At 36.5% G+C, this 559,215-nt stretch overlaps 9 protein-coding genes across 13 annotated transcripts; 3 read left to right on the top strand and 6 right to left on the bottom strand.

Annotated features, from left to right (window-relative positions):
• Positions 1–2,557: 2,557 nt before the first annotated feature.
• On the top strand, positions 2,558–7,949 carry LOC133516191 (serine protease inhibitor 77Ba-like). Its single transcript, XM_061848986.1, has one exon. It carries the CDS (start codon positions 2,776–2,778, stop codon positions 4,039–4,041), a length of 1,266 nt encoding a protein of 421 aa, XP_061704970.1. The 5' UTR covers positions 2,558–2,775; the 3' UTR covers positions 4,042–7,949.
• A 13,080-nt stretch (positions 7,950–21,029) lies between these two features.
• On the bottom strand, positions 21,030–78,928 carry LOC133516174 (photoreceptor-specific nuclear receptor). The gene is made up of 11 exons (XM_061848958.1): positions 76,209–78,928; positions 66,618–66,746; positions 66,153–66,267; positions 56,400–56,503; positions 35,465–35,579; positions 28,124–28,263; positions 23,522–23,618; positions 22,546–22,654; positions 21,870–21,984; positions 21,665–21,784; positions 21,030–21,540 (listed from the first exon to the last, which is right to left on the bottom strand). Exons 1-11 carry the CDS (start codon positions 76,267–76,269, stop codon positions 21,302–21,304), a joined length of 1,344 nt encoding a protein of 447 aa, XP_061704942.1. The 5' UTR covers positions 76,270–78,928; the 3' UTR covers positions 21,030–21,301.
• Positions 78,929–100,925: 21,997 nt separating this feature from the next.
• LOC133516644 (uncharacterized) lies at positions 100,926–101,906 on the bottom strand. Its single transcript, XM_061849661.1, has one exon. It carries the CDS (start codon positions 101,904–101,906, stop codon positions 100,926–100,928), a length of 981 nt encoding a protein of 326 aa, XP_061705645.1.
• Positions 101,907–102,981: 1,075 nt separating this feature from the next.
• On the top strand, positions 102,982–152,377 carry LOC133516643 (uncharacterized). Its single transcript, XM_061849660.1, has 12 exons — positions 102,982–103,125; positions 104,915–105,000; positions 106,481–107,508; positions 107,883–107,991; positions 108,248–108,470; positions 110,436–110,626; positions 118,473–118,585; positions 121,247–121,550; positions 121,587–122,211; positions 122,348–122,473; positions 137,430–137,537; positions 138,481–152,377. The coding sequence occupies exons 1-12, from the start codon at positions 103,060–103,062 to the stop codon at positions 138,715–138,717; spliced, it is 3,216 nt and encodes a 1,071-aa protein (XP_061705644.1). The 5' UTR covers positions 102,982–103,059; the 3' UTR covers positions 138,718–152,377.
• An 8,286-nt stretch (positions 152,378–160,663) lies between these two features.
• LOC133516173 (elongation factor Tu-like) lies at positions 160,664–167,150 on the bottom strand. Its single transcript, XM_061848957.1, has 6 exons — positions 166,759–167,150; positions 166,316–166,569; positions 165,814–165,937; positions 163,468–163,718; positions 162,572–162,800; positions 160,664–162,247 (listed from the first exon to the last, which is right to left on the bottom strand). Exons 1-6 carry the CDS (start codon positions 167,060–167,062, stop codon positions 162,045–162,047), a joined length of 1,365 nt encoding a protein of 454 aa, XP_061704941.1. The 5' UTR covers positions 167,063–167,150; the 3' UTR covers positions 160,664–162,044.
• A 10,147-nt stretch (positions 167,151–177,297) lies between these two features.
• LOC133516187 (peripheral plasma membrane protein CASK) lies at positions 177,298–558,422 on the bottom strand. Of its 5 annotated transcripts, XM_061848974.1 has the most exons (22): positions 557,290–558,422; positions 554,187–554,299; positions 553,494–553,599; positions 548,965–549,042; positions 548,140–548,321; positions 546,356–546,531; positions 545,883–546,005; positions 544,497–544,671; positions 543,430–543,551; positions 542,612–542,809; positions 207,191–207,382; positions 201,627–201,791; positions 191,532–191,600; positions 190,876–190,905; positions 190,384–190,482; positions 186,244–186,382; positions 184,961–185,005; positions 181,308–181,427; positions 180,896–181,006; positions 180,635–180,742; positions 179,901–180,076; positions 177,298–179,734 (listed from the first exon to the last, which is right to left on the bottom strand). In XM_061848974.1, exons 1-22 carry the CDS (start codon positions 557,346–557,348, stop codon positions 179,555–179,557), a joined length of 2,766 nt encoding a protein of 921 aa, XP_061704958.1. In that variant the 5' UTR covers positions 557,349–558,422; the 3' UTR covers positions 177,298–179,554. The 5 variants fall into 5 exon arrangements, with proteins under 5 accessions (XP_061704958.1, XP_061704959.1, XP_061704961.1 ...); XM_061848975.1 differs by lacking the exon at positions 190,876–190,905 and having other exon boundaries at positions 557,290–558,107; XM_061848977.1 differs by lacking the exon at positions 184,961–185,005 and having other exon boundaries at positions 557,290–558,106.
• On the top strand, positions 310,837–312,048 carry LOC133515925 (uncharacterized). The gene is made up of 2 exons (XM_061848568.1): positions 310,837–310,981; positions 311,054–312,048. Exon 2 carries the CDS (start codon positions 311,155–311,157, stop codon positions 312,046–312,048), a length of 894 nt encoding a protein of 297 aa, XP_061704552.1. The 5' UTR covers positions 310,837–310,981; positions 311,054–311,154.
• On the bottom strand, positions 366,836–370,554 carry LOC133516172 (uncharacterized). The gene is made up of 2 exons (XM_061848955.1): positions 370,086–370,554; positions 366,836–369,998 (listed from the first exon to the last, which is right to left on the bottom strand). Exon 2 carries the CDS (start codon positions 369,253–369,255, stop codon positions 367,252–367,254), a length of 2,004 nt encoding a protein of 667 aa, XP_061704939.1. The 5' UTR covers positions 369,256–369,998; positions 370,086–370,554; the 3' UTR covers positions 366,836–367,251.
• On the bottom strand, positions 427,075–427,784 carry LOC133516199 (amyloid-beta precursor protein-like). The gene is made up of 2 exons (XM_061848997.1): positions 427,617–427,784; positions 427,075–427,438 (listed from the first exon to the last, which is right to left on the bottom strand). The coding sequence occupies exons 1-2, from the start codon at positions 427,690–427,692 to the stop codon at positions 427,215–427,217; spliced, it is 300 nt and encodes a 99-aa protein (XP_061704981.1). The 5' UTR covers positions 427,693–427,784; the 3' UTR covers positions 427,075–427,214.
• Positions 558,423–559,215: the final 793 nt, after the last annotated feature.

Below are 559,215 nucleotides of genomic sequence, written 5' to 3'. Positions count from 1 at the left end.
GGTTTCCCGACCTTTTTTATTTCTCGAGGCACGGGAATTCTTGACCAGGATTTCTCGAGTTTAAAGGTCCTTTTTTTTTGTTTTTCGTAAACAAATCGTAAACGGTGGTCCATAGCGAAAAATGTTCTTTCATGCAAATTAGCTATATAAAATTGCCTAAGTACAAGAAAGATTCAGTACACTTTTTCGCTAGGATCAACATTTCAAAAGATATTACTGCGGGAAAGTTAATTAAAATCAATTTTATGGTCCATTTTTCTATATTTCCGTAAATAAGTCGTAAACGGTGGCCAATAGCAAAAAACGTTAAACGTAAATAATCTAGGTACATACAATTTTCTACAAAAAAGATTCAGTACACCTTTTAACAGGATCAATATTTAATTGTTGTAATTAAACAATTAATTCTAAGGTTCCTTTTCTTTCGTTTTTCGTAAATAATTTGTAAAGTATGACCCATAGCAAAAAATGTCTCATACATAAATAATTACCATAATATTTTCTACAAGAAACATGTAGAACACTTTTCGCTAGTATCAACATTTAAAAAGATACTAAAGCAGGAATATTAAGTATAATCAATTTTAAAGTGGCTTCTAAGTTTTTCGTAAATAACTCATAAACAGCATCTCATAACAAAACAGGCTCTTATACATAATTCATTAACATAATATTTCTTACAAAAAACATTTGGAACACTTTTCTCTAGGATCGATATTTAAAACACTATTAAAAGGGGAAAGTATGTAAATCGCAAACAATTCACAGGTCCCTATTTTTTAGTTTTTCGTAAATAACTCGTAAACGGTGGCCCATAGCAAAAAAATGTCTCATAAATAATAAAAACATACACAAATAATCCATAAATAATAAAAATTAAATTTTCTTCACAAATGCTTCTGTACCTACATTTTTTCGATAGGATCAATAGTTAATGAGATATTAAAGGGGGAATGTTAATTATAATCAATTTCCAGGTCCTTTTTTTAGTCTTTCGTAAATATCTCGTAAACGGTGGCCCAAATCAAAAACTTTTCGGAAACATATATAAAATTTTCTACAAAAAACATTTATAACAGTTTTCTCTGGGATCAATACTTAAAAGATATTAGAGGAGGAAAGTTAATTACAATGACTCCTCAGGTCTCTTTAGTTTTTCGTAAATTATTTGTAAAGTATGACCTATAGCAAAAAAAATGTGTATATAAACAATTAAAATAAAATGTTCTACAAAAGACATGCGGAGTACTTTTCCCTAGGATTAATATTTATTAAGCTTTTAAAGCGAGCAACATAAATAATGTGTAGAATTGATTAAAATTAACTTTCGCCGTTTAATATCTCAATAAGATTGATCCTAACGTAAAAGTGTAAGAACACTTTTCTGTACAAAATTCTATGTTAAGTATTTGTTTAACATTTTTTTTGCACTGGAGCACCGTTTACGAGTTATTTACGAACAACTAAAAAAGGGACCTTTAACGGGTGTGAGATGAAAATATGATTAGAATGAGATAAAAGTTTTCAAACGAGATGCCGCTGATAAATCAAAGATAGGGTAGGTAATTGTGTGTAGGGTATTTCACATAGGAAATTTGAATTTCGCGCCTTTTTCTACTGACAAGTTGGGGATTATAATTTTAAAATAATGCAACATAAAAAAAGGAAGGAGGTCTCTAGAGCTATCTCGCTCGGCACATTTTTCTACTTAAAAAGCTATAGCAGACGGACGTCCCGGCCCGACCTTGGTGCGATCCAAGCAAAGAGTAAAGTAAAAGTAGGAAAAAAGAGCCCTCTTGAAGCATTTTAAGGAAATTAATTTCGAAGCGCTATCTCTAAATTGTATCCGAAACTAGCTATGTATGTTTGCGTGCACATCTACATATGCATCCGTATGTGTAGGTACTTTCGTATTACATAGTATTAGGTCTACTTGGGCGGTTTATAAGTTTATGTTTTGTTTGATATCTTGTAATTTTGATAGTTTTTTTGTTTACAAGATATCAAACAAAATATTTGCTTGTCAGCCGCCCAAGTAGACCTAATATTTAAGAAAAAAGTTTTAAAAGAATGGAATCCAAAAAAAAGACATACTTTATAGTAAAGCAAGTATATGTTTATTAGATAGTATCAGACTAGGTGTTGTAAGTACTTGAATTGTTCTTCTTTTTACCTTTGTTAATCTTCGTGTACAAAGCTGCATTAGCTTCGTCTTCTGTGATTTGTGCCTCAGTCTGACTTAGAACTCTTTCATGTGCGCATAACTGACTTGCTTAGCGTTTCTTCTTTGTGCTTGTAGAAGCAGGGCTTTAACCGCGAAAATCGAAGTTCGTCAATTGCGGAAATTTTTCTCTCTAATTACGTCTTAGTGAGACTAAAAGAGAAAGATCCCCGCGATATGCGAATTTCGGTTTTCGCGATAGGCCCCCAGGTGTATTCTCGGAAAAATCCTAAAATGACAATTATCATATAGCAACATCGCATTTCGTACGTCAAACGTCATTGTCAATACAATTTTGAATGATTCCCCAAGTCCCGGAACGGAATCCAATTACTTGAAACCGGTTTTTAGTTGGTATGTTTGTCCATTCCGTTTTAATGTAAACACTGTAGATAACGCGGACATCGGCGGCAACCGGTCATTTTCCTCTTACCCGATGTACGAGGCGTCCTCGTCAGTCAGTCGCCGCTAGGCTAGCGCTACGCCGCGGCAGATACTTTGTACAAATTGTGTGCAATAGACAAAAAACTAAAGGGAATTAGACTTAGAATTTTATGTTGATAGTCATTATGCTTATATTTGTGCTCGAATTATGCGCGTGTTTTGTGTTGTGTTTCGGGCAGAATCAAGGAATTAAAGGACACGATGAACCGGAATATCCCACGAACTTACACAACGGCCTCAGCGAGGCGACGGGGAATTTCTCAGTAGAGCTATTATATCATGCAGCAAAAAAACAAGGGAAGCAGAATCTCATATTGTCGCCGATCACAGCGTGGACGGTGTTGGCGGTGACGTCGGAAGGCGCACTGGGCAATACGCGGACTCAACTGGTCTCGGCCTTACGAATAAAAAGAAACCGGACGGTCACCAGACATGACTTCCAAGAAATCGCGCGATGGCTAGTCGTAAACACAACTACGGTGCATCTTGCTAAATTCAATGGAATATTTGTGGACAAGTCTAAATCTCTGGAAGATGACTTCCGTCAATCTTCCAAAACATTTTATGATACGCAAACTGTCGATTTAGACTTCAGAAACAGCGCAGCAACCGCCGCCACCATCAACGGAGCCGTGTCAACAGCAACCAAAGGCAGAATTCCTAAATTGGTTGATGAAAGTAATTTGAGTGATGCACAGATGATCATCACGAGTGCAGTATATTTTAAAGGCCAGTGGACTGCACCTTTTAATGTCTCCTCTACAACTAAACAAAATTTTTATAATAGTAGTGGGATGAAAATTGGGGAAGTGAACATGATGTACAATAGATACACATACCCATTTGCTAATATTAAGGAGATTCAAGCAAGAGTAATTGAGTTGCCTTATGGTGTTGAAAATCGTCTGTCCATGCTATTAATGCTGCCAAATCCTGGTGTTACTCTAGAAGATATGTTCTTAAACTTCAAAAAAGTACCTCTTGATACTGTGTTTCAAGAGCTGAAACTCTCTCAAGAAGAGTATAGTGATGATGAAATAGATTGTTTCATTCCTCGCTTCAAAATTGATTCAAGCATTGAACTGAATGAAATATTGAAAGAGGGAATGGGAATATATGATCTGTTTGACCCTGTGAAAGCCAATTTGGGCCGCTTGGCTCGGGTGCCCATGTATGTGACTAGGGTTATCCATAAAGCAGAAATTGAGGTTACAGAGGAAGGTACAACAGCGTCTGGGGCTACAGCTGCAGAGTTTGCAAACCGGATTGGAGTTATAAGATTTGAAGCCAACCGGCCTTTTAGTTACCTTATTGTGGAAAAAGTCACAAACACAATTGTTTTCGGAGGAGTGTACCAACAGCCGATTTTGTACTGATCTGTATAGCTATAGTTGAAAACTAAAATAACTATAAGTGTAATCCAGAGATATAATTGATAATTCTTTTGTAAAATTATTTTTAGTACATGAAATCCCTGGAGATAGTGGAGATAGAATCAATTTAAATTATTCATTTCATAACATTGTTTGAAAACTTCCTTGGTTTGCTTGCTTACATGTGACTTAAAAATATCCTTTTCTCTGTTCTTTGGTCTATTTCTTACTTATACAAGTGATTATCATTTTCCATTCTTGATATTTCTTTGAATCTTCTGTGTTAGTCTAATACATCACAAGTAGCCGCTACATCTAATAGCCCAAGCTTTAAAGGGCAGCAAACATGTGCGTAGATTGAATTAAATGTTGTTAAAATATACAACTCTGAGAGATAAAATTAAAGATAACTTGACAAGGTCATGTTTAATATAATCAAGGCATTTGAAATGCTCATGAACCGAGAACTGGTTGCAAAACTGTCATTTTAATAATAATTTGCACTAAAAAACAGGTAATATTTACAAATAAAATATTTATGTGTAGGCAGGTAATCATGGTTCTATTCTATTATACTGTTGGTGTTTCTGCTCATTAATGTTGACTGAAATGAATATAGAATTGTTACCTGGTTTTACTACTATTCTACTAGCTATACCTACAATGTAATTTAAAATTTTCTGAAGGTTATTCTGCACTAGGTATGCCATTGATATAAATAAAATTATGTACTTATTAATAAAATCAGAGCAGCTATAAGAACTTTCGGAACAACAGTGTCTCAATTAACTAGTGCAAAATGGCAAATACATATGTTAGAACAATGTACCAGTTTGAAATTTTTAGCTTTTTTCCAACAATGACTTCATTCGTCAGATAAGTGGTCCTGAGCCTTCTATTGTTATTTCAAGCAGCTGTCCCAACACTCGTAACATCCCGTACCGTTATACCGTATTCTGGTGCAAAAAAAGTATTTACATAATTTAAGAATGGTATAACCTACAACTAGTTTTTCTATGTGTAAGGTTCCATCATTCTGGCCCACTAAGATAGGCCTGCGTGTAGAGAGGGTAGTGATGTCGGATGGCTTTTGGCGCGGCGAGATGGTGATGGGATGGCCGCGGTGTCGGTTTTTCGTCTGCACATCAAAGGTAGTGGGCCAGCGACGGTCCGTACACATCTACACGTGGCCCATTTCATAGTGCGTGCTCTCAACCATTGCATGGCCATCTCGCTGGTCCAGCGCTGGGCCATGGTGTAGAGGAGCCATAACTATCGCATGGCCATCTCGCTGCTCCAGCTGTGAGCCATCGTGTAGAGGAGACATAATAAAGTTTATATGTGTGGTGGGGCAGAGTGGTCCACCCAATGGCCCACCATTGTTTTGTAATCGACAAAATCAGCTTGCCCCCTTGTTCATACAACTTAGCAACCTCTTACAAACCTCTTACAGTTTCATCTCTTTCTAAGAATCAGAAATCTGAAAATGACGGATAGGGACAAACGATTATCAACGGTCTATGAATAAAGCCATTGGACTTAGGCCTTAGGCCATTGATGACTCTTTTCCTGCGATTTGAACCACCCTTGAGCCTGCTAGAGCTGTGGAGTGTCATAATAAACGCCAATTATTTTCCCAGAAATTTAACGTTTTTGCTGACACCCACACTTTGCCATTGCATAGTCTGTGCAGACTTAGTTTGGTTAACTATATCTAAGTTAAATGATTGTATGAAACTCTGCTGGTCAGTTAACGTGGCAATAAGGAATAAATAACAACACGATTTTCCTTGATTTTGTCATTTGTGTGGTTTTGTTGCTAATGTCTTCTGAAACGCATTGCAATGCATTTGTGGAATATTGTGCGTTCGTCAACTATGACTAACAACGTTAAAAAAAGCATTTGGATTTGCCTAGTTGTTTCTGAATCTCTAACCGAGCGCGACATTCATGTGGGCGAATCGACCTTTGACCGACACAAACTTCGTTGTAAAATGTCACACCTTTAAATAATGGCTTTTTTACGTTGTTTATTCATGGTGTATGTCAAAACATTCAAGGCCCCAACTATTAAACCTAATAAACATAAACTATGTATATTAGAAGCCCAGATACACTTTGAGTAACTCAAGAGACACTTAAAACTGTTGGTCAAGAAGTTGATTCGCTAATGTCTTAAATTGTGTTGTTTGTATTATCAAGTTTTTTATATAGACATATGTACATGTAGGTAGGTATCAGCAGTGGCTGGCGTTGCGCGGTGCTATAGTATGAATTTTCTCAAATTATTTTTACTCCTCAGACCCTAATCTCTAAACAAACGCCGGTGTTTCTTTTAAGGAAAGGTGCCTTCCGCACGTGCCAAAGCAACTTACGTGATAGTATTAAGGTTCAAATTTATGTAATAGCTCATTCTGAGATAACGAGTTTGGGTAATGTAGGACGATCGGGCAGATAACAAAATGAGCTGTTACATGAAGTTGAACCATATTAATATGTCGGTAAAATTTCTTTCTAAACGTAGCATTGGTAACCGCTGCACATAAGAAACAGAAGCGTATGTTCAACGAGTTAGGCCCTAGCAAAAAAAACATTTCATAAAATGTATACTATACCTCAACAGTCGCCGAAATCCACCATCACTGGGCCTTTTTTTTTTTTTGACCCAGGGGGAATCCGTTATGGATCCCACTGGCACGGGAGAAGCCGAGTGGGTATGTCCGACTCCCACGGACTAAACCCCCTGGGGTGTTCCACCGCGCGCTTTGTGGACGGGGTTTCGGGAACGCGATTGTAGACTTCCGATACCCCGTCGGCGTTGCCATTACGGGCTCGTCTTTTGTGGCTGCTGCAGCAGCCTACTCCGCTGAAGACGCCTCGGAACACTTGAGGGCCTTCCAGCTCGGAACCTCTTTAGGCGAGTGATGGAACTCCCGGCCCATCACCCGCAGGTTCCCGTTAAGGCGGCATCATTCGGGCTGCGTATGCCCTTAGACGCCGACCTGGCCTCCTACGGCGCTGAGGGAGCGAATTCGCATCGTCCTCGCGCATTCTCTCTGCAGCCTCCTTTTGCGACAGGACGGTGACGCTAAAGGAGGCCACTGCCGCCCACGCTTCCTCACTGCTGAGCATGCGGCGTATTAGCGCCGGTAGCGAGAGGTCTCCTCCTATGACCGAGGACAGGATAGCGCGAGGCTCCGCCCACCATCACTGGGCCTTCAATCTACCCTTCTTAAGTACTAACTACTCTACCTAACTAAATATTGGCCTGGGACCGCCACTGCTGACCATGTAGTTGCTCTTAAATAAAAATACTAGTAGAGAATACCATTACTCACTTTATGATTTAATGGTTTCTGCATTAAGAAACTAAAGTTAAACTACGGAACCCTAAAAATGGTACAACACGGCACCTTATGCGTTAAATACTTACCTAGAGATGTAATAATGTGTATGATGTACTGATGTAAAAATTAAATTTCTTGTTGTGAGTTGTTATGCTCAAAACCGGCCCTGACGTAGTTTTCAGAAGTATCAATATTGTGATCATTTATCATATCACCAATGCTTAGAAAAAAAAACAAACATTAACAGATTTAGTATTAATCAAAAACGTCATTAACTGACATTTCAGCTTACTTAATACAAAATTATATCACCAATGTCATTGTCATAAACTTTACGGTATAGAAAAGTCAAATGAACACTGTATGGCACAAATTAATTGTATGATGTGAATGGAATTAAATGTTTGATGTGTGTAAGGATATGTATCTATAAGAACATTGCCGTACAGTGTTTTATACAAATTGTAACTATTAGACGTAACTTATGTGATAACGTAAAAATTGTGTAAAGATGACGACCATAAATCGAATTAAATGCTATTATACTCAGAAAGTACAAACGAAGTTTGATTTAATTTCGTAATCCATGAAAGGTCGGTGCGGCCAAATCTGTCTGCGAGAAATTTTCCGTACACGAGCGCTTTTTTAGGGTTCCGTCGCTCAAAAGGAAAAAACAGAACCCTTACTGGATCTCTGTGTTGTCCGTCTATCCGTCTGTCAAGACCCTTTATCTCGAAATTTAAACAAAATACTCAGATCTACAGCCTCTTGAAGCTGTGAAAAAATCAAACTTCTAAGTTAAACGTAAAACAAAAGATAAGGCCGCAAAAAACGTATATTTCGTCACTCAAGGGAATCAAAATTCATTCCTGTTGACCTAGAAATATTAGACCGCGGGCCAGGAGCATATATCGTCAGTCATCAGGTCATCACCTGACACAGGCTGATACTTGTGGAAATAGTGGAAAGACGGTTAGTTGATGACATGAACATAAGTATAACAAAAAATTCAGTCAACGCCTCCCGATTGATATTGTGTCAGATGATAGTTTAGATGTTATTTTAACCCTTCATTGCATGATTTTCTTTTTATTTTTGAAATAAATCAGGATAATGTTAGTTGACCTCCACATTACGGTAAAAATGTAAAAAAAGATATATAAGGTAAGATTTAGGAAATATGTCTGTTTTTTATATGATGGAAATTTCCATCATTATGCAAATGCAAACTCTGACCTTAAGCCTAGTAGGTACATAGCTACTCACTGAATAAATTAAACAGTTTTGATGTAATTATTCTTATTTATTTTATACAAGAGTTACAAAATATTTATTTTACGTGATATTTCAGGAAACAGTTATTATTTTTATTAAGACGTAAATGTACACTACACTTAAAACATAGATCACTTGATCATTACTAATAAATAATTCGCCATACTTTACAAGTGAAGAGAAGTTGTTGCATAATGATGGAGATTTCCATCACATACTTTCGAGTTACTTTATGTTCCAATTTCGAAGATGTATGCACAAAAACTAACATAATATTAAATTACATACACCTGATACACATGAATTATTCCGCAAATATCAATAGTTTCGCAGTACTATCGTTCAGAATACAAGGTCAACAGTTTTCGTAAATGGCGCGAAACGGCGAGCCCGCGAATAAAAAAAAAATGTAATTCTGTTTATTTTTTTATCACAACTACGTTCCATTTCACGCTGTACTGTTGTTGAAACATAACAGTCTTAAAATAAATGTCAATCACCCGCATAACTACGTTTAATTAATAGGACAATGTTGAGATGGAAAATTCCATCACCGTGCAAAGAAGGGTTAAGTAGGTAAATAAAAAAAATCGTCAGTCGGTTGTATCGCGGTGGAAAGGCCGTTACCTGGTCATATGAACATGTAAAAAATACGCCCCTGCCACTTTGTCTGCAAAGTAGGCATGCGTAATGCGTAATCCGTTTATTTGAAACGCCTGATGGAATATTACATGCAAAGTTTCATGATTTTGTTGTTACTATCATAAAAATGTAAAGCGCTTATTTTTACCTGTACTTACAGGGAAAATCTCAAAACTTTAAAGGAGGGTGGTCAGATTGGCCTATTGACCAATAAGGACAAGCGATATGTCACTGGATAGCTTATTCAAAGTTCTAAAACTTTTACTATGGCAGGTAATTCCAAATCTTTGTGTGAAAAAAGTTATCGCTGCATAAAAATGTTTAATGATTTGAAACGTTACTATATACCTTTTTTGATACTAAGTTCCTATATCGCTTTAGACTATGAAGGTTTTCTTACTGTCGATGATTTTGATTTTGCCTGGGCAGGCATCCCTCTTGGTTTGCACCTGATCTCCCAGCCGGGATCTATGACCTGCTTCGAGGGTTCAACAGGTGTCCCACTCTCAGCTGTCATCGGATTGTCTTTAGAAGGCCCAGCTGTCAAATGCTCCTTTCGTCTCCGGTTCAGCCACCTGGGCTGGGGTTCCGGTATGTACCCCGGCTTTCAGTGGCCGTTCCAGCTTCGATGGCTCCTCCACGGCCATGCCACTCCCTATCTGTTTCGCTCTCCTCAGTGCTTCAGCATGTGCCGTCTCATCTAAGGAGGTCGTTTGTTTATTATTTGTTTTTTTATTAAGATTTTTATCAGTTATTGTTGCCATTCAGTTCTCACGAGTAGCTAGGGATATAAAAGGTCCATTCCACGCAGAGCCCCGCATGCGTAGACAACGGGACTAAATACAACGGGTTTCGCCCGGTACCCTAGGCCTATCGTTCGCGACTGAGCTCCCTCTCAGCCATGCATCCATCGGCACGATGAGTCACACCTTGGATTAGGGTTTTTGGGGTCGAGGTTGTCTCCTCCAGGAAAGGGGGGATATGGATAAGAGGATCAAGACGGGAAGTGTGGTTGGGAGGGTTGGTTTAGGTAAGGTTTATTAGGAAGATTGGGGGTATAAAGGGGGAAGGGATAAATGGGTCGTTTTCATGGCCCTCTTCCTCCGAGCCTACCCACGCAGGACAACTTTCCGCTGAATCGACTTTGGTTCCTTGACGTCGTCTCCCATCATGTGGTCCGAGAACAAGTCTCCTACCGGATTCCAGAAGAGTAACGTATAGTAGCAAAAAAAATCTTATTGAGGGGATGTTTTTATTTTGACATAAGTAACTTGTTTCACACAAAAATATGTGTGCATGTCCTATCCACCGGACGTACAATTTTTTTGAAAAAAAAGTTAAGAAAATATTGCTTAATATTAATAAATACTTTCCACGACAATTTTTTGGAACACGAGATCGAATGACTCTTTAATGTATTTTTTCCAAAAACTTCTCTTTTTATTAAAGGACGTACCTAAGTGCCGCGATGGTACTCCATTTTGCTTGTAAGGCTTTTCATATCGTATGAAGGTACGTACTTGCCTTGGCCTTGGTTTTTTTATTTATCATGAAAGAGCGTCATCACTCATCAGCATGAAAAGTAGCGTATCGGACTATGCGTCAAATGTAGAGATGGGCGGAATATGGAGTTTGCCAAATTAGAATATGCGGCCGAATGTTCAGTTCAAATTATACCGAACCGAATATTTGGCCGAACTATTCGGTTCATATAGAAAAAACAATTTAAAAATTTTAATATATTTATTTTATATTTATTTTTTAATTTTTTAATTCTAATAAACAATTCCAAAACGCTTCTATTACCTACATTAGTAACTATGGCAGCAAAATGTTAACGGCTTCTTAGAAAATTTCCTAACAATAAACAGGTCACAAGGCAAGGAACTCGCAAACATAATTTTATCCGTCTCGCTAACGGAAGCGGCTCCTAAAACTAGTACGATAACGATAAAGATAACGCCAGGTTAGGCGAAAAATCCTGAGTAAAAATCTCATACAACGATGTTTCGTACTCAACTGTTTCGTCCTCCAAAACTTAACCAATTGTAACGAAATTTTGAGATCTAAATGGTAGGCTAATTGATGTCAGTTTTGAACACCGTGCTTTTCTTTGCGACCTAGTAAATTAGGCCGTTTTTGCGAATACTTGAATTGCACTAGCGCCTTAAGAAACAAAATATTCAAAAAAGCGGCCAAGTGCGAGTCGGACTCGCGCATGAAGGGTTCCGTACCAATTATGACATATTAAAAAAAATCTACTTACTAGATCTTGTTCAACATTTTACCACTTTGGACACACATTTTTTCACTTTAGAAGTGTCTCGCGCAAACTATTCAGTTTAGAAAAAAATGATATTAGGAACCTAAATATCATTTTTAAAGACCTATCCATAGATACGCCACACGTATGGGTTTGATGAAAAAAATTTTTTTTTTTTAATTTTATGACGTATAAAAAAAAAATACTCACTAGATCTCGTTCAAACCAATTTTCGGTGGAAGTTTGCATGGTAATGTATATCATATATATTTTTTTGATTTTTCATTCTGTTATTTTAGAAGTTACAGGGGGGGGGGGGGGGGGACACAAATTTTTTCACTTTGGAAGTGTCTCTCGCGCAAACTATTCAGTTTAGAAAAAAATGATATTAGAAACCTAAATATCATTTTTGAAGACCTATCCATAGATACCCCACACGTACTTATGGGTCTGATGAAAAAAAATTTTTTTTTTAATTTTATGACGTGTTAAAAAAATACTACTTACTAGATCTCGTTCAAACCAATTTTCGGTGGAAGTTTGCATGACAATGTATATCATATATTTTTTTTAGTTTTTTCATTCTGTTATTTTAGAAGTTACGGGTGGGGGGGGGGGGGGGGGACACATTTTACCACTTTGGAAGTGTCTCTCGCGCAAACTATTCATTTTAGAAAAAAATTATATTAGAAACCTCAATATCATTTTTGAAGACGTATCCATAGATACCCCACACGTATGGGTTTGATGAAAAAAGATTTTTCGGGTTTCAGTTCTAAGTATGGGGAACCCCCAAAATTTATTGTTTTTTTTTTCTATTTTTGTGTGAACATCTTAATGCGGTTCATAGAATACATCCACTTACTAAGTTTGAACAGTATAGCTCTTATAGTTTCGGAAAAAAGTGGCTGTGATATAATCGGACAGACAGACGGATATGACGAATCTATAAGGGTTCCGTTTTTTGCCATTTGGCTACGGAACCCTAAAAAGGCAAAACAGTCCGACACAGATATTAATAATAACTTGTGTTGAAAAAAAATTTTGCTCTAGCTTCAAAAACCACGGAGGAAACAGTAGAGTATGTTTGTATGAAGAAGTGACCACACTCCTATTGCCTCTTAAGGTAAAAGCGTGAATACTGCTAGCCATAAACAAACTCAGTGGAAACGTCTAGTAGATACTTAATATGTAGGTAATAAGGAAAACTAGCATTACAACCGAAAGGGTCAAACCAGATGATGTGACTCGCGCACCGAGCGTTTCGTACAAACTTTCAAATATCTCATGCAACTATAAACAGCACGGCATAAACAGGCAGGCGGGCATATCTCAACGGCTGGCCGGAGATTGCTCAAAACCAAGATGGATGGAGATCGAGGGGGGAGCCCTTTGCCCAGCAGTGGGACACCATATAGGCTTGTAATAATAAATAACTATAAACGTCAAATATTTGACTTCAGTGCTTCGAAGTCAGGTCAAAAATCGTACTTTTAATTTGAGGACGGCCGACCTGTCCCGACCCCATTAAATAATGAAAAATCTTAACAGCGCAACACTGCTTTACGTACCGCCAGCTGCAAAATTGCATGGACACATGAATGGAATTGGTCCATAAAGTGGCCATGCACTATTGCAGGATGTACCTAGGCAACACTAGAAGTTCTTAAAAAAGACCACTTTAAGTGATAATATCATATAAGGCATAAAAAAGGCATAATTATACCTAATTTATGAAATAAAATCTTTACAATTTTTTGACGTAGGGCAACGCAACGGCCCTAAAAAAAGACCACCCTGTAACATATTTTTGTATTTTTTCTTGTACAGAGTTTTTAGGACTATAAATTGGCAATGAGACTTGAATTGAGGATTTTTTTAATTTTTTGCAGGCTTGTTTATGATGTTGGCCCAATGAATAATCCAAGTTTAAGGCCTCGAGCGACGAACGCAACTTTTTTTCAAGCATCGAGAAAACCGCGAAAATTTAGGGTTTTTTTAGATTTTGGGAGATTATAAATAACCCTAAAGGACTAGTTTTTGATACATAGCACCTTCTCGGGATCGGGGTGTTTTTAAAGTAGTAGTAATATATTTAGTCGAAGTTTTAGCATATTAGTTAATGAATTGATAAAATAAATAATAGTATGGTCCCTGTATTTGTTTTCAATTACAACAAAAGATGCATCCAGAGCTTCGCTATCATTCCCCTGGTAACTCACTAAAGAACGCGTACATCACTACTCAAGGTTCTCACGGAGGCTTGGGTCCGCGCTGCATGTCTGAAAAACGTAAGTGTCCTTCTCATTCTCTTGCTGCTTTTTTCATTCCCTTAAATTGTCATTTATGTAATTTTTCCTTTGTCGTTTTTTTGTCGCTATTATGATTCCCCTGATAGCCAAAATTCAAGTTGCTGTAATAAATGGACCAAAAGTGAATGCCTATTCGATTGATGGATAAAAAAACCAAATCAATATTTCACATGTATTTATTACAATAGGAATACTATTCGTTATATTTTTGGTTATTTTTTGGCAGTAGGCATAGGTAATATTGACAAAATTTCACATATTCAGTTAATAAACAAGCTAAACATCATCAGACATCTTAATTACGTATAAACAGCATTATGTATTTTATTTACAAAGCATTGCAATAGGAGGCAACAATTCTTCAGACCCTATTTTCCTGTTCCTATTTTCAACTCTCATTGAAGCATAATACTATCTACATTTATTAACCAGATGTGTTACATGAGCATTGCCGACCGTTTACAGTTAGGTATTTGGTTTTAGGGTTTGGTGGTGGTTCGTCGTATTGACTCTGACGCGGAAGTACCTATCACCCTGCCATCCTTGCTTATATTTCCCTAGCCGTCGATCAACACAACGCATCCTCGAGAATAGGTAGGTTAATATTTTTAAGTTATCTAAAACGAAGGTATTAGGTATAATACCTATTAGGAAAATGTAAAAACTACAATTTGACAATTTTCATTCACAGTATGTACTTTGCCCCTTTAGTGTTTATTCAGATACTTACCCCAAAACCTCTCAGTTACTGTAAATTTCTGTACAATCGACTTACTCTTACTATTAGCAAAGATAATTTGAAATGGAGGTGGATTGTCAAAGAAAACTTTGTAGCCACAGTAAATTTACTGCCATCTTTCGACACATGAGTAAAATTTTTAGAACGCCATTTAACTTTGATCCTTATCCTTTTTGATATTTAACAAATTAAGCAAATATCAGGGAATGGATAAGGATCAAAGTTAAATGGCGTACTAAAAGTTTAAATCATGTGTCGAAAGATGGTAGTAAATTTACTGTGGCTACAAAGTTTTCTTTGACAATCCACCTCTATTTCAAATTCTCTTTACTATGAGGTATTTATTACACAATTAACTTATTATTAATATACTATGTAGGAAATAATTCATAATAAATATTTACGTAGGTTAGTGGTGTCTACTTAAATTACAATAACATTATTATTTACACAAATGTACAAAATTCATAAGTAGCTTTAAAAAAGTTTGTAGGTTAGGTACTCGTACATATCCAAAAATAGTCCCGATTCTTAATTAAAATGCAGGCCTAAAATAAGAGACAATATTAAGAGCTTAGAATATAAAATAATTTCGAAAAGAAAAGCTCGTATGGTAAAAACCATTTTAGCGGTGGGTTTGGCGTGTACGGTTTTTAAAAAATGTTAAAAAAAAACAGTTATTTGGGCATTCTCGAGCGCGTCAGATACTCAGATATTCATACTACGTATGCCCCAAGTGCCTCTGATAACAACGGCATACTAATCTGCCGGTTTGCGTGGTGGGGGTAGGAATATAAAGTAGTCAAAAATGCAAAAAAAAAAAAATTTACTCGAGCGCGTCAGATTTTTGGAAGGGGTGTTAAGTAGGCCCCAAGGAAGGTCCCTTTAAAAAAACTAACGATTTCGGCGTGACGATAAGTTACGATGAATTTTTGAAAATGCAAAAAAAAAAAGTTTTTATGAAATACTCGAGCGCGTCAGATTTTCATAGGGGAGGTTTATCTCGGTATCCTGAAAGCATATTTTCTTAATCTGACAAAAATGTTGGTGGGTTCTCTTAATCTGACCGAAAAAGGTTTAATGGTTTCTTTTTTTCCTTTCTTTCTCCTTGATAAAACGGGGATTTTAAGAATGACAATAAAGCGATAGATGCAACCAACGTAAATGTAGATGAAATGTAGTACGAATTGTATTATTTATTGTATAAAAAAATGAAATGATATAAAAATTGTATAATAATTGTATTGTTATGTATGACCTTTACATTTTTGCTCAATACAATTCATCTTCTTCTTCACTGGAACTTTCATATTGTGGCTCCTCATCCACAATTCTTTCCTGCTGAGTGCCTGCAACATCCGTAACAATTATTTCTATTCAGTAATTTTGTTGAGAGAATATTATAGAAGTACAAAAATTTACCTGAATCAAGCGTCTCGTCATTGCTGTCCTCAGTGTCATTCTCGTTGCCCAGAATATCCGGCGATACAACAACATTTTCATACGCATCGGGCAATTGATTCCCGATAAACCACGTGAACTCGAATTTATTATTATTTTCTTTCCACCCATGATCGGTTGGTGCAAGGTCAGTGATGTCGGATTTGTAAGCATTCCTCCACAAATTGGCGATGTACCGAGTTCTGAGGCAATGTTGGTATAGCTCTGACTGGCATGGGGGTAAATTGCAAGCGTCGTAGTTGCGTACGTTCAACGAGAACGGCTTCGATGTGTCGTGCACCTTGTATGTTTTATTAAAAATGTCGAATCGAGCTTCGGTGACATCAGCGAGTTTCTTCAGTCCGTACATGTGACATATAAAAGATTGAAGCGTGGGGAAAATTGTTTGGATATCACAACGATCGGGCCCTACATCAGCGAGCGCTTTTTGAAAGATCTCAAATTTTCTCAAAATATCAAAAGGTCTCTTTTTGCCTCGTTTATACAATGCTGGATTAAAATCGCATCCTGTTAAAGCGTGGAAAGCAGGCAGTGCGCGTGAAAGCATTGAGCCTAACTGAACTGACAGTGCCGAAACATCTATATAGCGACGTGCATTACCGACTCCGAGACCCATCCACACTCTAACTGATTCGTTCAAATGCTCCACATTGACCAACATAATGACCAGAATATCTGTGTCTGATGTTCGAATGATTGTTGTAGAACCTTGTGACAATTGACAGGCAAGGAAAACTGTCTTCGTGTCGGCTTCTTCGTGACTTGAGCATGAGAGCTTATCATCGATTGTTCTCTGCACTATTCCATCGACAACTTTGAAGACGTAGCACAAGTCGTGGTTCAAATAGATTGTTTTGTTGCGAATGATAACGGCCATCTCTTGACTATTCCAATGATCAATGAAAAACTTGACTAGAGCTTCTTTGAACTTGATATTTTTCAAGTCCTTCGCAAAGTCTACTAATCGGATTTGCTGAGGACCGCTGATGTGGTAGTCCTTATCGTCATTCACACTGTTGCGGAGAGTATGCTCATAGTCTTTAATGGAAGGTGTAAAGTACCGATCAAAAACTGGCAATTTCATTTTTACTTCAGGAGTTGCAGCTTGTCCACTCGAGATGTTAAACAATTTATCAGCATCGATTGAGAAAGAAAATGTATTTATTGTCTAACGAATACCTTCCACAAAATCTTCGCGACTTATATGCCGCAACGCGTTTTTCGGAAGACGAAATGGCTGCTCCACACTTCCGGTCATGCGGAAACCGGCAGATTTTGTATTTTTAGTAAGTTTTAGATTATATTCTTCAAAATAAAAATTAAAAAAATCGCGCTCGAGAATGCCGGATTAACGGATTTTTTTTACAAGTTCGCGACCCTATAACTCGGCGGCGTCAAGGACTTATCGTCAGATTAGTTAAATTTAGTCTTAAAATACTAAAATCAACTCCCAATATCTTAATCTGACGCGCTCGAGTATTTCAGACTATCGATTTTTTTTTACTAATCTGATCGTCTATCCTAGGCGCGCGTCACTACATATAGAGCTAAATACTTTACAAGGTTGTTCTATTAGGTCTAAGGTATCTCTCATATCTTAAACTGCCACGCTCGAGTATTACCGAAAATTCCCCTATTCGCCTCCCTTCCTATAGAGTGTTCGACTCTGGTAAAAGGCCTCGGATTATTGGCGCTCTCACTGAATTCGAGCGCCTAACTAGAACTACCTACCTCGTCGCGTCAGAAATGAGTGCCTTTCATCCCTCGCCTCCCTCGGTTAATAATCTACTATTACTTATCAGTTATCACTTCCGCAGTTAGTTTGCAGGCTTAAGAGGAAAAGGGACGGCCGTTTTTCGATAAAAACGTAGTCTCCATTTTCCTCTCTGGATATTGACATTATGGATTTTTTTATATATAATTTGATGTAGGTATAGTAACCATAGATATGTCCCTACGTTTGACTTTTTTTGATTTTTTTGATTATTGTAAAAATTAGGAGCGAAAGCGTGATTTCATAAAAAAAAATTAAATGCTTCTAACTCTTATAATAATTTTAAAACGAAAAAATCAAACGTAGGGGTATAGCTGTGGTGTGGTGAAAACTTTTATGTTTGACTCAGAGGCAACGGTTTAACCCTCGTGCCTTGTAACCTTCTCAACGCTCAAGATTCCACTTTTCGAACCATTCGCTATGATCGTGGTTCAATTTTGAAATCTTTCGCTTGCTCGGATATCAATATTAGCACGAGCGGTTAAACAATAACTTTGACCCCTTGTGAAACAAATAACTATTTCAAAGGACAATGAGGACTACGTTTGAAAAGGTGATTTCGCGGGGGGTCCTCGACTGTTATCTTAACAGGATCATCCTATGGTTTCTATGAATTGAGGTATCGAATATAGAACTTTGTTTTGTTTACCTAAAGGTAATTCCTCATTAAACATGGGTACTTTTACATACAGGATTTAGAATATTTGATCGTTGACCTTAGTTCCACTGGTTACAATAATAGGCTTACATATATTATTATATCGATATATTCTCATTCTCGGTAATCTCAGCCGATCTCAATGTCACTCGTAACCTACGAGTAGGTATGAGACGGTATTTAAAATGAGTATCAGCGCGTTTGCGGCCATGCCATTGCGGTTTAAAACAAGGAAAACTGCGTATTTTATCAACAACCGCGAGCAGTAAGTAACTGATTACTATGTAGGTACATTGGATGTTACTCAGAGGCGCAGATTATTAACGTGTTAATAAAAAACATGTCTATGGTGTTACGGTTTGGAAAATAGAGTTTTAACCCAGACTACTTTTGTACTTTTGCAAGTATCTATATATGACACAATGAGGTCAATGAGAGGAAATTGATGGCTGTGGTCTTCGACATTAAATTCATATTATCTGCCTATTAATACGTACCTACTTATAACCGTAACACTCATACGATGTGTTTTACAAAATGAAGCTGTGCAAGGTCTTTTGATATAAATACATCGTTGCTTGTATGCACACAGTAAACCAGTCTTGCAACTTGCAACTCGATGTTCGCCGTTGATTGGCTTTTTATATGCTGTTCTTACGAATTTTACGCCACTGACTGCTAGCGTCGTGCGTGATGTGCTGATGTGTATTGTGTTTATTTCATGTCAAGAAGGCTTTTGAAGCTTCGTTCCTATCCAAATTTGAGTCAACTGTACGAGAAATGGTATCTAATGAAATAATAGTGAACATATATGTTTAGTTTAATATAACGAATGAATTTTATAGTTGAATTTTTTACCAACCTAAACACGATTGACGTCCCGATTCGAAGAATAAGATACGATAACGGTAAGTTCTGGTTTAGATAAGTTCTCATTTAGATATCGTTTGTATGTCGTATAATTGACAGAAGCTGCTCGATTCGGGCAACCAATGGCACATTGACGTTAGAAATATCGTAGATAGACTGGGATCACAGCGGAATCGAAATTAACGTCAATTTTGACATGTCGTTTAGTTATCGATCTTTCCAAGATCTTAAACGTGTCTTAATCATTTTTCGAATCGGGCCGTTAGCCTCTTCTGTGTCATCAAAAAACCCTATTTGCATAATTCTAATAAATTTATTTTGTGTTGATAAACACAAAACAGGAATGACATCAAGTCGTCTAGGATTTTAGAATTCTGCGTATCAATGACGACTGTAGTAAAATTCGAAAAGAGGGTAAATTTATTCGATAAGGATTTTTCCTTATCGAATAAATTGTGCAAAGAATCTGTCTACCACATCCATGCTTGAGGTCTGTTTGTTGCTTGCATGCAAAACAGATGTTTTTGTTTAAGAACAGCGGGCTCCAAAAGTGCTCACACTAGGAACCTTTGCAGTTGGGTGTACAATACTGTTACACTTGAGATTTATCTTATCTTTATCTTTTTGAGATCCCTAATATGTATATGGACTAGGGGTTTTATTATTAGAAATCATACGTTTTTTTTTGTCTGACGCTAACTATAGTCCGTATTTTTAGGTAGTTAAATAAATGTAAACAATATGTTTTTACATTTTCGGGTGCTTAAAACATCTATCAGTTAATCAACCAAATAGAAAACTGTCTGGATCTATTCTTTTATCATCATCATCAGCCATTTGAGAGTAAATGGCTAAATATTCGATCTCGTTTTAGGTTTTTTACTAGGGCGAAGAAATAGCGAATATGATATAATTAACTTACGTTTGATTAATCAAATCATCCCGATATATGCCTATTTATTTACAAAATAGCACGATTACAGCAGCTTCGTTGTTACGTTGAGTAAGTAATATATTGTATTAAAACTTCTGTAAGTTTTGGTACATCGAGTTAAATTAATTGTCTTGAAGAATTTTCTTGCTCAAGAAAATACCTAATTATGGTTTGTTAACTATCTTTTAAATACCTAAAGATACAGACTATAAGTTACGCGTAGATAATTTTCATGAAATTTAATAGGTACGGTCAGCTGCTAAGAAAAGTTACCACCTGTGCATACAAACTTCTATGCAAGTGTACCTAGTGTAATTAATAGGTACCTACGTATTGTAATTACTAATAGGCCAATTCAAGTTTTAGTTATTCGATCTGTTTCCGATATAATACTAACAGATCGAATAACTAAAACTCGAATTGGCTTGGCTTGTTAGTTAAGATACTAGCAGAATCGGTCGGAAGGTCGGTCTCTACATAGGTAGATGAACATTTTTCAAGGACACCTTATCATTTTCCTTATTTACATACATTGTACAAATACCTATATCAAATGTCATCTTATGAGGCCATAATTCGTTTTAAAAATCTAGCTTTACTTATATCCGATTCCACTTCTAGATGCATCAAGCTAAAATAAGTAGGTACACGTACTCCTAAATTAATTCTACATCTTCACCAATAAAAATTTATGATGTGGATCCGTACATTTTGATTGCTTGAAATTTGGATTTTTTAGTACCATCTTACCTTTGTTGAATATTTTTAGACGGTCATATTTCAAGGTGTCATTTACACTCTCGAATTGTCTCATATATAAGAGATCATATCAAGACGGCGGTTGGCATTTCGTCCACAACCGCAGCTCGTCACTAGCGCTCCCGATGAAACTAACGGGACTCTCACAAGTCACAACCCAACCGCTCGCGCTAAACATCGAACCAAATCACTAATCCGAGTTCCTTCGCAAAAAACAATCAATCTATAGCTAATTTTTATACATGTCAGCTAGCACCTTCTCCATGGGCGTTTGTCCGATGGTTTTGGCGAAGAACTCCCTCTCGAGCTGGTGCGGGGAGACGAGGCGGAGCAGCGGCAGCAGCAGCAGCAGGCGGCCGAAGCGCGCGGGCGCCGCCGCGTGCGCCGCGCGGGCGTGCGTCATCAGCATCACCTGCGCCTGGTCTTGCAGGTTCTCAATCTGCAGGGGATCCTTGAGGCCGCGTGTCTCTGGAAAATTAACGTCATCAGTACTACCCGGAAGGACTTCTTGCCGTTCTCGCCGGCGGCCAAGAATAAATTGTGAGGAAAAAACGAGCGAGTGATCTATAATGATATCTAATTATCTACTGACCAGATTTAAAGAGTACGATGGCCTTCATGCAAGCGAATTCAGCCGGGTCGACCAGCACTGCGCGGTACCGGCCTAGCACCTCACGCAGTCGCCGCAAAACACCTGAGCCCGCTCCAGATTCTAACAACAACAATACGTCAATAAGTGTTATATAAACGTTTACTTTACCATACACCGTACTTAATTTGAAGTATTTGTGATTTACCCTGGTCAGTTTGATCGCTGCCGAAGAGCGCCGTACACGCCGCGTCGAGCGGCAGGCACCACTGGATTGCGTTTAGCAGGAATAACTCCGACCATGCCTCCTCCAGCAGTATAACCTGATAAACAAACCGATTTTTTTATTTTCTCAGTGATTAAATATCGCAAAAAAGAAGAGGCATTTATTGTGTATGTTATTTGTATAGGTACGACATATAAAAGCTGCCATATCCAATTCTTAAGGATTCCATTCCAAGCGTCATCCCAGGATTACAAGCGTCGATCGCACTGGAAAGCAAATCGTGGATGTAAATGGGTCGGAAGTGGCACAAATATTCACTAGGGCTAAACGACATGCAATTATCGCTATTTAAAAATTAAGGAACCTGCGGTGGCAGCATAGTTCCATTTTTATCACCTGTCACTATGCCCGTCACTTTCGCGCTTACACGCTTGTTAGAACGTGACAGGCATGGTGACAAATGATAAAGAGCCGACCATCTTAGCCCTACAGCGGCGGCATCATGGTTCCATTTTTATCACTTGTCACTATGCCCGTCACTTTCGCGCTTACATACTTGTTAGAATGGGACAGGTATGGTGACAAATGATAAAGAACCGACCATCTTAGCCCTACTGGACAATATCAAATAGGTAAGCACGGAAATTAAAAAAAATACCTGATCTCTGAAGGCGAGGCTGGCGAAGGAGGGCAGGTTTTTGGCCCATTTGACGGCCATGAACAGCAGCCGGGCTGCTGTCTCTGCCGCGCTTTCCACTCCCAGCGGTCTGAATCAACACGTTCATGGGTAAGGTTTCGCAGCCTTAGTTAGGTTGAGGCCACATATTTCTTGTCTCTACTCTTTACTTCTACAGTTAGAGTTGAAAAGGTCATAAGTAAGTAATTAGTAACAGATGCGGTGCGCCAAGGGCACATTCTAGCTTACCTACTAAGTTCCTGTATTTTTAGAGTAAACGTACTTAAGATTCCGTTGGCTCAGCGACCGAAGTTTTTGAAAAATCATACCGCTGATTTAGATAACAATACGGTTACCATTAATATAATTAACAATCTTGAGGATTTTCTAGGGACTTCAGCGATTAAAATCCTGATTTTTCGACTTTCGCTCGATAAAAAAAAATATGAAAAATGCTCATTTTTATTGTTTAGGGAACTCTGCGATTACTTTTTCTTTTTTAAACTTAGGTACATCAAATTAATATTCAAAACATAATAATATCCGCGGTCCCGAGCACGCACATCCATCTCGCTTGTTACGCTTAGTGAGAGTGAGAAAAGAACACGAATCTACGGGGCCTTAAGCTGCGAGGGACACTTTCCAGACCTGACTTTATAAACACCATCATTAAAATAAGCTATAATTTATTTAAAAAAAATAGGAGTTGAATAGAAATGAATATAATCGTTTATTACGAATGAATGAATGAATTTTATTTTCGGAATACGGGATACATAGGGTTGGTAAAAATATAGTATGTACAAGTTCTCCATATTCTACTTAAACAAGCATGCAAAAAATTATCTGTATTTTTAGCGTGATCCTCCACAGATGAACCATTGTAGGTACATATAGTTGTTACAGTACTTGTTAAATTTGTTAAACATATAGCGCCCGAAATTAAATTAACATTTACCTGCAAGGCCCGCAGTTCTGAGGATAGGCAGCGAGGTTAGCAGCGGGGGGCGAGTAAGACGTTGAATCTTCCTCGTTGGTAACATCGATACTGTCATCTGGGAACATAATACCACAGATCGTAATCAGTATTTCTAACAATCATAATAGTATAATTTGTTTTTTATTATTATTAATTCGTACTTGGATAAAGGCAATTAAGTAATTATCAGATAAACTTATAAGTTACATTAACAACCGATATGCGAAAATTTAATATGGGCAAAAAGTTTTAAAAGAGGAGTAGGTACTGATTGTAGAAGAGGTGTAGTAGAAAAAAAACCCAATTACCTATACAACACAGCCTTACTAGCCCTATAACCCTGTACCACAGTATAACTACTATTAACTGAATCGTCAAACGTCAACTTTTAACTATGAACTCTTTGCTAATAATGCTAATATTAAACTCTCCCTACGTATCAATTCAAATATCAGGTTGTGTCGGTGTCGGTGGTGCCTATTCACTTCACATCAGTATCCAATAACCGTAACGTGTTTTTAGTTTTACCTCATTTTCATAAATATCATTTATTAAGTACTTAAATAAAATACCGTAAAGCTGTGACTTTGTAACCACAAAAAAAAAACAATCCGTTCGTCGTCGTACCAATTAGGTACCCACATCTATGTTTAGTAAGTATTTTGATTTACGCTAAACCATAATTATGACTTATATTCTATTGGATTCATTGTGTCAAACGGCCCGATTCGAAGAACGGGATACGATAACGATAAGGTCTGGTTTAGGTAAGTTCTCATTTAGATATCGTTTGTATGTCGTATAATTATAATTGACAGAAGCAATTCGATTCGGGCAACTAATGTCACTTTGACGTTAGAAATATCATAGATAGATCTCACTGGGATCACAGCGGAATCAAAATAAACGTCAATTTTGACATGTCGTTTAGTTATGGATCTTTCCAAGATCTTAAACGTGTCTTAATCATTCTTCGAATCGGGCCGTCACACAATATTGCTTTTAAACTTACGCAGTTGTTTCATCGTTTTTACCAAACCCTGTTGACTATGACTATTGGTAATTTCCCTGTATATATTGAATGGAATTTTTGGATTCACTTCGACTGGTTATCCCTAAAGTACCTACTGAGCGCACTTTGTTTAAGAGGCGACAGGAGTGGTGATTTTCCATACAAACGTACTCCACTGTTTCCTCCGTGGTTTTTGAAGCTAGGGCAATGATTTTTTTAAGACAGATTATTATTATTAATATCTGTTTTGCTTTTTTTATTATTGTTATTTCTCAAGGCACTAGCGCACTTCAAATATTCGCAAAAACGGCCTAATTAACTAGACCGCAAAGAGAAGCATGGTATTTAAAACTAACATCAATTAGCCTAAAAAGCAAAACAGTCCGACACGGATAATTTCGTTATCATGTAGATATCAAAATTTCGTTTAACAGTCGAGTACGAAAGATCGTTTTTTGAGATTTTTACGCAGAATTTTTCGCGCCTGGCGTTGTCCTTATCGCACTAGTTTTAGGAGCCGCTTCCGTTAGCGAGACGGATACATTCACTGAAAATATTTAAATCTCAGCTCGCGTATCCTCTTAACAACATAAATGTGCAGGTCTTAAGCAGATAATATTCTAAATTCTAAATAAAAATAAAAAAAACTGAAGGGTACAATTTAAAAGTATTAGAGTCAGACCGAGATAAGTTGGCAGTGATTTAGACGGCCCAGACAGTGCATGTGTTAAACGACAAACTTCTATGAAATTATGACGTTCACTTAACACTTGCACAGGCTGGGCTATCAAAATCGTTGCCAACTTAGCTTGGTCTGACTCTAATTGTGTGTAGGTGCTTTTTTAAAGGCATACGTGGCCTTGTTATTATGGAGAGTTTTGTGTGTTTATCTCCAATAATTAATATTTAATTGTTGTTTGTTGTTGATTTTTTTTGTTAAGACGACCGGTCTGGCCTAGTGGGTAGTGACCCGGCTTATGAAGCCGATGGGCCTGGGTTCGAATCCCGGTAAGGGCATGTATTTATGTAATGAGCACAGGTATTTGTTTACAGTCATGGATGTTTTTTATGTATTTGAGTTTTGTATGTTATAATATATATCGTCAGTGGCAGGGCAAGACCAACATTTTATGTGGGCAAGCTACTTTTAGCGAGGCCCTCTGGTGTCGCAAGAAATAACCAACATGTTTACGTAGTGTCCGAGATATATTTAAATAAAGAGTTCTATATTATAACCCAAAATATCCGCCACAGGTGTTGTTTTGTACTTATTTACCTATTGCTTTGCTTTTTCCCGTTAACACAAATATATTTAGCATCAAAATATCCAGTGTCATCTTCCACTCACAACAAGTTAATCTAAGTTACATAATAACAATATACACTCATTTATTCATCAATAACAACAACCACAAAACGAAAAGACCCAAATGAACAAGTACCTAATTACTTACAACCGCGCCTATCCGATTCCAACACTTAGTATTTGATAAGTAATTGGCATACTTTTTATTTTATATATTAAAATGTGGGTACGAAACCAATCAAAATCACAAAAAACGTCACACCAACCGGGCGATGCAACCAAAGGGTGGCTTAGACCTCGGCGCTCGGGCGCGGAAAATTCAAATTTACCAATGATAACTCATTGCCTAGTCTCGGTCTCGCTAAGAATCTCGGCCCATTCTGGCCGAGAGCCGAGACCGAGATCTCGGCTCGATTTTTGGCCGAGAATACCGAGACCGAGACCGAGACCGAGATCTCGGTCGGACCTTAGTTAAAATTAAAACTACTTTTCCATAATCGCCTGTGAAAATGGTTTTCACTAGTTACTTATAACTAGTTTTTGCAAAGTGCCTTGGTGAAAACTGGCTTTCACTAAGTATCCAATGTGGGATATACACCGTGTTTTTATTGCATTCCGTTAATTTTTATATTTTTTTATTTTTATAAAAAGTAATTAAAAAAAAATATTGGCATTAAAGGCAAGTACATTTAGGTGTTGAAGTCCCTGATTTTTGAGTTAGGTAAAAACCTGTGTTAGAGAAGTCAGTGTCCTCTCCCATATAACAGAAACTATTATGACTTATGACTTAGTTAACTATATTTACCATTTACATAGTAGACTGAAAGTAGATAATTAAGGCTTGTTTGAATGCTAGAAAACAATGCCCTTCTAATAAGAATACAGTGCAATTACATTTATATTTGTTTTATCTTGTGTGGATGTGTGTGTGTGTGTGTGTGTGTGTGTGTGTGTGAATATATCAGGGTGAGATGTTTAGAGTTTTGTTAATCTTATTATATGAAAAGATGCCCATAAATCTTTGTGGCCGTAACTAGTCTGCATTTATATGGTGCACATACGAGTACAATAGTCAAAGTACGTTTACTTGTAATTTTATTTTTATCATAAGGGGTAAGCTTATGCCGCTTTAACACTAACAGTAGTATACCTATACGACGTATGTTGCCCGTGTTTGGTGATTTGTGTCCTTCCGATCTCACAATAAAATCTAGGAACTTTAATCGGGCCGCGAAAGCCTAAAAGACGATCCTGGTAGTGGACGACCAATTTCTGCCATCACTGAAGAAAATGTGATCAAGGTGAAAAATCTAATTATTGAAGAACGACGAGTGAAACATTAGGAGATAGCTAGAGATGTGGGCATTAGTAAGGAACGGGTAAATGAAATAATTCATAGCTATTTAAACATGTCTAAGGTTGCCCGGTTGGGTCCCCAAAATGCTGACCGCGTAGACAAGAACAGACGTGTCAAATGTTGTCAAGATTTTTTAGACATGAGTCGCGGCAAAGAGGAAGAAATTATTTCCAGGATTGTGACATGTTATGAGACTTGGTTTAGACAATGGGACCCGAAAGTAAACAGGAATCACTACAATGGAAATTCAAAGACGAAAATCCTCCTCGGAAGTTCAAGGTTCGTCCATCGGCTAGCAAACTTATGGCGACAATTTTTTGGGATGCTGAAGGGAATTTCCTAATAGATTATTTACGTAAGAAAACGACAATGAATGCTGATTATTACGCATATTTACTTTGCCAGCTGAGAGACGCCACAGTAAAAGAAAAAAGGAGGGGCAAACTTATCAGAGGAGTTCTGATTTTACACGACAACGCACCTGTGCATAATTTCGCTATTTGACAAATGTAATAAATAGAAGTAAGGGTAAGCTTACTTGAGGGTTACTAAGGGTTCAGAAGCGGGTATCTTTCACTGCGAGGACACTCACCGTCGCTGTGGGAGTGGTGCCTCTCCACGTCATCGTGCGAGAAATCCGGCTGTGGTTAGGGCAGCGGTAGTGATGGTTAGGGCCGAGATGGAAGCGGGTATCGCTGCAAGGACACTAGATATACTCACAGTCCCTGTCGGAGGCGCAGCGATGGAAAGGGACAAGAGCTAACCGCTACAGAGACACCGTCCATCGCTGGATAAAAATCTCTCATCGTAGCAGAGCGACACGAATCTGGCTGCTGCTCCGGAAGCGACAACGTGGGTAGGGCAGGGCAATAGAAATCAGTGAATAGGGACACTGGGGACACTCACCGTCACTATCGGAGTGGTGCCTCTCCTCGTGGTCGCGCGAGGAGTCCGGCTGTGGTTGGGGTGGTGGTAGCGGTGGGTAGTGCGGGGACAGCAGTGGGTACCGCTGCGGCGACAGCGCCATAGCTAATGATACTGGAGGTCTGAAATGAAGATAATTTTACTTAATAATATAATGTCGTCATTATTTAATTCATCTCTTCGCCTTATTCATTCAGCTTAGCAATAGCTAGGCTCGAAATCCACCCGTGGCCGACAAGGAAAAGTGTAAGTAATTATGGCTACTTTAGTAATCGCACTGTCATACAATTCGACATATGTGGCATATTAATGCAGAATATCTACTTCATGGGACCGTGCGAAGTGCATGGTGGGGGTAAGTAAAGCGATCCCAGCGCATAAGGTGGTAAAAATTAGAACTAACTGCGGAGAGCTTCTTTAACATTTTTTATGTTATGTTATTATCACAAGTTATATGGCTCTAAATGAAACTTTTATTTACAATTACTCCTAAAATATTCATTTAAATTGTGTGGTGTAAGGGAGGGATTAATATAATTCACGTATTTAAATTGATAATTATTAATACTGTATCCGTGTGAATAGCTTTGCAAATGCTCCATTTTAAGGATCTTTTTCTAGAAGTTAAGAATGGGTATAATAAGTTATCCTTAAAAGATAAACATTCAACATCGCGGACTTTTTTGTAGACCCATGAAAGAGAGACAACCCCACCATACATTGTGTTTTATATAACTCAAACGGATTAGGCAGCGTTTTCGATGAAAGCTCCTAGCCAGTGTGATTTTTTCCGACAACATCGTTATATTTCAACCAATTTACACAAAAACTTAACAAGTTATATAGGTACCTAAACCTTCCTCAAGAATCACTTTATTGATTAATGAAAGTCTGTGAATGAAAATCAGTTCAATAGTTTTCAGTTTTGGAGTAGTTTTATAAAATGTAGAATGTAGGGAATTGACGTTTTCCCCTACATTTGTGGCTGCTAGGTTGCGTAACAGTCGTGCACATAGCGATAAACATATAAGTACACAAATTTATAATAACAAACTAACTAAACTAAACAGTAAATTTATTCTACATGCAATTGTTAAAACAAAACAAGGGTCATTGACCTAATGACATGGTAACTTGATATATATTAGTAATTCGTATCATTTGATAGAGAGAAAAATAATTAAGTTATGTGGAGATGACAACAATGAAATTAGATGTTTCGGGTTATTCCCACTAGTTACCACCAAGTTGCTACTACAGGTAACTACTGGGAAAAAAACTCACTAGTCACGGTTTGGTGGTAACTACTGGGATTTTTTTTCCACTGGTAAAAGGTGGTAAGTTTTTTCCCTAGTAGTTACCACGAAAATGTTGTTAGAGTTCAATACTAATAAAACAATAGAAGTAATATAAATATAGAATGCTTTAATAAATAAAGATAAGTCGATTAGTGTTTCAGTAAAATGCCTTAAAAGTGATCAAAAATATTAAAACCGTTGCAAACGAAAAAAAAATTAGAGAGTAATTAACGTTTGGATAAAATTATCCTTAAATTAGAATTTATTTCTCCAACAGAATATTACAATTCACTTACATAAAGAAATACAAGCAATCATAATACACATTATTTACATAGTGCACGAATACCATGAAATTCTAAAACAAAACAACTTATTTATTTCTGTAAGACCTGCCTACCTGTGAGTTCCTATAATTGGCTTCCTGTATCTACTATATTTTTCTATAATGTCACAGCTGTTGGATCTCCAAATAAAAAAAAGAAGAAAGTGGGTAAGTATACGTACTGTTTGAATTGGCAACTCGTAAGCCAGTACAGTACAGTGATATTGTCATCGTGCGAGCGCGGGCGGAACGGGCTGTCGCGCAGACTAGCGTAACGTGACCGAGACATTAATAAAGAGAGCGCGCTAGAGATACGAGTATATACTGGTTGGTATGAGCGGTCAACACGTCCACCGAGCTCGCCCAGCAGTTGGCGATAACAGACCTACAACATGCATGGAGTTATGTTACGTGTTAATTTTTAATCGCTACGGCGTCCTATCATATGCGCCGATAGCAATATAATCAATGTAGTTTATTACAATTTTATTTTTACGTATCACAAATATTTTACTTTGTTTTATTTGAAATTATTACATTATAATAATAATTATATTATATATATTTTTTCCTTTTTACCATCAATCTCGAGAGCATGAGAGCATTTATCTTATTAATTGTAAATTGAATTAATTGTGACGTTATCTATGAAACCTGGATCTTTTGTCAAGGGCGCTTACGCCACAATGCGTAGCGCAGCTTTATATTTATATAGGAGCATCGTTGATAATGGCGTAAGCGCCATCGACAATAAAGTCCCTTTCAATAAATAACGTCACAATTATACGAACGAAGAAACAAATCAGTCAAAGACCGATTTTTTGATCCCTTATAAGGCAGTTTGCTGAAACAGTTATCGACTTATAATTAACCGAATAACGAATTAACTTATAATTAATTATTGATTAAATCACTCTATATTTATACCTTTTTTTATTAGTATTGATCTAACCAAAAATCCCACCTTGTACCAATGGTAGTTACCATTTAGTTACTGGGGAAAAAAAACCCAGTAGTTACCACCAAACCAAGTTGGTGGTAACTAGTGGGCTTTTTTTTCCCAGTAGTTACCAGTGGTAAAAGGTGGGAAAAATATTCCCAGTAGTTACCACTAGTAACAACTTGGTGGTAACTAGTGGGAATAACCCGATGTTTCAGACCTTGCATCCTTTAAAAGTTAATCGATAACGATAGCTATTTTAAACGCCCCTCTTCAAGCCACGACATAGATGAAATAACATGTCGAGGTAGGCGCTAGTCACCCGTGCCGACGGTCGACCCCACCTTTGATCAGGCACTGAATCACTTGTGCTGTGGCTTGACCCTTCGCTGCCCTATAAATAGAATCTATGTAATAACAAAACATATTGTCTCGAGTGCGAGTTAGACACTAGTATAATTTGGTCTCGGGGTTCGGAGTAACTTCTCGTAATCGGACCTCAACTCAGCAGCGAAGTGAGGAGATAAGCATTGCGAAGAAGAACCCTAGTCCTATGACGCTTGGGATCTTCAAAGAACTGGAATAAAGGTGCGTTAAAGGAAGAATAGGAACATTAAACAATTTCAGGATATAAAACTACATAGCAACGTAACGTGGGTTATCTAAAATCCAATTGTTTCTTAGATGCCAAAACAGTCTGATACATGCTTATGGTTTCTTTGATGCTGATACTTCTCTTTGTGGGTCTTTGTGTAATATTCATCGAATGAATACCTCTATTCTTGTTCATATGCCTATTACGTCACATGTACGCGAAAATAATAAAATATTCCTATAAATGAAACTACATACCTATATGTACGGTAATCCAGAAGGAGTAAGAAATTAATCCAGAAGGGTACAACGAGGTATTTTTAAAAGATTTCTTAGCTTTACTTTTTCATTCATCTTAGCTTCGCTTTTATTTAAATATAGGTATTTTAGTAATTTACATTTTTTCTTACTGTTTTTGATAGAAAGACATAATATGGATATAAATTATAAAATATACTTCCCATAACACTATGTAAAAACAAATCACTTAACAGTTGAACGCTCTCGCCCTCCCCATAATCCGCCATTCGTAGTTATTACATTTACATAATGTTATGATTTAGTGTTAAGAGAACAGCGCTGCGCACTATACCGAGATTGGTTTGCATCTGACTGCCAAATTGTGTCATAAAATTTAGGGGCCCAATGAGTATTAAAATGTATTAAGATTCTGGGTTTGCTGAAATACTAACGAAATCATAAATATTTTGGAGAGAGTATATTTAAGCGTTCCATACGTTCCAGCATTCATTATGTATAAGGAGGTATAAGTAGTAGTTAGGGCCTTTGCTACTGTGTGGGTTCGTATCTAATGATATTAACTATATAATATGATATGAAACGCAGATCTTTATCGTTGTAAAGAAATGTCTAAAACGAAACAGACGAACCCACTTCGCGTCTTGTATTTACGTAGCGACACAACATAGACTAAATAATAATTAAAAGTTAATATCAAAAAACTCGCCTACTTACCTACTATTTTGGCTATAGACCGATGAACCTTATAAGTATAGGTATCTAGTATATGTATTTACAGTACATATGGTGCTACTTTACCGCACTAGTGCGAAAATTAGCATATTACGTTACTATGTCGAACATTTAAAGGGCCATATGTACCAGAGATCGGAACCGGTTTTTTGGAAAAACTTTGAAATAAACATATATTTCGGTTTATTTTATACTCCAAATATAGGACTCGGTTGTGTTTTTAGATAACGACTTCGTATTATTAGATTGCCCAATTAGAAATGAAATAATTAACAAAGAACGAAAAAATACCGTTTTCGTTCGCATAGAAAAAATACCGGTTTCCGATCCCTGATATGTACTGTAAAACGTTGTACGATACATGTGTGAATAGGTAATTCGCAACTCGTGTCGATTTAAAACACTTCCTTCGGTCGTGTTTTAATTTATCGCCACTCGTTTCAAATTTCCTATTTTTCGTACTTGTGTCGTAATGTACTATTTCAACACACTTGCTCAAAACGACGTATTATTCCACCGATTTTTGGCTCATAATCCTAGATATTAAACACGCGTGCTTTTTCAGTATATTATAACACTCGTGCTTTTTCATTATATTATCCGACTGAGTTAAGAAGGTAACTGATTGCTAATAATATGTATAGAAACGGACACTTCTTAATTTGATCGAGTAATACATTTTTTTTAACCAACTACCTATTAAGTTTCAAATGTTAGTTCAAAGAGGTTTTATCACACCAAACATAATTTATAGATTAAATTATCTTGTAAATTATATTAATGACTAAACAAGACATTTTATCAATTTGATAGGTATCCATCCGTCGAATAGAAATACGAAAATATTAGCTTTTTAACATTTTTTTAAATTGGCTGTTTGTCGATTTCGTTCGCGCCTTTGCCTTGCGCGCGCATTGGAATTGTGCGTAAAAAAAATAACGCACCAGCCATTTTCCGTAATTGTCATAATATTTGAATAGTTTTGCAGGTTTTTAGTTTATATATTGGCGAAAATGGAAGAACACATAAAATTGACGTTGCCAGTAATACTAATAGAGGCAAGAGCCGAGAAAGATAGCCTTTTTCCATCAAAATCAGGTGAAAAATAATTGGCGGCATATGAAATTTTTATTCAATGGAAAATCAGCAAAAACGCCCAGTCTTTCTTGGAAAACGTGTTGGGAGCTTACTTAAACTGGCGAATAAGTGCCTACAAGCCCAGCACGCTTTGGTGAAATTATTCGATAATAAAACTGTAAGCCACAATTTTGAAAATTGTACTTTTACTGTGTGCATTAGTCATTACCCACGTCGGCTTTCTTATTGCGCGCTCGCTTACAGCTCGCGTGTGTGTGCCATGTACTATTGTATAGGTAGGTGCCTATACTACTGCTATTATTGTATTATATTACTTACTATATTGTGTAATTAGGTTTAATTATTTATTTAGGCATGTTACCCTGTTGTTGTGTAATAGGAACATATTAGTTACATCCTTATTTAAGAGGACGTTATCGATTTTAGTCGCTAAAATGTCAAATTGATAGATTTAGCGCATGAAATTGTATACCTTTTGTTAACTATTAAAAATAACAAGTACTGGTTTCTATTAGCGTCTTGTTATCTTTCATTATAAAAAATCATTTTTTTGAAAACAGGCTCACTTAATTAGTAATGATTTTTCTTTCTGATGGACGTTTAGTTAAACGCGCGTAAAGCAGTGATTTTGTCGATTTTATTTGTAAATTTCGTAAAGTTCGGACTGCATTTTATTAAACTACATTTTTGTTATTATAAATTTGAAGTGGTGTAAATGAAAGTTAGACGAAATCAATTTTCTCCAGAAATTACTTCAAAACAAGTGACAATTTCTCTGAAAATTGACTTAATTTCAACGTAATTTTGATACTTCAACAATCTACAACATTTATTGAAACTGTTCTTATACATCATTTTGTATAATTTACTACCATAATTTTTTGATGAAATTTTAAAAACTATCCCTTCTCGTCACCTATTACCGGGGACGCTCGCTTGCGACCTGATTATTAAAAGGCAAGATGAAAAAGCGTACTAATAGAAACCAATACTTATTATTTAGATATTACGTAACAAAAGGTGTACAATTTCAACGACTAAATCTATCAATTTAAAATTTTTGCTCTAAAATCGTTACCGGGCTCTTAAATAACAAATAACTGTAAGTACCTATAGTAAATATCCTTATAATGGGACTGGCACCAGTAATGGGATAGTATAGACAATTCCTAAAAAAGTAAACTTACCATCAGTTTATAGCAATAGAGCTGCTTAAGTTTAATTTTTAATTGATATTTATTAGTTTGGTAAATGAATGGCGCCATAAATTCCATGACTGGAGCAAATAAACACAGTTTTAATTTGTTAATAATATTGAAACCAATTGCAGCAGCTTTCATTAAATACAAAGAAAATATAAAGGACGAATAAGACATTCAACTTTTAACGCATAAAACGGTAGAAATTTTACAGGTGTCGGTGAAATATCAAAAATACTCCAAATTTTCTCTTGTATGTCCCATGATTGGTGTTGTTAACATACCTAATTAAATCATGTGAGTATTATGAAATTATTGCAAAAAACATTGTTTTCTTGCAATTATCTAAATTTGAGGAAAAACAAAAGAAAAACACCACATTTACTGCCTAGGTATCAAAGCTTTGTCCCGCAATCAAAAAAAGTCAAGCACAATAAATACAAAGTGCTCATTCCAGGACGCCAAACAAAATGTTCTTTAACAAAAAACCAAGTACCTAAGCTTTGCGGACGTTTAAATAAAAAGAAACGGATTTTTATACGAATCCAGTTGCATCATTTGACGACAGTATTTTCCTAAACTGAACGGGGACCATCTTCCCCGATCCTTTCCCCCTTCCGTCCCCGACAGTACCAAAAAAGAATTTTTCCAAAAGACAAGTCAAAGAGTGATGCGCTTCAAACAGGCGCTTTACTAGACTTCATGCTAAATAAAGGTGCTGTTTGTTGTGGTTACAATTTAATTCGCATTGATTTTTTGAAAGATCAGTCTCATTCAGTAGAAAAAAAATCCTGACGAGTCTAAATTACTTTTTGAATCACGTTACATATATACGGAGCAAAACGATGATCTTGCACTGATTACAAATTAACTTACCCAAAAACACCTACTGCCACCGCAGCTTCTCTCAGAGCGCGTTCTTGGTCCATATCTCTCAGCGTCTCTGGTCGGATCGTGGCAGTGTTGCGAGGTTGGCGCTCATTCTGTACCGCTGTAAACAAAATAAACATGGATCAAACTCTTTTAACACTGTTTTGATATCAAACTAAACTACCATCTGGCCCGCCTGTAAGTAATGAGACTTCGACCCTACATCTTTAACATGTTTGGACACATTCACGCTGCCCATATTACAATGAAGTATCTCAAGGAGCCCAAGAGGGATATGAACTCCTCTCGAACGCTTAGGATGGTCCTTCGGTGAAATAATACATTTTATGTAGATTTATACCTCTACATTTATCTATTAGGGGGCGTAGCCAAGATGACAATCGTTTGCCCAATGACAACGAAATGCTATCTGTTTCTCTATCACTGTTCCATATTAGTCCGACAGAGAGACAGAAAACTTTTCGATGTCGTAGCGCAAACGATCGACAGTTTGGCTAGGCCCCATAATATTTTATTGTTACCTACGGTTATAGAAATCCTTATCCAAAACGCAGTGTTTGAAGATCACCGGCGGAGGTCCCCCGGAGATTGCAGCGATGCGAGGGGAATAAAAATGCGCTCCATGAAGTGCACACGTCTGGGAAGTTTCCCAGAAAAAGAGGATGGGAGTGAAGCTTAGTAATGTAGCCTTTAAAGAAAATTCACATGGGAAGTCCCGGTCAAAGTTAATAGATTTTAAGGGATATATACATAACTACTTAGGAAATATGTAGGGAAACTTGTTTTTCATGTATGTATTAAAAAAAATTAAAAGCGTTGGTGCCCTAGTAGTCAGGCATGTGACTTTAAAACCGAAGGTTGCTGGTTGGAACCCCGGCTCATACGGTATGAATCATACCAATGAGTTTCTAGCAACTTAATTATTTACGAAATAGTAGACTAATGATAGGTTACGTATGTAATGGTTCGACTTGTTCGTGGTATCGTATGGATAGTAATAATAATTAATTTTCGATGATTCATTTCACGACGATCGCAACACACGCCTTTTCTCTCCGCGTTTTCTACTCGATTCTGCGTATTCTACACTCTTTCTTCGTATTCTATACATTCAGTTACTCACTAAACTCTCCATTTCATGAACTAAACGCTATTTAGACTTAAACAACGTATTTATTAGGTACTTAGTTATAAAACTCAGTATTGCTGCAGTGAGTCAGCTTTTACAATTAAATAGGTAAATTACCTAGTTTTATTTGTTTTACAAAATATCAATGTCCACCCACCGAGGCCTGCTATTCGTGAGCGTTCTGTTAATAAAACCCCGTCATCCGAAAGTCTGACAAAACAGCTCACATAAAACTGCAAATGACACGCGCCCCCTTCCATCCAGTGGGGGTGGGGGTGGGGGCTTCTATTTGATTTTATTGCCGCCCCGTGCACCTTTTACTGGCGAACTTTACCTAACGGGACAAACTAGTTGGGGACGTTGGTTTTGCTGCTTCTTTTGAATGTCTTATAGGGTTTTAATGCACGACCACGGAAGAAGGAAAAGTTTACAAAACTTAAAATTGTTATACACCGTGTTTTTTTTCAGTTAATTTCATGGGTGCGTTCGAGCTTAAATTAAATAACTTTCTCAAAGACCCCGGTATTCTAATTAATTCCATTTCGGAGATAATAAATATTTAATTTTTTTCTTATAAGGCCCTTACGAGCGTATACACTTGGCTTAGGGCCGCTTTACATATTGATTAGTGTTTAGTATGAGTTAATACATTTGCTACAAAATTTAAGTACTATCTCGGACAATTGATGTTAGAAATGACATTGATATGTCACAGTTTTCAATTGTTTGGTTATGTTCAACGTAATGCCCGTGTTACAACAACGCTATATGCAACATTTAATTACTTTTTACAAAAATAAAAATAATTAATAAATTAAAAAAAAAAGATTCCTTTTTAAATTAACTATTCCATTTAGTTTCCTTAAACGTACTTACCGATACCTACCTACATATAATCGTGTGCGGTTATTGTTTTTATAATTATTTAAAATTTTAAATCGGACAACAAGGCCCATATTAGCCATATTACTAATACTTTACTATATATATACGTATTTTATAAACTTAAAACTAAATACTATTTAGGCGCCAAAACGGCGTGGCCTATTATTGCTACCTGTATCCCGTATTGCTAGTCGATCGATGTGCAAAGGTATTTGTATTAATTCATAATAAAACAAATAAAGTCCCAATAACCTAACTTTAAGATTTACTAAAACGATCTCAAAAACTTTTAAACAAAAAAGACCGCATTTACAGTGGAGAGATATACCAACATCATATAGTGCTTACATCTTATGTGCTATTATTTTGATGGCAGGGACATAAATGCTTTTTATGGGTGTGTTGTCGTTTTCGATTCTACTTCGCATTTCTTTTACGACATCCATTTGAGCCATAGTAGGTAAGTATACATACCTATCTTCAATTCTTCATACATTATGCATTTTAGTATACATTTTCGTGAGTACGGGATTCTTTTCATTACACTGTTTTTATTTTTTTAAAGCTAAAACAGCAGATCAATTAGAGACCTACAAAAAATGTATTGCAAATTAAGTACCTACCTACATTATAATAACAATTTTTGACATGAATAGAAGAAACTATAGTATAATCTAAATTAATTAGATTTAGAGATAGTATAATCTAAATAAAGAATCTCACATTACAGTGCAATAGAATGTTGCACTTAAGCAGCATAAACTACCTACTACTAATTAGTACCTAAACCAACCACAATTGCCGGACTGATTAACGTAACTCAACAGAACAATTACCACATTCACTGCCAGCGCGAGCTACCCGCTACGAGTGTAGCCGACAACCCGCCTAGCGGGTCGCTGGCAGTAAATGTGCTAAACCAATAGGAACATTTTTAGTGAACGTCAGTTTGATTACCATTAAGTGCAACCAGCCCTTAATCTAAAAGCAAACTACCATCCGCCGTTTACAACGAAACCGACTAACCGTAACCTACAGTTAACTGACAGACTCGAGACACACGGATTAACCCCCACACAAGCGCCTCCCTCCCCAACTATAAATCAACTTGCCCCTCCTACTTCCGGCCGCAGCCATCTTTGAGGTCTCACTTCCGGCGCCAGGAAAGGGATAGCTGTTAGTTTTTCATCATGTGTAAAGGCGACGGGTTATATTTTAAACTTGAGAGTAAAATGCTCGCAAGCTTTAAAAAAATAATATGGTCAGCCGGTACTGCAGGCTGCACTTTTCTAGGTTCCCTAGTAGATTTGTTGGAATAAAATTATATTTACCTAACGAACAAGAAGCTTGGCAAACAATATGTAAGGGTAGAAATGTTAACTGAAAGTTTTGGTTTCGCAAAAGGAATTCATTATGGGCATGGCTAGCTATATCCGCTACAGAACAGACCGTCCTCTTTCTTTCAAATAACTTACGTTTATGTTAGTTAAAATGATAGTGGATTAGGTCAAGTACAATTATATTATTATATTAAATAACGTGTTATGACGAAGTATGTATACTACCTATATACAGGTTGCTTATTTTTGTCACCTGCAATAATTTACGGGTTGAATATATAGGTCATACTGAGCCACTTTTACTATGGGACCAACCCCGAAATAGTGGAAAAAAAATTGGCTGTTTCATACATTTCGGCTGTCTGACCTTGACATTTTCTATGGGAGAGTAATTTCTTTTTCGCGATTTCGGGATTGGTCCCATAGTAAAAGTTGCTCTGTACGACCTACATATTCAGCCCGTAAATTATTGCACATATGACTAAATAAACACCCTGTATTTGCAAAATATATTACACAATTATAATTAACAAAACGTTTGAGGAAAATTATTCACTCAATACCACTCTGACGTCATCATGATGTTTTGTAAAAAACAGGCATAACATAACAATAACATTTTCCAACGTCATGAGCCCCAATTAATAACTGGCAGCGTTAAATAAGTACTGCATTATTTTCCTTGACGATATCGTCCTATTCTTCAACATACGCGATATCAAACATTGCATAATATATAATTGCAAGAGAAACATTGTAAAAAAATACAGGATAGACATTTTTTTCACCATATTTATTTAAAAAATTATACTCAATGGACTTTAAAAATCTAATATAAGTATATAATAAATCAACCCAGGTAATAATATCGGTACGCAAATAAAATTATACGTACAATAAGTCGATTTATCTACTTATAATAAGTACTTATATATTTCCTTACTTAGATACCGATTACTGATAAACCGTAGAAAGCAAAATCATAAAATTCAAAAAATATAAGCAAGTAGTATTTAAACGTAAGAGTTCTATTAAGAAAATATTCTTGACGCCTCTCTAGAAGGCGAAAATGGGGTTCAAAGTTTTTCTCGACTTTTAAATGGATGAAGCGCGCGTGGAGGCTAGTACCAAGATGCCAACCTGCCAATCGTTATCGCTCTATAGCGAACGAAACGCAACTGTCACTGTCGCACTAATATGATAGAGTGATAGGAGAGATGACTACGCTACGCCACGGAGCCTTAACGGTAGGCTACACAGCCAGCTCTTTGATAAAATGCAAAATACTTCTATTCAAAATTACATTAACAATAAATATTGTTTCTTTCCACAACTTCACAATTTTCCAACAACATTATGTGTAACGAAAATTCTGGCAATCAAACTTCGAACTGTTATTTGCATCCCCCAATGAAATGCAACTCCAACAATGAAACGTTGATCCAATTTGTAGGAAGAAGGCGTCAGACAGGCGTAATGAGGTAAAGCTGCTAGTGATGAGGCACCTAGTCTTATCGAGGATTTATACCTCCGCCGTGGAACAATATGGACAACAAGGAATACTCATAAAAGTTAGTCAAATGTCTTCTAGAGTTTAATCGATGTATTTAAGTTAGTCGTCATGTTCTTGTTACAACTTTGTCAAAACTAATATAGGTACCATAACTTTGAGAAGAAATCAAATATTTTTTTATCAAATACTTTTATTTGTGTTTTTTAAGTAATCACATTACTGTATATAAATTATAAACTGAAATTGATGTCATATATTAAAGAAAAAGGTACGAAACCCTCCAGTAGTGAAGGCCGGATTCGATTCGGGCGTCTTTAGCCTAAACCCCCATAGCCATAGTGAAACCTGTCCCAATTTCTCGACTATAGTCGTATGCCATCTTAGAAAGACTAGGCGTCTTTGACCAACTCGAGAAGCGCGAGCAGTAAGCACTTGCATCTCCTATACGAATCCCTTACTATACTTAGCCCTTAATATATGACATCTGTTTCAGTTTACAAAATGGCAAAGGAATCTTAACCAACACCAACACCTATTTATAAAGGAGTTATTTACTGATATAAAATAATCGTAATTTACAATTCTTGAATATACCCGTAACTTTAGAAATTTACCGCTAAATCTGTAACTTAATGTAGCCGACGGCACATCATTAGTCGGGGGCACAGAAGCGCGCCCGGAGGCACGCCCGCCCCTTTATCACTTTACTTTAGCTTTGTATTATTTTGCTCTCGGCTCTTTGAAAAGGAAAGCGTAATTTGGTTACGTTTTGAGATGTCGACGGTAGTCAGGACTCAGGACAATCTAATTATTCTCGGCACTGCGTTTCACGTTGTCAAAAGCCTTAGCTAGTTCAACTAAACCAATTAAGGGTTTCGCTGTAATTACGCCTGTCTGGGTGGAGTGGACTGTTCAAGTTTTTGATTTGTTTCGTTCGTTAGCGAAATGTGAATAACGCGGACAACGGCTTAGTATTGTAAAGTTTTAAAAAAACATATTTTGATTGATATCTGGAACTGAAAACAATATTAAACATATTTGAGTAATTAAAATATACTAATAATTATATCAGAAAAAAATTAAGGCTTGAATATCAATCAATCAATCAATTTATTTATTTATAGACAACAATGATCCACACAATACACATTATATTAGGTACACAAAAAACAAATTATATTAACATAGGATTAAAACAGACATTATAATAAAAATTAAATTAAAGTTAAAAAAAATATGCCTTCATTTTTTGTTTGGGATTCGAGCTTTTAAAATGTGATATTGATTTTATGGGAGAATCAACTTTTTAGCGTCACTCGTTGCCATGGTTACGATTAGTTGTCCAGGGGACAAAAGTTCATTGAAATACTGATTTTATGGTACTTAAATGTATTAAACTTGCGTTTTTGTGGTCGTTATAACCAATGTCCATAATGGGCCCCCTACTAAGCATGTTATTAGAACGGCATACAACGTCTCTTCAAACAAACTGTGCTACTGTTGTCCCTTGGACAACGGGACTGGATAACAAAACAAAAAAAGTTGATTCACCCTTATGTTGCTCGCAGTGATCTTTACTCTATACGTAATAAGTATGAACAAGATGCACTGCGAGTACCTGATGTAATAAAATATCAGATAAATATCAAGTTAAGGACAGATACAAGTGTTAAATGGCATTCTACACATTTATCTAGGACGTATTATTTAATAGCTTGATAAGTATTTAATGTGTTAACAAAATATTCTAAAGTATGGAAAGTGTTGTCTAATCCCAACATTTATTGAATTTATTTAATTGAATCCTGTGTATTATTATTTATTACAATACCTGCAGCACATTGAATCAGTTTTGTTTTACATGTAAAGAGTGTAAAGCAGAGAATTAAAGATTCATTTGTAAAATTAAATGCTAATGGGGCGATTTTGAGTTTTAATCCGCGCCGCAGCTCCTTCGCGAGCCTTAAGCCTTAGATTATGTGGTACAGTCGGGTACATAATTTGTGATATTTTTGCTACCAATTATTACGTACCAAGTACCTACATGATTTTAGACAAATAGGGACTGGATAATTAGATGTACACTGTGAGTGTTTGGCTAAAGTGGGTAAGGATCATACTCAACACTACTTATAAGTAGATAATAAGTTTTGTTTTAATTTGATGATACAAAACCTTCTAAACCGCGATTGTATTAAATTATGAAAAATGTAGGTACCTACTTGAGAAATATAATTTGCACTGATTAGTCATATGTACAAGTTGTTCGAGAGAACAGTGAAATAGGAATCTAAGAAACGTTTCGCGTACGACGCGAAGCTTTTCTGAAAAGCTGGAAAAAAATTCAGAAATAAAGGAACTTTTATTTTAGAAACGGAAAACTTCGTTTCCCTCTACAAAAATTTGAGACGTTTCAGATTTTTTTCCATATGGAAATTTAGCTATTTAAATAAGTTTTCAACGGCACATCAATAGTTTTTCTTAGCATGGGATCAAGTAACTGTGCACACTGACACTGTATAATATATATATGGGGGAGCGTGGGGCTTGTTTTAACGGGGGTAGGTATTAAACAAACTTCTAGCTATTAAACTATACACGTCAAAGTAACAACTTCAAGGTTGTAAGGTTGTAACTTCTGGCTATGCTAACGAACAAGCCGCCTCACACCGGTTGCCCGCCGGCCGCCGTGTTGTGTAGATATGGCACATGGGTGCAAAAACACAGGTGAGCGAACATTCTTTACGTCGTGTTTTTTTTTACTGTAATTATTTAGTTTACTGATCGTAGATTAATGTATGCCCAATTTTTATTTAGTAGACTATTATGTCTGCGTGTTGTTTTGTTAAATTGGTAATCTTATATGGTATGTTAGAACTGAAATGATTAATGCTAATATCAAGAAGTGAGTGAAATGTTTCAATAAATTAATCGTGAAAAACATAATGTCATACTAATATAAATATTGTACAACTTTAAAACCTAATTGATTGCATGTTGGTAGAACTTTTAACTATTCACTAAGAGAAGATTTCGTTTTTTATTTCTTACATGTAAACATGTTAAGAAATAATAAAAGAATTTGTAATAAGTTTTTTTTTACTTAAAATTATTATTCATTGTTAATAATTGCCCCCAACACGGGGTAAGTATTAACCGCTGACTTTAAAAAAAAGTGCTTTATTCTGCGAATGCGATCTAAATATAAAAGTCCGTTCCGTCATGTACATGCATAAATATTCATATTAAGTTCATGATTTAACAAGATAATGCAAAAGTGCAAAAGTTTGAATTTTGTTAATACAAGCCCCCCGCTCCCCTATAGGTTCTTGTAAATAGCACGAACTATATTATATTTAATCAGAAACACACTTTTCCGCGTTTCTCAAGTTTGCGTACGATAATAAACAAAAAGTATAAAATATTCCTATGAAATATGTCACTTGTTTTGCTCTTTTGCATCAAGGCTATTTTGTTAGTCACATTTATAAATAGGTTTATAGTCGCTTATATATTTATAAACGTTCTGGCTAGCTAAAGGAAAAACCCAACTAACAGAGCATGTGTCATGTAAAAAAATACTTTGAGTTCGAGTAGGCACGCAATAAATTTTAATCAAATACCTAAGACAAGGTATTTAGGATTAATTTATTATGTTAATCGTATAGTATTAAATTTGTGTCCAGGTATTTGTCACATTATGAACTCTTTCATAGATAGGACACACTCAAAATAACTTACTGTCACTGAGTATACCTAAATCCGGCGTCGCGTACCCTAACAGTTAACTGTTTATACCGAAGTTAAGGCTGCAGTAACAGACACTGATTAATGCGAATTTAATCCTTGCACAAAACCCTTAAATCCGGCCCTGAATAATGGCCCTTGTCCCCCAAAAAGTCACATCTCTCCAAACTTGCGATCAAATATAAACTTTAACCCCCCTGTAATTACGCCCTAAATCCAATAGGATGCAACAAAAACAAAGCCCCATCGAATTTCGAGACTTCAATCCAGATTTCTAACTTTTAAACGAACAAATATGACTTTAAATAGTAGCAGGTTAGGGTTGAATTTAAGGCCACTCGAAAATAAATTTTCTTTTCATCTATTCAACTTAAATTTCAACCCTAATATTATAGATATAAATCCGAAATTCTATTGGATCCAATTGTTGGAATCAATAACCATTAAGCCGAATCAACTTGACAGAAGTCGTTTCAGAGCGAGACGGGCTTAGAGCTCGACGTGCGAGGGAGGTGGACGACACGATATCGAGGCCTTTCACTTTGACTAAATGGCTATGGGACTTTGCGGCCAGATGAGACCTGCACCTGATGTGTTTCATTTTATTTCGCAATTATGGCAATTTTATTGTTTTCTAAATATAACGACAATAGATACAGGAAGCAGTGGAGCTTAATGAACGGAGTTATAGTAACTATACCTAATCAAAACGCGTAATGACTAATTAATAAAATAGGTAATCGAAACGGTAATCTCTCTCAATCACTCTTCCATATTAGTGCGACACAGATACATTAGCGTTTCGTTCGCTACGGCTCAAACGATTGGCATCTTGCCTAGGCACCCTAATCCCTAATATATATAGGACTTAAAGTTTGTAGTTTCGTACTTATAAATTATAAATACTTAACAATTCCACTTTTATTGACATGTATGCGCCAAATAAGGCCCACAGTTATTTTTATTTTTCTTATGATTAATATGAACTTGTTGTTTTGTCTATGGTACAAGCGTAAGGTAAAAGTAAGGTGAAAGTACTAGTGCTCGACGCTGCACAAGTCACCGACATGGGCACTTTATGTCATAGAAATATAGGTTAACTTTGAACAACGAAGATTTTTCTGTATTCGAACTTAATCCTTGTCACTTTGACTTAATGTGCCCATGTCGAGTACTAGTGCAGCGTCGAGCACTAGTGCTTCTACCTTATGAAGTTTTAAAAGTAGGCAAGCTCAAGAATCGGGCCTGATTTGGCGCTGGTACCTTAGTAAAGAAAATGTCGGACAACAGTAGAAAAATACCGAAAGTTGCAATTCTGAAAAATCGCCCGTAATTAATAAGAAGAAAGCTAGCATAAAAACTAAGGGCAAGATCAGAAACACAGAGGGCCGCCACGCCTTACCAACGACTAGCCGTAGTTAAAATGTTAAATTAATAGACAGTCCGTGGTTAAACATCCCCTCATTTAAATACGCGCTCCAGGGCGCTCTTTGTAGCGCCGTAATGAGGCGAATATGCCACCATTACTCCGCGGTTATTAGATTCAGCTTAAGGGCATTTGCATTGTGGTTTGATTGGTAAGTTTTTAAAATTTAATGATTTTCACACGGCTTCACAAAGCTACGGCTAGTAGTGTCGATATTTTTTAAAACAAATTATTAAATTATTTTAACGCGCCTAGTTACTTTATATTGAGTCTAAAAAAAGCCCACTTAGCCCAGGCGGTTGATGAAAAGTTGCGCAGTATTTTATTTTCATAGTTAACTCAGATACCAGTTTTAGATCTAAAAATAGTTTATATATTACAATCTCCTTTATGCAGCCGAGCTTTCAACCAGTCCTTAGCTGAACTTAACTTGTTACCAACCGCATCATTTAAACGGTAGACCTATAAACCTAATTGGTAGTTAGTCTGCCTGGCCCTGGGTTTGAGTCCTGGTATTGTAAAGGTCTGGAGAAGCTTATCATCACTGGTCGTATTCATGAAAGCATAGAGATGGATATACTTATGGCATTGGTGGATAGAATAACATCGGAAACTAAATGCACATGTTATACAGTAGAATGTACTTACATGCATTGTAGAGCATGCATCGGGCTCAAGATCGAAAGTCTAGAAAAGGGTTTTGGTGAACAGTCGTCACTTCAGACGTCAGAGGACCTACCGCGAAACACGAAAGTCGATTTTTTATCTGCCTTCTATCACTTGCGTATTCGAATGATAGAGAGACAGATAACGAAATTTCGCGGTTTCGTGTGCGGTAGATCTTCAGGATAGGTGCAACAAAGAAAAAGAATATGGTTTTATTACGATGGGCATGGTGATTTAATGGGCCCTGTAACTGATGACTCCTTAACTTGTGACTATCTGAACGTTGTTTAAATTATCATATCAAGTTACTTATATATTTTATTTATTTTGATAATACAATTTATTTCCTCATTATAGTTGTGTCATATTTGCACTATGTCACAGCAGATAGGTATTGTTAGTTTGTGTATGAATAAAAAAGTATTTTTAAAGAATACCTATATGTAAAGTATAATCGAACTTATATAATTGTTTAATCTATTACGAACCAATAATACGATTTCAAGATTCTAAGAGGTAAACGAGGATATGAACCTCGCATTCAGAATGAATTTAATTATATAGCTGTTACATAACATATTAATGTAAGGTATCGGGGTAATAGTTAAAATAATAAAAATGCAACGCAAATATGAAATGGCATTATTAAGACTAAAGTACTTAAATAAATACATAGATGAGGGGAATCCGTGGCAGAAGAAGACATTATAAATTAAAAACCGGCCAAGAGCATGTCGGGCCACGCTCAGTGTAGGGTTCCGTAGTTACTCTTCCGTCACAATAAGCTAAACTGGAGCTTAAAGTATAGTAAATTGTTAACCAAGGGATGAAACGGTACCTTTCACCCGAGTTAAACAAATAGGCATGCATAATCAGTACCTAATTAAAGTAAGTCTTTTTACTATGAAGGGAAAACTTTTTGCGATAACTCAAAAACAGCTAAACTGATCATGTCCGCTATAGTTTTCATTTAATGTCTTTCTTAAGCTCTACTTCCACGATTTTTTTTATATTTTTTGGACCAATGGTTCAAAAGTTAGAGGAGGGACACATTTTTTTTTTCTTTCGGAGCGATTATCTCCGAATATATTCACTTTATCAAAAAATGTTTCTTGAAAACCCGTATTAGTTTTGAAATACCTTTCCAACGATACCCCACACTTTAGGGTTGAAGCGAAAAAAGAAATTCACCCCCACTTTACGTGTAGAGGAGGTACCCTAAAAAAAATTATTTTTTTAGATTTTATTGTACGACTTTGTCGGCTTTATTGATTTATATATCCATGCCAAATTTCAGCTTTCTAGCACTAACGACCACGGAGCAAAGCCTCGGACAGACAGACAGACAGACAGACAGACAGCCAGACGGACATGGCGAAACTTCCTAGGGTTCCTAGTTGACTACGGAACCCTAAAAAGAGATTATTTTTCTTTATTCATGTTTGTATTGATTTATGATTTGATGCACGCCGACTGAGTACCTACACTGGAATTTTGTTGTTTTTTGTACCTATATGATCTGCATATATATACAGTGTGTCCCTAGCCATTGGACAAAGCCGAAATGTACGTATGCATTAGGGTATTTAGAACCAGTGTACTAAGTATCACAACAACCGGTGTAGCGGTTACAAAGAAATTAACAAATTACGATTTTGTAATTTGGAGCAGCCTGTATGTGTTAGTTGCTCCTGAGGTAATATCCTCAAAGAATAATATGGAACCTTCTTCGACCTTTTTAATTTTTTTATTTATTTATGACACTAATAAGATTCTGACTATGGAGTGTGGATTTAAGAGGAGAGAAATCTCTTATGATAGAACTGTTGCAAAAGTGTCCAGCTGTCAGCTATAAATAATAGTTCCAAATCTCTCCAGAGTAGCGCTAGAGTAGCTAAGAACCTAGGCGTTATTGACGTAGTGAAGTGCGCTGTCTATGATTTGATTTTTTTGTTCAAGTAGTCTAGAAGTACTTTGATGACACTTTTTGGTATATGGAGATTTCTTTCTTTACCTTCCATAATTCTGACTTTTGAAAAATGTCATCATTATCAAATATTTCGAGCAAATTGTAAAAAACACTGCCAATGATTAATATAGTGTGTTTCTTTTTGTTGTCGATTATTGCAAATAACTTTTGTGCAAAAATTTATTTTTTTATCTTTTGTTCAAATTAAAAAAAATATTAACGTTAGAGCATTCCTGAGAAGTAACCCTACGTGGGATTTCAAGGTTTGTCTAAGGACACACTGTATATATGTACACACTGCATTTTGTGAAAATAAATTCTTTGAATCTTTAAAGACAGAAATCACATTTGAGGACTAAAATTTGAACCATGTAAAAATCAATATATTGCAATTATCCAATGGTTTTAGGCGTGGCGCTATTGTTATATAAGAATGCACATGAACAATGGTTAAGCCGCCGGCTAAAGGGTTACCACTTATTAATGACACGCTGAGAGGGAGGATACATTGGTGAGAAAACTTTTAACGATATAACGGATAGGAGAGCTTCAATAGAGTAAAATAAATGTCATTAAATTTTAACGTTTAAGAGGAAAGAGGACGGCCGATTTTCCCTACAAACGTAGTCCCCATTTTTCTCTCTGGATATTGATATTTTGAAAAATATTTTTACATAATTTGATGTATATTAACCCTAGTTATGTCCCTACGTTTGAATTTTTGTTTTTTATTAATCACAAACTGTAGTAGAAACTCGTATTTTTTTTAAATTGTTTTATTCCTACAAAGAGCAATTATGTATTAAGAGCTTTCGATACTCTTAAGTTCTTTTTAGGGCTCCGGACCTAAAATGGCAACAAATAAACAGTAAGTATCAACGTGTGATAAATTATTTTACAGGTCTTGAAAAATAAGCTCAAGGTTACTAAGTAGGTATAACAGTTTTTGATGAAGTATATACGTACTTATTAAATCAGTTAAGGGCACACCTGACCTTGCAATAAATCGCACGCAATTTTCGATCCATTGCCGACTAAGTAGACCGTGTGCACTCGTAAAGACTCGCTACGAATACTAAGGAAAACAGAAACTATTTATAAAAACTTCTTATAACTTTTTTTTCAAAGAACGATGTTCACGCTAGCATCAGGGGGCTGCGAATTATGCAAAATTTAAACAATAATGTGCTTTTTGTCAATGCAGTACCATACCAACTGACTTGACTCATGTGTCGCTCTATGGTTTATGTTTTTTTTTCTTTTTCATACGCTGCGCAGGCACGTGTCGCCGCGTGGCAGAAACCGCTCGGTATACAAATTATGGCTTACAGGACCCTAAAATGTTATTTTTATATTCAATTTGTTCGAGTTAAGTCGTGCATACGTTTGTTAGTTTAGTGTGCATGGGTAGGTTTAGTGTAAAATGTTAAATGATTGGTTTGACATTATTTTACTTGCTCTTAGTAACGAGAAAAAATATCTATCTACCACCATCTGATTGATATGTGTGACACCATGCATAAAACCAAGTTCAAGAAAATGGAAATGACGGGGCAGGAACCGTGTGTAGGTATTAGGTTAGGTATTGATTAAGCCAATTGGAACCACTCTTGAACACATCATAATTCAAAATCTATTCAACTTACACAAGTGAACAGGTTCGTTGTCGATTGTGACGAAGTATATTAACGTCTAAATCGGTATTTTTATCAACGGTATATCTAACTAACAAAATAACTGTAGATTTATTCACAGAATTTAACTACACAAATAGAATATTATTTCGGATTTTGAAAATATTAATAGTGTTAAAAATGTAATAAACTTATTTTTAGAAGGCGATAGTTTTATAATTATGGCCAGTTAACTATTAATGCAGGTAGGTAGGTACTTTTGGCGTTTTTACTTGTAGAAGCTTGAAACTACCTATGCACATGATGCCACCCTTTGATTCCCACGATGAACTTCACATTTCAACAACTTGTATAAACACATCAAAACACATCAAAATCCAACAAAGAACAAATCTGCACACTGCTTGTTCCGTCACATACAGCGATACCAAGATACACGTGCAGTTCAACAAAAGATCCCCCTAAGAAACTAATGCGATGGGCCTGCTATTCTAACTGCATTTTTATTTTGGTTAATTCAGGGCAATTAGGCGAAAGTTATTACTGCCGACAAGCCCCTATGTTATATTTTTAGCAAGTTTATATTGTTATATTTGTATCTGATTGAATAGTACCTATGATTTAATCATAAATATAGCTTCACGGACCATTTATACCACAAATCAAAAGCCGAATCAAACCGTGGCAAAGGATAGTTAACTATAAGAATTTGCTCACATAATCTAGTGAAAAAACCGATTTCATGACTGCCAAAATAATTTAATTCTGTTAATTAATAATACCAATTATAATATATCCTCCTAAGGCCCAAGGTTTGACTACCTACTAATAAAGAACTTATTAAGTTCAAAGAAATTTGAATCATTAGCAATTGGAATGGAGTTGCATTTGTTTAGTTTCGTTAAATTTTCAAATAAAACTAAATCAACTTTATCTATTAAATTATAGGTTAAAATTTCACTGGCAAGACTTAGATTTTTCATGTATGGCTGGGCCTTAGGAGGATTAGAATTACAATCATAGCACAGGTGTGCTACGTACAAGTCGTACGCCGCAGCTATCTTGCTTGGTTTTCTCGTTATGTAGTTAAAAGTTTTTGATGTATGTGTATATAGTTCCAAAGGCACATACCAAACTACCATACTGCAAGAATGTGTATAGTAAATAATTGCTACTTACTGTAACCGCCTTTTAAACGTTCAATTAGGTACAATAGCAGAACGAGCCGTGACGACAAACCTTACCTACACATGGTTGTGTTACAACGTGTCGAACTTGTTGTTAAATTACAAGACGACACGTTTAACAGGAAGGAACTTTTATTATCAATATCAACGCCTAACAGTTTACCATGAGCAATATTTCTAAAGTCCATCAACATTTTTCGCCGTCTCGGTTGTTTCTGTCAGGAAAAATTAAAAACCAATTTTAACTGATTCCAAACATGGATGAGGTTATCATTATTTTTGTTTTTTTTAAGGTTCCATACTCAAATGGTAAAACGGGACCCTATTACTAAGACTCCGCTGTCCGTCCGTCCGTCTGTCTGTCCATCTGTCACCAGGCTGTATATCATGAACTGTGACAGTTCGACAGTAGAAATTCTTAGTCAAAGATGATGTATTTCTGTTGCCGCTACAATAACAAATACTTAAAAGTACGGCACCCGCGGTGGGCGAGTCAGACTCGCACTTGTCAGGTTTTTTATGATTGGCCGAACTCCGATTTCTTAACCAATTTTGTCAACTATATTTAATTTTTTTTTCTGATGATACTACTATTAAAAAATCAACAGCAAAAATCCGGTGACAATACACTTAATGTTACGTACTTAATTATAGTATTTTTTCTGTATTTTTCAAACTAGAAGAGTAGGTTGACAAATCGTCCATTAAATACAAAAGCGACACAAGTCAAAAATGTACTTTTTTACAGGGGAGCTGTTTAAAGATTTTGTATTCCTTTTTTGTTAATGAAATTTTAATTAGTACATTAATATTATATGTGTCATATATCAATTTGTAGGTGTATCAACCCTCTTTTGATGTGTTTGGTCATTTGTAAGTAAATTGTGCCGTACAAACTTTTATCAGCGTAAACGTCCGTTTTGCATAAAAAAATAACATAAACTCTGATTATTTTTTTAAAAGCAAAGGTCACAAATACAAAAAAAAAAATATTTATTGAATATAAAGCATACAAAAATCATGTGTTAGACATGGAAATATTCATTTTAATAAAAATAAACCAAACCAAACTTATTTCTTTACATTTACTTATTGTCAGAACATGGATATACGACACAGTCTCTATAAATACTATAAATCTTAGTAAAAAAGAAATCAACAGGGTTAGACCTATATTTTGTTTTACTTGTATGATAACAAATAATGTGTATTATAAATACATAATAACAAAATTACAAAATAGCTCACGTTCTAGGCAAAAATAAACCTTCCCTAATATAGTAAACGCTTTTTCAAAAATAAAATTTCTCAGCACAATCGTTTGAGTGACATAAAATATGCTATTATAAAATTTGTTTGTACACCTGTTAACTATAAATCACACATAAAATTGAGATCAACAAATTGTCTTACTATATTAATCTTAACGAGTTAAATTTGTATAGCTTGATCACCTAAATATTTCCAAGGTACAAAACTTACAATATGTAATCAAGAATATAATTTTTGGCATAAAATGGTAATATATTTACTTTTCTAAGAAATACTTAAAAGTTTTAAAACGAGATGTGCAGTTTTTCTTTAGCTTAATTAAGCTTTTTAAACTTGTTATTAAGTTTTAACATATACTTTCAATAACAAAATCACAGCATTTAAGGCACTTAAATCAAAAACAACCATACTTTTATCAGCAACATTAGAACAATCCTCTTCTATAATAGCTTCTTATGCAATTTTAATGTTAGTTACTGAAACTTCTATAATATTGAGAACAAAATCACAGCTTTTAAGGCACTTAAATAAAAAAATCGTTTTAACAACAACATGAGAATAATCCTATTCTATTATAGCTTTTCACAGTCTATCTATGCAAATGTAATGTTAGTTACTAAAACTTCCCTTATATTAAGAACAAAATCACAGCTTTTAAGGCACTTGAATCACCAAAAAGTATATTAGTTTTAACAATAACATAAAAATAATCTTCAACTTTGAAAGCCTTTCGCGGTTTATCTATCCAATTGTAATCTTAATAACTCGATTTTAATTACCGTTTAAAAAACCCTCGTAGAATGATTTAAAGTATCTAGGTATGACCTTTTGATTAGTAAGATTCAGAATAGGTACCACGTATTTTTGTTTCAGGAACTTGTAATCTTCGATTATAATTTTTTTTCAACTGAATGCTGTTCCGGACACTCTTCTTTTGGCCCCGTTTTAACGTGGATACAGACTTAAAATCGTCCTCTGTGTTGGATGTTTTTATAAAAACCTTGTGCTTTTCGTCACTAACAGTTTTCATTACTTTTATGTCAGCCCATTTTATCGTTTCTCCATCCTCAGTAACCGTATATTTACCATCAGCTAAAGCTTTAATGTTCCAGAAATCTTCATGGGTTAATTCAAACACATTGTAAGAATCACCTTGTTTTTTTGCGGTTTTAATTAGAGTAATGTATTGTTCTGGGACATATATTGGCGAGGATTTTAATGCCTTGGATTTTATTGAATAGTAGAATGAACCGAATCTCCTTCATTCTGGGTGTGCCCAGTGATCAAAAATGTATGGGTAAAACCTCTAATGTTAGAATACTCATTGATTTCTATTGGTACATAGCTAACATAAATTTGTTCTTTTGTTGACCGCAGCAATGGTCACTATAAAATACCACATCCAGATCTTCAGTAGCGTTATCATTCAAGTCTTTTAGGTAAGTAAGCACACATGACCATGATTTTTTCACGCCTCTAGCTCCTTCTCCTTCATGCCAAACATAGCAATTTGTTCGCTTTGTGACCAGCTCCGTAATCGTGAAATTAAGAAGGTTCAATTTGGAAATGTAGTAAAAACTGGATACATCACCCTGTGGACAAGGCATTACCGCTTGTAAATCGTAAACCGACACTCGGAAAGTAGGTATTACTAACGTTTTTTTTATCACTATTTTTTTCATCTGGAGTCAGTGACTTTTCTGTTATGTGCAAATCGAACTCATCTTGTAAGGCTTCTTTTTCTTTGGAATCAGCATTTTTATAAATGTTTGGTTTGGAAAACGGAGTATTGTTTCTGTCTTCATCATCAGCTCCAAGATACTAAATTATTGTACTGCCACGTGAACTAAATAAAACATGCCAAGCTTTATTTACAATTACTTTAAAATTAACTTCTAAAATTTGGTTTCATTGTCAATTAGGTACCTACACACAAACATACAACTTACTTTCACGTGAAGCTATTTAAAGCATATAAAAATAAAACCGTTAGTGGGTAAATTTACGATATTAAAACATTTAATACAGGGATTACAGGGTTTGAAAAACAAACACCATAGTGGAAATTTCAATATAACATTTAAAAATTTTAGTTGTTTTCTACTATATTTTTAAGCAAAACGAACACATTACAAAGTAGTACGTTTTGTTATATAATTATTTTATTTATTTCAACAAATATTTCATGCAAAACAAACATATTCAAGAATGTGGCTCTGGCACATTTATGGATTTAAATATATTCTGAATACTAAACGGTTGCAAATGCAAATACGATAGTTTTGTTTTTTGAAACGTAAAATTGAACTGTACATTTTAGAATCAAAACTGCCACATTTCATATAACGGCCCCTTTGTGTATAAAAAAATTAAACGGATACATATTTAATTTTATTAAGAACGGCCACAGGTACGAACATGGCACTTTTGATTCATGGGTTAAAATATATTTTTAATTCAAAACGGTTGCAAATTCAAAAACGGCAGTTTTGTTTTCGGAAAAGTCCAATTTTAGTGCAAGTTTTAAAATCCAAACTGCCACGTTTCGTATTACGACTCATTTTTGTATAAAGAAATACAACACATACATATTTATGTTTATTCAAAACAGCCACATGTACTAATATGGCACTTTTGATTGATGGATTCAAATATATTTTTAATTCAAAATGGTTGCAAATTCAAAAACGGCAGTTTTGTTTTCGGAAAAGTCCAATTTAAGTGCATATTTTAAAATCAAAACTGCCACATTCCGTATTACGACTCCTTTGTGTGTAAAGAAATACAATACTTATATATTTATTTTATTCAAAACGGCCACATGTACAAATATGGCACTTTTGATTGATGGACTCAAATATATTTTAAATTCAAAAAGGTTGCAAATTCAAAAACGGCAGTTTTGTTTTCGGAAAAGTCCAATTTAAGTGCATATTTTAAAATCAAAACTGCCACATTCCGTATTACGACTCCTTTGTGTATTAAGAAACACAATACTTACATATTTATTTTATTCAAAACGGCCGCATGTACAAATTTGGCACTTTTGCTTATATATTTCTAAATGAAACCACTTCTTTTTTTGTTTTATGGCCCTTTTTCACAAAACTGTCTTGCATTCGGGTCGACGGTAGAGTCGCAACTGACAAAATGGCGGTTTAGCACTGAAGTTAGTCACGAAGGAGTGATAGTGCAAAAAGGGCACCTGCATAATTTTGGTAATTTCTAACGACAAATCGACAGGTGTCTTTGTGCCACGTGATAATATTATGTTTATAATGTCGTTTTTGCAATAAAATAAATTTCGATTTTTTTTTAGTTGTGTCGCTTTTGTATTTAATGGACGAAATGTTAAAAAGTAAATAAGTAGGTATAGGGCTTTGACAATGCACATTAGAAACCATTTTTTTACGATTTTTGATTAAATCTGCAAACTCCATTTAATCGATTCTATTGGTGATGTTGGATATTTTTGAGTAAGCATACCTTCACAATTGGATCCGACTGAAACGATTTGGCACGAGCGGATTCGATTCGGCCGACAAGTAAAGTCAAACTCTATTGCAATTGAGATCCGATTTACATAATGAAACTCAACGATATTAAAAAATATATTTTTTTAATATACCTAATAATATATGTATTTTGGTGATTTGTGTCTATTATAGATCGTGTCATTTACGAAGACGCTTGCCGTGACTCGTAATAGTCGTAATATCATGTTATTAAAGGTTAGATTTGACAGATCTGCGCGTCATCGTGGATGACACGAACTATATCGTAAGATATTCTAAGCTACGAAGAAATGTATATTTTTATCCAATTGAGATTCTAGTTATTTTTTTAAGGATTGGTCTGTAACGTCAATGGCGTAGAATGAAAAAAAATTAAACGTCACCCTACCCATCGTATTTGAAAAAGACTACATGTACCATGTACATAAAAAAAATTGGAGCGCGAACACTTTGGACTTGTTACATTGACAATTCTTGACGCTGGTTGAGAAAAGTTGCTTTGTCGAACGGTTGATTTTCGGCATATTATTAAAAAAGTCTATTTTAATTGCCATATGCCAGTCGAATTACGAAACATACAATGTCACAAACTATCAAACAATAGTGAAAATGCGACTAAAACTAATTTTAAACTTACCATCTTTGTTCATGCCCATGGCGAGGCATTTCTTGAGTCGGCAGGCCTGGCACTGGTTCCGATGTGCCTTGTCTACAACGCAGCGACCAGTGCCCGCCTGACACCTGCCAAAAAAATGTTGTCTAAGAATGCTGACTGAAATTGATGTCATACATATAAGAAAGAAAAAGTAACCAAGGCCTCCTGTGCTAGAGTTCGGTTTCGAACCGGCATTCTCAGCGTTCAAAGCTGATGCAATACCGGGGTCAACCGGAGCCACCGGGTCGTGGCAGCAGATACCTCTCCCAATTTTTCGAATATATGTCATCTTATATACTTGCTAGTTTTTCTATTTTCAAATGACGCATTTTCTCCTAATAATTGTCGACCGACTTGCAGCATATCTCGGCTCTCTCTTTTTAGATTATATACACCGTGTTTTTTTTTTTTTTGCTTTAATTTCGAGGGTGCATTCCTGAGCTTAAATGAAGTAACTTTCTCACAGATACCGATATTCTAATTAACTCTATTTCGGAGATAATCAATCATTAATTTTTATCTTATAAGGCCCTTACGAGCGTGTACACTTGCCTTAGGGCCTGTATACTTATTGATTAGTATTTAGTGCGAGTTCATACATTTGCTACTAAACGTAAGTACTATCTCGGACGATCGATATTCGAAATGACATTGATATGTCACAGTTTTCAATTGTTTGGCTAAGTTAAATGTAATGCCTGTGTTACAACAACGCTATATGCAACATTTAGTTACTTTTTATAAAAATAAAAATAGTAAAAAAAAAAAACCAATTTTTTTTTTTTTAAATTAACTATGCCATTTAGTTTCCTTAAACGTACTAACCGATACCCCGAAGTTAACGGAATTCAATAAAAACACGGTGTATAAATAAATTCCACTAATAACAATGATTTTGAGTTGGTAGATAATTTTTAATTAAATCTCGAAATAAGTATTATGCATAGCGTGGATATGGAAATAAAATATCAAGAGGACAGTAGTTAGACATTATAACATGATAAGCAATGACAGCATGACAGCAAAAAAATAACAAAAGAACTCTCAATTCATGTTGGCCCCCTATAATGAAATCAAGCAATCAAATCCCACTAATCCCTACCAAAAACTGGGCAACACCAGTGAAAGGGAATGCAAAGAGGTCGCATCTGTAGCGGGTCTATGGCAAAAATTACAATAGAGGGGCTGGCAACACTTGAACCCACTTAATCCGTAGACTGGTAAGCATATTTCTATTCTTGTTGCATCTGTGCCCGTGGTAAGGTGTGCGACTATGATAGCGTTAAATTAGCGGGAAACATTCTAAGGACGAGTGACATCGTAAATATACTCGTAGGGATGAAAAAGAAAAATATTTTAGCTGGGAGTTTTCACCAAAAGAGTGTCCTTAATATGTAGTCCTTTTATTAGTGAAAATTGAAGCAACTGATAAAAAAAATCTCTCTTCTGATGAAAAAGAATTTGGTAAATTTATTTGCACCTATAATTCTGATTTATGAAGACTACTTTTAACTTTATCCAATAAGGTATATAGTGATATGAAATCCAAGCAAATTGCGTTCAAAATAAAAACATACTTAATTATAAATTAATTAAAAATATAATTACTTAACCAAAGCATGTAAAATAATTATAATTGTTCAAAAGCTTTTACAAATGCATATAATGTATAATAATAGATATATGTATATATAAATTTACAAAAACGCTATTCGCTCCTCCTCTGTCACTCCGGCGCAGCCGAAACCTCCCCGATTCGGGGGTATTTAAATGTGATGCGAATTTAATTTTCGTTTTTTACGGCAAGTGCACTGCCGGTTGCTGTTCACTGTTTACCGTTCCGACGAATAATGAATACTTTATCATTTTAAATATTCCTACGTAACATTTGGAAAAACGTTTTATCTTATATTCTAAATAATAAAATATTTTCGAAATAGGGCGGTAGTTCGGTATTTTCGGATTGGGTCGGTTTAAACTTTTAAAAATTTAGAATGTCCTTAATCAATTATCAATACCTAAGTTAATATGAATGTCATAATGTTTACTTGTTTACTAAAGTTAAGATTTTTAGTTACCTATTCAGGAATTGCTTACAGTTTAGAAGTGATAAAATGAGTTTTAACACTTAACATTTTAACATACGACGTATATACTATACATACATTAAATATACATAATAGATTTCGCTCTATGACACAATATATTCGACAAGTACCTACCTACTGTAATATCTGGCACTTGCTTACTTTAATCAATATCCAATATAAAATATAGGGTAGATGAGACTGATAATATTAAAAACAGTTTAACATTTGGCTCCCTATTCGATTAATTCAGCCGCGTAATGTTATTATGAGCGCGCCCTTAAAGCTACACCATAGATAACAAAAACGGCGTATACGCATCGTTTCCGAGCACACTTCAGCCCTTATAGCAATAACGCCAAGGAGATGGTCAAGTGTGACATGTGTACCAGCTTTATGGCAGATTGAATGCCGTGGTCTCATTACCTTTTTAATTTGAAATGGTGCTACCATACCCACTCATATTTTTGAGATTCACGGCCTGATTCGAACTTTAAGATATGTCAAAATTTTCCTAAAGATACCTACGATATGGAATGGATATGTCAGTGTCAAAAGTGAAGTTATTGTTTGAAAAAACGACACTTTTGCCACTGATATATATATTATCGAATCTATATTCTATTTTTCGCAAATACCTATAGAGACAAAAGCTAGATATATAAATATTACGAAAACCGGAGAAAGTTATGTTTAGTTCGAAATAAAACGTCAACCGGGTCACAGGTGTGACATAGTTCACTTAGTCCAATAGTTAGACAAATAGACGCGGCCGGTAGCGATACACCTAAACTAACAACCGATGTGTAACATGCAGCTACGTAAGGTAATGGTTTGGCGAAATTTGGAACATTTCCGGTAATGGGGTCACTGAGTCATTTATGAGTTGACGACCAGACAAAGTTTACGTTTTTTATATACCTTTTCTCAGTCGTTCACTAATGGTGTCTATATCTATATCATTAGCCCGTCTCTAGCACGATGGCAACGTTAGTAATAGATAAGTACACCACCATTACCATGTTGTCTAAGGACTCGCCTTAAAGGAGCAAGCACACTCTGCCCTCATTTTCTATTGGGTTTCTTAAATGAGATCGGTGAGGCGATTTGGAGTAAGGCCGCACCTCCTTCTTGGATCTGGCCCTAGACTACAAGTTTCTTCAACTTTTAATTTTATTTGTTATGCTAGGCTGCCTAATTTTTGTTTAATGAGAGGGTTAATTTTTTATTAAAAGACTAAGAAGTGAAAATTCTACAGTCAAAAAGTGAAATTCTGAACATTGCAATCACGTTGCAATGGTTTCAAAGGACACGCGATTTTAACTTGAATTTCATATAAAATCATTTTATTTTTTCTGGTAACCAGGGATCGGAACCGGTTTTTTGCAAAAACATCGAAATAACCATATATTTCGGTTTATTTTATACTCTAAATGTAGGACTCAGTTGTGTTTTTTAGATAACGACTTCGTATTATTAGATTGCCTAATTAGAAATGAAGTAATTAACAAAGAACGAAAAAATACCGTTTTCGTTCCCATACAAAAAATACCGGTTTCCGATCCCTGCTGGTAACTAAACTTTTTTGTATAAACAAAATTAACCCTGGTAAATTGCGAAGTATAGAACATAGAGAGGAAAAATATCAGCTTATGACAGATCAACTTAGGGTCAACATAAGAAAGCAATCACATCATGAAATAAGGAAAATTCCAACCAAAGCTAGTGCCCGAATGAAAGCAGTCCTGCCAACACAGAGGACTAATACAGATTAAATATATTTTCATTACCGATAATCCCCAGTAATAGGCTTAGGAGCAAGTTGACATTTGTCGCAAAAGGGACCCAAATTCCTACCAACTTACATTTGCTTCTATTGATGGCGCCACTCTGACTTCAGCATGGTACCATTTTGTATGAAGAAATAATGTTAGCATTTTTTTCCGATGTAATGATATTTGTTTGTACAAAAAGACCGCAAACGTATTGCAACTACGTTACTTATTTTTGCTGTTAGCGATGGCGATGCTGTTACTGTAGGTAGGGAATATAGTATGTACCCGGTTTAATATACTTAATACATATTTGCCTGATGTAACAACCAACTCAATAAGTTTTTCGTCACTAAAAGCCCAGTCGCTTTCAGTACTTAAATTCCTATTAGGATCCGTATACCTATGCTATAATTTTTGATTAAGGATTTAAAGCAAAGGTAAATAAAAAGAGCAGACTTTGAGTATAAGATAAAAATGAGAGGTTTACAAGTAAATAATTGATTTATATTCATGTCAAATTGTAGCTTTCTAGCACTAACGATCACGGAGCAAAGCCTCGGACGGATAGGCAGACAGATGGACATAGCGAAACTATAAAGTATAAGTGTTCCTAGTTGACAACGGACCCCTAAAAAATACATTATAACCCGCAGTGTGAAAATGCGTTGATGACGTTAGTCCCTTCAGGCCGCGTAGCCAACACGCAAATCGCTTACGCTCCGTAGCGATCGAAACGCAACTGTCACTGTCGCACTAACATGGAAGTGTGATGGAGAGAGACAAAGCGTTTCGCTGTCGAAGCAATAGCGATTGTAACCTTGGCTAGGCCGGCAGAATCTTCTTCTTTTAAAATATGTCTATGATCAATGATCATTTTGCCAATGTCAAGTTTGTTATTCAGTGATAACTTTGAAAGTGTGCTCGTAAAGCATGACGTTGTTCAGTAGTTGCTTTTAGTAAAGAGATAGCTGGACTTTACTAAAAGCCACGATGGATTGCCGGGTGTTGATTAAAATATGGTTAAACGCGTTTCAAGATTAATCTTTCATTAACTGCACTCTTCCACGATAGTTCACTGCATAATAAACTATTATTATTTCATCTCATTTCACAGCTTCACTGGACACACTGTGAAGGACTTGTAGTATCCACGAGATTTGTGAGGGGGATGGCAAGTGATAAATTCGCAGACGGTGGCCACTGCCTTCAGCCAGAAATTGAAATTTTTGAGAGAGGTATAGAGGAGAAGAAGGTGTAAAGAGAACATTAAAGAGAAGAGTGTGAAGATCTCTACGGCGGTAGATTGGAAGCCAATTGAGTTTTTGACGGTAGTAAGACACATGATCGTACTTCCAGAAGCCGAAAACAAATCTTATACAGACATTCTGTAAACGTTCTAACTTGTTCAGAAGTTCTTCTGACATGTAAAAGTTCACAGCGTCCTCTTAGTCTGGTAAAGGTAGTAACAGAGAGCGAGCCAGCATGGTTTCGGTATCAAGTGGAAGAAAGTTCTGCAGGCGCCTTAAAAAATGAATATATCCAAACGGCTTTTTGCTTAATTCAGTGACTTGAGGCGCCCAAGAAAGTGTCTGATCCATGGTGACCCCTAGATTTCTGACAGCGGGTGAGAAAGGAATTGGTATAGGTACCATCAAAGGAAATTCTAGGTACCACCTGCTCAGACAACTTGGAGAAGTAATAAGGACTTTCAAAAACGATCGCCTGCGACTTCATGGCGTTGACTTTTAAACCGAAAGATGAAGCCCAAAAACAGACGGATTCTAAGTCGGCATTAATTTGGTTTACGAGGAAATCGAAATCGTCAAGGTTGGCAGCTGAATAAATTTGCAGATCATCTGCGTAAAGATGGTAACAATATTTTAAAGACTTTGTAATGTTATTTATAATAACCGGCCAAGAGCATGTCGGGCCACGCTCAGTGTAGGGTTCCGTAGTTACTCTTCCGTCACAATAAGCTAAACTGGAGCTTAAAGTGTAGTAAATGGTACCTTTCACCCGAGTTAAACAAATAGGCAAATTTGCATAATCAGTACGTAATTAAAGTAAGTCTTTTTACTATGAAGGGAAAACTTTTTGCGATAACTCAAAAACAGCTAAACTGATCATGTCCGCTATAGTTTTCGTTTAATGTCTTTCTTAAGCCCTACTTCCACGATTTTTTTCATATTTTTTGGACCTATGGTTCAAAAGTTAGAGGGGGGGGACACATTTTTTTTTCTTTCGGAGCGATTATCTCCGAATATATTCACTTTATCAAAAAATGTTTCTTGAAAACCCCTGTTAGTTTTGAAAGACCTTTTCAACGATACGCCACACTTTAGGGTTGAAGCGAAAAAAAAAATTCACCCCCACTTTACGTGTAGGGGAGGTACCCTAAAATAAATTAAATTTTTAGATTTTATTGTACGACTTTGTCGGCTTTATTGATTTATATATCCATGCCAAATTTCAGCTTTCTAGCACTAACGACCACGGAGCAAAGCCTCGGACAGACAGACAGACAGACAGACAGACAGACGGACATGGCGAAACTATAAGGGTTCCGTTTTATGCCATTTGGCTACGGAACCCTAAAAATGGAGAAAAGAAATGGACCTCGTCGTTATTGCATTACAAAAAGGGTAAACAATCATTGACGTATCTTTTTATTAAAAACGCATTAAAAATAGTTAATATTACTTATGAAACCAAAAGAACGTAAACGAACATATACGTGGGCAATACTGAAAATTCGTATAATGAGCTATTACGATAATTATGACCCATTACAATCAAAATAGATATGATGCAGTGAAATTAAACATGTATTGTTTGAAAAAACAACTCTTTATAATTTTCTTAGGTACTATTTGTTTGGGTGTGGTGTGTATTTTCGAATATTATGTTACAATGAAGGCCAGTTCTTGTGGCATTTGTTTATTTAGGTTTTATAAATTTAGATTCTTTCATATTAATGTTACTGATGGTAATCTAGAAGGAAGTCTTTCTCCAATTAAAAATTTCATTCCTCATTTTCCTTCATGCACACGTATTCATCAGACATCAAGAATCTAAATAGATACCCCACAAGCTTCATACAAAATCACTGAGGGCCTAAAGTTTCATACAAAAAGTGTCTGAGGAAAATAATTGTAGGTACGTAGTGACAGAAAGAATTAAGAAATTGATTTATAAGATGTTACATGCTACTACAGTTTTTTTTAGATTATTATGAACCTTCAGTATGACCTAAGTATGATATAGGTTCCTATACTTAATTGTTACAAATTTGCTGAGACTTATCAGTATTCTACAAAAGTGTTTTTCAATAAACAGACACGTCAAGATCGCTTACCTTCTTTTAAATCTAAAAAAACGAAGTCGGTACAGAAAACAGATTTCCATTATTTTAAATCAAGAAGTGGACGGGTTTTTAGTAGGTCAATGGAAAAATGTAGCATAATGTTGTTGCTGTTGCTACATTACTACGGCGCAATAAATAGCAAACATATGTTGGCCGTTTCGTATGACATCTCATTGCAGGCTATGTAATATCCTCGCCACATGAACAAATATTATTTTTATAGATTATATTTGACTAACCTAATTGTAATTTAAAACAAACTTAATATTACTAAGAAGGCACCCACTATTTTACGGTATATGTATTTTCACTTTGTAGATGTAGTATGCTGTCAGCCGTTGGTCGTCATTGTCATAATTCGTAATTATTGGTTGGCACTATGGAAGGTTCTCTCCCTAGGCAGAACTGTTGCAAAAGTGTCCAGATGTCAGCTATAAATAACCTTTCCAAAACTCTCCAGAGTAGCGCTAGAGTAGCTAAGAACCTAGGCGTTATTAACGGAGTGAAGTGCGCTGTCTGTTTGTTTTTTTTTCCTATTTAAGGTTCACGGACACTTTTTGGTACATGGAGATTGCATTCCTTGCCTCTACCTTCCATAGTTGGCACCATAATCATTTCAACAATTGTATTACGCTTATCATGCTTAAAGTGAACTTATCACGGATACTTAAGAGGAAAGGGGACGGCCGCTTCTCCATACAAACCCATTTTCCTCTCTGAATATTGACATTGTGGGAAATATTTTTACATAATTTGATGTATATTAACCATAATTAAGTATGACCCTACGTTATTTTTTTTTGAAATTTTTTGGTTATTGTAAAAAATAGGAGCGTAAAACAGATTTCATACAATTTGTTAATTCTTATACCTAATAATTGAAATTTCTAAAAATACTAAATGTAGGGGCATGGCATAGCTGTGGTTGATATACAACAAATTTGGACAAAATATTTTCAATAATCTTAATAAACTATGTAGGTACATAATAATAAAATTAAAGTTGGCTTTCATAAAAAAAATTACGGTACATTCTTCCTATCGGTATGAAAATCGAGTTCATAAATATGTAAATGTACATTTTTTCACCAACTATGTGAAAAAACGTATACATATTTATGAACTCGACTAATAGTTATGTAGTTAAGCGAACGCAGAGCATGTCGTAGCACAAATTGGCACTACGAACGAAGGTTAGCGTCTTTAACATTTCGTACAAGTTATTCATATGCTAGAAATGTAATTTTCATCACACTTGCTCGAAAAAGATCTTATTTTATGCAGGTGTGCTAAAGGAGAAAGGCCTATTTTGTTCCCGCGGGAGTTATGGATTGAGAAAAAAAGCTATAACTCCCTAGGGAGTTTTTTTTACTATGTCACTTATTCATACAAACCAAGTAGCATAAATGAGATATACTTTTTAAATTTTTGTTTATGTTTAAAATTATTTAATTTGATTAATTTAACAGCCGTTTAAAACATTTTTGCATAATTCATAATTAATTTATTTCATAATTTTCAATCGTGGCTGAATGCCGAATAGGTCTGTGCCTTCGATGCCTCATCTGCCAAGGTATTCCAAAATGGCGGAAGAATGTGTATGTCCGTAGGTATTTAAGAATTATTTCGTTTAAAATTTAGTTTTTTCTTCGCAAGAGTGATCAAAAACATTGTGTGTAATTGCGGGTGTAAGAATATTGCAAACTCGGGTCTTTAATTCCCTCCAGCCTGCGGCTGTCGGGAATTACCACCCTTGTATCCAAGATTGCACTTACCCCCCTTGTTACACAATGTACTATTTTAATTTACGATAACTCCTGACATATTCATTTAAATTGTATGGTGTAAGGGACCATTCTAATCTGTATGAAATGCTTAATAACTTATAACTAAAGTAATTAATTCGATAATAATGATATACATAGCTTTGCAAATACCACATATTATGTGATTTTTTTCTAGAGGTTAAGAATGTTATCCTTAAAAGTTAGACATACACCATCATGGACTTTTTTGTAGACCAATAAAAGAGAGACAACTCCACCATACATTGTGTTGTTACTGCTCAAACGGATTAGGCAGCATTTTAATTAGATTAAAACTATAGACAGCGTGATTTCTACGACATCAATTAGAAAACATGGTCATATTTCAACCAATTAACACAAAACCTTAACAAGTTATACACTTAAAGCTTCCTCAAGAATCACTCTGTATTCATAGGTCAAAATTGTATTAAAATCCGTTCAGTAGTTTATGAGTTTTGGAATTGTTTTATAAGATGTAGTGAATTGAAGTTTTCCCCTAGATTTGCGGATACTAGGTTGCGTGACAGTTGTGCAACGTAGCGCAAAGAAACATCAACATCATGCGGCCGGCAAAACGTCCCACTTTGTCGCTTATACGAATAATATGTCAAGGTATCCTTATGGCAAGCGACAAAGTGGGACCGTTCGCGGACGGCCGTGGTCACTATAACGAGTAGCATAATTAAGGTAAGCCAGCTAACCTGTAGATGAGTTTCCGTCGGACGGAGCGCTTGAAGAACCCACTGCAACCGTTGCAGGCCAGGATGCCGTAATGTTTCCCGGAGCTGGTGTCGCCGCACACCACGCACACTAGACCTGGGAAAATTGGCAAATTAAGTGGATATTTTCTGTTTTATCTAGTTTTAAACAAAGGTTTTAATTTACCCGTTTTAATTAATGTACACGGAGCTTTCAATACGGATCAAACGAAGGCCAATGATAGGACCTTAAGAGCACCGTTAAACAAGGTATACCTAGAACAGTCACCAGGGTGATGGCAAGCTGTCTTTATCGAGATGATTAATTTTTTTTAATGGGTATGTTAGGTAGCCAGGGCCTGAGCTCTAGTTGTTCGGTACTAGCGCAGCCGCAACTAGAGTGGCGGAGGAAGAGTTCAAACCTTGTAGAACCTTGATGGTCACCAGGGCGATGCCGACCTGTCTTACCCAGGTGGTTAGTCTTCTTTGTGGGCGGGTCAGGCAGCCAGGGTCTAAGCGCTGGGGGTGCTAGCGCAGCTGCAACTAATGCGGCGGAGGACGGCGGCGACCAGCGCAGTGGTGACGGGTTCTCGTCGCCTGGTAAAGGAAGAAAAAAAAACTTTAGCAAATAGACACAAATACAGTGGTTCAAATTTCAACTTTTCTGCTCGCCGCTTAGCAACTTCTTCTACTGCTGACACTGCTGTTGTACTATTTGGTTCTCAATGTAGTCTAGTTGTGACGTCAGTGTTTGACGTTTGACAAAAGTAAGAACACAAGGTACCTACATAATAAAGGCATTTAACGACATCAAACCGGGTACTTAAAAACTGGTCATTAAATTGAATCTCAAATATTATTCGTAAAAATTAAAGCAAAGCCTTTTAAATAAGTAGGTATCGCAATATAGTATTTAAGGGCCTTAACTTAAGTAATGTTATAAGCCAGATTATGTTCGCATTGTTTGCATTATTTAACATATATAATATGCCGTAATACGACGCTTAAATATATTGTTCTGGAATGTAATTTTGGAAGTGTCTGGATAATTTCATCCTGCCCCCTTTCGGCGGGTATTTCGATCGGAACTTAATTATTTATAAATTACCAATTTACATACTCATACAAACTTTTTAGCATGAGTATCTAAATATTTGTATATTATTTTCCAATTACCTTTAAAACAAAAATTATGGGCCGAAAATAAAATCAAGCAATACTTAAACACTTAATCTCGATATGGCTAATAAAATAACAATTGCAAATTGTACCCTTTCGCTTAATAACATTTCTACTTTATGCTATAAGGGTGCCCCCTTGGTAAACATCACACACTTGATCCTGAGCCAAACGATGATCATCCTTGCGCCTGTGATATTTAGGGTTTGTGAAGTGCAAATGATAAGTAATGCTAGGGTGCTACTAATGTGGCAAATCAATTAAGTGATTGAGGGTCGAAATGTGTAGGGATGTAGCAATTTGATATGGTTCTGGTCAAATCACGATTTGATCAAAATATTTCTGCGATTTGGGGATTATGATTCGCTACTTAAGCTGCGTAAGTCTATGTACGTAGGTACCTACCGATGTTTTATGAAATATGAGAGCCTTGACTTCATATTTTACAAACGGATCGGAATATTAATTATTGCTTATTGATTTTTAAGCTTAATAAAATCAATTACACCATTTTTACATTATTGTTTAAAGTAGCTATAAAACTAAGTAAGTTTAATTAAAAGAGTGTAGGTAGGTGTATAAGTTGTAAAAACAAAGTAACGCTCATTCCATACTACTAAAGGTCTATTTTATAAAAGCCTTACGAATCTATAGTAAAGTATGTAAATTTATCAAATCTCGTAACTGTTTCTTACAGAAAATTGTTCAACAGATTATAACAGTTATCTAGATTTCATAGTAAAGACATACTTACGTTCTTACATAATATTGATAGTTTTTCACCTATACATAAAATACCAAGCGATCAGAAAACGTGCTTACGCCGTTTAAAATAAAACAATTAAGCCGAGGTATCCGCGTCGGCCTCAAGGGAGCAATCCCTGTATTGATTTTGCACACACATATGCCCGGTTGGTTAGGGTGGACGTGCGGTCACTGTCCCAATCGCCGTGACGGTTAGGTATCCTACTCGTATATTGAGATGGGAAATATTTCTATTGCCACCCGATAGGCAGTATACATATTTACCTATAGTCACATATGTCGCTAAATTCGCTATAAATTCGTACTAAACTAAAAACCACTACGAGTATTCGCAAGTTTACTCGATCAAAAATTAGGTTGAATTAAATCGTAGATTGGATGAAAGGCACCCATTTCTGTCGAGGTAGTTTGACGCTCGAAGGCAGTGAGAGCGCCAATAGCCCGAGACTGATATTGTGCCTTTAAAAAAAACGGCTAAGTATAAACTTCAGTAGTATTTCTTGAGGGTACTTTCAATTAACAATTTAGGTAAAGATATCATTATTTAAGGAATGGGGAGTTATCAGAATGGAAATTTTACAAAAATCCATTTAAAACCAAAATTAAATTTTAATTGCTTATCGTAAACAAACTAAAAAAACCTACTTATAAAGTACAGTGCTCTAGAGCAGAATGGTATCATTTTCTGCACACTTTTGAGGACAACAACGACCCACTTTCAGAGCATGAGAAATGAAAAAATAATTTTCATTTAACTTTCTCGAAAAAGATCTTATTTCATGTAGGTGTGCTGAAGGACAATGGCCTATTTTGTTCCCACGGGAGATATGGATTGTGAAAAAAAAGCTATAACTTCCTAGGGCGTTTTTCTTTAATTATGTCACTTATTCATACAAACCAAGTAGCATAAATGAGTTTTACTTTTAAAATACTGACGTTTATAATTTCATATTTTTGATTGTGTTTAAAATTATTTAATTTGATGAATTTAACAGCGGATTAAAATATTTTTACATAATTTTCAACCGTGGCTGAATGCCGAATAGGTCTGTGCCTTCGATGCCTCACCTGCCAAGAAATAACAAAATGGCGGACGAATGTTTGATATGTCACCGTATTTAAGAATTATTTCGCTTAAAATTTAGTTTTTTCTTCGCAAGTGTGATGATGAATTACCACCCTCGTATCCAAAATTTCACTTACCCCCCTCGTTGCACAATGTACTCGTACTATTTCCACGTTTAGTTTAAATTTGTCTCCATTTTATTGATTCCATTGTGTTACGAAAGTTATCTTTATTAAATGGGATTGTATTTATTTAGTACAGATATTTATAACTGATATAAGTTTACAGCATAGGTAGACCAATACACTTAAATGCATGTAACACAAATCAAAACGTGACTATTTTTGGTAACTCAATAGAAATTAATTAAATTAAGACTAATACTGTAGTTCTTATATATATATACGTATGTACGGTCGGTGCCCCAACTTAAGTAACCAATTATATGTATGTAGTTTATTGAAAAAATGGATATAGTTAGTATGGCTACTACCTATATCCAATTTTTCCAATGCAATTCACCCAGTAGTATTCATCAGTCACTATTAATAGTGAAACATCCCCGCATCGCCACGGGCAAAAGCTAGTGAGAGACAATGATTTGATTATCACATTGTGCACTAATTTGTAAATCCCCACTTGTCACACACAATCACGGCCCTCGCCTGCAGTTGGCAGCTCGCAAAGGTAACACAATGCATCCATATTGTCTGTGCAATTACTGATCAGTCGGGGGTCATGACAGTTTGTTTTGGCGTTATTATAATGCTCAGATGGTTCTTCTAATTTTAGACGTAGAATTTTTTAAGTATTCTTTTATTTCTAGAGTATTAGGCGGCAATATAGGAAAATATAGTTTCAAGTTTTCGCGGGTTCAAACCCCGGCTCGTACCAATGAGTTTTTCGGAACTTATGTACGAAATATCATTTGATATTTACCAGTCACTTTTCGGTGAAGGAAAACATCGTGAGGAAACCGGACTAATCCCAACAAGGCCTAGTTTACCCAAGGGTTGGAAGGTGAGATGGAAGTCAGTTCCGTAAAAACTAGTGCCTACGCCAAATCTTGGGATTAGTTGTCAAGCGGACCCCAGGCTCACATGAGCCGTGGCAAAATGCCGGGACAACGCAAGGAAGAAGAAGAGGATAGTTTAGCAAGCCATTTCCATCAGTGGAAAAAGCCGGCAAATTAAAAAAAATACAGGCGCGAAGGGTTGTCCTCCCATAGAAAATTTGAATTTCACGCCTATTTCTGCTGCCAAAGCGGATGTGCCAAAGTATAATAACAGCGATTCTATCAACTCTCAATAGTCCTTACACCCTGACGGGTGCTGCTTCTGCGTGCGTCCCATGACTCGGGCAAGGTCAGCATCCGATCGGTGTACCCGTCACATCTCATTAAAGTTTCAAAAGGGTCTCTGCACGTTGGCTTCGGCTTCACGCACACTTGCCAAATGTTCGGAACGCCATTGTTCCTTGATGGGTAAAAACATACCTATTTACAACTAATTTATATCCATTTATAGCAAAGAATATTAGTTGAATACTAAAAGCTGTAGGTAACTTGTCATTTTTACCCAACTTGGGGGGTTAGAATAAAGCCAAAAAGTTTACTTAGGGCAAAGCAAAAACGGAATTATATGATTTTAGTAAGTAAGTAAGTAAGTAAATATTCTTTATTGCACCAACAATTATACATTTTACATACATGTAATAGTATTTTATGCATCAGTTGTATAAGAAGGGTCAAAAAAGGCGAGTGGCGTGAGTTACAATGTGAGCCGGAGCCGAAGGCGTAGGCGAACATTGTAAAGGAATACGCCACGAGAATTTTTTGACCTACTTATACAACGTTGCATACAATATTTTTCCTACGAGTCAACAAAAATAAATCTTAATTTAGGTAAACAAATTACAGCAAAAGTATATAGCCAAGACGCGCGAGCATACCTTGTTACGCGCCCGGCCCGCCCCGGGCCGCGGCCGGCCGGTCGGCGACACCTCCTCGTAACTCATGAGGCCCTGGTACTTGCTACTTGCTAAATTAATTTTTTGGACAGTTTTTTCTCAATTTTGGCCACCGTAGCCTACGGAGACTAACAAGCAACGCTAAGCGGTCTTCGTAGTCTATGGGTGTTGCTATATTACGGGTGTCACATGCGTGTTTCTGACTTATGAAGTAATTATTTTTACTATGCAACCAAATGAATAGTTTGTAAGTTGGCATCAATGCACTTAGTTTAAAACTGTATTCGTTTTGGTTTTGTTAGGTTGGTAGCCATTAATCGCAGTAACGTTATAGCGATTAAAAGCAATAGAGCTGTTATGAGGAATAGACAATATAGACTTTTCTTGAAATCTTTTATGTATGTTCTTATATTCGTGTTAATGAATGCATAAATGACAGATAACAGTAGAGGAGTAGGAAAAACTACAAATGAATTTTAAAGGAAAATAGAACCAGGTAACAATAGGCGGTCTATTAGCAGTCTGTATGTATGTTGATTAGCCATGGGTAGGTATAGGTATATAATATTATGTTTACGTTAACTATGGTACCTTATAATAATAGATCCGCAGGGCAGCTTGTGGCGAACTGTTGGGGAGTAACGACTCCACGGACCCGAGTACTCTCGAGAGTCGGTCAGGGTCAGGGTCTCCGTCTCCGGGGTGTCTTCGTCGGTCGGAGTGGACCCCAAGAGGACCCGCAGGACTCTCAGCTCTGGCTTGCCTTCATTGGCCGTCCAGAGAGGAGTCGTTAGAGCTAAATGCTCCAGGGGTGGAAGTAAAAAATCGCATAAGATGCGAGTTGACTCAGTGGCTGTTATCAGCCACTGGGTAGAAAGCAGCGTACACCTCTCGACACCCCTGAGCCGCTCACACCGGTATAGTTTCTGGTCGTCTTCACGACGGCAGTTTCAAGGGCCCATCTAGTGGGCGGCGAGTCACCGCCTGCCTCGATAACTAGTGAAAATATTGTTATGGCAGGTGCCCGGACGTCTATGCAATAGCCCAGTCTCATTGTCCACCCAAACTTCAATCCATAGACCGTTATACTGTTCACTTTTACTACAATAGTCCCAATGCCTGCTGCTCTACGTGTTGGATCTATATCCCCGCGCAAGCCTATCAAAAGACCGGGATTTATAGGCCCGTGAAATCCAAGGAGATACAATAATAGTAATAACATATCATAACATTTTGACTAAAACTTTGTGACTTAAATATGTATTCGTGATGAAATATACCTAGTCCTAAGTATAGGTACATATATACTTATACATCAGATATACAGCATATACTCAATACAAACCTCAAAAATGGAAACGGGAAAAAGAAAGGTCCCAAGACATAAAAACGCCGTTGGAGAAAATTGGAAGTCAGACTCGAGGCGGGTATCAAGATAAATCAATGTTACTGTAGTACGGCACTTACAGGACAGAGACACTGTGGAGAGGGTTTCGAAGATTATACATGTTTCTGAACAAATATGGATTAATCAATGAAATTTCGTGGTAATTACAGTTTTATTATTATTATTATACAGATATTTTCGGAAATTCAAATAGGTACCCGCCACTCGTCCAGTCCACCCTCTGCATTTTCAAAAACATTTATTTGTATCATTTGATCAAAGGTTGATTAGCAGCTATCGAACGTCTAGCATACATTATAATTATGACATTATTATCACTTGAGTTCATATATCAAACACGACTTGACAATATGGAGTCACGCCACGCCAGATGTACTAGACGTTCAAACTCAAACACCAGCTTTATTGATATAATGTACAATATTTGGTATCTTACTTACTTACCAAGCAAATAAAATAAAAGCCATTTTAGGCTTCTGTACCTTTATTTCACCATATTGTGATCTTTTAAATTTTTTTATTAATATGCTACGAGTAGGTATAATAACATGTCTTTGCATACGGGAATCACTTTATGAAACGAATAACGAATAGCCGGCTCTAACAGCGTGGGAAATAATATATGTATTATATAAAATCAGGCACAATTCGCAAAACGACAGCTGGAAGTCGGCTCTATTCGTCCCGGATTCCGCCCGTCGCCGTGGAAACTTTGTCGCTTGCCGTTTTATTCGCCTTTCTTTTGACGCGGCAAGCTCTTGAGCCTCTCTGATTAATTTCCTCCCCCTTGCCCTCTAAAGCCGGGTTTAAACGCCTCCTACTTACGGCTGTTTGGAATTGTCTGTGACTTTACGAAAAAGGTTGGGTTAGAAGGGTATTCTAGGTATATAGCTGCTTTTATCAACGGCAGATATAGTGTAGTTTTATGTTATATTTCTCTAAATGTGTAACGGTAGGTATAATAAACTATGTAAAATACTAACTTTTTGTATGTTTTCTTAAAAAAGACTGCAGAGTGCTTTACGGCACCCTCTCGTCGTAGTCGGATATTTAACACATGTGGCGCAAGTGCGGATTCGTTTCATCTAAATACTATATACGGTAAAGCTAGTATAAATATTTAACAAAAATAAGCCAAGACTTACACAGCAGTTCCACTTCATCAAATATCACTTCTACAAATGTAAATACTTGATTTGTTGATGAGAATACTAAGATCACTATATATATGCCTTTAACATTTGAGTAGTTCCCTCGATTCCTCATGGACCCCATCGTCAGAACTCGAACATGAAAAAAATTGTCTTAAAAATATAATTTGCTTAAATTGCTTAACAAATACAGCGAAGAGGACAAATCACCAAACGTGTACTATGCGTCATTGAAGAGTTCCATTCTGATCATCATCAGCAGTTCCACTTCATCAAATGTTACTTTTTTAAATGTAAATGCTTGATTTGTTAAATAAAATACAAAGATCACTATATGTATGTCTTTCACATTTGAAGAGTTCTCTCGATTCCTCATGGATCCCATCATTAGAACTGAGTTTTGACAAGAAAGGGACCAATCTGTATATATATAAATTCTGTAAATATATAAATTAAATGGCGGAGTTACGGAGTAACAAACATTAAAAAAAAAACAAAGCAAAACAAAAAAATACATACAACCGAATTGATAACCTCCTCCTTTTGAAATCTTGAAGTCGGTTAAAAAGGGAGTGTCATTATGAACGTCATATTTTAATAAAATTCATCAGTCACACTTTGCCATTGCAAATGCCATGCAGTGTTATCTTGGTCCGACTCTATCTGCCGGCAAAAAAATTACAAATAAAGATGTCGACAAATTGAGAACCTTCTGCTTTTCGAAGTCGATTAAATATAGGTATCTATACTGACTCTACCTGAAGAGCTTTTAGATAAATAGCATGACTGACAGTGGTTACATTTTTAGAAATTTATTTAAATATGGCATCAGATTATCGCAAATTTTTGAAGTAAAATATAAAGCACTAAAATACATTACTATGTTTCATTATCCAATATGGCCGCATACTAAATAAAAGCTCAATATTCGAAATGCGAACACATTATTCTGAAACGAAAATGAAATTTCAAATCCCCATCTCCGCTCCTATTGGTTATTTTGTATTCAGAACACACACTGACCGGGTAAAGTGGCAAATCATGGACCGGGCTGAAAATCAGTCAAATAGACCCCGAGTTACTGGCTGGCGCGCGCTGAATACTAATGCCTTCGCCTGCATTAAAAAACACAGTGTGGTGAGCGTGAAAAAATCGAATATGATTTGGGTGTTCGTTGCTGTTGATTGTTTAAGAGCGGATTTTTCTGATTATGGCTTGTCAGTAAATCCAATATGTTCATGAGTTATATTTTATACATTTGTTACTTTAGAAGAAATACGTTTTGGATTATTATTTACTCGTATTATGATCAAATGAGTGTAGGTAAGTATATAAATAACCTTTTTCATGAACAACTAGGCCCGGGTAACTTATGTGCTATGGAAAGGATTTGTATCTTGTTATACTTAGTTTAACGTGAGTTTAACGTATATTGAAAGCTGAGCAAACGAATGAAAAGACGAAGGATGAGTAATTTTAAGCTTGAAATCACTAGACGCAAACAAATTATTCTCAAAAGAAAAAGAACTATGGTAGTGCTTATGTTGAAAGCTGAGCCAATGAAAGACGAATGATGGATGATGGACGAATGAAGGCACATGTTTCAAACAAAATGTTCACAAACACTATTGCAAGAAAAACACCAAAATCCGAGCAATAATATCAATTGTAACAGTGTGTGAATCATAGTTAAACATGTTCTTCGATTTACCACGCAGCGGGCTCTGTAGACGTTGTGCGCTAATTTTGAACGATAAAGAGAGCCTTAAATATTTTTCTTTACAATAACCTTAGGACTTCTACGTTTAACAACGTTTTCTGAGTTTTCCACAGTTGATTTGAAAATATACCTATTACCTAGGTACAGTCACCATCAGATATATCAGAGCGGCCGAAGTCCTCAAATATATCTGAATCTGAACACGCACTCCCTACTACTCCTACTACTTTCTTCTTCAATGTTATATATTTATTTTATTACCTATACTTATTAAAAACCATGAAGTTATTTAAGCAAGCAGGCCGTGTGTTATTGACGAGATGAAAAAAAATTCGTGGCGATGACTCAAAATATATAATGCCACGGCCGTATCTACTATATGTATAAGAATCAGGTAGGTATTATGAATTACGTTAAAACTGCAAGTAATATTAAATATATAAAAAGTCGGTACGGTTACTTTATGTCGACATGGTTAAGTAAATCTACGATTTAAAACGAATTGAACGATTTTAATTATAACCAATATTTTTTCTCATTTTCTGGATTTTTATTATGATTTTTGCTTGAAAACTGTAAAACTATTCCCTTCAAGGTCCTTCAAGGTCGATAGGTATTTACTTAGGTGTAACTCCACTCACTAGCCATAATATTTCTTTACATTATGTTTTTTACATGTACATACCTAATGTCTTTTAAAATTCTGAAATTATTTTCTAATTCAGGCACTACGTTATTAAAGACAACGATGCATTAGATCAAAAGATAAAGCCAAGTGAAAGTAATATTGCTAAAATTGTACCTGTCATCCTGTTGTCCTGGTGCTCTTGAGTCAGCTGCAGTGGCGTCTGCGCAACCTCCATTTGTAAGTGGATTTTGTGAGTTACGCTGGTCTTCAATCAATGCACTGAGTCACTTTTATACTACAGTTCTTTCATTATTTTTTATTATATCTGATATAGTTTGAGGACACTTTATTGTTCAATATGTATTTTGATTTCACAATCCGGCTATTGGAAAATGAAGATACTTATTCGATTATGGTAATTGATTAATGAGAAAACTTTCGGTATTTATTATCTATACGACAATTGAGTATTTACGCTTGCCATAAGGGCAGATTTGCTTGTACCTTTATACGAATAACTTGTCAAAGCGTCCTAATGGCAAGCGACAACGGGGGACGTTTTGCCGGCCATGGACACATATGATTCCAGTATGAAGTATCTCGACATATTAAAGTTTTACCTCTAAAGTTATTTGACAGCCATAGTTTTTCTTTTTGGGTATAAGTGTCACATTTATAGGTCTAGCAGACAAACGGAGTCACATTGTAGACGACACTAGATTATGATTTTATGACTGTTTTAAATTAACATAACTGTCTGTGCAAATAAGGTAAGTACTTTAAAACAAATATGCTGGTTCCAAATATAGACGTTATTTTTGCGACTATCATATTTAATCAAGTGTTTGTTAAATTTCAAATCATATGTCAATGTTCAGTAAAATGCTGCATTTATCCATATGACTCCCATGAGCTGGATATCGCCAGGCAACAAACGACCATATAGTTTTGATTTTAGAATAGAATCTTGAGGTTTTTTGCTGATCCGGTATCGAACCGGTAGGCCGAGGGGTTAATAACGCTAAATAAATATGTATCTAGTATACAGGGTGCAAAAAATGAATGAGCCCCGGAGGGAAAGTGCCTTAAAACCTTAAGTTACTTAGCTCATTTTACTTAAACTTAAGGGAAACATTCTCTTATTTTTAAAAAGGAATAAAAACTGCATAAAAAAATTGCTTGTCTCGCCTGGGAATCGAAACGACTAAAAATTAAAAAAAAAAAAAAAACTCGCTATTTTATTCCACTAGTCAATACACTTAATGTTAATGTCAAAATTTCTCCAAGAAACATTGTAATTTAATAGGTAATCGGCCGTGTAACGTAACTTGCATGCAAGTTCTTGCTAGTCGACACCTCTCTTTTCAGTTATCGAAAATTTAGTACACAAGAAAATTTCCAGACAAGCGAATTGTATAAAGTCTTTGAATGCGGTTTGTTTCTTTAAATAAATAATAGAATATTTCCTTTAAGTAAAATGAACTAACTTAAGGTTTTAAGTTACTTTCCCTCTAGGCTCATCAATTTTTTCCATCCTGTATGATAAGTTAAGGGATAAGTTTGCCTTTGGACCTCAATTTCTGAAATTTTTATGTGAACCTGTTTTTATACAATTGATTTGTTACTTCTACTATAGCCGACAACAGACAGATGGGAAGAGCGGGGCTAAAAGTACCGATTTCCGTAAAATACAGAATAGAGCTATGAAAATAGTGTGAATTAATTGTTGTGCTCTAAATGAAACAATGATTATTTGCGTTCCTGAATAGTGATATTGTTTTATGCAACGTCAAAGTTGTCTTACCAGAACATTAATAATGAGATCGGTTGGAAAGGAACAACTAACCCCGCTATGGGGCTGGTTGTTCCGTCGTTTCAAATTCTTGTTTATCTGTAAATATTTAATCTCGGTTCACACACGCTAAAAGAGTGTTTAGAAGTTCGGCGAAATATATGATTATTTTATGTATACTATCAACAGTAAACAAAAAAAAAACTAAAAATATGTATATTATTCCGTTGAGTTAGTTGTTCCATCGTTTTAGATTGTTCTTCATAACTACTATTTTTTTATAATGGAAGTAACTAAAGAGGCTTCTGTTACGGCATGTTTTTCTAACTTTTCGCGTAAAACATCATACGAATGGTCCGTGGTTTACTTGCGTTCCTATTCTCATTGGAACAACTTACCCCCGACACTTTAGCCCCGCTTTCCCCAACAATATAAATGCTGATACGTATTTTTTTACAATTTAATAATTGCAGATATTTTTGTACATGTATGTCGTTATTATAAATCAATCACAAAAATGCACAACTTTAATTAATTTATCAGCGCGACTCACAACAACCATAAGTTATCCCAAACAATTGAAATAATGCGTTTGCGTAAAGTTACAGACATAAACTACTTAAAAACTTTGTGCGTGTTTACTTTGAACCACCCTAAATTTTTCTCCGAAATCTGACAGACCGGCACTTGACGTTTAGTTTTTTTTTCGGCTGTGGGCACAAGCCGCGCGCTCTATGCCACAGTCGGGGCACTTTTGACGCGTCGTCGCTTGGTGTCGTAGGCGTGGCCCGCCCCGCCCCGTTGCTTTTCGACCGTAGCCCGTATTCCCCCAGACAGGGGGGTTCGATTTTGGGTCAGCTGTTAAGCGGCCGTTTTAAGCTTTAATTTGTGGCATTACGGTGCCCGCTATTTAAAATAATGACGGTGTTTCGCGAAATTGAACGGTTGTTCTTGTTTTGATTACGTTTACGTAATAATTCAACGGGGATTTACTACCGCTAGACTAAACAGTAGGTCGGAATATTAAGGCTATTTATTATGATAATAATTAATTTGACATTTTTACACAGTAAATCAATACTCGTCGAGGTTTTTTTTTCTATCGTAAGTTACGATAAAGCAGCGATCGTATATTTTGTTTATCTACGCACTTATCATGAACCCTCTATGTTGCATTCAAAAACCGCAAATTACGATCAGCATAAAGATAACCTGTTTTGTTAGAACATATTTCTTACCTCTGAAAATATTATTTACTACCCATAGTTATGTAGCAGTCACATAAATTACTATTCGTTACATTACATTATATTATATATTATACTATTTAATACACTAGCAGCTGAAATCTGATGTACATATGTATTTCACTGCACTGGTACCTTAAGATACCTAATGTTATTTTTTTATCCAAATTTCTTGTTGTGCGAAACATTGATACACGCAGTTATTAACATTATTTTTGTTTCTACCAATATTGTACATAGGTGGGTACCTAAGACAGGTACCGTACGGAACGGAACGGAATGTAAACCTAATAACATTTGATTCCTCGTCCAATAAGACCGCGAGGCGGGCCGCGAAAAGTCCCGTCAGAGAGGAAAAGTCATCGTTTCCCTTGCGGCGTCAGCCAATCACAGTCGTTCGCGCGAGTGACATCTGACGCTTAGGTATTTTGGAATGTCGAATTGATCGTCTCACTGTGTAAAAGTAATAAGGACGTAAGTATTTTATTTTAAAAAAGCTTATTTCTTGTCTTGATAAATCTATCACTAACTAAGTGCGATCGTAGCCCCATAATTATAGATTTAGACCATGTGAAGTGTTACAGAGTAACCAAACATGCCTTGAAACAAGGTAATTGGCCGAAATAACTAGATATGTGATATCATTGTAAAGCATAAGTTCAAGAATTTAAAAGAAAACAGATTTGGAAAATTGCCACGAACAAGGCTCTACGAGCGCTACGCTCTATGCGTAGCACTGAAATAAAACACGGAGCACTTACCTACGGCGGCGCCATGTATTTGTGAGCACCGAAGGACTTCGATATCATTACAGTAAAGTCTAAAATCGTTTACCAACTGTTATGTATGAAAGTAGGTGCCTGTAACGCTTTATTCCTTTTCCAATAGTTTTCGTTTTATTCATTTTATCGATTATTTTTAGACCAATTTAACGCTAGCTGTTTTATGATTGCGCGTGGGTTCTCAAAGAAAAATTGTCGCTATAAGTCGAACGAAGTCGCTTAGCTCCAAATGATAATTCGGGCGGCAGGCAAGTATTCTTTGGAACTAATTGTAAGTTGACGCTCATTACAGAAATTTTGGAAAATTCTCTGTGACATTTATGCTTGAAATTCATGACTTAAATTATAAGTATATCGTATGATAAAAAAAAATGTGCAACAGGTAACCAAGTGCAATCTTGTTTGGCGCCATAAAACTTTGAACGGAAACATTTTTAAAATGGTTGAGAAAAAACATAGGCATGGGGGTGGTATACGTGGTTAACGGCTCGACTCTACGTGTAAAAACACATTGTATATCATGGCCTTGTTTGAGCTAAAAGGAATGTTAGCACAGTAGGTACCTGTCAGAAGACTTTTTTTTAAACATAAATTTGGACCTTTACCTTCCTACATGATATTCACTAGGTAGGTAAATATTCCAAAATAACTTATAGTCACGAGAATTCACAAAATACGCGGCGAACCGTGTCAAATATATACGAATGATAGTGTATTTGCCTCGTACTCTGTAAGAAATGTCAATTGATGATTAAACGAACATTTTGAAGTGAAGTTCGATCGATATTACATGAGTCACTTCATTTGAATGATTACTTATAGAACATGAAATAATTTGTTTATACCTGTGGAGTTTAGAAATGTTAATTTAATATTGTTAAAGATTCTTTTCAGTCCAGCTAAATTCCTTATAGGTGGGACGTACACAGAGGCAACTGGAGGTTACTTCTTCCTTGCGTTAATGACTTAAGTAATCAAATTAAGTTTGAAATCTATAATTTGTTTATTTATAATACTTAACGACCCGTCTGGTCTGGCCTACGTAGTGGGGCTCAAATTCTATCCCGGTAAGGGCATTTATTTGTGTGATGAGTACAGACATATGTTCCTGACTCATGGGTGTCTTCCATGTATTTAAGTACCTATTTATAAATATTTATGTATTAGAGTCTGGCTAGCCAAATATTGTTGACAGAGTTTTGTATAACGACAAAACTGCTATGTTTACAAGTCGTAAACAATTTAGTAGGTTGGTGCTCTATTACTATTTTGATGAAACTGTGAACTTTAATTAAGTACGTGAATTTATTAATACCTGAATCTCATGACAAGTGTGTAAAGAAATGGATAAAATAAGATCGCAACATTGGAACATAACGAGTTACTGAAAACCAATATTTAGAAGTAATCCGTGGAGTGAAGTGACTGGTCAGTAGTAATTTGATTTAACAATATAAATTATATAAAAATATCTTGGTGAAACATGTCTATATAGTCTTTGTATTTTACATAGTGGTAGAAATGATGTGAGCTGAGTTTAAGTGCACGTCAACGTATATTTAACTGATTTTTATTTATTTCGGCTTTCAGTGAAAAAAAAATCTAATTTTTTTGTTTTTCTGTCTAGTAGTGTTTTATTTTTAAAAGTTAGAAATCCGGTAGACGAGACAATACATTTAATATCCCACTAAACTATAATAGGTAGTTGGGTAGTAGGCGCCACCAACACCAACATCCAAAAACATATGCGTAAACCCCAACTTTAAAGGAACCCTGAAAACTACCCACAAGTCAATCGCCAAACTCCATTCTGTGAAACGGCTTTCCACCCGTCTCGTGGGGGCCGCCCCTCCCCCTTGAGGGGGGCCATTTGCCCCCGAATTACCGCTCGCCCCCTTAACCGCGTTCAGTGACAGTTCAATAAAGCACGACGACCAATCGTGGCAAACGTCGCCCGGTATAAGCCAATAGGATTAACGCTATATTCATCCCGCTCTAAACCGACAAAGATCACATATAAACGTCTCGTTCGCTCTTACGGCCAGCGGACTCTTGATTGGATTGCGTTCAAATATAATAGTCGAATTTTCTTTGGTTATTTTTTTAAGTTTCGATTATTGTTTATGATATTGGGGTGGGCGGATTTTTAAACAATAGGTGTAGGTTAGGTAGTAGCAATAGTTTTATTTATAACTAGCTGTGCCCGCGGCTCCGCTCGCGTGGTATTCGGTCTGTGTCAGTAACCGGCTCATTCACCGCTAATTTCTCTGCCTCTCCCCTGGAGGTGGAACTTGAAGTAAAGTTGACAGATGGATACGCTAGAGGACTGTAGTCTAGATAAAATATTTTACAATTAGGTACCACTTAATAAAACTACACTCGGCATTCTTCATAAGGCATTTTCAGTTTTTAGTTCTTATGGCATTTTAACGCGTATAAAATGCGAGTCCCAAATCGTTTGACATTTACACCGCAAACATCAGAGAATTTTTTTTTCATAGTACCCACCTTCGTAGCCATTATTAAGTGCTTAAAAGAGGCGATACGTATGAATATGGATACGATAAAATTACGATTAGGTATAATTCATGACGGAGAAAATATTTTTTTTGATAATTATGCAGTTATACGTGTGTTGATTGTGTGTGTGTGTTGATTTTGCCACTACTTAACTACGTAAGTAAACTCATTATTAACCGACTTCAAGATTTCAAAAGGAGGAGAATCGAGGGAACTCTTCAAATATGAAAGTCATACATATATAATGATTTTTGTATTTTCTTTAACAAATCTAGCATTTACATTTTAAAAAGTGACATTTGATGAAGTGGAACTGCTGATGATGATCAGAATGGAACTCTTCAACGATACACAGTACACGTTTGGCGATTTGTCCTCTTCGCTGTGTTTGTTAAGTAAATTAGATTTTCAAGACAAATTTTTGTCAAGTTCGAGTTCTGACGATGGGGTCCATGAGGAATCGAGGGAACTCTTCAAATGTGAAAGGCATACATATAGTGATTTTTGTATTTTCATCAACAAATCAAGTATTTACCTTTGTAGAAGTGACATTTGATGAAGTGGAGCTGTTCATGATGAACAGAATGAGAGAAAATTTTCAAGACACATTTTTATATTTCTATCCTATTTAGTTTTTTTTATTATTATCTGGTGCTTTATTTCATGCATGGTGTGAAATAATTTATCTTAAATACAGTCGAATACCCTATTGCGGGTATCTTACCAGTCAACCATAGGACAAATCTGAAATGTGTCAAGGTGGGTGCAGTGGCAAAAAATAACATGTTACCTCCTTTTATACATAATTAGGCGTAGGACGCTGTCTTTTTAATTTAATTGTATGAAATCAAAAATCAACAATAATCGTTCTTTCACCGGTCTACCTCATTGAAGTCGGTTTTTTTTTCTTAAAAATTATTAGTTTACTTGATTACAAAAATTTTACTCAGTTTCCCAAAAGATGGCACTGTGCAATGTATGGCAATTAATTTAGTGTCGTTTAATTTCGTTGTATTATTACATTAACACAATTGAAATTGAATTGATATCCGTACCCCCCCTCTTCTAACTTTAGAGTTAATTTGGCAAAATTCTTCCTCGGTGGCTTAATTTCAGCACCATATCTGTTAGTTTAGCAGGGTACTCGATACTCGTAGCACATATTTGTTGTAAAAGTTTGCACCTCCTTCCTAAGTAGCGCCATAAGATTCAGGTGCAAACTTAACTCAATCGAGTGTAGTGGCTACCCCCCCTTCTAGGGATAGAATTTTTATAGCCTATAACTTGGCCGGGCATTTTCTCGACAGATTAGTAAATTTTGCATCAAAATCCGTTCAGCCGTTTTCACGTGATGCGAGGTCAAATAAACAGACAAACGGAGAAACTGACAAACAGACAAAAATTCTAAAAACTGTTGGAACGTGTTCTGTTAACGATTCTTAGTATCCCCAGCCTATTTTTTTTTCGAATATCTTCCGTGTACAGACTTTCAACCTGCTTCAGCTTTATTATATGTATAGATAATGATTTTTATAAATAAAACTATTTTTAAAGGTTGAACATTATTGTACGCAAAGTGTATATCATAATAAATGACGACCGGTCTGGCCTAGTAGGTGCCCTGCCTATAAAGCCGATGGTCCCGGGTTCAAATCCTGGTAAGGGCATTTATTTGTGTGATGAGCACGGATATTTGTTCCTGAGTCATGGGTGTTTTCTACGTATTTAAGTATTTATATATTATATATATCGTTGTCTAAGTACCCTCAACACAGGCCTTATCGAACTTACTGTGGGACTTGGTCAATTAGTGTAATAATGTCCTAAAATATTTATTTTATTTTATTTTTTAATAAATATGCACCTATTTAAGATCTTAATTCAAATTCGAGTTCACATATAAATTGAAAAATATAGTTATTTATTGATTTATTGGCCCATTCTACGGAGAAGTACCAAGAGTCTCCTTGCGTATGTTTGTTGCTTGCATTGCATGTCAAACGGCTCGATTCGAACTTTAAGATACGTCAAAATTTTCCTAAAGATGTGATATCAATATGTCAGTGTCTAAAGTGACATTTTTGTTTGAAGAAACATCACTTTTAACACTGACATTTCTAATCCATATCGTATCTTTAGCAAATGTTTGACGTAAGTACCTCTATCTTAAAGTTAGAATCGGGCCGACTGATAGGTATCTTAGGGATAAAAGGTAACGCCTACTAGGTATCTATAAATAAATTAACTTTTAAATTTGCCGCACTAATACAAGGAAGACGCAATAAAATGGTACTTAAATCGCGTTACTCTTGTCGTGGAATAAGCCTATAACAACATTGTCCGTCAATTTATACCTGTTGAGAGTTGACGCTTGCACGAGTACAGAGAGCCCAGATGGCCTAACCAAGGTGACAATCGCTATCGCTTCGACAACGAATAGCTTTGTGTCCCTCTATCACTCTTCCATATTAGTACGACAGTGACAGTTGCGTTTCGATCGCTACGGAGCGTAAGCGATTTGCACGTTGGCTAAGCGGCCAGCCAAGATGATAATCGTTGATAGAAACGCGAATCGAAACTTAAATAATGGATAATCACGTGACTTTTCATAGCATCTGTAATATATTTTTCCATTTCATTTGGCGTTTGTGGATGTACGATTGTCATGATGGCTATTATGTGTCAGGGCCACCTTCTAACCTAAGCGCACTTGCCATCGTCTCCGTGATTCTTGAACCCGCCCGCGGGCATGGCGAGAGACGATGGCAAGCGACCCGACGGAGCAAGATTGGTGCCGTGGAAACTAGGTAGGCCTTGGTGTAGGACGCCACATGCGTGGATATGGATACCTTTGCAGTCTTTGCACAATCCCACATCCAGGCTACCCGTGCATAGATCGGCGCTGCTGCCCAAGGCGACCAAGCCCAACAGTCTTCAAAAAACAGTCTTCATCAACCACCATCATCATCATCATTTGAAACTTTCCACGAAAATTATTTTAAACACGATCGGTTGAGACATTATAATGTGTTTATCAAAAAACTTATTTATGAAGACGTAACTGCCGCGAAAGGGCGCCCTTTTTTACCGACTTCAATTTCATAGAAGGAGGAGGTTTTATATTCGGTTGTGGCTATTTTTTTATGTACGTTCACCGATTTCTCGGGCACCCATGATTCGATTTGAGTAATTATTTTCTGTTTGAAAGAGTTACCTCAAAGGTGGTCCTATTTTAATTTGGTTCCTATCTGATGATGGGATCCATGAGGAATTGAGGGTACTCCTCAATTTTTAAAGGCACATGTAAGGTGATATGGATGTTTTCTTAAGCAAATCGAGCATTTTCTCTCAAAAACCATCAATTTTATGAAGTGAACTGAAGGTTCCATACCTACCTCAAAAAGAAAAAACGGAACCCTTATAGGATCACTTGTGCGTCTGTCTGTCTGTCTGTTACAGCCTATTTGCTCTGAAACTACTAGAGCAATGAAGTTGAAATTTGGTACACATATGTAAATCTGTGACCCAAAGACGTTCAGTAAGTTAAATGAATTAATTTTGAATATAGGGGCCACTTTTGGGGGGTAAACGAGAAAATTAAAAATAAAAGTTTTGCAAACTATATCGTGCTATATATCAAATGAAAGGACTCATTGTAGGAATCACAAACATATTTTTTTATAATTTTTAAATAATTCGTTTAGAAGTTATTAAAAAAATAGGCAAATAAAGACCACTCTTTCCGAAACTACTAGGTCTAAAATTTTGAATCGAGCATCTGCTCGTTTGGTGAAATTTACCCGGGTAATAATGATAGGTATGTAACCAGAAATGAATCACCCGGAACAGGACCTCGAAGCGGAGATTACTAATTGCGTTCTTCTTTCCTTTTGTTTCTTCTTAGTCCTGCGTTTCGTCACTTGGCGTGCGATATGAGGTCGGGGTTCTTTTTAGCGATTTTCTGTAACGCGATATCTAAGACGCGAAAAACTAGGGGGAAACTTTACGCTAATTTAGCATCCTCCACCATGTAAGTGATTCTTCCCAGCAGCATAGGTATATATTATTATACTCTTTGCCTAGCAGAGAGGATGACAAACACTCGCACTTTAAGCGTAGGTATACATATTTTTTCTCATGTTTTAGCTACGACTACGATACAATATTCGGCACATCCGTTCCATTTCCATCTGACAGCGAGATCTGATTCTAAATTCAAATTATTCAAATATGTAACTATATTGCCAGTCACCGACCAAAAGGCTGTAAAGGTTGCAAACCTTTACAGTACTTATGTTTTGTGATGCGTTCAGCCAGTTACCCGACTCGCTGGCGGAAACAGCCTCTTGAGTCGTCAAGTTGTCTTGAAAGACCACACTATCAGTAGTAGGTAGCTAAGTATAGAAAGGACTTACGGGCGCTTGTCGCTGAGCAAGAATAGTAAGTAAAGAACGGGCAATAGTAATTATAGTGATTCCACTTTTTTTTTTTTAAGAGGGGAAATGCGTTTCGCATACCACCCAGACGCGGGGACGGGCCTGGGATGGTTATGTGGGACTCCCATATAGGCTGATGAGACCCATGGTTTACCCACTAAAACCCCTCTGCTGCCGCCTCAGTGCTATAGGGCGAGGTCCCAGGAACGCCGAAGTACTCTTCCGCAACCTCGCCAGCGGCCGTCCGGACTCGGACTCGACTCGTGGGGGAATATATATCACCCCTCCACCTCAGTGGGCACGTTGATCATGCATCGCGCCCGCCTGCGCAGGGACCCTTGTGTAGGCGGCAGACGTCCCCGAGCCTGCCGCCCACAGGAACCCTTATGGGGGTAATCGGCGGTCGTATGCCAACCGCCTTCGCCCGACACGTTTGCGGCGCATTGGCTGGGAGGCCGGATCTTCCTCCCTGCCGCGCTCCGCCGCCTCCTTCTGCGCCATCACGTCCTCGCAGAAGGAGGCCGCAGCCACCCATGGCCTCTCCCCACCAAGCATGGCTTTCACCACCGCTGGCAAGGAAAGGTCGCTCCCCACTATGGCCACGAGTGCGGCCCGCTGCTCCGCCCACGCTGGGCACACCGCCAACGTGTGTAGCGCCGTGTCTTCGGCGTCGCCGCAGTCGTGGCACTGCATCGTCGGTTCCCGTCTCGATAGTGATTCCACTACGACAACCCCCATTATCTCCCCCATGACCACCTGCATGACCAGTTGACCAGTGACCACCACCATAGGCTCATAACCAACCCCATGAACACCCATGACCAATACATGACCACTCCCATTGACCCCCAAGACCACCCCCATGATCACCCTCATGACCAATACCCCATGACTTTTCCCACTGCCATTGTGAAGGTATGTTGGCCAGATTGCCACCACTAGGCATTTACTTACAGAATTCTATTCTACTAACAGAATTGAATACTTACCTACTAATTAGTGGTAAGATCATGTTCGATTTTTGAATGACAAAATCAAGCGCTCGAAATTAAAAATCGGTTCCGAACATCCGGACATTAACGAAAGCTAGCATTTTTCCCAAACTGAAACGGAGACCTACGCTTCTCTACAGGTGTGACGTCATGATATAGGTATTGTGATGAGTGAACTGAGTGATGAATCAATTCCTTCTTTTCATGGCTAATATTTGCTTATGTAAAATCATTACAAATGCAAATAGCTATTTTTCACCACACTGGTGAAGGCCCTCTTGTTGAGAAAGTTGCATTTTATCCACATGTGGGGCAAAGTAATGAGATGCAAATTTTGAGTTGTTTCCGTATGTTTACTGGTAGAATTGACTTTTAAATGATATTTTTTTATTACGTTTATTTGGATTTGATTTGGTTTGATTTTTTTGGTTTAGTGAAAAATTTTGTGTCTCGTGCCTTGAAACCTTGGCAACGCTCAAGATTCCACTTCTCGAATCACTCGCTACGCTTGTAGTTCAGTTTTGGAATCTTTCGCTTGCTCGGGTATCAATATTAGCACGAGCGGTTAAACACCAACTTTGCCCCCTTGTAAAACAAATAACTATTGCCTTTTTTTCTGTGCATCTTCGTAAAACTGATTTTGTGATTGCCTCTGTCTAAAATCCAAAATCCTATTCCTTTTCTGAATAAGTACCTAGGTATCCTATTGCTGAAATAAGCTCTGAGCCGTACTTATACCGCTGTAATAGTAGGCTTTGTACGTAGCCTGTAGCTGCATGTGTGATAACAATTAAGCAGATCGCATGGCTGGCTCACCCTGCATCGACGCACTGCATCACAAAGGGATTTGACACTCCGTTGGGCTGTAATTAAGGCAGGCAACCGACTGCGAAACCCACCGGAATAGGTTAGGCAGGCTATAGTAATTATACGAGTACTATTGGGTAAATGGTTTAAAAAAAACTCGAACATGCACGGAACTATTGTCTTTATGTTTGTGATAATAAATTCTGCGAAACATCATTTTGTAGATGCTTTAATAAAACGATGGATTTTCATACAACATTGCCGGCCTAAGCCAGCAAAGTACTAGCCACTCGCCGCACGTCACGCTCGCGCGCAGCGCCGGTCATGGCGTCCGCACGGGCAATAAGCACCTCAAGAAATTGTGGTATTGTGTGGTAAGTGGTATTTCCACGCATATTATTATGTTTGGAAAAACTACTTATACAGTGAAATGGTATTGCGGCCTCGTGTCCTTATCTTCATTAAGCTCACCCGTTTCTAACTACCTAGTACCTACCTACTTAGCCAGCATCCCGTTTTACTGATCTAAGTTTTGTAACTTTCCTTCGTGTATCATTATTAATTTTCCTAACAGCTTCTACTAAACTATTTAGATCACTTTGAGTGTATATTTGCAGGTCATCAGCGTATAAATCAATCAATAAGTAATTTATTTACGTGCTTAATGCGTTTTTTGTATATTTTAAACAATAATGTCTTTATTTATATCTTCTTCGCAATCGAGGTGAAAATCAGAGTGTGTTTTGTACATTGAGTTATTATTACGTTATACAGAGAAGCCATAAAAAACAATGAAATTGTCGCAATCGTAACATTGACAATTTGACATATATCTGAGGACGGGCCTGTCGGGCCTTACGGGCAATAAGGGTCAGAACAGCGGTTGTCACGCACACGAATTCGAGCCAATCATGCAGTCTAACGCCACAACGCGGTTGGTTGATGAGTTCGCATAAATTGAGCGCAACTAGTAGCGTTAGACTGCACGATTGGCTCGAATTCATGAGTGACACTACTGAACTAGCACCATTCTTAGTGCCCGTAAGCATAGTCCGTAAGGCCTGTCATTATTAGATATATGTCAATGAATCGCAACTTGTATCACGCGACCAAAATGTCATAAGCGTCGTGAAATTCATGGCGCTTAGGTACGCGTTTAGGTCGCGAGATTCACGCGCCGCTTCCATAGTTTGTTGTCGGCCGACAACAACTCATGGCGCAAAAGACTGGTTTTATACATGGTAATAAAATAGTTCAATGGTTTTGTATTGTATTGTATTCCAGCATTTATAAATAAATACCCAGAGACCTAGCATTTACCAAACTGAAATAGAGGTGTATAGTCAAAGAAAATTTTGTAGGATTACGTCAAATCAGTAATTGATGTTCCACTACAGCATTGGCACAACGAAGTAAGCCTTGTAGCGTATCGCTACATCTATCGCCAGTTCGAGTTTGTACTTGAACAGTTCGCTTAGTTGTTTGGTAGTTCTTCGCTGTTCACGCGAGTACCGTTAGATGGCGCATATATCAAAACCCGTCTTTTGCCTTACCGGGATATGTAATCTTTAACTTTTTGAATATTTTTTATGGCTGGCAGCAATTGAATAAAGAGAGTATTTGCGCTGATTTTGAATTAAAATTTTTGAGGATTCGAGATTGTCAAGATGGAGAATTTTGTTTTGGAAAGAAAAGGCAGATCGATTGTGATTCTTGGATTGAGAAGTCCATTTTGTTCCCTGGGTGTTTGACCAAATTGATTTTATTTCTTGTTTAAGTATAGTTATAGTACAAAGTTTCCTATAACCTATTTCAATATTCTGACACCAGGCCGTGGAATTGGTGATCGTGATCGCCAGTGCAAAAGCAAGCTTTTGAACCCTGTTCCTGAATACCGATCCTTTTTTTTGAGACGATCGGCAAGCCATAGTCGGTTGGAGGAGTCGAGCTCGTATTCCGCGTGGATCTGCAAATAAACTAGTGTTCAGCGACCAGTAACTTTAAGCGTGTATTCATCTGTACCTTTCCACAGTTTCCTGAACTTCAAGATTTTATGTTATTTAAATTTTCAATAATAGCTTCCGATTCCTTTTTGTAACCAGTTAATTATTTATTGTTTGCTTTGTGCCATATTTTTTACTTTTGCCATTTATCCCTTTTTAAATATCTGTGATCCGCATTTTATTATCTCAAAATTCAAACAACCGCATTCGTCGGGTTTTATGAATCTTCGGTTTTAAATTTAGATCTCTTTCCACCAAGTGAATTGGCCATCATCGTTCATTCCACTCGCATCTCATCAATTCATCTTATTCACAACTAAATTTTCAGCCGCGTTTTTTTTGTACCTATTCCTTCATGCGGAAGACAGACATACACATCGCCATCGAGTTTAAGATAGCCACTTAAAAATAAGAAGCGTTAAAATTGTGTTTTTATAAAATCAGGGATCGGAAACCGGTATTTTTTGTATGGGAACGAAAACGGTATTTTTTCGTTCTTTGTTAATTATTTCATTTCTAATTGGGCAATCTCATAATACGAAGTCGTTATCAAAAAACACAACCGAGTCCTATATTTGGAGTTTATACTTATTATAAACCGAAATATATGTTTATTTCAAAGTTTTTCCAAAAAACCGGTTCCGATCCCTGTATAAAATTCAGTTTATACACCGTGTACACATACATATGTAAACTAGTGATATTTTATTTTTGTTTAATGGTTAAAATTATACGTGTTCTACAGGAAGTGTTTGTTTCTCTGAAGCCTATGTTTACGTATACATAGTAGTTTTAAGATCTTATCTTTAAATTTACCAATGCGATATTTGTGATGTTAAATAAAACTTTTTTATGTCTAATAAATGGAATGTCAATCTATCTTCAATTTCCTTCCAAAATTGAATTTGTAAATACATACCGTCTGGCTACCGAAATATTACACATTTTTTTGGCGGGAAATTAAATAAATATTGAGCTGGTCACACTTTGTGTAGTAACAATTATAGTTTTGATACTAGAACATATTTTTTATTTTTTGTGTACACGTAAGGTACCTAAGGAAATCAGTTAAATATACGTTGACGTGCACTCAAAGTCAGCACACATAATTTCTACCACTATGTAAAATACAAAGAATGATGAAGAATGTTTCGTCTAGATATGTTTATATATTTTATATTGTTAAATCAAATTACTACTGACCAGTCACTTCACTCCACAGATTTCTTCTAAATATTGGTTTTCAGTAACTCATTACGTTCCAATGTTTGGATTTTATTGATATTTTCCAGAATATGAAATTCACGTACTTAATTAAAGTTATAGGCAAATGTTAGAACTCGTACTTAAAGTATCAAAATAGTAATAGAGCACCAATCCACTAAATTGTTTACGACTTGTAAACATAGCAGTATTTCTTTATACAATGTTTCACGTCAACTTCGCACATAGTCGTAATTATTTACGAGCTTAAATAATAGTTTGCGGTCGTTGCGGACCCCACTCGGTATAGTCATTATTAATATTATTTAAAATAAGCCCCTTATAAACCGCGAACAATTTGAATGAATGACATAAATTGACAACAGCCATTAGTTTTTTTTTAGTCATAGACAATTGGTGATACAACAAGGAAAAATCTGTCAACAATATTTGGCTAGCCAGACTCTAGCAAAGAGAAAATTCTATAGAGATGGATTGTAAAAGTAACTTCTGTAGCCACAGCAAAGAATATAATACTCACAAGGAGAAGAACGATAACTCCATACAAAAAAATGCCCCTTTCAAAAGTTCGTTTGTACTAGTGGCGCTCTCTTTGTATCTCAGTACTAAAATTGACAACCGGTTTAGCATGGCGGGTTTTGGTAGGTAGTGATCCAGTTTTAGCTAGTGGTTCTGGGCTCGAATCCCGGCCACGGAATTCCTTTTTGTATTTTTTGTTTTTGTTGGGGTGAGATTTTAAATTAGCATTTCACAAATAGAAAAATATTATGTTACATTTTAATCAAAATCACAGGCATCTTTTGTCCTAAGAGATAATGATATCTATATTTTGAAGTTTTTTTTTTTCAATATAAAAGGTAACAACACAGTTAATTATCAAGTTATAAATATTTTTATTCCTATATATTAGGATTAAAAGAGCTTAATTCGTTCGAAAAACATAAAATAGGCAGGAAAAAAGTCATTTTCTATACAAATTTATGTATCGGAGGGGGTTGTTGAACTAACTGTGGCACTTGCATATAATATCTACATACCTATATGAATTTTATTCAACGAGACCACAGGTGCTACAGGTGTATGTGATTGTTTTTTTTAAAGCGTTATTTATGTTTAGGTCGCCTATTTATTAACGCATGTTTTAATTTCCAGATTGCCTTCATAACAATAAATAGATTAGAATGTTCATGATAAAAACAATTTCATATATATACATATAACATTTATTGCATTTAATATAGCTTTTTATATATTTAAAACATGATCTTTGGCACATCTGATTTTACTCCACAATTGCAATTAGTGTAAATTGTAATCATATCACATATATCAGGCCAAAAAATGAAAAATACATGAATATATGACAGCCAAAGTTGTTATTACATCTATCCGATTATCGGACACTTTCTACAGTTTCTACTCCATAGCTCAGTGCAGCGGTCTTGTTGATGGTCACCGGGAAACTAGTCGGAATTATGCGGCGGATTTTGATTTTGAGCCTTTCCAAGAAAATTATATGACGGCCAAGGATTATTTTCTTACGTTCACCCTCTAAAACAAAACAGTCACATTTTAAACAATACTATAACCTATGTCCGTAATCACTTACCTTGCTAATAGCTACCAGAGTTCTAAATTGCCAGCTAAAACAATGTTAGAATTTTCATCTATGATAAATTTTGTTTTTGTAATTTTGGACGTGATGACTTAAGAGGGTGGTAAGATTAAATTTATGTATTTGGCAATAGTGCACTTATTTTATTTATAGATTAAAATATTTCTTACCTTGAAATTATTGTTGTTTCTTAGTTTAATCCATTGTACAATTAAACTTTAACTGAGTCTGTGCCGAGACTCTGTGCGGTGGATTTTTAATTTTGAAAATGAATTAATAAATCTATTTCAAGAACATAAATCGTTATTTAATCATTTTATATTATTTGCGTCAATGAATGTCAAATTCATTCAGCACTGACATTACAGACTTTTGTCTGTGTTCTAACCGGCTAGACCCAAGTGCAAGGCTTTATGGAGGGTATATGTATCTCTGACCTCCATAGATTTTATGAACATAGACAAAGACAAACTGAAATAGGTAATATTTTATATAAAATAATAATAATTTACATATGGCAGTGTGACATAAATCATAATATTTGATAACTTTTTTTTCCCAAAGTTGTATAGACAAAGTCAGATAGGAACAATGTTGCTGTAGCAAAATATTTTTATGTTAATAACTGGTATCTATTTCCCAGGCGTCAGACCACACATGCGCAATTATGAAGCGTCATGTCTTTCTAAGGAAGTCGACAGGCCTTGAGCCACAGTAAATTTACTGCCATATTTCGACACACGTTTAAAACTTTTAGAACGCCATTTGACTTTGATTCTTATTCTTTAACTGATATGTGTTAAATTTATTAACTATCAAAAAGTGGCGCCATCTTACCGGGCACCACCTAAAGGTTATGGCCCCATCGCTCGAAACGATGCTTCCATCCCTTTGCCTTTGATCTATAAGATTGCGCCATTTTTTGATATTTAACAAATTTAACGCATATCAGTAAAATGATAAGGATCAAAGTCAAATGGCCTTCTATAAGCTTTAATCGTGTGTGTGTAAAGATGGCAGTAAATACACAGTAGCTACAAAATTTTCTCTGACAAAAAAATCTCCCACCTGAACTTTCACCAATTTCAATGTTTAAACTTAATTTTAGTTAATTATCACCTTCATATGAAAGAGCGAATATCTCCCAGGGGGGCGACACTTAGAAATGAAGTTAACGTTAGTAAAGATGGCGGCGATTTCTATTAATGGGATCCGATAACCTACTTTTGCGTAAAGTTGACTACCGATTATGCAAACTACATCACCAGATGTCACTATAAAATTGGTATAATTTAAAGGCATGAATACAACATTATGAAGGTGAATATATCTCGTATGTCAAGACCTATCTTTATTCATAATGTTGTTACCTAGCAACTGATGATTACTGTCAAAAAAAATGTAAACAGGGATATGATTGTTTTGAACTTATTATATCTCTATTAATTTTAAAGTGCAGACCAGAGCAGAGTAAAATTGGAGCAAGCATTAAACACAAGTCAATTTCAAATAGGAAAATTAGAATCCCAATAAGAAGAAAATACCATCCTCCTTAGCGCTCATGCAGGGATGAAAACAAGCGATGATTACTTTAATTTTGTTTACGATAAACATGTCCGATGACACTCTGCCAAGATTTGTGCAATTTGATTCCGCTAAGTTAGACGAGATAAAGTACATCTATGGAAGTGCGTGCGTAGACAAGACATACGTCTTATGCCTAAAATTCATTACTACAAGAAGGACCCAAACCACGTCAACATTACTCTTGTGTTTATTTTAAAGAATATCCGGAGCGAATTGTTTACGGAGCTAGAGAGCGAGACGAAATTACCAGGAATTCTCCTAATGTGCACTTTACCTGTCCTTACTTAACCTCCGGAATATTTTGAATTCAAGTCCAGTTGGATGTTAAGGTCAAATAAGAAGCGCTCAGTTGAAAATTAGGCAAGTCAGTTATGCGCACATGAAAGAGATCTTAGTCAGACTGAGACACAAGTCACAGAAGACAAATCTAATGCAGCTTTGTACACAAAGATGAACAAAGGTAAAAAAAAGAACAATCTTGTAAACAAAAAACTATCAGTTACAAGAAATCAAACAAAAATTAACTTGTAAACCGCCCAAGTATACCTAATATTATGTAGTATGAAAGTAACTACACACACATACAGATTTATGCATATGTTGATGTGCATTATGCACACATAAATACATAGCTAGTTTCGGATACAAAAAAGATATAGCGCTTCGAAATTAGTTTCCTTAAAATGCTTCAAGACGTCTCTCTTTTCCTATATACTTCACTCTTTGATACCTCCTAACACATGTGTAACACTTAAAAGGAGAATTCGACACCTTGGAAAAAACATGATAAATAAACGAATTTTTGAATTTTGATTTATTTTTTACAATACACCTCTATTTCTAATTCTTTTTGCCAGTTTACATATGTATGTTTACACGGTGTATAAACTGAATTTTATAAAAACACAATTTTAACGCTTCTTATTTTTAAGTGGCTATCTTAAGCTCGATGGCGATGTGTATGTCTGTCTTCCGCATGAAGGAATAGGTACAAAAAAAACGCGGCTGAAAATTTAGTTGTGAATAAGATGAATTGATGAGATGCGAGTGGAATGAACGATGATGGCCAATTCACTTGGTGGAAAGAGATCTAAATTTAAAACCGAAGATTCATAAAACCCGACGAATGCGGTTGTTTGAATTTTGAGATAATAAAACGCGGATTGAGATAATAAAAAATATGGCACAAAGCAAACAATAAATAATTAACTGGTTACAAAAAGGAATCGGAAGCTATTATTGAAAATTTAAATAACATAAAATATTGAAGTTCAGGAAACTGTGGAAAGGTACAGATGAATACACGCTTAAAGTTACTGGTCGCTGAACACTAGTTTATTTGCAGATCCACGCGGAATACGAGCTCGACTCCTCCAACCGACTATGGCTTGCCGATCGTCTCAAAAAAAAGGATCGGTATTCAGGAACAGGGTTCAAAAGCTTGCTTTTGCACTGGCGATCACGATCACCAATTCCACGGCCTGGTGTCAGAATATTGAAATAGGTTATAGGAAACTTTGTACTATAACTATACTTAAACAAGAAATAAAATCAATTTGGTCAAACACCCAGGGAACAAAATGGACTTATCAATCCAAGAATCACAATCGATCCGCCCTTTTTCTTTTCCAAAACAAAATTCTCCATCATGACAATCTCGAATACTCCAAAATTTAAATTCAAAATTAGCGCAGATACTCTCTTTATTCAATTGTTACCAGCCATAAACATATACATGATGAATGAATACAGATTTTATTTATTTTATTTTTTATTTTATTGGTATTCAGGATAACAACAGCCGTAAATATAACTAAACATATAAATGCTTACATAAAAGAAGGCCAATGACAGTCATCCATTAAATTGCAATACATAACAAAGTAAAATAACAAAAAAATTAAAAAATGTACAATATACACACAAATGCTCGAAACCTTAAAAAACCTTAATTTACTTTTGGCAAAAGACCATAAAATTTGCATTAGTAACATATCCAAATAAATACCTGAACATAGTATTTGAACTGAATGTTTATTAATGGTAGAATTAGGTAGTAAGAAATAAAAATTTCAACATTTAGAAAGAAACTCCTTTAAAAAAAAAAAAAAAAAACCTCTAACAAGTTGCATTGCATTTTCCTAGTACCCATCAACACATAGCTTGAAGAAGTTATGATATGCCTTCTTAGATATTATTATTGTAAGATTTGTACTTGTTTTCTTATTTTACGAACGAATTAGAACAAGTGGCAAAAATAATACAAAACGGATTTTATATTAATTTTCGTTATCTCTGAGCAAAACGGAATATATGTCTTTTTTAAATGTATACTTAGACCCTACAAAAGGATCGGCAGAGCAGAATTCGGTGTTATACAAGTGTGGGATCCGTGATAAGACGGCGTTAGAACCATAGTTAGTGGAGTGGAAGGGAACATGAAACAGAGTTGTGTGTCGAGTTCGACGTCTTGGAACTCGAAACGATAAGCCAGATAACAGTTCAGGGCAGTCTAACCCATTTCTAATTATATCGAAAAGTAGGCTCATGTCAGCCACTTTGCGCCTATCCTCGAGTGAATGGAGATTATATTCCCGACAGTTACCTTTGTACCCAGCAGATGTTTTCTTGAATTTATAATTTAAATGAGCAACAAATTTTTTTGAATTTTTTCGATGCGGTCTTTATAAACAGCATAACAAACTGACCAGATAGGTGATGCATATTCAAGGATGGATCTCACATATGCGTAATATACGACTTTTAGACATGACAAGCTTTGGAAAGGTTTACAAGTCCTCATGACGAAGCCTAAACTGCGATATGATCTGTTTACAATGGAGTCTACATGATTTCTCATAGTCATTTTGGAATCTAGAATTACTCCCAAGTCACGCACAACATCAACTCTGTTCACCGCTACGCCATTGAAATGGTATGAGTAATTGATTGGCTTAAGGCTGCGAGTAAAACTTATACACTGACACTTAGTAACACTAAGTGTTATCTTATTACGGGAGTAATACTCGACTAGGTTATTAAGATCATTCTGCAGGAGTTCGCAGTCTGCTAAAGATTTTACACGCATGAAAACTTTTTTATCATCTGCATATAACAGATGGCGTGCGGTGACAAAACACGTATTTATATCGTATATGTAAGCATTATAAAAGAGAGGACCGAGATGGGAGCCTTGGGGCACGCCAGAGGGGATATCGATGTAATCTGATCTGAAGCCGCCAAGAACTACAGCTTGGGAACGATTAGTAAGGTAAGATTTGACCCATCTGAGTAAGTCTCCATGAATTCCTAGTGCTTCAAGCTTCATGAGAAGTATGGCGTGGTTGACACGATCAAACGCTTTTTCAAAGTCGGTATATATCACGTCAACCTGACCGCCACCCTCCATTTCTGTTAAAACATGATTTGTGAAGCAAGCTAGGTTCGAAACTGTGGAACGTGCCTTTAAAAAACCGTGCTGTTTATCCGAGATCCCAGAAGACACAAGGGGATAAATATGTTTAAGAATTATAGATTCAAAAAGCTTTCCTATGGTATTGAGTATGGAAATAGGTCGGTAGTTCTCAATATTGGATTTTGAACCTTTTTATATATAGGAATGATGTGGGCCTTTTTCCAAATGGAGGGGAAAATACAGCTTTTTAATGATTGTTGAAAGAGAATGGTTAGTGGGTATGCAAGGCTTTCAGCACAAGAGGATAAAAAGATAGGTGGAACGCCGTCACAACCTGGTCCCTTAGTTTTATCTAGGCGCTTTAAAAATCTTAGCACGATTTCGCAAGCTACATCGATACCGGACAGTGCATCGCGCTGATTGATATTCATAGAACTATTATTAGGGTTATAAGAGTAGTTTGTAGTGTCAAATACGCTCTCAAAAAATGTATTAAATGCATTACAGATATCCACGCCATTGTTGTAGTGATTACTACCTAAATTGAAACAGTTAGGGTAATTAGAGCCTCCCCGTTTAGATTTTACGTATTTCCAAAAGAATTTAGGGGAGCGTTTGATGTATGATTCGGTGTTGTTACTAAAACGCTGAAAGCATTCACTCTGTACACGTTTCTGCCTAGCTCTAAGCATAGAAAATTCGTCATAATCGCGTGGGTTTAAAAACTGCTTCCATCTTGCATGAACTTTGCTCTTTTCTTTTATTATCTTTATGAGTGCGGAACTGTACCAAATAGGGTATGAGACATTTTTTGGGTATGATATGGGTACAAATTTAACAAAACATTCATTTAGCGTGTTATAAAAAATGTCAACAGCTTTGTTTACGTCGCTTGTGTTTAAAATTGTATTCCAGTCTATACTACGTATATATGCATTTATTTTAATATAATCGCATTTAAAAAAGTTAAAGCGAGGTATCGTATTATGATTTAAAGGTATTATAAACAAATCTAAGATATCAATTAAGAGAGGTGGGTGAAAAACATCTAACTTAGAAATTGGTTGACATTGGGTCACGAGCATAGGCAAGTTACTGAAACACAGATCTAAAATATTGCCACATGAGTTCGTAATAAAATTGTATTGAGTTAAGCCTAAATAATGCATGTCTTCAACGAAAGATAAAGCCGCGCTTTGATAATCCGACCTACCCTGATTTAACAATGAGAAACCTACATTACGACTCCATGTTATACAAGGTATATTAAAGTCTCCTAATAATAGATAGGTACATGAGGGAAACGATTCGATCATACGCGTCATATTAGTTTTTATGTCGTCTAAGTTTATTGGCAAATTTTCCTCAACAGGTGGTAAATATGCTAATGCAGCAATTAAATCGGTTGGGGCGCCGAGAGCTCGGCCCGGTATACTTACGCACAGCGATTCGATTCCCGCGCAAGACCACTCACGGTACACCGCGGCACAAAGATTGCGACGGGCACACACCATAACCCCGCCGCCCGTACACTTATTAGTTAGGAGAAGATTCCTATCGCACCGGAATACATCGTATCGGAAATCACAGAGTTCTGAGTCCAAAATGTCACTCTGTAACCAAGTCTCAGTTAAAAATATTATATCATAATCATTATGAAGTATATTATTGTATATATCTAAACACTTTGTCCGAAGACCACGGACATTTTGGTAATAAATATTTAGCTTAGTGTTTACGTTAGAATATAGCGTGTTATTCACTGTAGAAAAACAAAATAAAGATCAAAATTAGTCTTAAAATCTCGATATGTTTGTAAGATAATTTCGATACGATGTTTATAATTATGTTCGATAAAGAAATATGCGGTATAAATATTTAATAGAGAAAAATGTTTAGCAATAGTAGGTAAAAGGTTTGTTGTTATATGTAATATTGGGGATAAAAATATTAATTGTTGTTCATTACGCTCAGTTAAGTGTTCATATGTTAATTTGTGAAGTAATATAGTGAAGTAATATAAGTTTTATGTTTAACGAATTAAGGGCGTTAATGAGTTGGATCGAATAAGCAATATGGAATAAATAAAGAAATGAGCGATAAGGAAACATAGTAGTAAATATACCTATTAAACAACAGATGTTTGTGTGATGGGTACTAGGGGCATGCAGTAGCGACGACGGTGGCGTATATTTAACAAAACAGACGGAGTTAGGTAATTTAGGTATTGAGACCATTAATATTTGTATAATTTGAGGCTTATTTTGCGGTTTCTGACTTTTTGAGGTACATAAAATAGTACTTAGTTTATTTCCATAAGATACGTAATTTTCTATAAATTTGAACAGGTTATAAATATGATATGAATTAATTACATGATTTTGATAAGCACGAAGAGCAGCAAAAATAAACAACGCTAAGACTAATTGCACTAAAATTAAAGCACTTAAAATAATATTATATAATAGAAGTCACTTAATTTTTTTAATGTCGTTCGCATCTTTTACGTTGATAATAGGAGATTTGTCAGATTTTCTTGCGAATATTTTACAGTTGCGTACCCACACATACTTATAGCTTGCTGCATCTGCCGCGTCCTTTGTTTCCTTGCGTAGTTGCTTGTAGAATGGAATCAGATGTTCGTTTACATATATTTTGACTGGTTCACCTGGCATGCCAATATCCGTAGTGGTAATACCTTTGCGCCTTCGTATACCGGATAAAATGCTGTCCTTGATAAGTTGCGAGTTCAATTGAACGACGATGTTACGTGGCCTGCCAGCTACCTCCACCCGTGGTTGTACGCGGTTCACATGCAGAATATTTGCTGTGGTTATCTCCACACCAGCTGTATTAGCGATCTTTGAGACAGTGATAGAAAGGTTTTCAGCTTTGTTTTCCGGGATCCCCGAGATTTCTAGGTTATGTAGGCGGTCGCGTTGCTGTAGTGAGTGATGTTCTAATTGCAGGTTATTATAAGATTGTTTTAACGTGGAGACATCCTGTTCTAACGATTCGATCCTCTTAACACTGAGTTCCATTGTGGCGACACGTGTACACAGATCATCCTGCCGGCCGGACTGAAAGCTGAGAGAATCCTTGACCTCCGCAATATCGACCTTGAATTGGTTGTGTTCGATAACCAGGTTTTCAGTCGTCGCCCGCATGCTAGAGAGCTGGTCCTTGATATCAGATACATCCGACTTCATACCCGTGATATCTGACTTTTGGGATTTGCAAATATCCATCAGGTCTTTCATATCCTTGCGAAATTCCAAGATGTCATTTTTGAGGTCACTTTCAAAGTCTGGCTGTTTGCGTTTTCGAATTGTGATTTGAGAATCGCTGTGGTGGGTATCCTTTAATTTGTTTAAATCTGGCTGCGAGCCTGTGATACGTGCCAGATTACCTGCACTGGGTTTATCCGTGTTGAGATTGGGATTATCGACCATGTTCACGGGCACGAAATTCGCTAATTGCTTGAAGTCAAAGTGGTTCGAGGTGATTAACGCTGCCACAGTAGATAAGATGCACGCACAATAAAGACGTAAGTGTATCACTGGTGATTTATAGAATGTTCTTTACACTCATAGATATACGATCTATTTACCGGCGGAACAGAAATAATAAAATTTATTTATTTCACGAGCGATTTGTGGAAGTATGCGACGCGTCTGTTGTGAGAGACGGCCGCGCGCGGAGTTCACTCAAGTTACTGATAACTTTATTGTTACTAACTGATAACTTTGTTTTCCGCTTACTGCTCCTAGACTAGCTACTTTAGATTAAAATATATTATTATTAAGGTAGGGCACTCAAAGTCTATTAACACATTGCTTATTATTACATTATTTTTTTGTATAAGACTGTTTGTTGCCTAAATAAATAAATAAATAAGGCAAAAGACGGGTTTGATATAAGCGCCATCTAACGGTACTCGCGTGAATCAATAACAGCGAAAAACTACCAAACAACTAAGCGAACTGTTCAAGCACAAACTAGATGTAGCGATACGCTACGCACAAACTAGATGTAGTACTATAAAAAAAGTTGAGGTGGCGCTGTAATCAGATTAAAAAGGCGTTCTACCAAAACGCCTAAGCTACCAATGTTGCCAGTTCCTCGAGCACAAAAAAAAACAAGATTTTATGTGCATATTATATTACTTTTATTTTATATTATTTCCCCCAGTCAGCTAAACGATTTCCTAAAATTCTTATTGTAAAATATGAGTACTTGAATAAGCTTGATGCTATTAAGAAAATATATATGGCCATTGATAATGTGATAGACGTTTAGTAAAAAAAATAATAAAAGAAAAATAAACATTAAAAGCGCGCGAACTGTAGGAAAGTATTTTGTAATAATTTAAGAAATTGTTAAATATAGAAAAATATTAGTTGAAGATTTAGGTTTAATCAGTGTTTAAGTATTCTGTTATATCGCAAATCAAAACAAAACAAATCTCCGCGAGAAGTTGGCCGTGTGACAGCAACACCAACACTATTCAGTGAGCAATACGTACGTATTTATACACATGTAGGTCAATGAAAAAAATGGCTTAGCAGCTCGTATGTGCCGTGGCAAGAAATATTTTTAATTTAAATGGCCTTCAGTGATTTATGTCACATAAGTAATGCGTATAAAGCCGTCGAAAATGAAACAGATCAGGTAAGTGATGGTGTGTTCAATAAGTGACCTATTGGTGGGTGTTTTACATGTCCAAATTCAGCTGTCAATCTGACCCAAAATCCGGGAAAAATGTAATGGTCTTGTTTCAAAATTAAATATCTATGTTTTGGTCATAAAAGCAAATAATAGTAAGGGTTTACAAGTGTAAAGATCTTGGGGTAGTGATTGTTGGCCCCGAAACACGTCGCGATTTTAGTCTTGAGGTGAAAGATGACAAGTAAAGAATGCACACAATATTTTTAGAATTATGTAGTTTGTACGTTAGAGGACAAAATTACAGGGCACTGCCAATAATCCAACAGATATTACTGGATCTTACTCAACAAGTTTGTTTATACTTGTTTAAGATTTCTATCAGATTCTTATAAGAGCTTATTTCATAATACCTACTTTTCGTGTGTAGTAGTTGCTACTTTGGGCAATTTTTCCTCGATCTTTCTTACAAACAGATCACATAATTACTGTAGAATGTATTCTAACTAACTAATAATAACTTTATTTTACCTACATTAATATTCTCAATTTTCCTGTTGTGATAGTGATCTGTAATCACCAATCTGTTTGTCTGCATTTATTTTTCTGTAAGTAGATACAATAAAAATTAAATACCCACTTTTTTTTAATTAACCAATTCTATACCAGACCATCTGATTCATAGTATGCCAAGAGGTATTATATAAGTATGTTAATAATTTATTAAATTAGCACATTTAACAAAAATAATGAAGAGAAATGTGTTATGGTTTCTGTATAACATTTTACGTTTTTGTAATACATATTTTTGTATCTATATAATATATGATAGTAAAATTTTGCATATTTATTTATGTGCTGCTTCCTTAGTATCTACATTAATAAAACAATATAATAAATAATCTCAACTGGAGTAAAAATTACTAATAATGTGATTGCACTACAGCAAGAAATTGCTATTATTGCTATTAGGTAAACACCGATACACATTAGGTTTACTGAAAAACACTAATTTTTAGGGTATAGCTAGACAGTTGAAATTTTCACAGATGATGTATTTCTGTTGCTGCTATAACAACAAATACTAAAAAGTACGTATCCCTCGGTGGGCGAGTCCAACTCGCACCTGTCCGGTTTTTTCAAGCTTCATTAAAACAAACGAAGCATTTCTTTAGTCTTGTGAAATTTTGGATAAATTAAATTCAACCCAATTTAAAAAAAAAAAAAATTTGGATTCAAACTTCCTGAGTTATAATTTAGTATGTTGGGTGGCACGAGGTTAAAGGACACTACTGTAATTAGTACTATCTATCTGAGGCCTTCACTTAAGGGGTTTCTGCTTATTAGATTAAGATTAAAAATACAAACTAACATCTAATATAACATATATCAAACATGAATCTATGTAACAAATAGTAGCAAATAAAATATTTTTATTTTATTTTATCTATCTATAAGCCCTTTTATTCTGAATTAGAGTGTATATATCTTAATTCATTATACTTCTTGGCAAAGCTATAACTCTGATCTTTCTATTGTAATCTATCATTTGGCACTTTCCTCCAGTTTCAGCCTGCTCTTAATTTGAGTGCATACTCCACCCGGTTAGGAATTCCAAGTAAAAATAGTTAATTCTTGTTGTTGTTGGTCCTAGGGCACCCTGGAGATGCATAGGGCTTCCACAAGATCCTTCCATGCCTTTCTATCTTGAGTAATCATTTTGGCCTCCAGGTGTTAGTCAGGTGTCAATTAATTCTTAACTACAATCAATAATTTTTTGTGTATTACTTTACAGTCGGAACGCATTATGGAAGAAAACTCAATGGTCCGAGATCTCATCACAAAGATCCTTGATGAGACCGGACCCTCGGAAGGGAGCAGGTATATAATCAGATTTTTCATTTCCATTTCTCATATGTTATTTCCTCGTTTTATAAGGGTACTTAGTGAGCTGGTACCAGACATGTTATGACCCAGGAAGAGAGTATGTATGAGCCCTCAATCAAGTATTTAGTTTTTTTTTATAACCATATTCCAATATAGAACAAGTTAAACATTTGTCAATAAATAATAATAATTTATAATAGGTTTTCCTGAGGGTCTACAGTATGGGGTTCTTCAAAAAAGGAATGTACAGGTTTTTAAAGGGTCGGCAACGCGCATGTAACACCTCTGGAGTTGCAGGCTACGGTGACTGTTTACCATCAAGCGCGCCGTATGCTTGTTTGCCACCGACGTGGTATAAAAAAATATATTATTTTAACAACAAAAATGTATAATTAGTTTAATATCGCTCAAATGATGTAAAAAATGATTGGAGACTAATGAGACTAACACTCTACTAAGAGCTTTTGTACATGTAATTTATGTAAAGGTGTAGGTGTTGACCGTAAGTATAGCTTATTAAAATACACACACACACACACACAGTTTTTGTATGGAAAGTTTCATCCCCAGGAATCTGTTGGTCAAACATTATTTCATGAAGTATATCTCAATATTCCTTACCTATCAAGTAACATGCAGCTGTATTTGTTCATGAGTGAAACATAGTTGTAGACTGTCTGATAAAATAGAGTATTAGTGATATTGATATTGTAGGTCATCACTAAACCTGGGATAATTCGGGCCACTTATACTAAAGTGACGTATCAGAATATTTTATCACCAATTAAACATATCGACGTTACTGTAAACATCAAAATGTTCAATAAAATTAATATTTTTATACAAAATCGCTTTGTATACTGCTTCTTAAATCCTAAAAACGTTTTTGGGAAAAAAATATTATATTTTTGCCAGGTTATTATTTCCATATTGGCACTAAGTGTTTTATTCTAATCATTTTATATCGTTATTTATTATTTCTTAGACATTATCTTCATTTATTGCTAGAAGTAAGTACATAAAAAGTGAAATTTGGCCTTAGGTCATAAAAATACCATTATGTAAATAAATCATTTCGAAACAAACCTTATTTATTTTGTAAAATATGCCTGAAAGGAGTTCTTTATCAAAACTATTTCGAGAATTTTACAATGAGCACATGTATTATTATATATCTACATCTTTTTTATCGATATGAAATCCCTAGAATGTGCCCTGAGTTATCACAGGTTTGGTCATCACATACATTTTTAAAAAACTTTTTTAAAATGGGAAAGTTATATTAGCATAAGTACTTAGATTTTCATTTCTAGATGTTTTTTTACTCAAGATAAAACAAGGTCAACTGTAGTTATGACTTGACGTAAATTAATATAATAATCATGATGAAAGTTATGATAATAGTATCAGGCAAAATACAATAATATTTGCTTGTAAACATCTATTCTGAATGTTTTATTTTGTTACATTACAGCTCTATACAACCACAGGAAAAAACGTTAAGTACGGCTACTAGCACACAATATCCTAAAAACAATCCTACAACATCTTTTATACCACCTTCATTTAATTTCCAAGATCCATTCAATTTCGCTCAAAATGCCCAGACTGAACAACATGGCTTCAACTTCAACACACAAAATGGGTTTGGAAATGGTTATGTTAACTACCCTGAAGAACACCTTCTCATGGACCCTGTGGGGGAGTCAGAGGTGTCACAAGAACAGCTGAATTTACTAAGGTTAGCAGCTCAAGAAATTGGCGGTGCACAGTTTGCCAGTCCTAACAAATATGATGATAAATACTATAATTTCTTTGAACCGAACCAAAGGAATTCCCTACCAGAAACAAATATGTACAGTAACAACTTTAGACCAAACAGTCTGAATTTAGATAATAATTTCACAAACATGGACTACGCTCAAAGGTACCCTAATAAATTTGATAATTATGCCAAAGAGCAGAATCAAGAGCCAGCAGACCTACTAGCTTATTTGAATCAGCTAAACATAAATGTTACATTAGACCGCTCACCAGACATACCAATGGACTTTAAAGGACAAATGGAAAATGGTCACTTCCATAACGAGGAATTAAATAAAATGCAAGATGAAAGAAATAAGATGTTGTTCAATAGAAACTTCCAGCAACCACCGAAATTTAATGGTGAAAACAATTTCTACTTAAATGAAATGATGAAGCAGATGGGAGACCGCCCACCTCAGACCTTTGATTTTCAGAACACACCACCAAATTATAAGCCTAATGGGTTTAATCAAAACGATTTTATGCAGAGGCAGAACCAGATGATGCCTAGAGAGAATTTTCAGGGCAATATGGATCAGAGGGGAAACTTTGAAGGCCAGAACAATGCACAGCAGGCCATGATGAGGCAGCAGGAGCTGGCCCGGCAGATGAACATACTTATGAGGAACCGGCCGCCTCCTAACCAATTAAATGTAGACGTATCTTTCTTGCACGAAAACACACCTTTCAATCTTGGTAAGTATTCTATTTTTCTTTTGTATTGTAACTTCAATTTGGACTGAATTGAAATGACGATGCAGTGGTTTAACGAAACCACTGATGATTTCTGTAGTAAAAGTTAGTGTGTTAGTCTTTTATTGTGCTGTGATTCCAAAGACTATTTTATTATATTCTTTCTTATTATGTTACTCCTGGTCTCAAAGATGACGTAGCCAGTAAGTTGGCCTCAGGATTTCTGTTACGAAACAACATAAGTCTCTTTGAAGTTAGGTTGGCTAGATAAGGACAATTTCATTGAATCTGTGAAATAGTGATTTTCTTTTGAAGAAAATAGGTTTATTAAACAGTTCCATGACAAAGTTATACAACGTTTATTGCAATGTTTTCAGGTTTAGGAGCTTTGCTGGGGCCTAGTCCTCCTGTACCACCGCCAGTGTTGCCATCACCAATGATGGATTTACCTCTTCTAGCGCCATTTTACGCTATGAGGAACATCAGGTTAGTCTAGGACTATTTTTAACACAACCTGACTATTAACTAGACAGTTTATTCAGTGACACATTCATACATCTGAACACGGGAGGTAAAAATAAATAAAAAAACATGTAGACTCGTGACTTCAGCATTTACGACTAGGGCAGTCGCACATAATTTTCTTTCTCTTCAAACCCCACATAGGCCACTTACCGCAACAATGAAATGTTAATATTCTAGCGCAAATATCACCATCCATCCCTGTTACTCGTATTTTCAGAGGTGCAGCGACATCGTCGGGCATCCTGCACGCGCGCCTCGACGCGTGCTACGAGCAGTGGCGGCAGCTGGAGCGCGAGCGCAAGCGCACCGAGGCGCGGCTGGCGCTGGCCTACCCCGGCCGTGCCGTCTCCTCCTCCAACTCCATCCCCGTGCCGCGCCTGCCGCCCTGCCCCACCAGGGTCGACCGGCTCACGGTGGACATGCTGAGGGAGCACACCAAGGTACGCAAGCGCACCGAGGCGCGGCTGGCGCTGGCCTACCCCGGCCGTGCCGTCTCCTCCTCCAACTCCATCCCCGTGCCGCGCCTGCCGCCCTGCCCCACCAGGGTCGACCGGCTCACGGTGGACATGCTGAGGGAGCACACCAAGGTACGCAAGCGCACCGAGGCGCGGCTGGCGCTGGCCTACCCCGGCCGTGCCGTCTCCTCCTCCAACTCCATCCCCGTGCCGCGCCTGCCGCCCTGCCCCACCAGGGTCGACCGGCTCACGGTGGAGACATGCTGAGGGAGCACACCAAGGTACGCAAGCGCACCGAGGCGCGGCTGGCGCTGGCCTACCCCGGCCGTGCCGTCTCCTCCTCCAACTCCATCCCCGTGCCGCGCCTGCCGCCCTGCCCCACCAGGGTCGACCGGCTCACGGTGGAGACATGCTAAGGGAGCACACCAAGGTACGCAAGCGCACCGAGGCGCGGCTGGCGCTGGCCTACCCCGGCCGTGCCGTCTCCTCCTCCAACTCCATCCCCGTGCCGCGCCTGCCGCCCTGCCCCACCAGGGTCGACCGGCTCACGGTGGACATGCTGAGGGAGCACACCAAGGTACGCAAGCGCACCGAGGCGCGGCTGGCGCTGGCCTACCCCGGCCGTGCCGTCTCCTCCTCCAACTCCATCCCCGTGCCGCGCCTGCCGCCCTGCCCCACCAGGGTCGACCGGCTCACGGTGGACATGCTGAGGGAGCACACCAAGGTACGCAAGCGCACCGAGGCGCGGCTGGCGCTGGCCTACCCCGGCCGTGCCGTCTCCTCCTCCAACTCCATCCCCGTGCCGCGCCTGCCGCCCTGCCCCACCAGGGTCGACCGGCTCACGGTGGACATGCTGAGGGAGCACACCAAGGTACGCAAGCGCACCGAGGCGCGGCTGGCGCTGGCCTACCCCGGCCGTGCCGTCTCCTCCTCCAACTCCATCCCCGTGCCGCGCCTGCCGCCCTGCCCCACCAGGGTCGACCGGCTCACGGTGGAGACATGCTGAGGGAGCACACCAAGGTACGCAAGCGCACCGAGGCGCGGCTGGCGCTGGCCTACCCCGGCCGTGCCGTCTCCTCCTCCAACTCCATCCCCGTGCCGCGCCTGCCGCCCTGCCCCACCAGGGTCGACCGGCTCACGGTGGAGACATGCTAAGGGAGCACACCAAGGTACGCAAGCGCACCGAGGCGCGGCTGGCGCTGGCCTACCCCGGCCGTGCCGTCTCCTCCTCCAACTCCATCCCCGTGCCGCGCCTGCCGCCCTGCCCCACCAGGGTCGACCGGCTCACGGTGGACATGCTGAGGGAGCACACCAAGGTACGCAAGCGCACCGAGGCGCGGCTGGCGCTGGCCTACCCCGGCCGTGCCGTCTCCTCCTCCAACTCCATCCCCGTGCCGCGCCTGCCGCCCTGCCCCACCAGGGTCGACCGGCTCACGGTGGGGACATGCTGAGGGAGCACACCAAGGTACAACTCCATCCCCGTGCCGCGCCTGCCGCCCTGCCCCACCAGGGTCGACCGGCTCACGGTGGACATGCTGAGGGAGCACACCAAGGTACAACTCCATCCCCGTGCCGCGCCTGTCGCCCTGCCCCACCAGGGTCGACCGGCTCACGGTGGACATGCTGAGGGAGCACACCAAGGTACAACTCCATCCCCGTGCCGCGCCTGTCGCCCTGCCCCACCAGGGTCGACCGGCTCACGGTGGACATGCTGAGGGAGCACACCAAGGTACAACTCCATCCCCGTGCCGCAGACTGTCTGTTCGTAGACGCTTTCCAAGGTGGAAAATACGTGCTATCGGCTAGGCTCCGTAGCGCGTAGCTCGCTCTGGCCTTGAATATTGAGTATCTAATTTGACTGTAATGACTGTGATTGGTACCTATAGTGAAAATTTATAATCCGTGATTTGGCCCTGATATCTTAAATAATGGTTACGAAAAAATTTTCAGGTGCTAACCCTAATGGGTAAGATGGAGACGCTGCGGGCGAGCGTGTGCGTAGCGCAGAACAAGAAGGCCAAGGAGGACGCCAAGATCACGGTGCTGAAGCGCGGCCAGGACCAGCCCGAGCCCAAGCACGTGGATCCCGACTCCTTCCAACCCGCCTCGTGGAAGGATGACGTCAAGAATCTCTCAGAAATGTCAGTACCCACCTCACCCTGTATAATTCAGATTTATTCTGGATGACCTTAGCCATTGGAGAAACCCTGAAATCCCACGTAAGGTTCCTTCTCAGGAATGCTCTGACTTTAATATTTTTTTAATTAGAACAAAAGATAAAAAAATAAAAATTTCGAACAAAAGTTATTTGCAATAATCGACAAGAAAAAGAAACACACTGTGTTAATCTTTGGCAGTGTTTTTGACAATTTGTTCGAAATATTTGATAATGATGACATTTTTCAAAAGTCAGAAGTGAGGTCAGAAGCTTTATTAGTGTAATAAATAAAAAAGATAATCAAATAGGTCGAAGAAGGTTCCATACTATTCTTTTAGAATATTACCTTAGGAGCTACTAAGACTACTAAAAACTTCTGGTCATACATTAAAACTATTCGCGGTGGTTGTAATTAAACCCAAATGCTAACCCACAATAACAGAAAGTATTGTGACGGTCTCAGTATATGCGAAGCATATAATAATTTTTTTAACTCCGTATTTATTGCAGGCTCAGTTCCCGATGACCATACAGTCGAATCTGATTTTGTAGACCACGGAAATACTTCGATTTCTACGTTACATATATCTTTAACTACCTTCGAAAGGTCATTATGCAAACTGGTTACCGATAAGGGTCCCGGTCCTGACGGTATACCACCGATATTCTGGAAAAACTGCGCGAAATCACTAGCATTGCCTATCACCATGCTATTTAATCGTTCTCTTATTTTAGGAATATTTCCCCTAGCATGGAAAAAGGCTAATATTGTCCCCATACACAAAAAGGGCTCCCGTACAAAAGTAGAAAATTATAGAGGCATCTCTGTGCTAAACACTGTTGGTAAAGTATTCGAAAAATTGTATATAACGCTATTTACCCATGTATCCTTGCAGGTATTTCCGACAAACAGTATGGGTTCTTGAGGAAACGTTCTACAATATCTAATTTGGCTTTAGTCTCTAATTATGTTCTTAGCAACATGGATAGAGATGGTCAGGTTGACGTGATCTACACCGATTTTGAAAAAGCTTTCGATCGGGTGGATCACGGCATCTTACTAGAAAAGTTATTGAAACTGGGGATTCGTGGGGACCTTTGAAGTTGGGTAAAATCGTACCTGTGTAACAGGTCACAGGCTGTAGTTCTTGGAGGGTGTCGTTCAAACTTCTGTGAAGTTCCTAGCGGAGTTCCTCAAGGCTCACATTTGGGGCCTTTATATTACTGCGCATATTTATACGACATAACTGATTCTCTAACTAACGCTAAACACTTACTTTACGCCGATGACAAAAAGATATTTTACGTAATCAGGAATCTTGATGACTGTACCGCTCTTCAAGCTGATCTAAACCAACTACACGAATATTATACTAAAAATAAAATAACTGTTAATGTAAAAATATTTCAAAGTATCAGTTATACTCGCAAAAAACAACCTTTAAATTTTTCTTACAAATTTAATGGGATCACAATTAGCAAAGTTGAAGTGGTTCGAGACTTAGGTGTTATGTTTGACAGCAAACTGACTTTCTCCGATCATATAAATTATATTAGTAATAAGGGCTATAAAAATCTTGGATTCATATTAAGATCCTGTAAGGTATTTAAAAACATAGAAGTACTTAAGGTGGTTCGATTAGGTTACCCAAAGCTTAAACCTCACTAGATGGCGCCACAATTGCAAATTTTGAGTTTTAATTTTTTTGTGGAGTAGTCTTTGGTATTTCTATACCGTAAATTATGTTTAGCGCACTCTTTAAATAAATATTGAAATATTAAAACAAACATTGAACACTTCATTGTACAAAAACTACCCCTTAATGTCGACAGAATGTTTCTTGACTCTATTTCTAAATATCACTCACACATTCAAACAGTCGTACTGGGATCCTTGTAGTAGACAATTTGGCACAGCGTGAGTAGGCTTCAATAGCGTTGCGGTATGTACGTGGAAATACATGCAAGACGATGTGGGTTCGAGACTCATAATTTTTTTTTTTGTTATCAGTATTATCAAGTGCTATTAATAAATTATTTTATGAGAAATATGAGCGTTTTTCCATAAAAATATTAAAAATCTGTTTCTCACACATCATGATATTTTTGGGTTCTTCCAACTCAGAATCACTAGCATAATCAATCCTCGTGCTATAAAAACCCGAAAATTTGTATTGAAATTTTAGTTTTACACTGAAATTTCTTTCACACTAAAATGTGACGTAATTGTATGGATATTTTAGGATATCTTTTTTTAATGCTAGGGTGGAGAAGATTCTAAGTAGAATGAACCTAAGAAAGTCCAAATTTGTAAGTCAGATTTTCCGGTATTTTTTTCAAAAAAAAAAAACGCTGTTTTCCCTTACTGCCCAGCCTTTAAAAAAGTAGGTACTATTTTACAGCAGAATTAAAACTTTTTTTACGATACATTTAATTAAACTACAGTGAGTTACAAAATTGCATGGCCTTCTATTTATAACCATTATAAAAAGAAATGAGATATTTACCATGTTTGTTTATATTATTGATTTCCCGATATTTTGACACAACTAGAAGTTTCACACAATGCCTAGGGATAGAAAATTATTTATTTATTTTATTTATTGTCAATTTCATTCAACGGATCACATCATATCCAATTTATGTGTTTATGTATTGCATTGTTTTCTACCTAGTTGGTTATTAAATTCTGTTACTGCAATAATCTTTATCTACATAAAATATACCAACGAAAGTTTAATAAAGTATATATTATAAAATAATAAGTAAAATGAAGTACACAAAATCAGGAATCACATATGACAATATCATTCAAAATCGCCTCCTCTGGCTTTGACACAGGCCCTGAAACGACGAGGCCAGTCATCAATAGCGGCACGCACGATTGTCATGTCTAATTCCGTCACTGTCTTAACTATGGCCCGCTTGAGGGAGATAAGATTTGTGTGGGGTTTAGCACAGGCTTTCTCCTCAATAACCTGCTATATGGCATAATCCAGGGGGTTAAGGTCCGGGCTGGAGGACGGCCAGTCTTCGTGGGTAATAAAGTCAATTTTGTTCCTTCGAAACCAGGCTTGAGTTGTTTTTGCCTTATGTGCAGGAGCTGAGTCTTGTACAAAGATCCATGGCTGGTTTTGAAATAGGGTGTGGCTTAAGGGCTTCACTATTGGTTCGAGAACGGTTTCCAGTTTCCGGTTTTCACACCTCTTTCACAGAAATGAATCTGTGTTAGCCCTGAGTATGACACACCCAAAATCATGTTTGGCGGGTGCCCACATTTGTGCAACGCAATAGGGTTGTTTCCATCTACAAATCTTAGGGCATAATTGTATCCCAATAAATTCTTTTGGATTATAAGAACACGTTAAACTACTTTTAGGGGACCTGTAATGACCATAATTTTGTAAATATTGAATTTAAAATATCTTTTGGCACACGTCACGTGACCAAACTCGAAACGTCATTGAAGATTCTGATGACGTCACAACTCTCGGATTGACACTGTTGACAGTTAGGCGATTAACAACAAATGACAAATATCAGTTGACAGTTCGTATCTTCTACGTGTGTATGTAGTTATGTGTCAAACCATAAACTGTGACGTCACACAATTTTCAAAGAGCGTTTTGGGCGCGAAAGCATCTGTCAAAATATATTTTGTTAATTTAACATATTTAAAGCCGTTTTTAGTATAAAAAACTGAATTTTAAGGCAACTTTTAGTTAATATAGAAAGTAATACAAGCGTTTCAAAAAATTGGAATACGATTCTCTTTTAGGCCCCAATTCATTATAGATACGACGAGATAAGCGTTATGTGTGGTATATAATTATAGCTCACAAATCCACCACATTATGTAATTTTTTATTTTTTCGGTAGCATTTGTTTTAACGGGAATAAAGAGGTTGCAAATCGAGTAACAGAACTTCAGAACAGATATCATTTGATATTTACCAGTCGCTTTTCGGTGAAGGAAAACATCGTGAGGAAACTGGACTAATCCCAACAAGGCTTAGTTTTACCCTCAGGGTTGGAAGGTCAGATGGCAGTGGCTTTCGTAAAAACTAGTGCCTACGCCAAATCTTGGGATTAGTTGTCAAAGCGGACCCCAGGCTCCATTGAGTCGTGGCAATATGCTGGGACAACGCTAGGAAGAAAGAAAGAAATCGAGTAACAGAACTTAGTAACCAACTAGGTATAATAGTTATGATGTAAATGTCCATATCATGTTGGAGTCATATATTAGCCAACTAATTATTCAAGATCAATACACTTAGCTCCCTTAGGTATTGGCCTAAGTACAATCTCGGGCAAAATTGAGTTTTATAAAAATGAACTAGTTTCTAGGTCATATTTTCTATGAATTGGTTATTTTTGTAGACTCCAATTTCCTGGTTTTTCGCGGACCAGAATATCGATGATTTTTGTAACTTGATTTAGACGTTGCTATCATTTTCAATCCAAAAACACATAAAATCACAATTCAGAACATGCGGCAGCGTTGTTTTCTATCAAGTACGTCAGCGTTGTTTTCTATCAAGTAGGTACGTCAAGCACCAGGGCGGCTACCGGGAAAATCGAAATTCGTCAATTTCGGGCATTTTCCTCTGTCACTCTAATTACGTCTTAGTGAGAGTAAAAGAGAAAGATCCCCGCAATTTGCGAATTTAGGTTTTCGCAGTAGGCCCCCAGGTCCTGTCAAGCAGTGTTGCCAGGCGAGCGGAAGAGAATTATCGTACTTGAGTGTCAATATTATTGTACCGTTGAAAAAAATATCGTATGCCAATCAAAAAGGCAGCCCCTAAAAATGTCGAGCAAAATAAGCTTAAATTTCCAATTAATAATAAAAAAAAGACAATTTTCGTCTAAATTGCGCAAAAAATCTGTTTGTTTGTGTATTTTTGGGATAGACTCAAACGGTATACAGGAAATTGAGACATTTTAAACTTAAACTTACACCAAGGAGCCGAACACCCAAAAGATACTAATTTTAGCCTATTTCTAAGAGAAAGTGTCATATTTTGCTTCAAATTACTAGACTTTTAAGGTGGCATCATCCAAGGGCTGAAATTATAGTACTTTAGTGTACGATAATGCTCTTTGGAACATTATGTCATACCGGGTCCCAAATTATCGTACATGTACGACAATTATCGTACGCCTGGTCACACTGAGTGTCAGTGTCGACAGAGTCAGCTAAAAACGCGTCAAACATCGCAACGTCGCGCCGATGGCAGTCCGAAGCATGGAGTGGCAACGCCGCAATGTATTTGTACACGACATTTGTCACACACACATGAGTAAAATTTATAAAAATATAACGTTGATTATTGCATGATTTCTGTATGAAACAAAGTTTTTCTATTAATTTAGCGCAAATGAATATTCGAAAGTAAATAGATGCGCAACTATTTATGTAATAATATTGTGCAATTAATTAATAAATAGCGATTGTTTTTTGTATGAAAATCGAACCACCTTAAGCTACTTTACCTTGCGTACTCTCGAATATGCCTCTCCAATTTGGTCCCCGCACTATATTACATACAACCATCAACTTGAACGTACCCAGAAAAAATTCGTTAACCACCTTAACTTTCGTCTTCGTAGACCTCCTACGTCCTACGATGATGCCTGTCGCAGACACAATCTACTGCCTCTAGAAGACAGGCGTAAAATCACGGACATGTGCTTGTTATATGATATCCTTAACGGTCGTTTAGACAGTCCCGATTTGGTTTCTCAGGTAATGTTTAATGTTCCACTTCGTCGCACCCGTCATTTGCACGTGCCAAGACATGGTACCAATTACGCCAAAAATAATGTACTCACACGGATTGTTCGTATTTATAACTCCTTATTTGCTAACATAGACATCTTTAGGTTTTCAAAAGCGTCATTTAAGACACAGATTATAAATGGTATTAAAAGTAAGCAGCACGGCTCCTCCAAAACATAAATTCCTACTATAACTCTTAATATTAATATTTTTATTTGTTATTCCAAATCTCATCAATACACGTTCCTAACATATATATATGGTGAAATGTATATTTTTGCTGACGATGCCTGCGATATTATAACCGCCGACACAATTCCGTCTCTTGAGTATATTATAGCATCAGATTTTTAGACTACAAGATTGGTTTTCTGCAAATGACTTAGTTTTAAACCTACAAAAAACTCATGTGATGCACATAAGTCTAGGGGGTAGGCCCCCGCACCCACTCAATGTTAACGTGAACGGTGCCATCCTTCCTCAGGTAAATAGCACCAAGTTTCTAGGCGTGACGCTAGACGCGGCCTTGAAGTGGAACGTGCATATAGATGTCGTGTGTGGCAAATTGTCTGGTGCATGTTTCGCATTGAGCAGGTTGGCGCGTATTTTGCCTCACCAGCAGCTAATGGCTAGCTACTTCTCGCTGTTTCATTCGGTGATGTGCTATGGTCTAGAATTCTGGGGCACGGCTGCAGAATGGCAGCGTGTATTCATCTTGCAAAAACGTGCAGTACGGATTATATCATATACCCCACACGGAACACCCGCAAGGCAACTCTTCATAAACAGCAACATAATGACACTAACATCACAGTACCTATTTTACATAATTAAATTTATAAGATGTAACATTCAACTATTTCCAATTAAGACATTTAAAAGTTCACGTATTTCACTAAAACACAAAAATATGTTAGACTCAACATGTTGTCGACTTGCTAAATCCAACAAAACAGTATTCATTGCAGGACCAGGTATCTACAATAAAATACCCGACAACATTAAAAATATTGATAATGATGAGACATTTTTTGCGAACGTAAAAAATGGCTGACCACAAATGCATTTTACGACATGTCGGAATATAATAATAATTCAATTTAGTTTTAATGTAATGTTTTAATTTTGACTATGTAAATTGTATTGATTATTTATTACGTGTTATTTATTGTTTCTATATTACTCTTTTTTTTGATGATAATTATTTTAATGAATTGTGATTTAACTGACATACTTATTAATATTACACCAATGACATGTAAAATTTTCATTTTATGAATAAATGAATATGGAATATATATAACAATGTAACTTCCTTGGATTAACTTATATTATTTACTACCACCGACCGTTTGATGTTTGTATACAATGCAAGTTACACAGGAAATCCTATAATTGGCCATACTATTGTGTAAATTAGCATAAGATAAGAACGCTGTATCGCTGTTGGTTTTCTCAATAAATAAAATAAAAAACACATACAGGCTGCTCCAATGTAAAAAATGGTAATTTGTTAATTTCTTCGAAACCGCTACACCAGTTGTTATGATACTTTGTACATTGATTCTAAATGCCCTAATGCATATGTACATTTCGGCTTTGTCCAATGGCTAGGGACACACTGTATATTTCCTAAAAATGGACTGCAAGGTTTATTTTGCATGGTCACTAATCTTAACCTAAGTAAGTCTTAAGTTTTATTATTTTATTTAAGATTTTTTTTTGTACTGACCTAAATAAAATTGTGTTGTGGTCACTAATTGATTTAGTAGCTACTTTTGAGATTTTTTATTTATTATTATTATTTATTTATGACCGGGACGTCTTCAACCCCTTTAAGCGACGTTTCATCTTTTTCAACCGCTGCGGCCGCCGACACTAGTTCGAGTACGATTGGTTCTGTCGTCTCATGTATTACCTAAACTTATGCGTTTTCTGAATAAATTTCCTCTATTCTATTCTATATACGTATGAAAGTGGCTCCGTAAAAAAGTCAGAAACAACATGAGTGCCTTGACTATTATTTTCATTCAAGTCGTTTGTTTTACAGCGCACCACACAGCGAGGTGGAGAGCGCCATGTTGTCGTGGCGCAGCGCCGTCGCCGCCGTGCAGGCCGCGCGCCGTCGCGAGCTCGCGCAGCCGCGCTACATCCGCACCGACCGTGAGTACTATATGTAGTACACACTGCACACTACTCACAGCCCGCGGCCCCGTGCAGCCGCGCTACATCCGCACCGACCGTGAGTACTATGTGTAGTACACACTGCACACTACTCACAGCCCGCGGCCCCGTGCAGCCGCGCTACATCCGCACCGACCGTGAGTACTATGTGTAGTACACACTGCACACTACTCACAGCCCGCGGCCCCGTGCAGCCGCGCTACATCCGCACCGACCGTGAGTACTATATGTAGTACACACTGCACACTACTCACAGCCCGCGGCCCCGTGCAGCCGCGCTACATCCGCACCGACCGTGAGTACTATGTGTAGTACACACTGCACACTACTCACAGCCCGCGGCCCCGTGCAGCCGCGCTACATCCGCACCGACCGTGAGTACTATATGTAGTACACACTGCACACTACTCACAGCCCGCGGCCCCGTGCAGCCGCGCTACATCCGCACCGACCGTGAGTACTATGTGTAGTACACACTGCACACTACTCACAGCCCGCGGCCCCGTGCAGCCGCGCTACATCCGCACCGACCGTGAGTACTATATGTAGTACACACTGCACACTACTCACAGCCCGCGGCCCCGTGCAGCCGCGCTACATCCGCACCGACCGTGAGTACTATGTGTAGTACACACTGCACACTACTCACAGCCCGCGGCCCCGTGCAGCCGCGCTACATCCGCACCGACCGTGAGTACTATATGTAGTACACACTGCACACTACTCACAGCCCGCGGCCCCGTGCAGCCGCGCTACATCCGCACCGACCGTGAGTACTATGTGTAGTACACACTGCACACTACTCACAGCCCGCGGCCCCGTGCAGCCGCGCTACATCCGCACCGACCGTGAGTACTATATGTAGTACACACTGCACACTACTCACAGCCCGCGGCCCCGTGCAGCCGCGCTACATCCGCACCGACCGTGAGTACTATGTGTAGTACACACTGCACACTACTCACAGCCCGCGGCCCCGTGCAGCCGCGCTACATCCGCACCGACCGTGAGTACTATATGTAGTACACACTGCACACTACTCACAGCCCGCGGCCCCGTGCAGCCGCGCTACATCCGCACCGACCGTGAGTACTATATGTAGTACACACTGCACACTACTCACAGCCCGCGGCCCCGTGCAGCCGCGCTACATCCGCACCGACCGTGAGTACTATATGTAGTACACACTGCACACTACTCACAGCCCGCGGCCCCGTGCAGCCGCGCTACATCCGCACCGACCGTGAGTACTATATGTAGTACACACTGCACACTACTCACAGCCCGCGGCCCCGTGCAGCCGCGCTACATCCGCACCGACCGTGAGTACTATATGTAGTACACACTGCACACTACTCACAGCCCGCGGCCCCGTGCAGCCGCGCTACATCCGCACCGACCGTGAGTACTATATGTAGTACACACTGCACACTACTCACAGCCCGCGGCCCCGTGCAGCCGCGCTACATCCGCACCGACCGTGAGTACTATATGTAGTACACACTGCACACTACTTACAGCCCGCGGCCCCGTGCAGCCGCGCTACATCCGCACCGACCGTGAGTACTATATGTAGTACACACTGCACACTACTCACAGCCCGCGGCCCCGTGCAGCCGCGCTACATCCGCACCGACCGTGGGTACTATATGTAGTACACACTGCACACTACTCACGGCCCGCGGCCCCGTGCAGCCGCGCTACATCCGCACCGACCGTGAGTACTATATGTAGTACACACTGCACACTACTCACAGCCCGCGGCCCCGTGCAGCCGCGCTACATCCGCACCGACCGTGAGTACTATATGTAGTACACACTGCACACTACTTACAGCACGCGGCCCCGTGCAGCCGCGCTACATCCGCACCGACCGTGAGTACTATATGTAGTACACAATGCACACTACTCACAGCCCGCGGCCCCGTGCAGCCGCGCTACACCCGCACCGACCGTGAGTACTATATGTAGTACACACTGCACACTACTCACAGCCCGCGGCCCCGTGCAGCCGCGCTACATCCGCACCGACCGTGAGTACTATATGTAGTACACACTGCACACTACTCACAGTCCGCGGCCCCGTGCAGCCGCGCTACATCCGCACCGACCGTGAGTACTATATGTAGTACACACTCTACTCACAGCCCGCGGCCCCATGCAGGTCGCGTGCCAATACAATAATAATTTTTAAATGTATCTGGCCATTTTACAGTTTATCTTTTATCGTGTTATTTTGGTTTTCTGTATACATGTTACAATAAAAACGTTCATACTTCGTCGTTAATGGTTGGTATCGGTTCTATACCCAGTTGCAAGAGTTCATGTTTATTATGAACGAATTCCATTCATAATGTGACCATGTCATTTTTCCAGCTCGCTGGACAATCATACGATGTATGAAGGCTAGGTTTTCTATTAAGTCAACATTATGAAAATCAAGCCGCTAATGGTCGACTTACGAATGTATAAGTCAAATCGACGGTTTTCGATGTTGGATTTACATCAGTTCATATTCTGTGCGCGGTCGGGTCGCGTATAACGTATACTAGTTTATTTTATAAGGTAGGGTAGGCGGTATAGTAGGTTTCCGCCAAAATAATATGGTATCAATCGAGTAAACAATGTATATGTTTGCAGCCATCCTCCAACTGGCGGAGGCGGTGAAACAGCTGGGCTCGTGCGCGCGGCGCGCGCGCTGCGCCATGTGGTGCGACCTCACGCTCACCGTGGCGCTCGCGCCCGCGCCCGCCGCCGCCCTCGCCCCGCACGCCCCGCACACCCCGCTGCCCGCCGGCGCCAACACCGCCAAGGTAAGGTTCGCGCGCGCTGCGCCATGTGGTGCGACCTCACGCTCACCGTGGCGCTCGCGCCCGCGCCCGCCGCCGCCCTCGCCCCGCACGCCCCGCACACCCCGCTGCCCGCCGGCGCCAACACCGCCAAGGTAAGGTTCGCGCGCGCTGCGCCATGTGGTGCGACCTCACGCTCACCGTGGCGCTCGCGCCCGCGCCCGCCGCCGCCCTCGCCCCGCACGCCCCGCACACCCCGCTGCCCGCCGGCGCCAACACCGCCAAGGTAAGGTTCGCGCGCGCTGCGCCATGTGGTGCGACCTCACGCTCACTGTGGCGCTCGCGCCCGCGCCCGCCGCCGCCCTCGCCCCGCACACCCCGCTGCCCGCCGGCGCCAACACCGCCAAGGTAAGGTTCGCGCGCGCTGCGCCATGTGGTGCGACCTCACGCTCACCGTGGCGCTCGCGCCCGCGCGCCGCCGCCCTCGCCCCGCACGCCCCGCACGCCCCGCACACCCCGCGGCCCGCCGGCGCCAACACCGCCAAGGGAAGGTTCGCGCGCGCGGCGCCATGGGGTGCGACCTCACGCTCACTGTGGCGCTCGCGCCCGCGCCCCGCCGCCGCCCTCGCCCCGCACGCCCCGCACACTCCGCTGCCCGCCGGCGCCAACACCGCCAAGGTAAGGTTCGCGCGCGCTGCGCCATGTGGTGCGACCTCACGCTCACCGTGGCGCTCGCGCCCGCGCGCCGCCGCCCTCGCCCCGCACGCCCCGCACGCCCCGCACACCCCGCTGCCCGCCGGCGCCAACACCGCCAAGGTAAGGTTCGCGCGCGCTGCGCCATGTGGTGCGACCTCACGCTCACTGTGGCGCTCGCGCCCGCGCCCGCCGCCGCCCTCGCCCCGCACGCCCCGCACACTCCGCTGCCCGCCGGCGCCAACACCGCCAAGGTAAGGTTCGCGCGCGCTGCGCCATGTGGTGCGACCTCACGCTCACTGTGGCGCTCGCGCCCGCGCCCGCCGCCGCCCTCGCCCCGCACGCCCCGCACACTCCGCTGCCCGCCGGCGCCAACACCGCCAAGGTAAGGTTCGCGCGCGCTGCGCCATGTGGTGCGACCTCACGCTCACCGTGGCGCTCGCGCCCGCTCCCGCCGCTTGCACTACGTGTGCTATCATAATCGTTGCAGACTATCTTGATCTAACTGTATCTATCTATATACACCGTGGGCTGGTAAAACCTGACAGATTTTAACCAAGCATGCTTGAGGTCATAATAATAGAATTCATCCCCTAAGGGAATGAAAGTTTGTATGGAGATCAAACATTTTTTTGAGTGCGGGACTTGAAACATTGTGTAAACGCATATTATTTATAATGTCCCTACTCAACTTTCGAAGTTTTCTTTTAAATAATATTATAATCCTTGTTGCTCGTGCGCTTTGATTATAATAACAAAGAACATGAGAGTTGTCAGTAACAACGTAAATGTTGACCAGTTGCCACTAGTTACGTATCAACAATGTACAGAACGCATGTACTGTGATAAATCCAAAATGCTTTACCGACTACGAAAAGAATGCACTTGAAAACACAAAAACACGGTTTTAACGAATGATTTTCGTTGGTAACTTGGTATATTTACATCCAAGATCGCGGTTATCCTATTTTGAGCGTAATCAATTGAACGGAAGTTGAATTATTTTGCCCAGAGCTATAAGCGCCGAACAAAATGGAAGAAATGCTACGTTAGTCAAGCATATAGAGTGCTATAGGTAGTTATTAGCGACTCCATCGTAATTGGCCACTCTTAACAAATCACGAAGAAACAAGGCAATAGAAGTCTTATTGTAAAGAGTGGTAACTATATCAGACACCCTAATTTACTCTCTGAGTGAAGCCATCTGGCAAATCGCTTTACTTTGTATAGACATTGTGAGTCTTCTTGTTTTATTCGTCCATGATAGATTAATAGCTTTTTCCCCACATTCGCTCGTAAAGGCTCTCTTGATTGTTCAAAAACTGATGAGAAAGTTGCATTTTATCTACAAGAGTGGCAAAGTAATTTGATGCAAAAGTTGAGTTGTTTCCTTATGTTGGCTGGTAGAATTGACATTTAAATAATGGTTTTGACTGATAAAAATTTAATAACGTTGATTTGGATTTGATTTGGTTTGATGTTTTAGAGTTAGTATTTTTTTCGCGTTGGTGTGGTAAAAACTTTAGTGTTTCAGTCTGTGGCAAAATGTGTTTAACCCTCGTGACTTGAAACCCTCACAACGCTCAACATTCCAACAATAATTACAATAATTAAGAAGAATATCTAATTCTAATCTGACTCGAAATGCGGTCGGTGATTTTTAGCTCTATAAATAAATAAATATGTAATAATACATGAATATTTGAAGACAATCTTACACACATCGACCCAGCCCGAAACTAAGCAAAGCTTGTACTATGGGTACTAAGCGACAATATACATAGTATACATACTTATATAGATAAATACATACTTAAATACATAGAAAATACCCATGACTCAGGAACAAATATTCGTGCTAATCGCACAAATAAATGCCCTTACCAGGATTTGAACCCGGGACCATCGGCTTCATAGGCAGGGTTACCCACTAGGTCAGACAGGTCGTCAACTTACATTGCACTCGAGGAGGCATTTTGCGGGCACGTCAGTTAGTAACGTTTGCAAATAAATTAATAAATTTTCGAGTTATGTGTAAGATTCATGGGGTTCTTCGAGGAGCAGGTATTTAGGGATCTTAAAGTTTGGCAACACATAATTGGCTCCTCCGATGTTACTTATGTCCATGAGCGGCGATGACTGCTTCCCATCAGGCGGCTCGTTTGCTGTCTATTCCAATAAAAAAATATGTATAATGTGCCAGATGTGGGTCATAAATGTCATAATATATATTTTTCTACTCGTTGACTGTAATGGTTGAATTAAGATGCCGTATACCAAACTGTAATTGGGTACTTTTCATGTATGGGCTCCCAACTCAACTATAATATTCATTTCGAAACGGTTTAGTCAACTGTAATGAAATTGACCAATCACAGCTGGCCGCGGTCAAGAGGACGAAACAAAACGATAGCTCAAATTTATTATTTATTTTAAGTTACATAGTAGAAACAATTTGTTCATAAGTCATAAACGCACATGTGACACCCTTAATATAGCAACATCCATGGACTACGAAAACCGCTTACCATTGCTGGTTAGTCTCCATAGACTACGGTGGCCAAAATCGAGAAAAAAACTGTCTAAAAATTGAATTTAGCAAGGAGCAAGTACCAGGGCCTCATGAGTTACGAGAAGGTCGTTGACTAACCCGCCGGGCCCCGTCGGCTGGGGCGCGTACGAATATGAAGGTATCGCGGCTGCGCGCGTATCTTAATCTTAATAACCAGAGCAATAGCGTCAGATGGGCTGGTAGGTTTTCTCAGTCGTACAGGTTGGAGTGTGGGGTGAGGCAGGGGGGTATAACCTCCCCCAAGCTATTCAACCTGTACGTTAATGACCTGATCGGGGGGTTGAGCAGCGCTCCAGTAGGATGCAGAGTTGATGATGTTAGTATCAACAACATCAGCTATGCAGATGATATGGTGCTGCTCAGTCCAACAGTCAGGGCATTGAGAAAACTACTCAGCATATGTGAAGAATACGTAAGTAAATATGGCTTACTATATAACGCTAAGAAAAGCGAATATATGGTATTTAAGGCCGTCGGGGGCAAGCTACCGGAAAATGTACCTGCCATAAAACTTAATAATAATGAGCTCAAGCGCGTGTATACATTTAAGTATATTGGACACTATGTCACCGACGACCTTAAAGACCAATTAGATATAGAACGGGAGCGCAGGGCACTGGCGGTACGATGCAACATGCTAATAAGGAGGTTTGCACGGTGTAGCCAACAGGTAAAAAAACCTTTATTTAAAGCCTATTGTCAAGTTTTCTACACGTGCAGCCTCTGGACTAGTTTTACGCAGAAGACCATCAGTTCCCTGCGCGTCCAATATAATAATGGTTTCAGGATGTTGTTGGGGCTGCCCCGTTTCTGCAGCGCATCGGGCATGTTTGCACAAGCTCGCACAGATGATTACTATGCCATAATAAGAAAGAGGATTGCCTCGTTGCTCTGCAGAGTGCGGGCCAGCTCCAACCCCATCCTGGCTACGGTAGCGGGCCGATACGACTCACCTGTTATGCGACATTTTGAGGGTATCATGACCGCTACCTGGTGATTGTTTGTTATTAATTGTTGCTGTACTTTTCGCTTTTCTTTTTGTCTTTTTGTATTTGTTGTACTAACACTTAGTTTTAAACCTTAAATGTTACTAACCATTATGGACCATTGTTGTCTTTTGAAATAAATAAATTAATTAATTAACCTTTTGAACGCCACGCCTATCGTACGCGGCGCGTAATGAACCTTGTCGGTACGCATGAAGGTTGATATTGGGCTGTAGCCGCGCGCGTCATATGACGTCTGTGGCGGTCAAAAGGTTAAATAGCTGTTACTTTTGGCTTGTTTACCTGATAAGATAAGATATCATTTATTGCATAATTATAGGTGTACAGGTTATATAGACATTTTGGTAGTGTCGCTATAATTTGCCTGTCAGGCGTACAATGTAATTTTACTTAAATCTAGATGAACTATATTTACAATGTTTGTATTTGCCATATTTTTCCTTTTCAGCTATGTTTTACATAAAAAGGAAACATAAGGCAAGCGCTTATCATATTACTAAGCTGTAGAGAAATCTATATCGAAAAAGTCATTTACATTGTCAGGCATTTTCTTTTTCAGTACTTTTATTAAAGATTTTTTAAACGCCTTTACATCCTGATCTTTAATTGAGTCAGGCAATTTATTAAATAATTTAGCAGCCATTACATATAAGCTTTTATTATAATAGGCGGTTTTTACAGGAATTTTTGGGAGTATCTCATACTTATTTTGATTATTTCGGGGCAAGTTTTTTTCTATTTTTCTAAAGAGATTTAAATTTTCTTTTACAAATATGCACGCTTCCAATATAAACATAGAGGGGAGTGTTAGGATACCAAGTTTATTGAATAACGGCTTGCAACTATCAGTATGTCTTGCTCTTGCAATAGATCGAACACATTTCTTTTGTAGAATAAACACATCATTTTTATTACATGAATTTCCCCAGTGCAGTAAACCATATCTCAAGATAGACGATACTTGGCCATGATACGCACAGAGCGCAGTATTTTGGGAAGACATAGTAGAGATTTTCCGAAGAGCATAAACATATTTACTTAGGTTTTTACAAAGATTATTTGTATGCGATTTCCAGCTTCCATGACAGTCTAACGTCAGTCCAAGAAATTTGATTTCTGTTAGTTCTTGTAATGGAAGATCCTCATATGTTAGTACAATCTCTTTTGGCTTTGACTGTGGCAGGTAGAACTGCATAAATTTTGTTTTACTTAAGTTAACAATTAGTTGATTCATAGTAAACCATTTCATAACATTGTTTAATGCCAAGTTTAGTCTGTCTTGATAGGTATCACTGTCATTTCCTGTAACTAAGATAGTTGTATCATCAGCAAAGAGAACAGTACGATTGTTAGTTACTTTAGGCAAGTCGTTGATAAATAATAAAAACAATAAGGGCCCCAGTATACTACCCTGCGGTACTCCTCGTTCTACTGTTCTATTTAACGAGTTAGAGACAAGTTCTGTTTTGTTTTTTTTATCAATGCGAGTTATAACTGTGTACTGCGTCCTATGTTCTAAATAGGATTTAATGAGGTCGAAAGCGGTCCCTCGTACTCCATATTGATATATTTTGTTTAGTAACAACTTATGGGATACAAAATCAAATGCTTTCGTCATGTCCATGAAAATAGCTGTGACAGGTTTACGAGTATTTAAGCATTCTGAGATTGTGTTCATTAATTCGACGATAGCTAAAGTAGTCGATCTATTTTTCCTAAAACCGAATTGTTCTTTAGCTAATATGTTATATTTCTCGAAGAATTTACTTAACCTATTGTAAATAGATCTTTCGAATATTTTAGAAAAGATTGAAGTTAAAGCTATCGGGCGATAGTTTCCACATTGTTCTTTGTCGCCTTTTTTGTATACAGGTTTAACAACTGTGACCTTTAAATTTTCTGGATATATTCCAGTAAGTATACTTAAATTAACTAGGTACGAGAGTGGTTCTACTACTGCATTTGAACAAGTTTTAATAACTTTCGTACATATCTCATCGTGTCCGACGCTCTGTGAATTTTTCAAGCCTTTTATAATAATTGAGATTTCTTTTGGGGAAGTAGGCTGCATAAAAATAGAATTTTCAACGGGGTCTATATAGTTTTCAGGTGTAATTCCTGAATCATGTTTAAAATACGTGTTTGCTTGTTCAACAAAGGTGTTATTAAAAGCATTCGCTATATGTACAGGACTGTGCAGAATTCTACCTTTGTAATTTATCTGTTTTATCTCTGGTCTAGGGTTTTTATATTTACTCTGATTTATAACACGCCATATTGCTTTACTTTTGTTATTAGACTTATTGATTAAGTTAAATTTTTCAAGTCTCTGAGAGTACGTTATTACTTTTTTCAGCAATTTATTGTAATTATTATAGTGATTACTGTAGAGGTTTCTATTTTTCAGATATTGGAAATATATTTTTCTTTTTTGTTTACATTATTTCCTTATGCCATTTGTTAACCACACTGGTTTTCGTTTTACGTTACATTTTACTAGTTTCGATGGAAAGCATAAGTCATAGAACAACTTATAAGTATTATAAAAATTATTGTATGCCGTATTGCAGTCATTACTCTCGTAAACATCAGAAAACGTAAGACTTTGCAAACAATTCTGAAATTTAAATAAGTTTTCCTTACAATAATCTCGTTTTTTAATAAACCATGTGTCGAGGGTATCTTTACATTTAACAGGGCATTTTAGTATTTGTGCCGAATGATCTGATAGGTTAAGATGTAAAACTTTACTTTGGCACCCGTGAATTTGTGAAATATATTATCTACACAAGTCCCACTTGCTAGTCTTGTGGTTTGTTTAAATTCCACTTTTAAGTTGTAACTTAGTAGTAGGTTTTCAAATTCTCGGGATATTTTAGTGTCTTGCATCATGTTAATGTTAAAGTCACCGCAAATTACGACCCTTTTCTTTTTTGAGTTGCATAATTTGAATAACATTGATTCCATTATATGCATAAATTCAATTAAATTAGAATCGTTTGGCACTCTATATATACAAACCACTACTATGTTATCCTTTAGTAGATGCACGGCACAACATTCAAATACAAGATTTACAGATAGTTCCTTAAATTCTATTAGTTCCTTATATTCTAAACCTTTTCTTACTAAAATACACGCGCCCCCTCTTCTTGTATTCCGACAGTGAATGGCTGATAGAGTAAAGTTTAAAATGTTCAAATTTGTATGTTCACCCTTTTTTATAAAGTGCTCTGTTAAGCATATAACATCAACCTCGTTACCCGCAATCAGCATTTCATCTAATGCTGCCTCTAGATTTTCTTGCTTATTTAAAATCCCAGCGATGTTTTGATGTAGAATTACCATGTTACTCGATTGCATTGATTTTTGGTTCTCGAAAAAAAATTGTACAGTTTGTCTCTTTTTCTGCTTCAGTTTGAAGATCTGCTTCCGGAATTTGTTGCATTATCTTTATTTTGAAGTAATCCAGAATTTTGCTTTGTGTAGCTTTTTTAGGTCTTATACACTGTGTCTTTGTTTTATAGTAGTCTGGTATTTTTTTCTGTATAATTCTATTGACTTTATGTCCGCTATTGATTTGTACATCAGATATTATATTCCCATCTATAAAATTTCCTATATGTTGTAGGATATTTTCCATACCGCTGTCTTTAATTTTTCCGGTTTTTGTAGAAAACATTTCTGTAGATAAGTCTAGGTTGGAGTCAAAGGAGTAGTGCCTTTTGTGAAAAGGTGTATTATTGAGCAGTAACGAGTTGAAGTTCTCCACCTTTGAATTGTATATTGGTTTTCCACAAATGTAGGTTGGGCAGGCTATAATAATATTTGTGTGTGTTATAGGGTTTAGCGTATTATTAATGAGGTGGATTATTCCTTGATGATTTGAGTTTTGTCGAAAATCTTCTTCTCCAATTAAAATCACACAATAGTCACTGCTTGTTAGATTGGATAGTTTATTTGTAATATTTTCTAATAAATTACTTATTCCTCCTCCAGGTGTAATGTAATGACAGTACTCCCAATTTCGAAGCGTGGTCTCATTACTAATAATATTTGTAATTTTATTTTCTTTATTACTACTGAGTATGACTAATTTATTACGTCTCAAGACTGCCTTTTGTGTATTTTTTATTTTGGTCTTTACTTATTGTTTCTGCGTGTTTGATTTCCTCCTGTGATGGGTTATGCTGAGGCATTTCATTGAGTAAAATAGCAGTTTCATTATTAATTTTATTTACTTCTACAATTTGTTTATCGTTTGATACTTCAGGTTTTGGATGAGGTGAAATTACTTCTAGGTTTCTAGATTTCCGTTTTTTTAAAGGTGTTGTTAATGCTGAAGGTGGTGTTTCAGTCAAAAGCTGTTTATACATGTTAATTTTCTTTTGCTGTTCTTCGTTCTTTTTTTGTAAGCTTACTATATCCATATTGAGACGAGATATCTCTTCGTGAGCACTTTCTAGTTCCAATGACAGATTTTCTATTTCTAAATTTAGTTCCTGAACTTGTAAGTCTCCAGCTACGGACATACTTGGTAGACTTCGAGGGCTATCCTGGTCCATTTGAGAAATTGTATCCTCATCGATATCTATGTCAGATTCCACATCTGATATAGCCTTTGGCTTGGGTTGATTCTTATTTTTATGGGCTCTCCTGGTTACAACATTAGTGACTGGTTTTGTGTTAGGGATATCTTTATAGAGTTCTTGTTCCCTTGGAGAATTATTTGTTGAGGTACTGGGAGAGTTACTTGAAAGAGTATCTTTGTTTTTTTGCGCAAGTTTTAAACATTTTTTACATGTCCATGATTTCCGATTTCCAGGTGTCATTAAATCATATAATTGATTGGACACTGTTGTACATGTAATGTGAAGAGTAGATGTACACTTTGAACAGGTTAGGTAGTGTTTGTCCCTTATTTCACTTTGGCAAGACTTGCACATTGGTACTTTAGGGTTCGGTGTCATTTTCAGAAATTAATTTTTGAGTTTAATTAGTATGATGTCTATCTATCTTCGTAAATGCTTTTTTTCTTTGCGTTTTTGAACGCACCCTTTAGCTATCATCTATACGTCAACTCGCCAATGTCAAATGTCAATGATAGTACCGAAACAGCTGATGAATTACCTCTTTATTTCAATTGTTTCTTTGTAAAATTAGCAGTTATTTCAAAGCTTTTGCATGTGTGAGTGTGTTTCGAAATATCAATATGCAAATTTCCGATTTTGTTTTGTTAGTATAAGATGTGAAAATGGCTCACCAAGTGTGTAATGTTTGATATCCAGTCAACAAGGGTTTCTGCCGTTGGTTTCTGCCACTTTTATACAGGTTTGTGCGGTTTTTTCTATTTTATTCTTCATAAATAGCCCAGTGATTATCGTAAAGTGTTGCTCCATTGACACACACACACACACACACACACACCTGTATGATTTTATTAGTATAAAGTATTATTTTTATTGACTCGTACAAAAAGTATTGTATACAATAGTGATATAATCAAGCTTTTCAAACTCGTACCTCACTTTGGCAACTCGGCTAGCTTCGTTGCCAAAACACGGTACTCGACTGAAAAACTCTCTATTATATCACGATTGTATAAAATACTATTATTCATGTATGTTTATAAATATATTTATTTATATGTAAGTATAGTTTATAGTATGTAATAATTATACACTGTGTAAATCTGGTGCGGGCGATAAATTAAACCAAACATAGAACTCATTATGTAATTATTAATTAAGATGTTTTTTTAAGTTACACTTAACTGTGACCCCATAATTATTTTTTTTAAATTTTATCAGCTGCAATGTACTGTAAACATGGTTGCGTTACCAGAATATCTAGTCGAAACGATTACTACACATTTACAAACTTACCTAATATCTGCAGGAACAATCACATGTTAGTATTACACTGCGTTTAATGTTTTGTGGTTATTTTGGTAGACAGACTGCTACTAGGTATATTAAAGATATTAAATGTTATTTATTTATCATTTTGATCAACAAAGAACTGACTTCATCTACTTAATGTCATTTTAATCAATTACGATAACAGTACTTGACTTGATGTTTCCTAATACTGAGCATAGACATACTTTGACGACCAGTTTGGCCTAGTGGGTAGTGACCCTGCCTACGAAGCTGATGGTCCCGGGTTCAAATCCTGGTAAGGGCATTTATTCGTGTTATGAGCATAGATATTTGTTCCTGAGTCATGGGTGTTTTCTATGTATTTAAGTATTTATAAATATTTATATATTATATATATCGTTGTCTAAGTACCCTCAACACAAGCCTTATTGAGCTTACTGTGGGACTTAGTCAATTTGTGTAATAATGTCCTATAATATTTATTTATTTATTATTTGATAGCACCTTTTCTGAAAATGCATTGAGTACCTAATACTAGAAAGATAATTAGTATGATATTATTTTAGTATTTCATTTGTCTGATTTTGTTAAACCAGATGGTGGGAAATAAGCATACGGCCCTCCTGATAATTGTATTATTACCAAAATTGATTTCGAGAATTAACTAAACAGTCTAAACACCACAAAGTTGGTACATTGTTACAAAACATGACAAACTCTTTGGTAAAGTTAAAAGGTTTTTATTTCAACTTTGATTTGACAATGTCAGTCATTGAATACAGAACTAATCGTAAGTTATAAAAATGCCTCGTTTAACAACTTTTATTGCTCCCGAATTAATGGACATGATTTTAATTTACGGCGAAGCATTACAAAATGGTAATCGAGCGTTAGCACAGCGTGTACAGAGAGCGATTCCCTGATCTGATTGTACCAAGAAACGCTCGAGTAGTTGTAAACGCGATACAGCGAGTTCGCGAAGGTTTGCCCGTGACTGGAAGGGTGGAGGGAGCAGTTATTCGCGATGAAGTACCAGTTCCTTTACAAGACCGAATCCTCCGCCATTTTGCACTTGACCCTGAGAGTAGTAGAGGAAGGAGGTAAAAGAAGAACGAGATAACTGAAGTTTTTCAGAAACTCAGAGATACCATCAATCTTCGCCACGTCATGGAGTTAGTAAAACGATGTTGCGAAACCTGTTATGAAATACAAGGAAGACACGTGGAGAATAGGTATCTGCGGCGAAACCGGCAAAACTAAACTGTGCTTTTAATAGATAGGTATTAAAATAAGTTGCTTATTTAAGTCTGTTTTTTTTTACGTGTATGAGTTTGAGTATCTAACTTTATTTTTGAAACTAGGTATTACGTTTATCAGATAAAAAGCATCATACTTGGTTATTATTTACCCACTCATGACAGTTAATAACAATAATGACATTACATACGCGATATGAGCTTTTGAAAGTAACTGTCAAGGAGCGTTTAACGCGAATGTGTTTGCATTACATTGCGGGCCGAATTATATTGTATGGATAACATTTTAATTGCAATTCTAAGTAAAAATTATCGAATTACATTTCTTATATCCCATTCTAACCACCGTTAAGAGATTCGCCCGTATTAGATTTACACACTGTATAATTACTTAAGGTATAGTTTTTAATTACTCTTTTAGGTATAGTTTAACTGGAAGGTAGGAACTGTAAAAAAAAAAACATGTTCATTATGATTAAATACCAGGTTACAAATACAGGTAATAAATACCTTAATCTGCAAACTCAAAAATGTATTGATTTATTTGCAAACGTTACTAACAGACGTGCCCGTAAAATGCTTCGTCGAGTGCGGTGTATGATAATAAATTAATAACAATGGAAGCTTACTTTAATTTAAAAAAAACATGTGCTGTACCCATCACCTTTATATTATTCAATTTACATTATAATCTGAAAAACACCATGTAGCAATCAAGTGCGTACTTTTCGTTATCTATTTCTATTTCAGCCATATACGTATTCTCTGCCTTCATCACCATCATAAAGAACTTCTTATCGATTCCATCTATATCTACGTCACTAATAGGGTAAAATCCCTTCTTTAATGAGCATGTTTTTATAAAAGGTATTGCAAAAGCGTTAAAAAATACTTTAGAAAGAAAATTGCGACATTTAAGATTTTTCATATTGATTAGCCACTTGATTTTACTCGATTGGTTTTTGGCTTCCGTTGTGACAAGTCCCAGACGGAGGTCCGCATGTTTGTCATGATCATTAAAGTATTCGTACACAGTCGCATTCCCTCTTAGTAGCCGTCTACCTCTTCGATTGTCATAGTAGGACTCCAATGTCAAATTGAAAGGGCTGTATGTCGTATAAGGTCGCACAGGTTTACCACATTTAGTAATGTTTATCAAATCCACAGTTATGGCATTCGATTCGAAACATAAAATTAACAAGGCCACAATTAAAATCATTTGATATGTCATAGTAATCCTGAGGAGTAAAACGTTGTAGGCAACATATATAGCTGTGTAGCTTACTCTCAGAAATAGTATCGCCTAATTCAAAGCAGATATTACTGATCCACTTTTGATGGAAAATTAAATGACAAATAATGAGTACGATAAATAATTGGTCCATTGATAAATATACAATGCGTAATGAAATTGCGTTTGAATGGTTTTTAATATGACGCAGTTATAAGTTAGGTTGTTTTTCTCTTCCACGACTTCCGCAGAGATACGGAAAAATGATTTTTGAATATGTTCACCATGACACCAAAATGTAATTACATTTCGAGTTTATTGTTAGTTTATTTACACTAAAACAGTAAAAATATGGAATAGTTTCGTGACACATATGACGAGTTCAATGGAAAACGATATCCATTTTATTGCACATTTATAGAATGGACTGTATGTCCAGACTTTCACAGTACTTTCCAAGTCGATCAGTACCCCTTTCCTTGTACTTGTAGTGTAAGATAACATTAATTGCCAAATTTCCTAGTTCTATTTCAACGGAATACACCCTAAAAATTATGATTCCCTCGAGTGTGGAAATATACATTTTTTGCGGCACAAACGGCCATGTCTTATGTTTACGTTAACATTGATTTTCTTCAGGGGAATGTAGACTCAGGTCTATGAGTATACCTATATTTTGTTTTCAATTTCCACTCGATACCTCCACGCGTTCCCGATATAAATGGTCTTGACAGACAGACAGACGGACGGACTACAAAGTGATCCTATAAGGGTCCCGTTTTTTCCTTTTGAGATACGGACCCAAAAAAAGGACTGCCTGTGCAGTTTTAAATTACTTTTTATATATTTTTTTTCAAGGTCTTTTGTTCTGTTGTCAGAATCAGGACCATAATAAATATATGCATACCAGCAAAACAATGTTGATTTTTCCAAGTAAAATGATAACTCCGCCACATATAGTCCGATTATTCTAGACAAGGCAAATTTAAATGCTCCATCAATATCGGCGATGTCTACTTCCCGTATGAGGTATGTTCCTTTCTTGAGGGAGCAGGCATCCGTATTAGGAATATTGAAAGTGTTGAATATTTCCTTACCAATAAAAGTATGACATTTCAGATTGTCCATTTTGAAAATCCACTTGGTTTTGCTAAACCGGTTTTTACCGTCTGGCTTCACCAAGCCGAAGTGCAGGCTCTCATTTGTATTTCCAACAAAAATATCTTCTTTCACTACCAAATTTCCGTTTATAAGAGTATTTCCTGTGCTTTTGTTCGTATATGTTTCCATGGCCAATTCATTGGCTTGTATTTACTAAAGTAAGTAAATATGCCGAAGTCATTTTGAAGTCACTTAGGACAATGAAGTAGAATAAGAATCCCATATTGATTTTGCTGCGGCAATAAGTGATACTGAGCCACTTGGCATATAGAATCAATATGTACAAAGTTGGATCGGTTTGTATACGCATTAAGGAGATTGGGAAAAACTGTTTCTACACAAGCTGCTATGACAGCCTACTGTGGATATGTGTCGTCAACATTAAACTACGGTCTCTTAATATGGGGAAATTCTGTGCATGTTGATAAGGCCTTTATACTGCAAAAAAAGTGCGTACGTGCAATTAAAAATGCGTGGTACACAGATAGTTGCAAACCTATTTTTAAAAAACACAATATTCTACCTTTGGCGTGCATGTACATTAAAAAAGTTTGTATCTTTGTAAAGACTCATATGGAGTATTTTAGGTTGCGCTCAGAGATTTTTAATGGAAACCAAAGAGCTCAATATAGGACCCTTCTGTATCAGCCTCCCTGCCGTGCGGATATATATAAACGGAATGCCTACAATACTTGCATAGAAATTTTTAATAAACTACCTGATAGTATCAAGCTCTTGCACGATTTAGAATTTAAGAATGTATTGACTAAGTGGCTTCATGAAAATTGTTTTTATTCAGTGAAGGAATATATGAATATGTCATATTAGCATATAGGGATTAGAATAAGTAGATTATAAGTATATTTTAATATTTGCATGCTGTTTCGGCTGAATACTGTGACAATATTTAATGTAACACCTTGTACCTACGTATTCTTGCAAATAAACGCTTCTATTCTATTCTTGGATCAGAATAGAAACACACGGAATGGGTATTATTTTTATTTAATGCATAATAAACTTTATACTAAGCTCACCTGGGCTCATAACTCCAGATCCTCCAAGGTCAGGTCATCCAGGTACCTGCAACTTGTCTGCCCTCGTCACCATTCAGCGGCCTTTCGTGGCAGTTTTCGTTACACTGCCACGAAATGCTGGAATGACCTGCCTCCACCAATCCGTTCTCTGAAGTCATTGAGCGGTTTCAAATGAAAATGTCGTGCACACTTCAATTTTAAACTGTAACATCCCTGCAATATAAGTAACACACTGACGCATTTCCAATTTGATGGCAAAATAACGCTTTGTTTTGTTTTGTTTTGTACGATTCCATGGGTTAGTGCATTTGGGTACTTTTTTAACCTTCATTTATTATCGACGGACGGATTTAATATAAACGTAATAATTGTTTTGTATATTATTTAATATTTGGAGAAGGCTTTAATCCAAAGGGGTCCACACAGATTTAAAATAATATAAATAAATAAAAATAATAATTTAATACATAATAATAATAATAGGATTCTTAAAATATTAATTTTATGCACAAATAATTAAATTATTGCAAGTTGTTGGTATTTTTCCTTTAAATTTTGTTTAAATGTATTATTAATTATTGTACTTAGCATGCAAGAATCAATTTATCAATGGTAATATTTATGTGTAATTTAATTTAAGTCAATCTGTAGGGAATTAATAAAGCTCTATTCATTCATTCTATTCAATTATTTTGTATGTAATTTTTTTTTTTTGTTAGGTTACAGTTTTTTCTTACGTAACTAAATTTTTATAGTAATATAAGTGTTTTCAATTTCAATTTTAGTAATGTACAGTAGCAAAAATGTTTTTGGTAGTTTGTTTTTTTAGTATGTATAATTTTTTTTTACGTTGACGTATGTGCCGCCACTATCATAGTTTTAAGTCAGGTCCCCACTGAAAACCAGCGCCACGGATTGCCGCGGCATTAGGCTGAGTAGTATCCTATTTTAGCGTCTAATGTTTTTGTTTCTCTGTATGTTCTTCTTTTTCCAAATGTAATGTGTTGCGGCGTTAAATATATGTATTTTTTTTCTTTCTTTCAAATATAATTATGGAAACTTCATTGAATGGAAAATCGGCATATGTTATATGTAATCATTCAGACATGTAGGATTATACAAAAAATCGCGCGATGACGTAATATGTAGGTACTCATATTGCAGTTCTCCGTAAACAGAGTGTATTTGGTTGCAGAGCGAGAAGCAGCCGCAGCCTCAGCCGCCGTCGCCGAAGTCGCCCGCTGAAGCCGCGACCCCACCGGCACAGAGCCACTCCAAACCGGCTGCCTCTGATGTTAAAGACGTACGTTAACTTCTTGAAAAATCTTTATACAACGTGATCTTAACTTCGGAACAAAGCTCAAAATCCCACGCAGATGCCGGGGATACGTTAGAGGGATGATCGTAAAAAACAGGTCGATGACGTGATTGATTTAAAGCGCGCAGTTGTTTTATGCGATAAACGCTGAGTTTGACGCACATCATATAGTATGCAATAAATGAATGAGTGAGTGAGTGAAATCATTTCACATCAGATAATCTAATTGCCAAACATTGTTTTACGCGGTGAGCGCAACGGTAACCGCAGCATGAGATGTAATGCGTCAAACGCATATAAAAAAATATTTTATCTTCATAATAGGTGTGAGGAAGGAGTATCTTTGCGTCTCTTCTTCCTCGCGTTGTCCCGGCATTATGCCACGGCTCATGGGAGCCTGGGGTCCGCACTTGGCAACTAAGCCCGAGAATTAGCGTAGGCGCTAGTTTTTACGAAAGCGACTGCCATCTGACCTTCTAACCCAGAGGGCTAAACTAGGCCTTATTGGGATTAGTCCGGTTTCCTCACCATGTTTTCCTTCACCGAAAAGAGACTGGTAAATATCAAATGATATTTCGTACATGAGTTCCGAAAAACTCATTGGTACGAGCCGGGGTTTGAACCCGCGACCTCCGGTTTGCAAGTCGCACGCTCTTACCGCTAGGCCACCAGCGCTGTAACCATCGTTATTTATTGCGTGAAACCGTTCTACGCAAGCGGTTAGGGTCTGCCCGCACCTATCCACGCGGAATCGGTAAAAGCCGATAGGAAAATTTTTGTCTACACAATAAAAGCCATAATCCACATCCACACAGAGCGAGCATACGCAAGTCTCACGGATGTTTTATACCTTCTTAAAAAAAAAAGTATATATTTAAAATGTTTTTTTTTACGCTACGAACCTGACCAGCCATGTTTTGGTCTCCAGGAGAAACTCAACGACGCTTCAACAGTGAAGACCGACACAAGGCCTGAAACAAACAACAACAAAACGAATACATCTAACAAGCAGGCGGAGAAGGACAAGAACCAGCGCAAAACGCAGAACTACAGGCACAAGCTCAGCCAGGGTCGCAACGACTTCTACCAGAAAAACCAGAGGTATGACAGCCGGTTCATGCAGAACCGCCACCCTTACTACTTGGCCACGGGCCCTATCAACTAAGCAAACTGATGTCAAGAGTATGTCCATGTGCGAAATAGAACAACATGTAAGTTAATCGATAGTGTTGAACATGTCTATGAGAAACCTGTGGCAATTGCCTGCCAAGTAATGAAACTGTAGCAAGCCTGTGTCCGGCTACTCAATGGTAGTAAAATTGCATGGAAAAATCTGGAAAAATATAATTTATTGCAAAAAATTGGCAAACTAGATGAAATGAATATGAAACATCGAGAGGTGAGTAAGTAGTCATATACAATTTGTTACATATCAGGTCTTAAAACATCTCTAACTATGATGATGTGTTGTTTAAAATCGATTTGCCAATTTTTTATAATAATCTAGGATTGTTAGGCTTTTTTACAATGTCCATTACTTTTTACAGTTTTAATACTCCTTATGTCCTCTACTTGATCTGTATTTTAAAAGTATTACAAGTCTGCATTTGTGTAAGAACTGCTTTAGTTTTACAAAAATAATGAATTTGTTGATGATCAATAACTGAAATGACAGTTTTCATATTCAAGTCGATTTGTCTGCCAGGCCATTACGAAAGCGGTTGATGAACAATCAGGGAATAATTTCAAAAACTGCATTTTCTTTTTAGTTTAGATAGAAGCTATTCAGAGTATGGTTTTCATGCTATTATTAATTTACACTCACATCAATCTAACATAATAAATCTGATACATTAAAACATCTATTTATCGTACTAGTGCATTAAAATGTGTAGTAATATTAGACGTCTTTTTCAAAAGTTTCATGCTGTAACCTGAGTCAAAATTACCTGGGGAAATAAATATGAAAAAGCTTGTAAAATAGGATGGAGACGGCTCGTGTGCGAGGGAGTAATCCCATTAAGACACTAGCCCTTAAAAGGACAGATGGTTGTCACCTCTGACTTCTGAGATCGCCTCTTCTTCGATCTAATTCGATCGAATTTTAAAACTTTCCCAATTTTAACTGTTCAGTTCGGTCATCGACTCAATTGCCTGAAGCCAAAAAAATAACTGAATTTTATAACATTTTACAACTAATTATCTCAGATTAATTTCGCTTAAATTTGTCCATTTAAATTTGCTATTTTATAATTTTTTCTATAAATTACTTTCATTCTGTATTTCGTTTGGCTTCGGGAAACCCTGTCATTTTAAAGTAACAAAGATTTTATAATGCATTTTTACGCGTGAACCAGAATACCAAAAAAGTACATTTGGAGATAAACCTGTCGCCGTCAAGGCCAGGAGCATATCCACTTGAAAATAAGTATTTTAATAACTTTAAAGGCTACTTCAATAAAGGGCTAGAGGCAATCGAAAATGTATCATATCAACAATAAATTATTAACTTATATATGAGCGAATGCACTTTTATTATGAAATAATGCATTTATAGAAAGTGAATTCGCGACACTTACACAGGTATAACTGAGACCACTATTAATTGTTATGAAGTATAATGTTATAAATAGATGTGTGTAGGGTTAGTTTTTAATGCCAGTAACCTACCTTGCATATTTGTAACTAATTCTGTTCACTTCAGACGAAATACTTTCTAGCAAGTAGCAATAACAAATTGTCCTGCGCTGGAAAATAACATCGACAAAACAACAATTGTATGGGTGATACGCATAATCAAAACAGGTGTAGAAAATAATATTATTGCTAGTCAGAACACCCATTAAAATGAATATCAATAAAGACAAACGTAAAACTAATAACCAGGCGTAGATATTCGTATTGAAATACGATTGTTTATAAGTCGGCAAAATAGTTTATATTTGCCATTAAGTATTCTGAAGTGAACTTATAATCATGCTTGGCTGGGGTTCGAAGTATTATCTCTATGTCTATCCTAACGAAGACGATTGGCTAATATTAATACTTGCCAAATTATTCGTTTGGTGTGAGCGAGGATCAAGCCGATTGATATCACTATAAAACGATATTCTAAATACATCGATATATAGATAATAAAAATAAATACCTAATAATTTAATTTCAATACATCTACACAGTTTGAAGCATAATCTCTTGTTACCTGATAGGTTCGTGATAGTTCTTCGATTACAATATTTGATCGTTTTTATTAAAAATTACCACGTTCACTTTTTTAAGCGATAATCGATTTCGATAGCGTAGTTTAAGGCTAGAAAGGCATCTAATTTCTCGGTTTGTAAGAATATTTTTGAGCACAAAACTCTAGTCATCCAAGGGTAACAGGACCAACAGGAATTGAGTAAACTTGATAAGATCAGAGTATTGATAGACTTGTAAAACCTAAGGTCATCCCCATTCGCAGAGACTGATAGACCATTAACCAAATAAAAGGCATTTCCAAACGTTTTCGCTCACACCAACGCAGAAAGAGAACTATAATAAAATGTGATGTTTCTACTTTAATAACTAGTTGACACTATTTTAATATATCACGTTTCGTGCAAATAAACAAAATATATGAAGTTATAAACTGTTAGAGTGTAAGTGTACCAATTTATATTTATTTAATGTATTTGATTTATACGGTGTGTAGTATTTAGGCTTAGTACAGGCAGGGTTGTATGGAGTTATACCCTAAGTAGTTTGAAGTAGTTTGGGACCGCTTCTTTAGATGGGTCGGCTAGTTTTCGTCAATTGTTAATTTTAACTTGTTCTGTGACGACCGCATGCGAGTCTTATCGCGACGTGTTACAGTGCTATTTCGTATTGTGTTCTTAGTAATTTCTTACCGCCAAAATGAAGTAAGATGAATAGTTAGTTCCTCACGTTAGCTTAGTTAAATTTTTGTAGTCAATTTGCTTACGTAATTATAAAAGAGTTTGATGAAACATCTGTACTGTAAGCATATTCTGAAAAAAATTAACGCTTTAATTATTATTTTTAATATATAACAAAAGTTATAACCTACAAACGATGCACAAATGCTGTAATATATACTGCCATAAAACGGCAGAATCAAACCAAAATATTCGTAGTGTTATTAAACATCTTCCATCTTTTGTTCATGTTAGTTTTAGGTGTTAGTAGTAATGTGGGTGAAGTTAGACATATAGGCGGGTTTTGCAGCACAGATCGAAAAGCGAAGAGGAAAGTTGCAAATCGTCGCGGGCTTAGCTTAAAGCTCGTTGAGAGCACATTAAAAATTAAACGTGTTTTCCGTTTAATAGAAACTTCTTATATTAATATATCATTTTGTTTAATTACTCGATCTAAAATCGACTAACGCTCATATGAAATGAATTGATGAAATGGCTATAAGTTAATTAAGTATTCATTGAAGGTAGTGCCTTTTCTAAAAAAAGTGTGCATGCATTTGATAAGCCCCTATGTAATGTACAAAATTAAGACATTGAATATGTTTTAGATTTTATTTTGCTTTTATTTAATGTTTAACGGTTGCATTTCAATTCGGACGAGTCAAAAAGGGTCGATTCGAAATGACAGACGAATTAGAAGATAGTTTTTATGTGTGTTAGAGAATTTATCAAAGTATATAAATAATGCGAATTTGGAACTAACAGAGAACTGCCATTGAAATAGTGGGCTATAATCTAGAAACACGACATTAACGTGCTTGCTAAATAAAATCGTCGACAATTTTGGCGCAATAAACGCGAAGTGCAAGTACGAGGATTGGTCCGAAAATGGTTAGAAAGGTTATCAATAACTAAATAAATGTACACCACCTCAATAAGTACTGAAAGATCCCTCGCAATAATATTGCAATCTCATGAGTAGAACCGGAGTAGCTAACAACATTAGCAGTTTAAAATGTAAGAAGCCATTTATAGCCTCCCTTCATGTGATAACAAAGATTAAATTACACAAGATCTGCTTCAAATATTTAGTTTACGAATTCTACATATACAGTGGTATTCATAAATGGGCCACCGCTGTTTACAAAAAAGTGATTCATGCATGTTTATGTAAAATAAGTGAGGAGTCATGAAAATAAAAATAACTTCCATTCAAAAATATTAAATTTAAAACTCCCGGTGATCTCATTAAACACTCGCGCGCGAAGGGCTGTTTATTCTACACATTTTATTGTGAACACCGCCGTTATATTTTGCGCTAAAATTTACCGCCGTTAAAAAGGTTTTTTAGTGTAACCAGATATTGTACCTACATCGATATATTGGCCATGTTGGTTAATGTGCCAAAATTGTTAGAGGTGATTTTATCTGTAGACGATAACCCCAGAATAAAATTGGCAGTTCTTTTCAACTCTACAGGCACGCAATCTCTTCCAATTTGTTTAAATAATTAAAAAATATTAGTACAATCAATATCGCACTTAGCGTAATTTAGTAATAGTATTTAGTAATTCAACGTTAGCACAATTAATTTAGTTTCCAAACTAAATAATATTGGCGTTGTTGAAGACGGTTCCTAGGTACTAAAATGTGTATATATCATTTATTAAGCTGTACTTTCAGATTTCAAAGTCCACGCGAAGTTTCTCCCTTGTACATAATTACAGATGACTCGTCTGGAAACTCTTCCTGCACACAGGAGCCGTCTTACATAAATCCCTCTAGTAGTACATTTCCTTCATAAACTCGGTGTCTATTTCCATTGTTGCCATACTTGTAACTATTTACCTCACTCTTCAGGCTCGATCAATAATACTGATGATATGTTTACAAATAAAATTATCAGTGTTAATGGACGATTATTGCCCTGTCTCTCAGACGCTTAGCCCATTTCAGACCAAAATTATTTAAATGTAGCATATTTATTTTAAAAATCAATTATAGGGAGATAAGCGATATAGATATATTTTCTGTTGATTGTTGCATGTTATGTCTTGCCTGTGCTAGAGCGATGTGTTAGAGATAAAATTGTCGATAAATATGCTTGTTCAAGCAGTTATTTGGGTAGGTTTTTAGCAATGGCAATATCAAGTCGACATTTAATAATTATTACACTGAAAAAGATCTTTTCTGTTCAGTACTTAAACAAAAATAGCGAAATGATGAACCTGCATCGTGAAGGCAGTGTACAGTCGAGTTCATAAATATGTATACATTTTTTCACCTTATTGCAATGGATTAAGGTAAAGAAATGTATACATATTTATGAACTCGACTGTACATTTGTAAAACCCTCTTCAACTGACTAATACTTTTATAATCTCTTCTCAAGAACTATGCTACTCTCAAATCCGAACTCTTAAACATTTTTTGTATGTGTATTTATGTCTCGTAACACATCGCTGTAGTTTTTGTTAAAACTTCATATTTATTTTCTATTGATTTGACTCTGATGAATTTATTTACTTATACACATAATATAATCTGTTATGAAAATACTACAGCGGCTATGAATTGCTTGTAGTTAAATTAGAATAAATCCCAATCACAGTAGTACCAGAACAACTGTATATTACCTACTATTTTAATAGTTATTTACGATACAAGTGCGAAAAATAGGAAATTCGTAACGAGTGGCGATAAATTAAAACACGACCGATGGGAGTGTTTTAAATCGACACGAGTTGCGAATTACCTATTCGCACATGTATCGTACAACGTTTTACAGTACATATGGCCCTTTAAATGTTCGACACAGTAACGTAATATGCAAATTTTCGCACAAGTGCTATAAAGTAGCACCATATGTACTGTAAAATATGATTATTTGACGTGTCACTTTGAAGCAAACGGCATCTATTTTTATAAGGGCTTGCCCGTGCACTGGTTATATTAAACTAGTGGCCGGCGCCGGGACTAATTATTATCGCTAAGAGGCCTTCAGTCTTATTCTAATTGGACTTCCGAATGTGACTTATTTGTCTTAAAACATTAAGAGAAGCACATATTTAATGGTATTCGTCCTGGCCTCGACAATGCGGTCATATATACGTATCGGGTACGTAAATCACAATTATAACTATTTTATTAAAATCTGCTTCCTATCCGCCTTGTCTTCCTGTATTACCGACTTTCCAGGTGCGGGCTGCCTTTTGTACACTTCACTTAAAATAACGTTTCGTAACAACATATTATTGATTGTTTTGAATTCAAAGTTCCATACGTAGGTTTTATACAGAAGTGTTGGTAAATTGCCACATTCAAGCCAGACCTCTATTTACAGTGCTAGTAACTTCACTCAAGACGAGAATGAATTTAAAATAGCGCTGGGACATGGCCCACCTTGAATGATCAATTCAGTTCTAAAAGACATGAAGTATTTAGTTAATTATTTAGTCATATAAAATCCTATTACGAGCGGTAATTCGCTTATAACTTAATTTGGATGTTAAAATCCCTGAACAAATTCGTCGTAAATTTTCGTCGTATTGAGTAATAATTTTTCGGTTGGTTAAAATTTGTTTCCTGCATGCTAATAATATATGCTATTAATTGCTAAATTATATACTCAAATTTGATACAAAGTTGTGGATTTTAGAACTGGATCACTAAATTGCTAAAGTGCCACCTCTAGCTTCATTTTTTATTAGATAGAGGGCTTAGATTGGGGCGTTGCAATATCGTTATAAATTTTTGACGTTTTGTGAGTAGACAGCCAGCGTCAGGTGTATCTAATCAGAATTCATGATCATATATATGTATCTATGCATAGCGCGTTTAGGTAGTATCGATCGCTAGCTGTGTGTTTAATGAACTAGTCTAGAGTTTAGATTTGATTAGATGTTTCAGCTTAGAAGAGTTTTCTTGTGTAAAAATAAAATGTAGAACTTTTTGTGTTAGGCTATGCTAGATATACATTTTGTGTAAGATAGTTGCAGTCATGTATTCATGTGACAATGTAGTGTGTGTTTCAGTAAACTTAACAATGTGTATATTTATTATTTTGTTTTAAAAATACGGTATTTTTTTTGCTTCGTTACATATTAGGTCAGTGTACTACATTGGCATTTGTCGTGTCGGTGAAACTATAGACACCGTGTTGGCCTACGACCGATATACGATTGTATATCAGCTTTAAAGTTCCATGGCTGTGAGTTGGAATAGTGTTTAGGCAACGCTCCAATCGTCAAAACGCCGGCTCCAGTGCCCAAATTTGTTTTAGCTCAAATAATCGTTCCTTCCGTCCAATCATATTGAATTTTTCACATAGATTAAGCTTCTCGCTGGCGCATTTTACTCCCGCTTTCTGATCCTTTTTTGATTCAATTCCTATTTAATAAAACGCTATAGAATATAATTAAATAACTTATTATAAATTATATTCAGAATTTCTATTGACCAACGCTTAAATCAGCATATCTTTGTAAGAATATTGTGTGATATAACCTAAATGTAATTATAAAGATATTGTCCTTTTAGTCCTTAAATATAATGTGAATTATTCTAAAATACCAAAACTATGCAGTACTTAAAAGCCAGGCTTGCGGCTTATAATAATATAAGGAATATTTCTGTGACGGTGTCAGCAGTACGTCCTTCTGTCTGTTGACTGGGGTTGAGTTGTTGGGCTATTTATACGTATCCATATTTGTTAGTAAAACGGCACTAGAATCCAGTGTAATTGTGCCGTCATACATTTTAATTAAATTATTTCTCATATTTGTAACAAAGAGGCAACGTTTTCTATGACTAAAGCATGGTACTAAGGTCATAATACTGTATCCTAAGAACGCTAGATAATGTAGCTAGATAATGCGTGGGTGAATAATATAGCGGTTGTTGGTTATTTTTTTAATAGTGAGTTTTTAAGAATTTTCTGTAAAAGCGTCCATGATTGTATACGGAGCTTGAGCCCATTGGGGCTTCACTATTAAGAGTTGGATCCATCATTAGCTAGGTAAGATTTAATCTATATCTGTACGTGTCGCGCGTGCAGGGCGTTGCCCTAGATGCCGATGACGCCTGTAGCTTAATAGCTGGATGCCTATTCTAAAACGTTGCAGTTTGTTTTTCTATTGCTAACCGCAATTCTATCCCTTGATTGTGGTTTTGAGTAAGCTCAAACTGCTTATGGTTAGAATCGTTATCCAGGATGACATGAATCTTCACTTCTAAATCCTGAATGTACAAATATATAGCACACTATCGTTCAGCTAGGTTTGTGTTATATTAGGCTAATATCAAGACTGGACAGGTTAATACTATGTTTGCGATCAAAAAGGTCTTACATTTTTGAACTATGCTTCTGAAATTGTTCAAGCGCGCCGACATAACTACATAGCAGCACAGCACAATATAGTCTCAAAACATTGTGGCGTGAGCAAGACGCACCGTTTCGCTTAATTTTCGTTACATGGATTTGATTAATACTTATTTTTAATTTTAATATTGTATGGTGGTTAAGATCTAATTGTAGAAGGTGATCATGATTTAAAGTCTGTTATAGTACCTAGTGCATGGTTTAGCGTTACGTTCCTCAAGCCATTGCTTCAGTGAGTCTCGGCGGAGGCATTGTGAATGTGGATCAATATTAGAGCTTTATGGAATTTGATAATAATCTATGGATGGATATTTATAAAATATAAACTCTGTAGAAAGCATTACTCACTGTATAGACAATGGTTCCTGCAATGTGTAACGCATTTAAAAAAAACTGTTTTAAAAGATGCTAGTTGTGAACCTAGACAGACTAGATATTTAAACATAGTGGAATGAGAAAAGTGATTCGCTTTCATCTCATTGTAACATTTCTCATCCATTCGATGATTTTTAATTTGCATTTGTTTGTCATCAAGTCAGGTTCGAGTTATAGGACACTGTATAGTCTGTATACATAAACGATGTTTTATCAAATATGGAATAATTCGAAGATATATTGTAAAATTAAAACATCGTTACTAATGTTTGACTTAAATCGTTATTGTAGTTTACATAAGAACTTGAAGTTGTAATATTTAGTTAAGTGTCGCTCGCATGCGTTTAAGATGTAGCGATCTACTTTTCTCTGCACTATGATTTAGTTTAGGTGGCTGGTCCTAAAGCTTATAGGTAATAGTTCATGTTTTGTACGGCCGACGGCCTTAGAACAATTTGGTAAACTATATTATGATCGGTGTCCTTGCGTTAAGGTGAGATTCTTATGAACCAGCGAGCGCATCGTGCACAAATACTCTATTCTAGTAAAAAATAATCACTGTTTTTTGATACTAAGGAAGTAGTGAGGTAAGGATATCGGGATGTTTTATATATTAGTTGCAAAATGTTAATGTTATAGCGGAATGAGTGTGGACAATAATATAAAGGTGGGCCTGTGCCTCGAGCGAGCTCATACGTAAACATTTCAGATAACCTCGAATTTTTGATATCTACTAATCTGATTGTGTCTCGTAATAAGATTATGACAACGTTTGGACGGTGTAAAATATTTTAAAGCTTTCTATGGTTAGATTAGTTGCCCGTTACGCTTTGAATGTAAGCGCATTGGTTTAAGAATTTAGTTGTCGGAAAGGCAACATTTTAATATAAGCCTTACTATAGTAATATCTGTATAGCCTCTTGTACCTACCTGATTATTGTTAACTACATGTCATAAATTTCCTTCCGGTTAGTTCTACGCCGTCCAGGGAGGCACTTGCGTCCACCTCACTGTAATGTTACTCCTAGTTTTTTAAGTTTGTCGACGCTCGTAGTCTCGACGCACGAGTCGCATGTTTTTTTTTCTATTGAGTATTTAGTGGATTTAATATATTTTGAGCCATTGTTTATGCGTGGATAGTCTACTAATATTTTTGCTACTCGATAGTTCGCATACAGTGAGTTCTGTCCAATTTTTAGGAATGGCATCATGAATTTTTATATGTGAGGACCAAATCTGGTTTTTGTATTGAATTGTGAGTTGAAAATGGGTAATACAGGATTTATTTTGCCAGTTCCTCTTAAAAGTAAGTGAGAATTTCTAAAATATTTTTATAGGTGTAAGTGTTTGTGAATTATTTTTAACACAATACTGGTTAAGTACGGATAGCTATCAGAACGAAGAGCCATTTTGTTTCCATCTCTGTTGAAGAGATGCTGTTTGTCGTGGGTACGCCGTCTGCTCTTGTTACACGACTGCCCAAAAAAGGAGTGTATTGTTTTTGATCATATTACTATGAGAAATGGAAACTTTATCAAGTTCACTACAGAGGTACATAATAAAAGGCGAACGGTGCCTAATGCTTCCAATCAAAAATATAACAAATTTAACTAAAAAACTTTAAATAATAGTACAACTGTGTGTTTACTTGATTATAAGGAATACAGTGTCCATTTCATTATTCTAGCATAGTAAAAAGGGGCAGACTCTTGTTGTGTACGATATAACCCAGCGTCTCAGTAGTGTGTAACTGTTAGTTTTAATTGTGGTGCTATACTGCAGTGGTCGACACCAATATTGTATTTCTATGTTTATTTCTTTTTAAGTTATAAGTGAGTTAAACGACAGTGTTAAAACGTTACTACATAAAGTACGTAACTGCTGTGGAAATCTAAAATGATGTAATACATGGGAATTACCCGTGCGTAATTGTTATAAATTTATACGACTGAATGTATTGGAATACAAATGTTCCTTTATCAACAAGCTGTTTTCACCCTTTTATCAAGTAGATTAATATTCTTCATTTTTAAGCTAAGTGTTCACGTAACTTGTTTTATAGATTCTTGTTAAACAATTGTGAACCGGGGCTATTGTAATAAATATATAATTTAAAAAATCGCATGTTTTGCTTTTAAAATAAGCATGTTTCTACCGAACGTTTATTTTAAGCGAAATAAAAGCAATTCGCTGACCGACTATTACTTAAATATATATATTATATATTATATGCGGGTTTATACTACTAATGTAAGTACTAAATTCCTTAGCCCCATGGTAGTAGTAAAACAGTGCTGTCAGTGTGAAGCAGTGCGCGTCGATGTCACTTTCTAAATCCTGTATACCTTTACGAGTAAGATACAATAACCCCATAGATACAATAGCGCCGAGTCACTTTATCCGATTTCATAGTTTGGTACTTTGTATTGTTACCAATTGTTTGTGCATCAGAAATTAAAAAGTAGTGAAACATTGAACATATTTGGTGTAAATTGAATGATATATTTAGATATCTGTTTGACAATTATATAACATACAATAAAATTCGTATGGGATGCTAGTGACGTTGTTTCACAGAATAAATACCGTCAAAGATTCGATTGTTTACATATATATTAATTGTAAAGTCGCCATCCGATATATCCTTGCCTTGACAATAGAGGCGTGTTCAGATATTTGTGAATACCTTGGCCGCTCCGATATATCTGATGATGACTGTATCTAAACGGTTTGAAGGGGTTTCACTCCATTACATTACTTAACCAATTCATGAGCTTATGGACACGTTTTTAATTTTGTAAATATACTCGTATCTTTCACGGCATCATACTTCAAAAGTCTATATTAGCCACGACGCTTGGGTGTACCTATAAGTGATCAGCTTTTCACTGTATGCACTAAAAAGCTGATCACTTATAGTTAGACCCCAACGACAAGTAATCGTTGCAAACATGGTAGCTAATAGAACTAGCCTTTTCTATACATTGGGTTTCCGAAGCGACGTGGCTCAGTTCTTGTTGAATTTGATTATATTTGTGTACACTGCCACGCTGGCGTGTTGACCTATATGATGTAGGCTTATGTGTATTTGCAACATATTGGCTAAAAGGAAAACCTTACGACAAACAGATTAAGCGGCAGCACTGTTCGATGCCTATTGTTTTAACTAAGACAGCTTACTGATGTTTATCATTGTTTCTTGTTATAACTTTATTTGTTGTTTTTAGCAAAGCTTTGTAGGCAAACTGTGTTTGTTATTAAAATTTAGATGAATAAACTAAATGAAAATCGCTAGTCCTATCTCATGTAAACTTTGGATCTGTCCGGTAGAAAAATTACCTAGATGTTTTAAGATACTTAAAAAATAATACAAAATATACTGTCTGTGGTGAATATCGAATTTTATGAGCTTATTAAATCTTAATTCAGTATCGGTATCGCGAGTGTATCGTGTGTTATGCATTTGATGGCGCACGTCTCGTACCTGACATACAATAATTTTACGTTTAACACTTACGGCCCGATTCGAATTTTAAAATACCTCAAATATTAGGTCTAGATACGATATGGATCGGATATGTCAGTGTCCAAAGTGACGTTTTTTTTGAAGAAACGTCACTTTTGACTGACATTTCCGTCCCATATCGTATTTAGACCTAATATTTGACGCATCTTAAAGTTCGAATCGACCCATTACAATGTTTAAGCATTGTTTCAATACAATATTAACACAAAAGGAATTTGATATCACTGATATTATTTGTAATTTTGTATCACTTATACATTTTTACTTATTAAACTCAATAATCAGCATAGTCATGCCTCGACCAACCCAGATATTATAACAGTAACTGGTCTGCTAATTGGATCATTAATATTTAGTATTTTTATAGCAACTCCACACTGAATTTTACTTAGTTTATATAGCCCATGCAGCTGAGTTAGTGGAGTAGATACGTAGACGTGTGCAATCAAAGTGTTTGAAAAAATAATAATCAAAAATGATTACGAAGCTAAAATAGTTTTTCATAAGATGCCAAGTTAGCTGTCGCATTGGACCAAGGGATATATATGTATTTAAGTGTAGCTCACTTCACTTTGCTGAATATATAGCATTTTACATAGGATGATTACCTAAAGAGTAAATTATTTTATCAATCTGTCTGCGTGTTAGATCCATGTATACAGTATCTTTGTGATTAATGTTTTAGATATACGCGGTTTGGCGAAGACAGACTGATTTAGGGCAGTTTCGGCTATGTTGTAACGAACGGTGGCTGCTCAGCAGTATTATAGTGGCGGGTGGTCGTGTGCTTCTCTTATTTATACTTAATTGAATTGGGCTGAAGGGACTGTAGCTACGTGTAAGGCAGCGAGTTTTATTTTCTTTATTTACCATACATCTCTTAGAAGTTTTATCGTTGAATTCATCTTTACCTGCGCTAGCTAAAATAAACCCAGGTCAAAAGTTTCCACTATATATGTACCCTTTTACATTGCTCGAAAAATTATAATAGCGTGTAATTTATTATCTCAATTTTATTGGTCGTATGAAAATGGTTTTAATAGACCGTAGATACCTGATGGTTATGACTTTTGATTTACACACTTATCACTTATTAGGCGCATTTTTTTTTTAATGAAGTAAATTTAGTGAATAAATATATTACTACACTAATTTTATAAGCAAATGATTGACCATACTAGGTATAAAAATCAAATTTAATAGTATAATAAGATTATATTTACGTGACTTTTTCTCAGCTCCATTATAAATATAATGGTTATTTTTTTATTTTTTTAGTGCCATTTTTTTTACTAATGAAGTTGTCATGTTGTAGGTAAACAAACATGATTTATTTGATATAAAATTTGACCAAGCACACACCACCCCCAAACATTATCCATTTAGGCGTATCGATGTTGAGTCTAGTACACAAGTTTATAAAGATAATTCTACTATGCCAATTGTCTTGTTCAAATGTTGTGAAACTTAAGTGTTAAATGTTGTCCTTGACCGGTTAGGTACCGCTCGTCTGGATATTCAGTAGTTCATGCTAGATGCAGAATTTTTTTCTTACTAATATTTTGTTACTGTTTTGGCACTGTATTAATTACCTTCTGACAAAAAATATATAATGAATAAAAAATGTTTTGTGAAGTTTTATTTTTACGTTAAACCGTTTTCCTACTCCTCTACTGTTATCTGTCATTTATGCATTCATTAACACGAATATAAGAACATACATAAAAGATTTCAAGAAAAGTCTATATTGTCTATTCCTCATAAAAGCTCTTGTGCTTTTATAAGCTATAATGTTACTGCGATTAATGGCTACCAACCTAACAAAACCAAAACGAATACAGTTTTAAACTAAGTGCATTGCTGCCAACTTACAAAATATTCATTTCGTTGCATAGTAAAAATAATTACTTCATAAGTCAGAAACACGCATGTGACACCCGTAATATAGCAACACCCATAGAGTACGAAGGCTACGGTGGCCAAAATTGAGAAAAAACTGTCCAAAAAATTAATTTAGCAAGTAGCAAGTACCAGGGCCTCATGAGTTACGAGGAGGTGTCGCCGACCGGCCGGCCGCGGCCCGGGGCGGGCCGGGCGCGTAACAAGGTATGCTCGCGCGTCTTGGCTATATACTTTTGCTGTAATTTGTTTACCTAAATTAAGATTTATTTTTGTTGACTCGTAGGAAAAATATTGTATGCAACGTTGTATAAGTAGGTCAAAAAATTCTCGTGGCGTATTCCTTTACAATGTTCGCCTACGCCTTCGGCTCCGGCTCACATTGTAACTCACGCCACTCGCCTTTTTTGACCCTTCTTATACAACTGTTGCATAAAATACTAAAATAGTAAGGCCACACTGCTGCGTTGCGTTGCATTAGCGACGCGTCGTCGTCGCAACGCATTAATGTGGCATGTCATAAAAAATATATGCCATACGACGCAGCGTTGACACTGCGACGACGCTTGTCACGAAACAACGCGACGCATCGCAACGCAACGCACACTAAACCCGCCAAAACAAATGCAATTTTGATTTGTGTGAAAAATGGTTCAATTAATTACAACGGAATATAAGGCCTTTTTAGGCCACTAGACAGCTAGAGATAAATGTGCCGAATAGACTTCACGTAGTTTATTTAATTTTGCTAATTCTCATCATTCGGTTTAGATCTTGCAGGATCAGAAGTCAAGTTTTCAACCACGAGCTTTCCCCAAAAAATCGGCCGAATAATTTAAATATGACGCATTCACTATAAGCGCGAGCTACGCGCTGTGCTTGTATAGTAGACATGTTCTGAGATGTTTTTTTTCGGCTCTGGCTCTAATCTGTTAAACAAAGGACTAGTTTTTTATGCAGAGGCATCTTCGGGCCGTTCCGAAGCAAAAACGTTATTAAGAAACAACTATTGTGATAGTATTAAGGTAAAAAATTATGTAACAGCTCAATCGGAGTACAATCTGCTGCTGGCATGCAATTAAGATTTTTGGCGATTACAAAACATTTTCATGTAAAATGTTGCCAAGACGAAACCATAAGGCTCGCACTGTCAAAGTTATCGGATCTCTTGTAGAGCCAAGCTTCTAACTCTACAAGCCCTATCTTCACAAACTCGGACCTTAGTCAACATACCTATATCGCTTGGCCGTTTCATGGGCGTAAGGTGATACATATTTATTCACTACTGGCTGACCCGGTGAACTTCGTATCACCTATCGTATTCGTATTATATAAATTTATAGTCCCTTTTAGCTCGTCACGAATTATCCAATCATTCTTTTACAGATGTTACTGACTTGTCAAATGAGTAGATACCCTACGGACAACTTTTTTTCGGAGCGGTTGTGGCATTTCCCTATTTATAAGATGTAAAAAACACTTTGCCTACCGCGAAACACGCAAATCGAAATTTTGTTACCTGCCTCTCTATCGCTCGAATATGCAAGAGTGATAGGGGGGCAGATAATTCCAATGTCGTTTATTCTAATTTTGCCCTCAGATATATAATAAACGACCCATCGGATTCTCAGATATCGATTTTCGCCTTGATTATAGCAAAAAATGGAGATATTAAAGATGACGGCCGTTTATTCCAATGTTGACCTGAGATTCATAATGAAGCGCCTCTCGGATCCTTAGATATCGATTTTATTTCATATTTAAGTATTTATTGGGTACATGTACATACGTATAAATGCAGAGGGAATAGCTTTACGTGTGCGTCGTACAACATGCTACCTCTGTAGAGAGGTGCTACAATATATTTTCTTCTTCAATCGGAGCAAAAATGCTGAAATTCAAGATGCCTGCTGTTTAGTCTAATTTAACCTCCGATTCCTAATGAAGGGCCTCTCAGATCTTCAAAAATCGATTTTAATTTTGATCAAAGCAGAGAAATTCAACATGGCAGTTTTTTTTTCATATTGATCAGAACAAAATGCCGGCCGAGTTTTGCAATTTTTTCCTCAGATTCATAATAAAGCGTCTTTCGGATCCTCAGATATCGATTTTTATCTTGATCAAAGCAAAAATGCATGAATCCAAGATGGTGGTATTTTATCCATTTTGGCCTTAGATTCATAATAAAGGGCTTCTCGGATCTTCAGATATCGATTTTCATCTTGTTTAGAGTAAATATGCAGAAATTCAAGATGGCGGCTGTATTTTTCAATTTAACCCAGAGACATGTCAGTCGCTTCGCTTGACAGACAGATGAAGTGTGCGAAAGGGAAGCCATGACGTATATGAACAAGCCATAAGTGCAAAAGAGGCAGACTACATATGAGAAAACGTAACCAATTTTGAGTTCGAAGGCGGCCGAGGCGGCCAAAATCATATTGCCGTATTTTTTAACGTGAAAAATATAAGCGAATCGAAAAGAAAATTATGCATTAAGTAATTTAGTGGCGATGGTGTCATGTTGTGTGCCGGGTTGTAGTGTTTCAGGGCCAAAAAACCCAGGAAAATACTCATTTCACAGGTAATTATGATATTCCTAGCGAAATTTTCGTAACGATATTTTATCAAATTAACAGCATAAAAAATGTAAAAAACCAATTATAACAGTTCATTATAAGTTTTTCTTCAATTATGTGTTAATATTTCATCATATTAGTCAATAATTTAGAATATTTTGTGTAAAAACCTAAACTGTTACTTTACGCTAGGGCTTGACAAAATGTTCATATGACTGTATCGATAACTTGTCGGTATATTAGTAGGTATGGAATTAGTTGTTCACAAGACATCATTAAGATATTACCTTTATAACCGACTTAAAATAATAACGATTGTTATAATACCTTTTTTGAACGTGTACATGTTTAGCGATAAATTTAAACTTCACTTTCCAACACAGTACTTACATTTTAACCACTTTTCCACGGCTTTGCCGCCAACACAAGGAAACACAAGACAGCGTATACTTGTATACAGCGTATACACATCCAACCCAAGTTGTCAGCAGGAAAAGGCGCGAAATTCAAATTTTCTTTGGTAAGTCAACTCTTTGCGAACACATTTTCAAACAACTTCAACTTTATCATTTTCAACTTTTTCAAACACATTTGAAAAAGTAGTCGATGAAGCAGTTAAACATCGATAGATTATTAATATGTTGTAACATGACATCACTATTTTTATTCGCACATAGACAATTTACGCACACACTTGCATTTCATTTTTGGTCACACTTTCCAAGTTTGACAGTCATTCTATACTATCCTATTTCTATGATTTAACCTCTGATTCCTAGGGTCAGACTAAGATAAGTTGGCAGCGATTTTGATAGCCCAGGCGTTGCAAGTGTTAAGTAAACGTGTTAAGTAGAAGTTTGACGTTTAAAATAACTCGTGCCCCGTCTGGGCTATCAAAACCGCTGCTAACTTAGCTTTGTCTGACTCTAATTTCGTTTTATTTGTGGTTTAAATAGTCATGGTCAGGTTTTTTACCATATTCCATTTCTGAACGCACCCATAAAGTTTGACAATTAACAATGACAATACTTTGTGACAGTGATACTTTTTATTGTTATTTTCTTTTCGATATAATCCATCGCATTCCCTTAAGAAGGTTTTCAAGTCCACTATTCCAATCGAGTGCAAACTTTAAACCCTTTTTCACCAATTTAGGGAATTAATACAATCTTTCAATGAACGCCACTTTAACTCCCTTGGAGAATTAATTTCTAAAAACGCTGAAATCTATTTTCTTGTTTCCTATTATAGTCTTTTACGACATTTCAATATCACTATTTACAAAAAATTTCGTTCCCGATGCAAACTTCCAACCCTTCTTTCACTAACTTAGGGAATAAATTTAAAAAACCGGCCAAGTGCGAGTCCGACTCGCGCACGAAGGGTTCCGTACCATTATTTATAAATACGGCAAAAAATTATGTTTGTTGCATGGGAGCCCCCCTAAAATATTTATTTTATTCTGTTTTTAGTATTTGTTGTTATAGCGGCAATAGAAATACATCATCTGTGAAAATTTCAATTGTCTAGCTATCTCGGTTCATAAGATACAGCGTGGTGACAGACGGACGGACAGCGAAGTCTCAGTAATAGGGTCCCGTTTGACCCTTTGGGTACGGAACCCTAAAAACGTGATATGTATCAGATTTCGTCTATTTGAATATAGAGGTAATGCCCGTTTAACAAGTTCCTAGCTTAAAAAAAAACTCGTACCACATATAAACCTCTATCCCCTTTTTAACGTCCTTAGGGGTTGAATTATCAAGAACGTTAAAATATATTTTTTAATCTTACATTATGTTTTTCTATGAAGTTTTAAAGCATTTGTAATGGATTCAAACTTTCAACCCCTAATTGACCCTTATAGGAAAATATTTAAAAAAAACGCTGAAATAGTTTTTGTTTTATTCTAATAATATGCCCATATACAAAGTTTCAAGTCCCGCACTCAAAAAAATTATTGACTTCCATACAAACTTTCAACTCCTTTTTCACTACCTTGGGAGATGAATTTTCAAAAACGCTGATATTAGTTTTCTTCTATTTTAATAAAATACCTTTTTACAAAGTTTCAAGTTCCTAGCTCAAAATAAAACTTGAACCCCATACAAACCTTCATCCCCTTTTTAACCCCCCTTAGGGGTTGAATTTTCAATAACGTTGAAATTACTTTCCTTGTGTTTTAATAATATGCCTCCGTGGAAAGTTTCAAATCCCGCACTCAAAAAAATATTTGATCTCTATATAATCTTTCAACCCCTTTTTGACCACCTTAGGGGATGAATTATCAAAAACGCTGAAATTATTTTCTTCTATTTTAATAAAATACCTTTTTTAAATGTTTCAAGTTCCTAGTATTTGATCTCCATACAATCGTTCAACCCCTTTTTCACCACCTGAGGGGATGAATTTTCAAAAACGCTGAAAATAGTTTTCTTCTATTTTAATAAAATACCTTTTTGAAAAGTTTCAAGTTCCTAGCCCAAAATAAAACTTGAACCCCATACACACCTTCATCCCCTTTTTAACCCCCCTTAGGGGATGAATTTTCAAAAACGTTGAAATAAATTTTATTTTTAGTCGGCTATTATGCCTTTATAAGAAGTTTTAAAACAATGCACATAGGTCGAAAATGACGATTTAGGCGGCCAAAAATATTTTATTACATTTTTGCATTTTAAACACGATTTTGATGTAAGAAAATGTAGTTTTATATAATTAATATTATTATTATTTATATTATGGCCATTTTTCAGTTATTTCAGTTTTTTTCACATTGCAGGGCTCCTCTTAGCTTAAATATTTTATATATTTATGAATAATACAATGTTAAGTTGGGTATTGATATATTTTATTATCTTCCATTATATGTAAATAATATAATATCTACTATATATATTTAGATATACAAGTAACACATTACAGAAAGTCATAGAAGTACACATAGGTTCGCATCTAATACTGCTACCCTAAGGTTGTCTGGAAGAGATCGCTTACAGCGATAAGACCGCCTGTTGCTACCTTTCTTTACATTGTAAATCTGTTTTAAATTTGTCTTCTTTGTGGTGCAATAAAGAATATTTACTTTTACTTAATACTATTACGTTTATATGTATACAAAGGTTCATACAAAACAATATTAATCATCATCGTATCTTAAAGAAAAATCATCTTTATTGCTTTGGAAGCATTCCTCGCTCTGCGCTGCGGCAGCTCTCGCTATATGTGGCTCAGCAGAAATCAATAGCTGCATAGTTTCTTGCAGAAATGATTTAACGCGAATTTTCTTTCTCGTACTGCTAAGTCAGTGCTTGTTGCGGAGTAAGGCGATCTGTTTCATTCGAATCCGCTTTATTAATTTTAGATCTATAACTTCTTTATTTACAGTGGAGCAAGTTATCAGTTTTCCTGTGTTTTGTTCTTTCACTAGACTCACTGAACTTTTTGGACGGCCGACCGCGCCTGCAATGAGTTTTAATCGATATTTCAAATGTTCCTTCCAACCAAGATCCATTAGTTGTCAGAAATTTTTCCACTATACGACGTGATTTAGTCCATTTCTTTTTAAATTCTGATTTAAAATGTGAAAATCTATGCTTCATAGCCTGTTTTTCTTTGTCTGCGTCACTTGGGCATATAAGGAGATAATTTTCCAAGAAGTCAAATTTTTCTGTTATTGACTGGAATTTTGGTTCATTCATCTTGTCAAACAGATATTTTCGAGTCACAACTTTTACACCCGAGGTATTTGATGAACCTATAACAACAGAAAAGCCATTTAAACAGTATTGAAAAAAACAACGTAATAATTTGTTATATCGTGATTTTTTTTTGAAACTCTATATTTTAAAAAGTGCTCAAAAGTGCTCCCCAATTTTTTCAGGATATATAAATAAAGACTTGTTTTATAGAATGCCATAAAAAAAAATACTCGGACGAGCTCGGAAGTATAGTATATTCACTATTGAATACAAAAAATACTCAAAATTTTAATTACGAAAAGGGTAATGTTTAGTGGGTTATATATGTATCATTAAAAAAATATTTATAATTCAAAATAGATTAAAATAAAAGAAACTTACCTGTATTTTTGATATCCATCACTTTCACTCACAAAAAAACTCCACAAAAATAAATAATGACTTAGAAATGTTTGCTTCGGATAAGAGTGCTATGAAATGCGTGTGCAACGAGTGTGATGACCGAGTTTCGAGAACCTCGTATATGACCTGCGAAACTGATAGGGGTAGTAATGGGGTGGGATTAAATCCGTGATAGTGTGGTGTTTTTCGAGAGCCAATTAGTTTTGCGATAAGCCTACTTTTAGAAAGTTGACTTTTGGCCGCCTAAATCGGGATTTCCGACGTATGTGCAATGGTAATGGATTCAAACTTTCAACCACTTTTTAACCCCTTTAGGGGATGAATTTTTAAAAACTCTGAAATTACTTTTCTTGTGTTTTAATATGTTGTAAAGTTTCAAATCCCGCACTCAAAAAAATATTTGATCTCCATACAATCTCTCAACTCCTTTTTCACCACGTTAGGGGATGAATTTTCAAAATCACTGAATCGTTTTCTTCTATTTAAAACCTACCTTTACCTTTTTATAAAGTATCAAGTTCCTAGCTTAAAATAAAACTTAAACCCCATACAAACTTTCATCCCCCTTTTAACCCCCTTAGGGGTTGGATTTCTCAAAATCATCATTTCCTAAACCTTCTGGCGTCTAATACAAACATTTCAATGCCAAAATTAGCTAAATCGGTCCAGCGGTTCTCGAGTTTATGCGTGACTAACAAACGTATTTGATTTTTATTTGTATAGATTCATTATTTTTTATTATACAATACTTCTCTGTAGTAACTAAACGGCCAAGCCACATATTTTGACTGAGGTTGTGAATTTAGGGCTTCTAGTTAGGCTTTGTTGGCTCTACAAGATCTGTTAACTTTTTGACAGTGCGAGCCTTATGGTTTCGACTTGGCAACATTTTACATGAAAATGTTTTTGATGGGATTTAACTTCTTTTTGTAAGTTGCTTATCCATATGCATACTTAATAATATATACAATCTTCCATCCCCTAATTTAAAGGGTTGGGGGTGATTTACTATTAAACATCCTGAAATAAGGTAAGGTTGCCAGACCTCAACGAGGGTGCGGAGTATTAGAGTCGGCAACGCGTATGTAACTTCTCTGGAGTTGCAAGAGTACATAGGCTACGGAGACTGCTTACCATCAGGCGGGCCGTATGCTTGTTTGCCACCAACGAAAAAAAAACGGTTGTCTGTAAAGTCGGTTTACTGACGATAGTTGAACGTGACAACGTCATAAGAAAATACTGATGGAATGGTTTCATTTTTCAAAAGAAAATTTTAATTTTATTTGTTTGATAGATATTTTGTATGGATATAGAGGAGGTAAATGGAAATCACAATTGAATTGATCAAGTTACATTTATTTGTACGCATAAATACAATTGCTGCCGAAAGCGGAGGCCGATTGTGCCTCTTTGTCGCTTGTTGCGCGCTCGCGCTTGCACTTCAAGCCTTAAATGGAACGCCTCAGAGCGAGGTAACGCCGCATGAGTCATGTTTTTCGTGCGTGCAGCCGGCTCCATCGAATTATAAGACGTTGTCACGTCAATACTGGGGGCATCGTAATGTTATACAATCTGCGCTTCGCTTTGCTCGACTTGGCGGGGGCACTGCCGTGCCCCCAGATTTCGGTTTTGCCTTTTGTCACAGTCTCGAGCCGGGCGGGAACCATACAAAATACAAAAGTTTAAATTTAGTTGTGTTTTCAATTAGGTTGATTTTCATTTGTTCGAATTAAAAACATAAAACAAACAAAGTAGCATTTCATTAGTCTCGCAAAATATGAAACTCATTTATCTATGCTTTGTGGAAGACAAACATAAAATAAAACGTTTTTTAGAACAATAACAATTTAATAACATCTACATATACATACTATTTACATACACAATGATTCGCAAAAACGTTAAGAATATTTTTAACATATAACTAATAACATACCATTCATTCTAAATCTAACGGACACCTAAGCCATTACGAGTATAACGTTATGCCTGCAAATGTAATATATCTACGGCGTTTAAAGTTTTTTATCCAATTACGGCAAATCAGTAATTGATGTTGCACTGCAGTATTGGCACACACAACTAAGTAAGCCTATGTTAATAAATGGGATGTCAATCTATCTTCAATTTCCTCCAATTTCCAAAATGGAATATGCAAATACTTAGTACATACCTACTAGCAAAGAGAATATGAAATAGAGGTGGATTATCAAAGTAAATTATGAAGACACAGTAAATTCTTTCGACACATGATTAAAAGTTTTAGAACGCCATTCCATTTGATTTGATCCTTAGTCTTTCACTGACATGTGTTAAATTTGTTAAATATCAAAAAGTGGCGCCATCTACTAGAGCATAGGCCAAAGGTATGGCGCCATCGCTCGAATAGATGCCGTCATACCTTTGGCCTATGATCTATTCAAATTCTGTTTTCTACTAGTTATACGAAAAAACAACATAGACAAGTTGTTTTTGAACGTTTTCCTTGATGTAAACTCTTAGGCGGTGTTACGGCGTGTATATACCTTATATAGTTCTAATTCAGCCACGGGCCACGCTAGGCGCATTCGCGCAATTATCCTTAACTGCCTCCAAGTGAATGTACTTGGTAGTGCTTTGTCGCGATATCGCCTGGAGCGCCCTGATATCAATTGGGCGAAAAACGCACCTACTGCCTACTCGTATGAAGTAGTGAAAGAAGCCCGCCTAAGCCAACTCAACTGTAATTGATGACGACTTTTCCGAGCTTGCCCTTTGGCACGTCGACGCTGGGCAGTGTCTCGGTGATGATCCCGGTGGCCACCGTAACGTTGTTCTCGCGCACGGTGAACGGCTGGCCCTGCGTCATCACCATAGTTTCCAGCAATGTCAGGTATACCTCGCCGTGGTCGCCGGGCATCATCATGTGAACCTCGGGATCTGCGGATGATAGAATAAATGCGAGATACAAAAATTGGTAGGATGTACGCATTACAGACATAGTGCCGCATTTACCTTATGGCCAAAAAGGGGCATGGCCTTGAGCGGCGGCCCGTTTTGCAATTTTGGGTGACCAAATTTTATTTTGGGCGTCAAATGGCTTATGCGTGAATTGAATTATTATGTGTCATTCTAAAGTGAGATATCTCTACTCCAAAATCTTACTTGCATTAGGTGCATGACATGTTGTCGTGTTCCTACACCTCAAATCTCCTGCCGATATCTATGCAATCCACCCGTCCGGTTAGACTGGTGTTTACGTACCTAAATCAACTCTGCAAGCGATATTCCACGTCCCACTGAACATCTGTTGGGAATATTTGGAGAATACCGGCTTCTTCCTCCCGCCTTCGTTAGCCGCCAGGAAGTAAATCTTCGCCTTAAACTGGTTGCTCAGTTGCTGACTTTTGGCCGCACACAAAAGCATGCCTGTCTCAACTGATTTTATTTTTATTCCTCTCAACAAAACACCTACGTTGTCACCAGCCATACCCTGCAAGTTGATAGTTTTTTATTTATATGGCAACTATAAAGATGTCACTACACCTTATTATACATTAAAAGAAAGTCCCCCGCGGCGTCTTTCTGTATGTATGTGGCGATAAACTCAAAAAGTACTGAACGGATTTTCATGCGGTTTTCACCTATCAACAGAGTAGTCATTCTCGAGGAAGATTTAGGTGTAGGTATAATTTGTTAAGGTTTTGTGTAACATGTGCGAAGCCAGGGCATGTCGCTGGTGTAGATGCAATAGAATAAGCTTTATAGTGTCAGAAGTTTGGAACAATAATTAAAAACTTTTGTCCGATTTATGGGATTTGGTTTAAAGGGTCATACAATTTCGAAAAGAATACAAGAATTTGACACTATTGGTGTGATTGACCTATACTGGCGCCATCTGTAAAAATCTTCGACAGGCCAACTCCATTAAATGGATTTAACACCTGTTAAAGAAGGTTAAAATTCCTTATAATCTAAAAAAACTCACAAGGCAATATTTTTGCAGATGTATGTAGGTTTTCTCAGAAGGTCATTTTGGAAGGTTTTGAAGCCGCAATTTTAGACCTTATTGTTTGGCTACTAATGTCTATGGCAAAACGCAATTAGTAACTTAACCATTTTAGCCAATATTGTAAAAACGGTAAGTAATGATTTCTTACCTCACTAACACTCTTTCTAAAAATCTGAATATCAGATATTGTTGTCCCTATTTTATAACCAAAACCTAGCAGTTCCGCTTCAGCATTTTTTTTCATAATCCCTCTTTTTATGGTGCCTACAACAACAGTGCCTCTGCCAGGCACGGTGAACGAGTTGTCTATAGGTAGAAGGAAAGGGGATTGCAAATCCCTCACAATTTGCGGTATGTATGTGTCCATGACGTCCAGCAATTTTCTTATTGATGGAGCCCCTGAAAAATGTGATGAAGTATGTACGTAGTTTTTAAATCTTATCACAAAATGTTGTGATTTCGGATAATGATTCTTTAATAATAACAGTAATTTATTTTATCTACACACATATCATAAACCCTCTATGATGCCTTCAAAATCCGTAAATAATGGCCAACATTACGAAAAAACTGTTTTGTTACAACAAATTTCTTATCTGTGATAATAGCTTCATAACTACATCAAAATCGATTTGGTTAATGCATTCAAATTTGGAACATCTCTGAAAAAAAAAGCAATTCGGTTTGACGTGGGGGCCTACCGCGAAAATCGAAGTTCGTCAATTACGGGCATTTGTCTCTGTCACTCTCATTACGTCTTAGTGGAACTAAAAGAAAAAGATCCCCGCAATTAGCGAATTTCGGTTTTCGCGGTAGGCCCCCTGTATTCTAATATCAGTCGAGATGCCTTTTTGTTCGAAATGAAATGTCAATTGCATACAATTTTCACATATCTCGCATGTTAGTTTCTATCGAATGATACGGAAATAGGCCCACGACTCTAGTTTGTCTCTGAATTTATAAAAAAAAACTACACGCGTGAAAAAAGTTTTAATTTACCGCCATTTGACGTACAGTTTATCTTTTAATTAGTTTTAAGTATAAAATGAATATGTTTTGTTGTTTTTAAGGTAACTATAGCAACAATTTCGGGTAAAATAAGCGATAAAAATATTTCGGTGACGCCACCACATATCCGCAAGTTCCGATTCGATTTGGCAACGATGCCCTAACGGAGGCTGTAATTTGGGTTAGTGAATATTTCATAGAAAGTTTATAATATGTTACATAAAATAGTGTACCTATGTAACTGTACATAATTAGGCATTAAAACACTCGTGTGATCTTAATAAGAAACTCACTTCGTTCGTTTCTTAAACCCACACTCCTGTATTTTAATGCCTTTTATTATGTAGCAGTCACATAAACTACTATTACAAGGGAGCAAAGTTGTTGTTTAACACATTCACTGCCAGACAAAAAACGGCGCACTACTCCAGGGGGCCTACCGCGAAAACCGAAATTCGCAAATTGCGGGGATCTTTCTCTTTTACTCTTATTGACGTAATTAGAGTGAGAGAGAAAAATGCTCGCAATTGACGAACTTCGATTTTCCCGGTAGGGGCCCAGAAACCGGTGGTCTATAGCTGCGTACAAAACAACTCGACCGGCGGGTTGTCCGGCATCTGAACAAAGTTCACGAGCGCCCACCAGGTGGGTTCCCGGCAGTGAATGTGTTAACCCCTCATGCTAATATTTGCAAACAAGCAAAAGATTTCAAAACAGTGTAGCAAGTGGTTTGAAAGTGGAGTCTTGAGCGTTGCGAGGGTTCAACTAACTTTGCTCCTGAGTGACACACAAAATTTTTCACCACACCAATGCGAGGAAAATACTAATGTAAAACATTACAACAAATACAAATATTATAGGACAGTATTACATAAATTGACCAAGTCCCACGGAAAGCTCAATAAGGCTTGTGTTGTGGGTACTTAGACAATGATATTCATAAATATATACATATGTATACATACTTAAATATATAGAAGACATCCATGACTCCAGAACGAATATATGTTCATCAGACTAATAAATGCCCTTACCAGGATTTGAACCCGGGACCATCGGCTTCATAGGCAGGCTCATTAGGCCAGACAGGTTGTCATTAAAAATCTGATTCAAATGTATTTTGGCTTAAGTTAGCATGGCTCACGTCAGTTTAGATTCGACAAATGAATGTTATTACCAAAATATTTAACATTCAAAATCGTCACTTAAAAGCCAATTCTACCAGCCAATATGAGGACACAACTCAAAACGAGGTGGTGTGGTGAAAAAATGTTTTGGTCTCCTAAAATAGTTAAAATAAACTTTAAAAGAGGAAATTGATTTTAATGTAGGTGTTTTGGAGGGCAAAATCAATCAAAAATGACCATAAGTTTTAGTATCCTTATCCTTAGTTACTCAATAAAGTGCCTTGAGCATCATACAAGTGGAGGCTTTGAAATAGGGTCCTGTTCTCCTGATGGCTACCTTTATTACTCTATTTCCTTACCAAATTCTGATTCTTCTCCATTTAAAGCCTTGAGTGCTGACCCACAGATCATAGGGACAGTTTCACCATCATAGCCGAAGTTACCAAGCAGCTCTCGCATTTCAATTTCCACTAGTTCTAGTAACTAAAAAATAACACAAACAATGAAATATTCTTGAAAGATCAGCAGCATGCCTGACAAATATTCTTAATATACATAATAAAAGTAGCCTAGCTAAAAAAAAATATTACAGTTATGGTATTGTCTTGGCTCATCTCTATCGTTTTTATGAATAACAAGTGAGTCTGAAAACAACATAGACTAACATTGAACATGCCCAAAGAATATGTAGACAAATACCGAAATGACCCTGAAAAAGAAATAGATGACCCACTGAAGTGATGAATGAAGAATGGGTGACGAAAGCAGAATGGGATGATTTAAGAACTTGAAAAAAACGATTAATACGAGCCAAGACAATACCGCAGATATTAATTAGGTTCTGTATTTTTAATTTCTCACCTCATTGTCAACCAAATCAGCTTTATTTATATAGACTAATATATGCTTAATTCCAACTTGTTTCGCTAACAACAAATGCTCTTTTGTTTGTGGCATTGGTCCATCATTGGCTGCCACCACCAGTATAGCTGCATCCATCTGTGAAGCTCCTGATATCATGTTGCGTATGTAGTCTGCATGCCCAGGGCAGTCTGTGTGTGCATAGTGTCGGAGTTTTGAGCTATAGCCTACATGTGCTGCATTTATTGTGATACCTGAGAAATTAATAGTAATGTTTTAATATTGGTGACTTCTCTTTAAAATAATTTTACTTAGGATAATTTTATTTATTATTTAAACTTTATTGCAAAAAGAAAACTTATTGTACAAAAGGCAGACTTAATGCCAAAAGGCATTCTCTACCACTCTCTTTATGTGTAGGCTCCACTTCAAAACATACATACCTCTTGCTTTTTCCTCTGGTGCCCGATCTATTTCGTCATAAGAAACGAATTGAGCCAGTCCATCGTTGGCCAGAACCTTGGTTATAGCTGCGGTTAGCGTCGTCTTACCATGATCGACATGCCCTATAGTTCCCACATTACAATGATTTTTCTCTTCTAAATTTGTATTAACTTTTGCAGAAAAATTTCGGCAGTGTCGATAAAAAACCTCAATACTAAATCTTTGTGATAATACAAAATTTTGTTTAAAAGAATTTTGCGAAAATCTACAGTAAATAGACCGTAACATAAACTTTCCACTCATTTTTAAATGTTTTGTTACCAATATGAATCATAAAATTTGTTGTTTACCAAATATTTTTGAGGTTATAGAATAGAGATGGAGACATTTATTTTTGCAAAGTGTCAATAAACCATGTCAATGTCAAAACTGTCAAAATAAATGAGTTCCGTTCAGAATGTTTCACCCATGGAGATATAAAGTGGAGCAAACTCTAACTTTTTTCGTTATAGTAAATTGAACCTTATTACTGAGGCAGAAAGGTGTTCTTACCAGACTGGAGAAAACGGTCCACTTGAGATAGCAAAAGTGGGGCGCGGTGTCACACTCGCACATGTTGCCAATGTTAAAAACATAAATATTATAGACATACCATTGTGGTAGTCTAGTATTTATATCAATATACTACTAAAATTAAATACTTTCTTATACAATTTTAGCGCTATATACAGAGTGCGGTTTTCAAATCTTTTAAGTAATTTGTAAATAATTATGATGTCAATATTTTTAACTGATTAAACCAAGCATGTGCACAACAAAAAAAAACATTAATTTTAATATGGTAGACATTGTAGAAATTTTGAATATTAATTGGTATCCCCAACTTGATGACATATTTTCGAGATATTTCCAAAATACGTGAATGGTGGGGCTCAGCATTTAATTGCGAAATATTCAAAAAATGGGTAAAAAATGTTGTGTGACAGGTGGTTTTTTTGTCATGCAAAGACGATAAAGACATCGTCATTATTCTTGCTCGATTCTTACAGATTCTAAATAAATAACTTTTGCCAGTCCTCAAGGAGAGCAGTATTCTGGATGCCATCGCATTTTATACCTATAAACACACGCCCACTCACTTAGCCTAACTTAGATCTAGCTAAATTTAATAACATTCCATAATACGATTTTATAAAATGTATTTTGTAGAAATGTATTTTAAGCTTGAAGTATTTGAAATACAAAATACTAAATACATGTGAGTATAGTATTTGAAATACCAAATACAAAATACTTCCCCAAGTGGTATTTGAAATACAAATACGTATTTCAAATACATGTACCGTAAAACGCTGCAACTTTGCCTGGATTTTGACGTTTTTTTCTTATATCTGTGAACCTATTTTTCATTATGAGTTTCATGAGAATTAGTCGGAAAACATACCCTATCCCTTACCAAGTTACCAGATAAGACTCAAATCTCAATACCTAATCATACTGTATTTCCGATTTACAAGCAATCAAAGTGGCAGGCAAAGTTGTAGGCCTAAGACGTAACTTTGCCTAGACGGATATCTCCATAAATAATGTGTTGCTATTTGCAATAATATTTACTCTTGTGCATGAGACATTGTCCCTGACAGTCAAATTATGGCCATAAGCTTAATACTTTTTTTTTCACATGCAATAGGTAAAGCTGTAGCAGGTTCCACAAACTTTCTATACAAAAATATCGTTAACTGTAGGGTTGTGCCAAAAAAATATTATTATTAAAAAAATCTATTTATATTGTTAGTTAAAAAATAATCAACAAGCAAATGTAATATAATGTTGTTTGATTTCTTTTTCTTTTAGTATTTAATAATTTGAACTTATTTAAAAAAAAATATTACAAGTACATTGCAGATACACTATTTTGCTAATTTTCAATGCATTATTATAGTGTAAAGTTCTATTTCATTGTAAAGTTCTAATCACCCATCACCTTTGAACTCCAATTGTAAACGACCTGACACCTGACAACCCAGATTTCGATAAGAAAGATAACTGCAAGACAAATCAAATGAGCCTAAACACAGTGGGTTTATTATGTGTAGTTTAGAAGTTGCTATTTTCGGTCTCCATCATCAGACCATCTCGATGGTACCATAAACATTGCATTGTCACCCAAGTTACATAAGTATGTCAAACACCTCAATTGGTCGCTAATAAGTGGTTGAAAATTGATTGTAAACATACAACATAATTATAATACAATAAATATACAATTGCAAGTAACTACAATAAAAATATAATAACAGATTGCAATAAGTTTTTTTTTATAATTTTCATTTTAATACCCATAAGTTTTTTTTGTTAACGTTAGTTTATTATTGCATTGTCAGCAGATCTACATAGGTCCCATACCCACACAGAAAGTCGGTGAAAATCGACATGCAAAATTTGACTTAAACAAACAAACATTGCAAGTTAATAAAAAGCTTGTAATAAATAAACTCATTTAAGCAGTTTAGGCAAGCTTATTTTTACTCTTTTCTGTACATTTATAAAATTTAGCTAGTGACAGCCCTAGACCCAGGCAAAATTGTGTCATTCAAGTTTCCAAAACACTGCCCAATATTGCCTAGTACGTTATTATGCTGAAATCATGTCCTTTTCTTGAAAATATAAACTTACGGGAAATAGACAGTCTTTACTTACCCTGGGACGTTACCACTTCTCAAAAAACACCTTTTGCGTAGATAAAAATTCAAAAGTTGCGAGACACTAAAAAAATGTTGCCACTCACGCCGACTTATGATACGTAACTGGCGGAGCAACAATGGAGTTACCATTGTAAAAAAATGAAATATGTATTGCCAGAATAATGAAAATTACTATCAAATGGTAAAAAACAAGAAAAAACTAAGCAAATTCGAGAGGTCGCAATTGAAATGAAATAGGCAAAATTGAGCTTAAATGGCAAAGTTGCAGCATTTTACGGTAATTGAAATACTTCCCAACCATGCATATCGGCTATTTGGTTGCGGATTTCAGAATATAATAGGTACTTCAGAGGATTTCTAGGAGATATTACACCGAACCTACACTTAATATATATATATACATTATTTCTCGGTACTATTTCATTTATTTATTTTATTTAGAAACAATTATCACTTTTAGAATCTGATCATATTTAGTATTTCATTACCACTTCATCCACACTTTTACATCACACTCACCACGTGATCTGGGTTCCGACAGATTACCAGTGCTTTGCTCGAAAGAGTGAAGCGTATAGCTGAGTCGGCACCCTTTTGTTGTTGCTGCAATGCACACATTGTAACTACTACGATTCCACTATTCCTGTTTGTTTATAATTGTATTATCCGAATGTTCCGGATAATTATAAACAAAACAAATTATTCCAAGTAATATAATTCGTAAGGAAGATCCTGGGACCTGTCCGAAGTGACGACGGCTCCTGGAGGATCCGGAAAAATGCCGAGATCGAAGAGTTGGTGGCTGAGCCCAATATCATCGGCGTAACTAAATCCCACAGACTTCGCTGGCTCGGTCACCTATTCAGAATGGGGGAGGATCGCGTAGTCAAGGAAGCGTACTTGAGGCGACCAACAGGCCGTCGACCGATCGGGCGCCCCAGGTACCGCTGGTGTGATGTCGTGGAGGCAGACCTGCGTCGGCTGAATGCCAATTCATGGCAGGAAACCGCGCTGGATCGGGACAGGTGGCGTTCTCTCGTTTCGGAGGCCAAGATTCTTTTTGGATCGCTGAGCCAAAGCAGTTAGTTAGTTAATATAATTCGTAAAACTAGCTCTAAAATAACTGTGGAGTTGATAACGAATAATTATTTTGTTAGTTAATTATGTAGGTACTGTTATTAGCTTTAAGTAATATTGTATGCCCCTACGGGGTGTCATGTTCTGACTTGTTCATATATATAACATCTTAATTGAAATGTACATGACTTCACAATGAATAAATGAAATGAAATGAAATGAGATGCTAGTGTCATAATGCGAAGAATTGTCGCCACCAAGGTAAGCAGGATGAGTGTACAAAACTCATGGAGAACAACAGCCGAATTTGAACTAGTCACTGGTCTGAAATACGGAGACGCTCTTTCGCCAATGCTGTTCAACTTAGAACTCGAATCCATCGTTCGAAAATTATTTGTGTGATGGGGCTGTAGTAGATAACAGAATAGGAAGGAGAGAAGATTGGTCTCAGAATCAACGACCAGAAAAGAGACAAATCTTCTAAAGAAAAGGTATCAGCACATCAGCGTGAAAGGAGAAAATCTAGTAGTCGGAGCAACTACATAGGTACAAAGGTGTGAATGGTAGGTACCTTGGTTGCACCGTGCCGGATGTTACCATCCGAAGGGAAGAGGAGATAGATGTTCGAATTCAAAATACCCTAAAATGCTCTGCAGCGCTCCACCGAGTTCTAGTGTCCAAGCTCATGACTAAGATTCGAGTCTATAAGACAGTAATTAGATTTGATGTAGGTATGTGTAAGTTTCACTGTTCAGGACTCTGACGAAATTCTGGCGAAGATTCTGAGACCTATCAGAGATTAACTTAGAAGTTGGAGACGTAGGAAAAATAGGGATTAGGGAGCTAGAGAAGCTAGTTGCGGCACCCAATATAATTGGCGAGATTATAGCCGCACGACTTCGCTGGCTCGGTTACTTGGACAGGGCGGGTGAGAATCGAGCTCGGAGAAGATATACCGCAGGAGTGATGTAGCCCTGAAAGACCTGTCCGCCCTCGGAGTATCCAACTAGCGTGGAGATGCGCAGAATAGGGCAGAGTGGCGTTCTCTTGTGTCAGAGGCCATGATCCTTTTTGGGTCACTGACCCAGTGGAGTAGGTAAGTATTGCTTTCATAGTTAGTAGGTATTGCATTGCTAATGGAACTGATAAAGACTGAATGTAGACGAATGAACAGGAGGTGAGGCACTAGATGAACTTCCAAATATACACCAGTTAATCCATATATAAAGCCGAGGAGGGTGCGGATTAAGTACGGTGTTAAAGATAACATTATGTTAGCTATTATAGCTCTTCTTCTTCCTCGCGTTATCCCGGCATTTTGCCACGGCTCATGGAAGCCTGGGGTCCGCTTGACAATTAATCCCAAGATTTGGCGTAGGCTCTAGTTTTTACGAAAGCGACTGCCATCTGACCTTCCAACTCAGGGGGTAAATATATGTTTTCCTTCACCGAAAAGTGACTGGTAAATATCAGTTGATATTTACCAGTCATCACTTTTCGTACATAAGTTCCGAAAAACTCATTGATACGAACCGGGGTTTGACTTCGCGCCCGCGACCTCCGGATTGCAAGTCGCACGCTGTTACCGCTAGGCCACCAGCGCTTATAGTGGCGGCTGTTAGCTATTAGGTATAGCAATCATTTAAAATTGGTTGGGGTAACGTCTTTGCATTGAAACATAGTTATAAACGTTATTTATGGGTTATCTAAATTAACCGTGTATTCGGATACTTTGAGTTGTGTTATTCGAATATTTCCGGATATTATTAATGGCGGATATTCGAATAATTTGAATATCCAAATATTCGGATTACAAACCCTTCGAAGCCGAGTAGGTACAATGATGATGATGGAGAGATAGGTTATAGCCGTTCCAAAATTTAAGTGATTCCCTTGTACAAATTGTACAAGTTGCCTTTAGTTAGTCGCGCATAGGCAAGCGACAAATGTGCAAGTTCTAAAATGTTTTTGAGAGAAAGTTTTACAAATTCCATGGTTCAACAAATAACATCCGTTCGCATTCCTGAGCTTAAATTACTAATTACTTAAGTAACTTTGTCAAAGACACAGGTATTCTAATTAATTCCCTTTTGGAGGCAATCAATAATTTATTTTTATCTGATAAGGCCCCTATGAGCGTTTACACTTGCCTTGGGGCCTATTTACATATTGATTAGTGTTTAGTTTAGTACGAGTTAATTGATACATTTGCTACTAAACGCAAGTATCTATCTTAAACGATCGACGTTCGAAATGATTATGTTGATATGTCAAAGTTTTCAATTGTTTGGTTGAGTTAAATATAATGCCCCCACAACAACGTTATATGAACCATTTAAGTAATTTTTTATGAAATATAAAAAAGACGCAAAATAAAAGATAACGGAGTGCTGTCGTTAGCGGTTGTCCACTTTTCTTTTAATTTATTAGCCTGAGGGTCAAAATAAAACACTTAACATAATTTTGTGCGGTTTATTCAATTTTAACAGTTATTATATAGATTTTACTTCAGTCATATCATTAGTTGTCAAGAATGTCATTTGCTCATCGGATTTTACTTATTCACCCTGATACACTTCAGCATTTAACACAAAGTGTTTACAGTTGCATTAAGTCATATCAGTTTGCACCAAATATTAATAATAGGTAGTTAAAATGATCAATTAGTAGGTAGGTATTAAGCTTTACTATTACACAGTTCTATTAATTGCATACGGCGCATGAGCAAGTAAAGGTCCGGGCTACTTCCGCGGATAGTATGCTCAAGCTTGATGTAACAGTTACTCGCGTGTGATGTGCTAGTTCAAGTAACTGGATCAAATACAGGCGTGGGCTTTTTGACCTGCACTAGTGCCTCGACATGTGCTGTGTGCAATAAGAACCGTTTTTTTTCAATTTCATCTAACTTAATAATTAAACTTTTTTATTTAAGTTAATATGTGATTCTACTGTTATTCTTTGTCAAACGTAACACATCGAGAAACAAGTTTAAACATGAAATCACAAGAATAAGTACATTAAATATAAATAACATTACAAAATTGCTTTAATAAACTTAATAAGAACAGTCAATTCAAAGCTAACAAGGATCACATTACAAAACGTTCACTACCATCTAATGACTCTGTAACAGTATGATATAATTTAAGTAATACATAATAATTATAATGATAAAAAAAATGTTAATAATGGAATGTTCTGGATTAGGCATTGTTGTAGGTGATGCATATAACATTAAAAATACTTTCCTTAAATATTAATAAATAATTACATTCCTAGTTATAACGAAGACTCTCTCAACCACTTTCCATACAGGAGCAGCACTAACTACTCAACATAATAAAAACGATCTAACTCATATACAACAAGAATAAATGGCGCATCATTTATAGACGGAAAAATTATTAAATAAATATATCTTTTGGATAATTATGCCGCGCTTTCGGTTGTGATATTAAGCAATTTAACATTTCCAATGGAGCCGCTTCATTAGAAATTTAGGAATGTATAGGGTTGGTACCACAAAACAAGTTTTTATTTTGGAGATAGATGACTATTAATTTCTTGACAAATTATTAAGTCTTGTCAGTTTTAGCGTAAGTGTGTTCAATTTTATTGATACCCAATAATATTGTGGCAACTATGAGTGACATGTAATTTAAAGGATCTTAAATCTTAATCCTTATAGTTAAACACATCAAAGTTCTATTGATAGTCTATGACTGTACTGTTAAATCAATAGTCTTATTTAAATTAGAAGCAATAACTAATCTCTTACTTTGAATACTTCATTGGTCATTGCCAGCTTAGCTGCAATGCCTTGATAATTTTTCTAGGCAACAAAGACACACCGTATAATTAATAACGGCGAACATTGTTGACACACAATCCGTGAGCAATACGCTTCGATATTTAACGTTTATTATTTTCAGAGTTAAACCGCCTGTTACTCCCGCGAAACATATTCTGAAGGAAAGATAGGCGCGAGTTGATGTTATCAAATGATACCAGTCACGGAAAGGTACAGGTAAAAAACAGGGTGCAGTCAAAGGTCCTAAAAACGAATCGAAACATGTCGAGCGTTTATCCGACTTAATAATACGTGAGTAACTTGTTTAAAATAATTTTAATATGTCTCACGGGAGTTTTACTGTTTCATGATGATTCAGGTATGTTACATGAAAATACTTTACTGAAAATATACTGTTAAATAATGCTGTTGGTGAATGAGTATTACGCGAACGCGGTGTTCTATAAAATTTATATGGTGCATTTTGTTTTTATGAAAATTAAACGACACCCATAGTTTATATAGGTACATAAACAAGGATGAAACCGCTGATAAATTGTTAATAATAATTGGGATACGATTCAACGTTAAAATTAATTTAAGTACTTTAAGACGGTATACTCTCGGGATAAAGCTGCTCACGGAAATAGCAGATTATCTGCTACATATATATTATATGACTTTCACAGAGCCAACTTAAATCGATCATTTAATTTAATTTATCTACTCTGTTATTAATAATATTGCATCACAATAAAATATTTAAGTTAGCAGAACAGATTACCACGTAAATATATAATTTGAAGTGTAAGGAATAAAATTATGATTTATCTATTAGCAACATCAATAGAACATGTAAAAACGAAAGACTATTAGTGCTACTCGCTCATCAATACACAGCTTATTATCAGCTAGTTTAATTTACTATCGTATGATTAATTTATTTAACTACTTTCATTCGCTATTATCCTAAATATAAGGATAGGTACAAGACAATAAATTAGTGTTTAGCGAAATTATTTAGATTACGTTTCATACAATAAAGGGATAAAAGTAACAAAACGAACGAATAGTTACAAAAAAAAATTGTCGTTGTCAAATTTAGTAAAAGTTAACTACGCTTTGGAATAAGAAAAAATGACAATAAAAAGTGGTATATGAAAATAATAAATTTAAAACAACGATTTATGTAGGTATGTTACTCGCACATAAAGATAACCTTTAAACACTGAGCATTGATAAAATTTGTACTTATCACTTAAAAATAACAATATCAAGAACACCTTAGCAACAACAAATTAATACCTATTTAGCTTAATTATTAATAAAAAGTAAATATAGTGAAACAGTGAGAGTTGTTATAATCGTAAAATTTCTCTACTTGTTTATTACTTAGTAGGTATATACAGTATGGAATGCATTGTGGGAACAGAAACACTGATTAGTAAGGTTGAAAACTGATTGTAGAAAAACCGTAGGTAGATGCTAGTATTACGGATCTACCATCATACCTCAATTCTGTAACATAGGTACCTCACCAAATGTCGTAGGTATTATTTACTTGCAAAAATCAATCGCTAAAATGTCAAGATAATTCGGTATTTTTATGAAATGTCGCATGCGGAATGAGATCTGGACAAAGTTTAGAACATGTAAAAAGTAAAAACCGGGCAAGTGCGAGTCGGACTTGCGCACGAAGGGTTCCGTACCATTATTTATAAATACGGCAATAAATTATGTTTGTTGCATGGGAGCCCCCCTTAAATATTTATTTTATTCTGTTTTTAGTATTTGTTGTTATAGCGGCAACAGAAATACATCATCTGTGAAAATTTCAACTGTCTAGCTATCACGGTTCATGAGATACTGCCTGGTGACAGACGGACGGACGGACGGACAGCGAAGTCTCAGTAATAGGGTTCCGTTTGACCCTTTGGGTACGGAACCCTAAAAAAATAACTGAAATTATATCTAACTGCCAATTTAACGTATATATCTGTCAATGAATCCGGTAAGTTTCATGCGAATTGGATTATTTCTCTTGAAATTATGGTCAATCGAGAAGAACACCGTAGCGAAACTTATTTTTACAGTACATATGGGGCTACTTTATAGCACTAGTGCGAGAAGTAGCATATTACGTTACTATGTCGAACATTTAAAGGGCCATATGTACTGTAAAACGTTGTACGATACATGTGCGAATAGGTAATTCGCAACTCGTGTCGATTTAAAACACTCCCTTCGGTCGTGTTTTAATTTATCGCCACTCGTTTCGAATTTCCTATTTTTCGCACTTGTATCGTAATGTACTATTATATGTTATTTCTCCAGTACTAATTCCCTATGGCCGAAAGCGAAGATAATGGATCATTTTGTGGAAACGGGTTAGAGCCAAAGGTCAGTTTATAATATTTTTGCGTCCTTTTTTTACAAAAACTACCGCTAGAAAGTCTTGTTCAGTTAAACATTCCAGTATTATGCAGTTTTCCGGGCGAGATCCATTAAAGAAAATGGCAGCCCGCTTAGTCACAAAACCTTACGAGACGTAACGAGAACATTTAAAATTAAATGTTCAAAAATATCTTGAAGAAATGGACATCGGCAAACGTTCAAGAAAAGTTAAGCCCACCATGTCCATAAAATAAACGACTGAAAATTTGGGTAGGTACGTTATTTGGTCGAATATGCAAAAAATAGCTACATATTTTTGCATTATGAGATTTATGGGTGACTAATCATGTCACTTAAAATGGACATTCATGGCATGGTAACTATTATTTTGAGAACAATAATGGTTCAAGGGACAAGAATGTGAAATATGTCGAGCAATGTGTTTCCTAAAAAAAATCCTAAGTAAGATAAAATTGGAACTAAAAAAATGCTAATATTTGTGTTGTTGACACCGATGGCCTTAAAGGTTCGGTACACCATACTAAATATATGGTGTACCGAACTATTTGGCTACTTTGGTTGCTACAAAGTATTTAACGCTGACTGTACCACGATAGCCGTTAAAAATATCGCATTGGAGTAAACTTTTTCTTGCATTTAAATATATTATTAATAAACATAAAAAAATATTTGATACGACTTTGAATTTTGTCCGCATTTCATTCCGCGTACGTTATGCTGACACATACTCGTACCAAAGTCAAGTTCATAAAAATTGGTATCGTATTTCGGATTATTGACTTTGATGTCATCGATATGCATCAATCTGGGTATTGCTATATACATCGATACCCACTTTTAGGACTTACATGAGTTTAGTTTGCGCCGATAACTGTATGATTTGTGAGAAATAAGAAGGTTTATACTATAAACATAGTGAGGGAGTTGCCCTTAGAGCTGAAATACGATTACCTATATATGCGATAGTGTCGTATTTAGTAATTGTATTTTGGCCCTAAAATACAAGAAAGACGATCATTTTGACACTTAAACATACTGGTACATGGAACCCTGTGAATTCTAATTCTGTGATGTGATTGGCCACTATTCGCCTTAAGTACACAACGGTACAATTCAACTGCACGCCAATTGATTTCAGTTACTGGTTGCTTCAAGTAAAACTCATCATAAAGACTGGTTTAGTCGCTAAGTAGGTATTTTTTATACATATTTTCCTACATTGTGTACCTAGAGCGAAAAAAGTGCCTTGTCGGTAGGTAAATATAGTATCTAAGATAGTCGAATAGATCTTAAAGATAATTATTAATGTATGCAGTTGTTGAGCTACTTTACTTTTCTAGACGATTAGTTTTTAATTACTTACTAATGTATATTTATGTACAATTGATCCAAAATTCATGTTGTTAATGTGCAAGTGTCTAAAATCGTTATTATCGTGGGATTTGGTATGCAGTCACACATTTGGCACATAATAGTGAAATTGAGCGGTCATGCACCAAATACCATGCAAGCTTTAGTAGATTCAAGATCCTTGTAGTTAGAAACTTAATTAAGGATATCTATTTGTCACTGATTAAATAGAGAAAGGAACAATGTAGAGATTATCGTATTCAATAAGTACTTGATCGTGTTTTTGTTATTAAATAACCATGGATTGTACTAGATGTGTGAACTCGAAGACAAATTCGTGCTTCCAATTTGACAGCTAATAATGACAATTTCACAGTAGGTGGCGCTGTACGGATTCGCACATTATGTGGTAATTTTGGTTCGACTATTTAATGACCACAAAACAGCGTCGTACAGCGCCAAATTCTTGAGCTGTCAAACTCAGGGGCTGGATTTTTCCTTAGACTCTACAAATCTAATACAATCAATTAATATTTGTCATTATTAAATGACGCAATTTAAGCACATTTTTTTTTTACGGAACCTTCTTTGTTATTCATCCAAGATAAGATATTTTTATTATAATTTCATAAACGTGTAGATAGGTAAACATACAGTGATAACCGTTTGATAAAATTTTAAAAAGGTATATCGTTTTAAGCCGCGTTTCCAGAGATATAAGAAGAATCGTTTCATTTAAACATTTGTAAGACACGCTTTTATTTCTTATGCTCTAAGGAGACGCGGCGACTATAATCATTTATCTATAAGAAAAGTGTATAATATAAATATGTATTAAAATGTAGGTACGCAATAACTTAATAAAAAAACACACACACACAAAATGGCATGTAATCTGACAGCGTTGTGTCTTACTGTGACAAGTTATTAGATTGAAACAGGTAGGTATACTAGTGAGTGTAGTGTAAGTACAGTACTAGCATAATGGCTTTCAAAGCATTTTTAAGTGGGTGCTTGATAACGCTAAGAAAACGATCACTCATTGCAGATACAGGTTTTTTATCTGAAAATATGTAGGTCGACGCATTACAGATGTCGTGGGCAATCCCTTGCCATCCTATTTTCTCAGAAACGTTCGTATTTGTCATGCTACTTCAGTTAACCTTACTTTTTGTACAGAGCCTAACTGAAATAGCATAACACGTTCGTGTGTATCCGTGAAAATACGATAGTAAAGATTATTCACTACGTCTGTATGTCGATGATTTTAAGGAAACAGCATTTTATATAACTCGAGCGACGCACGTAAATTTGAGTAAATACTGCTTATAGTGCAAGAGTTAACTTCTTGCTTCAATTATAAAAGAATAATTCCGAAACTTAGTGGAACTTGTCGGAGAGAGTGTTGCTGATTGGTATGATTGGTTAGTCAGTTTAAAGGTAGTAGGAGTCTGCGTGTCAGTAGACCCAGGAGACGGGCACCCACTGCGGGGTGGAGCGCAGGCGCGCCAGCGCGGCCTCGAGCTGCGCGAGCGTGTCGTCGATGTCGTTGTTGACGATGCTCATGTCGAAGTAGTGCCCGTACGTGCGCCGCAGCTGCTCCGACTCGCGCACCAGCACCTCCAGCGAACCGTCGTACTGGAAATACAGACCGGAGACATTTGTACTAGTTGTAAATAAGTTCGCTATTACTCAATGTCACTCATATCAAATTTATGGACGGGTCATGAATGACCAATTTGCAGAATAAATGGGTCTGGATCGTCTCTAACTACGGTGTGTGCATGTTTGACATTAGACTCACATCGGCCACGTTGTTGAGCGGCGGCGCGGCGATGAACACGACGTAGGGCGCGAACTCGGCCGTGCGCAGGATCTTCAGCGCCTGCGGCTCCACGTCCAGGATCGCTATCCGCCGCTCCGAGTGGATGCGACGGATCGTCTCTATCTTCGTGCCGTACATCGCATCCTCGTGAGTGCCTAAAATATAATCAAATGGCTCAACCAATTATTAAATAAAACTATGTAAGTACTTATATTGTGTCAGTAGTGGCAACAGTATTGAATTGTGATTCCAATAGTGATAAGAACTATGTACATAGTTACTATTGTGCAGAAATCAACGTTAAAACAACGGACGAGACTAAAATAAAAATGAAATAGAATCCGAATAACTGCGCCATGTTCAAGGCTCTGAACCATTTAAAAATATTGACCAATTTCAGGGATTTAAAAAAAAACGATTCCTAGCCTTAGCCATGTCTCACGGATCTATTGGGTGGCGATATTAATTTCCAAAGTAGACGAACTGTCAAGTTACGTTTCTAATTACGAGTTTCGATATAGTTACATAAACAGTAAATTTTTAGTATTCTAATCACTCAAATTTTAAGGTTGACACAAATAATTTGACCGTTAAAATGTAAGGAAGATCAAAGCACACAATCATTTTATATTAAACACATAATTATGTAATTTCTATGATATACTTAATAAACAGTTACGCACAACAAATTAAACTATGTATCGACTAATTACCGTATTCCAGGTACTCATTGGCCCCGATATCAGCCATCATTTCTTCATGCGTAACGAAATAATAGTGTCTGCCATTTTCTTCATCCGCTCTTGGCGGCCGGGTGGTGTCTGAAAAGGTATCCAAAAATTTTCATTTGTTTCAAAATGTACATGGAAGTTTGGTTTTAAACAAATGCAAATGCACATATTTAAAAATGAAAAGTCCACTTTCCCTATCCAATGAATGAGGAGCACACAAATCAAACGAGACAAAATACTTACGTGGAATGGGATATGCGTATTGGTCCGGGTGACGCGCGATCAGAGTGTTCTTGATGTGACGCCGACCCACGCCATGCGCGCCCAATAGCACAATAGTCTTCCTCTGGAAAGCTGCAACATTTAATTTAAAATGTACCAAATTTATATAGTCCATTAAAACTAATTGTTTTATGCACATTCAATTTCACTAACCATTAAGGTTTTAAGTATGTTTTGTGTAGGTAGGTTTACTAGGTAGTTATTTGGAAACTTTGTATTGTTTGATGTTTTAGGGCACTATATTATTTTTGCTGCGATATTTTTTTCCTGTATTAGGCACAATTTAGGCATACGTCGGCGTGTACCTATATTTCAGTGTCAAAGTTAATATATACGAGTATAATTTGGATACTCAGTTTAGTTATATACTCACATGGTAACTTGACGACTTCTTCGTAGGTAACGACGTCGAGCTGGTCGAACACGGCGTTGTGTTTGGCGAGGTACTTGTCTTTGGACTGCTTCTTCTTGCGCCCGAATATAGAACAATTCACTAAAACAAACATTGTGAAATTGTTGTCATTAAAATCCCAAACTTCATGCGTATTTACGTGGCCATAAGTATAACTATAAGAAGGATAGGTTATCAAGGCTTAGTTTCTCTATTTCCTAGCCCAGAAATAAAAAATTCGTTTGGGCATTTTAGCCTCGTTCTTCGCTACACATCCGAATAAATGAGTAATACTTCGTGTGTTAGCAGTACCTATAGTCCTAGTGCTTTTACCTAAACATATTTTATAATATAACTGTGAAGTACAGAATAAGTTAATAGTTATACAGGTTGTTTGGTAAATTGTTTGCTAAATTAAAATGGCTGATCATATGCTATATTCTCATGCCTAGAATAAAACCGTTTGCCCACTTTTTTCATCTATACGCAAGTAATATGTAATTTGTAATTTATGATAAACATTTAGGGGACTCCTTATAGACTTAAGTTCTTTATTTATAACGAGACCAGACAACTTTTGGGTGTTTAATATGTCCTTTACCACATTGAGTTTCTAGAAACTACCTGTAACTTGTCATAAATAATAGGTACAAGCAGCGATTGATAATAAACATAGATGTCGAACTAGCTCTGCAAAATGACCCCCACACACATTGTGCCGAAGCGGGCGGGGCGTCAACTTTGTGCCACGGAGCTATTTAGTTCGCAAATGGCGGCCCGTCGTGACAGTCATAGTAAGAAGTATTCAAATTATTCATATCTTTAACGAAAGAAATATGCCTTATTGTGCGGATAAATGATGTGCTAGTCGTTCCAACAAACACTGGAAAAAATATGGGATTACTTTTCACGTATAGTTTTGATAGGATGATATTATTTTGATTTCTCTTGATCACAACAGGCTTTATATGGGGATGATGTTATGCATTTTAAACAACCATTGATATTAAGAAACTTTCATTTTTAATTTGTTCAGGTTGTTATTTTAATAATTTAATTTTTGATAGTAAATACGAATCGCCGTTGTAGGTGGAGGTGTTTTATGTGTACTTTCTTACTAAGTCCCGGTATCTCGCTGCTATTTATAACTTTTCGTTAAGTTCGCGGACGGCTGGCTGCACCGATTTGGCTAATTTTGGTATTGGAATATTTCTAGGTCCAGGGAAGGTTTGAACGGTGAAAAATTATGGAAAGAATGCGAGGAAAATAGTAAAAACAATAATGCTATTTTTCTCAAACTTGTAATGAAATGTTGACATGACTTACTTCAAATTAGGTCCGGAAATACTACATATCAGGTGCGATGAGTGAAGATGATATATAAAGGAATTTCATACAGCCTTACACACCTAGGCCTGTAAGGCAACCTTCTTTTGTTTTTAAACGTCAAATTATGGCACGTCTTGGCATTCAACCATAAAAAACCTATAAGCAAAATTCTGCCATTTTTTTTTTTTTTTGTGTTTGTTAAATATTACTTTCGGGTTATTTCAAGAGGAACGAAAATTTCATTATTTTTACGCTACGACGCACGGTTTAGGAGATACAGCCCCATAAAGTTTTTTTTTTCAGTCATGCAGAAATCTTTATAGGGCTGTATCTCCTAAACCGTACGTCGTAGCGTAAAAATAATCAAATTTTTTTTCCTCTTGAATATAACCCGAAAGTAATAATAACAATCATCAAGCATCATCATCATCATCGTCCTATTTTTTTTAATTATTTCATTGCAAGTTTGAGAAAAGCACTATACAAATCTCTAGAGGACCTTTATAATGAATATGAGGTCAAAATTAAACAAACGCCCGCCATCTTTGATTTCTGCATTTTGGCTCTGATCGAGATGAAAATCGATATCTAAGGATTCGAGCGATCCTTGATTATGATTCTGAGGACAAATTTGGCAAAAACGCCCGACATCTTAGATTTCTCCTTGTTTGCTTTTATATGATGAATGATGATCATGATAAGAGCAAAAATGGAGATATTCAAGATGTCGGGCGTTTCATTCAAAATGGAGGGCGCTTTTACCAAATATGACTTCAGAATCATAATGAAGGGCCGGCCGCTCGGATCCTCAGATATGGATTTTCACCTTGATCGGATGAAAAATTCTAAAATTCAACCCGCGGCATTTATTTATTTATTTTGATCTCTAATTCGTAAATAAAAGGCCTCTCGGATCCTCAGATATCGGTTTTTCATCTTGATCAGAGTAAAATCCAAAATTCAGAATGCCAGCTGTAATTTTCCAATTTTGACCTATGTAATTTACATTAATTTACATCTGACATATTTCTGTGCCACCTAACTAAACGTCGCAGGTGCCCTATAAGATGAACGACACAATGTATTAATTGGGTCGAAGGCTTAATTGCCTTTAAACACGTGCGATAAACGAACAATAAACGTGCAATATTATATAAAGATGTAGTGTACTGTATAATTAATTCTACACACCTAGCCTAGACTCCTTAACTCAAAAAATGTTTTTAATTTAAGATTAGTAGTTAAGTTACAAAAATGCACGTTTTTTGTTATGAAATAAACAGATTATTTTTTTTTACAAATAATAAGCCTTTAAAATAAAATAATAAATTATCATACAAAAATAATGCATTTAAAACTAGTCTATATTGCATGAAACCGTCTACCTAGAGCTGGTTCCCATTGTCATGTATTTTCAAGTAACAACGCTACAGCCAATCACAGCGCCTCATTTTATAATAGACCAATCGAAGTTCTGGTGGTTTAAATTGGCTAATCATGGTCAAATGAAGTGTCGTCGAAGAAAACAGGATCTGAACTTTGACGAGTTGCAATTGGTCCGTTATTAGTATTGCGGGTTTTAATAGTGGGGCCACTTTTACGCTGATATTTTGTTTGACGTTAGTCTTCTATGTTTTTTTCGTTCGCTGGATACAAGTCATACAAGATGATTACACGTTTGCTCTTTGATTATTCTAGGATTTTCTTACAAATTTGTTACAGACGTGCACTAATTCGACAACAAAGTAATATAAAAACCAGGCAAGTGCGAGTCTTTACTACTCTTGTGAATGAAATGCAACTTACTCATCAGTTTTTTGAAGAATAAGGAGAGCATTAACGAGCTATGGTGCGTGGTGAAAATGTTTTTTTTTTTTTTAATTCTGTTCGGTTTTTGTCAAGCAATGTTATGCTTACATTATTGTTAGGAAGTTGGAATTAATAGTGTTTATTAACTAACGGAGGGTTTTCCGACAAGCGTCGTGACACGTGAAACATTAAGGTAATTACGCCATTAGTTCTTGTTTTGTTGTTATAACAGTAAGACTATTAATCAACACGTTATTCGAGTGTAGCCATACAAACAACGTTCTTTACCTATTTGTTTAAGTGATTTTATATGTAGTTTATTATTAGTTTATATTAACTTACGACAAACGTTTACGTAATTATATCAAATATTGAGACGACTCTTCACAACGTGGCCGCTTACCGCACCAAAGTCTCTTTTTCGATCGAATAAAAGTAATCTTAATACGTCTAATTTTAGGTAGGTACTTATATAAATAAAATGATTAATCTATTACCTGTGTTTTCACAGCCATCAGTATGAGACACGCAGCCCTCGGTTCCTAGCAGCACAACATTACAACAAGGTTCATGCAAACTTGCCAATGGAATGGTACGAGTACAGGCCGCTACTTGTAGTCGGGGTACACTCGGAGTGCTATTGCTATTGTGAAGCGTTAGTTCTCAAAGTTCTTAAATATTGCTTTTACATCTCCCATGGCTAGGGGCAAAAAGTTATTAGGTAGTAGTTAGAAGAGGTGTTAGTAAAGTTAAAGAAAAAAATCATGCCTCGAATTTGACTGTACATTATGCGGTATTTCTAGTTATAAACATTTGACGTTTGACAATTCAGGCACTACAAAAAATATGGCGCCGTATAACGTTATCCAGTTTATCTGTCATTAGGGGGCACGTTTTTTCTGACTTTACACGCCTTCTAATATGTTCTGCATAGCCAATAAATATGTTCTGCATAGATTTTAAATTACAAATGAATACTAAAATCGTAATTTTTGGAAAATATGAGTATATGTAACACTTCACAATAAAACATATATCATTAGGGGTTACACAAACTCCCATCATAACCATAATAATATTAGCAGTCTTTTTAAATGAAAGATTCACTACATTTCATATCCGATAAGGCACGAGTTACGAGTAAGTATGCGACTGATCAAAAGGTTCACATATAATATCGAAGGGTAACAAATATTGGTTGTAAACACCATGCAAAGTTTTCGGGAGAATCCAAACTGTCAAAAGTTAATTTTGTAGGGGAGCTTGTATTACTCGATACAATGATAGGCAAGCATTTTACATACCAACTGCACGTTCGTCCAATGATGTTTACGTTTGGAAGCAAAACACAACATGTCAATTATTCCCATCAAATGTATTTTACAAAATCATATAAGTATGTATAATGAATACAATTTTAGATTATTATGGAAAAACTGAAGAAAATATTGTAACTCATTTTATACGAAAACAACAGAATAAAAACGCAACAAATCAGTGCCTGTCGCTCAAAATAAATTTTCCTGGAAAAAGTAAAAAGCCTAAACTAAATATCAAACCAAACAAACACCATCTAACGATGATATGTAGTACGGACATCCTATAAACAACATCGATATAAGGAAGACGACCACTCAACCAGAACGCAAAAGACTTAATTTTTCAATGTACATCTTAATTCCAAAACAAAACAGGTCAGGCACTCAGCAACAACATCGTCTAAGTAAACGGTTATGAATGTTAAAAACAATAAAATAGAAATAATAGTTTAGTGTCGAACCTTGGTCGGTGTTAGATCGTTCGGCGGCGGCGCACGCGGCCCTCCACTCTTGTAGTTCAGGGCTCGGTATGAGCCCGGCCGAACCGCCCGCTGCGTCCTTGCGCGCTTGCCACCAGTGGGTATCGTCTTTGCTTATTATCTGTAACGAATTTAAACCTAAATATCTAACATAAATACTTATGTACAATCATACTATAGGGTCTCAGATGATCGATATATCTTTAGTCGCTATAGACAAAACATCCGTCACTTTCACATACTTGATCGTCAGTGATTGATGTTTTCACTACGTCCTTAAGCGAATATTCTGCTACACCACGCATAACAACCACAGTAATATTGGAAAAATCAGTTCGTACTTTGAATTTATTCCATCAGACGAGTTCAATCTTGGTCACTGACTTTTTCATTTATCTTTCCTTTTACGAAAAGTTAAGATAATTGTATTAATTGGTGACACACACGTCCATAATTTACAACCAAAAACTAGCCCGAGATCGCTTTGAGGTAATCGAAAAGGATGTAAATCGAAACTAGAATTTAAAGTTGCCTCCAGAATCAGGCGAACTAAATTGACAAGAAGGGGCGGCCTTTGAGGGTGGCAAACGGGGCAACCGCCCGGGGCCTCGCGCTTGGGGGGGCCTCGCGCTTGCGGGGGCCCTCGCGCAACAGGCTGAGTAGTTTTTTACGTGAAACATGAGTAGTAGAGTCAAAGTCTATGCAGAAGTTATCTAAGACGGACTCTTAAACGTCTGTAAAAAGATCTAAAGAGGGTTTAATTGCAAAAAAAAACAGTTGTAGTAAAGTGATACGGCACGATCGCTTATTATATATTTTTGTAATAATTTTTAATGAAGTTAAAATTTTGTTTTGCGACGCAGCCGTATGCATTTTTGTATATCTGATATTTTTATATGGCATGCCAAAATCTGAAAACGAGAGGGAGATTCTAGCCCTCGAGAACCCACCATCATAGTGCGAGGCCCTAGGCAGAGCTGCAGAAGGGTTGAATTCAGAAATGACATTTGTTTAGTAATGAACCGAAAGGCCGAAGGGCGCTATGCAGGACAGCTGAGCTCGGATACAATCAAAAGATGATGTGTTTGGCGGATCGCAAGAATGAGTTTCAAGGCCCTAGGTGGTCGAAGAGCGCGCTCCACATCAGGCCTAAAGCCCGAAATGAGTAGCCCGAGGCCAAATACCGACTCAAATATGTCATTTAAATAAACTGCATACGGCTGAAGGCCCAAAACGTCCAAGCAAGTCGCATTGTTTTTAAATACTACGTCGGTGGCAAACAAGCATACGGCCCGCCTGATGGTTAGCAGTCTCCGTAGCATATATACGCCTGCAACTCCAGAGGAGTCACATGTGCGTTGCCGACCCTAGCATTCCCCCCCCTCGTTGAGCTATACACCATCCACACTATGCTAAAGGTTGAGTAGCAAGAGAATCGAGATCATATTGATTAATGTCCAGGCTATGCTCTCCTGCAGCTTGGCCTTGCATGGAAACATTGGAAACGCACCTCGATCAGGACGGTTGGGCCTTCGGCCGTTTGTCTAATTTCAAGCTCTGATATATCTCTCGTAGCTCGACTTTTGGCCTCACGTGGAAGTCCTTCGGTCCTTCGTGTCGTGGAGGTCGGCCTTAGGTCTTGCGTTTTAAACACTTGGCCATTGGTTTTTGTCTGTAACTCTGCCTTTGGCCACGCCAGTGCTACGGTTGTCGGTGAGAATAAATGAAACAGTGAGTTAAAAAAAGAACTGAATTTATTCTACCGAGATTCTGTCGCAAGCACACGATTGAAAGTCGTAGGGTAGGGTACGTTCTAGGCCGGTACTGATTTTGCTACGAGGTCAGTTCCACCACGCAAGTACTCCCCTGAAGCTGCTGGAGCCACTGCGGGTTGGACGGGCGAGTAGAGAGACGTCAGCTAGGGCCGCTCTGGAACAGCTGGAACTGGTCGGACTGGTCGACTACGGTTCCAGCCGTAACTAGGCTCCCCAATGGGGATAAAAACACTGAATTTAAGTACTTAATTAATATACCACAAGTACGAAATTTTAATATTAGTTTATATAACTCGCCGGCTACGTATAAAGTCGCTCGCGCGGAGGCTAAGCGAACGTGCGCCAGCGTCGAGAGCTAGATCTCCTCTCAAAGTTATAGATATTACTGAAACACTAAGCCAAGCTTGAGTTTCGGTCTTGCTGACACTTGGCCACTGGTTCAATTCCAAGTTATGCTCTTCTGCAGCTCGACTTCAGACTTGCAGACTGATACGACCTACCAACTTTGCAAAAAAAAATCCGCCCGGAAACTCGCAGAGGCTAAGGTCGTCCCGGTCGACAAGTCAATGTGCACAAATGATACCACAGTTTGGCCAGTGCTGTTCATATCGATATTTTCAAAAAAGTTTTTTATTGGAAAATATCGCGAGAATTCACCGCTACTGTTGCGCGATCAGTTCAAATGTAACTTTAATTATTTTTTATGTTATTTGACCAATCTTCGTGAAAGGTATTTCGAAAATTGTGCAATTTTATAATGGTAGTTGCATGTAGTTAGACCTGAAATAAATTATCTTTATTTTATGGTAATAATAATATATTGTAATAAAACTAATAAAAAAATATTTTATCCCAAAATACACATAAGGCCAACCCTTATGGGGCAATTTTTCACACAATCTGATTAATTTCTCAATTACATTGTGTGGTGTGGACGCAAAAATTAAATCGTCTCGGTGATCCCTATTGCTTCGATTGTTCACTGACTTTGGACTGGACACTGGAACTGGACATTCAAGTTGACAATTAGGTCAGCATTTAAATATGCATCAATCTCATCTACCGGCCAAATGTATAGTAAATGTATGTGCTTAATTAAATCACCAATTTTAGATTTATCGCGAAAACCAAGCTCTCGAAAAAAACAACTTGCCCCCAAACCTGCATACCAACACCGAAATTTCCCCCACCCTCCACCTCCCAGTAACGTTACAATCTTACAATCGAATCAACACCCCTTTTCTCGTGACATTCATAATTCGAAATCGTTAATAATTATTGCAACTGCAATATTTTACTTAATATCGATATTGTTTTATCGACATGCTCGTGACTATTATTTCTTTGCTATTTCTGGTATCATTATATCTGTCAATCTCATGTAAATTTAGTTCGCCTTAGCTAAGGCAAGTTTAGCTAAAAGCTTTCGTATTAAGAGACAATTTTTCCGATGTACACGGACTTTATTTTTAAGGCATTCAGGATTTAAGCTAATTTAAATGTATAATTTAAAGTAAATGGCTTAACAATATAAGGTGTTGACTGAACTGTATAACACAGTTACTTTGGAAATAACATTCGCTTAGTTTGATCTAAAATAAATTTGTAAATCGTTCTAATCCTCAATTCTAGTTCGTTGAATCCTTACTAGGCTACTATAAAACGTTCAAATCTTTTTTTACAAAAAGTACAAACATCCGTCAATAGGCAGTTCGCTTATCGTCCCTACAATTTTGAAATAAAATACAACATTGTGCAAAATACAGCATGCTACAAAACCACATACTGAATACCTTGCAACGATAATAGCTTCCATTTACCGAAATAGTCTATTTTAGCGAGCCATTCGCATTGTTGCATTGTCCCGGGGATTCACATAATTGTTATCGTGGCAGTAAATTTTAACCCAAACAATAATAATATGTTCTGAGCGACCGTAGTAGGTCCCAAGAACTCACTAATCCTGCCTTTTGCCATCGAAAACAATATAACATAATTGAATTTGAAATACTAACCGCGAACTACATTACTATTTGGATTCATTTAATTATGAGATTCGTCGTCGTGGGTCGTATTCGTGACATCAAGTTTTATTGCAAATTATTATATTTAATAATCGTGATAATATAACATAATTGTAGTTACTGTAAAAATAATAAAAAAGTGTCTACAGAATTAAATTCGCGCAAAAGTGTTTTCTATTGGGGCATATTGTTTTGAGACAGAAGTGAACAGGCTCAAGACACAAATAATCCCAGCTAGAACTGTTGAAGTTTTTATTGGATATAAGACACTTATAGGTACATAGGTACCTAGTACCTAAATGTAAAATCCAAACTGCACCTACCTGAAGTATGTCTCCTGTGGTAAATGCAATACCGGCTTGAGCACATGGAATCAATTCGTCCTCCAAGGGATCGTAGTCAAACTGTGCTCTTACAAATATCTGAAAAAACATCCAACGTTAAGACATAAGAGGCGCTTATTAAGAGGCATGATGGCGAGAAAATTTGTGACAAATGAAGTGTTATGAGATGCGTACAATGATGTGTAGCCTCGGTGTGAATACTGATGTGGACAAGTTGACTATGTGCCCTTAATGATAGTTGATTATGAGGGCTAATCGAAATATGTAAATTAAACATAAACATACGACTTAGTGTAGAATAAAATGAGGTGACAGTAAAAGTGTAAAGCCATGACAAAGAACAACAAGCGCACAGAAACGAAGGAGATCGCGGGGACGCAGCCATGCCCGGGTGATAGACGACATAACATAACATAACAAGACAACCAGCATAATGAACATAAAGTAGCAGGGTCTGGCTTCGCTACTTACTAGTACGGGCGAAGGCTTAATCCGGAAAAGCTAGTTAGAAAAAAGTATCAGTTTTAATTTAGTTTTTCATGTCCAATTTTATGTCTTTAGACAAGCAACGAGTGTCACAGATTTATGTGCGCTTGCCGACTTGTTTGTTTCGAAAGATTTATTTTAGGTCGTAGTGTTTTATAAGCAAAACAAGCGTTGACATCACACATTCTATGTTACTGTAACGTTATTATTTGGTCAAATAAATTGATTTGTTAATAATCTCTACGTTAACTGCAGGTAACTAAATTCTAAGTAAAGTTTGAGACGGATAAACATCGCGGATCTTAGGTATCTCGAGAGATTACATTTAGTAAATTGGACCCGTTTAATGTTTCATTTTGTTAAGAAAATATGTTCCACTTTCAGTATTGCTTTTACTCTGGGGAGTAAATCACTCGTTTTTGTCGTTTTAATGTAGAATACAATCCGAAAATCTCTGTCCGCTCTGAGATTTGGTCGGCAATCTACGAAGTCCATCCATCTATTTACCGGTCTCACACAATTATAGATACTACCGCTCACACAAGTAGTCGTGATATTTAATTTTAGTACATTACTAAGCCAACCTTACTACGTTAAAGGGGAAAATGAAAGTCCTCAAGAAAGCAAAGGATTTGTGTTACCTCACAGGGCGGTGGTGCCGAGCGGTACGACGGCACTATTTTGAATGTCACTGACCCACGAGCCTCGCGCTGAAAATATATAGTCTATTAATTCATGTACAACATTGTATATACCTACATTTTTTATACAATACCTACACAACTTTATTTATACCTATTGATTATTCCTACTATACTTGCCTATACCTACACAACTTACTAAAGATACATAATATATTATTATATACTAATGTTTAACTATATACCTACGCCCTTCACTTCACTTATTTAGCATTTATACTGCAGTGCTTGTACACTATAAATACACAGTGTTTTTTAAACTCCGTTAACTTCGGGGTATGGCTAAGTACATTTAAGGAAACTGAGTGGCATAGTTAATTATTTTTCCGTAAAACGTAATTAATAGCGTTATCTTCGTATGTCTTATATTTTCAGACTTTCCCATACTGACCGATCTAAATGGGCCATCCTGTATTCATGTCACCCAAACCAAATGGAAAACTATGACATATCAATGACATTTCGAATGTCGATCGTCCGAGATAATATTTGCGTTTAGTAGCAAAAGCATAAACTCATACAAAACACGAATCAATATACACCGCGTTTTTTTTTTCCGTTAATTTCAAGGGTGCATCCCTGAGCTTAAATTAAGTAATTTTCTCAAAGACACAGGTATTCCAATTAACTCCATTTCGGAGATAATCAATAATTATTTTATATTTTATAAGGCCCTTTCAAGCGTGTACACTTGCCTTAGGGCCTTAAAACGTTTTTAAACGTACTTAAGATACCCCGAAGTTAACGGAATTCAATAAAAACACGGTGTATAAACTTAGGTATTGCCCTAAGGCAAGTGTACATGCTCGTCAGGCCTTATCAGATAAAAATAAATCATTGATTGTCTCCAAAATGGAGTTCATTAGAATACCGGTTTCTTTGAGAAAGATACTTAACTTAAGCTCAGGAATGCACCAATGAATTAACGGACTTTTTGAAAAAATCACCGAGTATTATTATGATAATCCCTAGTAGGTAAGTGAGCAATAATATCGAGTCGCATTAGTTCGCGTCAACCGGCCTTAACGGACTTAAAGCGGCTTTACGTAATGCCGCCGGAACGGAACGAGATCACACATCACCGACGTGCATGTATTATATCTACATAAGTGTAACTGCAACCATACAGACAAATTAGCAATGTAGGTACCTAGTACAGAATGGATGCGTACTACATGGAATTTCGTACATTGACCCGCCTGTTTCTATCTCTATTGCACGCGCATAATTATATTGCCATCCCGCTCGGGAAGTGTTAACCGCCGCCGCCGTCATCATGGGCCGTGACAGCAATATAATCACGCGCGATAGAGATCGGAACAGGTTAGGTCAAAACTAGTTTTCGAAAAGTTTTGGTGAGAACTAGTTTTCTTTCAATATTCGAAATGAATTTCAGTTACATGTCCAAACATTATTTATACCTAAATTAAATGCCAGTAGAAATAGTTAAATATTCAATATAGCACAACGAAAAACATCCCTCTCAGTGCTGCGTCGGTGCAGAATAATTAAATTTAGATACTATTTAAAGCATGTATCCTTGATTTCATATCATACATGCTTTGATTTGACACTTTACACTTACCTACTCGTTTCGTGATAAAAACAAATCATTGTAATTACTCCCTTATTTAATTCACCTCTAATACTTTTTACCATTATTTGCGTATATTATCGTGATAGTTACATATTGAAATAACTATTATTTCTTAAATACAAATTGCAATTGATCCCGGTGTATAAATAGCCTGGGTAACAAAAGTCGCGAGTAGGTAGTGCAGCATTACGCTTTGGAAGAAACCTTTTTTGTAGGTTGATTCCCGAGAGTTTGGTTTGACAACTGCCAAAATAATAAGAAAAGAGGAAGAATGTGTCATCGTGAGATCATATTTGATGACATCTTTCAAAGCGGAATAAAATTAATTTTGCTCATCGGTGCCTTTGTTATTGTTGATAACGATTGTCGCGTTATAAATTGGGAAAACCGCTCTTTGTCGCGGTTTTTCTTTCCGGGGAAGCATATTTTTACTATTGCGTTTAAGGACGCGGACTAAGGCGCCTACCACGAAACCCGGCTTAGTTCGTCCGGGATAGTTACCTACAGCACCGACGTCAGCCTGAACGTTGGGGGTGCCTATTGTGCTAACGCGGTGCATCATAGGCCTAAGCCTATTTTTTTCTACGCAGCTGTCTCTCTCAAGGGAAGTGTCCAATTATTTTTTTTTTGATTAATACAACCAGATGAACTATTTTTAGCAAACACTCATTCAACGGTTTTTTTCTGTGTATTTTATACATTAAATTCTGTAATATTTTTATGCTATGTAGACTTTACTCCTGGCCGTTCCTTACTGGTACCAATAGGGAACAAGAAAGATTTAGCCAGTATTTTTTTCATTTCATAAGTTTTATTTCTGTGGCACGTTTCTTCTTAAAGTTAACTGGATGTATTTCTGATTTCGGTGGCAGATACTTTTTATTTATTACTTGTGTTTGATTTCCGTGGCACGTGTTAGATGGATAACATTTATAGGATTTGTATAGTTTAGTGTGAATTAAATGTTTATCTGTAGATTCCTGCGGTGATCCCAATTTTTTTTAATGTTCTTTTTTTTATGTCTAAATTTAAAATAAACGTTTATTTCTCGTAGCGAGTAAACCATTCTTTCTCTTATTTCTTGCTACAAAAATGGCGCCCGAACTCAAAATAACTGACTTATTATTATTATTTTTTGATTAAAAGAAACTTCCGTGATAATTATTATTTTTTTTTTTAAGAAAGGGGAGGGAGTCAGTTCATTCTGCCTTACTATAACGTTCAATCCATTCGTTCATTTGCTAGTCCGCGAGTATCGTTTAATTTCGACTCCAAGAACGTACAATAGTATTGAGCATAATGACAGATCAAGCTGAAGGATTCATTGGTGACACTCCACGCCGATCTCTAAATCCATTTGCCAACCCAAATCCACGTGTATTAGCCATGGATAGCGGTGAAATGCACTCATGTCCAATCGCGGAATCGCCAACGCGATTTGGGCCATTCTCTGCTTCTACTCCTGGACACCAATCCGGATTTCCGAATCCAATGCATACTAGTCACCGATGCAAACCCGAGTCACTGACCAAGTGGAATCTCACCTTTTCGGGTGAGAAGTGCGTACGTGACTTTTTCAGTCGTGTTGAAGAAGAGGGTATTGCGCGCGGTGTTAGTCCATCCTACGTTGTACAAAGGTTTCACGAACTACTTTCCGGCAGCGCTCTGAAATATTTTCGCGCTATTCGCCAGCCGGACCTTTTATATGTTGATCTAAAGTCAGCCTTTATGCGCACTTTCGATATTATTGACTTTGATTTTAAAACAGAACGTCAACTGCGAGAACTAAAACAGTCCGATTCTCAGACCGTTGTCGATTTTGTCATTCAGGTTCGTGACCTTAATGCTAAATTGCGCGTCCCTATCGGTGAAGACGACTTATTTACTATCGTCAAATACGGTTTACACAAGCGATATCACCCGTGTCTTGCCACAAATATTATAAGAGACATGGACGCCTTGCTAGAAGTAGCTAAAAATTTTGAGGCGTTCCAACCACAGCTGGTTCCGGCTACTACAGTAGCTCCAATTAACACCCTAAGTCCAGCATGCCTTAAGTGTGACATGTTAGGACACGACTATAGGGGGTGTCCAAATGTTCCAGGTGTGGTATGTTTTCAGTGCAAGCGGACAGGTGCTGTGACCCGGAATTGTCCAAACTGTAATCCTCTCACGCCACCAAAAAACTAGGTGATGGCGATGCCACGCTCAATCCTTCGGTGTCGCCTATAGTCATAAATGACTCTTTGGATAATAGATTGTTTGTCGAAGTTTCGGTTTCTGGTACTCCTGTTAAAGCTCTTTTAGACTCTGGTGCCATGAGGTCTCTCATCGACCTCTCACTACTTAGGGATTTAGGCCTAAACTATTACACGGGTACAATGCCACTAGTGGTATCCGCGGATAATTCACCGATCGAGATTCTTGGAGGAGCAGAAATTTCTATTTTTTTTAATGGATTGTCTATCTCCCATCCATGTCTCGTAGGCAGGGAATTACCTACACAATTTATCCTCGGAATGGAGTTCTGGGACGTGTGTGGATTAACGTCGCTCATCAAGCAGTTTTTCAGGGGTAAAGACAGCGGTAAGCTTTTTGTGCCGCCTACTCACGTTCCTGTCTGTGGGCGCGTCGAGGCTAGTGTCACTCGATATTTACATCCAAGAAGAGTCCTTTCTGCCGATCAAGAACTCAAACTCCAGTCCGTCATCAGCACCTTGCAAGGCATCTCTTCCGACGAGATAGGTCTAGGATGTACATCTTGGCTCACCCACAAAATCGAAACTACTGGTCCGCCTATCCGTCAGCGTTATTACCCACTGTCACCTGTCAAGCTGAAGATTCTCAATGAAGAGATCGATAAAATGCTTGCGATCGGGGTCATACGCCCTTCTCGGTCGCCCTGGGCAAGCCCAGTGGTAATGGTGACAAAAAGCGACGGAAGTGTCAGATTCTGTGTAGACAGTAGAAAATTAAACAGTGTTACCATCCGCGATTCCTATCCGCTTCCGCGAATCCAAGACATTCTAGATAATTTACGCGGTGCTAGGTACCTCACTTCACTTGACCTTAGAAGCGCCTTCTGGCAAATTCCGCTCGCAGATAAAGAGAGTTGTGAGCGTACAGCATTCATTGTACCACAACGCGGGCTATTCGAATTTGTCCGTATGCCTTTTGGCCTCACGAATGCTGCGTCAGAAATGCAACGGCTAACTGACATGATAGTCAACTATGAGTTTTCAGCTGAATCAGACGACTTTGTATTTGGTTACGTTGATGACTTAATTTTAGTATCTCGCGATTTTGATAGTCATCTAAACCTCATCACTAAAGTCCGCGACCGCTTAAGAGAGGCCGGTCTTTCCATCAACCTGAAAAAGTGCGAATTTTGTAAATCTGAACTTCGATATTTAGGGTATATTGTAAATGAACGTGGGCTCCAAACCGATCCAAAAAAGTTAGAGGCTATAGGTAATTTCCCGACGCCTGCTACGGCCAAATCTCTACGGGCATTTATTGGTATGTGCTCGTATTACAGACGTTTTGTGAACAATTTCTCATCAATCATCGCGCCTTTAACGTCCCTTATCGGAAAAAAGAAAGGGAAAGATCTCATCAGTTGGAGTGGGGAGGCTGAATCTGCATTTAAGCAATTGAAGGCGGTCCTTATTGATTCTCCGGTAATGGCATGTCCGGACTTTTCAAAGCCATTCGTGCTGCAGTGTGATGCCAGTTCGGTGGGTCTTGGCTCGGTTTTAGCCCAAAATATTGACGGAGAAGAGCATCCTATTGCTTATTACTCACGGTTGTTTTCAAAAGCTGAACGAAATTATTCAACGTCAGAACGGGAGCTGCTCTCGGTTATGGAATCAATTAAACATTTCCGCGGTTATCTCGATGGGATGAAGTTCAAAATAATTACGGACCACATCGCTCTAAAATGGCTCATTACCTTAGATAATCCAAGTGGCCGACTAGCTCGTTGGGCTACTCTGATATCTCAATACGACTTTGAGGTCGAACACCGAAAAGGTGCATTAAACGTTGTCCCTGACGTACTTTCTCGTCCCCAAGTCGGTTTGATTTCTTTCAGGCGAGGTGACAGCATTACGACAGATCCCTGGTTCGAGAGGGTGTTTACGGGTACAATAAGATCACCACAAACATTTCCGGCGTATGCAATACGAGATGGTATTCTAATGCGTAAGATGGCAGTTGATAATCCCTTAGTGTCCAACTCCTGGCGGACGGTTTTGCCTAAAAGTAAAATAAGAGAGGCGATCGCCGTAATTCACAACGGGTTCCCGAATGTTCATCCTGGGGTCATGAAAACTTATTTGAAATTAAGAAGTTTATACTATTGGCCAAATATGTATCGCGATGTAACCGATTACCTTCAACAGGTAACAGGCAACAGCTCTATCCAAGACCTGTATATGCTCCACTAGATTTAATTTCTTTAGATTTGGTGGGTCCTCTTCCGATAGCATATTACAGATATCGATATATTTTAACCATAGTAGATGTTTTTAAAAAATTTGTTTGGTTGATACCATTGAAGAAGGCTGATACGAGATCTATTACGGTTGCTTTGGAGTTGGAAGTGATATTGCGCTATGGAACGCCATCCAACGTTCTTTGTGATAACGCGACTGTTTTCCGTAGCGTGGCTTTCGTAGATTTTTTAAGGTCTTACGACATTCCCGGTCCATGCTACACACCCTATTACTCGCCTCAGGCCAACGTCGCAGAACGCTACAATCAAACCGTAATCACGACTCTTAGTATTTTGGTTGGTAATGATAATCGCACTTGGGCTAGGAATTTGCCAAAAGTAGCTTTATATTTAAATTCATGCGTAAGTCTCGCGACTTCGTATACCCCTAATTTTTTAATGTATGGACGTGAGGTGGAGACTACACGACAGCGTGCCCAAACTCAGACTCCAGGCCCAGAGTTGGCCCGTAGTCGGAGTGATCGCGCCTTGAGTCTTGTAGCACTTCAAGACATTTATGCGAAAGTTGCTGATTCCCTGTTTCTTGCTTTTCAACGGAACGCTAATACTTATAATGAGAAAAGAAAGGCTGTTATGTTTCAGCCAGGTGAAATGGTATGGCGGAAAAATTTTCAGCGTTGTTCTGTCGGGGAAGGAACTGGCGGGAAGTTCGCTCCGCGGTTTGTTTCGTGCCGCATAGTCAGGCGTATTTCGCCACAAGTTTATGAACTGGCTGACGTGAGTTCACCTCACGTTGGTTTCTATCATGTTAAGGACATCTTAAAGTAAGTTGTCATAATTTAGGTTTTTTTTTTTTGTTGCTAACATAATTCATTTCGTGTGTGTCATAAGCTACCATTGGTTTTGTTTACGCATTGTTGCATCTACGCAATATTCATTTGTTATTAGTGTTTAAAGTTTTTTTAATTGGTTAAGAAGAAGGGACACGTTGGTTAAGGATTAGATTAGGGTTTATGTATAATGTTCAAAAAACCTTTGTTTGTGGGTTCATTCCCTATATTTGTAACATGGCTATGAAGTAATACTAGGAACTCTAGTCTATTAAGTAGTTAAGTCGGGGGTGTTGGGGATATTTGTGTTGAGACACCTATCATAACAACAACTTTTTTTGTGTATGTTAGAGGATGTCTGCAGCATTACGCTTTGGAAGAAACCTTTTTTGTAGGTTGATTCCCGAGAGTTTGGTTTGACAACTGCCAAAATAATAAGAAAAGAGGAAGAATGTGTCATCGTGAGATCATATTTGATGACATCTTTCAAAGCGGAATAAAATTAATTTTGCTCATCGGTGCCTTTGTTATTGTTGATAACGATTGTCGCGTTATAAATTGGGAAAACCGCTCTTTGTCGCGGTTTTTCTTTCCGGGGAAGCATATTTTTACTATTGCGTTTAAGGACGCGGACTAAGGCGCCTACCACGAAACCCGGCTTAGTTCGTCCGGGATAGTTACCTACAGCACCGACGTCAGCCTGAACGTTGGGGGTGCCTATTGTGCTAACGCGGTGCATCATAGGCCTAAGCCTATTTTTTTCTACGCAGCTGTCTCTCTCAAGGGAAGTGTCCAATTATTTTTTTTTTGATTAATACAACCAGATGAACTATTTTTAGCAAACACTCATTCAACGGTTTTTTTCTGTGTATTTTATACATTAAATTCTGTAATATTTTTATGCTATGTAGACTTTACTCCTGGCCGTTCCTTACTGGTACCAATAGGGAACAAGAAAGATTTAGCCAGTATTTTTTTCATTTCATAAGTTTTATTTCTGTGGCACGTTTCTTCTTAAAGTTAACTGGATGTATTTCTGATTTCGGTGGCAGATACTTTTTATTTATTACTTGTGTTTGATTTCCGTGGCACGTGTTAGATGGATAACATTTATAGGATTTGTATAGTTTAGTGTGAATTAAATGTTTATCTGTAGATTCCTGCGGTGATCCCAATTTTTTTTAATGTTCTTTTTTTTATGTCTAAATTTAAAATAAACGTTTATTTCTCGTAGCGAGTAAACCATTCTTTCTCTTATTTCTTGCTACAGTAGGTAGTGTACTATGGGTACGTAGCATTTCCGTGGCGTAAGCCCGTCGGATAAGCCCCTGCCCTGTCGCTGGCGCGTCAAACGCCTGAAAGTAGAAATCCGCACGATCTCACAGTGCCTACTAAGTTTACTCCGGTTCGGTATATATGCAATATTTCACATTTTGTTAAAAAGTTTATAATGAGCGCCTATAGCTCACTAAACTGTATTAATTTATTGTTATTACTATCTAGGATGAAAATGTATACTAGATTAAGTAATTACATTGTAATAAATTATGTTAAATAAAGAACTCATTATTTTTTTTTTATATCAAACGGGGATTAAAGTCAACATTAAAATGGATTATTAATTTTATTTAATGTATTATATGGATAAATTAACTTAAATTATTGCATTTAAGTCACGACATTCTAAATTGGTCATTATTATTATTACGTTGCAATATTAAATTAATATTTTAAAATCTGACATTTTATTTTATTTCATTTTTATTTCGTGATGTTATGATTTGACAATGCTTTAAATTAATTACTTGATTATTTTTGTATTAATTTTAATTTTTTAACAATTTTTAATTATGTTATGTAATTAGTAATGTATGGGTCTTGTTATCCGAAATAAATGATTTTTATTTTATTTCATTATTGCATCTTTTTTGGAGGTACGTAGGGCACAGGCTCACTCGTACATAAGTTTCAGCATTGGTATATCTTATACCTTTAAATGAGCAATTCTTGTATATATATTGACGACCGGTTTGGCCTAGTGGGTAGTGACCCTGCCTACGAAGCTGATGGTCCCGGGTTCAAATCCTGGTAAGGGCATGTATTTGTGTGATGAGCATGGATATTTGTTCCTGAGTCATGGGTGTTTTCTATGTATTTAAGTATTTATAAATATTTATATATTATATATATCGTTGTCTAAGTACCTCAACACAAGCCTTATTGAGCTTACTGTGGGACTTAGTCAATTTGTGTAATAATGTCCTATAATATTTATTATTATTTATTTATTTTATATATATATATATATATATATATATATATATATATATATATATATATATATTTCTGTGATCTCGGAAACGGCTCTAACGATTTCGCTGAAATGTGGTATATGGGGGTTTTTGGGGGTATACAATCTATCTAGATTAGTCTTATGTTTGGGAAAACGCGTGTTTTTGAGTTTTCATGCGTTTTTCTTTCGGCGCAGAATATGGTCGCTAATTTGGTATTGCCGGCCACTGTCCGTCTGGTCCAGCGGGTTAAGACGCGGACTGCTAACGAGTGTTACGGGTTCGAATCTCGCCCGGTGACTAACTTTTGTTTTTTTTTTATATGTTCAAGTTTAAATATCATTTTTTAATTTTTATTGTTTTAGACAAGTTTAATTTAGTAAAATAATGACCTATGTAATAAGAGAAATTGACAATAGATGGCGTTACTCTGTGACAAGTGCTGTAAGGTTAAAATCGATTGTAAAAAATAATTGTCAGTTCACATTTTAATTTTTAAGTTTATGTAGATTATCACCTATTACAATAAATAGTTATAACCGAGCAAAGCTCGGTCGCCCAGGTACTTGGAAATTATGTGGATAAAATTTTATCTGAAATAAAGAATTAATAACAATAATATTATAGTTTGGAGACCTATTGTGAATATTGAGCCGTTATAAGTTTATCCGATTTTCTTTTTCCATTTGCTAAGCTAGTTGAAGGGGTTCATTCATGGCCTCAGAACCTTCGACTCGAGTTAGCGCCCATTTTCTTGTTTTGTGTGAGCTACTTTGCATCTCACGGGTTGCATTTTTTTTCCACTTCGTCTCTCAATAAGTAGATAGAGAAACTGGCCTGCTGGTGTATCATGCTACTCACCAGCATCCTTTGAAGTTGTGCGACGGACTGGTTGGCTACAGGCGTGCCGTTGATCTCCCTGATCTCGTCGCCGACGTGCAGCGTGGCTTGTCGGTGGATCATGCCCCCGTGCATGATCCGAGCCACAATGCATCTTCCGTCGTCAGCTAGTTTCAGGGTTATGCCCTGCAGACAATTATATACGCTTATCAAACAAAGTGTATTACCACTTACAACAAAATGTACTGTTTCACAAAGTAATCACTGTCAAAGGAAGCAGAAATAATTTGAAATATTTTTATTACAAATATTTTTATAAAAAGAAATGCGAATGCACTGCTTTTTAATGAAATTCATCCCGAGTCTCTGCGTAGCTTTAGTAAGGAATATTTTGCCACAAGACATGAACAATAGCGACTATTGTCCGTGCGAAAAGAGAAGAGTGTGGAATGTATGGGGCCCAATACATTACACGACTCTTCTCTTTCCGAACAGACTTTACGAGTACTATAATAGTTACAAGGGGATGAAAGGCACTCATTCCTGTCAAGGTATATAGTTTAGTCCCAGACTGAAATAGTGCCTTTCGACCGAGTTAAACATTCTACTTACTTTTTATTTCGAATACGAGGAAAGTAAAATACACGTGTATTTAGAAAAAACATACCTTAGTATAATCTTTCATACTACTCGTATTTCTTGACGGTACTTTCGATTAGGTAACAATTTAGGTAAATGTATCGTTATTTTTGGGATGGGGAGTTAAATATCAGAATGGAATTTGTACACCAAATTTTAATAGATTTTCATTAAAAAAAAATTAAATAAAAAACCGCCGGTACTTGGAAAGCAACACGACCTAGAGCAGAAAGGTATCACTTCCTGCACACTTCATAATGAACAATGACCCACATTCAGAGAAATGAAAAAAAAAATATATATTAAGAGATATATTTCTTAACAGGAATACAAATGAATTAATGACTGACCCATGATACATCTCCTTGGTCTTTATGGCAAGTCAACTATAACGTTGTTAGAAAACCAGTCACGATTGCTACAAAAGACGTTGTCATCATTACCCGCATCAAAATCTCTGTTTCAGCTGTTCTAGAAAATAAAATGGACCTTTGATGTACCTACCTAACTATAAACGTAATGACGCAAAACCATGCATTAGCAAAGGTCGTCAACTACCTAATCATCGTACCGTGAATGTTACATTTTATTAGAATTCGATATAAAGTGTAACCTATCAATAGCATATAGCTACTTTTTTTTAATGAAGTATTCCTATTACTAATATGTTTTAATATTATAAATGTGAAAGTTACTCTGTCTGTCTGTTACCTCTTCACGCTTAAACCACTGAACCAGTTTAGATGCAAATTTGGTATAGAGATAGTTTCAGTCCCAGAAAAGGACATCGAACAGTTTTTATCCCGAAAATCATCTCTTTACGGGGTGAAATGTATTTATTTTTTACCACCACCGCCACTTAGAAACAGGTGGTAACAGCGACGATCCGGGTTCGATCCCCGGACGTGGATGCAGATAATACTTTGTGTTTTTTTGCACTTGAATTTCATATTTTTGATTGAATAATTTGACGACCAGTTTGGCCTAGTGGGTAGTGACCCTGCCTACGAAGCTGATGGTCCCGGGTTCAAATCCTGGTAAGGGCATTTATTCGTGTGATGAGCATGAATATTAAATTTGTTCCTGAGTCATGGGTGTTTTCTATGTATTTAAGTATTTATATATTATATATATCGTTGTCTAAGCACCCTCAACACAAGCCTTATTGAGCTTTCTGTGGGACTTAGTCAATTTGTGTAATAATTTCCTATAATATTTATTTAATAAGCGAGTGTGAGGCTAGAACTAAGCGTATCAGTTTCAGCTCGTACATGTTTCTTATGTTTAGTTATTCTCCCAGCCCGTAGGTCACATCGCATTACTGAAATGATTTGTGAAATTTTGTGAGGAGTGGCGATAATTATTATTTTGACGATTAAGTTTTTTTTTACTTGTTTATAAATAATATAATACATTTATCAATAATAATTGTATACTTCGTTCGACGACACTTTTTAAAATTAATCATTACCACTTTCATAGATACCTACGGAAGACACCAACTTTGAGAAAAATTTAACAAAATATCTATGCAAAATAACACTATTTTAATTAAAATGGAAAAATTATTTCATTTTTGTCACTTAGGTATGTCATATACATACTTTTTTATTTAAGGTCCTTTCTTGTGAATTGCATCAATACAATATGCAGTATTATTTAATTTCTGAGTGAATGACATTTATAGGTAGTAATGCTGATGGACGCAAAACTAGGAGGGCTTTAGAAAAAACAAAACACATTTTAACTATCAGAGGCAATGACAGAACAAGTGCTGGTGGCCTAGCGGTAAGAGCGTGCGACTTGCAATTCGGAGGTTGCGGGTTCAAACCCCGGGTCGTACCAATGAGTTTTTCGGGACTTATGTACGAAATATCATTTGATATTTACCAGTCGCTTTTCGGTGAAGGAAAACATCGTGAGGAAACCGGACTAATCCCAACAAGGCCTAGTTTACCCCCTGGGTTGGAAGGTTAGATGGCAGTCGCTTTCGTAAAAACTAGTGCCTACGCCAAATCTTTGGATTATTTGCAAAGCGGACCCCAGGCTCCCATGAGCCGTGGCAAAATGCCGGAACAACGCGAGGAAGAAGGAGAATGTGTGAATCCGTACTGGGTTGGAAGGTCAGATGGCAGTCGCTTTCGTAAAAACTACGCCACTTCTAGGGATTAGTTGCCAAACGGACCCCAGGCTCCAATGAGTCGTGGGAAAATGCCGGGATAACGCGAGGTAGAAAAAGAAAAGACCATGAGAGATTCCTGAAAAGTAGAATGACTATTTTTAGGGTTTCCTAGTCAACTAGGAACCCCCTACTCGTATAGCTTCGCCATGTCCGGCTGTCTGTCTGTTCAAGGCTTTGCTCCGTGATCGTTAGTGCTGAAAAGCTGCAATTTGACATGCTCCACCTTATAAAACAAACGAAATAGAGGATAAACAAGTTTTGTATGAAAATCTTAAATTCGCTGTATGTTTTTTACTATGGTGTCTGAGGCTATTAGGCATAAACTAAATAATTAGCAGGTCGTTTTAAAATGAGATGGTAACTACGTTTGTATGGAGAACTGAGCTTGACCCTTAAGAAATATATCAAATGAAAACTATTATATTGAACATGATATGTTCAGTCGTTTTCGAGTTATCGCAAAAAGTCTCCCCTGCATAGTAAAACGACATATAGCCACAGTTATAATGATATGACGACATTAAATGGGTTTTAAAAAGTTATTTGGCATTATTCATGTAAAAAAAGTAAAATACAATAAGAAAAAATGCTTATTTTACTCATTCAATTGTTATTCAACATTTAATTTCTCTAAAATAGGTTCCATGCCTAATGAGTATGAGTAATGCCTTTGACTTTTGACAGTTTTAGAACGAACAAGTAAAAAAAATGTAAGATGCAATCCCGCTGATTTTCATACTTTACCTAACAACTCATTTTAAAATTACTGCATTTTCCTAAAATATGTACATATATTTTTATAAATCTTGCAGTCTAAATGTTTTTACTATGGGTTTGGGTGGGTAAAGTAGAGTATTTAATTCGGGTGAAAGGCACCAAGCCTCGTTTCATTCCTTGGTTAATAGTCTATTATACCAATAGCTCCAGTTTAGTGTGACGGAAAGGTAACTACGGAACCCTACACTGAGCATAGTCCGACATGCTAATAGTCTGTTATTTTATCAGTTTAAAAATATATACTCGTGCCTAATAATTTGACTTTAGGGTTTACCTTCAGCCTTCTTAAATTGGCTCCTAAAAAATGAAAGTTTATCAAATTTTCGGATTTTATCAGTAACTTCATGTATGCGATATTGCTCAAGCGTATAAAGGCTAAATCAAAGCCATCCTCGTCTAGGGCAGGCGTTCCCGAGTCCACGCGTTCTTTATTATGTTTATATTTTGGAATATATGGCGCGTGTCATTCGTTCCGCCCGTGTTCTATCATCGTATTTATGAAAAAAGACTACCTATTTTCATAGCTGTTTACCTTTTATGATCTGAGGCTGTTTAGGAGTAGACACCCATACTCAGTATATATATTTGTCTACTTATATTTTATGAATTTATCTTGATCTTAATATTGCTTGCGCACTTATAGTAATGTCCAATCAGTAGACTTAAATAAAATCAACGCTACGTGCGCTACGCCGTAGCTCCGAAGTTCCGAATTACGTGTTGTGCACAAACTAACGCTTACGCCGTTAGGAGAATCAGGCAATTGACCAATGTTGAGACAGCTCGCCTTGTCTATTATAGTTATTTTCATAGTGTAATGTCATATGACTCATATGGTATTCTAGTTTGGGGCAAAGCAGCTGACATATAGACTATATTTGTCTTACAAAAGAGAGCCATTTGTTCTATATATAACTTAAGAGCTCGTGAATCATTAAGAGAATTTTTCAAAGAAATTAATATTTTAACTGTAGCTTCCCAATACATATATGATAGTATTATTTATGTTCTTAAGAATCTAGACTCATTCACTAAGAATTCTGATGTCCATAACTATAACACTAGAAATAAAAATAAGCGTTCTATCAGGAAGTTTCGTGTCCGCAAAGTACAAAAGTCATTCGTTCGGCAATGCAATCATTTTTATAACAAGTTACCTGACGATGCTTTAAGATTACCCTTGTCAGCTCTTCAGAATTACTTTAAAAAGCCATTGATGTTGAAGGCTTATTATAGAGTCGAGGACTACTTGACAGACAAACATGCATGGTCCAAACCAAAAACTGTAAAAACAAGTAGCAATTAAAATCATTGTATTGTGTGTAGAGTTGTAAATGACACAGCTCAGGTGACATAGCAATCAGTCAGATTTATATAATGTAAATTCTCATTTCTTTATTAATTTTATTTTTCTTATTATTTTGTAAGAATTCGATATGTTTTCTGAAATATATTTTTTAATCAAATTTCTATAAAGAAAAGTAGCTACTGTATGTAATTGGTTTCTATACTAATCTAAATTGTGTTTTTTCTTATTTAATGCATGTTAATTATAAGATGAGATGTTTTGAAAATATGTGTCCCGCCGAGTTTCTTGCCGGTCCATATCGGGATACCCTCCTCCAATTGAGGGGGGATTTAAATCTTCTCAGGTCAGAGGTGTAGGGTTAGAGCCGGTGTAGCTTTATTTGACGTACATAAGCGCATTGTAATATGCCTACTTTAATAATAAAATACCGCCGATTCGAACATACAAGCAGCTGCATAAATAGTTGACCCCTGCTAACAAATTCCTAGCAGGGGGTGAGTTATATCTACAGTTGACTGACATTAAATTTTTCGCTTGTATTTGTGCGTATTATAGAGACTACGATAGAATAAGCCTCATAATGTAATGTCACTTTTTTTGAACAAAAGAAAGTTACTCAGGCAAAAGCAAAGTTTACAATCGGTCGTACAATAAAAAAATACATAGGTAAAGTGTTACCATAGGCTCGTCAGTGTTCTTCTGGAACTGCACGAGGCGCACCCTGGTCACGTTCTCGAACTCGGGCTCGGTGTCGTCGTCGTCCTCGGGGGGCGGCGCCGTGCTGCGCCCGTTGACCGGTGGCGGCGAGGCGCGCAGCGACTCCTCGCCGTACACCTCGCGCGCCACCACATCGTGTGCCTGCAGTAGGGCCTGCAACAATACATTATACTTGTTACACCAATTGTTCTTAATATTACGCACAAAATGTCATTTTAGATATACCAGTGATATCAGTTATAAAAGTTTAAATAAGCAGACACGCATTCATGTAACTGAATGTTTGGGTATGTCAGCGTCGCCTTTAATATGGTGGATTAATATTTTTTTTTGGAATGGATAACAATTGCAATCTACCCTGAATGCCAAACAGTTCAAATACTAAACCTACATTAATCAAGAGAAACATGTACGCACTAATAAAAAAACTTATTCAATTTGGAAAACAATCCGCTTTAAAAGCAACAAAATTAAAGCCATTACGAAGTCGTTAGAGCTAACAGCATATAAAACCACCAAACTTCGGACACACTCGTATCTGTAAAACAAACAGGTTTCCCTGAAATTTCGTTTTTTAAATTTGATTCGGGTTTGTTTAAAGTTACGATAAGAATCGATAAGCACTTCGCCAGCCGGTCAAGTTAATATAAGCAGAATATATAAAAAGTATGAATTATTATGGGAACTGTTATCTCCTTGCTGATGCCAGCGTCTAGTAAAATGTGTACGGACAACTATGGTAGAGCCGTTAACCACGTATTGTATGATGATTTTTATCGATGAAAAACCCCCTATACCTATTTTTTCTAAACCATTTTTAAATTGCTTTAAAGTTTTATGCTGGCAAACATGGGTGCACTTGGTAAATTAATCATTATCTACTGTGCGACTAGAGTTTACAATCCGGATCCGATATGTATTAAATTATCCGGATATGAATCCGGATCCGCGGATCTTCCCATACATTTCAGATCCGTCGTGCAAACCCTATGTGCGATTGATATTTGGACGTCCGTGTTGTGTGGGCAACAAAAATTTAAAGGGGTGCAATTTAAAAATGGTTAAAAAAATTGGTGTACGGGGTGATTTGTCGATAAAATTCATCGTACCTACCAGGGACCAGGGACCCGTCCACCCCTTCCCAGAAAAAAGCCTTTAAATGGCTTAGTCGTTTATTGAACAACCCCAACGATTGGCTTTACCTTTGAATTACTTACCCCTTCATTTGACTTAACTATAGGAAGGGTATCTCCTTCCTAATTCAAAAAAATATGAGACCTGTGCTGTCAACGCGCTGTTAATCTATAAATTATGTTTGGCGTGATAAAACCTCTTTGAACTAACATTTGAAACCTAATAGTTGGTTAAAAAAAAAATAATTACTCGACCAAATTAAGAAGGCTCCGTTTCCATGCATATTATTAGCAATCAGTTAGCTTCATAACTCAGTCGGATAATTTTGACCCGGGTATGTCCTTAAACTACGTCCAAAAGAGAGGTATGGGCAATGTGAATGTCATCTCGCCTTGTGTGGTAGGGCACAGCACAGCAGATGTCATTCCAGATTTCACCTTAGAGAAAACCGCAGCCAAATAACACTTGACCCTACTCATAGTGTTGTGTTCCTGCCGGTGAGTAAGGTTGCCAGAGCTCAACGAGGGGGGTGGGGTTAGGGTCGGCAACGCGCATGTAACTCCTCTGGAGTTGCAGGTGTACATAGGCTACGGAGACTGCTTACCATCAGGCAGGCCGTATGCTTGTTTGCCACCGACGTAGTATAAAAAAATAAAATAATGAAAAACCACGAGTGTTATAATACATATATTGAAAAAGCACGCGTGTTTAATATTGGTGGAATAAAAACGTCGTTTTGAGCAAGTGTGTTGAAAACATAAATAAGCAATTATTTATTCTATTTTTACGAAGGGAAAGTTGAAAATGGCATAAGCGTTATAATTTATAATCGATACCCCTTCAAGAGGTAAGCGCTTAGGAACGGGTGTCAGCTTAACCGTTAACCGTAACGTTATGAAGCGCTTAAAAAGCCAAATGAAAGAGTTTTAGTTAGCAACTGCTTGGGCAAGCAAAGCCTTACGAAATTCCCCTTCCAAAATCCTCGAAGGGGATACCCCGGTCTCTGGTACCTAGTAAATATGTACGTAGTTAACGGCTTCACCATAACTGTCCAAACACTTTATATAAGTCGATAGAGAGTGTTTTATTCATACTAGGTACACTGGTACATGGTTACAACACAACAACTAAATTCTCGGTTCTGCTGTTTGTGGCAATGTTTTCCAATACAGCGTATAGCTTTTGGGCCTTTGGGTAAATACTCGTAAGCTCTACCATGGTAAATTAAAAGTTGCCTAACAGGAGCATTGCCTAAAAGGGGACAGTTTTTTTTGTAATCAATATGTGACTGAGTTAAAGACGTATAGTCGACGTTTAAGATACGTTTAGATATGACTAGGGTGCACAAGTGTAAACACATCTTTTTCGGCGACTCTACAAAGACCGGACCAAAACTGTTGGGTGAAAAACAAAACCATATTCCTAAGCCTCCCCTGTCAGTACTCAGTAGGATGTAACTCAAGAACGGCAATATTTGTTTTCCTGTAATTACTCAATCCTTTGTAAGGCTATACTTTCTCTATTAACTAAATGTAGTCATAACAAGTTACGAACCGACGTAAAGTTCGTAAATTTAAAGAAAAAAGTTTAAAGCATTAAGCTTCTTCTTCATCTTCCCGTATTATAATAAATATTTTAGGATCTGAATTAAACTATTCAAAATATAAAGATTTTATTATATGCGCCATTACTTCCTTTCACCAAAAAAGGATAAAAGGGTACGGGCTTACGAAGTAGGTCTCCGAATATAAATGCACTTATCTACTCTTAAAACTAGACAAAATATAACACTTCAAAATATTAATTTGTCTAAACTGCGATTTTAAAAATAAATTTAGATAATTTGCTTTTTAATAGGTCTTTAAACAACACAATTAAATTAAATTTTGTCCGAGTCAAACGTTGGGACTTAGCCCTGAGATAACATAGTGCCAAATATTCCGGAATCTCGACAAGCTAAGCTAGTAAGGATTTAAGTGTTAGTCGCACTGAGCGTATATGGCTGTAAGCAGACCACATCACAGACATCTAATAAGGTTTACCTCAAATGTGGCTCCCTGGCTGACTTTAACATAATAAAGACAATCTTGTCTAGATTGCCTTTATTATGTTGAATTTATTTTATTCAGCATCGTCCTGTAGGTAACTGAATTATGAAGCTTGTATAAGAGATTAACAAGAGGGCAATTGTTGGTTTAGTTTATAAAACAAAGTCCCCCGCGGCGTCTGTCTGTCTGTCTGTATGTTTGCGATAAACTAAAAAACTACTGAACGAATTTTCATGCGGTTTTCATCTATCAGTGCAGTGAAAGTTTTATGTGTGCGAAGGCGGGGCGAGTCGCTAGTTAATCATAAACTAACTTACCTAAATTAACCCTTTTCCAGGCCGCACCAATTTACAAGGTTTTCCCAAAAAAAACAAATATATTCCAATAAATCCAGCTTTGATGATTCATTTGAAGACAAGTTACATTTTCCGAAAGTGCAATCTAATTTGAACCTTAAATCGGATGGCTAATTCTACTGGCGCGTATGTGGTCGATAAATCGTACTATGCCTGTAAAAGGGTTAATATTGTGGCAATATTTCATAGATTACACTCTAACCATTTTACATATTGAATAAGTAACTTTTAGTAATTGAAACTTTAACTTTTGTATTGGAAATGCACTGTCTATAAAAAAAACAAAATTAATTATTTTCAGATTCCTCAGATCCATAGATTTTTAGTTACAAGACACTTATAAAACTACATTAGTAAACTACCTTATAGTAACAGGTTCCATAAAAATACCTATTTCTTAGGTTGCATGACATGAAGGTCGGTATATCGGCGGAGAATATCCGAATCCCACCTCTCTGCTATCATTCTCAGGATGCTATTTGCGCTCCGCGTCATCCGCCTCACCACAGATGCCATCTTCTTCCTTACTATGGCATACAAGTCCTCTACACCGGCATCGACAAACATACCAGAGGCGCCGAGGAATCGAGGAAGCCCAAACAGCATAAATAAGGACTAAAAAGGCATACCTGTAAGCACTACCCATAGATAATCTGATTTGAAAATATCAGTCAGAATACCTCATTTAATAAACGCTAATCCTAAATATATGCTTTCATGCTTAAACATTGCTCGAGAAATCTCAGCGCGAGTGAAATTAATTATATTTTGGCTAATGCTTCTCGCCAAATGTATTCATATGATAATGAGAGAGTTGCATTCTAAAAGCATCGGATTATATAGACGAAACAAGTTAATCCTCGGCTTTGTTGAAACATGTATAGACGAGTGTGTCTATTTGGTGTACGTTTCGTATCTTTCATTTATACTTCGTTGTTACATTACTTGGGTATGTTATTACCACTTATTGGTTTCCTAAACTTTTTCTGACAAAGTTTCTGACTAATTTTAGAATCTACCTGAAAAGTATACGGCCTGTATTTCCTTAGACACTTTTTATGGAGATTTTGGGTCCATCGAGATTAATGTTTTCATAGGCATAGATATTCATAGGGGATTTTTTATTTGTACGAGCGGATACCGGTTGTTCAAATCTACTGATTTGCAACTTATTTTTTAGTCTCTAACAGTGATTACACAACGTCAAAGTTATCTTGAGAAGTCGCTGTTCATCTTCTCGATGATTATGCGAAAGCCATTAAACTTGTAATTATAAAAATAACGGAATAGCCAAGCAAAAATATAGCCAGCAACCCTAGAATAGAAAATAGCAACCCAATAAAATGGCAAAAAATAGACAAGGAGTTTTAAAAAAAAATGTGTTTTTAGCACTTGATCTCTAGATAAACCCTTCAGTGTTACCTATTGTATGTACCTATACACCACAAAGATTCTAATGGTGTGGAACTATGTACTCGAATGGAAGTGTAATAAACAAGTTCCTCGCGTAAGTATTAGTCAGTTGTTTTTTAGTAGTGAGGCTTTACTTACATGATTAATCGTTTTAATTTTTTTGGAACCACGGTGTAAATTTGGAGGAGAAGAGGGAGAGCTATTATTTCCGAAAATATTGATTTAATACGAAAATGGTTGTTGAAGACTCCTTTTTGTTTTGAAAGACCTATCCATCAAGTCGACAACAACACTCACCACTGTAAGGTTAAACAAAAAAAAATATTGCATCCCCTCTTTACGTACACGGGAGGTACCCTAAACAATGTTGTGTTCTAATTTATTTTACCGTTTTGTCGGCGTGGTTGATTTTTACAATACCCATGCGTAATTGCATCTTTCTAGCAGTAACGGCCAGTAAGCTAAGCGGCGGATGGACAGACAGACAGACGGTCATGACGAGACTAAATATAAGGGTTCTCAGTTGACTAAGGAACCCTAAAAACTACATAAGATTCACACAATGAGAAAGTACATTTAATGGTAATCGTTAAGAATAGCTTTGTCGCTCAAAAAAGAAATTCCAATAACGCGGTACGGCGGTTGACATCAGATCGAACCGATGACCGGATATTTTTCATTTTAAATCCTCTATGTAGGAACATGCCATCGTGATTCCGGCTGTAGTCATATTGGGCCACTGGGTTATTTGATACTAGTGGGTTGGCTTAGTAAAGATATTACAGTCTTATACTAGGCTTTCGTTCTGTAAACGAAAATGGAGCATTTCACTAATGTTGCCATACAATATAATACATTGGAATGGCAATTATTGGTTTGTTGATGTTTAAAAGATTGGCTCTAAATTTAGCTATCTATGACTCAAAATCGACATTGAAGCGTTAAGTAAACAACACTCAGAACAAAATGCTCAAAACCTGTTTTGAAATATAGTTTTAAATGAGTTTTAACACTTTTAACCTCAATAGCACGAACTCGGGTGCTTCAATGTTAAAAAACAGAGAGTGAAATTTAATTTCGCTGCGAGCTTGATAATGTTCTTGTGACCAACATTGACCTTGAGATTATAATGGCATTTCAAAGTGTGAAGTCAAATTAATACAAAGTGGACACACTTGAATTAATTCTACTTTGGTTTTGGTTTGTACTCTTGACTTTGTCCGGACTCCGACTTGAGACTGGCTCAGTGACAGCGACGGTATTTCTATTAAGGGGGGCATTTCTTTAATATTATTTTTCATTTATCCTTTATGTTTTCACTAATGAGGGATAAAGTTGTATGTGGCAGGGCCACACGAGACAAAAAATAATCATCTCGTATCTTTGCTCTCTTTTTGTACCAATAACAATTTGAAATTTGGCTCTTATGATGGTATTATTTTGCCTACCACGATAATATTGTCCAGTACAGTGCAGCCATAGAATGGTAATGTTAAAAAAAGAATGTATCTGTTAAAAAATGTCAGTTAAATTACAGAAAATTTAACTGCAAAGTGAAATAAAAACGGGACATAATTGGCATTGGCAAGACGCCATAATGTTTAAAAGGTTCACAGACCGTGATACATTGGCCTTTGTAAACGTGTAAGCAGAAGTGACGTCGCGAGTCGATGCCAAAACAGACAAGTACCTGTGTGTGTGCAAGTTTGAGTAGGTAAGTATTATTACATTACGCAAAAATTGTTTCAGATGGCACACAGGTACTTTAAAACTTCTCACTAAAATACTTGTCATGTGGGGTGGAAGAGACTAAGAAGGAGAAGGAGATTAAAATTAACGAGTTCTACACAGTCAGTCAAGAGCAGTAACTAGTTAACAATAAACAAAATACTTCTTAACTCGTACTACGTTAACCATAACCACTGCATAATTCAACTTAACACTATATAATAAATCGTCCCGGCTTGACAGTATATATTTTAGCCCCTTTTTGTTTTTATCTTCATTATACAAAGTACTTAACAAGTAAACGAATGCGCGAAAAGATAAGTTTAAAGCCCATTTAGATAATGCAGTGACTAAAGCGCGCAAGTCTCAGTTTGATTATAATAGGCTAAGGTTTCCATTGTCGCTATCGAATTAGGTTTTAATATCAATTAAACTGTTTCGGCAACGACTCGCGACGTAACTTTTGCTTACACGATTACAAAAGTTAATATATCACGGTCTAGGAACCATAAAACATTATGGCGTCTTGCTAATGCCAACACTTGCACTTTGCAGTTTAATTGCCTGTAATTTAACTGACATTTTTAACAAATGCATTCTTTGTCATTTCGATTCTATGACTGCACTGTACTGCACAATATTATCGAAGTAAGCAAAATAATACCACCATAAGAACCAAGTCATTTCAAATTGTTATTGGTAGAAAAAAAAGTTTAAAGTTCAAAGTGTTTTTATTCGTGAGTATAGGTATTTCAAACTGATTAGGTACAGTACAGTGATGGTAAATAAACATGTGTATCACTATTATACCCTGCCTGATGGCGTACAAAAACTTGAATGATTTCCTTAGATACTAACATTACTAACATGCGAAATCTACATAAATACCTAGTTATTATTAATATTAAAAGTCATGTCAAATCATAAGCATTAAAATTATACAGCAAAAATTCAGAAATAGTGTAAAAACAATTATCAATTAAAAATGTCATAAGTTATACTTAGAAAGCGAACAAAGTTAGTTTTTTGCTACGAGGGACTCTAAAACATTTTTTTTAAATCTACACAAGCCTACATTCTTTCATTCTAATCACTGTTACTAGTGTTTAATGTCATTTCTTAACGGTCGTACTCAGTAGTCCTTTCTCGTGATAATGACTGGCCCGTATTATAAACATTTGATTAAAGGCAAAACAAAGTACAACCTACCTACTAAAGTTATTCTTCTTCCCATTACATAATCTGTCTCGCTTATATATTGTTTTAACTTGTGCTATTATGTGGCTGAAATGTTGAAATTCAGTTAAATATAGTTTTCTCCAATATGCTTGGAAATGTTCACCTTATTGTAGCAAAAATAATACGGGAAGGTCTTCATTATGGTCAATCTCAAATTGAAAAAATTTAAACAATTACTGTTGTGTTTTAGCGGACGAGAAGTTATTACTGTTTTGTTTTTTACTTTTTAAAGACACGTATCCACTAAGAAAAACTCAAACAGCCATTATTATAGCCGCGCGCCGCGTCTATCTATACGACCCGGTCAGCATCATTTCAAGCTGTGCCATGTCTCGTTCTTACAAGACCGTCGTGTATGATCGTGCGAATACTGCTTAATAAATTCAAAGACTATATAACTTTTATATTGTTTTAAGGATCTCATTCGTGCACATACAGCTTATATTGCACAATTATATTGAATAAACGAATATTTAATGGTACTGAATGGTAGAATAAATTGTGCCTTTAACTTATTAAAAATTAATAAAGAGGGAAATTGTTTTTGATGTGAAGGTTCGAATTGAGTGCTGTTTGATGATTATTTTCTTTTATTTCCTCGCATGTTTGGAGAAAAGCACTATATATGCCTCGGCAGGAACAGCAATTCGTGGATTCGTCTTCCTTGTCGAATCCACGTCGAAACTCATCCACAAATTGCCATTTCCCGGCCTCTGCAATAATTTACTATATGGGTCCTAGACTAGAAACATAATTAGGTTTTCTTGACCTCATTCCACCTGATATGTTGGCAGGCCTCCGGCTAGAAAAGTGTCCAATATCAATAGTAGATTGTTAACCAAAGGATGAAATGATGCCTTTCACTCGAGTCACACTCTACTTTTTATGTCGAATACGTGGAAACACATGTGTTTTTTTTAAACATTTCCACCTAAGTATAATTTTTTGTAGCATTTCTTGAGGGTACTTTCAATGAGCCATTTAGGTAAAAGTATCGTCATTTATGGATTGGGGAGTTAAATATCTGAATGTAAATTATATAACAAATCCATTTAAAACCAAATTTCTATTGTAAAAATTAAAAAAAAAAGGTAGGCACTCGGAAAATAAAATTCTCTAGTGCAGAAACGTATCACACTTTTATAGAACAACAATGACCCTCTATCAGAGCATGACAAATGAAAAATGATTTATGTGGCACTTAGGAGGCAAAATACAGCAAACCAAATAGATAGCTAAATGATACATAGATAATCTACATAATAGATATACTTATATAGAATGATAATATGCTCAATGGTGGGCACATACACATGATGAAAAATATATAAGCTTTTATATTTATGAAACCGTAAGTTCTTGCTTGGAAATCATAGCATAAAATATAAGTATATTGTGTTAATAACAATGTACCTTAAAAGTGATCCTAAATGTTCGACGTTTATGTAAAATACTGTTTATTTTAAATACACCTGCTATAACCCGACCCGGCCATCCACAAAACAAAACCAAGCATGTGTGTTCCTGACAAGCTTTAAACAGCCACTCAGTATCAGTATGAACACGTCTCATAATATCCATATCAAACAGAATCTTTTGACATAGGTATATCGATTCGTGGTGTTTATTTAGCATTTATATAGCTGCATCGAAAAGAACTGAATAATTTATTGTGGTCTTTTAGTCTGTCCTTTTTTTAAATCTTCACTGATTTTTATTTTACATAACAGTAACTGTTTGTGATTGCAGTTCTTGCGTACCTTGCCTTGGCAGTTAACCCTTTACCAGGCCCCGAAGAACCAGCGTGTCTTAATACGTACTTTATATGCTGTTGCAACCGTATTGAACGCCTTGTAAAAAATGTATTTATGAAAGTCGGAGATCTTCCTTTAAACCAGAAATAAAAATGTGGGTTACGGTTATCCCATCGCCTGTCTAAGTAATGAACTGTCATACTAGATTTTGTCTTATTATATTCTTGATCAGGCCAAGGGATATATTCCACCCACATCTTATATCGGTTATAATAGTCAAGGTTTAACTCCAAATCTCCTACGAAACATTATATCAATCACTACTTACTTACGTGAGTTTTTATGACATCAAGACAATTTACCGGGCCATGGGAAAAATAGCTCCCACACAGTTAAACTCTAATAAGGCCATGGGATAATGTCAACCCACATCCTAATTCTGGTCATACACAATAATGCATGAATATTTAGCAATGTTTACGATTACATTAGCTTTCAACACTCAAAATCTACAAAATATCAAAAAATTGTTCGACCTATGTACTTCTGTTTCATAGAAATTATGGAAAGTGTTCGAATTTCTCCGTAGTTTACTGAAATTAGCGTTCAAGTGAATTTAAACGGCTGCCGAAGATATATTACGCAATTTAGAAGCGTGTTCTGAATGAAGATCATAAAATAATATTTTCAGGGATTGACAAAATATTTTGTAGGTGGTTTGGAGTTAAAACCTGACTACGGTAACCGATATAAGATGTGGGTGGAATATATCCCTTGGCCTGGTAAAGGGTTAAAGTTGTTTGAGGATTGTAGATAACTCTAATCCTAACCTCTGATCGTAATGGGTTAGGGTCACAGTTTTAATATATCCTAACATTTTTTTTTTCAAAATTCGTGTTCTTATCTTTGATGAATAAATTGAAAATATAGATTTCACTTCGTTGAATGATATGTACTATAACAATCCAAATAAACCGATATCAACATGGAAATTTGAACTGTCAGGGAAGATATGACTGTGAGCAAGACTGCCAGATTTCAATAGCTACTCGTCTTAATTGAATACTGCCCCTTGCTAGCTTTATACCCTGTAAGTGGATATTTACGAATGCAAGATGTCTCTTTGACATTTATCATTCCGTACCTAATATTATTTGTGAATAGATGTACACACACATGCTCCGATTCAATCACAAGTATGAAGCGCTTTGAGGCATGACGGAATTTAATTTCATTACATGAGTTGTATTTGCAATAGCTGGAGTTGCTTTGACGGTTCATTAAACTACGTTAGCGCATTCGATTCCGTCTAGCATAGCTGGAGATGGAGCTGATTTCGTGATTGGCGGTGACGATAACATCATTACAAAAGGCCACAATGGCTATGCTAAATTATAATAGCACTAAACACAAGGTCAAGACAATCCATTGAAAACCAGGACAGTAAGCAATTAAAATTGATACCTACGGTTTTATTCAATCAACTGGGTTATAACTAGGATAATCTACAATTACAAACAACTTCAAACAAGTCCACATACGAAGCGTCATCGTAGCGTAGCGTATGAGATTTCTGTCGTCTAACGAAAGAGTAGACAATAAAACAATAAAAACTCTTCTTCATCTGACGAGAGAGTAAGATCGTCTATACATCCGCCGAAGACATTTGACGCCAGCGACGCCATGATTTCATTTAATGAAATTTCACTTAAAAAACGATTAAGCTTACGCCACGTTTGGTGCCCAGAACCTTACACGTGTCGTACTCGTAACGTTTTACGATACGCTTACGCGACCCTTACGCTTATGCTCCATGTGCTGAGGGCCTAAATGGTACTATAAATGAAAATGGTTAATTGGTACTATGATATATCTTCCCTGTGATATCAGCAAAATCTTAACCACTTGCTTTCGTAATAGTTACTACATCACAAGACACGGATCACACACAACCCAAAAACCTATGTAGCCCACCGAAAGTACCTATACAGGTGTTTATTTAGTCACCTGCAATAATTTACGGGCTGAGCTTTGAGGTCATATTGAGCAACTTTTATATAGTCCTCCTCATCGTTTTCGATGACGGCGACCCCAAATAAACACATTATGGACGTTGCCTAGCATGAGCCCTAATGTGGCTGGCCAGGCCGAACTTGCTCTTAAATACTCTATTGCACGCGTGACAATAAAGTTGGCCAGCTGCGTTGAACGTGTACACGTAGGAGGGCTTAAGTCTCTCTTTCCGTAACTGGCGTTTTATGTCTAGGCTAGTGAGGCTACAAAACAGACATAAAGAAACTGGACACTTACCACCTGAGGTGTCTGCGGTCTATACTCAGGATCTAGTGGCAGGACCATGTTCCCAACTCTGAGGTCCCGCGTCGTTCCGGAATGTATGGCATGGAGGCCTTACTAATGAAGCGGCAGCTCAGATGGTGCGGGCACGTCCTTCGAATGGATGACCACCGCTTGCCTAAAGCTGTGCTCTACTCTGAGTTGGCGGTGGGTAAGCGGAAGCACGGTGGTCAGCACCTGCGCTACAAGGACGTGCTCAAACGGCATCTGAGCGCTTGCGCCATCGACCCTGAGCGTTGGGAGGAGCTTACTGGAAGGAGGTCTTCTTGGCGTTCTACCATCCATAACGGTGTCAAAACATTCGAAGATAGCAACTTTTACTATGGGCATCGACCGACCTGAGTTTGTAATACTCTTAACCCCGGAATTACACACAATATTTTTCATCACACATGCGAAGAAAAAACTAAATTTTAAGGGAAATGATTCTTAAATACGGTAACATATCAAACATTCGTCCATCATTTCGTCGTCATTTTGTAATTGCATGACAGGGCTGGGCATCGAAGGCACCAACCTATTCGGCATTCAGCCACGATTGAAAATTAGGTAAAAATATTTTAAACGGCTGTTAAATTAATCAAATTAAATAATTTTAAACATAAAAAATATATTAAATAATAAACGTCATTATTTTAAAAGTAAAACTCATTTATGCTACTTGGTTTGAATGAGTAAGTGACATAATTAAAAATAATTAGTAAGAAGCTGGGGAGTTTTTTTTTTTATTAGCCTATTTGTGTGTCCCACTGCTGGGCAAAGGCCCTAGAAGAAGCCAAGCTGTTCTTGATGCAAAGGGTTTCAGTACCAAGTACTAATCTAATATTTTGATTTTCAGTGCAGAATCTGTAATTGTTGTTGTTTTCTTTATTAATAAACCACTTTTACCTATATTTCGAGTATTAGTTATTTTATGCACTTTTTAATAAACTCGTACAAAACGAGTTTCTTATATGGTGTCATACAAATGTAGTACGAGTATATGATTTTACTCTCCATCTAAAGGACTTTCACATGATAATCGTTTAGGCAGCCTTAGTCGTTCTCATAAAAAAAATACTTAAAAAAAACACAATATCATATTAATTATTTTCCGCGACTGTAAGTACCTAGGACATGTAGTGTGTGATAACATGAAGGATGACGAGGATATCAAAAGGGAGCGTAGGGCGCTGGCGATTAGAGCAAATATGCTCGCACATAGATTTAGGCGTTGCACCGCGCCAGGAAAAATAACATTGTTTCGAGCTTTTTGCACTACTTTCTATACATGTGCACTATGGACCAGCTATACGCAGAGGTCGATAAGCGACCCACGCATCCAATACAACAATGCTTTCAGGGCACTGTTGCGGTTGCCTCGCTGGTGCAGCGCGTCCGGGATGTTCGCGGATGCGCGCGTGGACGAGTTCCCGGCTATCATGCACGCGCGCTGCGCGGCCGCGCTGCGGCGCCTGCGGGACAGCCGCAACAGTCTCCTGGCAGTTACAGCTGACAGGCTTGACAGTCAGCTTCTTTTGCACTGGACCAGGGTACACTCAGTGGTAGCTACATACACATGATTCACATGAGTGTATGTAGTTATTACTGGTGTATGTGCCTGGCTCCAGTTTAAACCCTAAAATATTTTAAGTTAAATTGATTTCAATAATAATATAATATATTTTTTTAGAGTATGTTAAAATAACACTGTATGGATCAAGGTCTGAAATACTTAAATGTTTTTAATTTTTATTTTATTAGTAATGTTATTCCAAGTCACAGTGTCTGCTTTGTGTGAGGTAATTTAACTTACTTTTGGGCCAGTCCCAGTAGTTCAGATTGTAGAGCTTTGGGCCGGAATTTTGGAGTTATTTATGTCAAACATTGTGAATTTGTGGTATTGTTTTATTATTTTAGGTTTAATGTTTCTTTACTAATATGTCACTGATGGTAAAAGGCAAAGGGGACGTTTTCTCAATTGTCAAATACCAAAAAATTACGTAAATTCTCTGAATTTCTTATTAAGAGCTCAGAAAGTTACAACAGTTGAAGATTGTCTCGATGAAAGTAAACCTGCAGCGTCAACTATGGTTGGCAATAAAGCCACCTCAGGCAGCCCGGCCGACAGCGAGGATTCGTGTTGTGCAACTAATTTCATTCCGAAATGCAGCTGAACACTAGTAAATTTACTTAAGTTACCTTTGAAAACGACGTTGAGACAGTGAAACCGTAATAAAAAGCTCCAATTGTTTGGTATTAATAACAAAACAAAAAATTGATTCTACGGTATTACGTATCAAGTTACCTGTCAGAAATAATGTATATTGTTGATTTATGACAACAAAAAAGAAATCGATGAAAACAGAATAAGTTTCTGCGAAAATTTAATAATACCTTTGAAGATATATTTAAAGGATCTGTGACGGTCTAACGATTCGCGAAGATCAATTTCTGATATAGAGTTACGGATATTGCAAGACATTTTTTGAAATCCACTCTACTATCTTAGGAACCGATCTGAAAAATGTCAAGGATTTCAAGAGCTCCCAAGAGTATTTTTGTAATAAAATAGGTAGCGGGTTTGTTCATGTTTTACGAGAATCGCACTGCAGCAGGGGCGGCATATTTTCTTTAGGGTCAATAAGTTGCGCTTCAAGCTACTCCATTCAAGTAAAATAAGTACATACTTCACTCTTAAGTCATAACAAAAAAACCGGCCAAGAGCATGTCGGGCCATGCTCAGAGTAGGGTTCCGTAGTTACTCCTCCGTTACAATAAGCTAAACTGGAGCTTAAAGTATAGTAGATTGAACAACCAAGGGATGAACTGTGGGTGTACTTCTTTTTACTATGAAGGGTAAACTTTTTGCGATAACTCAAAAACAGCCAAACTGATAATATCCGCTATAGTTTTCGTTTAATGTATTTTTAAGCTCTACTTCCAAGATTTTTTTCATATTTTTTGGACCTATAGTTCAAAAGTTAGAGGGGGGGGGGGGACACATTTTTTTTCTTTCGGAGCGTTTATCTCCGAATATATTCACTTTATCAACAAATGACCTTTCCAACGATATCCCACACAGTAGGATTGAAGCAAAAAAAAAATTCACCCCCACTTTACGTGTAGGGGAGGTATCCTAAAAAAAAAAATTTTGATTTTATTGTACGACTTTCTCGGCTTTATTGATTTATATATCCATGCCAAATTTCAGCTTCCTAGCACTAACGACCACGGAGCAAAGCCTCGGACAGACAGACAGACGGACATGGCGAAACTATAAGGGTTCCTAGTTGACTACGGAACCCTAAAAATAACCTTATAATAACATTTTTAACAGAACGACAAAATATGCCTATAAATTCCAAATAAACACAAATTCAACGTTCACCCTAGTCATCACTTCATATCCCTGTCACGTTTAGATACATGTTCAGCATATATCCGTTTAAAGGTAGGCAGTTTATCTGTCCCGCAATACAAAGGGCACTTTTAGAACATTCGCATCCGAACCACTAGTAATAAATAACGTGGGATGGGAGACAATGCGGTTTCAGGGGCACTTATCTGTTTCGGGACGACTTTGTACTCTTCACGGGACTACTTTTCACGTTCACAGTTTGTGTAGAAATACTAATTTTATTTTTATATAACGAGTGGTTTTAACTCAATTTCTTTGCTTTACTCACCAATGGCTACGTCAGAAGAATTTTAACACAGATTAAATTCACGTTGTGTTTTGTACGTGAAACAAATAAGGATCCTTGGGAAACTGATCTACGATTATAAATGGTACCTGAAAAACGCGACAAATTCAAAATATTATCATTATCTCCTATGTTCCACGTTTTACGGCATGAATGAAGAGAAACAAAGTTGTAGAGAATCAAATTCTGAACAATAAAATTCAAAATATTATTAAATTGTCACGTTTTTCAGGTTTAATTCCCAAAATATCGATCCTAGAAGAAAAATTGTGCAACCAAACTTGAAGAGAATCAAATTTCCTACAATTTTTGTCCTCACGGTTTTACTGTAAAATCAAAAATGGCCGAGTTATTCAAGAAAAACCGTTTTTCGAATATACACAGGAGCCTGATTCAGTCTACTTTTTGAATTTACACTCCCAGAGGGACCTACGAAAAAAAAAAACCAAGAACTGATTATTCACGGGTAGGGTCGGTTTTTTTGGATATAATGACTGTACTATAAACCTTCCTCTAGAATCACTCTATTGATGCATGAAAATCTGTTCAGTAGTTTTTGAGTTTATCGCAAACATACAGACAAACAAATAGACGCGGCGGGTGACTTTGTTTTATAAGGTGTAGTGATATGCTATAAGGGGTGTACCGAAAGAAAACTGTAAACTCCAAATGAAAAAAACTGATTAGCCCATGGAATTGGTACATTTTACCTAACATCAAATGAGGTAGTTCTGTTGTTAATATGTTGGTAGTGATGAAATGGTATTAACAAATACAAGTTTTCGACCTCAAAAGCCCTTGGGATCATTGATAAGTACATGAAAATCGATTAAATTTTAGGACTTTTTTCTGTTGTTGTATTTTTTTCTACCAAAATCTGGAGTTACGGCAAAAGTGCACTTTTAAGAAGAAATTTGCAATTATTTGACTATTATTTTTTCTTAGTAAGCCAAATAGTTCATAAGATACGGCTTCTCAAAGGTTTGTAAAATTTTGAACTAACTGTAACTAAAAAAAAGCGGCCAAGTGCGAGTCGGACTCGCCCATGAAGGGTTCCGTACCATTTATGGCGTATTAAAAAAAACTACTTACTAGATCTCGTTCAAAACCAATTTTCGGTGGAAGTTTGCATGGTAATGTATATCATATATTTTTTTTAGATTTTTCATTTTGTTATTTTAGAAGTTACAGGGGGGGGGGGGGGGGCACAATTTTTTTCACTTTGGAAGTGTCTCTCGCGCAAACTAATCAGTTTAGAAAAAAATGATATTAAAAACCTAAATATCATTTTTGAAGACCTATCCATAGATACCCCACACGTATGGGTTTGATAAAAAAAAAATTTTTTTTAATTTTATGACGTGTTGAAAAAAAAAACTACTGACTAGATCTCGTTCAAACCAATTTTCGGTGGAAGTTTGCATGGCAATGTATATTATATATTTTTTTTAGATTTTTCATTCTGTTATTTTAGAAGTTACGGGAGGGGGACACACATTTTACCACTTTGGAAGTGTCTCTCGCGCAAACTATTCAGCTTAGAAAAAAAATGATATTAGAAACCTCAATATCATTTTTAAAGACCTATCCATAGATACCCCACACGTATGGGTTTGATGATAAAAGATTTTTTGAGTTTCAGTTCTAAGTAGTCCCCCAAAATTTATTGTTTTTTTTTCTATTTTTGTGTAAACATCCTAATGCGGATCATAGAATACATCTACTTACCAAGTTTGAACAGTATAGCTCTTATAGTTTCGGAAAAAAGTGGCGGTGACATAATCGGACAGACAGACGGACATGACGAATCTAGAAGGGTTCCGTTTTTTGCCATTCGGCTACGGAACCCTAAAAAGGTTATACCAGCAGCTGTGATTGCAGGAAAGCCAGATTCAAATGCTCAGCTGTTTGTAACTACAGCAATGGTCAATAGTGCGAGAATATACAGGACCGGAGATGTGTGCCGACATTGAAAAACCATTCATTGATAATCCACCATCAAATGACAATTTCGACCGGCCTGATCAGGTTGACGAAGAAATGCTACCACACACGCTGGCCCCAAAAGGAGTGCTGTGGATTCAGAGGACTAGCCTGATTCATCAAAGATATACAAGAGATACGAGTTATAACAATTTCCCTCGCTGTACTGTATATTCTACACACAATGATCCGAAGGGCTTTCGAGGTCGAAAACTTGGATTTGTCATTACTATTTCATCACTACCAATATGTATAAAGAACAGAACTACCTCATTTGATGTAAGGCAACACCTCTTTTTTGGTATAATTTCCATGTATTAGATGCGACTGAAAACAAACGAAGGTTTTTAGAATAACTACAATAAACTTTTAATTTAGATAATTGTCAGTTTTTTTTATTAATATTTTTCTGTAGGAGTGATAGGCAGCTTCTTCCTAGCACATTCAGTGTTAGCTTTTCACGGACCCGTTTTTCATATTTTCCTGCATCAGCACATCACCTGCTGGAATTGTTAATGTTATTTGGCTGTTCAACTCTTCTCTTTTAATTCAGGCTTTTGATTTGAGCCCAATAATAGTTGAGAACGGCACTGCAGGACGTATGGTGATCTTACTCTGCTCTTCGACAATTACCAAATGCGATTTTTGTACGAAGGAAATTGTATGATTTTCGACTTGGCCTAGAATTAAAAAAACGCAAATTTTCGATTACTTTAGCTACCCTAACCTTCCTACGAAGAACTGAATTGGCTTTCGTCGTAAGTATTCGTTCCACTGACATAGAACACCAATTTTCAGTAATCTTTTCTATTTACCGGTGTAACTTCGCACAACGTAAAATCATAATTATTTATATTGGAATATATAATATAATAATAAGACTTTTGATCGCGGTAAGAAAGACGTAGTTATCTTTCTTAAAAACAAAATTACAGCCGTTTGAAATTTACAGTTTATTTTCAGTACAGGCCTTAAGTGGTTTGAACAAATAATGTTTCTTTATTGATCAAAATACGATTACTTACTTTCGTCTCATATCATCTGGCTTGTATTGTAACTTACTTGGATTGAATTAAACTGTGAATGAGATAGGTAATAGCTTTCAGCAATGTCACGTGATTGTATAATCTATTAACTTTCTTAACACTTTCAGACAATTTTATTACAAGAACAAAAGAACATGTACATGTTTAACGAACACACACATGTACACGTTTCACGCCAGGAATCCATTGTTCTTCTTCTTCCTCGCGTTGTCCCTAATCTTGACAACGAATCCCAAGATTTGGCGTAGGCACTAGTTTTTACGAAAGCGAGTTCCATCTGACCGTCCAACCCAGAGGGTAAACTAGGCCTTGTTGGGATTAATCCGGTTTCCTCACGATGTTTTCCTTCACTGAAAAACGATTGGTAAATATCAAATGATAATCCTTACATAAGTTTGAACCCGCGACCCCCGGATTGCAAGTCGCACGCTCTTACCGCTAGGCCACCAACGCCAGGAATCCATTCAAGGTAAGAAAATATTTTTTTAATAATATTCTGAATTTAAAAACAAAATCATTGCATTACTTACGAGTACACAAATTCAATTCAAGTGATGAGAATATACTTATATGTTAACCAGTGAACTGATATCAATATGACAGTTTTTATGTGACCAAGACGCAAAACGTAGGGACTTCAACTGAATTTACTTACCTAATATTTAATGAATACTCCACATCAACCTCGGCATAAACTTGAAAGAACTGTAAAAGCCAGTGCAGTTTAAAACCAACTTCGGAATAAAACAAGGACGGGATATACTTTAATAAATAATGCCTCTGGACATGTTGTGTTTACTACGAGATTTCAAGTACTCCCTAATGACACTGTAGCTATATAGTTTGATTTTTCACCATTTAACTGACCTCCCCGAAGGAAAAAGTTTCTCTCTGTTTTTGATTGTAACTGTAACGTCAGGCAATGCAACATTGTCTCTAGTGGATTCCTACACCTAACTACCGCTGTATAATATGAAGACTTTTTACTTCTACGAAAGCTAAGTACTTAGCTTTTTGGATTTTTTAAATATTAACGAAATATAGGAAATAAATATATCTTATGCCAAACTATTTCCTTTGTCAACAGCTGCATCCATTTTAATAAAAATAATCATAAATATATGATAGGTGAATACACTTTACACATCATATAACCTATAAAACTAATCTTAAAATAAATAATTAATAAAACCGGCCAAGAGCATGTCGGGCCACGCTCAGTGTAGGGTTCCGTAGTTACTCTTCCGTCACAATAAGCTAAACTGGAGCTTAAAGTATAGTAAATTGTTAACCAAGGGATGAAACGGTACCTTTCACGTGAGTTAAACAAATAGGCAAATTTGCATAATCAGTACCTAATTAAAGTAAGTCTTTTTACTATGAAGGGGAAACTTTTTGCGATAACTCAAAAACAGCTAAACTGATCATGTCCGCTATAGTTTTCATTTAATGTCTTTCTTAAGCTCTTCTTCCACGATTTTTTTCATATTTTTTGGACCTATGGTTCAAAAGTTAGAGGGGGGGGGGGGGGGGACACATTTTATTTTTCTTTCGGAGCGATTATCTCCGAATATATTCACTTTATCAAAAAATGTTTCTTGAAAACCCCTATTAGTTTTGAAAGACCTTTCCAACGATACCCCACACTCTAGGGTTGAAGCGAAAAAAAAATTCACCCCCACTTTACGTGTAGGGGAGGTACCCTAAAAAAAATTAAATTTTTAGATTTTATTTTACGACTTTGTCGGCTTTATTGATTTATATATCCATGCCAAATTTCAGCTTTCTAGCACTAACGACCATGGAGCAAAGCCTCGGACAGACAGACAGACAGACAGACAGACAGACAGACAGACGGACATGGCAAAACTATAAGGGTTCCGTTTTATGCCATTTGGCTACGGAACCCTAAAAACTATCCCCCTGCGGCATGGTGCTGTAGATGCTGGCAGCATTTCCTCGTTGTATCGCAATACTTATTCTCTGTGCGAGGAAGCTGCCAGCTCTACGATCACCAGTGGCGTCTGCTATTTTTTTTAGCTAAATCTTTGAATAATGTAGACGCGTTCGAATATGATAGGTTGCCTCATTACATGTATAAATACTACACATCATCTTAAGAGCGCCGTGAAAGTGTCAAGATTATTAAGCTTTTGCGAACAGACAGGGATAAAGTTCTAAGCATTGCTACGTGACACATATTGTAAAAAAAAAACCGGCCAAGAGCATGTCGGGCCACGCTCAGTGTGGGGTTCCGTAGTTACTCTTCCGTCACAATAAGCTAAACTGGAGCTTAAAGTATAGTAAATTGCTAACCAAGGGATGAAACGGTACCTTTCACCCGAGTTAAACAAATAGGCAAATTTGCATAATCAGTACCTAATTAAAGTAAGTCTTTTTACTATGAAGGGAAAACTTTTTGCGATAACTCAAAAACAGCTAAACTGATCATGTCCTCTATAGTTTTCATTTAATGTCTTTCTTAAGCTCTACCTACCTTTTCACGGCTAAACATCTGAATCTATTTCGATGAAATTTGGCATGAAGGTAAAAAGTTTAAGCCTTGAAGACGGTCCTTGAATTGTTTTATATTTTGAAATGAAGTTCTCTGGATAAGGGGATGGAAATAACTCAGTCTCAATTCCACACTTGCGTGCTATGGACAGATCGAAAATGAGTAAAAATAGCTCTTTAAAAATTAAGACGGTAAATAAACACATTGGATTTATACTAATATACCAACAAACATAGTACGGACTGCGCTAAGAAGGTTCGACCGTGTGTTCTTAGGTACGTACCTACCTAGAGAAAGTATGTTCATTGCTGCCGTAGTAAGGCAATCCAACGTATTGTACATACTTATATAGCCGCATCTTTATCGAATCGCACCAATATCATGGTATGCTTCTAAATTTGGCTTGGCACCGACTTCAAAAAGGATAATATTTTATTTTATCCTTTTTGAAGTCGGTTTCCTTTTTTTTGAAAAACTTTTTAGTATCAAATTATCCTTAGAGATGTATAGTCTCTAAGACTCAATATGCTGTATAATTAAAAGATTCAACACAAGCCTTATTGAGCTTACTGTCTGTGTATAATTGTCTTATAATATTTTTTTAATTATTATTATTATTATTTCCAGAAAATAAATGCACAAGACCGGAAGACTGCTAACTGTTACCCACAAAATAATAAATAAAAAGGTGCTCTTTTTATTCTGTGATTTCTTAATTAGTCACGTCGTTTATAATCTTGGTGACCAACTTGTCAGCTTGCTGAATACCTTGCACCAAGTTGGAGCAAAAAACGTATCTAAACTCTTCCCTTCTTCTGGGTAGTACTGGCGTGGTGTAAGAAAATGGGAGGTATGCTACTATTTAAACTCTACAGCCACCGACTGTTGGCGAAACTATTTAAATTATAAGAGTGTCTCAATATCTGTTTGAGCGTTATCTGTATTTAAGTAATATGTTATTAATTGTAAAAAAAAAATTTATATATCTCAATCAGCGGTAAGGACACGACCTAGGTTGTTAAGTCAAATTGTAGTGTTTGCATTATGAGGAATTAAATACAAAGACCATATTGAAAAATACAATCGTTTATTAAAGAATCATCCACCCGTTAACCAGCATATGATATAATCAAATTGTACCGACCACATGGTTAGACAGTGTCTACGTGACAGTAAGGTTTTAAACATTAAGTACTCGGTAGGTATATTATCTCATTCCAGGAATGTCTAGTCTTCACTAGACACATCAACCAGGATATTGAGCGTGATTACCACGGTCAATATCCCGGTCGATATATGTCTAATATTGGGAGCTCGAAAATGATACAAAAGGTAATCACGACCAATATCCCGGTCGATATCAGTCTAGTGAAATTATAAGTAGCCGTGAATCATTCAAAACTGTTATATCTAGTATATTCCTAACGCACTAGTTAAGCTGGTTCACCCTCCTTTTAGCTTCGAATAATATGTATAAATATTTGTACAAGCAAAATGTTTCAGCACACCATTTTGTCATAATATATCAAAGTGAAGCGTCAGCCATTACGTATTTTAGAGTAACGATGGAACGCTAAATTTTGTCACCGCTATGCCGGGTTCGCATCAATAAAATACGCGTAAAGCGTTGCTTGTCCTGTATTTTTACTTGTTGTTAGTATGCCATTCCGTAAAACGATTGCTTATGAGTACCTAAATACTTTACATTATTGGCATACTTGCACAGGGTACATCAGTGTAGCTTTTACACGTTAAAAAGGGAACACAAGTAGCCAAGTGGTTCTACTCTGCCACTTTTCTTTTAATTAGTTTCATTTTAATTAGTATGTCTGTCTGCAACCAAATCTTGCAAGTTAAATTTGAGCAACTCCCCGGTTTCCGGTAAAGTTGAATATTTGCATATGCGAGTCGGGTGACAATGCAATATTATGGTATCAACGAGCTGATATGATGATGGAGACAGGAGGTAGCCGAGTAGCTGTTTGGGGTTGTTAGATTGTCTCGATGAGTTGCCTGTGGAAAAAAGTACAGTCAGCGATAAAAGCCTGTATTAAAAATGTTTTATTTATTGACAAAAACTTACGCTTTCATAAGAACGGTTAAAATTACAAGGACCCGACATATAATTCGTTTTGTCATTATTGTGTTCCTTGCCTTGTTGATGTTGGATACTGGATTCCAATTGGATGGTATCTTGAGGCTCTCGAACTTCTCTAGTATAGAAACGACATCCATTGAAATCAAAAAACGGTTTTTGCTCACTGGGTTTAAGCAGCCCTGTTCGAGCTGCTGAGGTAAAAAAAAGTCGCTTATCAATAAGTATTTGCGCGACGTGTAATGTAATAAATGACTCCTATCACCTTGCAAAATATGATAAACTGTAATTCGGAGCATAAAACTGGCAAATAAAAAGTAGGGGAAATATCACGTGATCTGTTTCCATTCATTCTCACTGCTATTGTTGTAGGTATGTATGTACCTATAAAAAGAGAGAGAGAGAGAAGAGAGAAAGTTTTATAATAAACCAATCCGTTTCTGTATAATCCAGTATATTAACACATTCACTGCCAACGTTTTCGCAGCACTACGCTCGTAGCATTTTCCTGCTTTGTAGAGGAAAGCGACTACAAGCAGAAATCCCGCCGAGGGTTCCCGGCACTTCATGTGTTAATGTTGTAGTCCTACTGATGTCCCACCTTTTGTATATGTGATACAGTTTTATATGACCTACTTTAACTTCATCACCTAAACGGAAAAAAGTGGCCATCATTTGCAGTTTAGGTGATGAAGCAAAAAAACAAGCGAAATAAAACTATGTGATAAAGACCGAAAGTTGGGGAATCAGTAAGACAACAATATTAATATACTGGATTATACAGAAATAAATTAGTTTATTGGAAAACGCAATCTCACGCCACTCACGCCACTGGACGGTCGGTGCAGTCTAAAGGGGCCCACGATATCGGCCTGACAGTTATTCGCAAAAGCTGACAATCGCGAATAACTGACAGATATCGTGCGGCGAACTGGTAATCAATCAGTGGACCCCTTTAAATGCTACACGCGCCGTGTTTCACGCTTTTTTTCGCAATATAGGGATGGTAAGAAGAATTTATTTTCATCTAAAACTCTGTGCAACGTTTAAGTTGCTCAGTTAATACATTATTTATTTCGTGTCATTTGCATTTAGTTTTAATCTAATCCACATACTTAAAAATAACATAGTTCTAGCCTCAAACCGCACCACTTGTAGAAGTGGGAGCGCAACAAATACAATAAATAGGTAGATTACGGAAGAAAAAAACCTAAAATATAATTCAAACACGTCATTTGAGGGGCATACAATATATTTTTTAGACTTGCTCGAAAAAGAACTTATTTCATGTGCAGGTACGGGTACTGAAGGACAAAGGCCTATATTGTTTCCGCGGGAGTTATGGATTGTGAAAACAACGCTATAACTCCCTAGGGAGTTATAGTAGTAAGTAGCCTAAATAAGTTTTACTTTTAAAATACTGACGTTTATAATTTAATATTTTTGTTTGTTTAAAATTATTTAATGTGATTAATTTAACAGCCGTTTAACATATTTTTAAATGATTTTCAATCGTGGCTGAATGCCGAATAGGTCTCTGCCTTCGATGCCTAACCTGTCAATAAATTACAAAATGACAAACGTATATTTGATATGTGACTGTATTCAAGAATTATTTTGCTTAAAATTTAGTTTTTTCTTCGCAAGTGTGATGAAAAACATTGTGTGTAAGAATATTGCATACTCGGGTCGTTCATTACCATCCTCGTATGATATAATAGTAGATTACGTAACTATGTCGAAATTTTAAAGGGCCATATGTACCTACTGTAAAACGTAATGTATTACGATACAAGTTCGGAAAGTAGGAAATTCGCAAAGAGTAGCGATACATTACAACACGACCGAAGGGAGTATTTTACGAATTAATATTGTTGTGAATTGCCTATTCGCATGTGTATCGTACAACGTTTTACAGTACATATGGTCCTTTTAACTTTCGAAATAGGCACGTAAAGTGCTTATTCCCGCACTAGTGCGAAAAAGCAGTACCTACCCACAATCACCCACAATCAAAACAATTTAAGCGAATGTAATTTAGCATTTTTTGGCGATTTGATTGCTGCTTTAAAATAAACGTAAATGGTAATGTCCTTTGTCACTTTAACCCAGGTGGTACTCAAGTACGGCTACCACCAGTTTGACACTGACGTATTCGCTAGCGAGAGCTAACTTACTTTTCAACACACTTGCTCAAAACGACTATTATATTCCACCGATTTTTGGCTCATAATCCTAGATATTAAACACGCGTGCTTTTTCAGTATATTATAACACTCGGTCTTTTTCATTATATTATCCGACCGAGTTAAGAAGATAACTGATTGCTAATAATATGCACGGAAACAGAGCCTTCTTAATTTGGTCGAGTAATACATTTTTTTAAAAACAACTATTAGGTTTCAGATGTTAGTTTAAAGAGGTTTTGTCACACCAAACATAATTTATAGATTAAATTATCTCGTAAATTACATTATGAATTAACATGACATTTTATCGATTTGATCTCCATCCGTCGAATAGAAATATGAAAATATTAGCTTATTTACATGTTTTTAAATGGCTGTTTGTCGATTTCGTTCGCGCCTTTGCCTTGCGCGCGCATTGCAATCGTGCGTAAAAATAACGCGCCAGCCATTTTCCGTATTTGTCATATAATTGGAATAGTTTTGCATGTTTTTAGTTTATATATTGAAGAAAATGACATTTTCAAGCATTGAAAATGAAGAACACATAAAATTGACGCTGCCAGTAATACTAATAGAGGCAAGAGCCGAGAACGATAGCCTTTTACCATCAAAATCGGGTGAAAAATAATTGGCCGCATTTGAAACTTTTATTCAATGGAAAATCAGCAATAACGCCTAGTCTTTCTTGCAAAACGTGTTGGTAGCTTACTTCAATGAACTGGCGAATAAGTGCCTAAAAGCCCAGCACGCTTTGGTGCAATTATTCGATGTTAAAACTGTAAGTCACCTTTTTGAAAATTGATTTGGCAAAAAATATCTACACCGTGTCCAATAAGTTCGAATACAAACTTTTAGCACTTGCTGTATAGACATACGGATCGCTGGATATAAAATTCTTATTTTAATTTAAAAAGTATATTGACATAAACATAGTACTATAATTTCATGAGTCACGTATTTTTAGTTTGGCTTGAATACACGATGAAGTACGTTCGTGAAGAAATTATTAGAAAATTCCTTAAAGGCGACAGGCCATGTGCTATATTCAAGGCGTTCCAACCGCATGGAATTAAACGGAATCTGGTTTATACTACTATAAAAAGGTATAAAGAGATCTCTTCTACAGAGGACAGGAAAAGATCCGGTCGGCCCCGCTCAGCTAGAACTGAAAAAGTGGTAAAGGCTATAAGAGAGCGAATTCGGCGGAAAAAACACCGATCTATTAGAAAATTAGCTGCTGATCTGAAAATTTCCAGGGGATCTGTACATAATATATTGAAAAAAGATCTTGGATGTCATGCTTATAAAAAACGAAAAGTACATGGCATTTCAGATGCAACCAAGAAAAAGAGAGTAGAAAGATGTAGCACCATACTTTCTTGGCACGCAGGTGACGAATTTGTTTTCTCAGACGAGAAACTCTTTGTGTTAGAGCAGCCTCATAACGCCCAGAACGACCGGTTGTGGGCAGCACGGATAGAAGACATTCCAGAGTATGAAAAGAATGTGCCTAGGTTCCAGAGCTCACCATCAGTGATGGTTTGGGGTGCTCTTTGTAAGAGGGGCAAACTGCCTCTAGTTTTTATTGATAAAGGCGTCAAAATCAATGCGGCATACTATAAATCGGAGGTTTTGGAGAAAAATGTTGCCCCAAATTTAAAAAATATGTTTGCAGACGATTATTATGTTTTCCAACAAGACGGAGCTCCGTCGCATACGGCAAACGCTGTTCAAGCTTGGTGCAAGGCTAATTTGACCGATTTTTTGCCGAAAACTGAATGGCCACCAAGTTCTCCAGATTTAAACGTACTAGATTATTTCGTATGGTCATACATGCTCTCGAAACTAAATAATTATAAAGTCGCAAACCTGAGCCATTTTAAAAAGGTTATCATGCAAATATGGGACGATATGCCGATGGATGCGGTGCGTGCCGCTTGTGACTCTTTTGAGAAACGTTTGAAACTTGTAAAAAAAGTTAAAGGTGGAGTTATTCCAAAACATTTGTTGTAAATATTATATATAAATGTGGCTTTCATTTAATATAATTTTCATAACATAAACTACGCGTAAATTTATTTTATTAAGGATCATAACTGTATTCGAACTTATTGGACACGGTGTAATTTATAAGTTTTGTTTTTTCCTCGCAAGTGTGTTGAAAAACGTCGTATGAAACGCGTGTGCATTGGTCATTACACACATCGGCTTTCTTATTGCGGGCTCGCTTACAGCTCGCGCGCCTCGTGTGTAATGACCAACTTAGCACACTTGTATCATAATATACTATTCTATGCATCTCGTTGGTACTCGTAAGTTACGCAAACGTTAGCGAATATGTCAGTTTGACACTGCTAAGGCAATCGTGGTAAGGCTAAAGGTATTTCTTACAAGGTATAAACGAACGTTTTTTGCGAGACCAAAATGACCTGAATTTTAACCTTACCGGAATAATAAGGCCGCTAAAGAATATTTTCTATCCTAATCAATTAATTATATTACATGTATTTCATGCAGGTGGTCAACTGCTTACAAAGTCGCAAAGTTGAGGGAACATCACCAACACTAGCGCCCATTTTCCATACATAGATTTGATAAAGTATTTTAATGTTACTTTGTTAAGCTCCGATTATATTTGAGCAAAAAAAATACCCTGTGTAATGAATGTAATGTAATTAGTATTAAAAGTAAAACACACATAAAATTCCGTCATTATCATTCATAAAGGCAACATTCTACGAACTAATCCAACTCCAGTGTTCCGTTAAATTTCGTACTTTTTCTCACGTATTAGAATTTAATGTTCCCTTCTACATGTCCGCTGTAAATTCCACCATGTTGCTAATATTATGCGTCGGGCTTGTAGAACCTACTATAAATTTTCTGGTTTTGAGAGATAAAAGTGGAGGGAAAGTCGTTTGTTTAAACAATGATAGGTATTTTACTGACCACTACTGTTTCCACAAATTACATTTTTCTTCGGTCTACGTAAGTTTGATCATGTATCCCAGTTTCGATCGCAGCTTGGCTGGCTTCCGATTCGTCGTCGACGAGATGTGCATGTCCTATCATTGCTTTTCAATGTTCTATTTAATCCTGCTTCGCCACCTTACCTTTCCGAAAGGTTTAGTTATTTAGCTGCTGGTAGTGGTCATCGCCTTCGATCAAGCACCAATCTTTTACTCACGATTCCTTCCAATACGACGCGCACATACAAGAAATCCTTTACTGTCCATGCCGTCAAGTTATGGAACGAGATTCCGGTGTCCGTGAGGCAATCCCAACCTGTAGCATCACTCAAGGAGAAGCTTAAAAAATTGTGGCTTTCCGATACTTTGGTTACGACTTCCTAGTTCTTTGGAGTACTTCTACTTTTTTAATTTCCTTTACTTTTCTGGTTCGAATTCATATTTATTTATATTATATATTGAATATTTATTTATTTTTATTTATATATATATGTATGCATTATTTTATGGTTATTTTTCTATCTATGTATATTTGTATCAATGTGTATTCAAAACGTGCATTTCATTAATTTCAGTGATTGTACACTTTTGTTTGTGTTTGTCATTCATTCACCGTTACTTCTGTTTTACTCATTTCCTCAAAGGTTAACTGGAAGAGATCCCATACAGGGATAAGTTCGCCTTTGTTGTATTTAATTTACTCTGTAACTGTGTTTTTCGTGTTTTTATTTCTATGTACAATGAAGTATATACATACATACATACATACATACATTATGTGTACCTACTAGTCTTTTTGACGTGCAAAATAGTTCGACATGCGTATAGAAAACATTCGCATTTGACTGCTTAATTGTTTAGAGTCGCACAAAGATAAGTTGGCAGCGACCCTGATAGTCCAGACGGTGCAAGTGTCAAGTAAACGTCATAATTTCATAGAAGTTTGACGTTTAAAATAACCCGTGCACCGTCCGGGCCATCAAAACGCTGCCAACTTATTTTGGTTTGCCTCTATGTTCGATACTATGATTTCCAAAATTTTATATAATAATCCGCGTTAAAACGTTCCCATATATAAAGTAACGGCCCGATTCGAACTTTAAGATACGTTAAATATTAGGTCTAGATACGATATGGATCGGATATGTCAATGTCAAAAGTAACGTTTCGTTGAAGTATCGTATCGTGTCCAGATCTATATTTGACGTATCTTAAAGTTCGAATTGGGCCAAAATTATAACACTAAAATAAATTATTCATCCTTTGCTACTAAACGTAAGTACTATCTCGGACGATCGATGTTCGAAATGACATTGATATGTCACAGTTTTCAATTGCTTGGTTGAGTTAAATGTAATGCCCATGTTACAACAACGCTATATGCAACATTTAATTAGTTTTTATAACAAAACATAAAAATAGTTAAAAAAATAACATTTTTTTTTATTAACCATGTCATTTAGTTTCCTTAAACGTACTTACCGATACCCCGAAGAATTCAATAAAAACACGGTGTATAATATTGCATGTAAGTAACGTACAGGGTTTTATTGACATTTCGAAGTAAGCATTTTTAGTACCTACCAACAACCTAACAAAAACAACTTGTTCCTACTTCCCGAGGCTATTACGGGTCCAACAGTGCCAATTCCGGAGATTTAGTAATGTGTTTGTGAGACTTGATACAGCCCAAACGATACTTTTACTTCGTTTGATACAGAAAAATATAAATATATCAGGGAAAATAAAAGGATCAACCACAGTCATCAACCGACAGTGCAAGAACAGCGTAAGTAGCGTTTATTACAAGTTCCATTTGATCTCTCTTGTTCACACAGCGTGCAGTTTGCTATTTCACGCACAGGTTTAGCGAGAATTATGCCATTTTATTCCCTTGAGAGTTATGCATTATTTTATTGTCACTAAGTCATACGACCTAAGGTTTTTTTATACAACGTCAGATGATAAGCGATGTCCATAACCTATGGATGCCTACAATTCCAGGAATGTTACTCAACAATTTATTTAATTCAAGCTATAAATTAGTGATACTTTTAGTATCTTGATATTTACTATTTTCATTATATTGTTATTAAAATATATATATACTTGATTAATGCCTGCCTAATGAGTATCTGCTTTTCATGCCTTTACGTGCGTCTTCTGTATACACGTACGACTTCGTCGCGTACACTTATTCCGATTCAAACTTTAATTATATATATTAAATATACAACGGAAAAATATTGTACAAGTTTTCAAGTAGGTAAGTAATGAATAAAACTATCAAAATATGTATATATTTTACAGGCAGTTACATTAGAGAGTTCTTAAACAAATCTCGCCTTCAATTTCGTTAGTAGATATTCTTTCATTACAGGCGGTTTATTGACATAGCCTTGAAAACAATGCAGATAAATACAGAGTCAAATTTGCATTTCTAATATGTATTACAACTATAACGAAAAAAATATCAAGTATCATTATTGTCTTATCACCTTATCAAAGGCTGTTTTTTTATTTGCTACCATTTTCTAGCCCATATAAGACAGCAATTTATGTATTATTCTGTATGACTTACCTATATTTACTTCTCGTAGAATATGGTCAACCTATAAAAAACTCATAGCAAGAATAAGAATAAGATTTTTTTATTGCCACATATTACAGGTTCACTATAAAACTCTCAAAATATATAAAACTACCAAGGCAAAACTTACAGACAGAAAATCTTATAATGGTACCTAAGTATATCTAGAGGGATAAAACACTTTTAAATTCCATTTTACTCGACAAATTGAAATCCTAAGTATCAGAAATACATTCTTAAATATTAAAAAACCTTATTTCGAAAGGTAGGTACACAACATTACTTAGTTAAGGGTAGATTCAAGTAAGTACTAAATTGGAGGCACACAAATGCGTCCATAAGATACTACGAGAAACCATTATCCTTAACGAACCGTGCCGAGTTCAAGTAATTCGGTGGAACCTAATAAGCTCTAAGTAGGACATTAGGCTGTTCCCGGAAGTTTTCCTGGAGTCAACGTAAGTGTCACGAGGTTATCTATTCAGTAGTGGTAAAATATTAATAAATACTTTACTACCATTGCAGATTCCATGCTGCTAGATAGCAGCAGATGAACAGCTGTTACGGCCGAATTCCGTTTAGTTGCCGAATATTCGTTGTATCTTTAATTAATACCCTACGTCGCATATCAACATTGCGTAAATACTAATATACCATAATAAGTACAGAAAATCAAGTTACCTACTTCTAAAACCATTTCACAAGTTACACTTAATACACTCAAATTAAATATCAAGTAAGGTACGTCATATATTAACTACTGTTTTTTTATGCAGATTATAAAGCAATCATTTCATTAAAAAATCCGTCTAACAATATACCTAACTGCACGCTTACCTACACAGTACACACAGGAAATAGAATCACACACCGCACCGATACTACATTATAACTACCGCGCTGAACTACCATACCCGGAATGTAGACAACTTTATACTTAAATGAAAGAACAGAGATGCAATGGGGCTTCACACTGATATTGAAAATAAAGTCTTGTTATTTATATAAGTATTACAGCGGAAATTAGTACTTACTGCTTGAATATTTGATATTTCCCAGTCGCTTTTCGATGAAGGAAAACAAATTGAGGACACCAGACTAATCCCAATGAGAATGCGCCTTGTTCTTGTCTTTGTTTGAAAATCAGGAGACAGTTAAATTGCTAAAAAAAAAACTATTGCCTGCGCCAATTCTTGGGATTAAATCGCCATGGCTTCTTAAGAATGCAAACCGAGATAGTTAGCGTTAGAGGAAGCATTAGTGGTTATTTTTTCATACAAACGTTCTCAACAATCCCCCCTAAAATTTTAGCCCATGAACATGTATGTATAGTGACTAATATCCTGAACAGCTTACCCAAACAAGTAGTAGAAACTCTAGAAAAACATCCTGATAAAATAAAGAGTACACTTAAGAGCCCTTAATCCTTGGAGCGTTCTCCGATTTCACGAAATAACGCTCGATAGATGGCGTTGGCGCTCGGTACGCGAGCGCCGGCAACGCGACGCGCGTTTCAATGCAGACTAGAATAATCTTGATAGTTTTCAATATAATTTCAAGCAACATTAATTTTAGTGTCATATGATATCATATGGGCACTCTTTATTTTATTGTATATGCACAGTAGTTTTTTTTTTTATGTACACTACTACTAAGTGTACAGACTACAGAGTGTACTATAACCCTTGCTCTTTATTCTGTCTCTTTCACACCAATGGAAAATGAAGAAGTTACTAAATGACTGCAGGTATAAATAAAGTATATTAGTGCGATAGAGAGACAGATAGTGTTTCGTTGTCGTATCGTAAACGATTGGCATGTTGGCCACACACTTGCTTAGTGCCTAGCCAAAATACCAATCGTTTGCGTATATTAGTGCGATAGAGAGAGAGTAGTGTTTCGTTGTCGTATCGTAAACGATTGGCATGTTGGCTACGCACCCATGATACCTAGCCAAGAAGCCAATCGATTGCGCATATTAGTGCGATAGAGAAACAGATAGTGTTTCCTTGTCGTATCGTAAACGTTTGGCATGTTGGCTACGCACCCATGCTGCCCAGCCAAGATGCCAATCATTTGTGCATATTAGTACGAGAGAGAGACAGATAGTGTTTCGTTGTCGTATCGATTGGCATGGTGGCTACGCACCCATGCTGCGTAGTCAAGATGCCAATCGTTTGCGCACATTAGTGCTATAGAGTTTCAGTGTTATTTGAAATCACGTTAGGGTTTGTATTATTATTTTTGACCCGAATGAAGTCCATCCAGGTTCTTATGATGGAGTCAGGAGTTGGTCACCAGAACTCCTAATCTACTCATTATAATTCCATCGTGCTTGGGCTCAAAATATTTGCCCTGACGAACACCATCGATCTAGATGAAGTCCAGGGTGTCATGACGGAGTCAGGAGTTGGTCACCAGAAATCCTAATCTACTCATTATAATTCCATCGTGTTTGGGCTCAAAAGATTTGCCCTGACGAGTACCATCGATCTAGATGAAGTCCAGGGTCTCATGATGGAGTCAGGAGTTGGTCACCATAATTCCTAATCTACTTATCATAACTCCATCGTGTTTGGGCTCAATAGATTTGCCCTCACGAGCACCATCAATCTAGATAATGTTCAGGGTCTCATGATGGAGTCAGGAGTTGGTCACTAGAACTCCTAATCTACTCATTATAATTCCATCGTGTTTGGGCTCAAAAGATTTGCCCTGACGAGTACCATCGATCTAGATGAAGTCCAGGGTATCATGATGGAGTCAGGAGTTGGTCACCAGAAATCCTAATCTACTCATTATAATTCCATCGTGTTTGGGCTCAAAAGATTTGCCCTGACGAGTACCATCGATCTAGATGAAGTCCAGGGTCTCATGATGGAGTCAGGAGTTGGTCACCATAATTCCTAATCTACTCATCATAACTCCATCGTGTTTGGGCTCAATAGATTTGCCCTCACGAGCACCATCCATCTAGATGATGTTCAGGGTCTCATGATGGAGTCAGGAGTTGGTCACTAGAACTCCTAATCTACTCATTATAATTCCATCGTGTTTGGGCTCAAAAGATTTGCCCTGACGAGTACCATCGATCTAGATGAAGTCCAGGGTCTCATGATGGAGTCAGGAGTTGGTCACCATAATTCCTAATCTACTCATCATAACTCCATCGTGTTTGGGCTCAATAGATTTGCCCTCACGAGCACCATCAATCTAGATGATGTTCAGGGTCTCATGATGGAGTCAGGAGTTGGTCACTAGAACTCCTAATCTACTCATTATAATTCCATCGTGTTTGGGCTCAAAAGATTTGCCCTGACGAGCACCATCAATCTAGATGATGTTCAGGGTCTCATGATGGAGTCAGGAGTTGGTCACTAGAACTCCTAATCTACTCATTATAATTCCATCGTGTTTGGGCTCAAAAGATTTGCCCTGACGAGTACCATCGATCTAGATGAAGTCCAGGGTATCATGATGGAGTCAGGAGTTGGTCACCAGAAATCCTAATCTACTCATTATAATTCCATCGTGTTTGGGCTCAAAAGATTTGCCCTGACGAGTACCATCGATCTAGATGAAGTCCAGGGTCTCATGATGGAGTCAGGAGTTGGTCACCATAATTCCTAATCTACTCATCATAACTCCATCGTGTTTGGGCTCAATAGATTTGCCCTCACGAGCACCATCAATCTAGATGATGTACAGGGTCTCATGATGGAGTCAGGAGTTGGTCACTAGAACTCCTAATCTACTCATTATAATTCCATCGTGTTTGGGCTCAAAAGATTTGCCCTGACGAGTACCATCGATCTAGATGAAGTCCAGGGTCTCATGATGGAGTCAGGAGTTGGTCACCATAATTCCTAATCTACTCATCATAACTCCATCGTGTTTGGGCTCAATAGATTTGCCCTCACGAGCACCATCAATCTAGATGATGTTCAGGGTCTCATGATGGAGTCAGGAGTTGGTCACTAGAACTCCTAATCTACTCATTATAATTCCATCGTGTTTGGGCTCAAAAGATTTGCCCTGACGAGTACCATCGATCTAGATGAAGTCCAGGGTCTCATGATGGAGTCAGGAGTTGGTCACCAGAACTCGTAATCTATTTATCATAACTCCATCGTGTTTGGGCTCAATAGATTTACTCCGACAAGCACCATCAAATTACCATTATGATGAATAGATTAGGAGTTCTGGTGACCAACTACTGAGTCCATCATGAGACCCTGGACCTCATCTAGATCGATGGTGCTCGTCAGGGCAAATCTTTTGAGCCCAAACACGTTGGAATTATAATCAGTAGATTAGGAGTTCTAGTGACCAACTCCTGACTCCATCATGAGACCCTGACTTTATCTAGATTGATGATGCTCGACAGGGCAAATCTATTGAGCCCAAACACGATGAGGTTATGATGAGTAGTTTAGGAGTTCTGGTGACCAACTCCTGACTCCATCATGAGACCCTGGACCTCATCTAGATCGATGGTGCTCGTCAGGGCAAATCTTTTGAGCCCAAACACGTTGGAATTATAATGAGTAGATTAGGAGTTCTAGTGACCAACTCCTGACTCCATCATGAGACCCTGGACTTTATCTAGATTGATGATGCTCGTCAGGGCAAATCTATTGAGCCCAAACACGATGAGGTTATGATGAGTAGTTTAGGAGTTCTGGTGACCAACTCCTGACTCCATCATGAGACCCTGGACCTCATCTAGATCGATGGTGTTCATCAGGGCAAATCTATTGAACCCAAACACGATGGAGTTATGATGAGTAGATTAGGAGTTCTGGTGACCAACTCCTGACTCCATCATGAGACCCTGGACCTCATCTAGATCGATGGTGCTCATCAGGGCAAATCTTTTGAGCCCAAACACGTTGGAATTATAATGAGTAGATTAGGAGTTCTAGTGACCAACTCCTGACTCCATCATGAGACCCTGGACTTTATCTAGATTGATGATGCTCGTCAGGGCAAATCTATTGAGCCCGAACACGATGAGGTTATGATGAGTAGATTAGGAGTTATGGTGACCAACTCCTGACTCCATCATGAGACCCTGGGCCTCATCTAGATCGATGGTGTTCATCAGGGCAAATCTATTGAGCCCAAACACGATGGAGTTATGATGAGTAGATTAGGAGTTCTGGTAACCAGCTCCTGACTCCATCATGAGACCCTGGACCTCATCTAGATTGATGGTGCTCGTCAGGGCAACTCTATTGAACCCAAACACGATGGAGTTATGATGAGTAGATTAGGAGTTCTGGTGACCAGCTCCTGACTCCATCATGAGACCCTGGACCTCATCTAGATTGAAGGTGCTCGTCAGGGCAACTCTATTGAGCCCAAACACGATGGAGTTATGATGAGTAGAGTAGGAGTTTTGGTGACCAACTCCTGACTCCATCATGAGACCCTGGACCTCATCTAGATCGATGGTGCTCATCAGGGCAAATCTTTTGAGCCCAAACACGTTGGAATTATAATGAGTAGATTAGGAGTTCTAGTGACCAACTCCTGACTCCATCATGAGACCCTGGACTTTATCTAGATTGATGATGCTCGTCAGGGCAAATCTATTGAGCCCGAACACGATGAGGTTATGATGAGTAGTTTAGGAGTTCTGGTGACCAGCTCCTGACTCCATCATGAGACCCTGGACCTCATCTAGATCGATGGTGTTCGTCAGGGCAAATCTTTTGAGCCCAAACACGATGGGATTATAATTAGTAGATTAGGAGTTCTGGTGACCAACTCCTGACTCCATCATGAGAACTTGGACTTCATCCGGGTCAAAAATAATAATGCAAACCCTAACGTAATTTCAAGTGAAAATGCGTTTTTCAGAAAATCGCAGCCAAATAACACTAGACCTTACTCATAGTGTTGTGTTCCTGCCGGTGAGTAAGGTTGCCAGAGCTCAACGAGGGGCGGGAGGGGGTTAGGGTCGGCAACGCGCATGTAACTCCTCTGGAGTTGCAGGCGTACATATGCGGGCCGTATGCTTGTTTGCCACCGACTTAGTATTAAAAAAAAAGTAACACTGAAAATCCATCAATAAGCGAGTCTGTTAGGCATACTGTAAAAAATGAACTTTTATTAAGATTTTCTAATCGCAGTATATAGCACTTCTCGGAACTCCGTAGCTGATTACGATCGCAACGAATGCCTGACAATCGAGCACAGGTCCGTCCTCTAAGCGCGCTCCGCGCGGACTGAGAGCGGGGCGTCGCTGCTGCGTGATTTATACATGTTTTAAAAAAATATAAATTTACGGCAATGTAGGTCCCATAGTTACGATTTTTTTTTTATAGGTTAACATAAAGTTACAGTTTGCTATAATATTATTTTTAAAGCAAAATATGCGTACAATTTGCGGAAATAAAATATAATAAAACCCTGTTTTCGCCAAAAAAATGAAGAAAACTCGGAAGGTATTTTATCAGTTTTTTCAAATGAATCTTCGATTGTTAATCATTCCAGCCCCTCGTACGAGATATGTTGAATCAAATTGTAGTCATTCATGTACCAAATGATTCTTGTTTATAGCAAAATTGAGAACCGAAACGCCACATCTCACTGCAAAACTTGGAAAAGACTCCCAAAAAACCTCATTAAAAAAGAGGTTTAAAAGAGAAAATGAAAATTTGAACTGTTGGAGCCCCTAGTTTAGGAAACGATTATTTAAGTACGTTATCAGTTTTTGAATAAATACTAATAGTTACGTCGTAATCTTGAATGAAAAAGGAAGCATTTTACAAAATACGCTCGTCTGTAGGAATAAGGACTCTTAAGAAAGCACTGATTAAAATGAATTCATTTTGTTACAAATAGTATTATAATAACATGTAAGCACTAACTGCCAACAAGACTAATTATATACTTAGTTAAGATAATCTCCAAATATAGAGATTGTAACTGAGTTCAACAACAAAAACACTGAAATAAACAGACTAAATATATTTTTTTTTACATTTTCCTCTTTGGATATTGGCCCCCCGATGTTTTTTTTATATGAGTTTAATATTACCAGTACATATGTAGTGTATGTACGTTTTGCTTTTTTTGATATTCTTATTTTTATAAGAACTAATACTCCTTTCTTAAAAAGCGTTAAAAACGGCCAAATAAATGCGCCGTAAACAAACGTCTAGCATACAAAATAGGCAACAATAAATGCAAAAATCAAAAAAGCCAGACACAGATAATTTCTTTCTCATTTCGTACCCAAAATTTCGTTACGATTGGTGTTTTGGAGCCGGAAAATGTAGAACGAAACCTCTATTTCTGAGATTTCTACGCAGGATTTTTTGCTTAAGCTGCCGTTGTCCTTATCGCACTAGTTTTAGGAGCCACCCCCGTCTAAGCGATGGTAATATTTACCTAAAATTCTCAAATCTGAGAAGGGGCTCAGCTGGTATTTCCTCTTAAGATGAGGAAAATTGTATATAACGGCGGTGCAAAAAAGCGTACGACCTGCATTATTGCGGCAACCTAAACTATTGACACTTGCAACTTCAGGGATATCACATGCATGTTGACGACAAAGTGCTCCATCGGTTAAAATTCAAAACGAAATATCACCAAACAATAACAAATGCAGACACATTTCAAACAATACGTAGAGTTTAGAACTTTGTTGGTAAAAACCAAAGTTACTTCAATATCAGAGGGACCGTTATTTTTTACCTATATAATGTTTAGAAGACAAAAGAGCAGTATCAAATAAAGTTTTCGAGTGTTATTTAATTGTGGACACTGGACTTTTGAGTACAACTTTTTTCTTGTAGGTACACTAGGTATAGATAGAAGTTTTTAAGCGAATGTTTAGCTCACAATGAGTAGAAGTAAGTTCTACTGAAATCTGTGCGTTTCGCTGAAGTGAATAGTTATTTGTAACCCAAGGGAGGAAAAGTAGGACATTGCTTGCCGCGTGTAAAATTTTATCCGACGTCCTCCTTATTTTAACGCGGGATGGAATGTCCTACGATTCCTCCCGTGGTGCGCATACTATTTTTCTGCTCGACGGAGGCGGAAAGCGGCAACTTCGTTTAGCGCAGCGGGAGTAAAGTTGACGCTTTCCGTCCGGAGGGCAGAAATGTATTATAATACCAAATGTGATCAAGTAGTCTGCAATCCTCTTTTCTCATGGCCCATTTATTTTACTTAAAAAATCAAGCTGTCCTGCGTTGGCCCGATTTTTGTTAGATTATACAAAAAGCCCTGAAGAATTCATACAGTATTTAACAATCCACGTAAGTATGCATGACACATCGTATCTACATCGTCTTTATAGAAAATGTAACATTTTAGTGAGAGCTGTCTACACTTTTTTATCATTTTGAAAAAAAATCAGTTATTTCTACTCAAAACCTTCTTAGTAAAAATAACCACCGAGAGTTCAGTGTAAACTACAACAAACACCGAAATAATATATTTAGCCGTATTATAAAGACCGTATTTTACAAGGTACATCGAAGTTAGCTGTGAGGTAGTTGTATGACTTCACAGACTCGTTTTCTCTTGACAGTTTTGAGCGTTATAAATGACGAGAGTTTGAAATTATTACACGCCGCCAGCATGATGAATACCTTTCTAGGGATACCTTACAATAAATGCATTTGTTTGTTAGGGATAAAAGTTTGTAAGCAACGTACATAAGTATTCAAGGATTGCTTGTTTTATTAATTATAGTGGATGAGACGATTTAAATTTCGATGAGCAAATAAGCATCAAATCTTTTTTGCAGAATGTAACCGAATTCAATCACGGATAATTCGAATGACACGTCGGCGAAGTAGTAAAAGTAATCGTGACCGAAAGGAAAAAACATATTTTCACACGTCTAGTCAAATACACATTTGTTTTCCCACTTCCTCCCTCTTACAAAGGTTCCAAACACAATGGGAACACTTCAGAGTCTCGCTTAACGTGGCCCAAAAGCGTAAGCTCGAGATTGTTTGAGGCCCGCATATGGGCACTTAAGTGAAACTGAGGCAAGAAGGCTTGCAGGGGAACTTCTAGCCAAATCCCTGCAATTAACGAAGTTTAGTTTCCAATTAGTAAGAGTGTCGAAGGCATGATCTTAATTAAGACTACCTATTTAAATATAAATGTATCAAAGTTGATAATCAAAAATTTACAAAAATTTAAACCCATAAAGATAATCAATTACAAACAACAATAACTGCATCCTTCATCTTAAATTTACCATTATTATTGCCACTAGGTATGACATATCAAATACTTTTATTATATCAATCTCGAGTTTTTTTGTTATTTTGTTTGTGTAACATCAACATGTTATGAATTTAAGTGTACAACAAACATTATTCCGTTGCCACTCATTGCATTCTCATTAATCTTTTGATATTGCCTCCAACAGGGGCACCTACGGAAACTATGGCGAAATTACATTTTGAACATTTTCGTTGACATACAATATGAACCGTTATTACACCGAGCCAGACTTATATTACAATCTTAATGTAAGCGCAGAGAATAAGGGACAGCCGGGAAAGAAGTAATATGATAAAATTCACTTTATAAGTATCTGCTACCTTGCAAGGTAATTCCGCCTATCTTTTCGTAACTGTGAAGGGGACCCGTTCGATGATTAAATAAGGCATTCATAATAATAATAATAATAAATAATACTTACCAACTGCCTCAATCCGAGAGGATTGGGATAAAGCAAGAACAGTTACATAAATACACCAAGTTAAAGGAAATAACATAAACGACTATTTTTATTAAAATAATCATAATTGGAACACTGTCTATCTTTTGTATGAAACCTTTAAAAAAGTCTATTATTGACTTAACACCCTAGGCACACATAGACATACGCGTTAGTGAAATCTTGGCCTGGTTTAGACAACGTCTTACTTGGAAACTAGCCAATAAGTTCAAATACAGATTGATATAGTTATGTCCTTAGCCGGATATAGATATTAAGGAAGGAATAGATCATTTACAGCAAAGGTGTGCAAAAAGTCATGACAGTTCGCAAATGGCTCTTCCGTTACAACGTCCGTTCCATTATCGTTACCTAGTTGATTCATGGAAAACAATAAATCGAGAAAATGTCTGGAATCTACAAAGACTATAAATGAATTCATAAATTATTTTTATCTAAAACGAAATATAAACTTACGATACAGTTTTGGGAAAATGAAAGATTCATCTTAACAAGAACAAACAATAAAAGGAAAAAGGCATGTAGGTATAATTCAATTTAGACGCAACCAAAGGCTTAAGGAGGTTGCCAGAGTACGGCAACGTTTAAAAATATTTTAGGTTTGTTTTTCTTTCGACGAGTTCAGAAAACTTGAGTAAATTTAGTTAAGTACTCGTTGTCGTCACACAAATAAGTAGGGTAAAGTAAGGACGCTAAGCACGAAAAATTTCGTACATTGAACTGCCTGTTCCTATCCTATCTCTATGTCACGCTTGTATTTAAATTTTACAAGCGACAAGAGCGGGTGGCCAAATAAGAAGTATACATTTTGTTTTTAAATTTTAACTATATTAAGTTCAATGATTATTAAGTATTGTTTTAAAAATATATTATTCAGGGTTGGCAAATACATGCGGAACATAATGTCTGACATATATCCACCACTAACAGCAAGCAAATGTGAGCCATTATCATCGCAATTTTTTAAAGTTTATAAAGTATTTTTCTGACAACAGCTAACGAATTACATTTAAGTACGAGCGATCTGCAGTTTCATGCATAGTCAACGCTCTACGTAATACCACGCGCGGCGAGCTCGGTGTGCGGTATGCGGCGTGGGGGTGGGCGTCACCAAGTGCGGCGACCCGAACGGGCAGACACGTGAGGGCAGACGACGTTGACGGTTGTGTCGATTTTGCGATTTTTTCGGAGTAAATTGTTTTGTTGCAATCTGCGAACAGTTAATTCACTTAGCGGTCCCCCGACGCGACGACGCTTGGAAAATAAAAATATTTGAACTTACATAATATATGTGACGATAATAATTATTTAATAAATTTGAAATATTATTTGTTAGTTTTAAGGGTTTGTTTATTGTACCGGGGGGTTTTATAAATTTTACTTTTATTTTGTCCTTTTTAAAATAGGTATAAATATTAGGAAGGTATTTATAGTGGTTAGTAAGTTAGTTAATAATATACTAAAGAGTTTACAAAAATTGACGCGTCGCGTCGCTTCGACTCTGCTGCAGTGGTAATTGAGCCAAATTGATCCCATTAATTACCCACCTTCGAAATCTAAACCTTACCCTAACATGTCATATTGAAAGTCATGGTTACCTTACCATGGTCTTTCAATATCATTGAAGTAATACTGTACCAAATTTCGAATCGATAGGACATATGGAAGGTAATAAGATCCCCGTATCAACTATTAAAGAGCTGATGATCTTCAAACGGCTGATCAGTTGATGGTTACCTTACCATATACTTTCAATATCATTGAAGTAACACGGTACCAAATTTCGAATCGATAGGATATGGAAGGTAGTCAGATCCCCGTATCAACTATTAAAGAGCTGATGATCTTCAAACGGCTGATCAGGTCATGGTTACCTTACCATAAACTTTCAATATCATTGAAGTAACACGGCACCAAATTTCGAATCGATTGGACATAAGAAAATTAATCAGCTGATGATCATCAAACGGCTGAACAGAATTTCATGAAACATGGCTAAGAACACTTGGGATAAAATTATCTATGACACAAAAAAAAAACGAAAATCGGTTCATTCCCTCTCTTTTTGCGTCGGGAAAGTTAAAAAGTGTGGTTACCGACAGATTCAATAGGAAATTTAAAAGGAACGTAATCATCAACTTTATAAGTATATTGATTAAACGCAAAGTTGTTTTCAACTTCTGAAAACATGTAGAATACGGACGAGAAGTCTTGAACTGTCAGTCAAAAACTCCAGAGACTAATGAAATTATGCTCGAAAGGATGTGATACGAATGCTGCAAATACTCATAACCAGAAACTTCATGTCTTTTACAATTTTACCTTTACCTTGGCAAGAAGTATATTAAATGATTATTATTTTACCTTTTACCTCATTTATATCTCGTTTACAGTAGGCCGTTGAGGCAGTGAGCAGGGCAATGAGCAATTGAGCAGGGACACATTATAAACACCACCATCCTGCTCAAGCTCCTGACGCTGACCAGGGTTGCCGTCAGAGGCGATTTTTCGGACGGCAACGTCAGGAGCAAGTAGCACGAGCAATGAGTGTTTACAGTATGCCCGTAAGTTACGTTAGTTTTTAGGGTTCCGTACCAAAAAGGGACAAAAGGAACCCTTATGGTGCGATTTTGTCCGTCCGTCCATCTGTCTGTCTGTCACATCGCTAAATGTCTCGAGAACCACGTAAGCTATCGATTTGGAATTTGGTAAAGTTATGAACAACGCTAACCCAGACACATTGAAAGTATTTTTTTTTTAATTTAGTATGGAAAATGCCCAAAGAAGAGGGGGCAACATTTCAAAGTCTACTGACTAGACCAAGTGGGGTATCATTTGAAAGAGCTCAAATTCTACATTCCAAAACACATATATATATATATATATATATTTTTTTTTTTTTTTTCATAGAGAAAAACAATTATTTATCAAGGAAAATATTACGTGTGTTTATTACACGTGAAATTTAAAAGATCAATTTTTGAAATCGGTTCACATGATAGAGAATTATCCTCGAAAAACCAACATAAGTGCATTACTTACATCGCGCAAATTAGTTAAACAATTTGCCGATAGATGGCGCAGTACACAAATATACTTAGTATAGGTACTTCTGTTCAAAAGTCTTTCGCCTTTATAGTTACACGAGACAATTCAAAGGTTGCACGGAACCCTCGATGCGCGAGTAAAATGAACCCACACTTAACCGGTTTTTTCTTTTAATTTTGGAATAACTCCTAACATATTAACTTAAATTGTATGGTGTAACGAAAGGCAATTATAATAACGATTTATTTTCAAATGTTAGGTTAAATCCACAGTTTCGCAATTCGCGCGCGCTCGCATCTTGCTGGCAACATACCGGTAGCGGCAGCAGCATGAGCATGAGCAAAGTATGAACAGTTGGTGCTCTCGATCGGGCCATGGCATAGTTTACTCTTAGCGGCGAGGCTTAAACGGGGTGTTAGATCAAACGAGGATGTTAAACGAACAAGAATACTTCGAAATGTCTGTTATTTACTTTACTGTAATTTTCGCGTGTGACATATTGATAATTTATATGGATAATTTATTTCTTTGGTGTCATTAACAAATTTATATTAGTTCAGAAATTATGAAACACTTAGGCAACTCAATTTAAAAACAGGCAACTGAATTGTAGACCACTTTCTGTTTGAAGTCGGTTAAACATTAGATAAAATTTCAACGAGCTTTCAAATACTTCTAATAGGCACGAAATTGTTATGGATCGTGTATTCGTTCGTCTGTTCCGTAAATGTTAATATTATTTTACCCAACAAAATATTTCAGAGCCATAGCACGACATATTTACATCATATTCTCTCACGTTAAGACTAAAAATACGATACATTCAGTGGTCGCTGCGAATACAAAGAACCGTATTTGGCAATATATACCTAAATGTTACGCATACATACGACCTATAAGTATCATAACTGCTTCAATTTCAGTAATAGTTTTTCAATACACTGCACTATGTGGTATATGCTCAATTGCTCAATCTGGGCGGCTAAAATTATTGTCTTAAGTAATTGGTTTTAACTGAAATTTTAAGCTTATATTTAGTATTTGAATGCTACCTAATAAAGCCTACAGTAATGAAAATACTGAAATTCGGACAATATGAGAATTTGGTCAAAATCTGCTTAGATAATGGAGGTACGATAGTTTACACAAAGTATGTACAACAATTAAAAGAATCATTCTGAATAAGAGTTTTCTTCTCCAGACGGCTGAGTCCCGTCTAAAGATTCTTGGTCAGATACCATTTCACTTTGAGCTTTCATGGGAAGCAGCATCTTGAGGGTCTCCTTAGTCAGTTATACATTGTTACCTTAAAAAGTGTGAACACCATAATTTCCAAAAATCAAGTGTCTTCGTTCGAGTTTCAAGCTAAATTGAAAACTAGAATAAATTACAAGTTACAAGTTATCTTTTTGCCGGGTAACCCCTGGAACTACATGTAAATGTCTCCGATTGTTCGAAATACAAGATAATAGAGATATGGGCACACATGGGGACACAAGAGAGGTATGGGCATTGTGAATGTCATCTCGCTCTGTGTGGTAGGGCACAGCACAGCGGATGTCATTCCAGATCTAGAGCAGAGCCCAACTGGGGAAGTACCTTACAAAAAACAGCAGCCAAATAACACTAGACCCTACTCATAGTGTTGTGTTCCTGCCGGTGAGTAAGGTTGCCAGAGCTCAACGAGGGGTGGGAGGGGGTTAGGGTCGGCAACGCGCATGTAACTCCTCTGGAGTTGCAGGCGTACATAGGCTACGGATACTGCTTACCATCAGGCGGGCCGTATGCTTGTATGCCACCGACATAGTAAAAAAAAAATCTTACCTGCCACCGTAATAATAATAAAAAAACACTGTATTCTATTATTACACTAAACGTAAAAAACACTAGGAATAATACTAATTTAATTTGTGTCACAAAAGAAAATACGTGTACTTCAAAACGTAAAAGTTGCAACTACGTTATTGTGAAAAGGGCGAATACTATAGCGGTGCACAAACAAGTAGATTTTTGCGACCCACCCCGTTTTTCCACCTACAATCACATTAGAAAAACTGAATGTGTGGATGTACGAGTATGTTTGCATTTATGTAATATATGTAGTTCAAAAGTATATTACATGGGTTTTCTTTTTAATTGTTTTTTTTTTCTCCTCTCTGCACCTATTATGCCTCTGTTTGGCCTTAAGTTTGACTGGTAGAAAATGCTATTTAGCATTAAGTCTGCTTTTTGTACGTTGTTCTATCTAATTTGTGCAATAATTTTTTAAATAAATAAATTATGGCCGCCCAGATTAGTCATTTACCACATAGTGTACTGATAAAATAGAATGGAATGCAAAAAATAAAATAAACAGTGTGTCTGCCTATGCGCGTGGATCGAATATGTATGTACTTGATATAGGCCTTACACTTATAAATTAGCAAAAGGGGTTACCTTTTGTCGATATTATAACAACTGCCCTAATAAACCAATTATCCCAAGAAAAACAATATCTGAAATCGAAATTGAAAAAATGTATAGTACCTTAAATTCATTATGTTAGAATTACAGTTTCAACATCATTTGTTTTTGAGATACCGCTATTGGGCTTATCAAGGCAGTAAATCTAGTTTTCCCATGTTATCGAATTTTACTGAGCCGAGTATTCTTGCAACAGTTGCAACATTACGAGTAAAGCCCTCAGCACACGGGGCGTAAGCGTAAATAAACTTAATGAACTCTCATTAAAGGCCCGATTCGAAGAATGAGATACGATAACGATCAGTTCTGGTTTAGATAAGTTCTCATTTAGATATCGTTTCTATGTCGTATAATTGACAGAAGGAGCTCGATTCGGGCAACCAATGTCACTTTGACGTTAGAAATATCGTAGATAGATCAGTACCCCTAGTGTAAATTTGATCGACATCATAACGTGACGAACGCGTTTGCGTTAAGTCTCATTTTGTATAGGATTTTGAGTTTCCAAAACGTCCCGCTTGGCGCGCTATTTCTAAATCCAATACAAAATGAGACTAAACGCAAACGCGTACGTCACGTTTCGAAATCGAATTTATTTACACTAGGGGTACTGATTGGGATCACAACGGAATCGAAATAAACGTTAATTTTGACATGTCGGTACTCGTTTAGTTATTGATCTTTTAAAGATCTTAAACGTGTCTTAATCATTCTTCGAATCGGGCCGTAAGTCAGATGTTTTCGGCTGATGTATCGACGATCTTACTTTCTCGTCAGATGAAGAAGTTTTTTTACTGTTTAATTATGTCAGAACTTTTGTCTTTTACCCCTGTGGTAATGACCAAACAAAATAAACATAGCTATACTTTAAGCCTTATAAACTAAATTATACTTCAAATTGTTAAAATTAAATATGTAACAAACTACCTAAATAAAAAAAAATGAAATGTATTGTATATTTTTATTATAAGTTAAGAAGTAAAATTTACTTCTTATATTTAATATACCTAAATGTAATCTGAGTGTTAGCATGTACGGTTTATCTGTTAGTGCTAATATTATATATATTTAAAAAAAAAATGACGGCAGAAATCTCACACGCTGCGCTACGACGCTTCGTGTGCGGACTTGTTTGAAGTTGTTCGTGCTCGTAGCGCTCTCGTTCTATGCGGGTATTACGATATGCTTACGCGTCTCTTACTCCGTGTGCTGAGGGCCTAAGTGGCTGCATATGGGTACATAATGAAGATAAATATAGGTATTATTATTCGTTTAGATTTTTATTACCAATCATTAACGATAACCTACATTACACATACAAACTAGTCTTAGTCTCCTGTAGGTGCTAAAAAGTTCAAATGGGAACCGTTCCCACGGGTCTAGTAAGCTTCGGTAGCACAGTGTGTAATTTTGGCTTGATTGCGGTCATGTGTGGTTTATGTGTTTAATTGATAGCTGTTACTATTTTAGAGGTTTGACAAAAACACCGAAGGTTTTTGTATAATTATTTTCGGAGTTATTGTGATTTGCGAGAAAAACCCATAGAAACCATAAAAATGCAATATCTTTTTTCAGGTACATTATATGCAAATAAAAAAAATATGATCTCAAAAAAGAAATTCGTAGCCATAACACTGCAAAAAAACTGCATAAAAACACAGTACATTAAGACACAATTAAGGTTTTTACCAAATAGGAAAAATATTTTTTTGTGGCAAAGTGCCTTAAAGGTCGCATTTTATGTTTTAATGGACTGAATTAACACATGATAACGTAGCTGTATATTACATTCCAGCTCATAAAAATGAAGGGGTGACGAGATATGAATTTTTAAAATTTTTGTTTAGGGTTGTCGCTAACTTTTCTATGGCAATTTAATTATCATGTTCAGTCATATTCATTGATTTTGCTTATAAATAACATCGTTAATTTTGGTTTATTATATTACAATTCTTTTGATTTTTAATAGGCATTATTATGTTTGACTCTTAAAAAATTGTGCTACGCAAAAGCTGTGCTACGTTGGGTCATATCTTCGATGAAGGACATTGCGTGGTATTGAGAAGGTTTACTGGCCGTACTGCTTTATCAGGATCAAATCGAAAGACCTTTGCCAATATTTTATGACTCGAAGAATGGCTTCTTGACGACCTACATACTCTAGTGGCATTGTCATGCGGTTTGGAAATAGATTCTATGAAATTTCAGATTTTTTGTAACAATTTGGCTAACCAAAACCAAATACGTCAAAAAATATGGCTGGTAAATATGACTGTCACGGTTCATAATATACTAATACATGGTGCGAAAATCATAGAATCTATTTCCTTACCCATTGAAATGCTCTCAGAATAGGCCGGTGAATCAAGGAACAATTTTTGTCGTTATGATCGAGAGCATCATACACGCAAAGTAGGCCGTAAAACCACTGTCCTTGACTTGTTTCACCGAGCTTTAGAGTCTTCTGACCCTCTTTTGTCAAATATGTCCGTTAGTGATAGACAAAAAACGAAAACATTTTGCCATTCCAGAAAAAGTTCGACAACTTTTAAAACCCACAATGTGTAACGTACTTATCCATGACGACCCGTCACCTCAAAAATATTCTGATGATACTTGTAGTGAATTTTAACGGGCTACTGACGATAACGAAGATAACACGATCTTATTATCATCTGAAGAATTGTATTGTGATAATTGATGATGATTGATCATTAAGCTAAATTTCATCTAAATCGGTTCAGCCTTTCTTGTGTGATCGAGCAACAAACATCGAAACATACAAGCTTTCACATTTACCTATAATCTCAATAGGATTTATTTTTGTGGTTAGTTTAGTACAACCCTGTTTCCATAGAAATTTTTAAAATAATTAGAAATGCGATATCTCTCTACCCCTTCTATTGTCGTGTGTAATTTTTTAGCACATAATAAACAACAATATTGTTCATATTTATAATAAATAATAAAATGCGACCGACACAAGGTTAAATTAAAAATCAATAAAAACTGAAAATAATAAAATATTAAATAATTCTTAGTTACATTGTATATTTATTTTATACGAATAGATAATTCAATGTTACGTTACATAAGATACTAACAAAAATAGAAACCATTATATTTTAGGAGAAAAAATAAAAATAAAATTCCTTAAGGACCTTTCACAAAAAAAAAATCTACAAAAGTACACAGAAATTTATTATTGGATTTTTTATCAATTGTTTGCCATATCAAGCTCTTTCGAATAAACACATAAACTACACGTGGCCGCAGCCAGGCCAAAATTACACACTGTAGGTAGTTTAGTTGGTTACAGCGATCGGACCGATGTTGCGGTTTCGGTGCATTTTTAAATATTTCTATTAATTTAAATACAATATTTTTCGCCAGCATACATTAAGTTATGACAAAAAATTGCTAGCAAAATTTCGTAAAAAAATGGAATCAATTAACTTAAGGTTAATTATAATTCTTTAACTACGTGCCTTTTTAGGGTTCCGTAGCCAAATGGCAAAAAACGGAACCCTTATAGATTCGTCATGTCCGTCTGTCTGTCCCATTATTTTGCAATTCACCAATTACCTACCTCAATTGAATTACGTTTATATACTCTAGTTGGAGAAGAAATAATAACGATATTGTATAAACTTTAACTCTTCAACATTCCAACTTCTTACAATAGTTTAAATCAAAAGTTTGGAAAGGCACGAACAGCAGTAGCTAAATTAATGCCGCGGTGTAGTTCCACAATGTCGAACTCATGTACCGCAGTTTCATAAAGTTGTTAATTATAGAGCAAGATAAGCAAACCTGGGAATAAAGACATTAACGGAGAATAATTGTAACGTGCTTGTTTAAATTAGAAATACATTAATCTTAAAACGCCACCTGTTATCTACCGAATACGAGTAATGTGGTCAGAGACCCGCGTTTTGAGACCTCAAATTGGATGCAAAAGTTTGCTATTGTTAGCTTTCGCCAGTATGACTGCATGTTCGTCTCGACTTCCAGTGCAGTCACCTGCAATAATATGTTACTCTTCTAAGGCCAAAAAAATGTGTGACACGCTCTTATGGCTCTACAAATAAGATCGTGTCAGATATTTGCCGAGTGCGAGTCGGACTCGCCCATGACGGGTTCCGTACCATTTATGACGTATTTAAAAAAAACTACTTACTAGATCTCGTTCAAACCAATTTTCGGTGGAAGTTTGCATGGTAATGTATATCATTTTTTCTTTTTGAGTTTTATTATTCTGTTATTTTAGAAGTTACACGGGAGGGGGACACACACATTTTACCACTTCGGAAGTGTATCTCGCGCAAACTATTCAGTTTAGAAAAAAATATAAAACTAAAAGCTTATGCGTTGTAAGCTCAATAGGTATCCTCATAACAACTTTTCTGCATGATGGTGTGTAGGTATAAACAAAGAGAATTGATTATAATAGATAGGTAAGGTCTAAAAGACGTGCCCCTTAATTTGACATCCAAAACAGATGGCGTTGTACTGCGCCATATGTTTTGCGGTCACTGAATTGTCAAACGTCAACTTTTGACAATCAGAGTTACCGCAAAATGTATGGAGATGCCAAATTCGAAGGACGAAATTGTCTTAGAATATACGCATCTTACTCAAACACTTTATACCAAAGCACGCTTAAACCTTTATTAGTATAAAATATAGTTAACACAATACAGTGGCATAGTGGTAACCGCAATATTAGTGATATTATTTTTGTAATATAAAAAAAAATCATGAAAAATTCACTGGATGGTTACTGTTAATTTATTAAGGGACAGTTTGGCCATTTTTCCACTAATTTATAGAACGAACAACTTCTCGGGTTTGAACAGAAGAGGGTTATAACGTTAAGGAATTTCGCACGCCTAAATTCGTGAATACGACATACAATGAGCTAGCAATGTTTCATGTTCACTCTGTTTCATTTGGAAATATAAACACCGTCAAAGCCTTATAAATTAACAACTCATAATTCAAAGCATAATCAAAGAAATTGGAAACAATAAAGTGCTTTTATTACCATTAATTATATTTTGAGGCCTCTGCCAAGGTTTTCTATTTAAAATTAGAAGTACGAGGGTTGATTGAAAAATTTGCGGCTTGGCCAATTAAAAAAAACTTTTTTCTTTTTTCTGCCGCCATTTTGAACTGTCATTATTCAACTGTCTTCCCGCGAAATTTCAATTGGCGTCTATATTTAAAAGCAATTTTACGGCATATTTAAAGTTACGTGTCGGTAGATATCGTGAAAATGAAGAAATTAGAGCAGCGTGCTGTGTTAAATACCTGCATAAAAAAGGATTGACACCGAAGCAAATTTATGATGATATGCAAAGTACATTAGGGCAATCCTGTCCATCATATACGATGGTGAAAAAATGGGCAGCTGAATTCAAGCGTGGACGAGATAGTATCGCAGATGACCCTCGTCCCGGGAGGCCAACAACGGTGACTAACACGGACAATGTGGCAATTATATGCGAAATGATAATGAAAGACCGGCGATTAAAGGTGCGGGAAATAGCTGACATCGTAGGCATCTCTTATGAAAGAACTCAAAATATTATAGTCAACGAATTAGGTTTTTCCAAGGTGTCGGCGAGATGGGTCCCGAGGCTTCTTTCAGTGGAACAAAAAATCGCTCGCCGTACTAATTCACGTGAATGTCTAGACCTGTATGAAGCTGATTTTCAAGACTTTTTGGACAGATTTGTAACTATGGACGAGACGTGGGTCCACCACTATACACCAGAGACCAAACAGCAATCGAAACAGCGGGTTCGTCCTGGATCTCCGCCTCCCAAAAAAGCCAAAGCAATTTTGTCGGCCAATAAAGTCATGGCATCTGTTTTCTGGGATGCAAAGGGAATAATAATGGTTGACTATCTCCAGAGAGGTAAAACTATAAATTCCGACTATTATTGCGAGTTATTACGCACATTACGCGAGGCTCTGAAGATAAAAAGACCTGGAATGTTGACAAAGAAAGTTATCTTCCACCAGGACAATGCACGTGTTCACACGTCACTAAAATCGATGGCGGAGATTGCCAAATGCGGGTTTGAATTATTGCCCCACCCACCCTATTCACCCGATTTAGCACCATCGGACTTTCATCTGTTCCCCAATAAAATAAAATAAACATATGGGTGGTATGAAATTTTCAAGCAATGCCGAGGTCCAAGCTGAGGTGGATGCCTAGTTTGAAGATCTCGTGGAAAGCTTCTTCAAAAGTAGTGTAATGGCTCTGGAATCCAGATGGAATAAGTGCATTCAACTCGACGGGGACTATGTAGAAAAATAAAAATAAATTAAAAAACCTCTGTTTTGTTTTTATTATTCAGGCCGCGAATTTTTCAATCCACCCTCGTAAGATTACTTTTGGCCCAACATCAAAATGAAACAGTTTTTTTTTTCAATTAAAATTAAGTAGGTAATGTACTTATAATACTTCATTTTAATGCCACTTGGCAATTTAATCATAGGCCTACAGGTGCGCATTTTATAACCTCCATTTTTATTCAGATAAATGGGCATATTTATAAAACGTAAGATCACATGTTTGTAGGATTCCAATATATTCCTACTCCGGATCAGGGTCACAATTGATTCTACTTACACACGCTTAAGACGAAAGTGGACAACCTCGCGAAATTGCCTTTCCATACAAACGTACTCCTCATTATCCTCTCTAGATATTAACATTATTCAAAATATTTTGACACAGTTTGATGTATATCAACCACAGACATGCCCCTTCGTTTGATGTTTTTCTAAATTTAAATTATGATGCGAGTTAGGAGGTACCTTTTTCAGATTTTTGTATATTTTTTATATTTTTGTATAATGTATTTACAAATAGCATTATAATTACTTCGAAGAAAAGTTTAAATATAAAATTTCTTACAAATTTGGTATGTTTAGGGTTTTGTAGTTACCCATCCGTTAAAATAGACTTTTGGCAAAAACTCAAAACCGGCGAGGAGGTTCGCTCTAGTTTTCCTTGAAGGCCTTTAATTTCACGCTTTTTTCATATTTTTTGGACCCACGGTTCAGAAGTTAGAAGAACTAGAGGAGGAAGCATATTTTTTTTCTTTCAGAGCGATTATTTCCGAAAATTACGTTTATCAAAAAATGGTTATTGACGCAACGACACACCACACCGGGTTGAACCAAAAAAAAACAGCCCCACCATTGGTGTAGAGGAGCCACCCTAAAAAAAATTAGACGACGACGTTTTCTTATACCGTCTATTTTGATCTCTTTGTTAACTTAAACAACCTGTAGCTCCTAAAGTATTGATCGTAGAGTAAAAATAAAAATATTAAGAATTTTATGGTTAAATTATTGTCTGAAGTAATTATAATAATAAAGCAAAAAATCTGAAAAAAGGTACTTTCAACGCCCCGTCCCTCCCTACCCCCTACACCCTCAGCACAACCCCCACCCTCGAGGACTTTTAGTATATTCATCTGGCGACCACAAGATATAACTATACCACTTTTCAAAACAACACGAATTATTTCCCCTGATTGCCCATATTCGGGTTAATGTTCTTGATCCATTGGCCGAGGATTTTGACAGAGGGGGCTCTTAAAAGCGATTTCGGTTATTAAATCCTCCAACATTAAATGTCACTAAGTGCGATTTTTTTATTCCTGATCACGTTCAATGGAATACAAAAATATTAACAAATTTTGACGCAGTTTTACCTGATATTTCCATTTGTTCCAAATCATTGTTCGTCCTTTTAGGTTCACCAATTTTTGACCAATCAGTAGCACCTGTTATAAGTGGTAAGTAGGTTCAGAAAACTGATAAAAAAAATTATTTTAAGTATTTTATCAATCACCAGAACTTGGTTTCGCATAGTAGTTATAATATAAAAACACTTGCAAGTGCGCAGGAACTAGTTACAATTTTGGCGCAAATCCAATATTTAGGATGTGGACTGCGACAGAGAGGGTGCAATGGAGCCAGAATGTGTTTTTAAGCGATCAAGATGGACGCACTACTTATTTAGGTCAAGAAAAGAGTGCCTTAAACATATTCTGATCCATGGGGAAGTAATGATTAAGGATTTTTGTTATCAATATACTTATTAAATGTCATCATTTCTATCATCCTTTAAGTAGTTTTATTTTTTCTTGTAGGTACCAATATTGCGTTGACATATTGATGCCACTGTCCCCGACCCACGAAAGCCCAAGTAGCATCTTTCTGTGGTCTGGAGGTCTAAAGCCTCCCACCGGAATTAATGACTACTTACAGCCTACAACTGAGAAAGCTATCGATAGGATACAAAATAAAAATCGCGTCGCGTCGTACATCAACGGACATAGCACCACAAGAGCAACCATTAGGAAAACACCAACATTCTTTGTTCTACTCTGGAACTTTGTTTCCTACACTTTCGTTCAAACGTTAAAATGTTCTTGGGACTTATTTCAAGTGCAGCTTTGTCGTGAAACATAAATAAAGGAATAACTGCCTTTATATATTTTTAACTACTTTTGCAAATAGGTACTAAAAAGTACCCGTAGAGCACATAAAAGTGATTAACACCTCCCAGAGGGAATAATAACATTACCTACTTGTGACTGCTTTCGTTGCTGTTGGTTTGTTGGTAAACTAAACAAATTACCTACATACCTGATATTTGGATGTTTAATATAATGTAAAATACTGATGGAATTTTAAATTAGGAATATATACTAATTAAATAATTCTATAAGTAGGACAAAATTTGCTGCTGCGTGCTGCATTAAAGCCAATTTCTTATAAATTAAAAATGTATTGTAACCGAACAAAATAAACATTATATGACAACAAATCTAATTTAAAATGACTGTCTATTTCATAGCTGTAGTCTATAATTAAAAAGTTATCTAACGTAACCTGTAAGGACATGTACATAACGCGATCTATCAACATATTAAAACATCTAACGGCCCGATTCGAAGAATGAGATACGATAACGATAAGTTCTGGTTTAGATAAGTTCTTGTATGGCATATAATTGACAGAAGCAGCTCGATTCCGGTAACCAATGCCACTTCGACGTTAGAAATATCATAGATAGATCTTAATGGGATCACAGCGGAATCGAAATTAACGTCATTTTTGACATGTCGTTTAGTTATCGATCTTTTAAAGACGTTTCCAAGATCTTAAACGTGTCTTAATCATTCTTCGAATAAGTGCATAAGTTGTCGGTGATATTGCAGCGGCGTCGGACAGATAGAAGCAGGGGGCCTACCGCGAAAACCGAAATTCGCAAATTGCGGGGATATTTCTCTTTTACTCCCACTAAGACGTGATTAGAGTGACAGAGAAGAATGTCCGTAATTGACCAAATTCGATTTTCGCGGTTATAGTTATAGACCAGTACGGCGCGGCGCGTGGCTGCTGTCAGGCGATGATGAATGGAAGCCGACCGTTCATAAAGCTCCGATTGGACACTACATTGGATTGGACAGTCTAAAAAAAAACAAATGAAAGTAATTGTGGCTTTCTATCAGAGAACGGTCCTTATTCACATAGAGCATAAGGACCTTTTAGGCATGGAACGCCTCAATGAAAACGTCCTATGTTAATGATGTGGACTTAAAAAGTACATACTTATCTAAATTATCACAAATTAATCCAGACTGGGTATCTATCTATGTCAATGTTTTCCTTCAATTTTGCAAAAGGAGTAATCTGCTAAGTAAAGGAAGCAAACTAGTAAACAACGTGCGTGCATACTGACGAACTGGGAAGGACACTGATATCAATGGCTAGAAATTCTAGTCCCAAAACTGTTCCACGGCAGCAACGTCCATTAAAATCGATAAGGATGAGTTGACATACACATTGAAACGTGCCTGATGTTCACACTTACACTTGTGTAAGGAGATATAACAACTAACTTTTGAGATTCTAAGATTATTGACCTAAGATACCTAGTTGCCCGTCACCTCCCTGATGTATCTACTCGTCGCTACGTGAACTTCCTCGTAAGATATATATTTACACTATGAATGCCACTATATTTCATAGCCAAAGTCGTATACAAGTTCAGATTTAACGCGAATCAGATCGTAGATTTACGATGTCCTTTCATGGACATTTATTTATAAGCGGTTTCATATTACAGTGATGGATGATGCTATTAAATGAAAGGCATTGGAGGCGATTATCTTTACCACAGTATTCGTTCAGTCGTATTAGATCCCCTTAAAATATAGCTAAACGTAAAACATTTCAGCACACATACATAACCTGTGTTGATTATTAATTGGAGTACCTAATTTCTGAAAATTACCTTTACGAACATTCCGCAAAAATGACACAGGAATCCTTTTAATGTATGAAGTCCATTCCAATTAAAAGGTTTTTTTATTATTATTATTATTAAATTAATTTTCTCTCTTGCAACATTATTTGTATTTCATAAGTTAGAGGAGGGAGACCTAAACCGGGTATAAGCAAACAGAAAAGGCCTACATTTTAACAAACGAATGTCATTCCATCCGACAGAAAAATGATCAAATTTCAATATAAGACAAAAATACTCTGTTATTATGTACCTAATAATAATTTTAGTTAAACAATAATAAAATCAAATGCATAAAGAACGCCCGAACTGTGATCGTCTTTGGGGGTTAAATAGTACGAAAAGAATATGGCATTATTAACTTCAAGGTAGAAATATTAGTTTCAAAATTATCTAAAGATGTATACCTTCTTTAGTTTTAACAAACTCTTTAACTAGTTACATTATATCATAACATACATAACTCTGGTGCCCGATCGGAACTTATCCATGCTTAGGTACCTATTACTTGCATATAATGCCCTATATTCTACTCTCATTATCCGAAGTAACATGTTAGTCATTAATCATGATTACAATGCTGCTAATACTGTTGCGTGTATAAAACGAAATAAACTTCATAAAATTCGGGGATCTGATCATGGGGAATTGTTCAATGTAAACATATTTTCAGGTTAAATATATTATTAAGTACATATAAGACAAATTTAGGTTTTGGGCTGATAGGTACTAAATGTCATCTAAACGATTTTATCTACATCTAGATCATAACCTCCCTATAATATATTCAGAAACGGTAAACTATCGGCTTATAAATATTAACAAACCTGTATCTGTAGCTGGTGTATCGTAATTTTAACTTTATCGATAACCGAACTGAATTACATTCAAATCTAGAATATCTCTGAGAAACAAAGAAATTTGATCGGGCCTCTATTCTAATAACAGTCGAGATGACGTGTTATTCGAAATGAAGTGTCAGTTGCAAACAATTTTGACAAATTTCGCATGTTAATTGATATCGAAGGATATGGCAGTCGGCCTAGACTCTAGTTTGTGTCTGAATGTATAAAAAAAGCGGCCAAGTGCGAGTCGGACTCGCCCATGAAGGGTTCCGTACCGTTTATGACGTATTAAAAAAAACTACTTACTAGATCTCGTTCAAACCAATTTTCTGTGGAGTTTGCATGGTAATGTACATCATATATTTTTTTAGTTTTATTATTCTCTTATTTTAGAAGTTAACACACACACACATTTTACCACTTTGGAAGTGTCCGTTTAAGGGTTCCGTTTTTTGCCATTTGGCTGCAGAACCCTAAAAACAACCGGTGACATGCGCGAAAAAGTTTGCGTTACCACCATTTTGACGTTTAATTTATTATTTGTAAGTATAAAATTACCTTGTTTTGTTGAAAAATATGATATTGATGTAGATAAAGCAGTGTATGTAACTGTACACAATTAGGATTAAAATACTCGCGTGATCCTTTTATAAAACTAAATTGATTCGTTTCATAAACTCACACTCGTATTTTAATGCCTTTCATTATGTAGCAGTTACATAAACTACTATTATTTATCCATGATTATGACACTAGGTAATAACCAGACATAGAAGTTTTGGTGGCAGAATAAAGTGATTGACAATATGAAATATCGACATGTCCGTTATCGATGTTACCTTAACGTTATAGATATTTTTAACATTGTATGAGAAGATAGCAACCGCGAAATACACAACACGTTCGATATCTTCTTTGATATATTGGTATTTTGCTATTCTTTTGGCATTGTATACTACACTTTACGTTTTTATTTTTAAGTGCTAAATATATGTAGTTAATAAAGAAATTATGTACCGATTTGTAATTGATTTTCATTTTTGATATTTCTCGGTAATTGACAGTAAGTAGAAGTTACATCTTCTAATAATTAATCTATAACTGACTTATCGATAACAGATTTATCGATGTTTCATTTTTTCAAACACTCGTTTGTGCCACAAAAACTTCTATGACTGGTAATGACCGTTTTGTTTAATACTGAGTACATAATTGTGACCGCCGAAACCATTATAAATAAAAAGGGTAACTATATACAGCATGCAACTTGAATAAAGTATAGTTCGCAATACGAGTATAATATCACGAATATTTCATATAATCCAGAGCTTTTGTCTCTCAGAAACGGCTTATTAGTTAATTCACGCATTATTAGGTATAATATTTTGCAAAATTTAACACGACAAAATCAAACGTAATCAAATATTGTCATAAAGAGTTCTTATGCACGTCGGGTGTAAGTAAGAATCTCTTAGAGCTGCATTTGGCAACACTCGAATTTCCCAACAACTTGAGCAGTTCCTAAGGCGGTAACTGTAACATACGAGTCTATATAATTAAAAAAAAATATTCGAATATAATGTGTTTATGTTTAAATATAACAGACTGGACTTTTCTACAGTCTGGTATATTTAAAGACATTTTTTTCTACACGATACAAATATACCTACATCCTAACCTTTGTACCTATATATAGGGTACCCTATAGCAAACTACAGTTTGTTTTGTGTGTTCCACCGTAACGTTAAAACTACTAATTCAATTTTGAGGACTTCGATGTCATTGACTATATAATGACATGTTTGAAGCAAAACTCATGTTTATTTATGACAAACCTCAAAGGCCTTAAATGCTACAGAGATCAACATTTCTGACCCAATAAGGAGCAGCGGAAAACTAGACAAATGTTCAGCCGCTTCAGAGATGGTACGGTTTAAATCAATGAATTAAGCGGTACGGAACTTTAGTGAGAGAGGGGCAATTAGTCATTTCAAGACGAAAGTAAATCCAGTACCGGTTTGGGTTAGTATCACAGAAGTCGCAGCCAAAACGGCCAAAGTAATAAATCTAGAGTCTTGCCGTAATCCGAGCAACGGTTCACCAATGACATTTATCAAGTCATTTGCTTCGGGTGAAGGGTATCAGACTAACGTTTGTTTGTTTTGCACAACAGGAATATCTGATAACTAGCTGTTTCTCATGATTCGTCCGCGTCGACTTATTTTCCGAAACACACTTTTAACCCCCTTTTAACCATATTAGGGGATGAATTTAGAAACGCTGAAATTAATTTCCTTGCATTTTATGAAAATGTCTTCTTACGAGGTTTCAAGTTCCTCGCTGAAAATGAAACCTGTTCCCCATACAAACATTCAACGCCGTTCATTTTTTTTAAATAGCATGCTAGTGTGCAAATTTCAACTTTCTAACTTTTCTAGTTGCGGGTCTGCGTTGATAAACCAGTCAGTCAGTCACGACACACGCATTTTATATGTATATAGATAAGTTATTATTTTGAATGGAAAAATCATCCGCTTTGAAAAATAGTTTCTTAATAAGAAAATTTAATAATTGGATTAAATGATTGCTGGGCAGACTCATATCAAAGTTTAAAAGTAAATGTCGGTCACGCAAATAGGTACCTCAAAATATTTACATCAGTCCAACACGTGTTCATTACTTGTAAGACTTTCGGTACCGTACGTGCCTAAGATCCAGCTCAGGCCGCGGTGCCTTAGTCTTTTAGCCGTTCCTCTTGCGCGAGCCCTCAGGACGATTAACGCTTTCTTGTTATCAGCCCTTGACTGCGATGGGTTTGCTAGCAGATGGGTAAATGTGTGTCGTGACTGTCTGAAACACTGTGAGATGATGGATGAATAAATAAATAAATAATATAAATAAATATTATACGACATTATTACACAAATTGACTAAAGTCCCACAGTAAGCTCAATAAGGCTTGTGTTGAGGGTACTTAGACAACGATATATATATATATATATATATATATATAATATAAATATTTATAAATACTTAAATACATTGAATGATTGTTTATAGTATTGTTTGACACGAAATTGTATAATTGCATATTTTTAATTTATAATCTTGGCATGACTTAATTATAACATACTATTTTGCATGTATAAATTTGCCAGCGCTTTGGTGCGAACGGTACTGCTGTGTAAATATATTGTAATAATAATAAATTACCGTCTTAAGGCAAATTGTGAAATTAACATTCGTAAACTGTAGTTTTTCGTACAAAATTAAATATATCGGAGTCTGGAGTATTGTTAGCCAGTGCTTTCTTATTTCACATACTGAGAAATCTGAGAATTAAGTAGTCCTCAAGACCTTTAAAGTTAAGTAAAAAAAATAATTATGAATTAGGGAATTGTAAACTAAATAATAAAGGTTGTGCATTAAAATGTAACTAAACTTTTCCGGTAAATTTCCCACGGGATTTCTTTATCTTGTTGATTGTAAAACTTTTGTTTCATAGCTTAAGTATTTTTATAACTTTCGCGTTTTTATTAGGGAAGGCTGACTTAAGTTTAATAATCTGTTATGCGAATGATTCTGTAACACTTTCCGGTAAAATTTGAATTATTCATGAATAACTCCAGGATTTCAATGAATAAATGAAACAGAGATGCACGCTGTGGAGTCCTGACGTTTATTGGAATGGATGAGTTTGGGATGTGGAATAAATTATTTGGAGCACTGTAGTGAAATAGGGGACTACCATGGAATATGCAAAGACGGGTCGGGGTCGTACAAAATCGTAAGTATATATTATGAAAACATCATAATTAGCTTATTATACTTACATAACAAAGCATATCGACATTTAATTCTTCAACCCATATCGATCATCTGGTACACAAAGGTCCCGATTGCACTATAACTAAACAGTATACTATCGAATTTTTCACAGTAACAAATAGATGTAATTTACACTGATAATTGTCTATATAACTATTGAAAGATACACATTCCACAATACGGAAAGTTTACACAGTGAAAACAGCGACAGTCAGAGAGCGCAGCGTACGCACGGCCACCCGGCGCGTAGCCACTCGTTGACTGAACGGCCAAGCTTATTTTGCTCACTAGTCTTAGCCCTGTTCCGAGAGAAATCAGCGTCTACATTGCTTTTATTTCAATCGCTTCTTGAGCGCACGTCTCAGTAAAACCGTCACGTATGGTTACCGATTAGGAAGAAAATTCCAGTTGAGTGGTTGATGACCGACCGGAACAGATACCTAGGATGACCGCCGCGATTACTTAACAATGTGACAGCTTTGCACATTTGTGCTCTTGCAATTGGGAAGTTGTGAGATTAATAGTAGTGTTCGATTGATTTGCTATCGTCGTCTAAAGTGCAGTCTAACATATAAATGAAGATTGATCAACTATCGAGAAAGAGGCGATAATATGAATAATATTTTATTAGTACCAGCAGTACCTACCTACATAAAGATACACGTATTTAAAACTGTACCACGCTTACTAGACATTAATATAAAATATAACTATGTTGGTTTGAATAAGAAAATAAACGCAAAGGTTTTTGAATTAAAAATTATGTTGACACTTAAGTACGTTTTGTTTGAATGTTTTGCTACAGAATATAAACGCTTAATGCTGCTGCTATATGTGCTACGGCGTAGCGCTTCAAATGGATTAAGCGTTGTTTAAGTAAAGAGTCAAAGACAACTAAAACTGTAGGCTATTAAAATATGATCAGCAGTGATTTTTTTATAAATGTGTCTTGAGCTTATCGGTAGATATAGGAATATATAGTCAATACCCAACGGCCTTGGGCATTCGGGCCTCTGCGTTCATTGTCTTTTTGACTGAAAGTGAAAGAGAAGATCTGTGTAACAGTCGGCGACCGGGTCATAAATCAGATAACTAAAAAAAAAAACGCTCGTCTTTATATTTGTATGAAATGTACAATAGTAAATTGTACAACAAGGGCATAAAGCAATCTATTTTTATCCAAGGCAATTTATGTATACAAAAAAAATACTTTTCATTGTTTTCATTGCATATCTCTATTTCACATTTTCAACTACTCAAAAGTTATCTGGATAATATGGCTCATTATCGATATAATCCCCTGTTGTTTACCTCTATTTTTAAAATTCTATAATATGTTGTGCTCTATATTGTATCGATATATGTATATCGAAAGTCGATAAATGAGAAGATACTGACAATAGCGCCACGAAAACTCCGGTCCCTGATTATACAAATTAACGGATTTTAAGCATATTTCCCCGATTTATACCCTGGAAGCATATTTTCTTCTATTCTCGTAGTTTAATATTATCTTTTACACAGTCATAAACACACTAATATACACGTTATAAACTTTTGATTCCAAAACGAAACATAGAATCACAATAACATCACTGGTATTTAACTCCATTTGTCTTAATAATGTTTCAAAGACACATCAAATATTTCTGCATTCTTTTCCAAGAATCATTATTTAGGAAGAGGATTTCACGTATCACAAGAATATTTATGAAAGTATTACACCGGATATTAGAATTACCTCTCGTTATTCGATTTACCTTGAATTTACACGGAAAATTGGATTGACAAGATCGATCCACATTTAGAGAGGATGCAATTTATATTACATATAAACATGTTAATATCGTTAAAACATGTTCATATTTCTACTATTAGGGGAAAGTCGGTTATATTAGTACCAGTTTATATTAATCGATATTTTTTTTATAAATGCTTCTTATTTTGGGTATACATATTAAGTGATGTATTTCATAAATACATGGTCGTTTAAATGGTGCCTATGCCAGTAACTCATGATATCATTGAAGGCTAGATATTTTTTTGAAACACAGTATACATTAGAAGCATAAGTTTCTATTTTTTACAACACATGCATTAAATCCTTATTTGTAGTTAAATACTTTTTATTGCGAATTTAGATCCTAAGTTATGCTTAACCAATCCACATCAAAATTAGATCAAGACCGACGAAAATCATATTTTCTCTCTATTTCATTCGTTTATGCTCTATGATGTTTGACTATACCACCACAATTGACCAGTCCACAGTATCCTACATATGTACCTACACTATGACCACGCTTACTTTCTTGCAAAGGGAGTTGACAAGTATAGCAAGACAATTATCTTTTGGGGCTTTAACGGGTCTTCTAGCTCCAAAACCCCTTGATTTAGCCTGCGCATAATTTAATGACTATAATATAATGTCAACTACACGTTTGCCTGATTTCACTAAAATTACAACAAATTTACTGAAGTTATTGCGTAATAAACGATCCTCTGATTAAAAAGGATTGATTAAGGTTAAAAACCTCGAAAAGTTGGGACGTGTCCCTAGCCAGCCGTGTAAAGTCTTATGTAAAAACTTCGCTTCGCTTCGCTGGCACGTTCGACTAGCTAGGTCGTTTAATGGAAAATCTAGAGGCGAGTCTTAGTAATAGGGTTATTACTAAGACTCCGCTGTCCGTCCGTCCGTTCGTCTGTCCGTCTATCACCAGGCTGTATCTCATGAACCGTGATAGTAAAACAGTTAACATTTTCACAGATGATGTATTTCTGTTGCCGCTATAACAATAAATACTAAAAAAAACCGGCCAAGTGCGAGTCGGACTCGCACAGGAAGGGTTCCGTATATACCATTATCTATAAAAACGGTCACCCATCCAAGTACTGAACCCGCCCGACGTTGCTAACTTTCGTGGCGCTTTTGTCAGTATCTTCTCATTTATCGACTTTCGATATACATATATCGATACAATATAGAGCACAACATATTATAGAATATTAAAAATAGAAGTAAACAACAGGGGATTTTATCGATAATGAGCCATATTATCCAGATAACTTTTGAGTATTTGAAAATGTGAAATAGAGATATGCAATGAAAACAATGAAAAGTATTTTTTTGTATACATAAATTGACTCGTATAAAAATAGATTGCTTTATGACCTTGTTGTACAATTTACTATTGAACATTTCATACAAATGTAAAGACGACCGTTTTTTTTTCAGTTATCTGATTTATGACCCGGTCGCCGACTAACTGTTACACAGATCTTCTCTTTCACTTTCAGTCAAAAAGACAATGAACGCAGAGGCCCGAATGTCCAAGGCCGTTGGGTATTGACTATATATACCTATACATATACCTATATCTACCTATATCCACCGATAAGCTCCCTTGAGCTGTAATTATGAAACACATCATCATATGACACATTTATTAAAAAAACCGGCCAAATGCGAGTTGGACTCGCACAGGAAGGGTTCCGTACTTAACTTATAGATAACGCTATAAAACGGTCACCCATCCAAGTACTGACCGCGCCCGACGTTGTTTAACTTCGGTGATTGGATGAGAACCTCGAGATTGGAAAGAAATATTTATTTTATTCTGTTTTTAGTATTTGTTGTTATAGCGGCAACAGAAATACATAATCTGTAGAAATTTTAACTGGCTAACTATCACGGTTCATGAGATACAGCCTGGTGACAGACGGACGGACGGACGGACGGAGTCTCAGTAATAGGGTCCCGTTTGACCCTTTGGGTACGGAACCTTAATAAACAGTAAAATAAATATTTACGGGGGACTCCCACACAACAAACGTGATTTTTTGCCGTTTTTATAGATAATGGTACGGAACCCTTCGTGCGCGAGTCCGATTCGCACTTAACCGGTTTTTTTGTGAGTTATTACCTACATTATTACCTACTCAATAAAATTATACAGGTTTACGATATTTTTTTATATATATTTGCTTCTAGAAGTATTTATCTTAGCGCAATTTTTCTCAAACCTAATGTAAACAATAGATGAAAACTAGTTTTTATGAAAGCGACAACCACCTTCTGCTTCAATCCCGAGTGACTAAAATGAAATCAGCATATTCCTTCGCAGAAATACTAGGCCAGCTAGTGGTATATTGCAATTTCCAGAAAAATATAGGTACTCCACTCCGGTTGAAAGTTTCATTCCCTAACCACGCGAATACTAGGTAGCAAACTACCAAAAATTATGGATTCCATGTTGATTTATTTTGATTACTATGCAGGTGAACCTTCCTCGTACCCATATTAAAAAATTAAATTAAAAAATATATATATATATGCGTGGGCGAGATACGTCGTGGTGGGTGAACCTTGCTCGTATCAATATTAAAAAATTAAATTTAAAAAAACATGCGTTGGTGAGATACATTTATTTAAAAAATAAACCAACAACAGTTTATGACGAAATGTTTGAAGGTCGGATTGGCGTCCAAGTCTATTGTATTCTGAAATAAAGGGGATCCTAGGAAAACACAATGAAAAGTTAGTAGCGCCAAAAAATCCTTAACAGGTTTTGTTAGCGTCCTGAAGCTTTAATTTAGGGCTATACTACTTCGATAACGATATGTTAGTTAATTTATTATTTTCTTCTTGAACCGTTCCAGGCACTGGTAAACTATCACAATGAAAGCATACTCGTAAATTCAACACAACATAATCCCAAGATAAAGAGTCTCGGCCTAGTTTGATTATTATTGTCAAGTGTGTGAATGTAAGATTTTTACCTGAATAAGCACTTTATTTGAATGTAAAAAAATAGAAGGTAATAATCGGATCATTGTCTAAAACAACAACCAACAAACGAAACCGTAAACAAAGAAATGGCATATTTCCACTTGAATTCCCACTTGTCGATACATCGGACAGTACCGAGTGGAATTCGTGTTTAATATCGTATGTTTTATTTGTGCCCGAACGTGTATCGGGAGTCGATAGTTTAGTTACTATACAGTGAAATATTGTAGCTGTAATCCGTAAGTGAAATATAAATAAATAAGAATTGGACAATGATTTTCTTTTTATGTGTGATATCTAATAATCCCCTTATTCGTATAACTTTATGAGCCTGAATTAGTTAAAAGTATGTTTTATCCCTTTCTTGCAAGTACATAATTCGAAATGACAGATAAAGTCAAACGATTCATAGATAATTCAGGTTTGTAATGCGTTTATGAAAAACGCTATAAATCTTTGTATTTAGGGATTCCACTTCTAATAAGGGAAATTATTTATTATTTCTCTCTGACTACCGGTCTGCTTAGTTGGTAGTGTTATGAAGCCGACAGTCCCGGGTACGAATCGCGATAAGGGCATTTATAAGTGGGACATATTTTGTTCCTGAGTCATGGGTGTTTTCTGTGTGTATAAGTATGTATTTATATATATACGACATATACGTATGTATATCGTCGCATATGGCCCATAGTACAAGCTTTGCTTTGACTGAGGCTAGGTCGATCTGTGTAAGATTGCCCCCAAATATTTATTTATTTTTATTTCTTTATTTCTTTCTAAGGAGTACGATTAATAATATAATTCTCAGTTATTTATGTGTAGGTTGCATAAGGGTTTAGTCAAACATCCTGAATCTCCTGAAGATATTGATTATTTTTTATCGATGTCGACATGTAACAGGGTGTAGCAACACTTGTTAGCCAGTAGGAAGCGTGTTTAATCTCCTACAGTCGGTTAGCGTCAACGCGACACAGGTTGAGCTCAACGCTGACAAGGAACAGCAAATGGATTACTTCTAGAGGATTTCTTAAAATTGTCTGTTTTTCTTCATGCCTAATTAACAACAGTAGGCGCTTTGCGTTGCCAGCTGGATTTAATAGTTATTTGAACAACAAGAGAGCAAAAAAAAAAACTATACTAGACTAACGCGTAGTGAACAAAAAAAAGGACATTGTGCAACGAGGGGGGTACGTGAAATTTTGCAAACGAGGTCTTTAGATTGCATTAAAGACTCGAGTTTGCAATATTCTCTTACCCCCGAAGTTACACACAATGTTTGTCATCAGACTTGTGAAAAAAAAACTATATTTTAAGCGAAATATTTCTCAAACACGGTGACATCGTCAAAAATTCGTCCGCCATAATGTCATTCGTTGACAGGTTAGTCATCGAAGAAACAGACCTATCCGGCATTCAGCCACGATTGAAATTTCGGTAAAAATATTTGAAACGGCTATTAAATTAATCAAATTAAATATTTTTTCTCCAATATGCTCGGAAATATTCACCTTATTGTAGAAAAATAGTACGGGAAGTTCTTCGTTATGGTCAAACACAAAATTAAAAAATTCAAACCTTTATTGTCGTGTTTTAGCGGACGGGAAGTTATTACTGTATTGTTTTTTACTTTTTTAAAACATATAATCATTAAGAAAAACGCAAACAACTAATTAATATAGCCGCGGGCTGCGTCTACACGAAGCAATCAGCATCATTTCAAGCTATAAGATAGAGTCGTGTATGATCGTGCGAATACTGCTTAATAAAATCAAAGACTATATTAACTTTTATATTTTTTTAATGATCTCATGCGTGCAAATACAGCATATATTGCACAATTATATTCAATGAGCGAATATTTGAATGGTACTGAATGGCTGAATAGTTGTGCCTTAAACTTTTAAAAAATAATTAAAGAGGGAAATTGTTTTTGACGTTTTTAATGTGAAGATTCGATTTGAATGCTGGTTGATGCTTAAATTATGATTATTTTACCTGATTTCCTGGCATGTTTGGAGAAAAGCACTATATATGCCTCGGCAGGAACAGAAATTCGTGGATTCGTCTTCAATTGAAAATCGAAACTCATCCACGAATTACCCTTTCCCGGCCTCTGCAATAATGTACTAACTATTACATAAACAATAAAAATTAATTGTTAACGTCAGTGTTTTAAAAGTAAGAGTCATTTATACCTGCTTAGTTCTTAATCATTGGTGACACAATTTAAAAAAAGCTATTACTCCCTCGGTAGTTATTCAATGTACGCCCTCGCCGTAATATGTGATTTTGCTCCCTTGTGGCACTATTTACTAATATTGATCGCAAATCGATAAAGTACATTACTGACATTATTGTAGACATTTCACTGCTGTGATCAAACTTCCTCTTATCTTTGAAAGGAGAATTAAAAAGTACGTTACCAACATGTATAATACACTCATTCAACGCTTTGTTTCTTTTTCAGTTACATACATCTTTTCATTATTTAAGCGTACAATGTGTACATACACCTAATCAGATTTCACCTGAATTTCAAATGCATGCTCAGAGCTCAGTAAAACTTATTTCACGAAATTATTAATAAAAATATCTATTGTAAAGGTTTTTAAATGATTGGACCCTGGTACCCATAAAACAGTTTGTAAATAAATACGCTTCTCCACAAATAAGTACAACTGTTATTCGAAGGTATTATTCAATTTCATACATTATTTTATAACAATATGTAATCCAAAACTTAACCAGTGAACCACAAAGTATAACCCATAAATAAAATCATCGGTATTAAAAGGAAAATGCAAGCGCTGTTTTGATCGAACAACGTCTTATGTATGAGGAGGTGTGCTTTATTATTAATATTATTATACACATTTCAAGGAAAGGATTTTAAAAATTAAAGTAGGGTACATAATACTTCTCCCTAAGTATTAAGATGTGTACATAATATAATTTATTAACTATTATTGCTATATTTAAATTATTATAGTTGGGCCGTGAAGACATGACAGACAGAATTATTGGCGCATTTATAATATAAGTATTGATTTACATAAATTATCAGATCATAATCATTAAATAAAAGCTGAACCTTTTATCCAATTACAATGGTACTACAACTTACAGGCCAATTCTGGTATTAGTTTTGAGATCTGTTTCCACTATGACACTGATATGATACTGATCTGTCAGTGCCAAAAGTGACGGTTTTGGTTGAAGAAATGTCACTTTTGACAGACAGATCAGTATCATATTGCACACAGATGTAATAACTAAAACTAGAATTGGCCTGCGAGTATACAAATCGACCAAAAATATAATTAAACGAAACTTCCAATTCTAATCTAGTTTTGTTTGGTCAGTCGGTGTAAGTGGGGTTCGAAAAGAAACCCTCGAGAGAAAGTACCTATCTCTTTTCACAATGGGATAATACAGTACCGCTCATATGTATGTGTTTGACCATTTGAAGCAGTGGCAATCAAGAGAAGAAATAAACATAGTTAATACTACGATCCTACACTGACAAATTCTGCGGGGTACAGACAAAACCTAGTATTATTTATTAGATTTCAATTTTGAACTGAATAAGAGGATAAATTTTTCTGACAGTGGTTCGGGGTGTGAGCAAGGCCGGTCTACATCGATCGGGTGGACTAATCATAGACAAGTTCTTTTTCAAGAAAATGTGCGATGAAAATAATTAGTAATTACCATCGTTTTCAACATAAATGACTGAATAAGCTTAATAAAAATACATTTTATTTATTTATTATGATTAATTCTGTATTTGATTGTGAAAGATGTTAATTTGACAAATATTTTTTTTCCTTACATGATTTTGAACTTTGTTTCAAAGCTATAGGGTTCAATTTTACATAATTTCTGTATAATAAAAATATAGGAAAAGTTCCAGTGCTATAAGAGATAAGAGTGCAAGATATGTGAATGATTTAAGTCAAACTAGGTTTCAGCGTAAGGCACATACTACATCTCACGCATAAATTAGATTTCTACCTACTTTAATATATCTAAAATCAGAAAAGTAATAGTTCATGTGTGCTTAATATTTTATGAAGGTAATATAAAGCTAAAAAATTACCTTGTTGATTTTACGTTTTGAAATACCACTTATTTAAGGCAAGCGTCTCCTAGTTATCAAGTGGACCTCAGGCTCCCATGAGCCGTGACAAAATACCGGGACAGCGCGAGGAAGATGATGATGTGTCTTAGAATATGTGGCTAAGTATATAGTTACTTTTTCTATGAGTACTACGTAATATGTATAATATTAAAAGTGTAAAAAATATGTTACTATTTTACTTTAAGCTAGAGCCGTGGGACATTCGTTACATTGTGTAATCAGATGAACCCGCTTTAAAACCCATTTTTAACCCCCGGCGCAAAAAGAGTAGAACACCCGTTATGTTTGACGCCAATGTCTTTCTTTATATGTTGTTTGTGGCATCATAGCTCTCCAACGGATGGGCCGATCACGATGCGGTTTTTTCACATGAAAGCGAGCTTTGCTGCGGTATTTCTTAGGCTTACAATCTTAGCTATGTTTCATAGGAAACGATCCAGCAGTTTGAGCTGATACTCTATCAGCTCTGTTCCAAAATGATGTAAGGCATTTTTGGCCAAAAATGAATGGCGTAGGGGTTTTTTGTTTTTATTTAATAGTTACATTTCAAATATACCATAACTCGAGGAACATAAAACGAACAAAATAAACGTAAAATCGTCAAACGTGTATTTTAAAACCCCTTTTTTACTCCAGGTCGAATTTTGCTTGCGTTACTTTCGCGTATATTAATATATGCCACAGTCACTCTTTGGAAAGTTTAGTTTCGAAGTTGTACAAGTACATGTAAATAGGGAGGGGATGCTACAGTTTAACTGAGGTTCAGACTCGTGAGTTTAATACAAACTTGTAACTCAACCTTGTCTGTTGCTAATTGAAACTCTGTTTTTGTGTAGTTTCTAGAACGACAGAGAGAACTAAAGTACGATAGAGAATGAAAATGAAATGTTTTTCTACACTATTTAGGTTAAATAGTTATACGTTTTACAAGGGGCTTATTGTTTAACCCCTCGTGCTAATATTGACACCCGAGAAAGCAAAAGATCTCATAATTAAACCGAAGTGTTCGAAAAGTGGAATCTTAAGCGTTTCGTTCCAGGGCTACAAGGCACGAGAGTTAAACAAACTGTGCTCCCGAATGAAACACAACATTTTTACTACACCAAAGCCAGGAAATCTCTAACTGTATAAAATTACAAATCAAATTCAAATGAATATTAGTAAATATTTATCATTCAAAATCATCACTTAAAAAGTCGATTCTACCAATTACCATGAGAAAACAACTCACAATTTGTATTAAATTACTTTGGTACTCTTGTGGATAAAATGCAACTTTTCATCAGTTTTTTGAAGTATAAAGAGAGCCTAACGAGCTGGTGTGGTAAAAAAATATTAGGTATATGCACAGCTTATGAATAAATAAGTAAATATATTTTTTTATTACTTCTCAATTGCATTGGGATCGTTTACTTACAAAACAACCAAAGTGACACATTTTTTTTGTAATTTTGACTTTATAATGGAACCGGTACTTTTGAATAGGTACACCAATTAACATGAGAAAACAACTCACAATTTTCATCAAATTACTTTGGTACTCTTGTGGATAAAATGCAACTTTTCTTCAATTCTTTGAAGTATAAAGAGAGCCTTTACGAGCTGGTGTGGTGAAAAAATATTAGGTATATGCACAGCTTATGAATAAACAAGTAATATTTTTTTTTATTACTTCTCAATTGCATTGGGATCGTTTACATACAAAACAACCAAAGTGACACATTTTTTTTAATAATATTGACTTTATAATGGAACCGGTACTTTTGAATAGGTACAGTTGAGACTGAACTCATTTCGTTTATTCAGGCACGATCGTTTGGCCCGTCGGTCAAGTACTTGTAAGCGACAAGTATTTATGTAAATCAAACATTTCCATAACACAGAAATGTGAGGAACTCTCAACATCGGAACTTTATTGCATTCTCGACTATTGCGGGAACAAAGCAATAACATTTGTCATCGCACGGTGTTCACATTGGCGCCATAGCGGAATATCACATGAATTCGGTCGTGTAAGTACTACAACAGCAGGATGATATGCTCACTGTTATAAGATGTGACGGGGACGACTCGTAATTACTAATGGAAATCATGGTTGTTAGGTAAATTTCAAAACATTTCTCTTCTCACTATGGTGATGATACTGATGATTGATGAATATTCATCATCTTTCTCACTTGGTGAGCCTGGGGTCCGCTTGGCACCCTAATTCCAATAACTGGCACAGGCACTGGTTTTTGGGAAACGATTTCCATCTGGCATCTTGTGCACCTTCCAACCCATAGAGGACACAAAGACTTTTTAGGGTTCCGTAGTCAACTAGGAACCCTTATAGTTTCGCCATGTCCGTCTGTCTGTCTGTCCGAGGCTTTGCTCCGTGGTCGTTAGTGCTAGAAAGCTGAAATTTGGCATGGATATATAAATCAATAAAGCCGACAAAGTCGTACAATAAAATATAAAAATTAATTTTTTTTTAGGGTACCTCCCCTACACGTAAAGTGGGGGTGAACATTTTTGTTTGCTTCAACCCTACAGTGTGGGATATCGTTGGAAAGGTCTTTCAAAACTAATAGGGGTCTTCAACAAACATTTCTTGATAAAGTGAATATATTCGGAGAAAATTGCTCCGAAAGAAAAAAAAATGTGTCTCCCCCCCTTCTAACTTTTGAACCATAGGTCCATACAATATGAAAAAAATATTGGAAGTAGAGCTTAAGAAAGACATTAAATGAATGATCAGTTTAGCTGTTTTTGAGTTCGTACACCCACAGTTCATCCCTTGGTTATCAATCTACCATACTTTAAGCTCCAGTTTAGCTTATTGTGACGGAAGAGTAACTACGGAACCCTACTCTGAGCATGGCCCGACATGCTCTTGGCCGGTTTTTTGGGATTAGTCTGGTTTCCCCACGTTGTTTTCCTTCATCGAAAAGTGATTATTGGTCATTATCAAAATAATATTGGTGATTATCAAAATAATCATATTTCGTACATAAGTTCCATGACATTCATTGGTGAACTGGGTTTTGAGTGTTTCGACCTCGAACCTTCGTATTCGGAGTCGCACGTCTAACCAGTCAACGCTTCACTTGCTAGACATTGTATATGTTACTGTAAAAGCCCGAAGTACAGTAAAACCTAGCATATACCGTTAAAACCTAGGTTTTACCGATGCCGATAGGTAAAAGCCCGAAATGTTAAATAATTATTGTTCACTTCGGGGTTTTACCGACATTGATTCGGTAAATCCTAGGTTTTGCCACGGCTACCGGTAAATGTTGAATCATGCACTGGTTTTTGACATTAAGTATTATATAAAAATCTTGTACCAGTGTAAGGGACGTTACATATAGCGCCATTTAAAGTGATGCTTCGTATGTTTCGGCTATTTTACTAGTCATGTAGATCTAGGTCTTCCGGTTCTGCTGAAGGTGAGGGTGAACTCTACTCACTGCAAATTCGAACGCCGTGAGCAGGGATGTAGAAGTCTTGGGAGCAGAGTAATGTACAGTGTGTCACATACCCTCTGTAGGCAATATAGTAGGTACCCAGTTGGTGCGAATTTTCGGGCTGTAGCTAGCCGCTGTAATGGGTAACTAAAACGCGTTCCGAATATGCTTCAATTTCCAGATGACTAGGGTGCATAATGCAGAGATTATCATATCGCGAACGATTGGCATCTTGACTAGGTACCAAGGTTTAGGTTTACCTACTTTACAGTAAAACCAAATTAGTTAGCTATTAATAGTTCTCGACTGTTCAAGTGAGTAATGGCTGGGTGATCAAATGATGCCGAGGTGGGATCGCAGGGGAAGAAGCGTGATGGTATCACGATGCGCCACTCTCCCTATCCCCTGCGAACTTGGCGGGGCCGTTCCGCTGTAGCGGCGTTGGTGGGGCTGCAGAGGAAGAGGAGTGTCGGTGTTACGGTGTGCCGAAATACTAACTGAATCAAACATCAACTTGGTATGGCTCTGGCATATCGGAATAGGGTTAGATTAAAATATGAAGATCCAAATACTAACATGTTTTCAAAGCTTGTTAATTTGTTAATTTTATAAACCAACGCTAATTAAAACCGAGGCAATAAATCTTTTTAAGCAAACAACATCAAAAGGACAAAATAATACAACAGTAATCAATTATAGATTCGAACGTAATGAAAATATATTACAATTGAATGTAAATTATACAACGGAATAGTGCGCACATCAGTAATTTTTCATTTTAGTGTACCAATATTATATTAAAATTACTCGACTAACTCGATTAAACTCTGCAGAGTAGTCAAAAGTTAACCAAACAAAACTATCTAGTGAATAGTGGTATCTGAGGCTGTGCTACTGGCGCTCCTGCAGTCGACTTGAAGTTCTCTAATTATTAACTCTTAAATGTAAAAACTTGGCCGAGTTAAAGTAATTCAATGCATTTAAGTAGTATTAGAATCTACTGCATATATTTAGATTTACCTAATCACATATTAGGCGTTTTACTTTGAATTTGTTCACTTTCAGAGTGCTTAATATCCAAAAATATTTACCCATTCTTAAATAGTTTCTAATTAATATAGAAATTCTTAAGTAACTTTTAAATATACCTATGAAATGATGTCTGTCGTTCATTCAGTACACTGACTGCCCCTTCTTAAAATATTTTTTCACAATTTTAACAACTAAAAAAAGATTTTGAAATACTAGCGTATTATCAAAGACACCTATAACAACTCATAGTTTCCAAGCAGTGGCTTTGACATGCGGGGCAGATAGACTCACGGACGGGTTTCGTTTTTGCAATTTTGGCAATGAAGCCCAAAAATGGTAAGGTAAAAGGTATCCTAATTTTCACTTTTGTGCTGTTTGTAAAAAGTCACACATTAATAGTTACTTTCATTAATGCAAAGCCTACAACATGTACTGAGTTAGCTTTCCTTTATCAGGTTAAACGGACAACGTGTCTTCGAAAAACCCTTACCTCTTAATGAAAATTTATCTGACGTGAGCGTGTTGGGAAATGTCGACTTCGTTAAGAGTATCGATTGTGTGCAGAGTGTTCTTAGTTATCGGAATCGTGCTCAAGTCCTAAGCAGGGGCCATGGAAACGAGTTGAGCGAAAACCTAGTCAGCTAATATCGTAAATGAGGTTGAAGGCCGCGATATCGTAATAGCTTTTATCTACACACACACTATATGCCAAATATCAAGTTTCTAGGTCATCCGGAAGTGGGTTAGGTTTTTGATCTATAACAATATATGACTTATTCAATCGATTTTTCTTTAATTTTCAGTTTTCAGATGTTTTCCTCTATGTACACCTAATAGCCTATCTTGGATCCAAACTTCAAGTTTCTAGGTCATCTGAAAGTGGTTTAGGTTTTTGATCGATATAATTTTCAATAAATATCTGTTTTCAAATTTTTTCCTCTATGTACACCTACTCGTAATAAATAGCATATTTTGATGCCAAATTTCAAGTTTCCAAGTCATCTGGAAGCGGGTTAGGTTTTTGATATATATCAATATATGATTTTTTTTCAATCGAATTTACCATCATATACCCTCTATGATGCGTTAAAAAAAGCGCAAATTACGGCCAGCATAAATATTAACTGTTTTGTTACAACAATTTTTTTTGTTATCTCTGAAAAACAAAGGATTTGACCTGTATTCTAATCAAAGAATATAATACTCACTAGGAGAAGAACGATAACTCCATACAAAAAAATGTCCCTTTCATAAGTTCGTTTATACTAGTGGCGCTCTCTTTGTATCTCAGTACTAAAATTGACAACCGGTTTAGCCTGGCGGGTTTTGGTAGGTAGTGATCCACTTCTAGCTAGTGGTTCTGGGTTCGAATCCCGGCGACGGAATTTCTTTTTGTATTTTGTTCATTTTTGTTTTTGTTGGGGTGAGGTTTTTAAATTAGTATTTACCAAATAAAAAAATATTATGTTAAATTTTCTGACGACCGGTCTGGCCTAGTGGGTAGTGACCCTGCCTACGAAGCTGATGGTCCCGGGTTCAAATCCTGGCAAGGGCATTTATTCGTGTGATGAGCATGGATATTTGTTTCTGAGTCATGGGTGTTTGCTATGTATTTAAGTATTTATAAATATATATATTATATATATCGTTGTCTAAGTACCTTCAACACAAGCCTTGTTGAGCTTACTGTGGGACTTAGTCAATTTGTGTAATAATGTCCTATAATATAAAAAAAAATATATTAATCAAAATCACAGGCATCTTTTGTCCTAAGAGATAATGATATCTATATTTTGAAGTTTTTTCAATATAAAAGGTAACAATACAGTTTATTATCATGTTATACATATTTTTATTCCTATATATTAGGACCAAAAGAGCTTAATTCGTTCGAAAAACATACAATAGGCAGGAAAAAGTAATTTTCTATACAAATATATGTATCGGACGGGGCTTATTGAACTAACTGTGACACTTCCATATAACATCTACATACCTATATGAATTTTATTCAATGAGACCACAGGTCGGTAATTTCGGTTCATTATTGATGTGGGTACCAAATAGTTAGTGTGCGTGTGATTATTATCTTTTGATTTTTTTAAGGCGTTATTTATGTTTAGGTCGCCTATTTTTAGCGCATGTTTTAATTCCCAGATTACCTTCATAACAATAAATAGAAGTCATTAAAATCTTCATGATAAAAACAATTTTATATATATACATATACTATTTATTGCATTTAATATAGCTTTTTATATATCTAAAACATGATCTTTGGCACGACTGATTTTACTCCACAATTGCAATTAGTGTAAATTGTAATCATATCACATATATCAGCCCAAAAAACTAAAAATACATGAATATATACGTTGTTATTACATCTATCCGATTGTCGGACACTTTCTGCTCCACAGCTCAGTGCAGCGGTCTTGTTGATGGTCACCGGGAAACTATAACTAGTCGGAATTATGTGGCGGATCCGTGCCTTTTGATTTTGAGCCTTACCAAGGAAATGATATGACGGCCAAGGATTATTTTCTCACGTTTACCCTCTAAAACAAAACAGTCACACTTTAAACAATACTATAACCTATGTCCCTAATTACTAACCTTACTAATAGCTACCAGAGTTCTAAATTGCCAGCTAAAACAATGTTAAATTTTACATCTATGATGAATTTTGATTGTAATTTTGGATGCGATAGGGCGTCCGTGGGACTTAAGAGGGTGGTAAGATTAAATTTATGTATTTGAATTTGGCAATAGTACACTTATTTTATTTATAGATTAATATATTTCTTACCTCGAAATAATTGATGTTTCTTAGTTTAGTACAATGGATTAAACTTTAACCGAGTCTGAGCGGAGATACTGTGCGGTGGATTTCTAATTTTAAAAATTAATCAATAAATCTATTTCAAGAACATAAATCGTTATTTAATCATTTTATATGAAAACTGACAGTTTTGAAAATGAAAATAGTTTTGCGTCAATGACTTTGACAGCATTGACATTGCAGACTTTTGTCTATGTTCTAACCGGCCAGACCCAAGTGCAAGGCTTTATGGAGGGTATATGTGCCTCTGGCCTCCATAGATTTTATGAACATAGACAAAGACAAACTGAAATAGGTAATAATTTATATAAAATAATAATAATTTACATATGGTAGTGTGACATAAATCAAAATATTTGATAAAAATGATTTTATTTGTTCCCAAAGTTAAATAGACAAAGTCAGATAGGAGCAATGTTGCTGTAGAAAAATATTTTTATATTAATAACTGGTATCTATTTCCAGGGCGTCAGACCACATATGCGCAATTATGAAGCGTCATGTCTTTCTAAGGAAGTCGACAGGCCTTGATTCTAATAGATTAGTTGAACTATTTGTTTGTCTCTGAATAAATAAATAAAACTATACGGTTGCGTGACAAGCGTGATTTTTTTTCAATGTACAGCTATTTATCGTTTAGTTTATACCTTGTCGCAAAAATTAGTTTGTTGTGTTATTTAGAAACTATCACACCATTTTTGTGTAAAATGAGCGATCAAATATCGCAAGGTGAATCAGGGTATAATGAGGGATCGATATTTTGGAGACGTTACCTGATATCCACGACAGAGCAACGATGCCGCAATGCCGGTAGTAACATGCGGTATGATCATAGATGTGTGCATTTTAATGTACGTAGATAAGGCCGGCGCCCCACTGCTGCGCACGCTACATCCACGGCCCACGTTTTAATACAAACCGTGGGCAAGCCCACGAAATTTTGTATAGGAACGTGGGTCGTGTACATAGCGTGCGCAGCAGTGGGGCGCCGGCCTAAAGCAGTGTATGTCACTGTACATAATTCAGTAATAAACACTCGTGTGATCCTATTATGAAATAGTATTTTAATGCATTTCATCACATAAACAACTAGGTACCTATTATAGAAGACTGCATTTTGTATTATAAAGAGCAAATAATGCCAAACAAAACCATGTTGTATACCTATAATGATTGTTCGATTGATCCAATTTGTCCAGCCGATCTGTCAGTACAAATTGGTACAATAGCGGGATGATTGGGAAGTAAAATACATTGACCAATCACATTATAGAAACCGAGATATAAAAACAGGTTAGAAATAAGTAAAATCACGGCACGCCCTGCGCGTCTGGCGCGGCTCCGTTACGTCAAGTCGAGCTTTATGTATGAAGTCTAGTGACTTTTGACATGTTCTGCGAGAGGTATAGAAACTAGCGCAGTAAACAAAATAAAGTTTTCCTACTCCTCTACTGTTATCTGTCATTTATGCATTCATTAACACGAATATAAGAACATACATAAAAGATTTCAAGAAAAGTCTATATTGTCTATTCCTCATAAAAGCTCTTGTGCTTTTATAAGCTATAACGTTACTGCGATTAATGTCTACCAACCTAACAAAACCAAAACGAATACAGTTTTAAACTAAGTGCATTGCACTTACAAAATATTCATTTGGTTGCATAGTAAAAATAATTACTTCATAAGTCAGAAACACGCATGTAACACCCGTAATATAGCAACACCCATAGACTACGAAGACCGCTTAGCGTTGCTTGTTAGTCTCCGTAGGCTACGGTGGCCAAAATTGAGAAAAAACTGTCCAAAAAATTAATTTAGCAAGTAGCAAGTACCAGGGCCTCATGAGTTACGAGGAGGTGTCGCCGACCGGCCGGCCGCGGCCCGGGGCGGGCCGGGCGCGTAACAAGGTATGCTCGCGCATCTTGGCTATATACTTTTGCTGTAATTTGTTTACCTAAATTAAGATTTATTTTTGTTGACTCGTAGGAAAAATATTGTATGCAACGTTGTATAAGCAGGTCAAAAAATTCTCGTGGCGTATTCCTTTACAATGTTCGCCTACGCCTTCGGCTCCGGCTCACATTGTAACTCACGCCACTCGCCTTTTTTGACCCTTCTTATACAACTGATGCATAAAATACTATAAAAAGAGTGTGAACTGCTTATTTTGAGTTATAACGTAAAAACTATACGAAGGCAGAGTTTTGTTTACTAATTTATAGAACGGTCGAATTTACTCTAATTAATTAATTTGGGCAATTCTTGGGGGACAGCAAGGTAAACACTTTCAAAGCCTACCCGGGAGGAATTAATAGGATACTGCAAAATTATGCAAAGGTAAATAAAGGTCTGTATGATAAATGGTACAATTCATTAAGTTATATATTTTAACTTGTCTAGTATTTTAGTACGATTAATTTAAGGTATGTTTGCACATAAATATACTATTTTGGAATAAGTTGGTTTTACAAAACTAACAGAATCCCTCATTAAATAAATGCGACATTTGAAATTATGTGTTTTCTTTGCGCCACAAATGTAATCACCCAAACTTAACTTAATTTTACGCGGATAGTACATCACCAAACTAGCTTATAGCTGTTCCCGTAACGCTTTTACTTATCTCAAATTAATTGGTTTTATACTTTTTGGTACTCTACAAATTAACTAAATATTGACTATTAGTAGAAATGTTATAAGTTTACTGAAGCTCTACTTACTTTTCACAAACAGTTTTGAGAAAGCAAAGGTGAAAGGGTCAAAAAGTTATATTTAAGCAAATATTCTCTTTTATGAGACCCGAGGATTGCTTAAGGAAATTACTTCGCACTTGATAAGAGGTAGATAGGTGCCTACTTGGTTACACAAAGATAGGGATTTTCATTGCTTTTTCACGACTTTCCTACGACTCGGTTGTATGACGTATCCACGACATAAAGAAGATATGCTACTTTTACAACCCTTTCCAGGGCATTGATTTGCTTTCAAAAACAGCCATAAACTGGTTTCGGTGCCAGAGTCAATGTCCAGGACTCAGTGCGTACCTAAAGATATTATACATTTGTAAATATAGAAACACGTCGAATGCGGTGATATGAAGGGTTATCGATTCTTTAATCTTTTATTTTCATGGGCATGACTTTATGCCTGCTTTTAAAAAGTATTTTTTTAAATATTTTATCAAACATGTATAAAAAAAGTAACTTTCAAAGATAATGTTGTTTATGCTCTATCTATGATACATAAACTATATATTTTTTATATTTGTTAACGTCTTAAATAATGTACGAAATTATATTTTTCAAACGTACCCTTGAAAGTTGCTTAAGCTTGAGTAAGTATTTGTTCGATAAAGCAGTAAACTTTACAATGCCTTAAAATGTAATGGCATATTGTCGATACTTCGCAGAATGCTACAACAGCATGGTCACACCTTTGGAAGTGTACCCATGTTCAATTAAAGTCACAGCCCTAACCACTTGACCTACGCACGTTCAGATCTGGCATTTTCATTTCATGTGCATTAATAACTCACATTCAACAGCAACACAACCGATAGAAGTATAGATAGATAGATAGATTTTATTTGGTATTAATCATACACTGTCAAGTACAATTTAGGCATAATTAATTACAAAATTATTATAAATTAAAATACAATGTCAATTAATTATTCCTATTCACGTAAATATTAATGATAACGATTTTAAAATTAAAATGTATTAGGAAAATAATAAAATATAATTCAAATTAACTACTTACAATGAGGCACCATATAAATAATCACAATTACATTAGAATAATAGTATTTTATGCAACAGTTGTATAAGAAGGGTCAAAAAAGGCGAGTGGCGTGAGTTACAATGTGAGCCGGAGCCGAAGGCGTAGGCGAACATTGTAAAGGAATACGCCACGAGAATTTTTTGACCTACTTATACAACGTTGCATACAATATTTTTCCTACGAGTCAACAAAAATAAATCTTAATTTAGGTAAACAAATTACAGCAAAAGTATATAGCCAAGACGCGCGAGCATACCTTGTTACGCGCCCGGCCCGCCCCGGGCCGCGGCCGGCCGGTCGGCGACCCCTCCTCGTAACTCATGAGGCCCTGGTACTTGCTACTTGCTAAATTAATTTTTTGGACAGTTTTTTCTCAATTTTGGCCACCGTAGCCTACGGAGACTAACAAGCAACGCTAAGCGGTCTTCGTAGTCTATGGGTGTTGCTATATTATGGGTGTCACATGCGTGTTTCTGACTTATGAAGTAATTATTTTTACTATGCAACCAAATGAATATTTTGTAAGTTGACATCAATGCACTTAGTTTAAAACTGTATTCGTTTTGGTTTTGTTAGGTTGGTAGCCATTAATCGCAGTAACATTATAGCTTATAAAAGCACAAGAGCTTTTATGAGGAATAGACAATATAGACTTTTCTTGAAATCTTTTATGTATGTTCTTATATTCGTGTTAATGAATGCATAAATGACAGATAACAGTAGAGGAGTAGGAAAAGACATTTATCAGAATAAACTATAAAAGAACATGTTTGATATGGTAACGGGGATTTGGACGGAATTCATTCATCCAGGAACTCATTTACGGTACATATAACACGGTAGAAGTAGTAGTAATCACTTTACACAACACAGGTTAACATAAATTTTGTAGAAATAGGTGTACAAAGGGGAACTTATCCCTATAAGAGATCTATTCTAGCTAACCTTCGAGTAGGTGAAGTGTAAGTAAGTGAAGAAGCAAGGCATAAATTCAAAGAAAACAACGTTTTATCAAATCCAAATGTTACCAAACGTTTTCTTACAGGCCAATTCAAGTTTTAGTTATTCGATCTGTGTCCGATATGTCACTTTTGACACTGACAGATCAGTATCATATCGGAAACAGATCAAATAAGACTCGAATTGGCCTATTATTACTGAGACGACGCAACAAATACAATAAAAATTAAGAAAAAATACACAAAAGAAAATCAAAATTGGAAAACATAAAGTTTCATTTAATAGCATCCATTGATGGGACTGGCCAGCACTTAAGATAATTTTAACTTTCTTTTGCGTTCCTCTAAATTTGTCTATACAGACTCTTAATACATAAAAAGTTCCAATAGATATACTTTTCAATAATTCTAATAATTCGATAAGTATTTACGTACCGTTCCGCTTACTCGAATCAACATCCGAATACCTAAATATACCAACATAAATACGGACTTAAGTAAGATTAATCACGTTTTACATCTGATCCCACGTATTCCATTAATTGCTGTCCCAAACGTACAGTCACAATCATAAATATCTATGCTTAGGAGAGATTCTTTGACTTGTACAGGAAGACAAATCGTGTTCTGACAGCCTCTTTGACTTTGATCCCGAGTAATCTCAAAGGAGAGATTAGCCTCCAAGACTATGTCGTCAGTCGTCGTGTGTTTTTCTCCGTATATCAAATAAAGCGTGCGTGATCATTATGCGAATTCAAAGTTATCTATTCATAGTATATCGTATACGTGCACTCATTGATTTAACGTTTGCTAAAGTATATCGCCGACAATATTTATACATAACATAATTATATAACATATATACCTAAAATATAATTAATTACTTAGACACATTTTCATAGATAAACTCTGAAGAAGCTAGATAGAGAAGGTGAGTAAGGTTGCCAGAGCTCAACGAGGGTGGGAGGGGGTTAGGGTCGGCAACGCGCATGTAACTCCTCTGGAGTTGCAGGCGTACATAGGCTACGGATACTGCTTACCATCAGGCAGGCCGTATGCTTGTTTGCCACCGACGTAGTAAGATGCGAAATGCACTTGGTAATGAAGTACAAATTTGGTCTCTATCATTTAAGTACGGGAAAACTTTATAAGCTCAAAATGTAAGGACTTCATACATAAAAGATGCAGCAATAAAGTAACGGTAGGTACAGGGAAAATTTACTAGAACTGGAATCGAGCAATCGGAAAAGTTTTATTACTATTAAAACATTCGGTCGGTGGGACATGTGATCGGTTGGGACTGACAATATCGGCAATCGGAGGCAACTGGGGGTATTGGACGGGTGACAAGTGCTAAATTAGTTGTTTGGGACAAGGTTCGGTTCCAGAGTTCCGTTACGGAATAGTTTCAGGAAAAATGTTTCCTAATGTTTTGATACATTGTAGAGGATTTCTTCCCATTTTTCTATTCCTTTTTTTACATATAAATCCAATTAGGTACTGAAAATATAGAGGATTCGCTACATGATGAAATTTCGTTTCGGAAATAAGTATTTTTTTTTATACTACGTAGGTGGCAAACAAGCATACGGTCCGCCTGATGGTAAGCAGTCTCCGTAGCCTATGTACGCCTGCGACTCCAGAGGAGTTACATGCGCGTTGCGACGTGTGTGCATGCTTGCGTGAAAAACAATAAACATGATGTCGAATACTAAAGCCGTCAATAGAGCATTTTTAGGGTTCCGTAGCCAAATGGCAAAAAACGGAACCCTTATAGATTCGTCATATCCGTCTGTCTGTCCGATTATGTCACAGCCACTTTTTAAGTTTTATGAATAAGGGGATGAGATGTCAGAAATGTAGAAAGTTACTAGCGCCCTCTTCTGCACTGCTGGGGTATGCTTATGCTGGCGTTAGACAAATTTTCATCCAACGTTTGGCGAAACGAATTGAGAGTTTGATACTAGATGGCGCTCCAAGCTATATAGTAGCTTCCCTATAGCTCTCAACCTAACTTGTCGCTACTGAAGCTTCAAGAAAAATCGACAGATGGCGCTAGATAAAGAAAAAAATATTTCTGTATACTGTGTTTTTTTTTGTGTATTTAAAAAAATAAGATATTTATATCAGGTAAAAAGAAACAATAGCTATCGGATAAACCTATATGAATATGCTTTTGACAAACATTTCATTTGTGTTGTAGAAGCTTTTATCCCCGATGTACTTAAAATTACATTACTTCGTTAAACGATACAGTTTCTATCATTAACCTTCAATTTCCGTCGTATTATCAGATCAGCTAGATGATAGCATAATAATGCATCGGCACCAAATTTAGTTGTTAAGGTGTATTGGGTAACTTTGAAAGCACTGTGATTTTGAAAATGGATATTTACTACAAAACCAGAAGCACTTTATACTTTGGTAACACACACACCAAGGTTTCTAACTTAATGTTACTACAGTAAAAAGTGCTATTAAGTAGTTTAGTAGATATTTGCGATTTACAAAATTATCACGCTTTCGAACCTTTAGAAGTTACCGCAATGCACCTTTACTAAGGGCCTGTTTCACAATGTTCAAGTAAAGTCCTATATAAGCTACTTGCCACTTATCCAACGAATAAAGTCATCGTTGGCGTTTCACAATCTTCAAATAAGCTTAACTGGTAGATAAAGGGCTAAATTTTGTCTGACTGTTAGTGTATTTGTTAATTAGCTACCCAATACTTTATATAGACATTGTGAAACAGGTCCTAATACTTTTAAATTTATCTTTGACAGAAAAAAGTTGTAAAGTTAAATGTTATGATTTAACAAGGGGGTTTGTGTCTTGTCTACTGTGACTACTAATACCTACCTACCAGAGACTAAAATACACCCTCCTGCCATTTATAATTTATTTGCTAATACAAAAATACGCATGACTGATGGTGCGACCCAGCTAGACGATAAAAGAATGAGTGAAGCCAATCCCCTGCTTACAATGTATGTACGTAGATATAAACTTACAGTTACAAAAACTCAGCAAGTACCTCGCCAAGCGTTTAATTAAGGCAATAAAATTAGTTAATTCCAGCCGAAAAGAGGCTCATATAACTCTCCTTAAATTTAATTTGATGCCCTGCATAGCCGAGACTTTCATCGCAAGACTTTTAATTTGTTAATAACTTACAAGGCAAGGTATGAAATGGATGGGAGTAAGTAACAAGTATTAACAGCCGGCTTCAACAGATACCTAATATTGACGAGATAAGCAGAAATTGAGTTAAATGTGAAAACATTTATTATGAGTTCCTTGTAGAATCTATGACGCTGACTAACTACGAGTATTACGTAGCAGCTTAAAATGAAAATTCACCTAGCAACAACCCTTTACATGCATACCATCCCAACTAATACATAAATTCGAAAGAAACTCTGTCTGTCAGTTTGTCTGTTTACTTCTTCACGCTTAAACCGCTGAACGGTTTAAATGACATCATTTGGTATGGATATAGTTTGAAGTCCCGAAAAAAAAAGGATAGTTTTTATCAATCGTCATCATCAGAACCTAGTAATTACATAATTATGTATGTATCCATGTCAGAAATACTAGTTGTTATATACAACCAAAATTTGTCTCAAATCGTTACGAACCAACGCAAATGTTTTTCATTTATACGATAATTTTGTCAGATTTCTTAAATTACATAGGCGGTAAAAGAGCAGACGAATCACCTGATGGTAGAGCCTGTGCGGAAAGAGAAGAGTCGTGAAATGTATGGGATCCAATATTATTTCTTTTTAGTTTCCTATGTTTTTTTGTTTTTTAGTTTTTAATTTGACGGTAATTTCGAATGTGGTTGTTTTTTGGATAATTATTATTGACGTTTTATAATCATATGTTTGCATGCCAAATCATTGACGATCATAATGTAAATTCATATAGATTACCATAAGAATAAACTTATACTGTAATTTATCGTTATGAAAATAAATAAATCAAATCTTCTCTTTCCGCACAGACTATAAGCGATTAATGTCGCCCATGGACATCCCTCGCAACACCAGAGTACGTTAGTGTGCAATTTAGTTAAATTTACTCGTGATTCACAGGTAACAACGGTAGGTTGCGTTATATACAATTTGTGCTTGCTACAAGAATACTATATCATACAGGACCTATTTACCCATCGCATTTGCTGATGTAGTATGTTTGCTCAACATCTAAAAAATTGGCAGTGGCACGGTTTGCTTGACCTCTTTAAACATGGCTCACTGTGTGAACCTTTATTCTTAATTAAAACGCGGATACTCACGGTCTCTTAACGGTTCGTCGTAAACCGATATCAGCTTGTATATTACCTGCAAACGAAAAATATTATACTGGTGAATCATTAAATTTTATGTTTTCATAACCGTACAACACAAATATGGGATAGATTTATTTTTGACGACCGGTTTGGCCTAGTGGTAGTGACCCTGCCTACGAAGCTGATGGTCCCGGGTTCAAATCCTGGTAAGGGCATATTTTATTCGTGTGATGAGCATGGATATTTGTTCCTGAGTCATGGGTGTTTTCTATGTATTTAAGTATTTATAAATATTTATATATTATATATATCGTTGTCTAAGTACCCTCAACACAAGCCTTATTGAGCTTACTGTGGGACTTAGTCAATTTGTGTAATAATGTCCTATAATATTTATTTATTTATTTAGCATATTTTACTGATAACATTTCAATTATTATAGCTAGTATACGCCCACGGACGTGACGAGCATTTTTTTACAGAACCGCAAAACCACTCGAATATAGCCCAATACTGCAACAATTGTCCACAAGCACAATACCTTACGTAATTAAGTACCTATACCAATGTTTTTTTTTATCTGGGTTTTTACACCAACTTATGAAAACATCTTGCCTCAGAACTGAGTAATTTAAATAATAATGTCAAGGCGGGAACAGTGGCTCAGTCGCCCAAAATCGCTATACACTGTAGTACCACTATAGAAGCGTTAGAATAACCATTGTTCGTCCATTTGAATTTGTTCGATTACTGAATATTTCTGTTGTATTAGGAGGGAAGCAAATAGCCTTCCTAATTTCATTTATTCACTTAAGAGTCCTTATTCCTACAGACGAGCGTATTTTGTAAAATGCTTCCTTTTTCATTCAAGATTACGACGTAACTATTAGTATTTATTCAAAAACTGATAACGTACTTAAATAATCGTTTCCTAAACTAGGGGCTCCAACAGTTCAAATTTTCATTTTCTCTTTTAAACCTCTTTTTTAATGAGGTTTTTTGGGAGTCTTTTCCAAATTTTGCAGTGAGATGTGGCGTTTCGGTTCTCAATTTTGCTATAAACAAGAATCATTTGGTACATGAATGACTACAATTTGATTCAACATATCTCGTACGAGGGGCTGGAATGATTAACAATCGAAGATTCATTTGAAAAAACTGATAAAATACCTTCCGAGTTTTCTTAATTTTTTTGGCGAAAACAGGGTTTTATTATATTTTATTTCCGCAAATTGTACGCATATTTTGCTTTAAAAATAATATTATAGCAAACTGTAACTTTATGTTAACCTATAAAAAAAAAATCGTAACTATGGGACCTACATTGCCGTAAATTTATATTTTTTTAAAACACGTATAAATCACGCAGCAGCGACGCCCCGCTCGCAGTCCGCGCGGAGCGCGCTTAGAGGACGGACCTGTGCTCGATTGTCAGGCATTCGTTGCGATCGTAATCAGCTACGGAGTTCCGAGAAGTGCTATATACTGCGATTAGAAAATCTTAATAAAAGTTCATTTTTTACAGTATGCCTAACAGACTCGCTTATTGATGGATTTTCAGTGTTACTTTTTTTTTAATACTAAGTCGGTGGCAAACAAGCATACGGCCCGCATATGTACGCCTGCAACTCCAGAGGAGTTACATGCGCGTTGCCGACCCTAACCCCCTCCCGCCCCTCGTTGAGCTCTGGCAACCTTACTCACCGGCAGGAACACAACACTATGAGTAAGGTCTAGTGTTATTTGGCTGCGATTTTCTGAAAAACGCATTTTCACTTGAAATTACGTTAGGGTTTGCATTATTATTTTTGACCCGGATGAAGTCCAAGTTCTCATGATGGAGTCAGGAGTTGGTCACCAGAACTCCTAATCTACTAATTATAATCCCATCGTGTTTGGGCTCAAAAGATTTGCCCTGACGAACACCATCGATCTAGATGAGGTCCAGGGTCTCATGATGGAGTCAGGAGTTGGTCACTAGAACTCCTAATCTACTCATTATAATTCCATCGTGTTTGGGCTCAACAGAGTTGCCCTGATGAGCACCTTCAATCTAGATGAGGTCCAGGGTCTCATGATGGAGTCAGGAGCTGGTCACCAGAACTCCTAATCTACTCATCATAACTCCATCGTGTTTGGGTTCAATAGAGTTGCCCTGACGAGCACCATCAATCTAGATGAGGTCCAGGGTCTCATGATGGAGTCAGGAGCTGGTCACCAGAACTCCTAATCTACTCATCATAACTCCATCGTGTTTGGGCTCAATAGATTTGCCCTGATGAACACCATCGATCTAGATGAGGCCCAGGGTCTCATGATGGAGTCAGGAGTTGGTCACCAGAACTCCTAAACTACTCATCATAACCTCATCGTGTTCGGGCTCAATAGATTTGCCCTGACGAGCATCATCAATCTAGATAAAGTCCAGGGTCTCATGATGGAGTCAGGAGTTGGTCACTAGAACTCCTAATCTACTCATTATAATTCCAACGTGTTTGGGCTCAAAAGATTTGCCCTGATGAGCACCATCGATCTAGATGAGGTCCAGGGTCTCATGATGGAGTCAGGAGTTGGTCACCAGAACTCCTACTCTACTCATCATAACTCCATCGTGTTTGGGCTCAATAGAGTTGCCCTGACGAGCACCTTCAATCTAGATGAGGTCCAGGGTCTCATGATGGAGTCAGGAGCTGGTCACCAGAACTCCTAATCTACTCATCATAACTCCATCGTGTTTGAGTTCAATAGAGTTGCCCTGACGAGCACCATCAATCTAGATGAGGTTCAGGGTCTCATGATGGAGTCAGGAGCTGGTTACCAGAACTCCTAATCTACTCATCATAACTCCATCGTGTTTGGGCTCAATAGATTTGCCCTGATGAACACCATCGATCTAGATGAGGCCCAGGGTCTCATGATGGAGTCAGGAGTTGGTCACTAGAACTCCTAATCTACTCATTATAATTCCATCGTGTTTGGGCTCAACAGAGTTGCCCTGATGAGCACCTTCAATCTAGATGAGGTCCAGGGTCTCATGATGGAGTCAGGAGCTGGTCACCAGAACTCCTAATCTACTCATCATAACTCCATCGTGTTTGGGTTCAATAGAGTTGCCCTGACGAGCACCATCAATCTAGATGAGGTCCAGGGTCTCATGATGGAGTCAGGAGCTGGTCACCAGAACTCCTAATCTACTCATCATAACTCCATCGTGTTTGGGCTCAATAGATTTGCCCTGATGAACACCATCGATCTAGATGAGGTCCAGGGTCTCATGATGGAGTCAGGAGTTGGTCACCAGAACTCCTAAACTACTCATCATAACCTCATCGTGTTTGGGCTCAATAGATTTGCCCTGACGAGCATCATCAATCTAGATAAAGTCCAGGGTCTCATGATGGAGTCAGGAGTTGGTCACTAGAACTCCTAATCTACTCATTATAATTCCAACGTGTTTGGGCTCAAAAGATTTGCCCTGACGAGCACCATCGATCTAGATGAGGTCCAGGGTCTCATGATGGAGTCAGGAGTTGGTCACCAGAACTCCTAATCTACTCATCATAACTCCATCGTGTATGGGCTCAATAGAGTTGCCCTGACGAGCACCATCAATCTAGATCAGGTCCAGGGTCTCATGATGGACTCAGGAGTTGATCACCAGAACTCCTAGTCTATTCATCATAACTCCATCGTGTTTGGGCTCAAAAGATTTGCCCTGACGAGTACCATCGATCTAGATTAAGTTGAGGGTCTCATGATGGACTCAGTAGTTGGTCACCAGAACTCCTAATCTATTCATCATAATGGTAATTTGATGGTGCTTGTCGGAGTAAATCTATTGAGCCCAAACACGATGGAGTTATGATAAATAGATTACGAGTTCTGGTGACCAACTCCTGACTCCATCATGAGACCCTGGACTTCATCTAGATCGATGGTACTCGTCAGGGCAAATCTTTTGAGCCCAAACACGATGGAATTATAATGAGTAGATTAGGAGTTCTAGTGACCAACTCCTGACTCCATCATGAGACCCTGAACATCATCTAGATTGATGGTGCTCGTGAGGGCAAATCTATTGAGCCCAAACACGATGGAGTTATGATGAGTAGATTAGGAATTATGGTGACCAACTCCTGACTCCATCATGAGACCCTGGACTTCATCTAGATCGATGGTACTCGTCAGGGCAAATCTTTTGAGCCCAAAAACGATGGAATTATAATGAGTAGATTAAGAGTTCTAGTGACCAACTCCTGACTCCATCATGAGACCCTGAACATCATCTAGATTGATGGTGCTCATCAGGGTAAATCTATTGAGCCCAAACTCGATGGCGATGGAGTTATGATGAGTAGATTAGGAGTTCTGGGGAGTTCTGGTGACCAACTCCTGACTCCGTCATGAGACCCTGGACCTCATCTAGATCGATGGTGTTCGTCAGGGCATATCTTTTGAGCCCAAACACGATGGAATTATAATGAGTAGATTAGGAGTTCTGGTGACCAACTCCTGACTCCATCATGAGACCCTGGACTTCATCTAGATCGATGGTACTCGTCAGGGCAAATCTTTTGAGCCCAAACACGATGGAATTATAATGAGTAGATTAGGAGTTCTAGTGACCAACTCCTGACTCCATCATGAGACCCTGAACATCATCTAGATTGATGGTGCTCGTGAGGGCAAATCTATTGAGCCCAAACAAGATGGAGTTATGATGAGTAGATTAGGAATTATGGTGACCAACTCCTGACTCCATCATGAGACCCTGGACTTCATCTAGATCGATGGTACTCGTCAGGGCAAATCTTTTGAGCCCAAACACGATGGAATTATAATGAGTAGATTAGGAGTTCTAGTGACCAACTCCTGACTCCATCATGAGACCCTGAACATCATCTAGATTGATGGTGCTCGTGAGGGCAAATCTATTGAGCCCAAACACGATGGAGTTATGATGAGTAGATTAGGAATTATGGTGACCAACTCCTGACTCCATCATGAGACCCTGGACTTCATCTAGATCGATGGTGCTCGTGAGGGCAAATCTATTGAGCCCAAACACGATGGAGTTATGATGAGTAGATTAGGAATTATGGTGACCAACTCCTGACTCCATCATGAGACCCTGGACTTCATCTAGATCGATGGTACTCGTCAGGGCAAATCTTTTGAGCCCAAATACGATGGAATTATAATGAGTAGATTAGGAGTTCTGGTGACCAACTCCCGACTCCATTATGAGACCCTGGACTTCATTTAGATCGATGGTACTCGTCAGGGCAAATCTATTGAGCTCGAATACGATGGAATTATAATGAGTAGATTAGGAGTTCTAGTGACCTACTCCTGACTCCATCATGAGACCCTGGACTTCATCTAGATTGATGGTGCTCATCAGGGTAAATCTATTGAGCCCAAACTCGATGGCGATGGAGTTATGATGAGTAGATTAGGAGTTCTGGGGAGTTCTGGTGACCAACTCCTGACTCCGTCATGAGACCCTGGACCTCATCTAGATCGATGGTGTTCGTCAGGGCATATCTTTTGAGCCCAAGCACGATGGAATTATAATGAGTAGATTAGGAGTTCTGGTGACCAACTCCTGACTCCATCATAAGAACCTGGATGGACTTCATTCGGGTCAAAAATAATAATACAAACCCTAACGTGATTTCAAATAACACTGAAACTCTATAGCACTAATGTGCGCAAACGATTGGCATCTTGACTACGCAGCATGGGTGCGTAGCCACCATGCCAATCGATACGACAACGAAACACTATCTGTCTCTCTCTCGTACTAATATGCACAAACGATTGGCATCTTGGCTGGGCAGCATGGGTGCGTAGCCAACATGCCAAACGTTTACGATACGACAAGGAAACACTATCTGTCACTCTATCGCACTAATATGCGCAATCGATTGGCTTCTTGGCTAGGTATCATGGGTGCGTAGCTAACATGCCAATCGTTTACGATACGACAACGAAACACTACTCTCTCTCTATCGCACTAATATACGCAAACGATTGGTATTTTGGCTAGGCACTAAGCAAGTGTGTGGCCAACATGCCAATCGTTTACGATACGACAACGAAACACTATCTGTCTCTCTATCGCACTAATATACTTTATTTATACCTGCAGTCATTTAGTAACTTCTTCATTTTCCATTGGTGTGAAAGAGACAGAATAAAGAGCAAGGGTTATAGTACACTCTGTAGTCTGTACACTTAGTAGTAGTGTACATTAAAAAAAAAACTACTGTGCATATACAATAAAATAAAGAGTGCCCATATGATATCATATGACACTAAAATTAATGTTGCTTGAAATTATATTGAAAACTATCAAGATTATTCTAGTCTGCATTGATACGCGCGTCGCGTTGCCGGCGCTCGCGTACCGAGCGCCAACGCCATCTATCGAGCGTTATTTCGTGAAATCGGAGAACGCTCCAAGGATTAAGGGCTCTTAAATACAATGTAAGTTTACAGTATGTCATAACACCAAAGCACTTACACGCTAAATTATTAATTATACACAAACAGAAAACATGTCAGAAAGAAAAATAGTTACATAAGAAATTACAATTTATAGATCACAAAAAAAAAAAATAATAAAACAAATCATGATTCATTCAAGTTATTAAGGAACTGTTTGGCAATACGACATAATTGGGCAAATTTTCCGGCAAACATGTCAGCCGCCTCGTGCTGAGTGAGCATTAAGTAAGTGCAGTAAAGATATTGCGCGCGCGGTAAGAGCGTGTCGAGCGTAGCACGTGAGAGTGGACACGCGCTGCAACAGGCTCGGTCGGCGGCGCGGCGCCACCTCCACGCAGTTTATATCCTGGGGGACCCTCACCGGAACCACCAATCCGATCCTCTGTAGCACAGGTGGGCAGTCCACTCTGTGGCGTACGACAGAAAGATAGTGGACTAACAACAACAACTTCCTCCTCATCCGAAGCGTGTCTAGCCCAACCATCCCGGAGACAAACAATGAAGGGTACAGGTATGGATAATACCCGTAGGCTTTGCGATACAACCAGCAGCGGGCGAATTGACGCTATACTCTTTCCGCCATCAAGAAGTATTTAGCCTCGTAGGGATCCCAAATAACAGCCCCATATTCCAAAATACTACGGACATAGGCATTGTATAGAACCACAGCGACTCCGCCATGGAACTCATGTTGGAATTAGGTTTATTGCCATTTCTTATTGTTTATTTTAGGCCATTATACCCAGCTCTTTTTTTCAGTCACTGTTCTCTCCTTGACCCTACACATAAACGAAGATATTCGAGTTAGTTTTTGACCATAATTAGGAGGTTTTGAACTATAGTTGGGTGAGTTTACAAAAATATATTTTCCGAGTTATTGAGGTAAAACGTTAAAACCCACGCGATGGCCATAACTTCCGATCCATCGCAAGTTTCGCGGGGCGCGCCATATCTTTTATTCCTTCTAATTCCTAGCACCCTTAAATAAAAATACACCACAGGCCATACTTTTGGTCAGGTGTGCACCTATGTGCATATTTTAACCTAAGTGAAATAAATTTGTTTTTCGTATTAGCCCTACAAGCCTAAATAGTTATTAAGCAATTACCGCTATCTTTCACGTTGACATTCATCCTTATTAGATACAAACCATAAATGAACTAAGAGAGGCATGGCTAGTTTTATGTCTGAAGACACCTTAGAGTTTAGTAAACGCAAACACACGTGACAGGTTTATATTCTGTTACTTATAAGTATAAGAAATACCTAGAAGTCAAAAGACCTTTCACAATATTGGACAACATTTCACCCCAAAACTGTCAATATAGGTTACCTTGTTATTTTATCTCCATATGGCGACATTATCAGTTTATTTTCAGATGTTAGAACGGCCCTTGCACAGGACCGGAAGTTCGCTTTCCGTCCTCTTTTCAGTCGGTGTGAACCCGAGGACAAGAAATAAATGATTTCTAGTCTTTTTTTTGTGTGAACTTTGTCATCCCGGAGGGTAAGTGGAAATAATAGGGTTTTGAGGCATGAAAAAAGTCAGAAGATTACTTTTTTAGCCAGCATCAGCTAATGATGGCGGAACTTTTTAATATTTAACAAATTTAGCACATATCAGTGAAAGAATAAGGATTAAAGTCAAATGGCGTTCTAAAACTTTAATCATGTCTCTAAAGATGTCAGTAAATTTACTGTGGCTACAACGTTTTCTTTAACAATCCACCACTATTTGAAATACAGTTGGTATTTCAAATTCTCTTTGCCTATATGTATGTAACCGTAATTCCAGCATTCACACCTGCCGCGTTGGCTTCTCGCTCGTACTAGTTGTACCAGTTTTGGCCTTGTATTTTGCGGAATTACGTCTTTTATTTAACCTGTCATCTACATATGGAAATATCTTAATTTTTGTAGTATACTTTTTATTTACGAGGGTTGCTCCGAAAGTTGTTAGCTTTTCCGGCTCTACTCAGGCGATTATAATATGATCTATACCATTGTGAGGGATATATCAATGCGAATCGTGGCCATGAATATATTCAAAGTAGCGCGAATATATAGAAGTTAAGTTTCAGAGCAAGCAGAGATCGTAACGTCAAATTGCCGTTAAGATCATACCGATAGCCTATCAAGCTATAAAAAGATGCTCAAGAGAGAGCAGTCACTCATCCCCTCTTGCTTCTTAAAACTTGATAAAGGACAGACGAAAATTTTGATGAGTAGTTGCAACACCAAAAAGACAACAACGTAAGCCTCTACTTTATATTATTCGTGTGTGCGTAGATGCGTGTGCGCGTGTGTGTGTGCATGTATGTGTGTGTTGTTTGTGTTTAGAGTATACATGTTTATATATAAATGAAACATAGATATAAGTAGAATAAAATGGTTAACATTATGTACAGATCATCGTGCGCCCTCACTACACCAAGCTCACTTATTATTACTCTATGCTATACCCAAGCTAGTTTTAGATAAATAATACCTACTGTTTATTGCAGATAGCTCAGCACAATAGCCTTCATCATTTGTTCTCATCGTGCTCGAAGCCGCCACCGAACATAATACGCAGTACGACAATAGGCTTGTAATACGTGAAGTGCTTCTGTCCATTCGACATTGCGCTGTTCAAGAGTTTGAATGCCGTACTGTTTTAATTGTCTGGATAAAATAACTATATTTTACAGACTGTACTTAGCTATGGAAGAGCGGTGCCTCCTACCACAGGTTATTTTGTAAATAACTTACAAGGAGACACCAGCCATTGTAATATTTGTCATGGTTTTTGAAAGAAATAAACAATTTTGTTTTTTTTTATCAAGACTAATCATTATTTATTTTACCACATCAGTCGCAGATACCACTACCAATGAAGCATTCTAAAATGCATTTCCCATGCTTAGCTTAGTCTTCGTACTAAAAATTCCAGCATAGCGACATTAGCACCTAGCGCAATAATGGTTTTCCGCCAGAAAAGTAAACTGAAAAATATCGCGTTAAAATAAAGCGGAAACCTCTCGACACCGGTTTTCACAAAAGAAAAGAGATAAATGAGTGTTTTATCTTGAGCCATCTTATTCGCTATTCCACTAGAAATAAGGCCCCTCGGACATTCTATGCTAAACAAAGCCGGTTTCGACAAGATGATGGATGACACCGCAATGTATCGAACGTGTACTATTTAGCAAAGAGGAAATGTTAACACGAACCAAACAAAACAAAATGGTCAAATTTTGGACATTTGATTTATGGTCGTCATAGACATCGTAGTCGTTATGGTCATCATGGGCCCATATATAAGCTCATGTGCTGAGTACGCATGTTACCTAAGCACCAAGCTATGATGGGTTGATATAAGGTTATTGTTTGATTACGAGTATAGTCATATGCCTTACGACAAACTGCCGAAGATATAGTTCAGAACTGGTAACCGCTACCAATTTGAAGGATGTTGTGGGCGTATACTTGAATTATTGGATACATACTAGTTATGTATTCTGTAGAATTAGTTAAGACGAAAGTGGAGGACCCGCACGAAATCACCTTTTCATACAAACGTAGTACTCATTTTCCTCTCTGGATATTAACATAAATAAAAATATTTTGACACGATTTGTGGTATATCAATCATAACTATGCCCTACGTTTGATATTTCGAATTTTTAATTATTATAAGAGTTAGGAGTATCTAAAAGTTTGTATAAAAAATGTTTTTCGCTCCCAATTTTTACAATAATGAAAAAGTTGCATTTTTAATATACATCAAATTATGTAAAAGTGTTTTCCATAATGTCAATATCCAGAGAGGAAAATGGGGACTCCGTTTTCTCGAAATATTTATTCCATACAATTTTATGTTGACGCTTGAAGAGCCTTTACACCTCCAAATCATAATAGTATTAGTTTTTTTTACTCTGACATTGGGGACCTTTTGCATCTCCAAATTTAATTTTTCAGTAACCATGGATGGAAACTGTACATCTCTGTTATGTTATTTTAAGATTATTATAATGTAGTATTAACCCATGTATTGACTGTTGTATTGAATTGACTTGTGAAAGAGCCCTTGAGGCCTACTTACAGAATACATTTTTGAATTATGTGTATGAAGTCACATAACATCTTAATTTCTTTTTAAAGAGCTCTTTTGAATAGAATAGAATATTTTTTATTCGTAAATACAAACAAGACACATTATATTACATAATATAACAAAAACAAAGAAAGTATAAAGTGCCAAGAAATGGCCTCATCTCAGCATGTTCCTGGTGGCTTCCAGCGCTGATCTTCCGATGAGACCATCAAATGAGAAAAATCACGAAAGGTAACAGACAAGAAGGAAAAAGACATAAAATAATATAGAGTGAACACACATTGAAAAATAGATAAAATAGATTTTGCAAAGCAGACAATATCCTTGGAAGGGCATAACCCATAATGACATTCCTGCGTTTGGTAATGACATTCCAGAATCACTCTGCACACACTTGTCGATATTCTACACAATTACTCCCGGACCTTATGGACCCGGGTATGTCCTTAAAGTACGTGCACAAGAGAGGTGTGGGCACTGTGAATCAATCTCATCTCGCTTAGTGTGGTAGGGCACAGCACAGCGGATGTCATTTCAGATCTAGAGCAAAGCCCAACTGTAACCTATGCCGGTATTAGGGAATGCTAACCGGTTAACCGGTTAACCGGTTACCCGGTAATTTGACCAATATTACAGTCGGTAAAATACCGGTAATTTCCAGCCGTAACCGGGAATTTACCGAACGTTGTATAGGCAAATAAAATGTAACAACCTGTTGAATTAGCCCATCTATGTCTTCGTACTTACAAAAAAAAAACAATTACTACGGTTTACGATTACGAAGAGACACTTAAAATACTTACTTTTCTACATCTTATGATCTCGTCGGAGTAGGAACTAAGAAGCAATGTTTTGTGACAAATGAGTGGTCGCTAATCCCTCGCCCTTTCCCTTCTCGTCACCCCTACCCGATCCGCCTTACTATGTTCAGTGTCCTTTGTTTTAGTCTGTAGTGTCAGACAAGTGTGGAATGCGAAAGAACATTTTCTACCGCTGGTTACTTGTGTTCAAGATATCGTTCACGAATGTCTAAGCAACGTTCTATATTTTATATATAATTAACAGAATGATCTGATGATGACATGTTCCTGATTCCAACTCCTATTTTAAGAGCCCGGTAACGATTTTAGAGCAAAAACTTTAAATTGAAAGATTTAGTCGTTGGAATTGTACACCTTTTGTTACGTAATATCTAAATAACAAGTAATGGTTTCTATTAGCACGTTTTTTCATCTTGCCTTTTAATAATAAGGTCGCAAGCGTGCGTCCCCGGTATTAGGTGACGAGAAGGGATAGTTTTTGAAAATTCATATAAATGATGGTAGTAAATTATACAAAATGATGTATAAGAACAGTTTCAGCAAATGTTGTAGATTGTTTAAGTATCAAAATTACGTTGAAATTAAGTCAATTTTCAGAGAAATTGTCACTTGTTTTGAAGAAATTTCTGGAGAAAATTGATTTCGTCTAACTTTCATTTACACTACTTCAAATTTATAGTAACAAAAATGTAGTTTATTAAAGTTGAAGTACAGGATATGTGTAATACAAAATTACCATTTTTAGCAGTCCAAACTTAACGAAATTTACAAATAAGATCGACAAAATCACTGCTTTTCGCGCGTTTACCTAAACGTCCATTAAAAAAAAATCATTACTAATTAAGTGAGTCTGTTTTAAAAAAATATATATTATAATGAAAGATAACAAGACGTGCTAATAGAAACCAGTACTTGTTATTTTTAATAGTTAACAAAAGGTGTACAATTTCATGCGCTTAATCTATCAATTTGACATTTTTGCGACTAAAATCGATAACGGCCTCTTAAAGTGCAATTTTAAAGTAACTAGTGTTAAAATGATATGAAACTAATCTTGCTGTTAAATTTTTTTTTCTTATATTTACTAGATTTTAATGAATGTTGATTATGGTTTTAGTTCCTTTAATAACAATATTATATTGATAGATGTGTAAATGCAAACGTGTATGACATTTAAATGACGACTGTCACTTTTTTGTTACCCTTTGCATACTGCGATTTTTAAAGAATTAAAAAAGTTTAATGTTGCTTATTTAATGTACAAGTTCATTTCGCTTTGAAATGATACATGTTTGATTTTTTATTTAATATGATTAGTAAATATATCTTGTTTAATGTTTATAGTTTATTTTCATTATTTTGTTTTGTCGATGATCCTATAACGTGCTGTTGATTACTTTTAAAGGTTACTGACGAAAATAAGGACACAATCAATAATAATGCAAAATCAATGTTTTTTATTTCATAAACGTATAACCGGTAATTTACCGGTTAACCGGTTAGTGGGACCTCGCGTCGGTAAATTACCGGTAATGAAAAACGCCCGGTTATTGCATTCCCTAGCCGGTATGCTTGTTTGCCATCGACGTAGTACCTATATAAAAAAACTAGACACCGTACTAACCGTCTACGAGTAAGCCTAGTTGCGTACTATTGTAGAGCAGGTATGCCTCCAAGAATTAGTTATTTTAGGGTTTGGACCCTCAGTCTTAAATAATAGGTCCTAACACTCCTAAACTCACCGTGACCATGTACACTATATACAGTTTTTTTTTATAAAAGAGAAGTGACATCAGCTATGATCACTTATCTGCCAAACTGCATAGCAGTTTGTTGGCAGAAAACTTATTCTACCCTCCAAAATTGTTAAGTAAGTTATTGCTTACTTGATTTATAGCTATATTTATAGTGCGAGTGCGATTTCTTACAAACAATTGTAATAGCTTTAGATAGGCAGACTAGATAAACATTAAGCTAACAATAAACATTAGTAGCAATAACAGACTAACTAACTAGGTTTGTTTACCTATTTAGTTAGTATGTTACTGCATTGTCATGGGAACAGTAGGTATAGATGCTCGATTTCATTTTAACCAGACACTGGGAAACAACAAACACACGGAGTGAAGCTAAATAAAGTGTGTGGGATAATTAAGTTATCAGGGTGCAGCATCCCACTGCCCCCGAGTGTATTAATATTAGCGTTATACTACCTATACATAATTATACATTTTACGGTAACACGTGCAAGGTATTAATTTCCTTTTACATAAATACATAAAGCAATCGGTTGGCCTTTTAATCATGTGACCCGTTCCAGTCCAAGCATTAATGCTTTTTTTAATCGTTTTTTATACACAACCTTTGATACGTTTTGACAGGATCTTAACTGCTCTGGTAATTTGTTTGACGCCATATGAATGAAAAGCCGGTAATTGTAACACATCTAGGTAGTTTACAAGAATGGCATTCTAACATTTAAAAAAATCTTTATCAATAATCTGGAAATTAACTTCATTTAAAGTAATGGATATCATTTTAACTCATCTGGAGTCGCAGGCGAATATAGGCTGCGGAGACTGCTTACCATCAGGCGGACCGTATGCTCGTTTGCCACCGATGTAGTATAAAAAAAATGTCTAAAAACCCAGAGTCACAATTCACAAGGATCAATTATTCATTTACAGTGAACATAAAATTTTGCATATAGATAAGTAAATATTCACAATACCATAAACTGGTCAATTCGTTTTCCTATTAGTAAAAATAAAATATTCTAAGTAAAGCACGTTTAATTACTAATTGTGTATGATGTCATGGAGATAGCGAAAGGCAACATATACCCAAGAAGGAACGTATTTTTTTTACTTTTACTTACGTTTATCTTCACTGCCTTCTGTTAAAAGGCAAAGTCAAAAAGGAAGCCGTAATGCAGTTATAAGAGCACAGGAAACGGCTCGTGCCAACAGCAAAACGTTCCTTGATAAATGACCGAGAAATAAAATAAGAAGGACGACGTGAAGCCAACAACAGAAGGTTGTCGTTGACAAAATACACAAGCTGACAATCCGCAGGCGGGTTTCACGGTTAGGTACTACTAGCCAAGCGCGGTTTTTTTGGTTAGGTTTTAGGTTAGTGAATATATTTTTAAATGCTATTGTTATGATTTTTAAATAATAGTTTCATATTTTACAATCATTTTGTCACAGTTATTAATGGCCGCTTAAATATCAAAACTGTCAGCCCGGTTCTAAGTAGCCAATCACAGGCGAGTATTTAAACGGCAATCCGACTCGTTTCCGGTCCGGTTCTAGGCGCCATATTGGTTGCTAAAGGCAGCCATTATGGTGACAGTGCTTGTTGAGTGCGGACGTATTGCTAGTTGTGGAATACTTTGAATGTAGCCATATTTAATAAAATCAATTACAACTAGATTGACTTTGAATTACGAAATCTCAGAAGCGGGATCGGACAAGTAAGCAAGGTACGTTATTTTGAAATGAGATTTTTTATTTATTTTTGTTGATGATTGTAAAAATAAAATCGCTGCAATTTTTAAACAAATAGATAGGTAGTGACGATAATATAATTAAACCCTAATAGGTCAAGTTTTTCTATAACAATTTATTCCGATACTAGCTAGCATGTGAAAATGGGTGCATTATCTTTTGAAGATTAGTTGATTGGTTGATTAGTAGCTAGTGTTGCTATTAGAAGGCAATGTGTGCCTATAGTAAAACAAAGAATAGTTAGCTAATACGCGACCATGTGTGTTGCTGCTAGAGGTTCATGTATGCCTGTAGTAAAACAAAGAATAGCTAGTACGCGACCATGTGTGTTGCTGCTAGAGGGCCATGTGTGCCTGTAGTAAAACAAAGAATAGCTAGTACGCGACCATGTGTGTTGCTGCTAGAGGGCCATTTGTGCCTGTAGTAAAACAAAGAATAGCTAGTACGCGACCATGTGTGTTGTTGCTAGAGGGCCATGTGTGCCTGTAGTATAACAAGGAATAGGTAGCTAGTACGCGGCCATGTGTGTTGCTGCTAGAGGGCCAAGTGTGCCTGTAGTATAACAATGAATAGGTAGCTAGTACGCGGCCATGTGTGTTGCTGCTAGAGGGCCAAGTTTGCCTGAAGTACAACAAGGAATAGGAAGCGAGTACACGGCCATGTGTGTTGCTGCTAGAGGGCCAAGTGTGCCTGTAGTATAACAAGGAATAGTTAGCTAGTACGCGACCATATGTGTTGCTGCTAGAGGACCAAGTGTGCCTGTATTATAACAAGGAATAGTTGGCTAGTACGCGGCCATGTGTGTTGCTGCTAGAGGACCAAGTGTGCCTGTATTATAACAAGGAATAGTTGGCTAGTACGCGGCCATGTGTGTTGCTGCTAGAGGACCAAGTGTGCCTGTATTATAACAAGGAATAGTTGGCTAGTACGCGGCCATGTGTGTTGCTGCTAGAGGGCCATGTGTGCCTGTAGTATAACAAGGAATAGGTAGCTAGTACACAACCATGTGTGTTGCTGCTAGAGGACCAAGTGTGCCTGTATTATAACAAGGAATAGTTGGCTAGTACGCGGCCATGTGTGTTGCTGCTAGAGGGCTATGTGTGCCTATAGTATAACAAGGAATAGGTAGCTAGTACACAACCATTTGTGTTGTTACTAGTAGGCTATGTGTGCCTGTAGTAAAACAATGAATTAGTAGCTAGTATACAATGAATAGTTACTAGAGGGCTATGTGTCCCAGTAGTACAACGATGAAGAGGTAAGATGTGAATGTGACCATGTGTGCCTATGGTCGATTATTCGGATAACCAGCTAAGAGGCGACCACGTGTGTTGCTAGAGGTTATTATGTGACTATGGAAGCTCGCTCGAATAGGTAGCGAGTAGTAGATGGCAATGTGTGTAGTTGTAGTTACTCGTGAGCCCGGTGGGCAAGAGTTAGATCTAGATAGTGACATGGAGTTTGAGTTGGAGTTCGAGTAGGAGTTCGAGTAGGAGTTCGAGTAGGAGTTCGAGTAGGAGTTCGAGTAGGAGTTCGAGTTGGAGTTCGAGTTAGTCTATGAGTTGGTGTACGAGTTGGTATTCGAGTTGGTGTTCGAGTTCGAGTTGGAGTTAGAGTTGGAGTTGGAGTTCGAGTTGGAGTTCGAGTTGGAGTTCGAGTTGGCGTTCGAGTTGGAGTAAGAGTTGGAGTTCGAGTTGGAGTTCGAGTTGGAGTTCGAGTTGGAGTACGAGTTGGAGTACGAGTTGGAGTTCGAGTTGGAGTTCGAGTTGGAGTTTGAGTTGGAGTTGGAGTTTGAGTTGGAGTTCGAGTTGGAGTTCGAGATGGAGTTCAAGTTGTTGTTCGAGTTCGAGTTGGAGTTCGAGTTGGAGTTTGAGTTGGCGTTCGAGTTGGAGTTCGAGTTGGAGTTGGAGTTCGAGTTGGCGTTCGAGTTGGAGTTCGAGTTGGATTTCGAGTTGGAGTACGAGTTGGAGTTCGAGTTGGTATTCGAGTTGGTGTTCGAGATCAAGTTGGAGTTCAAGTTGGAGTTCGAGTTGGAGTTCGAGTTGGAGTTCGAGTTGGGGTTCGAGTTGGAGATCGAGTTGGTGTACGAGTTGGTGTTTGAGGTGAAGCTTGAGTTGTTGTTCGAGGTGAAGCTTAAGTTGATGTGCTAGGTGAAGCCTGAGTTGATGTTCGAGGTGAAGCTTGAGTTGATGTTCGAGGTGAAGCTTGAGTTGATGTTTGAAGTAAAGCTTGAGTTGATTTTCAAGGTGAAGATTGAGTTCAAGTTAGTTTTGAACCCAGGTACAAACTTGAATTTTGAAAACAGGCTGCAAAAACGTGACTAATTTTTAATTTTTGCCCTGAGGATATGGCGTCCGATTCCGAAGATACGTTGGATGGTTCACGACGCGAGCACATTCAAGTTAGACGCAAGAGGAGAAGACTAGAGGTGCTGCCGCCATGCCAACGACCAAGAAAGAAGACCCGCAGGAATGTTCCAGCGGCAACTTGGTCTGTCGAGTGTGTTGCCCCAATTGATACTGCCACGCCGGTATTTGAACGGCCTTCTGAGGTACTAGAAGGACAGCCAGTTCCACCGGTTGAGGCAATCCCACCACAAGGAGTCACGTTCAACGAGGTACTACAGCTTATTAGTTCTTTGCAAGGAGGGAACAAAGACAAGGCACATCACTTAAATAACAGTCAATTAAATAATGTGGTACCAGAATTTGATCCCTCCAGCAAAGCGCAAAGCATAGATAGCTGGATTCATAAAGTTAATGAATGTGTTAAAATATATGATTGGAACGAGAAGCAGGCCATACATTTTGCACTTCAAAAACTTACGGGACTTGCAAAAAAATGGTTCGAGTCTTTACCATCCGTTGTATATAGCTGGGACGAATGGCAAACGAAACTTAAAAAGGCTTTCCCCAACGAACAAAATTATGGTCGGCTTCTCGAAGAAATGCTAGCTCGAACCACGCGTGCTGGTGAGCATTATCGTGAGTATTTCTATGATAAGCTAACTTTACTATACAGGTGCGAGATCAGAGAAAAGAAGGCTGTACAATGTATAGTACATGGCATATTAGATAAGTCCGTTAGGAACGGTGCCCAAACTTTAAATTGTGAGGAACCGGAAGATTTGTTAGATTACCTCAACTCGCAACGACCCCCTGACGTGTCTTTTATTCGAAAGCATAATGAAGTCGGGCCTAAGCAGAACTCTTCTGCGAGTCCTTCAGACGAAACCCTGTGACTTGACGTGAATGACTTGCTTTAATTGTCGCGAGAAAGGGCATTCTTTTATTAACTGTCCTCAACCTATAGTAAAATGTCAAAAATGCCACCGGGTAGGTCACGACTCTGCATCTTGCAAACTCAATCCTTTACACCTTAGGAATGATAGCAAAAGTAGCAAGACAACAGTTGCCGAAGAGCGTAAAGTTCTTTAGTTTTTCTTAGACGCTGGAAGCGACTGACTCAATACGTGGTTCCGAAGGCGAAAACTTAATTTTGTAAAATGTTATGCAAAACTACCTGCAATAACATTGGAGGGAGATGAGTTGTTGCAGGTGCCCTTACTGATTGGCCAGAATTTTAGAGTTACCTTTCCGTTACGTTTTGAAGGACAACCGCTAGTTGATTTTTGGGGATGTCATGTACAGGGCTTATAAATTATTTCAACAAATTGAAGAACTTTGTGGAGTCATGTAGGAGTTGAACAAAAACAACTATTATAAATTGCCTGCTTTCTCTGATCGAAGACCAATAATCAAACTCAGTTTAATTTATATCAGATTACTAATTAACTGGTATATTTGCTCAATGGCAGAGTGTTATGATTTTATTCGTAGTCATTTCTGAAATATAATGAAATTTTTACATAATAATGCCAGCTTTAATTTGTCACAAGATTAGTATAAAGGTACTTACAATTAGCTCGGTGTCATAAAAACCGTATTGACAATGTGCAACAGATTAAAATTAGAGTTAAATGTGTGAGTGTGAATTAGAATGTAAGGATTTCAATTAAGTTTATATTAGACTGCAATGTCACTATTTTTATGTAAGGTCAATAAAATGATACCTATTTGTAATCAAACCTTAATAATTAGTTTTTAATGAAACTTCTACAATCGAAATGACTGATAAATTAAAAGTGTAATAATTAAATAAGTGCTTAATTTATTTCTATTAAGTTTTAGCATTTATAAGTTAATTTAATCTAGAATGTGTAAAGAGCGTACACCGGGACGGTGTACGAGTCGGATGGCCGAGTGTTATGATTTTTAAATAATAGTTTCATATTTTACAATCATTTTGTCACAGTTATTAATGGCCGCTTAAATATCAAAACTGTCAGCCCGGTTCTAAGTAGCCAATCACAGGCGAGTATTTAAACGGCAATCCGACTCGTTTCCGGTCCGGTTCTAGGCGCCATATTGGTTGCTAAAGGCAGCCATTATGGTGACAGTGCTTGTTGAGTGCGGACGTATTGCTAGTTGTGGAATACTTTGAATGTAGCCATATTTAATAAAATCAATTACAACTAGATTGACTTTGAATTACGAAACTATTAAGTTTGGGAACTCAAAATATTCACTTTGCTACTCAAATAAATGCACCGTGCCGTACGCGATGCAAAAGAGTCTAGAGCAATATGGGCATTTTTAATTATTTTAAACATACATGTAGTAGGTTAATTCATACATGAGAGACCCCAGAAGGCGACGATAAAACGAACGAAGCTGTCACGAATACTATTCAAAACAAGCCTAGAAATATGGAAACGTAAGACGTAGTTTTTGTTCTTTCCTGCCAAACCATAAATAACCCTACAATTTGTTCGTCTTCGTTGAAGGCACAACAACTGACTGCGGGAAAGTGCTTGCGGAGATTGAAACCTCAATATATCTTTGGAGAAGGCAGTATTAATTTATCGATGGAACAACATGGCCAATAAAACTTTTGTGTCAACACGAGCGGCCTAGTACAACCAGCAGGGCAGTGTCTGCGCCAAATGTCGGATGACTAATCGCGACCATAAATGGCTTTGTATACATCTATAATAATATACGACGTTGTTTGTCCGCATTATAAGCATTGTTTGTTTTAGTTTAACTTAAACTGGTGTGTACAATTTGTTTTTTAATTTTTATTTTTTAGCTATAATTTTGCAAAAGTATACGAGTCCTACAATCCTACATGTGTACTTACTTTTATCGGGCGCATGCTTCCTTCTGCGGAATTCTTTCTAATGAAAAATTAAATATTCTTATAATGCCAGTGTTAGATTATTAGTTATAAATTATATTTACAGTAATATGTACTGTATAGCACTAGTGCGAGAAGTAGCATATTACGTTACTGTGTCGAAAATTTAAAGGGCCATATGTACTGTAAAACGTTGTACGATACATGTGCGAATAGGTAATTCGCAACTCGTGTCGATTTAAAACACTCCCTTCGGTCGTGTTTTAATTTATCGCCACTCGTTTCGAATTTCCTATTTTTCGCACTTGTATCGTAATGTACTATTTGAGGTGATTATATTATGTATTTATATTACTTATTAGTAATTATGTATAACGAAGTTTATTGAAAAGATGTTGTGATCATTTTATTCTGCATTATTCGATAAATAGATAAGGTACATGAGAAGATACGTTTGTGACGTCACTTCTCGAACGACAAATGACATGATCAACCAGTTGCGAGTGACTGGTTAGCAGTGGATATAAAAGGGCCCGACCTGATTCATTTGGATCATCAGCCACCTCAACCCAGGCAGCGCCAGCCCTACCCTCCGCTGCACCTCCACCTTCGCTGCCTACGCCGGCTCCAGCCGCCAGAACCACGCCGCCGTCCCCCGCTGAACAAGAGGTCGACGCACTGATCGCGCTCTTGGGCAGCCCGGACTGGCCCCGATAGCCCTATTAGAAGGAGACACAAAACAACAACAAAGCCATGATCGGCCTCCGGCCGACCACGGCCCAGAAGCCCTCGCCCCTTGAAATGGGCACAGGAAAGACCCGCCCGTCGTTACGGGCGGCGACAGACACCGCCAAAAATCCCGAAGAAGGATGGAAAGGCATCTCTCACCAAAACCCTTTGGTGCGAAAGAAGCAAGGACATTTGGATCATTCTCATTGTCATTCTTCTTTGCGCTGTAGTACTGAGTTAATCGTCGCCACAGGAATATTGAAAGTTAATTAAATACTATGTTGATAATGATTTTAATGTTTATGTACTTACCTGATTAATTTGATGAATTAATTATTAAATAATATATTGGTAAATTTTAAAGTATTAGTGATTGTATTTATTAGTTGTTGATGATAAGGTGAATAAATAGGTTTATTGACTTTAATAAAAATGTTTTATTTTCAATTATATTTGTTCATTATTTAATTTATCATACTAGTGACCCAAATACCATCTAGTGATTGTTTTAGCAGTTTCAAATAATCCTGAATCAAGGTAAATAAATAACTTGATTACAAATTATGCCAAATTTATACAGCTAACTTAGTGTTATAAAGCAGTATTGAGAATTTAATGTAATATTGACTATTAATTCTGTTTCAATTGCTTATTTACATAACAGCGGGGTTTGCTTTTATCTACTCGGACATTCTATTTTAACTTAGTATTCTCACACCAGCATAACATTACCGATATTTTTCAATGGTTAAGATTGTATGATTTTGTATTTATTTTCCGTCTCAAACCACTTCATTACATTATGAATATATTGTAGGAGTATACACTGTAAAAAACTTTGTTATTTATAGAAGAAGCAATATCGGTACACTTAATGAAGAGTGAATCTTCTTTACAACGGGTGGGGCCCATTCACGACCTAATATACTTTTTTATGTTCCGAAATGAACTTAACCGAAGCCCACTTCATCCTTAACTCCGAGGCTATCAATTACGTGTCCTCCCGGACCTTGTAAAATGTAAATGCTTTAAATACTCTGAAGAAAAGTCATAAGAAAATTTAAGACGTGGCTTATCGTGAACGTTTGAAAGTTTTAATTAAATTGTCAATAGGAGTAAAAATAAAACGATAATTTTTGATTTTAAAGTCCTCGACAAAAATATTAAATAAAAGTTGATAGTGAATTAAAATCGAGGAGCTATCCCATGAGTATCACGTAACCTCCATTGAAAACCGGAACAAAATAAGCCAAGCCGTTTTAGAGATACAAACAGCTTTCCACCGTAAATGCATGTCTATCGTCTCTATTCCGTCGGGGTAAAAATCAAATACCTAGGTATTTTATACGTATAATAACATACAGCAAAACAGTTATTTTTAAAACGTTCATGTTACTGTTTGGCTTACACTTGGAAGTCAATATCCACGTAAAATTGCATTTGCATCTCCCTCTATAGATTTTGCTATTTATTAATTTTGTAGCCGACTTGATCAGATATTCCGCTTTAAAAAGGGGTCAGAAAAGCTAGGTGGATTGTTTTATAACTGGGTCACCCTACAAATTTTAATTGGAGAGTTTTGTTAAGTTAAATAATTTGCCAGAAAATTAGGTTCAAGAAAACGAATTACGCGGGTTGTGTACACAAAGGACAGTAAAAAGTTAAAAGAAAAAGTTTTTTTATACCACGTCGGAAGCTAACAAATTTACAGCTGGTACGTTATGGACAAGTATCGGCTTGCAAAGTTTTAACAGGACAAACACTAAATATGAATATGGTACTCGTCTTATGTATAAGGTCAATACGGTTAAATGTGGCTGCGCGGTAAATGTAACTGGTAGTGGTATGCTAGTGAATGTGTAAACAGGCCTCAATATTAAGGCAAGCCACACTTATTTCGCAGCCATACTTACCCGTATTGACCTTATGTGATTTCCATAACATTGTCTTAACACTAGAAAAGAGTAATGCTAGTTAGGTAACTAGCATTACTCTTTTCTAGTAGAACCACGATGCTCATGTGCGTAAATATAAGGAGAAACTATATTTTCATTACAAACAATGTAAAGAGCTGTTCAATAGAACGAGCATGAATTATTGTTCGTATATGTGGCGCCCAACGCGGGCCCTCTTTGACACGTTGGTTGTACAATGGAGTGAAAGGCGTCAAGCGCTATCGGGGTCATGTAATAAATCGTACCAAAAGATATCGAATCTTTAACGTAGATTGACAACTACACAATACTATTTTTGCTAGCCTAAGGTTGTCTCAGAAGGGAGAGATAATTCGAAGCGATAACACCGTCTGATGTAGGTCTCTAACCTTGTTAATAACAATTTCCTTTCATTAAGGTGTGAAATATGGAGTCCTAGTTATATCCCACACTGGGTTGCGACATGTAAGCTTTCATAAAAAAATTGATCAGTACCCCTAGTGTAAATAAATTCGATTTCCAAACGTGACGTACGCGTTTGCGTTTAGTCTCATTTTGTATTGGATTTCGAAAGAGCGCGCCAAGCGGGACGTTTTGGAACCTCAAAATCCTATACAAAATGAGACTTAACGCAAACGCGTTCGTCACGTTATGATGTCAATCAAAGTTACACTAGGGGTACAGAATCGATAAGTAGGAAGTTTGGCTGTGAAAAAGTAACAGACAAAAAAAGTCGGTTTCACTTGTAACATTAGTAGAAATTGTTTTTTTTTGTAAAAGTTTTTTAACTTAGCTACCCAAGAAGTGTTAAAAATGACGTTCCAAATTTTATAGCAAACTTCTTTATTGCATCTTTCTTAAAATATAATAAAATTCATATGTACTGATATTGCCGAAATTGCAACTGTACGTGTTTTCCAAACCTATTCGTTGGATGGCAGTTAAAAATTAGCGTGTCACTGAAAAGTACCCTAAGTATGAAGGGTATTAACTGAAGTACAGACATGTTGGAGAACTATATGCTGGTGATTGAATAACGTTCTAATAAGGTAGGCTCATATAAATAAACAATTGTACCTATTGCACACTGTACACTGATTTTTACTCCCTTTTGTAAATTATAATTTTTCGCAATCCGGCCGCGTATTCCCGTCTAACGAATTCCCAAAGTTATTTATCGTCTAACGAATTCCCAAAATTATTTATACTTAGTAGTAAATAAAGACGCGATCTAAATATTAAAGTAATTATATCATATTTTGATCAGTATACAACAAGCTTCCAAATCATGGCAAACTTTTTTTATTAAAAGCTTGATATTACTTACATTTTATCAGGTCATTTTAAAGGTCTTGACCTTTGTGACATAACTTATGACAGTTATGACCTAACTAATTAGTTACCAACGTTTTATATAGTATAATAACTGAACATAAGTAGTTAAAGGTTCCAACACTCCTTACCCGCCGTAATCATTAGCAGCCATTTGCTATAGGTATATGACCGAGAAAAATGGGTCAATAAAGGAAATCCAGAACTTTGAGAGAAAGGTACTTATAGGTAATAAAAACTGCATTCAAATATTTCCAATAATTCTTACCAAGAACCTGGAATCAAAAATAACTACAATTATAAACTACCTAGCATGCAATTTATTTTATCTTGCATTTAATTTCATAAAGTACTCGTTAAGGCTATACGGACACAGCTCAATAAGATATTTCTTTAGACTAGGTAAGAATTTAGTATGCGAAAGAGACTTGATTTCAGTCGGTAAGGCGTTGTAAATTTTTGCCGCAACGTGGCTATGGCATCTCAAAAACATAGCTGTTTTACCAATAGGAGCCTGGAATAGAATGGAGGAATAAGAATAAGATAGGTCCCAGTATGCTCCCTTGGGGCACTCCAAAAATAGATTGTGTGCTATTTGATTTTAAGTCAACCATAGTATGGCTTTCATAGTCGAACGATGGTACAGTTACATATTTCTTTCGATATGTGAGAAAAGATTCAAACCAGTTATTTACAGTTCCTCTAATAACCGTAACGATTTAGTATGTCTAGCATTATGGTATGATCTACATGATCAAATCTAAGTAATCTTAAGTTATCTTGAGGCATCAGAGAGATCAATAAAGATGGAAATTACATTGTCCTGTTGGTTTATTGCTTCAAAGATATAATTTGTCAGTTCAAACAATGCATCAGTGGTAGAGACTCCTTTTTGAAACCCAAATTGTTCACTAGCTATAATTTTATTAGCTACAAAGACGATTTGCCATTACTTTCTCATATACCTTAGAAAACATTGATAGCAAGGATATCGGACGATAATTATTTACACACAGTTTGTCTCCTTGTTTATGTAAAGGTTTAACAACCGCTTTCTTTAGTAAGGTTGGAAACCTGCCCTCCGTAATAGAAATATTAATTAAATAGACAAGAGGTTCCAGAATATAATTTGCCATATGCTTTATTTTTTTTATCAGCAGAAGAGATTTCATCATAGCCAGAAGATTTTTGTTTTTCAGGCCTGATATAAAAAAATTTAAGTTCCTCTCTATCAATTGGTTTAACAAACATTGTGCTAGGTACATGTGGAGGTAGTGTTAGTTTCATCGGTGGAGACTGGCTGCTACCACTTTTTATAGATTTAAAGTAATTCCTAAACATATCGGGAATCTCATCCATAGATTTTGCTGTATTTGTTCCATCCGATAAGCCTACGAGGTCAGTATGATAGTTCTGCTTAGGGCCCTTTATGTTGTCGTTAATAAGTTTCCAAGTAGCTTGAATACTATTTTTAGAGTGAATAATTTTCTGCTTCGTATCGTTTTTCTTGGCAAGCGAAATTGTCTTTTTCAACCGTTGACAATAAGATTAATAATAGTTTCTTAATTGTACATCCGGAACTTTCTGAATTTTGACAAATAAATCACGTTTAATTTTGCATGACTGCTTTAAGTCCTTTGTTAGCCATCCTTTGTCTACTCTTTTACTCCTATTAACCTTGAATTTCATAACAGGGACACATTTATTAAAATGAAACATAAATATATCATGGAAAGTGTTAAATCCGACATCCGCATCTTTTGAATAAACAGAAAGCCAGGAAGTGTTTCCTAAGGATGACGCAAGGGTATTTAGATTTGAAGTACTTTGATTTCTGTACCACCTGTAGATTATTTCACTGTTTGTTTGCAAAGGAGTTGGAAGACAAGCAAATTGCAAAGTATGGTCGGAGATTGCCAGATCTATAAATGTTACATTTTCAAGTTTAAGGTTACTTATAATATTATCTATGCAGGTACTACACGTTGATGTGATACGGGTTGGCTCGGTTACAAAACATTTAAGATTATAGGTATTAACGTACACAAAAAATCTTGAGCTTCCGTACTCCTACTTATAATATTTATGTTAAAATCTTCAACAACAATTAGATTACAATTCTTAAATAAGTTTAAAAGCTTATCGAGATTATAAAGGAAGTTATCGTTTTTGACAGTTTTGGGACGGTATACACATACAATAACCGTATTGACAAGTTTTACACCACACACTTCATATTCTCCGAGAATTGACATATCTTTTATATATTGCAGATCCTAAAATACGACATTATCTCTTATAAATATACAGGAACCACCACTACTTTTTTAGTAACTGAATAAATTGCTGGCGAGGGAGAAGCCAGATATGTTTATAAGTTTTAACTCCGTCGATTTCCTGTGATGCTCAGTAATTAATAATATATCGACTTCCTTTCCTTTATTAGAATCAAGCCATATTTCTAATTGAGGTACCTTAGTAGTATTAAGACTGGATATTTATATGGGCAATTTTTCCTCTTCTATGTATTGCTTTTGGAGATAGTTAATGTTTACTCCTTTCGTGTGAATTTAATTCTCTATCATCTACACATTTCTTTTCCGTGTTTGGATTATGTTTGCTAGTATTATCGTAAATGTCAATTTTATTTTTTACATTAAGATCGTAAAAAAGAAACAGGTTGCGTATTAATAATAATTCTATCCGAAGTCCGCACTGTCAGAAGTCATATCAAAATCATCTAATGTCATATATTGCTCGGTATATGTCATTATTTGTACAGTTTGGTCAAATATATTTCGCATTCCCTTCTTATTTAGACATCCATTAATGCTAGAAAACATATTGTAATCATAAGTTAATATGAGATTAGAGTCAATCAAATATGCACATATTTGTGTGTCAACATCAAGGCGCAACAAGTTGTTAAATGTTTCCACTCTCCAGTTAAATAATATAGTAGAACTTTTTTAACTTATATGTTGGGACACACAGTATAACATTAGTGTTTTGTATATCCTGCAATGCTTCTCGTACTTGAACTATCACTTCAAGGTAGTTGTTCGTTGTAAGGAAGTCGTCTTCTCCGATGAGGACGATACAGAAATCAGTCATTGAGAGATCGGCTGTCTTCTTTGATATATCTTTAACCAGTCCTGCTGCTCCACGACGAGGCAATAGGTAGTGGCAAATTTCTGCTTCATCCGAAAGTTTGTTTCTAGCTATTTTTAATACATCATTTTTAAAGTCACTACTAACAATACAAATTATGGATATTGAGTGTAGTGATTCAGAGTTAATTGAGTTAGATGCCAAATTTTCATTACTTCTGTTTTCAATCTCCGTTTCAGTATCATTTGTGTTAAAATTTGTTTCCACATATACAGATTTAGAACTACTGTGCTGTCTTGGGGATGGAATAGAGTCATCATCGCTGTCAAGAAAAATGGCCCTGTTTTTTAAAAACATAGATGACTTTGAGGGTGTCTTTTTAGGTGTATTTTTTTGGGTTTGTTCTTTTTGAGTTAACAACTTTTTTAGTAACTCAATTTGTTTTAGTTGTTCCTGTACTTTTTTTTCTAATTCAGATTTGTCCAAATTAAGCTGACTAATCTCTTCATGTGCGCTTGCCAGTTCCATAGAGATATTTTCATTTTTTTCTTTGAGCTCCTTTATCTCTTAATAGTCCGAGCTTGAGTTCAGGTCATTGAGCGATTCTGATGAAAGTTGCCTCCGTATTGGTGTATGCATTTTAGCCGATAAGTTAGTTTTAGGCGATAAATTATTATTAGCTGAAGTGCTTGGTGCCTGTATGGTATTACTCGATGTTTGTGGAGAGAGAGAGTCCGCTGTTTTGGGTCGTTTATCTTTTTAATTACTTCAGACGTTTGGAAAGAACTTGAAGGGGAGTCTGTGTTAATTTGTTCTTTTTTTCTTTTGAAGTGACATTTTTAATGCAATTTTTGCATGTCCATTTTTTTCGCTACTCAAGACTTGGTAATCTATATAATTTCTCTGAAACAGCCGCACAACCAAACTCATATCGCTGTTTGCACTCCGCACACGCCAAAGTGGCTTTTATATCTACTTTAGTTTTGCATTGAAAGCATGCTACTAGTACCGCTATCTGTTGGTTAGGTATTACAGCTACAGTAGACTTTTTAGATGCCATTTTATTCTATATTTGTCAATAATCAAATATACGTCTATACAATAGTACTGCCCTCTATATGGATTTTCTGGTTAACTTCGCGTAGTTTCTGAACGCGACTTTTGAATATGGCAACATTAAGTTTTAATCTGCGCCGTCACTATGACATACCTGTCAGTTGTCAAATGTTCACAAAATCAGGTGGGCACGTTGTCCGTAATATTATGTTTAACGGGATATTTTGTTTATTTTGACGATTTAAAATGTTTAACGGCTAAATGGTAGTGGCTTACCGTGATATTGAGATTCCAAAATATAACCGTATTTCCCCCGAAAGGGATAAAAACGAATATTTCGAGTCCAGCCGAAGCTTGACCCACCTCGAGATTACGATCGGCTTTTCCCCAAGTAAATCGTCCTACAAACTCCCTACAACCTACTTTTGGCCACCTTGAGTGGCAACACTGGCGTGACGTCACTACCGGAACAGGCACCAACGCGCGCCGGCTAGCTGCTTGTTCAGTACCTTTATATGCCGGCAAGGCATTTAAACTTGGGTGGGTCAAGCTTCGGCTGGACTCGAAATATTCGTTTTTATCCCTTTCGGGGGAAAAACGGTTATATTTAGAGGTCCGAGCCTCCGCTTGACCCACCTCGAGATGTGTTTGGTTTCTGCCGGCATTTTTCGATTGGTGTACTGTGAATGGTATCGTGATTATTTTAATAACTCCCAGAGCTTTGTAAGAAATCACTTTATTAGTAATTAATGGGTAAATTCAAGTTACCTCTTACAATAGACAAACCGTATTGAAATGATTGGAAGGTCTGTCAGTATTAATCATACGTGGTCGGCTGATTTGCCTATAGTAATGTCTAAAAAATGTTTTTTTTGCGATCTCCAATTTCCTTTAGACAGGACATCTTCTATCTCTAAGCCGCTCAGAGAGTAGTTGTCACTCGCAACTGCAGCACGGGTGGAGCCAGGCGGAGCATTTATGTGAAGTTCTTTGAAGTAGTTTTTTATCCAACCGGCGATCACGCATCTACTGGCTTCTCGCACCCTGCCTCTAGTTGTGATAAACAGACTGTTCAGATATTGCCTAGCGTTCCGCCGAGGCAACGATATCTCTAATAGATTTTTAATCCAGTATACTGAATTAAGATTTTTGATATGATTGGCCTTGAGGGCCCATCCGGTTTGTCGAAATTTTGTGCAGTCAGTTTTCGATCCAAATCTCGGTTGAAGGATGACGGAATCGACGTTAATTTGGCAGTTGCTAGGTGATATATCTAATAGCGTCAAGTCGTGAATACGTCTGCCTGAATGCAGAAGCAGCAGCAAAGCCGTATGTCTGGATACTTGATACAAGCTGTCCTCATCTACTGTACTTTTATTCAGGCCATCTAAAATGTCATCCAAATTCCAGATAGGTTTCTTAACCTTAGGCTTAGATATTGATATGCCCTTAAGTATGTTTCTCACTAGTGGATGACTGGAGATTAATTCTGACCTTGAAGGATTGGCAAAGGTGCAAATTACTGATTTATGCACTAATATTGTTGCAGCGGCTAGATGTTCTCTATGATGAAGAAAGCATAGATATTCTGCCACTTTTTCTGGAGGCGGGTCATTAATGGAACAGGAATTTTCAACTGCCCATTTTTTCCATCTGATCCATGCTGAATGGTAAGTTCGTAAAGAGCTTTTTCGCCAGGAATTTTCAAGAAGGTCTTTGTACTCTTGTGGCCAGGTATTTATTTCGGAGGCCCACCCCGTACCCTCCAGACTTCCAATTCTAGGTCTCTCACTTCTGGAGGTGGCTGGTTGGTTCTGCGATCCATCAAATTCATCTGCAAATCTCGAATCGTGAACGGAGCTGCTGTTGCGTGAGATTTGAGGTCGGCTCTCCAATATACTTTGTGCCACCTGGGGCAGGCAATTAAGTAGATTCCTCGTGCTTTGTTCAGGTGACAAAGTACTCTCGGCATTAGGCATGGCGGGGGGAATATCCATGCAAGCTTCCAGTTCCAGTGCCTGGAGAAGGCGTCTACGAATAATGCATTTCGATCTCGTATGTCCTCGGTTACGTACACTGGTACTACCTTCGACTGAGCTGACGCAAAGAGATCGATCTGCGGTGTTCCCCATTTGCTGAATATCGTATCCATGACTGAATTCGACAGAGACCACTCCGGAAGTTCTTGCTGGCGAGATAGGCTGTCCGCCGCAGCGTTGTATCGACCCGGGATGTGTCTCGCTGTAAGTATTATATTTAGTTGATTGATAAGCTGGAATATCATTCTCGTCAGCTTCAGCAGAACCAAAGATTTGGTTCCCCCTTGTTTCTGCAGGTAGGCTACAACAGTTTGGTTGTCTGATTGTAGAAGGCATGTTTGTCCTTGTACTATTTTCCTGTTTTTCTTTAGGACTATGAATACCGTCCACAATTCCTTCCTGTTGCAGTGCCACGTTTTTTGCTTGTTGTTCCACGGCCCTTTTTGGTGTCTGCCATTTATGGATGCACCCCACCCCCAGTCCGATGCATCTGTTGATATAAAAATTGTCGTTGGTTTTGGAAAGATGGAGGAGTTGTCGGACAGGTGTTCGAGCCACCACGTGCAATCCGATAGAGTCTCCGGGGACAGAGCATTTTTTTTTTTTGCTGGTCGGGAACATTCTCATTCTGTTGTTGTCTCTCTGGAGGTATCGACAATGTAGCCGCCCGTAAGGCACAACAAAGGACGCGAAAGTTAGACGTCCTAGCAGACGTTTTGCTTCTAGCCAGGTGCATTTTATTCCACCAGTATTTTCGACAGCTGTTTCCTCGTAAGCAAGTTTTCCTTGTGGTCTATACTCTTTACGTCCGCTTGCGTGTCCCAGATAATAGAATACCTTGGTATTCTTGTTTTTGACATGGAATCTGGCTGGTCTTTCCGGAGTTCAGTTGCCATCCGAGGTACTTTAATATTTGACAGGCACGGATTCCTTGGTTTGTTAGCAGTGACGGGCTCTGCCCCGCTATAAGGAAATCGTCGAGGTACACAACCACACGGATTCCTTCGCTTCTTAGGATACTTGCTACCCAGTTGGTTAGTTTGGCGAAGACTTGAGGTGCAGTTGCTAAACCGAAGGGTAGACATGTCATTTTTCCTACCTTTAGCATCAAGAATCTCCTGTGCTTCTTTATTATGGGCACATGAAAGTACGCCTTTGAAATATCTATTTTCAGTAGGTAATCCTGTGGTTGTAACTGTTGTAAGAAGTTCTGAACTTTTTGGGAGTTTATAAGCCTGAACTTTCTTGGTTTTAAAAATTTGTTTAGGTTTTTCAAATTGAAAATCTGCCGGAAGGTGCCATCCGGTTTCTTTTTCAGGAATAAAGGGGACAGGAACCCCGTTGGAGCCGATGCTGGCTCTATCGCCCCAATTGTTTGTAGGCCCCGAATTTCCGAGTCCATAGCAAGGCTGGGCGTCGTTTCCAGCGATTTGATGTTTTTCTTGGATAGGCAAATTAAAGGGGGTTTTTTGATAAAGGGGATTCTGTATCCTTTTATTATGTTTAAAACAGTTTGATTTGCTCCCAATTTTCTCCACTGATTTACCCTTAGACGTAGTACCCCGGCTCGAAACTGACTGTCAATATTTTTTACTATGCGCAGCTCGCGTGGGGCGCTTTCTGGAGTCCTTCTTCGAGCTGTGAGCGTCCTTGGCACGATTCTTTTGATGGCTAGAGGATTTGGCTGGCCCTTGGGCTCGTCGAGGTTGTCTTGTCCTATTGAAGTTGGGAGCGTTGGGAGTTTTTTGTTTTGCATTTTGTTTTTGAACTCAGGTTTCTTCGGGGGAAAAAACTTTTCATATCCGCCATATTGCTTGAAAGCTTCTGAAAGCATTGCTTCGTCAAACAAGTGTGTCTTAGAAGGCGGAATGTTCTGCATGACATTGACAGTGTCACATGCCATATCTGACGACGAGTAGAACGCTCTTCTGGCCGATATTACTTCGGAGCGCCGGCCACAGACGTATTGTAGCGCCTGGTCGGAGATACGCCTGTACCCGGACTCTTTTGAGAGCACATTCTGGTGTATTGATTTGATAACCAGAGGGTCATTCACCTCTCTTGCTATTTGTTGAAGACCATCCTCTAAGGCTCGTCTCTCCAACAGAAAAGCATGTGTGAGCACTCCTAGGGTTTTATCGATTTTCAGGAGTATATCTGGGTTGCACCATCTTGGCGTGATTTTGCTTAGTTGAGGGTTGATTTTAAGTGCAGTAAAAACCGGAGTCCCATGTAGCGTTTTTTCTGCATCTTTGTAACGCAGATTATTCCATGTGTCAGAGCCAAGACGCTGGCATTTAGCCCCTTTTGCCACCATGTCTGCATCTGCCGCTGGGACAGGAGGTTCAGCTTCAGTAGTGATCGTGTCAAAACAAAGACCAGCAATAGCTTCTGTCTTATCATTCCATATTGGTACTGGCGCTGATGGGCTTATTTGTTCCTCTTGGCCCTCCTCGCTCTCATTGTCTGACCCTATGTCTATATCTGAGTAGGACGAGTCCGCTTCGGCGATAGTCTGATCAGCCATTTGAACGTCGTCGCTTACTTGGATCCGATCGGTTCTTTCTTTAACCGCATTTACAGCTTGTACTACGCGCTCGGTAGTGTTGTTGGAGGCAGCCAACATTAGTTGCATTAGGGCGCTGAACATTTCCGTTTGCTTCTCGAGCGCAGCGGCGATGGGATCCATCCTGGTGCTCTGTGTCTTCTCTGTGGTCTCAGGGGTCCTCAATCTCTTCGATCTGATTGGGGATCGAGTTGGAGTGCTTGGAGCTCGTTTTGAGACTTGGGACGGAGAGCGCCCTTTTAAGAAATAATCGGTTTCTTCTCTGCTACGAAGATGTGGTTTCATCATTCTGACTGCATTCAGAACATTTTCCACGTTGTTGCCGTGTATTTTAACAGCCAATGAATAGGGAGCATAAATTAGGGCTCTGGTGAAAGGCCATTCAAGCATCTTTAATTTTATGCTTTTGTATGTTTTTTCGGACAGCTCCTTCAGACTGAAAGCTGCTGCTATGTCTGCCGTCGGGATCGCATAGCGCAGTTTGTTGATTATTTTAGGATCGGGTGGATCACCAATGAGCTCCTGAATATTGACATCTTCTATTTGCCAGTCCTTCCAGTCTAACGGCATGAACGGCAGAATGGCGTCATGCAGCTTGTCGATCGGGTCCTTTGAGGTGGGGGCTGTGGTACCCGTGAGTAGAAGGACCTCTCGGATTGTCGGCATATTCCCTGGAAAGGGAATACTATTTTAGCATAGCTGTAACTGTTGATCCGTCGGTTCAATTGAGCTTAGAGAGGACGGCCGCGCGAAGCGTCGAGCCGTTGGGCCGACGGGCGGAGCTGACGAGCATTCCGTCCGCGATCCGTCGGATCGGCTGGACCGCCCGTCGGGCGGGTCCAGTATGGAACGGATAGGAGACGACGGGTCAGATGTAGGGATATATGATATATGATCCCTTTCGTTCCTGGTTTTTGCTTTTGTGGTGCGTAAAACGTGTTTTCACACGTTTACTCAAAAAGCAGGAGCAGGTGATGTAATGCACGCTGCTCGCATACGTTTAATAACGTAATGTGATTTGATGGTTTTCGGAGGCGGTACGCCGTCCGGGGCATCAATAAATTAACTTGTAGGTTGCTAAAAGAAAGGGAAATGGACTTACCTTAGTCTTTCACTAGTAGAACTAAACGTTGATAGTTCACTTTTTATATTTGCTTTGCGAACGAACACACGTCGTTACTTGGGGAAAAGTCAAAGCGTACTGAACAAGCAGCTAGCCGGCGCGCATTGGTGCCTGTTCCGGTAGTGACGTCACGCCAGTGTTGCCACTCAAGGTGGCCAAAAGTAGGTTGTAGGGAGTTTGTAGGACGATTTACTTGGGGAAAAGCCGATCGTAATCTCGAGGTGGGTCAAGCGGAGGCTCGGACCTCTAAATGTGCCTTTTACGTTTCCATGCGCCTGAAAATGGTGTATTTTCATTTGCATGTGGTTTCTCCAGTTTAATGTGTTTGTCACAACAATATCGGTAAGTTTTTAACTAATATAAACTAATATAAATACAAAGAGCTCCTTCTTAGTATGTTTACAACAGCGGGGTTCGCAGTTTCCCCTAGGGGATATTCTTTTATTTTATCTCGAAAATGGATCGTGTAGTTGATAAAGAATAAATGTTGTGAGGGTACCAGATATGAGTAATCAGATTATTTTGTCCTTTAAATCTATGTTAAGGTTCCTAATAACGTTATCCATCTCTTTTAGTTTCAGATCCTTATAGATAATTCCTTATTACCGCATTTTTCTTTCGCATCCTATATATTATGCTTTCTGCGGGCTAGGATTTTTAAGACGCAGGTCACGCAAGTTCTTGGGCTGTTTGAGACACATACTAGGTAATACTGTTACTAAAAAATGTGGTTAGGATTTTGCTGATTCGCGGCAGCTAAATTGTTTTTAATTTTCAAGAGTTGGCATATTATCTAATTAACTTTTTTGTAACTAAATAACTCTTAGTAGTATAAAAACTTCTTGCCACTTTGAATGATGCTCTCCACTCACTATCAATTTAATGTACTCCGTCATTGCTTTCAAAAATATCAAACTATTTTTATAGCTTTATTATTTTCCATCATTCTTTCTGTTATTCGTCATTCCATCATCCCAATGAATACACTGTCAATTGTGCGAATCAACAATTATAGTGTTATTAGATTGACATTACTCCAATACTGAAGCAATATCTTAAACTAACTTCATTACTTAGCGTCATTCCATCATTCTAATACGCTGTACATAATTAATATTGACTACTAGTGGTACTAAAAAGAATGGGCAAGTCGACGGAGAATAATTGTATTTCTCGGAAGAAAAACAAACTGTTAATTTTTCAACAAGCAAGACGTTTAAAGACTTAAACCCGACTAGGTTACTTTATTGTGCAAAGCATTTTCCTCTGTAAGAGTGTATAAGTATACTTATCCTCCAAAAACACAAATAGATCGACACTTCATATTTAACATACCAAAATCGGCTCAGTAGCTTTAACGCTACAGTGGAACACACGATACCCATATACATACCTATCAGAGGCGGGGTGTAAAATTTACGGTTGGACAAACCGGAGCTTATTTGTCGCACTTTTTTTTTTCGAGACTAAGATGATTTCAGGATGACTGGCACGAATGGATTGAGGAAAGTCATGCGACTTGTCACTGGGTCATTCTTATATACAGGGGCTTCTTGATTGTTCAATACCTAATAAGAAAGTCACATTTTATCCACATGTGGGACAAAGTAATCAGATGTAAATTTTGAGTTGTTTCCTTATGTTCGCCAATAGAATTGGCTTTTAAATTATGATTTTGAAGGATATTTTTTTATTACCTTCATTTGGATTTCATTTCATTTGATTGTTTTGGTAACATTTATGTTTCACATAGAGGCAAAGTTTGTTTAACCCTCGTGCCTCGAAACCCTTGCAACGCTTAAGATTCCAATTCTCGAACCACTCGCTACGTTCGTGGTTCAATTTCGGAATTTTTCGCTTTCTAGGGTATCAATATTAGCAGGACCAGTTAAACAACAACTTTGCCCCCTTGTAAAACAAATAGTTAGTATTAGGATTAAACTCGCTACGCTCCTGGTTAAATTTTGGAATCTTTCGCTTGCTCGGGTATCAATATTAGCAGGAGCAGTTAAACAACAACTTTGCTCGCTTGGGCCCCTTGTAAAAGAAGTAGTAAGTATTAGGATTACACAGGTAAAATATAACAGTGGTTAATATTTGATATACTATGAGAAGAATTTGAAGGTTTGTTACTTTCGAACCTTAATGCCATTACATAGAATCGAAAAGTGACAAACCTTCAAATTCCGTGACTGTACTGTAAAACGTACGATACACGTACGAATAAGTAATTCGTAACTCGTGACGATTTAATTTAACGGCACTCCCTGGGAGTTTCCTACTTTTCGCACTGTTTCTTAATGTGTAATTGTCAAAATGCTGCAAAGATTGCTATCATGGAGTTTTCATTTCATTTCGGTATGTAGGGTACATATTTGTAGGTACCGAAACGAAATGAAAACTTTTCACACTAGCATCGCAAGACAAATTTAGCTGATTCGCTTAAATTGCGCAATTCAGAGCGTTAGTGTGCAAACGAGGTCATGTACTTTTGGTTTTTTTATTCATAAAATGGAAATGCAGGTTGAATTACGAACCAAAACCTGACTGATAAAAGTCTTATTAAAATGGCATTGTAAAATCGTCAAAAATTATTTATCTAGAAAAGCTTTTACATACATACCTACTTGCACACAAAAACACTGTTAAAATCATAACCATCCCCGTAGTCAGGCAAACTAAAGGGCCGATTCGCAATGGAAACCAACTACATTATTGCCTGTTACTAGTCAGCTAGCCAGACTTAATTATCATTGACAATAAAAGAATAAAGAAGTTTTTTTTCTGTTACGAGTATAAACGTTTTACTTTGGGTAACATTAAATTTCAGTTAGCAAAGAAACGTAAGATCACGTTTGTTGTGATACCCTAAAACGATAAAGTTGTCGACATTCTTCGGCATGATTGTGCAACATCGCTTTTAGCACTTTAAAGCGATTTCATATAAAACGTGACTGCTCCGAGAGCGTACACTAGCAATAAGTCTTGAGATTTGAGAAATGGCGCATTACTAAGGCAGTGAACTTTCCAAGCTTATATTTATATGTATAGTTACTACTGGTAACGAATTCACTACTTCGTTCGTGCAGTTTATTTTTCATTTAAACTCCATTATGATTATAAATAAAGCCTATACGAACAAAAGAGACCAGTACCTTAAGTAGATGGCAGGGGCTACGTATTAAGGCGAAACTTACTAATATGGCCTTTTATGGGCAGGGGCACCCCAGTACCAACTTCTCCCTCTGGACTGCATCCAACGAAGAGCGATTCGAACTGTCGACTGCCAGCGTATTTCGGATCGGCTTGACTCCTTGGCGCTGCGTAGAGATTGTGGCCTCGCTCTGCATTTTCTATCGCATGTACAACGGGGAGTGCTCTGAGGGATTATTCGGATTAATCCCTGCCGCTTATTTTCGCCATCGCCCTACGTGACAACATTTCCATCCTCATCACTTTAGATGGTTGGCAGTCCTCAACTGTGCGTTTCTCTAGGAACTTTATGCCTCGCGCAGCTAAACTGTGGAATGAACTGTCACCTGCGGTATTTCCGGACCGATACGACCTTCAAACCTTCAAGAAAAGAGCATACTCCCATCCTAAAAGGCCGGCAACACACTTACAACCCCTCTGGTGTTGCAGGTGTCCATGGGCGGCGGTAATTGCTTACCATCAGGTGATCCGTCTGCTCGTTTGCCTCCTCGATTAATATATATATATATATATATATATATATATAATATATATATATATATATATATATATATATATATATATATATATACCTAACTTAATATTATTTGAATTTGTAATTTAAAAAAGTAATTGTATTTCTAAATAATTACGATTATTTTTATCTACTTTTATTTTTTAATTTTTTTTTATACTACTTCGATGGCAAACAAGCATCCGGCCCGCCTGATGGTAAGCACTTTTCGTAGCCTAAGTACGCCAAACGATATACATGCGCGTTCAGGTCATAACACCCCGCACTTTCGTTGAGGCTCTATTCCATTCTATTATTATTATTTATTTTTATTTGTGATGTAACTAAGGGCTAAGTACATTTAAGGAAACTATGTAAATGGCATGGTAAATTGTCGTTACCTTATAATTTTTTTTATTAAAAAAAACATCACCTGATGCAATATAGCGTTGTTATAAATGTTATAATACTTGCATTATATTTAACTCCACCAATAAATGGAAAACTATAGCATATCAATGTCATTTCGAACATCGATCGTCTGAGATAGTAGCAGTAGCAAACGTTTAACAGAAAATGTATGAACTCGTACTAAACTCTTATCAATATGTAAGGCAAGGCCGTATCCGATAAAAATAAATAAGTGATTATCATCAAAACGGAGTTAATTAGAATATCGGTGTCTGAGAAATTCGCTTAATTTAAGCTCAAGAATGCACCCTCGAAAATAACAGAGATAAAAAAACACAGTGTATAAAATATAGGTACATTTTGGGAAAATAAGCCTATTGACTGCATCCTACATAAACACTAAGACCGAAGGAGGTAAAACGTTACAGATTGATTTAGGAACTGTTGGAAAAGAAATTATCTTGATGGAATTATCTTGTGAATATCTTTACGAAATCGATATACTGGGGCTTCGGATAGACGGTTTTATGACTGGCGATCTTGTTGGGAGTACTTTATTTCAGTTACCATGTTTTATGTGACGTCACTATCCTATCCTTAAAACTTATACGGAATTCACTTTTTGAAAATCACATTTTCTAAATGTCGACCTTCGCTGTGTAGGCACTACTCCAACCTTTTTCGCATATTCCGAAATTAATGCAAATCTTACGCCTAGCTATAGTGAAGAACCTAAATAGCCTAGCTATAGTGAAGAAGTTATAGTCAATAGGTAGCATTTGCAGGCTAGCAAAGCAGGCCAGCGATCCATTATCACTAATTAATCCGCAACACTCACGAAACTAAAACACCCCTTCGCGTCACGTCTCCATCGCACTTAAGAGTTCGAAAATTATTTGAATTTGAAATCGGAAATCTGCCGCTGCCTACCCTGTATATATTAATAGCATTTAATGGACTGTTCTGTAATTTATTTATTTAAACAAACCGTAATTTGAATACATGTTTGTATTATTTTATTTAAAAAAGGACAAATCAAATCAAAGTAATAACTAATAACTGTAAGGCAAGATCTGAAACAAAGAAACACAAACTTTTTTTCGCGATCGAGATTGTTTTGCAAGTTTTCGATTTATGGCAGTCAAACCCACGCAACATGGCTAAGCCTAGATGGAAATATCTGGCGGCTTTGCTCAACCTAATCGAGTCTTGTCTAGTTAATCCGACCGTGACTACAGACCGTGCCGTCGTTACGGCACGCGACATACGCAGCCAAAAAGGGCCTCGCCCTGAAATGGCCCCCTCACACCCCCAGAAAGGGTGAGTGTCAGATGACCACGCGCTGCTGCGCACGAGAAGCGCAGCAGCGCGTCCCAGCCCGGCGCGCGCCTTTCCGCGAACATGGCGCTCGCGCTACACCAGCGCGGCAGGCGGAACAGCGCCCGCCACGCGTTGTTGTACCTACTGCACACGCATGTTTCTGACCGCCGCGCAGGTGTAGTCGGACCACAGCTCCACTGTATACACGCTTGTACAAAAACTGAGGAACAGCTGCCTTTTTACGCTGTCGCTACATTTGGCGAATCTTCTAGCCAACATATTCGCACGTACTGCAGTGGCTCGCCTTTGCCTTTCTACGTCATCCTGTTCTTTTAAACTGGACAATAGAATATGGCCAAGATATTTAACTTCCTGTACTCCAAGCAATGGAACCCCATCAAGTAGCAGCGGAGGTATGTGTGTAATAATGGTCTTAACCTCCGATTGAGTAGTGGTTAAATGTACACAATATATTGCCGCTGGAAAAACATTAAAAAAAGAATTGCATACTGTTAGTTAAGGCTTAGGCTACAGCATAGGATGCGTGTGCGTAGACGTGCACGTATCTCACAAGGATCTGTATATAACAAAGCGCAGGTGCAGTCGCGGCGCGTGGATATTTTGGCTAGGCAACTCGGAACAAAAAATAAAACACCAAACTTAACATTATGTACTTTTTTCATGATAAAAGTGAAGCGTGTGCTAGTGGTGTCCTTGGGCGCAACCTTTTGCAGTTGTTAGTGTATAGCCACCTTATATATAGTGTATTATATACACAAAATTTCACTGGTTTAGTAACTTTATATATAGAAATGTATACATAAAACTTAGTAAAATCATATAAAAACATTGAAAACTCTAATAATAACAACATTAACGCCTTGGCAACAACCGGGATGGGAGTGTTATTATAACATTATTCCTTTTTCACCCACGAATTCTAGAACCTATTACTACAAAACTACAAACGACGACGATCTGACGAATGCTCGACTTCAAAGTCTGGAGCATCGACGCAAGGTTGCCAGCCTAACGATCTTTTATAGGATACATTTCGGAGAGTGTGCTGAGGAATTGCACAACCTTATTCCTCCGTCCCCATTTCACCATCGGACTACCAGACAATCGGCACTTCGGCATCGCTTCATGGTAGGTATTCCACAAATACGCACGAAGCGTCTCGCTTCAACATTCCTTATGCGAACTGCCAAGGAGTGGAATGCCCTGCCCGAGTCTGTGTTTCCGTATGAGTACAATCTGAATCTCTTCAAGGCTAGAGTAAATAGGTATCTCATAGGCAAGCGTGCTCCACCGTAGACCGCATCATCACTTACCATCAGGTGTGATCGTGGTCAAACGCCTGCCTATCATCCATAAAAAAAAAAAAAAAAAAAAAAAAACAAACTGTACTTTTTTGAATAAACGCACGTTATCAAATTATTAAGCTTGAAACTACATAATAATCTTGGATTTTGTAATAAAATTTATCTTTTTTTTTAAAGATATTTACTAAATTTGGTACTAACAATAGCAAAATACAATATAATTTTACCCATTCATATTTTTGTATCGCAATATTAACCATAAGCGCGGCAAACGCCACTCGATTCAAAATTGTGAAACATTACACTCCAATATAAATCTTACCTATTTGTATTTAAGGTTTAAATTCAAATGAAGCAGCATGTTGCCGTGTGCTTCTGTACCACGAACGCTGAAGTTCGCAAATTACGAGCATCTTTCTCTGTCACCCTCATTACGCCATGATTGGAGTAAAAGAGAAAATTGCCTTCAATTTGCGTACGTCGGTGTGCGCGGTAGGCCCCTCAGTACTCGCGGACTTTATGAATATGTGCGTGCATTTTTCCAATATAAACCTTATACCTATGGTGATGATAATGAATAACTCGATGCAAGACCGAGTTGCTTTGAAGCTAATTCGCACGGACTCTCTATAGCAAACTTTATGAGCGTATGCGTGAGTTAACGTATCTGTGTAGTGTTTCATGAATGAATAGTCAAGCTGAGCTTAACTTCGCGCGCTCGCTATGATTACCTACCAAGTTGAAATTTAATCATTAGTGAAGCTTTAGTATCTTTTCCTTTATGTTATCAATTCCAAGGTAATGTAATACGTAGTGTTCTCATTATGGATATATTTTTAATTTTAATGACGATTTATACGTTGGTTTATGTAGCAATAATTTTTAGGCAAGCCGGTGGGAATCGAGTTGTATGGAGCCGCCGCCACTGCGCAGGTGTACGTCTACACTCAGGCGACCGGTGTGCACAGGCCATAATTAAAAAAAAATCCATCATTTTCATAACACTGAAACCCACGCCTCGTATTAATTTGAAGTTTTATTCAAAATACACGCTGTATACGAGACAACCCAGTAGGAGACAAGCTAACACATTAGCCATTTCTCGAAATAATTATGTAAGTTAAATTGTACTCACTTCGGTTACAACCACCACCTTCTACGACAACTTATTACCTGAAACAATGATAAATATTTGTAAAACCTATAATTAGTACTTATCTTGGTAAATGGCCTGAATGGATCCAATTAATGACTACTAGAGAACATTACACAGAAATAAGTGTTTAAGTTCAGTGTTAATTAATTTTGTTTAGTTCAATATTCTAACAGTTCGCCTTCATAACGCTTTCCATGAAAATAAATAACAGTGAAAAGTTTAAACAGCCCCTGTTTAACGACTAACTACTGGAGCAAGCAAACTGAATTTAAGGGACATTTTTAGAAGTGGAAAGATAAAGGAAGTCGATTAGGGCTTCACCCGCGATCGTAAACAAGATAATGAGACGTAGAAAAGTTTATGAGTGAAATGTGTTGCTATTATCTCTATCCGATAGCTGCTTAGAAACAAATACACTTTAGGTATTAAAGTCCACGAAAGAAGATTAGGAAGGAAGTGTTTGTTCGACAAGTCACATAGGTATCGTACGATTCGTACGTTATTATTTATTATTATTAGCAATAAAGAATCGGACATAATCTACATATAGGTACAAATCAAAGTTTTCGGCTTGGATTTTATAAAAGGGTTTTTGGGGTTCCGACGAAAAATTATGAGTTTTTACATAATATAAATTTTACAGGAAAAATATAAGTAATCAGATCTCTTTCTAGGTAACTTTTTTTAAATACACGAAAAACCTTTCCAACTTCAGTTTGCAATTTAACCAACTTCGTGTCTTGTGTTTATTACACTTGAAATTTCTATGAGATTACCTTTCTACTTGAGAATTTACCTTTTTTTTTCAAATAAAAGAACAATTTTTGAAATCGGTTCCCATGACAGAGAATTAACCACGAAAAACCAACATACGTGCATTACATCGCGCAAATTAGTTACACAATTTGCCGATAGATGGCGCTGTACACAATTATTCTTAGTATAGGTACTTCTGTTCTAAAGTCTTTCGCCTTTATAGTTACACAAGATAATTCAAAGTTTGAACTGAACCCTCGGTGCGCGAGTAAAACGAACTCGAACTTAACCGATTTTTTAAATATCGAGTCTAATTTCTATGCCGCTACCAAGTTTCTCATTTAACAGTTTCAGTTATTTTAAGTCTAGTGAAGTTTCTCGTTTACCTATGTACCACTACATTAATACACTTAAACCCAGAAATAGAAAATTTTAAATAAACTGATTTTAATATCATTGTTGGTTCCACACAAACCCATAACTTAAAAATGATATCTATTGCTAGTAGGACCTTGGTTTGTTTAGCCGATTCGTTGATTGGGTTTGTGAAGGTTTCTATTACCCAGAAATTCTATTCCACTTGTGAGTACGCAACTATAGGTAAGATCAAAATAGGTATATGAGAATATTTAATATTATAACTTGCCCGTATAGGGAATGAGAATCATAAAAACGCCCATACTATTTGATAGCCTGCATTATACCGGTGGCAACGTCATTCAGATTTTACTATTATATTAAAGAGGTGATAAATTATTAGCAAGTATCAGTTAGTCTTCTGTTTAAATTCATATGTAACTAAGCATTATCAAATTATCATATAAGCATTTTCATTCAAAAACGGCGGATCAAAACACGAGATAGGCAAATAAGACCCTGTTTACAGAATCTAAAGTTAGACATAATATTTAACCCCCGCTTACTCGCAATAACGAAACGTAACGAAAATACCGAAAACTTCACTGCCAGTTTCAAATCGTCCGTAAAATCTCAATTTCAGTAGTTCTCGGCAGTGCCTTGACAAGGCGAGTTGAAATGGGTACAAGAGCCAAGCGAGACGCACCGGTTACCCGTTACATTTCCGAGGTTTGAAAGCTTAGTATTCGATAGCAGGCTTTTGCTGTCGACGGCTCTTTTAACCCTCAAATCGAGTGAAAAATTCAGGAGACGCATTTAAGCTTTAAAATCTGAAACTTGCACATTATAGGTACATTCCTGACAGCGCTTCCAAAAACTCATCACAATCGTATGTCACATGGACAAATCAATTCTAACTTCCATTTTAATGTGTGGGATTAAATAGGATGAATTTGTTCTTTTTATATGTAGATTTTTTTTATTTCTAAATTTATACATAGATACATAATAGGATAAATAGTTGAAGGAGTTTTTAAATGTCGCATACGTTTGTTTGTTGCAGCCAATATACAGTGAATCTCGTTTAGTAAAAACAAAAATCATAATATAATACGAGTATTTAGTACACATGTACATCAAACGAGTCAGCAATAAGATCCGTAATAGTAATGTTTATTAAAGTTTATTTTGATTCTACAAAAATATGCAATTAAATTTTTATCGTTGAACAATAGCATTTAAAAACACGTCGAAATCATATTATGCTCTCCTACTGCACTACTGCATGAGCTCGCAGTAGAATTGTCAGTATATTGGCAAACTTGAGTCGCATTCCCTAGTAATGGCTCCTTTTCCTTCCTCCTTTTTTTTCTTTCCTTTCTTTTTTTCTTATCCGAAATAATTTCAAAAAGAAAATAGTTTTTTTTTCCTTTTTGTGTAATTGATATTTCTTGTATTTACATTTTGTTATCATCTAAAATTCATGGAAAATGAAATTACGTTACTAAACGATTTTGATTATTAACAATTATTTCTGTATGAATGGGAGAATCTAAGGCCGGGATTCCACCAGTGTGTGGCACAAGCATATTCAGTACAAAAATGCTTGTGCCGCACTGGTGAAATTTATCCTTTAGACAATGACTAGAGGAGAACTTATGTTATATTGGTAGATACATATCCTGAACACCGGCGAGCTCCAGCTCTTCCCTGTTTGTAATGGCCCCACCATGGGGTGCACCTCGACTTGGGTGTTCGGCGTGATTTTTAAGTTGGGAATTGGGAATCATTGCTAACCAAACACATAGCTCTAGTTTGAGACACAATTCATTGTTACCTTTGATTTGAATTTGATTGAAAGAAAATTTGATTATTCACCTTTATTTTTCTGTTTCTTCGACACACCGTTAAACCCGCACCCACCGTCTGTGATATCTAACTTGTCAGAGCGAGATACCAATAGTTAGAATGTGATTACCCACCCACTCTCTGGTTTAATCCCCCTTTCCCCTACTATACAGTGAAATGCCAAATTCGATAAATCTTTTTTAGAGGATAATCTTAAAGGCTTTTAAGCGTGTTAGGGTACAAAAAATGCCCCTAAACTTAATAAAGAATGATATCCTATCTAATGGTCATAATGCTAGATTTTAATCAGGCAAGTTTTATCTCGTAATTATTGACAAGTTTCTAGAAATGTCACTTCAAAAGTTTTTATTATTATTATTAAAACTACTAAACCATTTGCCGCTTTTGTTATTAACGTACCTGTTGTTATTGACCTAAAGATGAATAATTTTAAAAATACCAGATGTTTGTAGGTCAAACTTAACTTCGTGAATTTTGATGTCAATTATTTCAACTTTTTTACAATAATGCGACTTTTACCGTATGTGGGTATGTTTGTCTCAAACCAATCGGGATGGAGCAACATGGTGATTTTTAGAATAATCTTTCGGTACCTCCTCATCTAAGGGCCTCTTTCACAATGTGTAGTCCTGAATAAGCTATTCGCCCGAAACTTGCTATCGCCACTTGCACTTGTCTGACGAATAAAGTCATCGTTGGCGTTTCACAATCTTTAAATAAGCTTAACTGGTAGATAAAGTGCTAAGTTTTGCATGAAGTATTATCTGGCAGTTAATTAATTTGTTAATTAAATAACTATTCGACACTTTACATGGATATTGTGAAACAACTTAGAGCAGTACTGAAGATAATTCAAGTATAGTAGTTTATGTGACTGCTACATAATGAAAGGCATTTAAAATACGAGTGTGACTTTAAGTAACAAATGAAGTGAGTGTTTTAATGCCTAATTATGTACAGTTAATATACACTATTTTATCTACACACATATTATACATTTTCTATGATATTTCACGAAACTCATATTACAGCCAACATTGGGGCATCGTTGCTCTCTTGGCGGAACTCGCGGATATGAGGTGGTGTCTCGAAAATATCTTTATTGCTAATTTTATTTAAAAAAAAAACAAATTCATTTTATACTTAAAACTAATTAAAAGATAAACTGTACGTCAAATGGCGGTAAATGAAAACTTTATTCAAGCATGTCATGCATTCGTATTTTATTTTATTCAGAGACAAAGTAGAGTCGGGAGGATATTTTCGTATCGTATTTTATTTTATTCAGAGACAAAGTAGAGCCGGGAGGATATTTTCGTATCGTTCGACACAAACTATCATGCGAGATTTGTCAAAATTGTATGTAATTGACATTACATTTCGAACAAAAAGGCATCTCGACTGATATTAGAATAGAGGTCTAATCGAACTGCTTTTTTTTTTAGACGTTTGAACATTTTACGTAACTATAGGTATACTTAAAGGATTCTTAAATAATCTGTCGAATAATTTAGATCTATATCACACATCAACATCAATATACTCGTAGTATATACTATAGGTATTTTTCGAGATTTTGCGTTTTATGGTCATAAATTGTATGGAGATGACATCTGTCACCGTAACCATGCTGTTTGAAAAATTAAAAAATACTGTACGTAATACATCACCAAGGTATACCGTGTAGACTACGAGTATATTGATATTTGATATATTTCGAAATACTCAATTAAATTCTGAACATAAACAAAGAAAAAGAAACTAACCATACATAACATTTTCGTCTCCTTATTCCAAATGCCTACATACTCGTACCTACACCTGAATTATAGGACTTTCTGACATAAATTGACTAAGCCCTCAGTAAGCTCAATAGGGCTTGTGTTATGGGGTTATGGGTAGGGTACTTAGACAACGATATATATATATATATATATATATATATATATATATATAATTATTTATAAATGCTCCAATAGACAGAAAACACACATGGAATCTGGAACAAATATCCGTGCTCATCACACAAATAATGCCCTTACTGGGATTTGAACCCAGAACCATCGGCTTTATAGGCACGGTCACTATCGACTGGTAGGGCAGACAAGTCGTCCAAACTGATATATAGCTAAAGATGGTAGTAATACAAAAATAATTAATTTCGACAGAAACTTGCATTTTAAACGTTAAAACTGTTTGACTGTTACATTTATTTATAGATATGTCTTCTAACTTTTTCATCAAATCAGAGATTTGAGATCAAAAGAAAATTGAAGTGATTTACAAATTCCAATTCCACGTGATTTGGCTACGTCAAAATCTTAATAACGGCGGTTATTACAAAGAACGAGCAGGATGCAATAAGCGAGCCAACAGTCGGCTATCGCCGGGCTGTTGGGCCCGGTCGACAATTCATTTGTACATCGAGTGAGAACCCATGAAATGTTTGGCGCTCAAGGTTTTCTGATCTCAGCCTTTGATCGATGGAACGCTATTATTACACAATGCTCATCTAAATATTCAATTTTTAGCAAGGAAATTGTCAGATACTTAAAGCATGATCCATCATCTATTTCACCGAGAATACGCGTACCTAATTATAATTTATATCGCTAAACATAGTGAGATGTGAATATGTATGTAGGTTTGTAGGTAGGTAGGTACATGTTTTCTATTAATAAATAAAGTACCTGGGCGACCGAGCTTTGCTCGGTTATAACTATTTATTGTAATATGGTGGTGTATAGGTGATAATCTTAACTAAATTTTTTTTACTAAATTAAACTTGTCTAAAACAATAAAAATTAAAAAATGATATATAAACCTGAACATATAAAAAAAAAACAAAAGTTAGTAACCAGGCGAGATTCAAACCCGTAACACTCGTTTAGCAGTCCGCGTCTTAACCCGCTGGACCAGACGGACAGTGGCTAGCAACACGAAATTAGCGACCATATTCTGCGTCGAAAGAAAAACGCATGAAAACTCGAAAACACGCGTTTTCCCAAACATAAGACTAATCTAGATAGGTTGTATACCCCCAAAAACCCCCATAAACCAAATTTCAGCGAAATCGTTAGAGCCGTTTCCGAGATCCCGGAAATATATATATTTATATATATACAAGAATTGCTCGTTTAAAGGTATAAGATAAACAACTGATTTGGAATTTGCTAGTAGTAGTCCCGGTTTGACTTTTTTTAAATTCAAACTGGGAATACACTTCAGAAAATCATACTAACGGGTGTTTCAAATGGTAATTAATGATCATTTATCTATACTCGAAACCCTAATTCACTTCTTTTAACAAATATGGCTTCAGTCCAGTGGGACTAATTCGCCAGTATATCAAGGTATTGGGACCTTTGTACGGTTAATATAAAACAGTCAACGGTGATTTTATTATCTTCTTCTTCTTTTATAATTCTTCAGCATCAAGGTATTATGATACGACTAAAATTGTACGGTTAGTACAAGACAGTGTACGGTGATTTAGTCAGCACTTGTAAAGCGATAGCTGTACTTTACAAGTAGCACGTGGACTACCGGCCGTTGCCTCCAAAATGGTGATTACAATGCAGAAATGGATGGATTGGAAATAAGCTATCGATATTACACTTTAAACAATATGATGAGCAAAAAACAAAGTAATTAATCACGTGGCGCGACCATCAAGATGGCGCTCGAACCGGAAGTACTTCAAGATCAAAAAAAAACCGGTGAGTTCGTTTTACTCGCGCACCGAGGGTTCCGTACAAACTTAGCATTATCTCGTGTACCTAACTATAAAGGCAAAAGACTTCTGAACAGAAGTACCTATACTAAGTATATTTGTGTACAGCGCCATCTATCGGCAAATTGTCTAACTAATTTGCGTAATGTAATGCACGTATGTTGGTTTATCGAGGATAATTCTCTATCATGTGCACCGATTTCAAAAATTGATCCTTTATTTGAAAAAAGGTGTATTTAATGTAATCTCATAGAAATTTCAGGTGTAATGAACACACGTAAACTTGGTTAAATTGCAAACTGAATTTGGAAAGGTTTTTTGTTAATAAAAAAAAAGTTACCAAGAAAGAGGTCTGAATATATTTGTCTTGTAAAATTTATAGAAATGTTAATATTATGTAAAAATTTCATAATTGTTCGTCGGTAAACTTCGGAGATAAGGGGGTATTTTTTCACATTTTCATTCATAAATAAAAAAAATTCTCTATAAAAAAAAGTTTTGGAATGAACAATTTGAGCTCTTTCAAATGAAACCCCACTTGACCTAGTCACTAGACTTTGAAATTATGCCCCCTCTTCATATTGGCCATTTTCCATACGTAATAAAAAAAAATACTTTCAATGTGTCTGGGTTAGCGATTTTCATACCTATTCCAAATTTCAAATCGATAGCTTAAGTGGTTCTCGATATATTTAGCGATGTCACAGACAGACAGACGGACGGACGGACAGAGTCGCACCATAAGGGTTCCTTTTGTACCTATTTGGCAAAACATTCGCACAATTTCAAACAAACTGCGCTTAATGTATACTTACATGGTTTTTACGTAATAGAGCTAAAGTGCTTACAATAGGTTTATGTTTCATTACCCAAGGAACTAAAATGTTTCTTCGGAGATGCTAAATAACAACTGCTGTAGGTCGTCAAATCTACATCATAAAGAGTACATTATGTACTAGGATTAAGGCAATGAAGTAGAAAAAAAGAGTGTGCCCTGTACTGCCGAGTGTGAAGACTGTACCAGCATGGGATGAGTAGGTAGTTCGTGAGCACCGAAATTGGAACCCATCATCACGTTACGGGCAGGTAAGTTACAAAATTTGCTTAATAGTACACTACTGTAGAGGCCGTGAAACGAAGGGTTCTAAGTAGATATAGACGGATAGGGATGCGCAGCCGGCAAACCCGTTTATCGCCGAGATTAGTATAGTGCTTTTCTCAAACTCGCAATGAAAAAAAAAGCACAGCTAGAAGCAAATTCCGAATCTACTACTATTTGATGGTTGAATGCCAAGATGTTGTGTCACAATTTGACGTTTAAAAACAAAAGAAGGTTGCTTTACAGGTCTAGGTGTGTAAGGCTGTATGAAATTCCTTTACTTATCTTCTTCACTCATCGCACCGGATACGTAGTATTTCCGGACTTAATTTGCAGTAAGTCATGTCAACATTTCATTGCAAGTTTGTGAAAAAACTATTACATCGTATCTAAATTATTCTTCACAGTTCACAGCTTAACTCTGGCGTTGAAGCGGAAATATCACAAAGGCTGACATCTTCAGGATTTTACTGGAGCGAAACGTAAGCACAATAAGAAATATTTTATAGTCAAAGCGGCTTGGAGGCGGGTGTCACGTCCCGGATGAAAAGGAGCCGCGTGTTTCTATTTGTCACTGAGATGCTGCGGTCCTGCCTTTTCTAGAGCTTTATACAGCACGATTTTCAAATAATATAAGCGGTTGGTCATCTAATGGATATTAAATCAATGAGTTAGTAGACCTTCATTGTAAATGATTACTTTGTGTTCAAACACTAACATTTTTGGGATCGAAAACGTTGTAATACTGGGATAGCCAATTTTCTTTAAATGCTTACTGAAACTCTTTCTGTGCGTATACAGGAATACATTTTTCTTTACGATAAAGTCACCTGAAAAACATTCGTCTCATTCTATAAAATAAAATAAAAAACTATACTCGTACTTATATAACTTTTGTTTAGTATTAGCTTTTAGAACTTATTTGTCTTTTGAATAACATTTATTAAACCAGAGCTTACACTGGGAAAATAAAATACCTATTTCAATAAAATAACCATTTTGACAAAATCTGTTAAATCAAGTTTTGCGAAATTAAGTTAAGAGTATCTAATTGAAAAGCCGGGAAACCGCAAAGTAATTACAGTTTAAGAAGGAATTACTTTGCTACAGAGAATTTGGACCGTAAGTCCAACAGAGACAGGTCAATCGAGCCAATATCTAAAATAAATATAATATTTTCTTAAAGGTGTTGTCTTCCCACGTAATTTAAATAACGCTATTATTATAAAAGTAAATCGTATTAGATCAAGATATTTATTTAAACTTTATTACGAAACTATCGGGCCAATTTGAACGTACACTGACCTCAGAATGATATATTTGAATCATAATATTCATAATATTTAGTTTTATCGTCGTGAGTCTCGCGTGCGTCAATACATGTACAGAAAAATACGAGTAAAATGAACGATATCAAAATGACATGATTCAAATATCATTCTGATGTTAATGTACGTTCGAATTGGCCTGTATGTTAGTTTTGTGTATAAGGCAGAAGTACCAACTTACTGGGCAATTCGAACGTACACTGATATCAGCACGACATCTGATTGTCAGTTATCGTACATTTCGCTCGTTCTTTTCAGTACATGTATTGGCGCGAGCGAGACGCACAAGAAAGAAATGACATCATTCAGATATTAATAATATTCCGATGTCAGTATGTATTCGAATTGGCCTGTTAGTGCGACCCCTGCAACGTGTGTTGAATACAAACCGTAGCCGGGATATTAGAAAAGAGGAAGTGCAAATTTATTTTATAAACTTGTTAGTAGTTCGAAACAGGCTGCATTATAAACAGACGCGACTGGGTGTAGTCGGTGGTAATAGGATACTACTTACGTTAAATAAACTTGATTTGCACACATAGTATTTGTTTGACTTCAAAGTAGCCTTACCACAACTGCCTTAGCAGTGTCAAATTGACATATTCGCTAACGTCTGCATACTTTCTATACATCTCGCTCGCACTAATATATGAGTACGCACTAAAAATAGATAAAAGATAACGACTAAATTAAGTAAAGATTATTTTTATATCAAGCATCGTAAACATAACACTGTATCGGTCCGGTCCAACCATACCTTGGCTGAACATTACAGCTGCATACGCAACAATCACCAATGTCGAGCGTCAATTATATGAATTTACAAGATTTTTATATTATGAAAACAGCATCAGAGGAAGACGAATACTAACATAATAATACTCAAACAACTATGGCATAACAGGAGTGGTGAACTATTGCTATGCAGAAGGAACAAAAACTTGTGGTAAGCGTAAGTAAAAGCGTACAAACTACAGGCAGCTAGTATCAAGTCTGTAGGCTTCCTGGTTAAGTTGGTGATTAAGTAAATACTGTTTCAGCTTTGACTTAAAACTATGAATACTTTGCATGTTTCTCAAGGGGGGAGGGATGTTATTCCAGACCTTCGACGCGGCGTAGCGAAAACTTCCCCGAAAAGCAGCTGAGGCATGGCGCGGCGTTAACAGTTGAATCCCACAGTTACGGCGTTCGCGAAGCTTAATACAACATAGCTTATTGCAGAGATATGGGGGGGTTTTATACTTCATTACACCAAAGAGCAGACAAGCCAAGTGAAGTTTACGACGGTGTTGCATTTTAAGGATATTATGGCTATTCAGAAATGGAGTCACATGAGCTCTCAACGGAATATTAAAACAGAAACGAGCACAGGCATTTTGAACACGTTGAATGAGCCTTTTTGTTTTAGCAAGAAGCCGAGGCCCAAACACTATATCCAAATAGAAAAATCCAGAAATGGAGTCACATGAGCTCTCAACGGAATATTAAAACAGAAACGAGCACAGGCATTTTGAACACGTTGAATGAGCCTTTTTGTTTTAGCAAGAAGCCGAGGCCCAAACACTATATCCAAATAATTCAACTTTGATAGGACAAGTGACTCAACTAGTTGACATCGCAGGTTTTCGCTTAAATATGGCCGAATTTTATATAAAACCTTAAGCTTATAAAAACAACTTCTAATAGCCGCAGCAATATGCTTCTCATAACGTACATTACTCTGGAACACTACATACCTAGTATATATATAGTACGGATTCTACGGAAACTAATTCCTTGTCAATGTTTGGAGACACGCCAAACAATATGAAAGGGGTGGAAATATACAATTTATAAATAGAAAGTAAAAACATTATCATCAGTCTCGTTGCTCCATGGTCATAAATTAAAACGGCTGTCGATTACATCTATCAGTGGTGTTTCTAAATCTAATTTGATTTTAGAAATTTAAGCAAACCAACTTTGTTATGTCTATTTAATTCGAGTGGGTAGTGGGTACTATACTAGGGCTTAACTATAATTAATTATTATGCCTTTTTAAAGTCATCTCCTTGTTATATAACAATGTAAATTCATATTCCAGTAGATAAGTATCTGCATTGCAACACAAATATTGGATCCGACTCGGCCGCAGTATGAAGTGATGCGTGCTCATGCTATTCGTTGAAAGATGGCGCCTTTTTTGTGTGGAATACTTAATGCCGAATACTACGAGGTTTGGACAGTCGCCATCAGAAATATCGGAGCGGTCAAGGTGTTCACAAATATCTGAACAACGCTTCTGTTATCAAGATGTAGTACATGTTCAGATATAATTGAGCACCTTGGTTCCGATTTATCTGATGCCGAATGAACTACTCGAGCAAAATAAGACTACAAATGAAAAAAAAACCCGGCCAAGTGCGAGTCAGACTCGCGCACCGAGGGTTCCGTACAAACCTGTAATAAGTAAAACTTCACCCATTACAACAATCGAGTCATATCAATTATTAAAAATATTTTTAATATATGATGGAACTAAAAATTTACGGTCTTTGTAATTTTTCCTTTATCTGTGCTAGGTATAAGATGTTGCTTCGTGGTGAGATGGCAACATAGCTTGACGTACATAGTAGGTGTTAATAATTTAGAAATATTGATACGCAATTGCAACTAGTTTAAAAGGTACCAAAAATTTAAAGTATGGTATATTTAATCAACCCCAATACCATCTCAGTACCAAATTTCAAGATTCTGGGCACCCTGTAGGTTTTGATTCCCTTGTGAGTGTCGAATATTTGCGGAAATTTGCGGCATAAACGGCTGTATCTTTTGATTGAGTTGGCTTAGAAGTAGTTTGATTTTTTCACAGCTCCTAGGGACAGTAGACCTGAGTATTTCATATAAATTCCAGCTTGATACCTCCACGCTAGGGTTTCTGGTTTCTCGACCTTGTTTATTTTTCGAGGCACGGGAATTCTCGACCAGTATTCTACTCGCGTTTCTCGAGTATCTCGAGAAATTTTGAGTATTTCAAAAAACACAATGCTATTTTAATTTTTTTTCTTTTTTACAAATCAGACGCATAGGGGTCGTAGGTGAGATCAATAATCAAACAAATGGTACCATAAATTGCACTTAATAATTAAAAAATCAAAAACAATCAAAACAAAACGTGTATTTCTTTAGGTATTTATAAAATTGTAAACAACCCACAATATGGTATTTTATTAGGCAAGAATGTTCAAGTCAATTTGACTCGACGTGACAAACTTACAGAAGAGTTTACTACGTTATATACTTACTAAACGTAACAATAAAGCAGCTAAAATTGTGCTATTTTGCCAATAGGAATATAACGGGATGATTTGATTCATCAATGGTATTTTAGTTTTGTAATATGTATTTGTTATTACATGGTCCTATAAACAACAACATCGGCTGTTTATGAACTTATCAAAATAGTGTCGCAAAGTAGAAATGATAAAATCCCAGTTACTAGCATTTTTATGGACATGACAAAAGCCTTTGACAGGGTATGTCATAAAATACTTTTGGATAAATTATACCACAACGGCATTAGAGGTAACTGTTTAAATTGGTTTAAAACTTATCTCAACAATAGACAGCAAATCACTGAAGTAATGGCTTATTCCGAGAACACAAAAACTTTTGAAACGTACAGATCTTCATACAGGATAGTTAAAGCTGGTGTCCCACAAGGCAGTTTTCTCGGACCATTATTATTCCTCCTCTATATCAACGATTTGCCAAAAATTGCCATCAATCACAAAATTCTTCTGTTTGCTGATGACTGTTCAATAATAGTAAGAAATGTCAAAGAAGAAGTAAATAAAGTATTAAGAGATGTCAACAAATGGCTAGAAATAAACAACCTTCAAGCTAACTTAAATAAAACGAAATGCATGGAATTTTACGCTACCCATGGAAAACCAGTTCAAATTAGTATAAAGTACAATGATACAGAAATAGAATATGTTAACTCCACAAAATTTCTGGGTATATAGATTCTAACTCTAATTGGCTTAACCACTCAGAACACGTACTATCAAAATTAAGTAGATTTGCCTATGCTTTAAAACGACTTAGGCAAGTATCAACAGAAAATACACCTCTTCTAGCCTTCCACGCCTATGTCATGTCAAATCTACGGTATCGAATTATTCTATGGGGTATTGTTGGGAATAAAGACCAAGCCTTTAGATTATAGAAAAGATGCCTCCGCGCTATATATGGTCTTAATCAAACTGAATCGTGTCGTACGTTATTTCTCGAGAATAAAATACTAACTTTTCCAGCCCTTTACATATTTCAAATCAGTATTTTTGATAAAAATAACCCGCATATGTTTGAAGGCAGAAATCCAAGACCACGTCTTCAGTCTAAATATGGTTATGTTATTGAATACTCTAGGTCAACGTCGCCATTTTTTTCAATACTTAAGTGTAATGGTTATTTGTCCAAAGATATATTATAATAAAGAAATTGATGCCTATGGAAATTAAAAGAAACCTTTTTCACTGGCTTGTGGAGAAATGTTTTTACAGCATCTCTGATTTCTTAACAGAATGAAAAATAATATGTTAACTTATCTTGTAATGTGTAGCATAAGTTAATGTCAAAGGTTAATATATTATATGACCCACATAAATGATCTCATTTAGAATTAAGTTCCCATATTGTACGCCTCTCTGAGGCAGGGCATGAAAACCATTGTAAATTAGAATAACATCTCTGTAACTCATGACCAACAATAAATATTTTGATTGATTGATTGACATTTTAGCATTAGAAAGAAGATAAGTGATCTTGACGTATCTTTTTATTGAATAACACTTTTGAAAAATATGTCGAGGTATGTAAATGTGTAATAATTATAAATTATAGACGATTATTTATATAATTTATTAAAAGCGTTTTTCAATAAAAGACACGTCATGATTCTTTATCTTTTTTCTAATGCTCAAAAAAGGAAGTATAGTAATTAAACGAGACGAATTCTGTAGACATCTGACGGTAGTATTTCACAAGTTACAAAACATGAAATCCGTTGAATCCAGAACGATGGAGGACGGATCAAGGCAGTTTTGTATTTGGTTGGTGTACTCGTACTAATAAATGTTTAAATATCTAAAAATGTAAAAAAAACATTGTCTTACATTTATTTGCCTACCTAAAGAAATACACTATAGACACGTCACGTGTTTATGTATAAAAACACGTGTTTCCTTTTCACTTTTAATAAGAGATTTATTTCTCGAGTTGTCGAGGCATTGCGTTTTTTTTCCCGCCTCGAAGAAGGACCAATTTCTCGAGATTTCTCGCCTCGAGAATTCTCGAGCAGAAACCCTACTCCACGCGTTCCTGAGAAAAAAGGTCTTGACAGACAGACAGACGGACGGACCGACGGACGGACAACAAAGTGATCCTATAACGGTTCCGTTTTTCCTTTCGAGGTACGGAACCCTAAAAATAACCCTTAAATACAGAAAAAAAAGTTTCAACATTGCAAACTATAATTTTTTTTATTGATATTTAAAGTCGCATCAGGATATCGCTAAGTTCAGAATGCATATTTAAAGTTTGCTACTTAGCGACCCCGCCGAAAAGAGCTTAATACTCTTCTGATTGCTGGATCGATTATTATCAAACATTACTAAGAAAGAATCACCGCAAGGAAACTTGCTTTAACGTTAAAAATATCGCATCGAAATCGATCCATCCTTTTGAGCCATACTATGCCATAGACCCAAAGTTGACTGGGCTCCGACCCACCTAACAAAACTGCCAAATTTGGGACCAACCTCTTGGCCGTCTTAAAAAGGGGGCATAAAATATTATTTGTAACACTCAAGGTTCCGTAGTAGTTTCAGGGCCCACTTAATATTCGCTCGCGACCTACTTTATACCAATGGGTCGCGACTCATGGTTTGGGAAATGCCATAGACAAGTCAGGCATACATTGTCGACAAACTTAAAACACTCCTCCTTTTATCGGGAGTTAACAAAAATACGGAAGTCTCGTCCCATTGTTGTCAAACCATCAGAATGTCGATTTAGAACAAATTGAGCATGAAGCATGATGGTTTTGACGATCAGTCTTGCCTAGTGGGTAGTGACCCTGTTTATGAAGCCGATGGTTCCGGGTTCAAATCCTGGTAAGGGCATTTATTTGTGTGATGAGCACGGATATTTGTTGTGTAGTAGTCAGGTGTGTTATTTATATATTATATATATCGTTGTCTAAGTACCCACAACACAAGCCTTATTGAGCTTACTGTGGGACTTTAGTCATTTTGTGTAATAATGTCCTATCCTCTTAAGGCCCAGCCATATAAATGAAAAATCCAAATTTTGCCACTGAAATTTGAACCTATAGTGCCCCTGCAAAACAGCAATACAGTTGATTTTATTTTGTTTATAAAATTAAACGTAACAAAACAAATGCAACTCTGCTCCAATTGAATATAATTTAAATTTCATCGAACTGAATAGGTCCTATAGGTAGGACCTTTGGCCTTACGAGGCTATAATATTTATTTTTAATACAATTGCTCAAAAAGTGCTAGTTTACCTAGCTGTTTAACGTGCGGAAAGTTAATTTTCGTGAACTACTAGTGCTTTTAACTATTCCATTTTTTTTTAATTTATACTTGTTCCAATTTATGACTTGTTTGAATTTATTGATGAGTGTTAATGTTAGTTTTCTTTAAAAGTCGAAATGAACATAAAAACCAACTGTTAATGTAAGAAGAATAAAAATATACATATTTTATTTCTTACCTCTTCATCATTATAACACGTTTATTTTTTAATATTGAATATTGAAAAACCGTTCTTAATAAGTTGTCTGAATGGAACGGAATAGCTGCCGAAACGCCAGTCAAAGAAGAGGCGTTTTTTTCTTACTGCAAGCATGTTTTAAGTTTCCAAAGGCAACATTCGATATTGTTTTTATACAATTTAAATATACGATACACAAATAATCGTAAATAACGATACTTAGGTACTAAAATTACAATGTTTTATATTTACAATTGTACCTGTCTTATAAACCTTAGTTTTTAATTGCGTGGAATTCTGACGTCTCCTGGTGATGTCAGGCATAAAAATACTTCTTAAATTTTTGGGACTACAATGGGACATGATTATTTTTAATTTCAATCATCATAATACTTTATTCGCGAAAGCAATGATATATATAATTCTAATGACTTTCATATATCGTAAACCTTTGAACTAAAATTATATTTTTTATACTTTGTACTATCTCGTCTAGTTTTAAACAAAAAATGATGTTCAAGTGAATTGGTTTATACCGTTGCAGCTCCAGCTATCCTCCAACGAAACCTCTTTTTAGCATATCTGGCCACTGCGATTTAATTATAATAAGTGCCTATGTCACGTGCTTAAAATTATTGTCATTCTTTGTATTTTCCTAAAATCAAACATTATAATTGATTGAGTTTTATAAAGGGTATCCGCCGTTCGTGCGACGGAGGCAGCGGCAAGCGGCGTCGATAGGTGGGGACATATGTCGGGTCGCTATGTTCCACTCTAACCTATGGCCGCCGCTCGCCGCTGCTGCCGCCGCACGATGTCGTGATCGAGCCGTGAGTGTGTTCTCCTTACATCTATCTACCCTCCATTTCAAACAAATTGCATAATTGTTTACGTCATGACTCATGTCATTCGGCTTTTAACAGCTTGAACGTGTGCATGTGTTTGAAATTACGTTCAAGGGAAAATGAACACTTTGAAAATTTTCAGTCAAATAAGAGTTCATGCAAGAAATATTAACTTCATATAAAAATAATTGATATTAATATGTAAGTACAGTAAAAAAATGTTCACTATCCTTGAAACGTCAAATTATGACAGCTGTCAGAATTTCACGCAATTAAAAACGAAGGTATAGAACATGCATAAAAAAATATTTGTTGTTTTTGTTCGTTTTTCGCAACTGAATTAAAAAACGTCGTTCGATACACGGAAATGTTATTCTTCACTTGTCCCAAGTCTTGCCACTCGCCTTGAAGTAATGACATACTTTCCGCAGTTATGATCGCGTGTACTATTATTTATTTAAAGCAACAAATTTACATATATTAACTGAATAAATCTAAAGCTTCAGAGTAAAATTTATCTGTCGTGTGTTAATAATAATATAAGTACTTATTTAGGAAGAGTTGGAGAACGGTAGACATCAAAACTGTACTAAACAGCATAAAAGAAAATATTTAATTTCCTAAAAGATAGGTAAACCTGTAAGTCCTATAACCTACAACATATAAATGTGATATGAAACAAAACAAATATATAAATAGTTATATATAGTGATAATATATAATACATTCTATAGTATATAATACATATATACAAGACTACCTAACCGCACACATCTTTTTGATTAAGTCCCCTCCGAAAGCCACAATTTTTTTTAAATAGTTTATCAGACGTAGGTATATCTAAGATACAAGTTACCTATGATTGATTATCACGTCTAATTTGGGTAGGAAAGTCAGTTTCAAAGATAGTTCGGAATCATACCAAAAATGTTTCTTAATTAGCCTGAATGCGGGTCAGATTGTTAAAAAACCGGGCACAGTTGGCCGGGAGACCGAAGCGAGCGTCAGACACAAGTACAGATGCAATATATCTCAAGGCTAGTTAGTTTTTGCAGTTTAATTTCCTAGGGAACAGAGAGCTGGCCAAACTGACGGAAGTGGCAAAGAGCCAAGCTACCTTTCGCTTGCGAAATGGGTTGCTTGGAGGAATTTCATTATTGAAACTATTTCAGAATTAGTTTACTGCTTAAGTTTATGTTTAATGAAACGAGACAGTTCGCGCGTACCAGCGAGTTTAAATGTTACAATAAAATTTGAGATAGTTTGACATAATTTCAGTAATCTTTAGTATTGTTATTAGAGGTACCATTAATGTAGGACTCGACAATAAGACGACGTCGTGCAGACGTCGTGAACTCCCATAAATCCCACCATTATCAAATGGAAAAAATCGGAAAACAAATAATCGAATTTATCAGGATCGTATTATGATATTGTTAAACACTAACCCCCTTATTCATATCATATCATATCATATATTTATTGCGATCACGTTGGAACAAACAAATACAGGTGAAACTTACAAAATTAAAGCACTACATGAGACCCTGTTAGGGTATTGCAAACCTATAACTAAAATCACACACAAAAAAATAATAAAAGTACATAATCGAACTATTTTTAAAGTATTTTATTAAAACCAATAACACACTTAAATAATAACAAACATATAATAAAATCTAATCTAGTAATCTCTCACCGGATGCGGGAATCGACGTTCGAATCGGAAAAGCCGCGACGATGTTTGGGAAGTTGAGTACAAGAGTATGGCAAAATAAACATCTAACTAGGAAAACCAAGATGATCGTTTATCAAACGTGCATCCTGAGCATACTCTTGTATGGGGCTGAGACTTGGACATCGTACGCCAAGCACGAGCGTCGTCTCAACGCTTTCCACATGCGCTGCATTCGGAACATTTTAGATATAAATTGGAAGGACAAGGTTACGAACGAGAGGGTTCTTGAGATTGCTCAGCTACCCAGCCTCTTTGCGCTGCTAAAGCAGAGACGCTTACTTTGGCTGGGGCATGTGCATCGAATGCAACCTTCTCGTTTGCCGCGACGTGTTTTACTTGGCGCCATAGCTGATGCCAAGAGAAGCGTCGGTCGGCCTATGTTACGGCATAAGGACTGCGCCAAGCGAGACATGCACGCCTTCAACATCCCTGTTCATAAATGGGAGGAGCTTGCCGAGGACAGAGATAAGTGGCGCAAACTGGTGTTCGACGGACGTAAAATCCATGATGAGGCTTGGTTTAAGACACTTGCTAGTAAGCGAGCCAAGCGTCATCAGCCCGACACCTGTTCGCCACGGACATACTACACCTGCCTGGCTTGTGGTCGTGTTTGCCGCTCCCGTATTGGCCTACACAGCCATGAAAAGCGCTGCCGCCCTACCTGACACTGTTTGAATAGTCTGGAATAGACTCAAAGGCCAATGATGATGATGATTGATAATAAAATGTAACCTAAAATTAAAACTACCTACAAAACTAAAATGAAACCTACAAAAAAAACATAACATGGGTGACCTAGCCCAATATGTTTATATTAAGCTAGATCACCCAGGTCAGAGCCCTGTGGAAGGGTTCCCATGAGACTGGCTGCATTCCCCCTTTGGATCGCTATGCCGATCCGTTGGGCGAGGCTGGCTCCTTCCAGCCCTACGGTCCCCCGTGACATCAATGATTTTTTTTGAAAGTTGCCGAATTAATTTATGAGCGGGGCACCACGGTCCTAGAGTTTCGACTGCAAAAGCCGGTGCAATATATGCCGGTTAGTGAGAGCTATATATTTGTGGCATTTTGCAGCCTCGGCAGCTACGGCCGCCCCGCCCGCTCTCAATGATGTTGAGCCGAGGTGAGACGGTGCCAGGGTGTCCACACACGTTGCGTCCCAAATAAGGGGCCGTCCAACACTCCAGGGCACAAGAGTCATTCCGTCGGGCCTCTTACCATCCTCACGTGCGAGGCCAGGTGGCTCGAGAATGTCTGGGACGTGGGCACTGACAAAGGCCCGACGGAGGATGTCATTGAGGCAGGCTATTTTTTAAATTTATACAAATCAAATTAATCTTGTATAGAATAAAAACAGTTTTCTATTAAATATTTTTTCAAATTTTTAACAAATTTACCATATCTTTCCTCTTTGGTTATCTCTTTAGGCAGGTTATTGTAAGCTTGTATAGTTGTCATATGAGGGCTCTTACTGCTCATCTGCAAGTTACTATTTGGTAGGGCTAATCTGTCTTTATGACGTAGATTCATCGGATAGGTGCAATGATCTTTGGCCTTTGAATATAGGGTTGGGTGCTTTCGGACAAATTTAAAGGCTTCTAAAATATACAATGATGGTAGAGTTAATATACCTAATTTCTTGAAGAACGGTCTACAACTATCGGGCGTTCTTATATTAGTGAGAATCGTGACGCATTTTTTTTGTAAAATAAACTTATCTGAAACCACGGTGCTGTTACTCCACAGAATAATCCCATATTGAAGCCACGATTGAGTGAACGCGTAATAAGCACTCATGGCCGTTTTTAAATCTGTTTTTTTTTTTTTTATATTTCTAAGGGCGTAGGTGAAACTAGAGAGTTTTATAGCAACTTTTTCTACATGTGCTTTCCAATTAACGGTTTCCTCAACAGTTATACCCAGCAGACTACAATTATTTATTTGTTCAAATTGGAAATTTAAATATTTGTAATTGAATTCTAGTGGTTCTCTCTGATGAGGTCGAAAATGAATTTAATTTGACTTTTTTAAGTTTAATTTAAGGTTCTGATCGCCAAGCCATTTTATTATGATATCTCTTCGTCTAAATTCGTCTCTTTTCCGATTGTACTTGTGCTATAGTGTTCGTGTTTTTATCGTAATGGCTTATTTCAACATACTCTACTCTGTTTTCCAAATAAGATTTAAACCAGTTATGAATAATCACCACGGACTCCTATCCCATACAGCTTATTTAGCAGGATGTTGTGTTGGACCCGGTCATATGCTTTGCTCATGTCGAGCAATAAACCAAAAGCATATTGCTTTCTATCGATAGTACCAATAATTTACTGAATAAATTTGTGAACAGTTAAGACAGTACCTCTTTCTTTGCTGAAACCATATTGACTGTCATCGAAAACATTCAATTTATCACATAATGATACTAATCTTTTGGCCATGATTGTTTCAAATAATTTCGAGAACGTTGGTAACATAGCAATGGGACGGTATTGGCCAGGGTCGGTCTTGTCACCTGTTTTAGGGATCGGTTTTATAACCGCTATTTTAAGAGCTTCTGGAAACTTTCCTGTCGAAAAGGATTGGTTTATCAGAAATGTCAACGGCAGAGTTAGTTCATTTGCACATCTCTTTACGAGCGATGGCGGTATTTCATCTGTCCCGTAGCTGTGCTAGTTTTTTCGTTTGCGTATACATTTGTTAATTTCTACATGAGTAGGCGGGAATAGATACATGGTATTGTTTGTTGGTTTAAGAACCGGGCGTCCATGCATATTACTGTTATTAGCGTTTAACCCTATAGACGAAAAGTATATATTAAAGGTATCTGCGACAGTAATTGGGTCCTCAATTGACTTATTATTGACCTTAAGGGTTATATTTTAATTCGGTTGCAATTTTGATTGAGATTTTTTTCTGTTCCGCTATTATCTTCCAAACTGTTTTAATTTTGTTATTTGAACTGTTTATCCGTTTTTTGTTACAAATTTTTTTAGCTACGGTATTCTTAAGCGTTTTCGTATAGGTACTTTTTTAATACTCGTATTGGGTCATTTGACTGGGCGGTGAGAATACTGAGAAGGCGTTTATGCAAGCAAGATTGTTTTATTCCCTTAGATAGCCATTGCCTCTTTGGCTCTATTTTTATCCGTTTAATTTTTTTAGGGATGCAACAATTGAGTATTGTATTGATTTTACTGCTAAATTCATTAAAATTATCATCTATAGTTTTGTTAGGAGAGAGAATTTCAAGCCAGTTAACGTTTTGTAATTCTTTAATAAAATGTTGAATGTTTTTTTCTGTGAATATTCGTTTACAGTGTAAGTGTTCGCCACGTTTAACTGAAGTGGCGTGATGGAAACATCACGCCTTGAACCCTTACTAAAACACTTTTATGATCCGAAAACCCAAGTTCATTGACCTCAACGTTTAAATGATCCGCCTCAAAATTTGTAAAGATAATATCTAAGCACTTTTCTGTGCTTTTTGAGATCCTAGTTGCTTCGGTTATATGCTATTTAATATTAGAAGTTAACATCAGATTTAATAAACTCTTGGATAATGTGCTTTTCGTAAGGACATCTATGTTTAAATCTTCACCTATAATGGCTTTTTTATTCTTGTATTTTGAATCAAGTATTTGCAAAAGCTGTTCTATTTTTTAAAGAACAAGTCAGGATTTCTATTACTATTTGGCCAGTACATTACAATCAATATTAATTTTAACTCAGATATTTCTATGGCACATATTTCGAATATATATTCTACAGATAAGTCATTAATATTCACTAATTCTACATCATCCCCAAGAAAAATGCAAACACCTTCCGCTTCATAGCTAGACCTACAGAAGGAGCTACACAAGCTGTAACCCTCAAGATGGAGCAATTCCATTTTAGGCGCAGTTATCCACGTCTCCGATATACACAGTGCGTCTAAGTTAGGTTTTTCCTCGAGTAAGGCTTCTAGTAGATGAAGTTTGTTCTTAATACTGCATATATTTTGGTAAAGAATGTGTAGATTGCCAGGTTTAGGGTCGAAAATTAGTTTTACTACTTCCAGTAGGCGTCACTGGTGCTTGATTCGAGGGTGATAAGTTAGAGATTATTTCCTGCTGAGAAATTTCGCTGTCCTGCCTTTCATATGTTTCTTTTGTTTGATTTGGTAAGTTATGTGAATCTGTGTGTAGTTTCCCATTTATAATTAGTACATTATTTCGAACTATTGCGTGATGACCTTCTAGGCGCGCTGTGCGTAATTTTTCTCTTAATTGTGCTTTGTTTTCCAAGGAATGTTGGTCAAGGTACTCCGTTATTGACAGTCCGGTAGATCTAAATACGTGTTTGTTCCCTAGTAACAATTTAGTAACTTTCTTGCTTAAAAATTCTATGACTATAGGTCTCTTGCAATTTTTCCTACCGATTCTAAATACTTCTTCAATGTAACTAACAAGATTAACATTCATTATTTCCCCAAGGAAAGGATCACGCGGTAGTAGAGCTCGTTTTAATTTTCCCAGTAGTTGTAGGGCAATCTGTGTAGAACTATTTTTTTAGAGTTGTTTTCTGTTTCGTGATTTCGTGGGGAGTTTGAGGTCAGAGATCCTAGTTTCATTCAGTCCAAATAATTTTTATTTCTTGTCATTCTCTGTGTAATTTCGAATTTTCAGTACGACGTTCTTGAATTGTATTGTTAATTTTTTGTAAAACCGTTTTTTGTTTATTGTGTTCTGCCTGAAGTGTGCTATTTTTAAGTGTTATCTCAGTTTTATAGCTTTATATTGCGTTACTCACCTCTACGAGAATGATACTTTTTAAATCATTAATTAGGGACTGTTTATTTTCTTAAAGCATTTTGTCTGGAAGCTTATCAATTTGCTGCAATAATGCCGGCTCCGACGCCGCTTGGGGAGAGTTAAAAGTTTTAGGAGAAACTCAGCTGAAAGTTGTCAGCTAAAACACTGCTATCGTTCAACGTATCATCACATGACATTTGCGTGATATCCAATGTCTGTAATGTGTTATTCATAAAACTAGCTTGCGACGCAACATCGTCGTCACCATTTGGACGTAGACCTGTTTTAACTAAACACGGAAGACATGTCCAGTTATTTTTTAAATGTGTTTGATGTTCTCTAAAGTATGCTGTGGTAATGTTATGGCACTTATAGTGGTACTTTTTACTGCAGGCTGTGCATATTAGCAGTTCCCCTCTTTGTATTTTTAAGTCACAAGCTGGACAATTCATTGTTGTTGTTAATTCTGCTTGTCAATGCGCTCCAAACGGTTGAACTTAAAATCCAGTTTACAACTCTTCGTTGCGATTTCGTCTCTAACCCGCTGAGGATCGAGCGTGGATGTAATGCGGCTCTTACGGTTGCGTATATTTGAGTGCTCGGGCACAGCGCGTCGCGTATGACGCATGCGAACATGCGACCGGTTTCTCGCAGCGATGTGTGCGGTAAAGACGGTTCCAATATTTTTAAATTAATTTTTCTCGTAACTCACGTATTTGTAGTCCGATTTCTATGATGATTACTCCAACACATTGCACAAATCACAGGCTTCACACTAATATATAAATTGTATAGTAAAATTAAGTGTTTGCGATGTTTTCTAATTAATATTGCGGTGAGCTTAGTCACAGTGGTTTATCCGAACGGGTGCGCGCGCGGTACTCTTCATGAATAAGGGGGTAAATAAAAGACAAGATCATAAAAAAAATACAACTATCAAATCGTAGTTTAATTCTACTGTATTTTCAATCTGCCTAATTTAGGATTTTTAGGAATTTAAGAATAAGGGTGATGTATAGGATTGCAACAAATATCGGGGAATAAAGCTCATGTCACATAGTATGAAGATATGGGAAAAAGTGGTAGCGAGACGAATGAGAGAAGAAAGTGAGAACCAATTTGAGTTTATGCCGGACCGGGGAACTACGGACGCCATATTTGCACTTCGCCAATTGTGCGAAAAATACAGACTTGCGCAAAAGAACTTGCACATGGTGTTCGTAGACCTGGAAAAGGCATACGATAGAGTCCCCCGTAAGGTTCTGTGGTGGTCTATGAGAGAGAAAGGAATGCCAGAGAAGTATATGCGGCTTGTTCAGGCCATGTATGATAGAGCCAGTACTCACGTCAGGTCTGAAGTTGGAGTAACCGGCAAGTTCAATGTTGCGGTAGGTTTACACCAGGGGTCAGCTTTAAGTCCGTATTTGTTCTTCCTGGTTATGGATGCTCTGACATCTAACATACAGGAGGAAGCACCCTGGTGTATGCTGTTTGCCGACGACTTTGTGCTTGTCGGAGATAATGCACTTGAGGTCCGGAGCAGGCTGGGAATGGAAAGAAAAGCTGGAAAGTGTGGGACTGAAAATAAGCAGAACCAAAACGGAGCATATGTTCTGCGATTTCGGTGGTCTATCCAGTTTTTCCCATATTGCCTTAGATGATGTATCCCTACCAGTCTGCCCCGATTTCCGGTACCTTGGGTCATTGATCGAAAGGGACGGCAACATCGACCGTGTCGTGAAAAATAGAATAAATGCGGGATGGATGAAATGGCGACAGGTCTCTGGAACAACTTGCGATCCACGAATGCCTCTTAAACTTAAGGGGATAATCTACAGGACGATCGTGAGACCTGTTGTTATGTATGGATCAGAAAGTTGGGAGACGAAAGTGACGGATGAAAGAAGAGTGGACGCAGCGGAAATGAGAATGTTGAGATGGATGTGTGGAGTAACGAGAAAGGATCGGATTAAGAATGAGTATATAAGGGGAAGTTTGAAAGTAGCACCGGTAGCGGAGAAGATAAGGACTGGTAGGTTAGCGTGGTATGGGCATTTAATGAGGAGGGATGAATGCCATATAGGCAAAAGAATGTTGGGAATGAATATTGATCGACGGAGAGCGGATGGTAGACCCAAAAAACGAGGGATGGATTGTGTGAGAGAGGATATAAGAAAGAAAGGAGTGAGTGCTGAGGTGACGAAAAATAGAGAATAGAAGAGAATAACATGCTCTGCCGACCCCACATAACGTGGGATAAGGGCAGGAGGAAGAAGATGACCGTGGGAAAAATCTCTACATCTATTTTCAGCCTAGCTCCATTCTTTTGGTGGTCTCTTTAATTTAACTTGTACAAGAAAAAAAAACTCATTCAGAATTCGCAGTTTCCAAATTAAGTTTCGTGAAAATGTGAGAGCCAAAACCAACAATGGAACAAAAGATTCAATTCAATGACTGGGCGTTACGGAACGAACTTTCCGCAGATTTTATGGCGTGACTAAACGATAGTTTAAGCTTGAAAGTAAACCAACCAATAGCGGATAAATTCGTAAAAAGAGGACGCAGTATTTTAATGACCTCCTCTATTTATAAACAGGCCAGGCCAAATTGTAGAAACCAAAAAATCGATTAATACCACGTTCATCTAAAAGAGAAACAGTAGGATACTCACTATATACAAAAAAGTAAGGTGCAAGTTTAAACATTACTTTGAAGTCGACTGTACAAGTGTTTTAATGCCTAATTATGTAGTTACATACACAAATTTACCTTGACACATATTATAAGCTTTCTATGATTTATTCACTAACCCAAATTACAGCCAACATTGGTGCATCGTTTCTCTCTTGGCGGAACTCGCAGATATGTGGCGGCGTCGCCGTAATATCTTTATCGCTAATTTTAAACGAAATTTTTGCTATAGTCACTTTAAAAACAACAAAACAAATTCATTTTATTCTTAAAACTAATTAAAAGATAAACTGTACGTCAAATGGCAGTAAATGAAAACTTTTTTCACGCATGGCACGCATTCGTAGTTATTTTTTAATCCAGAGACGAACTAGAGTCGGGGGCCTATTTTCTTATCGTTCGATACAAACTAACATCTGTAATTTACTATGTATTCTTTTATTTTCAATGGAACTAAAGGTCTGTTTGTTATAACTTAAGCTTATATATATTAATATGTAGCCGTTTGTTTCCTAATTAAATAAAAAAAAAACATGCGAGATTTGTCAAAATTGAATGCAATTTAATTTACATTTCATTTCGAACAAAAAGGCATGTCGACTGATATTAGAATAGAGGTCTAATCGCATTGCTTTTTTTTCAGAAATGTTCGAAATTTGAATGCCATAAACAAACCGATTTTGATTCATTCATTTTATCTCATTCATTTTATTTCAAACATATTTCCATAACATTACAGTCGCAACCAATACGTCATGAAATTATATAAATTAACAGCGTAAAACTACACAACAACAGTTGAGGGCCTAGCATCCATCATCTCACAGAATCTTAGGCATTCCCTTCTCACAGCCGCCCATCGCCACGCAATCAAGTCGCACTCCGGTGCTAATGTCAAGAGCGCATTCAATTGTGAGAGAGAGCGAAGCAATGGAGAATACATGCGCGACACGGTGCGCGCCGCCGGCACCGCCAACAGATCGCATCGCCGCGGTCTTAGTGATTGCCTAGGAACGTCCGGAACATGCAGGCGCACCAGGCGACTCACCAGTTCCGGACAGTCCGACTCACCGCGCAACACCTTACACGCAAACGTCAACAAATTATAGTTGCGTCTTACCTCCAATGAGTTGTACCCTAGAGTCCCTAGAAGGTACTTCGTCGGGTATAGGAAGGGGTAGTACCCATGCGTTCTACGGTAATCTCAAGAAGGCTTTTTGAACCTTTTCAAGTAGCAGTGCATACGTCGACTCAAAGGGATGCCAAACGATTGAGGAAGTTTCTAGCTTACTTCTTACTAAGGCATTGTAGACGAGCTAGATTGCTGTAGGGTCATGAAAATCGCGAAGGTTGCGAATGATGTAGCCTAGTTTTCGGTAGCAGTTAGCAGCAAGCGATGTAATGTGCTCATGGAAAGTTGATGTAGTAATGAAGTGATTACAACATTTTCACAGATAAGAAATTTGCTGTAACAAAACAGTTTAACTTAATGTCGGCCATTATTTACGGATTTTGAAAGCATCATAGAAGGTTTATGATATGTGTGTAGATAAGACTATTAAGGTGGTTCGACTAGGTTACCCAAAGCTTAAACCTCACTAGATAGCGCCACAATTGCAAATTTTGAGTTTTAATTTTTTTGTGGAGTAGTCTTGGTATTTCTATACTGTAAATTATGTTTAGCGCACTCTTTAAATAAATATTGAACTATTAAAACAAACATTGAACACTTCATTGTACAAAAATTACCCCTTAATGTCGACAGAATGTTTCTTGACTCTATTTCTAAGTATCACTCACACATTTAAACAGTGGTACTGGGATCCTTGTAGTAGACAATTTGGCACAGCGTGAGTAGGCTTGCGGTATGTACGTGGAAATACATGCAAGAGGATGTGGGTTCGAGACTCATTAATTTTTTTTTTGTTATCAGTATTATCAAGTACCTATTATTAATAAATTATTTTATGAGAAATATGAGCGTTTTTCCATAAAAATATTAAAAATCTGATTCTCACACATATTTTTGGGTTCTTCCAACTCAGAATCACTAGCATAATCAATCCTCGTGCTATAAAAACCCGAAAATTTGTATTGAAATTTTAGTTTTACACTGAAATTTCTTTCACACTAAAATGTGACGTAATGGTATGGATATTTTAGGATATCTTTTTTTAATATCTTTTTCTAGGGTGGAGAAGATTCTAAGTAGAATTAACCTAAGAAAGTCCAAATTTGTAAGTAAATTTTCCGGTATTTTTTTCAAAAAAAAAACGCTGTTTTGTTCTAAAATTAAAGCAATCTCTTACTGCCCTTAAAAAAAGTAGGTACTATTTTACAGTAGAATGAAAACATTTTTTTACAATACATTTAATTAAATTACAGTGAGTTACAAAATTACATGGCCTTCTATTTATAACCATTATAAAAAGAAATGAGATATTTACCATGTTTGTTTATATTATTGATTTCCCGATATTTTGACACAACTAGAAGTTTCACACAATGCCTAAAGATAGAAAATTATTTATTTATTTTATTTATTGTCAATTTTATTCAACGGATCACATCATATCCAATTTATATGTTTATGTATTGCATTGTTTTCTACCTAGTTGGTTATTAAATTCTGTTACTGCAATAATCTTTATCTACATACAATATACCAACGAAAGTTTAATAAAGTATATATTAAAATGAAGTACACAAAATCAGGAATTACATATGACAATATCTTTCAAAATCGCCTGCTCTGGCTTTGACACAGGCACTCAAACGACGAGGCCAGTCATCAATAGCGGCACACACGATTGGCATGTGTAATTCCGTCACTGTCTTAACTATGGCCCGCTTGAGGGAGTTAAGATTTGTGTGGGGTTTAGCACAGGCTTTCTCCTCAATAACCTGCTATATGGCATAATCCAGGGGGTTAAGGTCCGGGCTGGAGGACGGCCAGTCTTCGTGGGCAATAAAGTCAATTTTGTTCCTTCGAAACCAGGCTTGAGTTGTTTTTGCCTTATGTGCAGGAGCTGAGTCCTGTTCAAAGATCCATGGCTGGTTTTGAAATAGGGTGTGGCTTAAGGGCTTCACTATTGGTTCGAGAACGGTTTCCAGTTTCCGGTTTTCACACCTTTTTCACAGAAATGAATCTGTGTTAGCCCTGAGTATGACACACCCAAAATCATGTTTGGCGGGTGCCCACATTTGTGCAACGCAAAAGGGTTGTTTCCATTTACAAATCTTAGGGCATAATTGTATCCCAATAAATTCTTTTGGATTATAAGAACATGTTAAACTACTTTTAGGGGACCTGTAATGACCATATTTTTATAAATATTGAATTTAAAATATCTTTTGGCACACGTCACGTGACCAAACTCGAAACGTCATTGAAGATTCTGATGACGTCACAACTCTCGGATTGACACTGTTGACAGTTAGGCGATTAACAACAAATGACAAATATCAGTTGACAGTTCGTATCTTCTACGTGTGTATGTAGTTATGTGTCAAACCATAAACTGTGACGTCACACAATTTTCAAAGAGCGTTTTGGGCGCGAAAGCATCTGTCAAAATATATTTTGTTAATTTAACATATTTAAAGCCGTTTTTAGTATAAAAGCTGAATTTTAAGGCAACTTTTAGCTAATATAGAAAGTAATACAAGCGTTTCAAAAAATTGGAATACGATTCTCTTTTAGGCCCCAATTCATTATAGATACGACGAGATAAGCGTTATGTGTGGTATATAATTATAGCTCACAAATCCACCACATTATGTCATTTTTTATTTTTTCGGTAGCATTTGTTTTAACGGAAATAAAGAGGTTGCAAATCGAGTAACAGAACTTCAGAACAGATATCATTTGATATTTACCAATCGCTTTTCGGTGAAGGAAAACATCGTGAGGAAACTGGACTAATCCCAACAAGGCTTAGTTTTACCCTCTGAGTTGGAAGGTCAGATGGCAGTGGCTTTCGTAAAAACTAGTGCCTACGCCAAATCTTGGGATTAGTTGTCAAAGCGGACCCCAGGCTCCATTGAGCCGTGGCAATATGCTGGGACAACGCTAGGAAGAAAGAAAGAAATCGAGTAACAGAATTTAGTAACCAACTAGGTATAATAGTTATGATGTAAATGTCCATATCAATATCATGTTGGAGTCATATATTAGCCAACTAATTATTCAAGATCAATACACTTAGCTCCCTTAGGTATTCGCCTAAGTACAATCTCGGGCAAAATTGAGTTTTATAAAAGTGAACTAGTTTCTAGGTCATATTTTCTATGAATTGGTCATTTTTGTAGACTCCAATTCAGAGATGGGCAAATCGTAATCGATTCCTGATTCCACGATTACTTGATTTTACTTTGTAATCTACTACTAGGTGTCAGATTACTTGTAATGTAATCAAGTGAAACGGTAAATTACCATTACATATTATGGAATCAGTAATCATCTATACAAATATTACCATTACTAATAATTGGGAATCATTGTCGATTGCAAATTACTGGAATTGTTGACTTGATTACTTCCAGATTACTTCTATATGTTAAGTGTCTTTTAAACGAAGTTTTCTCAAACATACAATTAAATATCGTGTTGACTGATTCGCATACGTGGCATCCGAATTTAGGGTCAATTTTAAGATCCAAGATGGCAGCAAATTTTTTTGCAATATTCTTTATTATACTCGTTTTCGACTAATTCGTATACAAAATGGATAGGTAATATAGGTATATTTTATGCAATTCCGTCCGTGCATTCTGAACTCATAATATGAATTATGATTCACAATGTGTAAGGCCGACCTAAGGGTTCCTGGTTGACTTGCGTGACCCTAAAAACGTGCCGCCATCTTAGATTTCAAAATGGACCCTAAATTCGGACTCTACTTAAGTATGCGAATTTTTGAGAAAACACTATACAAATCTCGGCGAGAAAAAAAGGATTGCTCAAAGAAACTCAAGATATTCCTGATTCCACATCCATCACACAACATGTATGAAATAAAAATAGTTTCTTCAATCATAAATATTAGTTTTATTTATTGTACTCAACTAAATAAAATTAAAATAAACTTGTCGCTATTACTTAAGCTTTAAATTAAATATGCGTAATTAAAATTAAGTACGGCTTTAAAATTTATCGTTTAACCCTTTAGTGGGTAACGGCAACGGTAACGCCTTGACTGTACTTGCAGTCGAGTTCATAAATATATGAGCATTTTCCATAAAAAAAAGGTTTTCCTAAAGTATAATTATGAATGATGAACTTTCCCATGTACATTTATTTGTGAAGCCCTGGCAATACTCATATATTTATGAACTCGACTGTACAATATCTTTCATTACAAAAGAGTGAGGTGGGTCCAGACACAATTGACAATATGAATTATCGGTCAGGTACAAAGCTAAGTGAATTATTTCTTAGATTTAAGAATGTTTTTCATTATTCAAGTTGGCTTTTAATATAACTCGTCGCTCAAAGTTCTCGTCTGTTAATCGGTTGCTTTTTGGAGTATTTGTCATAGTCGCATAAGAGAACAGTCGTTCTACGGGAGCTGAAGAGGTCAGAGGTGTATTATACTTCAGAAAAACTTTTTTTATCTCAGGATATTTGTTCAGGATATCTAATGACCGTGATGTATCTGATAGATATCCTAATATACAATATTCTGCTCTGATTGAGTGTCCGCCGCTGCCGCCGCTAGTGTTGCTGTCACTATTTGAATTACTGAAATCGTAAAACGCGTCATCAAAGTCATGTGTATGTTGAAATATCTCAGGCTCGATATTTGAATGATGTTGAGATTCCTCCGATACAGCCGTCAAAAACATATTTTTTAACCTAGCGTGATGTTCGGAATCCACGCATTGGTACCATGAGTTCTTGAACCTGGGATAGCTGTGAGCGGCGATAATTGCTTTTTCTGCTGCAGGTCCTGTAAGTTTCAATAAATCGTCGAAACGACTCTGCACTTGTTTTAATAATTGAACCGCAATTGGTTTACAATATTGATAATTGTTTTGCTGTAGGGCATGTACTTTTTTTTTAAGCATCAGTAGTGTTGGTAGCAATAAACCGTAATAGGTATTATTTTCTCCTTGAAGAATATCCAGTACTGCTGCTACGGGTTTCAAACAAGACAGATATTCTTCTATATAATTGAAATCTGTATTACGCAGCGGATTTTCCAAACCGAGCCCTTCATGTAGAACACTGTTTTTTTCTTTAATCGATAAAATTTGCTTTAGGGCATCATACATACTGTTCCAACGAGTTTCGCCTGGTCGACTAAGATTATGTCCCAATATATTTTGGATGATTTCAGAGCTTTTGGGACGATTCGCCATTTTCCAAAGACGATTACATTTATCTATTACACTCTTATGAATGTTGGACAGAGCAGTGTCAGTGGTAAGTAAATGTTTTAAATCTGTTGTGGCTATCAGATTCAAAGTATGGGAACAGCATCGCATATGATACGGTAGCAGTGCATGATCATTTAAAAAGTCAATACAACCTTTATTTGAATCTGAAATCATCAAGGGCTCTTCTTCGATATCATCATTAGAGACATTAGAAACGGTCTCACAATTGTCATTTGTTTCTATGCTACCTGGGTGAACTCCGAATTCTTTAAAAGCCTTAACAAAATTGCTACCATTATCTGTAGTAATAGCAACAATCTTAGGCAAATCTAAGTCAAATTCATGTAAAATGTCTCTTAGTAGATTAGTTATGCGTTCATAATTATGCACTCCCGGGAATCTCCGACATGCCAATGCCCTCGATGATCTTAGAAAAGTATCAGGATCGATCCAATGTGCCGTCAGGCCTAAAAAACTTCTTTTCCGGCTGGACCAGATATCTGCAGTTGCACAGATAAAATTTACCCTGCTCATTAAATCTTTAATTACTTTAACTTGATCATCATAATGTTGATTTATACGACGGGTCAAAGTTGTACGACTCATAATAGTCAATCCCAAACTGTCGACATGCAGTCTCTTTAAGATTCGAATGAAATGTGGATCTTCTACACAACTGAGTGGTATCATCGAATGTAAAAAAAATTTTACTACGTCGCTATCAAACTCTTCTTGAGAGTAAGAGCTGCTAGTTTTAAGCACTTGACGATTTTGAACTGATGTTGATTGCGGCTTTTTTCTTTTCTTCTGTATGCAATATGATTTGTATTCTTCAACACAGTCAGGTCCATGTTTTCTCTTCAGGTGTTTAATGAAGTTGGAAGAGCATTTTTTATAGCCTTTTACTTCAACGTTTAATGGTAAACATTTCACGCACGCTGCCACAGTGGACGAATTTGTTGTTTTAGACGTAATTTTGGAAAAAAACGTACCATCAAATAAAATTTCAGATTCGGAACTTGAGGCTGATGTTTCTTCGCCGACAGCTGGTGAATCCAAATCCATAGTGGAGTTATGGGATGGATTTATAAATTGGACTATTGGATTGTAAACCCGCTGAAGTGTAGTTACATTTGTCAAGTTCAATTGACATTGTCAGTGAGGCATATTATAATATTTTAGTAGGACCTCTTCAACGTTATCTAAATAGGTCTGATAACACAATTATAGCGGCAGAGACGATTCAAAAACATTATGCACTACATCTGTACTCTGTACACTTCCTTGGGAATTATAATCTGGTATCTGAAGTGTTTATTTAACACGTTCACTGCGGGAAAATCTTCAAGTTCGAGTACAGGTACAGGTGTAATGAATTATACTTACTTTACTATCGTATATTGATGAAAATTAATAAAATTTACCCTATCTATTTTAATTTGCTTTAGGACTCTCCCTGAAATAGTTGACAAGGCACGAATAATTTCCATAAAATACGACGGGAAAACATTATTTACTAAAATCGTCTGCATATTTTTCAATTTTATTTACAGCCTCAAACCAAAATGTTTCAAATACTTGTGGAGGTATCTTCAATAGTTGTTTTCTTAAATGTGATGGCTGTGTAACACATGTGCAATTATCATCTCTTAGGTCTTTATTGTAACGAAGGCCCTTTTCTTGGTGTTTTCGAAATACCTCCATTACTTCTTCCCAACAATCTTCAAAATCTAAAAAGTGTTTTCGTTTGAACATCACCTTCAGGCACCTCTCACGAAAATTTAGCAGACAGCAGCATAAATTGGGCTCTGTAAAATAAACAGGTACCTAACATAAATAAACATGACCTTTTTATGGTTTTAAAAATAATAACTATTATTTGTTTTATATCTTACCGTAATTGGCATTTCCTTGACGAATTTTGGTTATTTCTAATTTTGCCTGAAGTTCCATTTTAAAACATCGAAATTCCTCCACATCAATCATGCATGTCATTGTGTTATAAATATTAACCCAATTTTTAAGATTCAACACCAAAATTTAATGTGAAAGTGAAATGCTAGAATGACATGTAGACCAAAAACAATTTTAGTGACATTAACAAAATTATAAAATAAGGTTTGCCAATTAAGTAATAAGCCTGGAATTGAAGTAAAGTAATTCAGATTACTTAAGTACTTGATTACCGAGGAATCAATATTACAGTAGTGGATTACAATACCGATTCCAAAGGAATGGATGACAGACGTAATCAAAGTACAGTATTACATTAATTTTGATTACCCAAATAATCGATTAATGAGGAATCATGATTACTGGAATGTAATCGTGTAATTAATTCCAAAAGGAATCGATTACGTCCAACTCTGCTCCAATTACAGTTACATTTTTCCTGGTTTTTCGCGGACCAGAATATCGATGATTTTTGCAACTTGATTTAGACGTTGCTATCATTTTCAATCCAAAAACACATAAAATCACAATTCAGAACATGCGGCAGCGTTGTTTTCTATCAAGTACCTCAAGCACCAGGGCGGCTACCGGGAAAATCGAAATTCGCCAATTTCGGGCATTTTTCTCTGTCACTCTAATTACGTCTTAGTGAGAGTAAAAGAGAAAGATCCCCGCAATTTGCGAATTTAGGTTTTCGCAGTAGGCCCCCATTCCTGTCAAGTTTCAGCAGTGTTGCCAGGTGAGCGGAAGAGAATTATCGTACTTGAGTGTCAATATTATTGTACCGTTGAAAAAAATATCGTACGCCAATCAAAAAGGCAGCCCCTAAAAATGTCTAGCAAAATAAGCTTAAATTTCCAATTAATAATAAAAAAAAGACAAATTCGTCTAAATTGCGCAAAAAATCTGTTTATGTTTGTGTATTTTTGGGATAGACTGAAACGGTATACAGGAAATTGAGACATTTTAAACTTTAAACTTACACCAAGGAGCCGAACACCCAAAAGATACTAATTTTAGCCTATTTCTGAGAGAAAGTGTCATATTTTGCTTCAAATTACTAGACTTTTAAGGTGGCATCATCCAAGGGCTGAAATTATAGTTCTTTAGTGTACGATAATGCTCTTTGGAACATTACGTCATACCGGGGCCCAAATTATCGTACATGTACGACAATTATCGTACGTCTGGTCACACTGAGTGTCAGTGTCGACAGAGTCAGCTAAAAACGCGTCAAACATCGCAACGTCGCGCCGATGGCCGCCCGAGGCATGGAGTGGCAACGCCGCAATGTATTTGTACACGACATTTGACACACACACTTGAGTAAAATTTATAAAAATATAACGTTGATTATTGCATGATTTCTGTATGAAACAAAGTTTTTATATTAATTTAGCGCAAATGAATATTCGAAAGTAGATAGATGCCCAACTATTTATGTAATAATATTGTGTAATTAATTAATAAATAGCGATTGTTTTTTGTATGAAAATCGAACCACCTTAACATAAACGAAAAGGAGTAAAATCCAAAACCATTAAGTATCCGCTCTGATGGACAAACGTTTTGGTCCAGCGGTTTTTCTATTCGCATTTATGCAGCTCGATCGACGATATAGATTTCCGCAAAAGTGAGATAGTATTTTTATGAACTCATCATTTTTATTATATTTTAATGATTTAAATATAATTTATAGTTCCAAATTGTTACATTCCAAATACCTACCTTATATTAATCAACATTCGATAAGTCAGCGTTTTGCCTCTATGTTTCAAACACTTTCAAACAAAGCCTTAGTTATTTATATAAGAATTCAAGCCTTGGCGACCCTCTACATCTCTAAGGATAATTTAATATATATTTTTATATTTTATCTCTGACACTTAGAGACTTATACATCTCTAAAGAATTTTAGTATTTTATGGTTTTATTTTTTTATCATAGTTTCTTTTGTGTAATTTGACATTTAGAGACAGTATACATCTCTAATAAAGTATTTATTATTTCATAGATTCTATATTTGTAATTGTTTTTTTTTTTTAAATTTATTGTTTGTAAAAATGGACATGTAAAAGTGCCCCTGTGGCCATTTTGCTGAATAAATGTTTGATATTTGATATTAGATATAAGTTATTTTAATACTAAATGAAATTCAGAATTTATAAAAAAAAAAACACTAGTCCTATCAGTAAATTCGCGCTCTTACACAATTTACTACGTGATAGAACAAATATAAACAAGAACAGTATTGGGATTATATAGATGTCAGCGTCCGTTTGTAAAATCAGGTCATAAAATTTCTAGGCATATCGTGAAATGTGAAATCTCGTCAGCTGAGTCGACGGAGCCCCGCACGGGGCTCTTATTTCTGAACACATTGCCCTTCGGGCATCTTTGAAGCAACCTAACGAATCTATCCTATCTGTATATTAGTTTCATGTGACTACTTAACGTCACAACATTACACAAGAACATTACGATCAGCCGCCGATATAAATATCAACAAGTCAATAATTATAGTCTCAATACAAGCCCTATTGTGCCTTTGACAATATACCCACCGGTTGGTTTCAAACGTGGTGACACCTTGTGACAGGCTTCAGCCGGATGCCCACCTTATCAAGGTCAATATGTACTCTTAATACGAGGCATCTTCCCCGGTCGTTAGTTTGCATAAAGTGGAATCGAGATTGAACTTTACTCTAAAATACCTTTTCCTGGTTAAAAAAATTAACGACGGAGGAATAATTTATCAACATTATAGTGTTACACGCCAGGTCAATAACCCTTTTCAAAGAAACCACTTCAAGCCTGTTAAGTCTCTATACGAGTATAAAATCGAATGCTTGTATTGAAATCGTTTTAGAGCCTAATTCATCTATTGTAAAGATATTGCCTGTAACATTGAAGTAGGTTTATAAAATGTCCACAGAAAGGAAACATTCCAGTCTAGACGCTATCAGATAAAATATATTTTATGCCACGAGTTAAGTTCTCTTTGTGATGAAGTCATTAAATATAATACTTGACATAATACTTTGACGACCGGTTTGGCCCAGTGGGTGTGACCCTGCCTACGAAGCTGATGGTCCCGGGTTCAAATCCTGGTAAGGGCATTTATTCGTGTGACGAGCATGGATATTTGTTCCTGAGTCATGGGTGTTTTCTATGTATTTAAGTATTTATAAATATTTATATATTATATAATATATATATCGTTGTCTAAGTACCCTCAACACAAGCCTTATTGAGCTTACTGTGGGACTTAGTCAATTTGTGTAATAATGTCCTATAATATTTATTTATTTATTTATAATACTTATGCACCTAGACAAAAATGCCAGCAAGATTTTTCTGCTGCTTGCATAATGCTAAATTTGTTGCACCATATCGGACAATTATTCTTTTATTTATATTATTATAAAATACATAGAAATATGCGGCAGAAAAATAAAGTACATATCGATACCTCCTAAATGAGGTACTTAAGTGCAAAATCAGGATTTGCAGGAAAGCGGGAGAGAGCGGTTCAAAGGTACAACGGAACGTAACTTCCTTATTTGTTGATGTAATTCCATCCAATTTTGGATTTCTTCTAGCGAAATATCTTAAGATTTATATCATGGAATCTTAAAATTTTTCGCAGGTTATGATATAAGAGTAATTTAATACTTCAGCATACGCGTATTTTAGCGGAGCCAACAAGCTCTTGATACGTCAAAATATGTCAATTTTTAGAATATAATTTGATTCAGACTAGAATCTTATGTTACCTAATTATCAAAACATTTTAAAATTATCAAATATTGTAATTCAAATGATTATTATCAGTTTCTTTACCACGTCGACCCAGTGAATTAGTTGTATCAGTATGCCACACTTTTGGTAGCATCCTCCGCGTTAACTATATCGCGTACTGTGGTGCAAGTGACTTGCCTCTGTAAACAATGTTCGAATATATAAAATATGTTAATTGCACCAATATCGTCACTTTCATACGAAATTCAGCATATAAACTAATACGGAATTTAGTATGAAGTTTCAGTGAAAGGTATATATTGGTATTTTAATCAAAAATAACTAAAAAACGTGAAATAAAAAAAATTGTCTCTTGCCCCACTATACTTAGGAGGTATCGATATATTCCAGATTCAAAGCTAAAAACATCTCAAAAGAATCGAAATGTTAATAGAAGAGACAGTTATTGACATAAAATTATAAACGTATTTTTCGTGTTCAGTAGTCTGAATAAAAAACACCAATTACTGTCCTTCTAAAAGAGGCCGTAATGAAAATTTTAAGTGTCCTTCGTAAGGGAAATATCCCCTGGAAGGCTTGTAAATTTTAACAAAGGGAAAATTTAACGGTACAATGCCCAGGTAATTAACTAAGGTAATATTAAGGCAACACGTTTTTAACTTTGGCAAGATTTTTTTTCTTTTATATTTTGAATCGTTAAAATATTAGTACCTTTTTTATTATTTTTCAGTTTAGTATTAGGTAATACCACATACTATTGAAACTATAGAAATAAATAGATTGAACGAAAACAAATTTAAGGAAAAACCGTCTTTTTGCAAGGATGGAATGATATTGGTTTTATGGGAAATTATGGTTTATGGTTTAAGATATTTATTTCTCAAAAGATTTACATCAATCACTTACTGAGAAAACAATAATTTTGCTTAAATCTAAATAGGAGAGGGTAGCATGCAAAAACGGTGAACGACATACGTACAAAGACGCTTGGTAACAACATGCGCAATGCAATAATAATATCATTATATCAATTTAACTGGCCTCGACAGTTAAACTCGCCTAGCAAAGTATGTTTAATTTTATTTTAACTACAAATTAATCGGAATATGTATATTATATTTATATTTCCATTATTAATATATTTTTGAAAAGCCTTAGAAGATGTATGTTGTTGGTCATTTTTATGAATATTTGGTGAATAAGCAAACGGCCTAACTAGATTTATTATTCAATATGTATTGTTTTAGTGCTCTTTTGAAAACTAGCATATAACTTGGCGTCTTTGACATCTTTTGATAATTTGTTGTATAATTGAGCTCCTTCGTATATTATATTATTTTTTCCATATAATGTTCTGGGTGGTCGCAGGAGTATATTATTAGCTTGTCGCGTCAGCCTTTTTTGTACCTCGGATCTTTTACTGAACGTTATATGGCTATGTATATCTTTATATATGATTTTTCTCATAAGGATGCATGTGTTGTATACATAACTTTGGGAAATGTTTAGTATTTTTGTGTCCTCATATACAGAGCTAGTTGGTGTAAGGCGCTTATAATTAAATAATACTTTTATTATTTTATTTTGTGAAATTTGTAAGGGTTTTAAGTTAGTTTTGGCGGCCGATCCCCATATTTCTATTAAAGTACCTGGGCGACCGAGCTTTGCTCGGTTATAACTATTTAATTTTATTGTAATATGGCGGTGTATAGGTGATAATCTACATAAACTTAAAAAGTAAAATGCGAACTGACAATTATTATTATTTACAATCGATTTCAACCCTACAGCACTTGTCACAGAGTAACGCTATCTATTGTCAATTTCTCTTATTACATAGCTCATTTTTTTACTAAATTAAACTTGTCTAAAACAATAAAAATTTAAATATTATATATAAGCTTGATCATATAAAAAAAAAACAAAAGTTAGTCACCGGGCGGGATTCGAACCCGTAACACTGGTTGTTTCTTGCCGCCCGCGTCTTAACCCGCTGGACCAGACGGACAGTGGCCGGCGACAAGAAATTAGCGACCATATTCTGCGTCGAAAGAAAAACGCATGAAAACTCGAAAATACGCGTTTTTCCAAACATAAAACTAATCCAGATCGATTGTATGCCCCCAAAAACCCCCATATACCAAATTTCAGTGAAATCGTTAGAGCCGTTTCCGAGATCACAGAAATATATATATACAAGAATTGCTCGTTTAAAGGTATAAGATATTTTAGATTAGGCTTAATGAGTGAATTATAAATGGTGTATCGAACCCTTTTTGGCAAACATCGAACAATCCGTCGCAATGCACCGGTCAGTGATGTAATTTTGGAGCGTAGGAAGTCAATATGTGGTTTCCATGATAGCTTATTGTCCAGAATGAGGCCAAGGTATTTCTCCTGTTCTACTGCTTATAATGTTACATTATTTATTACTAAGGGATCATGATTATGAATAACTTCACTTAGTTTTAGACTCATTAATCGTTAACAAGTTACAAAGAAGCCATTTGTGGAGTAAATTTATACCGTCCTGTGCTTGTGCTATCAGAGTTAAAATTTTCGAGCCGATTTTTCAATTTTTATTTTTCAATATATTCCTCTCCTATGCTTTTGCACTTAAAAGATGGGTCAATAAGTTTTTTAAGACCGTCATAAAAATATGTTTTATTTTTAGTGTCAAAATGCTCTTGCACTGCCGCCTTCAACGCTTCATCGTCAGAAAATCGATATCCTCGCAGATCTTTTTTAAGATTTGGGAACAAAAAAAAGTCGCTTGGGGCTAAGTCTGGACTGTATAGCGTGTGGGTTATAGTTCCAAATCCGGATTCTCAAGCCACAGCCTTAGCACTCTGAGCAGTATGGACAGGAGCATTGTCATGCGGAAGCAAAACACCCCTAGTTAACTTTCCCCTCCTCTTTTCTTTAATTGCTTCCCTTAATTGGCGTAGAATATTAGCGTAGTACTGCCCCGTTATATTTACACCTTTATCTTTATAATCTATCAGCAATATACCCTCACAATCCCAGAATATCGTTGCCATGACCTTACCGGCTGAAGGTAGGGACTTAAACTTTTTGGGATGAGATGTACCTTTAATGTGCCACTGCATGGATTCTTGTTTGCTCTCTGGTTCATAATGATGAACCCAGGTTTCATCCCCAGTAACAATCCTTTGAAGTATCTCATCGGGATTTTCACCACGTAAGTCAATAAATGATGTATGTGGGCTGAGAATGACAGGTTTACTCGTCAAATGTCTTCTTTACGCTGATGACCTGGTATTGCTGGCGTCATCGGGTGAAGAATTGTAGGAGATGGTAACTAGAATGCATAGCTCTTTTGAAAGGAAAGGAATGAAAATAAATGTGAGCAAGACGAAAGTAATGGTATTTGAAAAGGGAGAAAGTATGACAAACTGTGAAGTTTTGATTGGTCAAGAAAGAGTTGAACAAGAACAAGAGTTTGTGTATCTGGGAACCTTGTTCACTAGGGAGGGACGGTAAACATGATGAAGACACTGAAAGGAGAGTGAATGCTGGAAACCGTGTGAATGGGGCACTCAACGCTTTTATGAGCAGCCAGAAGGTGTCGCAAAAAGCACAGTTGGCAGTGCATAGAGGGGTGTTGGTGCCTACACTTATTTATGGTAGCGAAAGTTGGGTATGGCAGAAGAAGCATCAGAGTCAAGTGAATGCAGTGGAAATGAGAGCGTTGAGAAGTGTGTGTAGTGTAAAATTACAAGATAGAATTAGGAACAGTGTGATAAGGGAAAAGTGTGGACTGAACGAAGATGTAGTGACAAAAATTGAGAAAGGTATGTTGAGATGGTTTGGACACGTGGAAAGAATGAGTGAAAGAAGGTTAACAAAGAGAGTGTATAAGGGAGAAGTAGAAGAGGGAGCTGGAAGGGGTAGACCTCGGCGGACTTTCTCTGATCAAATCGGGGAAATCCTGAAGAAAGGCCAGGTCAAGAGCACCCTAAACCGACGAGCGTGTATGAGGAAAGTCATGAAAGTGAAGGAAGCGAAAGAGGTATGTCAGGATCGTAGCAAGTGGAAATCCGTGGTCTCTCTCTGCCTACCCCTTCGGGAAATAGGCGTGATTATATGTATGTATGTATGTATGTATGTATGTATGTAAGTCAATAAACTCGGAACAACAAGCAACTCGCGTATCTTTTTGAAGAGGCGTCAGCATTCACGGCACCCATCTTGCACTAACTTTTGACATATCAAGATGGTCGTGGATAATATCGTGTATAGTACCAATAGAAAGTTTAGTTCTTTCAGCAATTCACTTCATTCGAGTATCTTCTAATATAATTTTCTCCACTTTTTTAATATTGTCCAATGAAGTAGCTGCGATGGGGCGAGCAGGTCTAGGGTCATCTTCGATGCTCTCCCTCCCACGCTTGAATTCACTTGACCACTTTTGAACCGTAGATAGTGAAGGGGCAAACTCCCGGTAAACGGAATCCATTTTTTCTTTTATAGTTTTTTGTTTTTTTTCCCAGTTTAGTCAAGAACTTTATTACGGCTTGGTGCTCTAATTTCAGTAAAATTGCAAAATCGGCCATGGTGATGACGTTTGTTCGGCAATTGTAGAAAAACAAGAGAACATTATATTTTTTTTATTTACTTTTTTTTAATGTCAATGAATGACTCATAGTATTAAACCTAGCCAGCCAGCCAGTGGCCAGTATTAAATTAGTCACTAAAAAAGGTCGGAAGGTATCAATACTGCGAATATATTGAACGCCCCTCGTACCTATGGAGTTCAGCTTTGACAGTAAAAGTATAGGGCTCACTGTATCAAATGCCTTTTTTAGGTCAATAAAGATACCAAGTGCAATGTTTTTCTTATCTATATTTACTTTTATTTCGGTAAGAAGATCTGAAGTTGCCGAGAGGGTGTTTGACTTTGAGCGAAAACCGTATTGTTTGTCGGTGATGAAATGATTATTATTAAGATGTTCTGTTAGTCGCTGATGTATATTTTTAGGGTTCCGTAGCCAAATGGCAAAAAACAGAACCCTTATAGATTCGTCATGTCCGTCTGTCTGTCCGATTATGGGACAGCCACTTTTTTCCGAAAGTATAAGAGCTATACTGTTCAAACTTGGTAAGTAGATGTATTCTATGAACCGCATTAAGTTGTTCGCACAAAAATAGAAAAAAAAACAGTAAATTTTGGGGGTTCCCCATACTTAGAACTGAAACTCAAAAAATCTTTTTTCATCAAACCCATACGTGTGGGGTATCTATGGATAGGTCTTCAAAAATTATATTGAGGTTTCTAATATAATTTTTTTCTAAACTGAATAGTTTGCGCGAGAGACACTTCCAAAGTGGTAAAATGTGTCCCCCCCCCCCCCCCTGTAACTTCTAAAATAAGAGAATGGTAAACCTAAAAAAAATATATGATGTACATTAACTTCCACCGAAAATTGGTTTGAACGAGATCTAGTAAGTAGTTTTTTTTAATACGTCAAAAAATAATTTTTTTTTTTTTTTCATCAAACCCATACGTGTGGGGTATCTTAGGGATAGGTCTTCAAAAATGATATTTAGGTTTCTAATATCATTTTTTTCTAAACTGAATAGTTTGCGCGAGAGACACTTGCAAAGTGGTAAAATGTGTCCCCCCCCCCTGTAACTTCTAAAATAACAGAATGAAAAATCTAAAAAAAATATATGATATACATTACCATGCAAACTTCCACTGAAAATTGGTTTGAACGAGATCTAGTAAGTAGTTTTTTTTTAATATGTTATAAATGGTACGGAACCCTTCATGGGCGAGTCCGACTCGCACTTGGCCGCTTTTTTCAAATATTTTAGATGTAACCGGTAGAACCGATATGGGCCTATAATTGCCGGGGTCTAATTAATGATCTTAATCCGTACGAATTACAAATAATTGGTGATTCACATACCTGAGATGAATACGCAGTAAACAGCGAACCATTACCCTCCAACAAGCGCAGTAGAAAGGCTAATCCAGCACAATTGTTCCTTAAAAGCTTTCCCAACGCAAAGTCAATTGTTGGTGGTACGCTATAGGCTAACCCACTACGTGTATTGCCCATTCAATAGAGACCTGTTAAGTGAAGCGATAATAATTTTAAAGATCTTTTATTTTACGGTTCCCTGGCAAATTTTAATAAAATTATTTAGTAACATTAAATGTGGTGATGATATTAAGTGTATTTAGTCAATATTAACCTAACATACTTTTAAGTGGGTGGTGTGTTTTATTACGTGTCTTTCACCTTCAAATATTCAACCATTTTGATAAGTGTCGGTGCTAATCTATTAGTAGGTATTGCAAAAGTTCGACTTTTAAAAATCAATAAGAGAATAGAACTGAAGTGAAGTCACAATTGTTTGCTGCTATGTATTCAATATTTTATCTATGATTAACGCCCGTTCAAATGACGTAGGAAAATATCAGCTTGTACAAATATATTCATGATTTGCTCCTAAATTTTTTTAATCCTTAAAATACGATTGAAATCATTGAGTTAAGTTTGGATAGAATAGAATAATCCCACGTTCAACACTCTATATTCAATTTATTGCTAGAATAAATTGATTGGATTTCGATCTGGCTTCGGAGTGATGGAACGTTGAACGGTTTTTGTGCATTTGTTCCGTGCCGCTACCGTATTTTTCACTAGAATGCAGACGAGTTTAATATATTCACGGCGTTAATCATTGAATAAAACGGTTTCTCAACGGTCATAAAATCAAATTTACGGAAATACACTTAAAAAAATTATTTTTCTTAAAAATGAACGACAAAGTCGTCTTTGCCGGTTAAAAATAAGGTTGCAAATTGCGTACTTCTAAGTCACTCGAAAAAGTTAAAAACTCGATTTCACAACAGCAACGTTGCATACGAATACTATTATTTGTGGAGTTTTTAAAAAGTTCAAATGGTCATATCAATGAAGGCATGCGTCCATTAAACAGCCAAACAGATGATCCGTACTTATTATTATAATGTTGGTACTGTGGTACTTACTTTCTTACTGCTGTGGCGCAGCAATCCGATGTGGATCTTGGCCTCCGACACCAAAGCCCGCCATGCTTTTCTGTCCAAAACCGTTTCCGTCCAGTCGACGGCGCCGAGTTCGCTAAGGTCTTTTTGCACTTCATCTCTCCAGCGGTACCTAGGGCGTCTAGACGGTCTTCGGCCATTTGGAACTGCGGTACTTAGCTGTCGCAAATAGGTTGGCGTATTTTCGGAAGAAAAATACGCCAACGGCGGCAAAGCAAATCTTATCAATTGTTTTCCTGTAAAATATTTCTATTATATTTATATTTCTTGCACCATTTTTGAGAAAAACACTATATTAAACGGACTTCCAAGATCGTCCGTTTAAAATGAATCCTCAGCCAGCAAGTAGCTACTTCCGAGCTTTGACAATAATGAACTATACTTTTTTTGGCGCTTCCAGTTATTCAAAATGAAAAAAGAGGTCCACGAATTTTGATGTCACACAGAATGCGCTCTTATTTATAATAACTTTATTACTAGTAAAAGAGGACTAAGAAAATTCTTACGTCGAATTTGACAGCCGATATAGATGTACATTATGCAGTAACTCTGGTTCTTCTTCTTCTTTAAAATATGGCTTCCATCAAATCTATGATGATTTTGCCAATGTCAAATCGTTGTTCGGTAGTTACTTTTAGTGTGCTCGTAGAGCATGCCGTTGTTTGGTGTCAAAAGTTTACGTTTGACAATTCAATTCCTGGAAAATATATGACGCAGTAGCTATAGCACCAAAGAGAATAACCACTACGTTTTAAGAGACAGGACCTTCTTACTGGCCAATGGAATCAATTTGGCAGAAGTCTAGTGCAACAGCAAAGCAACAGGAGTGCCAACTTGGATGCCATAGCAAAACGAATAGTGCTGTATGCACACGTTGCCTAGCTATCGATAGTTATCAAGAGCAACACTAGTGTTACGAACAAAAAAAAACAATATTTCTACGAATAAAGCATAATGCTGCGGTACTCGGTAGTACGGGACTAAATATATAATTTTCGTTTAAGTAGGCACGAAATCTACAAATAACACAAGTTCTACGAGTATAACGTTTCCACGGTCGCATGCTTAAAAAAAGCACAGTCCGTTTCAATAAATCATTTTGCACGAATTAAAACCAATTATTGCCACAGAAAAACTTCAAAACAACAGAAATTATTGACGCACCCACAATAACAATATTACTATGACCACAGAGGAGATAAAATGGCAACTATGAAATGAAATAAGAATTTGAAGATGTATAAACTAAAGAATGAGACGGCAATATCAGCCATTAGTTGTGTGCCCAATTCCACCGAGATTGTTTTTTGTACCTACTTGCGGCACTTGCGGCAGACTGCATAACACTAAGTATCTAGTTCTGTTGTCAAACTCGAAAGAACGAGTTTTTCTTAACCTTTATACGCCTTCTACAATAAATACCTCTTTTATTTATATTAAATAATCGTGCGTAGTAAAGAGAACCTGATTTGACTGGTTACTACCTTAACCCTGTTTATGTATTTTATTAGTGTCGTAGGCAATAAAAATACTTTTAGACAGATAAAAAAAACAGGGGTCCTGCTGTAAAATAGTGGAATAGTGCAATATTGAATGAATGTTTTTTTATTTAGGCAATAGACCCATTATATTTAGTGGAATAGGATTTTTTTTGAAAATTATGGATTCATAACCATTTTATGGAAATTGAGAGCCAGGAAACTGAGAGCGTGGCTGAGGATAAAATAATTAACAAACCAAAATCAATGTTTATTAATTGTTAAGCCTTAGCCTGTGATATAATATATTATATTATTCTATAACTAAATTATACAACTTACAAGATAGTGGTAGTTTCAAGTGAAAGAACTAGGAGAAATACTATGAGGAATTGTTTCTTAGGCGACTGTTAACAAGGTGTTATCACTAATTTCATATGCGCGAATTCCTAAAGTCAATAGCATAATGAAGGCACTTTTAAAAAATAGATGTCAACCTTGGGATCGTGTTTCAATAAATTATGTATTATACCTGATTACCGACACTAATTCTTGGCTTCCGACATTAATTTTACCAAAATTAAATCTTTCAACTGACAAAGAATGTCAAAGAAAGACAAACCGCTCAATCCGCGTATTAGCATAATAATAGCACATGCCACACGCCGCCTTTGTTGTCGGCAGGTTGTGACGTTAGGAAACTTTGGGCGAAATTTCATTATTAAAATCAGCTAGAAGAAAGAGCCGAGAGATGCCCTAAAAACACTTGAATATTCTATGACGCTCTGCGGATTCTCATACATTGCCAAAGATTGAGTTAAAAATGATGTAAAAATGACCAAAAAGCAAAAGGATACAACAAATTATACAGAAATCACGAACTCACTCAATGTCTACAATGTCAAAAATGAAAGGTAAAAAAAGGAATACGGCTGAAAATTTAGCTGGAAGGAAAAAATTTATTAATGTGGTGAATATTATGGACGATGATGGTTGAAACGTTGGCAAATGATACCTAAATTTTGAACCGTTTATTTATACCGCCCGTCAAACGAGGCTTTTAGAATTTTGAGGAATTGTAGTGTGCGGATCACAGATCTTTAAGAGCCCTTAATCCTTGGAGCGTTCTCCGATTTCACGAAATAACGCTCGATAGATGGCGTTGGCGCTCGGTACGCGAGCGCCGGCAACGCGACGCGCGTTTCAATGAAGACTAGAATAATCTTGATAGTTTTCAATATAATTTCAAGCAACATTAATTTTAGTGTCATATGATATCATATGGGCACTCTTTATTTTATTGTATATGCACAGTAGTTTTTTTTTATGTACACTACTACTAAGTGTACAGACTACAGAGTGTACTATAACCCTTGCTCTTTATTCTGTCTCTTTCACACCAATGGAAAATGAAGAAGTTACTAAATGACTGCAGGTATAAATAAAGTATATTAGTGCGATAGAGAGACAGATAGTGTTTCGTTGTCGTATCGTAAACGATTGGCATGTTGGCCACACACTTGCTTAGTGCCTAGCCAAAATACCAATCGTTTGCGTATATTAGTGCGATAGAGAGAGAGTAGTGTTTCGTTGTCGTATCGTAAACGATTGGCATGTTGGCTACGCACCCATGATACCTAGCCAAGAAGCCAATCGATTGCGCATATTAGTGCGATAGAGAGACAGATAGTGTTTCCTTGTCGTATCGTAAACGTTTGGCATGTTGGCTACGCACCCATGCTGCCCAGCCAAGATGCCAATCGTTTGTGCATATTAGTACGAGAGAGAGACAGATAGTGTTTCGTTGTCGTATCGATTGGCATGGTGGCTACGCACCCATGCTGCGTAGTCAAGATGCCAATCGTTTGCGCACATTAGTGCTATAGAGTTTCAGTGTTATTAGAAATCACGTTAGGGTTTGTATTATTATTTTTGACCCGAATGAAGTCCATCCAGGTTCTTATGATGGAGTCAGGAGTTGGTCACCAGAACTCCTAATCTACTCATTATAATTCCATCGTGCTTGGGCTCAAAAGATTTGCCCTGACGAACACCATCGATCTAGATGAGGTCCAGGGTCTCATGACGGAGTCAGGAGTTGGTCACCAGAACTCCCCAGAACTCCTAATCTACTCATAACTCCATCGAGTTTGGGCTCAATAGATTTACCCTGATGAGCACCATCAATCTAGATGAAGTCCAGGGTCTCATGATGGAGTCAGGAGTAGGTCACTAGAACTCCTAATCTACTCATTATAATTCCATCGTATTCGAGCTCAATAGATAGATTGATGATGCTCGTCAGGGCAAATCTATTGAGCCCGAACACGATGAGGTTATGATGAGTAGATTAGGAGTTCTGGTGACCAACTCCTGACTCCATCATGAGACCCTGGGCCTCATCTAGATCGATGGTGTTCATCAGGGCAAATCTATTGAGCCCAAACACGATGGAGTTATGATGAGTAGATTAGGAGTTCTGGTAACCAGCTCCTGACTCCATCATGAGACCCTGGACCTCATCTAGATTGATGGTGCTCGTCAGGGCAACTCTATTGAACCCAAACACGATGGGGTTATGATGAGTAGATTAGGAGTTCTGGTGACCAGCTCCTGACTCCATCATGAGACCCTGGACCTCATCTAGATTGAAGGTGCTCGTCAGGGCAACTCTATTGAGCCCAAACACGATGGAGTTATGATGAGTAGAGTAGGAGTTCTGGTGACCAACTCCTGACTCCATCATGAGACCCTGGACCTCATCTAGATCGATGGTGCTCATCAGGGCAAATCTTTTGAGCCCTAACACGTTGGAATTATAATGAGTAGATTAGGAGTTCTAGTGACCAACTCCTGACTCCATCATGAGACCCTGGACTTTATCTAGATTGATGATGCTCGTCAGGGCAAATCTATTGAGCCCGAACACGATGAGGTTATGATGAGTAGTTTAGGAGTTCTGGTGACCAACTCCTGACTCCATCATGAGACCCTGGGCCTCATCTAGATCGATGGTGTTCATCAGGGCAAATCTATTGAGCCCAAACACGATGGAGTTATGATGAGTAGATTAGGAGTTCTGGTAACCAGCTCCTGACTCCATCATGAGACCCTGGACCTCATCTAGATTGATGGTGCTCGTCAGGGCAACTCTATTGAACCCAAACACGATGGGGTTATGATGAGTAGATTAGGAGTTCTGGTGACCAGCTCCTGACTCCATCATGAGACCCTGGACCTCATCTAGATTGAAGGTGCTCGTCAGGGCAACTCTATTGAGCCCAAACACGATGGAGTTATGATGAGTAGAGTAGGAGTTCTGGTGACCAACTCCTGACTCCATCATGAGACCCTGGACCTCATCTAGATCGATGGTGCTCATCAGGGCAAATCTTTTGAGCCCTAACACGTTGGAATTATAATGAGTAGATTAGGAGTTCTAGTGACCAACTCCTGACTCCATCATGAGACCCTGGACTTTATCTAGATTGATGATGCTCGTCAGGGCAAATCTATTGAGCCCGAACACGATGAGGTTATGATGAGTAGTTTAGGAGTTCTGGTGACCAACTCCTGACTCCATCATGAGACCCTGGGCCTCATCTAGATCGATGGTGTTCATCAGGGCAAAACTATTGAGCCCAAACACGATGGAGTTATGATGAGTAGATTAGGAGTTCTGGTGACCAGCTCCTGACTCCATCATGAGACCCTGGACCTCATCTAGATTGATGGTGCTCGTCAGGGCAACTCTATTGAACCCAAACACGATGGAGTTATGATGAGTAGATTAGGAGTTCTGGTGACCAGCTCCTGACTCCATCATGAGACCCTGGACCTCATCTAGATTGAAGGTGCTCATCAGGGCAACTCTGTTGAGCCCAAACACGATGGAATTATAATGAGTAGATTAGGAGTTCTAGTGACCAACTCCTGACTCCATCATGAGACCCTGGACCTCATCTAGATCGATGGTGTTCGTCAGGGCAAATCTTTTGAGCCCAAACACGATGGGATTATAATTAGTAGATTAGGAGTTCTGGTGACCAACTCCTGACTCCATCATGAGAACTTGGACTTCATCCGGGTCAAAAATAATAATGCAAACCCTAACGTAATTTCAAGTGAAAATGCGTTTTTCAGAAAATCGCAGCCAAATAACACTAGACCTTACTCATAGTGTTGTGTTCCTGCCGGTGAGTAAGGTTGCCAGAGCTCAACGAGGGGCGGGAGGGGGTTAGGGTCGGCAACGCGCATGTAACTCCTCTGGAGTTGCAGGCGTACATATGCGGGCCGTATGCTTGTTTGCCACCGACTTAGTATAAAAAAAAAAAGTAACACTGAAAATCCATCAATAAGCGAGTCTGTTAGGCATACTGTAAAAAATGAACTTTTATTAAGATTTTCTAATCGCAGTATATAGCACTTCTCGGAACTCCGTAGCTGATTACGATCGCAACGAATGCCTGACAATCGAGCACAGGTCCGTCCTCTAAGCGCGCTCCGCGCGGACTGAGAGCGGGGCGTCGCTGCTGCGTGATTTATACGTGTTTTAAAAAAATATAAATTTACGGCAATGTAGGTCCCATAGTTACGATTTTTTTTTTATAGGTTAACATAAAGTTACAGTTTGCTATAATATTATTTTTAAAGCAAAATATGCGTACAATTTGCGGAAATAAAATATAATAAAACCCTGTTTTCGCCAAAAAAATGAAGAAAACTCGGAAGGTATTTTATCAGTTTTTTCAAATGAATCTTCGATTGTTAATCATTCCAGCCCCTCGTACGAGATATGTTGAATCAAATTGTAGTCATTCATGTACCAAATGATTCTTGTTTATAGCAAAATTGAGAACCGAAACGCCACATCTCACTGCAAAATTTGGAAAAGACTCCCAAAAAACCTCATTAAAAAAGAGGTTTAAAAGAGAAAATGAAAATTTGAACTGTTGGAGCCCCTAGTTTAGGAAACGATTATTTCAGTACGTTATCAGTTTTTGAATAAATACTAATAGTTACGTCGTAATCTTGAATGAAAAAGGAAGCATTTTACAAAATACGCTCGTCTGTAGGAATAAGGACTCTTAACAAATGGCAAAAACAAAAATATGGCACAAAAATACACAAGAAATAATTAGCTGGTTATAAAAATTGGAACTGGAAAACTAACGTTAAAATTTTAAAATATTTCGACCTTGAAGTTCAGGGGAAACAGGGTAAAGGGGACAAATGGGCAGCTGGATTCAAATTTACTTGTGTAGCATGGATGGTGCACAAGTTGGCGACTTCAAACAGGCCGACGAGGTAAGCCTCACTCGCTGCCTGGCGAGCACGTATTGCAGCAGACCGGGCGATAACGATGAGGTTTCTTCACTCCACCACTGCTTAGCGCCGACCTGCGCACGGCTTTGGTGACTAACTGTTTACGAGGAGCCCCTCCTCTTCGGGCGCCGATTTACGCGCGCCTTTGGTAGTCAACTGTTACAAGGAGCCTCTCCACCCGTGGATTTACGCGCACTTAAAAAGACTTCGTGTTAACTATCAAACTGGCTATAAATTGCAAAACTGGTTAAAAACGACCCGGGAACACAAACGACTTTTCCACTCAAAATACCCAAAACCATCTGCCCAAAAAACAACTTCAATCTTTTCTTTTTCGAATATTCCATAAAAATTTAAATTCAAAATAAGCGCAAATATGCACTTAATTTATTAGAAACGGCCAGGAATTATACGAAGAAGGTCGGCGTTTTCGCGTTTTTGCTATAAGCGCCACCTAACAGTATCCGCGTGAATCAACATCAGCGAAACATGGCCAAAACACTAAAAACAACCTGACCAAGGCACGGCGGTAATTCTACAAAACTACGACAGATGTAGTAGCGTTTCGCTACACTAAGTACAATAAATTCACATATTTTAAAATCATCTGGATCACGAAGAGTTTATGTTGTTTTTTTTTGTTAATGCACTCAATATTATCAACCATATATAACCACAAAAACAAACACATTAATTAAACTTACAAAAACAGACGTAAGAACAAAGTATCAGCAGGATCAGTGATCACGTCTGTATTTATGCAAGTGCATCAAGTAAACTATAATATTTCGTAAGTGGTCAAATTTATCATGAGCATCATAAATTGGAGCGCTATTTATTCCATCAAATTAAGACGTAAATTCTTCATCGCCTTTCCCTGTTTAGGTTTTCGTGTTTCCCTGTTTATAAATTATGTCATAAGTTAGCGCGCCAAATGTCTTCAGCACTCTACTCGGTCTTCTATGCAAGTAAACGCTTCGGGGAGCGGGGACGTCAAACTCTTTAAAGATTTTTAACATGACGAAGTTACGACCGCAACGCTAGCGCTTTGTTGTTTAACTATGTCATAAGTTATGGGGTGATACTTTTATGGCACTGTTTGGTTGAGGATTGTTTCTAGGTACAGCTTTATATATCTAGATAAATGATCCTGCTACAAATGGGAAACAATCAATTGGTATTAAATGGTGCCAAGTTTAAAAATGTTTCAAATATAATTATGTCTAATTTATAGTCTGGCAAACCAAATTTGTCAGTAAATAAGAAAACAAACTATACTCTCCCCCTTTTTGGGTGCTAGTACTAGCGTAAGACAAATTCAGTTTGATTTTCTCTATTTATGTTTAAAATGAGACATTCTATGGCCAAAGTATATGTTCTCTTTTCTACAGTCAGCTAATTTCGATACCTTCTAAGTATACTGAGGCAAGTGACAATTTTATTAATTCACGTTTTTTATTTATTATTAAAATATCAATATTTAGTGCTGAAATTTCATGCTGAATTTCGTATTATTTTCGGAAATAAAGTGACGTATATAATGCAACTAACATCATTTGATATACTCGGACGTTGTATACTAAAGTAAGTCACTTGCACCACAGTACACGGTACGCGGAGGACGGTAAAAAAAGTTGTGGCTTGTGGCATACTGTTAAAGTCACTGGGTCGACGTGATAAAAAAACTGATGATAACAATTTAAACTACATTCATTTGATAAATTTTCAATGTTTTGATAGTTAAGTAATATAAAATTCTACTTTTAATCAAATTTTATCATAAAAAATGGCAAATTTTGGCGTATACTGGTTCAAGTGCTTGTTGGCTCTGCTAAAATTCGCATATACTGGAGTTTACTGATACTCTTATATCTTAGAAAGCTATAAATTTTAAAATTCCATTAATGCAGTCATAATCTAAGAGGATTCGCCAGAACAAATCCAAAATTTTATGGAAATACATTTATAGGAAGTTGGGTTTCGTTGTACTTTTGAACCGCTCCTAAAAAATCCTGATTTTGCACTTTGCTCAGAATACTTAGCAGGTACCGATTTAATCAGGCGAACATCCTACATAGCAGAATCGGAATAGAACAAACCTCGAAATCACTGAGATAGTCCTGAAAGTTGGCATGTATGTAAATTAAAGGCTCCTTATTCATGTCCATACCATTTGACATTTGGGGACCTCGAGAAATCGCAGCCAGCTTGGAAAGTGTGTACCATCCTGAAGAAATTCGCGTTTTACTCAAAATCTACGTTAAATAGGAAAATGTGATGTAAGACAATATTAAAGCTTATTATATTCTACACAATAAAGTCGGGATATCTTTTAGAAAAAAATACATCTTGTTATAGAAAATACTAGCTGAATCTAGGTTTAGCGCTTTTAAAGTGTATTTCAGGGGACATTCATTTAATAGGAAACTCGGAGGAATATTAATTCCACTTTTGTGTATACATTTGTACATGGTCTACCCCGATATCAATCAACATTTTACTTGACTGCGACTTAACCAGAAAGTAGGATTATGGGTTTAAGTACTGATGATTCAGTACAACCTATAGCTTAGGATACTGGCCAGATTTTTAAAAATTACATATCGGTAGATTTCTCTTGCCCTTCACAACCTGTTTACACTTGTTTTATTAAAGAAAAATCAGTAGTCCTTGAGTGGACGGAGAATATTAAATCATATTTTTTCTTCTAGCACCTAAATTATTGAGCGAATTTCAATAAAACAGACATCAGTAGATCGATAATTGGTACACGAGTGCTATGCAGTACAAAATTAACAAAGGAAAAAATGTTTATGGCTAAATATTTTGACTGCAAAAACAGAGTTTAGGTTTTAAATGGAGTTCAAAAAATAGCGACAGTAATCAAATTTGACACATACAAACTCTGGGATCCATATTAACGTTCGTTAAAATTCGCGCTTTGGGGACACGAGGATCAGGTGCCATCACGAGAAGTATACGTCTTTTTTGTTTTTTCTTTTTTTCTCAGGATCTATGAGTTTTATGTGAATATTGTGTATGGCGAAACAGAAGCTTATTAAATTCCACACAAAAATGGTATATGATATATTTAAAAAGATACTAAAGGCGGAATGTTAATGATAATCAATTTTAAAGTACCTTTTTAGTTTTTCATAAATAACTCGTAAACGGTAGCCCGTAGCAAAACACGTTCTTATACATAAATAATGCATATAAAATTTTCTACAAAAAACATTCGGAACACTTTTCTCCAGGATCACTATTTAAAAAGATATTATAGGGGGTAAGTTAATTACAATCAATTCATAGCTCCTTTTTAGTTTTTCGTAAATTACTCTTAAACGGTGCTCCAGTGAAAAAAAAAAAAAATAAACATAAAATTTTCTACAAAAAAGATATGTTACTTATTTTCGCTAGGATCAATATTTAATTGGATATTAAACGGCGTAAGTTAATTTTAATCAATTCTACACATTATTTAAGTTTCTCGCTTTAAAATGTTACCTAATGAATATTGATCCTAGGGAAAAGTATTCCAGGTGTTTTTTGTAGAAAATTTTATCTTAAATGTTTATGTATACGTTTTTTTGATATAGGTCATTTTTTACAAATTATTTACGAAAAACTAAAAAAAGGACATGAGAATTTATTGTAATTAACTTCCCCCTCTAATATCTTTTAAATATTGATCCCCGAGAAAACTATTTTAAATGTTTTGTGTAGGAACTTTTATATAAATTATTTATGTCTCAGAACATTTTTTGAATTGCGAAAGACGGACCAAAACAAGGACCTGGAAATTGATATAATTAACTTTCCCCTTTAATATCTCATTTAATATTGATCCTAGTGAAAAGTGTTCCGTATGTCTCTTGTAGAACATTTTATTGTTATTATTGATGCATAAGACATTTTTTGCTATGGGTCATACTTTACAAATTATTTACGAAAAACTAAGGGAAAGACACCTTAGAATTGATTTTAATTAACTGCAAAAAGTGTACTGAATCTTTTTTGTAGAAAAAATTGAATAGATTATTTACGTTTCACAACGTTTTTTGCTATTGGCCACCGATTAAGAGCTATTTACGAAAATATAGAAAATTGGACCATAAAATTGATATTAATTAACTTTCCCGCTGTAAAATCTTTTTAAATGTTGATCCTAGCGAAAAAGTATACGGAATCTTTCTTGTAGGCAATTTTATATAGATTATTCATGTGATAGAGCATTTTTTGCTGTGGGCCACTGTACGAAAAAACTAAAAAAAGGGACCTTTAGTATCACGATACATCTCCCTTAACCATTTTGCGAATTATCGCCCGGAAAGGACTATGTCATAAAAATAGTTTACTGGTACGCGGTCCTTTAAGACAAAGGCTGCTTAATCACCGACATGCTTAACTTCGGACGTTGTCTCCGCTATTATGGTTAGACAAGCGTTACAAAAGCGGAACTGAGATAAAACTTACCTCCAACGTCGATCACTACTGGCGTTTGCTACTGTAATAGATAAACTTTATTTCTGAAAGTTTCAAACCCTTCGCTGAATATAGCTGATTTTGATGCTCAAATAGGTATACCTATAGGTAAGATTTTTCTTGTTTCTAAACCAAAGTTTCTTATTTTGTAGGAAAGTCATCAACTTTCCTACAAAGTAGGTACAAATGTTCTGTTACAGAACCGATCATAGGTTAGTTTACCCTTTATTATAGACTAAGGTCAACCTAACTTTGAAGTAATCACAAAGAGCGTTATGGACATTTACTTCTGATATTCAGGTTCCCCAGATATATACCCTGAATCATAATTAAATTCCATCAAATCTACCACTGTGTTGCCAGTAAAATGAAACGTTCCATAAATAGTAAATATATTATTGGCGAAAGAATGCACGTAAATAAATAATTTACCACTAATTTGAAATACAAAATTTAAATGCTAAGTTCAAATAATTAGACTTGTTAAAAAAGCAGTCCCATAAATTAATATTGAATTTAAACTATTTTGAGGTAGAAATTTTCGTTTTGAAATGGCAATACTTCAGGTCTAAACAACATTTGGTTTTAATACAATACCATTATCGTCTTAAGATGTGTATTATTAGTATTATTTCTATACCTTAAAACGTAAATTCGAAAACGAGAACTACAGGATAGTGTAATACGCCGTTATGGTTACCATGATAGATTTATGCCGGCCATGACACTCACTTGTCAAGTCAAGTTGGCACTTTAGTCGGCATCTGACGTCTGTTACTTATAGTATTTTTCAAACAGAAAGGGTAATCAGAAAAGAACAGATGTCATCTAAATACAATTTTGCGAGATTTGGCATTTTAAGATTATAAATTGTATGTAGATGCCACCTCACCCAGCGTACCCAGCATGTTTTATAAATACTCTAGTCCCCAACTGAGTAAGGCTTGTACTGTATAAATGATAAGTGCTTAAAGATTAAGTGCGTAATTTTGAATAAATATTTACTTATATACATAACTAACATAACAAACATCTAAGAGTCGAAGTACAGGCGACACATTTAACAAAAACCCTTCATTTATGTAGTTGGCAGCGTTTCATTAAAGGTATAGAAAATGGAGTGTCAGAAATCGGGTTTCGGTCACATATTTTGACGTAATTTCTGTATTCCATACAAAAACGGTTTTATTATGTTCGTAATAATATTTTTTATGATTCCAAAAAGGTTGGTGACATCTGGTCCGTCATACTGACGTTGACAGATGTCATTGTGACAGTGATATTTCTTGGTAGATTTGATGGAATTTAATTATAAATTAGGGTATAGTTATCCAAGGATAATATATTTAAGGTTATTTATAACTATAATACATACTTAGATACATATAGTCCGTTTTTATTTGCATTAGATAGAAGGTAAGCGATTGTGACGTGTCTTTTTTTTTAAACACTTCTGTAAAATAAGTCACGGCAAATATCTCACAATTATAAATCATATACGATCATTTAAATTCTTTTGCTTTCATAAGAAATAGTAACTGATTTTTAAAAAGCGTTTTTCAATAAATGGACATGTTAAGATTGTTTACCTACATAAATAAATGCCCTTACAAGGGTCGAAACCAGTACCTCCAGCAGGGTCAGGGTCAGTGCAGGGTCACTACCGACTAGGCTTGAGGCCGTTAATGACATAAATAAATAAGATACTCGTATCCCTTAAAATGTACTTTCAAGAAAGGAAACCAACCAATCCAACCGCGATAAATTGCAGTAGTCCAGTGGTGCAATCAAAACGTAATCAGAAATGGAAACAAGCTCGGTTGCAACGAACAGGGAGAAAATGATTAGAGTAGTGACTAGACTAATGCACATCTATTGTGCATTACTACGTATTGTTTAGAGTTTTAGTGTTAGGCGGAATATTAATTGACAACGCGAATTCACAACTAAATAGATGTGCTTTTGAGTGAGACGGCGAGGGAATAAAACAGTGCACATTGAATTGTCGTTATAATGCATGCCTTTCACCTAAAGTTAGTAAAATTAAATGAATCATCCTTGTTGATGAAATTTGTTAACATGACATAATAATGTTTATAAACCTGAAAAATATGCTTAAAATACGATAAATATTTAATATTTATCGTATTTTTAATATATTTTATTATCAATAGCCGTTTTATTGTCCAAGTTTTTTAGTTAAGGCGTTGTGTGAACGTCCACGTCGTAACTAAGAAATGCACCCAAAGATTTTCAAGAGTTCCACCACAATTACTTTAAAATACAGAATGTAAGGAACCTTACTGGAAGCCATGGGCGGTTAGTATTCGTCCAACAATGCCTTTTCATGAACAAATAAGATATAAGTAGGTAAGTTAATACGGCGACTGGTTTCGTACATACGAAAAGAAGCTTACAACAAGCGTTAGTAGCTTATAACCTTATACCTAATTGGAGTTTGTACCAGACTGTTTGCCGAAAGAGCGTGAAATAAGTCACCTTTTAATAAAGTAGTTTAATTTTTACATTCCATGGAAATTACCAATAACTGGGTCATGCAGTTCCAGTTAGAGTGAGCAATGTGAGCTGCAGGATACTACTCGCCTATGTGTAAACAGAATGTGGTATTTACTATTGTTACCGAAGTGTAATTAAATGTTTTTTTTTTATAATTTTGCTTATTGTTAAGTTCTGCATAAAGTAAATACGAGTAGTAAAAACACTGCACAATAAATAAATAAAGGTTCTTAATGAGACGTTACAAAAATTATACAAAAGGTGGATAAGAAATGTAGGAAAGGCTTTTTTTCCTTTGTCATAGAAGACTATATTAATATTTTTACCCTCCTGACCCATTTGCTTTACCTCTGGTTTATAACCTATATTATATCGAAATAAAGATTTAGAGTTAATATTTTAAGGGCCTAACCGGTATGATTAAAGTTAGTCATAACCAAATTTAATTTTAATATATTTGCATATGTGATTTTTTACTTTAAATACTTTGTAAGTAAGCGCATCCGAATACCTACTAAATTACTTAACGGCGAAATGTTTCATGGATTTTGCAGTGCAATATTAAAATTTCCTTGCACCGAGCTAAATTACGACCTTCTTAATAACTTAAAATTGTCAACTCTATTAAATCCGTCCTCTTCAGAGTCCTACTCCATTAAAAACTTCATTTTACATAACCACTTAAAATAATGAAAATTTTAATGCAGTGCGAGTGAATATGCATAATGTTAAGATCTTAAGAAGAAATGGGACGGCCACTTCTCCATACAAACGTAGTCCTCATTTTCCTCTCTGGATATTAACATTATGAAAAATGTGTTTTCACAGTTTGACGTGTATTAATTAACCGTAATTAAGGGGTCGTTTGATTTTTTGTTTGTTACAAAAGTTAGACATCGGTTGCTTTCTTATAGGCATGGTAGGCAAAACCCAAGTTTCATTAGGTTACCTAACTACTTCCTTCAAGTAGTTATTAGTTATTGTTTATCTCTTTATCATACGGTGACTGATAGAAAGGGACAAAATAAATTCTAAATAGAGTAGGTTTGGTTAGTTTTATTATAGGTAGCTGACGCAATATATACTCATAGTCATCCAACTTATTAACATAGACAAGAGAGCGGCGAAGCACAAAGCACATAGCATCCATAATATAGTACGAATAACTAGTTATGATACTTTATGCATGTTTCTGGGATAATATAGATACGTTACTTTTATACTTATACTTACGTTATTTACGTTGAAATGAATATCTCAGTGTTACAATAGAATTCTATCTTGGTACTAATAGGACGAAATTAAGTAGTTATAATACTTATTTAGACCATATTAGCCATGTGGATGATTCTGACGCATGGTTCTTTAGATTGAATCTTATAACTAAATGAACTTTGTAAATTAAAATGTAGAAAAGGAGGTGGGTTCGAGATTTATTAGCTCAAGTACACTAAGAAAAACCCTATTGTAAAAGAGCCATTAGGAGGAACATTCATCGGTGCAACTAATATTTATTTAATACATATAATATGAGATTAAACCATGACAAGTAACCGAAAACCACAATAGCTCATAAACAGAGGCGATGAACTCAGTAAACTACGAAGCAACATCCCTGCTGTCATCGGCAAAGTTAATTGTCAAGCTAAGTGCCAATCGAGGACAGGAAATAGGCCGAGCGCAGCAACACCTGATGATTTGCGATTCCAAAGTTTTGTATACCTGCATGAAAAATGTACACAAGTTTGATCGCCTCACGTTTGCGTTGATTGTACTAACTTAGTACCAACTGAGAGCAGGAAATAGCGAAGCAGGATAGCAAATATGCAGCTCGAGTTAATAACGTGAATCTAAACCGTGACTCTTTTTTTTTCAAATTATAATGTTATAAGAACATTATTTACCCATAAAATCTAAGGGTATATTTATAACATAGACACAAATATACTTTTGACAATCAATCGATTCGATATAAACATATTATTGCCGCGGAATATAGTATAAAGGTGACAGTCCATTTCGGACTACAGCTGCACTACTGTTGCGACGTTACCGCTGCAGCACTACTGCAGCAGCGGCTGCATCCGGCGACTGCGGCTGTCGCGGCGTGCAGCCGCAGCAGTGTTCGTTTGTTGCTTATTAATGTCAAGTTATGATTGTTATGAATAATGTCAGTGATAGACGTATAAATAAAAATACTAATTTACTTTTGTATTTTTTACGAGAAGAAGCAAGTGACGATAATGATATTAATGATATATGGTACACGAAAAAGAAGACCAGTTTGCCTTTCTACAAGAGTCAGAGTCAGTCGAAGTCAGCTACGCAATATTAATAAAAAACCAGATATTGAATGGTGATAGTTTATTCAGGGAATATTGCCGATTAAATGAAAAGCAATTCGACGTTATATGAGGCTTAATGATTGACGAAATACAACCAAATTACCCAAATAAAATGAATGCAGAGGAAATATTTCTCGTTACTTAAGATAAGTTAAGATTTTGAAATTGTCTCCCCCATCCTGGTGACTAAATTCGTGACCACCGCACACAGCACCCCGACGCGAGCGGGACTCATGTACTCGTAGCTCGTGATGGATTGGGTGTGTGCACTTGATATACCTGCATCACGTAGGTATGTGATTCAACCGGCAGTGTCGGCACGTTTCTGACGGCCGTCGTTTCCGAGTACCTACTCGTTCGTCAGAAACGTGCGGAAACTGTCAGCTGAATTTAAAAGACTGAAAAATAAACGTCCCCTCAAAAACATGGGCCAGGTAGCCTCTTTTATCAGGTCTTTCATTGATTTCTACAAAGGGATTCGTGGGTTCCGGAGATGGCGATGCGACACGTAAGAATAAATTCTCTATTATTGGGCGGGCAGTCGTTGGCAAAATATTACAGATTTATCTTTCTGAGTTTCCATATTAAACCAATTTTACTTTCTTTAGGTACCTAACAGTGAAGTATAAATGAATAATTTGATTTGTAAGAGCTATAATTGCGCAATTTACACTTCATATTGTCCAGTTTCCTATTTCAAACTGAAACACAAATTTAAATCTTATAATGGCTCCTGTCTTTCAGGTACCAGACCGTGTGAAACTTGATGGGCGAGACAAGAAATCCTTTATTAAGAAAGCTATTGACTGCAAGAATGAATTTTTAATAAATTAATTTGAATAATAAATATTTTCCTCGTATTGCTGTAATGAAAAGTTCCGTGTTGCACTCTGTAGCATAGTTTGTTTTACCCACATGGTGAGAGTCAGAATGGCGGGTGTACCTAAATAAATTTAAATGAAAACCATACCATATTTTTGTACCTAATTTGTACTATTTAGTACCTCCTTTAAAAAACAGGTCACCCGCCAGTCAGTCAGAATGGCGGGTGTACTTTATTACGCTATGTTCCCGTGGTTATTGATAAATTCTATAAAAGCCAAATTTTTGTACCTTTTTTGTACCTTCATATTCAATTATAATACGAGTCATTTTATTTTTGGTTTCCAAGTTTTACTCATTTTATATTTTGCTTGCTATTACAATTTTGCAGGCGTTATAATTTTTCAAATTATCGATTTCATTTTTAAGAAAAAACGCTAAGGTACAATTATGTTTATTACGCCAGGATTTAGTACCTTTAATGTTTAATCTGTTACGTTCAAATAACTCAGTAAATCATGTCTTAAAAAAGGCTAGGCGCCAATTCAAAGAAATCTTCCTAAGAAAAATCATTTTTAAGACATGATTTTCTGAGCTATTAGAACTTAACAGATTAAACATTAAAGGTACTAAATCCTGGCGTAATAAAAATAATTGTACCTTAGCGTTAAAAAAGGCTAGGCGCAAATTCAAAGAAATCTTCCTAAGAAAAATCATTTTTAAGACATGATTTTCTGAGTTATTTGAACTTAATAGATTAAACATTAAAGGTACTAAATCCTGGCGTAATAAAAATAATTGTACCTTAGCGTTTATTCTTAAAAATTAAATCGATAACTTGAAAAATTATAACGCCTGCAAAATTGTAATAGCAAGCAAAATATAAAATGAGTAAAACTTGGAAAGCACAAATAAAATGGCTCATATTATAATTGAATATGAAGGTACAAAAAAGGTACGAAAATTTGGCTTTTATAGAATTTATCAATAACCACGGGAACATAGCGTAATAAAGTACACCCGCCATTCTGACTGTCAGGATGGCGGGTGACCTGTTTTTTGATGATAACTTTACGCATCGTGAGGTACAATTTTTTTTAAACGAGGTACTAAATAGTACAAATTAGGTACAAAAATATGGCATGCTTTTCATTTGATTTTATTTAGGTACACCCGCCATTCTGACTCTCACCCCACATGCCTGAAACCTCCGCAACTGCCAATATTTTACTTTTTAAACCATTCGCTTCTCTCGTGGTGTGGTTAAATTTTTTAACCTTTCGTATGTTTGAGTATCAATATGTTACCATGATGATCAATACGTTAAACAACAACTTCTCCCCTTGTAATACAAATTACTCATTGCTTCTTTTAGCTCAGGAATGGCTTTGCCATGACAAAGTGAGAAAGTGTCACCATAAACGAAATTATATAATATGATATTAAAACACTTTCACATTGTATCACGCCAAATTCACTGTGCCACGATTTTGTCAGCGAGAAATCAGAAATTAATCCTGCTTTTTCCGTCGGTGGCAAACAAGTGTATGGTAGTGGGCCCGCCTGATGGTAAGCACTCACCGTAGCCGAAGAATGCCTGCAACTCCAGAGGTGCTACATGCGAGTTGCCGACTCTTTAGAAACATGTACACTCCTTTGTTGAAGATCGCCATACTGTAGACCCTCGGGAAAACCTCGGCATGAGCTCATTTTACTAGCCGAAGCGTCCGAGGGAGGAAATTTCTATTAAACCGCGCAGTGCGCGACCATTTGATTGTGGTCGATACAAAAATGTAATCAACTATGGTTTTGTGGTATCTTAACACAAATATTCAGAGGTAAAGCTATTTCATTCCAGTAATTTTTACTTTAATTCCTAAATCTATGTATAAGTCAGACTTATGGAAAAATAGTGAGACAAAAGGAAATATGAAATTTCAGTTATATGAAAAATTGCATACATTCGTCCGGTTCAGTCTTAGAATCATCATAGAATATTATCTTCTCCCATTTTTATGCTGTGTGTACATGATTGTATGATGGATATAAGTGAGTCCTGTAATTTAGTTTTCCGGTTTTTTTTTTCAATATTATCTGTCTTGTAAATAGTTAATGTATAAATACATACCTACTATACAGTGTGTAAATCTAATACAGGCGATAAATTAAACCAGACAAAGAACTAATTAGTGTAATCATTATAATTAAGATGTTTTTTTAAGTTACATTTAACTGTGACCCCATAATTATTTTTTGAAATTTTTATCAGCAGCAATGTACTGTAAACATGGTTGCGTTACCAGAATATCTATTCGAAACAATTACTACGCATTTACAAAGAATATCTATTCGAAACAATTACTACGCATTTACAAACTTACCTAATATCTGCAGGGACAATCACATGTTAGTATTACACTGCGTTTAATGTTTTGTGGTTATTTTGGTAGACAGACTGCTACTAGGCATGTTAAAGATATTAAATGTTATTTATTTATCATTTTTATCAACAAAGAACTGACTCCATCTACTTAATGTCATTTTAATCAGTCACGATAACAGTACTTGACGTGATGATTCCTAATACTGAGCATAGACATACTTTGATAGCACCTTTTCTGAAAATGCATTTCATATCAGTGCATTTGTCTGATTTTGTTATACCAGATGGTGGGAAATAAGCATACGGCCCGTCTGATAATTGTATTATTACCAAAATTGATTTCGAGAATTAACTAAACAGTCTAAACACCACAAAGTTTGGTACATTGTTTCAAAACGTGACAAACTCTTTGGTAAAGTTAATTTTTTTTTTCAACTTTGATTTGACAATATCAGTCATTCTTGAGTCATTCAATACAGAAGTAATCGTAAGTTATAAAAATGCCTCGTTTAACAACTTTTACTGCTCCCGAATTAATGGACATGATTTTGATTTACGGCGAAGCATTACAAAACGGTAATCGAGTGTTAGCTCTGTACAGAGAGAGATTCCCTGATAGAAATGTACCAAAAAACGCTCGAGTAATTGTAAACGCGATACAGTGAGTTCGCGAAGGTTTGCCCGTGACTGAAAGGGTGGAGGGAGCAGCTATTCACGATGAACTGCCAGTTCCGCCATTTTGCACTTGACCCTGAGAGCAGTAGAGGAAGGAGGTCGAAGAATTGAGAAACAAGATAACTGAAGTTATTCAGAAACTCAGAGATACTATCAATCTTCGCCACATTATGGAGCTAGTCAAACGACGTTGCGAAACCTGTTATAAAATACAAGGAAGGCACGTGGAGAATAGGTATCTGTGGCGAAACCGGCGAAACTAAACTGTACTTTTAATAGGTAGGTATTAAAATAAATCGCTTTTCAAGTCTGTAGTTTTTTACGTGTATAAGTATCTAACTTTATTTTTGAAACGAGGTATTACGTTTATCAGATAAAAAGCATCATACTTGGTTATTATTTACACACTCATGGCAGTTATTGACAATAATGACATTACATACGCGATATGAAAGTAACTGTCAACGAGCGTTTAACGCGAGAGTGTTTGCATTACATTGCGGGCCGAATTATTTTGTATGGATAAAATTTTATTTGCAATTTTAAGTAAAAATTATCTAATTACATTTCTTATGTCCTATACTAACCACCGTTAAGAGATTCGCCCGTATTAGATTTACACACTGTATATTTATGGCCTACCATATAAATCTTAATTCTACAGTCGCCTATTTGCCTCTGTATCTCTCTTGCCCTTTTGAGCTTATAGTTGTCCTCGGAAAACTACGAAAAAAGAAAAGAGCAGTTTATTTAATGAATTTATCAACAACCATAAAAAAACAATAAGGGCAACGCCAGGATACAGAGGGACTACCGCGATACTCGAAAATCGAAACTAAGAACAGACATCTATTGTTATCAGCTTTTTGTCGTAAGACATTTGTCAAGAAATCCCAGTAGTTGCTTAAAAAATAAGAAATTCCCGTCTCTTGAAATTATTGCACATTTTGAGAGTGACGCAGAAATTTATCACGTATAGTTTGGCCAGGGACTATCTCATTTGAAATATAGACAGAGAAAATCATACTATATTTGTCTTGAGCTAGTAGTAGCACCCAAAAGAAATGAATTAGTAGTCTTCTTCGTTCTTATTTACTGACAAATAGGGTTTGCCAGACTATAATTCACTCTCCGGATTTGGCGCTGTCATTTCTGACCTTTAATACTAGTTTCCTACCTTGCTTGCTGCTTGCTTGTGATGTGGCTCAATATTTATTTATTTATTGAAATACAATTTTACAGCATTACAGCTAAGGGGTACTAATGCGCTGTAAAATTAAGTAGTATTAGAGCTATAAGCTAGGTAATAAAATTATATGATAAATATGACAATAATTAAAAAGCTGATACACAATAACGTAAAAAATCTTTAAAAAGTTTATGATTTTTGTCAGCAAACAAGTCGCAGTCAGGTGCAAAAAATAAAAAAATGTTGAGGAGTGTCCGGGAGCGGACGATTGGAGAATACTGGTGTGCTAACGTGTGAAAGGTTTCATTCGATAGGAGGCGATGGTTACGACCACGTAAGTATTTGTTCGGAACATAAAAGGTAGTCGCCTTTGCCATCAAGTCAAATATATAGATTAGCAAAAAAATTAACAGTAAGTACTATCGGGGTTGTTTATCCGCGAGTGTAATAAACTCCTTAGAACGAAGTGGTTATATCTTCTTTGCTTAGAACTACTATCTGTGACCAAAGACATTTCAGTGCAGTTGACCGATTTGACGTGCAATATGCAGCCGCAGTTGCGGTCTGAATGTAAATACGCCAAAGACGCAAAAATCACCATGCAACGTGCTGTCGATCTTGTAATTCATTTTCACGAAGCGTTCAGGCCGCTGCAGTAGTGTCGGAGCAGTACTGCAGCTGCGATCAGAAATACGAGTACGTTAAAATTACCATATTACGTGCAGTCGGTAGCGTCATTCATTTTACTATGGAAATTGACAATAATACCGACGCGTTAAGGCCGCTGCAGTAGTGTCGGAGCAGTAGTGCAGCTGGATCGGAAATGGACTGTAACCGTTACGGGGATATCCAAACAATATACTTGACGTTTCATAATTGTTCGGAATTTGCCAGTTTCAGTCAATGGTGGCAGCGTTATGCGTCAGCATCGGAATTGGGTTAGTTTAAATGTCGAGCCAGTGCTGCAGTGGCGGAAACTAATGTAAAAGTAATGTGGAATTCAAAATTGTTTCAAGAATGACATGAGGCTTCGTTTCAAGACTAGATTGTTAAATGCCTAATACTGACATTATATGATAGTTCGTTACCACAGGCCTACTATTAGGGAATGCTCACGGGAATTCGCGGAACCAAAAGTGCCGGGAAATGCCCAGAAATTTCAACTTTTCGGGTACCGATGATGACGTTAAAAAACCGCGATTTTTCGGTACTGAAAAAAAAATTGCATTCGTAAAGCATGTACCTATTACTCTCGAGTCTCCGCCACCTAAACTCTAAGTAGCATCCGATTTTTTCGAAAAAAAGTGATATGTGAAACGTAACGGATCAATGTCATCTTTATCATTTTTTCTAAGCCTAAGCTTTGCATACAGACAGGTCATGCGTACAAATACATTCAAGTGATTTTCGTATTATGACGTGACCACATTGTGGCATAATATAACAAAAACCGTAAAATAATAACGTGAAAACTTTGCTAACTTTCGGATACGTTTATTTTACAGAATTCACGTTGGCTACAGCAGCTATCGTAGTAAATGAAATCACCGACGCTTGAGTTTCATTCGTCGCTGTGCCAGCAAACGTATTCGTAGTATTTAAATTGTTCAATTCAAATTCTGAGCGAAGGAAAAGGTAGTGTTATTTGTACAAGGGAGTGCCCCTTGAAAAAATTTGCCTCACCTTGACCTAGTTTCCCGATCTTGAACAAAAAATGAATAATTTAGAAGGTTATTTCAACTGTCTACAGGGCTTTTATAGCGTCAACACGACATTCAAATTAAATGGATTGACGAAAAAAAAATAACACTATGTTAATGTTGCTGTTAAGAAAGGAACTTGTATTAAGCGTTTAAAGCGTAGTAGAACAAGGTCCCAGAGCCGCAAGACCTAACTTATTTTCTCATGAATAAAATGTATGGGATAATGAAGTTTTAGTATGTACTTTGAATGTCTGCATACTTGCTATATTGTCCCGACGGCCATTTGTCCAGCATTTGGACTACAGGTTATGTTCATGTCTAAAAGATAAAATATCTCTATAAGTATATAATAATCTTTTTATTTACAATAACAATATTGTTATGTATATACATAATGGATATATACATAGGATTACTATAACTAGCTTAAATCTAAAGAAGGCCTTGAGGCATTGTACCAAGGATGCTGGCGGCATTTCCTCTTCCTTTGCCAATAATAAATAAAAACTTTACGAAAAAAAACACTTTGTATCCTCAAGCAGTAGCTTTCGGAACTCAAGATCAGCTTTAGCTGACTTCTCTGTTTTGCGCGGTCTTCGGCAACATTTCCGCCCGTGTTTTGTGCCTGTTACTCCGAGTACATACATTTTAAGTTACATGCTTCCGGGTAGACCGCGGGCCAAGAGCATATTTCGTCAGTCATCGCCTCCCTGCTGATACTTTGTCAAATGATAGTTTAGATGTTGTTTTAAATTACAAAAACCGTCAGCCGGTTGTATCGCGGTGGGAAGACTGTCATCTGTAAATTGGACATGTAAAAAAGCGGCCAAGTGCGAGTCGGACTCGCCCATGAAGGGTTCCGTACCATTTATGACGTATTAAACAAGACTACTTACTAGATCTCGTTCAAACCAATTTTCGGTGGAAGTTTGCATGGCAAGGTATATCATATATTTTTTTAGATTTTTCATTCTGTTATTTTAGAAGTTACAGGCGGGGGGACACACATTTTTTCACTTTGGAAGTGTCTCTCGCGCAAACTATTCAGTTTAGGAAAAAATGATATTAGAAACCTCAATATCATTTTTGAAGACCTATCCATAGATACCCCACACCTATGGGTATGATGTTTTTTTTTTTAATTTTATGACGTATTAAAAAAAAAACTACTTACTAGATCTCGTTCCAACCAAGTTTCGGTGGAAGTTTGCATGGCAAGGTATATCATATATTTTTTTTAGATTTTTCATTCTGTTATTTTAGAAGTTACGGGGGGGGGGGGGGGGGGGACACACATTTTACCACTTTGGAAGTGTCTCTCGCGCAAACTATTCAGTTTAGAAAAAAATTATATTAGAAACCTCAATATCATTTTTAAAGACCTATCCATAGATACCCCACACGTATGGGTTTGATGAAAAAAGATTTTTTGAGTTTCAGTTCTAAGTATGGGGAACCCCAAAAATTTATTATTTTTTTTCTATTTTTGTGTAAAAATCCTAATGCGGTTCATAGAATACATCTACTTACCAAGTTTGAACAGTATAGCTCTTAGTTTCGGAAAAAAGTGGCGGTGACATAATCGGACAGACAGACGGACATGACGAATCTATAAGGGTTCCGTTTTTTGCCATTTGGCTACGGAACCCTAAAAATACTAAGGCGCGTAATCCGTTTATGGCGTTTCAGGCGTTTCACCTGATGAAATGCTACATGAAAAGTTTCATGATTTGTCATTGCTACCATAAAAAGGTAAAGCGCTTATTTTTTATGTTTCTTTTTTTTTTAATAGGACATTATTACACAAATTGGCTAAGTCCCACAGTAAGCTCAATAAGGCTTGTGTTGAGGGTACTTAGACAACGATATATATAATATATAAATATTTATAAATACTTAAATACATAGAAAACATCCATGACTCAGGATGGTGGCATGATGTTCATGCGACCAACTGACATTCTTACTTGGCTCCCCGCGGGTTACATCTATTTTTGACTTGTTATGAGTCGTTACTCCTACATTTGCACTATAGATACAATTATAAGACAAATGGCTATCGGTTCTTTAATCTCCATTCTGATGTGCCGGACTTTGAAAGAAATGAACACTTTTTTTAAACTGTCTAAAACAATATTTTTTTATTTACTCGATTGCTGTGAAGGATTACATGACAAAATCTACACATTTGGGTTGGTCTTCGACGTCTTTAAAAACTAGTCTGAGTTTAATTTTAAACTAATTAACACAAAAGTTATGGCCAGTAAACCAGTTTTTTGGCTTAAAATTGTTCAACTTCGATGCCAAATATGAAGTAAATATGTGACACTATATTGCTTACAGCCATTGCTGTTAATATGATAAGCTACAAAAACCAATAGAAAATAAGGGATTCAGATCGAAGGTCATTGGCGTTAGGGACCGCCTTACCACCGCGATATAGGCTGACGATTTTTTTAATTAACAATAGCATCTGAACTATCATCTGACAAACTATCAAACGGGAGGCGATGACAATTTTTCTACGTGTTTCGGTGGCTGCCATTCTTCAACCCACCAACGAAGCGGCAGCTGACGTCCACGAGGGTTCATCATACATAGCCGTTAACCACTATACGAGTTTTCGCCCGGGAGGCGATTGGTCATGGAAATCTGTTCCTGGTTCGCGGTCTAGGGTGAAACCTTTATTTCTGAATTTGTTAAAATGCGTGAGTGTCGCGGAACACTGGGTTGGAACGAAGTAAATTATTATTGATAAATATAGTATATTATTAATAAAAAAAAAAACGACAAAATGATAATTATCGAAACCGTTCACAAAATTTCACAAATCAGTTCAGAAATGCGACTTACAGGCAGGGTGAACAACAACTAAACATAAGAAAACATTTTTGTACAAGCTAAAACAGATACGCTTAGCTCGAGCTTCACACTCGCTTATTAGTCAATCAAAAATATGAAATTCAAGTGCAAAAAATTACATAAAATAATATCTGCATACACGTCCCGGGATCGAACCCGGGTGGTCGCTGTAATTACCTGTTCCTAAGAGCCAACTGCGCCACTATATATATATATTATACAGAATGACCTTAGCCATTGGACAAACCCTGAAATCCCACGTAGGGTGACTTCTTAGGAATGCTCTGACGTTAATATTTTTTTAATTAGAACAAAAAATAAAAAATATTTTTTTCGAACAAAAGTTATTTGCAATAATCGACAACAAAAATAAACACACTGTATTCATCTTTGGCAGTGTTTTTGACAATTTGTTCGAAATATTTTATAATGATGACATTTTTCAAAAGTCAGAAGCTTATTAGTGTCATAAATAAAAAAGATAATTAAAAAGGTCGAAGAAAATTCCATACTATTATTTGAGGATATTACCTTAGGAGCTACTAACACGTACAGGCTGCTTCAAAGTAAAAAATGGTAATTTGTTAATTTCTTCGAAACCGCTACACCGGTTGTTATGATACTTTGTACACTGGTTCTAAAAACCCTAATGCATATGTACATTTCGGCTTTGTCCAATGGCTAGGGACACACTGTATATTGGCCACGACATCTATAGCAGATGATTGTTGCGGCGTCGGGTAAAATCAGGTGTTGCGGGGAGGTTAATTGCAACGTCTGCGATGACTGAAGAGTCCAATACCAGAGCGACATCTTCTGCCACAGCAATCACAAACATGACGAGAGTCAAAGGGAGGAAGGAGGTCTAGCAGCGCGGAGTCTTTTCTGACTAAGGTTCTCTAACCAGTCCTTGTCATGTTTGTTTACACCCGCTATGAGATCTCGACGCCATTCTGGATTTATTTCAGCCTGAGATTCCCAATTGTGAGGTTGAATATCGAATTAGATCAGGTCCCTCGTGCAGCAGCCCTTGAATTTCCACCCACTATAGGATATACGTAAGTTGGTGAAATTAGGCTAGTTATTCTACAGAAAGAATTTAAACAAAAAAGGGCCGTGACGGGAAAATCTTACAATTTCCTAACAACAGTCACCTTTCTCCCTTTAAAAGAAAAGAGACAGACAATTGTTTGGAACAGAATCACTGTTTTTTTAAGCCAGGTACTAAATGTTTGGCAAGCTAGCTAATGTTGAGTAAGTATACGGTAATTGCTGAATCTTAATGTAATACAAAATGAAGTAAACACAAATATTACCAATTTTACTTCAATCTTAAAACAATGCAGTTTCAGTATTAGCAAGGTAAAGTGCATTCCGATTTAAATTCAGGTTTAGTTAGTTGTAAGGATCAGGCTGCACCATGTGGCGTAGCTAAGTGCAGATTAACTGCTTATGTAGCTGCGGAGCAACTGCATTAGAGGTTTTGTAAGCATAATATGTATTCAACATAAAAGAAATTAACACATTACGAACGGTTCACAATTATAAAATAACGAATGTAACGTTGTTTGCTTCCGACCGATTTAGTTTGAGGTAGCTTTACATAATTCACTACAGCGAGATTTCCTGATCATGTGTAAAAATGGCGCTAGCGAATGCTAACTGCATATTTGGGTTGCACCACGCTATTTGTCCGTTAAAAAGTTACGCTGCCCTTAACCGGTGGTAGACCACTGGTTAACAGCAAAGTCGTTCGATAAATATGGCGGCACTTTTTGGAAATTGTCCGTATTTCACGAATTTATGTTTGATTATTAAATAATTTGAGTAAATAAGTAATGTAAATTATTATAAATATATTTATAACAATAAAAAGGTGGAAATATCTAAACGCAAAAACGTGTGACAGTTCACATAATGGTTTTAAATGTCATTTTAGTTGCGAGACGATTTGTGTTTCATAAAATACATTAATTTGTACTGGATATTTAAAGAAAAGGTGTGTTTTAAATTGAAATTGAGTGCAGCATGAGTTTAAGTTCAGGATAAGACCAGATTGCTGCTATCACAGGTTAACAAATACGTCCCATAAAGTGAAACTCGACGGCATGTAATGAACACTATTTATCGACACACTGGTCATTAAAATCAATTTAAAACGCTCTCTGTTTATTGGAATCAGGCTGACGCAACTAGGAACAAAATAAATTTTGTATGGAACTTGTTTCGCAAATCTTTGCCAACGAAGAAAAATAAAACGTCAGTGCTTTTATTCTGTCAAGTTTACATCAAGACAACTGTCAACCTAATTGTTTTGTTTGTTATGAAGGTTTCAATGTTTTGTTCGGGTATTTCGTGCAATTTCTTTATTATTTAGTGAAAATATCGAAAATAGTGAACTGTGATCAGAGTAAAGAGCGACTTTGTTATAATGCCACCGAGAAAATGGCTTACTAAGTGTGAAATATGTGGCAAGCGAGCCACTCGAAAAAATCACGAAAAAAAGGATTTTATGGCGAAATTTCCCTTGGATAAAGACCGGTACGTATTGCTTTAGATACTTTTGACCTTATTTTGTTGCAGCAGGCTTTAAACACATCGAAAATTTGATATTTTATATTATTTTTAGTTGTGAACTAGGGATGTACTCAAACTATCGATAATTGTATGTTTATTTGTATATCAGTGTAAGTAATTAAATAAAATATGTGAAATTTCCTGAGAACTTGCATTAAAGATACAAAATCAGCTTCATAGGCAGGGTTACTGCCCAGTAGGCCAGACGGGTTCTCATGATTAACAGACATATAAATACATAAAAAGTTAGAGCATTGATAAAGGGTTGTTGATAACTGGATGCCGAAAAACATGATTTATAGATGCATATTAGCGCTAAATAATCAGTTGATCATCTCATTAGCAAATACTTGGAATATAAACTGTAGATAAAGTCATGTTTGTCCAAGGCTGTATGTTTTCAGATGCAGGCAGTGGGTCAAATTTGTTGGGAACGAAGACCTGACGATACATCTTTCCATAGAAAAGTAACATTTATTGAAACATGTATGTGCAGAACATTTTGAAAATAAAGTTTAAAAAAACACGACTTAAAAACTGTATTAAAATAATTCGGGTCCACATTAAGCCCGACCAGATAGTCCACTCAAAGAACTATCCACTATATAACATACAACTTAAATGTGGGCTCGATGCTAACCTGATTTCGAGTACAAAATTTGTAGACAGGAGCCTAGTTTCAACCCTCCCCATTTTATCGATATCGATAAGAATCGCAAGCGTGTAGCGTACTACACTATTTAAATCGGTTATGTTGGTATTATGGTTCCTTGACAGTTCTTTGTCGTAGATTTTGGTAATGATTTGCGAAACAAACAGAGTCCACTCGCTAGTATGGAAGTCCCGTCTCTTAAAACGTAGTGATTATATGCTCTTTGATTGGAATCAAGATAAGAATGTTATATCCCTTGGAAATACTGGTGGCCTAACTATGATATTCGAAAACAGCGAGATGACAACTAGAAACATATACAAAGTCGGCCTCTGAAAATCGTAACCCACAACAGAAGTGAACTAAGTATATTCATAACTATAAACGCACATAAAACAAGATGCTAAATATGAAATCAAGTATTATAGTGTGAAGAAAATGTATTAGACAATTCCAGACCAGTCGGCATAATAGGTTATATATATATAAGTGAGCAAAATGTGTGATGTAAAACTGATTATAATACTTCAATTCATACATACTTGCTTGTGTTTTATTTGCTTTTACAAAATATCTTATTCATTAACCCTAGAAACATCAACTTTGCAAGTAATGAACTAAAAATAGTTTTATTTATGGTGCTATTTATATTTAAATTCATAACAAATTTTGAAAAACTTGTTATAATAAACCCAGTGATTATTAACTACTACAAGTGCAATTTGAATTTGAAAATTTGTGTTGCTTCTAAATGAAAAATACCTACAGCTGTACAGTCTTGCATGCTAAGATTTTCCAGTCAGTTACATAGTCATGATTATATTATTTTATTCATTAGAATACAAAGTTACAATTAGATTTAACAATTCACAGCTCCATAAATCTATATTTATTTTAAGTGTGGGCTTACCTCCTGGGTATCTCTTATCTTCAATTATTACATTATACCTATTATAGTGTCCCGCACCCGTTAGCGACATGGCATGGCAGGGCGTCCTTCAGAAGCATCCATACACATTGAGCTCTGCTTGTGAATGTCAAGGTATCCCTCTGGCATTTTCAGGTTTACCACATTGTCTTAGACACGCCAAGGTGTTCTTAGCATTTGTTTGTCTGAGGGATGCCTCGGCATGCCCTAGCATACTTACCTTGATACTAAGCCAAGTATTATATGATAAGTATTATATCATCTGTGGCCAAAGGATCTCTTACTGTGTCTAGGCAATAGTGGCCTCCGAGCCTAATAAAGTAATTCTTCTGGAAATATCGAATATACATGAGAACAACTGAATAGTTTAATAGGTATAACCTGCGGTGGCAGCATGGTTCCATTTTTATCACTTGTCACTATGCCTGTCACTTTCGCGATTACATACTTGTTAGAATGTGACTGGCGGCATGGTGACAAATGATAAAGAGCTGACCATCTTAGTTGTTTCCTTTCCTACTGGACAACATTTATAAGTATAACAGCCAATACCTGGGTTAGATAAAATATAATATGGCTTGCCTTCTGTCACCTGAATTTTACTTGTGTTCAACCAGTCATACAGTGAAGTCGCATATAAATAAATTACAATGTAAAAATTGTATGTAACCCTAGCCATGTATTGGAAATAACATAACAGTAAATTGGTAAAAAATATAATCCATAGGTCTTAAATAGCAATAGAGCATCAGGACATACTTTAGAGAATGTGTGAACCCATTATTTTTAAATCTAACTACACAATACCCTACCTACATATTAACCTACTATGTTTGATGTGTTTCATAAATGATTTATATCATGATAAAGAATAGTTGACAGAAAATATAATAAGTAGGCACTTAAATATAATTGTGAAATAATATATTATATGTCAATGAGTTGTTGATTTCTCTCTGGATAACCTTTTACCTCCATTAGTCACTACCTAAAAAGGATTTAGTGTGAGGTAGAAAATAAAGTAAGATAAGGTAACAAAAAATACATTTTATTGTCAAAAATGAAATACAGATAATATTTATAATACTTTATTTTTCGCAACAAGTTTTTCCAGTTAATCTAGTGTATGATTCTTGGATTTCTTGAATCGATTCACTTGTGGGTAACTTTCATTTTGTATTTCATATCAAATGGTGTATATCAAACCTGAAAAGAAAGTAACATGAAATTATTATGCATAAAAATATATTGTGATCCGTTTCAACCAATGGCAAAACCATTGAAAAATGCTTAGGTCAAGCAGGTTTAAATTAAAGTACAAAAGTAACTTGAATATCTGCTACTACCAGAACTAACAGTTATGTATTATTGTGTCAACAATATATGTAATTGGAAATGTTACCCCAACTGTCGGTATTTGGGTTATAGTCGTAGGTAGCGTAGGTAATTCCTTGTGCTTAGAGCTCTGAAAGTAGTTAGGGGTACGTATTAAACTAATAAATAAAATAATAAAATAAAATAAATTGATTTTATTTCAGGCAAGCAGTAATGTAATAAGATAACTTACCGGGCAATGTTTTGCAGCTTGGAAAGCACTTGGACACTGAACAATCGTAGTCAGCAGTTTCACTTTAATTTAATGTGCCATTAATATAATCATAAATATATTCAAGATTGGCATGGCATAAATTGTGTAATATTTAGATTTAAAACCTGAAAAGAAACTAGTTCGCGCCTACAAGTTTTCTCGTTGTTGAAAAATTTGACAACTTTGACATTTATGACTATTGACTGGGTTGCTATATGAAAAAATAATTCTACCATAAAATTTTTGGTAGGAACGCGTTCATAGTATGGCCACACGATTAGCGACGACATTCTGTTATTTTATAGTTGGTGCAACGCATTTTATTTAGCAATCGTTAAGACCCCCACGTAAGCGTTAAAATTTAGCGAACTGTGCTTACGTTAGCAGGTGGTTTGGTGCAACTGGCCCTTAAATTGTATCCTTCAGTTCGTCTTTGTTTAAATGTCATGATTTTAGTTTTCTCTAGATTAATTTTCAAATTATTAATATTTAACCAATTTATTACTGTTTCTAATGTCTTGGATATTTCATCAAAGTCATTAGACAAATACCCGCTTTGTTTGCCACTCGTTGTGTTAATAATATTTTAAACATTACCTCGCAAAGGCTCTCTTGCTTGTTCAAAAATGGATGAGAAAGTTGAATTTTATTCATAAGTGTAGCAAAGTAATTTGATACATAAATGACTATTCTTACTTTTATCTATGAATAGCTTATAAAAAAGTATCAATTGAGTCTTACTTGTCACTGGTTCCCGCCATTTTTAATTGTTTTAAAAAGACGGTAACGCAGTGACAAGCGGCCAGTTCGAGTACGGACAAGCTATAGTGAAGACGTCTTGGAATATTTGTTGTAAATTGGTTGTTATTATGTTTGTAACAAATGAATAAAGTTAAAATATTGGTACAAGTATTCGTTTTCATCATCAACCCGGTGGTGGTCTTATATAATTTTGAATAATAAATATTTAATAACGATTATTTGGATTTGATTTGGTTTGATTTTGTTCTATGTTGTACAGTGTTTTCTTCGATTTGGTGTGGTGAAAAGTTTTCTGTTTCACTCGGTGGCAAATTTCCTTAGACCGTTCAATTACAATGGCACTACCAGCAAGATTTGGCGGATCAGACACTGGTGAAAAGGCATTTTCGGATTTTAACATGATCATACCAAAAACAAAGAACTTCAAAATGGCGGCCATTCTTTACAACTTTGTCTACGAATTAAAACAAAAAAGGTTACTTTGCTAATCCGCGAAAAGAATATTCATTCATATTTTATTCTTGTCGTGGATGGTCATATTTAATCCATATTAATTAAAACAAAACATATTACTTTCCTAATATTTTTTGTTTTAATTAATATGGATTTCCGCAAATTAACGCCTGATTCTATTCATTATTTGTCTACGAATTCATATTAAAGTACTACCTTTCGGATCCTCAAATATCTATTTCCATCATGATTGGATCAAATTTTCCGCGGCCGGTATCGTTTCCGAGCTACGAGCAAAAAATTAAAAAAAAAGATCATTTTTGCACACTTGGGATTTCGCAAACTCGGATTATACGCATTTAGGAACAAATCAAGGTATAAAAACGATTTTCAGCTAGCTGGGAATTGATTCACCGCAAAAATCTAATTTGAAAAATCACTTAAAAAAAGAAAAACCGACTTCAAAAATGACTGATTAACCGTATAATTGAATTGAAAACATTTATTTCATGTAACTGTGACACATACATTTTGTTACAAAAAAAAAAAAAAAACAGTTTCAAAAGGGTTAGTACTTGAGCCTAAAAATTATATCTAAAAATTATACCTAAACCTACACACTTAACCTACCAGCTACCACTGTATGGAACCCATAGGGGAATGTAGTCCCGCACAGTGTAGCATTAGCGGACAATCTGGCTTATCCCCCTATCATTCTTAAGATAATGTTGGGACTGTCCCGCACCCGGCGCACCAGGGATGCGGCGGGCCTGCGCAAGGTCGTCTGAAAACAATCAACGCGCGCCTCCGCAAACATTCCTGATGCGCTACAGAAGCGAGGCAGTCCCACAATTACCCGGAACGCGTTATTATATTGGACGCGGAGAGCCCCATAGGCCCGCTGCGAATACTGAACCCAAAGGTTGCAGGTATACAGGGAAGTACAGAAAGCTCTAAAAAGAGTAACCCGTATCCCCCTGGAGCACCCCGCAAACCTTCGAGCTATCATATTCGCACGCACCGATAAAGCCCTCCGCTCCCGTTCGATGTCCATGTCATCCTTGAGGTCGGCCGCAACCACATGGCCTAGATATTTAAATTGGGTTACCTGGTCCATAGTACTGTCATTTAGCTCAATTGCGGGGAACTCCGAATATTTGTTGCGGTCGCACTCAAAGACGACATACTGGCTTTTTTTAACATTATATTTCAGACCGTGACTAGCAGCATAGGCCTCGCACACATTGAGCAGTCTTCGTATACCACAGACCGAGGCGCTCAGAAGCACCATGTCGTCCGCGTAACTTATGTTGTTAACGCACACTCCGTCTATATGACATCCGACATGGATGCTGCTGAGCGTCTCAATCAGTTCGTTAATATACAAATTGAAGAGCGTTGGTGAACTCAAACCTCCCTGTCTCACCCCACACTCCAATCTGTATTCATCAGATAGCACATTAGCCCATCTAACGCTGTTGACCTGATTTCCATACCAGTACCTGAATATACGTATCGTTTCCGGTGGTATACCGGATTTCTGCAGTTTTTTCCATAGTATATTGTAGGAAACCAGGTCAAAAGCCCTAGATAGATCCAGGAAACAGGCAATAACTGGGGTCTTACTCCTAGTGTAATACTTGATAGTGTGCTTCAGACACAGTATTGCAGATTCTGTAGACAGACGTGGTCGGAAACCAAATTGGTTGTCATGCAGATTAATACATTCATTTAGCTGTGAATTAAGCACACTATCAAATATTTTGGCCATAATTGTTGCTAATGATATCGGCCTGTAGTTATTACGGTCGGCTAAGTCACCAGTTCTATTCTTTACCACGGGTACGATGATTGTCCGCATCATATCCAGGGGCAAATAGGAATGCCTCATACACAAGGTAAAGAACATTGCCAAGCTCCCCTGCCGTGCCGTAAACTACATTCATGTTCTTCGAGAGTTACTATGACAAGGTCATGACCAAAACATGTCTATTGTTAATCATTTGTTAACGAGCATAACATTCAGTAAATCACTAATTTAAAAGCAACATCTTAACTCGACCTAAAATAACGTCAACATATGAAACTAGTGCAGCCTTTTGATAATGCACGTGGCGCCCTACGAATTATTAATGCCTACGATGCACCGAATGGCGAACGACAAATGGGGGCTCAGCATGAACACACATTACGCTTGGGAGCGAGTTTTCAAACATTCGTCCTGGTTTTTTAGTTGCATATCTAACTTGTTCTGAAGGTTAAAAAAATCATTGATTCTGCACCTCTCGGAGTCCGAAAAGGTCACACAATCACCACAAGGTCTTACGATTGACCTATGCTGGCCGTTTCATAACACCCGAGGATAATGGCGCCAATTCGAACGTATACTGACATCAGATTGATGTAATTTAGCTATCGTGCGTCTCGCTAGCGCCAATACTTGTCGATAGCTAAATTTAATGACATCAGTCAGATATCATTCTGAGGTCAGTGTACGTTCGAACTGGCCTGAATGTCAAAGTACGTAGTGGAATTAGATAGCAAAGTTATTTACTATTAAAATTGAAAGTATACCGAAATTGAACTATCTTAAAACCTAGGGTATTATTCATATAAGCATTCTCGTAATATTGTAATAACGCCGCGCGTTAGGTCATTAGTTCGCCAAGTGGGTCTAGGAAATTGTATCTATGAGTATTGTACAAAATTGATGTAGCTTAAGAGTATTCTTTCAATAGGTGTTATGATACTAATTACATATAGATATTGATGTATCCGTAACAAATGACTTCAATAATAGAAGCGAATCATTCATCGGATTGGATTACCTCATATGTCGTACAGTTCGATTATCCCTCAATACAATAGGATTAAGCACACCACATTAATCGCTTACAAATTCAAACTTATCATTATACTCGTACCTACCAAAATGCGGTTTCGAATAACAACAGATGATCAAAGGGAAGCATTTCATTCAATACTTAGTATTTTCTTTGTAGTAGTATCTACGTTCTAAGGTTATTGATATTAGTGAGTTACAAAGAATATCTTATATACCCCTCAGAGAGGGCCCGCAAAAAACCTGCTTACAAAATTTCACGAGAAGCGGTTCCATGACCAATCGCCTCCCGGGCGAAAACTCGTATAGTGGTTAACGGCTATGTATGATGAACCCTCGTGGACATCAGCTGCCGCTCCGTTGGTGGATTCAGGAATGTCAGCCTCAGAAACATGTAAAAAAAATTTAGTCATCGCCTCCCGTTTAATACTTTGTCAGATGATAGTTCAGGTGCTATTGTTAGTCAAAAATTCGCCGGTTGTATCGCGGTGGAAAGACCGTCAGCTGGTGGCATGAACATGTAAAAAATAAGCTTTACCTTTATATGATAGTAATAAAATTTTATGAAACCTTGCATGTAGCATTCCATCAGGCGTTCCACATAAACGGTTACGCAATTTACACAATACGTATACTTTGCGGACATAAAGTGGTAAGGCGCGTATTTTTTACATGTTCATGACATCAACTGACGGTCTTTCCACCGCGATACAACCGGCTGACTGTTTCTCACATTCATGATAGCATCTAAATATCATCTGACAAAGTATCAGTCGGGAGCCGATGACTGACGATATATGCTCCTGGCCCGCGGTCTACAGGCGATTGGAAGGAGTTTATTAAGTTATTATTAAGCAGGCATTAAAATAAAGATTAACTGCCTAATCTGTACAGTTTTTTCTATTGTAAAACTTTCAGTTTGTGTTTCGTACTTAACACTGTTATGCCCTAAGTGACAAGCGACTGCTCGTGATAACCTTTAACGTTACTTATTATGCGAGGCATTTGGGATGTTTTGAATTAACGCACACAATAAGAGGCCCAGGACTAGATTAAAAGCTACTTGTACAGTCGTGTACGTATGTTGAGTAGTGTGAACAATTGATGTATATTTAGTGACTGTAATTATACCGGGTATGGCCTGTAACACGAGCAAAAAATTAAACCGTAGGCGGTACTCCTCAAACTGACCAACATTTGTTCAGCGACTTAACTTTAGCTTATTTTTGTTCTTACAATTTTCAAAACAAGTTGACATTATAATGACTCATAAATAAACCTAATGACAATGGGTAAAAAGCTATTTCAACCAATGGTTCCCGTTTATGTACAGAAAGGATAGTTACATATTAAGCGTAGTGATTTTCAAAAATGTTATGCTGGTAAAAAGCAATTTATACGTATGTGTAGACGCGTAAAGAAAATCCATACATCACCATAATTTATTCTGGCCTGTAAGAAATTATACGGGCCATTACCTGGAACAAGACGATACATTAACGTTTCATTGAAATGTTAAATTGTAAAAAATAAAAGAAAAGTAATTTTACACCAATCCATTAGAAAAAGTATATACATAGCCGCTTGACACCTCTACACGAAAATACCGTAGACCAACGTTTTAATTGATAAATTAAGTATAAAATAATCATCATACCACTTACTCCATACAATAGCATACATACATAAAATGTTGTCCAGAAATAAAATGTAAGTAAGTAGTTCGACATTTTGAAACATACATTTATTTTACTTAATTACTAAAAACAGTAACGGCAACTCAGCCTTTATAACCTTTATAAAGTTATCGTTCTTAACTGCTTATATCACAAAGATCGACATGTTTTGGTGTATTCTCCCCAAGTTGTTTTTCTGAATAAGTAAATGGTTATAAATTATAACCATTTACTTATTCAGAAACATTATAACTTATAATGTTGATATATATATATTTAAATGGCATATCGCGGTGTCAAGTCTAGAAGATAAAGGCAAAACACATCAATGAAATGAATAAACCGATAACATAATTCTACATTATAATCGTTTATTGTAATAACGAAACTTAGCTGAGACACGGACACATTAGATATAAATAAATCAATTTAAACAATTATAAACTAAACTAATATTGTCATTTTTAATTGATTATTGTTTTTACTCTACATCTGATTTTTATCTGTATAATTTTAATGCTCCTGATTTGACAAGACTTAATAATAAGTAAGTACATATGTAGATAATGCAAATCTATTTCGCAAGTTCGTATTGTAAGGAAATTCAAGTTTTTCTACGCCATCAGGCAGGGTATACTGCTACACATATTCATTTACCACCACTGTAATCAGGTTGACATAATTATATTCACAAACATTTTGAACTTTATTTTCAAAAGCCAAAACTACTGACTCAACATACACTACATATTTAAGATAATAAAATGACAACACTTTCATCTAAATTTGCACATATTTGCATACAGTCGTGTCCAATCCCAAAGGAGCCTTTTGTGATTATTCTAGCAACCTTATTTTCTACCCTCAACAATTTACACAAATAAGGGGTTTTGTATTTTGCGTACTGTGGGATCACTCGATACGAAGTAGCTTAAGCGATCGGTCATGCTTCACTTCTATTTACATGAGTAGATACTTAACTATACGAAAGGGAAAGTGCTTTTTATTTGTATTATGTAACCAAAACCAAACGGAACCCTCACCCTATATCTTCGTCCTTGTTTTGTCTGTTCGTTCGTTTGGCAAAAGCATTTTATTACTCCTTGTGTAAGTCACAAATAAGTGCAACTCCCTATTGGTCCTCAACATGCAGCAGTTTTGTTTCGCAACTGAGAGTATCAATTGTGTTTACCACTTAAGCACCGATTATATAATAGCTCTCACGAACACGTATCTCTCAAAGAAAACGCAAATAATTTTGATGCCTATACAAAAATACAATGGAGTGACCTCCAGTAGAGCTAAGATGGTCGGCTCTTTATCATTTGTCACGTTCTAACAAGTATGTACGCGCGAAAGTGACGGGCATATTGACAAGTGATAAAAATGGAACCGTGCTGCCACCGCAGCGCGCGCACCGGCACAACGCTAGGGAGGCTTACTTATACAGCTGAGCGAAATAAAATTAAATCTATATCTTAAATTATGTATTTAAATCATTCGTTTACTTACAATTGTTTTACTTTTATTAAATGTATCATTTTTTTCCTTCTCTAAGTCATCTGTTATTGAACTTGATTGTGGTCGGTTTTAGTGCAGGTTTTAGTTTATTTGAACGTTTTCTTTGCGACAGTAGCTATTCCGACTATGGATTTAAATGAAGAAAAATACCTACCTACTTAGGTACACATATAAATTTTAATTCAATTATGTAAATACCGGTCCCATTTGATCAAACTAACATTAGAACTTTACATAGGTATATAACAGCATAGCGTAAAATAACTACAAGCAAGTTAAATTGCAATAATTATAAGATAGATAACCAGGGCATAAGTAATGACAGTAAGTACTTTCCGCTGTAAAGTTAAGTACATACTTACTGCCGTTAAAATAAACATTTACCTACCAAAACAACGTAAGTTTGCTACCTATTTCAAATAGATAGATATCTAACTATAAATGTGTCGTATAAAACATTACATGTTTAAAGAAATTCTATGGTAACTATCGTAACAATAATAATGATATTAGAGCGCGCGGTGACGTGCGTGCGTAAGCGCGTTGTACTGCCGGCAGGACAAGATTCCTAGGCGTAAATTCGAGCTCGCGCGGAGAGTTCCATAGGCCTGACATAAGGGTTCACATTTGCGTCTATACAACAAAATACATATAAAATATATACATTGCATACATTCCTGCCAAGTGAGTCATTTTATTCTTTATATTTTTCCTGCTATTATGTGTACGGTAAAAATAGTATTGAAAACTACCGAGTACCGGACGATGTCGCGGCGACTATAGATAGTCGGAGTAACGTAATAGATTGACAGTTACATATGAAGTAACACTTATATATATGAAGGTAAGACCTACCGTTTAAATGATATATCTTATGCCTTAGCTTCATGTCTCTTACTATCAAAGTTCTTAGAAAAGGCCACGACGGTGTCTAACCATATAACAAAAGGAAGCATATACATAATTTATGAGAATATTACTCTTTGTAAATTATTTGAGGATGTCCGAGGTAAATACGGTGAGGTGATACGTGATGAAAATAGCAAGATAATTTGACCCAACACCTTTATTTTTTCTATTTCTGCGCCACACTCTTAAACGAAGGACAACACGGTCCACCCTTTGCACGCTTACTGATCAACCTCCGTCCGTGCTATCTAACTTGACAGAGCGAGTCAACGATAGTTGATGTGAAATATAGAACCATTTGGTTTCGCTCCCCTTTTCCCCTAAGGGTCAATTCATAAATGTCAAAAAACAGTTCTTACGTTACTCTGACTATATGTACTTACTGATATTCAAATATTGTAACCGGTATCAATATCAACATATTAATGCCCAGTAACAAAATATACAAAAAAAGCTTTGAAATTGACCAATGGTAGAATTTTGTTCAGCTGTTGCATTCAAATCCTTGCAACTCCCGGCAAGTTTTACATGTTTGGTCATTTTCCTACAAACCAAAAATGCAGCAGCTGAATAAGTAAACCATCGTATTGTGGTATCCGACGCGTCGTGGGCACACGTTAATGAGCACCGAAGTGGGTCACAGAGCGTCGGCGTAGAGCAGCTACGAGAGTTAGAGTACGCGGTCAAAATATGTACATATCTAGGGTACAAGAGCCGTAAATTTAGCTATCCAAATATTTGATACCCGTTACAGTGTTCATCATAAGTGAAGTGCTATAAGCTGTGACCATTCGAGTTTTCATGTAGCAAGCTTTAATAAAGTACTTATAAATAATAATCATTTCATTACTAAACTGCGTCTTTTTTGCAAACTATTTGTAAGGGCCGTAGCTAAATATAGTAGTAATGTTTTATGACTTTTGGTCATAATGGACGAAATTTTTTTTTCATGTGTGCGAGTGTGTTTCCTGCACACGACACATAATTTATTTTTCACGTCAGCAGCTCGAACAAGGGTAATTTGCTGCTTAAAAACAGTGAGTAAAATCACATTTTGCTCACCGAGTGAGACAAAATAACATTCAAGTGACCTTTAAATTCGAATGTCATTTCAACGTGCGGGGCCTAATACAAGTTCGAAATATTTGGATTCTATTGTCTTTATCCCTTTCACGTTATTAGCAAAAAGAAAGAGACAAAAAAGTGCATACGTAATTCAACGGTATATTGACGGTTTCCGGATCTTAGTTTTTTTTTTACAAAAAAAAAAAAGTTGTCGATTTAACTGTCAATTGATGTTCGTTAATTCATTATAATCATTATTTTCGTATTATTTTATTGAAATTTCTTTCGTTTTGTTTTATTGCGGTGATTAAAGTTAATTGTTAGAATACCTTCAGAAAACATGAGTGAAATAGTGATCCGTCCGTCTGGATTACATTTTTTCAGGTTGTATTTTTTGATGGCTGACTGACGTGAAAAAAATTGTGTACTACACGAGATCAAAGTTATTTACATCTCGTGCGCTTTTGAGTCCCTTACTACGCTCAAGATTCTAAATTAGATAGATCTATTATAGAATCTTTCGCTTGCACGGGACTCAAAACAAGCACTCGAAGAAATATCAAACTTTGCTCTCTTGTTGTACAAATTTACTTCCTCTATTTATTTAATTACTATTTACTTCCTCGTGGAAAAAACATTACAACGAATAAATATAGTTTTTTATTTACAAATAAATTTTGCGAGTTTCCTTTAAAACTTTAATGTCTGTCAGTAGGTATGTCTAAACCGAGTCATACAGTGGCAGGCTGGCAGCGTCGCGTCGCAGCCAAAAAGGCGTATTTCACTGAGTTAATACAAAACCAAGTTGTTACAAGAACTGTCAGGAGATAGAGGTTAAAGTTACACTACACAGGTTAGGAGCGAAATGTAGCAGGTTAAAGTTAGCTTTAATATAATAGTACATTACGATACAAGTGCGAAAAATAGGAAATTCGAAACGAGTGGCGATAAATTAAAACACGACCGAAGGGAGTGTTTTTAATCGACACGAGTTGCGAATTACCTATTCGCATATGTATCGTACAACGTTTTACAGTACATATGGCCATTTAAATGTTCGACACAGTAACGTAATATGCTAATTTTCGCACTAGTGCGGTAAAGTAGCACCATTTGTACTGTAAAATAATATATGATCTAACTTATAAAGATAGGATATAAATTGAAATGAAAGATTTGGCTATAGAGAACGGTATGATTACAGTTTAGATGTATATAAAGAGCCATACCATCATCGTTGAACGTTGTCGTAGGCTTATTAGGCCAATCAAATTAGATTTTTTCTAACTATGAATTCCTAGCAAGCTGGAAATCGTTTAATACCTTCATCTGGTCCTAAATGCATGTAATCCCAGTTTGCGCAATCTTAGGAGGTGTGCCTAAATTTCATGAGCCTTGGGAGAAAAAAATTTCCTTGGATTGACAAACCACTCGATATAGAATGAACCCACCATCGATTAAACTGGCACGACCAGCAAGGTTTTGCTGGAAGTTAATTGCTCAAAACGCTTTTTTGGATCTAATTTGACTGACCTATATGTATAGCAGTCGCTTCCGTAACAGGATACTTCTGTCATTCAAAAATGCAGTCACAGAAAGAGGTTCCTAAGGGATAGGGCGCCACCGCCTGACTCCTGCGTCAAGCGCGCTGGTGCCACAGACTAGTCAGATATGGACACGGCTAAAGAGACGAATCACATCAAAAATTATCCGATTGCTACCTAAAACTTCGGCACGCTCACCGGACTCGCAAGGTAGTCCAGGGTGACCGACTGATCGTGGAGTTCTTGCAGAAGGCTCAATAGAACGGCTGCAGATCTCGATACATTAAGATAACTGAAGGAACGGAATAACGAACGGAAAGGGTGGCGGTGGGAGATCGAAAAAAAGCCACGGGAAATTTACAAGTGCGGCTGCATTAGATAACCAGGACCTCGTGGTGAAGGAAAAATGGCGGTCATACTTTCACGAGCCATCCTACTTAAACAGAGGAATACACAATTAACAAAAATACATAATCTTATAAATATTATAACATAACAGGAATAGTGGAATGACTTGTCATATGTATTACAAAACGAATATATATCCGATTGCTAATAACCAAAACTTTATACAGCCATCATTATAAAAAACCTAAAAACCAGAACCTAACATCACTATAAAGTGACAATATTTTTAATTAAGGCCTTTAAAAAAAAAAAAACAAACTTACAATCTTGAAAATGTACCTACAACTTTATAAATTCCACCTAACTCGATCTGCGGTTAGGTTACGACAGATAAATCTGGGAAACTGACTTAATATACCTACTCGTATTATAGCATTAGCCAATAATTCGTATTTTCCGCTTCGAGCGACAAGCGCATACTAACATAGAATCTGCCTAGAGGAAATCTGGCGGTGAATGCGTTAACATCACGATGTGGCCAAAGTTAAAGTCGTAAATATTTCCAGAAAGTTTTTAAATACCTCCAGGCCACTGATTAATATCAGGAGGCCTGGGTCACTGCTTATTAGATGGCTAAATTTGGTTGGTTAGCCGTTCGTAAACACGGACCTGTAATTTGAAGAGGGGTTGGAGCAAAAGGAGAATCCAGGTCAAGGCTGGAAAGGTTAATTTACGATTCAAAATTTTAGATTTCCATCGTATATAAAATGGAGAACTCTACTCATGCAATTTGAATATTATTCAGCTCGTACCATTGTGAGGAATCTTTTAGTACTTATGGAGGTTGTGTAATAGTTATTTGTTTTACAAGGGGGCAGAGTTACATACAGTTTAACCCCTCGTCTTAATATTGATACCGGAGCAAGCGAGATTCTAAAATTGAACCACGAACATAGCGAGAGAGAGCGAATGTGCCACCGAGTGAAACACAAAAACCCAACCAACGCGAGGAAACTACTAAAGTTGGACCAAGATAATTCTGCAGCGATTTTGATAGCCCAGACTGTGTTATTTATTCGTCATAATTTAATAGAAGTTTGACGATTAAAATAACCCTCGCACAGTCTGGGCTATCAAGATCACAGCAGACTTATCTTGGTCTAACTCTAACTGTAGAACATTACAAATCTAATCTAAGTTTATGTAGGCAATTGCTGGATAAACATCAAGTTGTAAAACGTAATAAAAGTCCAGCAAGTGTCCTTTCCGCTCAGTTAAACAGTCCTCTCAAATATTACTTCTTATCTTCTTATTGGGTGTTTTCTATGTATTTAAGTATTTATAAATATTTATATATTATATATATCGTTGTCTAGGTACCCTCAACACAAGCCTTATTGAGCTTACTGTGGGACTTAGTCAATTTGTGTAATAATGTCCTATAATATTTATTTTATTTTATTTATCGGTGTCTGATTATCAGCATATTTTACTGTGTCGGTAGTTTATAGTTGACTGCTGAGTGAAGTTAGTCAATTCGCTAAATGTGATTGGTGCAAATGGCCCTAAGACGATTCGATTGACGCAAGAATGATCAAAATATGTCCAATGTACCACGCGTTTGGTCGCCCGCCTAAGTGTTTTTGTATTCAATTACAAAACGCTAAACGTAAAATTAAATACCATCAAAAACATAACTTGTAAAAAACCAAGTCTCGCAACTCAGTTCTTCTACCGTAAAAAGTAGTGAGATCCATGTAATACCAAGTCGGTTAATTTATTCAGTCCCTGCTTAAGTGACCTTCTGTCTTAGTTATTACATAATTAGCTAACCTAACAACATCTTATAGTGACCATATCAATATTAAATAGTACATTACGATACAAGTGCGAAAAATAGGAAATTAGTAATGAGTGGCGATATATTAAAACACGACCGAAGGGAGTGTTTTAAATCGACACGAGTTGCGAATTACCTATTCGCACATGTCTCGTACAACGTTTTACAGTACATATGGTCCTTTAAATATTCGACACAGTAACGTAATATGCTAATTTTCGCACTAGTGCGGTAAAGTAGCACCATTATGTACTGTAAAATATTTTATGTTTTAAATAAACAGATTGACTTGGCAATCGCACTAAACAATCTAATTTAATATAATATTTAATACTTGTCAGATACATAGTGTTTTCATGCGATTGCGATGCGACTGAGTTGCGAGACTTGGTTTTTTACAAGTTATGTTTTTGATGGCAGCTCATTTATTTTTGTAGATAGTCCTACTTTTTTTCTTTTTCGGTACCTTCTACTTTTTGAATTCCATTATATTATACATATACAGGTACACTGATTCATTGACTGCAAATGTAACTTTGTAATCCTATACATTTATATGGGATTACAAGATTATTTACACCAACTGCGTAAATAATCTTGTAATCCCATATAAATGTATCTAGAAAACCGGACCGAAATTGAATAATATTTTAATTTATTCTTGATCTATATACTATATGTATTCTAAATTTGAAGCTTCTATGTCTGCTAGAAGTGCCTTAGAGTTTTGATGATCGGTCAGTCAGTGAGTGAGTGACAAAATTAAGAAACTTTGACTAGTTATAATTGTTACACTACTGGTTCAAATTGAAATAAATTTGAAATATACTGTGTTTATACAATGCCTGCTTGGTTACTGAAAATTCAGGCTTCTAGTTTTATCCACAACGAATTTTTGGGGGGGTCGAAAATGGCCTGAACTGCTTCGAGAAAAGGATGGTACGGCCGTGCACCTTTTTTGCTCGACTTGGCGGGGGTAGGTTTAGGAAAAAGTTGCTGCCGATAGTGTAAAAAGTCCCTCGACGTTCACCACTTTATACCGCCATCAATTCATATATGTAGCACATACCTATTAGGAAAATACTTACCTAGTCTCTAGCCACCGGTAAGAATACTAGCCTAGGATACTTATTAAATGCCAATGTCGTTATTTGTTCATATCCATGGGTTCTGTAAAATATTGCTCTAAAACAGATTTTTATAAAAACGCTGGAACACTGATTAGACAAATGGTAACGGCCATAACAAATTCAATAATTACAATTAGTTAAACTCCAACGTATACATTAATTTCACCCTTTCATCCACTCTCCACAGACACAAAAGCTTAATAATTATTCGCGCCGCTCCATTACTTCACAAGTATTATTTACTTTCCATTCGCGGAGTATATTTTGTTCGAAACAGTGATGTGGGGATAAATATCAACGTCAAAATAGTTTTTGTTTCTATGAAACCCAAGAATGAGGTACAATTGTTATGCCTGGTTTACATGCATGGCAAGTCTCGGCAGGACGAAGGCGACGCAGCTATGCGGTGGAATGAGATAGCAATTTCGGTTGCTCCAAGTGTGAGACTTGTCGAGGCTTACCACGCCTGTAAATCGGGCTTTACACGTCCATTAATTAAATTTACTCGTATTAAGAAAAAAACGTTTTTTTACTAAACAAGTTTTTAGTAGTGTAAGAGTTTAGTGGGAAAATAAACGCCGTATAGCAGCAAGTTTCCGATTGTAAGTACTTATGTCTATTTAAATGCTACAATGGTTTAGTGCCTTCACAATACGCTCGACACTCGGCTTTAGACTCGAATCTGTTTTCGTTGCCCCCACATCCCGAGTAGTACATCGGCATACATTTTCTAGTGACAATATCGAAGAACCAAGAATTCAACATAAGACCACAAGGTCCTTTCGAAGGCGCTTGATAGCAGAAGTATGGTATATTTCTTAGGTTAGAAGGGAATGGACCGTCCACATTACCTGAAAATGGAATACAATTTAATTGAAGAGTTTGTGGAAGTGTAACCATCGTCGGAGCCCTATTGCTTATGTTACGCTGTCCGTCTGTCTGTCTGGATGTGTCATTCAGCTGGCTCTATTTCATTTTGTTACTAAAGCATGATAAAAAACAAATTAAGTAACGAGTTTGGGTACTCACGCCCGTCTTTAACATAATCATGTCTAGCATGAGCTAAACCTGCTGCCAATAAAATGAACAAGTAAAACAGAGACATTGCAGCCAAATCGTTGTTTGGTCAATACTGTCGGTAAATTGCATTAAATCAATCATACACATAACTCGCATTCACTAGTTTTATGACTCGACGATATCAAATCTAAGTAATTTCGTTTAGAAAGGCATAACTGGTTGATTACTACCACAGCGCAGTGGAATTAATTATTTTGTCGTTAATTATTAACGTAGAACAGGTAACATACTACGAACGTAAACAAATGTCTATATGTTATGTCTTACACTTAATATTGCTCAATGTTTCGTAGTTGTTTGATTGATTTTTGTGACAAAAACGTAAATATGTGTATACGTATTTCAAATTTCAAAAAATGTAATTTAATAATGTAGGTACACCATAAAGTAAGGAGTTTGCTTGCTATACATTTCGGCTAAATTATCTACGGTTTTGTTCAATGTGTCTTACTTCAATTTTCAGCATTAAAATATAACTTAAATAAATCATATATTTATATTTAGGCTAAGCATTGTATACTCGTATTTTCTTTTATTTAGCATTGCAGAACGGCGCTTTTAAAATAGAAAGTAGATTATACTCCGACCCGCAGAGGCGTGTTAAAAACGTCTATGAAATGACTACGAAATGAAATGACAGTTTGAAACTAATAGCTTATTCGACAGGCAAAATTGTTGCCATATAACATATAATGGTACGGGAGCCCAAAGGGGATTTCTGTAGTCACTCGAGCGTCTCAGAACGCATAATTTGTTTCGAACTTGTAACCGACAGATTCAGAAAATGCGTACAAATAATTGTCAATGTCAATAAAGTATTACCATAATTAAGTACCTATAGCAAACACAGGTAACATCCATTTTATTATCCTGTCTTTTTGCCACCATAGAAGTAGATACTAAACTTATTTGAGAAAACGTGTTCCTTTTTATTTTATTTATACAGTATTGATAAAACCAACAGCCTGAGAAAATCGCTAATTGGTCCCTAAAACTGCTCTACAAGATAACGTGTTCAGCAATTAATCAATAACTCGGGAACAATGGGAACCAGAGGCGTTGCCATAGAAACTGAACAATCAAATAATATATAAATGACAGTGAATTCTGATTTTATTTTGTTGTTGGGCCGGAGTTCTTGTGTGTTTTGAAAAACAAGAAATATATTTCAATTTTAGGTGCAAATAGGGACGAAAATTAATGAAGAGATTTTTAAAGCAAAGAAATGTTACTTCAATCAAGTAAAGTGCTGATGGTTAAGAATCATTCGTCGGCTTGAGAATAATCAACTCAGTGGGTATAAAATCGAATTAAAGTTACGGCTACAGTCGTCTAACTTAAATTGCGATTACTTGGGCGTCATTAACACGCAAGGGTAACACACTGACGTTAATAGCGACTTTAAGGAGCTTGTTCTTGTTCTTGTTGTTATTAGATCGCTTTGTCAGTGGTATATTCAAGGGAATTATAAAAACAATATGTGTTTTTATTCTATATTATTGAAAATATTTCTATAGATGCTTAAGAAATAGAAGATTTATTTTATTTTCAATCCAGCAAAACAAAGTACACTTAACGTTACGTTATGTTAACAAAGGGCGTTTAATAAAGGCTTCATGAGCGTACGGGACAAGATGTACGCAGGTAATGACAGAGTACTTTACTGTATTGAAGGTTATTTTATATTTTTTCATAGTTTTATATAATCATCACCCTTTTCTGTATTTGTCAAAGCAGTTACTTACATTTGACACTGACATATCTAATCCATATCGTATCTTTAGGAAATTGTATCCTAAAGTTCGAATCGGCCCGATAGGTTCAAAGTAAGGTAAAATTGGGGTTGGACAATTGAAACTTCAGTTCACGAACACTAAAAAAAAAGCGGCCAAGTGCGAGTGGGGCTCGCGCATGAAGGGTTCCGTACCATTTATGACGTATTAAAAAAAAATCTACTTACTAGATCTTCCTCAACATTTTACCACTTTGGAGACACACATTTTACCACTTTGGAAGTGTCTCTCGCGCAAAGTATTCAGTTTAGAAAAAAATGATATTAGAAACCTCAATATCATTATTGAAGACCTATCCGTAGATACCCCACACGTATGGGTTTGACGAAAAAAAAAAAAATTTTATTTTATGACTTATTAAAAAAACTACTTACTAGATCTCGTTCAAACCAATTTTCGGTGAAAGTTTGCATGGTAATGTATATCATATATTTTTTTTAGATTTTTCATTCTGTTATTTTAGAAGTTACGGGGGGGGGGGGGGGGGGGGGGGACACATTTTACCACGTTGGAAGTGTCTCTCGCGCAAACTATTCATTTTAGAAAAAAATGATATAAGAAACCTCAATATCATTTTTGAAGACCTATCCATAGATACCCCACACGTATGGGTTTGATGAAAAAAGATTTTTTGAGTTTCAGTTCTAAGTATGGAGAACCCCAAAATTTATTGTTTTTTTTTTTTCTATTTTTGTGTGAACATCTTAATACGGTTCATAGAATACATCCACTTACTAAGTTTGAACAGTATAGCTCTTATAGTTCGGAAAAAAGTGGCTGTGACATAATCGGACAGACAGACGGACATGACGAATCTATAAGGATTCCGTTTTTTGCCATTTGGCTACGGAACCCTAAAAATGAAGTTGAATTGTGTTGTAATTTGTACATTATTTGTGGCTTTCAGAAAATGCTTCATATGCATATAAGAACCCTTCTCTGATGGAAAGCCACATTCGAAGTTCTATTTTGGATCTAACGCATAACTTAGTCAATTTGTGTAATAATGTCCTATAATATTTGTTTTTTTTTTTTACTTTTTGCTGTACTTTACATGTATGGTTAAGACCTACATACAAACCTACAGTAGTGTGCAATAGAAAAGCAGTTAATTTATACTAGAGTAAGCTGCGACAACATTTCATAAACCAGAAAAACCACTATTGACACTGACAGATCATATCCATAACAAATACAGAATAAATTCATAACCTGTTATTACAATCAGAATACGCCTCAAATATATGTTGGCGGTCGCAAAAGGAGTATTTGCTTATCACGCCATACATGATGCATACGCATGTGTCTAATTGTTGTGAAACCAAACAGCGGCAAGTATTATACATATGAACACACACTAAATGTGAAAAATAACGGAAAAAAATGAATATATAGTTAAGGACTTCTGAAACAATATCTGAGTAAACATTAAACTAATTTTTACGGTTTACACTCACGTGTTTTTAGTAAGTCCGGCGACATGTTTCGGAGAGACTAGGTATCCTTTCTCAAGCACTAACAGTGACTAAAAACACGATTATATACTCATATAAACCGTAAAAATTAGTTTGATGTGAGCTGAGGGCGAGCCCATTTCGTGGTAAACAATATCAATATGTTTTAGTCTTATTTTTTTGTAATATTAGGTTCCATTTTTATCACTTGTCACTATGGCCGTCACTTTCGCGCTTACATACTTGTTAGAACGTGACATGCATGGTGACAAATGATAAAGAGCCGACCATATTAGCCCTACTGTATGTAATTTAAGTTTTACCAGGAAATAAATGGTTTATGATTATGTTAGTATGTCTCACGACAGTTTAAATTCGAATATCTGAGTATATTATACCTCTGTTGTTTTCCAGCTATTGGTGAAAAATTGAATTCATTTAAGATGAAAGGAGGAAGTTACGTGACCGCTTCTCCGTACAGCTTTAAAAATTGGTATTCCAATTTTTCTTTCGCTCCTAACCTCTCATAATAATCAAATATCGAAAAAAGTTAAACAGCTATGGTTAATATACAATAGACAATACATTTTAGTAATCTTTTTCATAATCATAATGTCGATATCCAGGGATGATAAAGGGGACTACGTTTATAATGAAAAGCGGTCGTCCACTACGTTTTATAATACTATTATCAAAACTTTGTATGAAACCGTAAAGCTTTAAAGTGCAGGACCGACTTTTAAGATAAATAGGTATAGTCCAATAAATTAAAAATACTCGTAATGCTGTTTTGTGACCGCTGTGGAACCCTCAGCCCGTTTTACGACATACAATACAATACAAATATTCTTTATTGCTCACTAATATTTAAAGACTATAATGTCATACAAATTAAACACATAACTTAGACTATGGTAGACAACGGGCAGGCGGGGGCGTTTTACGACATACCTAATATTAATTCAGAAGAAGATAAACGTAAGTAACAAAATAGGACCAAATTGTATTAATTTAATAAATATGAAGAAATATAAGTATTACATGTTTTCGTTTTTGTTAATGGTGTGTAGTGTCGGCTATTTAAACTCAAGAAATCATCAGTAATTCAGCGTTTCCTGGTTAAATAACGCTATTCAAATTAAGGTAAGTACGATTTCAGAATCGCAAGTCCAACCGTGACCCGTATACAACTTTAAGTAGATGTTACTAAGCCACAAATATACATATGTTACTTTTGACAGGGGTTAGCATATAAAACTTAATAACGCACTAACGATCCCTACCCTTTCTTGCGCCGTTCCCACATTCCCGGAACGCCAAATTTATCTTTTGTTTGTAATTAGGTACATAGCCTTTCATAAGTTTAGTCCCAAGTGTTTTGCCTCATATAATACCCAAAAAACTATTAAATAATCAATAAATACATAGTTTAATAAGCTTCGCTTTTAATAATCAGATTACTATATACATAAGCAAATATGAACCAGATTAGATTATATAAATCGATAGATTGCGAAATTGTGCAACTCTTTGTAAATTACAGGATAGTCGTCAGACGTGAACACTATCTGAGAACGCAACAAATGATGTCAAAAAGGTTGCACAAGTAATTGCGGTAAGATATATTAATATAGTGGCCAGGAAAATAGATAAAATAGAAATATGTATATAATAGATGATATAATGAGTTAAAGGGTCAACAACGAGCATGTATCACCACTGGAGTTGGAGGCGTCCATAGGCCGCGGTGACTGCTTACCATCAGGTGTGCCGTTTGCTTGTTTGCCACCGACGTGGTATATAAAAAATACGAATACAAGTCCAGCAATCCATTCTCACCGAGAGGCGTAATAGTTCCCAAGTTATTTCTTCAAAATTTACAGATGAAAATTTGAAGAAATCACTTGTCAGCCGTCCAAACAATGTATAAAACACATCATAAGTGGGCCCCGCGGTACAGGCTTGCCTAGTGCGGGGACCCCCAATACCCCTAAATGTATTGTATTTAAAGATTAGCCTAATATTACTATAGCCAACTCTTTATTAAATTAACACTTGTTTACAAAATGTTGTCTTTGTAATTTATGCTTATCGTGTAATAAAGTTTTTTAATGTTTTTTAATGTAAAAATGTTAGGTAACTTCAACAGATAACAAAATAGATATTACTTATGTCATGATTCATGAATATATTTAATTTGTAGAATTGATTGTTTATACTTGAATGATATTATATTTATTGATGAGAACACACATAGCAATACACATTATTATTATATGAAAATACTTAACTAAAAGCTAAACCCAAGTACTTTATGTCTTTTTACACTACATTGATTAGGTAGTACAGTCAGCATCAAAAGTAGCGGATGAAACTGTTGTAGAAATTAGGTATTTGTAAAAATAGAGTTAAAAGAGATGTTTATGACATGAGTGTTTTTATTCGAAGTAGAGGTAACTAAGCAAATCAAAAATATATCAAAAATAGAAAATAGAACTAGAAAACTAAATATTTGTCAGCACAAAAGAGGTTACATACTGCAACAGCCGCCCTTAATCGAAGTTGTGCCTGACAAACACAAAATAAAAGAAAAACTTAAGTTTCTAATCCTAAGTTAAGTATACACCGTTTATGTACTATAGGTCCTAGTGGCTTCGTAAGTACATCGGCAGGCATATCACTACTTTTGATATACTCTAATTTAACAACATTATTTGACACTTTTTCCCTAATAAAGTGAAACCTGATGTCTATATGCTTCGTCCTGTTGTGGTGTACAGGATTTCGAACGAGGTTGATGGCACTCTGACTGTCAGAAGCTAAGTTAACTATATGCAATTTACCTGTTATCTCATAGATAAACCGACGTAAGTAGCATGCTTCCTTCGGGGCAGACGCTAGTGCCATGTATTCCGATTCGGCTGATGATAAGGCCACTGTAGGCTGCTTCTTGGACTCCCAGGATACTGGACCTCCACTTGAAGGTGTATCCGGTGTACGACCTTCTGTTAATCGGACAATTTGCCCAGTCCGCATCACAAAAGCCTTTTAAAGGTTCTCCACTCTTCCTGTAAACCAAGGAATAGTTTAAAGTACCCTTCAGGTACTGCAGAACCCTTTTGGCAGCATTCCAGTGTTCCTTAGTAAAACACGTATTAAACTGACTACTAAATAGCTTGTAGAGTAAGCGATGTCGGGTCGTGAGTTTACCGTCAGATACATGAGACACCCTAATAAGTTCTGATACGGATAAGACTCACCTACTTGACCATCAGTTCTTCTTTCCATATTCTTTTTAACTAAAGGAGTATCCACAGTCTTACAATCCTTCATGTTAAACTTTTCCAATATTGAGAGAATATAATTTCGCTGGTTTACTTTAATACACTCGGAATTACATTCGATTTGCAATCCTAAATAACATTTTAATATTCCGAGATCTTTTAGTGAAAAAAATTTCGACAAATCGTTTTTGACAGTGCCAAACGTTGAATCTGATTTAAAGAATACTATAATGTCATCGACAAAGATACCCAATATCACGAGTTCCTTACCAAAAAGTTACGCAAGGCTCGGAAGGAGTTCCTATAATAATAATAATAATAATAATTCTTTATTTCAAGTTTAAAAACTCATACAATACAATTAAATAAATAAAACAATAACATAAAATTAAACATAAATTTAAGCACATGCTATAGACAGATCCTTTGTTATATACATTTATATATTATTTACCATTTTCGTCCAGGTGCACGGCTGTCCAGTGCTTTAGGATCTTATTGCTCGGGTTGACAGTAAACAGCGCCAGAATATCATTTTGCTGCGAATTTTGCCATACGTTTGCCCAGACCGAAGCTATGCGTGACCGCATGATTGCATAAAAATCAGGTACTCCCGCATCAGCAAACATGGTCTTAGCACTGCAGTAGCGAGGTTGTTTCATGAGTATTCTGAACGCATCGTTATACTGAACCCTGAGCGCGTTATATGAGCGTTTGGTGTAGTTACACCATAGTGAGCATGTATAAAAGCACTGGCAGAATGCCCTAAATAGAGTAGTTTTTACGTCCGTGGTGCACTTGGAGAATCTTCGCGACAGCATGTTACAGCGGACCGCGAGCGCACGGCGCTCTCGCTCCATGTCCATGTCGTCGCGAAGGTTCTCCGTTAGAAAATGGCCTAAGTACTTGAAAGATGTTACGACCCGAACCGGCGAACCATTCAAATAAACTGGCGGAACTACCTCCGGACCCTTGCCGTATCGGAAAACAAGCATTTCTGTTTTTAAAATATTATATTTTAGATAATGCTGTTTCGAGAATGTTTCGCAAATAGTAAGCAATTGTTGGATACCCTGGCTTGAGGGGCTGAGAAGCACCATATCATCGGCATAGCTCAGGTTGTTAACGCATATATTAGCAACATGGCAACCCGTCCTGGTACCTCTCAGCTCCTCAATCAGACCATTGACGTAGAGGCAAAATAGGTCCGGAGAAGTTATGCCCCCTTGACGTACACCACACTCTAGCCTATAATCGTACGAGAGGGTGTCGCCCCATTTCACGTTGTTTGTTTGGTTTTCGTACCAATACCTTAGGACATTGACCGTGTCTACCGGCACGTTTGATTCCAAGAGCTTAGTCCACAGTAGTTTGTAATTTACTAGGTCGAAGGCACGGCTCAAATCTAGAAAACATGCATACACAGATGTATGTTTACTGATATAATAGTTAACTATTGTTTTGAGACTAAGTATCGCGGACTCGGTCGATAGGCCGGTACGAAAACCAAACTGCGCGTCATTCAACCTTATGTTTTTCGTCAGTTCGGGCTGCAACAACCTCTCAAACACTTTACCAATAATTGTGCCCAGGGATATTGGCCTATAGTTTTTTAGGTCAGACAGATCACCGCTTTTATTTTTGACTATAGGGACAACTATAGTTTTCATTAATGCTTCAGGTAGGTAGCTAAACTGGATACATAGATTAAATAAAATAGCCAGTACTCTCGGCATCTCATCGCTAGCATATAGTATGTGCTCCACGCTTAACCCGTCATGTCCCGGAGACTTGCCCCTCTTCATACGTTTTACAACATCCGCGACATCCTTTGGAGTAAACTGACTCATCTCGCTTGGAACAGGGGAGTTCCCCTGGACAGGGCGGGGGGGAGCGGGCGCATTGCCGACGTCGGCTGGCGGGTCTACTTTGAAATGATGCGCAAACTGGTTGGCTATTTCTTTAGGGTCAATGATTTTATTTATACTTAAAGGTAGTTTTGATCTATAATCTAAAGCTTTGGTATTTTTCCAAAATTTTGAAAAATTGTTATATTTTCTATTTAAAGCTAAAATATTCATTTTAATTGATTCTTCATTATCCTGGCACCATTTTAATTTATATTTGAAAACTTTCCTACTTTCTACCATATATAACCTATTTTTAAAAGCGTTTCGTTTAACTTTTTGTTCCATGCTCGCGGTGCCTGTTCAAGGCCGTGAAGGGATTTAATAATCTGAAAACAAACTGATACGATATTTTAACGTATTTATTTTTATTGTAGCTTTAGTGTTTTTTCCCATCAGCAACGGAACAAGTAAAAAGCTGTAAGTCTTACAGTCGAGTTGAGATTGAATGTAGCTACGAGTGTAACCAAGGCAGCTTATTCTGTAGAAAGGGATATCTCTGGGAGCAGTTATCCAACTAATTGGTCATATAAAAAATAAAATAAAAAAAAAACCTTTGTTTCTTACAGAGTTAAATTTACAGTAATATTATATTTAGTTACAAAAAGTAGTATTGTTAGTTGGTAAGTATCGTGAAAAAAGTGTGTTAGTAATTTTTAAGGTAACTAATAATTATTATAAAAAATATTATGATAGCGTTATGATTTGTTTCTTTTTGCTGTGAGTTATTCAGCAAGAACCCCTCTGCAGGTAAAGGCCTCCTCCAAGGTGAACCAATCGTCTCTGGATTTTGCAGTTTTCATCCATTTTGGACCCGCTGTATGCTTGATTTCGTCCTCCCACCGATTTCGGGGTCTCCTTTGCTTTCTTTTGCCTGGTGGTCCCCTCCATGCGGTCGCAATTTTTGTCATATATATAGGTACCTTATCTTTAAGGAATAAAATATGGTACCTTATTAGTTAACTAACAACATGTTATGGTGACGGTATCAATATGACATATTTTTATTTTTTGTATATTATTTAGTAACTAGGACGACTTTACCATCGGACGGTAACATTATTATTATCACAAACACGATAATTGTCAACTACATGCAAGTAGGTAGAGTCTTTTGATTTATTTTAAATTATTAGAATAACTAATTAATAACTAAAAATCTATATCTAAAGAATATAGTGCAAAAGATTCTGGTAGCATTTCCTCGCTGATTTGCAACGCCTATTCGTTGAGCGAGGAAGCTGCCACCTCTTTTGTCCCCAGTAACATCAACCAGCCGTTTGACCAAATCCGTAAACAAGCTCAGAGTTCCCGGGGGTCTCGATACCGAAAGTAACAAGTTGTAATTGGTGTTAAGACCCCCCAGATGTAGTGTAGGGACGCCTGCCGGAAACAGGCGGGTTGTCGACCGCATGTTGCGTTCATTCAGCCCATAAAAAGAGAGACCCCCATATATCCGCCTTTTGAGCGCTTCGGCAGTCTTGGCAGCCGCACCCGCTTTCTTTGTAGTACCGTGAAGGTGAGACGGTGCCAGTGTGTCCACACAGGTAGCGCCCCACACCAACACTCGTCCCATCCTCCACGGTATCAGCGACATACCATCAGGTATCTTGCTATCGTTCCGGCATTGGCACGTTAACGATGAAAAGAGACCTGCGGAAAATGACATTGAGCGCGGCGTGACGTGACAATCGCCCCGCGCTTCGCTGGCAAGATAGACCATGACGCCCCCGCTGGTCCACGTCACTCCCAGAGTGGCATTTATGCGGTGCACAGATTGAAACCCCCAGGCGCAGCCCAACTGCCACACGGAGGGTGTTTCCATCTACATAAGTGCCAGTATCTAGCGAGGGATATGGCGTTGCGGTAGAGTTCTAATTCAAAAATAAAATAAAGCGTTCATTGCTGATACAATACATTGCTGATGTGTGTGTGCGAGAAATTCTTGTAAAATATAAACAATAGGTATAGCCACAAAAATTACCAACTTCACGATGTTTTTCCTATTCTTCGACTGTAATGGTTGAATTAAGATTTCGTATAAAGGTCCCTTTTTAGTTTTTCGTAAATAACTCGTAAACGGTAACCTAATACACATGACAGTCATTTTAGTACAGTTGTCCATCTTAAATTTAATGACAATACTTTTATGAAACAAGAGTAATTTTTACAAGTCGACATATTTGTCGGTAATTCTTGACATGAGATAGGAACCGTATCAGATTTGAGTTACAATTGTAGTGTTTTCGTTGTTAGCAACCCCCGTTATCTATGTTGCAGTTCATTGAAAATAAAGGGTGGCAAAACTTCGTACCCTAAATTCGCTTTTAGGGTACAAATAAAAATCGCTTTAAATCTCTTAAATTTTCCTTAACTAGCATTGAATCATAATTGACAAATATGTCAACTTGTAACAATGATTCTTGTTTCACCAAATCATTGTCATAACATGAAAGATAGACAATTTTAACAAAATGCCATATTATAAGCACTTCTATACAAAAACAGTTTACGAAATTGTTACTTGTTACGTGTCAATTAACAATTGTCACTCGTCATATGTCGGCATGTTATAGGGGCCAGGGGAAATTATTTAGTCATGCAGAAATCTTTATAGGGCTGTATCTCATAAACCGTGCGTCGTAGCGCAAAAATAATTACATTTTCGTTCCCCTTTAAAATACCTATTAGATAATAATAATAAAAAACACAAAAAAACTGATTATCAGTTTAAAGTATTATTTTTGTTGATTCGTAGGAAAAATATTGTATACAATAGTGATATAATCAAGCTTTTCCTTCTCGTGGCTCATAACCCTTAACATGGCACTCAACTGATTGTATTAAATACTATTTTAGATTTAATACGATGTAATAAGTAAGTATAGTTGTAATAACCCGATCGAAGAAAAAGAGGAATGTTTATGGTTTTTAAGTTAAGGCAAAAAAAGAAATAAAGCGAGAATAAATAATTAAGAATACCGCGAAGATGCTTTGCAAAGGAACCCGTTACCGGTTAGCTTCGCGAATCGATCCCGTCCATTATGTGTATTACGGACGAAGACACCATCTATCAAGACCAGCTGCAGTACTGTGACGGGTTATTACTGTTATTAGCATTATTTATCTTAATAACAACATATCATATAAATTGTTATGGCAAACCTGATGACATTCGTAATATTCAGAAAGACATAACATTTTAAGAAAATATACATTTATAAATTAGGGTAATAACATTGTTAAACTGCAGCAATTTAGTCATAAATAATTTAGTAACAAATGAAAAAAACAACATTTTCCAATAATTATCTTACTTATAACAATAATATTCAAAATAGCTATCATTGAAAATGTTGTCCCCATTCGTTGGAGCTGTTCCTTCCTCTATAATCAAAGCAGATGCCGCAACCGCGTGACTTGGCGCCGAAAATCGATCACGGCTACGTGTCCCACGTTGCTACTCCGTCGTCTTGCGTGACCACTGAAGCGTTTGATATTTCAAGCAGTATAGGAGATCCAGAAATGGAAAATCAGGGAAGTAACCAACCATGTTTCTCCAATTCAGGGTCATCTATTCTGCCGCATCTACGTCCCTTTGAAAAACATTGAAAAACAGTTTCAGGGATAGGAAAGAAATCTAACCTGTGAATGAGCTGCACAATATTCGGGCGTGGGTTGCCTGAATGGGCTGTGTACGGGGCACGACGTTGAGGCATGCGAAGTGTGCGCCGCGTGAGTGTGTTGCGGCAGATGGTGCGCGTGTGCGTGCTGGTGCGCGTGCGGGTGATGGGCGTGGGGCGGGTGGCGGTGAGCAAGCCGCGCGGGCTGTGGCGCGTGACGCGCACATAGGTGTGTGGCGCTGCCATGGTGCTCAGCAAGCGACAGCGTCGAGCAAGATGGCCGCCAATAGCCGCCTTCCTCCATGTCAGCCCCGAGACCAGGCCCAGGGGGGCATCGCGCCGCGCCACAACACGCGCAGCGCCTGGGGCACGTCAGCGCATGACGCCGCGCCTCGTGCGGGCACCAGTCGTCGCGCTCGCGGCCCGACACCCTTTCCGCTCGATGCGACCGCTTCCGCTAGCGTCTCCGCCGCGCGGATAAACGCCAGCCGCGCATCCTCTCATCCGAATCGCTTACACAAATACACTTTGCGTTTTATTTAGCTGTTTGCCTTTTGTTTAAAATTATAACAACGCTTAGTTTTGGTAACACTGCAACTATTAAAAATGTCAATAGCTAGTTCTTTTCGCAAATTTTATAGATCCATAACACTGCCAAAAACACTCGTAAGACTTCATCACTTAACTATAAAATTATAATGAGCGACCTTTTCAAAAACCATCAATAACGACACGGCACGTTGAAATGAACCAAATAAACAATATACATTTTTAATTTCACCAGCAGCCCATGTACGTATTCTGTTAATATTGCTGTACTTTGAAATAATACTGGTAAGATTCTAAATAGGAAACTTTCACAATAGAGTTAAGTTTTCTACTCAGGTAGTAACCGCGAGACCAGTTGAACAAATAACAATTGCACTGACTTGGTCTTGTAGCAGCGATTGGTTTTCGATTTTAGACTATTTGACTTCTAGTTCAACACAAAGGTTACATAGCAAGTTATGAGAATCGGGAGGTCTATTCACAAATTAGCAATTGACGTATTTGTCGTAACGCAAGACGTATGTGTAAAGTGTGAAAGTTTTGACGGTGGTAGATTTTTCAATTGAATTTGTATTGATTGATTTTGTCCGTTGTTGTTGAATGCAGACTAATTTGCTACAAGATAAATATGCGTGTTGTACTTTTTTAGCTTTAGAAAAACAGCACAGAACAAAGTAGCAGACATTATGAAAGAAGGTTTGATATTTGTAAAGTTTCTCGTGTCACTGTTAACTACTCATTTGAATTTCGCATCTCTAACATTGATAGATGTAACAAATTTGTTATTTTGTAGTTGTTTTTCAATTGTTCATACCACCGAAAGAGACCATATAATCAAATCTCTTATTTTAAGATTCGTTCATGAGTTGGCATGAACATTCAAGTAAGTAGCATAATATATCTGTGTCTGAACATAATTATAGATCTTGATTCAAAAAATTATGATGCCAAGAAAATAGAGCGAACAGAAGTTTTCAAATAAATATTATTTTAAAAGTTTAAATGTTTACCTATTTAAAAAAAATTAAAGCATACCCATTTTCCCTATACGCGTTTGCAAAATTTTATAGACGAGGAGATATGTTTATTGTCATTTGTATAGCGTTAAGTGGGCTAATTAACTTAAGTTATTCTTTCAATCCTGATGTGTAAAATATTAAATAAAAATACAAGTCAATATTTTTATATCAAGAAATGGTGTAATTTACTTAATAAAATGACTTTTTTCTAGGTAGTAAAAAGGTATAGTTACATCCGTGAAATCTTAGGTTACGATTTTTATGAGGTTCTGTTTTTTTGAGAAGCAGACAAGCTGATCCTGTACAGTAGTAAACAATGCTACAGTATCGTCCGCATACAAAATTATATGTCCATCTTGGACTAGTTTGTCTGCCAAGTCGTTTATATAATTAGACGATTAGACAGCTAAGAACGGATACTCCAATAATTCAGACAGAATGACGGAATCACTATACTCGTAGCAAGCAAAATTTAAAAATTCGAAACAGGCAAGGAAATAGAAGTAGAAAAAACCATTCATACAGTCACTTTGAAAATATCGATACGAAAAATATGCCAAAAATATGTATATACTACCTTATTATATTGGCAATAAAGTCGTGTATACATATTTTTGGCACTTTTTTCGTATCGATATTTTCAGACGTGACCGTACATAAGCCAGAGTCAATAAATAAGGGTCTCACGTAGGTACGTGGACAGAGAGAGATATTGGAATAATAGGGTCTACGAAGTTATGGCAGTCCCAGCGGCACTTGTCTAGTCTGTGGCAAGCCGCAGTTTCGGGTCTTAGCGGTTAGGCCTGGGATATTCAAATCTACGCATAAATACACAATAGACATATGTATGTAGGTAGAATTGAATTGATATCGTGTGGCTCATATATGTCCCTCAATCATTATTCATTACAAATGTATGGGCAGGACTAAACGGCAGCGGGTAAAACTGTCCACTATGTTCCGAAATCATAAGTTTTGTACCAATACGCATCCACTGCCAGCGAGAGCTATGCGCTACGCTCGATTACGTGGTTTATCCACTTTGTAGTGAAAATTGCTTACGAACAGAGAAGCAGAGGTTAGGCGTGATGACGCCTAACAGCCTTAATGATAAATTGAAATGTGACATTTTATTAATCTTAAGTTTGGTACTGAGACGGTAGACATTTGTTATTTTTTAGAATTCCGTATCAGAATGGTACCCAAACAACGTACGTACGTATGTAAAATATATGTATGGTGTGACTTCACAATATATCGTGATAAACGTTATACTTACCTTATATATTTTTGGATTTATTTATGGTATGAAATATGTATATGTCACTGGATTACATAGAAAAATGTAGTTAAAATTTCGCTCTTCCCAGGTACGTGACTGCTTCTTCTGATAGGATCTTAAAATCGTCTACATGGCCTGTGTATCTGGTAAGGGGGTACTCCAGAATGATGTGGTTGATGGTCTGGTCCCAGGTGCCCGCAGTTACAGGCAGGAGAGAAGCTCCAGCCCCATTTGTACCAGTGGTAGCCGCTGTTTTTCATTACTCGGGGATGGAACTCCGGAACCTCGTCATTGCAAAGCGAGCATATTCCAAATGAGCCACGAATGGCTGTAAGTTGCCAACTCCTGTTCTTAGGCGGTTAAGAGCGGACCACACCCGGCGGGGTTCCTTGAAGCCTGCTGGGGGTACTCGCAGGGGTAGAGCAGAGAAGGGGTTTGCTTGGTCTCTGAGGGTTTCCCATTTTGCAGTCCATGCCTCCTTCAGGGTACGGGTGGCCAGGGAGTTTCCCATTCGTAATGCATGGGGGTTTCGGGATTTCATACGTTTTCTTCCGAAGCACTCGAGGTCTTGGTGAATAGGTAGATCAGGACTAAGTGGGCTTTTACTAGTTCGCATTTGAGGCATTTTTCTCTTCGCAGTTGCGCAGGGGTTATGTTGTTAAGAGCGGGGAGCCAGTGGATGGGTGTTGGCTTAAGGCATCCCGTTATAATACGGAGAGTCTGGTTAAGCTGCATGTCGACGGCTGAGGTATGAACACTATTTATCCAGACTGGAGCGCAGTACTCGGCCGTCGAGTAAACCAGAGCCAGCGCTGTGGTTCGGAGACATGAGGCAGAGGCTCCCCAAGTTGTTCCTGTTAATTTTTGCACTAGACTATTCCTGATCTGCAGTTTAGCTGATACTTTTTGTAGGTAACAGTTGTAAGTAAGAATTCTGTCTAGACTTCTAGAGTAACTCCAAGGTACTTGGTGTGTGGGTTATGTTTAAGTATTATCATTAAACTTGACGGTCAGTGTTCTTTCTGCAAGCTTTCTGAAAGCAGCAGACTTCCGTCTTACTTAGGTTAGGGCAGAGGCGCCACTGGGTGAAAAAGTCATCGAGGGCTTCCAGGTCTCTTTGTTGAATTGGTTTGGTGGAATCCGTTTTGTAGTATTGAGTGATCAGAGCCAGGTCGTCGGTATATCCGTATTTACGTGACACAGTATCGGGAAGATGCATGACCTAGATATTAAACAGGAGAGGGGCTAGGACAGAACCCTGCGGCAGCCCGTTGTTTAGTGTTCAGACGCTGCTGTATGGCTAAGATGGTCGGCTCTTTATCATATGTCAACCTGCCTTTCACGTTCTAACAGGTATGTAAGTGCGAAAGTGACGCATGACATGACAGGTGATTAAAATGCGACCATGATACCGCTGCTGGTTTTGTCACCCCAGAAAACCTGTATCGGCCTATTAGTAAGAGTGTTTTTTTTTACTTTTTTTAGTATTTATTAAGCAACTGATGTTATATATAAATGAAACTGTGAAACATGTTTCAAATGTTTGACCTAGATTTTTCTATGTATTTTCAGAAAACGTATGTCAGGCTAATCTGACACAAACCTGAGACAAGTTAATGTGTTTCACAGTTAGCTGTAAAACACTTTAATTTGTCTATAAAACTAGCATCTTATTATGAGATATAGATATGCTGCATTATAGGTACGTAACATGGTTGTTTTTCTGCACTAAGGCCTGTCGTTTAACCTAGTTGTGCTAAGCAAAGACAATCTGATATCTGGATTTGAGAATATCCTTTGCAGAATAAACAATAGAAGAGACATTCTTCTACATTAACCTACATAGGTAATTAAATAGGCTAATTCTAGGTACTAGACTTTAAACGCTGCCTGAATTTTGTAATTGAACGGCTACACAACTCAATTCAATCAAATCATTAATATTCTACCGAATTTGTTCAAAATCGTAACGAGAACTGCGCCGAACATTAATTTTCAAAGCCACTGCAGGCATACAATATTCAAGTCGTGCACTCGCAAAGCATTCACTAACGGGTAAGTACGTTTTTAATTAGTAAAAGGAAATATCAAAGGCTTGCAGAAGACGCCTTAAATATGAATGATCTCGTGCGATTTCAAGCATTGCTGTTTCAGTAAAAAGTAGAAATTATTTTTTCCTTCACATCTTTATGCACTTATTGATTGTCATTTTCATTTTCCCCATACTTACTCGTAGACTTGTGTCGGTGTTTGCGACGTTTAGGAAACGTTCGCAGCAACATTAAGTGAGTTAAGAGCAGCAGTTAGAGCAGTTCAGCAGTTAAATTTGACTACTGCGCTTATTTGTTAAATTACAAATACAGGGCATATAATGAGAAAATAGTGGTTCTTTTTCCCATCTCCTGTTTCTTATCATAGATAAAACCACTTTCCTTACATTTTAAAATAAATAATGAAAATATATATATATATTGCTTAACTACTAAGGACTAATACCTACCCCTACTCGTAATAATTGGATTGCACTGAAATGTCTAGGTGCATTAGTAAATTTGTACCTAATGCGAAAATGAGTATGATTTCAAAATTATACAATACCATATACGCCAAATTGTATATAGGAATTTAATTTATAAGCTATTATATTGATTTCCTAGTAGGCCAGTGTTAACAATACCTATAGGTACTTAAGATGCGGCAAAATGAAATTTGCGGACTCTGTATAACCTAATAATCAAATACACGCGCATATGTCGCAATTTTAGTTCCAGAAATTAGAAGATTATATTTACGAGAAAACAGCCGTTAAACTGCCTTGATATAGTAGTAAAACAACACCATAGGCTAAGGTGACTGCTTACCATCAGGCGGGCCGTATGCTTGTTTGCCACCGTCGTGGCAAAAAAAAAAAAAAAAAACAATATTCATATAGCTTGACCTGACACGTCTGACTAAGAGCTCATATCTTTTGTATCACAACGTTTCAGCCAAGGTTGTAGCACCGGAGGGTTAGATAAAAGCCCTTGCGTAAGGTGTAATAGAAGATGTTGGGCGGTTTGGTAAGTTTGTAAATAGCTGGTGTAAACGTGATTTTTCGTGACATATTCTATATATTTTTTAACTATTTTGTAAAAGAAGTTGAACGCAATAAATTTCCTAAAAGTTATCTAATCTTCCGCCGTAATATGTATCTGAATAAGTTTGCAAGGAATCAGAGCCAGAATGCGAAACAAATAAGGTACCTATAAACTGACTGCAGTCTAAAATTGGGTCAGTGGGTCATCAGCCTTTGTCATACAATGAGATATCTCTGCGGAGCTCATCGGGTTTTGCATCCGCATCGAATTCCCTAAACTTATTGGTAAGAAAAACTTTCCAACTGGCCGTGTTTATGAATGTGAAGGTTTTTCTCTCGAGCATATTTTCCGCAAAGGCCATGACATTACTTTATTAATTTTAGGCGCGAGCCCTTTTTGCAATCTGGGTCGGTGAAAAATATCGCCGGCGGCACAGCTGTACACGATAATGAAAATAAATCAGCGAAGCGCCGCGTGCCTCTGCATCGTAAAACCTTGATACGTGCTCCCGCCGCTCGCGAAGTCAGGCAAAACCGCAGTCACTGTGCTCTCTTGAAGGGTTAAGTCAACAAGCTCTAATGGAAACATAATACGCCGCTGAGGATGAGAGAAATCTGTTTCTGGGTCACGAAACAGTAAACAAAGCTGGAGGGTTTTATTTATCCCTTATACCTTTCCAAAGGAAATAACTACATGCTTGATATATTGACGGGTAGAAACTTCGGATCACTGGAAAGCGCTTCTAAAGGAATATTTTGAAAAACCATTGCTTAAAAATTTAAACTAAAATTTTAAAACGTTTTGAAGCACAAAGAACTTTTGTCGTCTGATATAAATGAATCAAATTAACCGAACAGAAATTGTTTGGTATTCATACTTAAAATATGAACTCAACGTACTGACAAATACCTGTTGGATTATTTTCTATGTAACAGTTTTATGCGGGTAAGCAAGGTTGGGTATTAAAGTGGAAAAATAAAACATTTTCATCTCTCCTAATCGGAAAGTTCACCTTTCATAGGCGGATAGCCGGGTGGAAAATTGCATTTCCCACCCTAGGGTGGGAAGTATTTTTTTTATTTGTAGATCGAGCAACGGCTAACAGCCATATATGCTATATTATTCAGTTAAAAGCTCTCAAATTAGCTCGCTTTTTCGCTTATTTTCATACCAAGTATTATCGAAATTAAATGTCAATTGCATTGCATTATTAATAAATTACACTACTTGTATTTACAATAATATTGAAATATATGAAATAATAATAAATTCTTTATTTCGAAGCAAGTAGCTCCATAGGTGTTAGTGTACAAATTCGAAATTAGAATAATTAAAAACTATGTTAGTACTTAGACTAAGATAGATTAAAATTAAAACTACGAACATATTAAATATAAGTATAAGTATAGCTAAATATATGTATATATATATATACATACACATATCTTTAGCTAATCAATAAAATTAACAGCTACACTCTTTACTTGCCCTATCCAGTAAGCAAGAATCGGGCAATCAAACTTGACATAAATATTGTAATAAACATAAAATGTTAATAAATCAATATAAATCACGACGAATGTTTAAAATATTATATAACATTCATTCATTCAGTGTAAGGCGCGTATACATTAAGGCCGTTTCAGACACATTCCAATTTAAGATCGGATTGTCTATGGTTTTAGACTTTTTCCGATCAAAATGTAAATGGTGCCAATTTCAGTCATAACTCATAACCTACATTTCTTGTTTGTGTGTTGACTTTCCTCATAGTTGAAATGAAAAGTAGAATGTTTAAGTCGGGTAAAAGTAACCATCCCACCCTTGGTTAACTAACTTGGTTCTACTATTTTATGTTCATTCCTGTATCGTCAAACAATGATCTATACTTTCAGAGGTTTTTATGCAAAATTGCAACATTCTAAATAGACATCTTAGGTAGCGCATTGAGTTGGAAATTTTCGATAAGTGGAACAATACTGAAATATAAATTGTAATTAGTTTATCATGTAAGCATTGTTATCTTAATATCGAAACTACAAATTGTTAATTGTAAAAAAATAGGCTAGGCGAAAAAAGTGTAAAAATTTTCTGTCACGAGAAAGAGGGCCCTTTTGTTTAATTTCTTCCTCAAGACCTACCTAATTTACCTAGTCTAATTTCACCGACTTACGTATGTTCTACCAGTGGCGCAGTTCGCAAACAGCCGCTTAGAAACCGGTGATAACGGCAATGATCCAGGTTCGATCCCGGACGTGTATGTAGATTTTACTTTTTGTATTATTATTTTTTTGCCCTTGAATATCATATTTTTGATTGACTAAGCGAGTGTGCAGCCGAGCTAAGCGTATCAGTTTCAGCTTGTAGAAAAATGTTTTCTTATGTTTAAATGTTTTCCCTTTTTTATGAAACAGGAGGCAAACGAGCAGACGGACCTGATGGTAAGCGATCCCTGCCTGTAAGTCGTATTTATGAACTGATTTGTGACACGTTTCAATGATTATTATTTTGTCGATTAAGTTTTTTTTTTGTATTTGATAATCAATAATATACTACGTTTATAAATAATTATATACTTCGTTCCAACCGAGTGTTCCACGACACTCACATTTTTTTTTTCGTTCTATCTTATTGGATATATTGATGATAAAACCATTGCTCGCGCGAGATGCATGTGAGTTGTATCATATCAATTTTAAATAAAGTCAAGATTTTAAAATTTGAATAACTACCACTCTCAGTATTAGCACAACAATAAATACTAAAATATCTGACGACAAATACTTTATTCTTGCTAAAAATTAATCTCTACTAAGCAAATCGATAGAAGTCTGCGTCCAACTCAAAATTGAATTGAGAAAGTTCAATATTTTGGTCTTTCTTATTTCAGTTAAAACACTGTCAATTACCTGAGATTTAGTCATTATTTTCAGTTCGGACAGACAGTAAACAAATAAAAAAAAAGCGGCCAAGTGCGAGTCGGACTCGCCCATGAAGGGTTCCTTTATGACGTATTAAAAAAACTACTTACTAGATCTCGTTCAACATTTTACCACTTTGGACACACATTTTACCACTTTGGTAGTGTCTCTCGCGCAAACTATTCAGTTTAGAAAAAAATGATATTAGAAACCTAAATATTATTTTTGAAGACCTATCCATAGATACCACACACGTATGGCTTTGACGAAAAAAAAAATTTTTTTTAATTTGTACGTATTAAAAAAACTACTCATTAGATCTCGTTCAAACCAATTTTCGGTAAAAGTTTGCATCGTAATGTATATCATATATTTTTTTTAGATTTTTCATTCTGTTATTTTAGAAGTTACAGGGGGGGGGGAAGACACTTTTTTTCACTTTGGAAGGTTCTCTCGCGCAAACTATTCAGTTTAGAAAAAAATGATATTAGAAACCTTCATATCATTTTTGAAGACCTATCCATAGATACCCCACATGTATGGGTATGATGAAAAAATCTCGTTCAAACCAATTTTCGGTGGAAGTTTGCATGGTAATGTATATCATATATTTTTTTTAGATTTTTCATTCTGTTATTTTAGAAGTTACAGGGGGGGGGGACACATTTTTTCACTTTGGAAGTGTCTCTCGTGCAAACTATTCAGTTTAGAAAAAAATGATATTAGCAACCTAAATATCATTTTTGAAGACCTATCCATAGATACCCCACACGTATGGGTTTGATGAAAAAAAAAAATATTTTTTATTTTATGACGTATTAAAAAAAACTACCTACTAGATCTCGTTCAAACCAATTTTCGGTGGAAGTTTGCATGACAATGTATATTATATATTTTTTTTAGTTTTTTCATTCTGTTATTTTAGAAGTTACGGGGGGGGGGGGGGACACACACACACACATTTTACCACTTTGGAAGTGTCTCTCGCGCAAACTATTCATTTTAGAAAAAATGATATTAGAAACCTCAATATCATTTTTGAAGACCTATCCATAGATACCCCACACGTATGGGTTTGATGAAAAAAGTTTTTTTGAGTTTCAGTTCTAAGTATGGGGAACCCCCAAAATTTATTGTTTTTTTTCTATTTTTGTGTGAAAATCTTAATGCGGTTCATAGAATACATCCACTTACTAAGTTTGAACAGTACAGCTCTTATAGTTTCGGAAAAAAGTGGCTGTGACAGAATCGGACAGACAGACGGACATGACGAATCTATAAGGGTTCCGTTTTTTGCCATTTGGCTACGGAACCCTAAAAATGGTGAGTGATTTAGATTTCCGGGTCCTCAAAAATTACTTTCAATTTTTTTAGTATCTAAGCTAGTAAAAACACAAGGTCACAGTACCGACCCATAATGGCAGTATACGTAAGTGCATATGAACAAATGACAACTCGGGCACCCCAATATGGGTCAGGGTCATGCATGCTAGGTATACGACAGTACTTTCCTATTCAGCCGGCAAACCATTAGAAACGAATATTCGAAGATAAAAGAATGAATGTTGTAATTATTATCATTATTGACCTACCTCATATATATAACTTAATAAAAAGATACTCTATAGATATAACACTTATATGGTTTAGTTTGTATAGCTTGCTTTAGTTGTCTTGCCTTGGGATACACTCGTATAAATCAAAGCATCCGCATCCTTGAAATATGGGACTTTATGACCCTAATCAAATTCGAGAGCGAGGGACAATTCTTTATTTTGGTTTGAATGAAATGCGAAGTAAAAGTATTTATATTTAGCGGCCAATCCCGAGATCACAAACTAAGCTAATTTAATCCGACAAACGGGCGGGCTTTCTCAAACTGAATCCTTTTCAATTTCTCGAACGCTTATCGCTGCGGCTAGGCACTTAGTTGCGGGTAACTGGCCTTGATCGAGACTGCAATGTAGAATGTGGGGTTTTCAGGAATAATTTAAAAATAATATAAAGCGGTGTTTGTGTAAGCACCAAATCACTTTCATAATAATTATGTTTTTCCTAATTCGGGGACAAATATTTTTAAATATATGCTAAAGATTCCGTTTTAAGAAGTTCTTGATTTGATTCGATTTGCAAATTATACATAGACCTCCATACGATTACGTACTTACGTAGTGCCTTTTTGTGGAATAAAAGCTTAAATGTAACATGTTGCTATATGTCAGAATACTGAAGGTGAAAATAAAGGAAATCCAAATTTAACAATTTGATTTCGGGTAGGTATTTGTTAACGAAATTAATCAAGTAAAGGCGTAATGCATAAAACCTGCATGCCTATCAAGTTGGAACATTTAACGGGCGTAGTTTGTAATGAAAACCTAATTATTTCCAAATAGGTGCGTTTTATGGCGATATTCAAACAGTTACCTAGTATAGACCTGCCCAAATTATATTGATAAAGAACGACGACCTCTAAGGGTCAAGATGAAGATTATTACTCGGGAACGTATAACGTTTATGAAAAATGTATGGTTGATAACTACATTTGAGACTCTAAATTCGCCGTAAAAAAAAGTAAAGCGATTACCTGTTTTTAATCAAGGCTAGGGAGGCCCCTAGCCTAATATACTAAATCCACTTCATTGTTTGTTATGGAATTATCAAAAATCTCGTAAGAGCCACCTGTATGTATTCACCTATGTAAATCAACATGTTTGTTGGGAAATAATTGATAATATTAATGTTCAACTGGTCTAAATTAGAAATTAAACCAAGTTCAAGAGAATGCTCAGTAAAATACCCCGGGGGGTTATGCGGATTACGATCTTTCACAGGGAGACCAGTGTTGATTCCACTCGATCTAGACTAGCTTGTCAAAAGAGAGTTCCAAATGTTAGGAGCTTGCCAACTGGCAGAATTATCTATAGCAGTGGTGCGGAATAAATTTTGGCTTGGATTTGGCACGCAGATATATACCTAACATAGCTGCATCGAAAACTGTCATAACAATATTTTAATAAACCAATCAATAAGTAGGTCTAGGGCGCTAATCTTACGAAATATTGAGAATAATCGATCGTTTAAAGTTTCTCAATAACTAGCAAGGGAATGGGAAGTTCCAATAAGCCAACCGTAACAAGTTGTTATAAAGTGATCATAAGGACCACGTGATTGCGGCGCGACAGGCGAACACGAGCTACCCTGCTAGCTAGACGCGGCGACCTCCAAACAACTCAGGTGACTTAACGATACGCCGAAAACGCACATCTCAACGCCCCCGACACATTTGTAATTGCCCTCAAATGGCGCAAAAACGATGCAGACTCACTGATACCTTTCAAGTTGCACTAATTGATGTTATCGAAAAGGTCGCTGATTTGATCAGTTTTTATCACACGACTGATTACTTACGATAACAAAGAAGTTTCCACAGGTTAATTGTCACTATTTGGTTAGTTAAACGTGTTTGGAGCGGTCGTGGCGTGGGGGTTTGCGCTCGTCGCGACGTCAACTGGCAGTCGACCGAGGGCGGGCGCGACGGAGGCTGCGCGGACCCGGCGCCCCCGCCTTCATTCACCCACTCGCCGCCAGGCAGGCCTAGCCCGAACAGCCGGACTTCTACGCCATGTGCTAACGAATAAATTGCTATTGAACTTGACTATATAAAATAAGTACCAAAGATGCTCCTCATGCTTAAGGTCTTAGTAGAATTATAATGGTTACTGGTGAGAGTAGCATCTTGCACATTTTTAACCTACCTAGTTGGTTACTAAATTCTGGTACTGCAATAATCTTTATCTCCATAAAATATACGAACGAAAGTTGAATAGACTATATATTACAATGAAGTACACAAAATCAGGAATTACATATGACAATATCATTCAAAATGGCCTCCTCTGGCCTTGACACAGGCCCTCAAACGACGAGGCCAGTCATCAAGAGCGGCACGCACGATTGTCATGTCTAATTCCGTCACTGTCTTAACTATGGCCCGCTTGAGGGAGTCAAGATTTGTGTGGGGTTTAGCACAGGCTTTCTCCTCAATAACCTGCCATATGGCATAATCCAGGGGGTTAAGGTCCGGGCTGGAGGACAGCCAGTCTTCGTGGCCAATAAAGTCAATTTTGTTCCTTCGAAACCAGGCTTGAGTTATTTTTGGCTTATGTGCAGGAGCTGAGTCCTGTTGAAAGACCCATGGCTGGTTTTGAAATAGGGCGTGGCTTAAGGGCTTCACTATTGGTTCGAGAACGGTTTCCTGGTAAACTTTGGCCCCAGTTTTCACACCTTTTTCACAGAAATGAACCTGTGTTAGCCCTGAGTATGACACACCCAGCCAAATCATCACATAAGAGGGATGATGGCCTCGTTGCACTCTCGGAACAGCCGCAATCGCCTCTTGACTGTTTTTTTGCATAAACTCTGTCATTCTGGCGGTTACGCATTCAACGCAAAGGTCTGGAAGACCACGCACCGTTCGGACCCCAGCTCTAATAAAGGCAGTGAAGGCGAGAATTGCAAGAAACCCCGTCCGGAAGCAAAAGTTGTTGGCAATACAGATTTTTTCAAACTTTATGCTAAGCCGTGCGTCGTAGCGCAAAAATAATCAAATTTTTGTCCCCCTTTGAATTCTCAAAATAATATTTAATAGACACAAAAAAGAAAAACATAACACAAAAAGACAAAAAAAAGGAAAAAAAAGAATAATGGCAGAATTTTTATATAGGTTTTTTATGGTTGAATGCCAAGACATAATTTGACGTTTAAAAACAAAAGAAGGTTGCCTTACAGGCCTAGGTATGTAAGGCTGTATGAAATTCCTTTATCTTCACTCATCGCACCTGTATTTCTGGACCTAATTTGAAGTAAGTCATGTCAACATTTCATTACAAGTTTGAGAAAAGGTTTATTATTTGTTCGTTTATCGCACGAGTTTAAAGGCAATTAAGCCTTCGAACCAATTAATACATTGTGTCGTTCATCTTATAGGGCACCTGCGACGTTTAGTTAGGTGGCACAGAAATATGTCAGATGTAAATTTGATAGGTCGAAATTGGAAAAATACAGCTGATTTTGAATATGGGATTTTGGGTTTTGCTCTGATCAAGATGAAAACCGATATCTGAGGGTCCGAGAGGCCATTTATTATGAATTTGAGATCAAAATTAAAAAAAAAATGCCGCTGGTTGAAATTTAGAATTGTTCATCCGTTCAAGGTGAAAATCGATATGTGAGAATCCGAGGGGCCCTTCATTATTATTCTGAAGTCATATTTGGTAAAAGCGCCGTCCATCTTGAATGAAACGCCCGACATCTTGAATATCTTCTTTTGCTCTTATCATGATCATCATTCAGTATTACTTGTAGTGGCTGTTTGTTTACCCTAATAAAGAGAAAAAAAAACATTCATCAATTGATCATATAAAAGCAAACACAGATAAGATGTCGGGCGTTTTTGCCAAATTTAACCTCAGAATCATAATGAAGGGTCGCTCAGATCCTTAGATATCGATTTTCATCTCGATCAGAGCCAACATGCAGAAATCCAAGATGGCAGGCGTTTGTTTAATTTTTGACCTCATATTAATTATCAAGGTCCTCTAGGCTCCTCAGATATCGATTTTGATCTTGATCAGATCAAACATGCAGAAATTCGTATTGAACACGTCGTAATGGAAAAAGGACCATGGGCAAATTTGTATGGGCACTGTCCCCACCCACCAACAGAAACGAAACATGTCTCATTCAATAGGTCTGTGCAACCTGATGATTTGTTACTATGACGAGGATCGCCCTATGCATGGGGTTTTCTTGGAAAACTGTATTTTCTTTTGATATATTTCTCGCTCATTTCATTGAAAGTTGCAGGCAGAAGGTTATAGAAACATTATGTTACTGGCAATAATAAACAAACCATGTGTCTTAAAAAAAGAAAAACAAAAATTCGCTTGGGGCTGTATATTTTTTATATCTACAATATCTAATACTACTTTACATATTAGACATATTATCACTTATCACATTGTTAACTCCAAATTCATCTAATATTACATTACTTAAGAGTTCTGCTGGCAGAATAAAATCAGTATGCCTAAGGGCCGGTACAGACGGAATGCAACTCGACTGCAACTTGTATGGGAACTGCACGTCGACGTTGCAGTTGGAGTGCAGTCGGCATGCAGTTCCCATACAAGTTGCAGTCGAGTTGCAGTCCGTCTGTACCGGCCCTTATGATACTCTGATAAGGAAAATTCAGAAATAGATGTCGTTCGGGTACTATTTAGAATAAAAGTTAGGTTTGACATTCATTTGCATTTGGCAGTTTTTTTTTTTCATTAGGCGGGTTTTTTTTTGTCTCGCACTGTTATGGAAAATCGAAGATGTCTGGCCTAAATATATGTATGTATAGTAGGAACATTATTGCCATAACCTTCTGCCTGCAACTTTCAATGAAATGAGCGAAAAATATATAAAAACAAAATACAGTTTTCCAAGAAAACCCCATACATAGGGCAATCCTCGTCATAGTAACAAATCATCAGATTGCCAAGATCTATTGAATGAGACATGTTTTGTTTCTGTTGGTGGGTGCCTGGGTGGGGACATTTCTGCCCATGGTCCTTTGTATGGGAAAATATCATTATTGTTTTTACTATTTTCCTCGCATTCTTTCCATATTTATTCACGGTTCAAACCGTTCCTGGACCTAGAAATATTCCAATACCAAAATTTGCCAAATCGGTTCAGCCGTCCGCGAACTTAACGAAAAGTTACAAATAGCAGCGAGATACCGGGACTTAGTAAGAAAGTACAAATAAAAAAACTTCCACCTACAACTGATTTCGAATTTACTATCACAAATTTAAATTATTAAAACAACAACCTGAACAAATTAAAAATGAAAGTTTCTTAATATCAATGGTTGTTTAAAATGCATAACATCATCCCCATATAAAGCCTGTTGTAATCAAGAGAAATCAAAATAATATGATCCTAGTTAAACTATACGTGAAAAGTAATCCCATAATTTTTCCAGTGTTTGTTGGAACGACTACCACATCATTAATCCGCACAATAAGGCATATTTCTTTTGTTAAAGATATAATTTGAATACTTCTTACTATGACTGTGACAACGGGCCGCCATTTGCGAACTAAATTGCCCCGCAGCACAAAGTTGACGCCCCGCCCCCTTCGGCACAATATGTGTGGGGACATTCTGCAGAGCTAGTTCGTCATCTATGTTTATTATCAATCGCTGTGACTCCCTCAAGCGGGCCATAGTTAAGACAGTGACGGAATTAGACATGACAATCGTGCGTGCCGCTATTGATGACTGGCCTCGTCGTTTGAGGGCCTGTGTCAAGGCCAGAGGAGGCTATTTTGAATGATATTGTCATATGTAATTCCTGATTTTGTGTACTTCGTTTTAATATATAGTTTATTCAACTTTCGTTCGTATATTTTATGTAGATAAATTATTGCAGTAACAGAATTTAGTAACCAACTAGGTATGTTTTTATTTCGTCATGTTGAATTTGGTCGACGTAATGAGAGCTATTATATTATAAATAATTCTCAAAATTTAGATCCAAAGTCCTAAAACATTAGAGACTCACATTTAATACAAAATATTTTATAACTGAAACGTTGCTTCAAACTATTTATATATATGTAAGTAATCGATTAGATTGGACACATTTCCGTCTGTAGGACAAGGCGGCAAATTTGAAAAAAATAGTTGCAATCACAAATCTACGATGATGCTAACGCTTAAAGATAGTGTTACATTACCTACATTTTAAAATATAAATAATACGGGAAAAAAACTATTAAAAACGTATAGCAGTCAAAATAGTGTCTTGTGGTTTTACAGGCAATTATCATATTTTATTAATTTAATAAAATACATAAATACCTATGTATTTTGTTAAATAAAGAGCATAAATAGTGTAAAATGCGAGTTTAACCAGTTATTAAGTTTTTTTTTCGTTGTGTGCTAATATTTTATCGTTTTAGTCAATCTTGAGATTACCTATTTTGTGGTAAAACCTAAATTGTTGCCCTACGCTAGGGCTTGAAAAAATGTTTTTATGAGTGGTATCGATCACCATACAATAATTATACCAGCATAGGGAAAAAACTGTATGATTCTCTCAATGAGAAAATCTTGGCCAAACTATACATTCCAACTTATCTTAATATCCCACATTATGGCCACCCTAATTAGAACGAGATGCAAGGCTCTAGTTTGACTTCTCACGTGGACACACTTTTTGTCCAGTGTACTCTATCCAGCTTATTATCTAGGTCCGTGGTACAGGTACATAATAATATAGTGATTTTCATCAACAAATCAAACATTTACATACATTAGTGACATTTGATGAGGTGCATCGGCTAATGATGATCAGAACGAACACCTCAACGACACGTATTTCATTTTGTCAAGGCGAGTTCTAATGATGGATTCCATGAGGAATTGAGTGAACTCCTCAAATCTTACAAGCATATATGATTATTTGTGCATATATGCATATAGATATATGTATATGTACTAATAGCTATTTTATTTTGTCTTGAAAACCAAGCATAGGTACTTTACTTTTAAACAATGGACAATGTTGAAATGGAACTGCTGCTCGTGAAGACCAATTTGGAACTCTTCCACGAAAAAGTAAGAGCTCTATGTTTAAACTATGATATTAAATTTAGAAATTAACAATAACGAATGATATTGTATGTATATTAGCCCATTTATAACGTCTTAGTCTAAATGAGATAAGCAGCGGGTAAATTAAATGTCACGGAAACGAAAACATATTTTACATACCTCTAGGATCAAAGGAAGCTGGTTTGACGTGGTTATTTATCTGTTTATTTATGTAAAATCATTATTTTGGAAATAGGTTTTGTTTCAGTAAGAAGTGTATTTGGAACATTTACTTAAGTTGCTTATCATGTTTATATTTTAGGTACATAGGTAGGCACATTAGGAGAATGCACAGGGCATTGAGGAATTTGCTCTGCACTGACCTCAACCTAATTCTGCAACTTGCCAGAGCACTTTATTTTCTTTACCGCAGCATTACTTACATATCTACTAAAAGAATGGTATCCAAGAATTTCTAAAAGCTATAGCCTAACCCCTAACCTTATTCATAAAACTTAGCAAACCTTTGTCAAATTTTGTCTTTCTAAACAACACAAAAATTACAGATAGCGACAATCGGTTATCATTATCAATGGCTTGTTAGACTTGACAGACGATTATGAATAACGTCATAAATATATACTGATTTTGATATTTTCTCTGTTTATCTGCATTTTTACTTCCAATTGATTTCAACAGCCATAAACGGTAGGTACATTTTATTTCTTATTATAGTACAGGAACTCAAAGCTAGCAGATAATAGTTATTTTCACCACACCAGCTCGTAAAGGGTCTCTTTATACTTCAACTACGGGTTCCAATCTCTCTTTAAACTTTCACAATTGTTTATCCCCCAGTGCTAATATTGATACCCGAGCAAGCGAAAGATTTCAAAAGTGGAATCTTGACCGTTGCGAGGGTTTCACGGCACAAGGGTACACAAACTTTGCTACCGAGTGAAATCCATATTTATGCCAACACCAACGCAAATAAAACATTACAAATCGAATATTTATTATTTAACGAGCCAACTTGAGGAAACAACAGAAAAATCGTACTTTTAGGGCACTCCACAAAAAATAGATTTGTCACATAATGTGTTATACGAGCCCCAATGCAAAGAGTTCGACTCGTAGGAAAAAAATGTATTAACGTATCTTCAACCTTAAATGTTAGGAGGATTTAAATGTTTATTAGAACATGTATTTAACGTAAAAACAATAAAGACTACAATTAACACTTTATTTACCAAATGAAAGAAACTAGCATCTTTCTACAGTAATAAAGAAAAAACATAACTTTGAGAATTGTAACGCACGCAGAAAAATCGTCTTCCGTTGAGCGGACGCGGGATAGCACGTCTACCACTACCCTTTGCACCAACAACGGCTTTAATCCTGCATCGAATCTACCAACTCTACACTCTTCAGGGCTCAGGGGTTATTCCATTCCAGATACAGGAAAGTTTCTTCTTAAGGTCAGCATTTCATCTACTTTCGCAACTTGTTCTCCATTTTCCACCACATTTTTTATGGGAGGAAATCCGGGCTGCTGGGCGGCCATAACATGGTAGAATGTTTTTTAAGGCTTCAGCCACACCATCGTTTCTTTTGCAGTATGGCAGTGGCAATGTCTTGCCCAGAAGTAAATGTATTTCTATGTTCTAACCTCGGCAAATACGGCAGCAAACTTTCTTGCAAAATGCTTTTATATTACCCTACCCTATGCATTTGTATTACCCTGTGCCGACATGCAGCCCTAAATCATTATAGATGATAAAACCTACATCTGGAGCTTAAGACGGTTTAATGCATCCTTTTTCTCGAATGACTTCACATTCATTGCCAACTTTGACTTCAAATTTGGATTCGTCCCTCTGTATTAGTTTTCGCAACTGATCGGCAGTCCAGTTTCTATGTTTCGGAGTGAATTTTAACCTCTTAGTTTTCTGCTTTTGAGTAAGTAATGGTTTCTCTTTGGCAGTGTAAAAATCGCAGCCAATTCCCTCCATTACACTCTTCAGGTATCGACTGAAATGTTTTCTATCGCTTCACGCCATGTACAGTAGGTTCTGCTCTCACACGGCGATTTTTCTTGATAATCTTCCTCGGAATCCTTTTTTCTGGTTTGATGGTTATTCGTAGACGGCTAGATTTATTGTTTTCGTTGATGATCCATGGTTGTTTCAATAGTAGATCTTGGCAACGAAAGGTCCTTGGATATTTGGTACGTAGATTTGCCGTTGTTGTTATTGGATATTATAATATTCTGCACTTATCTAACCCGAGCCGTTTCGATAGAAATAGAAATATATTTATTGCAAGAACATAGTGTTTTGATACAATTGGTGGTCTTAGAATAAACAGTTCTTATGTTCTACCCTATGAAAGGCATGCAATATAAAGCAAGCGTCAAGCAAACAATACAATTTAAAATATAAACATTTAGAACGTAAAGCATAGTTCATATAGAATTGGCACATAATTAGCAATGTTTAAAAAATAATAATTCCATGGCGGGAAAAAAATTACAATTACAGTTCAATCACCAACCTTCAAAGCATTAATGGTGAAAATATTATTTTCCTAGCTTTATGCATTTTAAGGTTTTCTTATCGATCCCGGACAAAGACAGCTAAGTCGCTTAAGATGCTAAAAGCTAGTATTTATAGGGTCATAAAACGTTACAAGGAGACTCTATCAGCCGACAGGAAAACACAAACTAATCGGAGGTCTGGGACAAATAACAAGATTTTGGGAAATAAAAGTCCCAAGGTCACTCAAACAAAATTCAGGACGGTCTAATTACGATTTATCCCAAAAATTCAATGAAACTTGTAGAAAGATAAAGATGATTCATCTCAGAGGTGGCTATAAGAGCTATTGAGCAATAAAACAGTCAAATCGGACTGTTGATCAGATCCGACAAGCTAAAACACTAGCTCAACTATTGTACGACCCAGTATTGACAAAATTCGAAGGTTGCTTGTTGTTGGACGACAAGATGTATGTAAAACTCGATTTAATCAACTACTCGGTTCGAAGTTTTATATGGCCAATAATAGAGGTAATTTACCCGAAAAATATAAGTTCGTGAAACTTGACAAGTTCGCAAAAAACATATGATATGGCAAGGAATTTATAACAATGGAGTCGGACCTTTATATTAAAGAGTGCTTAGATAAATGAGTATTGGCATTTATTAGAACCACCCACGGTCCTGTGAAATGTTGGCCAGATTTAGCCAGCTGCCACTATTAAAAAAAAGTTTTGGCATGGTATGTGGTAGTATGGGGTATGTCCACGAGATGAATCCTTCGAATTGTCCCCAATTTCAATCTATCAAAAACTACTGGGCAACCACGAAAAAAAATTAAATAAGACTTGTCCGGGTATCAATTCATTGCGATATACAAGAAATCAACACCCCAAAAATGTCGACAAAAGTGTTGTGCAGAAAATGACGGGGGTCCATTATGAAAACAGTTCGTAATTATTTACATGACAGACTTTTTTATTTATTTATACATATTTGAAAGCTAAATATATGACTATTTAAAATTCACCATTCATAACTTTCTTATTTTATTAACTTAAAAAAATAACAATCTTCTAGTGCGTACCAATTCTATATGAACTATGCTTTATGTGTCGGAAGATAAAAATTACAACATTACTAAATAAAGAATCAGATTAGGAATAGTACATTACGATACAAGTGCGAAAAATAGGAAATTCGAAACGAGTGGCGATAAATTAAAACACGACCGAAGGGAGTGTTTTAAATCGACACGAGTTGCGAATTACCTATTCGCACATGTATCGTACAACGTTTTACAGTACATATGGCCCTTTAAATGTTCGACACAGTAACATAATATGCTACTTCTCGCACTAGTGCTATAAAGTACTATATGTACTGTAAAATAAAGTTAAACATTTCAATTTTAAAATTATTGCATTAAATAAAAATGAATAAATTACCAAGCGTTAAATAATAAAATCATGGAAAAATTTACAAATTTCAATATGTCAACATAAAAACAAAATAATTTAGCCTCGGTTCGGTTTCCAATATGTGTTTTGGTAATTTATTATAAATTTGAATGACCATTGAGTATACATTATTTTTAAAAACATTTTTTCTTGCTCTAGGTAAGAATATTTGGTTTTTACGTCTGATCGATCTAGGAAAAAATTTACTATTTGTGTCAAAATATTCAGGCTGCTCTCTCACAAATAAAAATTCCTGTAATATGTACATGCATGGCAGTGGAAGAACTTTTGTAGATTTGAATAATGGTCTGTATGGCTCTTGAAAATGGACATTGCAAACGGCACGCACACATTTTTTCTGAGCCAGGAATGCTTTATGAATATCTACAGAGTTGCCCCAGATCAATAATCCATAGCTCAAGATGGATGAGACATGTCGGTGGTAGGCTGTTAAGGCCACAGCTTTAGAGGAAATTCTGCTAAGTCGCCTTAGAGCAAATACGAACTTGTCGAGTCTATCACATAGAATAATCATTTTGTAGAAAATAATACTTACTCCAAATTTGTCTTTTGATATAGCCCTCTATCGTTTGGGATGACTGAGAATATTCTATTTTTAATTAGAAATCTTATTTAATAAAAAAAAATAACTTTAAAAAATGTTTTTATCTCAAATAGACGACCTGATTTGATATAGACGTAATTTTTCGATTGCGAGATGTATATTTTTTTACCACGTCGGTGGAAAACAAGCATACGGCCCGACTGATGGTAACCAGTCACCGTAGCCGACCATGCTATGCGCGTTGCCGACCCTTTAAAAACTTGTACACTCCTTTTTTGAAGAACCCCATACTGTACCCTCGGGAAAACCTCGGCAGGGAGCTCATTCCACAGCCAGAGCGTCCGCGGGAGGAAATTCCTTTTAAACCGCACAGTGCGCGACCATTTAAGCTCTAGGATATGAGGATGAACACCCTGCCGACGGCGGGCGGTTCGGGGATAGAACGTGGCCGTTGACATCATGTCAAACAATTCTTCAGAGCACAGCCCATCGTACACGCGGTAGAACACACACAAGGAGGCGAAGTCTTTCCTTAGACTTAAAGGTACAATGCCGCTTGTGAGTTTGGGATCGTCGAGGATTCGAACAACGGGCCTTTGGACTGAGTCGAAGAATCCAAGCTGGCATCCAGGTGCTCCTGCCCAAAGGCGACAGCAGTACTCGATGTGAATTTAATTTAATGATTATATTATATTTAAATAACATTATTACACTTTGTACAACGCAATATTAAACTCGTTTTAATGACTTTGTGTGTAACGTATTCCATGAATCATCAAACTGAACCCGGGGTTTAAATACTAAGGTTTTAAAATAAATATCGTACTTTAAAGTGCGACTAGACGACCTAATATGCATTGGAGCTCGTATACGTACTTTAATAACGTGATGTGAAGGATGTTAGCGCCTACTGAGCTGCTAAGCCAAATGTCTCGCATACAAATTAAACGAGACACGTGTATGGGAAATTATAAATAGGTAGCTGTCGTCGTTGATCACTAAGTACACCGTATAAAACAAAGTCCATGTCTGTATATTTGCGATCATATCTTATAATTAAGTAAATCTTGAAATTTATTCATTTATGCCACTATGGACAATAAATTTAAACCTAAACTTGAGGCTAGACCAGTAGGTCTCTGTTGTGTCCTTGCGTTAGATAATACCTACAACCCTTTTCAGGTGCCGTAGGTACAGAAAGCGGGGTTTTTGAAAAATCTTATAACTTTATTAAATAATAATACGGTTGCCATCAATTTCATTTGCAATCTTGAGGATTTTCTCTAGGGACTTCAGCGATTCGAATCCTGATTTAATGACTTTCACTTGATTGAATAAAATCTCGAACATAGGTCTTAAACGCACTATAAAAAAATTGTAACAATTTATGCACAAAAACTAAGAATATTTAAGCTTTATCTTTTAAAATGCGCAATTTTATTTTTACAACAAATTCAAACAAAAAAACATGATATTTTATCCGCGGTCCCAAGCACGCACATGTATCTGACCCGCGCTTACGCTTAATAGACAACAGCAACACATGAGCAAAACAGCTCAACACTTGGAGCATCCACGCGATCGCGGATCGACAAATCAAATTGCTACGATTACATGTCGATACATACATGCAAATGGCGGAGGTTGGCGTCAGTTTGTACATCGATACAAACGAACAGGGAGAGATGAAATGGTTATAATTCAATTTCAGCGGCAATCATTGACAGGCGGGCTGTAGCCGATACGACCTAGATAATTTATTTAGAAAACACAAACTCGAAGACCGTTACGTCTTATACCGAGGTTTTACAGTACAGGCGACCGTGAAATTAATTGTAGAGTTTGAGTATCACTCTGACGAACGTTCTCTGAGGAACGTTCGGTTTTCGCTTTTTATTATTAATAGGTTAAGATAACTGATAAACACCGAGCAACGTCTAATTAGCCTCAATAGACTGTACGAGTAGAGTACCTCGTATTCTTCTTCTTCTTCCTCGCGTTGTCCCGGCATTTTGCCACGGCTCATGGGAGCCTGGGGTCCGCTTAAGTACATTATTACTTAAGATTAGAGTACCTCGTATTCTAATCTTAAGTAATAATGGCTCTGTGAGATGAGAGAAAAATAGAAAGTACAAGTCTATTAATAGATTTTTCCAAACATATTTCTGCATGAAAATTTTAGTTATGAACCAAACTATGCAAATGTTGAGTGTTAGACGAGAATGAGTTCCAGCTTAGCTTAGCTTAGCTTAGTTGTAGCTTAGGTTAGTAGCTTTTATCTCGTGCGTCAAAAGCGAAAACGAAAGACGGTATTTGAAGTATTGAAAACTCAAAAAAAAAAAAAAAACATACATGGTAAAACCGTTATTGTTAGTAGTTACAATGTAAATTACCTTAGCTTAAAATCGTATAAGAGATAAACATACCTAATTGGAAATATAATAAACGGAATCCAGCAATAGAATGGATTGCCATTAAAACTGTAACTGTTGAAGGTGTTATTGTTAATCTATTAAAACTTACGGCTATAAAAACGATAAGTATATGAATTAGTTTGCAACAAAACGATCGGCTATTGCTAGCTTGAGTCCACAAAGTTGGCTCGTAAAAATAAAGTCTATGCTTTGTTGTGGTAAAGTTGCTGAAACTATAGTGAAAGTGCGAAACATAAGTATACTTAATGGCAATGTCAGATTTAAACTCATATAAAATAACAATAATTTAAGCCCGATGCAATACTTATTGTCTGTCAATTCTAAATCAATGCCTTTTTTACCTACAAAGAACCTTTGGAACCTTCACAGTCTTTTTATACATAACTGGCCTCAGCTATAGATTTTATTTCAGAATTATCGCCTTGCTGAATGAATAAAGATCTGCAGACGGCCATTCCGAAAGTGGCAACCATCTAGAGTAGTTAAAAAAAAAGAAGAAAAAATATATATTGTATCAGAAATCTACGTCTGCGTTTATATTCCCCACCACAGATAGAACGCATCCCTCGTTACATGGTGGAGGATGCTACAATTAGCGTAGTTTCCCCCAGTTTTCGCGTTATAGATATAGCGTGAAGAAGAACGCTAGAAGAACCCCCGACATCATATTGCACGCCAAGCGAGTAAGCGAAAGAAGAGAAGAAGCGAAATATAAGAAGTAAGAAAATATATACGCCACGTCGAGGATATATTCCGGGTGATTCTTATTATCACCCATTCTGTAAATTTGTGATATTGTATATTACAACGCCCTCGATGCGTTAGCTGCCAAGGCCGTTGCCATTGATAATATGACGTTTGTCGAGCGTTTTCAGGGAAATCTCACTATCAAATATAAAATATATTTCGCGACCTTACTAATGCAAATTAAAGAAGAATTACGGAAAGCGATTTGGCAATACAAAGACATTTTTGAAGCTGATAAATTGCCACAGCGAAATAAACCACTCACGGAAAGTGTTTCCCTTCCAAATTAATCTAAACAGCCAGATGGGTAAGATGCGACTAGTGACACCTGTACTTGCGGGTGTAGGCGGTGGTTTAATATTGTATTATAATGTATTGTATTGTATATAGTCACCCTAACATGATAATTCTTAATTTTTGTGAATTTTATACAGTGTTATACATTGTATTGCACAATGTAAATTATAAATACTATACCTGCTTAATATCCTTCCCATAAGGAAGGAAATTAAAACACACAGACGTTTATATTTTTTAAAACAATGTACAATTTTAGGGTTCTAAGGACACACTGTAATACTAACACCCTTATAACGTTTGTTATTGTAGAGAACAGCATATATGTATTTTCTCTACTTGCATGTACTCTGACATGTCCAGCGACATGACAAACTCCTTCAGCTGTTCAGCAGGATGCGGCGACAAATATGAGACCTCATGTTTATCTCGGAAGGCGCGGCGGTAAGATTGGCGGTCATGTGCAACCCCCAACTTCGCGTTACCGTCAACGAGCTGAATCAGTTGCGAGCCGATTTCTGGCTCGACTTCTTCACGGAAGGTGCGGCGAGAAGGCAGGCGGTCATGTGCAACCCCTACCTCCACGCCATCATCGATGAAGAAGATCAGCTCCCACAATATAATTTATTGTAGTTTTTATTAAATAAAATAAAAAGTCTTGTTTTTTCATTTTGAAGTTAGCTGAATTTTTTAACAGCTGACAAAGTCAATGTCATCTAGGTGTTACCGGTGGCAATTAGCTGTCAGGAAGTTCAAAAATAAAAAGGGCTTAGCCAAGGAGTCACGGGTAAGGTGATTTTCCCATCGTTTTTTGCTTACCACAAGCCGTATCCAACCGTTTTGCGACGATCGTAGCCATAGCGCGGATAGTTTGGACACGAGCTACCTTGAATAATAAGGCTGACTAATAGTGAATGAGGGGTCAGGCAAATTATATACTCTGTAGGGGTCTGGAGTAGGTAGGGTATCTGTAGTTAGGATAGAATAGGATAGGGTGTAGTTTTGTGATAATGATTGCCACTTTCACCCGAGGAGGAGAAATTATAGATTTGAATTCAGAATTATGGGCTTGCTAAATCAATAAAGATCTGCAGACGGCCATTCCGAAGGTGGCAACCATGTTGAAATTGTAATCTTGCAAAAAAAAAAGAAAAAATATATATTATATCACAAATCTACGTCTACGTTTATATTCCCCACCACAGATAGATCGCATCTCTCGTTACAGTACCTGTTAATAATAACATTAATAAGGGCAAGCTTGTGGCGAGCTGTTGGGGAGTAGCTACCCCACGTACCCGAGTGCTCCTAGGGAGTTCTGTCAACCGATGGAGGGCGGGTGAGACAGGTATCTCCCTTCATTCGCGATATATCCAACCAGTAGATCCAAGATGGATCTAGTGAGAATTTTTGCCTTAGCCGCCAGAGTGGAGACGCAATAACTGCGTTCTCGAGAGTAGGTACGAGGGCTGGCTGATATGTCTCCAAAATGAAAAAAATAATAATTAAAAAGTTAACCCAACTTTACCTTTTGTTTGGTACTTTTGGACTGGGGAGTCGGAATGGGGTGGATATTTTAAGTAGGGCAGTATATTAATTAATTGTGTTTTTTTTTTTAGTTTTAGTGTTTTTGTTTGCTTTTTTTTGTCTTTTATGTGCATGCGTTTGGTTTTTAGATTTTAAGTTTAGACATAGTGATTTTTGTGTATGTAATGTTATTTGTATTAATTCATGTGTTGTTTGTTAATATTAAATACTCATTAAAAAGTAATAATGACATTCTAATCTCTTGGCTTTTACGTAAATACGAAGGCAATATTAAGTTGTTATAATATAAATAATAATATTTTATAGAGACCTAAAGAAAAGCTGTATTGATTTTCGTGAAAATGGAAAAAACTGAAGTGCGTGCGGTAATTAAGTTTTATGTTTTGAAAGGAAACACTGCAACACAAATAAAAACCAAACTAGACCGCGTTTTAGGGTCTTCTTCGCCATTTTTAACAGTTCACACTTGGGTTACCGACTTTAGACGTGGTCGGCAGAGCTGTACAGATGCTCCCCGCAGCGGACGGCCTAATGAGGTAACGACACCGGAAATCATCAACAAAGTAAAAAAAAATTGTATTAGGTGATCGTCGTGTGAAATTGGTGGAAATAGCAGAGATGGTAAACATTTCAAAGGAACGGGTTTTTTTAACATTTTGCATCAACATTTGGAACAAACTTTGTGCTCGTTGGGTGCGGCGTCTCTTGACAGACGAGCAAAAACAAAATCGCAAGGATGTTTCGGAGGAGTGTTTGGAGAAGTACAGGCGTAATCCTAACGAGTTTTTACGTCGATATATAACGGTTGACGAGACTGGACTAATCGGGGTGAACCTGCCCCAAAGCGAAAGCGGTTTTGTCAGCTAGTAAAGTAATGGCGACCGTATTTTAGGATAGTAAAGGAGTGGTTTTCGTGGATTACCTTCAAAAGGGAAGAACAATTAACGCCAAATATTATGCTGATCTCCTACAAAACCTCAATAACGCAATTCAAGAAAAAAGGCCTCACTTAAACAAGAAAAAAATTTTGCTCCATCAGGATAACGCACCACACGCCCAAAGTTGCAATGGCTAAACTCAAGGAGTTGCACTACGAATTGTTACCCCATCCCCCGTATTCACCAGACTTGGCCCCTTGCGACTTTCATCTGTTCCCAAACCTCAAAAACTGGGTAGGTGGACAAAAATTTTTTCGAACACTGAAGTCATAGAAGCTGTTAATAGGTATTTTGAGGGACTTGAAGAATCATTTTTTAGAAATGGTATCATGGCCTTGGAGAAACGTTGGGCCAAGTGCGTAGACTTAGAAGGGACCTACGTTGAAAAATAAAATATTATATCTACATATATTGTCTTATTTCTGTGCCGTTTCGGAAACATATCAACCCACCCTCGTAGATGTGGAAACAGAAGTGGCGAGTTGGCTATATGTTCAAAGTCCAGTGACACCTTTCTAGCATCAGCCCTCACACCGGTGTTGCCCTTGAGCCATCTTAGACGTCGCTTTTTGTGGGGGCTTGACACCGTCTGCCGGAAATAAAATTGCATACCGTTTTATTAGGCAGGCGTCCGATTTTTACAAGCTTTTATTGAGTTACACCTGTCCCGTTGTCTGTCGGTATGTAATCAAATCTTTCAAGTTAAATTTGATCCACTTCCCGGCGGTTTCCGATTCAGCTGAAATTTTGCATGCATATGTTGTAAGTTGGGTGACATTGCAATATTATGGTACCATCGAGCTGATCTGATGATGGAGACAGGAGGTGGCCATAGGAACTCTGTGATAAAACAACGCAAAATTAGGTTGCGTGTTTTCGGTTTTTAGAATTAGCTCGATGATTATTAGTCGCCTGTGTAAAAAAAGTAGTCAGCGATAAAAGCTTGTAACAAAAATTAAATTCTTGCCAAAAACTTATTATTATCCCATAGCCCAGTACTTCGCTTTCACTCAATAGCCTAGTTCATTTTACATTCCATCAACTTCCTATAATAGCCTTTGCACCCTTGCGGGTGCTGTCTGTGCGTGTTTCCCGTGACATGGGCAATGACAGCAGTCGCTCAGTGTACCCCTTCCATTTCATTAAAGTATCAAAAGGGCATCTACGAGTTTGCTTCGGCTCCGCGCACGCTTCCCGAAGGTCCAGAATATCATTGTTCCATGATAGGAAAGACAAACAACAGTTACTGTCTACTTATATAAAAATATACATATTTTTAAAGTATCTAAATCTCAATCTTATATTTTTTGTGACAACTGTCATTAACATGATATCTATAGGTACAAACAAATTATCTAAACGGTAAATTCGCATGGCTCGTCAGATGCGGTTCACGTAACGCTTGGGTGGCAGAAATACGGCAACGTTTGCGCAATCTTTATTTCTCAGGGCCGACACCGTTAGAGTAACATTTGCAGGTCTCCCGACCAAGTAGCCCCATAAAAATGGAATATCAAATGAGAATTTCTTTCCGCTGTCGGGTTTATTACGTTCAGGGTTGCAGTTCATTCACGTAGAGTTGTATTGAATGTAGGTATAGCTCACAAGGTGGGAGAATTTGTATTATTAAGTAGAATTTTAATTAGAAAACTAATTACAATGTAATAAAATCGACAGCCTATTTTAATAGATGCAGTAACTATTTGCCTTAAATTTTTGTTTACGGCAGAGTTATGCAGTACGACTCAGATTTACCTCTCAAAACGTTAATCTTTATGATTTTACGCGAATAAGAATAGATCGAGAGATGCCACACACGATAGGTTTCTAAAAAAAAAAAAAAAACATTTTTTTCCTATACAAGAAAAAAGAATGACTCGGCACTCCCCTCCTAAGGGTTCTTTTTTTTAGGAACTGCGGGTCAAACATTTTGTTTTTACCTCTAGTATGCGTGTGCCAAATGGCTTAACTGTACATCGATTTGCGGTTTTTTTTTTATGCGTACACCTTACACTAAAAGACGAACTCCTTCAGGATGTAAGTTTGTTTTAAAAATCTTTGATTTGATACCCACACACAAGATTCTTTTTGGATCACTGAGCCAAACTAGTTAGTTAGTAGTTGATACCCCACTCAATAGGTTTTTAAGTTTTATTATATTGCCGGATGCACAATGACGTCACATAGCCTATGTTACTCGGGTTGACATAAGGATTCCAACAATACGTATAATGCCTAAATCGGTTCAGGCATTCACTGTAGCGGGCCGATACAACTCACCTGTTGTGCGACATTTTGAGCGTATCATAACCTCTACCAGGTGATGGATTTTTTTTGCTGAACTGTTCGCTTTTGAAGTGAAACTTGTTATACGACTTCCAACAAGGTTGCGTTAAGCGTTTAACGCTATAATCGGGTAGTAAGAGTTTGTGATGAGTAAATTTGTCAATTAGCTCAGCCGGTTCCACTCTGTGGTTCACTCTGGACTCTGAATCCAGCGATCCGAGTTCAAATCTCGGTGGAACCTGACTTTTTGTATTTTTATTTTTTGACGTTTTATATTTTCTATAATTTAGTAATTTTAGAATATATATATTTAAATCTTAATTTAAAATATTTTTTGAAGTGAAACTTCTTATGCGACTTCCAACAAGGTTAATATAAACCATACCTCTTAATATAAACCATATGTATTTTAGAGCATTATTTTCATCTCCACATTACGAAGTTTCACTTCTTCCGCGCGGAGGGACTCCACGCACAATTTTCTTTGTTTTTGTTCTACTAACACTTAGTTTTAAATCTTAAATGTTACTAACCATTATGGACCATTGTTGTCTATTGGAAAATAAAATTGAAATGAATTGAATGGAAATAATACGATGGAACAAATTAACTTACATTCCAACCCACATACAAACATGAACCCTGAAAACAATACACTCCTTTTTTTGGGCAGTCGTGTAAAAACACCTTTGTTGGTTCGTAAGGTGCAATGGGTCATTTATATATCCAAGAAAACTTATAGTTATGAGAACATACTTATTAGACCAAAGAAAGTCAGCATAAATATATACTTATATTTATCGAATATCACATGTTTGATTAACAAACACAAACTAGCACACATTAAAAAAGCTTTTTTTCCCAAGTAAGGAAAATATGGTTTAACCCGTCCCTTCGGCCGCGTACGCAACCAGAGCTTCATAACCAGATGCGATCGAAAACTATTTCTGCATTGTACGAAACCGGTTGCGATCAAAAACTAATTTCGCCTTACCCGTAACCAGTTACGATCGAACACTTCTCGTTCTTATACGAAACCAATGTCTGGGCCATCTAGCTATAGGTTTTTTTTCAAATATTTTGTCATGATACTCATGATAATTTCTTATCCTGTGCATTTTTTGGAAACTATTGATTTAACAAAACTCAACTCAAGCCAGTGTCTTTTAAGGAACAAGGGTACATTGTATTTGCCAACAAAGTATTTGAATATTATCAACTGGTACAATTTTTGTGTTCTGATTTTTTACTAGATATATAACGTGTACAGTACTTATACTGTATAACAAGGTGTATAAATATAATCTTAGCTGACTTTATCAACGGTCGAAAGGTTTCGTACAACAAAGTGTTCGATCGTAACTGATAACTAGTAAGACGGAATTAGTTTTTGATCGCAACCGGTTTCGTACAAGGCAGAAATAGTTTTCGATCGCATCTGGTTACGAAGCTCTGGTTGCGTACGCGGCCGAAGGGTAACCCGTGCAGTATTTTGTAAAGTACCTACTCGCAAATTTATCAAAACTCACGGATATCAAGACCTATTCTTCGGATAAACTCGCCTTGCACTTCCAGAAAGCGCCGGGAAAAACTAAACTATATTTAGCTACTAGTAAAAATTTAGTTATTTTTATTTCTAATGGAATGAAAGTGGGTCATTTTGTTTAAATTGGTTTAAATTTTGCATTCTGTTCATAGCCCATTGTGAATTTTCATCTTGTTTTTGCCAATAAATGAAAAATGAGACTGAACAATAATCTATTCTACAATATTATACAAATTTATATTTACTTAATTCGGTGACTGGTTCGCATAAATGCATCCATATTTTTATACATCCATAAGTTCCAAAAATTGAGGGAACATTTTAAGGTGGTAAACACATACCTAATAAACTGAATATAAATAAAAAATAGGACACAGTGTAAGCGTAGCAGACAAGGCATTACTCAAAAGACAGTATATTCGTGGTATTGTGGCTGCGGGACCCTCGTCAGATATAACGGGAAACGTCAAGAGCTACCCACCGATAATACAAGTAATAACCGGTTCTATTGGATACAAGTCGGGGTGATGTGGAGTACTTACGTGTGGTATTAATATCCTTACCAAAACCTGTCATTATTTGAATAGTGCATAGCTGAACTGAAAAGGCTACAATGATGAATGAAATGGTAAAATATATCTTAACGTTAACTCGTGAAGGCTGTCACGGAATTTCTAATTGTTTCATAATGGAAATAATATTTGAGTTCTATATTTTTTAGGTATAAATAAATGTTCACGTCGCTTCTTTTAACCATTTGATAATAATAAACTCTTTTGATACTTAATAGGGATTATTAACCAAATGGTTGGTGCAGTAACCATATCCGTAAGAGTAAAACGCAAGAGATTATAAACAGATGCACGAAAGCTTTTGTTAGTTAGGTGACTGAGATGACAATATTACATTTTTATTTCCTCGGGTTAACATTGTAACAATGCCCGACATTCAATTTTAAAATTTCCCGTAATCCTAGAATAGATAACAACCAAAGAAAATGAACCTTAAAAATACATATTCCATGTATGCCTACATAATACAGACAAATAACTCCTTATTGCCTGATTATTAAGCGGCTCAATACAGAACCTGTCCGTATTACCTTCGTATCGCAGTAGCAGCAGGTATGGTGGACAAGGTCCACTTTTAGGTATCAAATTATATGGAACTAGTAGGTCGCATGAAAACATTTAGGTTTTAATAACAAAAAACGATCAAACAAATTGTCTCATAATAACTCAGGAAGAAGCAAACTATCACTACACTTGTACATACATACAACAAAACGTATTTGGAAGTTTTCAGAAAATAGTGTACCCAATGTAAACCAAATGTAAAAAGTTCATTCCCATAAAGATTTCGTGCTTAATTGTCGTCACAAAAGTAACAACGATTGACTTTTCTTAACTACTTACGCTAATTTAGTACACTATTTTCTGAAAACTCGCAGTTTCGAAATTTAAGGAAGATATGAATTAATTAAATGAATATCGCAACGATTGCCGGAAAATAAACCGTAAGTAAGTGAGTAAAAATCGTAAAACTTCTTACCTAATCCTAGATGTTTAACGACCATTTCCTGTAATCGGATACCATTACCGACATTAGATCTGATTGCGGAACTCATCGGTCTTATTTGGAAAGCCAACTCAGTGGAAATTCATGATTTCCCATTTCTCGATAGATTTTTTTGTAGGATATAAATTCATCGCATTAGTAGATGAAAAAAAAAAATCAAAAAGTATTTATTTCGTTAAATAGTATACAACATAACACATTCATGGTTGGTAGATGAAGATAGTATACAAAAGCGGCCAAGTGCGAGTTGGACTCTCCCATGAAGGGTTCCGTACCATTTATGAAGTATTAAAAAAAACTACTTACTAGATCTCGTTCAAACCAATTTTCGGTGGAAGTATGCATGGTAATGTATATCATATATTTTTTAGAAAAAAAAAAACACATTAGAAACCTCAATATCATTTTTAACACCTATACATGGATACCCAACACGTATGGGTTTCATGAAAAAATTTTTTTTGAGTTTCAGTTCTAAGTATGGGGAACCCCCAAAATTTATTGTTTTTTTTTTTCTATTTTTGTGTGACAATCTTAATGCCGTTCATATAATACATCTACTAATAGGTAAAAAAACTTAAGTAAGTCACCTGTTGTATGTAGTTGTGACGTGTTCATGTTTAAAAGACACACACAAACAAAACAAATGTCTATTCGAACACGTCACAACTACATACAACAGGTGACTTACTTAAGTTTTTTACCTATACCAAGTTTGAACAGTATAGTTCTTATAGGTTCGGAAAAAAGTGGCTGTGACATAAACGGACAGACAGACGGACATGACGCGATTTTTGCCATTTGGCTACGGAGCCCTAAAAAGAACGAAGTACACGAGAACAAGTTAAAATACAATTCATACAGGAAAAAAGGCAAGAAGGCTTATTTCCCTTAGGAGATTTCTTCTATCAAACGCGTTATGATTGATATAGGAAAATAAAAACAGAACACTAAGGAAAAGATACTAATATTTAGGAGTACATTAAGGCCGTATTAAAATAAATGTTACCAATTTGATATCAACATCAATCCGTCACTCTAGCACAGATATTCATTTTCGCGGAGTGCGACGTTGAAATAAAATTGCTATCATATTTTAAGTTTTGGAAGATACCCCAAACCTCAACATTAAAAATCCTCAAAAAACGTCATTTTTGTTGTATTTATGTTACGTTTAAGTGAAGTTTCTCTAACCTTGGAAATTTATATTTTCGAAGTTAGCGGTAAGCGTCCTGAATACGCCCCGCCCCATACGCTACGGAGATACTGCGGCAAAACGATTATTCAATATCAGGTTAGTGTATAACAGTTTGGCCAGGTGGCTGACAATGAAATAACGCTTTTACTTCCACGGGTAGTTATCTGTCTAATCCAGGTCGGACCCGAGGCATAACTCAGCGAAAATTGCCCGGATAACTTCTCGCCTAGTTAAAGCATTCGGTACAACACGGTAAACAATTGACAACATTTCATTTTTATAAAGCCTGAAATTTTACATATGGTTTGGAAGTATTTTGCTTCCTGAACATTGCAATATATGAATATAAATTTTATATGGCTTATTACAAAAAATACAAAAGAATTAAAAAAATGTTTTGATTTTACCAATTCTACGGCACAATAAGTGAAATGCCATTGCCATTCATCATGAAAAAAAATTTGCTGTCATAATATTGGATTAGACAATGTCAATTAAATACGACGTATTGATTGAATTTCAAAACAAAGAGAAATTTATTTACCTAATTAAGTTACTATCTACTAATCGTTTTTAAAATGGACAAAGCCGTATGGATCGATGAGGTATATACTCCTCCAAAGTATACCAAATACTGTTTCGTCCCTTACCTACTGCAAAAATAGCAAAAATGATTCGTCGAAGATATCAATACAAACATTTAATTACTTTACATTCGTTAGTGTTTATCCGTCGATCCGTCGTATCTGTATGAAAGTCTGGTATCGTATTCATGTATCACTATCCGTTATAATATCCAAATCGTCGTAGAAATCTGTTATTTTATGAAAATTGTTTTAAAACAACAATGGACCAGTTTAAAACATTGACAAGGACAAACAACGTCAGATTAGTGAAGTCATGTTTTTTTTCTTTCGAGATAAGACCTAGCTTCTAGCGTAGAACTGGAGTTACGCCATTTTAGAATAAGTACACATTAAAAAAATTATAATATATTAAATACAGCTCCTAGTGAAAAAAATAAACTATTAGCATTTTCCTCGTTTCAATTAAAATGTAGAGAACCAATAAAATTACAGGGTCAGAAAAGTTAAATGTTGTCAATTTCTAGGAATCTAACTGCACTAGTAGTTACATTCGCCGCTTATGCTGCAACACAGTGTATACAATCAGGTACTCGTCTTAGTAATTGAATGGACTAATAGTCTATTACAGCATACTCGTACATAATAAAGCACATATAAAATTCAAAATAACGTACATTAGCCTGCCACTTCGTCTGCGTAGAATAACGATGTCTGTGATACAAAAATATATTCTAAATCTTTCCCCGGGCCTTAAACTATGTCCAAATTTCATTGACATCGGTTCACCGGCTTAAGCGTTAAGGGTTTATAGACAGACAGACAGAGTTACTTTCACATACATTTATAGTATTATTAGTAATAGGCTATATAATAAGTTTTTATTAATGGTATTAGTTATCAGTCGATCGGGTTTGTTTAGAGGAGCAAATGCCTATAGGTAATGGGACCCATTGCATTAAAGCAATATAAAAAGCCGAAACGTCAGTCGAAGTCTGACTGTCGTAGTCAATGCGTGACGTCACGCCTTACGCTTAAGTTGAAGAAAAATGCAATTTCGACGGTGAATGCGTTGTTTAAAATCTATTTTTCAATAAATTGTGAAATAAATTGTAAACAATTCATCTACATGTTTTATTTCAGATTACTAAATGTCGGTTGCCTAATGTACTCGTGTTTGTCGAAATAGCCTACCGATATCCAAATGAGTGGATCGAGTCGAAGCGCATTAGCGATTTAAATAGAAAGGTCAGGCTAGATACCCATTAGGTGGTACAAACCGTGAATGGTGGGCCTAAATTAAGTCGAAGCTCTTTTGCATTGTGATCTTGGTCATTAAACATTTTAACAACCGCATTAGTAAACACGTAAACTGTCATAGGATAGTAAGAAATCAAATAGTCGTGACAAATGATCTCAATTGAGTACTTAAACAATTCACTTAGCGTTCTTGAAAGTAACGTAACTGCTACTCTTGAATTAAATATGTGTACTTATACCACGTGTTTCCTCTAGCTACGGTAAATCTAAAAGTTAGTGACGACCGGTTTGGCCTAGTGGGTAGTGACCCTGCCTACGAAGCTGATGGTCCAGGGTTCAAATCCTGCCAAGGGCATTTATTCGTGTGATGAGCATGGATATTAGAAACGATATTGTTCCTGATTCATGGGTGTTTTCTATGTATTTAAGTATTTATAAATATTTATATATTATATATATCGTTGTCTAAGTACCCTCAACACAAGCCTTATTGAGCTTACTGTGGGACTTACAAGAAGGGTACCCAACTGTCCGACTCCGATTTGATTCATTTTGATATATGTTATAGAGTAGTTTAAAATAACGGACACGTATTTTTTTTAGCTGCCCAAACTCAACCTGTTAGGAGAAAATGGCCTTCAAAGTACTAAAAAGTTACTAAATCTTCTAACTCCTATAGAAAGTGATGCTCAAGCAACTTGCTAGTTAATGGCTGGTTTGAGTATATGTTTGAAAGCAGCAAAAAATAATGAGCATGTGTTTTGTTATATCTGCTTAAACTCAAGTTTTCCTAAAAAAAGTACCTGTCTTTATGTGTAACTTTAGCGATAAGATATTATAAAGCTTCGAATGTCGATTTTTACTACTTTTTAGTACTTTGAAGGTCATTTTCTCCTAACAGGTTGAGTATGGGCAGCTAAAAAAAATACGTGTCCGTTATTTTAGACTACTCTACAACATATATCAAAATGAATCAAATCGGAGTCGGACAGTTGGGTACCCTTCCTTGTTAGTCAATTTGTGTAATAATGTCCTATAATATTTAAAATTTATTTTTTTTATTTTTTAGTAACTCTGTTTGACAATTACATACCTACCTTCCGTCAGGGGTCAGGTATAAACATACAGTTTTTAGGGTTCCGTGGCAAAAAAAACGGAATCCTTATAGATTCGTCATGTCCGTCTGTCTGTCCGTTTATGTCAAAGCCACTTTAAAGCCACGAAACTATAAGAGCTATACTGTTCAAACTGGGTAAGTAGATGTATTCTATGAACCGCATTAAGATTTTTACACAAAAATAGAAAAAAAACAATAAATTTTGGGGGTTACCCATACTTAGAACTGAAACTCAAAAAATCTTTTTTCATCAAACCCATACGTGTGGGATATCTATGGATAGGTCTTTAAAAATGATATTGAGGTTTCTAATATCATTTTTTTCTACACTGAATAGTTAGCGCGAGAGACACTTCCAAAGTGGTAAAATGTGCCCCCCCCCCCCTGTAACTTCTAAAATAACAGAATGAAAAATCGAAAAATATATATATATGATACACATTACCATGCAAACTTCCACCGAAAATTGGTTTGAACGAGATCTAGTAAGTAGTTTTTTTAATACGCCATAAATCGTACGGAACCCTTCATGAGCGAGTCCGACTCGCATTTGGCCGCTTTTTAGGGTTCCGTAGCCAAATGGGAAAAAACGGAACCCTTATAGATTCGTCATGTCCGTCTGTCTGTCCGATTCTGACACAGCCACTTTTTTCCGAAACTATAAAAGCTATACTGTTCAAACTTGGTAAGTAGATGTATTCTATGAACCGCATTATGATGTTTACACAAAAATAGAAAAAAAACAATAAATTTTGGGGGTTCCCCATACTTAGAACTGAAACTCAAAAAATCTTTTTTCATCAAACCCATACGTGTGGGGTATCTATGGATAGGTCTTTAAAAATGATATTGAGGTTTCTAATATCATTTTTTTCTAAACTGAATAGTTTGCGCGAGAGACACTTCCAAAGTGGTAAAAAAAGTGTGTCCCCCCCCCCGTAACTTCTAAAATAACAGAATGAAAAATTTAAAAAAAATATATGATATACATTGCCATGCAAACTTCCACCGAAAATTGGTTCGAACGAGATCTAGTAAGTAGTTTTTTTTAATACGTCATAAAAATTAAAAAAAAAAATTTTTTCATCAAACCCATACGTGTGGGGTATCTAGGGATAGGTCTTCAAAAATGATATTTAGGTTTCTAATATCATTTTTTTCTAAACTGAATAGTTTGCGCGAGAGACACTTCCAAAGTGAAAAAATGTGTGTCCCCCCCCTGTAACTTCTAAAATAACAGAATGAAAAATCTAAAAAAAATATATGATATACATTACCATGCAAACTTCCAACGAAAATTGGTTTGAACCAGATCTAGTATGCAGTTTTTTTTTAATACGTCATAAATGGTACGGAACCCTTCATGGGCGAGTCCGACTCGCACTTGGCCGTTTTTTTTTGCTATTAGATGAAACAAGACCTTAAATCAGAATCAGAAATATTTATTGTGTAAACCGTAATATGTATTGCTGAAACGGCAACTCTTGCCTTTTTTTATTAAACATCGACTTCAACTTACAAAATAAGCATGGCTACTTCGTAACAGGATAGCTATGAACGTAAGTAATTTGGGTGCCCCCGCCATGACGATCTAAGCGAAGCGCAAGGGCACTACTTACCTTTTCTCGAAGCTCTTCGTCGTTTTTTGAACCCTCAACTTGGGTTTGGATTATACCAAACCAAATAAACCAAATTTTCGGGGTATGACATGTGAATAGTAAACCATTTTTAAAAATATTCAATTGCATAGCTCTTATGCAGGTTGGGCAAATAAGAAGTAAGTATACATTTTGTCTTTTAACTATATTATTATTTTAAAAATATATTCTTCAGGGTTGGCAAATACATGCGGTATGTCTGACGTAGGACCACTACCTCTAACAGCAGGCAAATGTATCATCGCAATTTTCAGCATATTTTCATACATTTTCGGCGTTATCATAGCAAGTTTTTGTCGGATAGTCGGTTTTAAATGTTTAAATTGCATCAACTTGTTAGTATAGACACGTAATTGTAGATAGCCCTACAGAAATAAGTCAGGATCTGCAAAATTTGGGGAATTTGGGTGCTTATTACTGTCACTTTTTCTCGAAGTTAATCGAGCAAACAACCTGTTTTAAACACGGACATTTGCATAGAGGTAAACATTTGGCAGAAATGGTCTTCCGTATACAATTGTCAGCCCGGAATAATATATTTATGAAGTAATATTTAATACATTCTGCACTTAATATAATTAAAATTGAAAAACAAAGTGTATGATACTTAGTTGCCCACCCTGTACTTTAGATTTTATTGATATCTATTGAAAACCGATTTCGGCACTGACTCACTCACTCATTCACTGATCATCATCAAAACTCTTAGGGTACTTCCTGAAGTTTTAGAAAGCTGACATTTGGTATGTAAGCTAGTAATAGTACATTAACAACAAAACAATTCTGAAACTTGGAACCTTACCCTCAACCCCTTAAACTAGGGGATGGAAGTTTGTATGGAAATCCGCAAATTTTGATGCTAAAGGTTTGAAAAGTTATATAGGGACTCCTTGTTACGAGTATAATGAGGATTTTTAGTAAATCAGCAGCAGGGGATTCCTTCTTATTTTACGCAGACGTAGTTCCGGCAGGAGATAGTATATTTGATTAGGTATATCAGACAACGAAGAATAAGTAAAAATAATATGCAAAATGAATCTCAAAACAACAGCTTTTTTAAAGTGACACTGTAACCATGCCTCGTGTCACAAAAAATGCATTGTAAACAAATTATAAGCCTGTGACGGTTTGTATAAAAAAAACATAGTTGACTGGCTTCATTCTATCATGGTCTCTTAACCTAAAACAATGACAACGTGTTTCGTACCTTCGAATTAAGTGACACCATTTATCAATCGATTAAGTTAAACCGTTAATACGCCTCTTAGCCACCGGGAAACCCTTATTTACCATTAATTTAACAGGCCTAAGGCACCCTGCGTTATTCAGTTGTTCCATTACCCATTGGCATTTTTTTGTATCTGAATCCTCGATTATATGAGTTAAAAATTGCCAATTATGACAAATTAAAACAATATGTATGTATACTTTATTATTTGTGGAAAATGCAAGAAATTCATTTCACAAAGTTGAAATAAAGTTAACGTTGAGCTTAATGTAACTCTGACTAAGTATACAACGTAGAAGAAAATTTGTAAAAATAAGTAAAAGCTGCTCTCGGGGTGTATACGTTCGTTCGTTATTCGTTATTCGTATTCGCGGGCTGGGTTTCCGCAACTCGACGTCGCAATTCGCGCCTATTTTGCGTGATGGTGGGTTGACGGCACTACTCCTGCCAACCCAACTCTACCAGGAAGCCTAGCAGACCCTTGATGTTGCCGACGACTTCTGGGAGAGACCCCGGGGAACCGAGGTATTGTGCCCGGTATTCTGCCACCCCTGGGCATTCAAGAATGACGTGGGCGGCTGTCTCCTCCTCCTCCATGCACGCTCTGCAGAGGGGGCTATCTGTAACACGTAGGGTTAATAGGTGTTTGTTTAGTGGGGCGTGGCCGGTTATGGCCCCAGTCAAAAGCCGGAGCTATGGCCTCTTCAGCTGTCTCAGCCTCCTCGACAAACCGGGGTCGATTGTCGGGAGGGCCTCCTTCGCCTGCCTGCACGTGCCTAGGTTAGACCAGTACTGTTGGTGTTTTACCTTGGTGTTGCGTCTCAGCATGTTCCGGAGCCAGGCGTATACGTTAATTCAGTTTATAAAAAAAACTCAACAAACATCCTGTAAGGTTCTATCCAAAGATCCAAAGAATTATTTAAAATGTATGTTTGTTGTAACCAATTAAAATTCATATTAACTTGGCTAATTTTGTTGTAAAAATATAACAGTTTGATTTGGACCTAAAAAGGAACAATTGTCATTTGATCTGACGTTTAAGCTGTCAAGAGTGCAGTTTTTTCGGCGGTCTTTTAATGTGAGAGAGGTTGTTAGAATTGTTTTGATTATTCACATTGTATTAGCGATAATAATAAACGATTGTCTATGTAAAAGTGTTCAGGTGTCTTAATTATCGATACCCAGTGTCATACTTCAGTAAGTGGGATTTGCTTTTGAACGTAATGCCGCCCTTTCGTTCACGCTCACCATCCTCGTCAAAGAAAGTGAAACGTAAACATAAAAGCAAACGGAGCCACCGCCGTACAAACAAGAATGGAACACGTGCGGTACAAGAAAGTTCTGATAACTGCAAAAGATCTCCTACGAAGAGGTTAGCTACCCCAAAGAGACGTGACCACACTCGTAGTCGATCAAAGCACGGCAATCGAAAACACAGAGAAAGTAGGCAGAGTCTTTCACAATCACCGGTTCGAACATATGAAGCGAGAAAGAAACGTCGGCAAGCGTCGCTTAGTAGCGAGGGCACCCCGAAACTCCACTGCGCGCGTAGTAGAGAGCGGCGAGATAATGGATGTCAACGGCGGCGCATGACGCAGTCACGAGATGACAGTACCGAGCATAGGCGGAGTCGCAGCAGGGAAACGCGGCAAGATGTTAGCTTACACGACCGAAAGCGGCACAGCAGGGACTCGCGTCGCAATAGTAGTCCAGTGTATGAGAAGTGGCGTAGCAGAGACCCGCAACGAGATAACAGTTTAGAGCAGGAGCAACGGCGCAGTAGGGAGACACATCTAGGTGGTAAAACTAATCATAGGCAACGCAGCCCAGAGCCACAGAGAGCGGCAAGTTCTCCGCAGCTGGAGCTGCTGCCAGGACAATCAGCTGTTACAAGGTCATGTGAAACTTTTTTTACTAGTAAAGATTTGCATGAAATTATTAAGACTATTGGGTCATCTAAAAAGCCAACTTTTCAAAACAATGTTGTACCTACTTTTGACCCGTCACTACCAGGTCATCGTATTGATCTGTGGATAAATAAAGTAAATCAGTGTGCATCTATCTATGGTTGGGATAATTTGCAAACAATTCATTTTTCACTACAAAAGTTAGCGGGCAATGCGAAAACCTGGTATGACAGCCTTCCAGCAATGTTGTCAACATGGAGTGAATGGCAAGAAAAACTACTTTCAGCTTTTCCATTTGAACAAAATTACGGTAAATTATTAGATGACATGTTAAGGCGGAAATATAGGCTAGGTGAATCAGTTGAAAACTACTTTTATGAAAAAGTTTCTCTTCTCAATCAATGTCAGATATCTGGTAAAAATGCGGTTGACTGCATTATATATGGCTTAACAGATAGAACTTTGAGAACTGCAGCCCAGTCTTTACGCTGCAAAGACCCAGATCAGCTTTTAGAATTTTTAGCAAGTAGTAAAGACTTTTATGCCAACCCAGTAAAAATAAGTGATTTAAAGACAAAACTAAATAGCGACACTTTAACAAAAACATCTCAAATGTGTTTTAACTGCCGTGAAAGGGGCCATATTTCTTCTAACTGCCCCAAACCTATCATAAAATGTACAAAGTGTAACAGGGTGGGGCACAAAACAGAAAACTGTTATACTAAGGGTTCACAGGAAAAACCTAATTCTGTTAATGTAATATGTAACGGGGGTAGTGATAAAAAGTATTACAAAGAAATCAAGGTTAATAATAAGAAATACAACGCTTTCGTTGATCTTGGAAGCGCGGTTACCATAATTAGGTTGAGTGATGCAATATTATTAGGGAATCCGGTGCCAACCCCTACTAAAGTGATCAATGCTTATGGATATTCAACAGTTCCCGTTGCAGGTGAACTGGATGTAGAAATTTCAATTGATGATGTTGTGGGCAGTGTTGAGGCATTAGTTGTTGAAGATAAGTACACAAATGCGCCGATATTGATTGGGCAGGATTTTACTGAGCAATATCATATAATTATTGTGAAAAATAATAAACAGCTAAATTTTTATTCAATTAACAATGTATTACCTGTTCTAAGTAGTGAAAACACTGACTACAATATACGATTAAAGGCAAGCGAAGATAAAAAGATAGTTGGTCAATGTTTACTTAAGGTGTATACCGAACCAAAATATGTGGGTAACCTATACATTTCATCTGCGGCTATTGGTAGTATAGGTAGTGAAATTATTATACAAGAGGGCATTTACTCATTCGACGATGAGGGTCTGAGTTGTTTACTAGTGCTGCAGGGAGGCAGTATTCCAACTTATTTAGAACAGGGTACTGTGGTAGCTCGAGCGAAACAGTATGTAGACGCGCGAAGTTGCATGCGAGTTACACAAAGTAATTCAGTTACCCCTCTGAATATTAATGATATTAAAATTGAAACTACCTTAGATGAAGGAGAAAAGAGTCGCCTAGTAACGCTCCTCAATACATATAGGGATTGTTTTGCTATGAATTTGCTTGAACTGGGTTGTGTCAAGGATACAGAGATGAAAATTGAACTAAGCGACAAAAGACCAGTAGTCTATGCACCATATCGACTATCACACACCGAAAGGCAAGTGGTAAGAGAAATGGTTGGTGAGTTACTTGAAGCAGGCATTGTTCAGGAATCTGTATCCGACTATGCGAGCCCAGTTCTATTAGTGAAAAAGAAGAATGGGAAATATAGATTATGTGTAGATTATAGGGCGTTGAATAACAAGACCATTAAGGAGCGCTATCCGATGCCAATCATAGAGGACCAAATTAGTAGACTTGCCGATAAGAAATATTTTACAGCCTTGGATCTTGCAAGCGGGTATTATCAGATCCCAATATCATTAGATTGTCGTCACCTTAGTGCGTTTGTCACCCCGGACGGCCAGTATGAATTTACTCGCATGCCGTTCGGGCTGGCAAATGCTCCTGCGGTATTTCAGCGAATGATTAATCGTGTTTTGGGACCTGTCAGGTTTAGTGATGCCATCACTTATATGGACGACATACTCATTGTATCAACCACCATTGATGAAGGCCTTGATAAACTGAGCAACATACTAGAGATATTTAAGAATGCAGGGTTAACTCTTAACTTAGAGAAGTGTCTATTCTTATCCGATAAAATAGATTATCTCGGGTATGAGATCTCATCCCATGGAGTACGTCCGGGCCAAAAGAAAATTCAATCGGTGATAGATTTTCCCCAGCCGAAGAACCAGCACCAAGTTCGGCAATTTTATGGGCTTGTAAGTTATTTCCGCAAATTTATAAAGAACTTCGCAAGCATAGCTCACCCTATTACATTACTGCTAAAGAAAAACACCCCATTTACTTGGACAGAAAAACAAGCAGAAGCTTTTACTATTTTAAAGGACAGATTAAGTGACAGACCAATATTGACAATTTATGACCCTAACGCAAAATTCACAGAAGTGCACACTGACGCGAGTAAGCATGGTCTTGCTGGAATTTTGATGCAAAAAAAAGACGATTTTGAACCGTTGCGTGTAGTCGCATACTACAGTCGCCAGACTGCACCTGAGGAAAAAAATTTCCATGCATACGAGTTAGAAACTTTAGCAGTAGTAGAGTCCCTAAAGAAATTTCGTGTGTATGTCCTTGGAACTCCTTTCAAAATTGTTACGGACTGCCGGGCTTTAAGAACAACGCTCGTTAAACGCGATCTTATTCCGAGAATTGCCCGGTGGTGGTTGCAGCTTCAGGAGTTTCAATATGAGATCGAGTACCGACCTGGTACCCAGATGAACCACGTAGATGCTCTGAGTCGCAATATAGGCGCTCCTTTGCCAGTGGAAGATAGTGCGTCACGTAATGAGTTCTTTCCAAATGTAATGCACATAGAAGTAGATAACTGGTTACTGACGTTACAGCTGGGTGACGAAGAGTTGTGTCGCATTAGAAGGATTTTAAATACGAAAGACAGCGAAGAAGAAATAAAGTCAATTAAAAGTAGTTACGTTATTAAAAATAATCAGCTCTATAGGTATGTTGATGACGATAAGAATGAATTGCGCTGGGTAGTTCCTAAGGGGGCAAGGTGGCAGATATGTAAACTAAACCATGATGACATAGGGCATTTCGCTTTTGAGAAGACATTCGATCGTATTAAAAAAACTTACTGGTTCCCACACATGAGGCATTTCATAAAAAAGTATGTAAAAGCTTGCTTAAACTGTGCATACCATAATGACAATACCAATGCTAAAGAGGGATATTTAAATCCAATAGAAAAGGTCACAAAGCCCTTCCACACTTTGCATATCGACCACCTTGGTCCATTCGTAAGAAGCAAAAGTGGCAATTCGTATCTTTTGGTCATTGTCGACGCATTTACTAAATATGCGTTCGTAAAACCGGTCAGAGATACAAAAACCCGGAATGTAATTAAGATCCTCGATGACATATTTTATACATTTCGGGTCCCAAATAGAATAATATGCGATAGAGGCAGTAGTTTTACATCGAACGGTTTCAAAGAATTTTGCCAAAGCAAACAAATAAAGGTGGTCTATAATGCAGTAGCCTGCCCGAGGTCCAACGGACAAGTGGAGCGCTATAACAGGACAGTTCTCAAGGCGTTAAGTACTCAAAACCACGGATTAGACGAAAGGACTTGGGATTCCTCGGTTGGAATAATCCAATGGGGCATGAATAATACCTTGCAGAAATCAATTGGCAAGACTCCAGCTGAGGTTTTGTTTGGAACTACAATGAATTGTGAGATAAGCAGTCAATTCGACTCTATTTTAGAAGTGACTCAATCGAATGATAATGTTGATGAGATTCGCGAAAAGGCTGCTGAAAATATTGAAAACAGTCAATTACGACAAAAGAAGTATTATGATAGTAGTCGAAAACCGGCAACTTCTTACAGCGAAGGCGACCTGGTAAAGATAACTAAAGTTAGTTATGACCATGATGGTAAGAGTAAAAAGTTGGTAGATAAGTACATAGGACCATTTAAAGTTATAAAAGTGTTAGGAAATGATCGTTACCAAGTATCTGACATAGAGGGTTTTAAAAGAAAGAATAGAAGAAAATATAAAACTACTATTTCCGCTGATAGAATGCAGCCATGGATACATTTGGCTGCATTAGACTTGCATAACGAGTAATGATAATATATGAGTCGAGCAGAATATTGTTGATATTTGAGTAACTTTTTGTTTGAATAATATTTAGGAGAAATATAATTTGTTATATTATAACTTACTTGTTACTTGTTTGCACAAAAATGGCATATTATAGTTGCGATACTAGCATGTTCTTATATGTTATAAGATAAGTTGATAATATGTTTGAGATAATAAGACTGAAAGAGTCCTTCCCTGAGGCCCTCTTTGCATAATATGTGAGACTGATCTTTTAAACTTAAACACCGTTTAAAAGTAAAATAGTAGCTGTAATTGTGTAAAAAAAAATTGTGATAATTGGGTTAAAATAATAGTTCATAATAACAAGCAGAAGTCAACAGATGGTACAAATAGGCTATATGTTTATGCTACGGATACTGTGGCATGTTTAAGCTGCGGATACTGCAGCGTATGAATATTTAGGCTGCGGATACTGCGGCATGATAGAGTTACAAACACTGCGAAATACTTCAAGCTGCGGATCCTGCGGCATGTTAGCGCTGCGGAAACTGCGGCATACTAACGCTGCGGATACTGCGGCATGTTACCTGTGCGGATACTGCGGTATAATAGCGCTGCGGATACTGCGGCATACATTTAAAAAAAATGTTGAAAAAAGGAAAACTGTAACCTGAAATGTTTGTACTTTCACCTTAGCCAAGTGTAAGGTGGCGTGTGTGAGGACATCACACGCGTCAGGATGGACGAGTGTAAGGTTCTATCCAAAGATCCAAAGAATTATTTAAAATGTATGTTTGTTGTAACCAATTAAAATTCATATTAACTTGGCTAATTTTGTTGTAAAAATATAACAGTTTGATTTGGACCTAAAAAGGAACAATTGTCATTTGATCTGACGTTTAAGCTGTCAAGAGTGCAGTTTTTTCGGCGGTCTTTTAATGTGAGAGAGGTTGTTAGAATTGTTTTGATTATTCACATTGTATTAGCGATAATAATAAACGATTGTCTATGTAAAAGTGTTCAGGTGTCTTAATTATCGATACCCAGTGTCATAATCCGCCTTTACTTTAACTTCGTCAGGTTTTATTCCATAAGTATTCGACTATTTTCGGAGTAAGCAGCCCGTGACAGATCAAAAGATAGATAGCATCCGTGTATCTCGGTTTTTCTACTACAATAAATACGATACCAGATACAGAAGTCAGCTGTTACGCCAGCCACTTATTTGGAATACGTATGTTACATGGCGAGAAATCGTAGTAGGTAAACATTAATGTTAAATATAAATAACTTTGTAGCCTTTACAGCTAGCAAAGAAGCTAACAAAATATATGACGATAAGGATCATTCTGAATTAACTACCAGTAATTACAACCATCCTCGGGCCAAATTTAAAACATATTAATAAAGTTATCATGCATTTCGCTCGTTCTCCGTACACGATAAAAACTTTTAAAACGCCATTTGACTTTGATCTTTATTCTTTCATTGATCTGTGTTCAATTTGTTAAATAACAAAAACCGGCACTATCTTACCGGGCACAACCTAAAGATTATGGCGCCATCGCTCGAAACGACGTCTTTGGTCTTTGATCTATTAGATGGCGCCACTTTTTGATATTTAACAAATTGAACACATATCAGTGAAAGAATAAGGATCAAAGTCAAATAGCGTTCTAAAAGTTTTAATCGTGTTTCGAAAGATGGCAGTAAATTTATTGTGGCTACAAAGTTTACTTTGACAATCCACCTCTATTTCAAATTCTCTTCGCTACCAGCTAACATACAACAGTTCCCATTTCCAAACGCCCACGGTCAGTCGGTCATACCCTGAATGGTAAAAGTATAACCACCTTCATCTTCGTCGGCAAAAGGAGGGCCATTAGACTCTCATCATTAGACACTCTGTATTATAGTGTTTTATTAATTTGGTAATTTAATCCGCTAAATCATATTTTTATGCATAAACCTTTCCTAAAATATCAACAGGAGATTTATAATAAATCATCGGAACACTCTGTTCCTGTAAATTCGTACCCTGCATTTTTGTAGATACAATCTATAGCAAGTATCGCCGACTGTTAATAATCTATATAGGTACAATTAAGTATTTACCAATATTATCTAAAATAATGCCCCGAGCCGTACCGTTACTTTCTGCCGCAACAGCACTCTTGAAACATTGCTGCTTGAAACATTGCTGCTTGAAACTGTTTCCCTCTTTTAGCTATGCTATTCATTTTGGTAACTAAAGCAATATAATATAGGTACATTTACGTTTAAACTTCTTCCTAAAATAATATAAATATTCCGATCTACAACTACAGAAGAACTACAACAGAAGCCAATGTTAATAAATTAATGTAAGTGCAAAAACTGCTCTGGAAAAAAATGCAGTTCATGGAGTGCAATCCCTGATTCAGACTCCGAGCCAATATTGGTTGACGGACAGGAAGTACAGAAATGCAACCAATACAAATATCTCGGGAGCATTGTGCACGATTACGGATTACTGCAGACCAACATTTAACACATGATTGCGGCCGCCTGGTTAAAGTGGAGAGAGGTGACTGGTGTGACCTGCGACAGTAAAATGCCGATAAAAATGAAAGGCCTCGTGTACAAGACCATCATAAGACCGGTCCTTGCTTATGGCAGCGAAATATGGCCAGTGACCCAGCGACATGTCCAAGCCATCCATGTGGCAGAAATGAAGATGCAGAGATGGATGTCAGGCGTCTCCAGGATGATAGGGTTTGAAACGAGCACATCCGTGGTAGCCTCGGAGTGAGAGAGGTCGCCGATAAGCTCCAAGAAAGTCGGCTGAGGTGGTTTGGGCATGTCAAAAGAAGGCCGCCGGAATACGTAGGCAACAAAGCCCTTAGTTTTGCCTTACCAGGCCCAAACGTTACGTAAACGCCTGTGGGTTATCAGAAAACGACGTCCAGGATAGAGCGAAGTGGAAGGAGAAAAGTAGGAAAGCGGACCCCGTCACAGTACGGGACAAATGCTAGGAGGATGATGAGCAAAAAGAAGAAGAATTAACCCCTAAAGCGCTAATCACGACACGTAGTCGTTTTGCCTTAATGAAGCATTTCCGCTACATGCATAGCGGGAAATCCAACGACAGCGCTACGACCGTGGCTCAGCGGTGAATATGTTAATAAATAAAATGTAGTTTAAAAACACTACGGATTATATTATAAAATTAAAATATTAAACTTAAAAAATACAAAGATTATAACGCAAAAAAGATATTAATTATTTAATTATAAAAAAGTTGTCGATGGAACTATCAATTGTTCGTTATTTCCATATTAGGGTGGACGGGGGGCAATTGAAACAATTTGCCTTTTACCGCCTGTAACCGTTACATTTTTATGAGTAGAAAGATGTACGCCCAAAATATTTCAAGGTTAGTTATCTGGTTCCTAAATGAAATGTATTTGGATGGTCTATAATTCAAAGCTTTTTTACAATAATGTAATAAAGAGAATGGGGCAGAAAGGTTCAATTGACACCACATGACTGTCAATTGAAACACTACGTGAGGTCAATTGAAACACTCAAATATCTTCGGCACAATGAAAGTACTTATATCTGTTTTAATCTTTTTCATTAGAGCTCTGTTCAGTATGGTGATGGTGGGCAAAGACGAAAATAATGAGCTGTTTAGGTTTTAAATGTTTTAGTGTAAGAACATTTCTCGATGTGTACTATTGAGCGGCATCGTCTTTTAGACTAAGCTTGTTAAATAAAGATAAAAAAAAATCTTTTTCATCACTACCTCTGCATACAATGAGCTCATCAAAAGTTCGCTAGCATAAAATAAACATTTCTCAATTTATGAGCATCTGAACATTTCGATAAAAACACGCGGAAAAAAAAGAGTATACGACTTTTAGTTTTCTTTGTCGCTGCTACCTTATACATTAATCTTAACCAAAGTAGTTTTAACGCTATTATAAAATATAACGATATAGAATCACAGACAACAGGCATAATCATGTTTCATACAAAAGTGCTTGTTTCAACTATAACAATGTTTCAATCACAACCATTCCGTGTACCCACCCTGTGACAACGTGTTGCAAACTTCGGGATGTAAAATGAAATACTAGACGCAATAAAACAATCAGTTTAAATTGTTTTATTAAACAAAAACATGGCGATATGCCAAATAAATATCCTAAACTCTCTCTGATATAAATTTTAGCAGTGGCCGACCTCTTTAATCAGCTTGTTGGCAGCAGTCTGTTGTTACAGATTTAAAAAAAAACTTTATAGATCTAGAATTAATTGTGAACATTTATAGAACACACACAAATTTTCCACTTCAATATCAAATATTGTTCGGGTCAAAATCAGATCCATGAAGCGCCTGCGCAAATATTATAGCAAAGCGCCACAGAGGTCAATCTCCTCTCGTATTAATTTAAGATATTGTCAAAATTTGCATGTCACTTTACTTATTCCTGTACCACAAGACAGATTACACGTCTCATATATTTTATTTGGAGTTTTTCTGCTATAAGCCCGTCAGACCCTTGAACAAATATTATATATAAAAAAGACTCGAATGCTGATCAAAGGCCATTAAAAACATTCGTTTATTCTTAACTCTAACACCAAAATTATTTGATTAGTCAAAATACAAGAGTAAACGAAGTTATAAGAAAATAAACGAGAGTACAAGTACGTACTTTTTACCGCGAAAAGCTGGTTTAGCTTAGGTATTTAGCAGACGCGTAGGTATTATAGTTTTCGAGAAATTTGACTTGTTACAATCATGATGCGTTTCCATTATCCCCGGTCTACCCTTCTCGTATTTCATTGAAGTTTCTTTAGTTGTTTTTGTGTTTTATGGCGGTAATTAAACGTAATTGTTAGAATACCTTATGAAAACATGTGTGAAAACATGATGAAGAAGCATTACATTTTTCAGGTTTTATTTTTCCTTTCAAATATGTTCTCACTGCTGAGGTGAGTCTTGTGTACTACATGAGATAAAAGTTATTTTCATCACATTTCGAATTTAAACTGTCGTGAGACATACTCACATTAAAATATTTCTACGGATTACACTCACGTATTTTTAGTCACTCGCGCGACATGTTTCGGAGAGCTTAGGTCTCGTTTCTCAAGCACTAACAGTGCGAGCAGCATAGGGTAAGCTCTCCGAAACATGTCGCGCGAGTGACTAAAAATACGTGAGTGTGATCCGTAGAATTATTTTAATGTTCATCACACTTGCTCGTAAAAGATCTTATTTCATGCAGGTGTGCTAAAGGCCAAAAACTATATTGTTCCCATTGTGAAAAAAAAAAGCTATGACTCCATAGGGACTGTCACTAATTCATACGAACCATGTAGGTTTATTTTTAAAATACTGACGTTTCTAATTTAAAATTCCCGTTTATGTTTAAAAATATTTTATTTCATCAATTTAATAACCCTTTAAAATATTTTTACATAAATTTCAATCGTGGCTTAATGCCTGATAGGTCTTTGCCTTCGATGCGTAACTTGTCAAACAATGCCAATATGGTGGACGAATGTTTGAAATGTCACCGAATTTAAGAATTATTTGGCAAAAAAAATAGTTTTTCTTCGCAATTGTGATGAAAAACATTGTGTGTAACTCCAGGGGTAAGAATATTGCAAACTCGGGTCTTTAATTCATTATAATTGAATTAACACCCTGGTGTCCAGTATTTCACTTTTGAGTCCCTTGGTACGCTCAAGATTCTAAATTAGATTCACTCGCGAGTGTAGCGAGTCTATTATACATCTATTATATGTATATTCACTTGCACGGGTCTCAATATATGCACTCGAAAAAATATCAAACTTTGCTCTCTTGTTGTACAATAGTTATTTGTACAACAAGAGAGCAAAGTTTGATATTTCTTCGAGGGCTTGTTTTGAGCCCCGTGCAAGCGACAGATTCTATAATAGATTCACGAGCGTAGCGAGTGAATCTAATTTAGAATCTTGAGCGTAGTAAGGGACTCAAAAGCGCACGAGATGTAAATAACTTTGATCTCGTGTAGTACACAAAAAATTTCACGTCAGTCAGCCATCAAAAAATACAACCTGAAAAAATTTAATCCGTCTTCAACACTACTTTCACACATGTTTTCTGAAAATATTCTAACAATTAAGTTTATTTACCGCAATAAAACAAAACGAAAGAAATTTCAATAAAATAATACGAACGTAATGAATTAACGAACATCAATTGACAGTTCAATCGCCAACTATTTTTTGTAAATAAAAACTTTGTAAGATACGGTCCGAATTGCGGATACTACTATTTGTCTTCTATAGTAGAGATCTTTAAAAGTACTTAAGTAGAATTATTTACTGCGTAACAATTGCGTAAATTTGTATAAGTTTATTGTTTCCATTGTATTATAAAATACGTATAATATGGTGTTTTTATTAATATTTAAACTTTTATTTCATTAATTAATTATTACGAATGAAGACTCGCAGGGTGTTTTGGAACGATGTGGTCTGACTTATTTCGGGGGTCTATTATAAACCGTCAATATACCGTTGAATTACGTATGCACTTTTTTGTCTCTTTCTTTTTGCTAATGACGTGAAAGGGACAAAGACAATAGAATCCAAATAATTCGCACTTGTATTAGGCCCCGCACGTTAAAATGACATTTGAATATAAAGGTCACTTGAATGTTATTTTGTCTCACTCAGTGAGCAAAATGCGATTTTGCTCACTGTTTTTAAGCAGCAAATTACCCTTGTTCTAGCTGCTGACGTGAAAATAACTATTGTATTTTTTTGATTTAACAATTAGATTACTATTGTATTTGTATTTGTAATAACTATATTAACTGTATGGTGCACCATAAAGAATATTTACTCACTTACTTAATGTGGTACTTACTCATTTTTACTCCCTTTGGTGAAGGATATTTTTTTTCAACCCAGCCCTATTCGCGTCTAACGACAATCACAATGTAACCAAGAGTTAAATAAAGTCCCGATCTCAATTATAAATAAATTTTATTACGTTTTGATGAGTATTTACAAGCTTTCAAATCAAGGCTATATATTATTAAAACCGTTGTATTACATTTTATCAGCCAAAACCTTAGTGACAGAATGTATTGACCGACCAAATACCTACATAACCTATAACAAGGATGGTACTCCTCTAGTTTATGATTTGCCTAATTTTAACACAGTTTATACCTACTAACATGTTTGTGATTGCTACGTATAATTTTTCCTTCGAGTCTGCAACGAATCAATCGAATGCTGCTGCAGTAGCTATTCATAAATGCCAAGGAACAGCAAAAAGTATATTTTATAAAAAAAATCTCATTTAGATTCATTATGTTCATTGTAATCAGCTGCAGAGTGCAGCAGAGATACTTAATCCGCCGGCTTATTGTTATGCCACATCGTAATACGTTTCAAAACTATTATAGTCATCATCATACGTCTATAACGACCTATCGTCGCGGTTAGTGCAATACCGCGTAACTAGCAAATGCAGTAAGGTCCAATTACTTTGTACGTTATGCGGTTTTTCGACTTTGCTTAGGTACGCGGTATTGTACTATCCCCGACGCTATGTAGAACAAATTTAATCGTGGCGTACTCGTACTTGCTACGGCGTAGCTCGCCATTTCGTCCATAGACTATCTAGATGTTGGACTCGCCAGACGAATCTATGGTACTTAGCGGTCATTATAAAAAAAGTTTTGTCGTATTCGGCATTACATAGTTCGAGACTACTCATACTGTCTACTTCGTGTCCAGCATTAGACCACCACCATGGTAACATAACCGTTTATTTACTCCCAACTTTAAATGATGCAAAATATAAACCCAATTAAAAGCTAACAGTGACTTTAATAGGAACGGCCGTGCGGTTTTTTCAAGTCAGATGTTATACACATTCATTTTAATATAAATAAAACGTGACATGAACGTACCTACTCTTGACTCGACTCGCATTGATGCATTGCATAATGTTTAAATACAAAGCACTACACTTTTTTCGTACGAGACACAGGTCATACTGACAATGAAGATATGAAATATAGAGAAAAAAAATTGTCTAGAAGAAATAGAAATACTTACCTAAATAGTTAGTTTTTAATATTCACCCGTCTAATTAAAAACTTTTTTTAAAAAACAAACAGACAACACAGGACATTTTTAAACATGGCGGCCGCATTGTGGAGGCGGAACAAAGGAGTCATTTCTCGAGGAGCGCTGTATCGATATATTTCTAGTCTGTGCACTGAATGCAGTGTTTGCAAGGCCTGAATTGCGACCGCCGCCGGCTATGGGTCGCATACTTTACGTGTATGTAAAATGGAAGTTTCATTTAAAGACTGTAAGATATTAGCAATCTGAGAATCATATGAAATATAAAATTTAGTACCTGGGCGACCGAGCTTTGCTCGGTTATAAATAACTATTGTAATATGGTGGTCTATAGGTCATAATCTTAACTACATTTTTTTACTAAATTAAACTTGTCTAAAACAATAAAAATTAAAAAATTATATATAAACTTGAACATATAAAAAAAAACAAAAGTTAGTCACCGGGCGAGATTCGAACCCGTGACACTCGTTTCTAGCCGTCCGCGTCTTAACCCGTTGGACCAGACGGACAGTGGCCGGCAACACGAAATTAGCGACCATATTCTGCGTCGAAAGAAAAACGCATGAAAACTCGAAAACACGCGTTTTCCCAAACATAAGAATAATCTAGATAGATTGTATACCCCCAAAAACCCCCATATACCAAATTTCAGCGAAATCGTTAGAGCCGTTTCCGAAATCACAGAAATATATATATAAATATATATACAAGAATTGCTCGTTTAAAGGTATAAGATATTACGTGGGCAATACTGAAAGTTCTTATAATGAGCTACTTAGAGATGACGCAGTGAAATAAAACCTTCATCATCGTTTGTCCCTTTCCATCATACCAATACGTCGGAAAGGGACAAACGATGATCAACGGCATCGTAACTTAAGTACACGTTTATGAATTAAGGGGGTTATTGTTTGAAAATAAAGTCTTTATCAGTTCTTTGACGTATATTTTATTTGGATGTGATCTGTATTTTAGGAATGCTTTCAGTTTGAAAATTGTATGTCAACCGTTTTTAGGGTTCCGTAGCCAAATGGCAAAAAACGGAACCCTTACAGATTCGTCATGTCCGTCTGTCTGTCCGATTATGTCACAGCCACTATTTTCCGAAACTATAAGAGCTATACTGTTCAAACTTGGTAAGTAGATGTATTCTATGAACCGCATTAAGATGTTTACACAAAAATAGAAAAAAAACAATAAATTTTGGGGGTTCCCCATACTTAGAACTGAAACTCAAAAAAGCTTTTTTCATCAAACCCATACGTGTGGGGTATCTATGGATAGGTCTTTAAAAATGATATTGAGGTTTCTAATATCATTTTTTTCTAGACTGAATAGTTTGCGCGAGAGACTTTCAAAGTGGAAAAATGTGTCCCCCCCCCCACCCCGTAACTTCTAAAATAACAGAATGAAAATTCTAAAAAAAATATATGATATACATTACCATGCAAACTTCCACCGAAAATTGGTTTGAACGAGATCTAGTAAGTAGTTTTTTTTTAATACGTCATAAAATTAAAAAAAAAATTTTTTTCATCAAACCCATACGTGTGGGGTATCTACGGATAGGTCTTCAAAAATTATATTTAGGTTTCTAATATCATTTTTTTCTAAACTGAATAGTTTGCGCGAGAGACACTTCCAAAGTGAAAAAAGTGTGTCCCCCCCCCCTGTAACTTCTAAAATAACAGAATGAAAAATCTAAAAAAAAATATATGATATACATTACCATGCAAACTTCCACCGAAAATTGGTTTGAACCAGATCTAGTCAGTAGTTTTTTTAATACGTCATAAATGGTACGGAACCCTTCATGGGCGAGTCCGACTCGCACTTGGCCGCTTTTTTAAAATTTTGACTCGAAAACATTGTCATGCTAGAATTGTACCTATACAACTTTCGATGTGCCCTCTGTAGACACAAGTTTATATCAGGCTTTTAATATTATCTTACAATGAAGCCCTGATTTTGCGCGCCCATTTGGGGTAGGTTTTATGAATTTAGTTGCTTTTTAGGGTTCCGTAGTCAACTAGGAACCCTTATAGTTTCGCCATGTCCGTCTGTCTGTCTGTCTGTCCGAGGCTTTGCTCCGTGTTCGTTAGTGCTAGAAAGCTGAAATTCGGCATGGATATATAAATCAATAAAGCCGACAAAGTCGTACAATAAAATCTAAAAATTTAATTTTTGTGAGGGTACCTCCCCTACACGTAAAGTGGGGGTGTTTTTTTTTTCTTCAACCCTATAGTGTGGGGTATCGTTGGAAAGGTCTTTCAAAACTAATAGGGGTATTCAATAAACATTTTTTAATAAAGTGTATATATTCGGAATTAATCGCTCCGAAAGAAAAAAAAATGTGCCCCGTCCCCCCCCTCTAACTTTTGAACCATAGGTCCAAAAAATATGAAATAAATCGTGGAAGTAGAGCTTAAGAAATACATTAAATGAAAACTATAGCGGACATGTTCAGTTTAGCTGTTTTTGAGTTATCGCAAAAAGTTTCCCCTTCATAGTAAAAATACTTACTTTAATTAGGTACTGATTATGCAAATTTGCCTATTTGTTTAACTCGCGTGAAAGGTACCGTTTCATCCCTTGGTTAACAATTTACTATACTTTAAGCTCCAGTTTAGCTTATTGTGACGGAAGAGTAACTACGGTACCCTACACTGAGCGTGGCCCGACATGCTCTTGGCCGGTTTTTTATTAATCTTACGAATGAAAATCTAGAAAGAAGTCGTTCAATAGTGATTCTCCGTCCAATAGTGAATAATAATAATTTTCAAATAAGTAGCATGTCGGCAGATTCAGACAACCTTAGGTATCCAAATGGGCCAAGACACACCAGATAACATTAATCTTGATAGATACCCCAAAAGCTCCATACAAAATCATCGAGGGCCCAAATTTTTATACAAAAAGTGCCTGCGGAAAATCGGACGGAATGCTGTAGTTTTCGGAATGACTTTATCGTAAAGAAAATATGTGTGTACTGTCAGAAAGGATTAAAAAATAGGCTTTATAAAATAAAAAGTAACATATCTACTACAGTTTTTGTGATTATATAAACTTTTAGTATGACCTACGTAGGATTGTCAAGTTTGCATGTAGGGTAAATTGTCAATTACTGGCCAGTATATTATTATAATAATTGGCCACCTTATATTCTGTTTATAGATGAATATAATTAATTTTTAATATAAGGTGGCCAGTAGGTAATTGACTATATCCTACCTGCCTCTCAAAAAAAAATACATTGCGAGTGTGGCTCCGTACCGTACGAAAATGTAAAATGATAATATTTAATTATATGTACAATGAAGATCGGATATTAAAATTACGTCACATGGTACGAGTAGAACTACTGCAAAAGAGCACTTAGGAATTCCTCGACGAAGGAACCCCACCTCGAGTTTGGACTCATTGTCTTAGGAAGGAGTTGATAGTCGTACAAATGTCGGGACGAACAGTCAGCAATTAATGCATGTATACATGTTTTTATTATTATTAATTTATTTGTTTTTAAATGTTTTTCACTTCAAAATTAGTCGTAATTGCAAGCAAAGAAGTGACGAACCAAAATAAATGGTAAAATTGTCCATTAAAATACAATAAGTGGTCCCGAATCAATTTTCGATAGCAACTCGAACGCACTAATGGAACGCTTACAGCGCCGAATCAGCGATTATTAATGATGCTGTCGACGACCAAGAAGGCAAAGATTGCAAAAAAGTAAAGATTTAACAGAGAAAAGAGTTGTTGGCGGAGAGGGCTTCGAACTGTATAAAATTATTCACATTGATGATCTTTTAGTTCGCATTAATAATAATACTCGTACATAGCTCAAAAATAAGGAAGTTCGAATATCAACAGAGTGTAATATAATGCGAGATATTGCCTTAAGGTGGTTCGACTAGGTTACCCAAAGCTTAAACCTCACTAGATGGCGCCACAATTGCAAATTTTGAGTTTTATTTTTTTTGTGGAGTAGTCTTTGGTATTTCTATACTGTAAATTATGTTTAGCGCACTCTTTAAATAAATATTGAACTATTAAAACAAACATTGAACACTTCATTGTACAAAAACTACCCCTTAATGTCGACAGAATGTTTCTTGACTCTATTTCTAAGTATCACTCACACATTCAAACAGTCGTACTGGGATCCTTGTAGTAGACAATTTGGCACAGCGTGAGTAGGCTTCAATAGCGTTGCGGTATGTACGTGGAAATACATGCAAGAGGATGTGGGTTCGAGACTCATTAATTTTTTTTTGTTATCAGTATTATCAAGTACCTATTATTAATAAATTATTTTATGAGAAATATGAGCGTTTTTCCATAAAAATATTGAAAATCTGATTCTCACACATCATGATATTTTTGGGTTCTTCCAACTCAGAATCACTAGCATAATCAATCCTCGTGTTATAAAAACCCGAAAATTTGTATTGAAATTTTAGTTTTACACTGAAATTTCTTTCACACTAAAATGTGACGTAATGGTATGGATATTTTAGGATTTTTTTTTAATGCTAGGGTGGAGAAGATTCTATGTAGAATGAACCTAAGAAAGTCCAAATTTGTAAGTCAGATTTTCCGGTATTTTTTTCAAAAAAAAAACGCTGTTTTCCCTTACTGCCCAGCCTTTAAAAAAGTAGGTACTATTTTACAGTAGAATTAAAACCTTTTTTTACGATACATTTAATTAAATTACAGTGAGTTACAAAATTGCATGGCCTTCTATATATAACCATTATAAAAAGAAATGAGATATTTACCATGTTTGTTTATATTATTGATTTCCCGATATTTTGACACAACTAGAAGTTTCACACAATGCTTAGGGATAGAAAATTATTTATTTATTTTATTTATTGTCAATTTCATTCAACGGATCACATCATATCCAATTTATGTGTTTATGTATTGCATTGTTTTCTACCTAGTTGGTTATTAAATTCTGTTACTGCAATAATCTTTATCTACATAAAATATACCAACGAAAGTTTAATAAAGTATATATTATAAAATAATAAGTAAAATGAAGTACACAAAATCAGGAATCACATATGACAATATCATTCAAAATCGCCTCCTCTGGCTTTGACACAGGCCCTGAAACGACGAGGCCAGTCATCAATAGCGGCATGCACGATTGTCATGTCTAATTCCGTCACTGTCTTAACTATGGCCCGCTTGAGGGAGTTAAGATTTGTGTGGGGTTTAGCACAGGCTTTCTCCTCAATAACCTGCTATATGGCATAATCCAGGGGGTTAAGGTCCGGGCTGGAGGACGGCCAGTCTTCGTGGGCAATAAAGTCAATTTTGTTCCTTCGAAACCAGGCTTGAGTTGTTTTTGCCTTATGTGCAGGAGCTGAGTCTTGTTCAAAGATCCATGGCTGGTTTTGAAATAGGGTGTGGCTTAAGGGCTTCACTATTGGTTCGAGAACGGTTTCCAGTTTCCGGTTTTCACACCTTTTTCACAGAAATGAATCTGTGTTAGCCCTGAGTATGACACACCCAAAATCATGTTTGGCGGGTGCCCACATTTGTGCAACGCAATAGGGTTGTTTCCATCTACAAATCTTAGGGCATAATTGTATCCCAATAAATTCTTTTGGATTATAAGAACACGTTAAACTACTTTTAGGGGACCTGTAATGACCATATTTTTGTAAATATTGAATTTAAAATATCTTTTGGCACACGTCACGTGACCAAACTCGAAACGTCATTGAAGATTCTGATGACGTCACAACTCTCGGATTGACACTGTTGACAGTTAGACGATTAACAACAAATGACAAATGTCAGTTGACAGTTCGTATCTTCTACGTGTGTATGTAGTTATGTGTCAAACCATAAACTGTGACGTCACACAATTTTCAAAGAGCGTTTTGGGCGCGAAAGCATCTGTCAAAATATATTTTGTTAATTTAACATATTTAAAGCCGTTTTTAGTATAATAGCTGAATTTTAAGGCAACTTTTAGTTAATATAGAAAGTAATACAAGCGTTTCAAAAAATTGGAATACGATTCTCTTTTAGGCCCCAATTCATTATAGATACGACGAGATAAGCGTTATGTGTGGTATATAATTATAGCTCACAAATCCACCACATTATGCCATTTTTTATTTTTTCGGTAGCATTTGTTTTAACGGGAATAAAGAGGTTGCAAATCGAGTAACAGAACTTCAGAACAGATATCATTTGATATTTACCAGTCGCTTTTCGGTGAAGGAAAACATCGTGAGGAAACTGGACTAATCCCAACAAGGCTTAGTTTTACCCTCTGGGTTGGAAGGTCAGATGGCAGTGGCTTTCGTAAAAACTAGTGCCTACGCCAAATCTTGGGATTAGTTGTCAAAGCGGACCCCAGGCTCCATTGAGCCGTGGCAATATGCTGGGACACAACGCTATGAAGAAAGAAAGAAATCGAGTAACAGAACTTAGTAACCAACTAGGTATAATAGTTATGATGTAAATGTCCATATCATGTTGGAGTCATATATTAGCCAACTAATTATTCAAGATCAATACACTTAGCTCCCTTAGGTATTCGCCTAAGTACAATCTCGGGCAAAATTGAGTTTTATAAAAATGAACTAGTTTCTAGGTCATATTTTCTATGAATTGGTCATTTTTGTAGACTCCAATTACAGTTACACTTTTCCTGGTTTTTCGCGGACCAGAATATCGATGATTTTTGTAACTTGATTTAGACGTCGCTATCATTTTCAATCCAAAAACACATAAAATCACAATTCAGAACATGCGGCAGCGTTGTTTTCTATCAAGTACGTCAAGCACCAGGGCTGCTACAGTGTCAATATTATTGTACCGTTGAAAAAAATATCGTACGCCAATCAAAAAGGCAGCCCCTAAAAATATCTAGCAAAATAAGCTTAAATTTCCAATTAATAATAAAAAAAAGACAATTTTCGTCTAAATTGCGCAAAAAACCTGTTTATGTTTGTGTATTTTTGGGATAGACTGAAACGGTATACAGGAAATTGAGACATTTTTAACTTTAAACTTACACCAAGGAGCCGAACACCCAAAATATACTAATTTTAGCCTATTTCTGAGAGAAAGTGTCATATTTTGCTAGACTTTTAAGGTGGCATCATCCAAGGGCTGAAATTATAGTACTTTAGTGTACGATAATGCTCTTTGGAACATTATGTCATACCGGGGCCCAAATTATCGTACATGTACGACAATTATCGTACGCCTGGTCACACTGAGTGTCAGTGTCGACAGAGTCAGCTAAAAACGCGTCAAACATCGCAACGTCGCGCCGATGGCCGTCCGAAGCATGGAGTGGCAACGCCGCAATGTATTTGTACACGACATTTGTCACACACACATGAGTAAAATTTATAAAAATATAACGTTGATTATTGCATGATTTCTGTATGAAACAAAGTTTTTCTATTAATTTAGCGCAAATGAATATTCGAAAATAGATAGATGCGCAACTATTTATGTAATAATATTGTGTCATTAATTAATAAATAGCGATTGTTTTTTGTATGAAAATCGAACCACCTTAATTATTTATCGGTAAAGGTAAAGCAGGTTCTGAGGCCCTAGCATAAAAGTATTTTTTTCACAATTACGTCTAAAACCCCGAATACGCTCACTCTTACCTTGCATATTCAATCGATAGAGAGGCATATAGCGAAACTTAGATTTTCACTGTTCGGTACAAATACCGAAAGAAAGGCAACACATTGCTTCATTATTCAAGCCCCTGCTGTACATCAGACCCCAATCACTGTGAACGGGCTGTATACAGCCTGTATCACATTAATAGTAATAGTTAAACTGTGTAGACACAAAATATATTGCTGCTATAACAAAAAAACCAGCCAAGTGCGAGTCGGGCTCGCGCACCGAGGGTTCCGTACAAACCTGTAGGTATATATTATTATATGATTTAATTTACGGTTTTCGCAATTTTTCCTATGTCTGTGCTATAAGACGTTGATTCGTACCAAATTTCAAGATTCTGAGTTCACGGGAAGTACCCTGTAGGTTTTGATACTCTTGATTCCCTTGAGAGTGTCGAAAATTTGCGGAAATTTGTAGCATAAACAGCTGTATCTTTTGACTTAGAAGTCTGATTTTTTCACAGCTCCAAGGGACAGTACACCTGAGTATTTGATATAAATTCCAGCTTGATATCGCAACGCGTTCCTGAGAAAAGAGGTCTTGACAGACAGACAGACGGACAACAAAGTGATCCTATAAGGGTTCCGTTTTTTCCTTTCGAGGTACGGAACCCTAAAAATTGAAAAATAAAATTTATAACTGCATGCGGCTACTATATAATAACCTCCTAGCTACGAATGTATACACAATTCTCAAAACGGGTCAAATGAACAAGTCGAGCTCGAGCGATAATCGGCTTAAATTACGTGAGTGACCAAATAAAAATTATCTATGACGGGAGTTTTAATAAGTTACAAAAATGAACTTTTCATAAATTTACTTAAAACCAAAGTTATATATTTAATAACATCCAACAAGCGCACTTACCTGGTACGCGAAATTCAAAGAAGCTTACCTGCAAAGGAAGAAGGAATTATATTACTTGCTTTAATTTTTCTATGAAACAAAGATTGATAAAATCGTTACTACAGCTTAAAGAAAACAATTGATTAACTCCCTCTTTATTTCGCCGATGATATATTATATCCCTAAAGAGCGATGTATTCTTGTATCTTGTCTCATTGCTGCTTAAAAATCAGCGTTTTCTAGAGACTGAATCAGCAACTAGCATAATAACTTTACTCATGCTCAGTGCATAATGTAGTTCTACGTAGCGACTGCTTACACTCTCGGCAAGCGCTCTTGCGACACTGGTTTCATTGCATTATGGTAGAAGAATTAACGTCGCCGTTGCAGGATGCTGCAGCGCAAGCTCTTTTTAAATTACACGATGTTAATGAAACATGTATAAACTGACACTTGTCACACATGTTGTTGATACATGTTTCATTAACATCCTCATTACTTGATGTCGGCAAGTATACAGAGGAAGTAAATTATACCTTGCACAAGCGCATGATGTTTCTAGGTATTGTAAATGTGCTTTTAACCTTACAGAATTGTTTTGTGTAGTGCACGGAAAATATGATATATTTGATATCATGTGAGTCATGCGCTTTGTCTTTTCACACAGTACAAATTTGATATTTATAACTAGTTGTTTGTGTTTTTCCAGTTGCATTTAAAGAACAGGTTCCGGGTTGGCAATATAATATTAAGAATTGGTGCACTATCGTTCCATTGGTCTTCACCAAATAAGTTTTTCATCACATTTGCTCGAAAAAGATCTTATTTCATGCAGGTGTACTGAAGGACAAAGGGTTCCCGCGGGAGTTATGGATTGTGAAAAAAAAAGCTATTTTCTACCGTTAAAACTCCAGCAACTTCCAGCGTAATATTCATTAACGTTTTAAACAATTTAACGAGTCTCAAATAAATGGCCACATACGAGGCGACGACTAGACGTCTTAGTTTGATTTGATATCGAGTGAGAGTGGTGAGTCGAGAGTGAGTTTGATGACGAAATAATTTCGCTTTGATATGTCATCGGCGATCATCAGCTATTACAAAATAATTTTAATGAGACAGTTGACGCATGCGTCAAAAACAAATCAAATAAAATTTAAAACGTTTCTGTACCACTCACTCGCTCGTTGTTTGGTGTTGGTCCCTAAGAGCAAAATGCACTGCAAACAGATTCAATATTAAAAAATATGAAATAAAATATTTACTACAAAACACGGTGTACCCCTCATTACATCGATTGAGTTAACAATTCTAATTTTATGAATTTTTAGCTTCTTTTAGTGACAGAAATTGTAGGCCTTCGTATTTCCTATTAATATACAAAAACGGTATATATTCGCTTAAAAATTGAACTTCAAAAGAACCACTACATTAGTGCAAATACGTTACTACGTTAGTGACGTGGGTTACGCGCACTCTCTCATTTTGTCGCCTTTTTATACTATTTTCAGTCAGCACTGAAGACATTTCAGGAAACTTCGTAGCGCTTTGTGATGAACTGGATTTCTAAAAGTACGCAAAATATTCAAGTATAGGGCATATAACAAACGCAGGCCAAGCCCTTAATTGATATATATACTTCTTATAAAACGAGAAATTCTGACATTTTATAATAATTTTTTTGTCTTTCCAGTTATCCAGAGACCCACACAATTCGCGTGTTTTGACCTCTCTCATATGATTGTTGCATACAATTTTTTTTTTTTGCGACAATTTTATAGCCACAAATTCAATCGGGAAATAATGATTATACAAACTTACATAAGTAAGAGGTAGATAGTTCCACAGAAGTTTGTAAAAGTTTTGGATTACCACTAAGTTCCGGGAGGCATTTGGCAGACCAATTCGATTCCGGAATAGCAGTTCCCGGAAATAGAGGATTTAGTAGGAAAGCAGCAATATGACGAATGTATTAGAAAGAGTACTAATGCCCTTCCTGATTTCCGTTAGGGTGCTCGTTTTATTGATGTATTTTATAAAGCCTCTTTACAAGGTCACTTGTGACAAAAAAATATACATATGTATATATCATGCTGTCTACATTCAGGAAGCCTCAACTACACTATGACCAACTGATGTTCGACGTAAAAAGGTATTGGCATTAGATACTAATATTTCTAATAAGTATACCTAAATCATACCAATTTAAACCTTAACTGCACTTTTGTCTGCGTAAGTTATCGAACACATAAGTCAAATCAAGAGATATAAATAAAATAAGATGAATTGTTGTAGCGCGATTGTCCAGTGAAATTTAAATTTATCATTTTTATAAAACTAATGACACCGAAAATTGTGGCGACTTTAGACCATAAACGGGGAATGTAGGTACCATTTGATTGAACAGAGTAGCATGTAGCATAGCATAACAGAATAAGAGTGACGACACAAAAATTGCCTATTTTTTCTTCACTCCGTAATGCGTTTATCCGAGCAACTAAATAGCGAAGAGCTACCCAGTTTAGAACTTTTTTTCTCGCCCAAAGCAGTTAAGAAGTAATTATTAGGTGTATAGGTAGGTTGATTATCTGATGAACAATAGTGATAAGTGACACCAAACAAAATAAATATAATAGCATTCGCTGTAGTAGTTTTTTTATAAACTGGTACCTATTATAAGACGAGCGTCGCATCGTGCAACTTGACGCTGCGTTAACATGAAAAATGTAATCAAACGAAATATTGCTCAGCGGCGCGAGTAATTTATGTGCTTATACGATATTAACTTTCCTTTGAAAAGGGATTAGATGCGCGAAAGGCAAATACGATCGCAATATTGAGTGCTGACACTTTCGAGATGTAAGATATCCTCCAAGGGGTTCTTATCAACAAGCTATGTGTATCTTCTATAACAGGACAAATAGGGAAGGCATTTTTGGATTTATAGATGTGACTTCCAATGCTTGTGTAGTGTTTTCTAAAAAGTGACATTGGGAACATATAAGAATATGAATATTTTAACAATTTTAACGTGTAAACTACGAATTTGCTTAAAACGCGGGTTTCAGCTAAATCAAATACCTGCTTAGGTAAATAAAAATATGCTGTCTGTGAATACAGGTATCTAAATATTTGTAATAAACACACCTCCTGAACTTGTTTGTTTGGTATTATTCTATTTATGTATGTAAAATATAAATCATGCATGTATATATTGTCGTCGTCCCCGCACAAGATAAAGCAAATTTTGTCATACAATCCCAATTAAAGAGGTGCAATAATTTCTTTGTAAATAAATAAATCCTGTCCAACCGTAATCTTCAATGGTGAAAATAATATTACCTAAAAGGGTTTATTAGTAAGCTAACAAAACCTTTCAGGTTGATGCTAGACTCTACCATCAAAACATTTTCATATTAAATTTTCTCTCTTGTGCCCCTTCTATTAGACTATAGCGCTGCGAAGAATGTTTCATTTTCAATATTAGCAGGTCTCTCATATCGGGATAGCGTAAATAGTTTTATCCGGGACTCGGTATATTATTAAAAGATCGTGGCCGTGATTGGTAGGCGAATCTAGTAGTAGTAGTAGTAAACTCCTTGTTGGATAGTAAGAAGTACAAAGGCGAACTGATCCTTTTGAGGGATCTCTTCCAGTTAAGCTTTGAGTAAATAAGAGGAGAGAGTGAAAAGAAGGTGACCAATTCGTCAAAATCTACAACAAGGTACCAGAAAGGCAACGGATAAAAATACATACATAATTTATAGGAAACCTAAACATGTATTACACAAAAGGGAATGGGGAACATACACTAAAATTGGAAAGAAGCAAAAAAAATTAAAGCCACTTTACAATAGAAATTTAGACAAATTAATCAGTCTGATAACCATAGTATATTTAACCTCCTCTTGAGGGACGTACCCGATTGTGCCTGTCTAAGCGAAACAGGCAGTTTATTCCACAGCTTCGCTGAATTTAAAGAATTAAATTAAATAAATTGAAATATGGTCTAAGTTTGACATGGACCAATATATTTTTTTTGCATTTATTTCTTCTTTATTGTCTTTGTGACTGAAAAAAACTTCCAAGAATCCTACCACTTTAAGACAAAGCAGTAAACTTGTAAATCTGTATATTAGTTAAAACTAAACTAGATCAGCCCATCTTAGAGAATAATTCAGGTATTTTTTTTAAATAAACAAATCCTTATATGTATCATAGATAAATATAGAGGTATTATCTATTAGTCACTACTTAAATCTAAAATAGGCCCTTGAGGCATTGTACCAAGGAAATACCTGTCTTTATGTGTAACTTAGGCGATAAGATATTATAAAACTTCGAATGTCGATTTTTTTAGGAAAAATGAGTTTTAGCCGATATAACAAAACACGTGCTCATTATTTTTTGCTGCTTTCAAACATATACTCAAACCAGCCATTAACTAGCAAGTTGCTTGAGCATCACTTTCTATAGGAGTTAGAAGATTTAGTAACTTTTTAGTACTTTGAAGGCCATTTTCTCCTAACAGGTTGAGTTTGGGCAGCTTAAAAAAAAATAAGTGTCCGTTATTTTAGACTACTCTATAACATATATCAAAATGAATCAAATCGGAGTCGGACAGTTGGGTACCCTTCCTTGTAAGTCTCAAAATCAACATGGGTATTATTTCTATGGCTTATCGAGTCGCTGATTACGAAAATAACGATTGTAAAATCTAACGAGGTGGACATGAAATACAAATCCCCTGTTGGGGTGCGATGGGGGTGAAATGACTAAATATCAATATGGGTATATTTTAGGGTTATTTGGGACGTTATTTACGAAAATAGCATTGAATGATTTTAAAATTTAATATTGTAGAAATGAAAAATGTTGAAAGTATTTTTGCCAAATTGCAATTCAATCGGTCCAGTAGTTTCCGAGCAAATCGGTTGTAACAGATGGATTGACATACAGCCACACGTGATTCTACAAGGGTTCTTTTTTAGCTTTTGAGATATGGAACGAGACCCGCGTTATCCTAATAGATACTACTATAGGACTGTTTCTCCCACGGTCAGTTCTATGTGGCGTGCTCCCGTGTAAGTTCATCTCAAAGCATGGTTCTATTGCTACCACTTTCAAACGTGGCTAAAATGTTGTTCATAAGGAAGTACTTTAACAAGTATAAAGTTGTGGAATATTTCATGCATTTTCCAGAACATGATTGTAAATCTAATAATCGCGGGCAAACACACATACCTACATGCGTTCATACAAACATACGGGTCAAACTGAGAACCTCTTTTTTTGTTTTACGCGGCCGAAGCCGCGGGCTAAAGCTATTGAATACATTAAATGTTGTTATGTCATTTAATAATTATTGCACATGAGCATTATTGCGACAGATATTATAACAAAAATATTTATATCGAGACGCACCCATGATAAATTCATGTACGATTTTAGTATTACATTCAAATTTCAAACATCTTAGAAAAACAAATCAATTTCGTTTGACCTCAGTTCTAATATCAGTCGTGATGCATTTATTAAAACATTGCGTATTATGCAGATGGTTCCTGATTTCCTGAACACATTATATTAGTGAGCTTATAAAAGTATGTAGATTAAACAGTGTATGTATGTACATAATTTAGCATTATGACACTCATGTGATGTATTATAAAACGAGCTGACAAGTAACCACCCTTGTATAATGCCTTTTATTATATATCAGACACATAAACCGCTATTAAATTATGCTTGTCAGATACATATATCTGGAATAGGTAAGTACATACCTTGTTCAGTTTTGCTGAAATATTCATCAACATGCATACATACACGGTGCTACATCAGGAACCCGAAAGATTTTAACCACGTACTTCTGAGGCCAAAAGAAGGAAAAAAATGTTACATATATGAGTTTCAGTAAATTTCGCAAAAAAAAAAGATTTTTTTTTTGTTTTTTTTATTATTATTTCCAATTTTGAACGTATATGTACATAAAAAGTTAATGTTATGGTAAAACTGGCACTGAAAAGATTTTTTTACGATTTTGTTTTTGTAAAAAAAAACTAGTTCTTGCAAAGGTTACTTGTCACTTTTTGACATCTATCAATAAGGATATTTAGACTACGCCCCATAATGGCATCATCGCGATCAAAAAGGCGTTTTGCATTAAGACGATAAGATGTTTTTTTTTACATTGGCATTATCTCTGAAATTAGGCGAAATCCAGAAAAGTTTATATGACATTTTAGTCTCTAAATGTGATCAGTAATACACTGTCTAAATCTTTCAATTTCCTCATGTAGCGCCGTGTCTAATCATGCTTACTTCCCGGAGCCGTAAGCAGAGACTACTTGCAACGATCGTACACGCTCGGCTGTTTAGGGTGCTCTTGACCTGGCCTTTCTTCAAGATTTCCCCGATTTGATCAGAGAAAGTCCGCCGAGGTCTAACCCTCACACATACATTCATCTATTCTGTTATAAATTGGCTGATTAGGTAAATTGGTTCATCTTTTCATATAGATGAATGTTACAGCAAAACTGTGAACTAAGTCTACTCGTACCTACACAAGATGCATGCATATTATGACAAGCGTAAAGAGATGAACCATTTTATCCAATCAGCCAATTTATAACAGAACACATGCTGATGACATTAATAATTACGTCTGTTTGTGATATGAATTTGATGCTAAAATAGGTATTCGATTGCGCAGCAATCATTTGATTGCAGAAATTCATGCGCTAATTGGCACCCTAGACCCCCATTAATGTTAAGAGCTAAACAGAGCCACATCCCTATTGATTTCATTTTGTGAAACTGACTGATTTCCATAATAATGCAATTAATTTAATATCGACATAACAATTTATTCCAATAAATAAAATACAGATGTTCATAATTAACCCAGATATCAACATATAAAAATAAACGACATGTTGTGTAAGAGCTTAAAAAATTGCGTATCTGGAAATTTATCAAGCATCCATGCAACGAGCCATAACAAGTGGATTTTACTAACAAGCCTAACTTCGACATACAGACACGACTCATGATGCTACGCGATATGATGGTGTAACTGTAGCGTAAAACCTAGTTACAATTGAGGATTTCAAATTCAGTTTTTGTTTTTTATATATAGGTACGAATTAATTGCATCAATTATTTTTTTCAGCAGTGCAGTCCGAAAATCCCTAAGAAAGTGTTTAACGAAGGGCACCTTAAGTACAATAAGGCTTTTACACATTTTTCGATGATACGAGTACATGATGTCGTATTACCTAAGTTTCGGAACATTAATTTTTTTGTTATTACCTATTATAAATTACATCTTTACATGAAAAGATGAAAACAAAACATTATAAATATATAGAACTAGGTAACATCGGTCTGTGTGAATTACGCGGTCGCCTGCAGAAATGAGGTGAGCATTCTGCTATTCATAAGCAAGTTAGTGAAAATATAATAACACTAAGCTATGCCTACATTCTTCTATCCCATTTAGCTATTCATAGGCTAAAATACTATATTCACTAAATAAAATTGCGTATCGAACCACATGTTTGTGTTGCATGTCGTTTGTACATTATTTTCGTTCATTTAAACAAGGAACCCTAAACATTATTCAATCAATTGAATTACTGCTGTAGAAGTTGGTCTCTTGAACAGGTAAGGTGTTTGAGATTACAAGGACATTATTAACTGTATAATACACTCAAACCTCAGCCGATAGTTATTATGAGATTTATGAGAGACATTGCCAATTTATAATTATGAAATTTTATGTATAATAAATAGGCTAATTTTCGTCTCAAAATTCAAAATTCAAAAATTTATTCTGCAAGTAGGCCTGAAGGGCTCTTTTACAAGTCAATACAACATTTATAGTAACATCATATAGTGACATGAAAAATACATAACAACATTTATAAATACAACAGCCAATACCTGGGTAAACATTACATTATAATAATCTTAAAATAAATAATTACTACAATACAATAGACATGTATAGTCTCTATGGTTAAAAACACATTAAGTCTGGTATCAGGGTCAGTAACCGTTGTCTCGTAACTAACTTAACCAGTCACAATATACGTTTTCCAGTTGGGCGCAGACCTCATTTCATTGTGCAAGAGGGTTTGGGCTGTAGACTCCATGCTTGTTTAATTCGGATTGGGGACTTAAGACAAATCTTCGAATTCAACGCATATGTATGTCAGTCATGAACTCATGGTGATTTTCATCACCGAAGAGCAACTAGTAAATACGATATTAAATACCGATAAACATTGTTAGGCCCCAAGGTTCGGATTCACACCATCTGGTTTGGAAGCCGCACGCTTTACCGCTCGCCTACCAGCGTCTCCTAGCTTACGAGACTAAAAAAACAAGAAAAAATGTAGTGGCCCAACGATAAATTTATTAGGTGCTGTAAACGATTTTATGACCTGTTACTGGAGCACCATACAATCAATTTAACCTGCAACCGTCTAACCAACCATCCCCGGTTCCATTAGCAACTTCACATAGATGGTTAGTTCAAAAATTGAATTTGCCGCGACCCAGTTCATATTGTTCGGTTAATCTACGCTAATCAAGTTTGCAGACGTGTCTCGAGCACATTTATCATGTGGATCTAGTTAGTTTCACGTCTAGGAACAATACCGCATACAGATAGGATATTTTCCGGGGTCTTTGATGAAGAACTTGATAGCTCTGATCTTATTATTAAAGTACATCATTCCAAAAGTACGAAAACAATGTTATTTTCTTTAATATCTCATGATTTTATTATTGAAAAAACTTACACTAGGCAACCCCAACAGATCAAAAATAGACATCACCGGTTTGTTATTGTTGTATAAGTAGTATCTGCCTTATGCTCCACTAACAAACGACTCTTTCAAAGTATGTCATAACTGCCGAAAAGTCTTTTAGCAGTAGCTCGACCACGTTGATACATATATTTGTTTTTTTTTATTTATCGAGGCCTCTCAAAGCAAAATGTCGCTACGTTAAAACGTGTTTTCAATAAACCTTCATAGATGTTATTTCTACGGTTTTATTGTGCACCACCAAAATGTAGATACTTGCAATAACTTTTATCATGCAATAACCGCATCAGTCATTTTTATAAAGTCCAAAGCGCACTGAGGCGCCAGCACAGCGGTCAGGCCACAAAGCGATATCATTTGTGGTGATACTGTGTACTTACTCACAACATTTTGTTATTCGTTGTCGGCACTAAATTGCTTCATGACTTGCGTAAAAAAAATGTGCAGTTAGCCGAAAATAATAACATTTTCACAACACCTATTCGGAAAAGGGTTTTTTCTTCCCTGCTAAGAGGGATCAAAGAGGTACTTTTCTGTTCTAGGACATGTTATTGTCAGGTATAGGTACAATTTTTCATACAAAATTGTGTCCACCTTGGACGTTAACACTTGAATCCCTCAGTACGCTCAGGATTCTATTTCAGAATTCTTCGCTTCTTCACAATTTAATATACACCCACGCCATAAATATGTAATTTTGGTCCCTTGTGACACAACCTACTATATCACATCACCGAACTATTCTGAAAAGGTTTTTATTCCCTGCTAGGAGGGATCAAAGTGGCACTTTTCTGTTCTAAGACACATTTTTTTTTTACTTTTTTGCATACTGTTTTTCTAGCTTAAATATTATTTTGAAACATAATAATTTCCTCATAGATGATATGAAAAACAGCAGGTGTCACTAGGTAGTTACACACAATTATTTCCACCTTGGGCATTTACTTTAATCCCCCACTACGCTCAGGACTCTATTTTAGATTTATAAAATCATTCGCTTCGTTCAGGATTCAATGTATAGTGAGCTGCGAAATTCCATGGAGAAATTATGAATTCATTGGTAAAGTCGCCATGCAAGTTTACGGCTGATGGTACCCACCTACCCACGCCGTACATAAGTCATTTTGCTCACTCAAACATTCCATTATATAAGGTGTAACAAAAATATTGGGAATCCGTTTAAGGTCATATTCGGTAACGTGTTCTGATAAGGAAAAAAGTAGTAAAATATATTTTTTGGTGATTTTCTTTTCTATGGGGCAGGTCGTCCAAGTCGGCCAATCCTACAAAGGCCAATAATATTTCAGGTCAAATAAAGTTTTCATCTCTCCTGTTTGGAAACTGTGGTTTTCATGAGCAGATAGCCGGGTGGAAAATAGCTTTTCCCGGGTGGAAAGTATTTTTTTTTTAAAGTTATGATGAGCAAGCTTATGCTATATAAAATAGACCCAGTGTGTGTTATTCGCGATTCCAGCGACGAAGAAATTAATTCAACTCCCTAATCGATAAAAGTAGAGGCGAAAACGGCGATCGATAGTTTGTTACCGGAATGTTCTGAGGAGAGATACATGAAGGCATACGACCACTTTATAAACTGGAGAAGCGCTAAGAAAGTGAAGTCGCTGTCGGAAACCGTGTTTCTGGCATATTTCGCAGAAATATCGAAGACATTAAAACCATCTACACTTTGGAGCACGTATACAATGCTTAAATCAACTATTCATAACAAGCATCAAGTTGATTTGAAGAATTTTACGAACTTATTAGCATTTTTAAAAAAACGATAGGAAAACTTTAAAAGCAAGAAATAAAAGATTTTCACTGCTGAAGAGGTTGAGAGACTTTTAAACGACGCTCATAATGTCCTATTGATTTGTCTTTTTCGAATTGTTCAAATTTCTCTGTAAACTTTAACTAATTTAACTTAATTTCATTGTTGTTATGTCGTTTACCTATCGCTGTAAGTATGTATTTGTCAATAATTTGTTCGAAAGAAATATATCTATAATAAACCTACATTTTTTGTAGTTTGTGTTTGAGTTTCCTCATAGTCGAAATGAAAAGTAGTGTTTAAATCGGGTAAAAGTAACCATCTCACCCTCGAACTATTGGCGCTCTCATTTCGTTCGAGCGCCAAAATATCTCGGGTGATATGGTTCACTTTCCACCCTTGGTTAACAATCTACTATTATTCAACTTTTTTCTAATCAGAACACGATGCTGAATATGCTCTTAAGTGGATTCCCACTAATTTTTAGGCCATGTCGGTTTCAATGTTTCTTTGTATTTTTTATCTATGTACTATATATTGTAGGAGAGGCCGGAAAACCACTCAAAGATGGACGAGTGAGTTTGAATCATATAATACAAGTCCATCTTTAGCGTTTCCGGCCGAGGCGTTACATAGTGCTTTTCACGACTACTACGAGGAAACAAGAAAACATTTGCATAACTACAAGTACTTTAATAGAAATTAATATTTACATTGGCGTGAGGACAATTGTTGAAAGAAAGCGATATATTTTTGCCAGGAACATTTATATTTTCTTCACTAGAAGAACTCATTTTAATTGCGTAGATAGGTGTTTGTTGTATGTTTAGTCAAACACAATTTACACTATTAAATTCAGTAAGTATTTTCCGACCAACCTTTATTATTTTTTTATCACTATTAAGAGGCGTTTTTCTGTTAATTTCTTCAAATCGACTCTAAACTTAGAAACGTGTTTGCTAAAAAACCACAAACAGCTACAAAAGTAAAAACGTCTGAAGCGTAAACTGAATGATTTTACCATTTCTTTTTTTAAAACAAGTAATTAGTCCTATAAATAACCTAATTTTATTTTGAAGGAAAAAGTAGCGCCATAAAAAGACCTTTTACTTTACCAATGACAGATAATGATAACAATGAAACATTGTAGTAGAGGTGGTTCAGGTGCTACAGCTATTGCCTACTTTCCAGCTTAGTTCCAATAGTTATCATAAAACATATGCTAATATTTATATTAACTTAAACCTTTATATTACCTAATAAAAATACTCTGACTCGAATTAAAGTAAAAAGGGAAAACTTTCTATGAAATTCAACATCTGTCACGTCATAGTCATACTACGTCTCGAGCATCGAGAATAGATCAGTTAAAAGATCCCTTGTGAGAAATAGCTAGTAAAGCTGACGGAACTAGAGCCGATTGCCAGAGCATAAGAAGTAGCTAAAAGACAAATAGTAGATAGACTAGATAGGGAAAACCTTTCACACAGTAGTCAAAATTTTATATACATATGTCGAAGTCACGAATGCTAATGTTATCTCAACACAATCGGATTAGGAGTGGGAAGTAGGGTTAGCCAAACATTGATCATTTATGATAATAATAACGAGGTGTTAATGTTTTCTAAGTAAATAAATTTGGAGTTTGGGTTGGATCTCAGAAGTCAATTCAAATTGACATTGCTTAGAGATGCGTCCTTGTTGTGTATTTCCTATGGTTTGTAAAAACACTAAAAACATGTCGGTGTGATTATAAATACCTGTAATTTTAACTAAAATGGATGTAAAATAAATGGGTGAATTACATAAATTGCCCACTTCACTGCTTAAGGTTTTATACGATGTACGATAATGATTCATGATATACAGTTTTTGAGGTAGTTTTGCTATTAGAGAAAAACCAAACAACGACACCTGGAGTTTTTTTATAATTTAAACAATATAAAAAGTTCCAATGATACATATTCTAAGTGTTGGTAATGCAAACACTCACAAAATTTTACATAAATCAAAGTCAATTAGTTAAATTAATTAAGTTATTACCTAAACTACAGCCATGTCCCATTCAAGTTCCAATTCATAGTCTTTTGCTAACAATGCCCAATTGTTACCATTCAATTAATTCAATTGGATTCTATTTCCTGAGTACAATTAAATAGGATATGACACAGCTATAACACTAAAGTTACTATGTATTTCAAAGGTACATATATACACATTAATTGAATGTCTCTAACCCTCTAAATAAATAAGGTAGCGCGTTATTAGGCGTTGTATTTCGCGCGCTCGGCTGAAGTGATGGGAGCACCTCGACTGGCAAAATCTAACACTGCAATGAGCCTGAATTATTAATTAGAGAGCTAACCCGTTAAAAATCACGCATGTTTTGAATTAGCCATAATAACGTTTAGTACAGGATCCCGTAACAAGGCCAACCTTCACCGATCTGCCTAACGGATGAAACGTATATTTTATGAGATGACTTTTAGCGATAAAATTTAATTTAATCTTAATCTTAATCTTAATCTTAATATATATATAAAATGCTAATGTGCGTACGTAAAGACAGGGTTTTCTCTACCACCACCAATTCCAATCAACTTCCTTTTGGGGTGGTAAATACCCCTCGATCTCCCGGTGGGAATAAGAGAGTTTGGTCGCGGTGGGTGGAAGTGGGTGGTTGTGGGTGGCAAAAATATGAAAAAATATACATCTGTCCTTTTCTAACTCATGAGAACTTCTGGAAAGTTCTAAAAATTTCTGGACTAATCTACAAAACTAGAATGTGTACAACTGTAACAATCGATCTAGAATGTTCGAGAAGGTTCTAAAAATTTCTAGAATGATCTAGAAAGATTCAAAATTGTGTGCAACTGCTAAAATCGATATAGAATGTTCCAGAAAATTCTAGAAATGTCTGAAATGATCTAGAAAGATTCAAAATTGTCTGCAACTGCTAAAATCGATGTGGAATGTTCCAGAAAATTCTAGAAATGTCTGGAATGATCTAGAAAGATTCAAAATTGTGTGCAACTGCTAAAATCGGTATGGAATGTTCCGGAAATATCTAAAAATTTCTGGACTAATCTAGAAAACTCTAAAATGTGTACAACTGTAACAATCGATCTAGAATGTTCGAGAAGGTTCTAAAAAATCCATATGGAATGCTCTAGATAGTTCTAGAAATGACTATAATAATCTAGAAGCTTCTAGAAAGTTCCGAAATGTGTGCAACTATTGAAATTAATCCGGACGATCCAGATCGAAATTAAGTACATCGGAATGTTCTAGAGTGTTCTGATACTAGAAATTTCGATTTCCAACGGTATATAAACCGAAAATAAGTGACTTTTTGTCAATTGAACCGTGTTTACAGTCGCGAAAAGATCAATTGAAGTCGAGAGTAAACAGTGATTACATAAATTCAAGTGATTTGAACAAATGAGAAAGTAAAAACTATTTGACTATTCTAGAGTGTTCTGATACTAGAAATTTCGATTTCCAACGGTATATAAACCGAAAATCAGTGACTTTTTGTCAGTTGAACCGTGTTTACAGTCGCGAAAAGATCAATTGAAGTCAAGAGTAAACAGTGATTACATAAATTCAAGTGATTTGAACAAATGAGAAAGTAAAAACTATTTGACTATTCTAGAGTGTTCTGATACTAGAAATTTCGATTTCTAACGGTATATAAACCGAAAGTGAGTGAGTTTTTGTTAGTTTTATCATTGTAACAACCAAGATATGCGTTTTGGTTAATTTTATTACACTTTTTATATTTACAAAGCCAAGACGAAAAAAAGTATTTGCAAAACCCAAAGTGGTTTCAAAAAGAAGGAAAATAGCACGTCACAATGAAACAGAAGAACAAAGAGAAAAACGTCTTTTGAACATTCGTAAAGGAGTAAAAAGAATTAGAGAAAATTTAACCGAAGAGGAAAGAGCACGTATTAATGAAGAAACACGATGTCGAGTAAGATCACTCCGAAATCGTCAATCGGCTGATCAACATGAACTGGAAAATACCAGAAAACAAGAAAGAATGACTACTTTACGCCAACGACGAGCTGCTTCATGTAAAATTGGAAGTTTAAACTTCAGGCTTTCCATTATGATTGCAAAAAACAATACAATGAACATCCAAGTATTGTCATCGGAAAAATGGATACGATATGCGAGTATTGTCATGCACGGAAATTTAAAGGCGAATACTGCAGTTCTGTTAAATCGATAAAATATGTATGCAAATATATTAATAAAGGCAGTGATATGGCTGTTTTTACGTTAACCAATGAAAACCAGCATGATGAAATAGTACAGTATCAAATGGGTCGTTACATTAATACCAACGAAGCAATTTGGCGAATTTTAAGTTTTCCAATACACGATCGAGATCCACCGGTTCAACATTTATCCGTCCACCTATAAAATGGACAACGTGTGTTTTTCACAACAGAAACGGCATAAAAAGTTGCGACGGAACCACCGACTCGAACAACTTTAACAGCGTTTTTTGAATTATGCCAGAAAGACCAATTTGCTAAGACTTTACTCAGAAGTACCCAGCTATTATACATGGGATACAACAAGTAAACAATTTAATCCTCGAAAACGTGGAATGCAAGTAGAAGGACATGATGTGTTCAAGAGTGTAACACAATAGGACGAGTCTACACAGTGCATCCAAAAAACGCTGAATGTTTCTATCTACGCTTATTACTTCACACTATTCGTGGTCCAACGAGTTTTGAAGACCTAAAAACTGTCAATGGTTACATTTTTGAGACATCGTGAAGCATGTCAAAGATTAGGTCTACTTGAAAACGATAATCATTGGGATACACATATAATGTGTAATATGTAAATGTATTTATCATATATGTAATACGTATAATATCATATGTAAATAATTGTGTGAATAAAACATAAATTTTCCATTTACTAAGGTGTTTTTTATTTTAACTTATAATTATTTCAATTAGTTAATTAATTAAATATACTTTCTATACACCGCATATTTAATGGTCGACTACTTACTTACTTACTTACTTTCAATATCTATGATAGAAATCTATATTATCTTCGTTAAAAAATGCATCCTCAAATATTTTTTATACCATTAAACATGCGATGTATTTTAACCCGAGCAACGCCGGGTTTCGCAGCTAGTTAAGAATAATATTCAATTCCCTTGACCACATTTTTATAGGCAACCCTGTTTTTATATGTTCTGGAACATATTATATTTCTTAAAATATAAGTTTCATCCAGAAGGCAGATCGGTGAAGGTCGGTCTTACGTAGGATCTTAGACCAGTTGTTCAGGCGCGCAGCACATTTACGACAATTAGTGAGGCTGTTATGATATCTAAGTGATCGAGTGAGCTCGGAACAGGACCCCTGTTTAATAGTAGATATATTGTTAACCAAGAAATGAAAAGCACCCATTCCAGGAGAGAGCCGATAGTCCAGTTAGAAAAAAGCGGCCAAGTGCGAGTCGGACTCGCCCATGAAGGGTATTAAAAAAAACTACTAACTAGATCTCGTTCAAACCAATTTTCGGTGGAAGTTTGCATAGTAATGTATATCATATATTTTTTTAGTTTTACCATTCTGTTATTTCTGAAGTAACAGGGTGGGGGGGGGACACATTTTACCACTTTGGAAGTGTCTCTCGCGCAAACTATTCAGTTTAGAAAAAAACGACATTAGAAACCTCAATATCATTTTTGAAGACCTATCCATAGATACCCCACCCACACGTATGTTTGATGAAAAAAAAAATTTTGAGTTTCAGTTCTAAGTATGGGGAGCCCCCAAAATTTACTGTTTTTTTTTTCTATTTTTGTGTGAAAATCTTAATGCGGTTCATAGAATACATCTACTTACCAAGTTTGAACAGTACCTATAGTTCTTATAGTTTCGGAAAAAAGGGGCTGTGACATAAACGGACAGACAGACGGACATGACGAATCTATAAGGGTTCCGTTTTTTGCCATTAGGCTACGGAACCTTAAAAATTACACTTTCGCCCTTGTCTAGTTTAGTTCAACAGTTTCAACCCACTTTTCAAATTTCAAATAAACAATTCCTTACTTTCAGAGTACAAACGACAGATTTAAAATATATGTACATATAGCAAATCGAAATAGTACAAGTACAATATAAATGGCTCGGTTTTAAAAGGTACCTAGTTTTTTAACTAAACTTGCCCTCATCTTAGTGTATCTACACGTATCAAATCTAATACATACGTCTTATTAAACAAGGAAACCTGAGATCGCGTTAGTCATATTAACAGTGGGATTTCGTAGCAAATGTCGCTGCATTATCCCGATAACGGGTAGGTATCTCCATCCTCACGTTAAAATGCTTCAAGTCATTAGCATTTGATTAATGACCAACAAAATGAGAATTTAGTGCCAATTTAGCAAAAAACCACTGTGTGCTCAAAATACTACGTCAGCTCTGTTTAAGCGCATTTTTCTCAACTTTTTAATTTATTACGAAAAACTTGAAAATTCTGTAAAATTTTGACGAAGTACTGATTAAATTTTAAGTAGTTGAGATAGAATTTCAGCCGAGGATAAAGTTTCGTAGCAAATAATATTATAATAAGACATTTATTTCAGACAGAGCCCAGACGTTTGCTTTGGTTTGAATAAGTAACGTCATAAAATTCGGGTCGGCGGAAAAGTCTCGCCATGTCCGTCCGTCCGTGTGTCTATCCATTCGTTTGTCCGTCTTTAGCTCAGTAACCTCATCCGCGCATAAAGTGTGAAAAAATATGTTTCCCTTCAACTCTACACGGTATTTAAAGAAACTAAGTAAATGTCATAGTTAATTTTAAATTTTTTCTGCATGTAGCATTGACGTAACACGGGCATTATATTTAACTCAACTGACGTGGAGAAGTTTGGCATCGACGGCCTCTCTTGCACCAAGAAGCCTTACGGCACGCCACGCCAGTTAATCAAGGTAAAAAAAAAAAACAACAGTGAACTTCACGTACGTGCCAATTTAGTACAAGTAATGCTTGAGGCATCTTTGATTAAAAAGTATAGTGTAAAATATTTTGACTGGAATTTCTTCAAGTACTACACCAGCTACACTCAAACATTGTACATATCTGACCTGGGAAGTAAGCAGGTGACCCATATGTGGTAGATTTGAGGGCTCTTAAATATACACCTCACAGCCCGATCGAGTTTAAAATTGGCTTTGATGAGCCAAAAGCTTCCAAGACAATTTACAAGATAAGACATTCTGAACCTGTTGCCATAAAAACGAAAGTACGATGGTTTGCAATCTCTAAAGTCGATTTTGCCAAAAGACTTCCATGCCTTTTACGATAGTTTAATGTCACGTGTATAAATGTGTAGTTGACGAAAAGTCACGTTGTTATTTATGTTTATTTCATTTATATATTGTTGCTCTATAAGAGACCACTTAGAAAAGAAAAACATACATTTGGTTTCATTTTGTACCATAATTAAGATTATCGTAACTAAACAACTTTCAGTCAATAATACCCCATCAAAAACATTTTCATGTAAAATGTTGCCAAGACGAAACCATAAGGCTCGCTGTGACAAAAAGTTATCAAATCTCTTGTAGAGCCAAGCTTCTAACTCTACAAGCCCTAACTTCACAAACTCTACACCTTAGTCAAAATAATGGCTTGGCGGTGAAAAATTTATTAACTAATTATTATTTTTTATTATAACGGGTGATAACAAAAAAATGAGAATTATTTCGGAGCTGTGAAAAAATACTCACATAACTTTTTACGATACTTTGTTATTATTAGGCAATATACACATGATAATTATTTATAATAACATTAATGGATGTTAAAATAGGGCCCGTGGTCAGCTTTTGACGTATTTTAGATATAAAATTCGAATAAGACCTTTGGACACCGTTTTTGTCAATTTTCGGAACACAAGTCTTAGTTATTTTTATGAGCTGGGCACAATTTTCAGCTCTCCAATTATTTTTATACACTCAACTACTCAAACAGCCAAAAAAACTATCAATCAGCCGACATTGTGGAAGGTTTGTGGAATTTCGGACTTTCTTACATATGTAGATAGTTTTGTTTATAAGTCTACAGAAAATCATTCTAATTTTTTTGTTATCACCCCGTTACAAATACTTCTTGTAGTATCGACCACGCAGTCGAAGTCGAGGGCAAAAGCTTTTATAATTAAAGCCTAGTTTTTGACACTAAAAATTTGTTTTTTTTTTGTATTTGAGAAGAAAGTCATTCAATAGCGATGTCAAAAGTTTACATTGTTGTGCGGTTAATAAAAAAGATTGAAAAAAGTTGCATATCAACAGATTCTGACGTCACTCAGTATTCCTATGACAACAAAAAAAAACTATTCGATGGGTACCTCGTGAATTTGATGCAATACATCTGAGAACCTAAAATCGCCATTCAAAAAAGGCTCTGGGAGAATGAGTCGTGTGCGTTTTAGGGTGATCCTATCCTAATGAAAAATTGTACACGTGTATGACGTGAGTTAAAAGCACGGACGACGAAGACGGCCTAATTACTACTATTTGGCCCACGTATTATTCCCAATGCTAGTTTTGCTACGATAGTAAAATGTAGCTTAAGGCGGAGATATTCCACATACGAGAAGTTGCCCTCTTTAGAAACAAGGGAATCTTGGCATCCTCCTAATATTTTTAAGGCAAGTAAAAAATGCTAACGTTAGAATGTTTCCTCCGTATAATGTCGCTGCACGAAACTACGTCATATTCCCCGCTGAGCAAAGGAATTTAAAGTTTCTATTTACTCTCAGCATCGCAGTGACATACACTTAACTGTTGATTTTTATACCACTTGAAATGCAAACGAGGGAAATGTTACATTTTTATGCAAACGTGATAAATGCATTCGGCTTCGTTTCACTTTGTTCTCCTGCACTTTAAATTTCTAATAAGAAGTAGGTACACTGCGTTATAGTATCCACTCCAGGATGGTACCTAAGTAATTGGTATCAGAATCCTTTAGAATAGCAATTTATCATAATAACAAATGGCCCATGTAAACCAAACCTACCAAATCCAATTTAATTTATTACTTTGCAAAAACGCCAGCAGGATTTCGTTTAACTAAGGTATTCTTGTATTACGAGGGCGGGCGACCCTTAACACTTCCCCGAGACAAATATTTGTCTTTTTAATACATTTCAGTGTGTTGGCCAAGGCACTTTTTTGCAGAGTCTGTGAATAAAAATGGACTAGAGAAAATCCAATTGCATTAAAAATATGTAGGTACTTTCATCTAAAAGTAGTAAGTAATCAACCATGTGTCATCAGTAGTAAACAGTCCTGGAAATGGAATGACATGGTGCATTAAAAAATAGTGTAAGCTTTGGGAACTGTATTGCTACTTAAAACAAACGCACCTACGCCTATTTGCCACCAATATGTACCTATTAACTTTACTACAAACCTATAGGTATGGAATTGCTTCACGAGTTACTATGTAGATATTTATAGCAGTCTGGCGCCCATGTCAGAATCTCAGTATTTAATATTTCTTGGTTTACGACTTAACTGCAGCAAAAATAGCAAAACGGGTACTCGTAACTTACATTGTTCATCCTTTAGAAATATTATTTCTCCTAACCTTCTTTAAACGGTTATTTTGCCTGGTTTTCATACATTACCTAGTTGCGGCACAGGTTGAGTTGTCGGTGAAGACTTACTGAAGGATAAAGATAAATTCTTCTTCTTCTGCTGCCATGCCCTAGCGGGCGTCGGCGACCACATTTGCAAAGTCTTTTCTATGCTTGGCCAGTCTTGTTAGCGTGGCCGCGTCCTTGATGCTTATCCATTTTTTGAAATTTGATTTGTCTATTTTTTGAGGCCTTCGAAATGTGGCTGTACAGGTGTATGCTGAGAGTATCATGGACCGCAAGAATAACTAATATAGAGATCCTAAAAAAAATCAAGAAGAAAAAGGAACTACTAGCCACAGTTAAGTGAAGAAAGATTACATATTTTGGATATCTACATAGACATGAAAAGAATGAACTGTTGAAAGTTATAATAGAAGGAAAAATAGAGGGAAAACGGGGAAGGGGAAGAAGGAGGATGAACTGGCTCAACAACATCAAAAAATGGTTAAAAAGATAAATTAAACCTATCATAATTCAGTTACAGTTATAAACTTTAAAGAGAGCCAAGTAAAGGAGCGTGAAAAGAATGTAGAAAACTCTGCTTATAAATCAAACAATCCGTAGCTAAAGACAAAATTGGGATTCAGAGTAATAGTTGACCTTTAAAATCAATGGTGAGTCTTGTTCAACGTAGCTTTTATTTCATAGTGATAACTCATAAACATGTAGGTAAGTATGCGCTCTTTCGTTGTATATTATTCCTTAATGGGGAAAATAGAACAGAATAGAAAAGTTTATGACAGACGTAGTAGGATATCATATTGCTACCATAAAATTTGATACCGCATCATTACTTGACACTCGTAATTCGTCAACTTTAAGGCCAAAACATTTTGCTAACACATTCAAATGTAGGCTAACGGCTGTCAGTTTAAGGGCTGACTCGTTATTAATGAGCGCTGTACCCGCTGCGATAGACGCCAACGAACTTTTTCGACTGTCAACCCCATTTAATTCGGGGTAAGAGCGAGCTCACGTACCCCTATTTCATGCTTGGAGTTTCTGTAGAAAAAACAAGGGTTTAGGGCAAATAGGTTTAGGAAAATGTGAAATTGTTATTTTTTTTAAGATTTCTTCAGCATGTTTGGTTCAGATCGATAATGCTATGTAATTTACCTATGGGGCAGTCCTACCTATGGGGTACTCTAATTAATTAAAATAATTTTAGCAGACATTTGATCAAAAGTAAATCCCGATGCTACAAAATAAAGCAATAACAAACGTAGTCGTGCTTATTATGCCTAGGTCAAATAGGACTCCCAAAAAAACCGTGTATGAAATACCCAATGTGATCGAACTCTGCATGGCACTTGCAATAACAAAGTCTGGGGCATTTTAAATATGATATGCAACTTTCGAAATCGTTCTATTCCGCTTTAAAGACGACGTTTAATTAAACCGTTATAGAGTCAGACCAAGTTAACTCTGCATGGCACTTGCAATGACAAAGTCTGGGGCAATGTCATCGTTAGTGTCAAATTTCTACGAAAATACATGACCTTACATTGTTCTATTCAAGTGGTGCAGAGTTAAATAAATAAATATTATAGGACAATCTTACACAGATTGACTAAGTCCCACTCAATAAGGCTTGTGTTGTAAGTTTGCTTAGACGGACTCTATGTAAGTAGAATAACATTTCTAATGGATATCATCTTACAAATTTAATATAACAGTCATTCAATAGTTTCAATAAACATATTTTAACATTATACTTACTTTTCTATCAGACCTTTTCACGTTGCTTCGAAGTGAAATTTTTGTATTCGATCCTGTAAACGGATTGTTTGTTTATACATCAAAAGAAAACATGGTAATAGGATCACGTAACTGGCTAGCGCCAGCTCGACTGTTCCCGAAAGTTTGAAGGCCAGAGGACACAGAAATTTTAAACTCTTTCGCTCAAAACTGGTTACAGAATATAAAAAATTAATGGTGATCCGTCTAAAGGCATGACTATTGTAACGAAGAAACTTGTAACTGTTACTCTGTTATCTAAAATACCATAACAGATCTCCCGCTGGCCCTCGCTCCGGTCGCTGGCAGAAGGCATTTTTGTTACTTTATTTATTAATATACAGACAGAGAGGTATTCTTAAAAATAGTCATCGCCCCACAAAACTCAAGAATGAGTTTGACTGTGGGGTCATCAGTCTCTAGTTATGTAACTAAAAATAATGTGAGCTGCGATAAATTTTATAGCCAACTGCTGTTAGATGTTTTTAGTTCCTTAGTTTTTTCGTAATAAGCTACCTACAAACTCTAATAACGTGCAGCGGGTCAATTTCGACAATTGATTGCCTTCATAATCTTGATTAGTCATCTAAGTTTTATTTGTCAGACTTACATCCAAAATGTTGGGTCTGGTATTTTAAAATGAGCTTTTTATATATAAAAAAAGGCGAAAACAGTTGTAATTATCCCGCCGAGGGGCAAATACAACTATTTATAATAAGTACCTTATTATAAATAGGTTCACTGTAACGAAACTGTATCTGTATCTTTAGGTATTTAAATAAAAATAAACATTACATGATCAAATAATGTAGGTAAAAGTCAGGTCGTTAAATGACAGATCCAGGCGGTTTTGTATTTGGTTGGTTAACCAATAAATGTTATAACTATCCGAAAATGTACAAATTGTTTGTTTACTTTTATATAAGTACCTAATCATACAGAGTGTAGCACAGCTAAACCTGAACTCCTGTGGTTAGTCATGGCGTACGAGATCTAAATTGAACCCGTTATCTACCAATTATTACGTAATCCACGTAATTTTTTGCAATAAAAGACTTACTAGAGTTTAGCGGGGTAATTTTTCCTGTCTCCATAGTAATGGGACACATGTCTATTAAAAATCAGTGAATAATGTGTCTACAGGTTTACACATCTTTTTTATTTTTTCTGTGATAAAAAAATATTATTACTATAGCACAGTATAATTTAATGTCAAATTTAAGAAAAGAAAAATATACACTTTTAAAGGGTCGGTATTGTTATACGAGGTATGTACATCGATACAAACCTCGAATCGTGTACATCACTAGTGTTTGTTCAATTTCATATAAAAAGTCCTATAAGAATTGATTTACTCAGCCTGTAATCGTATAACAGCCGAGTTACGCTTGTTGAAACACCACTATATCGTATAATAGCGGTTATCACGACTATTTAGTGATTTTCGCTAATTTGTGTTATAATGATGTGGTACAAAAAAATACAGCACTATCTTTTAGCACTTTTATTCCACCTCTTAACAAATGCTGAGTTAGCGCGATTAAATCACTTATATTCAGCACAATTGTTGTATAGAAATCGTATAAGAGTTGTAGAATAGTTAATTGCCTGATTAAGGCGCTTTAATACAACTGTTACCTAACTGTTTTTTGTGTTCCTATAAAAGCCGAGTAAAAGCAATCTTATAACTATTTCTATCTTATTCTACTGGCATACTGGAAGAGAGGCCTATGCTCAGCAGTGGACGATAAAAGGCTGATATGATGATGATGATGATGATGATGATGATGATAACTATTTGGCAATAATGCTGCTGTTACTGCACGCTTATATCGTAATTCGTATAATCCGCTCTGATACGAGCTGAAGTGTATTTACAGGTTTTATACAAAATTTACTCAGCGTACTGTCCTTTAAAAGGATTTTGAACTACATTAACAGCACAAGTCAGCCATTTTGTCGTTCAGTTACAATTTATACGTGGTAATTTTGCTAATTAAATGGATAGGAATAAGTGGTAGAGACTTAAATAAGCGGTAATTTTGATAGAAAAGTTAAAAACACATTAAATCAGATGATACACTCAGCAATAATTTTGGTTCTTCGACTTGAGGAACCCCAAATCCATTAACATGGCCGCATCGTGTGCTATAAATATAGCAGTAAACACAGTTACTCGGCTTATAATCGAATAAATGAGATATAACAGTAACTAGATCGTGTAAGCAAATTTTTACTTATTTTAATCTTACACCATTAAACGAGCAATTCTTGTATATATATATTTCGGGGATCTCCGAAACGGCTCTAACGATTTTGATGAAATTTGCTAAATGGGGGTTTTCGGGGGCGAAAAATCGATCTAGCTAGGCCTTATCTCTGGGAAAACGCGGATTTTTGAGTTTTTATGTGTTTTCCGAGCAAAGCTCGGTCTCCCACATAGAAATAGAAATAGAATTTGTTTTATTCATAAACACACAAACAGTAATAGACAGACATAAAAGAGAACATAGTGAGAGTAAAGTGTCACGAAATGGCCTCATCTCAGCATGTTGCTGGCGACTTCCAGCGCTGATCTTCCGATGAGACCATCGAGTAAAACAAGACACATTTAATATAAGACATTTAAGACATATTTAATATTTAAGTAAATAGGCGGCCCATGAATATATATGATCAAGTGCATTTGGTTTTCACAATAAAGTATAAGTTTTACTGTATTACGTGTACTAACATACGGTAAAAACTTATGTACACATTGATGGTAAAAACGTCATGGAACTCATGGACGACATCAGTAAAAAGTAATTAAGTAGGTACCTTTTTCGTTCCTTAATTTTGTTGTTTAATCGCTTACCTGAGATATGTTCTTAGCACATATTAGTTGAAAGCATTTCCTCCACACTTACACATTTAACATGCCGAGTAAAAGCAATTTGGCAGCTTTTACATAACATATTTGCCGAGAAAAAGCAGTGTGGCTGCATTTATAGAACAAATAATCGATTTAAGGCGCTATTGTTGCTATTAAAACACTAGAAGTGTTTTTACCCACTTTTACTCAAATCTTACAGCATCGATTTGCTTTTTATACAGCGCTTACTCGAGTTTTATAACACTCTAGTCTGTATAAAGTGCGCCTTTTTCGCGTCGAGTAAACGTTTACAGGACTTTTATTCGAGTGTTTTTATATTGTTTATAGCATCAAAAAGCGAAAATAGAAACGTTCTCTCGACTTTTATAGCTTATAGCACATAGATTTGCTAGTTGGGTGATCTCTTCCACCAAAAAGTCGAAGTTAGCCGACATCTGTATTTATTTAAACTATCGCCAAAATACTATTATAACATAAATACAAACATAAAATAGGCTAGAAATATGTAACTCACCTTTGAAAAACATATAAAAAACATTTTAGAAACTACTATTTATATAAAATATTTGAGGAGCCAACTCGCACATGTACGCAAGGAATTTTGTCGATATCAAAGTAGACTAGACTTAATTATTTTTTAAAGATTTGTATCAAACATTTTATCGTTTGAGGAGTAAAATCTATGTTTTAATTATTTGCTTGTGTACAGGAGAGACCCGGTATATGGCATTTTTAGTTGTTTTTTAGCATAATACAAATCAGCACTCCACAAATCAAATTCCACTTCATCCAATCTGCCTTCAAACAATTCGTAGCTGACCATAAAACTTTTTACCAACCGCCTCAGTCAAACGGTAGATCTATAGTTGCTCATCAATTTTTTTTTTTGAAAAAAAAAACCGACTTCAATGAGGTAGACCGGTGAAAGAAAGATTATTGTTGAGTTTTGATTTCATACAATGAAATTAAAAAGACGCCTAATTATATAGAAAAGGAGGTAAAAGGAGGTTTATCACTGCACCCACCTTGACACATTTTAGATTTGCTGGTTGACTGGTAAAATACTACAAATGTAAATGCTTGATTTGATGATGAAAATACTAAGATCACTACATATATGCCTTTAACATTTGAGGAGTTCCCTCGATTCCTCATGGATCCCATCGTCAGAACTCGAACTTGACATAAATTTGTCTTATAAATCTAATTTGCTTCACAATCACAGCGAAGAGGACAAATCGCCAAACGTGAACTATGCGTCGTTGAAGTGTTCCATTCTGATCATCATCAGCAATTCCACTTCATCAAATGTCACTTTTTAAATGTAAATGCTTAATTTGTTGATGAAAATACAAAAAACACTATATATGTATGCTCTTCACATTTGAAGAGTTCCCTCGATTCCTCATGGATCCCATCATCAGAACTGAGTTTTGACAAAAACGGGACCAATCTGTATATAGATTCAATCAAAAAAATAATTTTCAAAATCAGTTCAAAAATGACGGAGTTATGAAGTAACAAATATTAAAAGAAAAAAAAAAAACATACCAACCGAATTGATAACTATGATAACCTCCTTTTGAAATCTTGAAGTCGGTTAAAAAAGGATCATAATGTTGCCACAACAAAAGCATTATGTAGGAAAATAAATATTACTTTCGTGAAACGTATACTATTGTATTATCTATATTTTTCTATATCTTTGCATGTAAAGACACAATGTTACCATCCCTTTAAACATTAGGTATCCCAGGAACGTTCCCTTTAAAAATATACTACAGGCACATATAATGGACTTACAAAAGGGGATAACGAACAAAATATGATATTCAGATACGAGAGCTAGCTTTATCTTGGATATCAGACAGTCCGCTGGTCATATTATAGTACCTTACATTACAATATTTATAAGTTCCATTTTGCGTCTATTGGATCAATATTTCATTCTTCACAAAGAATTGGGTTAGGTTATTCTAGATTCGCCTTAGGCACTGAGCTTTAATGAAATCATAATTTTTAAGAAAAAAAAATGACTCAATTGAGGGAGACCGGTGAAAGAACGATTATTGTTGATTTGAGATTTCATACAATGAAATTAAAAACACAGCGTCCTACGCCTAATTATGTAGAAAAGGAGGTAACATGTTTTTTTTTTTTGCTACTGCACCCACCTTGGCACATTTCAGATTTGCCCTATGGTTGACTGGTAAGATACCTACCCGCAATAGGGTATTCGACTGTATTTAAGATAAAGTACCTGGGCGACCGAGCTTTGCTCGGTTATAACTATGTATTGTAATATGGTGGTCTATAGGTGATAATCTTAACTATATTTTTTTACTAAATTATACTTGTCTAAAACAATAAAAATTAAAAAATTATATATAAACTTGAACATATAAAAAAAAACAAAAGATAGTCACCGGGCGAGATTCGAACCCGTAACACTCGTTTAGCAGTCCGCATCTTAACCCGCTGGACCAGATGGACAGTGACCGACAACGCGAAATTAGCGACCATATTCTGCGTCGAAAGAAAAACGCATGAAAACTTGAAAACACGCGTTTTCCCAAACATAAGACTAATCTAGATAGATTGTATACCCCCAAAAACCCCCATATACCAAATTTCAGCGAAATCGTTAGAGCCGTTTCCGAGATCACAGAAATATATATATTTATATATATACAAGAATTGCTCGTTTAAAGGTATAAGATTATTTCAAACCATGCATGAAATAAAGCACCAGATAATTATTAAAAAAAACTAAATAGGATAGAAATATAAAAATGTGCCTTGAAAACCTAACTGCTTGGCAAAGAGAACAAATTGCCAAACGTGAAATATGCATCATTGAAGAGTTCCGTTCTGTTCATCATCAGCAATTCCACTTCATCAAATGTCACTTCTACAAAATAGGTACTTGATTTGTTAATGAAAATACTAATCACTATATATATGCCTTTAACATTTGAGGAGTTCCCTCGAGTCCTCATGGACCCCATCGTCAGAACTCGAACTTGACAAAAATTTGTCTTGAAAATCTAATTTGCTTAACAAACACAGCGAAGAGGACAAATCGCCAAACGTGTACTATGCGTCGTTGAAGTGTACCATTTTGATCATCATCAGCAGTTCCACTTCATCAAATGTCACTTTTTAAAATGTAAATGCTTGATTTGTTAAAGAAAATACAAATATCACTATATGTATGCCTTTCATATTTGAAGAGTTCACTCGATACCTCATGGACCCCATCGTCAGGACTCGAACCTGACAAAAATTTGTCTTGAAAATCTAATTTACTTAACAAACACAGCGAAGAGGAGAAATCGCCAAACGTGTACTATGCGTCGTTGAAGAATTCCATTCTGATTATCATCAGCAGTTCCACTTCATCAAATGTCACTTTTTTAAATGTAAATGCTTGATTTGTCCAAGAAAATACAAAAATCACTATATGTATGCCTTTCATATTTGAAGAGTTCCCTCGATTCCTCATGGACCCCATCGTCAGAACTGAGTTTTGACAAAAACGGGACCAATCTGTATATATATACATTCAAACAAAAAAATAATTTTCAAAATCGGTTCAGAAATGACGGAGTTATGGAGTAACAAACATTAAAAAAAAAAAAAAACAACCGAATTGATAACCTCCTCTTTTGAAATCTTGAAGTCGGTTAATAAAATACGGATTATTTATATCCATAATACTTAAAATGATAGCACAACCTAGTAAGAAACCCTAATAAAGCGAAACCATATTCGCACCTTGCCAGTATTTACGATCGAGAATAGCGAAAAGGTAAATACCGTGATTTCAAAGCACTATTGGGCCTATTTGAAGAACCCACAGTGATTTCCTGGCCCACCGATGTAGGTAAATGAAGAAATACGAACGCATAATATAAAACTTTTATAAGAACAACACATGCCACGTACTCGTAAATGGAATACGTTTAGAAACCGCATTCGTAACTTCCGCAATATAAGTTCCCGCTTACGGTCGTAGTACGTTCTCAAATCACACTTGGTACTAAGTTCGAGTTATGGACATTCGGTTTTGTGTTCTATTTAGTGCATTCAACTTACAATACTTCAAACTTGTAGGTATATTGAAGTATCATAACGGAGAACTATTGCTGTGGGCAACCAGATAAGCGTTTTGTTAGAATAGAATCAAAGTAATCTGATGATTTCAGCGTTTCTGGAAAATTTTACCTCTACTTCTCTAAGGGAGGTTAAAAGAGAGAAGGAACGGGGGCTAAGGGAGGTTAGGTAAGTTTAAAGGTGTGTAGTAAGGTTACATAGCAGAATGTGCAGGTCGCAAAATGTGCAGGCTACGTAAAATTAGCAAATCGCAAAATGTGCAGATCTCACAATGAGCAGATCGCAAAATGTGCAGATCTCACAACGAGCAGATCGCTAAAAGTGCAGATCTCACAATGAGCAGATCTCATAATGGGCAGATCGCAAAATGTGCAGATCTCGTAATGGGCAGATCGCAAAATGTGCAAGTAGATCTATGATGGTAGGTTTGTCATATGGTGACAAGACATGCATGAACCTGTTAATTTGGGACGACCGTCTTATCTCAAGGTAACACTGGTGAAGAATGCGTAACCACGCCCCGCAGGCCTCAAATTGTGTAGATTTTAAAATAGACAGTGCTGAATTTACTCTATTAAAAATATTATAATATTTAATGTAAATACCATTATTATCTACAGATGACAGTACCTACTTGAAATATAATAGTAACCCCTTGAAAGATAACGGACTATGATGTACTTATTGTAAAACCTTTTCACTTTGGCATACTATCCTTTTTGCTAGTTTTGACACATATTTTCTACCATGCTGGTCATTACATAGAAAAAAAACCATTTATTATGTCAACAGATTAATTATTGGTTTCATCTGAGTTTCTGTCGTTATTTAAGAAAAATATGGATATTCAATTAAGTATCAACCAAAAAGGGAAAAAGACATTGCTACACGAAAGTTATCGTTACAATTTGAAGAATAAAAATCCGAGTGGTAGCTATTTGTGGACATGCGTTAAAAGAAGTGATTGTTGTGCTTCTGTGACCACTAATCATTCGATGACTGAAATATTGCGGAGAAGTGTGCACACCTGTATATCGAATAAGGTGGATAATGAGATTTACATGATGATAAAAAAAACACAAAAGGATGTGTGTAACGATATGGGTTCTGTTCAACAAATTTATGAACACAATATGGAAGATTTATTGTTTCAAGATGATAAATATAGTGGCGAGTTGCCACCTTTTACAGCCGTTAGAGACACATTGCACAGACACAGAAAACGGTTTTTAAATTCAAATGTCACTAGTTTTAAACACCTAAAAGATGTGATTGTACCCAATAGCTTAGCAGAAAAATTTTTGGTGTGTGAAGATGGACAGGACGAAAAAATTTTAATTTTTTGTTCATCTGAAGGCAAGAAGATCATTAAGCATTCTGCATTTGACGCCTGCTTAGGTGACGGCACTTTTAAAGCTTGTCCCAGACCATTTACTCAGTTATACACAATCCATGTGGATTTGTATTCCGATGGTAACTCGACAAATGTTGTGCCCTTAATCTTTGCCCTTTTGCCTAACAAGAAGCAAAGCACATATGAACGTTTGTTTGAAATTTTAAGAGATAAAATACACTTCAATGTGCAAGAATACGTTTGCGATGCAGAAAGGGCTCCAATTAATGCTGTGTCAAAAATATATCCTGCAGCCACTGTACACATTTGCTACCAACATTATAAGAAAGCAGTATGGGATGTTGCTGAATCTTACGGTATCACTCAGTCAAGTGAACAAAGAAAGTTGGTACGTCAAATTTGTAATTTGCCAATGTTGCCCGATCAATTCATTGCCAGTGCTTGGTGTGACATCGTTAATGCTTTACCTGCCGAATTCAACCGTTTTATAGGATATTTTCAAACAAATTGGTATCCAAAATACAAACCTTCAATTTTAAGTTGTGCTGGTTCAAAACACAGAACTACAAATGTAATTGAAGGATGGCATCATCGGTTAAACGTTAAAATGACTAGAAAACCAACTTTATACAACTTCATACACAAATTAAGAAAAGAGAGTAAGCACGTGAATTCAAAAATCAAACAAACACTAAAACGGCATCTAAGTACTAACAGAAGATTGCGATACAGGGTTTTTGATAAAAAATACGAAACTATATTGGACGAATTAAAAAATAACAAAATCACATCTATTGAATTTTTGAAAAAAGTAATATTTTTGAAAAGTGCCTATTATAAATAAATATGAAAAACATAAAAAGCACCTGATATATGTAGTAGTTAGGTAAAACTGTTTTAGTAGTTAGTAGTTTTAAAAGAAGTTTTAAGTTGTCTCCTGTTAAGTTTAATTCAGTTATTTTATGTGCAATGTTTAGTTTATGATAATAAATTTTTAATATTGGTTGGGTTTGTTTTTAATTTTAAAACTTATTATGAACTTAGATTTTACGAGCAAATAAATACTTATGATGCAGTCTTATAAAATATACCTAAACTTATCTTTTCCGCCAAGAAACTTTTCCTCCAGGAAAAGGTTAAGGTCCAGGTAAGTTCGGGTGCGTTCCGCGGTACGCGGCTCCACTCTCATATTGAAACGTGACCCGCCCAGGTGAAGAGAATTCAAGACGACTTCTCACTCTCAATTTCTCATTCTCGTAGCTCTTAAAAACACATTGGCGTGCCAGTACACGTCGACGGCGGATCAAACCCGCGTGTACGAGTGACATATTGCGACCTGCACAATTTGCGATTTGCACATTTTGCGACCTACACATTTTACGATTTGCACATTTTGCGACCTGCACAATTTGCGATTTGCACATTTTGCGACCTGCACAATTTGCAATTTGCCCAAATTTCGATTTGCACCTTCTGCGATTTGCACTAGTGCACATTTTGCGACCTGCACATTTGATTATGACTTAAGAGGGATAGAAACTAGAACAGGCTGAGCACGGTTAGTGAATGAATAATTTTGGGCAACAGCTCTTATAATACGAGTATCGACCATAACTAATGGCATACGTAAGTACTTGCTGCACTACGGGAGCGTATGTATATATCACTAGTTAGTATTTAATCTTAAATGACACGCACCCTCCAGAACCTCAACAACTTTATGAAATACGCTTACTTTTAGCAGTTCACCCACGCAACGCTTCCTACTCGTAGATAAGTATTTAAACACCTCTCAAGAGCTCGATCACTTAATCATTTCCGACCCAAAAACCTGCACGTACCATACGTCTCAGTTTGTTTACACGGCCAACTCATTTTGTATTCTTTACCCGAATGTTCTAATAAAACTTTAGTGAGGTCGAGGATATACGAAAAACAAGGTACGATCAAAACGATGTGTGCTTAACATTACGTAAAGTGTTGCGAGTGAATCAAATAAGAACTACAAAGCCAAAACTTTACATTTATTTCAACTGTTATTCATTGAGAAAAGTTAAAGGTTATATTAGAGTGATTCAAAAATAAAAGTATTAATCTTCTCTCTCACTCTCACCCCATAATTTCATCCTACCTACTAAAATAATAATTAGTAATTAATTTGAGAATTTTTGACTAACATTTAGGGGTCGTTACCACCAGTACCACCTGCCAACTTTCCTGCAAAACTTTCTACAGTTACGTTCTTACTGCGATGTGTGATATGGTTTGCTTTAAGTAAGTTCCATGACAATATTTAGGTTCATATTATAATAGTTTATGTGTCTGCTACATATTAAAAAGCGTCATTTACGATAATATCGCCTTTGTTTAATGTCACACATTTTCAAATGTCACTAGCGACTCCTAAATATCAATTTGAAAATATTAAAATATCTAGAGTGTTTTCTAACGCAATAAATCATTTTTAGAGGTTGAGAGTAAAAATAATAATATAAATGTCGCCTTTCTTTGATTTCATAAATTTTCAAACGCCGGTAGGGACCCCTAAATAACAATTTAAAAATTTATATAAAGTATCTAGAGTATTTTCTAATGCAATAGATCATTTCTAGACGGTGAGAATAAAAAATAAAAATAAAATTGTTTTCATATATTACTGGCTGGTTAAGGTTAAAATTCATGAAGCAATTAAGATTTATTTTCATCTGGCAGTTCATAACTATAGTCGAGATTGGCCCTGTAGGCACTGGCAGTAACGGCACTGCCAATAATAAATAATACAACGTACAAGCAAAACAATGCAAGTAAAAGTTAATAATAGTCACATAGGGCCAGGCCCACACAGGAAATGAATAGTCGAAAAATTTAGGTAAAAATTAAAGTTCAGAATGAGGTAGAACTGCGTGGTGATTTCGTACCCTACACATACACTCCTTATTTGAAGAATCCCATACCTAGTATAGTCCCTCAAGAAAACCTCTATCACGAATTACTTAACAACGAGTCGTGCTTAAAACAAATATAGACACTAAGATCGACCTAATTATTTCTATTAGTTTTTGTTCACTTATTATGTAATTTAATGAATGTTTAATCGGTTATGCGATAGAGCCACGATAGCACAAATCTCAAGGCAAGAGAAAACGTCAAAAGTTCGTGTTTATGAGCTTTCGTCTTATGGAGGATTATCGACTTAGAGAGGTTTTTATAGGTTCTTGCTCTGCGTAAAGAGATTTCGATTTACAAAGGTTAAACTAGTACAAAAATCGTATTTTAGGTTCATAGTCATTACACAGATGGTAATATCTTATTTTGTTATTCGACTTACCGAACTAGTCAAGTATTTTAAATATTTCGAGATAAAATAAAACAAAGGACATTTTTTTCAAGATACAGAGGTCAAATATAATGTTGGAAAACTAATTCTATACTAGTTGCAGCTAGGGGCCTAGCCAAGCCAAAACAATCGTGTAAAGAAAACACCAATCGAAAATTAAATAGTGTATCGTCGGCTGAGAATACGTTAAAATAAAATCCGACATTAGCATAAACATATTTTCAACGTGTGAATTATGTTGACTGAGAATCGCAAATTAGAAAAGTGAAAAAACAAACATAAACAAAGGTTCGTAGAATGATATTTCAAGATATAAAGAGAACAATGAACGCCTTATTATTCTAATTATGTATGAGGTATGTCACTCATCAAAGCCCTCTGAAAGCCGGTTCTTAAAATAACAGTAAGCATTCGAAATCCCTGCCTGGTTCAACAAAGGGATCGCAAATCTCCTTTTGAATATTTGAATCTGACGAACCCTTTTACGATTTAGTTTTACTAACCTTTCACATCCTAACACCTGCATTCGAGATTGTAGTTGACTTTAATGGCGCAAGTCGGTGTCAAAACTGGCGAATGACGACAATAGATGTCGTGGTCGTTTACGATCAATGTTCCCATGGGAACGAATCGTTTGGCGCGATCGGCGCCATCTTGGTAATAAACTAGGAACTTATTAGAGACAAGGTCTGGAAGATGAACAATCATGACTGTTAACGCCATCTTTGTGGCTACTAAAACCCAGAGTAGTAGTAGTTAGTTGCCCACACAAAACGATTTGTTACGGTATAAATATCTTGGCGTATTTTATAACAAATGCTTGTATTCATTGATACAGTATAATTAACTGAATTCATAATCAGCCGAAAAAAATTGCCCAACAAAGGTAATGCCCGAACGGTTTGGGCAGGACTTTAGCTCCCAGTCTCGTTTCGGCCGTCGACAACGACAACTATCAAACATGACGAAATAATCTCAGAAAAAGACCGTATAATTGCAAAATATTAAGAAAAAAGGATGGCATATATTTCTTTCAGTGGGTTCTATTGATATTTTAACAGAACTAATGTGAATGCGTCGTAATTTCATTGTTTTAATAATTCATTTTGTTGATAAAAATTAACGGCTTGCACGGAACAAATATCTATGGAGTCATCATTAGATTTTTTTAATACCACGTCGGTGGCAATCACCCATATGGTCCATCTGGTGGTAAGCGGCCACCGTAGCATAGGTAGCGGTTCTGGCGACAGATTGGTGCAATGGTGTCATGGAGCACCTGGTTTTGTACCCTTGTGTACCCTTCAACGGCCAAGTCACACAACATTAAGTATAATAATAAAGAAATCGCAGTAAGGAACCTTAGACTTGGCACGACTTTGTCTAGATTTCATTACTTTTTAGAGATAAACAAGCAGCTCCATCGAGACTTGGCTAGTTTGTTTACAGAATGTTTTTGGTGGGATTCTATTGTCTTTGTCCCTTTCACGTCATTAGCAAAAAGAAAGAGACAAAAAAAGTGCATACGTAATTCAACGGTATATTGACAGTTTATAATAGACCCCCGAAATAAGTCAGACCGCATCGTTCCAAAATACCCTACGTAGTTTTCATTCGTAATAATTAACTAATGAAATAAAAGTTGAAAATTTAATAAAAACATCATATTTTACGTATTGTATTATACAACCAAAACAATGAACTTACTTATACAAATTTAAGCAATTGTTACGCAGTAAATAATTCTACTTAACTACTTTTAACGATCTCTACTATAGTTGATAAATAGTAGTATCCGCAATTCGGACAGTATCTTACAAAGTTTTTTACAAAAAGTTGTCGATTGAACTGTCAATTAATGTTCTTATATCATTATTTTCGTATTATTTTATTGAAATTTCTTTCGTTTTGTTTTATTGCGGTAATTAAAGTTAATTGTTAGAATACCTTCAGAAAACATGACAAACATGACAAACTTCAGAAAACGTGAAATATTGATGAAGATGTAATCCGACATTTTTTCAGGTAGTATTTTTTGATGGCTGACTCACGTGAAAAGTTTTGTGTACTACACGAGATCAAAGTTATTTATATCTCGTACGCTTTTGAGTCCCTTACTACGCTCCAGATTCTAAATTATAGAATCTTTCGCTTGCACGGGACTCAAAACAAGCACTCGAAGAAATATCAAACTTTGCTCTCTTGTTGTACAAATAACTATTTAATAGAATTCGTAATCAACCTTTTGAATGCATTACGTCATAAATAAAAAACGTCACTACACGCCAAGGTAAGATGCGCAAGCGAGCTAATGTAAACCTTTCTTGAAAGTGTCAAGTTTTGTTTGACAGCGTAGGTACGCCATTAAATCTATAGTTTGTCCTTGGCGATGTGGACACGACTAGTAACGATGACTTTTGGTGGTCTTGGAGATCAAAAGGTTAACATTATGTTTCAATTTAATATTTCCACTAAATCCTCAGCGTCGTGCACACTGGGTCGGGTCGCTGTCATAGCACGAGATAGCCATGACGAACTTTTAAAGCCAAGCCAATCGTGATTGATTTTAGAAAAGCGGACAGGCTATATCTAACTGTACGCTTACATTACGTTGCAAAAAAAGAAAGTTCTATACCCTGAATCATAATTAAATTCCATCAAATCCACCACTGTGTTGCCAGTAAAATTAAACGTTCCATAAATAGTAAATATATTATTGGCGAAAGAATGCACGTAAATAAATAATTTACTACTAATTTGAAATACAACATTTAAATGCTAAGTTCAAATAATTAGACTTATTAAAAAAGCAGTCCCATAAATTAATATTGAATTTAAACTATTTTGAGGTAGAAATGTTCGTTTTGAAATGGCAATACTTCAGGTCTAAACAACATTCGGTATTCCGTTTTATACAATAACATTATCGTCTTAAGATGTGTATTATTAGTATTATTACTATACCTTAAAACGTAAATTCGAAAACGAGAACTACAGGATAGTGTAATACGCCGTTATGGTTACCATGATAGATTTATGCCGGCCATGACACTCCCTTGTCAAGTCAAGTTGGCACTTCATTCGACATATGACGTCTGTTACTTATAGTATTTTTCAAACAGAAAGGGTAATCAGAAAAGAACAGATGTCATCTAAATTTTTTGCGAAGAGAATTTTGCGAGATTTGGCATTTTAAAATTATAAATTGTATGTAGATGCCACCTCACCCAGCGTACCCAGCATTTTTTATAAATACTCTAGTCCCCAACTGAGTAAGGCTTGTACTGTATAAATGATAAATGCTTAAAGATTAAGTGCGTAATTTTGTACGTATAGTGAATAAATATTTACTTATATACATAACTAACATAACAAACATCTAAGAGTCGAAGTACAGGCGACACATTTAACAAAAACCCTTCATTTATGTAGTTGGCAGCGTTTCATTAAAGGTATAGAAAATGGAATGACCGAAATCGGGTTTCGGTCACATATTTTGACGTAATTCCTGTATTCCATACAAAAACGGTTTTATTATGTTCGTAATAATATTTTTTATGATTCCAAAAAGGTTGCTGACATCTGGTCCGTCATACTGACGTTGGCAGATGTCATTGTGACAGTGACATTTCTTGGTAGATTTGATGGAATTTAATTATAAATTAGGGTATAGTAAATGTTGATCAAAAAGAAAATTATTCGACAAATTGAAATTACTTCAAGTAATCTTGGTTTTTAAAGTCGTTTTATTTTATCTGTACGTAAGTTCTTCTAAAGTAGTATGTACTGCATGACGTCATGCAAAACCAAAACCAATCATATCTCTCTCTCACTCTAGTTATTAATAAAAAATATATATTATATTTCCTATATTGATATTTTTATTTAAAGAAAATAATATTATAATAATTTGTATACTTAAAGCGACTCCATTCACTCGCTATTCATTTTGACGTTTATACAATGTTCAACATACGGAAGCGTTATAGGGAGCGTGCATGAACTATAGGAGGCAGCACAGGAGCCGTCAGATTTTTGGCGCGAGGCGTAAATGTGATGTTTATTGTTCCAATGTAGCCCACAAGATGGCAGAACCTACTATGCACAAGAAAACACGTGACGTGTAAATTTACATGTTTACCTATTGTTCCGATTCAGGCCAAAAGATGGCAGACCCTCCAACGCGCACGGTCCCTATTAACCTGTGAAGTATTCAATTGTTTGCAACGTGCGTTTGCAATTTTGGCACTTAAAGTTTTTAGCATTACGTTTATGAAATACTTTATTTGACTTAAATTATAAAGAAGCGTTTATTAGCATCTATTATTATGTATTATTATTTAATGTCGGTTTGCTCCATATATTTTGACATATTTCTTGGACATTGGCCGTCCATTTATTTTAATGTCAATGCTTGCATTCAAGTAAATTGTGATAATTTGATTCAACGCAGCAATCATCATCATCATATCAGCCTTTTATCGCCCACTGCTGAGCATAGGCCTCTCTTCTAGTACGCCACTTATCCCGGTCCCGAGCCAATCTCATCCAGAAGTGACCCGCAGTCTTCCGAATGCCGTCCACCCAACGAGCCAACGGACACCAGGCACTCCTTTCGTCTGAAAGCGGCCACCATTCCGTTAGCATTTTGGCCCACCTGCCATCACTCTGCCTGGCAACATGTCCTGCCCAGCTCCATTTTAATTTGGTAATGACGTGTCCGACGTCTTGCACCTTGGTGCGACGTCGGATCTCGACATTTCTCACTCGGTCTTGAAGTTTGATGCCGAGCATGGCGCGCTCCATGGCTGTCTGTGCCACTCGAATTTTATGCACAGTCTCCTTAGTGAGCGTCCATGTCTCGGCACCGTAGGTCATGGTGGGCAGGACACATTGGTTAAAGAGGCGAGTTTTCAGGCATTGTGGAATGTTAACGGGTTTGAGAATGTCCGCCAGTTTATTGAATGCCGCCCAACCCAGCTGGATCCTCCTGGAGATCTCCTTCCGTTGGTGTGTTTTGTCAAAAGATAGAATATGTCCAAGATAGACGTATTGCTCGACCACCTCCAGTACTTCGTTCCCAACCATAATAGTTGGAATCGATTCACCAGAGATGTTCGTCATAACTTTAGTCTTGGACATATTCGTCTTAAGACCAATCTTCAAAGAAGCATGGTAAAGGCTTTCAACCATGACTTGAAGATCTTCCAGGGTCTCGGCGAACAATACAATGTGATCGGCAAATCTGAGATGCGACAAGAAGACACCATGGATATTGATACCAGTTCTGTCCCATGCAAGCGTTTTTATGACGTCTTCTAGTACCGCCGTGAAAAGCTTGGGTGAAATGGTATCCCCTTGACGCACTCCCCTTTTGATGAATATTGGGTTGCTGAGTTTGTAAAGCCGGACTTGCATTGTTGCCGAGCTATATAGCTCCCGGAGCACATCCACGCAGCAATAATCTACAGGAAGCTACTGGTTTTAACCGAGAAAAGCATTGATGTAAAGCAATGTTTATGTACCTATACCTAATGAATAAATATCCTTTTAAAGAAGAAAAGTTTTTATAATTCCACGAAGTCCGTAAAAAATTAAACATATTTGGGGCCCTCCGTTGTCATCCCAATAGACGAACACGTATTGCAATATCGTGGTTGAACTCATACCAACTAGCCCGTGTATTCATCGCCGACTCGAGTTAGGTAGTCGCGTCGGTTAGGTAGGTCAAAGTCGACAATGTCGTATTATTGAAACGAAAAAGTCTTAATAGTAGAAGACGTGTAAAGTGTTCGAATTGAACAGCCGAGCCGATGTCTCCGTGCCGTACGGCAGCGTACAAAGCGGCCGACCACCGGCGACCGGTCGTCTCGGTCGGCACTTACCTTGATATGCGGCAGCGCCAGCGCCCGGCGGAGGTCGTGGATGGCGGCGGCGGTGGTGACGGAGGCGGCGGCGGGCCCGGCCGGGTTGTGGCGCGGGCGCGCGGCCGCGTCCAGCGCCTGGCGGCAGCGCTGCCGGCCCTCGGCCGCCGGCGCGCGCCCCGAGCTCACCACCACCGTGCACGCGATGCGGTCGTATACCTATACGACAGATTTATTTATTTTATTTTTAAAGTACTGTAGGTTCAGATAATAGTTTTTTTCACTCCACTGTTTGGAAATGTGGCAATAGATGGTCTAAAACTAAGCTGGAAAGTAGGCAATAGCTGTAGCACCTGAACCACCACTTAGCCCTTGACTCGCGTATGGTAACTGAAGCGATATTATTATTTTTTCAATAATTCATTACAGCGCCATTCCATGTAGGGTGACTGAATTACATTGGTATTAGGCGTGCTTTTGTAAGATATTTAAAATACATATTATGTCTCATAACTTTGACATTATATATTAGACCATGGTACATGTTACCTACAGTGCATATTCATTCTAGAAATGTCAACCGGTAAAACCCTACTGGAATAGAAAGTTGTTAATGATGTATGCCGTGTTGTAACTTACTATGAATGTGTGAGTTTGGCGACGCTGGGTTTCATACTAAAAAGCTGCATTTCACGTCCACTGGTTTATTAATTCGTTGAGTGCACGCTTGTCGACCGCCATACATTTGTGGCGTTAGCGTCGAGCGTGCATGATCTTGACGAACGGAGCGTGTCGTGGCTCTTGGGTTATATGCCACTTATTTCATTATGTGACCTCACCTCGAGCAGCGCTCGTAGTTGCAGGTCGTCCAACACGCTGTGAAACAGGTCGGGGTCCAAGAACCCGGGCCCGTCCTGCAGCACCGCCACGTCGTCCAACGATTCCACCACGAGATTGACAGCTAGAACAACATTCATTTTTCAACAAGAAAGCCGAACTAGTGCATCAACCGCGCGGCTGACGCTTAGTCGTTATACCGCCCTAAAGAGGTGAATTCAATAATATTGAAAGTAAGTCATGGAATAGACGAATTGCCACCTGTACTTGTCAAGAAATGTGTAGATGAACTAACTTCACCTTTGAATTTATTAATCAACCAGTCTTTTAGTACAGGAATCTTCCCAAATATGGATTAATAATCTGTAACTAAGCCGTTACATAAAAAAGTTAAAAGCATACCCCAACAATTACCGCCCAGTGGCGGTGTTGCCGACGTCCTGTAAGATATTTGATTCCGCAAATTCCGCAATGAACAAATGCGTACGAGAGGTGATCCAAAAGTAATGATAATCAACATGAAAGACACATCAAATAAACATATTAAAAAATAATAACAAACAGACTATCTTTGTTATTATTATTATAGAGGAGGCAAACGAGCAGACGGATGACCTCTTAATAGGTTTCTTAATAAGCTTACTTATCGTTCCTCTAGACGTTCAGTTCATTTTAAAAAAATAGGTTGGGATTCTGTACCCTGTGTTCCTCTAGGAGGAATGATGAACAATACGTGACTCACCAGCCGTGAAAGCCTCTAGGTTGGTATTCTGTACCCTGGGTTCCGTTGGGAGGTTGAACGAATTACTCTCGACTCACCAGCCGCGTTGGCCTCAAGGTTGGTATTCGGTGTGAGGTGGATACAATTATGATAGTCGCTCGATTCAAGCCAGTGAATAACGTGACGCACCGGCCGCATTGGCTTCCACCGCGGCACGTATTTTGAGATTAGATACAGAAAGACGAACTAATCCTAATAAGGCCCAGTTTCGGTGCGCGCGACATTCTTGTGATTTGATCGGTACGCTCCGGTTCCTTTAAAAGAAAGAGTACACGAGGCGTGACTCACCGGCCGCGTTGGCCTCCTCCAGCACGGCCTGCTTGCTGGCGGGCTGCTCGTCGTCCTCGTCGTCGTCGGCCGCGGCCGCCGCCAGCGTGGCGGCCCGCAGGCGGCGCCGGCTGTTGAACTTCTTCAGCTCGTCCACGGTGCCGGAGAGGTGTATACGGTTTTGCTTGTCGCGGTCCTACAAATTCAGCAAGTTGCTTAGATAGTAAGCTGACTTTAGCTGGCATTTGAATGATTGTTACAATAACATCTTTTTTTTTAATTGAGAGCATCCTTGTAGTATATCGTCCAAGGATCGATGGAATTACAATATTATCACAATACAAAGACCTAAACGACATAAACAATGTACACAAACTCCCATGGATTAAAAACAATTATTAAGAAAAACGGTGACAAATATGTTTACAAAATGGCGGGTAAATGTTTATATCGTCTGTACTAACAGCTTCCTTGAACCACGATTACCACGAATCACGCAATAACAGCCTTCGGAAGGAGCAGACTTCTTCAGACAAGGAAGCAAGAGTAGTTATTATAGATTTAGCACCATGATCTCATTTCCCAGAGAACAGCGAGGATTTTGTGCATGCGAATATTATTCAAACCAGGACTTTGCAGCCTAGACAAGAAAACCTTGCAATCTTTTTAAATATTCGCAAATATACATAGTGGAAGCCGTACGAGCCCAATTTCAAAGAAAAACCGTAAATCGATGTATAGTTTAGCCATTTGGCACACGCATACTAGAGGTCAAAACAATTTTTTTGACCCGCAGTTAAAAAAAAAAAAACCCTTAAGTGCCGAGTCATTCTTTTTTTGTCGTGTGTGGTATATGAAAGGACTTTCTGAGGCGATTCTAGAAATATACCGCATTATTACATTACAGTGTTTTTTTTTTTAGTTAAAACAAAAATAATTTTCAAAACATACCGAGTTTGGGCTCCTCCAGATACTATATAACTGATTTGTTTTTTGTGCAATATACCACAAACAATACGGAATATCCTCATATAACCCCAAGAAATCAATTTTGAATATAATATCATTTAGTTTTTTTTTTTAATTTTCAATATTACAAAGTGACACAGTTCTACTTCAGTACCTATTTCAAGAGACGTATGGAAGTTTACTGCAGATACGGTACATACTAATCATAAAATGATACGTAATATCCATATATCCAACGGGAAATGGGGAACTATCGTGATAGTATTATCACGATAGTCGCTTTTTTACGACATGATTACTTTGGCACGCGCCGAAGTTGCTATGCATAAAAGAAACAAAGGGTTTGACAGATTAGAAACCGAGCCCAAAAAAATCATCTGAGGTAATTCATACTATACAAACAATGGTGATGTCGCCGCATCATCTTTGTTTACTTACTCTTATCCATCTGTGGTTGAGCACGTCCTGGATGGTTATTCTCTGCGTATGATCCACTGTCAGCATTCGCTGGACCAAATCTTTAGCGGAGTCGCTGATGTCATCCCAAAGGGGGGCGTCAAACTGTTAACAATCGATGATAGTTTTTATAAGGTAAGTAATCTCAGAAATGTCCTATTTCCAAATAACCATTTTTTATACTAGTATGGGAAGCTAGACGCTAGTAATTACCTCTTATTTATTGTGAACGGTCGTATACTGTGACATCACACTGCGCTTCATATTTGCTTATGTAGTGTGATCCGATACAAACTGGAGATATGTACAATTTAGCCTCCTGTCAGTGAACAAACAGTTTAATCGATAAGTACACACAGCATAATGCCCAAGCCCACCCGTTCATTGACCACCTCCGGTGTGATGTAGTGTGTTGGCGTATTATCTCTTCTAGATACAATAGTGTAGGTACTCACCCGCAATCTTCCTCTGCATATAGCTTCAAACAGCCTCTCCCTCGTGCCAGTGAAGGGCAAGTAGCCGACCAGCAGCACGTGCAGCAGGATGCCCGCGGCCCACACGTCCACCGGCTTGCCGTACAGCTGGCTCGACACCACCTCGGGCGCCATGTAGTGCGGTGTCCCGATACGACCTGCAGATATTTACGACATTAGCTTTTAATATGGACTCAATTCACATGTGAGTCGTAAGAATAAGTATGCCGTACATTTTTGGATCGACAAAGAACAATAACGGTCCGCGCGGCGATAGCTATTCGTTGATCCACAAAAGTATGGTCAGGGTTAGGAAACAATTCGTTGAGTTGGTAGATGGGCCAGTAACAGTAACTCTAAGCGGCAATCGTAACTTGACAATCCAGAAATGTACATACGTGCGAGGAATTGTAAGTGTTCGGTTGTTTAATTGGTGAAATAGGAGTCAAACACAGACGCTTAAAATCTAATAATCACGATGACGATGTCACGGTATCCTAAGCACATTCGAGAAAGGTTCATCTTTTTGTCTTGTATAGTTTGGTATGTAACACTACGGCTTTGGTACTTGACATAGAAGTAAAATCAAGTATGTGATTTACGTGTCTTTTTTGTCTAAAATAATTTCATTCAATAAAAAATTACTTCAATTGCAAACAAATCCGAAGTTTATAGATGCAACATTTTGAGCAAAACCACCATAAACTTAAGGATCATCCAATTTCAACTAAAGAAAGGGGCATATGATAATTTTTGTTTGTGCTGCTATGTTGACTATCGAAAAAAGCGGAAACTGAATTCGAAACTATGTATGTAAATTAAACGATTAACTATATTCCAATCATGTAAAAGCCGATGAGGGAAGGAAAATAAAATTTTGTCTGTAATATAAATGAAGATAATAATTACGTCACGCAGGAAACAGGGTCCGTGTTGTATGTGGAAAAAGTGCCAATTGGGTAGAATTCGATCAAGCGATTATAAACTCTGATGTCTGCTGCATAAGACACATGGTGTATCAGTGATGTTATGAGTGAAGACACGGTGTGCTAATGGAGGGCGCACAGTATGTCCATGCAGTTACGTCACAATTTTCTTCGAGTCTTACCGTACTCGTCTGATTTGAGATATGCTTGGCCCATGGGACCCATTAGCGGTCGAGTGTCCCTCACCAGTTCTGTATAATACAACCTGTTTTTAGTCAGGTTATTTCAGTTCACATGTTAATGTTTTAAATACACACCAGGTTGTTTTGTTCTAATCTAATATTTTGGGTACAATCTTTAGGTATAAGAAAAGTAATAATTCAAATAACAGATACACTAACATAACAGCTCTAAATGAGTGAATCAATCTGCATTGACATTATGCGTAACTCCTACTCTTCATTAAAAGTTGGTTAAAAATATAGACTGTTACTGTCACCAGAGTCATGAAAATACGAGTTATGAATTCAGCAAAATGCTTATTCTCAATGGGGCAAGTATTGCATCATGTCATTTTATGGCCGACATACTTATGTCACTGATATTTATCAGGAATCCTCCAGCATTCCGCAGCTTAGAGCCGGTCGCACCAAACTGTCTCTCAACGTCAACGCGTTCGTAAAAATTGTACGTTAGCAACGTTTGACAGTTCGCTCCAGGACCTAAAGCTAACCAAAAACGACCATGAGGTTCTAAATTTCGAATATAATTTTGATCGTGATCGCATCCTGGACAGTCCTTGTGCTTCGCGTCGGCTGTAAGGTAAGCAAGGCAACGGACCGGGCGGCGCGCGGTGCTCCACGGGCGCGGGCAGCTGCGCGGCGACGCCGAAGCCGCCGAGCTTGACGGGCGCGCAGTTGTCGCGGCCCGCCAGCAGCACGCAGTGCGGCCGCACGTCGCGGTGCACGATGTCGTTCTCGTGGCAGTAGCGCAGCGCCTCGAGGATCTGACGCATGTAGTGGCTGGGGATAACCAATATTTTCACTTCATATTTATCGTAGAACCTGTTTACTTCGCCTAAACTATTTGTGAAAATACGGCTCAGCATCAATTTATTTTTCTACTTTACCCTGCGAGATAAGCGTGTACGTCAAACTGAACCACTTTCATTATGAGATAAAAGTTCAGTACAGTATATACACATTCCTCGCTCACCTCTTTCACTTGTTTTGAATGTACAAAAACCTCGCTCCGCTGAGCTGCTTCCACTAGAGCGGAGCTGAGCGAGGTATTGGTTGATATCAAACTCATCCCTCGCTACGCATCCTGGCACAGCTTTGGTGGAAACGCACCCTCGCATAGATTAGATTAGATGACTAGATGCCTCAAAAAGTAGTCTATAACAATTATAATGTGGGGTATGTTTTATTTACGTAACTATATATTTACTCGTACTTCTTAGGGTTAATTTCAAAGTCTATATTTTTCGTCATAATAGGTTTGACGTGACTAAGACATAATCTAACTATTTTAAGTTGGTTCTAAGGCTATTAAAACATATAGAGTCAGCTATGCTATAGTGTTATCTATCCTCTTGTAATTATGTATACATAGTATTGACAACAGCATTCAGAAATAACAACAGTTTATTTTTAATTAACTAACCAGGCAACAGCCTCACTGTAGACGAAGCCGGCGCTAGCTCTGCGCACTACCTCGAAGCAGAGATCAGATCCATCCATACTGAAAAATTAAGAAATTTATTTATTAATTATTTATTTAAGGAGGTTACTGTCAGTGTTGGCCGTAAGTTAATTAGAATTGAAAATATTAAAAATTAACCATACATATTAATGGAACAGTAAATCTTAATGGACGGTTACAGTTTACGATTCAATTTGTAATGTTTAATTTTCAATTCTAATTAACGTTCGGCCAACACTGGTTACAGTTTCCACGTGGAGCGATACACTCGGCAACATATTTAATGGATTCCCTAAAAAACAACCCATTTCGCATTTATTGTATCAGCAACCTCAGTTATGCGTAAAATCTAAGATAATTTTGTGCTTTGAATTTGACAGGTAAAAGAGATGGTGCTGTACAGCACCATGCATTTGCGGTAACTCTGATTGTCAAAGTTGACGTTTGACAATTCAGTTACAGCAAAACATACGGCGAAGTACAGCGTCATCTGTTTTGGATGTCAAACTAAGGGGCACGTTATTTTCTTAGACTCCCTCAGGGATCGTTACCGGTATTCTGACTACCGGTTTTAACCCTTTTCCAGGCATAGTACGTAGGCACGATTTATCGACCACATACGCGCCATTAGAATTTCAACTTTAGCATTTCGATTTAAGGTTCAAATTAGATTACACTTTCAAGAAATGTTACTTGTCTTCAAATGAATCATCAAAGCTGGATTAATTGGAATATATTTGGATTTTTTGGGAAAACCTTGAAGATTGGTGCGGCCTGGAAAAGGGTTAAATTAGGTACAACCGGTTATAGTTGAATTTCAATATTTATATCACTAAAGATTTGATTACCGGTATTATCAATAACGGTATTCATGTCTATTAGCGATTTTGCCATTAGACAACAATACCTGTATTTGACATGTTACCCTTAAAACCCATTACCGGTAATACATGTCAATGTCAATACACTCCTATATTATTTGTTTCTTCGAATATCGCTTTGCCGTATTGCTAAATTGTCAGAATATTTCGGACTTAGTACTTTGGCTAGGCTTTTCCTTTTCGAATAAAATTAAGAACATAATAATAATTGACACTTCAGCCAGCTCTGCAGAATGTTATCGCGTGACATTACAATATTACACCTATTTGTTGTGATTTAGTAGTAGTGTCTGATTGACATCTTACCTTTCAAGTGCAATTAATAGAGGTATTGAATAGACACATTTAATATTGTAAATAGCCTATATATAGCGATAAAAACAAAAGCGAAATGAAAACAATACCTCTAATAGGAATATAGGTATTCTTTTTATAGCGGTAACAGTTTGACAATCTATTTACAGGTAAAACCGATTTTACAAACCCTGCTTTCCCTCTCTATTACAGTCAATTCTCTTTGGTTATAGTTAAGAATTATTAACATACATCGGCGTTTCCAGTGCGGGAATGTTTAACAATAGCCAAAGAGTAGGTATCGACTTAAGAAATAGAATGTAGACTAGCAGGTTTCTACCTAATTAATAGTTAATTAAACAAAATATTAAATTTAAAAATGTTTTTATTCAAACAAACTTAGCTACCAAGTATGCCAGTTTTTTTTTCACCACTCCAACGCTAGGAAAATACTAACTGAGGAACATCTTTTCAGAAGGGCTTATTTCCAACTATAAAACATTAAACATCATATAGAATTCATTGCATACCGGTGTCGATGAAAATAGAGGCAGCGTTATTTTATACTGGTACCGTACCTTTCTATTTCAACCGGTATAATTACACCTTTAAAACGAATCGGTTAATACCGTAACGAAATCAGTCCCTGGTCATATTAAACAAATCATATAGCTTTGGATATCTATTTCAGCTGATAAACTCAGATGTACGTATTTTCTTAGACTTTACACCTCCCCTACGATAAAAACTGTTTGGTGTCACTACGAGTAATAACGGGCGTTTCGTGAAACAAAGATAGAACCCAAGGATGGATTTAAAAGTGGAGCCACCAAAATGGTTGATGCACATTTTTCATATTGACACCATTCCGAAGTAAAATATAAAAGTTGAGAAAAGAAACTTTTTTAGTTTCTTATTTACCCTTAAACCGCTGAACCAATTTAGCTAAAATTTGGTATAGTGATAGTTAAAGTCGCGGGGAAGAGAAAAGAATAGTTTTTATTTCAAAAATCATCTCTTAACCCTTAAATGCATGAATTTTTCTTTTTGCCTGATATTAATATATGTATGTGTTACATAATGCACTGGTTCTGGGGAAAAAAAAATAAAACATAGATTTACACTGCTAAATCAGTGTTAGAATTTACATAAGCTAAATCATATTTATGTAAATACATAATTTTCAGTACGAAATAAATGAAAAATCTTACTACTATCAGAAAGGTACACTATTTGTGATATACCTATGGTAAAGATTTTAAATATAAAATAATTGCTACCCCTGAAAAAACCGCCTAAATCACATACTAAAAATCACCAACCTTTCCAAATTTTCCAAATGTTCCGCCATTTCGTCTTAAACCTAATGTAATTTTTTTAAACTAAAATACTGCGCAAATTTGAATAAAACATCTGAAAGTGTATTAATTTACGATCAAAATAATTATACAGGACTAAATCAATTTTATCTAATGATGCATAAAATTATCAATTTTTTGTTGTGTAGGCTGCACGGGTGTGAAAAGGGAGGTGGAAGTTTGTATAGGGAATCAATAACCGCTGAACCGATTTAACTAGATAAAATCTAAGTCTACACTTTGATTTAGATGAAAATTATATCAAACGTGACTTAAAGCCTAAACTTAAACCTAACTCAACGTTAATAACCTCAGACGTCGCCGAAGCTGAAAACCCTCATCCCCCCCCCCCCCCCATCTGCATGAAAAATCTGGGTAGCTCCACTTCTTAAATACAGCTTAGAAACAAAAAAATTAATTCTGCCAAAGGAAACCTTTGGTTCAGAGAAAGCCGTATTTGGCCTTTTTAAGTAGTGTAAACACAACTACAAGGTACTAAGCTTGTAAAGTGTAGTTATGTTATAATGGGATTAAGAGCTAAGAAAATCTACAAGAAATAACGTCAAGGACGACGATAATTGCATGCCCTGGATAAGTCTTACTGCTTCTTCCATACACGTAGACAGTTGTGGCGTACCGTGGGTAATAACGAGGTGTAAATTATTCAGCCCAATTTACCTTGGCAACGACACAGAGAGCAACAAGTATACTAAAGACAATGAAATAGTGACGATGCCGCGTCTGCGTGTTCGCGTAACATAAAGTTTTTGTTATGTTTATCCTCCTTTAGTTATACATTTCAATAAATTTTCTATAGCTTAGGTAGTATGATATATGATATAAGGAATTGTAAGATACATTTGAAAGTCTTTGACAGGTTTAATACCAATCTAAGCATTTCGAAAGAACACATATGACAACCAAAAACCAATAATGAAAGCAATCAATACGATTAAATAGGTACCTATACATAGCGGTTAGTGCGTAGGTATACAGAGCAAAGAAAATGTAATTGTTTTTTTGATGGCCTTAAAATAACCGAAACCCTTTCAGTTACCTATTGGATGTTTGAAAAATTTATATGTGCTTTTCAATTAAGGAAAATATCGCGAGTATACCTGATCAACTGCCTTCTGAGTTGGAAGGTCAAATGGTGTAACAGTCGCTTTTGTAAAAAAAATTGCGCTTGCGCGAAATTTTGTTATTAAGTTAGGAAAAAAGTCCGGATTTAGACTTGTAAGTTACAACGTATGATTAATGTAAGTAGCTTACGACTACATTTACACCTATTTATGGTAGGTAACACTTACAATATTTCTGTGATATTTACTCAATACGTAAATTATTGCAAGCCTATTTACACCATACTTACCAATCGACAACAGAGTCAAAACAACCATCTCATCATCGGCAAGTCAAAACGACAACTTTATAGCATATAAGGGCCGATGTCTATTTTGCTGTCAATTTTTTTTCGTTTGTTTAAAAATTTGGCTGATTTGTAAATTAAGCTCATTCTGGACGGGATAAATACGAAATCATAAATGGAAAAGTATGGTATGGTTTCAAAATAAGTAATTAGCTTTTCCATCTTAGATGGCGACCAGTTTGTTTAGACATTATCACGACAAAGAGTCCCATAAGAACTTTGCTTATCGATCCAATTCCATAAGTCGAGAAATGCTTCCGTGAGAAACCTCAAGTAAGTTTACTTACACTTATAATTTTGACAACTACCGTAACTAGGAAGAAACTAATGACAAGCGGCTTACGAGGGTGTTTACATTTGCAAATTCATCATAAGTTAGCCGCGTAAGTTACTTACATAAGTAAAACTTACAAGTTTAAACCTGGCAGATGAGGAGCAAACTATAAGTTCACTTCGCTATCGCTTACCCTTTGTACGCCAATTATTTATTGCGTACGGCGTTCAAAAGGTTAAAGAAAAGAGACTTACTATTCAAAGACCATGTAGAGCATTCCCTCGGAGCTGTACGTCTCCAAGAGCTCAACGATGTGGGGATGTTTCAGCATGTGGCATATTGTGGCCTCGCGTTTGAGGTCTGGAAACGAAAATGTCTTATTAACTTTATAACTTTACAAGTAAATATAAAAGAGAAATGTTTGTCTAGTTGTTGTTACTAATGAAAACGGTTATGACGAACTTATCCAAATAGAAAATTTAAGCCGTTTAGAGATGGGGTCAGGCTCCTTTATATTATGGAATTCTTTCCCTGAGGCGAGGAAGCAAATTTCTCGTGGGCGGTACCGTGAAGACAGTAATAAAGAGTAGGTAGGTAATAATGCTACGATACAAGTTTAAAAAATCCTTCTTTCCTTTACTGTTATATAAAACATTACGACGAGCAGCATCGATAAAATCGTCATCGTACACATCGTCGTATATTTTGCCGGTAAAATATGGTTTAAACCAGGGATCGGAAACCGGTATTTTTTGTATGGGAACGAAAACGGTATTTTTTCGTTCTTCGTTAATTACTTCATTTCTAATTAGGCAATCTAATAATACGAAGTCGTTATCTGAAAACACAACTGAGTCCTACATTTGGAGTATAAAATAAACCGAAATATAAAATATTTCGAAGTTTTTGCAAATAACCGGTTCCGATCCCTGGTTTAAACAACTTACCAGCAGTGCTGAGTCCAGGACTGGCAGTAAATCGGGCGACATCTACAATTTTCACCGCGAACTGTTGCCCCGTTTGACGGTGCACGCAGCGGCGGACCAAACTGAAAGGACCCCTACGAAAACATGACATTATAAAAACATTTTATTTATAGGTATAATTTATTAATCGTGACTGCACCTACCAAACCTGGCCGCGTAGCCAACGTTACAATCGTTCACGCTCCGTAGCGTATCGTAGCTATTTCTCTCTATTACTCTTCCATATTAGTGCGACTGTGACAGTTGCGTTTCGTTCGCCACGGAGCGTGAACGATATGTACGTTGGCTACGCGGCCTGCTCTGCTGAACGAAAATATACGATTCATATTAATACGCGAGAGATAACCTGCACCTGGGAGAAGACTGCGAAAATTGAACCCATTCAGTAACAGGGGAAGCGATAACTCTAGATTCTTGGCAAAAGGAATAAATCATACGCGCGAGGCAATTTCCTCAGGGCGCTCAGGCGAGGAGAACGCGCGCGCCGCCTCGGCCGAGGCACGTCTACACTGGCCGGTTTGTGCGTGAGGAAATTGCCTCGCGCGTATGGTCGCTCTTTGTGGACCCGCCTAATGGATAAATAAAATAAGATGGTGCATATGAAAACTTATATTGGTATGAGGAGAACTGACTCCAAGTGATATAGGATACAAAGGACTTAAAAAATAAAAATACACCTATTATACTATAAGTGCTACTTTCTGTGTTTATAAACTATATTCGATTTACTAATTTATTTTGAATTTAGTAGGCGCCGTTCCCTGGAGCACGAGTTGGATGTATTGGGCATACTGTGGGAGGATGGTACCCAAACTTCCCGGAACCGGAATCAGTGAAATATGATTTGAGCTCTACACCCCAGCAGAGAGGGTAACAGGGATGAAACCACAATAAATTATTTTGGTCCATTTTTTAATATATATAAAGCAAAAATATAATGAATTATTATAAATAGCAGAAAAGATAGATGAATGCGAGGCTGGTCCATTTACTCTTTTGTGTCTACATACATATAATAAGAGGTGTGTTTGATCATAAAGTAGGTAAGTAAAATCAATCATTATTATTAGGTAATTATCAAAATTACCAAAATGACATAAATAAAATTCTTTAGTTGTTACCTTTTTAATAGCTAATATTTATTATTCTTATGTTATTTTACCCATGTTTTATTTGACATTAACTTTTAATAAATTTACTTGTTGAAGACATAAATAAAACTGTTCTTAATAGATAACTTTATTACTAATCGTAATTAATTACGTACAGCTGTTGACACACACTGCCAAATCATTCAACTCACTGGTCACTCGATAGACGGGTCCACACAGGGCGAGCATACGTGAGAGGCAATTTCCTCACGCACAAACCCGCCAGTGTAGACGTGCGTCGGCCGAGGCGCGCGCTCTCAGGCGAGGAAAATGCGCCGGTTTGTGCGTGAGGAACTTGCCTCGCGCGTATGCTCGCTCTGTGTGGACCCGCCTATTTATGAATAATGAGTGACATCTGTTAATGACCAGAGTAGACTCAAACATCAAACACAAATACCAGCTTGGGTTGTGTTGTAATAAATATAGCAACACATTTTTACACTAAAGAAAAAATTATACAAACAGTGGTTGGGTTACCCCCAATTTCAAATATATGATTAAACTTCCATGCTATACATGAACAAGTCTGAAAAAATCCCTCATTTGTAGGGAATGTAATATAAAATAAATATTTTACGGGGACAGCAACAACATAGGTACCGTTGATTAGAGATTGGTGAAAAAGTATTTTACTTTCTTGAATTTATTTCAAATATGGATCATTAAATATTAAATATAAAGAAATGACAAAAGTTATCACATAACATGGAAATATGTTGACTCTTTCAATATTACAGACTTTTTCAATATGATCTCTAAATATTTGTGATTGTAGCTACTTGTTGCTACTTTTCACACACTTCTACTTAGTTTAACTTCATATCTTTTTTATGTTGTTACAAATAATTGTTTAAAATTTCGTAAGTTAAAATTGAACCACTTCCCAATGTCTGAATGAGCTGAAATTTAGTTAATATCAGTTATTTAATGAAGCTGTCTGATAATGTAGTTGGAAGGTGGCTTATAGAACATGTAAGAGTGGTGGTGTCAAAGTGGATCTGACATGTGACCTTAAATATTCTGAATATCCTATCTCTCCTGAGCGAATTAATTTGAGACAACTAAAGGAGTCATCATATCATTGAGATCATCACATGAACTACCCAGCAGTACTCCTGTTCTACAAAAAGACTTATATGGCAGTGGGAGCTTAACTCGGTCATAATTAGTATAAATACTACTACTCATTATTTTGACAAACCACTATTATAAATAAGTTTAGTATCGTAATTGATTCGATTAAATAACATATAATTTTTGAAATAAACAAATATTTTTTACTGTATTAATATACAGCTTAAGAGCTTTTGCATATTGACATCCAGTTTTTTCCAGGTATGGTTTCCTGCAGGACCCAGTTTTAACTAGTATGCATGTAGTATCTCCCAAACAAAGCTAATGTGAATGTTACTATTAGCACATGTACTACTAAAATGGGATCCTGCAGAAAACAGTACTCACAAAAAACTGGATGTCAGTGGGAAAGAGCTCTAAATTAAATACTCTAGGTAAATATCTCATAGAACCTAGGAAAAGGTGCATGGATTGTGTGAGATGACATGAAACAAACACGAGTGAATGATGAGATGATGAGTGACAGAAAGATATGGAAGGAAAAGACATGCTGTGCCGACCCCAAATTAATGGGATAAGGGCAAGCGATTGCTGAGGTACATATTTCATGTAGTGACCTGGCACACTTCAGTAATTACAGAAAAATAATAGTAAAAAAAGTTGCAATTTCATAATTTAAAAAAATATTTAACTATCATAATCCAGTAAATAACATGTTCTAAATATAGCAATCATAATTGACTAACTCTCTATATTTAAAAAAAAAATATTTGGATGTTTATGTTGCGTATTCGTGAAATCTTCTATTACTGTTTTCCTATAAGTTTCCTGTTACTTACTTGCCGATTATTTCACAAAGTTCGTATACTTCGTCGAAAAGTACCTCGTCCTCAGCCATTTTTCACAAATATGAGATACACTACGTTTCAGAAAAGGTTAAAAAATATCATTTTTACACAGCCTTCACCCGTAGAACGACAGGTTACGCCCTGAGAGGATTGCAGTTTACAAGGACACTAAATATTAAATGAACACAATTTGATATTACAATTGAAAGTGTTGATTATATGTTATAAGGGTGACACGATAGACGGTGTATAAGACATAATAGTAGATTTTAAACCGTAAATTTTAAATAATGTCGTGAATATTCGCGCATATTTTTAGTCATTTATAACACGGCACTAACGCTACAGTAAAATTTATTAAGCACTTAAAAAGTTAGTAATATTTTCAAACTATGTGCCGGGTTTGTGATTATCACTAAACTTTGATAATAATCAAATAAAATAAAACATTCTGCAATATTTTCTTATCGCGCTTTTGACAATTCCGAGGGTTGCGGATTATTCATGTGAAGTTAGACACTTATTTAGTGTTGCCACTTCAACCCAGGTCCGTTTTTAGAGATTTCTGTTAGGGTCATTTAATTCTAAATTTGAGCACAAAAGACATAACACAAAACATGTGTACGAAAGGCGGTTTAATTGTCGTTACATAATCTCTCTCAATTACATTCTTAGTTCATTTTTTTAACAATTGCTTCAGACGCAATACGCAGACGGTTGTCTGTGGCAATTCTTAATTTGTTTGTCTAATTACCTACAACCATCCTACTATATACATGGTAGGATCAACTAGATTTGCTATACGCGTGCGCCCGTAAGGGACAGAACATACGCAATGCGCCAAATTAAAGACACGTTTTGTCATTCCTGTCAAGATACCAAAAACAACCTACGTAATTTGGTCGGGTTATTTGTTGCCCACCATAAGCCATACTAAAATGTACGGTGGGGAATAAATAAATGAAACTGTGACAAGGACAAACAATCATTGCGCTGTCTCTGCTACTCCTACTGAAAGTTCCATAAGAGCATCTCGTTTGGTCATCTGCCGGCTCTATCTCTATACTTCATCTCTATACTTAATGTACCTCTATGACCTACAAAAGGTACTTACCATTCACCATCATCGAGAGTCGAGAGTGTCACCTATGATTAGCTTTTATCGGCCTTCCCCGTAATTTTTTTGTAAACGTCCGATTTATTACCAACGTGAAAAATAATGTACGTCAACACCGAATCCCCGCAATTTGCGAATTTCGGTTTTCGCGGTATGCCCCCTGTTGCCTTATAATGTTAGGGCTCCTCTGCACTATGGCCCATCGTACGCCAGCCTAAGGGACGCACCTATGCAGTAGAATGAGATAGCAATATCACTTGCTCCCTCTAACGCATAAATGTGTCCCTTGGACTGGCTTACGCTGGGCCATCGTGTAGAGGAGCCATTAAGCTGTTTGATTTAGTTGTCTACGAACGGGAATCTTGGAAGTAAATAGAGAGATATATAGATATATTTATTTGCATACCAGGTATTTTAGATACATGGACCCTAGAAAGGTGCAAAATGGGTAGTTTACAATAGGACAAAGTTCACTTACTATCAAATTAGAGTCAAACCAACCTAACTGTGTAGCTATTTTGATAGCACAGACGTGTGTTATTTTAAACGTTCTAATTCTAATTTCTACGAAATTACGACGTTAAAGACGTTGACTGCGGCAAGCCAAAGCCTGTACCTACAATGAAGTGCATTACGAGGCCTAATCCACCCCGTAGTAGTACTTAGAATTATACATTTACTAAATTTCACTTTTACCCAAATAACAATAAAAACTTTTAGTTACTTTACTTACCTTTCGTATCATCGAAAAATACTTACAAGATAAAATGTTTGTAACGCGCCTAATGATGACCCCTATA

The sequence above is a fragment of the Cydia pomonella genome, chromosome 3 (genome assembly GCF_033807575.1).
Source record: "Cydia pomonella isolate Wapato2018A chromosome 3, ilCydPomo1, whole genome shotgun sequence".
Taxonomy (NCBI): Eukaryota; Metazoa; Arthropoda; class Insecta; order Lepidoptera; family Tortricidae; genus Cydia; species Cydia pomonella.
The sequence above is the reverse complement of the archived record's forward strand: the minus strand, read 5'-3'. Positions and strand labels throughout refer to the sequence as shown.

Bases quoted from the DNA above. Each gene is read 5' to 3' on its own strand.
- LOC133516644 (XM_061849661.1), bottom strand. From the start codon at position 101,906: ATGGTCGATAATCCCAATCTCAACACGGATAAACCCAGTGCAGGTAAT.
- LOC133516174 (XM_061848958.1), bottom strand. From the start codon at position 76,269: ATGGAGGTTGCGCAGACGCCACTGCAGCTGACTCAAGAGCACCAGGAC. The intron at 66,268-66,617 runs GTAAGACAGGTC...CAATTTTCCCAG, and splicing joins AAAGAAGACTAACCACCTGG to GTCTAGTGTGCGTGGTGTGC. The intron at 21,541-21,664 runs GTCAGTAGATAA...TTAATTTTCCAG, and splicing joins CATCGTACTCTTTAAATCTG to AGACACGCGGCCTCAAGGAT.
- LOC133516191 (XM_061848986.1), top strand. From the start codon at position 2,776: ATGTTGATAGTCATTATGCTTATATTTGTGCTCGAATTATGCGCGTGT.
- LOC133516643 (XM_061849660.1), top strand. From the start codon at position 103,060: ATGGCCTTCAGTGATTTATGTCACATAAGTAATGCGTATAAAGCCGTC. The intron at 110,627-118,472 runs GTCAGTACCCAC...TTTGTTTTACAG, and splicing joins GTCAAGAATCTCTCAGAAAT to CGCACCACACAGCGAGGTGG. The intron at 122,474-137,429 runs GTAAGGTTCGCG...ATTTGGTTGCAG, and splicing joins CCGGCGCCAACACCGCCAAG to AGCGAGAAGCAGCCGCAGCC.
- LOC133516199 (XM_061848997.1), bottom strand. From the start codon at position 427,692: ATGTCTCTGTTTTACTTGTTCATTTTATTGGCAGCAGGTTTAGCTCAT. The intron at 427,439-427,616 runs GTGAGTACCCAA...TTCCATTTTCAG, and splicing joins TGATTATGTTAAAGACGGGC to GTAATGTGGACGGTCCATTC.
- LOC133516187 (XM_061848974.1), bottom strand. From the start codon at position 557,348: ATGGCTGAGGACGAGGTACTTTTCGACGAAGTATACGAACTTTGTGAA. The intron at 553,600-554,186 runs GTAAGTTGTTTA...TTTCGTTTCCAG, and splicing joins TCCTGGACTCAGCACTGCTG to ACCTCAAACGCGAGGCCACA. The intron at 207,383-542,611 runs GTAAGTGCCGAC...GTATTGTTGCAG, and splicing joins TGGCGCTGCCGCATATCAAG to GCCCTACTGCAGGCACACGA.
- LOC133515925 (XM_061848568.1), top strand. From the start codon at position 311,155: ATGGCGTCCGATTCCGAAGATACGTTGGATGGTTCACGACGCGAGCAC.
- LOC133516173 (XM_061848957.1), bottom strand. From the start codon at position 167,062: ATGAGTGGAAAGTTTATGTTACGGTCTATTTACTGTAGATTTTCGCAA. The intron at 166,570-166,758 runs GTATGTATGTTT...TTAATTTCTCAG, and splicing joins ACCAGAGGAAAAAGCAAGAG to GTATCACAATAAATGCAGCA. The intron at 163,719-165,813 runs GTAAGGAAATAG...CACATTTTTCAG, and splicing joins TGGAGAAGAATCAGAATTTG to GGGCTCCATCAATAAGAAAA.
- LOC133516172 (XM_061848955.1), bottom strand. From the start codon at position 369,255: ATGGATTTGGATTCACCAGCTGTCGGCGAAGAAACATCAGCCTCAAGT.